The 520084-nt window shown below is 42.6% G+C and overlaps 3 protein-coding genes across 6 annotated transcripts; 2 read left to right on the top strand and 1 right to left on the bottom strand.

Annotated features, from left to right (window-relative positions):
* Positions 1 to 14374: 14374 nt before the first annotated feature.
* LOC115472184 lies at positions 14375 to 23978 on the top strand. Of its 2 annotated transcripts, none has more exons than XM_030206346.1 (5): positions 14375 to 14464; positions 14835 to 14930; positions 16400 to 16475; positions 19224 to 19403; positions 21956 to 23978. In XM_030206346.1, exons 2-5 carry the CDS (start codon positions 14841 to 14843, stop codon positions 23254 to 23256), a joined length of 1647 nt encoding a protein of 548 aa, XP_030062206.1. In that variant the 5' UTR covers positions 14375 to 14464; positions 14835 to 14840; the 3' UTR covers positions 23257 to 23978. The 2 variants fall into 2 exon arrangements, with proteins under 2 accessions (XP_030062206.1, XP_030062205.1); XM_030206345.1 differs by having other exon boundaries at positions 14381 to 14464; positions 15951 to 16475.
* Positions 23979 to 27545: 3567 nt separating this feature from the next.
* LOC115473015 lies at positions 27546 to 47020 on the top strand. 2 transcript variants are annotated; one of them, XM_030207606.1, is made up of 7 exons: positions 27546 to 27563; positions 28503 to 28634; positions 32140 to 32982; positions 33330 to 34100; positions 41160 to 41431; positions 41477 to 42050; positions 43845 to 47020. In XM_030207606.1, exons 1-7 carry the CDS (start codon positions 27557 to 27559, stop codon positions 45911 to 45913), a joined length of 4668 nt encoding a protein of 1555 aa, XP_030063466.1. In that variant the 5' UTR covers positions 27546 to 27556; the 3' UTR covers positions 45914 to 47020. The 2 variants fall into 2 exon arrangements, with proteins under 2 accessions (XP_030063466.1, XP_030063465.1); XM_030207605.1 differs by having other exon boundaries at positions 41160 to 42050.
* Positions 47021 to 64591: 17571 nt separating this feature from the next.
* On the bottom strand, positions 64592 to 483525 carry KCNT1 (potassium sodium-activated channel subfamily T member 1). 2 transcript variants are annotated; one of them, XM_030207586.1, is made up of 32 exons: positions 362521 to 362663; positions 328950 to 328991; positions 268105 to 268184; positions 249232 to 249331; positions 223081 to 223140; positions 217044 to 217092; positions 215172 to 215231; positions 204133 to 204207; positions 197094 to 197177; positions 194332 to 194426; positions 179046 to 179226; positions 168786 to 168950; positions 168112 to 168248; positions 161961 to 162024; positions 155888 to 155996; positions 148179 to 148287; positions 147366 to 147515; positions 140326 to 140564; positions 130117 to 130330; positions 122090 to 122195; positions 113432 to 113604; positions 111656 to 111727; positions 110394 to 110528; positions 109425 to 109536; positions 101628 to 101729; positions 99851 to 99934; positions 91753 to 91881; positions 90906 to 90926; positions 90121 to 90421; positions 84007 to 84069; positions 67455 to 67539; positions 64592 to 66299 (listed from the first exon to the last, which is right to left on the bottom strand). In XM_030207586.1, exons 1-32 carry the CDS (start codon positions 362661 to 362663, stop codon positions 66176 to 66178), a joined length of 3663 nt encoding a protein of 1220 aa, XP_030063446.1. In that variant the 3' UTR covers positions 64592 to 66175. The 2 variants fall into 2 exon arrangements, with proteins under 2 accessions (XP_030063446.1, XP_030063444.1); XM_030207584.1 differs by lacking the exons at positions 84007 to 84069; positions 90906 to 90926; positions 328950 to 328991; positions 362521 to 362663 and adding an exon at positions 483431 to 483525.
* Between the last annotated feature and the right edge of the window lie 36559 nt (positions 483526 to 520084).

Genomic DNA, 520084 nt, shown 5'->3' with positions numbered 1-520084 from the left:
GCTGGGCGTTAGACCACATTTGATTAATTTATAATAAAAAAAAACATGAATGGTGGTACTTAAGCCCAAGTAAGTGTAAAAGTATCAGAGACTATGGATTCCTTTTACTAAGGCCCACTAGAAAGTGACCAGCATTGCAATTAGTTTGTAGGTTTCCGCGTGCTCTGGCCACTAGCATGGCTGAAAAATGGCCATGGTTGGTTTTTTTTAATGGCCACACACTAATTTCCCCATTAGCACGTGGCCATTACGGCTGGGACCCCTTATCGCCACCTATTGCTATTCCTGCGCTAATTGGGTAGCACGCATTGATTTTCCCATGCTACCCGATTAGTGCAGGTCTACTCTCCACCCCCCTCCACACCACTTGCAGCAAAAAATAAAAAATATTTTTTTACCACGAAAATAGTGTGTATTTGCTGCCCAAACTACCGCAGGATGCCTCTATGTAAGAAGTTACAGTAGCAGTCATTAGGAAATGATAGACTGTGGGTTCCACTAAGTGAACTGTGGATCAGGGCTCTGGTGAAAAATATTGCTGAAATTAATAATAGAAGGTAAAATTGGTACAGGTGTAATGTATGAGGCAATATTTCTGTAAAAAATGAAAGGGTAGGAATCGGGAAAATAATAATAAAGGGAATCACATATTACATCACTAGAGAACTTTTATAGATCTGTCATGAATGTAGCAACCTCCCTGTGTTTTAGATCATAATGTGGTGATAGAATTGAACTTGCAGGGCCAACATGATGGCTCAGAGGCTAGTCTTAGGGCCTAGGCTTAGGAACAATGAGAGAGTGGGTCTATTAAAATGGGAGGGAAAAATCTCCAAGCACATGTGAATGACTGCTCATGACACCAGATCTCAGCCCCAGTTCCAATTGGGCTGGAAGAAAAGGGAGGGGGGAGAACTATTAGTAAAAAAAAAAAAACAGAGAGAGAAAGATAATATATGACTAAGTATAGAAATAGCAGAAGCAAGGGCACTCGAGCCAACTCTGTCTGGCAGGCTATACACAGGATATGAGGCTGGATGTTTGGGCCATGCTAATATGGCTGGCTATTTTGATACAAAGCTTTGTAGATAGATGTGGGAGAGGTGGATGCTGGAAGAACTAAGGGGCCATTTTTACTAGTTTAGAGTTCTAACAGACAACATGTACTAAATGCTATGCAGCCAATTTATACCTATGGGCCATTTGACACTTAGGTAATACTAATATCCATTAATGTGTGCTAAGCTTTAGTAAGAGGGCCCCTAAGGTGAAGTACAAAAAAAGAAAAATAATACAGCCTTATAAAAAGGGAGGTATACTACAGGTCATAACATCCCAATTGCCAGTCCTATCCTTAGCAGTGTGAAAAAAATTACTGAATAGAGTGAGTGAGCAGGTTGAGTTTTTTTTCTGCAGTCATCTATCTGTCAACAAAGTCTGCTATTGTGGACTGAACCAAGGGCAGGGAACATTCTCACAGAGGGAAAATTCCTATATGACAGGGGTTCTCAATCGAGTCCTTGGAACACCCCTAGCCAGTCTGGTTATGCAGATTTATCTCATGCATATTCATTGTGGGTATCCTGAAACCCCGACTGGCTAGGTATGTCCTGAGGACTGGGTTAAGAAACCCCCTGTAAGAGAAGTGCTAAATGGAAAGCATAAAGAATCTATACAGCTTGTTCACTGCTTTTTGCCTCTTTTCAAAACTTAGTGCCTGGAATTGTCCTCTTCACAGAAATGTTTTGGACAAATACTATGAGCTACTTTTATACCTTTTTGAAGAAATGTCTATGTACTAGCAGAACAAACCTGCCTTTTAGGAAAACTATTAGGATGTTTTTCCACAACAGGAAGCTCTGGCCTGTCTCAGACTTGTTCAACCAAGAAAAAAACAGGAGAACGAAAATTTTTCCAAAGTAAATGTAGACAGAACAAAGGAGTGGAAGATACCAATCACAATCTCCCAAGGTGATCAGTAAGAAACTTTTATTATCCAATATAATGGTGCTGACAGTCTGAACCCAACATGGGCCATGTTTCAGTACCCAAGCCTTTGTCAGGGGTTCTTAGCACACAGGCTGCAGTAGCAAAGAACCAAAGATTGCATCTCCAATGAGAATGGCAAACAATGTTCTTTGTTACTGCAGGCTGTGCCGCTAAGAACTCCTGTCGAATGCTTGGGTGACGAAATACGGCCCATATCAGGTTCATGCACTGTCTGCCAATGTAATGGTCTCCTTAATCCACCAAGATATGGTTGCCTTCGATGCCGCCTCTTCTTTATATTGGATAATATCCATTATATTGGATAATCAAAGAAACTGATCTCCTTGGAGATTGTGACTGGCATCTTCCACTCCTTTTGTTCTGTCAAACTTGTTCAACCAGGACAATAAGATACCTGTCTGGAATCTGAGTTAAGCTTCCCCCTTTATGGCAAAGTCTAACCTGGTTACCAAGTAAATTATCATTCTCTATATGGTGATTGAATGGAAGAGGTAAAAATGCTGTTTACAACTGTTGAATTGGGATTGTTGTATGCAGTTTATCTTGCAGGTAAGTAGTGCTTATACGTCTGTACCAATACTTTTTGTTTTCGCTGTATTTACAGTTCCAGAAATTTGAGGTAAGATCTTTAAAGTTGTGTGTGTGTGGGGGGGGGGGGGGGGGTATTCCAGGTTCCTGGGTGGGGGGGCTCTCTAAACCATGGACTGGGAAGTGGATACCAGGGACTTAGGGTTGGAGCAGTGTAAGAAGGATCTGGGTCAGATGGAGGAATTCTTGGAACAGTAGAACCTGGAGCTACAGGAAGTTCTTGAGCCAGAGAAATTAGGGCATAATCAGAAGACCTGGCTCCAGGAAATAAGACCCCTTGGTGATCCATATTTTCCTCAAGGAGGATCTTCAGGACCTTATTGGGCAGGTTACCTTAGTCCTCAATTTTTCAGAAGAGAACAAGGAGGGCAGTGCAAGAAAAAGTGAATCGACTCATACACTGTATGTGCAAACTTTCCAGGACTTTCCCTATGAATCGAGTAATCCAAGACATGATGGCAGCAGAATGGGATGTAAGCTTTAAGAGTAGTAGGGCCATGGCTTGATTATACACCATTCCAGCAGACAATAGAGACAGTCTGAGACCTCCCAAAGTAGATGCAGTGGTTTCGGCAATGACAAAGGTGATCAAGATTCTGGTGAAATGTGGAATGGTGATGAAGGATCCCCAGGATAGAAGACTTGAAACTTTTCTGAAGCAAGCGTTTGATGTTTCAGCCTTGGCATTGCAGGCAGCCATTTGTGGTGGCTGGGTGGCCAGGGTGTACTTCAGGTGGGCAAAGATGATACTGGATAGAGAAGTGAACTGTTCCATCCCGGAAGATCAGAAACTCTGGAAGATCAAGATGGGAGGTCTGCATTTCTGGTGGATGCTGTCTTTGGCTTGATTAGAGCTTCTTCCAAGACTTTAGCACTCCTCTTGATGGGTGGGAAGGCACTGTGATTGTGAGGTTGGTAGGTGAATTTGGTGTCAGGTGAAGTTATGCAGGCTTCCCTTTAGAGGGAAGATCTTATTTGGAAAAGAGTTGGATAAATTGGTAAAGAGCTTAGGGAAGACTAAGATCCCTCAGATGCCCAAGGACAGGAGGTAGCCAGGAGAGTTAGGTTTCGGGACATCAGGCATTACTGTCCAGGTACATAAGTACATAAGTAGTGCCATACTGGGAAAGACCAAAGGTCCATCTAGCCCAGCATCCTGTCATCGACAGTGGCCAATCCAGGTCAAGGGCACCTGGCACGCTCCCCAAACGTAAAAACATTCCAGACAAGTTATACCTAAAAATGCGGAATTTTTCCAAGGTAGGGTCAGTGGAGTAAATATTTTCCTAGAGGGCAACCCTTTCATGTGAGGAAGTCAAGACAAGCATATCAGGGACCCCTGTGTAGTGCAGGGGTTCACAATGAAGGTGTCCTTTGCGCAGATTACATCATACCAGTGGGTCCTAGAGATCATCCAAGAGGGATGCGCTCTGGAATTGGCATGGTCATTGCTGGACGTTTCTAGAGTCTCCTTGCTCCAGAGTAAAACTGATGTTAGAGACACTTTGCAGAGGTTTTACCAGCTTCAGGTGGTGGTATCTGTACACCTAGCAGAAAGCGGCATGGTCACATGCTCCATCTATTTCACAGTACCTAAGGAGAGTACTTTTTGGCCTATTTTGGATTTCAAGAGGGTCAACAGGTTCCTGCAGATCCCCAGATTTTGAGATCAGTTATTGGGCAGTCCAGAGAAGGGAATTTCTGACATCCTAGATTTGAGAGAGGCTTACCTTCACATTTCAATTCTCCAAGGACATTGAAAGTGCCTTTGTTTTGCTGTTTTAGGGCAGCACTTTCAGTTCTGTACCCTACTATTCAAGCTTGTGATAGCACCAAAGACATTTTCCAAGGTAGTAGTAGTGGCAGCAGTCTCCTTGCACAAGGAAAGTATTTTGGTACATCCTTATCTAGACAATTAGTTCATGCAAAATCCTTTCAGTGAAGAAAATTCATCACTGCATGAGTGGTGGACTTCGTGGAACATTTTGGACTGGGAAGTCAACCTGACTAAAAGCAAACTTTCTGCCTCTCAAGAGTTGGTGTACATGGTTCTATGATTCATCATGCACCGGGACATGTTTCTATTGTTAGGGTACAGAAACTTCAGATACAGGTTCAGTCTTCTTAGCAGCAGGGCACAGCAGGACTGTGACTACCTACAACTGTTAGGATCTACAGCAGCAACGCTCAAGGTGGGGCCCTGGGCCAGGGCCAACATGTGCCCATTTCAGGAAGCCTATCAGTCCTTTTGGTGGTGTCAGATGCGAGGCTTCAGGGTCCAGCAAGGGTTGATGGCTTCTGGTCCTCAACCTGGACCAAAGGATGAGTTTGTAGAGTAGACAATGGATGCCAGGGGAGCCCATTGACTAGGTCAAGTGACCAAGGGTTTCTGGTCACCAGAGAAGGCTCAATGGTCCATAAACAGATTTAAAATCAGTGCAGTACATTTGGAACTACAAGCCTTTCAGCCAATGGTCTGAGGCATGGTGGTGCAAGGTCTGTCAGACAATGCAATATTAGTGGCCTATGTCAATCAACAGGGAGGCATAAAGAGTTACTAGGTGTATTGTAAGTGACGGGTCTGGGTGGAGCAACACCTGACAGGTCTTTCTATGGTGCATGTAGCAAGAGTCAAGAATGTACAGGCGAACTTCCTAAACAGATATCTGCTGGACTCCAGAGAGAGTGTGAGCCGGGAAGCTTTTGAGTTGATAGTGCTGCACTGGGGGATGCCAATGATGAGTCTGTTGCCTTCCTCAAACAATGCTAAAGTGCCCAGGTTTTTGAATTGCAGGAGAGAACCGCAGTTGGAGGGATTAAATGCTCTAGTTCAACCATGGCCATTTCTTGGGCTTCTGCCTGCCTTTCTCCCATGGTCATTTTCAGGTTGAGTCATCCAGAGGACAGAGCATTATGTCAGTTTGGTGGATCTGGTGGCCCAAGATGGGCCTCAAAGACCCTCATACAGGGACCTAATCTGGTTGGTTGTGGAGGATCCAGTATATTTTCTGCTATCAGAGGGTCTACTGTGCAGGAGCTGGTCAAGATGCTTTTTATCTTACTGTATGGCTCTTGTGAGGGCATGGCTGTGGAAGAGGAGATATTCTGGTAAAGTGATCTAGGAAAAGATCTACCTCAGTGTATGTTGGAGTATGGAGCATTTTTCAAGTTCAGTGCAGTGAACATCTGGTCTTTTCCTTGAAATCCTCAGTGGCAGAGACATTAGAATTTTTGCAGAATGGCATGGAGAAGGGTTTAGGGTTGACTTCTCTAAAGATGCAGATAGCAGCCTTGGCCTGCTACCGAGACATAGTCAGGGGCAAGTCCTTGGCCTTTTACCCAGACATGGTCAGGTTCTAGAAAAGGATTAAATTTGATTCACCTTCCTCAGTACCATGCGGTGCCACAATGGGGCTTAAATCTGTGTTGGTAGCCATAGTTCAATCTCCGTTTGAGCCTTGGAGAATATACCAAAGGATGATGTGTTGGAGAGGAGAATGTGGAGTGCATTCAATTAAGAAGCAGTGCTCACCTTTTTGGGAAGGAGGGCTATTTCACTCTCCCCTTCCTCTAACAGGTATAAAATGTGCAAATCCTACAAGCAAAGTTTTTTGTGGGGTTTTTTTTTTTAAAGAATTTTTTAGATTAAAACCATGGTTGAAACAGGAGATGAATGAAGAATGTCGGTGTTCCTTTTAATGATTTGATAAATTTGTTGTGTTGGCTGATTGCTAACTACTGAGGAGGGACTGAGCTTACAGCAAGAATTTCTAACCAGAAGATTTACTTGAAACACTTTGTATGAAATGTGGAAAAATTTTACTTAGTTTCTTCCACTAAGCTGTTGATCTTGAAACACTAGTACGACTGAAATAAAAATGAACTTGCAGTCACACATACTTTGGGGAAAGAGCTATATTTGAGATTTTTTGATGGAGGTTGACAAAAAATATTCAAACGTAAAATGATGTCTTTACTGCCAATGTTAACTGTTGGGAATGGGGGAGGGGAAAAGCATTTATTGCTGCTCTGAGTAAAGGTTCACTTTTTGTTTACTTCCTGGTACTGAAAGAAATGTTACAAAATCTGACCTTGAATTGATGGGATGTGAAAAAAATGGAAGTTGAGGATTAAATCATGAAATTTTCTTGGTATAAAATCATGAAGGAGTACGTATGAAAACACACGATGGCACTGCTTTAGCTTGCTTCTCCAAAAAGTAAGGCAGACTAAACAAATTACGTCAGGCTCTTATCTGAATGTTTTAGGATAATGTTCTTGTATGACAGATTAGTTATGGCCAGGCAGGTTGAAGTAGTGGTAAAACACATCTACTGGGCATGGTATTTGCATACATACATATATTTAAAAAAATATACACATGGTGCACTTAAAGATCAAAGTCCATTCTAATGGATTTGTTATATCATGCAGTATAATCTTATGTTCTGGATTTGTATGTAATTTTATTCTGAATGAGCAGCTTGCTCCAAAAAGAAAATGCAAGTTCACAGATTTATTTTTTTTAATTTGTCAAGTATTTAATATATTCAGTCTTTTGGTTGTTTTGTTGCTTTATTAAAAACAAATGTTTTTAATCAGATTTCGCAGTTGTGTTTGTCAATGACTAAACATGTTAAGTTCTGAGCTCTTACCCATTTTCAGCAGATCTTGTTTCAATACTGGGCTTTATTTGGTGTTCCATTCTTATATGTAATGGCCTCTCTTGATGCCCATGTTGAATTTCACCATAATTGTATGTTTTAGGTTATTTTAGTAGGGTACAGTTTTGAGTTTGATACTACTGCTGAGTCAAGAATGTACAGGCGAACTTCCTGAACAGATATCTCCTGGACCCCGGAGAGAGTGTGAGCCGGGAAGCTTTTGAGTTGATAGTGAGAATACACCAAAGGATGATATGTTGGAGACAGTGTGGTAGTTGTTATGTCATCGAGCCAAATTTTGGAGCTGCAGGCTCTGTCCTGTATGGAGCCTTTCTTAGAGATGTCAGTGAGAAAGTAGTGCTGCATTCTGTATCCTCTTTCCTGCCAAACATTGTCTTCTCTTTTCATTTGAACTAGAGCATTTCTCTCCCAATATTGGGGGAAGCTTAAGAAGATGGAGACCAGAGAGAACTCCATTGTCTTGACAGGAGAACATAGAGTCAGTACATTATAAGAACAGAGACATTTTCATAGGGTGGACTATCTGTACTATTTGGAGGACAGAAGAAAGGAGAGGTGGCCTCAATGGCAACCATATCTCGGTGGATTAAGGAGGCCATTGCATTGGCTTATGTCTTCAAGGGATGTCCAGCTCTATCAGGACTGTCGGCACAGTCAATTAAAGGACAAGCAGCTTCATGGGCAGAAAACTACCTTATTCCCCCATAGAATATCTGCAGATCAGTGGTCTTGTCTTCATGACATTCTTTTGTGAAACATTACCAAGTGGATGTACAGGCGAAGCAGGAAGCAGCCTTTGGCATGAATTCTGACTTCGGTCTTACAAGGAATCCACCCCTAGATCACTGCTTTGGTATTTTCCAAAGATCTAAACCAATCTGGAAGGATGTTAAGGATACTAGTCCTTACCTGCTAATTTTCGTTCCTTTTGTCCTTCCATATTGGTCCAGAACCCTCCCCATAAGAATGTATTACTCACAATATTTTGCCTTTTGTCCCTTGTCGGTGGTCTGATCTGGGGATTAGAGATCAGAGCAGCAGAACTGTTGATTGTATGAAGGGATTAATCATTACTCTTGTACATAGAACTATCTTACAGGTTTGGTTTTCACTCCCAGGAAGGAGCAGTTCTGTTTGAATGATTGTTACTAGTATTTTTTGCTATTTCTTCCTTCATCTGCTTTAATACAAAAATTCTTACTGCCTGGGGACTGCACAGGATATTAATAAATTCACTGTGAAGTCAGTAGCTCTGTCTCCATCTGCTGGTAGGGGTGTATAACCCAAGCATCTGAACCAGTCTGGAAGGATTAAAGGAAAGAAAAGTAGCAGGTAAGACCTAATTTCTCTTTATTCTAGGGGATTTTAATATCCACATATCCAATATCCATCATTCTTTAGTGCGGGATTTTGTGTTTTTCTTTTTTAAGACTCTGCCTTAGACCAGATTTTGACAAATCCTGCTCATTCTGTAAAGCAGAACTTTGATCTACTTATATAATTCATGCTTTCATATCCTCAATAACTGATAGTCATATACTGCTCCTTGTCCCATGGTCAGATCATTACTTTATCCCCTTTGCTATAACTTATCGTATCACAGTTCTTAGTACTGTTGCTGCTATTCAAAGAACGTTTAAGCAGACAAAGCATATTTCATTTATGGGAACATTTGAGTAGAGTTCCCTCAAATTTTAGTTCTTTCTCTGTCAGCTCAGGCTACTTTGAGATGACACTCTGAAGGCTGTTTGAGGATGTTGCTCCACTTAAAACATATATGGCACTGAGGAAGAGAAAACAGTAGACTTTACATGGAGTTAGAAAAACAAGTGTCTGCTATGCTGCATACAACTTCTGTGGGTGTCATCTTTCCATGTGGAAAGAAAATATCACCTTCTATGATGTATGTCAGCCTTCAAATGTCAAGCACCTACATCTATCCTTTGATAGCTGTTGTGATTAAGATTTGTAAGAACTGTGCAGATTTTTCCCTTGTGATGAATAGCTAGTTTCTGCCTTAAACTGCCAAGAAGCAAAGCAACAATAGAGCAATAGTCTAGGCAGTTACCTACCTTATTGTCCCTTTACAAACACAGTAGGACATTTAAGTATAGAAGGTTACCAGAAGATAAGGAGCAATTGTGGTTTGATAAGATAATTAGGCTTAGGTGATCACGGGATAAAAGTAAATTAATTATGTTTATCTCTGTACTATATAAAAAAAAAGCTTGCAAGTCTAGAAGAAGAAGGCTATGTTATGTATTCTGAACATAGCCTGTGCTCATTTGTAGCTACATTCTATAATAAAACTGAGGTTTGCCTCTGGTGGGAGTTGTGTGAATTTGTGGTAAGAATTTCCATGGGTGTAAAAGAGATTTTTCCACAGTACATTCTAGGCACATTTTTCCATATACCAATGGTCTCCACCTTGTGTGAAGGCAGTTAACATCATCATAAACGGAGATGGCATTAACTAAAAATAACATCTAGTAGAGCATTGTATAAAGAAAAGTCTCATATTTATAGACGTTATTGTTACTGTGAAAAGCAAATATTTCTCGAGAATACTTGAGAGAGACTATTCATGCTGGGTTACTGTCCCGTTTCCCGGGCCTACCTGCGCTCCCGGGGTGGGGAGCGATGGTCGACGGGCCTCGCGGCGTCCAGGGCTGCGGGAACGGACCTCCGGGGAAGCCGGCGCTGCCGCGGGTCGGGCCGAGCCTGGCGACCCGCTGGAACAAACGCGGACCCCGGAGAGTGGAGCGTTGCGCTGGCCAAGATGGCGGCGTCGGCGCCGACGATTCCCTTGCCCTGGGCGGATCGGTGCGGAGGCTCCTCCCACGACACGCCGGATTGGCGCACCAGGACTCAGACTCTGCCTGGAGGGCGGACCGGCCAATCCGCAAGCCCCATCGTCTTCCGGGTCCGGGTTGGTTGGTTCTCCTCCCGACGAGGGGGCGGAACGGCGCAATATTTAAACCTAGGAGCTAGAAGACTCGGGGCTTCCGTTTCGTTTCTCAGAAGCCTGCACAGTGGGATTGTATGGAGTGCTAGCCACCTCCAGAGACTGTGTCCTCTTCAGCTAGCCGTCCTTGCTAGCCACCTCCAGAGACTGTGTCCTCTTCAGCTAGCCGCCCTTGCTAGCCACCTCCAGAGACTGTGTCCTCTTCAGCTAGCCGTCCTTGCTAGCCACCTCCAGAGACTGTGTCCTCTTCAGCTAGCCACCTCCAGAGACTGTGTCCTCTTCAGCTAGCCACCTCCAGAGACTGTGTCCTCTTCAGCTAGCCGTCCTTGCTAGCCACCTCCAGAGACTGTGTCCTCTTCAGCTAGCCGCCCTTGCTAGCCACCTTCAAAGGCTGTGTTCCTTTTCTGCGCTAGCCGTCCTTGCTAGCGGCCCTTTAGAGACCGAGTTGCTGACTACCAGCCAGGCCGACCGTCACCCCGCGGTTCCAGCAGTCCTGCTGGCCGCCTGCAGCTGGGGGCTCAACCCTCGGTGAACGGCGGTCGCTGCGGGTGAAGATTCGGGGTGCGCGGCGGTCCTCGGGGGTCTTACCGGGCCTCAGGGAACCTAAGGGCTCACCAATCATCGGAACAGGACAGTTACATAAACTAGTTAGTTGAATACCTTCTCTATTCAATCATCTACCTCTGCTTTGTCAGCAGACCAATATAGCACAGCCATTTATATGTAAAATACAGAATGTCTTCTACCTTTCCAGGTGTGTTTATTGCTTTCTTTAGTTCTACTGCTTGTGTCTTCTGTTTCAGAGGATGATTCTACTACTTTGAGAACTTCTCATTCTCACTTTGACATCCCTGTTGATTCAGTGCTTAATCAGACTAGTTTTCATAAGTTTTCTCTCCCAGGTATTTTGGAGATCTCCAGAGTAGCACTGTTATTGAAGTCTTCTTATCTTGACCCTATGCTTACCAAGTTGTTGAAATAATTTTTGAATCTTTCCTCAACTGCATTCCCTGGTCACTCTGTTTGTGTGGAGATGGGAATTTTTGAGTTCATTGGAGAAGAGTGGAATAGAAACATAATAAGAAACAAGTAAAAGCTGATGGACAAAACACTTAAATACATATTAAATATACATATGCATATCTGCTTTAATAGCTACTTTTCAACATTTGGATATCAGATATTCCCTTTGCTGGACTGCCAATAACATCTCAGAATCTGAGGATCTGCATTAACCTGTTAACCCTCTTGAGATCCAAAATAGGCCAAAATGTACCCTCCTTAGATGGAGCATGTGCCCATGTCACTTTCTGCTAGGTGTACAGATACCACCACCTGAAGCTGGTGTAACCTCTGCAAATTGTCCCTAACACCACTGTTATCTGGGAGCAACAGGGAGACTCTAGAAAAGTCCAGCAATGACCATGCCAATTCCAGAGCGCATCCCTCTTGGATGACCTCTAGGACCCACTGGGGCTGATGTATACTGGACACATCTCTGGTAAAACTGCTGTAAATGACACCTTCATTGTGAACCCCTGCACTGCCCAGGGATCCCTGATCCTGCATCCAGATCGCCAGGATCAAAGCCTGCTGCACTAATCATTGGGCTACTCTATCTTAATCTAATCAAGCTTTGATCCTGGCAACCTGGGTTCAATTTCCACAGCAGCTCCTTGTGACTTTGGGCTAGTCACCTAACCCTCCATTGCCTCAGGTACAAAAACCTAGATTGTGATCCCTCTAGGGTCAGAGAAAGTACTTGCATATAATGGGTACAGCACTGCGTACATCTAGTAGCACTATAGAAATGATTAGTAGTAGTACCTGAAGATTGGAGGGTGGCCAATGTAATGCCAATTTTTAAAAAGGGTACTAGTTGTGATCCAGGAAATTACAGACCAGTAAGCATGACTTCAGTGCCAGGGAAATAGTGGAAAATATAAAGAATAGAATTATGAACACAAGCATGTTTTTTTTTATTTTATTTTATTTTATTTATTTATTTAAACAAATTATACAAGAAACATCTTGTTTGGAAAGCGTCCATCAATTAGGAAATAACATATAATAGTTATAATAACAGAAGAAATTAAAAGAAATTTCACTAGGAAAAATGACACTCAAGTCCATAAATTGAGATCCAAGAGTTCGGAGCATGGGGAGAAAAAGAAAACAAGGCAAAATAAAAAGGATTTAGCATTCTCTGTTAAGTTGAGTTAACATCTTTTCATTTACGCTTTTCCAATTTCACTGAAGTTACAAGTGCTGAGACATGGGCAGGATCTGTAAACACATACTTTCCCCCCTCAAGCCTTATTATGCACTTACAGGGGTACCTTAAAAAAAGGTACCCCCCATGTGCAAAGCTTCAGGCTTAAGGAGCAAAAATTGCTTCCTCCGTCACCTAGTCTCCTTAGAGACATCAGGAAAAAGTAATATATTAAAACCTAAAAAAGGCTTTGCTTTATTTCGAAAAAACAGACGGAAGATCCAATCCTTGTCAGGCAATAATGCAACTGTCGCCACAAGAGGTGGCTGTTGCCAATTCAGTGTCGGAAGATTCAAGCAAAAGAGAAACATCTATAGGCTGATTAGTCAACGGATTCAGGTCCTTCCCTGGGAAATAATAAACCTGAGAAAATGGCGGTATATTCTGATCAGGTATATTCAAAACTTCATGGAAATAACGTTTTAACATCTCAAGAGGGACTACATTAGGTACTTTAGGAAAGTTAACAAATCTCAGATTATGATTTTTAGTATAATTATCAAACACTTCCATTCTTTGCCTGAGATTTGTCAAGTCTTTTGCCATCATTGGTTGTAATGTTTCCAACTTCACAATTCTTTGATCCATTTTATCAACTTTAACATCCAAAACTTTAACTTCTTCCTCTCTTTTTTGTAAGTCAACTTCCAGGGATTTTACTCTCGGTGCAATATCTTTGATTTGTATAATAAATGTTTGTCCCAGGGTGGACACTAAGTCCCACAACGTATCCAGTGTTACTTCCTTTGGTTTAACTACCAACTCTTTAGAAAGTTCATACCTTACAGATGACTGTCCAGATATCTCTCCCTGTCCCTCAGCTCCTCTCCTCTCAGTCCGTGGTGATTTCTCGGCCGAACTGCCCTCTGTTCCTTCCATTGTTGTAAACAGAGTCTCTAACCGGCGTTCTTCTGGGTCCTTGATTCCCTCTTGGGGGCGACCCTGTCGGTTCCTGCAGGAAGGAGCTAGCGCCAATCGGCTGAGGAGGTGGAGTCGCGCGGTGGGGCTCAGGGTGGTATCCAAACCGGGGGAAGCTGATATCTCCCAATCGCCAGCATTCCCTACCGGAGGCGTTCCGCCATCTTGTTCAACTCGCAGTGGTCGCACAAATTGATCTATTGGACCGGGTAATGAGGAAATTTGAGGAGAGGCTCTGGTCGCTGTCTTTCCTCGACGTTTAGGCATTGTCAGGAGGAGCGCGATTCACGGCGTCCTAACAGAGCACGGCCATCTTGGATCTCCACAAGCATGTTTTAATGGTACATCTATTAGCACTACAGAATTGATTAGTAGTAATATGCTACAGACTTTAAATTATCTTGGTTGGTTGATCTTCCACTCTTGAAGGATACTGATATCTGATGTGTTGGTGCAGGGGTGGGGGGATTTTTTTTTAAACAAATTGCAATTATCTTAAAGCAGAGGTTCTCATCCCAGGCCTTGGGACACAGTCTGGTTTGCAGGATACCCACAATGAATATGCATGACACAAATTTTCAAACAGCGGAGGCAGCCCATGCAAGTTTATCTCCTGCATATTCATTGTAGATATCCTGAAAACCTGACTGGCTAGATGTGTCCTGAAAGCTAGGTTGAGAACCCCTGCCTTAAAGAGAGGCAATAGCCACACCTTGTGTGGGAGACCCCATACCTGGTCAAGCCTGTGCATTAATATTCTGTTCTGGATAATTCATGAAATGCTGTTAATTATCAACCTGAAACGTGCTTTCAAGAGCTAAGCTGATACCCACTAGCAATCATGCATATGACTGCTTCAGCCCCCCCCCCCCCCCCCCCCCACAGGACACTATAAAGATTGAACTTTAAACCAACATGTCTTAACTTGCCTATAAACTGAAAGCCCCAACTTCCCCATCAAAAACTTTAGATATTTCAAAGAGAAGAAATCAGTTGATGCCCTTAAGGAAAGCACCAATATGATGTGTAAGTAATTAAACTTCCTTTTTATGTTTATAAGCCTTAAACCATAGACTTTATCTATACAAATGTATTTTAGCTACTCTAAATGTAATATCAACATATTCCTCTTTTCCCAGACTGGTGTTACCATGTATGCACTATTGTGAGGAATTCTAAGAGCTGTTTGTGCTTTAGGGACTTTTGAAATAAGTATATTGAGATCTGAGCATGAAAACAATACTGCTTTAACTATAAAGCACTGAAGGAGGGGTTAAAAAAGTTACAGGATACTTTGGCTTAGGGCGTTTAAGGTCTGCATTAAGATCACTGTCTAACTGCAAGGCTATTAAGAACATTGATTGTATGTTTTAACTTTTTAAATCGTACTTTTCAGTGGTACATGGCCTTGGTTTCTTCTTTGGATTGGTGGGGCTTTCAAGATCCCACTGTGTATTGGAAACAGAATATTTTTGTTCAGCCATTCCAAATGGTGAGTTAAATGTTATATTTGTTTCATGCTGAAACATCTGAGTTGCATTCTTAATTTGCAAGCAGAAGGTTGAATTTTGTTGTCAACAATTTATATCTCTATAGGGGCTCATTTTCAAAGCACTTAGACTTACAAAGCTCCATAGGTTACTATGGAACTTTGCAAGTCTAAGTGCTTTGAAAATATGCCTTACACGTAACTTTATAAGTCTAAGTGCTTTGAAAATATGCCTCCATGTATGCTACATGTGATATCTAAGGTTTTTCACAATCTTGAAATTGTACAAATGATTTGATTATTGATAGGAAGCAAGGAAAGTTATGAGGGAAAACGGTCTTTTGCACTCCAATTAAGTGTTCCTAAATTATTTTATAGCTTACAATATTCACTTCAAATAGAAATCTTTTAACATGGTAAGTAGCAGCAGATAAAGACCAAATTGACCCATCCAGTCTGTTCAACAGTGATGCATCTTTTTTTTTTTTTTTTTGGTAGAGTGCATATAAATTCCCACCTGGAACCTAACACTCACTCCCTTTCCCTCATGTATTTCAGCTAACCTTGCAGAGCACTAGCATTGCCTTGATAGGATTATAACTGCCAATGCTTTCTCCATGATCTAATTTAGGGCTCTAAAATGTTTGTTTGTAAGCTCTTACTACATATTTTTAGCTAAATAGAGTAATGTAATAAGAACCAACAAAGAAGGTCCTGTTGAAAGAGTTGAGGGTCTGGAATCTACCAGCATTTTGAAAGGATATACTCAGTCCTGGTAGTCCTTATTGATGTTATAGTTTTGCAACCTGAACTTTCAACGTGGCTATATTTTAGTTGAATATATCTTGTTTTGTTTTTAAACTAAGCAGAGATATGTCCAGAGACCATGAAGAATACTGAAAACATTGTTTAGGACTTTTTAAGACATATTAGGAAACGGCTCATTAGCAAAAACTAAAAAACCAACAACCCTGGAATATGGTAACTTGCTTGAGTAAGCCATATGTGTTATTTTCTATCTAGATTACCCTGAAAACCTGAAATCCATTCTCATTGTTCAGAAGGATGTTGAGGTAATCAATTCCACTATGTTCAGAAGTCCAAATTTGAAATCTGTGATCAGTCTATCTTTAGCTAACAGTGGTATTACAAGAATTGAACCTGGAGCTTTCTATGCCTTCCAAGGCCTCACAAAGCTTGCCATATATGACAACCAACTGACTTGGCTTTCACCTTCTTGGCTTTCAAACCCAGCTCTTTTAAGCAACCTCACAATGTCTGGAAATGACCTTCAGGAAATAAGACCCTCCATGCTGTCTGGTTTTACTAACCTCACAATACTTAACTTTGCAAGGAACAAAATCCATAGAATTACTAATGGGAGCTTCGGTGACTTACCTGTGGGAGTTTTCATTGATCTATCAGATAATAAAATATCTACTTTATCAGTTAACATATTTGGTTATCTTAAGTATCCTAAAATGAAATTGGGTGGAAATCCATGGAATTGTTCATGTGAGCTTCAGGAGTTTGGCATCTTTCTTCAAGGTAATTATGTACTTACAGTTCTTCATTAACATGTGGTTGATGGGTTATAGCCCAGGTGAATATATATATAGGTTATAAATCAGATTATAACCATTTCAGTAGAACCCCCATTTAAACTTGTCTGTCCTTATCATGTACTGGCTGTGAATAGGGTGCCACTAGATGCACTCATGGATTAATAGCTTCATCCTCTTAGGAAAGGGAACAAAACTTTTTTTTTTTTTAAATTTCAGCACTTAATATACCACAAGTGATCCTGAGGTGACTTTCAGGCTTATTTTCGAAAGAGAAGGGCGCCCATCTTTCGACACAAACCGGGAGATGGGCGTCCTTCTCTCAGGGTCACCCAAATCGGCATAATCGAAAGCTGATTTTGGGCGTCCCCAAATGCTTCCCGATACGGGGACGACCAAAGTTCCCGGGGGCGTGTCGGAGGTGTAGCGAAGGTGGGACTGGTGCTTGCCTAACAGATGGGTGTCCTTGAGCGATAATGGAAAAAAGAAGGGCATCCCTGACGAAAACTTGGCCAACTTTACTTGGTCCATTTTTTGTTACGACCAAGCCTCAAAAAAGTGCCCAGACTGACCAGATGACCACAAGATGGAATCGGGGATGACCTCCCCTGGCTCCCCCAGTGGTGACTAACCCCCTCCCACCCTGAAAAAAAAATAAAAACTTTTTTTGCCAGCCTCAAATATCATACTTATGTCCCTGGAGGGGGAGGGGTGTGTGTGTGTGTCAGTGGAGGCATAGCGAAGGCGTGGATGTCCTTCTTTCAAACATTTTGGATGTCCTGAACTGCCCCCCCCCCCCCCACACACACACACACAGGGACGGCCAAATTTCAAGGGAGTGGAGAAGTGGCCTAATGGTTAGAGCACTGGTCTTGCAATCCAGAGGTGGCCAGTTCAAAACCCACTGCTGCTACTTGTGATCCAAAATCCAAATAAATAAAGGGGGTGTCAGAGGCATAGCAAAGGCATGGAAGTCCTTTTCACAGACACATCCACATTTTGGACGTCTTCAACTGCCCGTCGCAGGGACGGAGGCATATTGGAGGCGCCTAACACTTGGACGTCCTTTACCCATGCAAAAAGGAAAAAAGACATCCCTGATGAGCACTTGGATGGCTATTATACACGCAGCTTGTCTGCGTGTATGAAGCCGTCTTTGGCATGCACAATGCAGCCACACAAAACGCTTGGCTGCTCTGCACTGGCTTCCCCTCCTTAGGAAGGAAATCGTGTGCAAATGAGCTAACAGCGAGCAGCTCATTTGCATGCGATTTCTTTCATGCATGCCCGTTCCTTTCCGTATCGCTAAGGGATCAGTAAGGGAAGGGCTTTTTCTGTTCAGTTAGTGCATCAGTTAGTCCACTGCAGTGCCCCCTAGGGTGCCCGGTTGGTGTCCTGGCATGTCAGGGGGACCAATGCACTATGAATGCTGGCTCCTCCCATGACCAAATGAGTTGGAATTGGTCGTTTTTGAGATGGGCGTCCTCGGTTTCCATTATCACCGGAAACCGGGGACGACTATCTCTAAAGTCGACCATCTCAACATTTATGTCGAATGTCTCTAAGGTCAACCTAAATGTTGAGATTTGGGCGTCCCCGGCCGTATTATCAAAATGAAAGATGGACGCCCATCTTGTCTCGATAATATGGGTTTCCCCGCCCCTTCACGGGGACATCCTGCATGGACGCCCTCAGGAAAACCTGGGCACCCCGTTCGATTATGCCCCTCCACATGATTTACAATTTCTATTACAGGTACTTTGATTCCATATAGAGAATGACACAGAGACGGGGACCCGCACTAACCGCAGGGATGGGGACAAAGCCCTCGGGGACGGGACAGAACTGATGAGGACAGAGCCCACGAGGATGGGGACAAACTTTGTCCCTGTGTCATTTTCTACTTTGAAGCCTGTTAATGAACTGGACTGTTATTTATGTTTGTGATGCAGACAACAATATTTTGATTTTTTGGAAAAACAAGCAAACATGCTGGCCACAACTAATAAAATTTGCATGGAGGGATCCTGTACATCCTGCTACCAGCACATCTTCTAAGAAGACATCTTCTATTGCAGGAAGGACTGTGGAAGTCAGGAGAGCTAGACTGAATACTGAGATTTTTGATTACTTCTTATTCAGCCACAGATAAAAAAAAAATCATAACAGTGCTTCATAGGGCATATTTCTACCCTCTAGGGCATACAGAACGGGTTGTATTTTGTACCCCTGGACATTTTAACAGGGTGGATTAGGATTCCTTCAGGTAGTAGAAATCAGTTGCTGTTGGGGTTGGAAGGGTGTTGGTGAGGAGGGTTATTGTAGCTACTCACTGTTGTTATTGCTTTCTATTTCTAATCTATACACAATAGTTGCAGAGCATATTGTTCCTTTTTATACTTTAGTAAAAAGATTTAAATATAAAATCATAGTTGTTTGAGGCTTCTGCAGATGAGGACAGAGCCCATGGGGATGGAGCGGGGACAGAGACAGGGCCTGCGGGATGGGGTGGGGATGGAGACAGAACCCACAGGGATGGGGACAAACTTTGTCCCCATGTCATTCTCTAATTCTATAAACTGTCAATCCTTCCAATAGAATGAGGGGTGGAATTTAGGGTCAGACCAGCTATATCATTGGCAGGGTGTTAATGCATGTTACAATGTTGATCGTAAAGCTACAATTAGTATTGTTCCTTTATATCTGTATATTTAACATTCTGCTCATGTTTCAGAGCTCCTGAATGTATCATTACTGGCAGATGCTAATCATGTTACATGTCATGATCCACCTGAGCTAAAGGGAATTCCTGTTTGGAATATCTCCTACTTTAATTGCTCTGCCTTCATCTTCTCATCCTCACTGGAAAATAAGTTTGGTAAAATCGGGCTACCAGCAGTAATTACTTGTCTAGGTATGTTATTGATTCAGTGTACTCATACTATCGAAAAATGGTTATAATTAGGTAATGCCTTTCAACTGATAAATCAGTGATGTAATAACAGACAAAAGTATTTTATGGTTTGTCTTTTCTCCCACAGCCTGTTCCCATCTCTCCCAGGGTATTGGTTTTATTTATACAAAAATAAAGGTTAACAAAAGAAATAAGTGAGAACTTTTTTTATTGGGCTAACTTAACACATTTCTTGGCTAGTTTTCAGGAGCTAAAACCCCTCTCCTCAGGTCAGGACAGAATGAGGAAAAGAGATCAAAATCAGCAAGTGAATCATAAGAATTCCAATGATAAGGGAAAGGGGCTGAGGTTGATGTTTTGGTTTGGGAAGCCTGGTCACTGTGAAGCAGCCTCATCTCTTCTCTGAATACACTACACTAAGGGCTATGTTTAAGAAATGATAGCGCACGTGTGAACTGATGCCACATCAATAGCAATAATATGGGTGCAGTTTGCAGTTAGCATGCACAAACATTTCACAAACCTGGCCGTAAATCACTAGAAAAACTATACAAATATATAGTTTATCAAAGCCTACTAATTAAAACATTGAGTTTGTATAATATTTTTACAGCTTAATAACATCAGAATCACCATACTTGGACAGACCAAAAGTCCATTAAGCCCAATGTCCTATTTCCAACAATGGCCAATCCAGGTCGCAGGATCCCAAAAAGCACTCTCAGGAGTAAGCTGTGGCTTTTCTCAGGTTGACCTTAAAACTATTGACTTTTTCTTCAGGGACTTGTCCAAAATTGTTTTTTTTTGAACCAGCTATGCTAATTGCTTGTATCATATCTTGCAGCAACAAGTTCTAAAACTTAATTGTGTTGAGTAGAAAAATATTTTCTCCTATTTGTTTTAAATGTCTACTTTGTAACTATTAAACCATGCCCATCTATATATTTAGCCTGGCACGGACATTCCTCACTGGACTATAGTTTGCTGAATCACCCCTGGAACCCAATTTAAAATTTGGTATTAAACTGTTGTCATCCCCCTCACCCCCCAGTTCTTTCAACTCTCTGGGGTGTGTAAGGTCATGGATTTGAGAGATTGAGTAGCCTAGTGGTTAGTGCAGCGGACTCTGATCTTGGGGAACTGGGTTCGATTCTTAATGCAGCTCCTTGTGACTCTGGGCAAGTCACTTAACCCTCTATTGTCCCAGGTACAAATAAGTACCTGTACATAATATGTAAACCGCTTTGAATGTAGTTGGGAAAAAACACAGAAAGGCGGTATATAACTCCCATTCCCTTTCCATTTCCCTTTAGTACAACCCAAACAGTTTATGTATTTTTTTTTTTAATTACATACAGGTACTTTCTCTGTCCATAGTAGGCTCACAATATTAAGTGTTTTTCTTTTTGTTTTGATTTTTTTGTTAATCTGGGTAATGGAAGTTTAAGTGACTTGCCCAGAGTCACAAGGAGCTGCAGTGGAAATTTAATTCAGTTTCCCAGGTTCTCAGCCCACTATTTTTTCAGCCTTCCATCAAGTCCAGACAATTTGCTGCTCCTCATTTTTTAAAATTTGACCCATTAAAGTTCACAGTTCAAATTTATTTAATATGCCACTAATAAACTAGTTATCTAAGCTGTGTACAAATCAAACATAATTGAGTTGAAAGGGAGGGGAAGGAAATAAAAGGATGCCTAGGTTGCAATGAGAATAATTATATCATAAAGGTAATTTACCTCCCTGTTTACTAAGCTGCATGCTCATGGGGCTTAGTAAATGGGGATCAGAGTACTACAGTTAACTCAATATATACTATACAAAAGGAGGAGAGGAGTAGTGAGATGGATTGACAGGCTAGTAGAGGGAATAATCTTGCTGCAATGGTACAACAAAGGAGGACAAGTCCGTCATCTGGGTTCAAGGAGGAATGCTTTCAATGAAAAAATAGTCTTTGAAAGTAGCCTTAAACAATTATATTAGTTTATTAGGTATATTGTATGCTACTTATTTTGTTTGCTTCAAGATCAACTTCAGGGACCTAGAACTAATCTATTCCAAAGGCTAATAACTGGCTGATAAAGATGCCTAATTAAGTCTTCATGTGAAATGCTTTTCTCCTATCCTCTTAAGTGGCTTAACAGCCTGTAAATCAAAGATTCAGCCTGGAGTGGTCAGAATCACACTAAGCAGAGAGGTTTTACTGCTAAGATATGCCTGAAGGGACTTTATTAAAAACAAAACAGAATTTATCAAATCCACCTTTTCCCCAGGTTTTAAGATAATTTCCCAGCAAGGTAATGCAAGTGTAGATTCCTTTCTAGTAGTAGCAAGTCCTGTCTCAGCATTGCAACAAGTACCAATAACTATTATTAAAGACAAAGCCCAGTAACATGAGTTTTGGGGGGAGGTCATAGGGAGAAGTGGAGTAAAAATAACCAGGAAGTCAGGGGCAAAGCTTCACGCTCCACTTAAACAATGTATAAAATTATAAAATTTGTGAATATTCCCAAAACCAGAATATAGTATATTTTTTAATTGTATTTATCTTTCAGCGTTGCTTTCATTTGTTGCCCTGTTTTTCCTGTTCCTGAAGAAAAAGCAGGAGAATAATCAAGTTCAACCAGATAAAGAACAGCCTGATCTCCTGGAAGTCAGTAAAAAAATAGAGGGTTCAACTGTTGTTCCAGTCAGCAAGACAGCGAGGACGAAGGAATGGATTGGCCATCGGGTACAGGCAAGGTTAGAGATGGAGACCAAGTCAGAAGCTAAAACTTCTAAAGGTCGTTCAAAGTCTGCCACAGCCATTTTGATAAAATCTGAGTTTGTACAAGTAGGCACAGGATGCCGCATGCCAAAAGCAGATGTACAGGAAGAGTCTCAAGGTAGTTGCCCTCTGAATGAGAAAAGACATCAAATTCAGGATTCAGATAATGCTACAGAGCTCCAGTACTTTGATAGTTTACAAGAAATTTATAAAAAAATTTTGAATAATAAAGCAGAACACTCAGCTTTGGTAAAGACAGGATGTTTGTCACAGGACCCAACAGCTCAGCTAAAGGAGCTAATACCACACTCTAATACACAAGGAACCTGTCTGTCTGGGCCTAAAGGCAGCTCAAACACAGAGGACTTTGAACCTTTGTTGTACTTAAGTGTTCTGACTGAAAGGGAAAATCTCCATGTGACTGAAGATGTACCAAAACTTTCTGTGCCTTGGGAAACAAACCTAAAAACACTTTCTTTTAGAAGGGTCATGACTTGGCCACCAGTGAAAGGGGCATGGGACCGGGACCAAGACCATAGCCCCATTTTGCCGTTTAAGGATTTTTTGAAGGCCCAGCTGCCTCTATCGGATGATCCATCTGTTTTGTTTCTAGTAAATAGAATTTCAAATTTGAACAATACCGAGACTTCTAACCTAGATCTCGGCACCTTAAAGAAATCTACACCAACTGAGTATGACAATATAGGGAAGACTGGTATAGAAGAAAGAGCACAAGGCAAGTCAATCCTGTTACCCCAAAAGAAAACTACCCTTGAAATGGGCATGAAAACTATCAGTTTATCTTCTGAGAAGAAAATATTGAAAAGCTCCAGAGGTTCCAAGAGCAGGCATAAGAGGCATCACACACCCAGAGAAGTAACTGAAGAGCATGAAATACAGGCAGAGACTTCAAGAGACAGAACTGCTCAGTCAGGCTCTCCAGCTGACGACAGATTACTAGAAAATAATGAATACAGCTTCATTGATCTGTTGCATGAGGTTGTGGAGAATCATGGTCGGTGGACACGAGAAAGATGGAAGCAGACCCATCAGCACCGGATTGTTAATCAGTTGTCTCTGAATGCATGAGCTTTTTTTTTTTTTTTTTAAATCCCATTCCATTATTTTAGACTTCAGAGCAATTTTTGATTTGCTTATAAGACTAAAAATGGCTTTTAATTTTTGTACCAATCTCGGAGCTTCTATTTTTTTTTCCATTGGAAGATTTTCTTAAGACTTTAATAGCATTTAGTTAAGACAATTGTTTGATTTGTTACTTTTCTTTCTACGGAATACAGTATATATTTTGTATAATGTCTATATTAAGGATAGAAACAACAGTAGAAATTGGTTAGGTAAGTTTCTGTCCACATATTTGAGCTGTTAATCTTAAATCCAAATCCATTAGTCTCCTATTAATAATGGATGAAGATACTTTGTGCATGCTTTAATTTAAATACTTCTAGTAAAAGGTTAATGCCACCTAGTAACTTGCATTGTAGTGGTCTTAACAATATCATTTTAAGCACACTCATTGCCATTGCATGTGTCTTTACAATAATGCAGATTGCATAGTGAATTTTAGTTTATATCATAGTGGTAGTTTTCCTTTCTTTGCAACTAAGGACATGGGTGCACTCTCTAGTTTGGTATTGTTGGGCTGTTCTATGGAATCCAGAATCACTATTTCACCTCCACATGTTTTCACCTCTTTCCTATTTAATTTTGTGCACTCTTTAAATTCATGCCTTAATGTCTTCAGTTTTGTGCTTTTGATATGCTTGTATGTTTGAAATGTTTGCTTTAATAAAAGGACCAAGAACAGAAGTTGTGTTGCAGATCTTCACAGTATGCAAATAGATTTGAAGTCAAATTTAAATCCAGTCCTGTTGTATCTACACAGGTTTGGGGCTGCTTGTGTGTTCTTATAGTACAGCACTGGGAAGAGATAAATGTTTATGAAAGTATGCTAGTGGCTGTCCGTGTGCTAGTGAATGGGCTGTGTCGGCACTAGCGCATGGACAGCCGCTAAACCAGAGCGCTAGAGTTTAATTCTCAAAAGGCCACCTAAACTGGTGTGCAGGAGTAGTCTAATGGTTAGTTGCAGTAGGCTGAGAACCTGGGGAACTGAGTTTGATTTCCACTGCAGCTCCTTGTGCCTCTGGGCAAGTCATCTAACCTTCTATTGACCCAGGTACAAAAATAAGTGCCTTTATATAATATGTAAACTACTTCGATAGTAACCACTGAAAGGCGGTATATCAAATTCCATCATCCTTTCCCTAAGGTTAGGTGCAGGAATGATGTACACCATAGGCGCCCCGTATAAGAGGCTTGGGGAGGCTAAGCCTCCCCAGCCCAACTGTGACCTTCTTCGCCTGCTGCCCCCACCCCGCGACAAGCTGCAGGCTTCCCCGCTCCCCAGGTCGTCCATCCCGTCTGCCCTCAGCTCCCCCCTAGCCCTCGTTTGCTTCCTGCCGTTGCCCTACCTTTAAATATTGCATTTTTCTTCCAGTCGCGGCGCCATTATTAAAAGCAGAAGCAGCAGGCTCGGCTCCAGCCTTCCCTCACATGGCTCCGCCTTTGCGCAAACAGGAAATACTTCAAAAGAGGGCGGAGCCATGAGAGGGAAGGCTGGAGCCGAGCCTGCTGCTTCTGCTTTTAATAATGGCGCCGCGACTGGAAGAAAAATGCAATATTTAAAGGTAAGGCAACGGCAGGAAGCAAACGAGGGCTAGGGGGGAGCTGAGGGCAGACGGGATGGACGAGCGGGGGATCGGGAATTGGGGGGGGGCTGGAAGTTAACATTGCTGGATGGAGGGGAGGGCAGGGGGAGAGGAGGGTTGCTGGACATGGGAGGATGGAGGGGAGGGCAGGGGAGAGAAGAGTTATTGGCTTGACATGGGTGGATGGAGGGAAGGGCAGGGGAGAGGAGAGTTGCTGGCTGGACAAGGGTGGATGGAGGGGAGGGGAGAGGAGGGTTGCTGGACATGGGTGGATGGAGGGGAAGGGAGAGGAAAGTTGCTGGACATAGGTGGATGGAGGGGAGGGAAGGGGGGAGAGGAGGGTTGCTGGACATGGGTGGATGGAGGGGAGGGCAGTGTTTGGAATATGTCCACTTTGAGAATTAGGTGCTCAACATTAAAAGTTTAAATTTATTTACTTATTTATGGCATTTTATCCCACATTAAACATGAATTAGGGTGTTTTGTGGCTCTACATGAGAATTGTGATATTATGATCCCTTGTTTCATATTGTTGACGGTCTGCATTTTCCGTGTGGGTGGTATATTGGTGTATTAGGTTCTGCCCAGTGTAATATTTATGGTACAGTAAGGTTCTGAGTGTGTTTTTGCACAAAGTTGTGCATAGTGTTTTGCAGTTGAGCGATTGTGGTTAGTATATGCTTTGAGCAACCACTTTATTCTTTGACATATGATACATATCTAATATCTAAATTTAATAAAAGGTATTGTGACTTTTATTTTTTTTTCTGTGTTATCAGACAATTATGGATTTAAGCCCCACCTCTAACCCCGCCCCCTTTATCCTCCCCAAACAGTTGGGCCACCGACCACCTATGATGTACACTAAGGGCTGGATTCTATATATGTTGCCTGAAATTTCTGCTTTGAAAATAAATATGCCTAGGCTTATTCTGTAAAGTATGCCTAAATTTTATAGAATACACGTAAAGTTCTGTGTGGTTTATAGAATATGCCGAGCACCCACCTGCACGACTAAAGTTAGTCGTAAGCAGTTACGCCAAGTAAAACTTGGTGTAAATGCTGATGCCTAAATTAGGCACAGATCAGGTGTATTTTATAACAATGCACGTAGATTTTAGAAACATCCATGACCCACCCATTCCACGCCCCCTTTTCAACTATGCGACTTAAAATTTATGCACATCATGTTACAGAGCATGCTTAGACAGTTGAGCATGTAAACTCTAATTAATGCCAATTAGTGTTAATTGCTTAATTGGCAATTATCAGCACTGATTGGCGTTAACTAAGTTCCATGCACAAATCTAGAATATAACTGGATTTGAGCACACAACTTAAGTCACGCGATACAGAATCTGGAGGTAAGTGTGAATTTTACACTGGCAATTAAACCCTGGAAAGGGGATTTTAGCAGTATATAAGCTCTAATTTGAATTGAATTATGCATATAAGTTCTTATGCTAGCTCAAAGGCTGGTGTAAATGCTCAGGTCTAATTGCTATTAGTTAGGCATGTAACTGATAGAATTCTATAACCTACATGTGTAAGTGCTAGGCACACCCCTGACCCAAATAAAGGCAGTTACACGTATAACTAATGTCAATTATAGCCAATAATTAGTAGTTAATGCCAATTAGCTAATTAAATTAGGTTACACGCATAACTATTCTTTATTTATTTATCACATTTGTACCCCACATTTTCCCACCTATTTGCAGGCTCAATGTGGCTTACATCAAACCGTAAAGGCAATCGCCAAGTCGGTAAATATACAAATACAATATAGTGTAGTGATCAAAGAGCATCAAAAGAACAGGGTATATAGGGAAAAAGGAGGGAAGGTTAAGAGCGTCCAAAATGGTCCATTAATTTGCTGTGTTGCAGGATGTAGGGACGTATGTTGAATCCTTGAGATAGGCCTTTCCGAATAAGCTGGTCTTGAGTGATTTCCTGAAATTAAGATGGTTGTGAATAGTTTTTACAGCTTTTGCTAGTGCATTCCATAGTTGAGTACTAATAAAGGAGAAAGTGGAAGCATACGTGGATTTATATTTGAGGCCGTTGCAGCTAGGGTAATGAAGGTTTAAGTATGAACGGGATGATCTGGATGCGTAACATTGTGAGCACATTTATAAAACTAGGGGCTAGTGTGGTAAAGAAATTGAAAGGGATGATTTTCGAGTATGTTTTTCACCTCTGTCCTTGCTTGTGCTTTTTCCACTTGGACAGCTTGACCGTAAAAAATTTTGGCATGAAAAGAAGAAACCCAGCAATATTACATGCACCACAAAAGTACTGAAAACCTATTTTATTTCCCCTGAAAAACTCCTAATAGATATGTAAATAAGCACCTAAGAGTAGAAACCTTGAGGTAGCTTAGAGGATTCAGATTTTTATTTCATACTTGTTTACGGCTTAATATTTCTTTAAATGTGGCCATGAGTCTTGAAAATGTCATCACAATGCTTTTTCCACATTTTATCAGTTACACTAGTTTGTCAGTGGCCTGTTTAAACTTGTTTTCTGCGTTAATACATTACGTATCATAAAACAGATGAGCAGTACAGTTGATGAACCATTTCTTCCTAATGCATAAATACTGTAAGAGGTGTCAACTTACTTCACTGAGGGCGAGTTGGGATGGTTCTGCATTTCTCAAAATGGCTGGTAAGTTGCATTTCACAGTTTTGTGCAGTTCCGTAATGCAAAACTGATTACATAAATATTAAAGACAGAGGTTTAGTCTTGTTGAAGAAAGCTGGATTCTTTGCAGGCTGTGATTGCTTTATATATATATATATTATATATATATATATATATATATATATATATATATATATGTAATTTTCAAAGATGGTAGTGTACAGGAATTTTACCAAAGCATAGAGTTGCCCTCTTATGTCATTCATCTCTTGGTCAAATCACCTTTGGATAATTGCCATATTGGACATTTTATAAGATATCACAACCTGCAAAATGTAGACTTATTGTTAAAAAGTTAATGTAAAAACCCCAGGACCATTATTTCATTATGTTAGTTCTGTCCACCTATAGAGTTAAAAAACGGTCAATAAACTTAATGTTTATTAAAGTGCATTTCACTTCTGTTCAGCACCATGATTGAGGGATGGTTGGTTTTTTTTTGTTGTTGTTTTTATTTTTTTGCTTTCAGTTTCCAAACAAGAATATAGCTAATAATGTAGATAACAGGCAATCCTAAGTTTAAACAATAGAATATATGGAACACTAATCTAATTAAGATAGATGTACTGTTTTAAAGATTATACAGATTATTGGGAAAGGCAGATCACACCGATCGTACTGATTTATTTGGATTTAGTTCATGTCTTTTCATTGGTAATGTCACCCAAGTTGCATTCAGGTATAGCAGGTATTTCCATTTCCCCAGAGGACTTTAAAAAGTTTTACTTTGTATCTGAAGTAATGGAGGATAAGAGACTTGCCCCAAATCACAAGGTGCAGCCATGGAATTTGAGCTCTGCCTTTCCTGGTTCTCAACCTGCTCCTTCACTGCTGATGACAATAAGAGTAGTTCTCGGAGTGGAATACTTTTCATACCTTTTTTTGTTGTTGTTTGTGTCATAGGCATATGGGTGTTCTGTGGATTCTTTTTAATAATCTCCCTAGAAGAAATAGCCTCACAGTCATGTCCTGGCAGTTGTAAATTCTGTACCATACAGCTCGCAGAATGTGAGCACATATCTTCTTTGAAGTCAGGTAAGCCCTTCTCTAGCCAAATCCCTCTTTCTGATGCCAATATCTAGAGCAGGGGTGTACACCTCTGTCCTCAGGGACTGCAACCTGGTTTTGTTTTCAGGATTCTTAAGGATTTCTTTAGTTTACCTTTTTTGTCATTTCTAGCTCACCTATTATTTAGGCAGGTTACAAAAAAACATTAAAAACAGCAATTAATACCACAAATAACATAATCTATCTTTTATCTATCTATGCATCATATCTGTACTTTGGATGTTCTAATGTGTGCTTATTAAGTGTTTCATTAGTATTATGCTGACATTATATAATATTTCTGTTATTTGAATCGTCGTGCTGTTAAATGTGTATATTTTTTATACTGTTTCATGGTAGTCCTATTAGGTTTCAATTTGCTTGTTAGCATTTTTAGCGCACGCTAATGATTAGCACTCACTAAACACTAAGTTGCCCATAGGAACATAAGGGTTACTGTAGTGTTTAGCGTGCACTAATTTTAGTGCAGCTTAGTAAACAGGGCCCTTATTGTATTTGTTTATATTTGGTCATTTTTACTATTGTTGTGCTGTTAACAAAATTGTTTTATGTTTAAACTCTACCTGCTTTACACTGCCTTGGGTGAATCGCTTCATAGAGGTGGTTAATAAATCCCAATAAATAATCTGCTCCATATTCTACTGCTTAACATATCTACATTCTACAGTAGAAATTCCTGAGAGAAATAATGTTTACAACTGCTTCTTAAATGTGGACAGCTCTATAATCATATCATAAAAGAGGACCTACAAAGGAAAAAGAAGCTTCTTTTGTGACTGTATAATGTATTTTAGGTAAACAGGCTAATGAAAGTGCTTTTGTTCAATCAGATCTCGATGCCTGCAGTGGGTAATACATTTCTAAAGCCTGTGTCATGTATAATGGCACTAATCCAGTTAAGGCTTTAAAAACAAGTCAATGATTTAAGTCAAATTCTATAATATACAGGAGCCAATGGTTGGTTTGATCATATCACTCATACCACACAACCTACTTTGCTGCTGCATTCTGTATAATCTGCAAGGATTTACACCAGGCTTGCAACAAACCAAGACATTACAACTCTGTATCACAATTTGAAAATCAACGAAAGAGCATAGGTTTCAATTCACTTAGTCCTCATTTTATCAGCTTTGGGTGCTGTATCACTCTAGATACCTGTGTGTGCATAGTTAATTTGGAATCCAACACAACCTTCAAACTCACTATTTGCATGCAATATATTTGCATGCACTGCCTACATCAAATGAAATAGATTTTGTGTGTATGCAAGATGGAAATCTTGAAAACAGGACTGGACTGTGAGGGTGTCTGATGGGCCTAGCAACTAGTCCAGTAACTGCTGTCTGATAAATAAGTGGCCTTTAAGAGCAATTGGGCTTGGTGGTCTGGTATGTATTTGAAATGCCCCTCTGGATGGTATATTAGACTACCTGTAAGATTTTTATTCCTCCCAAATGAAATATATGATCTGAACTCTGCAGGACAGAGTAAGTGAAGAAAGGCCATGGCTGTTGCAAAGCATTGTGCACTGACAGCTATTTTTGTCACACATCCCCCACTAGAATTTATTTTATTTTTGTTACATTTGTACCCTGCGCTTTCCCACTCATGGCAGGCTCAATGCGGCTTACATGGGGCAATGGAGGGTTAAGTGACTTTGCCCAGTCACAAGGAGCTGCCTGTGCCTGAAGTGGGAATCGAACTCAGTTCCTCAGTTCCCCAGGACCAAAGTCCACCACCCTAACCACTAGGCCACTCCTCCACTCAAGGATTCAAGCATGCCTATTCCATAGTGTGATCAGTTGGATAGGAGCTGGGAGCGGAAAGGAGAAGTGGGCATTTCATAAGGTTGCAGATGATGGGGGATAGAGAGGGGTGATGGAAAAATATAGTTTCTTTGAAGAGAGAGACATCATGTGACAGAGCAAAGGAGCTTATTTTGCTGATTTGACTGGTTGTGGGTTAATGCTGTAATAGTTAGACATGATAGGATGATTCGGGGTCTTGATATTGGGAACACACATTTGCATATAGATGAAGGTAGGAATTATATGATCTTTCTTATAACTTTTAAATCTTATGGTAGTATACTATCTATAGGTAGGAAAAGGAGAAGTTGAGAAAAGTCTTCTTACTGAACAACATGATATAGCTAGCTGACCACAAGGTCAGATTGTACAGCAAAAATAGATTAGCTATAGCTTGAATATGTGACACAAAAACTGCTGAAGAAACCTGGGGGGGGGGGGGGGGGGGTGCGGCAGCATAGAATTTAAAACAAAGGTATGGATGGGAGAGAAGTTTCTACTAGATGGGCGGGATAAATATGGTGGACAAATGATTGGTGACAACATATAGATGGGTTATCCTAAGATTTCCTGTTGTATGGCCCTGGTATGTTGGTGCTTGTTGCACTTCTGCTAGTCCAGTGATTTGTCTGAGATTCTTGCCTTGCTTCTTGCCTGTTTCTAGTTAGTCTGTGTTTGGTTCAGTTTAGGTTTTACTTGTTTTCCTAGCCTTGTTTCTTGTTTGTATCTCAGTGTTTAGTTTCTGTTTGTGTGCTGGCTTTGTGGCTGCTTGCAGCTTTTAGTTCTGTGTCTTGTTAGTCAGTGTTTTGTTCCCTGTTTCAGTGGCTGCTTGCAGCTTCCAGTTTCTGTCCCCTAGCTTGTCCTGTCTCTGCCTTGTGTTGTATTGTCTAGCCCAGTTTCCTGCCTTGCTGCCTATGTTCCTTCCTTTCCCCTCTGACACTCAGTCCCTGTGCTGCCTAGCGGTTATCCAGCTCCTGCCCTGTCCTGCAAAGTCCTGTCGGCTACCTGAAGCTGGGAGCTCAACTCCTGGTAGAAAGTGGCCAGGTACAGGTGAAGCCTAACTGTTGTCAGAGTTCTGCCTTGCCCCTGGTGTGGGGTGCTTTTGCCTGCCACTGCCGCACCTCGGCAGTGGCCCAAGGGCTCACAACCCAGTTCCAGCTTTGTAAACGTGACATCTCCTAGATCCAAAACCCAAGTCCCTTTAGTTTGCTATAATAGCCAGTTAACCTAAGGCTTCACTCAGGGATTACACCAACTAAGGAATTTCTATGGCACTTCTAGTTTCTCATCAACTTTGGATATTCTGTTTTAGTTCAAAAATATTGAGGTAATGTATACATTGCTATGTACTTAATTCTATTCTATAAGTGTTTAAATTGTAAGGTTTGTTATTAGTTTTCTCGCAATCCATCTTGTGCAGAACATAGATAAGGTAGAATAAATTATTGCATACTGTTCTTTTTGGCACGCAGAAATGGAGAGGAAAATTGTGTCCTGCTGTTCTAAAGTAAGGGTAAGAGGTAAGGGTAAATGCGTTACCGTCTTTCTGTGATACAACCAAAGTGTTTTACCTATTATATTTGAGTACATCATTCTGTTTTGGTTGGGTTCAGTGTATAATTCTCTTTTCATGGCAGCATATTTATTTTTATTCTCTTTAGTTTTATCCGGCTTGCCAATCTTAACAGAACAAATACTCCTGCGAAATGGGAATCTCAGCATCATACCTCCAGGTTCCTTTCAGAACTTCTCCCATCTTCAGTTGCTGTCTGTAACAGGTTTTATGATTTCTTCCCTTACAAACCAGACTTTTGTCACCAAGGATGGTGAGAGCACTCTGAAAGCCCTGGATCTCAGCAGGAACCACCTATTCAGCTGTGGAGTGGCTACATCTGCCTTCTCAGGCCTTGGAACGCTAAAGGAACTGATCCTTTCAGACAATGCTTTGGATTCTTTGAAAAGGTCTTGGTGGTCGGACATGAGTTTACTGCAGAAACTGGTCATATCTGCTAATAAGGTCACCAACCTTCCTCCCAGGGTGTTTGAAAACTTAACTCAATTGAATCAACTGACTATGCCTAGCAACCTTATACAATATCTTATTACAGACACATTTTACAACCTAGTTTCTTTGACAGAACTGGATTTATCAAAGAATGAAATCATCTTTATTAGTGAAGATGCTTTTCACCCTTTACAGGAATTAAAGCATCTTAAATTATTTGAAAACAGGCTTGTGACCCTCCCCAGCATAACGGATTCTGTGACCTCATTATTCCTTAATGGAAACCTGTGGAACTGCAGTTGCAAACTGGTGAGGATGCTGCGGTCCATGGAGAAGAAAGTTCAGAATCCCACAGACCTGCTCTGTGAAAGCCCAGAGAATGTGAAAAATCAGCAGCTGCTGAAGGCTGAGCCTGAAGTCTGTGTCTTTGCACCTCCAGAGGAGGAGGATCTCCCATCCCAAAGCACCTTCAACATGTACTCAGTTTATGGCTTCTTAGGTAAAGTGAATGTCACTGATGTTAAAACAAATGTGTTTTTTATTTTCTTTCTGACACAATATGAAAGCTGCCATTAGATGGATTGAACTTTGCCACAGTTTTAGTGCTATTTTACAACCTTATTCCCTGCCTATCCCATCACTTGAAGCACATATAGTAGCTCTTTATCTGGAAGGGACTTGTCAGTGTTATTTTTCAGTCAGATGAGGCGGTATACTTACCTGTATCCAATATCATTTGTTAAGACAATTGTGCAATTTTTTCAGCCTGTTTTAATGTAGTTGTCCATCCTGAAAGCCCAGGTGTATGCTGTTTTGACTGTGTGCACATGAATTCTTCTCTTGCAGGCGGACTTTTCTTCACTTTAATGATCTGGCTAGTTGTCTACTCCATCACAAGTTACTGGAGATCCAATAAGAGAACTACGAGCCCCACAGCACATGAAGACCTAAAATGCAATTTAAAGGCAGAAACCTCCATGGCGCAAAAATCTGCAAATGCTCTTTTGGCATTTCAGTGTCCCACTAAGTGTGAGTCTTGGAAAATGCAAACTGATTATTTTCAGACAGAACATGAAACAAATTCGTTGGAGAAACCACCCACTGAACCTTTTAGCCAGACATCAAAGGATATTGACGTTCATCCTTCAGCTGCCTTGTCAAGACAACCGTTTAATTCAGCAGTAGTCCCATGGGATCTTGTTGATAAAATGTCCAAAGTGCCAAAGCAAAGCAGACCATCTGATCAGTATGTGGGCACGTTTCAAAGTCTGGATGAAGAGGCAGAGAAGATGGAAGGAATTCCCAAATGTGCCAGTGCACCAGTCTTGCTTCCTACACTTGATGATCCTAAAATGTTATCTTCCTCACCCTTGTTCTCCATTGCTGAGGTGCCTAAGAATCTCTCCAGAAAAGACTGGCTTCCTATTATCGTAGAGCCTGAAATTTCACAAAAGGCAGACTTGTGCCCAGTCACTCAGGACCTGAGAGACTTCCCTGCATCTGACTTAAGAGCCAGGGCTGAGCAGATGTCTCCAAAAAGTGGTGTAGGTCTCCTTGTTACCCCTTTCAATGATGAAAAAGCAATGCACCTTATAAAAATGATGGATACCGAGTCTGGTAAGGAAAAAGAATGGCTGTTATTTCTTCTCTCCCACCTCTCAAAAGATTTTGGGCTAAGGGTTAATCTGTACCAAATTTTCTGTACCTGTCAGTACCTGAGGATCCTGAGAGAAGTTTTTTTTTTAATTCTACATGTAGAATGTACATACCTAGCCTAGAAAGCAAGCCCCAATAGTTCTACATGCAATTTTTTATTTGGCAGCAGTATTTATATTGAAAACAATTCAGTGTGTGCTGTACTTCATAACTTTTTTTTATTTTTTTTGCATTAAAGTACAGTACATAGTTTTTGATGATTTTTTTTAAGATTGTGTCTGTGCCAAAGGCTTTAACTGATTATTGCATATTTAATGATCTTGTCTGACTCACTTCTCTTACAACACAAGAGATGTCTAGGCTCACTGCTTACAACAAAGCAGAAAGAGAGAAGTTTTCTTCCCAAGAGAGTCGATTTGATAGGTCTCATACCTTGCACTCAAGCAGATCTGCTTACTCTGGCTTAGTAATAGCCACTAACAGTAGCTTGTTTTGAAATGACAGAATCCACACTTTTTCTTTTTTAAAATAAGCTTCTAATTCTGAGAGAGCAGAGGCCAGTGATAAACAGAAAAAATGAATTCTGTAGAATAGAAAGACATTAAATGTTTGTAAAACATTTGCGCTAGATAGATGCAGAAAGTCATGAAGACAGAACATCTATTATGAGAATGCCAGGGCATGAGGGATTTAAGACATCCATATCAGTTTAATAGAAAGGCCACAGGAATAAAGTAATCAGTAGTATCTTAATGTACCTCTGAGCTAAATATAGGTCATATATGTTGATATGTTTTCTTTTTTAAAGAAAGTCAGTTAACATATTCTGATTTCTGTAAACTTTGATTTTTCAATTCTGAAGAAGCTTTTAGCCTGTGCATCATAGTGACATAGTAAATACCAGCAGATAAAGACCTGCCCATCCCATCCCATCTGCCCACCAAGGCAGCCAGAGCTGCACCTGCCTCTCTGAGCAAGTTTATTTATTTATATCACAGTTTATATAGTGCTCTATCTCAGATTCTAGGCGGCTTACAAAATATCACATCCATAATTACTCCTTCATGATGGAAACACTGGTAACACAAAACAGGACAGTTGGCAATTTTTCACCATGCCAACCATGTTTAGGCAGTTGTATATTCAAATTCAAATAATAATAATAATAATATATGATGCTATCTTGGAACCCAATACCACAAAGCCATGCCAATATGGCTGCAGTATAGTCAGTCATTATCAAAGAAAACAATCCATCATTATTGCTGCTAATAATATTGTATTTGCTAAATTCAACTTTGATGTCTTCCCCTTCCCCATTGGAATACCACCCACACTCATAGCATATGATATGAATGTGGTATAAAATACACATGCTTGATTCTGACCCATTTTTACTATTTTTGGGACACAGACTGTAGAAGTTCTCCCGGCACTGGGTTTACTTTCCCACTGCTAGAGTTGCTGTCTAAGCACCACTTCTGCCCATCATACCACGATGGTCACTGACTTAGATGGTCAAAGGAGCAGCTAGCTCCAGGAATCCTGAACGGATCTGGCTGGAGACTAGCTCAATTTCACCGGGAAGTGGAGTGGGAGGCACTGCAGAACCAGACTAATTCTCAGACATCCAGTCCAGGCCGGGACATCGAAGAGAGCTGACCGTGGCTACCCCCTAACCAGTGTTATCCAGCCCTGGCCTCGGCACCTGTCCGCCTGCACCCACCGCTAGCATCGCCGGCCACCCGCCCGCCGGCACCACCTCCACCATCGCTGGCCATCTGCCCGTACCCACCTCCAATATCGCATCGCTGGCCAGGCAATCTCTGCTGTACACTGCAAGAAGTGCCGGCCGGCGGGGGAAGGGAGTGGAGTGCCACACACATGGAGTTGCGGAGACAGAGGAAGGCAGGCAAGAGGAGCAGCCATCAGAGGCAATCATCGAGGCACGACGTGAGGTCCGGAGCAGCTCGTGGTTGGTCGGCGCTGCCCCGCACCGCACACAATGACTGCCGGGTGAAAGCAGCCCACGTACCTAAGTGTATTGTTGAAGGAACTGGCCAAAAAAAGGAGACGATTCAGTGGAAGTTTAAACTAGTGATTGTTAGCATTACATGATGATCGCATACTAAAGAGCAACTGAGTCAAGCACCTTCCTATTGTGTCTCAAGCACCTTTCCCTGACCAAGAGCGAACCCACCCTCTAGGTCGACTTCCTATTATACAAAGACAGCCAGAGAATGTCAGAAGGAGAAACTGTTTCGCACTGACAAATCTGCGAATACTTTAACACTTTAAGCAAGCATAAGAAAGACTAAGAAGTAAACTAGCTTAAAGCGACAGTAACAGAACTGATCAAAAACTCTGAAGCAGAATAACAGAGGAAAAGAATTATCCCAACTTGAGTTCCTTATGTTGTATGTATGACACCTCCCTGGTAACTACCTTGAAGGTGTTCTGAAGCTCCCTCCCCTCCCTCCCTTCTCCCAGCCAAAATCAGACACAGAGCCCTGCAGACTCTCTGGGCAAGGAGGAAGGGAAGCAATTAGTCGCTAAGAAACCGACCAAACAACAAAGTCACATCACACATCCAATCACTGGAACACGCACTCATCAGTAGCCCAGACAACAGAAACCAAAATGTATACCTTCAAACTACTCTTAATAACCTACTCCTTAACACTGATTCACGTGACACTAACCACCCCTCTTGCAGACAGCAACACTATACCCATACTATACAATCATCAACGACTGATCAGATACACTACGCCTAAACAAAATGATGACAACTTAAATAAAGAAAGATCACCAACATGTGGACAACCACCACAGAATACAAAGAAGGGCCCAGACAAACTCACATCAACAAAGAAACGACAAATAATAAAAGTCCACACAACACTAAACGCAGGAGACCCATTCCAAACAATCCAAATAGGCTACATCAATGCAAGATCCACAGTAAACAAAACAGAAATACTAACTGACTGGATCATGGCAGAGGACCTTGACCTACTCTTCATCAATGAAACCTGGATCCATGACCAAAAGGACCCTATAATCCTAAACCTATGCCCTCCAGGATACAAAATCACACATTGGACTAGAAAGGAAAAGAGAGGCGGAGGCCAATCTCACTTTACCACCGAAACTACCGCTGAGTCCATGACACCTCAACTTGAAATGGCCTCAATCAGAATCCACAACAAAATCCTTCGCGAACACTTGTCCTGCGTCCTATTTTACAGACCTCCAGATAACTGGAAAGAAAGCCAGACCAACTTCATGGACTTCATCTCAAACACATGTGTAACCAACTCCAATGTACTAATAATAGGAGACATCAACCTTCACTTAGAAGCCCCAAACTCAACCAATGCACGAGAATGTATGGACTTCCTCCAACTATGGGATCTCAAAGGGCCACAAATCCAACCAACCCACACTAAAGGGCACACACTTGACCTCGTCTCACATAAACTTTCAACAGACCAGAACTTAATAATAACAGATATTAAATGAACAGAAACACCCTGGACTGATCACTACAAACTAATCTTATCTCTACACTGGCGGAAGAAGGGATTGCACCAAATACAAGAACACACAACTTACAAAACAAGAGGTCAAATTGACACGACTACATTCTGGCAACAGATATACAACAATGAATGGACAGCACAAACCAACTCCATATACTACCTCACAGAATGGGATAAAAGATGTGAATTCATACTAGATGAAATAGCACCTTTGAGAACAAGATCTTCACGTAAGCATAACTCAATGCCGTGGTTCAATGATGATCTAAAAAAGCTAAAAACACAATCCAGGAAACTCGAACAAGCATGGAAAAAAACAATAGATGAACCCACACTCAACACATGGAAACAATCACTAAGAAAGTACAAATACGCCATAAGACAGACCAAAAGATCATACTATAAAACTAAAATAGGGACAGACTACAAAGACACAAAGAAATTATATCAAATCATGAACAACTCCTAGACACCAACCTGGTCACCACTTCGAATACAAACATCCCATCTGCAGATAAACTTGCTAAGTACGTCAACGAAAAAATTGTAAACCTACGCAACACACTACCTCAGGACAACACAGACATCGAAAACTTCCTTAACGAATTGGACTCAACCACGGGAAAATACCCAGCTGACCGTACCTGGCTAAACTTTGCCCCCATCACTGTCGATGCAGTTGCACGGGCAATAGCAGGTTCTCCAACACTTACTGTAAACTTGATTCCTGCCCCAACTACTTAATGAAATCTGCCCCCAACCGCTTCATAGTAGACCTCACATCCCACCTAAATTACATGCTACAGCAAGGTCTCTTCCCTAAGGAAAATGGCAATATACTACTTACACTAATACCAAAAGACACCAAGAAAAAAACAAGTGAAATAGCAATAGGCAAAAACGTCCTCCTCCTCCTCCAATTCGACATGTCCAGCGCATTCGACATGGTAAACCACAATATATTAATAAGACTACTAGACAAGTTTGGAATTTCGGAATCACAGCACCGAAACTATACTAGTGTCTGCAATGAACTCATTCAAACAGGCAATTGCGACTGGTAACAACATCCTCCTCCTGCAATTCGACCTGTCCAGCTCCTTTGACATGGTTAACCATGATATACTAATACATATACTAGAATACTTCGGAGTAGGAGGCACAGTTCTCAAATGGTTCAAAGGATTCCTGACCACAAGATCATACCAAGTAATAATGAACGCGGACAGATCACCCCCATGGATACCTGAGTGTGGAGTCCCCCAGGGATCCCCTCTCTCACCAACACTATTCAACCTAATGATGATACCTCTAGCCAAACTACTAGCCAATCAAAACCTCAACCCCTACATTTATGCAGATGAAGTCACAATTTACATCCCATTCAAACATGATCTAAATGAAATCACCAACGAGATCAACCAAAGCCTCCAAATAATGCACACTTGGGCAGATGCATTCCAACTAAAACTTAACGCAGAAAAAACACAATGTCTTGTACTCACCTCACAACATAACACAAAAATCTTTACCACCATAATCACACCATACTGTTCCCTTCTGGTCTCACAAAACTTGAAAATTCTTGGAGTCACCATTGATCGAAACCTCACTCTTGATACCCACATGAAAAACACAATGAAAAAGATGTTCTACACCATGTGGAAACTTAAAAGAGTAAAACCAAGTAAAATCCAACTAAAAAATATCATCACCATGGAAAGCAAACTGCGGAGTATCACAAGGATTACCATTATCACCGATCCTCTTCAACCTAATGATGACTCCTCTAGCCAATTCATTATCAAACCAAGGCCTTAACCCCTACATCTACGCAGATGATGTCACAATATACATTCCCTACAAATCCAAACTGACAGAAATCACCAATGATATCACGACCAGCTTGAACATCATGTACTCCTGGGCAAATGCATTTCAACTGAAACTCAACAAAGAAAAAACACACTGTCTAATCCTCTCATCCTAACACAACGTGAACAACCCCACTACTATCAACACCCCAGAATACACCCTCCCTATATCAAACAGCCTGAAAATACTCGGCGTTACATTGGACCACAACCTAACACTAGAGAGTCAAGTGAAATCCACAACAAAAAGATGTTCCATTCAATGTGGAAACTCAAACGAGTGAAACCATTCTTACCGAGGGAAACATTCCGCAACCTGACACAATCAATGGTACTAAGCCACATAGACTACTGCAACGGAATCTATGCTGGATGCAAAGAACAAATGTTAAAGAAACTTCAGACCGCTCAAAACATGGCAGCTAGGCTCATCTTCGGAAAAACGTGATTTGAAAGCGCATAACCCTTACTCGAAAAACTACACTGGCTCCCAATCAAAGAACACATTGCTTTCAAAATCTGCACCCTGGTCCACAAAATTATCTATGGTGAAGCCCTGGGATACATGACAAACCTGATCGACCTCCCAACCAGAAATACTTCCGAATCTACACAATCGTATCTAAATCTACACTACCCAAGCTGCAAAGGACTTAAATACAAATCAACCTATGCTTCCAATTTCTCCTACATAAGCACACAATTGTGGAATGCATTACCAAAAGCCTTGAAAGCCACGCTCAACCACCTACACTTCTGGAAAAAATTAAAAACTAACCTGTTTGAGAAGGCATACTCAACCAATCTGTCATAAATGTCTGATCTCTGCAACACAACATACCTAATGTACGAAATGGACATAACACAACTCTTCCGTCGAACGATTACCTAATGTGGCTGTACCACATGAACTTTATCTTACCACAACATCACTTTGTATTTGTTTACACCGGAGTATGCAAACGCCTCTCTGGTACTATGTAAGCCACATTGAGCCTGCAAATAGGTGAGAAAATGTGGGATACAAATGTAACAAATAAATAAATAACACATCAACATCTATGAGGTCATCTAAGTTTTGTTTTGATTCCTTATCTCCTGTCTATTTAGGAATCCTCTGTGTTATATCCCATGCATTTTTGAATTTTGTCAGTTTTTGTCTCCACCACCTCCACTGGGAGGATATCCTAGGCATCTACCACCATCTCTGTCAAATAAGTATTTCCTGATGTTACTCCTATTATACTATCCTACAACCTCAAGTCATGTCCTCTAGTTCTACCACTTCCCCATATCTCGAAAAGGTTTGTTGTTTATTAATACCTTTCAAATATTTAAACATCTCTATCATATCTTCCCTGTTCCTCCGTTTCTTTAAGCAGATCTTCAAGTCTTTTCTTACATGTTTTTTGGACCAACTCCTCATACCACTTATGTCGCTTTCCTCGGAACCGCTTGTCCAAGTTCAAGAAATAGGGACAATCTAAGGGCTTCTTGGTAATTGCTGCTGGTTAAATGTCCTTCATGTTACCAATTGGTTATGGGGATAAGAAGAGTGTCAGTTATAGTAATGCTTTAATTTTATTTCCTCTATTTTCCAGGCCTGAAGTATTTTGAGACACAGCATGAGGAAAACGTTGTAACATGCTCTGATGTCCCTCCGCCTCCTACAGATGCTTTAGAAATTGCAACTTATCATCCAGAAAGCATGGTCCAAATGAAAGCAAACAGAGAACTGGGTCAGAGAAGCAAAACCTGGAGTACTTTCTATGGTATCTCCAGTGAGCCAATAGAGAAACAAGAAGATGGAAAGTATGATGGATATGAAGTTTGTTTAAAGAAATTGGAGGTCAGCCCTGTGTCTTCTACAAGAGAACAACCCTTCATTAAGAGTAAATATGAAGAAAATTTCCAAGGGGAACAGTCAATAAAGTTACCAAAGAATGACAAGTCAACAGATTTATCTGATGAGGAATCTATCTCGGAAAAGGATTTGGTAGAGTTCTTCTATTCTAAGGAACAATTCTCATCATACAGTAGTGAAAGTTGTGATGAACGAGATACAGAGGACCTAGAAGATGTGGATAGCAACTCAACTCCAGTGGCATCATTGCCGTCGACACCTACCAAGTTGCAGAAGCCAAGAGGAACTACAAAAGTGAGGACCCCAATTCACAAAGGTACTAAGATGTCCACATATGAAACAAATTTATCCAGCCCCTATTTGAGGCAAGAAAACACACAACAGAAGTCCATGGGCAAAGAGAGACTTCATAGAAAACACAGAAACAGGAAACGTAAACAAGGATTTTTATTACCTAGCGATAGACTAACAAAGGAGCGATTTTGGAAATACCACAAAAACTGTTGTGATGAGTACAAACCATGTGCAACTGCTAAGAAAGTGTTGAAATACATAAAGACTGCATCACCAGAGCAATTAGATAATGAATCTACCCAGAGACCTCCTTCTGATTTGGACCTTCTTGAAGGTAATGACAGGCTTACCGTTAATCTTTTAATCAGACTTTCTCAGCAAATGGAAAGAAAAAGAACCAAGTTGTCACCTTGGAAATAGTTCACGATTGATTTGATGTACTTTAAGTTTTGGATAATTATGTTATCTATTATACTATGAGCTACAGTAGTGTAATTGCCATATTTAGTCATCTTGGATACATAAAAATAAAGGTCAACAACAAAGATGTAAATAATAGTTATTCTATTGGTCCACCTTAATACATCTTTGACTACATTTGAGAGCTACACTCCATTCCTTGGGTCAGGAAAAAAATTGAATTCACTTGGCTCTGACCTGAGGAAGGGAGTGTAACTATTTAAAACTATCTAGCAATGAATTAAGTTAGAATCACCTAAATATTTGTTGTTAAGCTTCATTGAACTACGTTTTACCATTTTGTTTTGTGAACACATTGGGTGAAAGTTCTTTTACTCACCATATTTATCAAACTTTATATTATATTTTCATTAGATTGACTAACATAACCCCCACCCTCCCCACACACACACACCTTTTACAAAGCCATGCGGCTTTGTAAAAGGGGGGAGGGGTGGTAGTTTGTAGAATTTCTGCTCCATTTTGAAAAGGATAGCATGGAAATAGGGAGAAAGAAAATGGTGAAATAATTCTGTAGATTTTTTTCCCTTTGCAAAGAAATATATTTGTTGAATCAGTTTTCTTTTCCATTAGCGTTATAGTTCTTGGCATTGTTTTGTCCTGTGATTTGCCAAACGTCAAGATGAAATAGAAGGGAGAGTGCATTTGTTACTTCTCCTACACAATACAAAACTTCTAGTGGAAAAAAAAACAGACAAACTACGAAGCAAAAAAAATTTCTATGGCAGCCATAACATCAGCTCTTGCATCTCTGCTACTCACCACACAATCACAATATCAAAATTAACATCATAAATAATTTCCTGTGGCAAAATAACTGGGCCACAGCTTTATTGAACCATAACTTTCAAATATGTATTCATAAACACATATATCTTAAATATAACATAAGTAATCAATATCCCCAGTACAATAATGTCATTCGCCACTGAAAGTCGGTGCCGAATTTGCCTCATCGCTTATGATTACAATATAATCCTCAATCCCCACCCACTAGAGGTCCGCGGTGATGCAGGACTTCCAAATACTCTTGCTGGTGAGGCACACAAGCACAAATGTTATTTCCAACTTTTGCCCAATACCCCTGTTCCATTTCACTTCCCTTTAATGACCCCCAAAATTCCACCAACCAAGCTGCAACCAACCACCCAACATTCTAAAAGACCACAACATCAAAAACCAAACTACCCTTAGGGCGGGACAGGTGGGACAAAAATAAGCTCTCTACAGTCCTTCCTCCCCAACTACCACCCTTCACAAAAAATATCAATTGTCATTAACTCCCTTCTTCACCAATCCCAATAACCTAACTATCCTCCCTGTCTCCCCCATCCACCCAATCACAAACAGCCTCATAGGGCTGCACAACTCCATTCAGCTGACATTATCAGCCCGTAACTTAAGGTTATGGGCTCCCTAATGCTCAAAACATCTGTGCTAATTGTTTATACATAACAAACCCTATGTCATAGCAATTTAGATACAAGAATCTTTTTGAAGACTGCTTGGTTTGCTTTGATGCCTTACAAAGAGAATATTTTGCATTTTTTGGTTTTCAATTAAGAAAATTGTAAAGAAATATGTAAAATGTGCCTTTACAAAATTTACAGCCCTTTATCCTGTCTCATATTTATACAAAATCTTACAGACCAAAGTACTACTCTGCCTTTGCCATCCAAGTCCATAAATGGCAAGGAAGACAGTCTTAAACTTCAAAAGAAAACGTTAAAAAACAAGAACTGTATCAGCTTCCCCAGTTCAGCAATGCATTTAGCTCATGGAGAATTTTTCAACACTGGAAAGCAACCAAATGACAAGAGCATTTTGTGTGGCACACCACATTTCATAGAAGTTAAACCAGCTCCACAGGCTGGCTTGCCTGAAAATCAGCTTGGCTCTGTAGACCTCACAGTTCATGATCAATGTGGTTTACCTGAAGACTCAGTGGCAAAGCAAATGATAAATGTTTGTGATGTCATCAGTGAGCTTCCTTCCACTGCAGGAAATAAAAAACCAAGTCTTTGCATTACTTCAGAGTACAGACCTACAAAACCTAACTCAGATGTCCTCCTGACACCAAGTATCTGTGCCGGTGCAAACCCAGTTGACGGTGGAAAGAGAAGGACTAAGAAGATCCCGGATGTTTTTCACGCAGGTTCACCTGTAAAGGCCTGTCTACAACTTAGCAAAGTGGCATTTTCCAAAACTGCTGCAAGTGTGGATGAAATCTCTTTAGCTTGTGGCTCTGATGACAATATCCTTCTGAATGTCAGGGAAGTGCCAGAGTACTCAAAACGTATACATGAAGATGTATGCATAGACAAAACCAGATTACCATCTCAGCAACACTGGCTACATAATATGGATTATGACCATGAGGTTCCCAGTCTGCTAAGATATGGGAAGCATGGTAGCATATTGCATTATCACAGAGACAAGCTGTTGGCACAGAAAAAGAGGGAAAATCAGTTTCAAACCCAGAGGAATGCTGGAATAGTCCAGTTAAAAGAAAATGGGCAACATATTTCAGATATGCTGACAGCAAAGGAATCGAGGCTCAGAAAGCATAGTGGAGAAATGTCACATGGCAGTCTCATCCAAAATAATTCTGTTTTGAACTCCAGTAGCTGCTCTAATAAACTGTCTGTTACATATGTTTGTGATGCTACAGATAACCCTTGTAATATATATGATCTGTACAAAAACAGTCTTAACCAACAGGATGAGCTTGAAAATTCCATTTCACGGATAGAAACTGAAGCCTTTCCATATAAATTAGCTATGCTAAAACCACAAAATTTAAGGCATGTTACACAAAATGAGAATGGCCATGTTAATGATGGAAAGTGTTTTAATCCCAAACGTGGAGAGTGTCTTATTGACAGCAATGATCAATTATATGTGTCAGACAACAACGACGATAGTGGAAGAGACCTAGGGCATTTAGAGAAATTTGAAAACTTGGAGATGGATGAAAATTCTGAGCTGATTTTCACATTAGAGCAAAACTGTGAATTTCCCTTTCAAAAGGATAGCTCTATCAACTCACCCAAAGAAATAAAGCAAAGCTTGAATGATTGTCTTCCATCGAAACTCTCCAGGAGAACCTATCGTTCAGTTTTTAAGCTACCAGTTGGGGACACATCTTGGAATGAGTTTCACAAGAGTGAGCACTCCAACATTCTACCTCCTATTCCAGAGTCGGAAAGGTACATGAAAACATTCCCTTCTCCAGATGTATTGGAAATCAAGTCTACGGTGCTCTCAGGTTCCTTCTTTAAGTCTGAAGATCTTGCCATGGAATCGGTAGCTAAAATGGCCTACATAAGTTCACTTTATAAAGCAAAACCTTCAAGAAAATTTGTACATAACTTCTTTCAAAAATTGGATGACTCCGTACCAGAAATAAGCGAATTAAGTGTTCTTTCTAATCTCCATTTTTGTAAGATTGCTGAAGAAATGACTGTGAACATGAAAAATGAAGAGGGGGCTAAGCAGTTTCAAGACCATGAAGATGAGAGAGAACAGTTTCAAAAAGGTAAAGATAATGCTCCCTCTAAGCCTATCCTATCAAGCAACAGTGGCTGCTACAAATCTCCCACTAGACAAGAATTAAGTGCAGATAGTGAGCTGTCCCTCATGAACATACTGTGTAGCTTAAAGTCATCTTTCGAACATTCTGGGGTTCTGCTTAAATCAAGCAAACTGGATGAATGAAATACAAAGGTCAGTGTGTTGACTGAAAGGGTCTGTTCCTGTCGGAGGCAGAGATTCTAAAGGAACTGAGAGAAACAGTTGCTGCCTTCAAATGACTGTTTTGTCAGAGTCTACTGTGAACTCTGCTTATAGCCCACCAATCCTTCAACAGCAAAGTTATTCTATTACAAACCCGAGATTTAAACTCTGAAACCCTAACCCATCTCCATTACGACAAATGCAGCGGCCTATTTACTTAAGTGTGATGAGATTTTGCACCTTCTATGGGTTAATGTCCAAAATGAATGCATGATAATTGCAAGGCCTCTGTCGACTAATGAACGTTTAAAAAGTTCTTTACTGGGTATAAAGGCATAAGACATGATGCAGTTAGCTATACCTATTTGTCTTTGCCCATTCTCCACCCTTTTGATAGCTGTTAATGCGGAAATGACTAAGCATAAGACACCATGTTAACTGCTGGCTGTGAATGAAGATATTAAAATATAGAAACATAGCTTGGTAAATAGGCCCCATTTTATGTCTCTGCAAAATTACAGAAAGCGCCCACTGAATCAAAAAGCCAAACCAAGCATAAATATTGACTATGTTGCGAGTGCTTTAGTAATGTCCTTTTGATTTACAAACATTGTCCTAAGCGCTTCATCATTCAGTTTCAGTAGTTTGTTTACAGGATTGTTATATAATATAGTGCAATAAGCTTAGTTAAGCCATTTCCCCCTCTTTCAAAGCAAAAAAATACTATGCGTTAATTTTTAATTATCACAACTACTGGTAGCATATACATGAAATTTCACAGTGTTATGGCCATTATGAATGAAAAATAAAGAATATTGTATGATTTTTTTTAACAAGGAAAATTAAATGAGTGCTGTCATGTTTTGGAGGTATTTGGATAGAAATTATTATGCACATATTTTAACACAAAATTTTGTGCTAAGTTTCATAATGCAGCAAAAGTGAATTGCATTGATTTCATTTGGAGTACTGAATTAAAAGTAATTGTATCTGTTACTTTGCTTAGCAATGTTACTTTAATGTTTTAAATGGGTTCTTGTTAGATGGACTGTACATGGATATAAATGAGATAATTTAATAAAAATATGTTCTGACCATTTTTCTGTTATGCTTCCAATTTTGCTAGAAATTTTAAGTTATTACAATACATACAATCCAAGCTAGTAGATGGGGAAAGATTACATGCCTGTGGATTTGAGTCTGAATATTGGACTTGTTGAACATTTGAAAATGGTAATTTTTTTAAGGAAAGAAAATCCTCCAATATGATTTGAATGCAGAGTGGAGATAAGTTGAACATAACGTTTCTTTGTATAATTGAGATCAACATTGGCATGGTGTGAGTTGGACTCTGATTATTCTAAAATCTAGAGTTGCTCAGGTTTGTTTATTTGGATTTTGCTCACACCTTTTCCAGTAGTAGCTGAAGGTGAGTTATATTCAGGCACACTGGGTATTTCTCTGTCCCTGGAGAGCTCACAATCTAAGTTTGTACCTGAAGCAATGGAGGGTTAAGTGACTTGTCCAAGATCACAAGGAGCAGCAGTTGGATTTGAATCGGCCACTTCTGGATGTCAAGACTGGTGCTCTAACCACTAGGCTACTCTTTTTCTCTAGGTTCACGTAAACATTTGTAAATTCAAACCATGTGAAGACGGTGTTTACCAAATTCATATATGAATACTCAGAACAAGCTCCATATTGGAAATATGTGGCAATTTACACTGGACTGCCCTGTGTGTATCTTTATTATTATTATTTTACCAAAAAAAATGTTACATTGAGCATATGCAAGACTCCAATGTTTCCCTGAATAACTGAATTCTAACAAGCCCTTCAAGCTGGTTGGTTGTTTGGATCCAGAAGAACAGGACTAGAAAGCCCTAAGTGCTGTACCTTGCAATATGGTAAAATCTGTAGTCACTCCCCAATACAGCTACTTGATAAACAAAATGTAGACTTGGGAGTAACATCAGAAAATACTTAATCACAGAGAGGGTGGTGGATGGCTGGAATCAAAGCAAAACCTTTATGGCATTCACAATTTAAACAGGGCATAGAGGGGTGTAACCTTCACTGAGCAGAAACTCTGACCCCCTTGTTAGGCAGACTGGATGAACCATAAAGGTCGTCATATACTGTCATTTGCTATGTTTTGTCAATGTAATGCCACATAATCATGTAACCCACTCTCGGTTAATAGTTTTTAGCCTGTTGGCACTAAGGCATCTGTATTAATTGGTAGTGGCTCGTGTTTTACAGCAATTGCACCACCAAAATAAGAGAGCAGAGAGTCAAAAAATCTAACAGAGAAGCATGATGATAAAGGATGTGGAGGGTTCAGGGTGGGAAGAGGGGAAGGTAAAGAGGGGATGTACCAAGTGTGTGTGTGTTTGGGGGGGGGGACTAGGAAAGGGAGAGTGCAAGTGGAAGGTGGGGACAGTGACTTCATGCTCTTGGTAGCACCTACCTTTAGACACTTCAGCTATCACTGGATGCATGCATAGAGTTCTTTTGATGCCTTTTGGGATCGATTCAGAGACTGATTTCTTCCCACAGGGGTCCAAACTGTGGTGCTGGTGGGACTTGCCACTATTTTAATTTTTGATCCCAGCATTTGAGACCATATTAGTGTAACTAACTGAAGAGCAGTACTGCTGATGGTCCCCAAGCTATGACAGAAAATTATTCCTTAGTGCTTTGTATAGTCGGTGTGCTTTCCATACATATCGAAATTACACAAATATACAAATTAATTTTTCTTTTCCAGCTGCATGCAACTATTTTATTTAGTTATTTTACATATCACTGTGAAGCTGATTCACACTGAATAAGAAAACTGTACAAATCTCAATCTGATTTATGCTCAGTGCAATTCAGAACTGTACCTCATAAAAAAGGTTCCCGTACTTGGAAACATGACATGCGTGAAATGCACTGGGTCTGGATAGAATTTCTTGCAAAATGAAGAAGTATACTTTACTCTATTTCATGTTCTTTATATTTCAGTCACAAAAAGATCTCAAAGTTTCAAAGACAACATAGAAAATACATATTTGTATGGTGTAAACATTTTTTGCCTGTTCACATACCAATTTAAATTTAATTGTTTTATCTTTGAGACCACACCAGCCTCTAGATCAGGGGTTGGCAACCTCGTTCCTCGACGGTCACAACCCATTTGGGTTTTCAAGATTTCCTCAATGAATATGCATGTTTGAATACAATGGAGGCATTGCATGTAAATAGATCTCATGCATATTCACTGGTTAAATTCTGAAAATCCGATTGGATTGCAGCCCTCAAGGATATAGGTTTCCCACTCCTGCTCTAGACAACTATATTATGCAATGTAAGGTGCTATCTTACCAAGGACCAGAAAGTAATCTTTCACTGTGGGGATTTTCCTATGCAACTGGGAATCACCCCCTGGCTTACAATTCCCCATCCTCTTCCCAGGGCCTGAGTACTTTATCTGGCTGATCCCTGTGGATGAGGGGGAAGGGATCCAAACTCAGCACCACTAAGCTTCAACGCACAGGTGGGCCATAAAAGCATCTTATATTCTTTTCAAAGTACAAGTTCATGATTGACTTGCAGAAGGAAATACTATAGTTGTGTGGGATAACTTCATTCTCAGAAAAATATGTATTTTATAAAGACAACACAAAACACCTCTGGGTGTTTATAAAATAAGCACCAGCAAGGGCCCCTAGTAGTGTACAAATTCTCTCCCATAAAATTTTGCCTGTTCCAAAGTATGTGCATGTATGAGGCATGTATTATAAGATATGCTTGTATGTCGCAACTCTGTACCAGCTCTGCCAAAACTAGACTCCAAGAAAGGCATGTGCATATATTTAAGCGCATACACCCCCATGTAATAAGTGACTTTCCATGTGTAAAATATGGTCTAGGCATTGGAAAAGTTTTATAAAATTATCCCATGATGTATAATCACAGTGATAAACTTGTCAGAGGATTATATCCTACCCATATTTGATTTGACAGAGTATATGTAGCACACACAATGAGATTCAGGAAGAGTTTAAAAAAAGAGTGTCAAAAGATCATCCCGTTAGAGCAGGGGTTCTCAACCCAGTCTTCAGGATACAACCAGCCAGTCAGGTTTTCATGATACCCACAATGAGTTATGCAAGAGAGATTTGCTGTCTCCATTGTTTGCAGATAGCTCTTATTCATATTTATTGAGGGGCCCTTTTACTAAGCTGCGTAAGCATCTACGTGTGCCCAACACATGCCAAAATGGAGTTACCACCTGACTACCGCATGGCTAATGCTGTAATTTCATTTTTGGCGTGCGTCCAATACGCACATCTGAAAATTATTTTTTATTTTTGGGTGCACATAATGGACACATGCCAAGTGGCGTTTGGTACACGTAGGTCATTACTACCCAGTTACCATGTGAGTCTTTACCGCTAGGTCAATGGCTGGTGGTAAGGTCTCAGACCCAAAATGGACACGCGGCAATTTTCATTTTGCTACACGTCCATTTTTGGCAAAAATTTTTATGTTTCAATGATTTTTATTGACAGCATATCAAGTACAATAACAACTCTTTGGAAATTACATGGTAAGTCTGTGCTGTCTAACATTTTTATCTATGAACGTCCCCCCTTTCCCCCCCCTTTCCCCCCACCCAGCCTACCCCCCTCCCCCTTTCCCTTTAACTAAAATACAACAATGACATCATCAAGGAAGAGTATTGAGTTTGAGTTTAATTGGCAAGTAAGTTTCTCTTGGCTGACGGTTGCAGCGTATTCCAGAGTCTGCCCCATGTCTGTCGCAACCGCCTTCTGTCTTCTAGGTTCTGGGCGGAGACCGCGCATCTTTCCAGTTTAGATAAGTCAATCATCAATATTCTCCATTGGGTGATATTCGGTCCATTCCGGTCCATCCACCCATTTAAGATCACCTTTTTTCCAATCATAATCGCACGTTGCAGAAATCCACGGTATCCCGGCAACGCCGGCTTGGCATATTTGTATATTCCAAATAAGAGTAAGGGCTGTAGCTCTATCCTTCTGTGCCAGCATGTCCAGATTGCTTCAAGCACTTGTTTCCAGAAATGTTGCACTCTCTGACAGGCCCAAAACATATGTCCCAGAGTGGCCTTTGGCGCATCACACTTTAGGCAATTTCCAGTTGCTCCATACCCTGCTTTCTGGGCTCTGTGTGGTGAGATATGTAAACGGAGCACAAATTTGTATTGTAATTCCCAGTATCGCGTGAATGGCGATGTGTTGAGTATAGAAGTCAAATAATTTTGTATCATATTGTCTGTCACCTCCGCTGACAAATCTGCGGACCAGTCCTGTGCCCTCTTCTTGTAGTCTATGTCCTCTGTTGTGTCCAATAAATATCTGTGATGGTACCTTAGCGGTACTTCATTTTGAGATCCCAATGTTAAGGCTGTGCTCAATGTATCCTGAACATCTTCACACAAATTAATCCAGCCTACTGATGTAGCATAGTGTTTCACTTGAAGGTAGGCGAACACATCCGAGGCTGGCAATTTGTATTCTCTCTGCAAATCTGTGAAAGGACGCATTTGCCCTTCCACATTTATTAGTTGGTATAGGAATTGAATACCCTTTCCCCGCCAACGGGCAAACACTCCGGAAGTTGTTCCCGCCGGGAAGTCTGGGTTGTGGTATATTGGCAGAAACGGTGTAGAACTCGCTGAAAATCCATGCCGTCTGCATAGCCATCTCCACGTTGCTCTGGTTGATGTCAAAACAAGTTCTTAGATATTTTAATGTCTGGGTTTTGTTTGCCTGTATGCAACAACCAACCAGGGTGCAGCTCTGGGAAGGCCAATACCTCTATGTGAGTTGCTGTGAATTCTTGGCCTCCCACTAGCCAATCCCTTATATGCCTCATGGAGCACGCTATTGTGAGGTACCTTATACTTAATAGTCCCATTCCTCCATGCATCCTAGGTTTGTGTAAAACATCTATTGGGAGCCTCGGTCTCTGGCCTCGCCACAAAAAGGTCTGGATTACTCTAGACAGGACCCTCTCCTCTCTCTGTCTTAAATATAACGGGAGCATTTGAAAGGTGTATAGCCAGCGAGGGGCCACCATCATATTAAACAGGGCAATTCTAGCTGTAAGGGAAAGCGGAGCCCTCCCCCATCTTTGTAACGTACGTCTGGTTTCAGTGAGCAGTGGTATCACATTTTCATCGTAAAGCTGCAATGGGTCATTTGGTATCTCTACCCCCAGGTATTTCAACCGCTCGGTTCCCCATTTCAGAGGAAACTGCCCTTGCCATTCCGTTTGAACCTCTTCCCTCGTCGGCATGGCCAGAGATTTTGTGTAATTGAGTCTAAAGCCTGATACCTCCCCATAGTTCCCCACCTCTTGGAGCAGGGCTGCTAGTGATGTCTGAGGGTCATCTAGGAGAAGCATGAGATCATCGGCATACGCCAGTAATTTAGTCATGTGTCCAGGTAGTTGTGCTCCTTTGATTTCTTTTGTATTTCGTATTACAGATAGAAGTGGTTCTAGTGTAAGCACAAATAATAATGGGGAGAGCGGGCACCCCTGCCGCGTCCCCCGCTCAATCCTAAACTCCTTTGTCCTAATGCCATTGACCAAAATGGAAGCTGTTGGCGATGGCAAAAATTTTTAAAAAGGCCTTTTTTACAGGTGCGCAAAAAAAAAAAATGGATCGGTGCGTGCCCAAAACCCATGCCTACACTACCGCAAGCCATTTTCAGTACACCTTTGTAAAAGGACCCACCCCTGTGTGTCCTGAAAACCTGACTGGCAGGATATGTCCCAAGAAATGGGTTGAGTTACCCCTGTGCTAGAGCAATATTGATTGTGGAGCTAATGCAGGCTGAGTTCAGAGGATTTTGTGTGTGTTCCTTGGCTTCCACCAGAAATGCTTTTCTTGGTTTCTAGCAATTACCGATGAATTTTAATTTTCCCAGTTGACAGTTGCACAATAGGGAGATAATTTTAAACAAGGTGTCTTTTGGACTTTTCATATAGTAACCCATTTTAAGAATATAGATCAAATGATGGTTCATAGAACCAACATATTGCCTGAGTCACTAGTGCCCAGCAGGTCCCAAAAATTTATATCTCATTTTGGGGATAAGCAATGGCTTTTCCAAATCTACCTAATAGTTTTATGGGCTTTTTCAACAGGAAATGTGTCCAAACTTCTGAAACAATGGACACAAAAAATGAGGACGAGTTGAAAAGGAAATCTAAAAAACCTTTATTAATGATAAAATGATGACCCTACATAGCCGTGTTTGGGCATCAAAGCCTGCATCAGGGGTCAAACAAATCTTTTTAAGCTGTCATTGAATAAAAGACCAAGGGAAATATGGCTGTAGGACTTCCTTAAAACACAAGAATTAAGCAGTCGACGCGGCCATGTTTGGGCATCAAAGCCTGCATCAGGGGTCAAACAAATCTATGCAGAGATAAAATTAAAGTTAATATGTAAATGACAATTATAATTGAAATTAAAATAAATGACTGATTAAAAATAATCATAATAAAAAGTACATATAAAACATAGTGACATACAGAAAAATTCTTTATATTGTATGGATGATCATAAGAAATATATGTGTGAAAGAAAAACCAATATATATATATATATATATATATATATATGTGTGTATGCGTAATGAATAAATTAGAAAAGCAACTCTGTGTGGGATATATAGATTGCAAATCAAATTATACAAGAATTTTTTTTTGTTTTGTTGTAATCAGACCGTAAATGGTATCATATTGGAGTGGGTGGAAGAAATAAAAAATTAAAATAAAAAAAATGAAAAAAAAAATTTATCAAAAGTTTAAGACTATGTGGGATGTTGCTTTTAAATGAAAAACATAACATTTTTAGATGATAAATGTATACAAGCAAAATATACCTTTTTAAGTTGTCACTGAATTAAAGACCAAGGAAATATGGCTGTAGGACTTCTACAAAGGAAATTCAAAGTGCTGTTAAGAACAGAAAAAGATGATAAAAACAAAAAGTATGAGGACCTACAATAATGTGAAGAACTATGGTGTAAGTGGTTGTGCTAGAAATTTATCGAATTGGTAAATGAATACTTAAACGAATACAGAAAGTATATAATATAAAATAACACTTTGTGTTCAAACATATAGCAAGCTCTGTGTTTTGAAAAATATGCATTGAGAGTACTGTGAATACAACATTTACTGAGCTCAATGATATTTAGTGGAAGTACGTTGGGAGCAGTGAGTGTGGAAGAGTATATTGATGAGGGGAACGCTTACAATGCTAATCTTAAAAAGTGTACCATAGCGAGTAGAGAAGTGAAGAGTGTAATGCTGAAGAACCAGACTGGGTATAATTGATGCACAGCAATGTATCTGTTTTAATAAAACTAACAAACCTCATGTTTCGCGATAGCTTCCTCAAGGAGGTCCCCTATAAATGAAGGGCAAAAAACAGATTAAATGCTGCCCATCGAAGTATTTTAACATGCATATCAGTTAAGATAATTACCTAAAGATAATCTCCAAACAGCCTGCTGACATAATGCCCCACAGTCACGTTTATGTAGGACACAGTAACAGGTCCATTAAAATCTGTTTAAATGAACATAAATCTCGGGTCAACACTAGGACTGAGCATGCCCCCCCTGGTTCAGCATTGGATACAAAAGAATCATAACATCTGACTTATGACGGTGAGTGATCACATTGAGATGGGGTGGCAAGGGGGGAATCAGGAGTCATGGCTGAATTTTAAGGAACAAAAATGGATTTACACATTATGCACAGTGGCCCCTTGGGGACTGAAAGCAGAGATAGAGTGGATGACACACATTTGAGGGGGGCCTTTAAATTTGGCCGAATGAGGTCCCGTTCAGCATTCTGTGCATTGCAATTGGTGGAGCACCCTATGGGTATAACATATAAGTAAGTACATGTAAGACTCCGCCACCATCTTGACCGTGGGGCATTATGTCAGCAGGCTGTTTGGAGATTATCGTTAGGTAATTATCTTAACTGATATGCATGTTAAAATACTTAGATGGGCAGCATTTAATCTGTTCTTTGCCCTTCATTTATAGGGGATCGCCTTGAGGAAGCTATCGCGAAACACGTGCCGTGTCGGAGCACAGTACCCCTATGGCCGACACAAGATGAGTATTCATATATTAGAATTAAGAATCTTGCAAGCAATAACGAGTAACACAGGCAATGTATAAAAGATTAAATAATACAAGATTAGGGTGGAAGTGTATGTCCAATGACGACACAGATGCATTAGTCTCAGTGTTTGAGTTTAGTCGCTGAGCGGCATCACTGAGGCCATCACTCTCCACTTAGGTAATACATAGGAAGCTGGATGTATCGATATTCTGTACAGTGGGTGGATATCGTATTTTTAAATGAGATAAGTGAGCAGCATAGTCTGGACAGGGTACAAGAATATACTCCTGATGAAGCTTGAATGAGTGAAACAGGCAGCTCCATAGAGCCTTTGAAAAGATACGTCCCCTGTTTTGTTTCTGCTGACACATTTGCTTGAAGAATGTTTATGAAAGTGAAAGTTTAAGGTTTAAAAGAGCTTAAAAAGCTTATAAAATCCTTAAAACATTTTTGAAATAAATTGACTATAGGCATGGAGGAGGTTTTTTGGCTGGTGATTAGAATGATGCAAGGTGGGTTAAGCCACTGATTGTACAGTGCTTATACCATTACTGAGGTCTTTTTCCTCCATTACTAGTGGGACTTTGGGTGCATTTCTAAACACCAATATATTTCTAGTTGTTCCTCATTTTGAGATTGGGTTCTCCATCTTTTACCTTTTACCATTTATAAACTAGTCTCCTACGATGACCCGATCCCCCCACCAGTAGTGTACCAAAGACGTTTGAGTGCATGTGTGTGTTATAAAATGCATGCATACACAAAACTTTGGTATTTGTGGAGTGATACAGAGTACAGTTTTCAGCCTGTGTCAATTTTCTGGTTAATTTTTTTAATACTTGGTCATGGAAAGCCAACTCTTACTGAAAAACATTATTCAAATTCTTGCGCGTATTATAATCAGTTCATAGTTAATTTGGGAGAAAATGGAAATTAGTAGTTAAACTGTATCATTCACATAAGTGGAGCAGTTTAACAAGGAAAATATATATTTATACACCTATATGAGACAAAACTCAAGGACAGCTGTAAAATAACTGTTCTTTTATCTGTAAAGATTGCCATTTGACATTTAAACACTTATGTACTCAGGAAAGGCAACAGGGATGCTTGAGGGTCAATTAAATTCTCTATTTGCCTTTGAATGATCCCCAGTCTAGTGGGGCAGACTGGATGGACCATGTAGGTGTTTATCTGCTGTTATTTACTATGTTCCCTTAAAGATAAGTCTCTTAACAGAAACTTAGCTGTAGGTGTCCAGAAAAAGGATGAGCCCTAAGGGAGAGGTTTAAAATCCAGGCCCCGCTTGGGATGACTTGGAGGCATATTTTCAAAGCACTTAGCCTCCCAAAGTTCCATAGAAACCTATGGAACTTAGCCTCCCAAAGTGCTTTGAAAATATGCCTCAAAGCCTAATAAAACAGACTGTTGGTGTGTAATTTTGAACCTTTTGAAGCCTGGGAAAATAAGCTACGAGGCTCATTTTCAAAGCACATAGACTTAGAAAGATATGTTGAGGGGCATTTTCAATATGATGTCTAAGTCTGACTTTGGACATTTTGCTCAAAACGTCCAGAATTCGAATAGCAAACATAGCCATTTTTGAAAAGCAAAACATTTATCTTTTTTTTTTTTAAATACCATTTGTAACAAGGTTTTGTGCTGTATGCGTTTAACCTTTAGGTCATTTTTGGAAAAAAAATGCACAAGTGAAAATATAGAAAATCAAGCCATTGGGATGTAGGAGGGGCCAGCGTTTTAGTAGACTGGTACCCCAGACATCCCAGGAGCTCAATGGGCACCCTAGGAGACACTGCAGTGGACTTCTTATAAATGCTGCAAGGTACACATCTCACCATTGCTCCTTTATCTTGTCTGCGGAGCCCTCCAAACCCCACTGCCCCCCCCCCCCCCCACTGTGCACCACTACAACAGGCCTCATGGATGAAGGAGGCATCTATATGTGGGTACAGTACAGTATGGTTTTGATCAGTTTTGGAGGGCTCATGGTTTCCAACACAAGTGTAATAGGTAGGGGGAGGTATGGGCTGGGTCCACCTGTCTGCAGTGCACGGCACCAACCACTAGACTACTCCAGGGATCTGCAGGCTGCTCTAATAGACCTGGCTATAACATCTGAGGTTGTCATAGTGGCTGGTACGTAATATTTTTAATCACATTTTGGGGGGTGGAAGGGGGTCAGTGACCACTGGGGGGAGTAAGGGGAGGTCATCTCAGATTCCCTCCAGTGGTCATCTGGTCATTTAGGGCGCATTTTTGGACATTATTCATTCTGAATCCCACATGGAAAACTCAATGCTGATCCTTCTCACACTGCTAAAACGGTAAGACCACTAAATGATCCAAACCTCATCGGTTTGGCAAACATTAGTGTCTGCAATTTTATTACTCAAAATATTTTTCATACATTTTTTTTGTCCATTTATAAACTTTTTTTTTTCAAATGTTTTTCTCTTGTTGTAAATATTAAATATAATTGACAGTCTTATAACTTTAAATCTACTCTAAATGAATATCTTGGTTCAGTAGTTGCAGACAAGCAGCAGTTAATGTTCTTAGAGCACTCAAAAGAAAAGGGAATTATTGTACATTCTATTCTCCCCTCCTCTCCACACACACAATCAAATTGGCTTAAATTAATACTTTTTAGAAACCGTACCTTAGATCCCATGTTTTTATTTTTAGAAAAGTCATTAAGGCGACTCTATGGACACAATGGCTCTGGTCAGCTGAAACACCACAGTTAAACTGGATGAAGACCTGCTAACCACTGTTACAGCTGCACTTTTGGCAGTGTCCCCATTGCATTGCTTCCAGTGCATCTCTACCACTGAATTCAGCATCTGTCTTCTCCCTTGGGCTGGCATCTCCCCCCCCCCCATCCAATCTCTTTCCCTCTTCTCTGTCCCCCCTCACCATGGGTCAGGCACTGCTCCCTCTCCTCTCTCACTCCCCTGCAGTCCTGTAAAGTTTACTGCAGTTGCTGGCAGCATGACAGGCTGCCTTCAGGGTTTTTGTCTGCCCTGTCCCACCAACAGAAAATTTGCATCAGAGAAGGAAGAATGGGGGGAGGAGGAAGGAGGAATAAAGAAGGGGAGACATGGGGCTGGGGGGTTGAAGAAGAAAAGGTTAACATGTAGACTAGGTAATGTCAGAGGCTGGGTATTTTGATGCCCTTGATTGCCAGCTTCCTGGGCCAGAGCCTCACCTGGTCCAATGGTTAAGCCGGCCCTGGTTGCACTAAAGTGTACCAAAACAATCTCAAAAACTAATCTGAATGCTTGTTTTAATGCATGGTTCCAGGTTCTGTTCTATAAAAGTCAACTTTAAACCAGCTTTGATAATCAACTTGAGCATGTAGGGTAGTGTGCTAACCCTTAAGTGGATCCTTATAAAATTCCCTGGTGTTTGCAAGTGTTAAAGTAGGTGCTCAGAAAACATAGCACCTACTCATCTGTGGTAGATGGATAGCTGTTGAGTGGGGCGGTATTGGCACTTAAGCTACTATTTTATAAAATAGCACAGAGACACAGCAAATATGTGCACAAGCTTAAGTTTGTCTTGGAGTACAAGTACTTTTGGGGGTGGGAACCATTTTCTAAAGGCACATGGGCAACAAAATATGCTCCCAAATTACAAAGTATATACAATGCTTAAATCACAGGTAAATCACTTAAAAATGGTGCATAGGATTTTCAGAACAGAGGCTTCAAAATTCCAAAGGATATAATTTCTACTGAGGAACTGCCCTTTGCAGCAAGAATCATCACATCCCTTTACAAACTTAGGAGTCCTTTTACTAAGCTGTGGTAAGCACTAACGCAAGTTTGTTTATATATTTACTAGTAAAAAAGGCCTGTTTCTGACACAAATGAAACGGGCGCTAGAAAGGTTTTCCTCTGAGTTTGTATGTTTGAGAGAGTGTATGTGAGAGTGACTGTGTGTGAGAGAGAGAGTTAATGTGCGAGAGAGTGTATGTGAGAGTGACTGTGTGTGAGAGAGAGAGTTAATGTGCGAGTGTGTGTGTGTGTGAGAGAGAATGAGTCTGGGTGCGAGTGTGTCTGTGAGAGAGTGTGTGTGTGTGAGAATGAGAGTGTGTGCAAGTGCGTATGTGAGACACAGTGTGAGAGAGAGAGAGAGTGTGTTTCACACAGATACAGTGTGTGCGAGAGAGAGAGTGTGTGTGTGAGACACAGACTCTCTGTGAGACTGAGTGTATGAGACCAAGAGAGTGTGTGGGTTACTGTGTGATATAGAGAGTGAATGTGATAGTGTGTGAGAGACAGTGTGTGAGAGCGAGAGAGAGAGAAAGACATTGTGAGAGAGACAGTGTGTGAGAGAGAGAGTGTGTGTGTGTGACAGAGATACCTCCCCCCCCCTCTCTGGTGTCAGGCCCCCCCCCTCTCTCTCTGGTGTCTGAGCGTTACTGTGCAGGACGCTGAGCTCCGGCTGTGCTTCAAGGAACTGACCAATCCTATTTAATAGAATGCACCTCCAACATTCTGAAGCCGAGAAACCTCGTGTGGTTGGTCACTTCTGCTTGTGACGAACCCGGAAGTACGTTATGTCAATTCAGGAGATGGATAAAGAGAGCAGGAATGGCTCAGACATGCAGTCAGCTTCAGAATGTTGGAGGTGCATTTTATTATATAGGATTGGGATTTAATAACCACCTTCATGAAGAGATTCATCCAAGGTGGTGTACGGCAGATACAGTTTAACATAAAACTTACAATTTTATTAGCAGCACAACAAAAGTAAAATAACCAAGAATAAACATAAAATTCAATAAATGAGGTAAAGTTGGAAAAAGTAGATTGAAACCTAATAATAGAACTACCGTGAAAACGTATCAAAAATATACACATTTAATAGTATTGGAATTATGGCAGCAAAAAAGGGCTCAGGCATCCTGTGGTAATTTTTGCAATGTGCACACGCAACCCACACGCTTATAAATAAAATTTATTTTTTTAGTATTGGCGGCAGATCTGGGGGTGGAAAGTGGGCATGTTCTGTGTTAACTGGTTAGCACAGCTACAGTGGTGGAAATAAGTATTTGATCCCTTGCTGATTTTGTAAGTTTGCCCACTGACAAAGACATGAGCAGCCCATAATTGAAGGGTAGGTTATTGGTAACAGTGAGAGATAGCACATCACAAATTAAATCCGGAAAATCACATTGTGGAAAGTATATGAATTTATTTGCATTCTGCAGAGGGAAATAAGTATTTGATCCCCCACCAACCAGTAAGAGATCTGGCCCCTACAGACCAGGTAGATGCTCCAAATCAACTCGTTACCTGCATGACAGACAGCTGTCGGCAATGGTCACCTGTATGAAAGACACCTGTCCACAGACTCAGTGAATCAGTCAGACTCTAACCTCTACAAAATGGCCAAGAGCAAGGAGCTGTCTAAGGATGTCAGGGACAAGATCATACACCTGCACAAGGCTGGAATGGGCTACAAAACCATCAGTAAGACGCTGGGCGAGAAGGAGACAACTGTTGGTGCCATAGTAAGAAAATGGAAGAAATACAAAATGACTGTCAATCGACAAAGATCTGGGGCTCCACGCAAAATCTCACCTCGTGGGGTATCCTTGATCATGAGGAAGGTTAGAAATCAGCCTACAACTACAAGGGGGGAACTTGTCAATGATCTCAAGGCAGCTGGGACCACTGTCACCACGAAAACCATTGGTAACACATTACGACATAACGGATTGCAATCCTGCAGTGCCCGCAAGGTCCCCCTGCTCCGGAAGGCACATGTGACGGCCCGTCTGAAGTTTGCCAGTGAACACCTGGATGATGCCGAGAGTGATTGGGAGAAGGTGCTGTGGTCAGATGAGACAAAAATTGAGCTCTTTGGCATGAACTCAACTCGCCGTGTTTGGAGGAAGAGAAATGCTGCCTATGACCCAAAGAACACCGTCCCCACTGTCAAGCATGGAGGTGGAAATGTTATGTTTTGGGGGTGTTTCTCTGCTAAGGGCACAGGACTACTTCACCGCATCAATGGGAGAATGGATGGGGCCATGTACCGTACAATTCTGAGTGACAACCTCCTTCCCTCCGCCAGGGCCTTAAAAATGGGTCGTGGCTGGGTCTTCCAGCACGACAATGACCCAAAACATACAGCCAAGGCAACAAAGGAGTGGCTCAGGAAGAAGCACATTAGGGTCATGGAGTGGCCTAGCCAGTCACCAGACCTTAATCCCATTGAAAACTTATGGAGGGAGCTGAAGCTGCGAGTTGCCAAGCGACAGCCCAGAACTCTTAATGATTTAGAGATGATCTGCAAAGAGGAGTGGACCAAAATTCCTCCTGACATGTGTGCAAACCTCATCATCAACTACAGAAGACGTCTGACCGCTGTGCTTGCCAACAAGGGTTTTGCCACCAAGTATTAGGTCTTGTTTGCCAGAGGGATTAAATACTTATTTCCCTCTGCAGAATGCAAATAAATTCATATACTTTCCACAATGTGATTTTCCGGATTTAATTTGTGATGTGCTATCTCTCACTGTTACCAATATCCTACCCTTCAATTATGGGCTGCTCATGTCTTTGTCAGTGGGCAAACTTACAAAATCAGCAAGGGATCAAATACTTATTTCCACCACTGTATATTGCCATGCACTTATTGCCTACATAATGGGTGGCAGTAGAGGCTCACGTGCTAATGTGAAAATTAGCACATGGCCATTAATAAGAAAATAGAAAAATCAGCGATTTTAGCCTAGCGGTACATAAGTACATAAGTAATGCCTCACTGGGAAAAGACCAAGGGTCCATCGAGCCCAGCATCCTGTCCACGACAGCGGCCAATCCAGGCCAAAGGCACCTGGCAAGCTTCCCAAACGTACAAACATTCTATACATGTTATTCACGGAATTGTGGATTTGTCCTAAGTCCATTTAGTAGCGGCTTAAGGACTTGTCCTTTAGGAAACCGTCTAACCCCTTTTTAAACTCTGCCAAGCTAACCGCCTTCACCACGTTCTCCGGCAATGAATTCCAGAGTTTAATTACACGTTGGGTGAAGAAAAAGTTTCTCCGATTTATTTTAAATTTACTACACTGTAGTTTCATCGCATGCCCCCTAGTCCTAGTATTTTTGGAAAGCATGAACAGACGCTTCACATCCACCTGTTCCACTCCACTCATTATTTTATATACCTCTATCATGTCTCCCCTCAGCTGTCTCTTCTCCAAGCTGAAAAGCCCTAGCCTCCTTAGTCTTTCTTCGTAGGGAAGTCGTCCCCATCCCCGCTATCATTTTTGTCACCCTTTGCCTTAGTGCGTGGGAATTACCAACTTAAGGACATGCTAAAGCCACTTTTTACCATAGTTTGGTAAAAGGGCCCCTTAATGCCAAATGAATCAATTATATTTTAAATGTGTGTCCCTAAAGCAAAATAGCCCTTATCTTAAGAAAGCAAAGAAAGCTTTGGTGCTCTCTTTTGCTTTATGAATACACATTTAAAATAAAATTGAATCACTTAGGTATTATTAGGAAAGGAATGGAAAACAAAAATGAGGATGTTATAATGCCTTTGTATCGCTCCATGGTGCGACAGCACCTTGAATATTGTGTTCAATTCTGGTCGCCGCATCTCAAAAAAGATATAGTAGAATTAGAAAAGGTGCAGAGAAGGGTGACGAAAATGATAAAGGGGATGGGACGACTTCCCTATGAGGAAAGGCTAAAGCGGCTAGGGCTCTTCAGCTTTGAGAAAAGGCAGCTGAGGGGAGATATGATAGAGGTTTGTAAAATAATGAGTGGAGTTGAACAGGTAGATGTGAAGCGTCTGTTCATGCTTTCCAAAAATACTAGGACTAGGGGGCATGCGATGAAGCTACAATGTAGTAAATTTAAAACGAATCGGAGAAAATATTTCTTCACTGAACATGTAATTAAACTCTGCAATTCGTTGCCAGAGAATGTGGTAAAGGCGGTTAGCTTAGCGGAGTTTTAAAAAGATTTGGATGGCTTCCTAAAGGAAAAATCCATAGACCGTTATCAAATGGACGTGGGGAAAATCCACTATTTCTGGGATAAGTAGTATAAAATGTTTTGTACATTTTTGGGATCTTGCTGGGTATTTGTGACCTGGATTGGCCACTGTTGGAAGCAGGATGCTGGGCTCGATGGACCTTTGGTCTTTCCCAGTATGGCAATACTTATTTACTTATGTACACTTGGCACTAAGGGGTCCTTTTACTAAGCTGCGGGAAAAAGGGGTCTGCGGTAGTGGCGGAGGCCATTTTATACGACAGGGTGTAAAATGCCCCCAAAACAAAATGGCCATGTGGTAAGATAACTCGTACCACATGGCCATGCAGTGCAGAGCATTGGGTGGCGGTAAGGGCTCCTGCAATAACCCGTCAGGTTAGCGCCATGCTATAAAAATGTTTCTGGCGTGCCGGAAATGGCGTACACTAGAGCCAGAACTACTGCTGGCAGCCATGTTGGGCTGGTGGTAGTTCCAGGATAGCATCCACCAATTTGTAAAAGGGCCCCTAAGTTTGCAAATGGATGTGATGGTTTTTGCTGCAGATGGTGGTTCCTCGGTAGAAATTATATCCTTTGGAATTTGAAGGCTCTGTTCTGAAGATCCTATACATCATTTTAAAGTGATTTATCTGTGATTTAAGCATTGATCTGTTGTTGGCTGAAGTACAATGAAAACATTTGGACGTTTGTATTACCTGCTTTTAAAAGTAGACGCAACAGATATACCCAGAAATGCAATGTTCAGCCTATTAAATCACAACAGCATGGCTGCACTAAATAAAACAAATACTGTGAATGAGATTCAAGCTAATTGTAAACTGTTCAGCTGTAAGAAAGCTGAAATAGGCTCATCACTAGAGATCCCTGCAGAAGATAAAGACCCTGCCACCAAGTTGTACTCTGGTCTTCCTCTCTGAAGCTGCTATCCAGTTTCCAAAGAGAGCAGATGAAGTTAAAAACGAGTGATCATAGGTATCATACATATTTCTTGTAAAAGAAAATGGTTGAAAATATTATCCAAAATTCATACTCTCATATTGCTAATACAGTTATCGTATACAGATTACAGAGAGATCCAGCTTTGTGCTCCTTTTTAAAATAGAGCATGAAATCACTAGATGGAGATTTGCAGTATTTTTGGAACTGTGTGCAGGAATCTTCTGGGTGAATTTAAGAATGCTACCTTTGGGACTCCTGTAGTCAGGTCTGTGGTCACTTATGATTCAATGCAGTGGCACTGTGCTATAGTCTGCAAATATGGGGCTCAATTTCAAAGCACTTAGACTTAAAGTTCAATAGGTTAGTATGTAATTTTGTAAGTCTAAGTGCTTTGAAAATACATCTATGTGTGCAGATTATAAAGGGGCTGAGTTAAGTATGAAGTTATGAAGAGTTTGTGGAGATGTGCAGTCTAGAGAATGATTTGGCAATATCGAAGAATGGAGAGTGTTCATTTTTAATTTTCCATTCAAGTATTTACATGCATTTTAATTCTCCAAAATAAATAAGCTTGCAAAATGTCTAATACAAAAGTGGCACAGTACAAATTAGGAAATACTTCTTTGCCATTATTAAGGTGCTGCTTGCTGGAAGTGGACTGTAAACTTTCACAATGCATGGTCATAAATATTTGGTCTCATTCAGTTCAGGGACCCTAAAAAGATTGGTTCAACCACTTGTTAAACTTGAATGTTAGGAACTGGGGATAGTGGAAAGAATTAGAAATAGACATAGAAGATAGGGGAGCAATTTTCAAACAATGCTTCCTGCCTAAATCTTAGGCATCTAAATTTAGGAACCCAAGTGTTCACTGATAGTTCTCTTAACTTAGGATCTTAAATTTTAGTGCTTAGCCCTAATCAATTTATGATCATAAACTCTTTGAAAATTGACCCTGGTGTAGTTTAAAGTTGCTGGGCAGTGGAAATAGGAAACTTGAGCTAACAATGATTGAATGTGTGGCATGGGTCAATGTACATCTAGACTTGAGTTTGATGGGTCAAACAAGACTGAATGATGCGAACAGTGAGAGAATGAGAATTGACAACACCAGTGTTGATTTAAGGAAGCTGTTTTAAGACTGCGTTATAAGAGTAAACTGGACAGCTGAAAAGTAAAGACCTTTAGCCATGTAAAACTCGGAAAACAGGGATGAACATCTGCTTTCAAAATGCCGGACTATCTAGTTATTTAGAAACGTTGAAAGAGCCATAAGTGCAAACACTGATTGCTAAAGAAATACTTATTTTTTGAGTGTGAAAAGAGAGAATGAGTAGGATCAAAACATAGTAATCTGATAATATTACAGTGGCAGACACTTTGAGTAGTACTGCTATCAATCCTGTGGTATGGATTTTGCTGTTCCAATAGGCACACTCTTATTTTCAAAAGGAGTTTCCTTTTGAAAATGAAGAATACTAATAACTGTAGGTTGTGAAACTTGTGTCCTTGAGTTCATAATTCCCTCATTAGTCCTTCCACCAGAATATTATATTAGCTATACATCAGCATTCAAGGCATTTGAATTTGGTCACTGTGACTGCCCATTGGGTAGAACCACATGATAAAAAAAAAGAGAAAGCAAACCACAGAAAATATTCTGTACCATCTGTCATCTTTTCACTGATCAAGAGTCTAGCTTAAATATACAGCTGATGAAGTTAAAGTTAATCATCCTCGATAACAATTTTTATATTTAGTGCAGTTTCAGGTTCACTGGTTCTTCTAGTGAAGGTCTTTGTCCAATGATGATGATGATGGATTTGAAAACTGGAACTGCAAAATGTTTGCTAGGCGTTGCTTTTCAAATTGTTGAAGCAGCTCATTTTGCAAAGGGTGATTGTGTTTTTTTCAGTGCAACATTGAGTAAAAATAAATTTGTTTCTTCTCCTTCAGCCTTTTGAAGTTCAAGTTTCCTTCTTGCTTCCATGCTTGTCCTTGATAAATAATCTTTATGCTGAACACTGTTTTGGTGAGTTCCATGCATTAGTACTACGAGGCTCACTTTCCTTTATAACTGTGTCTCATCTCTAGTTTCAGGGTTGGCCACTATGTCTATCTTGCAGCTGGCGCTGCTTTTCCGACTGTGAGAACTGTTGGACACATGAGCTAAAGGGTCGGACCGTATTAAATACCTAGAAAGGAGAGAACAAGGTAATAATTAGACCACCTGGTTCCATCTGTCAGTAAAAGACTTTTTAATCCATATTCTTTAAATCCTTAAGGTTTTGAAGGGTTGCTTAGGGGAAATGTTCCTCCAATATTTCTTTGCCTGCATTGCACAAGCAGTACACAATTCGTTTTACAATTGTATGCTTAATTACATTTAAAAAGTCATTTTCTGAAGTCAACTGTTAACAGAATAGAGAAAAGATAAGGCTTAGGATGTGTTTTACAGGACCCACCAGCAGCAATGCAAATAAAGCTTAGGATGATATATAGTTTACAAGAATGATCTCAGACAACAGACTGGTCATTGCCTGTATCATTTCTGTAAATATTCCATTCCTACATGTTCAAAAGAGAAGATATACATTTCAGTCAATATTCTGAAGAAATAAGCAGGGAGGCTTCATTGAACTGTATGCAGTAAATCTGAAACTCTTAAGGGCAGAGTTAATTCAACGTAACTCAAATGTTTCATTTAGATGCCTTATTCCTTTTTCAGCCCATGTGTCCCCAAATTTTCTTGTTGAGAGCCACAACTGCTCTGGGTTTTAGGATTTGCATAGTGAACATTCAAGTGTTTGCGTGGTTACATATTAGAACAGTTTGTGGCCCTCCAACACATCCATTCCCAACCCAGTACTTGGGCACACCTAGTCCCATCGGGTTTTCAGGATATCCACAATAAATATGCATGAGAGATTTACATGCGCTGCCTCAATTGCATGCAAATCTAGCTCATGAATGTTCATTGTGGATATCCTGAAAACCTGATGGGACTAGGTGTGCTCTAACAGATCTAGAAATCCTGCTCTCTAACAGCTATAAGAAGGGAGGCGATTAATGACATAATGATTTGTCCCACTTTATATCTCACCTGTCTATTACGCTTAATAGCTATTTTAAATGAACAGTAAAAGTAGACTTGTAAATAGCTTGAGTTATTCTGCATACTCTACTGCCTGAGAGGAAATATGTAGAAGATAAGAATCTTAGGGTTCAATTTACTAGGCTTTTCTCCCATTCTGTGTTTTGGTGGTGGTGGGGAGACCTTGAAAATGTGGCCTTTAATTATATTACATTTCATTCTATGTTGTGACTTTTCTCCCCCTTTAAATACATACACAATATCATTGACTTCCAACCGTGTGTCTGGAGGTGGATTGATGAGGACATAGGACAATGTGTTCTGGTGATCATTCATTTCATCTGCAAGAAAGAAAAAATCAAATGTCTAGGGTATGCCAACTCTAAGGTCACATCATGCTGCTCTATTAGTTTCTCTCCCCATGAGATGGCATGCTCTACAATAGAAAAATGTCTTGCTGGTTGAGTAGAAACAGAAGACATTGCTTGCATAAGAAATAATGGAAGAAGTAATGCTCTTATGATCATAAGGAAACTTGCATTTTTATTGCAAAGAATTTTAACTTGCTCTAGGTGAACATGGTTGTGTCTTTGGATGTTAACACTCCCAAAGTCAAACTTGATTTCATATGCTTATGATGTGCATATGTAATGCCCATGTAGCAAGCAAATATCTGTGTCAGAAAGATGCAAGTCAGGTGAATGGAGTTAGTAGGTGTTACTACCAAAGTTTTATTTGGCACACTGCCAGTTCTTTCAAGAGTATTTTTTAAAGGTTTAATCATTAAATGATATTCTCATAGCCACATCAACTGTAGGTAGTGTGAGAAAGTAATCTTAAACTACTTTTCTGTTGTGTTGGTCATTGGTGCAATTGAAAGTCAGGAACAATGACTGATGTGACTAAATACAAAGATAAGAGTAGAAACAGAGGATGAGAGACAGACTACCTTCCTCAACTGGATTTTAGAGCACAATATCTACCCATCAAAAAAGAGCAGTAGTTGGTTGTTTATTTATATTTGATACAGTGTCTTTGTTGGTGTACAGATCAAAGCGTTTCACATATAAAATAAAAAAAAATGAACTATGAATGCAATAGGAAAGTAATTTCACCCATACTGAAAAAGAAATGCAGTAAGAGAAGAAAAGACGAGAGAGACAAGAAAAAGATAGATGAGTAATTTAGTAGTAGAAAGTATCAATATATTTTTATGTCTCTTTCCTCCCACTCTATTCTGGCTTTTAGCAAAATGACATCCTGATACTATAGAGAAAGGAGGTGTATTAAACTCTATGGATCTCCAACGATAGTGTGTGTTTGGGGGGGGGGGGGGGGCACATTTCTGACTGCTACAGGACAATTCATGAACACTTTTTATGCAGCAGCCAACACACCCCTTTGTCAAAAATAGTAACTTCATGATATCTATGGAGGATTTTGGCATATGTAAGCAGCTTCAAGTAGGCAATTAATTTGAAGAGAACCTAGTAGTTTGAGCTCAGTGCTCATTTAGGCAATTATTTCCTTGTGATGACCTAAAAGAAAGCAAGCCACCATCCATGAACACAAAGACAATTGTTCCACTGGGAAAAGATTCTGAAAATTGGAACTAATTTTTGGATTAGCATCTACTAAATACAATATGAATGCTGGTTATACCATTAGGCTATGGAAAAAAAATCCAAATTAATTTTCAAAATGCTGAGTCGGAACAGTGAAAGTTAGGCAATCAGAAGGTCAGATTCTGGTCCTTGGGTCATCTTTCAACGTAAACAGTCTAGGAGTATTGAAAGGGGTTTATAAACTGGCAGAAATACACAAAGTGGAAATATGCTTAGCCAAGCACATACTTTGTTGTCCAAAGGCTTTTCTGGTGGTACATGCTTGAAGGTTTGGACATTTTAATTTGCATTATTTGAACTATTTGGACAAAATTATGTTCCATAATAAAACAGATAATTACAATAGCTGCAGTCTTGCATACTGACTGATGATCCTCTTTACTATTTTTGAAAATATCCAACAGCCATTTTTATTATTATTTTTTAGTACATAGGCTTGTTGAGTTTGGGTTTTTTTTTTCCATTGGATACATAGTTGGCGGCAGCAATAGGTAAGACTCTTCAAATGCTTCATAAATCTGGACTTGGTGTTTAATAGTAAGAATTTCAGTTTGTGTGTTAACTATTTGTAAAAACTCCTCTTAGTTGCAGACAGCAGGGTGGAAGTTCACTGCTGAGGTGGGTAGGGGATATTAATTTTGTAGAATTTTACATAATTTTTATTAAAAAAATTGTGTTTACACATAATTCAAAATTTCAATCAAAGAACATACTTGAATAAGAACAGTGGAGTTCACATGCAAAGATTAATAAGTAAGGTAAAATAAAGACAAAATTCTAAATCCACTTTTGGGCTCATTTTCAACACACAAAAATGTCTAAAAAATGGCATAAAGCAGAATTTGGATGTTTTTCTCACAAAAACGTCCAAATCAGTATTTTCAAAACCTATTTCTAGACGTTTTTCCATGAAGTCCGTCAGAAGTGTGTCCAAATCTCAAAAGGGGGGGGGGGGGGTGTCAGGGGTATGTTCAGGCTGGGACTTGGGCGTCCCTAAGATTTAGATGTTTTTCAGCCATAATGGAACAAAACCAAACCTTCCAGGACTAAAACTAAGACGTTTTGAGCTAGACCTGTTTTTATAATGAATAATGCACAAAAAGGTGCTCTAAATAACTAGATGACCACTGGAGGGAATCAGGGATGACCTCCCCTTATTCCCCCAGTGATCACTAACCCCTCCCCCCCAAAATGTGATGAAAAACATTACTTGCCAGCCTTATGCCAGCTTCAGATGTTATACTCAAGTCCATTAGAACAGCATGCAGGTAGTCTAGTGTTGGATGCAGTGCACTGCAGACAGGTGGACCTATGCTCCTACCTTGCCCTACCTGTTACACTTGTGTAGGAAACTGTGAGCCCTCCAAAACTCACCAGAAACTCTCTGTGCCCCCTTCACCCGTAAGGGCTATGGTAGTGGTGTACAGTTGGGGGTAGTGGGTTTTGCGGGGGTGGAGGGGGGCTCAGCAGACAAGATAAGGAAACAATGGTGAGATGTGTACCCGGGAGCATTTTATGAAGGCCACTGCAGTGCCCCCTAGGGTGCCCTATTGCTGTCCTGGGATGTCAGGAGGACCAGTCAACTAAAAATGCTGGCTCCTCCTACATCCCAATGGCTTGATTTTGTGTGTTTTGCACTTTTTTTTTTTTTTTTGAAAATGGACCAAAAAACAAAACATCCAAATCACAAAACCTTGTTCAAAACAGTATTTTTGAAAACAAAAGATAGATGTTTTTCTTTTTTGAAAATGACCTTCTTTCCTGTTCAGATTTTGGAAGTTTTTTTGCAAAATGTCCAAAGTCGGACTTAGACATCATATCGAAAATGCCCCTCTTTATATAGTCCACATTAAGGCAGAGGGCAAGGAGAAATTCCAGAGGAAATAGGAAAAAAATAAAGAAAAAGGAAACAGCAATTAGCAAGCCAATTATATTCAAAAGTGACAGCATGGCACATTCTAAGGTGACAATGTTGGAGACCCTTTACCCGGAATAAAATGTTATAACTGAGACGTGAACAATTCTTACATATTTTATGATGCAAGTAAAGCATTTCCAAGGATTTTGAATTTGAAATTGAGCTTCCAGAGCAAGTAGTTGCTGACATAGAAAAAGAAATTTCTTCCTTCTAATCTGAGTCCATTTTGATACAACAGGAAAAACTGATATGTTTTTCCTCCCAAAAAACTTTACAATCCTTCATGTGAAAAAAACCCAAGATGTATTTATTATATTCCTACTGCTGCTCCTACAGAGGCATTTGCTCCTGGTGAAGCCTCTACTGTAGACATATAATCAAATCATTTGAATGTGACTGAAGGTACCCAGTCATAAGAGCCCTGACAAAAGAACCCCGAGAAAAAACCCCCCGACAAAACAGCCTTGTAACAAAATAACTCTTGACATTTCACACCCTAACAAAATAGTCCTTGACAAAAGGGCCCCTCCCACAAAACAACCCTTGACAAAATAGCCTCTACACAAAACAGCCCCCTAAGAAAAAAATAACACATCACAAAAAATATAATAAACTACAACTGAAATCTTCACTGATAAAGACTCCTACCAGCATTCAATTGCATAAAGCATATATAAATAAACAAAATTATATAGCTACAAACTGGTATTCATGATCTGTTCTGCTATTTAAAGAAACTATTCTTCCATCAACATGCTAATTAAAAAAAAAAAACAGAAAACAAAAAAAAAACCAATATTGTCATCATTTTCATAGTCTTACCAATCTTATCCTGATTGGCAAGGTAAGATTATTAGGAAAAAAAATGCAGTCCCGTATTCTGGGCAGTCTGATTGGGCCCTTTTGTCGGGGGGGCTAACGTCTCAAGGGTTATATTGTGGGCAGACCGTTTTGACACTGGCTGTTATGTCAGGGTCTATTATGTTTGGAGATTTTTTGTCAGGTTTATTTTGACCGGGTACCGTGACTGAAATACTAGAAAGAACAGTAGATGAAATAATAACCAGAACTGTTCTTTTAGTATCATTTATCACTGTTCAAGATAGAGCTGCTTTGTTACATTTGTTTCTTTGCATGATTTGTTTTTAATTTGTAGTGCTTTTATCCATATAGAGGGAGTCAAGTGTACAATACTGTCAGTGTATCTCCTCAACTCAGAGCAGGAACAGCAAGCCTTTATCGTGACTTATATGGCAATTGTCCTAGAGTTATGATGGGAATGATAGTCAAAAATGAAGTGATATAATCTGTGTTGAATTCTTTACTTACTACAGCTTTAAGAGGTATTATATAAGTAATAAACTGAGAGGAAGTTCAGAATATATATGTGAGTGAGTGAAATGTGTATTATAAATTTTCCTAAAGTACTGTATAATACAGCTAAACAGAGCCATGTGTATTGATAATTTTAAATTGTAAAAAATATGGCTGATAATGTTCTGAATGCTTTTGCAGGCCTGTTATGTAGCTATGACCCCATACTCTGGGTTCTTTTCACTCTATATTTCCTTTTCGCACGAGTGAAACTGCTGGATCTGAGAAGTGAGCTTAAGGACTGTCCCTCTTTGATCTTCGAGCTGAAACTGAGGACCTATGTGACAGTGCTTCTCAAACCCTCTCATAAAGACATATCTAGCCAAATATTCTCATATATGCAAATCTCTCTCATGCATATTCATTACATTAATCTTGAAAAGCTGACTAAATGTGCTCTGGGAGAGGTTTGAGAAGCACTGCATAGAGCACAGAGGGCTTTATTACCTTGCCACCCATTCTCAGTACAGATGTGATGATGTAATGATCATGATTAATAATTAATACAGGAGGATTAAAGCTCCTGCAAAAGAAAGTGAACCAATTAAAAACAACACCAGCTTTTGAAAGTCGAAGAGTATAACAGTATATACAATATTTATTTTGTAAGAGTTCATCCCGCATCCTAGCATATATTTTTAGTGTAGAAAGCATCCATAAAGCTACTTACAATTATAAACAGGTTTTCCTCAGAAACAATGATATTAAAAATGGGCAAAAATGGCTCGTGTATCATATCTGGGCCTCTGCTCAGAGCAAGAGATTGTTTCCATGTTATAACTGCAGATTTCATTTCCAGAGCTGTTTATTCTCTGCTGAATACACTGCTCTCACCCCCTTGATATATAGCATGTGTGAAATACAGCTAACCTTAGGGATGGCAGCCCTTTTCTTTATATCAAATGAAAAATAGTATGCTGGTTTAAAGTACTATTTGAGCAGCCTTAAGACCATTCTTCATACATTGCTTGATGGCAAGTATATATTATCTACTGAGATAGTACTCTGTAGCCCCGATAGGGGCGATGTTGAACATTTAAAGTTCATTCTTTGTCTCCTGGCCTAAGCATAATCCCAAATACAGTTCAGAATCTATTTTTGATCATTTTTGAGTCTCTTTCCTAGGGGAAACCTGTATTTTATATTATAGCAAGAAGATCTTTTGTCTGTTGTAACACTGAGGACAGTCTCCTTATGTTTACATATTTATTTTTGTGTTGCTGCATTTCACTTTACCTGATTCTTTTTTGTTTTTTTCTGTGCAATTGTTAGCCGTAATTAATGTTCAGATGACTTATTATAATGTATTTTCCCATGTTAGTGCTTGATCTTGTTTAACAAAGTTACTTAACTGTAGCTGGTGTTCTCCAAGGACAGCTGGGTCATGTCATCCAACGGAGCCTGGTGAAGATGCTGACTACTGAGATTATTAAAGAACTTTCTAGCAGCGTCCCACCGTGCATGTGCTGGTGCCTTCCCACCTGATATGTGAGCATGGTTCCCTCAGACATACAACACCAAGGGGAAGTGGGAGGGTATGTGAGAATACTTGACCTGCTTGTCCTCAGAGAACACTTTCTACAGGTGAGTAACTTTGCTTTCTCCGAGGACAAGCAAGCTAGTTGTATTTTCACAGCTGGGAATCCCTAGTTACCAGGCTCACCGAAAACAAGGTTAGGACAATAGAGACTCGAAACATTGAGGCCTGAAAGACAATGAACCTGAAACTATTTACATACTAGTTTTGAAAGTGCAGCCTGGAACTGAAGAAAACTGGGCCTAGGGGGAAGTGGGGATGGAGTTGGATTCTAGACACCGAACAAATTCCTCAGGACTAACTGCCCGAACTGGTTGTCACGTTGGGTATCCTGCTCAAGGCAATAATGAGAGGTGAATCTGTGGACAAATGACCACGTTGCAGCTTTGCAAAATCTCCTCTATGGAGGATAGGCCTCAAGTGGGTTACCGACATAGCCATGGCTCTGACAGTTTGGCTGGGAAACACCTCTATATTTTTAATACTGGCTTTTTAAAACGGGCATTTTTAAACAGCATTCTGCTTGTTTTTTCAGCCGGCACATTTTTATAATACACATAGAATGCATTTTGTAAGTGATACTTCAACAATATGGTTTTATACAGAGCAGTACATCAGTGGATTATAGTTCCTTTTTTAGGATTAGTGCATCTTGCAGAATCGCTTTTTACTGGTTTTAATTATCCGGTTTTTCTCATCTGTTTTTCCAGTTTTAGAAACCGGTTTTACAAACCGTTTTATATTGGTAATCTTGTTTATTAAGTTTCTTTATTACATCAGCAGTGTTTTATATAGCACACTACTATTTCAATAGTTCAGTGTTCTTTCTCATTTCATATTTATCCTTGTGTTAACAGTATTCAACACAATTTCTTTTAGGCACCATTGATTTCTAATTCATTCAGCAGCAGGTCAGTTGACTCATTCATTTCAACTGCTCTTCTTTAAGCACCATTTTCTTCTACGCCCTTCACACATGCATATTCCTGGCTACATTCATATGATGCCACTTTGCAGACAAATGTTTGATTTCATAATGCACGTTAATGCCTGTTTATCCATCTATAAGACACCCTTTGGTTTTTTATGTATATGAAGACAACTCTTAATCATTTATATTTTTGTGTATATTTTTATACTTATACAATGCTTCGTTTTAAATATGTTATTAAATTCAATCATGTTTATTGTATGTATATATACTTTTTCACAGATATTGTATTTTTGACCCCTGAGGCAGGCGGTTCTTACTGTCAAAACACGGCCCCATGTCGGGTCTTTAGTGCAATAAAGGAATTGTGACAGACACTCCCTGTATTGAAGCTTGTGTCACACTCTCTACTTCTTTTCTTTTCGTCTTTTCTCTTCTTCTTTGACAGTATGAGCCTTGACATGACCCTCTAGAGTCAGCCCAGCCTGGGCATAATGAAATCTGCTAGCCAATTAGAACGTGCGTGTTTGCCAATGGTTACCCCCATCCAGTTTGGGTTAAAAGAAACAAATAGCTGAATAGGCTATCTATGGGCTTTAGTCTGCACCAGATAGGAGTGAACTAAAGCCCATAGACAATCCACCCAGCTCCCTTGCTTGCAATCTGAAGTATTTGACCTGGAAATACTTTTTGGTGGTTCTTGCTTGCAATTTAAGGTATGCAGTACACTCTCGCCAGGATGGGCATGTGGTTTTTGGAAAATGTTGGCAGAACAATAGTCTGATTAAGATGGAACAAAGACACTATCTTAGGAAGGAACTTAGGGTGTGTGAGGAGAACTCCATTGTGGTAAAACCTAGTGTAAGGTGGATTAGCTACTAGGGCCTGGAGCTCTATGACCCTGTGATCTGAAGTGACCGCCACCAAAAATGCAACGTTCCAGATCAAATACTTCAGATGACAGGAATCAAGTGGCTTGAAATGAGCTTTCATCAGCTGGGTGAGAACAACGTTAAGATCCCATGATAGGGACCTTTGTCAATAGCAAACCTCTCATGAAGCGAACAACTAGAAGCTGTACAGACATGAGCTTACCCTCCCACACAGTGATGATAAGCACTAATTGTACTTAGATGAATTCTTACAGAGTTGTTTTTCAAACCAGACTCAGAGAGGTGCAGGAGGTATTCAGGCAGTTTTTGTGTAGGACAAGTGATAGGATCTCAGGTCTTGCCTTCATACCAGATGGCAAACCACCTCCACTTAAAAAGTAACACCTCCTAGTGGAGTGTTTCTTGGAAGCTAGCAAGATGTGAGTAACACCCTCTGGAAAATCTAAGGATTCAAATTCTATGCTCTCACCATCAAAGCTGTAAGGGCCTGGGATTGAAGGTTGGGAAGCAGAAGGGATCCCTCATTCTGTGTGATGAGGGTTGGAAAATACTCCAATCTCCACAGATCTTCATAGGACAACTCCAGAAGAAGAAACCAGATCTGCCTCAGCCACTAAGGGGCAATTAGGATCATAGTTCTTTGGTCTTGTTTGAGTTTCATCAAGGTCTCTATGAGAAGTATTGGAGGATAATGCATATAGAAGACCCTTTCCTCAATGTAGGTAAAAGGCATTTGACACTAGTCTACCATGTGATCTGAGCTTGAAACAGACCTGGGGGACTTTGAGATTAGTGGCAAAAAGATCCACCAAGGGGGTGCCCCACTCTTGGAAGATCTTGCAGGGTATGCCCATATTGAGAAACCACTCTTGGATTGCAAAACCCTGCTCAGTCTGTCTTCCAGGCAATTGTCCTTTCTTGGTAGGTATGTGGCTTGGAGGACCATAAGCCCACTGACACATCCCCACTGCTTCCTGACACAAAGGGTAGGATCCTGTACCCTCCTGCTTGTTTGCATAAGACATTGCAACCTGTTGTCTATCGGAATGAAAATAATTTGGTTGTGTAACCGATCTCTGAAAGCCTTTAGAGCGTTAAAATGGCCTTCAGCTCAAGGAAGTTGATAGGGAGATCTGTTTCCTGAGCAAATCAAGTTCCTTGGGTGTAAAGCCCATCTATGTGAGCTCCCCATCCCAGGTTGAATGCATCCATTGTTAGCACCTTCTAAGGAGGTGAAATTTGGAATGGTAGTCCCACAGTCAAATTTGTCCACCAGAGAAGGACATGAGTTGACTCTGGTGGAATATAGATTACATCCACTAGATTTCCAGCCACCTGGGTCCACTGGGCTGCTCTGAAATGGAGCTGTGCCACGGGTGTGACATGTACAATATGTGCCGAGCTATGACCTGCTTGCTGCTTTGGACCTGCAAGGCCATGCTGTTAAGGTCTCTGCTCTCATTTGTGGGAGAAAAGCCTGAGCCTGCAGTGTATCAAACAGGGCTCCTATGTACTCTAATTGCTTGACCGGGAGAAGGTGAGACTTTGGGTAGTTTATGATGAACCCTAATAACTCCAACATCTGAATAATTAGATGCATTGACTTTGTTGCTCCATGCTGCAATGTGCTCTTGACCAGCCAATTGTCCAGAGAGGGAAACACACACACTCCCGGTCTGCGCAAATATGCTGCAACTACTGCTAGACACTTGGTGAATACCCTGGAAGCTGATGTAAGGCCAAAAGGCAGAATGTGATACTGGTACTGTTGTTTCCTTATTCAGAATCTGAGATACTTCCTGAGACTGGGAAGTATCAAAATGTGGGTATAGGCATCCTTTTAAGTCCAGAGAGCATAGCAAATCTTTTTCCTGAATCATGGGAAAGAAAGTGCCCAGGGAAATCATTTTAGCTTTTCTTTGACAAGGAATTTGTTCAGGGCCCTTAGGTCTAGAATGGAGTGAAATCTCCTGTCTTTTGGGCACAAGAAATTACTTGCACTAGAATCCCTTCTCTTCTTCCCCTGATGGCACGGGTTCAACAACATTGGCCTGTAAAAGTGTGGAGATTTCCTCTACAAGTATCTGCTTGTGCCAAGACCTGATGAATAATGCTCTCAGTGGGCAATTTGGTGGTCTTCGATGCCAATGTAGGGCGCAACTGAGATGGACTATTTGAAGAACCCACCAGTTCCTCGGAGGTTATGAGGAACCAATGTAGTGGAAAATATTAGCTTCCCCCCTACTGGTAGGCCAAACAGGATGGTTACTTTGAGTCTGTATATGCTGTCCTGGAGCTAGTCAAAAGCTCGCCCTTTGCTTTGATTGGGGAGCCAACTGGGACTTCTGAGGTCGGGACTGGCAAAACTGAGAACACTGGGCCTGGGGGTTATGGGCAGAGTGAGAAGGCAGCAAAAACCTAGGCCTTTGAGAGTAGTACAGTCACCAACTAGGCCGACTCAAAAACCTCCGAGATGAAGAGGTTGCAGCTGGAGGGTGCCGAGATAGGGTTTGGATGGTATCAGTATGCTTCTTTATGAAGTCAGTGACATCCTCTACCTTATCACTAAAAAGATTGCTTCCTTGGCAAGGCATGTCCGCCAGCCTCTCCTTGACCACTGGTTCTAGATCGGAGACACACAGCCATGATAATCTGTGCATCCTCACACCCATGGCGGAGAGTCAAAAGAATCATAATGAGGGTAGTCTTCTGAATCCCATGAGTAGTCCCATTCAGACTCCTCACCTTACTCTGATTGGACCGAATGAGTCTGTGTCTGTCTTGACTGAGTGGAACTACATCCATGCCCTGATGAGCGCAGAGGTACAGCCCTACACTCAGACTCCAGTGAAGCTTCCTCCCCCAATGTCAAGAGTGGTATTGCACGTGCTGTTGATGACGTTGACACCCTTTGATGTACTCATGTCGATGATCTCTCCAAAGGCAAGGATGGAGCTTCAGGAAGAATCTGGGGCTGATCTTCAGTTGGTGCAAACACCCTCGATGCCTGAGCAAGTTGAAACTGCAGCATCTGCACCACACCCTCCCTGAGTATGGGATCAGAACTGCTCATTGAAGGTAGGAATTGACAAATGTGGGGGAGCTGGGACAGAGAAGGCGTCGCTGCCAAACTGGAAGCAGGGATCTGGCTGCCCAGAGACTTGTGCACTGGCATGTCTTCCAAAGAGGGGGAGCGCGCTTCCTTGTGCTGGTGCTTCTTGGGTGCTGGTGATGCCAATACCCTAGAGCTCTTGACACTGTACGTTGATGAGGACTGATGTGTATTGTTCTTGGGCTTCCCCTGCAGTCCTTCAGTTCCAACAAGGACAACATTAAACCCCACATGCACTCTCTGTATCGGCTCCAATGCTGACTGGTCCCTGGGCCTACTTTCAGCACCCGATGTTGAGAGGTGGGGAAACCACCTTGATGCACTCCCAGTGGTAGACAGTCTTAGCAGCCATCAAAATTGATGCTTCCAGTGCTGATGTCAATGTACCAGCCTTTGAAGAGCCAAGAAGTCTCTCCAGTTGAACCTGCCATGCCCTCTGTGTCCTCAACTGCATTTGCGAACAGAGAGAACAAGAGTTAGGCTCATGGTCCGGCCTAAGGCACCTGATGCAACTGTGCAGGTCCATCATGGAAATCACCAAATTACATTGGGCGCACCTTTTGAAGCCACGGGATCTTCTTAGACATCATGAAGAAAATCATGGCCAAATTAAATTCCTCAATTATGAACAGTAAAAAGGACAGCATTCAAATTTGAGGACGGTGCTCCAGCCTAAAAGAAACGAAACTTTAAAAGTTGAAAACACTACAAAAAAATAAAAAGGAAAAGAAAATTAGGGGTAAGGAAAAAAAATAACCAACAGAGAAAAATACCTGCATAGGAAGGCACTACAGATTAGAGAAAATCTTGCACTGAAAAAAGAACACAATGACATGTTCTTCCTGCTCCACAGAAAAACGAAGACCAAGGGACCCTCACTCCTGCATCAGGCAGGAAGGCACCAGCACATGCACAGTGGGACGCTACTAAAAAGTTCTATAATAATCTTGCTAGTCAGGATCTGCATCGGGCTCCATCGGATGACTATCACCCAGCTGTGAGAATACAACTGACCTGTTTGTCCTTGGAGAAATGTGTGTTTCGTCTTTTTTCATTAACATTTAAATGTGCAGCATTAACAAAGTTACAGCTGTTCCATCTCCAGGAGCTTCAGATTTGTACATATATATACATGTGGCTGATTCCTAGAACTGCTGAGCAGCCATTGGGTTAATATCTTTGGTTGGCCTTTAGGCAGTATTATGAGACAGATTGTCCTGGCAGCTAAGAACTGCAGTGCCCAGCAAGTCTGTTCAATTTCATTTCTATGTGCTGTACAAGATGGAAAATGGATGGAATACATGAAAATGGAAAAGGCAGATATGTGAATGCCATACCAACTGTTGCCTGTTTGCTGTAAGGCCTTCCTTGGCAACCATGGCTGCTTCCAAAAGAAACACAAATGCATTTCACTTAACAAACATGCTTGCCAGATTTTGTATCTTGTACAAGGCTTTCTAATAATACCACAGCACAAAAGTGATCATTAAATTTTGATTGCCAGATACTAGAGCTCGTTAAAAGCTAGACTGCATATTGTTTGCCAAATCCCATGCTCTTGTCCAGCCATCAGACAATGAGCTTTTTTTTTTTAAACTGAGATGAAGGAAGCTATTACAGCTAAAAGAAAATCCTTCAGAAAATGGACAAATGATCTGGCTGAAAATAATAAGAAACAGCATAAGGAATGGCAAGTGAAATGCAAAGCGCTGATAAGGAAGGCAAAAAGGGACTTTGAAAAAAAGATTGCGTTTGGAGGCAAAAACAGAAAGTAAAAATTTTTTAGGTATATTAAAAGCAAGAAGCCGGCAAAAGAATTGGTTGGACCGCTAGATGACCGAGGTGTAAAAGGGTCACTCAGGGAAGACAACCATAGTGGAGAGATTAAATGAATTCTTTGTTTCGGTCTTCACTGAAGAAGATTTGGGAGAGATACTGGTGCCAGAAAAGATATTCAATGCTGATGAGTCAGAGAAACTGAATGAAATCTCTACAAACCTGGAAGATGTATTGGCACAATTTGACAAATTGAAGAGTAGCAAATCTCCTGGACTGGATGGTATTCATCCCAGAGTACTGATAGAATTGAAAAATGAACTTGCAGAACTATTGTTAGTAATATGTAATTTATCTTTAAAATTAAGCATAGTACCAGAAGATTGAAGGGTGGCCAATGTAACGCCGATTTTTAAAAAAGGTTCCAGAGGTGATCCGAGAAATTATAGACTGGTGAGCCTGACGTCAGTGCAGGGCAAAATGGTAGAGACTATTATAAAGAACAAAATTACAGAGCATATTCAAAAGCATGGATTAATGAGACAAATCTAACATGGATTTAGTGAAGGGAAACACGATACTGGGCCTGATGGACCTTCGGTCTCTCCCAGTATGGCAATAATTCTGTACTTAAAAAAACAACAACAAGATTTACCTTAGGAACTGAAAGTAAAAATCCATTGAGAAGAGTGTCCACAGGTTTGCATGCTACTTGTTCTGTTTTCTTTGCCAAATTTAGAACCCTGTTTACAAAGGCGCCTTAGCGTTTTTAACATGCCTACAATTAGCGCATGCGCCTACCATGTAGGCGCCTATAGTGATATTGTAGGTGCCTACATGTTGAATGCACATACATGTTTAATGCACGTTAAAGATGCTAATGCGCCTATAACGCGGTTTAGTAAACAGGGCCCTTAAATTTTTTTTCTTAATTTTTTTTTTTCAACCACCTATCTTGAGAATGACTTAATCCTTCCCGGATGGGAAAGCGTATTGCAGTGGCCTGGGAAGTCGTACAGCCTAGTTTGGACAATACTATTGCACAGGGGAAGGTATACTGGACAGAGGGCAAATGTATTCATTTTTATGTAGCAATGCATCTTTCCTGACCAAGCTCATGTGCAACTAATATTCAGGAGGCAGAAGGATGTTCATATGTGAGAAACAGGCAGAAAGCAGCTACTTTTATGTTTTTGACTTAATTTCAGTAAAAGATTTTTTTTTAAACCTGTGTTGTTCCAGACAAATAGAACTTTGTCAAACTTCTAAATTGCTCCATCTTTACAAAGTCATGCTAGCAGCTACCAGTGGGCTATGTCTGCATTGCTGTGCGGCTTTGTAAACAGGGGGGTTAATTTGTAGCTTGCTGTGTGCGTTCTTGCATTATAAATGCCATTCCTGCTGTTCTAGACCATGTAGATTTAAGATACTTGCTGTTCGGTGCTAATGTGGAAAAATGATGATGGCTTGTTAAACAATCTGACTGCTTCCTGCAACCGGAATTGCTCTTATGGTAGAGATGCCCTGCATGATTCTTAGACCAAAATAGTGACAGTGTAGACTGTACAAGTTAAGTTTAAAGAGATGGCAGTGGGATGAATGTGGAATAAAACAGGGCAGTGTTTGCATTAAGATAGTAGGATATTTTTTTCCAGATGCCGTAAAACCATTTGTATTTTAACTCGGCTGACAGCAAATGGTGCCAGTGCAAAGAATGCAGCAATGGGAACATTGTCATGACAAACCTTTACATGGTTATGAGTGTGAATTTAAACAGGATGACTGTGGAATGGTCTAGGCAAGGCCTATACTTGTTGCAAGCATTCCTTCCAGTGATAGAAGCCTTTTGTCAGTTGATATCATGCACCAAATGAAAGCACTCATACCCACTCAATATATTGCCTTAGGTAATAGTTTTAAATGTCTTGGCCGAGAGTACACCCAATTGTTGAAGCTGGGCACCATAAATGTGTTAGGATGTCCACATTCATGGTCAATTATTAAATGCAAGTAGAATATTTAGATTTTTTTTTTTAGATATACCACATAACAATAGTAAGGTAAAACAAACTACTTTTATGAATCCAAGGAAATTGGATACATTTGAAAGTTGCATGACTCACCTATTTGAATGGTCAACAGCCAGATGCCCTAAAGGATTCTGTCCCATTTTGTGTCTATGGGGAAAATGTTTAGTACATCTGACCATATGTGAAATACATAAGGACAAACCAGTTGGCAATATACGATAGGGCTCTCTGTACTAAGAATTTTTCCCATAAACGCAAGATGGGAAAAATCCTTTAGTGCAACTGGCCCATGTGTCTGTGGGACTTCCATGAATCCATATTTCAAGGTCTGCCTTGACTAAAGAAGCACACAACCATACGAAAATGCCAACTTCTCACCTTCATTCTAGTCTGTCTAAGATCTTAAATTCAAATGTTTCAAATCTCTCATTTAATCTTTTCTTTCACCTTAAATGTTGCCTATTAAGGATCATAAGTTTATATGGATAAATAGTCTTTCAAAAATATCTGTCAAATTTAGATAAAAGTTTCCTTTTCCAAGCAGAAGCATATTGTTAATATGTAAAGAATCATTTGGGGATTTACTCGTGAAAGGGCAAGCTCTTAGAATTCTGTCTGAATATTACAGGGATTTGTACTAGCTGCAGGAACTTTCATGTTGTCATCTAATGCAAATGTCAGTTTATAATTTAAGCAGCAGGGCAGTAAAATCTGCCCTCCCCTTCCTTTTACAAATCATGCCAACTTGAAACAAAGATCCCAAGACTAAAAATGGCCCGGTCACAGTTTAACATTGAACATGTTTTAGTGTTCTGGCTCTTCCAGATTTGACTCCTATAGGCCAAAGGAAGCCTCAGAGTTATCTGGTGCCATTTTGGCTTTTGGTGCAGCAGGGCAAGAATATCTGGGTTATTTTCTGACCAACTATCCTATAGGGAAGGAGGAATGAGGGAGTGGGCATCAAGAGGTTCTTTCTCCAGCTCTGGGGGGGGGGGGGGGGGGGGGGGTGTAGGAGGGAGTGTCACGCATGGCTACTGCTAGAAACACATATTACTATGTACATTAACATGTATACTTTTTAAAGCTGTGGTAATGCATGTTCTGGTGCCATTGCAGGATTCAGTAAACTGTGCTAATAGGTTCCTAGGCTAAATTAAAAGAATCATAACAAAAAAGGATAATGGCTTAGGGCTGTGGATTACTTGGTGGTGGTGGTTGTGTGTGTGTGTGTGTGGTGGGGGAGAGGTCTCCTAAATTATCAGAATGTTTTGAGGGGAGGAGCAAAAAGAAAGGAAGGAGACCTTTTTGTAGACCATACAGGCATCTTAAAGTAGGACAACGTAGGTTGCTCTGATTCAGTACAGACTTTTTAACTAGAAACTGAAGCACTTGTTCTAATTAAATATTTTAGAAACCCTTCACTCTATCTGCTTTTGCCTTGTAAATATCCTGGGGTAGATTAGTTGAACTAAAATCTTTGTTTTCCTTCTTTAAAAAAAAGTCTTCAAAGTTTCAGAATAGTAGTGTACAAGGTGAGTTTGAGTCAACTGGCATGTTCTCGTAATGCTGTGTGCATCGAGTCCACGCTCCACTCCCAGGGAGAAGAATTTACCTTGCAAATATCCCAGGTTTACCCGATTCATCACATCACTGGCTGTTAAATTTGCTACATCCTCTATAGAACATACAGAAAAAGGGCACAGACAGAGAGAAAGAGGGAGAAAAAGAAAGAGAAATATCAGCAAGCAGTGATTTAAGCAATAAAGGAGACAGGCTGATAAGCTGCTGTGGTTGATGAGCCAAAAAAAAAAATGTATAAAAGAAAAGCAGGCTAATGTTCTATCAGTGATTTCATATGTAAGCATACACATTCTGGGTATGGCCATGACTAAGAATGGCAACGTGCGTTTTCAGCATGATGTGTAGGTTAATGAATACCTGTTTGCCTACCATGCAGCATGCATGCTCCATGTGCCCATGTTAATGGGGAAGTATCATTCAAAGTGATTTTAATTTGTTGAAGACTGGAATTCTTTTATCTTGTACATTAGCTATAGCAGATAAAAAAAAAATCCCTTTTTTAATTGATGTCACGAGGGTGGACTACATCAGTCAATAACCAGCACCTATGATGTGCGTTTTAGAGGCAGGAGTGAATCATTGGGTCATGCAGGTTTATGAGTTATTCTTGCACCAGCCAATTTTTTTTCCTTTAGCTCTCTTCTCCCAATCCGTTGTCCCCTTGCTCTTCATACATTCTGTTCCCTGCAGGTCTAGTCCTTTCCAGTTCTTCGATTTTCCACCAGCTTGTTCCTCTTCAGCCTAGCATCCTCACTATTAGTCTCAACGTTTCTTCCATCTTTGTCGGATCCTTCTCCAATTTATTTATACCACATTTTTTCCCATCTTTATTGTCTCGCAAATCCTCTTCAGGTTTAACTAACACTCTCTTTATGCCTACACCCACACACACTTTTATTACCAACTCCCCTGCACACTTTTCCTAGTGTACTTCTACAAGCCTAATACCCACACACAATCCATTCAAGAATCCCAGAGTAAATTCCTGCCCCATTTTCTTTCTACTACCGGTGTTGCATCAAATACGAAAAACATTGCATAAAACTGGGCCCAAACTCAAGTGTTCAGAAAAACTGACTCAAAACAGAAGCAGTCCAAATAACTTATCTGAAATAGTGTCCAAATAGCAGAGAACAATCCAAATATATTGCGGATACAAAGACCCAACGAGCTATTAAATGTCCCCAAAATGCCAAAGTTCCTTGTTTTTAACTCCCCTTTCTGTCCTATCAATTATTGTAGTTCTCCCCTTGCCCTAATAGTCATGTCTAAATTTCTTCTTTGTTTACTTTGTTTTTTTTCTACTTAAATTTTAGATTGTAAGCCACCCTGAAGGCATTCCAGAGGGCGGGGTAGTAAACTTACAATAAACTTGAAACTTTTGAAAGTTTGCTATTAATAGACTCCTGAAGAAGAAGCGAAACGAAGTTTGTTGGCTCCTTCTATCCGCAATATATTTAGATTGTTTCCTGCCATTTGGACACTATTTCAGGAAAGTTATTTGGACTATTTTTGTTTTGAGTCAGTTTTTCTGAACACTTGAGTTTGTGCACAGTTTTATACACTATTTTTTGTATTTGATGCAACACAGAATACGGTGTGGTGTTTGTTACAGTGGTACCCAGGGATGTTAGCTAATGATAGTTAGTATTTCACTGAGTGAGATCCCATATTGGATTCTGCACCAGTGAGTGCTGTGATTGTCTATATGAATACTGAGGGTCCACTTTTGCAGTACTAATATTAACATTTATATAACAGTTTTTGCTGTGCTGTACCGTCTCTGTGTTTGGCATCAAACTATTGGAAGAGTTATTCAGTTATTCATTCCATTTCTTTTTACAACATTTTGCTACCCATTTTTTAAAATGTTGACTCTATAGGTTGTACTGCATTCTCCTTGATTGATCTTAGCCCTCTTTTCCTCACCAATTTTTCATGTCTCCCTCCCCCCACCTGTCCTTACATACTCAGTGTTTCCCAAGTCGGTCCTGGAGTACCCCCTTGCAAGTCAAGTTTTCAGGATATCCACAATGAATATCCATGAGATTGATTTTCATACACTGCCTCCATTGTCTGAAAATCTTTCATGCATATTCTTTGTGGATATTCTGAAAACCTGACTGGCGAGGGGGTACTCCAGGACCGACTTGGGAAACACTGCATTAACTCACACACCTTCCTCTATTTGTAGGCCTCATGTGTCTAAATTGGAGAACCATCACCATGTATTCAGTAGAGGCTATATATAGATTACATGCAGAATGTATGTACCGCAAACTCCACATAAGGCATCACATAAGACAGACGCACACAGAATTTAAGTCATATACTTGATCTTGCTAGAGAGAGCTGCTAGGAGATCTCATGCAGCTGTGACTTGGATGTCATATCCTTTAATTTTCATATTCCTTCTACCCGTTCAACATTAGTTTGGAGATATTAGAATTCAGAAATCTTGCAGGAGTAAGACAAAGACCAGTAATCATTTTGTGGGGGTCCTACGGATAGGGTGGACTGATTTTCTAAAGCACAATAGAGAGGGATCTTCCTTTGAAGAGCCTATTAGGCACAGAAATTCATTGCTGCTATGCAGAAAATGTGCAATTTTAACACTACAACTATCACGGGGTCATTTTGACCCCTAACAAAATTAGATTATTTACTTTTAATTAATTTATGAGTCGATTACGTTGGCTTTTCTTGCTCATTGGTGTTTCGCATATGTAAGTTTCAAGAGGCTAGCTATTGTACTTTCCAAGATGTAAGTAGTCACACCTAGAAAAACTGAAGGCATCAAATTGACCCCTTTGACATTTCAGCCATCTTACTGGGGGCTTTTTTAGGGTGAAATGGGAGTCTGTGAGACTGATTTCTGTAATACTTCTCAATCTGTATTGTGTGATGTGGGAAAGTTGTTGATTTCTAATAAATTTAACACCTCCAGAGACAGTATGGAAAGTGCATTGTGGCTGTTTATCAATGAAACTATCCTCTGCCATATAAAAATGTGTACTGCAACTAAGGCAAGGAGACAGCTCCAAGATGACAACTGGATGCCTTCATTGTGATTTTATATGCCCCTGGTGCCTACAATCCAAATAGCTTTTCCATGAAAAGTATTTGGTCAACTCTATGAGGACCCAGATATTTCATTGAGACAATGCCACAAAATAGATTTCAGCAAATTTTATGATATGTAGGTCTTAAACCAAAAATTGACAAGATCAGTTCAACTTAAGACAGATAACTTTTCAGAAGTCTAGAACCATTTCATGGACAATTAAATTGCTTGCTACAAGCCAGGAGCAAATATGATGGTTGATAGTTGCTTTTTCCTATTAAAGTAAGGTGTCAATTTATTCAGTACAGAGTGAGCAAACCTGATAATTTTGGAATCAAATTCTGGCTTACAGCAAATACTGAAACCAAGTACCTTTGAATGGCTTCTCCTACTTAGGTAAAGATGATCACAAACCTGCTGACCAGCTTCTTGCAGGACATTTTGTCCCCAACCTTCTAGACCCTTTCTTGAACAAGGGAAGAAATGTTACTACTGATAATTTTTGATAACTTCAGTGAAACTAGATGAGAAGTTGACAACCAAGAATACAATCATTGAGGGGACTGCAAATCAGTGATGAAGAGAAGTTCCACTATTTGTGGAAAACTTTCAAGTGAATCTCTATGACACCTTGATAGTGATGAAGCATGGAGATTGCATTCTCACTGTTTATGAAAGAAAGGTATACAAAAATGTTTGACTACTGAACACACTCCATCCAGATGGCTTGAAAGTAATATATGAAACTGGGAAGTTGCATATGTCCATTCCAGATTTTCCACAATATCTTTGATTTGGCTACAATCAATGCAACAGTGTCGTACAATACTTTTTACCTGTAAGATATGTTAATGTGAGTTTGTCTTTCAGTTAGCTTTGAGTTTTGACTGCATCACATCTCCTTAAAAGTGTAGGCCGGGAGCACCTCTTGATCAAGAACAGCTTAGGGGGAAGCTGCAAATGTCAGATTATGAAGGGCAATAGAAACAAAACTGTGGAAGTTTGTGGAGCTGCCTGTCTGTGAAAAGTGCCGTGTCCATGTGGCATGCATTCCAAAGTAACTGATACTTATAGAATGATCCTTGATTTGGAATCATGCTTGATTTTTAGTTTAATTTGCTCATTTTTAAAAATGTTTTTTCTTCATTTTCCATAATTGTTTAAAACCTAGCATATTTACTTGTAATTTTGTGTCTCATAAGTATGACAAGGTGTCATATTCAATACAAAATATGGCCACCTGGGGGATTCGATTCAAGGTTGTGTATATAATTCTATGTTAGTTTGTGGTCACCTATTCTGTATTCTCTGAGGGTCTTTCTATGTTCTAAGTATGTGACTGAGACCAGGTATTCTGTTAGCATGGAGCTGCCATGTAGAGATCTTCAGTAATCCGGTGATTAGTTTTCCCAGTAGCAGTATTGATATTTATGGCGCTGCATTTTCTGGATTAGTTCCTTGTTGTGTGAATTTTGGAAATTGATGATATTATGGCATAGGAGATGTGCTCCATAGTTCCTGAGTGACTCTGTAGGATTTTCTGTTACTTCTCAGTATGCCTGGTACTATTAGAGGAATAATGCCAGAACAGTGTTCTATGAGAAATGTTCTGGTTCTGCTGTGCACTCGGTGGGGGAGGTTTCTGTGGACACAGATCATATGTTCCAAAAAGAAAAAGTGAGAACCATGAGCTAGTGTATAACACCAAAATAAAAGCTGTTATAATTTTATTTTGCTGTTATAAACTGTGCTGTGATTCTTGCCTTTTCTTTTTTGTTCCTTGATATGTGAGCACCTTGCATCATCTTTGTTTTTTTTGTAGATTATTTCACACCATTCTGGCTCAGAGAGTAGTGTAGAGAATGTTGTACGTCTATATAATTAAACTGCCGCCATTTTTGCTGCATATAAACAGCATTGTAGAGTCTTTTTTTTTTTTAACTGAGGTCAATATACATGTAAGTAGACATGTAGCTTAGCCATATTTTCAGTGGTGCTGCACCTGTATTTTGTGCCACTGAAAATACCCACCATGTAAGCTAAATATGTACTTATGTGCATACTTTGTACTGTACATGTAATACCTATATGCATAGCTTATGCATTTGGCCTGGATGCCCCAGATAACGTCCAGATAAGCTACATGTAGAGAGGCTCAATACTGAGGCCTACACCTGTAAAATATATATGTACCGAGGGCATGGAAGGGGCGTTCCAGGGCAACACTATTTCCTGATGTCTGAAATTATGTGTATATTTCCACCAAAAATGCTTACAAGAGGATACTTGCACATTTGGTGCTATGCTGAATGTCCAAGTGCCCTTTAAGAATTGACCCCTCCCCCCATATACCTTGCATATGTTGTATTCTCTGTTCTTGTGTTTTGACTGTGGGGTTTGGAGGTCCTCCTCTCAATTCTGGGTGCCTTGGTGTGTGTGTAGGGGGAACATGTCAGTTTATCCCTTGATCAGCAGATTGCTATGAGCTGCTACCGTCCTCATATCAAAGTGGTTCATACCACAAGATTTGGCCCCAAGATGTGGGCACCAAAGGAAAAATTGGCTGAAGGTGCAGAAACCCTTGTGCCAGCCTTGGATTTATTCACTGAGTGAGTATGCTAATTCCAGTGAATTTGTAGATAGTATAGTGCTGCACCTTTCATCTTATTTACTATCCCTCTGAAACTGAGTTTGAGCACTGTTCTATTAATAGATGAGTAACAGCCTTAGCTTAAAAATTCAAATGGCATGATGACAAATGAATGGACCTGAATGTTGCTGCACGCATGGGCTTCTAGCATACCTGCAGTGCTAGATTAAGCATGGAAGGTGAATTCTATGTCTGCTTTCAAATTTAGATCTATTGACTCATGGCTGGGGTTGATTTCCCACAGGAGGAGTAAATAGATCTAAGGGACTTTATTCACTTGGTGACATGCCAGTGTCAAAAGTCTATTGCATGAAGTTACTTCACATGCTTAAAGAAAATTGGATCAACTCGCAGCAAAAGTAAATTGTAAACTCGCATTTAAGTTAACCCGTATTTATCGACAACATAGATATAACTAAATGGCTCCTTACCATAGCCAGTAGTGGGTAAGCCCAGGTGTTTCATTCGATTTTTCACTAGCTCTGAAAGTTCTTGCCTTTCTGATCTCCTGTATAAGCTCAGCCGTTGCTGGCTGATCCATTCTGCTGTCTTGGGTGTGTGCTTGTTCCCTTTACGGCTCAGTCTGCGTGCCCACTGCATGCTTTTTCGCCGCAATAAGGGGTGTTCTGACTGGTCACTCGAGGTTGAGTTCCTGTGACTTGGTTTCACATTCCAGTGTTCCTTCACCTCTTTAGTATCTTCACATTCCTCAACATTGATTGAAACTTGAGACTGGAAGAATTGAAAGAATGCAAGGATCACACTACATTTACTGAAGATTCAAAATCTTCCAATTAAATGTTGAGTAGGCATGTAGTTGCTGAATTATTCCACTTGGCGATGTGGACAGGAATGGCCACAAGAATTACAAGTGACTGCTCTTCACTGGACCTACCTACTCATAGAAATGACCATTTTTGAAGAACCAGGTGCCCTGTATTAGGCTGGTAAGACACAGCACCAATTAAAGGTTAGTTACACACGTGACTAGCTTTCAAGGGTTCATTAGGTAAATCGAATACAAAGCTATCGCTTTACGTTGGCTGTTTATTTCTGATTTAATGCTGCAGTAGTTTTGGTGAGGTGATTGTCCACAATAAGAAAAGAATGCCATAGTTAGTTACCTCTGTCCACTCGCTAGCTTCTCTGCATTCAAATAGTACTGCCCATTTTGGGTCAATGAAATTTACAGTAACAGTCGTTAATAGGTACTCACCTGAGTTCTGATATCATGGGGCTGTGTAAGGTAAACAAGAAAGAGTATTAATTCTCTTTTGATAATTTTTGCTGCTAGAAAACTTTTTTGAATGAATCTGAAAACCTTTAAGAAGATATAACAGGTGCCCTGCTTTCTTGGTGAAATGAGGCGCATGTTAAAAAGGGTTGAAATGGACAGTTCTGTGAATCTGCTAAGTGTACGAGTGGTGCGAATGGACTTTGTGGAAGGTCTAAAACCAAACCTTTTGGAAAGAGAGCAGCATGACTGTCTGCATCCCTGAGGCCATGGTTCAAAGACAGAAAATACATACATACATACAATCTGCATCAGGCACAGCCCAGCGACACAGAAGGGAGATGTTAAAAATGGGTGCATGCTGAGTATAACTGCACCTAGCTGTGCTACACTTTTTGTACCCTCTCGTGCCAGGCTTTAATTTACCTCTTTATGTTGTTTTAATGTGGAATTGTGTATGTAATTTAAGATCTTTCGATCATGTCTGAAACCTACATCCTTTAAGGAGGCAAGTGAGGAAGAAGTGGGAAAAATTACAAGTCTCATTCTTAGGCACAAATAATCTACAGGAAACAAACATGTGTCCATGCAAAGACTGTTCTAGAACAAAGACTCCAGGTATGAGGCTGGAAGCTGGTAGACATGTTTAATGTAAGGAAATAATTCTTTACCAAAAGAGTATGGATGTACTGCACAGATTTGCAAAGGTGGTGGAAATGACAAAAACAGCACGAGAATTCAAGCAAGCTTGGGGTAAGTAAAGAGGATCAGTGGGACACACAGGCCATATAGTGGTTGACTGTCATCATCTATGTTTCTATAATCTTACATCAGATGTAGAGAACATATGTGACTGGGTTCTGTAGATCCCTATAGGTATTTCTGCACTGGAGGAACAGAGCTTCTGGAATAGTCTGCCATACGTTCTGATCCAGAGGTCATCTTCATTAATTTTCATCTGAAGGACAAGAACAACATCTTTTGAAAATAGGTACAATGTTCTGGAAGCTGAAATGTGAGGTCACCAGCTCTTTTCAATATAATTATGAGATCTGTGGGCAGAAAACTTATTCAGTTATAAAACGTATTAATATATATTGATGACATTACTGTATTAATTCCTATGCTACAATCTGTGGAGCAATCAGTACATGAAATAAATAATAGTTTCTATACATTAGCTCACTGGATTCAAGAGCACCTGTTCAAATGGAATAAATATAAAACCTGATTCCTTTTTATAGGTCAAACTGCTGATATTTGGAATGGCAACATATTTAGATTAGGAAACCTCAATTTTAAGTTTGAGTTGGCCTTAACAATTTTGGGGGTAATGTTAAATAATAATTTAACTCCTGAGTTGCAAATAAATGCACATATGATGTGTTGCATACAGTGATAGTTCTGGCACTATATGAAATTTAATGTTGTTGCATTTCCCAGATTCTAGGAGAATAAGGCTCTTTTAGAGCGTAATTTCAGGTTTCACTTATCCACAAGACTGACTTATAGTTGAGTATTTACGGTAATTGCAAAGGTAAGGTATTCCAAATAGTAGCTGCTTGGTAAGTCGAGAGCAGTTTTGAGACTAAAAATGACCAAAATTGATGTGACCCATGTATAAATCGAGTCCATAAACAAAGGAAAGAATCACAAACACATGCATACATCCTTCTCCATGCTTCACTCATACCCGGCTGCACAGATCCAGCATTCACTCTCTCTACTTCCCCCCCAAACACATGCACAGATTCACTCTCTCTACTGCCCCCCCCCTGGATGTACTGCAGCTGCATGCCTCAAACTCAAACACTTAACAGCATTGGGTGTCATGCTATCTTGTTAGGTACTCTCAATGTGCTCTGCCTCTTAGCAAATGACTTATGTGAGCTGTCTGCCACAGGACCCTTGGGAATAAAATGGACTGTATGGCGGATAGTTCACACTAACTGTTAGGAAAGATTGTAACACTGAAGGACAGCCCAAGGTGCTGTTGATCCAATTACAGAAGAATTCCTTTACATCGAAAACATGAGTGCAGCATTAATAGAGAACATGGATTCCGTTGACAAGCACAATGTCAACCAGAATATTAGATATACGTTTTTTCCTCCTCATAGTGCTTCAGAAATTAATGGATAACAAAAAAAGGAATGGTTGGAGCAAAAGGAGAAGGAATGCCATGAGCTATCTGAGAAAAGCAGCAACGGGGTCAAAGAGTAAAGTTGATATTTTAAGGACAAGTCTACATCTGCACTATAACAGGCCTGACTGCTGATATGCATTTTTTTCATTGGTCACGCCCCAAGTTTCCAAGTTTAATTCACATTTTTACCCCGCTCTACAGCATTGCCATCTAGGTGGTTTACATTCTAAAATAAATATAAAAGTAGAGAGAATGTGCCTGAAAAATAGAACACAGTGAGGAAAGAGGGACAGGACTACAATGTTCAATAGAAAAGCAAGGGGAGGGGTACACATAAGGGAACTCTTTCATAACTTTAAATCTTTCTTCCATACAACACCGATAGTGTACTGGTACAGCTAGGCATCCCGTGATCTGTTCCCACCAAATCTGACTCAACTTCCTGTTTCCATACAGGTAGGACAGGTCAGAGATAGCATTCCAGAGCAGATCGCAGGAGGCCTAGCTGTACCAGTAAACTGTCGTTGCTGTATCGAAGAGAAGTTTAAAGGCACACAGCGGGAAGGGGGGCAGGGGGAGTAATTGAGATGCCAAACTGTGCTGGTGGAGAGAGGGGAGCCAGAGATTCCTAGTCATGCCGTGGACAGGGGTGTGTGTGTATGTGGGGGGTGGGGGGGGGGGGTTAAATTTCTTAGCACTACGGGGTATTGCCCATAGATAAGAGGGCCTCATTTTTTTAGGCATTTTGAAGCCCAAATTTCTCAACTTATAATTGATTACACGTGGTAAGAAAGTTAACCAATTACTTAGTATTTTGTAAAGCTCAGAAAGCATTTTAAGAAATATTTATAGGTGAAATGAGATTAAACTGTTTATTATTATGATGTATCATCCCAGTGATTCTGGCTATCTTGTTATGGAATCTGCATTAAGCTCCTGTGGTAACTGTGGAATATACCATTCACACCTCATCGTAGAATCCTGCACTGACCTCTTCTCCCCATCACTTAAAATTGCTGCAGTAAACATTCATCATAGCTCACTCCGCAAACACCTGGTCTGTGTTTTATTCTACAGACCTCCAATTAATTGGCATAATAATCAAACAGATCTCCTGGACTTTCTCTCTACTATCTGCACTGCCAGCCCAAATATCATCATATTAGGAGACCTTAATCTACACCTTGATAATCTAAACTCCCCGGATACACTCCAATCTCTGGATTTCCTCCATCTCTGGGACCTAAAGTGTCCGGATGCTCGCCCCTCCCATTCAAAAAGGCCACTCCCTGGATCTCTTCACCTTTAAATTCATAGATGTTTCCAATTTCCTCCTAAATGACATCCGTTGGATGGAAGCGGCCTGGTCAGACCACTACAAGCTCCAATTTAACTTGAGCTGGTTAAGCTCGGGCCTGCACCATCACAGCCCAATACGCACTTACACCTCGAGAGGTGTAATTGACATGCCATTGTTCTGGAAATCAGTTTATAGCAATGATTGGGCAGAGCAAGACGATTCTGCACGCTATCTCAAAGCCTGGGACAACAAATGCAGGAGTGTTCTAGATTCTATAGCACCCACGCAATTCAAAACTTCCTATTTCCGTAGTTCAACGCCTTGGTTTTCTACTGAGCTAAAAACTTTGAAAACTGCAACACGAAGGCTTGAACGTGCATGGCGTAAAAAGAAGTCAGGTCAAGCGCTGGAAGCTTGGAAAGTCAGCCACCGCAAATATAAGTATGCCATCAAGAAAGCTAAATGCTCTTACTTTTCCATGAAATTAAAATCTGCAGGAAAAGTTTAAAAAGTTAAACCAGCTCTTGAACTCCTTTCTTGACATCAATAAGCTGGAGACCATTCAGCACTAAAGCACTCCTGAAGTTCTCCAATAAGTTTTGTGGCCTGGATGCTTGTCCTAGTCACCTTTTGAAAGTGGCCCCACAGCGCTTCATTGTAGACTTGACTTGCTATCTTAATCACATGTTGAACCATGGCATCTTCCCCCAGAGCATGGCAGAATTCTTCTCACACCCATTCCTAAGAATCCAAAGATCAAAGCCGACGCCATCTCTAACTATCGACCAGTGGCATCCATTCCACTGATTGTCAAAGTGATGGAAAGCTTGGTGAACACTCAGTTAAATGTATTCCTAGAGACCTTTGATATTCTGCACTACTCTCAGTCAGGTTTCCGCGCTCAGTTTAGTACTGAAACGGTTCTGGTTACGGCCCTGTCTGATTTTAAACGGGAAATTTCTACTGGAAAAAAAAGTATTACTGAAACAGTTCGATATGTCCAGTGCGTTTGACATGGTGGACCACAACATCTTACTACATCTACTGGACACCTTAGGCATCGGAGGGAACGTGTTGCATTGGTTTCAGGGCTTTCTGTTAACAAGAACATACCAGGTCAAAGGCACTCCAGATCATTCTGCACCCTGGAAAGCTACTTGTGGGGTCCCCCAAGGTTCGCCTCTTTCACCAACGATATTCAACATCATGCTGTTTCCCCTTGCAACACTAGCAGCACTAGCAAAACTAGGCTTGAATCCATTTATCTACGCAGATGATATAACCATCTCTATTCCCTTCCATTCCTCATTAGATGAAATCAAAGATCTGATTGAAGCGAGTTTTTCCATCATGGATCATTGGGCTGAGGTATTTCGGTTTAAGTTAAACAAAGCTAAAACTCAGTGTCTGGTGCTCTCGTCCATCCATACCAGATTTTCATCAAGCTTGCTTGTCATTAAAGACCAGACTCTCCCTATTTCAAGGAGCCTAAGACTTCTAGGTGTTGAGCTGGACCCTTACCTGCAACTGGATTTGCAAGTGTGAGCGGTCACCAAGTGGATGTTCTACGCAATGTGGAGACTGCGGCGCATTAGGTTTTGTCTCACCAGAGAGCTCTTCCGCACACTCGTTCACTGGTTAGTTCTATCTCACCTTGACTACTGCAGCGGGATTTACGCGGGCTGCCAGGAGCAACTACTGAGAAAGTTCCAGACTGCCCAGAACACTGCTGCAAGACTCATCCTGGGCAAATCGCGCATGGTTGCCGCGCAGCCTCTACGTCTCAATCTACACTGGCTCCCAGTAAGAGAGTGAATTGCTTTCAAGCTCTGCACCTTAATGCATAAAATAATTTACGGTCTAGCTCCGGAATACATGATTCCTTTAATAGACCTCCCACCTAGAAATGCCATCAACACAGCCCGCACCTATCTCCAACTTCATTATCCGTCTTGCCGGGGTGTCAAATACAAGCTTCTTTTTGCCTCTACTTTTCACTACTCCAGCCCAAAGGCTTGGAATGCTTTACCTCTGAACCTAAAATCTCAATCACCTGTTCGTGAAAAAAAAGGGTCCAAAAAAAGTGACCCAAAATTGCGGTAAAAACGCCTTTTTTTCGATTATCAGCTAAAGACGCCCATCTCTCCTCGGCCGAGAACTACGCCCAAGTTCTGCCTTCACCACGCCTCTGACACACCCCCGTCAACTTTACCCGTTTCCGTGACGGATTGCAGTTGGAAACACCCAAAATCGGCTTTCGATTATACCAATTTGGGCGCCCACGGGAGAAAGACGCCCATCTCTCGATTTGGGTCGCAATATAGGTGTTTTTCTCTTTCGATTATAAGCAGGATAGGTGCCTACGTGGCTTAGTAAAAGGGCCCCTCAATCATCATGTCCACTTGTATCGCACAAAAGAAGGAATGCCTGACCAAACCTTTTAGCATACTGTGTGGACACGTTGATTGAGTCTTTCCAGCTCATTTTCGAAAGTGATCGCCGGCCATCTTCCGACACAAATCGGGAGATGGCCGGTGATCTCCTGAACCCGGCCAAATCGGTATAATCGAAAGCCGATTTTGGCTGAGTTCAACTGCTTTCCGTCGGGGAGCCGGCAAAACATCAAGGGGGCGTGTCGGTAGGGTAGTGAAGGCGGGACGGGGGCGTACTCACGAGATGGCCGGCTTCACCCAATAATGAAAAAAAAAAGCCAGGCTTATAGAGCATTTCGCCCGCTGTACTTGGTCCCCTTTTTTCACGACCAAGCTTCAAAAAGGAGCCCCAACTCACCAAATGACCACCGGAGGGAATCGGGGATGACCTCCCCTTACTCCTCCCTCTCACCCCCCACCCCCAAAAATTAAAAAAACATTTTTGTGCCAGCCTCTATGCCAGCCTGAAATGTCATACCCAGCTCTATGACAGCAGTTTGCAGGTCCCTGAAGCAGTTTTTAGTGGGTGCAGTGCACTTACTACTACTACTTAGCATTTCTATAGCGCTGCCAGGGTTACGCAGCGCTGTACACTTCAGACAGGTGGACCCAGGCCCATCCCTCCCTACCTGTTACACTTGTGGTGGTAAATCGGAGCCCTCCAAAACCTACTACTATTTAGCATTTCTATAGCGCTACAAGGCATACGCAGTGCTGCACAAACATAGAAGAAAGACAGTCCCTGCTCAAAGAGCTTACAATCTAATAGACAAAAAATAAATAAAGTAAGCAAATCAAATCAATTAATGTGAACGGGAAGGAAGAGAGGAGGGTAGGTGGAGGCGAGTGGTTACAAGTGGTTACGAGTCAAAAGCAATGTTAAAGAGGTGGGCTTTCAGTCTAGATTTAAAGGTGGCCAAGGATGGGGCAAGACGTAGGGGCTCAGGAAGTTTATTCCAGGCGTAGGGTGCAGCGAGACAGAAGGCGCGAAGTCTGGAGTTGGCAGTAGTGGAGAAGGGAACAGATAAGAAGGATTTATCCATGGAGCGGAGTGCACGGGAAGGGGTGTAGGGAAGGACGAGTGTGGAGAGATACTGGGGAGCAGCAGAGTGAATACATTTATAGGTTAGTAGAAGAAGTTTGAACAGGATGCGAAAACGGATAGGGAGCCAGTGAAGGGTCTTGAGGAGAGGGGTAGTATGAGTAAAGTGACCCTGGCGGAAGATGAGACGGGCAGCAGAGTTTTGAACCGACTGGAGAGGGGAGAGGTGACTAAGTGGGAGGCCAGCAAGAAGCAGATTGCAGTAGTCTAAACGAGAGGTGACAAGGGTGTGGATGAGGGTTTTGGTAGAGTGCTCGGAAAGAAAGGGGCGGATTTTACGGATGTTGTAAAGAAAGAAACGACAGGTCTTGGCGGTCTGCTGGATATGAGCAGAGAAGGAGAGAGAAGAGTCAAAGATGACCCCAAGGTTTCGAGCTGAGGAGACAGGGAGAATGAGAGAGCCATCAACAGAAATAGAAAACGGGGGGAGCGGGGAGGTGGGTTTGGGGGGGAAAATGAGAAGCTCGGTTTTGGTCATATTTAATTTCAGGTGGCGTTGAGACATCCAGGCAGCAATGTCAGACAAGCACGCTGAAACTTTGGTTTGGATGCAATGTGAGATATCAGGGGTAGAAAGGTAGATTTGGGAGTCATCAGCATAGAGATGGTAGGAAAAGCCATGGGATGAGATTAATGAACCAAGGGAAGAAGTGTAGATAGAAAAGAGGAGGGGACCAAGAACAGAACCCTGAGGTACGCCGACAGGCAGAGGGATAGAAGTAGAAGAGGATCCACCAGAGTGAACACTAAAGGTGCGGAGGGAGAGGTAGGAAGAGAACCAGGAAAGGACAGAGCCCTGGAATCCCCAAAACCCACTGTACCCACATGTAGGTGCCCCCCCCTTTACCCATAAGGCCTATGGTAATGGGGGGGGGGGTGGGTTTTGGGGGGATTTGGGGGGCTCAGCACCCAAGGTAAGGGAGCTATGCACCTGGGAGCTATTTTTATTTTTTAATTTTTAGAAGTGCCCCCTAGGGTTCCCGGTTGGTGTCCTAGCATGTCAGGGGGGCCAGTGCACTACAAATGCTGGCTCCTCCCACGACCAAATGCCTTGGATTTGGCCGGGTTTGAGATTGCCGGCATTATTTTCCATTATGGCCGAAAACTGATGCCGGCCATCTCAAACCTGGCGAACTGTGACATTTGGCCGGGCCCAACCGTATTAGTGAAAAAAAAGATGGCCGGCCATCTTTTTCGAAATACGGTTGGTTCCGCCCACTTATGGCGCCGGCCCCGAAGATGGCCGGCCAGCTATTTGGCCGGCGCCGTTCGATTATGCCCTCTTTATTAACTAACCTTAGATTTGGTTTTGCTGCTTAGCTGTGTCCCTACAGAACCTTTTGGACATCTGCTGCTGATAAACAGTGCCAAAACTCAACCATGTCATATTTTGGATATTTTAATAAAGCTTACGCTGTTCTGGAACTTTAGTCTCATTTTCTCAATTGTCCCCACTTTTCTTCTATACTCATATAGGGGCCCTTTTACTAAGGTGCACTGAAAAATGGCCTGTGCTGGTGTAGGCGCATGTTTTGGACGCGTACAGGTCCATTTTTCAGTGCACCTTCAAAGGAGGCCTTTTTTTGTGGCTGAAAATGGACATGTGTCAAAACGAAAACTGGTGCACATCCAGTTTTGGCCTGAGACCTTACCGCCACCCATTGACTTAGCGGTAAAGTCTCATGCGTTAACCTGGCGGTAATCGTCAGCATGTGTACACTGCCAATTACTGTTGGGTAAGTGCCACACGGTAGAAAATTTCTACCATGTGTTTTGGACGTCCATTAAAAATGGAATTAGCGCTGGGGGCATGCGGTAGCTCCAATTTGATGCACGTTGGATGCCCATAGGCGCCTACGCACCTTAGTAAAAGGGTCCCATAATTTAACCGTCATATTTTTGGTCTTTATAGGGGGTTTGGGGTTAGCATACAGACATAGTACTTACAGCACAGAGGTAGCCGGAGCCTGGCGTGGTGTCAAGGCCCAGTAGCAGTCTGGTTATGGTGATCATGTAGTCTTTAACAAATGACTATAATAAATTAGAGAATTAGAGAGTGTAATAAGTGTCCAGTTCTATTCATTTTATAAATTTTTCAGAGATTAGCTAAATAGTCGTCCACTGGTCTGGAAAAATGGGATGACTGTGGATAAAGCTCATACTGTGAACTCATTTTATATAAACATTATGCTCCCTGCCTTGAGCTTTTGGAACATGCTATTGCTGAGGAGTTTAGAATCGAGGTGTAGAAATGTTGGAGATTTAATTGAAATATATGATACCATAGATTGCTAATCAGGTATATATATATATATATATATATATATATATATATATATCAGCAGAATTCCTCATCTCAGTCACATATACACATGACTTAAAACACCAATAGACACCAGAACTAAAATCACAAGAAGGGCCACTTGCTGTCATGAATGAATTAATGCTGGGCTATTCAGGGACAGGCTGAGCCAATCCTGGTTTTACTCTCATTGCATTCAGTGGGATAAAATCAGGACTGGCCCCATTCCAAGTTTAAATGAAGGATATTAGGCAGATGGATAAGGGAAGGCCCTCAGTTTTTTTCTTTTGTATCAGCCAGCTTCCTCTGGTTTTATTTCTCCTTTTTGGGATCCTTAATTGTGGACTTTTTGTCTAGTATTTGATTTAAATTTAGCTTTTCTAAAATATTTCTAAATATTGTTACTTATGTTTCCTCTTAATAGTTTAACATATTTCCATGAAAAGATTATTAATGAAAAATGATAAATATATATTTTAAAAAACAAGACTGGTTCAGATTGCCCCTGATGACCTGGAGCAGTCTGGTAACTCATAAGCTTTTCAGATTCAAACAGGAAAAGCTACAACTGAAAGCAAAGAAATTATTAAGGATAGCAGGATTGCCTAGTCCAGACCTGACTGATGGAGCTTTTCAGAGGCACAACATGCATTTATAGCCTATTAAAAAAAAAAGTGGTGTCCTCTTAAACATTCCCTATACCTTTTTAAAGAAGTGTAGTAATCATTGTGAACCAGAATAGCTATTCATGAAGGAAAAAAATATGCTGAGAGATCTTGAGTGAGATACTTATTTGGATGGGTCAGTCAGACATTTTTGAAGGCAGTAAAAAAAAAAAGTGCTATGGGCTGAAAAAAGCCCTGTCTATAACAAATCAGTTATTTCATTTTTTTAAATTTAACTCTGGCATATGCCCTGTGTTTCCTTTTCATTTCCAAAGTATCTCTCTCACATTAGAATTACTGATGTTCTTTCAGGCTCGGTACTCCTGCAGTGTGTGCTCTGATGGACTTCTTCCACTGACAACTTCAACTGGCGTTTGTGTGTTTGTTTTAAATATTTTTGTGTATTTTTACACTTAACAAATCTCTGTGAAACAGGGGAAAACATATGGAAAGCCCTGGGAATATTACTTATTTCTGTCTCTCCAGTATTTTCACAAACATGTTACTTTTTTTCAGTACGTTTTCAGATTTCATTTGTGAGAAGTCTCTCTTTCCAGTTTTTGAGTCAAGTCACAATCGTAAGATATTTTAAGGAAAAATAATTTTGAAAGTAAAATGGGATAATGAGCCATTTAAGACTACAATATTCTGCCCTCAAGACATAAATCCTATAATCATCCCCCTTCTCTTTCCAGCTGCAGTACTATAGTATTAGATTATACAGGATGAGAAAAATAATTGCTGTATTTATTCTTACCTGGTACAGCAACGTATCCAGCATACTGATACTAAACACCCTGCCAGCGGCAAAAGGGAGGCGAAACATGAAGGCCAAGTTGGACCCATTTTCCCGTTCTTTCTGGAAATAGAGGTGAAAACTGATTATGTCAGATGGTGCATTGTTTTCCCTGGAAGATGCTACAGCAAAGAGAGCCAAGGTCTGATTAAAAAATTACCCAGAACTCCAAGGCAAAGCTATTTAATCTCTTTTACTAAGCTGTATTAAACGCTAATTATTATTATTTATTTATTGCATTTGTACCCCACATTTTCCCACCTATTTGCAGGATCAATGTGGCTTATATTGTTCCGTCATAGATAGGGTGGTATTGTGTTAAAGTTCGTTCATGGTAGGGTAGAGTTTGGTAGTCAAGTATAGAGAGTTGGGTTTTATCTAGTTCTGGCTTGAGTTTCATTATCTGGTAGTTAGCTAATGCATGCTTAACGCAGGAAAAAGAGCATAAAGCAGAATGCTCTAAAGCATTCTACATTAGTTTTGTTATCTGTGGGGTCCTTTTACTAAGCCACAGTAAAACATGTCCTGCTGTAGTGTGGGCACATGTTTTTGGTGCGCATTGGGTCATTTCTTACAGCGGCTGGGAAAAAAAGGCTTTTTAAAAAAAAATAGGGCAGTAAATGGCCGTGCACTAGAATTAAAGGTACTGTGCAGCTATTTACTGCCTGAGCCTTTACCGCCACCCACTGACCTAGCGGTAAGGGCTCACTCAAGCAGCACATGCCAATGTGGGTGCACTGCTGATTACTGCCGGGAATGCCCCTGTGGTAGAAAATAGAAGATATTTTCTACTGTTGGAAACGCCGTGCGCAAACTTTCAAATTATTGCCAGTACTGTTGATTTGGCATACGATACACAAGCAGTAGCCTTACCGGCTCTTTGAAAAAGGGCCCCTGTGTATGCTAAGAGCATGGTATTTATTTATTTAGCAGCCCTTTTACTAAGGCACATAGGACCCTACACGCATCCAATGTGCGTCAGTTTGGAACTACCGCCTGGCTACCGCATGCCCCGGGTGGTAATTCCATTTTTTACGCCCGTCCGATACGTGCGGCAGAAAATATTTTCTACCGTGTGGCGCTAACTGGGCAGCAATTGGCAGTGTACTCTCGCTGACAAATACCGCCCAGTTAACGCGTGAGACCTTACTGCTAAATCAATGGGTGGCAGTAAGGTCTCAAGCCGAAAATGGACGTGCGTTGGTTTTCATTTTGCCGCACATCCGTTTTCAGCCACAAAAAAATGCCTTTTTTACAAGTGAGCTGGAAAATGGACCTGTGCATGTCCAAAACACGTGCCTACACCAGCGCAGGACAATTTTTTGGCACACCTTAATAAAAGGACCCCTTATTTATTGAAGGGGGCGTGGTGCACTGCCAGAAATTCAACAAATGGAATAATGCCTATTTTACAGGCCACATTACAAATGGGATTAGCACATGGGAACATCCCACGCTAGGATGCACTAAGCCCATTTACTAGCACAGCTTAGTAAAAGAGTCCCTAAGTGTGTGTGTGTATGTGCTAGGAAGAAGCAGAATTTTATCAGAAAAACACTGTATGCTCATAAATGCCAGTTCCATCTCGGCTTTGTCCACTCTCCACCTTTAGGCAATTTTTACATTTATGTTGCTTAAGCTGATGCTATTGTTATGTGCATATTCTCTCACAGAAATTTTATATAAAACTTTAGCATATAAAATGTTGTCATCGAAAGTCATGGCATTTATAAGGTTCAGACCTGATACTTTGGGTGATAATCAGGTCCCCAAGTGTTTATTGCAAAACTAGGGGTCCTTTCACTAAGCTGCGATAAAAGGGGGGCCTGCACTAGTGTCAGCACGTGTTTCTGATGCGCGTTGAGGTCCCCTTTTACTGTAGTGGGTAAAAGGCTGTCCATTTTTGCCAAAAAGAAATGGCCATGTGGTAAACGAACCACTTACTGCACAGCCATTTCGGTGGGGAGTCCTTACCGCCACCCATTGAAATGGCGGTAGGGGCTCCCACGCTAACCCAGTGGTAACCAGGCAGTGTGTGGCGCTGCCCGATTACTGCCAGATAAGTTACAACACTACAAAAAAAATTTTTTTAATTCCTGTAGCGCTGAAAATGGCATGCATGTGTTATCTACATTAATCAAATTTATGATATCAGTATAGTAGTGTTAGGCAAAACAATTTTACTGAGGGGCCCTTTTACAAAGGCGCGCCAAAAAAGTGGCCTGCGGTAGTATGGGTGCGTGTATTGGACGTGTGCTGGACCATTTCTCCACCACGTCTGGAAAAAGGGGGGAGGGCTGAGGCCGGGAAATGGACGAGCGGCAAAATGAAAACTGGTGTGTGTCTAAAAGTACATAAGTAATGCCATACTGGGAAAAGACCAAAGGCCCATCAAGCTCAGCATCCTGTCCCCGACAGTGGCCCATCCAGGTCAAGGGCACCTGGCAGCTTCCTAAACGTACAAACATTCTATACATGTTATTCCCCAAATTGTGGATTTTTCCCAAGTCCATTTAGTAGCGGTCTATGGACTTGTCCTTTAGGAAACCGTCCAAGCCTTTAATACCACCCATTGACTTAGTGGTAAGGGCTCACGCGTTACCCATGCGGTAACCGTCCAGCACGCGCCAACTGCCGATTACCGCAAGGAATGCCCCTGCAGTAGAAAATAGAAATGCATTTTCTACCTTGGATTTTTGCCGCGTGTAACTCAGAATTACCAACAAGCGCATGTGCTAGCTGGACGGTAATGCCAATTTGATGTACGCTGCATGCACGTAGGCTCTTATTCGCCTTTGTAAAAGGGACCCTGAGTTCATATATCTATATATGCCCAAGCTCTCATGGTTTCCAACGTCTAGAAACAACCTTTACCAAGCTGAGTTGTAAAGACAGTACATAGTAAAGTGTGCTATGTTATCAGGACATGGTACCAGTTCTGTTAACAGGTCCACTTTATTTTAGTTTATTTATTGGAATTGAACAACTGCCTTTATAAAGAGATTCACCCAAAGCTGTGTACAACTTGATGTACAAATTTTGTTAACAGCATAATTGTATTTACCCTTATATTTGGTCATTTTACTATCAATCTCTCTGAAATCCTACAACACTACCGAGCACAGTACTGTGACTGCTGTGCTTTTCATCATATGAAGGTGTTATAGTAAATTTACAGTAAACAAAAACTTACATTAAGTTTATTTCTTGCTCAGGTGTTATACTGATGAAGGCAAAGAACATACAACTAATAAAGTATCTCCTCAATGAACGCAAATATCATTGGCAGAAATGATCACTAAGACAACTGAACAAAAAGGAACCCCAAACAGACTGGCTTGCTAGTTACAGATGGTTTGAGGTAGTCCAGCAAAAAGGTATCACCTATCACTGATAGACTGGCCTTTTCTTGAAGAAAAAAATTCTAAAAGCTCCAGAAGTTGACTATGGCCCTCATTTTACAAGACCTCTTCACATTTGAGATGTGGATAAACTGGCACTTAGACACTTTCCCCTGGATTCTATATAGCGTGCCTAGAGTTCTGCGCTGAAATCCAAGCATATCCTATAACAATGCACATAACTTAATTGGCTTAACAAGCCAATCGGCATGGTTAACAGCACTTAACAAGCAATAATGAGCAGTAATTGGCAGTAATTAGAATTTATGCGCATAACTCTCTAAGGGGCTCTTTTACTAAGGCGTGCCAAAAAACGGCCTATGCTGATTTAGGCACATGTTTTGGACACACACTGGTCCATTTTTCAGTGTGCCTGTAAAAAAGGCCTTTTATTGTGGCCTAAAATGGACATGCGGCAAAATTAAAACGAGCACGCATCCATTTTCAGCCTGAGACCTTACCGCCACCATTAACTTGGTGGTAAGGTCTCACGTGCTAACTGTGCGGTAAGCATCAATGAGTGTACACTACCGATTACCGCCCAGTTAGTGCCACGTGGTAGAAAATAAAAAAATATTTTCTGCCATACGTATCGGACACGCATTTAAAAAATGGAATTACCGCCTGGGGCATGCAGTAGTTCCAAACGGATGCATGTAGGTGCCTACGCACCTTAGTAAAAGGGCCCTTAATGTACTGTAACACAGCCCCTAAATTTTAATGCATGCAGGGGAAAAGGGGCATGGGTTATGGGTGGAGAAATGGATGTTTCTGGGGCATTCCGAAATTTATATGCGTTGTTACAGAATATGGCCCTCTGCGCCTAAATCTACACGCCAAGCTTTCATTGATGTAAAAGGATGCGCGTAATTTTAGGTGCTAGGATATCGACTAAGCATATTTTATATACCGTGCCTAAATCTAGGCAGAAATGTTTTCTGCATGGATTTTTTTAAGCACCATATATAGAATCTGGCCCTTTGTGCAAGATAAATGTTTAAGCCTCCGTTTTACAAAGCCAGGATTATAGACATCTCAAACGCAAGTGCATGCAAATGGCAAGGAGGCATGGTTTGAGTAGAACAACGGTGTGGCACGTAAATACATATTTCCCCATTTCAGAGGGGGATTAAAAGTCAATCTTCTAAAAGGTCTATGGCGGGAATTATACCTACTGCCAAGCATTTTAAGATTTGATAAACAGCTGATATTGAGCAGCATACCATTGAAGGGATTCGAGGAAGCTGCCCCCCTTAATTCCCCTGTGGTTCCACCCCCCAAATGCCAAACTGGCAAGAGAAACCAGTCACTGTGACTGTGTCAGGATAATACACAATTATGTTTCTAAAATCGCACAGAACCTATTAATATTTTCTTGGTTTATTTTGCTAAAATGGATGTCTGCACCGTTCATTCTCCTATATTTTTAGAACAGGCTCTACCTCCACAGATTCTGTTCTAAAATACTCATGAAACTTGAGATGTACTGACCTGCACATCTCAATTCTCTATCTCTCATCCCTTACTATCCCGTTGTCCAGTCTGTTCCCTTCACTCGCATAGGGGCCCTTTTCCTAAGGCGCGTAGGCACCTATGCGTGTACAACATGTGTCAAATAAGAACTACCACCCTGCTACCACATGCCCCGGGCGGTAATTCTAATTTTTAATGCACGTCCAAACCGCGCGGCAGAAAATAGTTTCTATTTTCTACCACATGGCGCTAACCGGGTGGTAATCGGCAGTGTATGTGTGCTGACGATTACCAACTGGTTAATGTGTGAGACCTTACTGCTAAGTCAATGGGTGGTGGTAAGGTCTCAGGCCCAAAATGGACGTGCACCAATTTTTATTTGCCGCACATCCATTTTCAGCCAAAAAAGGCCTTTTTTGCAGGTGCGCTGAAAAATGGACCAGCGTGCATCCAATACACGTGACTACACCAGCACAGGCCATTTTTTGGCGTGTTTTAGTAAAAGGACCCCTTAACGATCATCACCTTGTTCTTCCCAAAATAAAGCAGACCATTTTAGAATCCACCAATACACTGAGCATTCTATTTTGCGGCACCAGCCCTCTGGCATTCTTTCCCCCTCACTATCTGAGCCAAAACGTCCCTAAAAAAATTCAAACCTCTGATTAAATTCTAGCTTTTTCAACAAGCTTTCCTCACAACTTAAACAGAGTGGTTTTGTTTGAATATCTCACTGTGTGTAATTCTTTTCTCTGAATGGTTTGATGTCTGTCCCCCTTTTCGAATGTATCTTCTTATCTTAAATTTTAGTTCCGCTTCTTTGTGTTATATGTTTTATTTTTAATTTTTGTATACCGCTTTGAACTATATGTTAGTAAAGGCGGTATAGCAAGTCTAAATAAATAAATTCTGACAATGCTGCCTGGATGTTTCACCGCCATCTGAAGCTAAACATGACCAAGACTGAGCTTTTTATCTTTCCATCTAAACCAACCTCTCCTCTCCCCCCTTTCTCTATTTCTGTGGATAATACGCTCATCCTTCCCGTCTCATCAGCACGTAACCTTGGGGTCATCTTTGACTCCTCCCTCTCCTTCGCTTCACATATTCAACAGACTGCTAAAACCTGTCGTTTCTTCCTCTATAACATCACCAAGGTTCGCCCTTTCCTTTCTGAGTATGCAACCAGAACCCTCATCTACACTCTTATCACCTCCCGCTTAGACTACTGCAACTTGCTTCTCGCAGGTCTCCCACTGAGCCATCTCTCTCCTCTTCAATCTGTTTAAAATTCTGCTGCACAACTAATATTCCACCAGTGTCGTTATGTTCATATTAGCCCTCTCCTCAAGTCACTTCACTGGCTTCCTATCCATTTCTGCATTCAGTTCAAACTCCTCTTACTGACTTACAAATGCATTCACTCTGCAGCTCCTCAGTACCTCTCCTCTCTCATCACTCCCTACACTCCTCCCAAGGAACTCCGCTCTCTGGGCAAGTCTCTCTTATCTGCACCCTTCTCCTCCACTGCTAACTCCAGACTCTGTTCCTTTTATCTTGCTGCACCGTATGCCTGGAATAAACTTCCTGAGCCGGTACGCCATGCCTCATCTCTGGCCATCTTCAAATCTAAGCTAAAAACCCACTTCTTCGATGCTGCTTTTAACTCCTAAACCTAACCCTTCAACTGTCCCCTATCCCTGATATGTCCTGTCTGTCCTAACCCTTATCCCTTACTTGTCCTGTCTGTCTGTCATAATTAGATTGTGTCATAATTAGATTGTAAGCTCTATCGAGCAGGGACTGTCTCTCCATGTTCAAGTGTGAAGCGCTGCGTACGTTCGGTAGCGCTATAGAAATGATAAGTAGTAGTAAATTCTGACTTCTACAACCTGTCTGAAATAGGGCTGCCCACGTATGAGACAGTGAACAAAAATCTGTATTATTACACCCGTGAATGTAATTTGCCTTATGCTAAATCCAAGTCTTCTCCCCCTATCTATTTACATAAACTTTTTATCTTTATATGTTATTATTATTATTACATTTGTACCCCGCACTTTCCCACAGAAGCAGGTACATTGGGGCTTACATAGTAAACAGAATTACAATTATTATATTCATTAAGAAGGATATTACGAGCTATAATGTAACATAATAATAGAATGATTTGAGTATGTGTGAATTAACAAGGGAAGGAGTAATGAAGATAGATAAGAAAATGGGGATGGGTATGATGAAGGAAGATGGGGAAGAGAAGACTAGGATAGTATGGAGTAGCTAGGGTGACATGTTAATATATAGACATCATCATAAAAAGAGAAATGTGTAGGGTTATGTCGGGTCGTTTGGGTAAGCTAGTTTAAAGAGATGGGTTTTCAACATTTTCCTAAAAGGTAAATGGTCATTAATTGCTCTGATGGATCTTGGTAATGTGTTCCAAAGCTGGCTGCCCAGAAAGGAAAAGCTGGATGCATTTATTGTTTTGTATTTGATTCCTTTGCAATTGGGAAGGTGTAAATTAAGGAAAGTACAATTAGCTTAATAAAAAATAGACAATTTGTTATAGCTAACACATTGTGGAGGCATTGTGCCCATTCAACTATCCTATTTTGGCTGGTACCATTTTCACCATAATATAAATTTATCTCTAGTGAAGTAAAAAGCGTTAAATTTTTCTTTTAAAAAAATTTAAATCGGAAAACTATAATAATTTGTGAAAAGTTATTTAAATTGTGATGCTATGTTTGTGAAGTTGTGATCTGGTTTAGAATTTACCCACCTGAAAATGGTAATATTTCCAAATTGACACATGCAGAGAGATACTGGTTGAATTTCCAAAATTCAAAAGAAAAAGTACTAAAAGCTCTTGAAGATGACTTACTTTTTCTAACTTAGAAAGTGCCAGCGAGTAACAGTCTTTAGCCCTGAATTGCATGAACCTCATGTTGGAGGGATGTGTCAGCTCCGTTGTTATGCTAAGACTTGGAAACAATCTATAAAGTAAAGCAGATGCTTAACTCCAGACATGTAAGAAGGTAGTTCATGACTTTTTCTAGAAAAGTTGAGCCCAAGATAAAATGTATATTGGGAACCTTGCATAACTTGGTCTTAATTTTTCAAACATTTAATTTTATGTGGAACTGGCCTCATATTTCGGCTCTGTCTAATTGTCTGCCAGTCTAATGGCCTAATTTAAAAAGACTTGGCTATAGAGAGTTGCATGGGGACAGAAATCTAACCCATCTCTACTGGAATTTAACCTATCCCCACCCGTCCCCGCAAGAATTTAATAGTACCTAAAAAAAATTCCAAGTGGCTCTCTGTCTCTCTCTGGGTTTGGGCCACAGCACTGCAGGCAAGGAAGGAATGGAAGTTGGAACACACTGGTGCATACATGTAAGACTCGTCTCTGATTCATGGGCATTGTGTGCTAAGAGGTCACCATATGCACACACCAGGAGGTCAGGTAACATCTGATGCTGAGGCCTGCACATCAGCCCAGGAGCAGAGAGGTTTAATGGAAGACTTTCTGCATCTGAGCTCTTAAAGAAAGGAGGAGGTGACACTTAAAGAACTTGGTGGGTGAGAGCCTGTGGAAGGTGCAGCTTACATTTCCACGGGAACCCCACAGGAACTGCTTCTGTCCCCATGGAAACCCTGCAGAACTACTACTGTCCCCATGGGAACCCTGCAGCCCTGGAGGGGATTTCCACAAACCTCGTTCCCATGCAGGTCTCTATTCGGCTATTAAGGGCCACATCACAATAAAGGTTTTATCACTCACATCCTGTGGATTTCTTAGTTACATGGAATGAACTCAGGCTGACTCCAAAAAGGAAAAGGTTCTTACCTGAACATTGTTTGAACATTGACTATGGTTTTTGCATCAGCCATGTAGTCCTCTTCGGCGCTCATTGTGCTTTCCTTATCCACCACCACTAGATTGTCGGCGTAAATGATTCCACACTGGAGCAGGTTATCTAAGCTGAAGGCAGAGACGGATAAAACAGAAAGGACTAAGGATTCTGAAAGTCTACCAAAAATAGGCAAGAAGAAAAGGAACCTATTTAATTATTAGGGTATGGGCTAGGAGAATCAATGCCTTTTTGATGTTTAGTAGAATTATCAAATAATAAAAGCATTTAGCATTGCTAAAGACTTACTTCTTTGTTAAAAAGTAGTCCCCTAGTTACTCTGCTGATTAATATACCCTTCATACTCCCCCACCTTGCTAAGTTCCCCATTGTTAGCTACTGCTTCCCTGGTCTTTCCTTTGTCAACGTTAACTATCTTTTCTTAATTTGTGATTTTCCTAATTTTCTGTAAGCCACATTGTGCCTGCATGTGTGGGAAAATGTGGGATACAAATGAACCATAAATAAATAAATAAATAAATAAATAAATAAATAAATAAATGTGAGGTTATAGAGTCAAAGATTTGACTGTCTGGTATCATCCAGCTCTTCCCAAATGGGTTCTGGACACCCCTGAGTCCGCCTTGTTTTCAGGATGTTGGCAATCAATATGGAAGAGGTAAATACATAAAAAAAAAAAGCAGCTGAGAGAATCTTGTAGAGTCTGGTTCTATAATCATGTAGCTGTGTACAGCCACTTGAAGGTTCCTAAGCATACTGAGAGCCAGTGTAGAACTTAAGAGACTAAGACATGGAAATGTATTGCCAGCCTGCACAAACAAGGTTGGAGCCTTCTCCTTGCAAATTACCTTTTGCAAGAAAACCTAGATGAGCTTCATACTGGCCAATAGGGGAGATCCTTGGAGTAGTCACTCCACAACTCTTGAACAGAAGCTGAAATGAAACCTCTGGAAACGACGGTCTAAACCAGCAGTAATCCCTAAATTACACAAACTCGTTGATAAAATATCATTTTAGTTCTAATTTTTACTTAGATTCAGAGGAGATACAATTATACATATTTCAAAGTCAAAATCTGAGATGAGTCCTTCACTACCGGCAAATTTTAGCTAGAGTGGAAATAAAATATGCCCATAGCTACACTGCTTCTTACTACTTCCTTCATACTTTATCTGAACCTTCTTTGGAAAGATGGTGTTAATACACAGCACCTTAAAAGTATAGAAAAGCAACTTACTTATCGATTGTGCCAACCATGAAGTACACCATTGGAAAACAACAGATGGCCTCCAAAAAGTGGTTATCAGGCCTACAGGAAACACAAAGAAACCACAGTTTTAGCCCTTTTTTCTCCTATTATTATGGACTTCCACATCATGTGGAACTGATTTCTGATCGGGGCTAGGAGCCACAAACTATCACCTACATGTACATTTTTTTCCCCAGACTTGTAACCACCTCCCATATCACCCTGCAGCTGTGAGCATAGATGATGGATTCCCTCTGGAATCTGGTATATGGGTGCTCTTAGCTAACCAATAGGCATCCAATAGTGGGTCTCAACTCAGACCTCAGAGAAACACCCAGCCAGTCAGGATTTCAGGATACCCACAATGAATATACATGAAATAAGATTTGAATACCAAAGGAAGTAGTGCATGCAAATGATCTCATGCATATCCATTGTGGGTACCTTGACTGACTGGGTTAAGAACGCTTGCTACTGAGTGATAGCTGGATCTCTCTCTCCCTCAGTCTGGAAATGCGGTCTCTGCAGTTACCCTAGCCTTGAGCATTAAAGGCCAGATTAATCATAACTAGAACTGCAAAGACAGAGGACTAGAAATACATAAAGGTCTTTTTCTCATGTCTGTCCAAAATCTGGTAAACGTGCTGCCTGTTCTCCAGTACCTCCAATGGCAGGCCATTTAAGGCCTGTCATCTTCACCTTTGATGCCTAGAACATTAGGTCCCCTTTACATTTATTACAATTTTTTTTACATAAATAAGAATAGTCTTAGAAAATCATTTTTGCATCTTTTGTTCTCTTAATTCTGGAATTCAAAATATCCTGCATAACTGATGACCTAGTCAGGGGTTCAGCTTCCTTTTCTTGTACTGGCTGCTTTTTCTTAGGGACCCTTTTACTAAGCCGCGTAGGCGCCTAAGTGCGCTGAATGCACAGCAAATTGGACTTACCGCCTGGTTACTACGTGGCCTTTGTGGTAATTTCAATTTTGGCACACATCTGAAAAATATTTTTTATTTTCTGACGCACGTAGGTCATTACCGCCCACATTCTTTACCGCTAGGTCAATGGCTGGCGGTAAGGTCTCAGACCCAAAATGGACATGCGGCAATTTTGATTTTGCCGCATGTCCATTTTTGGCAAAAAAAGAGGCCTTTTTTAACAGGCGCGCTAAAAAAATGGATCGGTGCATGCCCAAAACCCATACATACACTACCACAAGACATTTTTCAGCGAGCCTTTGTAAAAGGATCCCTTAATTCTGTATTTTATTTTTTTATCTCTGTATTTTTAAGACCACATTGTCCTTATTGGAATACTTAAAAGCAGATACTTAGGAGAAGTAATATTACAGCAGTGCATCTAGGTAGAGAAAGCACATACCTGCCAATACAGCTATGTGCCTTCATAGAACTGCCTCCCTGATTACTGCTGCACACGTTAGACCCACTCTGAAGCAAGTTTAAGAGTATGTGTGTGCATACACTGGTAGAAATCAGTGCATATGCATATATTTAAAAAGAAAAACATTTGCATAAGTGCCAGATCTGCCTCATTCCACTCATTTCCACCTCCACAAACATTGGGTACATTGCAGAAAACCAGCTGTGCATAATACTACCAGGCGATTTTATAGCACCTACCTGACTATATAAAATGCTGCTGTTCTTCATGCTCCTCATTTATTAAAATTACCTCCATTAAAAGTCAGAGCTGGGGTTCTTTAAAAAACACAAAACACAAAAAACACAACATAGAACTCACGGGTTATCAAGCAGCAGAACAATTGGGTTGAGCTCTTTCCTAGATCTGTAATATGCTCGGAGCGGAACAATGAAATTATACAGCCCATTGCCAGCAGTCTCTGCAGACACGATAATCAATTTGTTTTTGAAACCATAGGCCTTTGCATCTTCAAAACTGTTGTGCTGGCATCCCTGCAAAGAAACAGCCAAGGGGGTGGGGGGAAAGCGCTGTCACTACATGATCTATTTAGAGTTGCACAGCGGAAGAATGAGGTAAAGCTGCAAACAAGACGTCAGTGAATTCTCCTGGGGAGGAAATGGGATCTCCAGATGCATTGAATGAGCTACATAACTAGGATTATATATTCATGGGTTATGCATATAAATCTGAACCTGTGCATAAACTTAGCAGGGTTAGAGACAACATTTTAATTCAAGCTAAATGGATAAGCTTATAGGACAGATATGCCCTTCTTACATTGATTTATTATTTGTTGATTACAGAAGTCCATGTTGAAATTGCTTGTTCTTCTCTCAACAGGTGAGGTTTTCAGGACAGATTTGCATACAATGGAGACAACAGGCATATAAAGCTCTAGCATGGTTGTTCTTTAGGGATATCTCTGTAAATCTGACCCAATGGCAGCCTTCAAGGACTAGGCATGAAGAGTAAGGTAGTAGTTGCTTCAGTTGAGAATCATATAGTAACTAATAGCAGATTTCATTATATTTCTTATATACCTACCTCCCAGCAACAGAGGCTGCTCAGCGTAGTTCACAAAACAACTGAAAACACCTACAGAGTCTATTGGATGGGCTCTCAAGCCAGTCCTCATGACACACCTAGACCAGGGGCGTAGCCAGACCTCGGCGGGAGGGGGGGGGGGGGTCCAGAGCCCGAGGTGGGAGGCACTGTTTGGCTGCCTACCCCTGCCGCCGACCCCCCCCCCCCCGCCGCCACCTCTAGGTACCTTGTTTGCTGGCAGGGGGTCCCCATTTCCTGCCAGCCGAAGAGTCTTCTTCAGCGCCAGTTGACTCCGGCGCCTTCGCTGTGTGATGATGTTTTGAACTCCTGACGTCCAGAGCCCAGCTGGGGTCGGTGGCTGGGGGGGGGAGGGGGTCAAATGTAGATGGGGCCAGGACTTATTCTGTTGGGGCCCATGGCCCCACGTAGCTACGCCCCTGACCTAGACAGTCAGTATATCCACAATGAATACACATAAGATAAATTAGCATGCACTACCTCCCCTTGTATGTAAATTTATCTCATGCATATGCATTGTGGTTATCCCGAAAACCTGACTGGCTAGGTGTGCCCTAGTTGAGAACCACTGATGTATTCTGTCTGCCCAATTGATACACACTCTATTACTTCTTCCTCTGTCTCTGTTCATGTTGTCTTTTACCATAGCTCCCAACACTTTACCTACCACTGTCTTCCTCATCTGGCTCAAGCAAACTCAAAACCAATCACAAGTGCTGGCCTTCACCACCTCCCTGGCTGGTCATTTCTGACCTTTTATTCTTAAACCAACACCCATATCAAGCCGTCTAGTTCAGCTTTCTTTGAAGTTGGGCATTCTTGAATAAAAGTTTAGATTTTACAGTCAAATACTGCTCTTCATCCATCATACATCCCAATTGCTGTAGGGGGCTTTCATTCTATCTCACCTTTGCTGGTCTGAGGCATCGATAGGTCTGAACCATCTTTCTGAACCAATATGGATTCTGCAGCTTCTGAGGCCTGAATACAACATGAACCAGCTTTTCTGCAAAGAAAACTAGTTCTTGGCACAGCTGTGCTAGTGACTTCATTCAAGGGCATGATGTTTACTTGCACTAGCCTTCCAGTTTATCTCCTGGGAAGGTGCGGAGGAGCGAGCTTCACAGAGTCAGAATCTCTGGTAACATCTGTGAATCACAGACAGGAGTTTGGTACTGTGGGCCTACTACTGATAAGCTGTTCTTGATGGATGCCTACAAGGCCCCTCATTGTCATGACCGTATGTAATCTGGACAGATGGACAGACAGTTGGTGATTGGTCCAGGATTGTCACCTGTGTACCTGGAGGGCAGAGCCAATACAAGATATGAGAGAGAGAGAGAGAGAGAGAGAGAGAGAGAGAGAGAGAGAGAGAGAAGGTAGAACAGGGAGGAAGAGAAGAAGATCTGATGGTGTATGCATCTGTCTTGGAGGAAAGAGACCAATCTGCCCAAACACCTGTGAACTGTAATTCCTTGTGCTAAGTGCAGCCCAAGGCCAAGTTCTGAAGCAGCTCTGTGGCTTTCTATATACGGAGTAACCAACTGCACAGAACAGGGACCTTAGACTAAATTCTGATCAGAAGTGAGTCGCAGAGGAGAATTCTGCTAGAGCCTGAACTGGAGGGGTCGATTTATCATCCTATCTGGACTCCGAAGCTAAGGACTGCAAGGGTGAGAGAGAAGGATTTTCAGGGTTAGTTAGTTTGGTATTTGCCAGTGAAAGACAGGTTTTGCTCAGACATATGGTCTAGCCTAATTTATCTGCTAAGTGGTAATTTCTTCTCAGGTATACTATAGTTGTGTATTTACATATATTCACATATCTACTGGTATAATCATCAGTATTTTGTGCTAAGTATATTTTTGTATTGTGCTTTGCCATATTGCTATTTTTGTTACATATATAATAAAGATATATTTTCACTTTGGCATTATTCCTTTCATTGTAGACAGCCTAGCACGAACCCACAGGGCCACCTAGGTACTGGTCATATTATTAGCCAAACGAGACGGTTCTAATTTTGACCTCTGAAGCATGTGATAGCTTCCAGTTATCTAGGAATCTTCACAATATTGACCCTTCATCTCTATCCTCCCATGTTTCAAACCTCCTCTCTACTGTGGCACCATCCACGTCTGTCAACGAGGCTGTTTCTTCTTACAACAATACTCTATCCTCTGCCTTAGACACTCTTGCACCTTTGATGACCCGCCCTGTAAGGCGTACAAAACCCCAACCTTGGCTGACTTCTAATATCCGCTACCTACGTTCCTGTACCCGCTCCGCCGAACGCCTCTGGCGGAAATCTCGGGCCCTTGCTGATTTCTTACACTTTAAGTTCATGCTGACCTCCTTCCAATCTGCTCTTTTACGTGCCAAACAGGATTATTATATCCAACTGACCAACTCTCTTGGCTCTAATCCTCGACTTCTCTTCACCACATTGAACTCTCTCCTCAAGGTGCCCCCTCCCCCAACTCCCCCTTCATTATCTCCTCAGACCCTTGCTGAATTCTTTCACAACAAGGTTCAAAAGATAAACCTTGCTTTCTCTACCTCACCAGCTCTCCCTCCACTAGTCCGTTCCCCTCTCTCTCCTTCCCCTCATTCCCTTTCCTCCTTTCCTGAAGTTACTATTGAGGAAACTACACTTCTCCTTTCTTCCTCAAAATGTACCACCTGTTCCTCTGATCCCATTCCCACCCACCTTCTTAATGCCATCTCTCCTACTCTTATTCCTTTTATCTGTCACATTCTCAACCTCTCACTTTCCACTGCGACTGTCCCTGCTGCCTTTAAACATGCTGTGGTCACACCTCTCCTTAAGAAGCCTTCACTTGACCCTACTTGTCCCTCTAATTACCGACCCATCTCCCTCCTTCCTTTTCTCTCCAAATTACTTGAGCGTGCTGTTCACCGCCGCTGCCTTGATTTTCTCTCCTCACATGCTATTCTTGACCCATTACAATCTGGTATTCGCCCTCTCCACTCAACCGAAACTGCGCTTACTAAAGTCTCCAATGACCTATTACTGGCTAAATCCAGAGGTCAATATTCCATCCTCATTCTTCTTGATCTTTCCGCGGCTTTTGACACTGTTGATCACAGCATACTTCTCGATACCCTGTCCTCACTTGGATTCCAGGGCTCTGTCCTTTCCTGGTTCTCTTCCTACTTCTCCCTCCGCACCTTTAGTGTTCACTCTGGTGGATCCTCTTCTACTTCTATCCCTCTGCCTGTCGGCGTACCTCAGGGTTCTGTTCTTGGTCCCCTCCTCTTTTCTATCTACACTTCTTCCCTTGGTTCATTAATCTCATCCCATGGCTTTTCCTACCATCTCTATGCTGATGACTCCCAAATCTACCTTTCTATCCCTGATATCTCACCTTGCATCCAAACCAAAGTTTCAGCGTGCTTGTCTGACATTGCTGCCTGGATGTCTCAACGCCACCTGAAATTAAATATGACCAAAACCGAGCTTCTCATTTTCCCCCCCAAACCCACCTCCCCGCTCCCCCCGTTTTCTATTTCTGTTGATGGCTCTCTCATTCTCCCTGTCTCCTCAGCTCGAAACCTTGGGGTCATCTTTGACTCTTCTCTCTCCTTCTCTGCTCATATCCAGCAGACCGCCAAAACCTGTCGTTTTTTTCTTTACAACATCCGTAAAATCCGCCCCTTTCTTTCCGAGCACTCTACCAAAACCCTCATCCACACCCTTGTCACCTCTCGTTTAGACTACTGCAATCTGCTTCTTGCTGGCCTCCCACTTAGTCACCTCTCCCCTCTCCAGTCGGTTCAAAACTCTGCTGCCCGTCTCATCTTCCGCCAGGGTCGCTTTACTCATACTACCCCTCTCCTCAAGACCCTTCACTGGCTCCCTATCCGTTTTCGCATCCTGTTCAAACTTCTTCTACTAACCTATAAATGTATTCACTCTGCTGCTCCCCAGTATCTCTCCACACTCGTCCTTCCCTACACCCCTTCCCGTGCACTCCGCTCCATGGATAAATCCTTCTTATCTGTTCCCTTCTCCACTACTGCCAACTCCAGACTTCGCGCCTTCTGTCTCGCTGCACCCTACGCCTGGAATAAACTTCCTGAGCCCCTACGTCTTGCCCCTTCCTTGGCCACCTTTAAATCTAGACTGAAAGCCCACCTCTTTAACATTGCTTTTGACTCGTAACCACTCGCCTCCACCTACCCTCCTCTCTTCCTTCCCGTTCACATTAATTGATTTGATTTGCTTACTTTATTTATTTTTTGTCTATTAGATTGTAAGCTCATTGAGCAGGGACTGTCTTTCTTCTATGTTTGTGCAGCGCTGCGTATGCCTTGTAGCGCTATAGAAATGCTAAATAGTAGTAGTAGTAGTAGTAGTAGCAGTGAAGCACACAATAGCTGGAGGGGTCAGTAGGAATAGTTGTAAACTGGAAGGAACATAACTTAGTTTAAAGCAAAACTAGTAGCTAAGAAAAATACAAACTGGATTTACAGTGATGTGAAAAAGTATCTACCCTCCTCCTGATTTCCCCTCTTATTGCATATATGTCACACTGAATGGTTTCTGATCTTTAAATAAAATGTAATATTAGATAAATAGAATCTGAGCGTAAACTTATCCAACCCCCATAACACCCATGTAAAAAGGGAAAGGGACTTAATATACTGCCTTTCTGTGTTTTTTGCAACTACATTCAAAGTGGTTTACATAGTATATACAGGTATTTATTTGTGCCTGGGGCAAGGAAAGGGTTAAGTGACTTGCTCAGAGTCACAAGGAGCTGCAGTGGGAATTGACCCCAGATCCCCAGGATCAAAGTCCACTGCACTAATCACTAGGCTACTACATAGTTTTTAAATTGTTACTTCATTTATTTAAGGAACAAACTGCTCCCTAATCTTAATAACTGGTTACACCACCTTTAGCAGCAATAATTGCAATCAAACACTTCCTATAATTTGATATTAATATTTCACATCACTGTTAAAGAATTTTAGCCCACTCTTTGTTGCAGAACTGCTTTAATCAGACACATTCATAGATTTTTGTGCCCGAATTGCTCATTTCAGGTGCTGCCATAGCATCTCTATTAGGTTCAGGTCAGGAATTTGACTAGGCCAGTCCAAAACTAATTTTTTTTCTCTTCAGCCAATCAGATGCAGACTTGCTTTTGTGTTTTGGATCACTGTTTTGCTGCATAACCTAATTATGCTTCAGCTTATGATCACGGACAGAAGACCAAACATTCTCCTTAAGAATTTTCTGGTACATTGCACAATTCATGGTTGCTTCAATAGTAAATTTTCCAGGTCATGAGGCAGCAAAGCATCCCTATGCCATCACACTACCACTAGAGCCTGATCAAACCCAGGATCTTTGGTTTCTGTCAAAACTGAATCTGCAACCAAAATTGGCTGCTCGGTTTCAGCAGAAAACAAAACCATAAGTGAAACTGCCTCCCTCCATTCCCCCAACAATAAAAGCACCCCTTCTGGTAATGACCTTCCGCCCCTGCGATCACTCTCCTGTGCCCCTGTTCCCACTTGACTACCCATAGGCCCTCCTCAGTCCTACTTTAGTGAAGTGGGAAGAGAGGCACATGAGAGTGATCGCAGGGGCGGAAGGTCATTGCCAGAAGGGGTGATTTTATTGTGTAACCAGGCCACTAAACCACCAGAGCCACTTTGAGGGAGCAGCGACATGGGGCAGGAATGAGTGGGGTTCTTTCCTGCCCCCGAAGAGACCACTGGTGTCGCTGCTCCCTCAAAGTGGCTCTGGTGGTTTAGTGGCCTCTTCAGAGGCAGGAGCAGACCACATAGGAACAGCTCCATGCGTTGAACCAACCCAAATGGCTGCTGAGACTGCTGCAGGTTGTCCTGGCAGTCGTTTTGCAATTGGAACCAACATGAGCCACTTTGAAAGAGCAGCGACATGGGGCAGAAATGAATGGAGTAATTCCTGCACCCGAAAAGACCACTAGACCATCAGGGCTTCACTGAGGTAGGCTTGGGTATGGCCTAAGGGTGGCTGGGTGGGAAGACAATCAGCTTCAGCTGAAAATGTACAGGCATTTTGGTTCGGTTTCAGTGCTGAATCCAAAACTGAAACCAAAATTCAGTTGGCCTCTACCACCACTATGTTTGACTGTTGGTATGATCTTACTGTGGAATGTTGTATCTGCTTTACTCTAAACATAATGGGAGCTGTGTTATCCAAATGGTTCCACTTTTGACATGTCAGTTCATAGAACATGATCCCCAGAGACTATGGGGATCACCCAGGTGCATTTGGCAAGCTCTGATGTTACTCTTAGGTAGCAGCAGTTTCTGCTAATCTCCCATGAATCCCATTTTTGCCCAGTCTTTCTTATTGTAGAGTCATGAACACTGACCTTAGCTGAGGATAGAGAGGCCTGCAGTTCTTTGGATGTTCTTCTGGGATATTTTGTGACTTCTTACATGAGTTGTGTCTACGCCCTTGGAGTAATTTTGGCAGGTAGGCCATTCCTTAGAAGATTCACTACTCTTCCAAATCTTCTCCATTTGTGGATAATGTGGTTTGGTGGAGTCTCAAAGCTTTAGAAATGGCTTTGTAACTCTTTACAAACTGAAACATTTCAACATTTGTTCTCATCAATTCAAATGTCTTTTCATGGTGGCATAGCATTCTTGTCGAACGTTTGTGGTGACCACTTTACACTCATGGTAAGGCTCAATCTACTACTACTACTACTACTATTTAACATTTCTAAAGCACTACTAGGGTTACGCAGCGCTGTACAATTTCACATAGAAAGACAGTCCCTGCTCAAAGAGCTTACAATCTAAAGGACAATTGTACAGTCAGACAAGTAGTGGTCGTCAAACTGGGGCAGTCTAGATTTCCTGAAAGGTAAAAGGTTAGGTGCCGAAAGCAACATTGAAGAGGTGGGCTTTGAGTAAGGATTTGAAGATGGGTAGTGAGGGGGCTTGGCGTATGGGCTCAGGAAGTTTATTCCAAGCATAGGGTGAGGCGAGGCAGAATGGGCGGAGCCTGGAATTGGCAGTGGTGGAGAAGAGTACTGAGAGGAGGGATTTGTCCTATGAGCGGAAGTTTCAGGCGGGAACGTAAGGGGAGATGAGGGTAGTGAGGGGCTGCAGACTGAATGCATTTGTAGGTAAGAAGGAGAAGCTTGAACTGTATGCGGTATCTGATCGGAAGCCAGTGAAGTGACCTGAGGAGAGGGGTGATATGAGTATATCGGTTCAGGCGGAATATAAGACGTGGGGCTGCTTGTGTTCAATCAGTTGAATCTAATTATCAATTAAATTTGGTCAATTGGTTGTTTGATTAAGGGGGCTGTTACTTTTTCAAATGCATGATATGGGTGTTGGGCAACTTTTGCTCTTTAAATAAATGAATTAATTCAAAAACTGTGTATGTGTTTACTCAGGTTCCCTTCATTTAACATTACATTTTGTATAAAGAGATTCAGTATGACATATATGCAACAATAGGGGAAATCAGGAGGAGATAAACACTTTTTCACATCGCTGTATTTGATAAAATCAACACAGAGATACTGTATATTATTAAATATGAACTGTGTTCACCTTCCCTCTAGTTTAAATGATTTCATCCCTAGCAGTAAAATGTACCCCATAAAAATTTGCCACTGGGATGAAATAATAGGAAGCTGGAACAAGTGCTCTGAATCATCATATTCTACAGAGAATTGAGGCACAAAAGACCAGCATGGAACGTCCTTCCATTTTTGATGAGCTACTAGAGTTGCCATACAGAGGCCCTTCGCTTTCAGCTCAGGGGGCCATTCATCTCTTTGACAAAGGCACTGCAAGACGACTCCCACACAGCACAGGCTCAGCTCAATCTTTGGCTTAAGATATGAACAAAGCTGGCATATACTGTACCTTATCCAGCCTAAGGCAGCAGAAAGAGGCTTTCAGCGGCAACAGATGACAAAGCGTTGGGGAGCTTCCAATGTAAGGAGAGTTAGGAGGATAGCCCTTCACATACCTTAATAAAACAAAATTCAAGTCCCAGTTAAAGATATTCCTATTTTCTATTCAGTCACCTTCTGCATTTATTGTCACTGATTTTTGTTTCATTTTATTTTTGTTGACAGATTTGCTTTCCTTTTGAGAATGTATTAATTCGGGCATACCCCTGTGCATTATAGCAGGGGTGTGCAACCTCAGCACTTGCCAGGTCATGTTTTCAGGATGTCTGCAATGAATATGCATGAGCTCTATTTGCACTCAAAGGAGGCAGTGCATACAAATAAATCTTGTGCATATAAATGGGGGGAATCTTGAAAATCTGATTGGATTGTGGTCCTTGAGAACAGAGGTTGGACACCCCTGCTTTACAGTATAACAATTTTTTTAAGGTGGTTCTCAACCCAGTCCTCAGGCTATGCCAAGCCAGTCTGGTTTTCAAGATATCCACAATGGATATGCATTTGATAAATTTGCATGCATTTTCTCTATTGTATGCAAATCTATCTCATGCATATTCATATGGGTATCTTGAAAACCTGACTGGCTTAGCATATCCTGAGGAGTGGGATGAGAACCATTGCTCTAACTTGCTCAATTCTTCATCACTACAATGTTCAACTAGAGACTAAACTGTTAATTACCAGAAAAAGACCTTCTAATGCAATGCCTTTTTTTCTTGACCACATAGAGGGGCATAATCGAACGTGAACGCCCATGTGTAAAAACGTCCATCTCCGGAGACGGCTCCGTGAAGAGGCGGAGCGAACCGTAAAATCGAAACGAGATGGCTGTCCATCTTCGGTTTCGATTATACGGTTCGGCCCACTGAAATCCCATCATTTGTGTGGACTCTAGAGATAGACGACACAAATGGTGAGATCGCTGGACCTAGAGATGGCCGTCCGCGGTTTTCAGCGATAATCGAAACCGCTGCCGGCCATCTCAAAAACGGACCTAATCCAAGCCATTTGGTCGTGGGCGGGGCCAGCATTCGTAGTGCACTGGTCCCCCTGAGATGCCTCTATGCCAGCCTCAAATATCATACCTAGCTCCATGACAGCAGTATGCAGGTCCCCGGAGCAATTTTAGTTTAGTTGGTGCTGCGCGGGACCCATGCAGAGAGCAAAAATCGGAAGAAAAATAAACATGCAAGTGCAGTCAGGGACGTCCAAAAAAAAAAACATGCAAGTGCAGTCAAGGACGTCCAAATTAAAACAATAGTAATAGTGGGATTGGAACCAGCCACCTTCTGATTACAAGACCTGTGCTCTAACCACTGCACCACTTATTCAGCTGCCTAGACCTCCTTCCCTTTCCATTAAGTCCCTCCAAATTTCTGTCAGCCAATCATAGCTCGTTTAGCTGACACCGCTGTCAGGTAAATGAGCTGTGATTGGCTGACAGAAACTTGGAGGGACTTAATGGAAAGGGAAGGAATGTCTAAGCAACTGAATAAGTGGTGCAGTGGTTAGAGCACAAGTCTTGTAATCAGAAGGTGGCTGGTTCCAATCCCCCTATACTAGTGTTTTAATTTTAGGCTGGGAGGGGGTTAGTGACCACTGGGGGAGACAGGGGAGATCATCCCTGATTCCCTCCGGTGGTCATCTGGTCAGTTTGGGCACTTTTTGGAAGGTTGGTCGTGAAAAAAAACAGGACCAACTTTGTGTGGACTAAATGCTCGTCGGGGACGTCTTGCTTCTTTCCATTATCAGGCGCGGAGGTCCATCTGTTAACCACGCCCCGGAACGCCCCTGCCCCGCCTTCACTACCGTTCGGCCACGCCCCCGAGAATTTCGCCCGTCCCCGTGACGGAAAGCAGTTGGGGCTGTCCAAATTCAGCTTTCGATTATACCTGTTTTTGAGACGGCCGTCCATCTCCCGATGATCCATCTCCCGATGATTTGTGTCGGAAGATGGGTGTCCGTCTCTTTCGAAAATATGCTGGATAGTGACACTTTGCAAGCTTTACAATGGCTAAAGTCGGCAATGCAAGGAGAAGCAGAAAGTATCAATGATATTGGTTCTAATGATTTAATTATAGTATTGCATTGCCCTTCAGTAACACAATTTTAGGGTACAGCTTTCCTAGACGTGGAAGGACATGGCACTTGGTTGTCAATGTGGTTAAGTTGGTATAAATTTGAAACACAACTGTGTTGAGGATCCTAATATTCCCTTGGGCTCCCATGACCCAAGTGCAGTTTTAAAAACCATCCTACACAGTAGAGCTCAACTGAAATTCTTGATTTTCTGTGGTTCAGCAGAAAATGATCCCCAGGTTTAGCTGGTGACTGAATCTGGCACTCCAGCAGCCCCCCCCCCCCCCTGCATGCTCCTTCTCCTGCTTCTCACCCAGACCGATGCGTCTCTCTTAACAGGAAGTTCTGTGGCAGAGCTTCCTGTTACAGAGAGAGAGAGGTCTATCTCCCGCGTGTCTGTGGGACACTGAGGTGCGCACTCCCAGCACAAGGTGCAGTCGTTCAAGGCAGGAAACAAGTTTTTGCTTTCCACAGATGCTGCCTAGCTGCTGCAAGGTGGAAAAGAGACCCCCTCACGGGCTCTCTCACGGATGGCTTGGCCAGGTAAGGAGGCATCATCGGGAAGAACCACCCAGCATAGAAAGTTGAATCAAGGCATCCCCCCCCCCCCAAAAAAAAAAATCCCCCTCTCCCAGCACTTCCTACTGTTGGAGTTAGTCAGTTGGATGCCTTCCACAGAAAAATACTCTCTCTGAGACCTGAAGCCTCCCACCACTTACCCTCCCCCAGACCTTCCCGAACGATGCTCTGGTGGTCTAGGGTAGGTCTGCTCCATGGTTCTAAATGGAGGCTGTGACCTCTCATGGTAGTCTCACAATAGTTTGCGGCCACCATTTAGAACAGCAAAACTGGCATGGGAAGCAGTGACCATGGATCAAAGTGCCGCCCAACTTACTCCAGCAGGCACCACTCAAACATCACCAGAGTGAAGAAGGGAGCAGAGCAGCTTATCCCTTCTCTCCTCAGTCTGCCCTCCATGGAAATCCATGGAGAGAGAGGCAACCAGGACTGTGCTGGTCATGGTAGTCACCAGTAACAGCCAGTGATTGGGAGCCACTGTGCCACCAGAAACAGCACCATCAGAAAGTCTTTGAATACTAGTGAGAAGGAGGCTCAGACCCACCACTTCCTCATTTATGGAGGTAACAAAAAACTGAGCTATGGAGAGAACATGGGGGTAAGGCAGAGAATGCAGCAGCAAACCACCCCACTAAAAGCCTGCCAAGAAACAGTCACACAAGTGGTAGCCCACATAAGTCATTCACCATGGGGTGCCGCCTCTATCTAATAAGGAAAAGGCAGAAAGATTAGTTTACAATGGTTGTTCTTATTAGAGAAAACCATATTTTACACTGAGTGATAAATGTAATCATTAGAAATTAATCAAGCAATGAAAAAAAACAAGAAGATATGTCACACAAAAAGTGAGTGACATTTGTTTAAGGATCAGTACTCCCAGGTCCCAAACAAGCTTGCTTAGAATGTACACGTCATAGTGCATTTTTCTTTGCTGCACCCTCCCACAAGAATTCACTCCCCTTAAATATTCATGTTGAAACTTCTTTTGACAAATTTAAAGCCGCTGTAAAGACATGGTTGTTCAAGTCAGATTTTGATTGAGATTTTTGGTCTCTGGAGTACTGTGTTTTCCCTACCCTCCTGACTTTTATCCTATCTTTTCCCTTTTTTGCCCACCCTTTAGCCTACCTTCCCCCTCTTTCTGATTCTTGTTATTTAGCATGAAATGTGATTTGTTTGACTGGTCCCCTCTTTCCTATTTTTTTGAATTTGTAGTTCTTTTCTCTTTTCTTGACTTCTTGAATTGTGTTAACCACTGTGATCTGTTTAGTTTATACCTCCTTTTCGCTCTTTCTCGTTCCCTCGTTCCTTCTATTCCTCCTTTTTTCTCTCATTCCCTCGTTCCTTCTATTTCTCCTTTTTTCTCTCTCATTCCTTCTATACCTCCTTTTCGCTCTCTCATTCCCTCGTTCTTTCTGTTCCTACATTTTTCTCTCTCGTTCCTTCATTCTTTCTACTCTCCCTTTTTTCTCTTTCCCCTGTTCTTTCTATTCCTCCTTTTTCTCTTTCTCGTTCCCTCGTTCCTTCTATACCTCCTTCTCGCTCTCTCGTTCCCTTGTTCTTTCTAGTCCTTTTTTCTCTTTCTCGTTCCTTCTATACCTCATTTTTGCTCTTTCTCGTTCTATCTATTCCTCCTTTTCGAAGGAACGAGGAAGAGAAAAAAGGAGGAATAGAAAGAACGAAGGAATGAGAGAGCGAAAAGGAGGTATAGAAGAAACGAGGGCATGAGAAAGAGAGAAAAGGAGGTATAGAAGGAACGAGGGAACGCGAAAGAGAAAAAAGGAGGTATAGAAGGAACAAGGGAACAAGAAAGAGAAAAAAGGAGGAATAGAAAGAACGAGGGAACGAGAGAGTGAAAGAGTAAAAAGAAGAATAGAAAAAACCGAGAACGAGAAAAAAGCAGGTATAGAAGGAACAAGGGAACAAGGAGGTATAGAAGGAACAAGGGAACAAGAAAGAGAAAAAAGGAGGAATAGAAAGAACGAGGGAACGAGAAAGTGCGAAAAGGAGGAATAGAAAGAACGAGGGGACGAGAAAGAGAAAAAAGGAGGTATAGAAGGAATGAGGGAATGAGCATGAAAAAAAAGGAGGAATAGAAAGAACGAGGGAACGAGAAAGAGAGAAAAGGAGGTATAGAAGGAACAAGGGAACGAGAAAGAGAGAAAAGGAGGTATAGAAGGAACGAGGGAACGAGAAAGAAAAAAGGAGGAATAGAAAGAATGAGGGAACGAGAAAGAGAGAAAAGGAGGTATAGAAGGAACGAGGGAACAAAAAAGAGAAAAAGGAGGAAGAGATAGACCAATTTTCAGCAGTTTTATTAGGGGCCAGTGGCGTCTCTAGATATAAATATTTGGGGTTGCAACAGGGAGGCAAGTTTCAGAATCTCAATATAAACCTTGAAGCTCCAGTTCTGTATCACAAACTCATATTCCCAACAATGGAGCTACCCCCTTACAACTGGCCACACAAAAAATAGTCAAATTATGACAATCAACTCAGAAACAGCACACGCTCTTTCCACTGCCAAATAATTTGTTTAAGGTACATGGGTTTTTGTTTGTATGGTGACTCTACTGCAGTGCATCTCAACCCAGTCCTTGGGACACAACCAAAGCCAGTCAGGTTTTCGGGATATCTAGAATGAAGATGCATGAAATAAGTCTGTATACCAAGGAAGCATTGTACAAAAAATCTGTCTCATGCATATCCCTGGGTGGATGTGCCCAGCACTGCTCTACCAGAAGTAGAGACCCCACTAGTCCTGAGCATTTCTATTTTTTAAACTGGGTAGACACTAAACAATAACACGAAACCCTGCAAAAAGGCACTCAAAACCTATATAGAAAACTTACCAAATCATAATAGCCCTAACCCACTTATGAAGACAGACTCTAGAGCACCAAAATAATCTGCTAATGGGAAACTGGAACAAGAAGAACTGTTATATAATCCTACACAGACACCACATGCCAGCAGAATCCTTCACCTCAGTTGCAGATGCATGACTCTCACCTGCTACAAAATAGGGAATCAGAAAAAAAAACATGCAAACTGAAATGGAGACAAAAACTGAGAGCAGAGATAGCAGACTCTGCATGTCATGCAACACCAGAGAAATAGAAAGAAATGCATGTCTTCCTGTACAGTGCAAAATAGAGCTGACAACTATAAATTCTCAACACTGACATAATTCAATCTCTAAACTGAAAATAAAAATGGTTTGTCCTACCTTTGTTGTTTGGTGATTTTATTATTCTAATCATCTTGTTCTCAATCTCTGGTTCTGCTTTTCTCTGTCTGTGCTCTTAACTCTTGTTTCCAGGGTCTCCTTTTCACTTCATTTATTTCTATCTCACCTCCTTTCTTCTTCACTTCCTGCCTTATGTCTTATTGGCATTGATCTTTTACATTCAGCTTTCTTCAAATTTTCTACCACCTTCTCAAATCTAGCTAGCTTTCCCTCTTCCATTTTCTTCATATGTAGCCTGTCTCCCTTCTTCCCTTCCCTTCATGTGCAGCATGTCTCCCCTCTTCCCTTCATATGCAGCCTTTCATCCATGTGCATTTCCCCCTCTCTCCGTGCAACATTTCCTCCCTCTATTTTCCCTTCATATGCATTTCCCCCTCTCCCTTCCCTCCTATCCAAGTGCAGCATTTTCCCCTCTCCTTTCCCTCCCATCCTTGTGCATTTTCCCCTTCCCCCTTCCATTCCATTCATGTGCAGCCTTTCCCTCACCCTTCCCTTCCCTCATATCCATGTGCATTTCTACTACTACTACTAATTTATATAGTGCTACTAGACGTATGTAGCACTGTACACTGAACAGACAGTCCCTGCTTGACAGAACTTACAATCTAATTAAGACAGGCATTTATATGCAGCCTTTCCCCCTCTCCCTTCCATTCCATTCATATGCAGCCTTCTGCCCCTTCTTTCTCTTCCATTTCCTTTATTGCCCCATCATTCATATGTAGCCTTTCCCCCTCTCCCTTCTCTGCCCTCCTATCCAAGTGCAGCATTTCCCCCTCTCTCTTACATTCCATTCATGTGCATTTCCCCTCTCCCTTCCATTCATGTGTATTTCCCTCTCTTCCTTCCATTCAATTCATGTGCAGCCTCCCCTCCCTTCCATTCATGGGCACCCCCCCCCCACCTCTTTCTGCCTTCCTATCCAAGTGCAGTCTTTCCCCCTCTCTCCCATTCCATCCATGTATATTTTCCCCTTCCCTTCCATTCATATGCAGCCATTCCCACTTTCCTCTCCCTCATATCCATGTGCAGCCTTTTCCCTAGCAGTCTGGTGTTTCTGTTTCACTGTGATCTTTCCTTTTGCCCTTAGATTAGTGCTGTAGCCAAAAATTGCCTCAATATTTAAAAAATATGCCCCCCTTCCTCCGCACTTGTGCAAATCTCTTTAAAAACAAATCATCAGCTGATTCACTGGGGTTCTTCACTATACTGAAACCACTTACTCTTCAAAGTGGAGCTCCCCTCAAATTGTTGAGAAAACATGAATGCTTTGTTTCTGGTTGGGTAACACATTCCTGGTAAGGAGCACTTTTAGCACCTCCTCACATGAATAACAAAATCTCTTTCAGGCTGGCAAATTGACAAGAAATCCAAAGTGGATCTATGGAGATCCTGAATGGACATCTTTAAATCTATGAATTTACTTTGTATTTTCCCCTGGCCTGCTGCAAACTACAGTGGATTTACTTAGCAGATCTGGAGAAAATCGTCCTTTTCTGAGTTTACCTTTGAAACTGATCAGTCATCCTTATTTTTCTCCATCTTGCTGCATAAGGCTGTTGGACATCAGTGAAGAAAGTCATGGAGAAAAAGGTGTGCAAAAAAAGACAAGGGAAGAAGAAAGGGTGGTGGCGATGAGAGATGATGAAGCCAGAGAAGAGGGATGACTGAAGAAGGGAGGGATGGGGAAGACATGGTAATGGTTGTTTAACCTTTCAAGAGGACACTTCATGAAACTAATAAGCAGCAGATTGAAACAAATTGTAGAAAGAATTGTTTTCATACAGTGCACAATTAAGCTGTGTAATATTTTGCTGGTGGATGTGATCAAAATGACTAAAATGGGGTTCTAAAGAGGTTTGGACAGGTTCCTAGACTTGGAAAGCCATCACTTATCCCTGGAAATGAACTATAAGAAATAAAGCTCTTTTTTTGAGATCTGCCAGGTATTTGTGAACCAAATGGGCCACTGTTGAAGACAAAATGCTGGGATCAATAGCCTTGATCTCACTCAACACGACTTCTCATATGTTCTTATGTAATGAAGATCCAGTACATAGCACACTTACTCCTGAACAGGAAATGCTTCATCATCTGACTGAGTCATCTCATCTTCTGATTGGTCACTGAGCAAGTCACATGGCAGGACAGTAGAACTGTCTGCTATTTCCAAAACAGGTCCAATGCTGGGTCTTCTGCTTGAGCCATTTTCAGATGGCAGTGTTAATTTGCTGCTGCTAATGGGTCGACTCTCTGTGTTCTGTAGGTCCATTGCAACTGTACCTGAATAAACAAATTTAAAAAAGAGAGTGCATCAACAAAAGAACCATACAAAACAAAATATGTTTTTGTAATAATCAGAATCTATTTACAGTGGGGGAAATAAGTATTTGATCCCTTGCTGATTTTGTAAGTTTGCCCACTGACAAAGACATGAGCAGCCCATAATTGAAGGGTAGGTTATTGGTAACAGTGAGAGATAGCACATCACAAATTAAATCCGGAAAATCACATTGTGGAAAGTATATGAATTTATTTGCATTCTGCAGAGGGAAATAAGTATTTAATCCCTCTGGCAAACAAGACCTAATACTTGGTGGCAAAACCCTTGTTGGCAAGCACAGCGGTCAGACGTCTTCTGTAGTTGATGATGAGGTTTGCACACATGTCAGGAGGAATTTTGGTCCACTCCTCTTTGCAGATCATCTCTAAATCATTAAGAGTTCTGGGCTGTCGCTTGGCAACTCGCAGCTTCAGCTCCCTCCATAAGTTTTCAATGGGATTAAGGTCTGGTGACTGGCTAGGCCACTCCATGACCCTAATGTGCTTCTTCCTGAGCCACTCCTTTGTTGCCTTGGCTGTATGTTTTGGGTCATTGTCGTGCTGGAAGACCCAGCCACGACCCATTTTTAAGGCCCTGGCGGAGGGAAGGAGGTTGTCACTCAGAATTGTACGGTACATGGCCCCATCCATTCTCCCATTGATGCGGTGAAGTAGTCCTGTGCCCTTAGCAGAGAAACACCCCCAAAACATAACATTTCCACCTCCATGCTTGACAGTGGGGACGGTGTTCTTTGGGTCATAGGCAGCATTTCTCTTCCTCCAAACACGGCGAGTTGAGTTCATGCCAAAGAGCTCAATTTTTGTCTCATCTGACCACAGCACCTTCTCCCAATCACTCTCGGCATCATCCAGGTGTTCACTGGCAAACTTCAGACGGGCCGTCACGTGCCTTCCGGAGCAGGGGGACCTTGCGGGCACTGCAGGATTGCAATCCGTTATGTCGTAATGTGTTACCAATGGTTTTCGTGGTGACAGTGGTCCCAGCTGCCTTGAGATCATTGACAAGTTCCCCCCTTGCAGTTGTAGGCTGATTTCTAACCTTCCTCATGATCAAGGATACCCCACGAGGTGAGATTTTGCGTGGAGCCCCAGATCTTTGTCGATTGACAGTCATTTTGTACTTCTTCCATTTTCTTACTATGGCACCAACAGTTGTCTCCTTCTCGCCCAGTGTCTTACTGATGGTTTTGTAGCCCATTCCAGCCTTGTGCAGGTGTATGATCTTGTCCCTGACATCCTTAGACAGCTCCTTGCTCTTGGCCATTTTGTAGAGGTTAGAGTCTGACTGATTCACTGAGTCTGTGGACAGGTGTCTTTCATACAGGTGACCATTGCCGACAGCTGTCTGTCATGCAGGTAACGAGTTGATTTGGAGCATCTACCTGGTCTGTAGGGGCCAGATCTCTTACTGGTTGGTGGGGGATCAAATACTTATTTCCCTCTGCAGAATGCAAATAAATTCATATACTTTCCACAATGTGATTTTCCGGATTTAATTTGTGATGTGCTATCTCTCACTGTTACCAATAACCTACCCTTCAATTATGGGCTGCTCATGTCTTTGTCAGTGGGCAAACTTACAAAATCAGCAAGGGATCAAATACTTATTTCCCCCACTGTACATCTTTAACAGAGCTTAGAACTGGAAGGGATTGGGTTCAGCCATAATATACAGAAATGTTTCCTTATTGAATGGATAGAGGCAACAAAGCAAAAATGCTATTAAAGTTCAAGAGACAAAAGACAATTCTTATAAAAGAAAAGTGAGGTTCTAGTTTGGAGACCAAGTACAATCTGAGGTTATAATCCATTATAGAATACTAGCGTAAACTGGCAGTTATGCAACAACATTTAGGCATACCTACTTATGCAATGCCAATAGTAGGCATAAATGCGCATGCCTATGGCCCTTATTTTACAAGCTCTATTCATGTTTTGAATGTCTGAAAACTAGTGTCACGAAACAACTAGCCACTCACCTGGGGCTAACCCTGCGGCTACTTAGAGGGTCTATCCCCAGCACAGCTTAGGTCCACTAGCACCCTCCTCCCACCGACTGGGTCCCAACTGCCTCTGGTCGAGTCTACTGTTCTCAAGTTATCCCCGGTGATTTCTAGGATACTGGGGCCACACTCTCAGTGGTCACATAGTTCCTAGAAAGCACTCACAGACCCAACACACAAACCACCAGTATTCTTAGTCAGTCCAGACAAGCAGAGTCAATACACTAAAACATTTATTGTTATAAAAAATATTGAACTATAAAAACAGATGGAAAATAACAAGCAAATAACAGGTAACTGAATAAGGATCAATTATAAAACTATCTAAACATTTTGTTATTAACTGGATAGTACCTGGGAAGTACAGGAAATATAGCTGCTTACAGGTTACAGAATATAACTGCTCACAGGGTCTCAGTAAAAAGGTCTCTCTCTCTCTACTTCAAAGCTGAGACTGGAGAAAAATCCAGTATTTCCAGACTGAATTTGAGCTCCTGGGCCAATCAGAGCCCAGAACAACATTTTTAAAAAGTAGCTGGTCACATTACTGCAGGTTACTTCCTCTTTTTGTTAAACTAAAGAAGGAATAGTCATTTATTTGTAATAGCTTTAAACATAAAAGATGGACCATCTGCTGGCCAAACTAGAGAAATACACTTCAAGAACTAATACAGTTTGCAGGCTTACAAACCCACTGTTTTGTCACAACCGACATTTAGACATCCATATGGCATGGATGTCCAAATCCCAATTTTATAAAGCCAGGATATGGATGTTTAAAATTGCTGTGTGTCTATATGGCAAGGGGGCATAGTCTGGGTGTGTTCTGGGTGGAACTAGGGAGGGGCTGAAATATGGACATCCAATCAGGTTGCAGAAGAGGAAGGGGTGACATCTTCAAAGATGGACGTCCGTTTTGCTCTGATTAAGCAGTTCTCCACTGGATGGAGTAAGAGAAGTCACAGTAGGTATTTTTCTGTCCCTGGAGAGCTCAGAATTTTAGAAAAAAAGGAAAGATTACAAACTGCTGCAGCAGGATTCCAACTGGCAACCTCTGGGTCTCAGCATACTGCTCTAACCATTAGGCTATTCCTTCAGATTGATGTCCATGTGACCATTTATAATATGGACATTACTCTGCAGCCACACAGCTTTCCATGCCCCTCGTTTTGCCAATACATAGCTTGGATATTTCAGTTTGTAGAATGGATATTTATCTTGGACATAGTCAGCCTTTGGACAACCCTTTCTCATGTATTTTAGATACAGATACTGTTCTAAAATACAGCAAAAATGGATGTCCATGCATGATGGACAGTCTTGAACGTCCATATTCTGAGTTGGACATCATTTCTAAAAATCTGCTCCACATGTGGCATCCTGCATAAGTCACTCTCGGTATTCTATAAGCTGCACATGCCACTTTGTGATGTGCCCACGGCCCTCCCATGTGAATGTCTCTCTGGCAGTTACAGAATCGCACCTAAGCATACTAGCACATAACTTGGTGCCTAAGGGGTCCTTTCACCAAGCTACAGTAAAAAGGGCCCTACAGTAGTGGCAGGGGCCGTTTTTACCGCAGCAGGTAAAGAGTCCCTAAAAAAGACATGGCCATGCAGTAAGATTATTCTTACCATTTGACCATGCAGGAGGGAGCATTACCGCCATCCACTGAGGTGGTGGTAAGGGCTCCCGCGGTAACCGGGCATCAATTACTGCCAGGTTAGTGTCATGCTAGAAACTATAGAATTATTTTCCACACTGCTGGAAATGGCAGGCGCTGTAGGCGGAACTACCACTGGCAGCCGCGTTGGGCCGACAACAACCCTTTAGTAAAAGAGCGCCTAAGTGAATTTATAAACATACCTGCCATTTCACCGTTGTAGCATGGAAGTTGCATGTCAAATTTGAACCTAAATTTTGGGGCACTATATAGAAATGAGTGCTGTCCATTTCTAGTGTTTCTCTTTCTAAGAATACTTGGGATTCTACATTCAAAAGGTGCAGATGTTGCATGCTACATCAAAAATTAGAGATGTAAATAGTTGCAGGAGCTGGATGAGTTCATGTAATTGATGTCAACTAGAGGAGACCGCACTTCCTGCTGTCGTGCAGGCAGGACCTGGCACAGACTTTTAGAGACCTAAGCCCAAGCCTACACAGGGTATTAGTTTTCTCATTATTGCTGACATTGTCACATTGCAAATGGGAGCTGTGATAGGAATCACAAGCATTTGAGAAGGGGAAGAACAATTGTGGGGAGGGTGGCAAAAGGGAGAGCTGCTGAATGAGCATGGAGTGCAGTGAGGGGGATATACTGGACCATGTGGGGAGGGGTAGGAAAGATGATGGACTATATTTTTTTTGGGGGGGGGAATGAGATAGGGGAGATGTTGAGAACAGCAGGGAAATAGGAGATACTGGACTGGAAGGAGACAGACAAAATTGCTGATTGTCAGATGGTAGGATAGGAGAAGAGAGCTAGGGTCTAGTGCAGGAACTGGGGCTGGGAGTTGATGTGTGGAAGAAGGCTCACACTGACAGATGGAGGCTGGTGTTGGTGCTGGGGGCAAGTAGGAGAAGGGGGAGTGATTCTGGGATTGGAAAATGAGTTTCACTACTAACACAGGGCCAGGGGGTAGGAAAAAGGGTAAATGCTGCCAGATTTTTTTTTTTGGGGGGGGGGGGGGGGGAGAAGGGGCTTGAAAAGAAGCAGGGAGAAGGGGGATAGTGGCTGATGCAAAGGCTGGGGATGGAAGAAGGGGACTGATGCTGACGGACTGAGAAGCAAGAACACATTCATGGGAAGGTGAAAATGGAGGGACATGCTGGGGCTAAGGTGGAGGAAAAGCAAAGCAAATGGATATTTGAGAAGGAGGTTGGTAGGCAGATGCCGGGGGAGGGAAGAAGGATGGGAAAAGAGGCGGGGCACTAAATGCTGGGAGTGCAGGCGGCAGAGGTGCACATCTAGAACGCTATCTACCTTCATTCCAGCCCTTACTGCACATGCTGGGTTGAGATCTATAATCATTTCCTTGAAATAGAAAAAGGTATTTTTTACATGCCGAAATCAGTCAGACACTAAAGTCTTATTTTTGCTAAATGTGACCTAGAACACCGTGACCAAGTGCCCTGGAAGACGGTAATATACCAATGCAACAAAACCCATAAAATTCAAGGCTACTGCATTGGGCTGTTTCTGTGATAACTGCTATTACTGTGCTGCTGCCTTTGGATTTCTCTCTCTCTCTCTCTCTCTTGTTCTCTTTACTTTAGAGAGTAATTGAAAAGAGAACAAAAAAAAAATCAGAGGAATGTGACTTGCTTTATTTCCAGTTAAAGGGTAGATATTGTCCAAAAATGTCACCACAAGACTATAAATATATCAGAAAAGAGCTGTTATCAACAGAGAATTCATTTTAGGGCCCAGCAGCACCCCGAACATACAGTTTGTTCAAAACAGCAGAGAGACTGGTCGGTGCAGGGACTAATGCAGTATTATAAAGCATGCTAAATTCATGTGCTTGTCAAACCAATATCTTTTGCAGTTCATACAAACTACTACTCTAAGGTATATCAGGGAAAGAGAAGATGGACATTGATAAAATGAACAATGAACTGTGTTGATTTACATTTTCAGCAGTACAACCTCTGTTTAAATGTGTATGTTGGACGTTTAACGCTATAAAAAGCGATGACTTTGAAACCGATAGTTATAGTTTATTTCATTTGCTATACCGCTTAGCTTAAATTCATAAGATCACAATGGTTTACAATGAAAAAAAAAATTAAAAACAATCAAGAAAAGTAATCTATTTAAAAAAGGATAGAACCACACACACTTTAAAGAACATAAATCTAACAGCAATCAAGTTAACAAATAAACAAACAAAACTCTACCTGTTCACTCTCTAATCATCTGGAAGGATGGTATTAAATGCAGATGGAAAAAAATGTGCCTTCAATAGGCGCTTAAAACGTACCGAAGACTGACTTCCCCTCAAAGTCAAAGAAAGGGAATTCCATAACAAAGATGTTAAACATAAACAGGCTTTTCATCTCGTAGACACAAACAAGGCATCTTTCACTGCAGGAATGACCAACAAAAGAAATTCTGCCGAGCGCAAGATTCGTGATGCAAAGTATTTACACAACAAACCCGCTAGAGGTGACAATTCTAGCTCATTGTAAGCCCTATGAGTCAATACTAACAGTTTAAAATCAATACGGTAAAAATGCCAGTTTAAAGTTATGCATCCAAGTACTGATGGGTAAATAGCAGTTATAATTTATATATTTAGAAGTCATTGAATGTCTGTTTTTTGTGCCATCCTCACCCCACTGGAAACCATTCCTCTTTTCTGCATATATAACTGGTAGTTTTGCAGATAAAGCGGTCTAAGATATATGCAAAATTGCTGTGCAGTGAAAAATAAAATCTGTGTTGGCTGCCCATTAACGCTGTTGACTATCGCCCTCTATTCTATGTGGACATAACTGTTCTAGTCTAGATTCCACATGCACCATGTCTACATTTGGAAAATACACTGAGTGTAGACATCAGCTTGGTTCTATCCTTTCTTTTCTTACTTTTGCTGAGAAAGGAACTGACCTTAACACAAAGTGAAGTCAGACACACAAACAGCCAGCAGCCTGGCACTTGGCTGGGGAAAGGGCTTTGGAGCAACAGGGAGGGGGAAGAGGAGACAGGTAGGAAAGAAGGGACTGGGAGACTTGGAGGTGGATCTAAGCAGGTTAAAACAGGGATAAGAAAATGGGAGGTAGTAAAGAGGGGAGAGGTAGCTACAGTTAGGAAAGAGAAGTCTAAAAGACAGTGTTAAGGTGGGTAGAGATTAGGAGTGTCACGTTTTCAAATCTGGAACTGGGTTGTGAGCCCTTGGGCCACTGCCGAGGAGCAGCAGTGGCAGGCAAAACCACCCCACACCAGGGGCAAGGCAGAACACTGTCAACAGTTAGGCTTCACCTGTACCTGGCCACTTTCCACCAGGAGTTAAGCTCCCAGCTTCCGGTGGCTGACAGGACTTTGCAGGGCAGGGCAGGAGCTGGATAACAGCTAGGCAGCACAGGGACTGAGTGTAAGAGGGGAAAGGAAGGAACATGGGCAGCAAGGCAGGGAACTGGGCTAGACAATACAACACAAGGCAGGGACAGGACAAGCTAGGGGACAGAAACTGGAAGCTGCAAGCAGCCACTGAAACAGGGAACAAAACACTGACTAACAAGACACAGAACTAAAAGCTGCAGAGCAGCCAGCAGGATACAAACAGACAAGGACTAAACACAAAACTAAAGCCCAGAGACAAGACTAGCAAACTAACTACAACCTAATCTAACTACACACTGACTGGCAAGAACAGACAAGAATCAAGGCAAGGATTCAAAACTAGGCAGCAGAGCAACCAGCACTAACATACCAGGGCCTTAGACGCAATGCAAAGGCAAAGCCAGAGAGTTTCAAAATGGCTAATAGCCCAGACAGGAAAGACTCAGCTGCAGCAATCACCAGGAAGCTATGGTGGCTGTGCAGGCTCAATCCAAGCAAGCAAAACCTGGCAGCCTGGAAGATCCGGACCGGACTCAGCTAAAATCTGGAACGGGTGATGGTCCATAGCAGCCACCTGTACTGGCCACCAGAGGGCGAGGAGAGCACAGACGTAACAAGGAGCATCAAGAGGGGCATTCGCAAGGGTATAATCACCATTTTGCTTGCTGCTCCAACTGCTTACATTCACCAGGATGTTTTTTCTCTGCTCTAGATTTTTGCTCCTACCCCTCCCCCTTTTTCTTACCTGCCAAACAGGGATTTAATTTTGATTTGATTTATTAAGATAGCAAAGTGATGTACAAAACTAAAACAACGAGAGTAATAGGAAAGGAATGCTATAATTTAACAGAACAGAGAAAAGGATGCAGGATAGGGGAGAGGTAGAGAAAGGAAAGACCAGAGGGCAAGTGGATTCCGCGGGAGCCGTCTGGCCGAAGTGAATAGAAAAGGCCTTTTCAAAACAGGTGAGTCTTTAAGAGCAGCCTCCTCCATTGTGCTTCACTCCACATGCATTTTTTCAGGGTTCAGCATTCAGGAATTGCACTTTCTGGGGTTAGAGTGCATTTACAGGATCTTTGCAGTTGTAGGTTCAATAGAAAAGTCCTTCAAGGGTGCAAATCCTGGCTGATTAACAGGTATGCCTGAAGCATTTTGAATAAAGCAGTGTATGTATGGAGGGGAGGAGGGAGAAGAGAGCTTCCTTAGCAGGACTGGGCGCTCAGATGGGCCGATGATCAGAAGCAAACGCAGGTGCTAGAGGCTGTTAGCCATACTAGCACCTGCGTTTGCTACCCACCCCATGATCAGAGCCCCCGAGAGTGTGAAGCAACACACTCGCAGGCTCTGAATGCAACTAGCATGCAAATGCATGCAAACATGGCTCTTAGTGCAAGTAGCATGCAATGATCAGTGAGCCGCACGCCAATCATTGGCACGCAGTCCGCGGCAAACCCTACACCAGCTTGGAGCTGGCGTTAAGGCTTGCAGACCATTTGCATGCTAGCAGGCCCCCCATGCCCCCCAATGCAGCAGCCCCCCCCCAGGAGCAGGAACCCCGCCCCCCCCACCGACACATTGGCTAGAGGTCCAGTGGACCTCTACTCCCCTCGACCCAGGTTCAGGGGGGGCTGGAGATCCGGTGGGTCTCCAGCCCTCCTAACCCCCCTTAGCATCCACTCAAATGGAGCCCTGGTGATCAATCTCCCCTTCCGACCTGGTGGTCTAGCGGCCCTTCCCCACCCCTACTTTTATTAGAGGAGGGAGGTGGCCTCCCTCCTCTTCCATCGGTGCCACCTCAAAAATGGCAGCACTCAGCCCTGCTCAGTGCAACCTGGGATGCGCTGGGCAGGGCTTCACCCCATATATGGTATGAAGCCCCACCCAGCACATCCCAGGATACACTGGGCAGGACTGGGTGCCGCCATTTTTGAGGTGGCGCTGAAGGAAGAGGAGGGAGGCCACCTCCCTCCTCCAACGAAGGTAGGGGGCAAGGAAGGGCCGCTAAATCACAAGGTCAGGGGGATTAACCCGCGGCCCACTGGGCCACCAGGTCTCCATTTGAGGGGATGCTAGTGAGGGTTAGGGGGGCTGGAGACCCACCATATTTCCATCCCCCCCTGAACTTGTGTCGCTTGGTTCGGGTGGGGGCACTAGGGGTCTGGTGATCTCATGGACCTCCAGCCCCTGTATTTGACAGTTCTGTGCTTTTGACATCCCAGACCTGTCAAACAAGTGTGGGAGAATTGTGCCTGAGTGCATGCTCAGGTACAATCCTCAAGCACTTTACCCTATGATCAGAGATAATAGTGTGCTTAAATTTGCATTCTATTATCTCTGATAATAGCCCTGTGCTGTTCCAGTGCTATTTTTAGAATGCTGTTTGGAACAGCGCGTGGCTTTCGACCATCTTCCCACCAGTTTGTAACTCTGACAGTTTATTTTCACTAACAGGATGTGGTGCAAGCATCGGGTAAGCAGTGCAAGTCGGGAGGGGCGGTGGGGGATGAGAGCTTCCCCAGCAGGATTTGGTGCTTAGAATTTGAATTCTGAGAGGGTTTTTTTTCACTAGCATTTTCGTGGGGCATGGTGTACTATATAAAGGAGGTTACCTTTGAATGCGGCAAGGTGTGTTATTTAATGGAGGCTACCCTTGAGAGCAACATGGTATACTATTTAAAGGAGGCTACTCTTGAGTGCAGGTAATGGAGCTTATATTAAAAAATACATGCATTAAATTCCTTTACTTGCCTTAACACGTTAGTAAATCTAATCCTTAGATTGAAGCTCTCCAGGGCAGCTACCAACACTGTGGATGTGGAAAGCTATTTACATCTACAATCCAAATCTTTCATTCCTGTGGTACTCACCCATGCTGGCAATGATACTATGAACAGGCAGCCTGGAGGGCCCGTCGTACCATCCCCGCCCAGAAAACCCTTTCTTCTTCTGCTTTTCCTCCTGTTTGAATATAAAAGCTGAGTTTTCCTCCTTAGTGATGTTGATATAAAAGCAGGTGTCTGCTGCTGCCATGATGTGTCTGGGCCCTGGATTTAGCAGGATACTCTTATTATCTTCTCTTCTCACACCTATCAAGCACACGCCATACCTAGAGCAAAATCACATCAGACATCCAAAGTTACTGTTGCTCATTCTAAAGAAAATCCAAAAATCACTCTGACAGTCTCAGGGAGACTAAAACTCTAATCTCTAAGCTTACTGGTAGCAAGTATTAAGTTTTAAAAGCCTGATGCTGCTTCTTACAAAAAAAAAAATGAAATAACAGGTGGCAATGTTAGCATACTCTTGGGCTCATTTTCAAAAGAGAGAAACGTCCAAAAAGTGGCATAAATCTACATTTGGATGTTTTTCTCACAAAAACGTCCAAATTGGTATTTTTAAAACCAGTTTTTAGACTTTTTTCTATGAAGTCCGTCAGAAGTGTGCTCAAATCACAAGGGAGCATGTCAGGGGCGTATTAAGGGTAGGATCATAGGCGCCCGGTATAAGAGGCTTGGAGAGGCTAAGCCTCCCCCCTGCTGCAGCAGAATGGATCAGCTGTGGAGTCCAGCTGCTCTGAGGGGATTAAATTGTTGATTTACCTCCATCCTCACAGCAGGAGCTGCAGTGAAAGCCCTCTAGCAGTTGTAGAAATTGATTTATGGTTTGTTTACCTTACTGCTGGGAAAGCAGGGTGGGTTGGCTGGAGGTGTCCTGGGTTGCCAGGGAGATATTTAAGGAGGATGACTTCCTGACCTGCACTGAGGACATATAGCAGCAGAACAGATACTGGGCCAGCATGATGAGAAAAAGTCACCAGACAACAAAGGTAGAAAAGATCATTTTATTTTCATTATAGTGTTTGGAATATGTCCACTTTGAGAATCAGGTGCTCAACATTAAAAGTTTATATTTATTTACTTATTTATGGCATTTTATCCTACATTAAACATGAATTAGGGTGTTTTGTGGCTCTACATGAGAATTGTGATGATATGATCCCTTGTTTCATATTGTTGACGGTCTGCATTTTCCGTATGGGTGGTATATTGGTGTATTAGGTCTGCCCAGTGTAATATTTATGGTACAGTAAGGTTCTGAGTGTGTTTTTGGACAAATTTGTGCATAGTGTTTTGCAGTTGAGCGATTGTGGTTAGAATATGCTTTGATCAACCACTTTATTCTTAAACATATGATACATATCTTCTAATATCTAAATTTAATAAAAGGTATTAATTGTGACTTTTATTTATTTATTTTTTCTGCGTGTTATCAGACAATTATGGATTTAAGCTCCACCACTGGCCCTACCCCTAACCCCACCCCCTTTAGCCTCCCCAAACAGTTGGGCCACTGACCCCCATGATGGGTGGCTCAGTTCACGAGAAGGACGAAATTTGTACAAAGTGAGGAGAGCACACACATACACACACAAATAATTTATTCATGCACAGAAAGCGACCAGTTCAGTTTTCTTTCATGGGGGTTTGAGAGATGAAGGGACATTCATTTGATAACGGTGGAAAAAAGGATTGTTTCGTAGTTTGGTATCTACAGTTGGTTGGCAGAACTTGAAACAAACATTAGTTTTGTTGCACCTATTTTGTACAGTTAAATATTTCTGTATTACAAAATGTAAAAATTCATAATTGCCAAATGGAGGAGGGAAATCAATTTCTTGTGATTATAGAAATAATAGGACAGTTTGATATAAGTTTGATTTAAGAAAATGGACACCTGAGTTACCCCAGACCAAGAAAATGTAGCAGAAAGGTACAGACATTATTCTAAGGTGTATTAGGGTCTGCCCAGTGTAATATTTATGGTACAGTAAGGTTCTGAGTGTGTTTTTGGACAAAGTTGTGCATAGTGTTTTGCAGTTGAGAGATTGTGGTTAGTATATGCTTTGAGAAACCACTTTATTCTTTGCCATATGATACATATCTAATATCTAAATTTAATAAATGGTATTAATTGTGACTTTTATTTTTACTAATTTTTTTTCTGTGTTAGACAATTATGGATGTAAGCTCCACCCCTGGCCCCACCCCTAACCCCGCCCCCTTTAGCCTTCCCAAACAGTTGGGCCACCGACTGCCTATGGGTGGGATTTGGGCGTTCCTAACACTTAGACGTTTTTCATCCATAATGGAACAGAACAAAACTGTCCAAGACTAACACTAAGATGTTTTGAGCTAGACATGTTTTTTAGAATGAAAAAGGCACAAAAAGGTGCCCGAAATGACTAGATGACCACTGCAGGGAATCAGGGGTGACTTCCCCTTACTCCCCCAGTGGTCACTAACCCCCTTCCACCCCCCAAAAAATATGATTAAAAAAATTACTTGCCAACCTCTATGCAAACCTCTGATGTTATACTCAGGTCCATTAGAAGAGAATGCAGATCCCTGGAATAGTCTAGTGGTGAGTGCAGTGCACTGCCGGCAGGTGAACCCAGGCCCATACCTCTCCCTACCTGTTACACTTATGGAGGAAACTGCGAGCCCTCCAAAACTCACCAGAAACTCACTGTACCCACATATAGGTGCCCCCTTCACCCGTAAGGGCTATGGTAGTGGGTTTGGGGGGGGGGTTGGGGGGCTCAGCAGACAAGATAAGGGAGCAATGGTGAGATGTGTACCTGGGTGCATTTTATGAAGTCCACTGCAATGCCCCCTAGGGTGCCCTCTTGCTTTCCTGGGATGTCTGTGGAACCAGTCTACTAAAAATGCTGGCTCCTCCTACATCCCAATGGCTTGATTTTGTGTGTTTTGCACTTGGACATTTTTTGTTTGAAAATGGACCAAAAAACAAAATGTCCAGATCATAAAACCTTGTTCAAAACAGTATTTTTGAAAACAAAAGATAGACGTTTTTCTTTTGGAAAATGACCTTCTTTCCTATTCAGATTTTGGATGTTTTTTCCAAAATGTCCAAAGTCGGACTTAGACGTCATATCGAAAATGCTCCTCTCTGTGTCATACTTATTTATAAAAACTAACTTAACTGCCTTTTGTGAACCAGTATCCTATCAAAATGATGTACAATAGCAATTCATAAAAACAAAATCAAAGAAAGATTGAAAAGGGGTGCAATAATATATGATGATATGTAAAATACAGTCAAACATAAGAAATTACATTAGATAAGATATTACTAGGAAAGAGCCTATCAATACTGCCGTCTGATCCCTCCCAAAGCTGATGTCGGCAGAGCTGAAGTTAGGTATAATGTGATTAGGGCTGCCCCTTCTAAATATCTAAGCTAGATTCAGTAAATGGTGCTCAAAAATCAGGGCTCAATGCTATTGTACAATGGACACTCAAAAATGAGCACCCATTGAGGATCCACGATGGCCCACGCAAGCAGACGCTAGGCTGGCTGCTCCTGCGTTTTGCCGATTTTGTGGTTGCCTGATTTACTGTCATGCCGAAAAGGAGGGGCAAAGTGAGGCCTCCTTACCAATTAGGCTAATGGTTTATGTATTGTTTCTGATAAATATTTTAGCTCTCTGTAATTACTGTAGGATCCCGGTATTGGGGGCTAAGAGAGGATAATATGTTTTTTCTATTGTTGAATATTTTCCTTTATCACGGATTTTTGTATCCTATGTTGTGTAAGTAGTTATTTGCTTGAAATGATATCTCATAATTAAATGGAAAAAAAAAAAGAAGACAATGAGAGCACCCATTATAGAATAGCATTCAGTAACGATTTTGGTGCCCAGGACTTACACCTACCGAAACCAGATGTAATTACCAGCACCCAATTTGGGTGCACATCTCCGGTATTCTATAACAGTGCATTCAAATTTTAGGAATGCCCCACCCATGCACCTCCCTTGGTCAGCCCCCCTTTTGGGTTGCGCACTATGGGATTTGGGTGCAGATTGTTATAGAATAGTATGCAAATTCAGATTGGGGCCAATTTAGTTAGGGACACATCTTACATCAATGCCCAATTTTGGCCACCATATAGACAATCTGGGGGTTGGTTTAGGTCTGCTATTGAGATAATGGCTGAATATTGATGCCATTCAGATAATTTCACGGCACCACCCTCTCTTCATCCTCCCTCTGCCCCTCGACTATATGGATAGTCTTCAAAGTCTGAATATAACATTAGTTGCTGCTGTTATCCACGTAATTCTTTTCAAGGTCTTTAACTTTGCAACAGGGGTGGCTTGTGGGGGAGGGGAGGGGGCATGTGCAGAGACTCAATGTGGGGTCTCATTTGCATGTCAGTAGAGGCAGAAAAGTGGGGCCATCAGTTGGTCAGTGGTAGGGCCGTCCTTGTCAGACAATCCACACCAGTGACTGACGCTAAGGTATTGGATGCTTGACTTTGCCATTCTCCTGACTCTTCTGGGTTGTCTAATGCACAGTCCAACTGTAAAGCAAACATAAAAATAACAAATCCGCCCCCCTTAATTTCTTATAATCTCAACATCGAGCAGCAAGGAGAGCTTCACTAATTTGGGTAGCTGTGTAGAATCATTGGTATCGCACAGAAAGGAACGATGTGTGGTGGAGCATCTCAGGCTAGATCTCAATATTACTATGGGTGAAACAATGACCAAAAATTTTATAAAATTCCCCCCTGTGCACACGGGATCTGTATCAACAGAGTTTTATCTGCAATGACTAGAGGCATTCCTGGGAAAAGGTCTGGATCTACTACATACTTCAGCATTTTCAAAAATGTGTGTCATATTTTGCCCCAAGAAAACCACCTCTACAAAATCATAGATGTAAATGTGTATGGGTAATTTTCCTGGGGCAATTTCAATATAAAAATACTGTACACATATGCTTTATTTTAATTCATTAGTGTCAAGCCCATAGGAAAAGTTACCTATGATCTTTATACAGATGTGGGCTGATATTAAATTACCCCATCATGTCTGCCATCTCTCCTGCTCTTATTCCTTTTATCTGTCACATTCTCAACCTCTCACTTTCCACTGCGACTGTCCCTGCTGCCTTTAAACATGCTGTGGTCACACCTCTCCTTAAGAAGCCTTCACTCGACCCTACTTGTCCCTCTAATTACCGACCCATCTCCCTCCTTCCTTTTCTCTCCAAATTACTTGAGCGTGCTGTTCACCGCCGCTGCCTTGATTTTCTCTCCCCACATGCTATTCTTGACCCACTACAATCTGGTTTTCGCCCTCTCCACTCAACCGAAACTGCGCTTACTAAAGTCTCCAATGACCTATTACTGGCTAAATCCAGAGGTCAATATTCCATCCTCATTCTTCTTGATCTTTCCGCTGCTTTTGACACTGTCGATCACAGCATACTTCTCGATACCCTGTCCTCACTTGGATTCCAGGACTCTGTCCTTTCCTGGTTCTCTTCCTACCTCTCCCTCCGCACCTTTAGTGTTCACTCTGGTGGATCCTCTTCTACTTCTATCCCTCTGCATGTCGGCGTACCTCAGGGTTCTGTTCTTGGTCCCCTCCTCTTTTCTATCTACACTTCTTCCCTTGGTTCATTTATCTCATCCCATGGCTTTTCCTACCATCTCTATGCTGATGACTCCCAAATCTACCTTTCTACCCCTGATATCTCACCTTGCATCCAAACCAAAGTTTCAGCGTGCTTGTCTGACATTGCTGTCTGGATGTCTCAACGCCACCTGAAATTAAATATGACCAAAACCGAGCTTCTCATTTTCCCCCCAAAACCCACCTCCCTGCTCCCCCCGTTTTCTATTTCTGTTGATGGCTCTCTCATTCTCCCTGTCTCCTCAGCTCGAAACCTTGGGGTCATCTTTGACTCTTTTCTCTCCTTCTCTGCTCATATCCAGCAGATTGCCAAGACCTGTCGTTTCTTTCTTTACAACATCCGTAAAATCCGCCCCTTTCTTTCCGAGCACTCTACCAAAACCCTCATCCACACCCTTGTCACCTCTCGTTTAGACTACTGCAATCTGCTTCTTGCTGGCCTCCCACTTAGTCACCTCTCCCCTCTCCAGTCGGTTCAAAACTCTGCTGCCCGTCTCATCTTCCACCAGGGTCGCTTTACTCATACTACCCCTCTCCTCAAGACCCTTCACTGGCTCCCTATCCGTTTTCGCATCCTGTTCAAACTTCTTCTACTAACCTATAAATGTACTCACTCTGCTGCTCCCCAGTATCTCTCCACACTTGTCCTTCCCTACACCCCTTCCCGTGCACTCCGCTCCATGGATAAATCCTTCTTATCTGTTCCCTTCTCCACTACTGCCAACTCCAGACTTTGCGCCTTCTGTCTCGCTGCACCCTACGCCTGGAATAAACTTCCTGAGCCCCTACGTCTTGCCCCATCCTTGGCCACCTTTAAATCTAGACTGAAAGCCCACCTCTTTAACATTGCTTTTGACTCGTAACCACTTGTAACCACTCGCCTCCACCTACCCTCCTCTCTTCCTTCCCATTCACATTAATTGATTTGATTTGCTTACTTTGTTTATTTTTTGTCTATTAGATTGTAAGCTCTTTGAGCAGGGACTGTCTTTCTTCTATGTTTGTGCAGCGCTGCGTACGCCTTGTAGCGCTATAGAAATGCTAAATAGTAGTAGTAGTAATATAACAGAGTAGATGTTCAAAGATCTCCAGAGGTCTTGGTGCTAAAATATCTCCTCTTCCACCCCCCCCCCCCCCCACACCTCTCCACACACACATAAGCACATCTGATGTTAAACTGGGGAAAAGAAGGTAATTTTCTGCACATCTAAAGAACCCCATACTAGATAGACCACCCACTTACATGGCCATAAGTAAAATGGCTAGGACGCTTAAACAGATGACCAGAAGAGTTTGAAAATCTAACAGTTTCTAGCTAATGCAGATAGCCAAAGTACAAATGTTAGACATTCAAATTTTATGCAACTGTCTGAAAATATTAGCCCTAAAAAGTATTCTCACTTCTTGTGTGCATGGAAAGCCGCGTAGGTAAAGCTTTTGCCCTCGTGCTCCATGAAGAACTTGCTGTCTCCCATTCGGATGTGGTACACTTCATTTCCGGAGCAGCGACCGTACATCCTTTGCCACTGCTCTGGAGACTGCTGGCCTTCCCTGCAGCCACAAGAAACAGAAATCTATTGTACAAACCGCAACTGATTAACTTCACAGGAGTCTGACTGTTCTACGGGCACTTTCTGAAACAAATCACCCCGAGTTGTGTAGCTACTCTAACGATTCCTATCAGTAGAGCAGTTGAGAAATAGTTGACTCACTGGCGCCTTTACAAGGACAATTAATGACTTCTATCTACATCGCATTTGTCACCTAAAAAGGAATCATAAGCTGATTTATAATTTAAAAGAAGCATTTCAGAACCTATAGACAGCTACTTCTCAGGAGGGCAGCATAGTAGCAAATTTCTGACATCCATGCTCTGTAAAGGCCACCAAAGCAGATAGAAGAAAAGGAAGATGCAGCAAAGTGACTTGCTTAAGGTGAGAAAGGGAGAGTAGGTAGTGGAAGGGGGAAGGACTTAAACTGCATCCTAGGAGTCCTCCCAATTTATAAATATGTCAACTGGATTAAGACCAAAAATGCATTCAACCCTGCATTCTGACTCCAACCGTGGCTAATCCAGGTCACAAATACTCAGCAGGATCCTTACTGCGTAACTAGACCATACCTCCTTCCTCTACAATTTCATTACAATAAACACAGAACAATAAACTACTAGAATGTCAACCCAGCTGCTAGAATTCATAAAATCATACTTACTGTCCTCTGGATGTATGGACCAAAAGAGTGATAAGAGTTGAGGTGGCTGGGCAGACACAGTTCAAGGCTAACATGGCATATTTAAATTCCTCTTCACATACAACATGGTCTGTAGTCCAAAAATCAAAGTAGAAAATAGCAGTTTAGCAGAAAATATAGAAAGAACAATCCAAGTAAAGATCTTTTGCAATCAGAGGAGGTTAAAGTTCAAGATTATTAGATAATCTTGATATAGGAAATACTCCTGAATTTCTTTTCTTAAATGTTGTTTTTTTTTTTCCATTTTGCTCTTCTTCCCATTGATGTGGACTGGAAGTGTTTTTTTGTATTGTTCCACTGAAATATGTATGTGATAAAAGATTAAAGGGATCTTTTATAAAGGCATGTTAGTGTTTTTAGTGCGTGCCAATGATTAGCACACGCTAAACGTTTAGGACACGTTTATTTTTAGCATGCACTAAAAACTAGCACACCTTTATAAAAGGATCCCTAAAAAGAAAAATGGCCACATGTCCCAAATGTAACTATTTTTTACACAGCTGCACAAAAGGGTGGGTTAGTGATTAAAGTGACCTGTCTGATCGGTTCAGGTTGTTATGGGATTATGGTTAGTCGGAGAAGATTTGACAATTGTATATTTTAGAATTTTTAGATTGTAATTCAGCTTTGAACTTTCTAATAAAGCATTTCCTCTTCCTGTCACAATACTTGAGACTTTATTTGATCTCCAGCTTTATACCTGCTTTAGCTTTCTTCTTTTCAATTTGATATACTTTTATTTTGCCTCAAATTAGCTACCTCTTCCTAAAGATGTTCCACAGTTCAAGCTAACAGAAACACTGTAGTACATGGGAACAGGAAGGTTGATGAAATCAGCATGAATAGATCACCATAGTTCTTTTCCTGTTGATATTTTACTGTACAGGAGGCTCAAGCAATAAACTTGTATTTAGTATAACATAGTAACATAGTAAATGACGGCAGATAAAGACCTGTATGGTCCATCCAGTCTGCCCAACAAGATAAACTCATTTTACATGGTATGTGATACTTTATATGTATACCCGAGTTTAATTTGTCCTTGCTTTTCTCAGGGCACAGACCATAGAAGTCTGCCCTATACTTTAGTGTGTTTTGTGAAAAACATAACGCACACTAAAATACCACTTAAGAAGCAACGTAATAAATAGGTTAAGATGATGACTATGGGGCAAGATTCTGGGACCAGACTACCTACATCCAAATCATACCATTCTGTGTGCATTGTGCAATTACAGTATTACACACTCTAATAGTCTTCTGCCTTCTATTCTGTACAGTACTAACCACCTTCATCTTTCATGCATAATAATGTATGCTGGTTGTTCTAGAGGTTGAACAGGAAAAAGGCTACAGAGTAAAAGCAAGCTGTGCCCTGTGCAGATTAATAACACAGCTATGTCCACTATGTCCATCTGTGGTATCAGATGGACATAGTGGCGCAGAACAACTGTACAATACTCTGTAGTGAAATTTTTATTGTGGCCCCTGATGCAGGAGGCTATCTACCAAAACACAGACTGTGTTGGGTCTGACAATTGGTGCTTTGATTAAAGGACTTTTATCACAATCCTTTGGCTGGTTGTGGTTTGTGGCATCCTTTACTATTGTTTTTTTCATGTTGATTTCAGATAGAGGCATTACTACTACTACTACTTATCATTTCTAAAGCGCTACTAGACGTACGCAGCGCTGTACACTTGAACATGAAGAGACAGTCCCTGCTCAACAGAGCTTACAATCTAATTAGGACAGACAAACAGGACAAACAAGAGATAAGGGAATATTAAAGTGAGGATGATAAAATAAGGGTTCTGAACAAGTGAACAAGGGTTAGGAGTTAAAAGCAGCATCAAAAAGGTGGGCTTTTAGCTTAGATTTGAAGACGGCCAGAGATGAAGCTTGACGTACTGGCTCAGGGAGTCTATTCCAGGCATATGGTGCAGCAAGATAAAAGGAACGGAGTCTGGAGTTAGCAGACTCCATTTGTGTGTTTGTGGTTCAACAGCATACATGTTAAAAGGTTAATACAATGACTCTCACATTAAACATCTATGGAAGAAAACTCTGTATAAATTGAGACAATTGTGGTTAATTAGAGCTTTATTCAATCAAAATGCTTTTGCCCTATTGGTCTAAATGCTAATATTACCCCATTTGGACTATTGCGATGTCCTTTTTTTGGAAATTAGCTTCAAACATTCTAAAAAATTACAACTTATCCAAAAGACTGCAGCAAGCTTAATTTTCAAACTTAGTAAATATACTAGTGTTTCATCATGTTTAATAAAGTTACACTGGCTTCCTATTCAGGAAAGAATTAATTTTAAAGTGGCACATTTGCTTTATCAGATTATATATGGATTTATTTCTGAACTACTTGCCAAAACATTATCAATTTCTTTATTTGTTTTTTTCATCCTGATCATGAGATCAATTAACTCTACAACTGCCCTGTTTTAAAAACATTCGACTCCTAAGAATTGCTAATACAGTAAAACACCGATTATCCTAACGCCAATCATCCGAATGTCCAATTCTCTGGACCAGTATCATCCCCAAGTCTCCATTTCTCAAAGATAGTTGAAAAATTAAAATTGTTCACCAGAAGGATACGGAACCGTCCGGAGGTGGATAGAAAGAAGCCCCTGCGAAGCTTCACTGTATTGCGAGTGCCTGCGTGCCATGTGTGGTTATATATACGTTCATGTGCATTAATATGAGGCTTGTGCTACTCAGCGGAGCTTCACGGGGCCTTCTTTCTATCCAGCTATAGACAGTGCCACACCCTTCTGGTGAGCAATTTTAATATTCCAAAGTTTTTTTTCCAATTATCTGGATTTATGATTATCCGGACCACCCCCTGCATTTATGGCAGTTCAGCTCTGGAACTATTTTCCCAAATTTATTAAATTAGAGAGAAATTATTCACTCTTTAGAAAAAAGGTGAAAACATTACTGTTTCCTAAAGATGTCAGCACTTAGATTGATATGAATGATAACTTTTATTCAATTTTATACTGCTTTTGGCTTGATGTAGGTATTTTACTTTGATTTGAACAATTCTACACAGCATTGAACCCTGAACAGGGGAGATAAAGGGCTATAAGAATTATTTTGATTTGATTGATTTGAAAGAGTGAAAAACTGATTCACTTCTACTTGTTCTATACCACTTAGGATTTTGTAGACTTCAATCATATGCTAACTCAACCATCTCTTTTCCAAGCTGAAGAGCCCTAACCTCTTTAGCTTTTCCTCATATGGGAGGAGTTTCATCCCTTTATCATTTTGGTCGCTCTTCTTTGAACCTTTTCTAATTCTGCTATATCTTTTTACAGATACGGTGCCAAAATTGAATGCAGTACTCAAGATGAGGTTGCACCATGGCGCAATACAGAGACATAATATTCTTGGTCTAATTTTGCACCCCTTTCCTAATAATTCCTAGCATCCTGTTTGCTTTTATGGCCACCATTGCACTCTGGGCAGAAGATTTCAGCATATTGTCTACAATGACACCTAGATCTTTTTCTTGAGTGCAGACTCCTAAGGTGAACCCCAGCATCAGGTAACTATGATTCGGATTACTCTTCCCAATGTGCTCATATTGCCTTTGCCTAAATTCAGGCCTGGGTGAGGGGTAATTTTATAAAAGTGTGTCCCTGTCAACGTCTCCAACAGTAATCCCCAATAGCACCCAAATGCTGTTGCACAAATTTACACTTGCTCCAAAGAAGGTATAAATATATGCACATGACAATGCAACTTTTCCTCTGCTTACCCCAAAATATGCCCCTGGGAGCAAGTGCAGTGGCCTGAGAACCAGGGGAACTGGGTTCAATTCCCACTGCAGCTCATTGTGACTGGGCAAGTCACTCAACCCTCCATTGCACCAGGTAAAAAATAAATACCTGTATATAATATGTAAACCACTTTGATTGCAACTACAGAAAGGCAGTATATCAAATCCCTTTCCCTTATGTACAGCACAAGTATTACATCCCCACACGTGCAACCAAAATAAGGGCACGGTCATGGGCAGACTGTAGGCATGCCAAGCCTATCGATCACATCTACATGTGCTGTTACACAATTTTTACTAGCACATGTAGATGTAGGTGCCGCCATTTATACCAGCTTTTCACTGGCATACTGTAAATGGATGCACCCAGATTTAGGTGTATCTGCCCAGCCCAGGCGCATTCTATATATTGCATCTGAATTTAGGCACATCTAATAGATAATACCTAGGCATCTCTATCAGAAGCACCTAGATTCTAGGCAACATATATACAGAACCTAGCCCTATATGTATAGCAGCATTAGATGTGAAGCACTATACATATAGTGCTATTCCTACAGGCTCCGGCTGCAGAAGTAAATGTCTAGATACGTGCAACACACAGATGGCCCATGCCAGCAATGACCTGTGCAACCCATAAACCACCTCCCACAATCAGCTTCATTTTAGAAAGGGCATAGAAGTCAGAACTACTTTAATCACCAACTAAGAAGAAATAAACTGTTTTTGTGATGTTTGGAAAAATTAAATAAAAATAAAGATTAAAAAAATAATAAAAAGAAAGGATGTAGAAGTCAGAATTGAGATGCCCAGGTCAGGACAGCCTCTACATCAGCAGATTCAATAGTATTTTAGAACAGAATCTGCCAATGTAGAGACTGCTTTAAAAATACAGAGAAATGGACGTTTATATGCCAAGTGCAGGCAGAACACATCTATTTTAGAAAAATATAGGTATAGAATATCAACATTTTTCAAGCTGGAACATAATAATTTTGCAACCTTTGCAAACAACTGATTATTATCCCAACACTATCACAATGACCAGTTTTCCTATCTAGTTTGAATTGGAGGGGGGGGGGGGGGAATAAAAACTACTGGGGGATTAAGAGGACAACCTCCCCCAATCCTGCCAGTGGAGCACTGCTCATTAGCAGCTGTTTTCCACATTTTAAATGTGCTTAAACTCCCAACATTTATCTTTTCAGGACAGACATTTAGTCCCCTTCTGAAATGGGGAGTAAACATCTATGAACTTGTCACATCATTGTCCTGCTCCAAACACACCCTCTTTCCATTTGCACACATTTGGGTTTGATAAATGCATATCCTGGCTTTATAGAATGGAGACTTTAAGATGTTTATGTACGATAAACATTTAAGTGCTGGTATATGCACATCTCAAATGTGAATAGGGCTTGTAAAATAAGGGCCTTAATATCTAAGCTGAAAGATGAAACATCAGGCCTTCCAGGGTGCAATAAATTAATGCCAATGTCTGTTGACTAAGCAAGTCCGATTATGAGGGGGATTATAGAACACTGCCCCTCACCCTTAAGGATAGTCCCTCAGGAAGTCTGAGCCACCTTAAAACCACTATTCCTGCCCAGGGAGGAAGTGAGATGGGAGGGGGTGGAGCCAAAAGGACAGGAACCAGGAAGTAGGGCCAGAGTGGGGTTAAGGAGGCCCAGGGAAGGAAGAACTGAAGCACCAGCCTTTGTTCCTGGGCCTGTAAATTAACAGGCCTCAGACTGAAATTTAATTAAAGCACTTATTTTATGTTTACAACCTTGTCTCGCCCTGTTATTGTGAAGGCCCACCCTCAACCCTCGTTCACAGTTTCACACTGATTAAGACAAATGTGTCCCACAGCAACTTTTTCCTACAATTGCACCAAGTCACTACAGCAAGTCTTGAACTCATGTTTCAACACTTGTTCTGTATTATGGTGTAAGGATATTACCATTAACCACTGGACCACTTCCTCATAGTCTTGTTTTCCCAGTCCAGACTTGTACTATAAATAACCATCCATCACTTCCAATCCCTTCATTTGTGCTTTGATTGCTCTGCCTCAGTTCAGCAGGCAAAACAATATGAAACTATTCTTGTATCTGAGCAGGTGAGAAGGAGCTACAAGGTGATTAGAGACTGGATGGACCGTACAGGTCTTTATCTGCCGTCATTTACTATGTTACTATGTTAGAACAAGAATGAATTTGCCCTCTCCCCTCCTCCTCTTCTTCTAGCCTTCTACAGTAGAACATTAGTTAGCAGACTACACTTTGAATGCAAGACAAAACTTTTCTTTCCATTACAAATACAAAAACAAAAGCACTTTGTAAGCCCATCCGATTAGAGATTAATTGTCTAGAGGCATGTTAATGCAGCTTTCACTGCCAACTCAAGCAAGTACATATGGCATGTTGTATTACTAATATACATAAGCCCATTCAGAGGCATAAATGTGAAATAATTCACAAGCTGTTTCCCATTTGAATCGCCTGCTGAGCTAATGAAAAGAAGAGACTCAACTTCTCCATCAGACTGGTACTGCTGAACCTTTTATTTTTTTAAATTTTATTTATAAAATTTTGGAATCTAGAGTATAAAAAAACAGTAAAGAACAACAGAGATCATCAATCTTAGGCAAGAATGGTGAACAGCCAGCAATAGTTGAATGATTTAAACTGGATAAATGAGAATGTCAGAATACAATAAAAAATATCTGGAGAGACTTAAAATAAATGGCACCTGGTCTACTGACCACACTAGGAAGTATATAACTCTGAAACATGCCACATACATAGAATAACACGGCATGGCCTGGTGGTTTGCTCTTGCATTGTTAGGCTTCCAGCCAGTACTGGGACTACAGTGCCATCAGTCATCATATGGCAGTGGCCCAAGTTTAAAAAACAAAAAATCTTCTTCCATTACAGTGACATGATTTTGAAGGTAATGTCTACATACCAATGCAATAACTTAATTTAAAGCCATGGTATGTAGGGTATGATTTCAGTCTCTCTATTTTACTGATAATGCTCACCATAGTCCTTGGATCATCCATAGAGAGCTTCCTTCTGGAGGTCATAGGATGTATCCAGGTGTGCTTAGAGGTTGCTTTTGATTAGGCCTGAAAGGCACAGACTGTAGTCCTCCCAGAACCCATCACATGCTCTCTCTCTTAGTTAATATGTTACCCTTGAACAATGAAAGATTCTTTCCTCCACTCTCTTTCCCCTAATACCCCAGAAGCTGTGAATGCCAGCTTTGTAGAGTCTCCAGCCTGGGTAGCATAAAGAGCAGAATGTGGGCTCATGAAAAACCCTGGCTCATGAACAGTAGCACGCAACACTTTCACACAATCTTTTAACAGTTCCATCAACAACAGATCAAATACACTCGGCAGTCTTTTAGCCAATAACGCAAATGGCACTCTCTAAGGCCAACCAAAGCCCTGGAGATTTTTAAAATTTCCATATATTTAATGTTGTCTATTCTTTACAGTTTATATAATGTAATTCCAGGTGCTTTCATCATTTAGATATAGCTTCCAAATTCATATCATGCAGAGAATGCGCCATGATTGCACTTCCATAAGGGAAACCAACCTTCTCAGATGATTACCTAGCCTAAGGATTAAACTATAACAAGACCTCTGCCAAGGTTATGTAGCAGCATAGCATAATAAACCCGGTCTCTCTCTCCAGCTTGTGAATGTGCCACCATTTAGCATTTCCATTGACTGTCCTGCCAAAGATGTCTCTAGGGGTCTAATTCAGAGTAGAAAACCGATAATTCTAGCAAGGAACTGCCGAGAGCCAGCAAGTTGCTAATTAACGAACAATGACAAAGAACTCACCAGCAAATTTGACATGGAACTTATTTTCAGGCTTTAGAATTTGAACATAGAGGGGGCAGTTTGGAGCAAAATCCTTTACAGCCCAGGCTCTCAGTATTGTCTGATGGTCCTGGTGACAAAGAAGACATTTTATGTAAGGTCACGTACTAGCAGATTCTACTGACATAGGGCAGTGAGAATAGAAAGTACAATCAGCGATGTCTCACAAGTCACTCACATTTTCTCTAAAAATGATCTGTGGCAAATGTGAACCATGCAAGCTTTCTATGCTGTTCCTTCAAATTGCACACTCATTATTTCATTCCCAGCTCAAAGCTCATTATGATGGGCTGACACTTGTACAACCTTCTATGTGGCTAACTGTTTGACGCATAGTCATGACATCCAGTAACTAATCATTCACATGCACTCAATTTTTTTCAGTTTCATTTTCAAGGACTCATTTTTGATGATATTGCAACACTTGGAGGCGTATTTTCAAAGCACTTAGACTTACAAAGTTTCATAGAGGGGCATAATCGAACGGCGCTGGCCAAATAGCTGGCCGGTCATCTTCAGGGCCGGCGCCGTAAGTGGACAGAGCCAACCATATTTTCGAAAAAGATGGACGGCCATATTTTTTTTTGCTAATACGGTTGGACCCGGCCAAATGTCAGAGTTCGCCGGGTTTGAAATAGCCAGCATCGATTTTCAGCCATAATGGAAAATAACGCCGCTATCTCAAACCCGGCGAAATCCAAGGCATTTGGTCATGGGAGGAGGCAGCATTTGTACTGCACTGGCCCCCCTCACATGCCAGGACACCAACCGGGCACCCTAGGGGGCACTTCTAAAAATTAAAAAAATACAAATAGCTCCCAGCTGCATAACTCCCTTCCCTTGGGTGCTGAGCCCCCCAAATATCCCCCCAAACCCACTCCCCACAACTCTACACCATTATCATAGCCCTAAGGGGTGAAGGGGGGCACTTACATGTGGGTACAGTGGGTTTTGGGTGGGTTTTGGAGGGCTCCCATTTGCCACCACAAGTGTAACAGGTAGGGGGGATGGGCCTGGGTCCACCTGTCTGAAGTGCACTGCATCCACTAAAAACTGCTCCAGGGACTTGCATACTGCTATAGGGAGTTGGGTATGACATTTGAGGCTGGCATAGAGGCTGGCAAAAAAGGTTTTTTTGTTTTTTTTTTGGGTGGGAGGGGGTTGGTGACCACTGGGGGAGTAAGGGAAGGTGATCCCTGATTCCCTCCAGTGGTTGTGAAAAAAAAGGGACCAAGTACAGGCGGCGAAATACTCTATAAACCTGGCTTTTTTTTTTCATTATTGGGCGAAGCCAGCCATCTCGTGAGCAAGCCCCCGTCCCGCCCCCATCCTGCCTTCACTACTCTTCCAACACGCCCCCTTGATGTTTTGCCGGCTCCGTGACAGAAAGCAGTTGAACTCGGCCAAAATCAGCTTTCGATTATACTGATTTGGCCGGGTTCAGGAGATCGCCAGCCATCTCCCGATTTGTGTCGGAAGATGGCCTGCGATCACTTTTGAAAATGAGCTGGATAGTAACCTATGGAACTTTGTATGTCTAAGTGCTTTGAAAATGAGCCCCTATGCCTCTCAGGGTTTGTCTTATGAAATGTTATGGCCCTTTTGTGAAACTTAGTACATTTGATGGGTTACTCACTCAAAGCCCGGGGATTAAGCCTGTGATAACGTACTGCCTAGTCATAAAATTGATAGTTTAATTAATTATTCCATTTGGATAAAATGCACGCAGTACTGTCACTTATTACAAACAAGAACAGAAATATATAACCTTCTTTTAGATTGTTAGAACTTTTGTAATTTGCACAAGAGTAAAATGATTGTAGTAGCACCAAGTATGGAGCATGCCTACTGGGAATGGTACCACAGCTCCAGTTCTTGCTGTCTCTACCAGGTAGCTGGGCTTCCTCTTCTTTTATAGAGGTTCTACTCAAGATCATCGTTCTAACTTGTCTAACAACTGAATGATTCTTTTTTAAGCGACACATTGGGTTACTTTTCTTTGATAATCTTGTTAACATGTTGAATTACAGCATATAAATCCTAGCTTTCAGTCTGCAAACAGGTCTGGTTTATTGGCATGACCAAAGCAGGCAGATTATCCTGGCTCCTGGTCCAAGCAGGCTTGCCCATCAAAAAAATGCACCATAGACATCTTGAAACAAGCTTCTCGTGCCCCTTTAGGATCAGAGGTGAGAAGTACCATCCTAGATGTAGTGTAGAAGATATGTATGAAATGGTGTACAGAATGTTATGTAGGCATTCCTATGTGCTATCTGTCCATCTGACCTTTAGAATTTAAGCATGTCCTCCTGGGTAATCCCCGACAACCAAGGTATGTATCTGTATGGGGGGAGGGGGCAGACAGAGAGAAAATGTGTGGGTTATACCTATCCAGTGCACCCCCAGGCCCACCCAAAAGTTGAGGTCTGGCTACGCTACTGATCTGTGTAGCTTACAAAATAAAGGGAATAGTAAAGAGAAAGAAGTGCTGTGGTAACAGACTGTGAGGGAAATACAAAAAAGGGGGGGATTGTGAGATTCAGGATGCTGCCGCACTCACAGGGTGTTAACATGGGAAATCTAACTGTAAGCATCTATAAATAAAAATGTTTTTAAGTCAGTCTTGAATTTTTGCGAGGAGGATTGGCGCAGGTGTTACCGGTAGTTTGTTCCAGAACTCAGAGCCCTGAACCAAGAAGATAGATTGTTGCATAGTATTATATCTAATTTTATGAAAGGATGAACTACAAGCAGGTTCTGTTGGGAAGAACTGAGTTTGCAAGAAGGGCAGTAAGTAGTAAGAAGACAGGATAGGTAAGCTGATTTGCCCGAGTTGTGGATTTTATAGACGAGAAGCAATAATTTGTAGGTAACAAGATGGATCAGTGGGAGCCAGTGTGCTGCTTTTAACAGTGGAGTAACATGATTGAATTTATTACGGCCAGTGATTTAACTTCATAGCTGTATTTTGAACTAGCTGCAAGTATCGGAGATTCTTGACATGAAGTCCTTTGTACAGAGCATTGCAGTAATCGAGTTGACTGATTACTTGAGAATGGATGAGGATATTGATTGCCTGGGGATATAGTAGAGTTTTAATGGAGCAGATGACACAGAGTTTGAAGAATGAACACTTAAACATAACAGAGGTCTTTGGTATGAATGAGAGTGTTGAATCAAAAATAATCTCTAACATTTTGGCACTTTGGACCAGAAGAACTGAGATGGAACAAGTTGAATAGGTGCTGCTAATGTTGTCAGGTTGATCTGTGAAAAGAAGGATCTTTGATTTGTTGGGATTTAGTATGAGTCTATTGTCAGTAAGCCAGTCAGTTACTTTACAAACATATGCAACCCATCTATTTATCAGTTCAATTAATCAATAACAATGACTCAGAAAATATTTACTACCAACCATCTTACCCTTCATGCTCTTCCCCAACTTCTCCTTTATCGCTCCACCTCCTTACCTATCCCTATCCTTTCTCCCATACCTCTTCTATCCCATTTACTCCTTGTTCACATACATCCTTTGTTGATTCTGATACTACAGATTGTATTCTCTTGTTACTATGTAAGCCGCATTGAGACTGTGATGAGCGGGAAAGCGCGGGGTACAAATGTGATAAATAAATTGATGTGGTGTTGATGAGGTGTATGTGTGCAGGATTTGAAGGACTGAGTGTACAAAGTATTTGTATGTCGTTGGCATAAACATAAGAAGTGAAGTTTAGAGATTGTTAAGTGGTGCGACAGAGAAGTTGAAAAGAATGGGGGCTAAAACTAAGCCCTGTGGAACCCTGTACAGGAGCGAAAAAGAATTTGATACAGTGCTATTAGTTTGTGATGTGTAGCAGCAATCAGATAGACAGGAGGTGAACCACTGAAGAGCTGTATCCCTTAATCCTAACTGATAGACTGTGTTGCGGAGGATAATGTGGTCATTGACATCAAATACCACTGATAAATCAAGAGTTAGCAAAAGGACTGAAGCAGATTTATCTAGTTGATAGCGTATATATGTAGTGAGGCCAAGAAGAGAAGTTTCAGTGCTGTGGCGAGGGCAAATGCCTGTTTTGTTTGGGTGAAGAGCTAATGTTTTATCTAGGAAATCAACAAGTTGGGGATGAACAGTGGTTTCTGCAATTTTAGCTATAAAAGGAAAGTTGGCAATTGAATGGTAGTTACTACAATATGGAATTGGTTGAGATTGGTCCTTGAGCCTCAGTTGGATTATAGCTTGCTTCCAAGAGAGTGGAAAGTAGCCTTCATCGACACGTGCGGAAATCATGGATTGGATGTAAGGGCAGAGTGAATCAGAAATTTGTTTGATTAAAGATGAAAGAATAGAGTCAAGGGGGCAGTAGTTGGTTTCATACTTTTAATAGTAGATGAGATGGAGAGAGTAGAGGGATCGGTTTATCAAGCGAACTGCAAGGAAGTTGATGGGGAAGGAGGAGAGGGGACTGATTTAGCAGGAGACGCAACAATAGAGGTATGCAAGGAAACAATTTATTTTCAACGTAGCATGCTAAACTGAGATGTTGACATGACAGCTGTGGAAGGAGTTGAATTGGATGGGGTAGTCAGGGATTAGAGCACTTTGTATATGGTGCCAGTGTTAGGGGCTTTAGAGATTTAATTCATATACCGTTTGGCAGTTAGAATAGCTGTCTTATAGTTGGGGGCTGCTACCTTGAAAATGAAGAAGGTGTTCAGGGTACGCTGGCATCTCTACTGATGTCCAGTTTTCCATAGTTGGCATTTTTGTTGGTGTAACTCAGAAGTGTACCATTGGTGCCTGGTGCGATGACAAGGGGTGAGTACCTGTTCCAGCTTTCCGGAGAGAAGTGTCCCATTGCTCTATCTTGCTGTCTAATGGCAGTTAGGAAAAGGTGGAAAGATGTAGACCTGATTGTTGTAATAAGGACTGAGAAGTAAGCTTACTGAGATCCCTTTAAGTAAAGGTAATTTTTCAGAAGTGGAGAGTGGGCATTCCTGTGCTATCCAATTAGAGCATCTACATTACCACCACTAACCTGTTAATGCATGGTTAATGCGGGAGCCCTTACTGCCTCCTGAACAGGTGGCAATAAGTACTCGAGCAGCAATTCTTTTTAAATGGACGAATGCTAATGATACCATTAGCGCATGCCATAAATGAAATAGGAAATAAGTGCTTTTTACGGCCACAGTAAAAATGGCTTTAGTGCATGGGAAAGACCCATGTGAGGGCGCACTAAAGCTAATTCTTACCGCAGCTTTGTAAAAGGATCTCATAGTTTGTATTCTGGGAACAGGGAAATAAATAAATACCAGTTAGTCCACCCCATACCTGCTCCTAGTTCTACTCATTTCCCCCACAGAGGCTGGTTTTCAAATGTGACCCGTTCTGGAAACGGTGACTAAAGTAGCAGATCCAAACTGTTGAGAATGGGCCAATTTTTCATGTCATGGGTCCATAAGCAGTCTGAAAAAGTTACATGTTTGAACTTCTGTAACTTAATTTTTTTCACATAGAAGGATGGTGTTTGGACTGTTGTATTAACAATTGTTTGCTCTAACAGAATTTTTTAAAACCTCATTTTTTGTTTCTGTTGACTTTAGTCACCTTTTCCTAGAGATGATCACAAATCCTTTTAAAAATTACCCCTTATGCATATCAGAGCCATGCCTGTGTGGGGTTCTGATGAGGATCGGCCCAGTTGTGTCCTCAGTCTTCCTACAACTGTAATGTTGGAACTAGTGTGAAGTAGTTGTTCTTCTTCAAAATCCTATCCTCGGGAATTTTATTACAACAATTAGGTTTGTTTTTAAATGCCAAAATAATGATTTTGAAAGACATTCAGAATCATTGTTGCATTAAATGTGAGAAGTATTAGCACACTGGAGTTTAGCTGTTTTGCATTTTGCTCTCATCTCTTAAGGAGACTGCTTCATCTTGGCACTGTCTGTGGGCTTTCCATGACCCACCGTGGGTGCTGACCCAGAGGCGGGGGAGCCACCATCAGAAAGCACTATACTGAGGTCTTACTGCTGCCGTGCGGTCCACCTCGTTCCGGCTGCTGAGAATGAAACAGGCCTCTGCGTCGTCCATCCTGCAAAATGCAAGGGTTGTATATCAGACACAGCCATCACAGGGCAAGGGGCTACCAAGAATGGTTTGTCTCAGAATATGAGCAAAACAGAATCTGGAAAAAACAAGACATCTACTGAAAGATGCTCTAGACATTCCCATGCAATTACCACTGGAAAAACACCAGATACTCCAAAAGTAATGGTTTTGTAAAAGCTTAGGGCCTTATTTACTAAGCCGCACTAAAAATGCTAGCGCACCTTAGTAAACAGGACCCTTAGATTCGGAGTCCTCCAAGAACAGAAAAGTGCCTACTGTTCCTGAAAGTACACTGCTTCGATAGCTTTCAGGCTTGCAGGCCATATATACGAAATAATTATGCAGGAAACTGAATAAGTAGATAAAGACAGCATCCAGGAAATGGCATATACCAGAAGAAGCAAATTTTAGGTGGCTGAGATTTCTCCAACTGCTCTGAGTCCTGGGTTCTATGCAGGCTGGGATCTCACTTTGAATATGATGGAAGATTGGGATCATAAGGTCCATCCAGTCTTCCCAATTTCATTCCTGTTGCTGATTTTAGACTTTCCCCACACGTCATAACAACAAGGAATCCTCTGCCTATTCAAGACTTTCTGGAATTTGGTCACTGTTTTTTGGTCTACCACCTTTCCGGTGAGTCTATTCCATGCATCCACCACCCTTCTGGGAATGAGTATTTCCTGAATCAACACCTTGGAGCTCGATACTATGACCTCTATTTCCAGAGCATTCTTTCCTTTGTAAGACGTTTAATTCTTTTCTCTTTCAAGCATACAGATTTAAAGGGAAATTCTATATTCGCTCATGTAAGTGCTGAGATAATTGGCACTTATGCACTATTCTATAAAATAGTGCATAGATGCATTAGTGCACAGTCGCAAGGGGATGCACACGTGGGTGGAGCATGAGGGGGCATAGGAATGTCTCCAAGTTATGCGCGTAACTTTTAGAATACTATGGTGCTTATTTTAGAAGTTCTCGTCATCTCAAAACCGGCATTTAAACATCCATATTGCTTGGATGTCCAAATATAAATTTTATAAAGCTAGAATAAAATTGCAGTAAAGCCATATGGCAAGCGGGAGTGGTGTGGCTATGTTTTGGGCAGAACTGGGAGGGGCCAAAAGACGGACATCCAGCTCCAACTGCAGAAGAGGAAGGGATGTCCATGTTCAAAAAGAAGGACATCTTTATTTAGATCTGGTACTTGGGATGCCCAGGTTACAGAAAGGTGCTCTGATTGAGTAGTTCTCCACTGAATCATTTATCTGTCCTGCGCTGGTCTCACACTTGCTTCCTCTCCAGTTTCCAGTCGCGCCGTGCATGAAAATTGGAGAAGAAGCAAATGCGAGACCAGCGCGGGACAGATAAACGCTTCAGCTGGTGAGGGTTAGGGACCCCCACCAGCAAAGGTATCTTGCAGCGGCGGCGGCAGGGGACAGCCTAAAATGTGCCCCCCCCCCCCCACTTTGGGCTCTGGACTCCCTCCTGCCAAGGTCTAGCTACGTCTCTGGTGTAGGCGGAGTCTTGGGCTCCCGTTGGGGTGCTTGACAGAAACAGTTTTGGAGATTTGAGTCTGAAAGTAGTTTGTAAAAGCATTTCAAAATTATATGTTCAACGATTAGTACATAGAGAGGGGCATAATCGAACAGGGATGACCATCTCTAAGGACGTCCCTGCGGAGGGGCGGGGAAACCGCTATTATCGAAACAAGATGGGCGTTCATGTTTTGTTTTGATAATACGGTCGGGGACGCCCAAATCTCAACATTTAGGTCGACCTAAATGTTGAGATGGTCATCCCCGGTTTTTGGCCATAATGGAAACCGGGCCCGGCCATCTCAAACTCGGCAAAATGCAAGCCTTTTGGTAATGGGAGGAACCAGCATTTGTAGTGCACTGGTCCCCCTCACATGCCAGGACACCAACCAGGCACCCTAGGGCGCACTGCAGTGGACTTCACAAATTGCTCCCAGGTGCATAGCTCCCTTACCTTCGGTGCTGAGCCCCCCAACACCCCCCCCCCCACCACCAAACCCACTCCACACAACTGTACACCACTACCATAGCCCTAAGGGTACAGTGGGTTTTGAAGGGCTCACATTTAGCAGCACAAGTGTAACAGGTAGGGGAGGATGGGCCTGAAGTGCACTGCACCCACTAAAACTGCTCCAGGGACCTGCATACTGCTGTCATGGAGCTGGGTATGACATTTGAGGCTGGCATACAGGCTGGCAAAAAATTAAAAAAAATGTTTTAGGGTGGGAGGGGGTTGGTGACCACTGGGGGAGTAAGGGGAGGTCATCTGGTCAGTTTGGGCACCTTTTTGAGGCTTGGTCATGAAAAAAATGGATCAAGTAAAGTTGACCAAATGCTCATCAGGGATGCCCTTCTTTTTTCCATTATCGGCCGAAGACGCCCATCTCTTAAGCACGCCCCAGTCCCGCCTTCGCTACGCCTCCGACATGCCCCCGTGAAATTTGGTCATCCCCGCGATGGACTGCAGTTGAGGACGCCCAAAATCGGCTTTCGATTATGCCGATTTGGGCGACCCTGAGAGAAGGACGCCCATCTCCCGATTTGTGTCGGAAGATGGGCGCCCTTCTCTTTCGAAAATGCCCCTGAGAGTGTCATTTTATTTAGAGAAGTTTATATTTATGAACAGGTTCCCTCTTGAAAAAGCAACAGCGAAACTGGAGAAAAGGAATATTTGAAATTCCAGTGGAAGGCATTTCAAACTTGATTGAATTTGGCGCCCTTTAATGTTAAGTATTGGCTTTCACTTAGAAGTGAACTCTTCATGGGGGCTGTTCCCCAAGTCTGGAACTCCTTTCCTCAGGATATAAGGTTAGATGAAGATTCTTTTGATGTTTGAGAAAATTTGAAGACATGGCTATTTGGTTAGATAAATGGGATTATTTATACATATGTTTTACTGCTTTCTGCATCTTTTTATGTGCTTTTGTGATTTAGGGCCATGTTTACTAAGACGTGCTAGCATTTTTAGCGCACACTAAATGCTAGAGACACCCATATATTACTATGGGTGTCTCTAGTATTTAACACACAGTTAAAATGCTAGTGCATACTTAGCTCAGCTTAGTAAACAGGGCCCTTAATTTCTTGCTGTATAAGAACTGTATTGCTGTAATCTACCTTGTAATGGTTTACCGGTTAAAAAGAATGTAAGTGGCATATTATATTTAATTTAAATTAAATACAAACACATATGATTCCATCTTCCATGTGAACAGCAAGCCAATGTCATTATGCCACAGCATCTCTTAATTTTTAGCAAAAACACTGACCCCAATATTGCTTCCAGTAGGCCCCTTTATAACACATTTCACATCCACTCCAAAAGCACCAGCGACATTAGCTACACATGATTACTTGTGAAACAGCAGCACAGCAAACAGCAAGGTATTATGTTCTTTCTACATCCAAGCAGCAATCAAAAGGCTTTTATTTCTTGCACAGTAACTGTGATTTACAATATGTAATAAAAACCAGTATTTATCAGTGAACATTATTCCTCAGAGAATAGCAGTAATCACTTCTAATTAAGAGAATGAAACACAGGATGAATAATTGTTCATTTCTATAAAGACAAAGCTGTATAAATGAAATGTACCTCTGTGCATTGACTGCTAAGAGTTTCTCTGTAATCTGTTTTTAAATACTGAGGATAATAATTTGTATTCCTTTAAATTTTGGGCAGCTGGAACAGCCAGCAGCTTTTGTTATACATCTAATCTAATCTCAGCGTTTATAGGACTGCCTTGTCCCCACTGCTTAGGGTCAAAAGCAGTTTTCCATAGAAAAGTGAACAGACAAAAGAGCAATCACTTCAGCAATTATCAGAAAAAAAGGAAGAATGTTTGAAACACATACATTTTTAGATATTTCCAAAAAGTCATGTAAGGAGGAGACTGTTTAATCTGCGGTGGTATATTATTCCAAGCAACTGAGTTACAAGAAGGAAGATTCAGCAGCAAGCAACTTCTTGATCTAGATCAGTGCTTCTCAACCCAGTTCTTGAGGCATATCTAGTGCCATTGGGATAAGATAGATTTGCATGCTCTGCGTCCTTGGTATGTAAATCTATCTCATGAATCTGAATGGCGGACTGTAGCTCCTTTAGATTTAAATAAAGTGGATTGGGTGGGGCTGTAGGAATGACGTATTTCCACCAACGTTCAAAAAGAGTGGGGCGTGATCTGCGCATGTACGGTGTCTCTAAGAGTAGCAACACCATTACTCCTGTTTATCAGTTGGAATTTCACTTGGGTCTGGCAATCAAGTTACGAACACAGTTTTGTAAGGTATGAATAATTGGCGAAAGGTATAGACAATGGTGGAGAAGTTGATGTGTTATATTGGTATATCTGACAGCCTCACTGCTATTTTATAGTCAAAACCCCTGATGACGTGGACAGCGAAACACAAATTTGTGTAGGGTTTGACGGCGTTTTGAAGTAGCGGAAGATACTGTTGGCAGGGTTTGATGGTGTTTTGGAATAGTGGAAGATACTGCCTGGTGGCAAGCGAACATTGAGGAAAAGGAATTCATGATTTATTGAGGTAAGAACTTCTTCATTTGCTTATTCTATCCAAAATATTATACATGGAGATATATGGGGGACTGTATACTGCTGGAATTAGATACAGACATTAAACTGAGAAGGAACAAATATTCCAGAACAACATTTGATAGAGTCATCTACTGTTGAATTATGGACACTTTCTGAGTATTGATGTTTGATGTTTTTTGAAGGAAAATATCAGCATTTGTGTCTGATACATGTGATGGAATACCGGGAGTGAACCCATAAGTATAAGTTTCTATATTTGCACCACCATAGTAAACAGTTCCTCTAGGTTTGTGTGTGTGGGTATGTATGAGAGTGATGTCAGTGAGGATATATGCTGGATTATATATATAAAAAAATTTAGTATATTTTGATATTTTCTATAATAAAGAAAAATATTTACTTAAGCTACTACAGTAGTTACTCTGGCAGGGTAGATGCATATTCATTGGGGATATCTAGAAAACCTGATAGGACTAGGTGTGCCTCAAGGACTGGGTTGAGAAGCATTGATCTAGAACTATCTGTTACCAGGATAAAGAGAAACAAAGTTTTCAGGAACCATGTTGTTCATAATTTGAAAAATAAAACAGTTAAGTTTGAAAATGATTTGGGCTTTAATATGGAGCCAGTGAAGATTGACGTGGTCAAATATTTTCCTTTTAAAGATTAATCTGGCTGAGTAGTTTGCAGGAGTTGAACTTTTTTCTCAGTGTACTGGTTATTCCTGCATATATGGAGTTACAAAAGTCCAACTGGGACAAGATGATTGATTGTACCAGTATGCAAAATTGATGCTCATAAAAATAGGGATGAATAATCCTTAGGTGTTTCAATTTATAAAAGCACATTTTATATAAGTTATTAAGTTGGGGTTCAAGAGAAAGAGTTAAGCATAAACCCCAATACTTCACATGTGCTTTCAATGCATAATTGATCATTGTTATTAAGACGCTAGATGAAAGATTTTGGAATATATTAGGGCTACGTTATAAGTGGTGCACATTGTTTTCCTTAATAACAACCTAGCACAAAGCAATTCCAAACAGGTCTCTTCTGAGCTGCGATGTCCTTGAAAGTGGGGTTTTGTTCTTTGGAAATGATTTCCTTAATGAAATAGTGTGTTTTAAATGGACTAATGATTTTTAAAAGTTTGGAATGGGTTTGCATTAATGCCTCACAATTTTCACTACTTTCTGCAAGTTAGGTGAACTTGTGCCCAAAGAATTATACATAAAAGTATCCAAGAAAAAGCACAAAGAAATGAGTGCTGGCAACATTATTTTATGATACTAGAAATTTACCTTCTCAGTCAACCTGACATCACCAGATTTAGTTGTTCTTCATTCCCTCTCGTTTGGTGGTCATCACTATCTCACCCACTCTCCAAATACTAATCTCCTGCATTAGTGCATGATGAAAAAAACTTGTGCATCTATAGATTTCTAGGAATGTGAAAGAAAAACATGGACTCACTTTGCTCTCATGAGATCTTGATCTTTGAGTGCAGACCCTTGTAAGTAAATAACTCTCTGGGACCACAGAGGAATCTGAAGGACTCTTCGAACTTGAATGTCCATCTCTGTTGGGCACAGTATTACTACATAATAATCCTGAAAAAGAAAGCCACAAAGCCAAGTCATAATTTGGAGCCAATAGTGAGAATTTTATTAATAACTGAAATTCCTGGGACTATATCAAAGATATTTCTTTTATGGCCAAAGGACGCGTTTTCTAGTGTTGCAAAGTCTTTGTAAAATCTTGCTCACAGGACATCTGAATTTTGGTTCTGAATGATTACAAGGGCTAATTCCACTGAAATATAAGTGAAAGAGTGAGAACTGCTGTCTACTCTGGAATATTTGTTAAGAATCACAGTACTGAAGAAGTTTTCTGTGTTAACAAGGCACTTGATCTGTCACTCAGAATTTTCAAATGGCCCCCTATGAGTACATACAGAAAGGAAAGTTTTCCTTCTAGATCTTCACATCACTATCCATTTTTAGTAAGGTTATTGACAAAGAAAGTAAAGAATGCTAGTCTTCTGCTATTTTGCAGAATACTGGGAGGGGATGATTTGGAGCAGTGACCTGTTCCTAAGTTCTGGAAACCTCAATGTTTCCAGACAGAAAGAGCCTAAGTTTACTTACCTGGAGTCGGGGGTGTGCATAAAATTCGTTCAGAAAATCCATAAGGAGATCGATTTTGAGGGAGCTGACACAAAGGACAACATGCTTCTCTGTCTGGGCACGGTGGCGGCTGTAATTTCCCCCAGATTTCTGGCGCTCCATCCATAAATACACCAGCTCCTCAAACTGAAAGCAAACACTGTATAAGTAGGTAAGACACAGAAAAAGGCCAATATGGTAGCCACCAGAACAGAGAGCTTAAGGAGGGCAGTTGAAAAGGGGGCATGGAATGGCAGGGTCATGGGCGTATCTAAAATCTGTCATGTGACACCTATGGGGTTACTGATTGACTCCAGATTTTCAGGATAGGCTCATCCATTGTTTGTAGGGACTTCTAGCCTTTCCTTAGAAAAATCAATAAGGAAACAAGAACAAGCAGGCCTTGTAGGCAGAGTGGTAAAGTCAAAACTGGACTGAGTACTCTGAAAATCTCAAACCAGTTGGCAAGCCTAAGCATTTAGGAAGCAGTTCTATAATGTGTGCCAAAATGCAGCGCTAAGTGCAATATCTATAATGGAATCTGGGTGCCCAGATTCCATTATAGAATACTAGTGTTAACTTGACATTTATACGCTAACATTTAAGCACGCTCACTAACAACATATCGCTGTGAGGTGTAAATGTACATACCTAAATGTAGCACTTTACCCCTGGATTCCATATATGGCACCTAGATTTGCACGCCAAAATCTGGGAGCGCTCCTGAGATGTATGTGCAAACTAACAAGCCAATTAATGTCAATAATTGGATGCTAACAACCAATTATTGAAGCTAATTGACACTGATTGGCATTTACATGTGCATCTGGCTGCCCACTATTCTATAAGGCATGGTGCCTAATTCTACTAGAGCGTAACTCAAAATGGGGTGAGGCCATGGGCGAGTCAGGTGCATTCTGAAATATTGTTTGCTTAGTTATAGAATACTGTATCAGTGTTGGGCGCCTAAGCTGGGCGCCAGCATTTACACCAGGTTTCAGTAGGCATAAGTCTGATATGGGAATCAGCACGGCGCGCAATTCTATAAAGGGCATATACCCTTTGTAGAATCATGCTTATATTGCCGATTTTTTGCCATGCCAAATTTTGTGCATCATTTATAGAATTCCCCGCTTACCCCGGAATTCTATATATCATGCCAAGATTTCTGCACAGAAATCAAAGCATATTCCATAACAATGCGCATAAGCTAATTGGTTAACAAGCTAATTGGCCTGATAATTGGATGTTAACTAATTACCAACGCTAATTGGCATTCATTAGAATTTACATGCACTACTTGCTAAGTGTATTCTGTAACAGGGTGTGTGTAAATTCTAAGTCGCATAGTTGGCAAGGAGGCGTGGCATAAGCGAGTCATGGAAGTATCTAAAATCTATGTGCATTGTTATAGAATATATCTGCTCCATGTCTAATTTAGGCATTGAGATTTACACCAGGTTTTACTTGGCGTAATTGGCTGCAACTAAATTTAGTCACATTGACCGGCGCTCGGTGTATTCTCTAAACTGCACAGAATTTCATTAATTTCAGAACTGAATTTTTAGGTGTGATATAATCTAGTCCTTAGTGCATAAGTAGCTTTTCAATTTTAGTCATATTTAAAAACTAAAAATATTGCGATAAATTAAATGAAGGGAGGAAGCATTTTTTTTAGCCTGTGATGGATCAAAAACAGGTTAAGTGGCGTGTCAAGATGGCGGACTAGCAGGAGGACGCGCTGCAAGCTGCTGAACCTTTCCTCGGCGATAATTTTCATTACTTTTCTTCTTAATCATGCCGCATACTAAGAGGAAAGGAGCTGTTAAAAGTTTACCGGCGGCGAACTCTGAGGCAGCTCTGATTCAGTTAACGCTTGATAGATATGCCACCAGCACACCACATCGAACGGGCTCGAGTCAGGTTCTAGCCTTGGGAGACGTAGGTGGAATGCCTTCCCTATTTGGAACGGATACGACCTTATCCTCGCCCGAGCTTAATCCACCGCCCTGTCCAGCGGGTTACAGAAGTGGGTTGCTCCTAGAGACGTCCGAAGTGGACAAGATAGGAAGCTTTGCCGCCGGAACCCTAACTGAAGCTCGGGGAAAGGAAGACTTTGTTGAGCGGAAGGCTCCAGGTGCGGCAACTTTGGACACTATCTCGGAAGCGATTCAAGCATTAACTATGACGGTTGCATCTGTTGTGAGTAAACTAGACTCCTTAAACATAGCATTTGAGATGTTTAAGAAAGAATATGAAAGAGCAAATGAGGTGGTTCAGAACGATATCTCCAATTTAAAATTAAAAACAGATTTGCTTATTAAGGATAAAACTATGATACATCGAAAAATTGAACAGTTCGAAAACTACAACAGGCGTTTGAATTTACGTCTTTTGAATTTTCCTCGATCCTTAGAAATGACTCCAATGGCAATGTTCAAGAAATATTTAGTTGAAATACTTCAATACTCTCCAGATTTAATTCCTCCAGTGGCTAAGATTTATTATTTACCTGTTCCAAAAAATATGGAGAAGAAGAAAGACGTTAAAGACTTGCAAAATCTAACTGAATTTCTTGAAAAATCAGAGGTGGAAATTCTTGAACGAAAAACATTACTTGTCTCGATGGTTTTCGAGCAGGATTTAAAGTCAATACTAAAACTGTTCTTCAAAAACACTATGAAAATTTTTATGGGAGATAGAATTTGGATTTATCCTGACGTGGTGAAAACCACACAAGATAGACGAAAAGCTTTTCTAACATTTCGAGAAGAGACTCGCTCCTTAGGAGCTAGCTTTACTCTTTCCTATCCTTGTAAATGCTTAATTAAGTATTTAGATAAAAAATATATCTTTTTTGAACCTCAGCAACTGAAAGAATTTTTGGACATTAAGAAAGTTACCAGATAGTTTCTGAAAAGTAAGAAATCTGGGTTAAGATTTAATTAAGTGGATGTCAGTCCAGGCCATCTTTGTTTTCATTTTGTTTTTCTTTTCTTAAGATAAATACCACCATTTGTTTCTTAGCGCCCCCTGCCTCTTGATATTTAGGTGGTCTAAGAAAGAGTTAATTTTTTTCCTTTCTTTTAGTATGTTCTTAATATTAGGAACGTCTAAATATTTAGTTTTCATGAATGTTAATATGCTCTGATTTTCTGTAACAAGAGATAATGCTTGTAATAAATTTGAAACTTTAAATAAATAAATAAATAAAAAACAAAAACAGGTTAAAATAAACAAATAGGCAATCAATCTACAAGATCTAGGATGGAAAAAAGATGCAGTAGATTTCAAAAAAACTCCAAGATGTGCAAAATAGATGTACATAGATAATTAAAAGCCTGACACAGCCATGTTTCGCCCTCTCAAAGGGCTGCATCAGGGGCTTGAAACAGAACCTAGTCCTGTTGACAGAATGCTTCACCTACTGGTTTTTAAACTACTCTGTCCTCAGAAGCAGCTGCAGCAATGGTGGTGAATCTTTGAAGCAGCAGCAGGGATGGTGAGGGCAAAACATGGCCTTGTCAAGCTTTTAATTATCTATTTATTTTTTTAGTGGTGAATAAATTGAACATTTTGCACATCTTGGAGGATTTTTTTTTTAGATCTACTGCTTCAAAAACAGGTTTGACATATCTATACCTGTAGAAATCTGAAGCTTTTCCTTCCTATTGAATACGATATTTGAAAATTTGTGTTGAACCTTTGAACACAAGTGCAGTGAAGTGTTTTCAATTATACTATAGTTCTCTATAACCTACATGAGTAAAGTGGGACCTAACTATGCCCCACCCCAGCCCTGCCCAAATGCATGCCCCCTAGAATTTATACACTGTTCCCCAGATTATATATTTGGGCAAGAAAATTATGCATGGAAAAAAAGTATGCCTAGGCGTATTCTGTAAAGTACGCCTATATTTTGTAGAATAGGCTTAACTTCCATGCGGTATACAGAATAACGCTGAACGTCTAGAACAATGCACATAGATTTTTAGAAATGCCCATGCCCTACCGATGGCCACACCCCCTTTTTAACTATGCAACTTAGAATTTAGGTGCGCCATGTTACAGAATATGCTTAGCAAGTTGTGCGCATAAATCTTGATGCCAATTAGTGCTGATAAATGCTTGTTGACATCCACTTAACAGCACTGATTAGCTAATTATCTAATTAAGTTACGCGCATTGTTATAGAATATGCTTCGATTTCTGTGTGGAAATTAAGGTGCCATATATAGAATCCCGGGGATGGTACTCAAAACTGCACACGCAAATTTGGATGTGCACCCAATTTGCATTTGCAATTTAATTAGCGAGCTAATTAGTGCCAATAATTGGGCATTAAGAATCAATTATTGGTGTTAATTAGCAACAATCTGGATTTGTGTGTGCATCTTGCTAAGCGCTATTCTAAAAAGATACATGCACAAATTTTTAAGCATGCAACTGAAAAGGGGTGAGGCCATGGGAGGGGCATGGATGGATCAGGGGCTTTCACTAAAGATGCGCACATTATTGTAGAGTGTGCAGGATCAGCGCTTACTTTACACACAAGGTTTCATTTGGTATAAATCCTCATGTCCAAAGTTGGGTGCAGATTCTGGCGTTACATGCTATACTATAAATGGCGCCCAACTTGGAGCACTGTTTATAGACTAGCACTCAGAGTGTATTTTTTTCAGCGCCCAAATTGGGGTGCCATTTACTAAATCTAGTTCTATGTGGCTCACATTATAGAATAGCACTGACCACGTGCCTAGTAGAGATGGTCAACCTAAGTGTTGAGATAGTCGAACTTAGAGATGGTTGTCCCCGGTTTTCGGCCATAATGGAAACCGAGGACACCCATCTCAAACACAACCAAATCCAAGGCATTTGGTCATGGGAGGAGCCAGCATTCGTAGTGCACTGGTCCCCCTGACATGCCAGGACACCAACCGGGCACCCTAGGGGGCACTGCAGTGGACTTCACAAATTGCTCCCAAATTGCTCCTGTACCTTCGGTGCTGAGCCCCCCAAAACCCACTCCCCACATCTGTACACCACTACCATAGCCCTAAGGGGTGAAGGGAGGCATCTACTTGTGGGTACAGTGGGTTTCAGGTGGGTTTTGAAGGGCTCACATTTACCAGCACAAGTGTAACAGGTAGGGGGGGATGGGCCTGGGTCCACCTGCCTGAAATGCACTGCACCCACTAAAACTGCTCCAGGGACCTGCATACTGCTGTCAGGGAGCTGGGTATGACATTTGAGGCTGGCATAGAGGCTGGCAATAAATATTTTTAAAGTTTTTTTAGGGTGGGAGGGGGTTGGTGACCACTGGGGGAGGAAGGGGAGGTCATCCCCGATTCCCTCTGGTGGTCTGGGTCCGCCTGCCTGAATTGCACTACACCCACTAAAAACTGCTCCAGGGACCTGCATACTGCTGTCATGGAGCTGGGTATGACATTTGAGGCTGGCATAAAGGCTGGCAAAAAAATGTATTAAAAAAATTTTTTTGGGTGGGAGGGGGTTGGTGACCACTGGGGGACTAAGGGGAGGTGAGCCCCGATTCCCTCCGGTGGTCATCTGGTCAGTTCTGGCACATTTTCGAGGTTTGGTCGTGAACAATAAGGGACCAAGTAAAGTTGTCCAAATGCTCGTCAGGGCCGGCCTTCTTTTTTCCATTATCGGCCGAGGCCGGCCATCTCTTAACCACGCCTCTGTCCCGCCTTTGGTACACTGTCAACATGCCCCCTTGAACTTTGGCTGGCCCTGCGACGGAAAGCAGCTGAAGCTGGCCAAAATCGACTTTCGATTATACTGATTTGGCCGGCTTTAGGAGAAGGCTGGCCAACTCCCGATTTGTGTCAGAAGATGGCCGCCCTTCTCCTTTCAAGGGACACGTGATAGAATATTGAAGCTCAGGTTGAGCTAGGACACAAAAGGACGCGGTGGTACCACTTTCAGTTCCACCTGACCACGTATATAGTGGCATTATGTCATAATGATGTCATGATGCTCATTAGGGATGTGCATTCATTTAAAATGAATGAGTAAAGTGATGTGGTTGCCATGTTAGTACTAGGAATAAAACAAAATATAGAAAAGAAAATAAGATGATCCCTTTTTTATTGGACTAACTTAACATATTTTTTGATTACCTTTAAAGCTAACCTTTCTTCTTCAGATCAGAAATAAGCAAATGTTGGCAAATATCAGTATACTAGTAAAAGAGGCCCGTTTCCGAAAGAAATGAAACGGGCGCTAGCAAGGTTCCACGCCCCGTTCCCTACCTCCCTCCCTCCCTCTCTCTCCTCTGAGTTTCAGCCCCCTCCCCTCTGAGTTCCATGCCACCTACCTCCCTCCCTCCCCCCTCTCCTCCGAGTTCCAGCCCCCCTCCCCTCTGAGTTCCATGCCCCCCTACCTCCCTCCTTCTCCTCCGAGTTCCAGGCACCCCTCCCCTTCGAGTTCCAGGACCCCCTCCCTCCCCTCCCCTTCGAGTTCCAGGACCCCCTCCCTCCCCTCCCCTCCCTTCCCCTTCGAGTTCCAGGACCCCCTCCCTCCCCTTCGAATTTCAGGACGCCCCTCCCTCCCCTCCTCTCCACGCACCCCTGTCCTCCGAGTTCCAGACCCCCGCGTCTCCCTCCCTCTCTCTCTGTCCCCTCCAAGTGCAAGCACGACCTGTCCTCCGGCAGCCCCTCGCCTTCCTGTGTGCCGGCTGTAATTTAAAAATTCTTACCTCGGGGTCCGGTATCAGCAGTGAAGGCGAGTGGCGCGTCAGACTGCCTTCCCATGTGTCTCAGCTCTGCCTTTGGTCCCGCCCTTCCGGAAACAGGAAATGTGGGCTTAACCAAAGGCAGAGCTGAGACACATGGGAAGGCAGTCTGAAGCGCCACTCGCCTTCACTGCAGACGCCGGACCCCGAGGTAAGAATTTTTAAATTACAGCCGGCACGCAGGAAGGCAAGGGGCTGCCGGAGGACAGGTTGTGCTTGCACTCGGAGGGGAGAGAGAGGGAGGGAGGCGCGGGCTCCGAACTCGGAGGAGAGGAGGGGCGTGGAATTCGGAGGGGAGGAGAGAGGGATGTCCTGCAACTCAAAGGGGAGGGGTTCCTGCAACTCGGATTGAGGGAGGGATGTAGGGGGGCATGGAACTCAGAGGGGATGGGGTTGGAACTCGGAGGAGAGGGGGAGGAGGAGAGGGGGGGCCTGCAACTCGGAGGGAGGGGGGCGATTCTCTACTCACCTCCGCTGGCTGGTGCTGGGTTCCCTTCCCACTCACTGATCCGCCCTCTGACGTCATCGCCAGGGCGGAACAATGGGAAGTGTGTTACGAACCCAGGCATCCAGACGGAGGTGCAAATTATTATATAGGATATAAGTGAAACACAAAAGCATTTCACTAACAGTCTCAAAGGAAGAGGGTGGGATGGGGCTAAGTGAGAAATCAGGGGAGCTGGATGGATGACAGACAGAGAGAGATGGATGGTAGATAAGAGGGTGACAAAGCAATAGAATTTTATGGTTTATAATGGGATAGAAAACCCAAATCTTTGTCTGATGGGTATCAGAATATTTAATCATTTTGACTTCAAAAGCCTTATGTTCTTGGATTGTCTTAAAGTTTCCTTTTAGTATTCTCACCATAAAATCATTGCTGCAGTGTTCTGGTTTTGTAAAGTACTGTCCCACAGAGGTGCCATCCTGGTTGGCATTTGGCATTTTTCATCTGATGTATATGTAGATTAAATCTCATCTTTGACTTATTTCTCCAATATAGCACCCTTCTTCATACTTTTTACATTGAATGATATCGGGATGACAATGGAAATGCCAACATTATTTCCCAGATCCTTTCATGAAATTTTTAACTCAAAATAACAGGCAAACAGCTGTTTTCTGTGTCATCAATAATACTCACTATTGCATAATAATGCATACTACTTATCAACAGGCGCAGTATTGAAGAACAGAGCACACTATCAGGGGAATTTTTGAAAGAGAAGGGCGCCCATCTTCCGACACAAATCGGGAGATGGGAGTCTTTCTCTCAGGGTCGCCCAAATTGGCATAATCAAAAGCCGATTTTGGGCGCCCTCAACTGCTTTCCATCGTGGGGATGACCAAAGTTCACGGAGGCGTGTCGGCACTGTACCGAAGGCAGGACTGGGGCATGATTAAGAGATGGGCGTCCTCGGCCGATAATGGAAAAAAGAAGGTCGCCCTGATGAGCATTTGGCCGACTTTACTTGGTCCATTTTTTTCACGACCAAGCCTCGAAAAGGTGCCCGAACTGACCAGATGACCACCGGAGGAAATTGGCGATGACCTCCCCTTTCTCCCCTGGTCACCAACCCCCTCCCACCCTAAAAAAAATGTAAAAACATTTTTTGCCAGCCTCTATGCCAGCTTCAAATGTCATACCCAGCTCCATGACAGCAGTATGCCGGTCTCTGGAGCAGTTTTTAGTGGGTGCAGTGCACTTCAGGCAGGTGGACCCAGGCCCATCCCCCCCTACCTGTTAAACTTGTGGTGGTAAATGGGAGCCCTCCAAAACCCACCACAAACCCACTGTACCCACATCTAGGTGCCCCCCTTCATCCCTAACTGTGGTGTACAGTTGTGTGGAGTGGGTTTTGGGGGGGGGGGTTGGGGGGCTCAGCACCGAAGGTAAGGGACCTATGCACCTAGGAGCAATTTGTGAAGTCCACTGCAGTGCCCCCTAGGGTGCCCGGTTGGTGTCCTGGCATGTCAGGGGGACCAGTGCACTATGAATGCTGGCTCCTCCCATGACCAAATGCCTTGGATTTCGTCGTTTTTGAGATGGGTGTCCTCGGTTTCCATTATGGCCGAAAACCGGGGATGACCATCTCTAAGGTCGACCATCTCAACATTTAGGTCGACCATCTCTAAGGTCGACCTAAATGTTGAGATTTGGGCGTCCCTGACCGTATTATCGAAACGAAAGGTGGACACCCATCTTGTTTCGATAATACGAGTTTCCCCGCCCCTTCGCCGGGACATCCTTAGAGATGGGCGCCCTTAGAGATGGTCGTCCCCGTTTGAAAATGCCCCTCATTGTGAGCAACAGGGCTCACTTCTGACAACATTGTCCCTGAAATGAAAATAATATTATAAACAGAACAAAATGAAAAATCCTGAAATCAACATGGGAAACTAAAACAAAACAATATTTGTTCTGCACACCACTAATGTGCATGCACTGAGTTGTCATCATGAAGCTCATCAAGATGGTTTTTATTTCACTATACATATGTCGGACACACATGTCAGCAACAATGGCTCAAACTGCTAGGCACTGGGAGTCATACAGTTTGTGCTACTCATTTCAGGACCACAATGAAAAAATCCCAGAGAGGAAGATGTTTAACCAACAGGCTGTCAACCTACTGATCATGAAGAAAACCCCATTTAAATGTGCTGAGTCGCATCTTGTGGGTGAATGGTCTTTTGTTATTCAGCAGTAACCAACAACAAGTACTTCAAATTCCTTTCCATAATAGTATTAAAATTTGTTCATGCTATATCTGCTGAGTTGTCATCCAAGTTAATTGGAAATTACTTTGCACCGCTATGAGAAGTCCATGACCCCCCAACACATCCTAATTTTTTCAAATCTAATAGCCAAATTGCAATAAAGTAGACCTGGAATACGCTATCCCCCGGATTCTATATAATGTATCTTAAACGTTGGCGCACTAACACACGTAGTGCTATTCTATAAATCACTCATAGCACTATTATATAAATCATGTCTACAGTAAGACGCAGTTTATAGAATAGCGCATAGGCCAGGGGAACACACGTACAGTTAGGTGTGGCCATTTATGCTGCTGAAAACCTAGTGTAACTGCCCACACCTAAATATATGCGTGTAAATGTGACTGACATGCCTACACTCTTCCCATGGCCATGCCTCCTTTTCAGCTACGAAGGTTGGAATTTATACACGCCTCTTTTTAGAATACGCCTAACAAGAAGTGCAGGTAAATTCCAATTATTGCCAATTAGTGATGATAATTGGTTATCGGCCAATTATCATGACTAACTGGATCATTACTCAATTGAGTAGCCTGCATAAATTGGCCACGTGCACAATTTAATGCATGCTACTCACTGTGCCTTTTATAGAATCTAGCCCTTTATATATTAATAATAATTCTCCTCAAAATTACCTACAATGTTGGGCCAAATATTCAACAATGTAGCATTTCCATCTAACTGCAGTGCATCAGCCTTACCTGTAGAGGCAGCACCACAAGTGCAACACAAATCATAATAACCACCAGCAGTTGGGAAGGCCAAATCTTAGGAGTCACGTCTCCATAGCCCACAGTAGAGAAGGTAACAATGCAGAAATAGAAGGACTTGAAGAGAGAAAGGTTGTCGACTGCTCTTTCCAAGTGCTGAATACCACAAGTTCTGAAAAACAGAAGTGAGGTGTTTCTACAATCACATACTGTAACACATGGGCAAAGGCTGCAGAAGAAGACATATCAGGTACTTAAGAGTGCTAACTCTTTCGGAGTTTTATCAGGGCACCCTCTCTACTGAAACCAATCAAGAAGACCAGATGGCAGTTAGGTGTGTAGAAGAGCTTTGCCTGCCTCAACTCAAATTATGAAAAACATATCATTAAAAAATGATTTTCTCCTCTTACAAGTAAATACTGCTGGATTTCAATGCTATATACCAGCAGGCTAAAATACTGCTTTAACTAGTAAGCAAACCTCCACCCAACAGAAAATGGAATTCCTACTGCAGTCGTGGTAACCTTCTTAAATCGATAAGACCCACACACATGCAGAAAGAACAGCTTGCTATGGCATGTGCAACTCTTAAATTCTTAACTGTTTTTCAAAGTGCTTATTCTATATGGCTATCAGCTTTGTTTCTGACATCATAGCAATTACTGTCTCTGCAGGCTATAACATTTACAGAAAAGTACTATGCCTACTAGCTGTGATCTTTTCAAATATCAGTTTAAAATTCTTGTAACTGTATGATTAGTCATTGCAATTATTCTCCGGAAAAACATTACAGTGTGTTTCTACAAAGCTAAAAGCCACTTTATATACATGAGCTGCTTGGGGTTCTCCATCTGTCTCTTATTCATCTATACTGTTGGGTCTTAGGGTTGCCATTTCACCGAGTTCTCATGATGATGTACGCCAAGCAGCACCAAGACCTGATGGGTCAGTACAGGCACAGTGAAATGTTTCTGCCTTTACCCTCAAATTCTATTAGTGCGACTTGAGTTGCATGTGCAACTCAGTTGGTTAATGAGCCATTCAGCGCTGATAATTGGATGTTAACAATTATCGGCACAAATTGGCACTACTTGCTAAGTGTATTCTATACGTTAGTCCGCATAAATTCTACCATGTGGATCTCAAAGGGGTGTGGACATGGGAGGGTTATGGGCGGGTCAGGGGCATTCCTAGAATTTGCCTGCAGTGTTATAGAATATGTCCGTTCCATGTGTAATTTAGGCATCGGCACGTACACCAGGTTTTCACTGGTATAAATGACTGCACCTAAATATAGTCATAGAAAACGGGTGTTGGATGTATTCTATAAACTACGCCTAGATTTAGGCATATTCTATAGACCATGCCTAAATTTAGGCACGGTTTATATAATACGCCTAGATGTATTTTTTTCGGTACAGATTTTTTTAGGTGCAATATATAGAATCTAGCTCTAAACGTCTTGGTGATCACATCTTGGAGAAATGGGCACAATCCTGCTTACCATTTTAATTTTGCTTATGTATGATTTTATTTTTCCTGTGTTTTATTTTTTCTATTTATAATTACCCAGTTATTCAGTTCATTTCTAGGTTTCATTTTGGTTTGGTTTCTCTCTTAGTAAAAAGAAGAAACCATTCATTACATCTCTAAAATAGATCTGCTTTATTGAAAAACAATTAGAATTACATCTCCATATATGTAGTGGGGAAGAAAAAAAACCAGTATTAGATAAGCTGTTTTGGGTTGACCTGGATGAGATGGCAACCCTTAGTCTCAGTTCTCATTCAGTCACCATTAATGGGATGATGTTGCAATGAATAAGGTATTGCAAAATCAATTTTTAAACTTTCTACAGTGCTTCTAAATGGTCACAAAGCAGATTTTAAAAGGGACCCTCCTAGTCGAGTTTCTTTTTGAAAATCCAGGAATGGGCCAGTGTCATAGTGAGTCTTTACCTGGTATACTTTGCAAGTGCAAAACATGAGGGATAAAGCAGGTATGGGGATTTCAACATAAAAATCTTCCACAGGTCTTCCCTAACTTCCAACTTGGTGATGCCTCTTCCCTAAATACAAGGGAAGTGATTTCCAAAAGGTTTTTTTCCCTATGTGTAAACCAGTGCATTTTTTCTAGCGAAAAAGGTGCCGGTACTCAAATGCCAGGCCACCCTTCATGGGTGGGGTGATCACTGAGGGACCCACCCCACAATAGCCAGGCCCTCTACAACCAGTCATAGAACCTATGACAAAGGCAGAATTGGTGTGTAGAGCCTTTCATTAAAACTTGGGGACCATGGGTCATATTTAGCAGACAATAGAAAAGGTGCCAGTACTCAGTACCCCCTCAAAAAAAGCCCTGGTGTAAACACATATTTACCCAATAAATATTTTTGAAAATGGTCCCCATAACAATCTTTTTCAATCTAGTCTTGGGGTACTCCTCAATTTAGTCTTCAGGATATTTCATATGCATGAAATAGGGAACAGAAATCCAATACAACAGCTCAAATGTTAAACAGCTTCTATAGAAAGTGCTGCAGGGATAAGGGTTATTCAATGAGTACTCCTCAAGAAGGCTGCTTGAGGGTAATGTTTAGGAGGAGACAGGCACAAATATTCTACACATTAAAGCAAGGACAAAAATCACAGTGTTAGGAAGTGATACATGGGAACAAAGATAAGACAGCCCAGCTATGACTACCAACAATACAGTCACCCCTTCCCTGCTCAGGCCTTTGAGAAGCAATAATTAGGCCTGGTGTACTTCTAATGTGCACTACCTCAACAGAATGGAAGATGTAAGTGCAGGTTCCAGGACCTCAGAGGGCTATTTCTGCACAGATTTTGCTTCTGTTGTATCTGGGGCACCTCTTTCAATGAGGCCTGGTGCACAAAGATGGCAGATACTAAACTGAATCAATAGAATAGGCATAGAGGCCTTCATTCACAGTCCTTAAATACCGTAAACACTTTAGGGCTCAAAATAGTCACTTAAAAGAAAGAGACCTTTGGATGGAACCCTTTGGTTCCTTTCTTCAGAGACGCCATGTTTTCAATCCTCCAACTAAATGCAGAAATTAAACAACAGGAGACATTTGGGCTCATTTTCGAACGAGAAGGGCGGCCATCTTTCGACACAAATCGGGAGATGGGCGTCCTTCTCCCAGGGTCACCCAAATCGGCATAATCGAAAGCCGATTTTGGGCGCCCTCAACTGCTTTCCGTCATGGGGACGACCACAGTTCCCGGGGGCGTGTCGGAAGCATAGCGAAGGCAGGACTGGGACGTGCTTAACAAATAGTAACATAGAGGGGCTTAATCGAACAGGGGCACCCATCTATAAGGGCGGCCATCTCTAATGACGGCCCCGTTAAGCGGTGTACCCGACTGTATTATTGAAACAAGATGGCCGGCCATCTTTCATTTCGATAATACGGTCGGGGCCGGCCAAATCTCAACATTTGAGCCGCCCTTAGAGATCGCCGGCGTTAGAGATGGCCGCCATTGGTTTTCGCCGATAATGGAAACTAATGGTGGCCATCTCAAACCCGGCCAAATCCAAGCCATTTGGTTGTGGGAGGAGCCAGCATTTATAGTGCACTGGTCCCCCTCACATGCCAGGACACCAACCGGGCACCCTAGGTGGCACTGCAGTGGACTTCACAAATTGATCCCAGGTGCATAGCTCCCTTACCTTGGGTGCTGGCCCCCCCCCCCCCCAAACCCACTACCCACAACTGTACAACACTACCATAGCGCTTAAAGGGTAATGGGGGGCACCTAGATGTGGGTACAGTGGGTTTTAGGTGGGTTTTGGAGGGCTCCCATTTACCAGCACAAGTGTAACAGGTAGGGGAGGGATGGGCCTGGGTCCACCTGCCTGAAGTGCACTGCAGTACCCACTAAAAACTGCTCCAGGGACCTGCATAGTGCTGTGATGGAGTTGGGTATGACATTTGAGGTTGGCATAGAGGCTGGCAAAAAAATGTTTTTAATTTTTTTTATGGGTGGGAGGGGGTTGGTGACCACTGGGGGAGTAAGGGGAGGTGATCCCTGATTCCCTCCGGTGGTCACCTGGTCAGTTTGGGCACCTTTTCAAGGCTTGGTCGTGAACAAAAAAGGACCAAGTAAAGTCGGCTAAATGCTTGTCAGAGCCGGCCTTCTTTTTTCCATTATCAGCCAAGGCCGGCCATCTCTTAACCACGCCCCGTCCCGCCTTCGGCACACTGCCGACAGGCCCCCTTGAACTTTGGCCGGCTCTGCGACGGAAAGCAGTTGAAGCCGGCCAAAATCGGCTTTCGATTATACCGATTTGGCTGGCCTTCTCCTTCGAAAATAAGCAGGATAGTAACATAGTAGATGACGGCAGAGACAGACCTGCACAGTCCATCCAGTCTGCCCAAAAAGATAACTCATATGTGCTACTTTTTGTGTATACCTGACCTTGATATGTATCTGCCATTTTCAGGGCACAGACTGTAGAAGTCTGCCCAGCACTAGCCCCGCGTCCCAACCACTAGCCCCGCCTCCCATGACCGGCTCTGCCACCCAATCTCGACTAAGGGCGTCCTCGGCAGATAATTGAAAAAAGAAGGGCGTCCCTGACGAACACTTGGCCGACTTTACTTTGTCCTTTTTTTTTTACAACCAAGCCACAAAAATGTGTCCTAAATGACCAGATGACCACCGGAGGGAATCGGGGATGACCTCCCACTTACTCCCCCAGTGATCACTAACCCCTTCCCACCCTAAAAAAAAAAACTTTAAAAATATTTTTCCAGCCTCAAATATCATACTCAGCTCCATGACAGCAGTATGCAGGTCCCTGGAGCAGTTTTAGTGGGTGCAGTGCACTTCAGGCAGGTGGACCCAGGCCCCCCCCCCCCCCCACCTGTTAAACTTGTGGTGGTAAATGTAAGCCCTCCAAAACCCACCACAAACCCACTGTACCCACATCTAGGTGCCCCCCTTCATCCCTAAGGGCTATGGTAGTGGTGTACAGTTGTGGGGAGTGGGTTTTAGAGGGGGTTTGGGGGACTCAGCGCACAAGGTAAGGGAGCTGTGCACCTGGGAGCTTTTTCTGAAGTCCACTGTAGTGTCCCCTAGGGTGCCCGGTTGGTGTCCTGGCATGTCAGGGGGACCAGTGCACTACGAATTCTGGCTCCTCCCACGACCAAAGGGCTTGCATTTGGTCATTTCTGAAATGGGCGTCCTCGGTTTCCATTATCGCCGAAAATCGGGGATGACCATCTCTAGGAACGACCATCTCTAAGGTCGACCTAAATGTGGAGATTTGGGTGTCCCCGACCGTATTATCGAAACGAAAGATGGCCGCCCATCTTGTTTCGATAATACGGGTTTCCCCGCCCCTTCGCGGGGATGTCCTGCGAGGACGCCCTCAGGAAAACTTGGGCGCCCCATTCGATTATGCCCATCATTGTCTGTCATCAAGGAGGATACACAAAACACAGGAAGAAGCTGCTGGTTCAGGCCCTCTAGCATGGCTGGACGCAGCATAACCTTGTATGATTTCTTTACAGAAGAGAGGTGAGTGTCCCTTGCAAATAGAATGAGGCTGCACTGGAACAAAAGTGGAGAGAAAAGAACTTCCTGTAACACTTTTGTTTTGGAGTACAGCAGCTGCCTGTTCCACTGCTGAGAAAACCACATCAGTAGCACACTGGTTCCCCAAACTGGGGCTAGGGCAATGGTGCGACAGTAGAAGGAAGACTTGAGTCTTAACTAGTGAAGGTCTGTGAGGCAAATAAAACGGAAGCTTACACAGAGTCTCATTCTTGCCCATCTCTGAGGCCACGAGGACAGTTTTGGAAAAGAGATTTTTATGAAGATTTCTAAAGCTATTTACCCAGGTAAAACAGCTTAGCTTTAAAATGCCTTCCTCTGCTCTGCTGGAGGACTTTACTGGCTTTCACAGCCATTTCCGGAAGCAAGTTTAGAGGATGCAAGTACACAGACTTTTTTTTTTTAATTTCATTTTTTATTTTGCTTGTCATTTTATTAGGTTCGTTTATTTAAAATAAAATGAGAAACAAAGTAAAAAAAATTCTAAAAATTCTCAGCTTCCAGAGCAAAAGAAGCAAAATAAATAAATAAATAACAATAAAATAAAAACCTATTCATGGTCTCTCTTCCCAATTCCTCTCTCCCTCACCCATAGGGCCAGTAAGTTCTTCATGGGGCAGTAATCCTTGGTCACTCCTGTCCAAATGATGAGCTAATACCAATGACTCCAAAAAGAAAGAGAAAAACTAGGGATTATCCTGATGCTGTCCCAGTAATCAGTTTCCCTTGCCAGTTTGGCATTTCGAGGGGGACAAAAACCATTGGGGGATTAAGGGGGCAACCTCCCTAATCCCTCCAGTGGGGTGCTGTTTAATAGCAGCTGTTTACTAATCATAGAAGTGGTTGGTAGCAGGTGTAACTCCTGATGACGATCTTTTAGGACATAAAAATTTAGTCCCTTCTGAAATGGGGAATAAACTTCTATGAACTTGCCACACTCTTGTCCTGATCAGATCTATTTGCATGCTCTTTGGTTTAAAACCAAAGTGCATATAGGATCACACAGTCCTAAGTATGCCTATGCTGACACTGAATATCAGTTGGCACCCGCATAACTTCTGGGTACCAATCTGAAGTATTCTGATCCCTCTTACTCCTTCCCACTCATCTGAAACATCAACAAAACCCCCCTTCCGATCCTCTCCTTCCTTCCACTCCCTGGAACTTCAACAGAGGTTTCGGAGAGGGTTTGAGAGGGTTTAGACCAGGTTGGGGGGGGGGGGGGGAGAGAGCACAAATAATAGTAACAAATGTACTTGACATTTTCATAAGTATGGTTGCTAGATTATCCTCCTTGGCTATCCACACAAAATAGTAAGGGCCCAGTAGGTGGAGGTACTTCTGTAGATGCTAACCGGGACCTACGTGCATTGTTTCCCTGTGAAAACGGACTGCAATGTATATGTTACAAGTTCCCATTTTTGAATAGTCCCAGCATGGACTATTCAAAAATGTCCTCCTATTTTTAAAACGTTATCATTTCCGGACACCTGTCATTGCCCCCACTCCACTTTGTGCAAACTCTCCCCTAACAGTATGCTTGGAGGATTCAAGTACCCTTGCTGGCCAGTAGGACTGATGTCATATTACAGAATGTCATCTCCTTTTCCCCTTTCTCCCCGGGGTCAGGCATCACTCCATCGGACAGGAGACCAGGGGCGTATCTGCGTGGGGCCACAGGGGCCTGGGCCCCCGCAGATTTCGCCCTGGCTCCCCTCCCCGCCGTCAACCCTCCCCCGCTGCTTACTTTTGCTGGCGCCGAGGTCCGACCCGCAATCTCCGTTTTTCGTCTTCCTCCGTGGCCATGCTTCCAGGAAGTAACGCTGCAGTGCTGATTCGTTGAATCCAGTTCGACGTCTGACGTCAGACGTCGAACTGGATTCAACGAATCAGCACTGCAGCGTTACTTCCTGGAAGCATGGCCACGGAGGAAGACGAAAAACGGAGATTGCGGGTCGGACCTCGGCGCCAGCAAAAGTAAGCAGCGGGGGAGGGTTGACGGCGGGGAGGGGGTGGAGAGAGGCGGCGGCGGCGGCGGCGGGGGGGGGGGAGGCAAAAATGTGCCCCCCCTCTCTGGCTGTGGCCCCCCCTACCGCCGGATTCCAGATACGCCCCTGCAGGAGACTGAAAGTGTGGGATCTTAAATCATGATCTTCCTACTGCTATATATGTTCGAGAAGGTTATACTAAGTGGAAGGGATTTTGGATTTAACTCACACCTTTTTTTTTTTAGTTGCAGCTTAGGATCAGTGATCCAATTTGATGCCAATTTATTTATTTATATACCATACAAAGCCCAAAGACATCAAGGTGATTCCTATTAATACATGAAACAAATAAAAACAAGTAGTATGTAAACAAAATAAAATTAAGAAACAAATAATGATAAAAGAGAGGATTAATTACTTATAATTTGGAATTCCTTTTCTCACTTCTTCACATTAATAACTCTTATTTGTAAACCGCTTTGATTTTACAAAAGGTGGTATATTAAATTTCAAAAAACTAAACTAACGTAATATAGCACAATAGGATAAAGGTACAGAGCCCCTAAACTACGCCCATCAGAACTCCAGTCCCTCCAGAATCCAATGGCCACAATTACAAATCTGATCTTCATTTTTTTTTTAATTCTTTAAGGATGATTCCTTTCTGATGGCCCCAGTTTAATAAAATTCCATAGTCTTGGCGCCATATAAGCAAAGGCAGATTGTCCTCACATTCAAGCCTTATAGATAATGAAGGAATTTCTCTGTGAACATTGCAGTGCTCTCATTAATATATAGGGAATCATATGGAAAGATAAATGCAGAGGTTTCCATTTATAAAAAAACCTAAAATGCCAGAACTATAGGCATTAAGAGAACTTGGTCCTATTCTATGAAATCCTTGGACAAATTTTATACTCTAATTGGTTTGTCTGTCGGTTTAGTACAATAATATTTCCAAAGATGGATGAATAACATAACATCGTTAAAAAGTGTGAAACCTGACAAATTTGAATTAGAATTTATCTTCCTGGTGCCAGAAATCAGACTAAATAAAAACAGCATCTGCTGTGTACTAACATGTAGAGCGTTCTCAACATGTCTAACCCTCTATTTCATCATAGTTTTCCAAGTGACTCTAAAATTCACACTGATGGAAAAAGCAGCCTTGCCCTTCTGTGGCCAAATGGCAACACACGATGTGATGCTCGGGTGCTACAAAGTGCCAAACATTGTCAACAAGAACTACCAGGTTGGTGGTAGCCACCATCAATGGGAGCGTGTTTGTTTTTAGTGTTTTTTATGCTTGAAAGCTAGCCAAGAACACTAGTCTTGGCTGCTCTGCAGATATAGTCAAAATACATCAAGAAGGACACACCACCTTCCAGTCTGTCACAGTATTTGATATATGCCAAAAAGATGGGAACAGAATATCCATAGCAGATGGTGTCCATCAGGAATGCACAATACACTCAAGAAAGCTCAGTTGTCTTACCCCGTACTGGTTTTCTTTTTTCATTATTTTTTTTCCAAAATGCATCATTAAGAACTGGATTCTGTAAATGACGGCCAAATTTGGATGCTGAAAAAAATGAGTGCTAAACACTATTCTATGAACTGGGCACCATGTGTAGAACAGCACTTAGTGCCAGGATCCACACCCAATTTTGGCCTTGAGGATTTATACCAACTGAAACCTAGTGCAGAACTTTCATATTCTACATCAGTGTTTCCCAAGTCCAGTCCTGGAGTACCACTTGCCAGTCAGGTTTTCAGGACATCCTGTCAGGTTCTCAGGTTCAGAGCCCGCGGGGCCGGGCTCTGAAGCAAACTTGAGCCCTTGGGCTGCTGACGAGGAGCGACAGCAGCAGGCAAAACCCACCAACCAATGCTGGGCAAGCACACCGACACCGGCAGGGACTGCAGGCACCGCCCAGCGAGCCGGAACACACGGACTGGAACACTGCACTGGAATTCCCCGGACTGGAGGACACAGGACTGGAACCCCGGACCGGAACACTGGACTGGAATCCCCCAAACTGGAATACTGGACTGGAATCCCCTGGACTGGAGGATACAGGACTGGAACACTGGACTGGAGCACACCGGACTGGTCCACACAGCTTCACCTGCACTTAGCTACTAAGCCCCCCAGGAGTTGAGCTCCTGGGTTCGAGTAGCCGGCAGGACTTACTGGACGACACAGGGACCAGGACTAGAACAAGCTGTAACTGAAGTGCACCGAACTCCTAAAGTGACCAAAAGTGTTCCTAAGCCCAGCACCAACAGAAAAGCTCCTAAGCCCTCCACTAACAGCAGTGCTCCTAACAGAAACTAACAGGGGTGCCCCTACGCCCTACACTAACAGAAGTGCAGGGAAGCCACAAGGGAAAAGGAAGGGAAGACAAATGCCAGACCTAACACTGGTGCTTCCTAAGCACCAAGCTGCAGCAGCTAAACATGGGTTCTCACCCCGGTGCTTCCTAAGCACCCAGCTACAGCAGCTAAACACAGGTCACAAGGAAAAGAGGGGAAAGCACAAGGAAACAAGCAGGAAAGCCAAATACCCAAACAACAAAAGGTGCTTCCTAAACACTTACTAACAAGGGTGCTCCCAGCACCAAACTCCAGCACTGCACTAACAGCAGTGCTACACACCGTAGCAAAAGGGAAAGCAGAGGAGCCAAAGGGAAAAACAGGGAAGACAAACACACAAGTCACAAGTGCACACTGACTGCACTAAACTAACCTGGACCTAAAGCAAGTAGCCAGAAGCAAACTCCACTGTTGCAAAGGCTCTGAAGGAAACAACATCACTTCCTTATCAAGGCCCTCCCTGATGATGTCACATTCCCTAGCCCCAGGCAACAGCACACTGACCCAGAGAGGCCCAACCCACACCAATGTAAAACCGTGAAGCACTTGAAGCCAGTACACCCAAAGAGAGGTAGAGCTAACTCAGTCCACCCACACAGCTGTAGTAAAGTAAAACAATTAACCCCATGCTGCTGGAAGCTGCCAGCACAGAGAGACAGAGCCAGCTCAGAAAGGACAGACAAAAGAAACAGAAGCCAGCTAAGAAGCTGACCCCCAGGAAAGAGGTAAGTTTGAGAGGGGTTCTGACCCAAATGCCTTGGATTTATTGTTTTTGAGATGGGCGCCATCGGTTTCCATTATGGGGGAAAACCGAGGGCGCTCATCTCTAAATCTGGCGATCGAGATTTGGGCACCCCCAACCATATTATCGTAACGAAAGATGGACGCCCATCTCGTTTCGAAAATACGGTTGGCCCTGCCCCTTTGCGGCGCCGTCCTCGAAGAAGGGCACCCTTAGAGATGGGCGTCCCCGATCGAAAATGCCCCTCCAAGTATCAAAAGTATGTTGTAGAGGATCTTCAGACCTAATGCATCTCAGCTACTAGATCATGTGATTTTTATGTAGTTAGATGCAAATCCTCATTAATCCTCTTGATGTTCTTTTATCACTTAAATATTTTTCAATTTTTTTTACTTATTTTAATCCTCTATTTTTTGAGGTTCTTTATGGGGGAACTTCACGTTCTATGACCAGCTGCAAGTTAAGAAACAAAGGAGACATGTTGGAAGTTGTGATAAACAAATACAAGATATAATGAAGAGGAAAGTATTTGAGTCATTTGAAAAAATGGAGGATTAAAATAAGTAAAAAAATTGAAAAATATTTCAGTGATAAAAGATCATCAAGAGGATTAATGAGGATTTGCATCTAACTACATAAAAATCACATGATCTAGTAGCTGAGATGCATTGGGTCTGAAGATCCTCTACAACATACTTTTGATACATAAAGTTTCAGATCAATAAATTGTAGGAGTGCTTGGGAATGGTTGAAAAATTAGATATACATTGATCCCTGCACCACGTTAATTATTGTGCACGTCAAGGTGATTTATCAAAATAATTGATTGTTAGCACCCAATTATTGCCAATTAACTGCTTGTTTGTCAATCAGGAGGCACACGCAATTTTGGAATATGCCTGATGCGCGCCAAATTTCAGTGTACAATTTTGGGCACCATTTGCGACCGCACCTTGAGTATTGTGTTCAATTCTGGTCGCCGCATCTCAAGAAAGATGTGGAGGGGCATAATCGAATGCGAACGCCTATCTCCATGGGCGTCTATGTCCGAAAACGGGTACGTGAAGAGGTGGGACAGACCGTATTTTCAAAAAAATGTACGTTTTTCAGCTGGGCGTTTGCTTTTTTTAGCGATAATGGAAACTAAAAACGCCCAGCTCAAAAACGTCCTAATCTGAGCCATTTGGTCATGGGAGGGGCCACGATTCGTAGTACACTCGCACCTCTGACATGCCAGGACACCAACTGGGCACCCTAGAGGTCAGTGTGGTGGACTTCAGACAACGCTCCCACATGCATAGCTCCCTTACCACGGGTGCTGAGCCCCCAACCCCCCTCCCCCAAAACCCACTACCCACAAATGTACAACACTACCATAGCTCTTAGGGGTGAAGGGGGCACCTACATGTGGGTTTTGCAGGCCTCCCATTTACCAGCACAAGTGTTACAGGTAGGGGGGGGATGGGCCTGGGTCCGCCTGGCTGAAGTGCACTGCGGTACCCACTAAAAGTGCTCCAGGGACCTGCATACACGCAGGCCTCTAGGACTGGTTGCTGCTATATAATATTGGCACAGCAGTTGACACCTGAAGACTAATCTCTCCGAAAACGTCCTTTATTGGAATAAGCATGCTTACTCACAGTTAACTGCAGATCAGATGAGCAGTAGGTCAGAGCTGGCAGAATACTGTACAATGCCCTCTTTCAGCCACATTCAAGGTAAGAACTAAGTTCTGTAACGTGGCTAACACGTGAAAGGGATCTAAAACTGGCTTACAAAAATGGCCACTACTTCATGGACTACCGGAAACAAAACAGGGCACACTCTGACCCAGTAAGCAGGGGGAAAAGCAATATGGGAGTAGAGCCAACCAACTACCAACATCGTGAGCATTTGCCACAAGCTACTGGAATCACGGAGCCCAATACCCTACACACACCACAATGCATTGCTGATGTGACTCTGCAGTGCGCATAACAGAAAAGGTGTCACACTCACGTGAGAGCCACATCAGAACCAGGGAAAGGCTGTCACAGGATAGAACACATTCTGCTGTCATAGAGATGGGTACGGCATTTGAGGCTGGCATAGAGGCTGGAAAAAATGTTTGTAAAGTGGGTTTTTTTGGTGGGAGGGGGTTAGTGACCACTGGGGGAGTCCGGGGAGGTCATCCCCGATTCCCTCCGGTGGTCATCTGGTCAGTTGGGGCACTTTTTTGGGACCTGTTCGTGAAAAAAAGGGTCCAAAAAAGTGACCCAAAATCGCCTTTTTTTTCCTGATTATCAGCTAAAGACGCCCATCTCTCCTCGGCCGATAACCACACCCCAGTTACGCCTTCACCACGCCTCCAACATGCCCCCATCAACTTTCTGCGACGGATTGCAGTTGGAAATGCCCAAAATCGGCTTTTGATTATACCGATTTGGGCGCCCACGGGAGAAAGACGCCCATCTCCTGATTTGGGTCACAATATAGGCGTTTTTCTCTTTCGATTATAAGCTGGATAGTGGAATTGGAAAAGGTGCAGCGAAGGGCGACTAAAATGATAGCGGGGATGGGACGACTTCCCTATGAAGAAAGACTAAGGAGGCTAGGGCTTTTCAGCTTGGAGAAGAGACGGCTGAGGGGAGACATGATAGAGGTATATAAAATAATGAGTGGAGTGGAACAGGTGGATGTGAAGCGTCTGTTCACGCTTTCCAAAAATACTAGGACTTTGGGGCATGCGATGAAACTACAGTGTAGTAAATTTAAAACAAATCGGAGAAAATGTTTCTTCACCCAACGCGTAATTAAACTCTGGAATTCGTTACCGGAGAATGTGGTGAAGGCGGTTAGCTTGGCAGAGTTTAAAAAGGGGTTAGACGGTTTCCTAAAGAACAAGTCCATAAACCACTACTAAATGGACTTGGGAAAAATCCACAATTCCAGGAATAACATGTATAGAATGTTTGTACGTTTGGGAAGCTGGCCAGGTGCCCTTGGCTTGGATTGGCCGCTGTCATGGACAGGATGCTGGGCTCGATGGACCCTTGGTCTTTTCCCAGTGTGGCATTACTTATGTACTTATGTATAGACTCTGGGAGTCAGAGCAGATGTGTTTTACAATTTTTGTGCCGTATTGAAATCAAAATAAGTAACTACTATTAATGAACAAACATTCACAAAGAGTGGCTGCTATAAGCATTCATGCACAGAATTCAGAGAGTAAAAAGAATACTGTTCAATAAGCCTTTAACAGTAGCACCAGTTTAGTTTTCTATGATGCAAATCATAACAATACTCACCATATTTCCCTGGTGTATACCACGTTAATTTAAACGATAATTCAACTACAATGTTCTCTTTGATTATAAGGCAAACATTGGGCACTCAGATTACATAAAACTGTAAAGCAGTCAAAGAGATCAAGTATCCTAATTATTATAAAGTACATTAAAAACTCTCCATATTACTTACAACGGTTTCAGATGCAGACCTTGAGGAAGGTTCTAGTTTGTTGTAAAAGATTAAGGGGTCCTTTAATGCGGGTACTTTCTGACCCTAGTAGAAAGTGGTCTTAGCACATCTGTATGCAGGTTTTTCCCATACGCTAAGGCTATCCAGCTTATTTTCGAAAGAGTAAGACGCCCATATTTCGACCCAAATCGGGAGATGGGCATCTTTCTCCTGTGGGCGTCCAAATCGGTATAATCGAAAGCCGATTTTGGGCGTCTTCAACTGCAATCTGTCGCGGAAAAGCCGTTGACGGGGCGTGTCGGAGGCGTGGTGAAGGCGGGACTGGGGCGTGTTTATCGGCCGAGGAGAGATAGGCATCCTCGGCCAATAATCGAAAAAAGAAAGCCATTTTTAGCGCGAATTTGGGTCACTTTTTTTGGACCCTTTTTTTTCACAAACAAATCCCAAAAAAGTGCCTTAAATGGCCAGATGACCACTGGAGGGAATCGGGGATGACCACCCCTGACTCCCCCAGTGGTCACTCAATATCTGGCGATAATTAACCTCTTAGCAGTGGTACTTCATTTCCCCCCTCCCTAATGTTCTGTTCTCCAGTTCTTATTCTTAAACTTTGCAGTTCTCTTCCCTATGTTCCTGTGTCTTATTTCATTGCATTTATTAAAATTTATATTCCACCCTTATCCAGGGCAGATTAAACATACAAAATCATAAAACATAATAAAACTCAATTAACATAACAATGCAATCAACAATAATAGTCAACCAGACCATCAATAAGCTCACTCCAATTCAATCATCATTCATGCAATCCATCACCACAGAGAGCGGTCAGTCACTGTTCCCAGACGCACTAGGCTGCAAACTAACAAATGCTGTTTCAACAATTTTTTAAAAACCAGAAAGTTCATTTGTTTCTTAAGATCCACGCAACAGGACCTGCTACTGAGAAAATCCTCTTCCTTGGTTTTATTTTTTTTACTAATGTTTACTAGCATTGTACGCTGCTATGATGTTTGGTTTCTAATAGCAATGCATCACATACAAAATAAATAAATAAATAAATATTGTGAGAGATTACCCTGCATAAAATTAAACCTGTAGTGAGATAAGAAGGTGTCTTAGCTTACCCAGTAAACACGAGACACAGGAGGGTACAAATGAGAATCAGAACCTGGTTAAACATGGCCGACTGCGTCCTCTGGATAGCTCGATGCAGATCATTCTGGAAAGGAGAAATAAACTGGAGCCAGTCCTGACTAAAATTAAAGATAGCATTATGTACCATTTAATCTATGAGGGTATCAACCATGCTCCAACATGCACAGCCAGAGGCTTTTATGCTTGGTTCATTTGAGTCACCCTGGGCCCAGCGCACTGCCAAGCTATAACTGCTGGAAAATATAAAGGTGCAATGGGTAGGGGTGTGGTAGGGGTGTGGTACCCACATGTACCAAGACAGCTGACTCCTCCCCAGCACTATCTACAATCCTATCTAGATGACGCGTGAGGTCTGCCACCTTCGCACCAGGCAGGCAAGTCACCAGGCGATCCTCACGTCCACCAGCCACCCAGCCATCACAGGCGATCCTCACGTCCACCAGCCACCCAGCCATCTATATGCCTAATGATCAAATCACCAACTACAACTGCTGTCCTAACCCTTCCCTCATGGGCAGCACTTGGAGACATATCCTCATTGCGAAAGGATAGCACATCCGCTGGTGGGCAGGTCCTGGCTACAGGAGTATTCCTACTTCACCAGGGTGATGCTCACCTTTTGGCTGACCTCCCTCCTCCAAGGTAGCACAGGGGCTACCAGACTGGAGGTCAGCGCTCATTAACTTGTTAAGCTTGTTAAATTGCGCACATTGTTATAGAATCCGTTCCGATTTCGGAGTGGGACTTTAGGTGCGCTATGTATAATCCGGGGGTTACTGCTTATTTTTTTCAGCTCCCATTTTTGAGCACTATTTATAGAATTCCCACAAGTATGCATAATATAAGTACATAAGTATTGCCATACTGGGAAAGACCAAAGGTCCATTGAGCCCAGCATCCTGTTTCCAACAGTGGCCAGTCCAGGTCACAAATACCTATACTGAGTCTCCAGTCTATTCAGAATCATCTCTTGCATTCCCAGTGTGAGGTGGCGGCCAAAAAACCAAACAAGATGCTAGGAATTATTAGAAAAGGGATGCAAAATAAGACCAAGAATATTATAATGCCTCTGTATTGCTCTATGGTGTGACCTCACCTTGAGTACTGCACTCAGTATGGGTCGCAATAGCTCAAAAAAGATATAGCGGAATTAGAAAAGGTTCAAAGAAGAGCAACCAAAATGATAAAGAGGATGGAAATTTTCTTGTATGAGGAAATGCTAAAGAGGTTAGGCTCTTCAGCTTGGAAAAGAGATGGCTGAGGGGGGATATGATTGAGGTCTATAAAATCCTGAGTGGTATAGAACTGAACTGAATCAGTAGAAGTGAACTGATTTTTCACTCTTTCAAGAAGTACAAAGACCAGGAGATACTCAATGAAATTACACATAAAATACATTTAATGCAAATAGGGGGAATATTTTTTCACTCAAAGAATAGTTAAGCTCTAAAACTCTTTGCCAGAGGATATAGTAACAGCGGTTAGCATATCTGGGTTTAAAAAAGGTTTGAACAAGTTCCTGGAGGAAAAGTCCATAGTCTGTTATTGAGATGGACATGGTGGGAGAAGCCACTGCTTGCCCTGGGATTGGTAGCATGGAATGTTGTTACTAATTAGGTTTCTCCAAGGTACTTGTGACCTGGATTGGCCGCTGTTGGAAGCAGGATACTGAGCTAGATGGACCATTGGTGTGACCCAGTATGGCTATTCTTATGTTCTTGGATCCTGTAACCCTGACTGGCTATGGTGGCTCCTGGGACAGGTTTGAGACATGAGAAACTAATTTTTCATTGAAAAGCTGTTTTCTTTTCTTGAGTTTGACTGCTTGAGTGGACGGGTGTTCAACATTCTTCCAGGAGGAATGTGGAGTCTTTACAGATTATGATACCTTATATTAAATGAAAGGAAAGATTATCATATGATTTACTAGGTCCTATGGTGGAGTGTGAGCTGATCCCATACTGACTGAATTGACAGCATGCCCATAGGATAGAACACATTATATATTTTTAAATCTGAGAGGAGATGTTTGGAGTTGGGATGGCACAACAACATCAGCAAGAGAATTGTCAGATATGTTGGAGAGGCAGGGTGGTGCTCTTTGCATAGCTATTAATGAGCTGGTTGGGGGGGGAAAGACCACAGATGAGTCCAAAAGACTGAGGGTTTCACTAGGCTGCAATAGCTAAACTTGCTTTGAGAGAAATGTCGCTGTTTGCAGTTTAGTTGGCTGTCCTTATGTACACTGCTCAGCTGCCAAATAACTTCCTTGGGATATAAATGAGATTTATCCACAGGAGATCTGTTTAGCTGAACTCTGTATTGTGTTAGAGAAGTTCCTACAGGTGGCTCCAAGTGGAGCCAGGATTTGAGTTTTGCACTTTTATGTTCTTTTATGGGTTATTGGCCTCTGAGTAAGATTAGAGGAAATTTAGAGATTTTAGCAAATAAATGAAATAAAACTTTGTTAAATGTGCCAGACGCCTAACTGTGCACTGTTCCTTGATCACCTCAAGTGCCTCTAGCTATCAGACAAAGCAGAATGAACTTTGTTGCTGTCTGATCTTCAGATATGTGGACTCAAAACAGGTAAAGAGTTGAAGATACGACTCTCAAGGCAAGAAGACAGTGCAAAAGGAATCTTTCCAGGTATTTAAGGAGGAGACAACCCCATAACGTAGAAAGAAATATTCAAAATACAAAATAAGTGCTCTGTTTCTTGGCTACTTACAATCATGTTTTCCAGGGCACATTTAGCCAGCCAGCAGTTCAAGAATACTGGAATGAAGAGATTCCGCAGCGGAGGCCAGAATATCTGATAGAGAAGAAACACAAGCAAATGCCGCAATTTAATCACTGAATGCATCACACAGAGTTGCAGCATATCATCTCTTCTCCATCTGCAGGCATCCACTTAATTGTCATTAGTTTTCATTAGCCTCTGTGGTCTATCTCTTATCACCTCTCGCTTAGACTATTGCAACTTGCTTCTCACAGGTCTCCCACTTAGCCATCTCTCTCCTCTTCAATCTGTTCAAAATTCTGCTGCATGACTAATATTCCGCCAGGGTCATTATGCTCATATTAGTCCTCTCCTCAAGTCACTTCACTGGCTTCCTATCTGTTTTCGCATACAGTTCAAACCCCTCTTATTGACCTATAAGTGCATTCACTCTGCAGCTCCTCAGTACTTCTCCTCTCTCATCTCTCCCTACATTCCTCCCCGGCATAGGCGCCTGGTATAAGAGGCTTGGGGAGGCTAAGCCTCCCCAGCCGCAGCAGGATGGATCAGCTGTTTCTCCTGGGAGTCCCGCTGCTCTGGGGGGTTTAAATTGTTGATTTACCTCCATCGTTGCAGCAGCAGCTGCAGTGAAAGCCCGTCTCTAGCCTTGTGTAACCAGTTGTAGAAATTGGTTTAATTTGTTTACTACTACTACTACTACTATTTAGCATTTCTATAGCGCTACAAGGCATACGCAGCGCTGCTGGGAGAGCAGGGGGGTTGGCTGGAGGTGTCCTGGGTTGCCAGGGAGATATTTAATGAGGATGACTTCCTGCACATGAGCAGTTCATACCAAAGAGACTTGCACTGACCCCTGAAATTTTAAAAGTGCTAAAAATAAGTTTTAAAAGTATTTGTATTAAATCTAATTGCAGAATTTAGGTGCTAGGAAGTGGGATTGGTATGCTATGTACTCAAATTTGCTCAAGCCAATAGGGAGATAATATAAAAAACCAGTTTATTCAGAATATTCATATCAATATCAAGGACCCGACACGGTCCATGTTTCGGCGCAAAAGTGCCTGCCTCAGGGGGTCACAATCAACTTTCTCTGAGAAGAAGCTGATAGGCTTGAATAATTCCTTTATGCTGATCGTTTGGCTGTTCTTTTGTTCTCTCTGTGGATTAACTTGCATACATAAAGGAATTATTCAAGCCTATCAGCTTCTTTTCAGAGAAAGTTGATTGTGACCCCTGAGGCAGGCACTTTTGCGCTGAAACACGGACCGTGTCAGGTCCTTGATATTGATATGAATATTCTGAATAAACTGGTTTTTGATATTATCACCCTATTGGTTTGCGCATTTGTCAGCCTCTACTTTTGCTGTTTTGCTTTGACTTTCCGTGGAGGCTCCTCCTGTCTTCTTGGATTTGCTCAAATTTGCTCAAGCCATATGCAAATCAGACCGTTTTTGGGAGGTTCTCATTTGCATATTTATGGGTAAAATTGTTGGAAATGTTTACAGCCTTAATGTTAGGGCATGGCTCTGATAAAAAATGTGAAGTTTGATCCAAAAACGAAGGGTTTATCTAGTGTTTTTGACTAAAAATTCCCATTAGAGTGTCTGTATGTTAATCTGCATTCAAATAGAGCTCTCTGATTGGATGATCAGCTCCTGTTAGAAATCTGCCCGGGAACACAGAGAAGAGAGCAACTGACGATTTGGCCAAGACAGACATGGAGCGTTGAGCTCCGTGTTTAAGAATTGAAAGAAAGAATTGTTGTTTGATCTAAGTTGACTGAAATTATAAAAGAGTGCCTGATTATGTGGTAAATGAGAAAATATGAGTGAAAAGAGATTGGTGGAAATTGGTTTGAGGTTTCTCTATTGAGAAAAGGATCTGAATATTTCACTTGTAAGCCTTCCCTTCGTTCCCGTCAGTGTCCCGCCTTCTTCTGACGTCATTTCCTCTTTCCGCGATGGCGGGACACTGACGGAAATGAAGGGAAGGCTTACAAGGCTAGAGACGGGCTTTCACTGCGGCTGCTGCGACGGAGGCAGGGGAGTGAGGAGAATTGTTGAAGGTGGGTATGGATGGCTGGAGGGGGGCAGGGGAGCGAAGAGAATCGCTGGGTGGGTGTGGATGGCTGGAGGGGGGGCAGGAGAGAGGAGAGAATTGCTGGGTGGGTGTGGATGGCTGGAGGGGGGCAGGGGAGAGGAGAGAATCACTGGGTGGGTATGGATGGCTGGAGGGGTGCAGGGGAGAGGAGTTGCTGGACATGGATGGAGGAGAGGAAGGGAGAGAAAAGAAATGCTGGACATGGATGGAGGGCAGGGAAGAGTGAGGAAAGAGATGAGATGAGGGAAAAGGAAGAGAGAAAAACTGCACATGGATGAAGAAAATAGGCAGAAGCTGGATCCACTGGACAGTCAAGTCTGCGGAGGACCCAGCTATTATTCACGGATGTAGGACAAGAAATGAAGAAGAAAGGCGGAAAGTAAAGAAATAAATGGAAATGAAGCCCTGGAAACGGAGTTAAGAGGACAGATAGCAGCAGAATTGGATACTGGGCCAGCATGATCAGAAAAACAGTCACCAGACAACAAAGGTAGAAAAGATCATTTTATTTTCATTATAGTGTTTGGAATATGTCCACTTTGAGAATCAGGTGCTCAACATTAAAAGTTTATATTTATTTACTTATTTATGGCATTTTATCCCACATTAAATATGAATTAGGGTGTTTTGTGGTGCTACATGAGAATTGTGATGATATGATCCCTTGTTTCATATTGTTGACGGTCTGCATTTTCCGTATGGGTGTATTAGGTTCTGCCCAGTGTAATATTTATGGTACAGTAAGGTTCTGAGTGTGTTTTTGCACAAAGTTATGCATAGTGTTTTGCAGTTGAGCGATTGTGGTTAGTATATGCTTTGAGCAACCACTTTATTCTTTGACATATGATACATATCTAATATCTAAATTTAATAAAAGGTATTGTGACTTTTATTTTTATTTATTTTTTCTGTGTGTTATCAGACAATTATGGATTTAAGCTCCACCCCTGGTCCCACCCCTAACCCCACCCCCTTTAGCCTCCCCAAACAGTTGGGCCACCGACCACCTATGCTCCCTGGGAACTCCGTTTACTGGGTGAATCTCTCTTATCTGCACCCTTCTCCTCCACCGCTAACTCCAGACTCCGTTCCTTTTATCTTGTTGCACCATATGCCTGGAATAGACTTCCTGAGCCGGTACGTCAAGCTCCATCTCTGGCCGTCTTCAAATCTAAGCTAAAAGCCCACCTTTTTGATGCTGCTTTTAACTCCTAACCCTTATTCACTTGTTCAGAACCCTTATTTTATCATCCTCATCTTAATATTCCCTTATCTCTTGTTTGTCCTGTTTGTCTGTCCTAATTAGATTGTAAGCTCTGTCGAGCAGGGATTGTCTCTTCATGTTCAAGTGTACAGCGCTGCGTACGTCTAGTAGCGCTATAGAAATGATAAGTAGTAGTAGTAGTAGTAATCTCCTGCTGCAGTGGGTTCACCTGGGTGTAGAGAAGTCCTGGGATGCTATGTGTTGCTACCAGAAGGCTACGTACCACCACTATCACCATCATCCGACCTAGGGTTTAAGCTAGGTGGGCACCATTTTATTCTGGGTGATGTGCAGCTTGATTAAAAGAATTTCCAAGCACATCTTGCTCTTATATATTATATTATACCATGGCAAGGATAAATCAACCTTGCCTGAGAATGGCAAGGACAAATCAAACTCGGGTATACATATAAAGTATCACATACCATGTGAAATGAGTTTATCTTGTTGGGCAAACTGGATAGACCGACCGTTCAGGTCTTTATTTGCCATAATTTACTATGTTACTATCATATGAACTGCACTAGGTGGCTCTCTTTAGCACCACACAAGCACTGAGATGAGCACTAGAAGTATGGAGATAATTTTGGAAGGGTTGGTGATGTTTACAGGTGTAAATGGGAATGCACACTTAAGTGGTAATCATAGAAAAGCCTCTATTAACACGTGGTGATTTCAAGGGGCTGTGGTGTGAAAGTGGTATGGGCATTTTAGAAGGGGGATACATGTGTATTTAAAGGTGCAGGGGCTCACAACTTGTCACCATTTGGGACACTGGCATCTAGATTTGCAGCTTGAATCCCTTAGGCCCATATTACAAAGGATCCTGTTTCCAGCACATGCCAAAGACAGATTAGATATATCTACCACAGTCCCTCAATCACAGTAAAATAACCCCAGCTTTTACTATGCCAGGAGTGTTGGGCCTTATAGCAACAACACAATGTTTGTGGGTTTGATCTTAAAGGGGCCACAGGGCTACTGTTAATCCGCTACATCACATCCTCCACCCCCTCAATCCAAGCCCTCCTTAAGCTCCCCTCCCGACCACCCAAGGTCTCTTCAGTGAGGGCCTCAGGGCCTTTACCTGGTGGTCTAATGGGTGACTTGCAATCCCCTTTCAATCCTGCCTGGCAGTGCCACCTCCAAAATGGCACCCCTAGTGATATTCTCATGCTACTACAGCTAGGGGTCATTTTCCATATATGGAATATGATCTGTAGTGGTAGTAGTGTGAGACTACTGCTAGGGATGCCATTTTGGAGGTGGCACTGACCAGGAAGGAGTGAAGGGAGGTTATTCCTGCCTGTTACCCACTGGACCACCAGGTAAGGGCTCTTGCAGGGTTGGGGGGCTTAGATGTTTGGATTGGGGGAACTTCGGGAAGAGCTTTGTGGGCTTGGATTAGGGAGGAGTCTTTAACAGCAGCATTATTCTTTTACCACATGATTCAACAACCTACAATACTGAGACACTGCAGGTTGCTGAATCATGTGATAAATCAAGGTACAGTAAACGTTTGCCTTTTACTGCACCTTGATAACTTCCCCCTTAAATTCTGGCCCACTTAATTGGTCTGCAGACTGTAGAGGAATGAGCCATTTTAAAACCAATGCTTTGTCCCAATAACTTTCATAGTTAACTTAAACATTTTCTGAATAAGATCCCTTAACGTCTAAAAGAAGCATCATGTGTACAGTAGTCTGCAAACATTTGCTTACTAATGCTTTTCTCCTGTTCTGTTTATACATGTTAAGGCCTGGAATTTACAAAAATGGACATGATGCAAATCTGTGCAGCTAATGGACTGCTACAAGCCACTAATTATAGAAACAAACCCAGGGCCTTTTTTCAAAAAGGACTTTACCCCATTCTGGGCTTACAGAAAAAAAAAAGACATCTTTACTGATGCTGAGCTGTCTTAATAAGACCTCCAAGGCATTGATCTTGGCACACAGTACTCTCCTTCTGACCCATCTGTGGCCATTCTGACTTTCCAATTTTCCCTCACAAAAACCCCATTTCACTTATGATTGCAAATCCCTGAGGTTAGCTAGAAGGCTTTTAAACTTCACTGTGAGTAAATCTTGCAGCACGTTTTTACAATTTCTTCCTAGCATCAGTGTAATAAACATCAGGTCAGGACGCCGTAATTTTCTTTTCTATTTGTGCTTCTGCTGTAACAGCAGGTCTTTAGGTTCTTTTGTTTTGCCAAATTCCGATGTGTGCAAAACATTATGTAAAAGCACAAAATCTCAGTGAAACAGAACTGAATAACTTCCAGTGGGCTGAGTTTACTTTTAGAGTGAAAATTATTTTGCAGGCTAAATCACTCCCAGACCTTTCAGTTGTTTACACAGCAAAGAAAGCAATGTTCCTCTTCCGTAGGTTTGCAAATCAGATTGAAGTCTCATAGGTACAATATGTGGAAAAACACAGCGGATTGCTTAAAATTAGAAAACCCAGCTGATATTAAATCTGAACCATGGGGATTTGAATAAGCAGGGCCCCACTGGGACAGCTGAACAATCTAGCACTCCCTCAAATTCAATTGTTAGTGTGAAAATGAATAGCATGCTAAGTACTCTTCTGTGAAAGATAGTCACTAAGTTAACCTGTATATCCATAAACCAACTCTTCCTTAAAATGAGATATCTTACATTTTACTATTTACTCCTCACTCGCTCGTGACCTTGGCAAGTCATTGGGTGAGGACTGGAGCGGAGGGAAACCTCCTCCCACATGGTACCCCTTAGCACTGCCATTATCCCAGCAGAGATCTCTGCATCAGAGGCATCATCTCCACCTGCACTTCAGGCAGCCCTGACAGACAGGAGGCTTCAACTGGTTATGAGACTTCTCTACTCTGTTCCATGATTGTTGCTTTAAAACTCAGTGAATGCATCTATCACACTTCAAATAACAAAACAATTTACATTCACATGTAGTAGCTTTATTTCACACAATTAACTTCGAAGCACACCAAAAGCAGGCAATGCATGATGGAGGTCAAAGTACTGACATAGCATGGCAATGAATAATATTTGTATGGTAAAGCACACCAAGCCCCCCCCAAATGCTTTTAATTAGTAACAAGTCAGACACTAGGTAGTTTTCACTGGTGTGGGCTTGTTCCACATCTTCTCTATAAGCTACCACAGCTCCTGTCTTCTGCAGTCATTATGGGCTGTCTTTCAGCCTTATTCAACAGCTTTCCCTTTCATGGAGAGCTGTAATAAGCATCTCAGGACTTCAAAACAGACAGTTGTTTAAAGAAATCTCTCTTCTGCAGCTTCCCAAGGGAGATGGTAAAGACAGAAAAGAAATAACAGCTTTCAAGACTGCTTCAGAAAAACCCACAGGACTCACATTTTCAAGAAAAAAAAAACATAAAGGCAAACCAAAAATCAATCAACAGACCCAATGCAAAAAATAAAAATAACAAAAAAAAATCAAACAAAAACAATAACGACAGGCTAAGCTAACTAGGCCTCATGTTTGCTCACCATCATTATCCCTTTACATTTCCATGTGTCCTGGCTCATGGAAGAACATGAAGCCTAGGTCGGAAACATCAAAAATGGAACAGAAAATATCCAGGATGAACACTGTTTACTTTCCTAAACAAGGAATAGCAAAGTCAAACAAAACCAAGCTCCTTACTGTTATAATAAACGGCACTGTGTTGATCATCTCAAGGATAAATGAGATTCGAAAAATCTGTTCCCAAACATTTCCCTGTAAAACAAGAAACAGGTAAAAAAAAATTTTAATCAGGCTGTTTAAGAAAATTTCTGAAAAGCTCTGATAAATCCTCCAAAACAATTAAAATAAATATAACTCAGTTATATGGGGGTCTGACTTCAGCATTCCTCCTAACTCTGCATTTGTTCAATAGCTATTGGTTATTACAAAGAATTGTAATGGGTTTCTCTTACTGCATTACAGGGAAACACCCCAACAAGCTCTATATTCTCCATATGCCTGGATCACCCACTGAGCTTTTAAAAAATAGCATTATAGAAATACTGAACTCCTCATTCACTGGTGCCTCTCCACTGTTTAAAAAAATTGTCATTGTGTATATAAGAAACTAATCTGTATGCTTGCATTCAAAGTGTACTAAAGTCTGCAAGAAGTACTATGGGAATACATTCAATTGCCTTATTACAGCAAGGAAATATTAAAGTTTCTAATGTGCAAGGATAGAAACCAAAGCACCCCTAGAGAAATCAGTCAGAAAACACCATCCAGGTTCTAGTTATTTCTAATTGTAGCCTTGTTCCTTTATCCTTCCCACACAAAATGACTTTTCATTCAAGATAAGTCTAAAATTATACCCTAGTGCCATGGGTTACACGCTAGGCAAAAGGCAGGCTCAGCAGAAGGCTGAGGCAATGACGTTTCCTTCCCAGGAGACTATAGAGAAATAGAAAGGAACATTCTCTAGGACTCAAGCATTCAAATAAAAGGTGAGGGAGAACAACCAGGAAGAGAAAGTTACCACCTACATATTTTATTTATGTAACCTCCTCTAGGGCTTCCTGCATCTGTACGCATGACCCCACAGCCAGTCAAGCTTTCAGTATATCCAGATAGAATATGCATGAGAGAAAATTTGTATATATTAGAGTTCCTATATGCAAATCTATCTCATGCATATTCATTATTAAAACCTAGCTGGCACTGGGGTCAACAAGCAGGTTTGGGAAGCCCTGATCTAATTCTACTAATCATTTGTATTCTAGCTGGGCCTCTCTTCTTATTCCTGGCTAGTATGGTCTGGGCTGCCTTGCTTTAACCATTCACTTTTCACTGTCATGTCATATATTCTGATGTATGTCGTCCATCCCAGACATATAAAATCTTCTAGATAATTTTTTCATTTTATAATTTCAATCTACTATTTGTTAAATGTAGTGGTGCTCATTAAAAAAAATATATGCCATACAATTCCTGAAGGCTTAATCATAGTAAGGGGTTATAGTCATCACTGCACCTTCCAACGTTTGACAAATTGCAGCTTACATAATAATAACATTAAGACTATAATGAAGTTCTTATCTTTTCATTTTTAACATAACTTATGTAGAGCGGTGCTTCCCAAGTTTAGCCCTGGAGAACCCTTTGCCAGTCAGGTTTTCAGGATATCCACAATAAATAAGTGTGCACTTAATTTGCATACACTGCCTGCAAATAGGTGGGAAAATGTGAGATACAAATGTAACAAATAAATACATTATATGCCAATCTCTTTCATGCATATTCATTGTGGATATCTTGAAAACCTGACTGACAAGGGTTACTCCAGGACTGGACCTGGGAAATACTGATGTAGAGGGTTTCTAACACCAGTGTGCATTTTCAAACACTAGTGCACTCCCAGTACAATGATGAATGTAGCCCTTTATTGCAATTAAGCCTTTGGGAATTGTATGTGGTATGTTTTATAAGGGCTATTTTAAATGAGCACCTCTAAATTTAATGGATAATAGACTGAAATTAAAATTTTTCTTCACCTAACGCATAATTAAACTCTGGAATTTGTTGCCGGAGAACGTGGTGAAGGCGGTTAGCTTGGCAGAGTTTAAAAAGAGGTTAGACGGTTTCCTAAAGGACAAGTCCATAAACCACTACTAAATGGACTTGGGAAAAATCCACAATTCCAGGAATAACATGTATAGAATGTTTGTACGTTTGGAAAGCTTGCCAGATGCCCTTGGCCTGGATTGGCCGCTGTCATGGACAGGATGCTGGGCTCGATGGACCCTTGGTCTTTTCCCAGTGTGGCATTACTTATGTACTTCTTTGTCTGTGATGGATTTCACATTAATCAATATTAGTTACACAGATTGGTTCTTCTGATGGTTGAAGTTTTCACTTATTTTATGGCCATATTCTGATGCTCCATCTTATTTATGGGACCCTTTTACTAAGATGCAGGAAAAGGGGCCCCTGTGCTAATGGTGGCAGTGGCCATTTTTGCCATGCGCCAGGGCTCCTTTTACCGCAGTGGGTGAAATTAAACAAAAATGAAATGACTGTGTGGTAAGTTCACACTTGCCACATGGCCATTTCAGGAGGGAGCACTTACTGCCACCCAGTAAGGGCTCCCGTGCTAACCCGGCAGTAACTGGCCAGTGATTACCACAGGGTAACCCCCTGCGGAAATACGTTTTCAATATTTCTGCTATTATTATTATTTATTAGAATTTATTTACTGCCTTTTTGAAGGAATTCACTCAAGGCAGTGTACAATAAGAATAAATCAAACACGAGCAATAGACAATTACAGCAGTTAAAACATTCAAATAACAATACAAAGTATGACCTAGTATACTACTTACAATGTCAACACAATAGTAATATAACATTTTAATTGAGATTGTAGGTTATAAGCAAAGATGGAACATATAGGGGCCCTTTTACTAAGCTGCGTAAGCATCTACACACACCCAATGTGTGCAAAAATGGAGTTACCACATGGCTACCATGTGGCTCTTGCAGTAATTTCATTTTTGGCGTGTTTCCAATACGCGTGGCTGAAAAATAATTTTTTTTCTGCTGCGCTTATCAGAAGCACGCCAAGTGACATTTGGTGCGTGTAGGTCATTACCGCTCGGTTACCATGTAAGACTTTATCGCTAGTTCAATGGCTGGCGATATAAGGTCTCAGACCCCAAATGGACGCGTAGCAATTTTGATTTTGCTGCACGTCCATTTTCGGCAAAAATTTTAAAAAGCCCTTTTATACAGATGCGCTGAAAAATTATTCTGTACGTGCCCAAAACACGCATCTACACTACAGCAGGCCATTTTTCAGTGCGCCTTTGTAAAAGGGCCTTGATAGGTAAGAGACTAAGAGAAGTTAGAAAGTAAGGTGACTAATTTAAAGAAAGTTGCACATGAGGTCTGAGAGACGGTTAACATATAGATAGGTAAGAGAGTAAGAGGAGTTAGAAAATAAGGTGACTAATTTAAAGAAATGTTAGCACTGGAAATGGTGCATGCTGGGGGTGGAACTACCATCAGCACCCACGTTGGGCTGCCAGTAGTTCCAGGATGCACTGCGGCAACCCTTTAGTTAAAGGTCCCCTTAGACTCCACTTGTAAAAGTGCCTTTCTTTGTACCACACCTGCTCTTTATTGCACAGAGTTTTGTAGGCACCATATATAGAATCTGGCCCAATATGACAACCTTCATCTTCAGAACTGTCCTATAAAAGCAAATGTTCTGTAGAAAACACAAAGATGGAAATATAAATATTCAGTGCATTTGTTCTAGCAAAAAAGGTGCAGGTACTCAAATGCCTGGCCACCCTTCAGGGATGGGGAGATCACTGAGGAACCCACCCCACAATAGCCAGGCTCCCTTCAACCAGTCACGAAATGTATGACAAGGTAGAATTGGTGTGTAGACCCTGAGCTCTTTCATTAAAATTTGGGGACCATGGGGTCAACTTTAGCAGACAATAGAAAAGGTGCCGGTACTCAGTACCCCCAAGTACCCCCTCAAAAAAAGCCCTGTAAATATTACTAAAGGTCCAAGCCATTTTGTTAAACGATTCTGATGTGCCAAGTGATTTCCTAGAAGCGGTGATTGAACATCAGTGCTTCCTAACTCTTTCTTAGATATGCACCATGAATATGCATGAAGCAAATGCGCACAGATTTGCATACAATAGGTCTCCAATATATCTCATGCATATTCATTGTGGTAATCCTAAAAACCTGATTGGCGAAATGTGTGTGCATTCAGGAGAGAGTTGAGAAATACTGCTGTAGATACATTGGTTCTGGTCCTCATGTATCCCCAAGCCAGCATGGTTTTCAGCATATCCACACTTAATTTGTGTGAGGTTGATTTACATACCATGGAAGCAAAGCAAATGTCTCTCAAGCATATTCACTGTGAATATTCTAAAACCCAAACTAGTGAGGAGGGAAGTGCATTAGTATAGGTTAGCATGAGAAGAGGATCAGGTTGAGGATTACCACAAAAGTTGCCAAGAAGGGATTATCCCTTCTGTTTCATGAAGATTATGTAATCATTCCATCACAAAGGTTCACTGCAAACATTTAACAACTTATTGATTACATTTAAAAAAAAATCATAAACCCCAACTTATTCATTATAGTCACTGTCAGCCTAGATGTAAGTGGATGCACAAGTGATCAGATTGCCGAAACATTGTGAAAATGAACGAATTAAGGGAAAGCCATTACTTGAGAATGAGAAAACTGTATGTGTCTCGCTTGACAAAAGGAATGTTAATAGCTTTTTAGGAGAATCTGTGGGCTGGAAGCAAGGCAGATATTTTCAGTTCACTTTATCCTTATCTCTGGTTATCAATAGAAATCAAACAATCTCTGTAAAGCAGTAATAACTTCCAGCAGAAAACACAAGTTTCAGGAAATTGTCAAAGGTGCACTAAACCTCCTCAAGGCTTAGAGGCCCAACCATGGAGTTAGGCATCTTGATCCCAGAGTCAGAAATCTGTCCGGGCACAGGGGGGGATACATATAGCCACATTTACCTGTGCAAAATAATCAGGATCAGGGAATGGAAAATCGACATTTCAACATTTCCAGGACTAACTCCAACTAGATGATTTCATCCTGGTTTGCAATTGGCTGATTATTTTGTGGCCAGGAGAAGAATTTCCACAGGTTTTTCCCAACAAATTTGTTGGCTTTTCACCAGAAGATTTAGGGAAATGTAGGGGCCCTTTTACTAAGCCGCTTAGGCGCCTATGCGCACCCAACGTGCATCAATTTTGAGTTAACACTCAGCTACCGCATGGCCCTTGCGGTAATTTCATTTTTGACAAGTGTCTGCTACATGTGTCGGATAATAATTTTTATTTTCTGGCACGCGGCAAAAACCAGGTGGTAATCGTCATTCTATGAGCATAGATGATTACTGCATGGTTACTGCGTGCGACCTTACCACTAAGTCAATGACTGGTGGTAAGGTCTCAGACTCAAAATGGACACGTGCCAATTGTTATTTTGCCGCGCACATCCATTTTTGGCAAAGGCCTTATTTACAGGTGCACTGAAAAATGGATCACCGCACGCTCAAAAGACAAGCCTAGACTAGTGCAACCCACTTTTCAGCGCACCTTAGTAAAAGGACCCCTTAGCAAGAAATTAGAAAACTGTACTTTGACTTTTCAAGCTAAGCAAAAATTTATCTACCAGTACAACAAAATGTAACTTGTTTTTTTTTTTCCAAAAAAGGTTTGGTCAACCCAATCTGACTAACCTTTGGAATATTTACAAGATTGTTAAATTGATTGATTTTTTAAATTTATATTTATTAGACCCTTTGTATTGATATTAAGTGTTGCACTTCAGCACATAAGTATACCCACAACCTTGAACATTCAGGGCCTTGGGGCAGTGCAGACCAGAGGAAGTTACAGGGCCACGGGATCAGAGGACCCAGTGGGAGAAAGTGTCAAGTAGGAAGGAAAAGAGGGGCGGCTACTTGAGTCGGATTGGGCTGAGAGAGGAACAATAAGAGTACCAGGAGTGATGTGAATACCTGGGAATTTTCTTCTGGGGTCTGGTTTGAAACAGAGGACCAATGGAATCTCGAGGGAACTTTCATGAGTTTTAATCAAATCAGATAAGCTGAAAGGAATGTTACCCCACAAATGGAAGAGGAATAGGTGGACAGGCTATTTTCAGTATGAGTCATCAAATAAAAAAAATCTCTAGATCAGTAATACAGAAACAAAGAACTTGATTACAATTCCATAAACAGAGTTAAATAATAGACAATGAGCAATGTGAGATCAGACAGGCAAAAATAATTACAACGTTTTTCATATTCAAATCAACTACTTGCTTTTATGCAGTATCTCATGACAGAGGCAATTTTAAATTCTCTGAGGTTGAATATAAATTCAATATCTTACAAAAAATGGTCCTGAAAAATCTCCTTGTTTGCATATTTAAATGCTAATTTGACTTTCCGCCAGAGGCCATTTGGTAGAGAAATCCAGGCAGAGAAATGCAGCAGCTTTACAACATTTGCATAAAGCAGGCTCCATAAGTCACTGACTAAGAACCACTTCTAGATGTCTCAAATGAGGCCGAAGGCAGCATGTCTGAATCGCTCCCGTGCTGGAAACCCTCTAAAATAGACCAGGAAGGGGAGGGAGACCCTGGACAGGGGTGGAGAGAAAGGGAAGACATGCCAGCCCACGGAAGCCACCTGGAGTTGTGGGACCCTGGGCAGCTGCCTTGTTTGCCCCCCCTCCCCCATCGCCGGCCATGACAGGGATCTACGTGAAATTTCCAAAATAGGGTCTGTTTCCTAAAGCCAACATAGGTGTCAGTTGCCTTTACAAAATATAGTAGGCTGCCAGGATTAATCCCACTAGCACATAAATTCTCTTGCACAAATGCACACTTGCTCTGAAGGTGGTTCAACTACTCTATGTAAGTACACATGTATTTTAAAAAGTATCCATGCACACTGCAACTCTGCCCTCATCCCACCAAACTATGCTCTTATAAGCCTGAATACCTGTATATTATACATATGTACAGGCATTCAATTTTAAACGAGCCATTTTCTGCTTGTACTACCAAAAAGGCATCCACATTAAATAAAAGCAAATAGGCACCCACTTGTCTTTATACAAATAGGCACCTAAAAACAGGTTTATACTAGGCACCACCTTATAAAAGTACTCTATATACATAGATCTTATACGTTTGGCCTGGATGCCCTAGTTATATCTGGTTTTTCCACACCCAAGCCAAACCTATGGTATCTATACATATAGGCTATGGGCCTTATTCTATAAAGGATATGCTCCTAAATTTACACTCCTAAATTACACGCCTAATCTATCCTCCAAAATAGATTATGCTCGTAATTTAGGAGCATACATTTTAGGAGTGTAAATTTGGAAGCATACCTTTATAGAATCTATATATTTGTGGCCCTGGCCTTGGAATGTCCTAACCTGACTTTTCTGCTTTACATATAGCACTGTACATGTAGCAAAATATATATACCTAGTTCTATATGCATAATGCTTCTGTATTAAAAAAAAACACCAAGATGCTCGGCAAGGTGCAATTCTATAACTGAGCACATGTAGTTACAAGCATCTTGTGCATAAGTGCACAAAAAAGCAGCAATTATGCACATAGCTACATTACATGCTATTCTATAATTGGGCATGTAAGAACTATGGTGTGTAACTGAATAAGGGGTATACACATGGATGGAGCAAGGGAGGGGCATGGGCATGTCTCAATTTTTGCATGCAACTTATAGAATGCTAAGTTATGCATGTTGCATGGTGCACTTAGGTGTGAAAGAAAAGAAGAACCAACTTTCAGAGCTCTCAAATCTAAACAGCAAAAAAGAAAAAAAAACAGCAGAGGTGACACAAACCACAATACATACACTGAAAGTGCCATGCCACAATTTTCTTTATTGTTGATGTAAAAACACTTGACATGGGCTGTGTTTCAGCCCATCAGCCTGCTTCAGGAGTTTGGAACATGCCACAATGAGGGGCATAATCAAACGGGGATGCCCATATCTAAGGGCGCCCATCTCTAAGGACGTCCTGGCGAAGGGGCGGGGTAACTCGTATTATCGAAACAAGATGGGAATCCATCTTTCGTTTCGATAATACGGTCGGGGACACTCAAATCTCAACATTTAGGCCAACTTTATAGATGGTCGACCTAAATGTCGAATTGGGCAAACTTAGAGATGGTCGTCCCCGGTTTTCACCCATAATGGAAACCGAGGACGCCCATCTCAAAAACGACCAAATCCAAGTCATTTGGTCGTGGGAGGAGCCAGCATTTATAGTGCACTGGTCCCCCTCACATGCCAGGACACCAACTGGGCACCCTAGGGGGCACTGCAGTGGACTTCACAAATTGCTCCCAAGTGCATAGCTCCCTTACCTTGGGTGCTGAGCCCCCCAAACCCACTCTCCACAACTGTACACCACTACCATAGCCCTTAAGGGGTGAAGGGGGGCACCTAGATGTGGGTACAGTGGGTTTCGGGTGGGTTTTGGAGGGCTCAACATTTACCACCACAAGTGTAACAGGTAGGGGAGGATGGGCCTGGGTCTGCCTGCCTGAGGTGCACTGCACCCACTAAAACTGCTCCAGGGACCTGCATACTGCTGCGATGGACCTGAGTATGACATTTGAGGCTGGCAAAAAAGTTTTAAAAGTTGTTTTTTTTCAGGGTGGCAGGGGGTTAATGACACTGGGGGAGTCAGGGGAGGTGATCCTCGATTCCCTCCGGTGGTCATCTGGTCAGTTCAGGCACTTTTTTGAGACTTGGTCATGAAAAAAAAATGGACCAAGTAAAGTTGCCCAAGTGCTCATCAGGGACGCCCTTCTTTTTTCCATTATCGGCCGAGGACGCCCATCTCTTAATCACGCCCAAGTCCCGCCTTCGCTACAGTGCCGACACGCCCCTGTGAACTTTGGTCGTCCCCGTGACGGAAAGCAGTTGGGGTTGCCCAAAATCGGCTTTCGATTATGCCGATTTGGGCGACCCTGAGAGAAGGACACCCATCTCCCGATTTGTGTCGATAGATGGGCGCCCTTCTCTTTCGAAAATTCCCCTGAAAGTCACCTATAGGTTTGATGGCTTCTCAACCATATTTACTGGGATAGACTACAAAAAACTCCAACAATGTTAAATTAATTGCGTGATTGCAAAACTGCGCGGTCATCTGTGTGCTGAACGGCACTTCATTAGGCTGCCAAAATGCTAATCTACTGATCACTTAGATGTGCCCATTTATGCATGCCTTTGACCAGACATAAATGTTTATGCCTAAAATTAGCCTTATCAATGTAGGTTTATGGTAGTTGTCTATAACGGAATTTGAGCAGCCAGATGCCATTAGAGAATAGGTGCTCCACATGCATTATTGAGGTGCCTGTTATAGATTTAACCTATTATTATTAAGGGGTCCTGTTACTAAGCTGGGGTATGCACTATCGCATGCTTACCGCAGCTTAAAAGGCCTTACAGCAGATTGTGCTCAGCTGTCCCAATATACGTTCCAAATGTACGCGTGCTAAAACATAAATGTTATTTTTTTGGCCAACATGATGTGTTAGGGGGTTGGAGAGTGGGCACTTCTGTGCTAATCAGGTCATATATATTGCCGCATGCTACCTGATTAACTCAAGATTACCACTCGAGCCCTTACCACCCACAAAATAGGTGGTGATTAGGGCTCACATGCCAATTTTTAATAATGGCTGTGTACTAATTTTATTTATTTATTGGAATTTATTAACTGCCTTTACGAAAAGATTCACCCTAGGTAGTGTACAGTAGGTACAGTTTAACATAAAACTTATATTTTTGTTAATAGTATAACAATAGTAAAATAACCAAGAATAATCATAAATACAATAAATGAAGTAAACTTGAAAACAGTAAATTGAAACCTAATAATAGCACACGGATATTAAGTAGAAAAATAGAATGCGGTATAAATGACTTTAGTTGCATGGGAAAAACCCACATAAGGGCACACTAAGCCTACTTTCTACCGCAGCTTTGTAAAAGGTTCTCTAAGGGGTATGTTTACTAAGATGTGTTAGCGTTTTTAATGCGCCTGTAAATTTAAGGCATGTTCAATGCTAACGTGCGTATACATTTCTATGGGTGCGTTAGCATTTAACGTGCATACACCATTTACGCACATTAAAAACACTAACACGCCCATAGCTCCACTTAGTAAACATAGGCATAAATGTTTTAAAATAGTGACCTGAGATATATATATAACATGGCTACTAGGTTTCATTTTTTTTATGCTATTGGGTTTATTTTGTTTATCTTAATAAACAGTTTTGGCTGTTGTTTTTATGAGGTTATCTTTATAGGGAATGGGGCACCACCTTTCTGTGTTTTTTTTTGTAACTATATTCAAAGTGGTTTGCATGGTATATACAGGTACTTATTTGTACCTGGGGCAATGGAGGGTTAAGTGACTTGCCCAGAATCACAAGGAGCTGCAGTGGGAATTGAACCCAGTTCCCCAGGATCAGAGTCTGCTGCACTAACCACTAGGCTACTCCTCCACTCCACTAGTTATTGATTGATGTATATACTTATTTTTAGGTAGAATACAACAGAGGAAAGGTGGTCTGCAGACAGCATACAGTGAGCAAAATGGAGCAGAACACACATCAAGATGGAGTCAAGTGTTTATTTAACACAAAAGATCTCAAACAGTAGAAATGTCCGACATAGACCATGTTTCACTCCAGCAAACGGCTGCATCAGGGGCAATCACAAAAGTTCCCTCAGTCACATAATAAACTTCAGGGAAATGTAAAAAGCCAGCAATACTTCAGAGCAACATGCAGGTGGCAGCATCCACCTCCTGGGGTGAAATGTGGTCCACATCGGGCATTTCTACTGTATGAGATTTTTTTGTACTGAATAAACACCTGACTTCATCTTGACATGTGATGAGCTCCTTTTTGCTCACTGTGTATTTACATTTATACAACTTTCTAGTGTTGCCCACATACAATATTTTCATCCTCCAGAGACAAGTAGTCCAGACAAACTGTAAAATGGACAGCACCTAAGTTTGAATATGATCTGTTCAAATTCAACACCATTAAAACTTAAGCAATGAAAGAGATTTCTAGGAGGAACAAGCTCTTACCTTATAACTGAGATAGATGAGAAGCATTGTCTCAAGAAAACTGATTAAGGCCACTGTAACCTGTACACAAAATTTAAGATGGCATTATATATATTTAAATTAATGCACATGAAACTGCTATTGAATGAAAAATTGCAGACACAATAGACCACGAAGAAACACAGGACAAGTGCAGTGGTCTCAAATACCAAAGAGGGTAAACCACTGTCAATTATTTTGTGAACACTTTATTAAAATTGAAGAGAATAAAATTCCCAAAATGGCCATGTTTCACAGGCAACATGGCTGTATCATGGTCAACATAAATTAAGGTCAATAAAGCATAAAATACAATTATAAATACATAAATGAATGGATAAATAAAAAAACATATGCACAATATAATAACTACAACTATATAGACCCATGAGCAAATAAAAACAGAAAAAACATTTGAACATAAATACAAATTTTCTATATATAAATGAAACCATTCCTTAATAGAACAATTTTGTTTTGAAAAATAAGTATTGAACAGGTCAGTCTTGTGAGTGAGACATTGCCAGGTTGGGTGCTTAATTTTCTTGCGGGCCCTTTTATGAAAGGGTTGCCGTACAGCAACCTGGAACTGCCACTGGCCCAATGCAGCTGCTGGCGATAGTTCCGCCTCGACCTTGTGCCATTTCTGGCACCCTGTAAAATAATTTTTATTTTTACCATGGTGCTAACCTAGCGGCAATGCTGCTCGATCAACACCAAGGGGAGGTCTTTTACGTAGGCGCACTGGTGTTTTTAGTACGCTAAACGCTAAAGATGTCAATCTATTTCTATGGGCATCTTTAGCATTTAGCTTGCATCTATTTTTACCGCATGCTAAAAACGCCAGCGCGCTAACGTAAAAGACCCAAGTTACCATGGATAGTGGTAAATGCTCCCTGCTGCATGCCCATGCGGTAAGAGTAATCTTATGGCGTGGCCATTTTATTTTTTGGAGCTTTTTACCCGTTGCAGTAAAAAGGGCCCTCGCCACACCACAGGGCCCTTTTTACTGCAGCTTGGTAAAAGGACACCTTGAATTATAATAAAATGTTCACAAAATAACTGACAGTGGTTTTATCTTTTTCTTTTGCGACCACTCCACTTGTCTTCAACAAAATGCTATGACATCTCTATCAGGATCTGCCCTTTGGTGTTTAAGCTTGCACCACCTTAGGTTCCACAGAGCTTTTTCTCCTATAGACTTCTGCTGGCAGTAAAAGGTCAGGGAAGGCAAACCCCCTTGAAGGATGCTTCTCTTCCAGCCTTCATTCTGAACCATCTAGTTTATTAGTTCAGGTGAAGTCACAGGGAAAGGAAGAGTTGGAAGCAAAATGTAAGAGTTCCCACTCAAGCCTGAAAGGAGGTCTACCTTCTTATACTTTCTGAGAAAACAGGAACAATGGATAAGTTAACTGCTTTACTCCATCAAGTCAGCAGCATCAAACCTGAGGCAACTATTCATTTCATTCTTTATCCCATCCTCCAATAACACTCTGGGCAGTTAGATTCAGGTACACAAGGTATTCTCCGCTACCAGAAAGCTCATGGAGGATTTACTTGAGGAAATGGAAGGTGACATGATTTAACCAAGGTCGCAAAAAGTATTAGTGGGAGAAGTAGTATTTGAAACCCAACATCCCTACATTTCACCTGCCTACTCTATCAGCTGGGTCCTCAAATCCAGTCCTCGAGATCCACAACACAGCCTGCTTTTCAGGATCTCCACAATAAATATATATGAGAAGTCCCTAAACTTGGTCCTTGAAGGCCACAACAGTTAGATTTTCAGGATTTCCACAATGAATATGCATGAGATCTATTTGCATGGACATGTAAATTGGTTAAGTGACTCACCTGTATTGCCCATAGTGGCATTTTTCGATCTACCCATATAATGGGAGCCCTGAAACAGAGAACAGAGCCTAAAATGGAATATAATTGTTTTTATTGTCTGTTCACCTTTTGTGTGTTTTGTTTGCTAAAGAATGCAAATTATAAAACGCCATGACGTTAATTGTGTGAGCCATACACAATCTACTGTCTTGCTTAAATTCAATGGGGCTGATATTGAAAATGATTTCACAAAGCAGGGGAGGCTCTTGCCTGGTTATACGATGATGGCCAGTTAGTGCCAGAGAGGTCCAGGGGTAAAGTTGGGGTGGACTTGGAAGTTTCTGGGCATTGGATTTATTCAGTGCCAGTGCCTAGATAGATAATTGGGCATGTTGGACCACACAAAAGGCAGTCCTAACTATGCCCACCCAGTTAGCTACCTGGGTATGGTGCTGAATGTTGACCATACGCGATTAATTTCCAGGTCCTACCAAATACTCAGAGATTCAGTGCCTGTGCCCAATAGGGGCTGACACTGAATATTCAACTATAATTTAACCAACAGTGACCAGCGTTTAAAGAAACACTAACCATACCAGCCGAATATCGGGTCCATTGTAGATAAAGAATCACTAGAAAATGATTGGTGAGCTATGTTCAGTTATAAAATGGATTCTAGAATATGGTATCAGAGCTTCCTGATTGGTTAAGGCTGGCCATGTGTACCCATTCTCATTGTTATTATGATATTTTATCAGCCTCTACAGTTATTATACTTCTCCAGTAAAATAAATTTATATATCCAGTGAAATAAATTTATTTCTTAAATAAATCAATAAATATTCTATCAGCCTCTACAGTTCTTATACTTCTCCAGTGAAATAAATCACAAGGCCATGATCTTACCAGAGGAAGTAAAAATTTCCACAAAATGCACAGGCCTCCGGTGTTCTGTTGTTTCCTTAGTAACTACAGCACATTTGCTATAAAAGAGTACCAGATTTAGCTCACTCTTTCTTTCTTTCTGCATTTATATCCCACATTATCCCAATGAGTCTTGAGTTCGATGTGGCTCACAGTAATCAATCAATAAACTATTAGAAGGTAATAACAAGAAGTATAAGAAAAAATATTGACTGTAAAGTACATTATAACAGTAAGGTAAGATAATAACAATATGTTATATAATTATTATCCTAAGTTGCACAGAGTCTGCGTTGCTGTGCAGGGCGACTCCCTAGTTTGCCTAATGGTTTTCAATGATAACTCAAGTTGAGTTACTTTCAGGCACAGTAGTTATTTTAATATCCCCAGAGGGTTCAGAAACTAAGTTTTGTACCTTAGGAAAAGGAAAGTTAAGTGACTTTTCCAAAGGTCACAAGAGGCATTGGTGAGATCTAAACTTGGGCTTCCCGGACTCTCAGGCTGCTGCTCTAACCAGTAGGCTATGCCTCCATTCTTCCATCAGAGCATCTTAGGAGGTTAAGTTTAGGCAAACATTTTAGGCAAACTGCATAATAACACGGCTACCTGGAAAGCAGAAACTTAATTCTAGAAAGTTGTACAAATTTGCTCACACAAATTAAGGAATAAGGTCAGTTGCATGTGAAACAAATTAATGATGAGCTGATAATTGGTGTTAAGCAATAAGAGGCTATAATTGACCTTAATTGGTGATAATTGGCACCAATTAGTAATTTTATGCATAACTGGCTTTAGTTGCTATTCTATAAGTTGTGTGCTCAAATTCAAGAACATGCAAATTCAAGGGGGGCATGGACATAGGAGGGTATGAGCAGGTAAGGAGGGGTGTCATGGAGATATGCATACGGGTTATGAAATAATAGCATTTAAGCACCTAACTATGCCTAACATTAGGTACATAAATGCTGACTTGCTGTAGTATTCTATAATGGCAGCTGCGTATACAACCTGCTGTTTAGAAAAGGTCTCAAAACTTACTGTTTTCAAGGTGAAGGCAGAATGTAACTGTATGTTTTAGTTTGTTAGATAGTAATTGTATTAGATAGCTCCTACTGTCTTGATTTGCAAATCCTTGCTTATGAGAAGCTCTTATTGATTGTAATCCGCCTTGAAGGTGTTAAAGAGCGGATTATAAATCTGTTAACACAATTCAATATGATAAAATTCATGCTTGCCCCTGGATTCTATATAAGGTGCTGTGAGTAACGTGATAAATTGAGTATGTGGCCAATTTACGTGCATTACTTAATTAACGAGCCAATCATTGATGATAATTGGCCGATAACCAATTATCATCACAAATTGGCAATAACTGGAATTTATGCGCGCTTATTTTTAGACTTATTCTAGAAAGAGGTGTGTATACATTTTAATGAGCGTAGCTGAAAAGGGGACACATCCATGGGAGGAGTGTGGGCATGGGCATTACTCAAATTTACTTGCATTGTTATAGAATTTTGGGGGAACGTGCCAACATTTAGGTGCAGGTATTTAGACCAGGTTTTCAGTGGTGGAAATGGCCACACCTAAATATAGGCATGTTCCCCAGTCTTATGCATTATTCTATATATCACCCCTTAGTTAGGCAAGTTATAATAGAACTGGACGCGTCTAGATTTTAGATGCCATTTACAGAATCTGGCCCTTAGCGCATATCATCCCGACACCTAACATGATTCTCTTCAAACTGTAATAAATCTTGTGTTTGTGCACATTTCAACTTTTTTTTTTTTAATGAAGGTTTAATCCTGCTGGGTGGCAGGATGACAAACCCTCCTCTCTGGCTCTCTACCCTCCCATATTGCACAGGTAATCTCAGCCAAAAGGGACCCATTTCTAGCTCACAGCACAGACCCTGCCCTTGAGTCTTAGACAACACAGGCTGAGAAGCTGGCACACTAGTATTTCATGAATTACTGCCATAGATGTGCCAGCTAGGGAAGGGCTGGAATTAAGAGTAGACTTGGGACTGTGGAATGGCAAGTGAAGGAATTTAAGAAAGTTGCGGTAGAACTAACAAAAAATAAAACTATGGTCTATTGGCAATTGGAACAGATATAGAATAATAGGTCTCAACCTACAATTTTTAAACTTTCCCAAGGTTTGTGGTCAGTCATTGAGGGAACCTTTTAATAAATATCTAAGGTGTTTCAGCTCCTTAAAATTTACTATCTGCCTGGCAGAAGTGGGTGGAGCTGCAGAAGCTCATGGTGCTGGGTTACCTCATCACCAGACAGTTTAGATGTTATTATCCTACTGAAACAATCTGTTAGAAAGAGAGTGAATAGGATGACCCTCTTAGTGATGCTGTTTTTTCCCCCCAAGTCATGAAATTGTATTTTCATCCATCTCAAACTTTATTTCTGGGTCAGAGAATTTGGGTGTTTCCTGAGATTACTAAGGGGGAGTCTTTTATTGGCTCAAGTTATCTGCAGCAGGACCCATAGGAATAAAAGCTTTAGCAAAAGACCCCCTAAGCAAATCCAACAGTGGAGAAAATTATTTCTTTCCTCATTCACTCAGTGCATCATTTGTCTTGTGTTTTCTCTGCAAATGTGTAATTAAGTATGCTAATACCCAGTATGTTTTCTTTGAACCAGAACAGCTGAAAGCTTTTTCTAGAGAGTAAAAAAAAGATGTCTAGTGCAGTAGTTTGTAGGGAGTGACAGAATGAACTTGGAACATGAAGGATTGTAGGTTGTGAGCATGTTAACGCCTCACGGTTTCTTTTTCTTATTGCATCAATCTCTCCAAATTGTGATCTTAATCTTCTAATTTTTGTCTCCCTTTAATTTGTGGACCAAAATGGCTTAGATGCTCTAATTTGTTTCCTTTTCTATGTATATTGTTGTTTTCCTTAACATGTGATGATGGAATATCTGTGCTTTGCTTTCTTATATAAGGATTTATCGTTATTTGATTGTATTTGAAATTGCACACTGGACGCTCCAGCAGATCGGTTACAGGAAAACTTTACCTTGCCCCAACCTGATAAAGTGAGCTTGCTATTATAGAAGTTCTCTTAGTCACATTTGAATTAGACCCTTGCCCTACCTATTTGTTCAAAGATGTCTCACCAGCCTTTTTGATTTGGATCCTTACTTGGCAAGAAAATCTGTTTACAATGGGACGCTCTTGGTGCCATTATATTGAATCCTATTCTAAAGCATCCATCTTAAATATTGTAAAAGTGTTGCTTGATGCTCCTTAACTAATAGCAACCTTATTTCCAAAATTAAAGTTCCCATCAAGGTTTCAGTACTAAATCCTTTATTGATTTTTGCAAAGATTATGGAAAACATACTGTAGTAGCCAAACAACTATCTGACTAGTTAGATACACATGATATTCTCCATCCTTCTCCATCAGAATTCCATGAAGGATTTAGTACTGAAACCTTGATGAGAACTTTCATTTCAGAAATAAGGTTACTATTAGTTAGGGGGCACCAAGCAACACTTTTACAATTCAATCTATCCTCGGCATTTGATGTTGTAAACCATGACGTTCTATTGCAGTTATTGAATGAAACAGATATCGGCAGAATGTGTAATTGGTTCACCAGATTCCTAACAGAATATAGGGTCAAAATGTCTGACTTAATTTCAGATTTCCGGCAGGCAAATTTTGAAGTTCTACAGGGCTCTTCTCTGTTCCCTGATCTTTTCACTATACTAATAAGTGCCTTAGGGAGAAAACTGATACAGTTAGGATTTTCATCTATGCTGATGATATTGCTGTACTCATCCCAGTGGTCACAAAGAAGGACAATTCTATCTCAGTCATTCAAGAGCATCTTACTGAGGCAGATCAATGAGCCACGTCTCACTTTCTGAAGTAAAACAAAGATAAAACAAAGTTCCTGAGTCTGTTCTTCCACTCAGCTGATGAACAACTACTAATTAATGCTAAAAATTATTCATTAGAACCATTTTGAAAATGGTTAACTACAACTTTTGATCCCATTTTAACCCTGGAAATACAATTAATTTATTAATATGCAAAGTCTTTTATAAATGTAGACAAATGCCCCAGATCCAAAATTATCTACCAGTAGAACACATTAACATGATCATTCACGCTTATATAATGACTCAGCTGGACTACTGTTATGTCTTATAAATAAGCTGCTCACATAGATTGAAAAAGCACCTACAAACTCTTCAAAATACAGTGGCCTGACTCCTTTGTAATGCAAAGAAATTTGATTGAGCTACCCCTCTCTTGGTTAAATTACATTTTCTCCCAATACAAGCTTGTATAATGTTCAAGTTATGCACAATAGTCTTTAGAATTATACATAGCCTGTCCCCAGCTTGTGTGAGTCATCTTCTGGCCTTTCCTCCTTCAACAGGAGCTCAAATCTTCATGAGCATCTGATCTTGTAATTTCCCTCAGTAAAAGGACTGCACCCGAAAAGAATATTTTCCCAGACTTCCAAGCCCGTAACATTGGAAACTGACTGCCTGATATTTAAGGGGAAATGACCACCGATATGGCACCTAACCGGCTATCTGGCGATATTGAGCGCTGGATAGCCAGCTATCCAGTGCAGAATATTGCCAGTTAGCTGCTTAAAGATAGCCAGTTATATTACACCAGTTATAATGTCGTGGAGCCAGCTAAATTTGGCACCCATATTTGGCCACCACAATAGCTGGAATAACTTTGGCTGGCTCCAACTTAACTGGCCAGTGCTGAAAATTGGCTTGGCCAGTTAAGGTGAAACTGGCCAAAATTAAACTGGAAATTCAATGCCAGTCACCAGAAACAGCCCGGCGTTGAATATCCAGGTTCAGTGCGGACCGCGGGAGACAGCCTGGCTATCTCTCACAGTCTGAATATCGAGGCTGATTAAGCTTTCAGAAATTTCTAATAGGCTAGACCAGTTTATAATTTAAATTGTAAATTCTTAGGAATGTTCTAGTTTCTTGCTGTTGCAATCCATATAGAACCACTCAGTTTGGGTAATAACAGAATATAAGCACTGTATTGTATAAAATTAAAATAAAACATGGGCAGGAATACCAGGCAATTGCAAAGCTTTAATGGAATTACTCTCTCAGCCACTTACCAATTGATTTCCTCCGAATTCTTATCAAATTTTGTGTAATTCTGCTTTGGACATTCCCAGCTGAAAGATAAGGCATATGAAACAAAAAAGTTATCAGCTTCTAGCCAACTTCCAAATCTCTGCTTTGTCTACCCAAGACACTGACAAGGTGAGTTACAGTCTTTGGTTAAAATCAACAAGAGTTGCTAAGAAAAAAAGGAAAAGGATTGCTCGTAAATGTCTGCTCTCCAAAGGGGCAACTTTATAGAGCTTTTGAAGTGGAAAGCCAGTTTTATATGAGGAAAACAGCTTTTTCAAATCATTTGTGCACTGCGGCTGTCGAGATGATCTGTATTTTTATACTTGCACGATACATAAACTTTCCCAGGGGCAGAGCGTGGGTAACACTGAGATGCATCTGCTTATTTAAAGAAGAAAATCTGGTGATATTTGTACACACACACTTACACCTGCTGGTGGATAAATGACTAAGGGGCCCTTTTACCAAACAATGCTAAAAGGTGGCCTTAGTGCATCATTCCCACACTCTAAGGCCATTTTTACCACTGGCATAAAATGGCTGAGTTTCCTATTTTTTGTTTTAATGGCCATCCGTTAATGTTACCATTAGTGCATGAGCTCTTACTGTGCCTCATTATGTAGGCAGTAAGGGCTCATCCGCTAAGTATGTGCTAATAACTTAGCATGCGTCAATGTAGCTGCACTAATTGATTAGCGCAGAACATGCCCGCTCTCTGCCCTAGACCCATGGCTAGCGCACCTACATTCAAAAATGACCATGGAATGCCTCAGTTCACCCCGTGTAAGCCATTGTTTGCTGCAGTAAACATGCACTAGTGCTTACCACAGCTTTGTAAAAGGGTCCCTAAAGATTGTTAAAAATAAGCACATATAGAAAAATTGGGACTTTTGATTGAAACAAGATTAAAGCAGTAAGGGGTCCTTTTACCAAAATGTGGTAAAAAGGGCACTGCGGTAGCAGCGGGGACCATGTTTCCCATGCACCAGAGCCCTTTTTACCACAATGGGTTAAAAGTCCCTAGAAAATTGCCATGCAATAAGATTACTCTTACCACATGGCCATACAGCAGGGAGCCATTACCACCACCCATTGAGGCGGCGGTAATAGCTCCCGTAGTAACCCAGTGGTAACCGGATTACCACCAGATTAGAACCTCGGTAAAAATTACAAAATTATTTTTCATTGCACTGGAAATGGTGCACGCTTGAGGAAGAATTATCGCCGGAGGCCATGTTGAGCTGGCAGCAGTTCTGGGTTGCCGCACTGTGTTCAGCTCAAGTGAAATTGTTGCATTTATTGGGCATGAACTAGGGACCCTTTTACTAAGCTGCGTAAGCGCCTACGCATGCCCAACGTGTGCCAATTCAGAACTACCACCCAGCTACCACATGGCCCGAGTGATAATTTCATTTTTAACTCACGCTGGAAAATATATTTTATTTTCTGGCGCACGGCACCAACCGAGCAGTAATTGGCATTGTTTGCACGCTGATGGTTACCGCCCAGTTAATGCATGAGATCTTACTGCTAAGTGAATGGATGGTGGTAAGGTCTCAGGACCAAAATGGACGCGTGCGAATTTTCATTTTGCCACACATCCATTGTTGGCCAAAAAAAAAGCCTTTTTTACAGGTGCGCTGAAAATGGACCTGCGCATGCCCAATACACGTGTCTACACCAGTACAGACCACTTTTTGGTGCACCTTAGTAAAGGGATCCCTTATTACCCTTTATATTGATGGTCTCACCAAACTTGAAAAAAAAAAGATAATATATCCATATGAATTGTTATTAAGAGTCAATTTCGAATAACATAAATTTTTTTAGCTCAGCGTTTTACAAGTTTTTGTATTTATAAAATAGGCACTTTTATGGACCATCCAGAGAAACAGGAGGTGGAGTGGATAGCACTGTAAGTCAGACCATATTATAGTAACATAGTAGATGACGGCAGAAAAAGACCTGCACGGTCCATCCAGTCTGCCCAAGAAGATAAATTCATATGTGCTACTTTTTTTATTTGTACTGTCCTCTTCAGTGCACAGACTGTATAAGTCTGGCCAGCCCTATCCCCGCCTCCCAACCACCAGCTAGATGCTATTACTTTACACAGAAAGAAAAGGAAGGACCAAAAATGTTTTTCAGCAGACACTTGCATTATAAATGACTGCTCAGTATCGCTCAAAGAGAAAGATGCAGAGATGTACTTCAAGCCCATATCTCCAGCTTTCACATCCTTCTGGAGTCATTACTCAGTTTTACTGCTTACCCAGAAAAGAGAATTTCCCAATGTGCCATGTAACCAACATCTATTCATGTGCATGCATAAAGGAATCCTGTGCAGAAGGAATGGATCCACAGAAGCTTAGCTGAAATTGGGTGGCGGGGGGAAGAGGGGTTGGTGGTTGAGAGGCTAGGATGGGGGAGGGCAGACTTATACGGGGTCTGTGCCGGAGCCGGTGATGGGAGGCGGGACTGGTGGTTGGGAGGCGGGAAATACTGCTGCACAGACTTATACGGTCTATGCCCTGAAAAAGACAGGTACAAATCAAGGTAAGGTATACACATATGAGTTTATCGTGGGCAGACTAGATGGACCGTGCAGGTCTTTTTCTGCCATCATCTACTATGTTACTATTACTTGGAATGCCATGTGCCAGCCTTAACAGGTGAGTGACAAAGTTACTATTAGTACTACTGCCTGAAATTTCTATTGCACCAGCAGGTGAACAAATGCTGAATGAAGATGGTAAATCAGATTCTTTTATGGGAAATCCAGACTGCTCCTGAAAATTAGGAAGCATTGACAGATGTGTGGCAGAAAAGCTCATGAGAAGAAAATGAATTTACAGACTGGAGCCTGTGCACTTCAATAATAATAATAAATAATAATAATAATAAAGCTACTGTGAGTGCGGTGGGTTTTTAAGTATTTATATTGCTTGGGAGCCCTTGGCTGGAGCAGCAATAAGCTAAGCTAAGTAGCTGTGGTGTTTAATGTTTACTAAATATGTTTGTGAAATTCAGCATTAATAAATATTAAAAGCGCACTAACGAACATTGAGGGAGGATGCCCTCCCGCGGGAGGTGGTGGAAATGAAAACGGTAACAGAATTCAAACATGCGTGGGATAAACATAAAGGAATCCTGTTCAGAAGGAATGGATCCTAAGGAGCTTAGCCGAGATTGGGTGGCAGAGCCGGTGGCGGGAGGCGGGGATAGTGCTGGGCAGACTTATACGGTCTGTGCCCTGAAAAGGACAGGTACAAATCAAGGTAAGGTATACAAAAAAAGTAGCACATATGAGTTTATCTTGTTGGGCAGACTGGATGGACCATGCAGGTCTTTTTTTGCCGTCATTTACTATGTTACTATGTATGAGGTTGGTAGAGGACCAGTGATTATATGTTTGTGACCACACGAATATAATCTTAATTGATTAAAAAAGTGTCACTGGTCTGAGGTCCTCTCCCCCTCTGTTATTTATTCACAATCGACATGAAAAACCCGCTGTTTTTTGGTTGCTATTGCTTGTGAGGGAAATTTTATAGTATGTGAATTCGGTGTCAAAACACATAGATATATGTTGCACCTGTTTTATGAAGGAGCTTTTGTGCCTCTGTGCTTTCATAAAGATGCCACACAAAGTTACACCTGCTGGTATGACTCAACAGCCATCGGGTAAGCAGTTGCATGGATCCAAGATGATCATTTTCTTGATTATGGCTATGAGTATTTCTGTGCTGTATCTGGGTGGAATATGTGTAGAGGCATTTTTGAAAATATGTCCAAGTCAGAATTGGGATGTTTGGCTTATTACATCCAAAAAACCACCCATCTTAGAACCATTTTCAAACAGGGAAAAACATCTAAATTTTCCTTTTGAAAATAGTTCAAAGATGGACGCTTTTGCATAGAAGACATTTAAAAAAAAAAGAGTTATTTTCCAAACTGGCACATCCAACTCATAAACGCCAAACAAACGGGCACAAGAACATCTGTCCAGCACCATTTTGAAAGAAATGGCCACACCGACATCCCTGAGGATCAGAGGGGCAGCCTAGTGGTCAGTGCAGTGGACTTTAAACAATGGCACCCAAGTACAATTTCTGGGGACACCCCTGTCCCGCTCCTCCAATAACCACACCCCCCTTTGGAGCTGCACATTATGAAAAGTAGGCGCGCATGTTATAGAATAGGATGTAGGGCAGATCCGCATGTAACTCCTAATTCCTGCCAATTAAGTACTTGTTAATACCAATAATTGATTGGTATGGCCTAATTAGTTTGCACACAGATCTGTGATCCACTTTGGGTGACCTATACAGAATCTGGGGAACGAAGGGTAATATTCTACAGGAAAAGTTCATAAAGGCGCCTATTCTACGCCTATTTGATAACTACAACCTAGGCACCTTTATGTCTTTATAAAATAGACTTGCACAATGAACCCCCCCCCCTCCCCGAAACACATAAATGCTCTTGCACAAAATTACTACTGCTCCAAAGCGGATGTCTATATATGCAGGTACTTTGTGCATGTATTTGCATGTTTTATAAAATATGCATATGCACATACATCCCAACTCCAACCTTTTTCCATCCACATTATGCTCCTGGGAACATCTACATTCAACATGTGTGCAAGAATGTAGCATCTGTTCAAATGTATCTACACATGCAAATTCAGCCATGCAAGACCCTTCCTCCATGTAAAGCATGCTTTGAATGCAAAATAAGAAAACTGTTTTATATAATTACCCCTAGATTCAGAAAATAAGCTTTAATAACTAAGTGGCCATCACTACAGTGGCCCCAGAAGGACAGGCAGTCAATTTAGTGGTATTTAGGTACTCAGTATTATTACCTTACTCAGAGGCTGCAGAACACCATTTTGGCTGGAGGGGCCAAACAAAGCAATTACTGGCTCCCCCCCCCCCCCCCCCCCACCCAAGTTGTCTATGTACTGATGCTGGGTTAAGCAAAATATTGATTGGGCCATGTCCCCAATGGCCCAGTTGATTCTGCTGCCTATGCTTTTCCTAACGTAACAGAACTGTTGCTTTCTGCTGGAAGCATAATTTGAACGGGTTTAGTGGATAGCAAAACTTTGGTTTCATTTCTGATGCATCTGACCCAGCAGAATTCTCTTTAGGTAATTTTATTTCACTGTTTGGGAGTAAATGCTGAGATATTTTGAATTAATTCCCTTGCCAGAGAAGAGTGATGAACCGAAGTTGGAAGATGTAATTTATGTGATTTCAATTACTGCTGCATTCATAGAGAAAGACATGTTATCCAAGTTAGTAAACTGAAGAGTTTAAAAGAAATTATATTAAGGTGAGAAAACATTTGGCCATCCTTAAACTCCACTTGACATTTCCTGAAACATTCTAGACCTTTTTTCTGTTTTTTTGCTTGTTTGTTTTTTTTACAAGATTTTGATTTTAACCAGGCTAGGTCAGTGCTTTTGTTTTCAAAGGTCCAACGCTTATGTTTATAACTTCCCTAGAAACAGGAGCAGTTTATGAGGAATTTTGCTGTGTGAATGCTTCCAGATCCTACGCATAATGCACTGGGTTCTGTCCGATCAATAAAAGCTTAGGGTGATGGAGAAGGAATGGGAACAATGTAATTGGTTACATCACCAGCTGTTACAGAAATAATGCACAAAAAAATGAACATGACAGAGGATAAACACACGCAATATTTCAAGGGAGACAGCACAACACAGACATTTCTCAAATACTCGGTAGAAATGTTCCCCAGAGTCGCAAACAGTTTAGCCATCCACCAATCACAATCCTGGTAGCTAGATGTTGGACGCAGATCCAAGATACATGTGCATCTTAATTAGCCATGAGCCATTAATTAGCAATTAATTGACGGTAACAATCAATTATTGCAGTTAATTGGTAATAATCAGAATGTGCGTATGCATCTGCCTGCAATCTACACTATAACCCCACGTGTCTATTACCATAGTGCACAACTCACAACCGGGGGGGGGGGGGGGGGTTGGCCAGGGGATGCACAGGAGCAATCAAAAAAAGTTGCACACAGGGTTACAGAATAGCCCCATTTCTGTGCGCAAATGCTAGGAGTTGAGTACTGGCATTTACACCAAGTTTCAGCTGGCATAAATATCAGCAGAAGCGTAGCCAGGTGGAGGGCATGGGGGAGCAGACAGCGGACTGCTGACGGCACCGGTGTGCATTTTAAAAGTGACAGATCATGTCAAAAATAGGTGCCAGCGCCATCAGAAGTCCATTTGGGGGAGCGGCCACTCCCCTGGCAACCCACCTAGCTATGCCTCTCAATACCAGCACTCAACTTTGGGTGTGGGAATTGGCTCTAAGCGCAATTCTATAAATAGCCCTCAACCGAGAGCGCTGTTTAGTGCTCCACGTCAATGTTTTCTGGTGTGGATTTTTCTGCACCATTTATAGAATTCCCCCCCCCCCCCCCCGATACAATATGTGAAGGTTATCCATGCCTGTTTGATGACCTCACAGCCAGATATCCACAATGAATATGCATTAGATCAATTTGCATGTACTAGATCTCCATCTATATTAATTGATTTCGTAGTGAATATCCTGAAAGCTTGACTATCCGTGTTTCACCAGGACAGATCTGAGAAGCCTTGGACTATGGTAATCAGACATTCCAGGTCACCTGGGATAGGCTGAGTCAGTCATGGTTTCACTGCAGTTATACCTAAGGAACTGTGGCAGTCTTTTACAAAGCAGCAGTAAGCCCAATGCAGGCTTACAGCACGCTAAAATGGAGCTACCGCCAACCCAACACGGCCGCCATCGGCAGTTCTGGCTGGAAAGCGTGTCAGTTCCGGCACTCCAGGAATTTTTTTCCCTAGCATGGCGCTAACTCTGTGGAAATCGGGCATCAGTATGTGCTGCCTTGTTACCGCCGGATTACTGCTGAAGCCCTTACCGCCACCTCAAAGGGTTGCAGTAAGTGCTCCCCACCACATTTGTTTGGTGTGGGGGGGGGGGGGGGGCATTTTACTGGTTGCAATAGAAAAAGTGCCCTGGCGCAAAGGAAAAATGGCCCCGTCACTACCACAGGGCCCTTTTTTCCTGCAGCTTAGTAAAAGGACCCCCGTATTTCCAGCATCTTGGGAAAAGTAGAACTGCACATCCATAAAGGCAGTGGAGTAAAACCTGAACTGGCTCAGCCTTTTCCTTATGGCATGGAGCTAGTTGATACTTTCAAGACAGAAAGTCTATCAGATGGATCCAGGTCATGAAAAACAGGCTGAATATGGTGCAAACTAGCAATTATAATCATTCCCAGCCCGGAAATAGCTGTGAACAGTACTATGCTTACTTAATCATTTCTACTCTCCATATTTATCTGCCAGCCTGACAGCAAGAGAAGGATTTCCATGGGGCTGGCCATGTGAGCTCATTGAATTCAGCCCCAGTGCTAATATAAATGCCTTCCTGAAAACACAAAGGGCAGGACCTTATCACTGGAAAAAAAATTACAGCTCATTTTATGTTGTGGCTGGTAAACATATTATTGAGCAACTTTTCTCCAAGCTTATAATTTACAGCCTAGAAGTGAAAATAGATAATGCATGCTCTCTAGATGAGAACTCCACTGATTCAAACCCATTATTCTGTGCTTTTGCAGCCCGGGAACTCAGGCAAGGGCACAAAAGCTGTTAAGCAAGGTGCACACCCCGGCAAGTTAATTTACCAGAAAGGCACAGTCATGTGCTGGCAAATTTATACTATCTCAAGGGACTGGTGCTAGCTTTGCTTCACTTATTGAGACATTCTTTGTTGTGATAGAAATTTAACAAGACCTTACAGAATGCCTCCTCTCTCCCCGGGCACCGCCATCATGTCACTTTATATGTGAAACTCCCTCTACTGAATCTGTAACTGCTAGACAGCTCCGCCAGGCAGCAGAGCAAACTACAACACTGACACAGAGCTGTCTACAGTCAAATGGCATCAGCATCCCTAGAGGGCGACTAGCACTGTGACAAACTTGTCAGTTCCACAGGGGGTAAGTGTGACAGTGCTCCAAACACTGCTGTCACTCCCAAGAATTTGGGGACATGGCAGGCAGCATTTTTTTTTTAATTAGTAGATTAGTGCTGCTAGTTTTCTTGTGTGTAAGGGGGGGGGGGGTGAGGAAGAAGTGATATTAATACTGATGCAAGCATAGTAACAAATTATACCATTGGTTCCCAAACCGGGTCCTGGAGGCACCCCAACCAAACAGGTTTTCAGGATATCCGCAATGAATATTCATTCAGCGAAGGGCGACTAAAATGATAGCGGGGATGGGACGGCTTCCCTATGAAGAAAGACTAAGGAGGCTAGGGCTTTTCAGCTTGGAGAAGAGACGGCTGAGGGGAGACATGATAGAGGTATATAAAATAATGAGTGGAGTGGAACAGGTGGATGTGAAGCGTCTGTTCACGCTATCCAAAAATACTAGGACTAGGAGGCATGCGATGAAACTACAGTGTAGTACATTTAAAACAAATCGGAGAAAATGTTTCTTCACCCAACGCGTAATTAAACTCTGGAATTCGTTGCCGGAGAACGTGGTGAAGGCGGTTAGCTTGGCAGAGTTTTAAAAAGGGGTTAGACGGTTTCCTAAAGGACAAATCCATAAACCGCTACTAAATGGACTTGGGAAAAATCTACAATTCTAGGAATAACATATAAAGAATGTTTGTACATTTGGGAAGCTTGTCAGGTGCCCTTGGCCTGGATTGGCCGCTGTTGTGGACAGGATGCTGGGCTCGATGGACCCTTGGTCTTTTCCCAGTGTGGCATTACTTATGTACTTATGAGAGAGAGATGTGCATGAGGTGGTGGCAGTGCATGCAAATCTCGCTCATGAATATTCATTGTTTATATCCTGAAAACCTGACTGGCTGGGGTGCCTCCAGGACCGGGTTTAGGAACCACTGTAGTATACGATGACAGAAGAAGTCTAACTGGTACATCCATTCTACCTTTTTTTATTCCCATCCACACTGTTAAGGATCAGTCTCAGCTGCCAGTCAAACAGCAAGACCACCCGTAGGGGAGTAAGGGGGCTCAGTTATGTACTCTGTTTTTAGGAGGGGGGGAGTTATTTTATTAAATTTTTGTGTTTATTTTATATTCATGTTTGGTTCTATTGTAGATCGTTTTAATGCTAGCACAAGGTGGTAAAAAATGAATAAATTCCATGAGTTCCCATTACACAGTTCCTTATCCAGAACACACATAAAAAGAAACTGTTTTTAACATTACAGAGTTTTCAGTCTCATAGAACATTGACAACCAAAGTGCATTAAATGCTTACCACAAGACTCATTCAACTGTTTTTCAGTAGGTAACTGTTTATTTATTTAGATTTTGCTCACACCTTTTTCAGTAGTAGCTCAAGGTGAGTTACATTCAGGTAGTCTGGATATTTCTCTGTCCCAGGAGGGCTCCCAATCTAAGTTTGTACCTGAGGCAATGGAGGAGTAGGTGACTTGCCCTGCAGCAGTGGGATTTGAACCAGCCACCTCTGGATTGCAAGACCAGTGCTCTAACCACTAAGCCACTCCTAAGTGCATGCTATTTATTATTTTACTGAGGGTGTGGCATGGGCAGGGAAGTGTAAAACAGTCTGTATCCACATTAGTGGGTGCTGATTACCACATTTGCCTTTAGCACCTCCAAGTGCTCCCTCTGTAATTTTTCTGGAAATAAAATATCATGGAAAATGCCCTATATCCAGGGCACACTAGAAATAGTTTCTAGTATAGTTTATAATTTATTGAATTTAATATTCTGCTTTTCCTCACTGGATAGCAAAGTGGATTACAAAATGAATAAAAGCAGTTAAAAAGTCTTTGAGCAGGGACTGTCTTTCTTCTATGTTTGTACAGCGCTGCGTATGCCTTGTAGCGCTATAGAAATGCTAAATAGTAGTAGTAGTAGTAGTAGAAAAGAACTCTACCATAGAAACAATCAAGAAGGCAGAAGTAAAAACAACAGATGCACACACATATTGCAAATAGACGGGGGCTTCCCATGTGGAAAAGCCCTGCATTAGCACACACTAAGCTCATTTCCTAGCGCACTTTATTGAACATATCCCTAAATTTCTTCTTGCAAAAGTACTAACGTCTGAAACGTGAATGGGATAAGTGCTAAAATGTTCAAACATGGGCCAGCCTGGTACATATGCTTCCTGATCTGATTCACAAGTGGGATCATCTGCACCCCTAGCCAGCTGGGCTGGAGATACTGCAGAGGCAGTGTTTATAGCCCCTAGGGGTGGGAAGAGTTACATCTAATGGCCAGATTTAGAGTCCATGATACAGGGGAATCAGGGGAAGCGCTGGTGCATGGTGCACGGCTCACAGCTGCAATAAGCAGACAAGGAACAGTGAGAGGAAAGTTCTCAGGTAGTTGTCAATAGAAATCAAACAAAATAAAACATGGAAAAGAAAATAAGATGATATCTTTTTTATTGGACATAACTTAATACATTTCTTGATTAGCTTTATGATTGGTTTATGTCCAATAAAAAAGGTATCATCTTATTTTCTTTTCCATGTTTTATTTTGTTTGATTTCTATTGATAACCTTAAGAGTGGACTAAGAGGCAGATGCAGCAACCAAACGTAAAAAAATCTAAATCGTTAAAGTCCCTAACGATTTTAAAATAACAAAAAATGCACCAAAAAAAAAAGTCACACATGCTGAGATCGGTAGTGAAACGTACAATGTATCAAAGAATCACAATACACATCGTTAATCGGCCCCCAAATCATGCGCAGAGCAGCCAAGCGTTATGTTAGCTGCTCTGCGCATGCCACAAACAGTCAAAACACAGTCAAATCGCAAGCACATGGCTCCCAAATAAAAACAAAAATAAAAAAAAAGCGTCGGGAGGGGGCAAGGGCGCTCATCAGGAGCGTCCTGTACAGACGGCCTTGCCCCCCCCCCCGCTGCTCCCCACTTTCCGCTGCTCCCCCCACCCCGAAAAAGCAAAATTCTAGCAGCCCCTGCCCCCTCCCCACTTTCCGCCGCTCCCCCCACCCCGAAAAAGCAAACTTCTAGAAGACCCTGCCCCCTCCCTTCCTCAGTCACCTGTGCTCCGCCTCCCGACATCCTCCGTCCGTGCCCCGCCCCCTTTTGGGGTCGTCGCCGCCATTCCCCTCCTCCATCGGGCCCCCCTTCCTCTTACCGGGCCCGTGCAGCGCCTCTCTCCTCTGTCCGAAGGCGCTGCACGGACAAGAAGAACGCTGAATCAGCTGATGCCTGCCTTCGCGATGGCGCGTCTTTCTCCTCCTGGGCCCGCCCCTGTCTGACGTCAGTAACCTACGTAGGTTACTGACGTCAGACAGGGGCGGGCCCAGGAGGAGAAAGACGCTCTATCGAAGCTAGGCGAAGGCAGGCATCAGCTGATTCAGCGTTCTTCTTGCCCATGCAGCGCCTTCGGACAGAGGAGAGAGGCGCTGCACGGGCCCGGTAAGAGGAAGGGGGGCCCGATGGAGGAGGGGAATGGCGGCGACGACCCCAAAAGGGGGCGGGGCGCGGACGGAGGATGTCGGGAGGCGGAGCACAGGTGACAGAGAGTACTGAGGAAGGGAGGGGGGCAGGGGCTTCTAGAAGTTTGCTTTTTCGGGGTGGGGGGAGCGGCGGAAAGTGGGGAGCAGCGGGGGGGGGGGGGCAAGGCCGTCCGTACAGGACGCTCCTGATGAGCGCCCTTGCCCCCTCCCGATCCTTTTTTTATTTTTATTTTTTTATGTGTTTTCTGAGGTCCTTTGGACCAATCACAGCGCTTTTAGCTCTGCTAATGCGCTGGGATTGGCTCAAAGTTTGTTTATTTTTTCAATTAACACTTTTTCCTGGCACAGAGCTGTCCTAACGAGAGGTCCAGACCTCTCGTTAGTTTTCCTGCCTTTTTCCTGCGTAAAGGCAATCGGAAAAGGTTAGTGCATGTCGTTTCAATGGGGTTTTCACACTAATTGCTCATCTCCATTCCGTTTTCGTTAGCTGCTACTGTCGTCGGAAAATAGGCTTAAGTGCATGGAAAGGATAGGAAATTCTTCCCTGAGGGCTCATTTAACGATGAAAAACGTTTAGTGCATCTGCCTCTAACACGGCTACCACACTCCTCTATTCAGGTAGTTGTGAATGAGAGCTCATGCTGCCAGAATCCTAGTGCTGGTTCTGACTGGGCTGAAGGAATAAGAGTTAGGAGGAGCTTCCAAGCCCCAAAATATGCTTAAACCAGAGCTGGTGTTAAATCTGCTGGCAACCCAAATCCCACTGGCAGGTTGTATCTCCTTCAGCTATGAGCAGGCTTGGGGATCCCTGTAACATGGGGCCTGTTGGCACCCTCTAACACCAGCCCTCTTTAAACTCCTGAAGTTGTGCAAGAACAGTGTGCATTTATATTTGAGAATGTCATGGTGCTGCCTGACAGCACAGAGCTCTAAAACACGGTGTTGACACCAAATCAGGTAAATTGAATCTAGAAGAATGTTTCAAAAGGCACACATCACAACAGGGTCCATCATTAAAGATTCAATGTTCAACCATTCTTGGCGTCCCTTGGTGCTTTTTTTTTTTTGTTTGTTTGTATTCTTGTGCTGTGGATGCCCTCTGTTTTTGGTTTTCTGTAATGCTTTAGCTAACATATGTTAGGGCTTTATGTCATACAAAGAGTGAAAAATGGCAATGTCCTATGCCATGCAGGAGGAGAACAACATTTCCTGATCTTTGTGCTGCTGCTTTGCTGTTCTTTATTTTCAAACTTCCAGGAGGAGGAAAGGGGAGGGGGGGTGAGATGCTGAGCCTTGGAAATCTAATGTTAGCAAGTCTGCAATAAAGGCCAAGGCAGAGAAGCTCACATCCTGGAGATGAATAAGTGGCTGTGAAGATGATGTAGTCGAGAGCATTTTGGCTTCCTGGGCCATGGGATGCTTTCCCAATGGCCGCTGAGCAGAGATGGTGTCCATTTATCAAATAAGGAAAGAAGTGTTTTCAGCAGCAGACTGGCTAACCTACTGGAGAGGGCTTTAAACTAGAATTGTTGGGGCAGGGTGATCAAACCTCTCAGGTAAGTAAAAGCCCTCAGGTAAGAGAAGCATTAAATGGTATCACATAAATGGGAAAAGGGGGGCAACATCTGGAAAGCAGTATATACTAATGCCCAAAGTATAGGAAATAAGGTTTTAGATTTTGAGGCTGTGATGGAAGAGGCTGATTTGGATTTAGTGGCGATCACAGAGAACCATGACTGGGATATAGTTATACCTGGCCATAATCTGTTCAGGAAAGACAGGGTAGGAAAAAAGTGAGGGGGAGTGGCATTTTATGTTAAAGATAATATTAAAGCCACACAATTGCAGGGCCTACAGAGTAAGGAAGAGCCTCTGTGGGTCAATCTGGAAAGAGGGAATGACCTCCTTTACAGACACAAGAAAAAGGACAGAGATTTAATTGCAGGCATTCAAAATATAGCTATAAAAGGGGAAGAACTACTAATAGGTGATTTTAATATGCCAGACGTTGATCGGCTAACCCTATTGTGAGGTCTTTTAGAAGCAGAGAGATCCTGGATTCTGTGCAGGGGGAACTATTCCAGCAGTTGATAATGGAACCTAAGTGGAATGGGGCCATATTGGACTTCGTGCTTACTAATGGGGAGAATATTTCTGATGTTATAGTAGGTGATTATCTGGCATCCAGTGATCACCAGATGGTGTGGTTTAATATTAAGATAGGTGTGGAGAGGGTTCATTCAAAAGTGAAGGTTCTAGACTTTAAAAAAAACCTAACTTTATTCAGATGGGAGATTACCTCAAGGATTTGCTGTCTGGGTGGGATCATCTGGAATAAATTGGAAAGCAGTGGGCAAAACTGAAAGTGCACATGGATTAGTCGACTTGTGAATGATTCTACTGTCTCCCAGCAGCAAGCAAAATGATCATTTATTGTTGTAGAAAAGATTCAGCAGCTTTCTGATGGGTTGTAATAGCAGTGGGCTATGAAAATGAAGCACCTTTCTTTGTGGGTGAGGAAGGAGAATACAAGCTGGTAGAAAATGAAAAAGTAATTGTAAGAGATTTTTATTTGGTACTGCGAAATAGGGAGTGTGTGGGAGAGGGGGGGAATTAGTTGGAAAACCAGTAAGAAAGCTTTGGTTTTTCATACAGGAAAATTGTGACACAAATATTCTACTTCTGGTCCAGAGAAGTGGGTGGCTTACTGACATTTGGTGTCCTGAATTTTCTTGTGATGTCCCAGCTCACCATTTCAAAGATAATTTTGTATCCTAATGAGAAACCCAATGAGAGATGTTAAAATCTAGCTCAACAAATTCTACAGCTGTAATTTTAGAGTGACTAGGCTTGGGTCTAAAAATATCTCAGCATGTCAAATATGGAATCTCCTCTTTCCAAACATAAGCCTTTGCAGTGTGATAAACTACCTCCATTTTGGTCAGATTTGAATGAGCCGTTTCATGATATCCTATGCCCTCTGCCTTTCTCACCTCTGTTTTTCCAAGATCTGGACAGAATTCACTTTTTAGAACAAATTTCTCAGCCTTCACTTTGCATAACCTTTATTACAGGATTTAAATACTTATTAAAGCATAAAAGATTAGGGGAGAGTGATCTATGGCTATACTACAGACAGAACAGAGAGAAACAGACTAAAATAAAGGAATGGCAGCCGTAGACCTAACACTGTTCCCTCTAAGCTGAATGGGATTCCTCCACCTACAGTGCTGCCAGTGGGGGGGTGCTGTTTTATTATCACATTTTCAAATAGTGAGCTAAGGCAAGTTCTGCAGAACTCCAGGGAACCTGTCTGTCCCTAGCAATTGAAAACCCAATGTTGAAGCACTACCCCCGCCCCCCTCGCCCCCCCCCCCCCCACTGGCAGCAATGCAGTTGGAGGAGTCCCGTTCAACTTAGAGAGGAAACAGTGAGACCTAAGCAAGGCTGACCAGAAATTAATTCTAAATGGAAATATTTCAGATGAAAGAAATATATATCAAAAAGCTTTTCCTATGGGAGTTATGAACATATTTATAAACGATCTAGAGATGGGAGCAACTAGTGAGATAATTAAATTTGCTGACAACACGTTATTCAAAGTTGTTAAATCGAAAGAGGATTGTGAAAAATTACAAGAGGAACTTACTAAATGGCAGATGACGTTTAATGTGAGCAAGTGCAAAGTGATGAATGTGGAAAAGAGGAACCTGAATTATAGCTATGTAATGCAAGATTCCACATTAGGAGTCACTGACCAGGAAAGGGATCTACGTGTCATTGTTGATGATATGTTGAAATCCTCTGCTCAGTATTTTTTTTTTGTACCCCACACTTTCCCACTCATGGCAGGCTCAATGTGGCTTAGGTACTTATTTGTACCTGGGGCAATGGAGGGTTAAGTGACTTGCCCAGAGTCACAAAGAGCTGCCTGTGCCTGCAGTGGGAATTGAACCCAGTTCCCTGGGACCAAGGTCCACCACTCTAACCACTAGGCCACCCCTATGCGGCAGCGGCTAAGAAAGCAAATATAATATTACATATTATTAGGACGTTATAATGCCTTTGTATTTCTCCATGGTGCAGCTGCACCTCAAATATTGTGTTCAATTCTGGTCGCCGCATCTCAAAAAAGATATAGTGGAATTAGAAAAGGTACAGAGAAGGGTGACAAAAATGATAAAGGGGATGGGACAACTTTCCTATGAGGAAATGCTAAAGCGCTAGGGCTTTTCAGCTTGGAGAAAAAAATGGATGAGGGGAGGTATAATAGAGATCTATAAAAAAATGAGTGGAGTGGAATGAGTAGACGCGAATCTCTTGTTTACTCATCCAAAAATACTAGGACTAAGGGGCATGCAATGAAGCTACAAAGTAGTAAATTTAAAACGAATTGGAGAAAATATTTCTTCACTCAACGTGTAATTAAACTCTGGAATTCATTGCCAGAGAATATGGTAAAGGCGGTTAGCTTAGCGGAGTTTAAAAAAGGTTTGGACGGCTTTCTAAAGAAAAAGTCCATAGACCATTATTAAATGGACTTGGGGAAAATCCACTGCTTATTTCTAGGATAAACAGCATAAAATTTATTGTTCACTTTTGGGATCTTGCCAGGTACTTGTGACCTGGATTGACCACTGTTGGAAACTACTACTACTACTACTATTTAGCATTTCTATAGCGCTACAAGGCGTACGCAGCGCTGCACAAACATAGAAGAAAGACAGTCCCTGCTCAAAGAGCTTACAATCTAATAGACAAAAAATAAAGTAAGCAAATCAAATCAATTAATGTGTACAGGAAGGAGGAGAGGAGGGTAGGTGGAGGCGAGTGGTTACAAGTGTTTACGAGTCAAAAGCAATGTTAAAGAGGTGGGCTTTCAGTCTAGATTTAAAGGTGGCCAAGGATGGGGCAAGATGTAAGGGCTCAGGAAGTTTATTCCAGGCGTAGGGTGCAGCGAGACCGAAGGCGCGAAGTCTGGAGTTGGCAGTAGTGGAGAAGGGAACAGATAAGAAGGATTTATCCATGGAGCGGAGTGCACGGGAAGGGGTGTAGGGAAGGACGAGCGTGGAGAGATACTGAGGAGCAGCAGAGTGAGTACATTTATAGGTTAATAGAAACAGGATGTTGGGCTTGATAGACCTTTGGTCTGTGCCAGTATGGTAATACTTATGTACTTTACAAAGGAGATGTATTTTAAGGAATAAGGAGGTGGGTTTTCATTCAGAAGGAAGCACTTGCGGGCCTGAGGGTACATTGCCAGTGAATTTTGCCAGAAAACACTGCCTGATTGTCTGGCTCCTACTGGAGTTTTCCTTTGAAAAACCCACAGTCTGTAGCAGTACTGTCATTTTTTTTACTCTGCATATTCAGAAGGAACAAAGGGGTCCTTTTACAAAGGTGCATTAGTATGTGCAAATGGTAGAGACACCCAGCAGCGCGAGGTAAAACCGCTAGTGCTCCTTTGTAAAAGACCCCCAAAATTTGCAGGTTAAATCCTTGACAAGCATATTGCTCCTCCTCAGGGCCTGGTGCCATTTTGAAAAGAGGTTTTCACATGGCTAAGCAGGTGTGAACCAGCAGAAAACTCCCTTTCAAAAACTGCCCCTTTAGTGACACAGCCACAAAGGTAACAAGTGTATTCTTTAGAGGACTGTTGAGATGAATTTTCATACACCTCGCTGAGGGCTTTCTCACACTTCAGACACAGGGAGAGTCATTTTCAAAAGCATTTCTGCAGGCAATGCAGTATCACATATGCAAAAACATGTTTTATAGAATGGCCCACCAGATGGGTGATTAAAATGTATATGCATAAATTTATCAGGACTGAGTGGAGGCTTTTCCAGGGCAGGGATGGGGAAGGGTTAATGTTTACAAAGTACCTTTTGAAAATACACTTTAATTAACTTGGAACATTTGTGTGCAATAATGAGCAGTTGTTAATGTAAGCACATATACTCTGGAGTAAATTTCAAAGCAGAAGGGTGCACATAACCTCATTTTGAAAATTCACTGTTATCCACACAGGAAATATGTGCAAAATATTCACATGTGTGCTTGGTTATAAAACTGCTGTTCTCAACTGGTGTGTGCAAGCACCCTGGAGGTGTGTTCCACGACCGGCACACAGAGCAGGAGGGGTTTTTGTTTTATTTTTGTAAAAGTTATAGCATGGTCACTTTCTTCCCTTCCCTCCGTGGGTCTGGCACCTGTCCCTCACCCTCCCCCAGTTCCCACCCCAGTTTGTCAAACCTTGTCTGTGCCATAATACGCTGCCTGGGTTGACCTGAAGTCTTTCCTCTGTAGCGGCCCGCACATCTGATTCAACTTCCTGTTTATGCAAGGTTGGGCTGCAGCAGAGGAAAGGCTTTGGGTCAGCCCAGGCAGCATTTTATGGCTGCTGCTGCCAGGACAGATAAGGTTTGATGGATTGGGGGGGGGGGGGAGGATCAGGGACAGGTGCCAGACCCATGGGAAGGGGCTGAAGAAGAGGGAGAAGTTCTGGACTCAGGAGTGGGAGGCTGAGGGTACAAGAGTTGAGGGGACTGAGGGAAGATGCTGGACTCACGGGGGGAGGGTCTGAGGGAGGAAGAAGGAGAGGTGCTGGACTTCCTAAGGGTGTCTGAAGGAGGAAGAAGTACTGCCCTGTGGAGGGGGGGAGGGGAGGGAGAGGTGCTGGACCTGCAGGGATGAGGGGGACAGGAGAGATGCTGACCTGTGGATGGAGGGAGACCAGAGAGAGGGGGGGATATGCCAGACTTTGGAGGGAGGGAGAGAGATCCTGGACTATGGAGAGAGATGCTAGACTCACAGGAGATGTAGTTACACAAATCCCGATGCCATGCTTCTTCTTAGGTTGTGTAGGCGGTAAACCACACTTACCAGGCTTTCAGTTTGCTGTTTACACAATCCAGGAAGGAGCACAGCAACAGAATTTGTGAAGCTGTGTTTCCTGTGGCTACTTTCTCCTCTGAGATGCTGCCCTGCTGAACATTGAAGCGGTACTTTTTGGTGAGGAGGAGGGGAGAAAGAAGGGACAGGGATTTGCTGGACTATAAAGGAGAAGGAAGAGGGGACAAGGGGTTCCTGGACCACAGGTATGGAGGGAAAGAGTGAGAGGAGAAGGGTGTTGCTGATCCTTAGGTGTGGAGAGGAAGGGTAAGGAGACAAAGAGTTGCTGGAGGGAACAGGGGAGAAGACAGGGAATTTCTGGACCACAGGAGTAGAGGAGAAAGAGATGACAAGGAGATGATGGATCATAGATGCAGAACAATACTAGACAGCATCGCCCCAATTCAAACTAGAACTTCACACAGAAAGAATTCAATTCCGTGGTTCAATGAAGAACTGAAAAAACTCAAAATACAAGTTAGGAAACTAGAACGTGCATGGGAAAAAAAAAGACGATCTCACACTTAATGAATGGAAACAGCTCCGAAGGAAATATAAATACACCATAAGACAAACCAAAAGACTATACTACAAAACTGAAATTGGACCAAATTACAAGGACACACACACACTTTTCCAACTCGTCAATAAACTACTAGACACTACATCAGTCACAAATAACAGCAAAGATACACCAGGAGCCGAAAGCCTCACGAAATACTTCAAAGAGAAAATAGTACAACTGCGACTCAAAATACCTACCAGCCCCATCGAATACGCTGTACTCCTAGACTGTCTAGATCCAAACCCAGGAGTATACCCAGCAGATAGGATTTGGAATAAATTTGAGATACTATCAGAAGATCTCATCTCCCAAACGCTTAAAAGATTCGCCAAATCTCATTGCAAACTAGATATATGCCCTAATAACCTTATGAAATCGGCCCCCCAACACTTCATAACAGATCTAATGAAACACGTGAATTTTATGCTACAAAAAGGACTCTTCCCAAAGGAGAGAGGAAACATTCTACTCACCCCCATACCCAAGTGAATTAACCAACTACAGACCAGTAGCATCCATTCCATTAATAACCAAAATAACAGAAGGATTGGTAACCAAACAACTCACAGACTATCTAAGCAAATTCTCAATACTACACGACTCCCAGTCAGGATTTCGTTCTAATCACAGCACTGAAACAGTACTAGTTACACTCATGAATAAATTCAAACAAACGATTGCAACCGGAAAGAACATACTACTTCTACAATTCGACATGTCAAGCGCCTTTGACATAATTGATCATGGAATCCTACTACACATCTTTGAATACTTCGGCATCGCAGGCAATGTTCTTAACTGGTTTAAAGGATTCCTAACCACACGCTCATATCAAGTGACATCAAATTCGGTTACATCAACCGCATGGACACCTGAATGCAGAGTTCCACAGGGATCCCCCCTTTCACCGACTATATTCAACCTAATGATGACACCCCTGGCCAAATTACTATCTAACCAAAACCTCAACCCATACATTTACGCCAATGATGTAACGATCTACATCCCATTCAATCAAGATTTAAAAGAAATTTCGAATGAGATCAACCAAAGTCTACATATCATGCAGTCCTGGGCAGATGCCTTTCAGTTAAAACTCAATGCAGAAAAAACCCAATGCCTAGTACTTACCTCTCAACATAACACGAACAAATTCACCACCATCAACACACCAAAATTAAACCTACCAATTTCGGATACCTTGAAAATCCTTGGAGTTACCATTGACTGGCACCTAACACTTGAGAATCACGCGAAAAACACAACCAAAAAGATGTTCCAATCAATGTGGAAACTAAAAAGAGTAAGATCATTCTTCCCGAGGACTGTCTTCCGCAATCTAGTACAATCATTAGTACTTAGTCATTTAGATTACTGCAACTCACTCTACGCAGGCTGCAAAGAGCAAATTCTCAAAAACCTTCAAACAGCCCAGAACACGGCAGCCAGACTCATATTTGGGAAATCAAAATACGAGAGTGCAAAACCCCTACGAGAGAAGCTACACTGGCTCCCACTCAAAGAACGCATCATGTTCAAAATATGTACCCTAGTACATAAAATCATCCATGGTGAAGCCCCAGCCTATATGTCAGACCTGATAGACCTACCATCCAGGAATGCTAAAAAATCTTCTTGCACATTCCTTAATCTTCATTTCCCCAACTGTAAAGGTCTAAAGTACAAATTAATGCACGCATCAACCTTTTCTTATATGAGCACGCAGTTCTGGAACGCACTACAACGTAACCTGAAAGTGACCTATGAACTGACCAACTTCCGTAAAGTACTAAAGACCTATCTCTTTGACAAGATATACCATAAAGACTAAAGTATGTGACATTCTCACACATATCCAGAAATGTAATGCCTTCTGTTTTATTAAAAATCCTTCTATAATACCAAATGTCTACTCTTTTCTAAATTCCACTATCCATGATGTATTGTAAGCCACATTGAGCCTGCAAAGAGATGGGATAATGTGGGGTACAAATGCAATAAATAAATAAATAAATAGAGGTGGATGATCAAGAGAGACAGGGAGTTACTGAACTACAAGGGTGTGGGAAGGGGAGGGGAGATGTTTGGCATGGTGGAACCATGTAGGATATACTATGAGGGCTCTCAAGGAGGTGAGTGAAAGAAAGATGGTGACTACAGAGGGTAGAAAAAGTAGTAATGAGCAGTGTGTGAAAGAGAAGGGAATAGGAGGCCAGGGATGGAGTGAGACAGGAGAGTTAGGGGGATGAAAGGAGGAGATAGAAAGTTGATAAGTAAGTGAACTATAGGAGGGGGAGGACTGAAGAAAGAAAGAGGGTGAAATTTGAGTGGGCAGACAGAAGAGAGATAGAGGAAATATATCAGAGGCGGATAAAGGAGAAAGGGAAAAGTGCAGAAAGAACATATGGACAGCAACAACTAGAAAGAGAGCAGAAGACAGGAAAGCAGAAAAGAGAAACTGGGACCAACATACTTGGAAAAATAAAATGCCCAGACAACAAAGGTAGAAACAAAAAGTGTTATTTTGAATTTATTAGATGGAATATATTAGTTTTGGGAAATGTGCAATGCATTTCTGTTTATATTTCTCCTATGTTGTCACACATGTCCAGTTTGATTTTTATCTTCATATTTCTATTATTAATTTGTGATCCCTTGTTATGTATTTGGTGAGAGTCTGTCTCTGGTTTTGCTTGCGACCGAGGTGTGGTATTCTGTTTGCATATAGTTTCTATGTAGAATACTGTGGTAGTCCCATTTGTTCTGGGTTACTAGTAGAAGGTGTATTGCTGTTCTATGGCTTCATGTAATATTTGTAGGGCTGCCTGTTCTTAGGTAGGATTCATGTTTGAATCATAGGAATTAGTGTTACTGTTCTATGATACATTTGCTACATGTATTTTAAGTTAGGATTTTTCAGGTTTTGTATTTCACAATGAGGGGCATAATCGAACGGGGCGCCCAAGTTTTCCTGAGTAAGTCCTCGCAGGACGTCCCCACAAAGGGGCGGGGAAACTCGTATTATCGAAACAAGATGGGCAGCTATCTTTTAATTTCGATAATACGGTCAGGGACGCCCAAATCTCAACATTTAGGTCGACCTTAGAGATGGTCATCCCTAGAGATGGTTGTCCCCAATTTTCGGCAATAATGGAAACCAAGGATGCCCATCTCAGAAACGACCAAATCCAAGCCATTTGGTCATGGGAGGAGCCAGCATTTGTAGTGCACTGGTCCCCCTCACATGCCAGGACACCAACCAGGCACCCTAGGGAGCTCTGCAGTGGACTTCAGAAAAAGCTCCCAGGTGCATAGCTCCCTTACCTTGTGTGCTGAGCCCCCCAACCCCCCCCAAACCCACTCCCCACAACTGTACAACACTACCATAGCCCTTAGGGATGAAGGGGGCATCTAGATGTGGGTACAGTGGGTTTGTGGTGGGTTTTGGAGGGCTCGCTGTTTCCTCCGCAAACGTAACAGGTAGGGGAGGATGGGGCTGGGTCCGCCTGCCTGAAGTGCACTACAGTACCCACTAAAACTGCTCCAGGGACCTGCATACTGCTGTCATGGAGCTGGGTATGATATTTGAGGCTGGCATAAAAGCTGGAAAAAATATGGGGGTTAGTGACCACTGGGGGAGGAAGGGGAGGTCATCCCCGATTTCCTCCGGTGATCATCTGGTCATTTAGGGCACATTTTTGTGGCTTGGTCGTAAAAAAAAAAAAGGACCAAGTAAAGTCAGCCAAGTGTTCGTCAGGGACGCCCTTCTTTTTTCCATTATCGACTGAGGACACCCATGTGTTAAGCAAGCCCCAGTCCCGCCTTCGCTATGCTTCCGACACGCCCCCGTGAACTTTGGTCATTCCCGCGATGGAAAGCAGATGAGGACTCCCAAAATCGGCTTTCGATTATGCCGATTTGGGCGACCCTGGGATAAGGACGCCCATTTCCCGATTTGTGTCGAAAGATGGGCGCCCTTCTCTTTCGAAAATAAGCCTGAAAGTGTGGTAGTGGAGAGGTTTATGTTGCTATTATTCAGATAATATGAGATTCAAAAGAAAAGATTTTTTTTTTTGTACGGTAGCTTCCATAGAGAAAATGTGCTAGGTATGATCTGCACCTGCTGCTGGGGGAAGGTAGGATTTTGTGGATGCAGAGCATGTTTACACTTAATTCACTAGAACTGCCACGCTGCATTAGACCACAGGTCCACGGAAGTCATGTTTGCAGTGTGTCACATATGCGAGCAATGTTTGTTAGGAGTGTCCTGACTGAAAAAAAGCTTGAGGACAACTGTTATAAAATGACTCCCGTGGTGTCAAATATAGAGGCTCTTTTACTGAGCTGTGATAGGCGTTGACACATATTATGGGGCACACTCAGGAATCCTGGAGTAAGTGCAAAATGTGCGCGCACTAACTGTGTGATAAAAAAAAATATTTTTAATCTAAGGAGGCATGTCTGGGGACAGAGAGTAACCGTCCTGAGCTAATCAGTAAGTGCAGCTATATTACCACATGCTGATTAGCTCAGGAATAGCATGTGGCCCTTTACCACCTGCAAAATGAGAGGCGATAAGTGCACACATGGTAATTTTTGTAATGGTTGTGCACTAATGACAAAATTAGCACATGGCCATCAATAAAAGAAATAGAAAATGGCCATGTCTATAGGTGTGGTAAAAATGGCCTTAGCACGCAGGAAAAAAACCCACATAAGAGCGTGCTAAGGCCAATTTTTACCACAACTTAGTAAAGGAACCCCATAGAGTTTTATCAGCTATTCATCTTCTTCTGTACCTATAATTTATTTTTTTTTTCTCCCTTTATATTTATGGAATTTGCAAACTATATCACAAGCAATCCACTTGCTATGGAAATATAGGCCAACAGTGAAATTTAAATTATAGCATATACAATCTCAAAAAGGAAAGTAGGTCACATTAGACCAAATTATGGGGGGAGGGGGGAGTACCAGAAATCAGGAAGGAAGAGAGGAAAGAAAAAAACATTAAAAAAAGCAAAAAGGCCACAATCATAAACATAGCAGACTCCCAACATATGCAACCAAACAATGGACCATTCTCATTAGTCACTGGACGTGAAGCAGACATAGCCAGATTTCTTGTTTGTTTTACATTTTAATAAGACCACAGTTGTTCAGAGACAAAGCAGATATAGTTCACACCCATATATTTCACCAGACATTTATGGGGATATTTTAGGGGAAAACTGCCAAATCACAAACCTCTTAGAGCGTAGCAAGAAAAAGTGCACCTGTGGTTCAAGGCTACAGATTTCCAAAACAGATACTGGAATTATTAGTGGCACTGCTCGTTATCAGTTGGGGTCTTCCCATCACAAGGGTAGTGGGTAAATTCCTAAGAACCTATCAAAAAGTTGTTTAAATAAAAACCAATGCAAGGAGCAAAGAACACACCACAGTTGGCAATCTGATAGAATCTTTGGGGCCCTTTCACTAAATCTTAGCTGGCCCTAAATACTACATGTCCTATTTTATACCTATAGGCCACGTGGCACTTAGCTCATGCTAACGTCTGTTAGTGCACATTAAGCTTTAATAAAAGGGCCCCTTTACTTGGGGGCCCTTTTACTAAGCCACGTAGATGCCCAACGTGCGCCAATTTGGAACTATCACCCGGCTACCACATGGCCTAGGTGGTAATTTCATTTTTTTTATGTGTATATTCCAAAAAGATATAACTGCATAGAGCAATTCCAATCAGAAACTAAACCATATATTTGCTCTAATTGTTAAATCTTAGTTCTGCATTTAAAACAATTAATGTTATTTAGTTTTTAACAAATAGCCTCATAAGCCCAGGGTACCATTTAGATATATGACACCAACTGTGTGACTATCATCATTGGCTCCACCCCCAGCCAAAAAAAAACTACAGAGAAAAACTCTCAGGCTGAACACTCTAACTGAGAGAAAAGTCTGTAGTCAAAAAAGGCATATAGGGTGTATTTTACAATTAATTTTGAATCAAATACTAGAGCTACATCTAACTACCACCGCTGAAACTCTAAAGCTAGTTAAAAGATAAGAGGTGAAAAAGGTACCAAATACAAATATAAAAAAAAAATGGAATTGAAAAAATACTTAGCTCCTCATGTGGTCTCACACCATGTCTCTATAGTCTTTATTTTCAATACATCCGTTAATTCCAATGGTGTAGTGTATTCGGTCGGGATCAATTTTCACTCCGACTCAAAAAAATTCCACACCATAATCCTCCATTTCTCATTTTTGTATGTGTGCCAGAAAATATGCTTTATTTTCTGGCACGCAGTGCTAACCAGGCAGTAATTGGCACTGTACGTGTGCTGATGATTACTGCCCGGTTAACGTGTGAGACCTTACCACTAAGTGAATGGGTGGCAGTAAGGTCTCAGGCTCAAAATGGATGTGCAGCAATTTTCATTTTGCCGCACATCCATTTTAGGCCAAAAAAAAAAAAAAAAGAAAGATCTTTTTGCAAGTGCAAAATGGACCTGTGTGTGCCCGATACACATGGCTACACCAGCACAGGCCACTTTTTGGTGCACCTTAGTAAAAGGACCCCTTGGTACCAAATGAATATCATTCTTTGGCATTGTTCTATGATTGCAGCCACCACTGTAACTTGAGAAGAAATACTGTTAGGGGCCCTTTTAGTAAGCCATGTAGGCACGTATGCGCATCCTACATGCATCAATTTTGAACTACCGCCTAGCTACCACGAGGCCCAGGCAGTAATTTAATCTTTTACGCATATCTGCTACGCACGTCGGAAAATTTTCCAGTTCACGGTGCTAACCGGGTGGTAATTGGCATTGTACGCGCTCTGACAATTACCACCTGGTTAATGCGTGAGACTTTACCACTAAGTCAATGGGTAGCAGCAAGGTCTCAGGCTCAAAATGGACGTGTGCCAATTTTCATTTTGCCACATGTCTGTTTTTGGCCATAAAAAAGGCCTTTTTTGCAGGTGTGCTGAAAAATGGCCTGTGCTGGTATAGATGTGTGTATTGGACGTGCATAGGTCCATTTTTCAGCTCACCTTAGTAAAAGGACCCCTTAGAATTTGTTGCAAACTAAAGAACATGTCTGCAGACTCACCATCCTATTCCCTCGTTTGGGTCATCCAGCAAGACTCGTACCATGTACAAAAGACAAGACAGCACCTTTAGAGAAAAGTTGAACAACCGTATTCGTAGACCTGCAATAAACGCAAAACCTAATTATTTGTGTACACAAAGATACTCTTCCATTTTCAAGCCTCCAACAACATTTCTGAGGAACAATAAATCTTCACAAAGTGTAAGGAAGAACAGTGCTAGGATGCTGAACCTTAGCTACATTTGTTTCTAGATATTGCAAAGCATTTGATAGTCTGTACCTGTCAGAGGTAGCCCATTAGCCCGACTTCTGGATGGGTAAAAATTGGTCATTCGTGTGAGGTAGAATGAGCAAAACAAAAGACAGACACTGTTTATAGGCCTTACACAATCTAACTTGGACTGACAGGTCTACAAAATGCTGAGTGGAGTAGAACGGGTGAATGTAATAAATTATTTCTCTTTCAAAAAAATACAAAGACCAGGGGACAGTTCATAAAGTCAAACGGTGATACATTTAAAATGAATAGGAGAAAATATGTTTTTCACTTAACAATGCCAGAGGACACAGCAACAGCAGTTAGCATATCTGGGTTTATAAAAAGGTTTGGACAAGTTCCTGGAGGAAAAGTCCATAATCTGCTATTAAGATAGAAATGGGGGAAGCCACTACTTATCCCTGGGATTGCTAGCATGGAAGCTTGCTACTCTTTGTGATTCTGTCCTGGATTGGCCACTGTTTGAAGCAGGATATTGAGCTAGAAAGAACCATCGGTCTGACCCAGTAGGGCTATGCTTATGTTCTTATGAGAATGTAGAAATGAAGGCACACCTTTCCTTTTCTTAATCTACCTCCCTTTGCAACCATGTCACCAAGGGAATGATGGCAAACACATGGCCAGAAGAAGAAAAATATTGTGTTCTTCTAATGAAAAATTATTACAGCTGAGCTGTTCAAGATGAAACATCAAATATTCAAAAGGTAGCTTGTTTTCATAATTAGGAAATCAAGGGATCCTTTTACAAAGGCACACTAACTTTTCAGCGAGCGCTACAAATAAGCTTGTACTAAACGCTAGAGATGGCCATACATTCCTATGGGCCTCTACAGTTTAGCACATGCTAATCATTAGCGTGAGCTAAAAATGCTTCCACGCCAGTGTGAAAGACCCCCAAAATGCAGTAAAGTTGTGGCATAAAACATGGGTTCTGTGGTGGCTGCATTGAAAATATTCTTGGAAATGTCATCTCACCAGCCTTATCCAGTAGGAATGGACAACCAGAAAATGTTAATTTCGTGTCATTTCTGGAAATGTTCTTTTACGGTGGCATGCGCTCTTGAAAACAGTGTACCTTTTAGCCAAATACGGTGAACTATTTTGAAAGAGTGCGCACTATTATTGGCAAATGAAAAATAAGAAATTTGTGGGGGAGTTTCTGCTCATTTTCAGGTTTTACCAGCAGTGTACCGAGGGCGGGGCAGTGGGGGCGGTTCGCCCCGGGTGCAAGCTACAGGAGGGGTGCAGGAGCAGCCGCTTAGCTGTAGGCTCCACTGGTTCCCTGCTCCCTCTGTTTCTTCCTGTTCCGGGGCAGAGGGAGAAGGAAACTGGCAGAGCTGACAGCCTCACAGCTGCTCCCAACACCCCAGGAGGTAAGAGCAATGCACTCGGGGGGGGGGGGGGGGGGGGGGGGGGGGGGTGCACTGGGGAGGGGGATGACGCTGCACCCGTGGGGTGTCGATGCTGCACCAGAGCGAGGCACAGCAGTGATCCTCCCCAGGTAGCAGCCGACCAAGGAACACCACTGGGTTATAGACACCTTTTTACTAAAGCTTAGCACATGCTAATGGTATTAACATGCACTAAGAGGTCCTTTTACTATGCAGTGGTAAAAGGGGGCCTGTGCTAGTGCCAGTATGTGTTTTTGATGAGCACTGAGGCCCCCTTTTACCGCAATGGGTAAAAAGCTGTCTCTCTATTTATTTTTTAAGGAAATGGCTGTGCGGTAAGTGAATCCACTAAACGTTCAAAAAGGGTTGGGAGTGATAAATCGCTTGACTATTGTGATAAACACAGTGTCTGCCCTTACTTGAGGAGGCCGCCAGAGGGCGCTCTCCCACTGAAAACCGGGAAAATGCCCATTCTGGTCACTAGAGGGAGCTCCAGGGATCTAGCTGAGTATTGACTTGCATGGGCCAGTAGAGGGAGCTCCAGGGAGATAGCTGGGGGAGTGAGAAGAGAGTTTTGCCCGAAGGAGAGGAGATGGGAACCTGGAGACCTGAAGCCTGGACTATGTGTCCTCAGGACGTACAGGAACTGTGTATTCAAAGGACTGTGTGTCCCAAGTACGGGCAAGGTAAAGCAGGCTGCAAAGCCTGGGGTTAGAAGTCCCCAAAATATTGAGGTTGGAACCAGGGGCGTATCTGCGTGGGGCCTCAGGGGCCTGGGCCCCCGCAGATTTCGCCCTGGACCCCCCTACCGCTGCCAACCCTCCCCCTCCGTTGCTCGCCTACCTTCGCTGGCGGGGGACCCCAACCCCCGCCAGCCGAGGTCCGCGTCCTCCTGCCGCTGCCGGCTGCCTTTGGTCCTTTAATTCTTCCATTGAAGCTGGCGCCGACGAAAGTTTCTTTTGAGTCTGACGTCGCTGCACGTTGTACGTGCAGGACGTCAGACTCAGAAATTGTTTCTGAGTCTGACGTCCTGCACGTACAACGTGCAACGTGCAGCGACGTCAGATTCAAAAGAAACTTTTTCGTCGGCGCCAGCTTCAATGGAAGAATGAAAGGACCAAAGGCAGCCGGCAGCGGCAGGAGAACGCGGACCTCGGCTGGCGGGGGTTGGGGTCCCCCGCCAGCGAAGGTAGGCGAGCAACGGAGGGGGAGGGTTAGCAATGGCAGCGGCTGGGGGGAGGGGGATCGGCAATGGCGGCGGCGGCGGCGGCGGCGGCGGCGGCGGGGGGGGGGGGGCTATAATGTGCCCCCCCTCTCTGGCCCTGGCCCCCCCTACCGCCGCAGTTCAGATACGCCCCTGGTTGGAACTGTGAAGTGGTTAAAGTGAACAAACAGCCGTGGGGTGGAGGACTGAGGAGGGTGGATTGTGTCTTCCACCCCACGGCTGTTTGTTCACTTTAACCACTTCACAGTTCCAACCTCAATATTTTGGGGACTTCTAACCCCAGGCTTTGCAGCCTGCTTTACCTTGCCCGTACTTGGGACATACAGTCCTTTGAATACACAGTTCCTGTACGTCCTGAGGACACACAGTCCAGGCTTCAGGTCTCCAGGTTCCCATCTCCTCTCCTTCGGGCAAAACTCCTTCCTCTACTGAGAGGAAGCTATTTATGAGGTGTCCAATACCTCCCCACCTCTTGAGACCTCGCCTCTCTGGTTCCAGAAAGATCTGGGTCTAGAAGTCTCTTCTCACTCCCCCAGCTATCTCCCTGGAGCTCCCTCTACTGGCCCATGCAAGTCAATACTCAGCTAGATCCCTGGAGCTCCCTCTAGTGACCAGAATGGGCATTTTCCCGGTTTTCAGTGGGAGAGCGCCCTCTGGCGGCCTCCTCAAGTAAGGGCAGACACTGTGTTTATCACACTATAAATCAAAACAAAATCCCATATATTTGGAATATCATAGACTCTAGCTTGGAGTCCGTGTGGGATCTCTCTGACCCTATAGGTCTCCTTACTTGGAAGGAAAAAGGCCTCAAAGAGCTGTGGGACACACTGTATCTGCAGAGCTTAAATGGATCAATTCGACCCTCTCTTCATCACTGGCCAAAAAAAACCTTCCAGTACTAGGTAACATCAAGCACCTTCAATTGTATTCTTTATACTATATGTTCTGTTATTACATTAAATTCTTGTCTATTAACTTGTCTTAAAGAGTTTAGATAAACTGTAGTCCTGCATGGTACATTTACTCTCTTATTTCAATATTTCCAGGCTTGTCTATCAAATGGTGAGCTTTAATGGAGAAAAGGACACATCTTTTCTTGTGCCTGTTCTTAATTGTCGGCATTAAACTCTTCTGCTGCTATCTTTATCTCATCAACACCTTGAAACTCTTGTGTTGTAACTTGCTGTCTTCATCACCCCTCTGTCCCAAGCTGACAATGGCCAGCGTTTCGCGCTGCTGTTTCAGGGTCTTGGCGGCAGGGTTACTACTGAAAGCGAGAAAGAAAAAGTCGTTCTGTCTGCTCCTATTGTACTGTTTTATTGCTCACTGAAGTCAACAATTGCCACTACATTACTCAGGGCAGCCACAGGTACACCGCGAGTACTTGTGGCTGCCCTGAGTAATGCAGTGCCAATTGTTGACTTCAGTGAGCAATAAAATAGTACAATAGGAGCAGACAGTAAGAATGACTTTTTCTTTCTCGCTTGCAGTAGTAACCCTGCCGCCAAGACCCTGAAGCAGCAGTGCATTGAGCCTATAAATAGGTGGGAAAATGTGGGATACAAATGTAACAAATAAATAAATAAAATACTACTATTCTTCAAGGCCATTTTAATTTGAATATTGATCAAAGTGATACTAATGCCATTGTCAGTGATTTTTGGGATACCTTAGCCTTACTAGGTTGGTCACAGGTAGAAAGTATTTTTACATATGTCTTTGGATCACTGCTCAAGTGGCTGATCGGTAAGTCCTGCAAAAGCAAAACATATAGTGAAAAACCATTGAATATCCCACATATCCTACAACGCTGCAGGATATGTGGGATAGTCAATGGTTTTTCACTATGTGTTTTGTTTTTGCAGGACTTACCGATCAGCCACTTGAGCAATGATCCTCAGCTGGGCGTCCTTTCCCCTGAAGAAGCCCTCCAGCAAAACAGGTCCGTTGGGTGGGGAGGCCCATACATGATGCTGGCGTTCAGCTAAGTGGGTTTTTTGCACTTTATGTCCTTAAATTTTGTTATACACAGTGGATTTAGCATATTTTCTAAACATTTTTAAAAAATATATTTTTCCATACCAAGGGAGGAGGGTGAAGATCAATGATTAAAGAAAAAACGGTGACTCTCTCTGAGTAATTTCAGCAATCTTGCTGTTTGTCACCTGTCTGAGGTCTCTTCCCCCCTTCTGCCGATTTTTTGAGATCCTACATTCTGCAAGAGTAGATTCGCTTGTATATTATTGTTGTATTACACAAATTGAAGCGGATTTCCCCCCTTTTGTGCTTGTTACACATGTCTTTGGTCATAAAATCATATTCAATTTTTGTACACACACCTTTTGTTACTTCTGGAAAGATTGCTGTGAATAGTGAAATTGCAAATGTCAAATTGTTGTTGCAAGAGAAAAAAGGTTGTTCCCCCTGGAATTCAGAAAATATGGGACTCATAAAACAAATGATTTGAGGTATTTGTGGCTACCAAAATGTACTTGATGTTAAAAAATGTACCGTTATTAAAGTAGACATTTTATGGAATTCATCATTGTTTGCCTCACTGGAACAGATTGCTCATTCTAAAGAGTTATAATTAGATGCAAGAATACAGTTCCTTGGTTTACATTACAATTAAAAGAGCAGAAATGTTGATTACATAGGATTGAGCATGCTTGGCATAAGAATCCAGGATCTAATGAAAACCAATAATATTTAACAGAAAGAGTTCTTTGATAAGAAAATTCAATCACTGCTGACCGGTTCAAAAGAATTGTTTGCTATTGTGGAGAAAATATCTCTACAGGCCCTCAGCCTATGTCTTTAATGTTACCAGCTTGTCAATAATTGGCAAATCATTTTCAAAAGACACTAGGAGGGGCATTTTGATATGATGTCTACATCTGATTTTGAACATTTTGCGAAAACTCGCAAAAATCCAGTAATGAACACGGAATTTTCAAACCAGAAAAAGTTTTCCAATTTTTTGTTTCAAAACTTGTCATTTGCAAGACGTTTTTGTGCTCAGTGCATCTATCTTTTAGGACCATTTTCGGAAAAAAAAAAAAATCGACCCAAGGAAAAACGCACAAAAACAAGCCATTGGGATGTATAGGGGGCCAGCATTCTTAGTAGACTGGCCACACAGACATCCCAGCAGAGCACTGGGACACCCTAGGGGGTGCTGAAGTGGACTTCAAATAAAAGGTCCAAGGTACACATCCCATCATTACCCCCTTATATTGTATAGTGTGCCCTCCAAAACCAAGTGTATCCAACTGTACACCACTACAACAGACCTTATGCCTGCAGGTGTCACCTATATGTAGGTTCAGTAGGTGTTTTGTGGTTTTGGAGGGCTCACATGCTCCACCACAAGTGTACCACTTAGAGTGGGATATGGGCCTGGGTCAGGGGTGTGCTGGTAAAATTTTAACAATGGGCTCTCTCTCCGGGCATAACCGGCCCTGAAATTTGGGGGGGGGGGAATACATGCCTCTCTCTCCCCTCCCTTGTGCAGGCACGCTAGGCATACCTTTGCCGAGCCCCACCAGCCAATAAATGGACTGCCACCATTCTCTGCTGCTTGTTTCTGGCTCTGAGCAGCATGATGGAACCTTCTTGCGCTTGCATGAAAAGTCCCAGCCAGATGCTTAGAGTCAGAAACAAGGAGCAGGGAGCAGCAGCAGTCCATTTACTTGGCTGGTGGGGCCAACATCACTGCCAGCAAAGTAAAAGAGAATTCAGGAGGGGGCCTAAGCCCACATTTTGGGAGTCAGTTGTTAAAGTAGCCATGGGGAGGCCTACTTTAACAACCGGCTCCCAAAATTCTCAAAAACTTAACAAACGGCTCTCGCGAGCCCGTGAGAGCCCGCTCCAGCACACCACTGGCCTGGGTCCTCTTCTCTATAGTCAACTAGGCTCCTCCACGGATCTGCTTGCTGCTGTAATAGAACTGGCCATAACATCTGAAGCTGTCACAGAGACTGGTATATACTGTTTCTTTCACATCTTTGGGGGGGGGGGGGTTGAAGGGAGTCAATTATCACTGGGGGAGTAAGGGGAGTCATATGCCTTAATCCCTCAAGAGGTCATCTGATCATTTAGGGCACCTTGTGACTTAGTCGTAATTGAAACAGTTCTAGACCAAAATTTCTAACTTTTAGCCCTGGACATCCTACCCCCAACATGTCCCCTTGTGATTTGGATGTACTACAGATAAAAACGTCTCAACTCCGAGTTTTGAAAATTGCAATTTGGATGTTTTTTGGAGAAAAAAGTCTAAGTGTCACTTTATGCTACTTTAAGACATATTTCTCTTTTGAAAATGAGCCCCTAGATATTGTTGCACATCTAGAACCCATTTGGGTACTGAAAGTTGAAACACATTTAGCTGGCTCTGTAAAATGGGAACAATTTATGAAGGTTTCCGGGAGTCAAGTCATTAAATAATTTAACAAAGGGCCCCTATTACTATACTGCAGAAAAAGAGGGCCTGCGATGGCATTGGCGTGTGTTTTTGACACGCGCTGCAGTCCCCTTTTGCTGGTAAAAGGAAAGTCTTTTTTTCAGGAAATGGCCATTTTGGGGTGGGAAGCCCTTACTACCACCCATTGAGGTAGTGGTAAGGGCTCCTGCGCTAACCCAGCGGTAACTGGGCAGCGCACAGCACTGCCCGATTACTGCTCTGTACACACCGGCACTATAAAAATATATTTATTTTTGTAGCACCAGTGTGTGGCAAGTTATGACGGCACACTGGGGTTGGGAACTACTGCTGGGCTGCTGCAGTAGCTTGGCGGTACTTCCTTTTTAGCGAGCAGTAAGCCTGCGTTGGGCTTTCTGCCGCTTTGTAAAAGGGGCCCTTAAATGTTTGTTTGACTTCAGTAATGAAAGCTATTTGTGAAAATATTGCACCTTCTATTTCAATCATTGTGAACAAAGTTTGTTGTGCGAAGATTGTTCGTGCTTGTTAAAAAGAGCACTAGATGGATCATCATTAAAGGGTCCAAATTTGGATTTGACAAATGTGGATAATTTCAGACTGATTTACTCTATTATTTTTGGCAAAAGTGATACAGAGACTTGTTTGGAACAATTTCAGAAATGTATTGAGGCTCAGGGATTTCTTGATCAATTTCAATTTGGCTTTAGACATAAACATATCACTGAAATTTTGTTACTTTCAAGAACAGAGACTATCCGCTGTGGTTTTGATAGGGGAACTAAATTTTTGATGATCACTCTATATATTTCAGCTGCATTTGATACAATTGATCATCAGCTACTGCTTCTATGTTTGCAGGCACTGGAAATTTCTGGTCAGGTGCTGGAATGGAAGTCTTTTTTTGAGTGAACAATAATTTCAGGTTAAAATAGGTACAGACACTTCAACTTGGACATAAATTTGATCTGGAGTTCTACATGGTTCATCTGTTTCAGCATTATCCCCCAGATTCTATATAATGCGCCTAGAGATCCGCACCAAAATCCAGGCGTATTCTATAAAAACACACGTAACTTAATTGGCTTAACAAGCTAATCAGCGCTGATAACAGTACTTAACAAGCAATAAGCACTAATTGGTAATAATTAGAATTTACATGCATAACTTGCTAAATGTATTTTGTAATAAACTGCACCTAAATTCTAATGTGTGCAGTTCAAAGGGGGCACTGCTATGGGCAGAGAAATGGGCATTTCGTGGGCATTCCAAAATCTATGGGCATAGTTACAGAATATGGCCCAGTGTGCGTAAATCTACATGCTGGGATTTATGCCACAGTTTCACTGGTATAAATGGAGGCATGTAGTTTTAGGCGCTGGGATATCAACTAAGCATATTCTATATACTGCACCTAAATCAAGGTACTGCTTATAGAATATGCTTAGGAGGAAATTTATTCCACGTGGATTTTTCAGGCACCATAAATAGAATCTAGCCCTATCGTTTAACATCTATATGGCCCCATTATATAAGATACTTAGATGTTTAGATGTTCGATATCAATTATGTGCAGATGACATTCAATTTTACTTTACAATTAGAGAAAAAGTTTCTGATACTTTTCCCTTTATGAACTTTTGTTTGAACACAGTGAAAGCCTGGCTGTCTGCAACAAATTCTTTTTTAAAAAAAATCAGGTTTTGAGATTACCAGTTTTCCTTATTTATTTTCATTTGGTGATATTGATATTCCTGTTGTAAGAAAAATGAAATAACTTTGTGTTATTTTAGATTCTTCTGTGTCCATGAAGGATCATTACAGAGAAGTTGTACAGCATGTATGTTTAAAGGTAAAATTACTGCAAAATTTGTGAGATTTGTTTGAGTGCTTGTAACTGTGGTTAAGGCCTGCATTTTCTCTTTGTTTGATTATTGCAGTATTTTATTTTGGGGCTTCCAATGTGGTCATTCGGGGTCTTTTTACTAAGCTGTATTAAAAGGTTCCTTGCGCTAGTGTCAGTGCATGTTTTTGACATGCACTGTGGCCCTGTTTTACTACAGAGGGTAAAAGGCTGTCTTTTTCTCAAAAAGAAACGGCCATTTTTTGTGGGGGGGGGGGGGGGGGGGGGATGGGGACCGGCACTACAAAAATAGAAAATATTTTTGTAGTGCCAGAAATGGCACGTGCTGGGGGTGGGAACTACTTCCGGGCTCCTGTGGTAGCCTCGGAGTAGTTCCAGGTTGGTGAGTGGCAAGCTAGGTGGGGCCACGGGGGCATGAGCCCCCACAGATTTAGCCCTGTCCCCCTCTACTTTCAACCCCTCCTCCTGCTGTTGCCGATGACAACCCTCCCCCGCCGCCACCAGGTACCTTTACTGGCAGGGTCCCCAACCCCCGCCAGCCTTAGTCTTCTTCAGCGTTGGAGGCAAAAACACATAGAGGGGCATAATCGAACGGCGCCAGCCATCTATTTGGTTGGCGCCGCAAAGAGCAGTCCCGAACCGTATTATTGAAAAAGATGGCTGGCCATCTTTCATTTCCATAATACGGTTGGAGCCGACCAAATTTCAGAGATGGCCAGCATCGGTTTTCGCCGATAATGGAAACCGAGGCCGGCGAACTCAAACCCGGCCAAATCCAAGGCATTTGGTCGTGGGAGGGGCCAGCATTTGTAGTGCATTGGTCCCCCTCACATGCCAGGACACCAACCGGGCACCCTAGGGGGCATTGCAGTGGACTTCAAAAATTGCTCCCAGATGCATACCTACCTTATCTTTTTTTTTTTTTTGTTACATTTGTACTCTGCACTTTCCCACTCATGGCAGGCTCAATGCGGCTTACATGGGGCAATGGAGGGTTAAGTGGCTTGCCCAGAGTCACAAGGAGCTGCCTGTGCCTGAAGTGGGAATTGAACTCAGTTCCTCAGTTCCCCAGGATCAAAGTCCACCAACCTAACCACTAGGCCATCTTGCGTGCTGAGCTCCCCAAATCCCCCCCCCCAAAACCCACTCCCCACAATTGTACACCATTATCATAGGCCTTAGGGGTGAAGGGGGGCACCTACATGTGGGTACAGTGGGTTTTGGGGGGTTTTGGAGGGCTTAACATTTACCACCACAAGTGTATTAAAAAACAATTTTTTGGGGATAGGAGGGGGTTGGTGACCACTGGGGGAGTAAGGGGAGGTCATCGCCGATTCCCTCTGGTGGTCATTTGGTCAGTTGGGGCACCTTTTTGAAGCTTGGTCCTGAAAAAAAAAGGGACCAAGTGAAGCCGGCGAAATGCTCGTCAAGGCCGGCTTTCTTTTTTCCATTATCAGGCGAAGCCGGCCAACTCAAATCACGCCCCTGTCCCGCCTTCGCTACCCTACCAAAACGCCCCCTTGAAGTTTGGCCGGCTCCGCGACGGAAAGCAGTTGGCGACGGCCAAAATCGGCTTTCGATTATACCGATTTGGCCGGCTTTAGGAGATCGCCGGCCATCTCTCAATTTGTGTCAGAAGATGGCCGGCGATCTCCTTCGAAAATAAGTTGGATAGTAATGTAAGGTTCCACGTTAGGAGTAACTGACCAGGAAAGGGATCTAGGTGTCATCGTTGATGATATGTTGAAATCCACTACTCAGTGTGTAGAGACGGCTAAGAAAGCAAATAGAATGTTAGGTATTATTAGGAAAGGAATGGAAAACAAAAATGAGGATGATATAATGCCTTTGTATTGGTCCATGGTGCGACCGCACCCGAATATTTTGTTCAATTTTGGTCGCCGCATCTCAAAAAATATATAGTGGAATTAGAAAAGGTACAGAGAAGGGTGACGAAAATGATAAAGTGGTTGGGATGACTTCCCTATGTGGAAAGGCTGAAGCAGCTAGGGTTCTTCAGCTTGGAGAAAAGACAGCTGGGGAGAGATGATAGAGGTCTATAAAATAATGAGTGGAGTGGAACGGGTAGACGTGAATTGTTTGTTTACGCTTTCCAAAAATACTAGGACTAGAGGGCATGCGATGAAGCTACAAAGTAGTAAATTTAAAATAAATTGGAGAAAATCTTTCTTCATTCAACATGTAATTAAACTCTGGAATTCGTTGCCAGAGAATGTGGTAAAGGCGGTTAGCTTAGCGGGATTTAAAATGGGTTTGGACGGCTTCCTAAAGGAAAAGTCCATAGACCATTATTAAAATGACTTGGCGAAAATCTACTGCTTATTCAATGTATTGAACTTTTTTGGGATCTTGCCAGGTATTTGTGACCTGGACTGGCCACTGTTGGAAACAGTATGATGGGCTTGATGGACATTTGGTCTGTCCCAGTGTGGCAATGCTTACGTACTTATGTACATGCTCCAGCACTGAATATCTGGGGTTAGCACAGCCCATGGCTGGAAGCAGTTTATAAGCTGCTTACCATCTGGGCTGAATATTACCCTGTTTGGTTTTCGTGTGTATAAGAAAGAAAGAAAGAAAGAAAGAAAGAAAGAAACTTCAAACTAAAATGTAAAGTTTACAATCTAGATTTTCAGGATGTGCTAAGGAGAAAGACAAAAATTTTAAACTAAAGGGTTTTCCCCCAATATTGCATCTGTGGGGATACAGTTTAGGGCCCCTTTTACCAAACCTAATTAGGTGACGGTAAGGGTTCTTTTCTTGCAGTAACCTGGAGGTTAGCCTGATTACCGCCAGGTAAGCCCTGACACTAAAAAAAATACAAAATATCTTTGTAGCTTCAGAAATGGTGCATGCTGGGGGTAGGAACTACCACCAGGCTCCTGCGGTAGCCCAGTGGCAGTTCCAGATTGGCGCACGGCAAGCCTATTGTTGCTCGCCAACCCTTCAGTAAAAGGACCCTCAGGGCATCTTTTACTAAGCCGCATAGGCGCCTATGCGTGCCCAACACGCACCAAAATGGAGTTACCACCTGACTACCACGTGGCTTTTGTGGTAATTTAATTTTTGGCGCACGTCCGATACGCGCATCTGAAAAATATTTTTTTATTTTCTGGCATGCATAGCGGACACATGCCAAATGGCATCTGATACACGTAGGTCATTACCGCCCAAATTCTTTACTGCTAGGTCCATGGCTGATGGTAAGGTCTCAGACCCAAAATGGACATACCACAATTTTGATTTTGCTGCATGTCCATTTTCGGGGGAAATAAAAAAGGGCTTTTTTACAGGTGTGCTGAAAAAATGATTCTGCGCACGCCCAAACCCCGAGCCTACACTACTACAAGTCATTTTTCAGCACGCCTTTGTAAAAGGACCCCTAAGTGCCTTCAAATTTAATACATATTCAATCAAAAAAATGCAGTAGGCATTCAGGAAAGAACCATAAATGTCAGATGAGGCTATAGACCAATAGGTGGCACTACGTTTCCATTTCCAAAGCACTATGTTTTGAAATATTAGCTACAGACTAAAGTATTTTTAAAAGTAGGCTTTTAATAAATTAAGGGCCTGTTTTACAAAGCTGTGCTAGAGATTCCTGTGCGGCAAATGAGAGGAAGCCCATTCGATTCCTACGGGCTTCCTCTTAATTGCCGCGCAGGAATTGCTAGCTCGGCTTTGTAAAAGAAGCCCTAAATGTTTGACTTATAAGTTATTTGTTTTGATTATAACTAGGTTGAAATATAGCAATATACAGTAAATTTTTAGAGTACTGTGTATCCAGAACAGTAGAAAATAAGGCCAAAGCTGGTAATGGATATAGTTCAGATAATGGGTCAGGTGTATATGTATGATCCATTATTAGAAAGAATTCCTATTATTTGAAATCCTGTTATTAAAAATGCCCATTTTCTGGAAATATATATATAGTAGAAACAGAATCCTCTTTCATAGCGAGACCGGGAAAGGGTTGGAAGGTAAAGCCTGTATGTTTGCAAATGATATGAACATTTGCAGTAGAATAATCATGCTAGAGGAGGTAAATAAGATAAAAGATGATTTTAAAAAATTGAGGAAATGGCCATAAATGCAATAGCTTGCACTTGGGATGCAGAAATCCAAGGGCTAAATACCTTTCTGGATGTGAAGAGACAGGAACCACCAAAAAGAAGGGAGAACCTCTGTCAATCTGAAAGCACCAGTGTGACAAAGCAGTGGAAAAGCTAATGGTGAATATGTGTATATAAAGAGATTGATACCATCGGCAAAAACCCTTTCATCTGCTTCCATCCATTACTATACTTTGTTTAACCCAACAAATATTTTATGTTTTTTTTGTTCTTTTATATATACCAATAAAACTTCATAAAACTTGCAGCACACTTATCTGTACCCAATGGGGCCCTTTTCATCTACTGGCTGCATCAGGGATATAGTGCTTTAACTGTTTGCTGCCATTATTCTTCAGGCTAGAAGCAGGTGAAAGGGTTTTTCAGATGATAGAGAGGTTCAGTATGAGCAGCCCAGAGTAAGCTTTATACAAAGAGCGTTCCATGGACTGGTCCGATAGGGTGTTGTATTTACCACAGACCTCTGAGGCTTTTCCCTTTCTTTCCCTCCTACACATGTAAGATACAAAGACTCAGTCTGACATCAATTTTTTCCACTTAAATTTAACAATTTTGTACGTGGTGTGGATTGAGGGTTAATTTGGTTGAAATGTGTATAAAGAGAGGCAATCATGAGTAGAAGGAGAGATGTAACACTATATTAGCACTTTACAGGTCTCTGGTGAGACCCAGAGATCATATCTACAAATGGACACTGAAGGTAGAGGCAATTCACAGGAGGGATATCAGAAAGGTGCATGGACCGTACAGAGGATTGAGGATGCCAAAGATGTATTCTCTAGAACAAAATATGGAAATGGGAGATATGTTATAAAAACATTCAACTATCAGGCAGGCTTCAATAAGGTATTCAAAAAGGGGATTTTCCATGGAATACAACTCTGAGGGGTCCTTTTACAAAAGCTGTAATAAAATGTGGCGTGTCTTTTAGGTGCAGGCTGGGCCACTTTTTTTTTTTACTGCAGCTGAGAAAAAAGACAAATTTTTAATGGGCCGGGAAATGGTCCTGCGCTAATATTAAAACTAGCGCATGCCTATTTGCGGCCTGAACCCTTATCGCCAGCAATTGACCTAGCAGTAAGGGCTCAGGCGGTAACCATGCAGCATGTGCCAACATGGGTGAGCTGCCGGTTACTGCCGAGAATGCCCCAAGTGGTAGAAAATAGAAATACAGAAACATAACGGCGGATAAAGGCCAAATGGCCCATCCAGTCTGCCCATCCTCAGTAACCCCTAACTCTTCCTCTTCCTAAGCAATCCTACGAGCTTATCCCATGCCTTTTTAAAGATTATTTTAAAAATTATTTTCTACTATCGGATTCGGCACACGCCAAAATTAGAATTACCACTGGGTGCACAAGCTACCCTGGTGATAGATAGTGCCAATTGGGCACATGCTATCCACACATAAGCCCTCCTGCACCTTTGTAAAAGGGCCCCTTAATGACAAGCTGAACAGCGGAAATCTGAAACAGAACATGAGGAAATCTTTTTTCATTGACAGGCTGCTGGACCCTGGAAGAGATTTCCAGTGAAGGGTATTTTAGCTGTAGCAGTGGTGGAATTCAATCACGCATGTGATAGTCACAATAGGGCATTACATTAGATTCATGAGCACTTTTGGACTGAACGTGGATGCATTCATTCAATGCTAAATAAACATGACCTCTGAAATGTGTTAATACCAAGCACTGTATGTGCTCAACACAATCCATTTCGGTGTGTCAAATAATTAACAGCAGGTGAAAACATAAAAAACTAAACAAGCATTCTAATTAAAAAAACAAAACTGACAGAATAGAACTTCATCAAGCAATCTATAGGACCATACCATTAGACTAATGATCAGATTTTAACTTGTTACACATAAACCCCTAGATTCTATATATGGCATGCTGAGTGACACGCGTAAACTTGTGCGTGCGGCCAATTTACATGCGCTACTAAAGTAACAAGCCAGTTAGACTTGATAATTGGTCAATGATGACCAATTATCAACACTAATTGGGCATATCAGGAGTTTACACGCACTTCTTTTTAGGCATTTTCTAAAAGGAGGCATGCGTCAATTCCCATGCACGCAGCCAAAAAGGGGGACATGGTCATGGGAGGAGTGTGGGTATGTGAAAACCATTAATCACATCTACATGCAAGGTTATAAAATTTGGGGAAGCCCATGTTTCTGCAAATGCCTGTGTCAGGGGTCTGCTTACATTTAAAAAATACGCAATCCCCTGGATTCTATATATGACGACTAGAATGACATATGCAAATTGGCACACATAGCTTAATTTGTACACAGAACTTAATTGGGTTACAAGTGAATTGGTGCCAATAATTGGATGCTAACAAGCAATTATCGGTACTAATTAGCATTAATTAAAATTTTTGCGCATAGCTTGCTAAGCATGTTCTATAAAGAAATGCACATAAATTGGACTGTGTGGATCTCAAAAGAGGGCATAGCCATGGGATGGGCGGGTCATGGGCATTCCTACAAGTTACGTGCAGTGTTACAGAATATGCCCGATCTGTGCTTAAATTAGTCCTGTGCTTTCACACCAGGTTTTAGTTGGCGTAAATGGCCGCAACTAAATATAGTTGCAGGAATAGGCATTATCCTCCAAATTCTATATATCATGCCTTAATTTCTGTGTGGAAATTGAAGAGTATTCTACAACAATGCGCGTAACTTAATTGGTTAACTAGCTAATCAGCGCTGTTAATTGGATGCTAACAAGCAATTATTTGCACTAATTTGCATTAATTCAGATTTACGCGCACAACTTGCTAAGCGTATTCTGTAATGTGGTAAAGGGAATATGGTTATGAGCATGGAATGGATGGGTCGTGGGCGTTTCTAAAATCTATGTGCACTATAGGTGGGAAAATGTGGGATTCAAATGCTACAAATAAATACATAAATAAATAAATACACCTGCTCTGCACCTAAATTAGACGTCGGGATTTATACTGAGTAAAACATGGCCTAAATGGATGTGACCAAATTTGGTCGTGTGAAGAGGTGCTCGGCATATTCTATATACTGCATGGAAATTTAAGCCTAGTCTATGAAATTTAGGCGTGCTGTAGAGCATACGCCTAGGCATATTTTTTACCACACAGATTTTTCAGACACCATACACAGAATCTAGCCCTATGCGTATTCTATAAACTATGCCTAACTTTAGGCGAGGTTTATAAAATAGCACTAAATAAAGTTTTTATTGGCACCAATGTTTTAGGCGCCATATGTAGAATCTAGTCCAATATGCCTAAATGTAGATGCCGGCCAATAGAATTGTCTTTCTTGTTTTAGACGCATTTCATGTGATTGCAAACAGGTGTACATGACATTTTCAGATAGCCATGATTTATACGTGGAGATCCACACCATACAGAGATTTCATGGGGGGTTGTGGAGCATATGTATTCCCCATTTTACACACAGAATACATGTGTATTTGACAAAAAAATTCCCCATTGGGGTTTTGCACAGCTCGGAAGCATGCATAGATGTTTAAAAAGTGCTCGTTTTGGCCTGGAATTTTACACGAGGGATTAAGAGAGTTGTTCTCCTTAGTCACCCACTGTTTATTTCCACCTCCAAAATTCTAATTGTGGCCTCACTACTGAATCATTGTGAAATGAGGTAGCTACATGTAAAAGTGGCATCACTTCCACTAGGAAACTGCTGGGCTCATGCTGCTCATTTTAACCCACTACATGTGTCAGCAAATACATGTCCACCCCAGAGGTATTTTTCAAAAGGCTCTTTTGTCAGCATCGCCTTTCCTACAATACTGTTGGAATTCAGTATGTCCCACCCAGTGGCTGCCCTACCATTAGGCCAACTGAGGTGGGGGCCTCAGGAAGCACTGATTATGGAGCGTCATCTTTCCCCCTTCCTTCCTCAACTTCCTTCCATAGCCAATCTTCTTTTTTTGTTTTTCAAAAGTTGGCAGTGGCAGTGATCCCTATACGCTGCCCTGCCACCAGCACCGCCATCTCCCCTCTGATATAACTTCCCCTTTCCTTGGAGTTGGACTGCAGTACAGAGGAGATGTCGGTACCGGCGGCAGGGCAGCGTATGGGGATTGTTGCTGCCTCCGACTTTTGAAAACAGCAACAAAAGAAGGTAGGCTCGGGGAGGGGGGGGGGGGGGAGAGATGCTAGACCGCAACTGGGGTGGGTGGGAAGGAGTTGGCAGAGAGTGTGGAAACATGTTAGACTGGGGGAGGGGGTGTGATTCTAGGGGGCCAGGTGGCCATTTCATCCCTGCCTCAGGCAGCAGGTTGCCTTGGGCCACCCCTGTTCCCACCTGAACATCTCCATGTTCATGGGTTCACAATATATCATCAAAACACTTTCTCACTTCCAAATGCATAGGACAGCAAAAGAGTGACAAAAGAGATTGAAAGAACACATTAAATAATTTAGTTATCAAGTTGCAGCCTGCGGTAATGCAAATTTTCACACATTATACATGAATAAGAAATAATGGAACCTGTGTTAACATGCACTGCACAGAAAATCTTTGCATTCTGCATGACCCTGAGAAAGTTAACTTGAGGTATAGTGAACTGTGTCAGAACACAGCAGAATGCAAATATTCTTCAGGCACTGAGCTAGTCCTTGGTATGAAAATGAACTGCTCTGCAACAGTAGCATTTCTCATTACAGCAATGGCAAGGGAAGAGCTGAGTGGAAATTATTCCTGTCCAGTGACGTAGGCACAGGTGGGCCTGGGTGGGCCAGGGCCCATCCACTTAGGGTTCAGGCCCACCCAACAGTAACATACATTTAACAGTAGCTGGTGGGGATCCCAAGTTCTGTCAGCTGAAGTCTTCCCCCTGATGGTAATGAAAACGCTACTCTCCATGATACCGACACCTGCGAATGTTTAGTTTTCAGTGCATGCCTGCTGGAGACTGCCAAGGTAAAAAGAAGCGTTTTCCCACCAGCTGAGATATTTTTTGAGTGGTTGTTGGGAGGGGGGGGGGGGGGGGGGGGAGAACACTTGGTGCCCACCCACTTTTTGCCTAGGTCCACCTAAAATCTGTTGTCTGGCTACACCCCTGTCCCTGTCTTTTCATCGCCATGGCTTCTGGGGTACTCTGAGTAGGTCAGAGTAGGGAGGTGTTTGGAGACTGGGGGTGAAGCTTAATAGAGGACACTTTTTTTTTTAATATTTAGGTGCTAGACAAGGGGAAATAGCCTGGTGACATTTGCTTTATACGTGACACTTTGCTAAATACTTGTGTTCCCCAGGTTAGCAAATCTCACAGAATTGTTAAAAACAACTTTAAAATGACACTTTCAGCACCATTTTACTGAAGCTTAGCAAAGAGGCCTCTGAGTTAGCCAGCCATCCTCCATGGAGTCATGCACTAACCTACAGACATCAGACTGAAGCATGCAAAATAAATGGCTCAGGTTCCTCTTGTTACAAAGGTGAAAACACAAGAACTTTCAATCACACAGAATGCGTGACTGCAAGCAGCACCTGAGCTTCAATACTTACTTGATCTTTGGTTTTTGATGAAAAAAAGCTTGAGTCGTTCTTTAAAGGTGTTCTCGTTTACATAGAATTCTACTTGTACCCTAGAAAAGCAAAAAATATATAAGCTTAAGATGGTTTACTCTTCATAAATCACTATAAAGAACACAGTGGATGTTTATTTTCTTAGTTTTCAAACTGTACATCACTGTTCCCCAGCTCATTTCCTACAAAATTTCTCCATACCAGTTGGCAGAAGACAGAGAACACATTTTGCTCCATCTCAACAAGTGTCAACAAGACCATGTGCCTTTCTGGATAAGGGAGGCCCCAGTGACACGCAAAATTAAATGCATTCATTTGCATCTATCAAGAAGGTATGTGTGTATGTTCTCCATGCAGAGAATTAGGTAGACATCTATATTCAAAGATTTGTGAACACCTCATATGTAGGCACTGAGGCTAAGTGCTTATTTTTAGTCAATTTTAGGAAGTTTTGGGCCGAAATAGGCACTGAACTCTAGGATCTTAAAACTGAGGCTTCTATGTTCAGGCCAGTTATTAATTCTCCTAAATTAGGTACCCAGAGCTGGACATAAGTGCTGAGCCCCTGTCCCTGGCTGCCATCCCTGTCTATTTTTGTAGACAACTAAATCCAAACACCCAAGCAGATGCTCTGTTGGTGAGGAGGAGGAGGAGAAGATCATTTGGGCAGATCCAAATATTTACGCCCTAATTCTGTAATCTAGTGCACCCAATTTTACTCATACCCCCGAATTCTATAAAAGTCGCTACAAGTTGCACACGCAAATGTAGGCATGTGCCCAATCTGCAAGTGCAATTTAATTGAGCAAGCTAATTAGTGCCAATTGGCTTGTTAACAAGCAATTATTGGCACTAATTAGATCTAATTGGAATATACGTGTGTAAACTTAGGCGCGGGGGTCTGTGCTTAATTTTTATGTGCAGGTTTAAAAAGGGGGCGTGGAAATGGGAGGGTCATAGGTGGAACGGAAGCATTCCTAAAATTAACATGTATAGTTATAGAATAAGGGAGAATGGTGCCTAATTTAGGCATGAAGATTTGCATGTTTCAATGGCCACGCCTAAAGTTAGATGCGATTCCTGTGCGTAAACGCTATTCTATAAACAGCACCTAACTTTAAGTGTGGCTTATAGAATAGTGCCTTTTTTGGTACCATATATGGAATTCACCCCTTAGCGTGCAAAATTGCATGCACAAGTTATCCCCCGGATTCTATATAGTGCACCTAGAGATCCGTGCTAAAATCCAAGCGAATTCTGTAACAACGCGCCTAACTTAAATTGGCTTAACAAGCTAATCAGTGCTGATAACAGCACTCACAAGCAATAATTTATTCTTCCAAATTCTTACTCAGGAACTTTCATGTATTACCATAATTTATTCTTCCTTAACATATATATGCACATGATATATATCTATACCATGATCTGTTCACGTATGTTATGTTACATGTATGTTACCATGTATGTATGCAACTTAACACATTACCATTTGTAATTCTGTTACCCGGAAATGGCAACCGCCATTACGGCAAATGTAAGCCACATTGAGCCTGCAAATTGTTGGGAAAATGAGGGATACAAATGCTACAAATAAATAAATAACGAGCACTAATTGGCAATAATTAGAATTTGCATACACAACTCGCTAAGAGTATTCTGTAATGCAGTGCGCCTAACTTCTAATGTGTACAGCCAAAAGGTGGCATGGTTATGGGTGGGGAAATGGGCATTTCATGGCCATTCCAAAATGTACGCACATAGTTATAGAATATGGCTCAGTGCGCCTACATCTATGAGCCGGGATTTAAACATGTTTTCATTAGTGTAAATGGACGTGCATAGTTTTAGGGACTCGGATATCAACTTTATGTATTCTATATACCGCACCTAAATCTAGGCACCATTTATAGAATATGCTTAGGCAAAAATGTTTTCTATGTGGATTTTTTAGGTGCCATATATAGAATCCCCCCATCCCCTGGATTCTATATAGTGCACCTAGAGATCTGCACCAAATTCCAAGCAGATTCTATAACAGCGCATGTAACTTAATTGGCTTAACAAGCTAATTAGTGTTGATAACATCACATAACAAGTAATGAGCGCTAATTGGCAATTAGAATTTATCTGCACAACTCGCTAAGCGTATTCTGTAACGAACTGCACCTAACTTCTAATGAGTGCAGACAAAAATGGGTGTGGTCATGGGTGTTTTGAAATGTATGCGTGTAGTTATAGATTATGACCATCTGTGCTGGGATTTATACCATGTTTTCATTGGAAAGGGGAAAGGGAATGGGACTTAATATACTGCCTGTCTGTGGTTTTTGCAACTATATTCAATGTGGTTTGCATAGTATATACAGGTACTTATTTTAACTAGGGTAATGGAGGGTTAAGTGACTGGTCCAGAGTCACAAGGAGCTGCAGTGGGAATTAAACCCAGTTCCCAGGATCAAAGTCCGCTGCACTAACCACTAGACAACTCCTTCACTCCATTGGTGTAAATGGAAGTGTGTAGATTTAGGCGCTATGATTGCCACCTAAGCATATTCTATATACCCCGCCTAAATCCAAGCGTGGTTTATAGAATACACTTGGGTGGAAATTTTTCTGCATGGATTTTTAGGCGCCATATATAGAATCTTCCCATATGTGTAACTTAATTGTTAAATTAGGTGCTCATTGGCATTAGCAATCAATAAATGGCTATAATTGAAGTTAATTGGGACTATTTTGCACTTACACATGTAACTGCCCTTAGTTGATATTCTGTAACCTTACTGCATAATCCTTTAGTAAACAACAGCTAGGGGTGTGGCCATTGGCATATGCAGGGAAAGGGCGTGCCCAGCACTTACATGCACAGATTACAGAATACTATCAATTGCACTCTTAACTTTCAACAGTTAGGTGCGAGCATTTACACCAACCATTGTGCTAGCATAAATGTCCACGCCTAAAGTTAGGCCCATAACTGCGCCTAACCTTAGGTGACCTTTTCAGAATTACCTCCTTAACTTTAAAGTTAGGTGTCTAGATCTTTTGAATATCACCCCCCAGTCTACCCAGTTATTCCCATCCACAAATCTAAGGACATGCAGCAAGACATGTTTATCCACTCCTACCCTGGCTGAGATAATATTTAACCATCTCTCTGACCTCATGTGCGACTTCCTACTTTCTTACCTATCTATATTTCCATCTTTGCTTATATACTTTACTATCAATTATAATGTTCTATTACGTATTGTGTTGACATTGTAAGTAGTATACTATTTTAATTCTTATTGTATTTACCATGTGGTCTTGTATTTACATGGTAAATACAAAAAGAATTAAAATAAGAAACCAGTGGCCCTTAATTTAAACACATACTTTGGTTAAGTAGTATACTATGCCATACTTTGTATTGTTATTTGAATATTTTTACTGCTGTAATTGCCTATTGCTCATGTTTGAGCTAGTCTTACTGTACACCGCCTTGAGTGAATTCCTTCAAAAAGGCAGTAAATAAATCCTAATAATAAATAAATAAATAAATATCATAGTTGCCAACTGCAGATTTTATTAAATACTGTAAAACTGGTGGCCTCAGTTCACTTTTCAGCACCCTATTAAGAACCCTGGACATAAATCATGCTCCACTGCATAAAAAAGGGGATTTCTCACCTGTCCCTAAGGAGGGCAACACATAGCAGGGTGACAGGAAACTCAAAGCAGCTGCACTAGCAGAAAGCCTCATAACATCAAAATGCTTATTGCATTCATGCTTCACTCCAATAATTTGGTCTGAATCATACATTTGGCAAAGGAGGGTTCCATTGCCAACTCACATTTTTATCATTTGGCCTTTAGTTTCAATCTCGACACCTCCTAATTTTTAGCTCCTTTCCCTGCATCCGTGGTCTCAGGTTCTTCAATGCCCGCTCCCCACTGGTGTGTATACCTCCTGTCCTTGATGACGTTTCATTCTAATAATTTTTTAATTTATATTTTACTTTGCACCGCTATGACCAATTCTGTTGCAACTGCGGTATATCAAATGATAAATAAACTATAAAGTCTCTTTTGATTTTTGAATCACCTATATGATTTCTTACATTTGTGTACAATTCTGGAATAAGATATTTTCCGAAGGATGGCCCTGCTTTTAAAAATCACCTTTGCCAAGCCCTCTCTTCAATTAAAGTAATCCTTCAGTAGGTTCAGTAAATCAGGTTGAAAAGGTGGATGTCAGTAGGTATAAGAAGTCATCACAATGTTGAACTTTGATACTTCCTCCAGAATTAAACCTATACAGTTTTTTTTTATTTTTTTATAATTTTTACATTATTCATCAAGCTTTACATCTTGAACAGAAAAGGTACTTCATCAAAGAAACAGAGAAGAAAAAAACAAATACATCCTTAATTCACAATTAAGAGTTAACAGATAAGTACACTCGAGTCCTCAGTTTTGTGATCCAAGAATTACACATGTGGAAAATAAAGAAGAATATAATATTGAGAATTATTAAACCTGACTAAACAAAGAGTTCCTATTTCAATCATAGCTCTATATTCCCTAAAGATCTCAAACTCTTCTGGTAACGAGAAATTCTGTAAATTGTGAGGATTCATAGAAAACATACTTCACTGACTGGTAACAAACTACGCACTTACAAGGGTAACGTAGGTAAAAGGTAGCTCCCAACTGAAGGACACCTGGTTTTAAGAGCAAAAATTGTCTACGTCTTCTTTGTGTTTCCTTAGAAACATCAGGAAATATACGTATTTTTAAACCCATAAATTCTTTATCTTTATTTTTGAAGAATTGTCTCATAATCCACGCTTTATCTGGAGGAAAGGCAACTGTTACCAATAATGTTGCTGGAGACACTAATTCAACAGTTGGAGCCTCTAATGCAGCGGAAACATCTAATGGTTGATCTGAAGTATTTCCAGGCATTTTAGTTGGTAAATAATATGCTTAAATTAAAGGAGGAAGAGAGTCCTCCGGCATCCCCAAAGAGTCTTTGAAATATTTTTTCAACAGTTCTCTAGGCGCAGTCATAATTGCCATAGGGAAATTTAAAAATCTCAAATTATTAGCCCTTTGGGAATTCTCCAGAGACTCAATCTTCTGTCTCATATTAATACAGTCTTTAATTAAAGTTGTTTGTGTCTCTTGTATTTTTTTCTGTAAGTTCTAGTTGATTTTTTTCCTTCTTTAATATATCCTTCCTTTCTGTTTCCGCGGCAACAACTGTTTCTTCTAATTTCTTTACTCGAGATTCTAATACTTGAACTTGAGGACATATAACTTTTCCTAGATTAACTATCAGAAGCCATAGACTGTCCAGGGTCACTTCTGGTGGTTTAACTTCTAAAAACGCTAAAGTGCTTAAAGTCTGCTGCCCTTCAGCTGAAGTACTTACAGGTTGCATTCCCGTTAATCTCAGAGGGGATCCCGCAGACAAAGATATAGATTCCTGGGCTAAAGAGGGGATAGAGTTCCCTTCCACACTCGTATCCTCCAGCAAGAATATTGTGTTCTCCCGTTGCTCCGCTGCTAAAACACATCCGGCTTGCAGAGGAGACGCCGCCGCCGCCGGGGGAGAGACGCCCAGGGGTTGCGGGGGGCGAGCACGCTGGTCGGGACTAAGAGAGATGTCATGCACTAGCGGCGTCTCGGAACTTCCACCTATTCCAGGCGTCACAAGTGTGCCATTCTCCGACCGCTGTTGAACTCCAGATCTCCGTAAAAAGGTATCTAAAGTACCCGAAACCTGAGTAGTAGATCGGCTTGGGGGAACAGCGGCAGCCGATTTCCCTCTGCGGTTCGGCATAACGAAGAAAGAGAGCAAGAATTCTCAAAGCTTGTCGAGGAGCGCGGAGATCAGCGTCAGGTTCATTCCGCCATCTTGGATCCTAAACCTATACAGTTTTAACTGTATTCTAACTTATCTAGATAAAATAACTTGTTAGCGTGGTTGCTTTATCAGCTCAGTGGGGGAAAACTTTATTGGGCTGGTGTTGTGGGTAAACAGAGGTCAGCACTATTTTAGGACTCATAGAGGGGCATAATCGAAAGGGACGCCTAAGTGAAGGGGCGTGGAAACCCGTATTATTGAAACAAGATGGACGTCCATCTTTTGTTTCGATAATACGGTCGGCGATGCCCAAATCTGGAAATTCAGGTCGACCTTAGTGATGGTCGTCCTTAGACTTGGTTGTTTCTGATTTTCGGCGATAATGGAAACCGAGGACACCCATCTCAGAAACGACCAAATCCAAGTCCTTTGGTCGTGGGAGGAGCCAGCATTCATAGTGCATTGCCCCCCCTGACATACCAGGACACCAACCGGGCACCCTAGGGGGCTCTGCAGTGGACTTCACAAATTGCTCCCAGGTGCATAGCTCCCTTACCGTGTGTGCTGAGCCCCCCCAAACCCACTACCCACAACTGTACACCACTACCATAACCCTTATGGGTGAAGGGGCACCTAGATGTGGGTACAGTGGGTTTCTGGTGGGTTTTGGAGGGCTCACATTTACCATCACAAGTGTAACAAGTGGGGGGGGGGGGGATGGGCCTGGGTCCACCTGTCTGAAGTGCACTGCACCCATTAAAACTGCTCCAGGGACCTGCATACTGCTGCAATGGACCTGAATGTGACATTTGAGGCTGGCAAAAAATATTTTTAAATAATTTTTTTTGAAGGTGGGAGGGGGTTAGTGACCAGAATAGACTTCCTGAGCCCCTACGTCTTGCCCCATCCTTGACCATCTTTAAATGTAGCTTGAAAACCCACCTCTTTAACATTGCTTTTGACTTGTAACCACATGTAACCACTCGCCTCCACCTACCCTCCTCTCCTCTTTCCTCTACACATTAATTGATTTGCTTGCTTTATTTTTGTCTATTAGATTGTAAGCTCTATGAGCAAGGACTGTCTTTCTTCTATGTTTGTGCAGCGCTGCGTACGCTTTGTAGCACTATAAAAATGCTAAATAGTAGTAGTAGTAGGTAATCCCCGATTCCCTCTGGTGGTCATCTGGTCATTCGGGCACCTTTTCATGGCTTGGTTGTAACAAAAAAAAGGACCAAGTAAAGTCGTCCAAGTGCTTGTCAGGGATGCCCTTCTTTTATCGATTATGGGTCGTGGATGCCCATGTGTTAGGCACGTCCAATTCCCGCCTTCACTGTGCCTCTGACACGTCCCCATTGGGGACGCCCAAAATTGGTTTTCGATTATGCCGATTTGGACGACCCTGGGAGAAGGACGCCCATCTTCCGATTTGTGTCAAAAGATGGCCGCCCTTCTCTTTCGAAAATAAGCCTGATAACCTGTCAACTCTCAGTAGCAGTAAATTCATACACATACAGAGAGAGAAAAACACAACGAAAAACAAAAGACTAGAACCTAAAAGCAAATCCAGCAAAGTAAGAGCATTTCTAACAGCCGCATTTGGTGCTATTGTCTTATTGTGACATGCAGTCATGTTCTCTCTTTCACTGTTACTGTGTAACCAAGGGGTCCTTTTACAAAGCGGTGGTAAGCCCAGTGCGGGCTTATCGCACGCTAATCTGGAGCTACTTCTGGCCCAACACGGGTGCCGGCGGTAGTTCCAGCTCAACTTGGGCCATTTCCCATGCTAGGAAAAATCAGCCTGTGTTTTTTTTAAATGGCGGTATCAGGCAGTGCTGCTCACTACCACTGGGTTAACATGGGAGCCCTTACCACCACCTCAATGGGTGGTGGTAAAGGCTCCTCCCTCACAACCTCGTGGTAAGAGCAATCTTACCACATGGCCGTGGCTATTTTCAGCTTTTTTTTTTGACCCGCTGTGGTAAAAAGGGCCACAGTGTGTAGCAAAAATGCCCCCTGCCACTACCGCAGGGACCTTTTTACTGTAGCTTTGTAAAAGGACTCCCCCCCCCCCCAAGTCATTTAATGCTGCATCTGGCTTCTGTGTTCTTACACTGCATACTGTCATCAGGGGTTTAATGAATTTAGAGTTATTGAGGTAATTTGGGAGCTATTAACTAATAACATACTGGAATGAAACAGTATCTTACTCCCGGCACTTGAGGAAGTGTAATCCATTCCTACAACAGCTGCTATGCATAATGTAAGATAGGCCCATAGGTTATGCTTTATCTCAAAGATGTTTTGACACAAGCCTCTTTCCCATGCTCAAGCTTGCAAAATCTATGCACATTCTCAGCACAAACTCCTGAGGACAGTAGGAGTTATAAACTAATGGGAAAATTTGGACTATCTGTCCCAAACTAAAAACTGGTTCCCATGAAGAAGATTTCTTGGCAAAAGATTTCATTTCATCAACCATAGCTTGACTATTTTCAGGTCCAGAAACAATTTTGCAATCCTTAAAGCTGATCTTTAGAGTACAAGGTCAACATTTTCCCCTAAATGGCGCCTAGATGCGTGTGCAAATGAATTGTCTAGCCTAGTGGTTAGTGCAGCGGACTTTGATCCTGGGGAATTGGGTTCGATTCCCACTGCAGCTCCTTGTGACTGTGGGCAAGTCACTTAACCCTCCATTGCCCCAGGTACAAAAAAATAAGTACCTGTATATATGTAAACCGCTTTGAATGTAGTTGCAAAATACCACAGAAAGGCGGTATATCAAGTCCCATTTCCCTTTCCCTTAACTATCAACAATTGGCTGCTAGCAACCAATTATTGAAGTTAATTTGCACTCATTAAAATTTGCACATGCATCAGGCTGTATGCTATTCTATAAGGCATAGTGCCTAACTATACTAGCGCATAAATTAAAAGGATGTGTGGCCATGGGTGTGACAGGGATGTTCTGAAAGGCTGTGTGCGTAGTTATAGAATAAGGCCTCAGCGTGTCTATCTTGGCCACCACCATTTACACCAGGTTTCAGTAGGCGTAAGTCTGGTGCCTAAACTAGGCGTGGGAATTGGCGTTAAGTACACTTCTATAAAGGGAAATGGGACTTGATATACCACCTTTCTGAGATTTTTGCAACTACAAGGTATTTGTGGCAGCAGTGCTTCAGCTGATGGGGGTCAGGGATCCTCGCCAGCCAAGATGTACAGCAGCGGCAGTGGGTGGGTGGGGAGCATAGGCGCCGACTCCGTGGGTGCTGTGGGTGCTCAAGCACCCCCAATATTTTTAAACCTGCCCTCCTTGCTTTCCTGCCGCTCAGCCAGCGCTTAAAACTAATTTTAGGTGACTGAACGGCAGTGAAAGAAGCAGAGTACATGCTCCGTCTTCACCTTTCTTCTTCCCTCTCAGCTGTGCTCCTGCCCTTGTGTAAACAGGAAATGAGGGCGTGACCACAGCTGAGAGGGAAGAAGAAAGGTGAAGACGGAGCCGGCTGTACTTTGCTTCTTTCGTTCAGTCAGGTAAAATTAGTTTTAAGAGGTAGGGCAGGGAAGAAATCGCTGAACATTGATGCTGGGCAGGGGGCAGGGGACAGGGGAGAGAGAAGAGTTGCTGAACATGGATACAGGGGAGGGCAGGGGACAGGGGAGGGAGGAGAGTTGCTGAACATGACTACAGGGGAGGGCAGGGGGCAGGGGAGAGAGGAGAGTTGCTGAACATGGATACAGGGGAGGACAGGGGAGAGTGGAGAGTTGCTGAACATGGATACAGGGGAGGGCAGGGGGCAGGGGAGAGAGAAAAGTTGCTGAACATGGATACGGGGGGGGGGGCAGGGGAGAGAGGAGAGTTGCTGAACATGGATACAGGGGAGGGCAGGGGACAGGGGAGGGAGGAGAGTTGCTGAACATGGGTGCAGGGGAGAGAGGAGAGTTGCTGAACATGGATACAGGGGAGGGCAGGGGACAGAGGAGAGTTGCTGAACATGGATACAGGGGAGGGCAGGGGAGAGAGGAGAGTTGCTGAACATGGATGCAGGGGAGGGCAGGGGAGAGAGGAGACTTGCTGAACATGGATACAGGGGAGGGCATGGGGCAGGGGAGAGAAGAGAGTTGCTGAACATGGATATAGGGGAGGGCAGGGGAGAGAGGAGACTTGCTGAACATGGATACAGGGGAGGGCATGGGGCAGGGGAGAGAGGAGACTTGCTGAACATGGATACAGGGGAGGGCAGGGGGCAGGGGAGAGAGGAGACTTGCTGAACATGGATACAGGGGAGGGCATGGGGCAGGGGAGAGAAGAGAGTTGCTGAACATGGATACAGGGGAGGGCAGGGGAGAGAGGAGACTTGCTGAACATGGATACAGGGGAGGGCATGGGGCAGGGGAGAGAGGAGACTTGCTGAACATGGATACAGGGGAGGGCATGGGGCAGGGGAGAGAGGAGACTTGCTGAACATGGATACAGGGGAGGGCATGGGGCAGGGGAGAGAGGAGACTTGCTGAACATGGATACAGGGGAGGGCAGGGGGCAGGGGAGAGAGGAGATTTGCTGAACATGGATACAGGGGAGGGCAGGGGAGTTGCTGGACATAGATGCAGGAGAGGGCAGGGGAGAGAGGAGAGTTGCTGGAAATGGATACAGGGGAGGGCAGGGGAGAGAGGAGAGTCGCTGAACATGGATGGATGGGAGGGCAGGGGAGAGATGAAAGTTGCTGTACATGGATGCAGGGGAGGGCAGGAGAAATGATGGACATGAATGGAGGGGAGGGAAGACAGGAGGAGATGCACATGGATGGAGGGGAGAGAGGGAAAATGCTGGACATGGATGGCGGGGAGGGAAGAGAGGAAGTGAGATGAACATGGATGGAGGGGCGGAGAGAAAAAAAATGGTGGACATGGATGGAGGAGAGGGAAGAGAGAGGAAGGAGTTGCATATGGATGGAGGGGCGTGAAGAAAGAGGAAGGAGAGGCATACTGACAGAGATGAGGGAAAGGGAAAAGAGGAGAAAAACTACACATGAATGGAGAAAATAGACGCCGGATGGAAAGAGGGAAGAGAGGGGGCAGATGAAGGATGGAAAGGAGAGAGAGAGGGGGCAGATACTGGATGGAAAGGGGGAAGAGAGGGGGCAGATGCTGGAAGGAAAAGGGGGAGAGAGGGGGTAGACGATGGATGGAAAGGGGGGAAAGTTAAAGATTGAGGAAAGAAGAAACAAGAGACTGGGACCAACACAATTAGAAACAGTAAACGGCCAGACCACAAAGGTAGGAAAAAATGAATTTTATTTTTAGTTTAGGATAAAGTAGTGTGGTAGCTGTGTTAATAAATACAGAAAATGGAAGTAATGTTTACTGGACTAATTTTAATACATTTTTGACTAATGTTTGGAGACCAAACCCTCCTTTCTTGTGTCAGTACAGAATACCATAACAGCAGTATACTGTCCTGTCCTGAGGAAAGAGGTTTTGGCCTTTGAAAGCTAATTGAAAAATGTATTTAGTCCACTAAATGATATTATCATATTTTACATTTTTTGTTTTATTTGTATTTGTTAACCTATAGTATAGTGATTGAAATATGTCAGTTTTTGAAATTTGCATCTCTTTATATTTGCACAGTACAGGGGGATTGAGGGGTGGGACTGTTCAGGGAAGACGTCCTGGTGTAGGTTGCAGGCAGCCTATGAGTGGCGCTGCCACTGCCCAGGTGAAGACTGCAGTAGATATAATTTTAAGGTATGGGGGGGGGGGGGGGGGGGGGGGGACGACACTGCCTGTAAAAAAAAAAAATTTCAGCACCCCCAATCATTTTGAAAAGTTGGCTCCTATGGTGGGGAGCAGCAGGGCAGCGAGGCGGCGGAGCGGGGTGCAGCTGGGTGGTGGACCAAAATGTGTCCCCCCATCTTGGACTCTGGCCCCCTCCCACTTCAAGTTCCTTTTCTAAAACATTTGAAACTTAAACACATATCTGCCGTTATAAAATTATCCCCTGCAAAGTATGCACAGACATTTACACCTGCTCTGAAGCTCACACAAATGTGCCAAATATTTTTACATGTACCTGCAAGTGTTTTATTCCATAATGCATGTAAATCCAAATGCCGCTCATTACAGCAAAAAGTATGCACAAAGGGCTAGATTCTATATATGGCGGCTGAAAAATCTATGCAGTAAAAAATATGCCTAGGCATATTCTCTAAAGTACGCCTAAATTTTATAGAATCGGCTTAAATTTTTACATGGTATATAGAATATGCCGAGTCACTCTCCATGTGACCAAATTTGGTTGCGTTCATTTGGGCCATGTTTTACTTGGCCTAAATCCAAACACCTAAATTGGGCACAAAGCAGGTGTATTCTATAATAATGAGCATAGATTTCTGAAACGCCCATGACCCACCCATTCCCCACCCATAACCATGCCCCCTTTTCAACTATACAACTTGGAATTTACGCACATCACATTACAGAATACACTTACTCCACTGTTTTCTAAGCCGTGCTAGCGGGAGCCACACGGCAATGCCATTACAGCCCATTCAATGGGCTGTGTCGGCATTAGCGCACGGCAGTCGTTAGTGCAGCATAGAAAATAGGAGGTTTAGCAAGTTGTGTGCTTAAATGTTATTTAGTGCCAATTAGTGCTGATAATTGCTGGTTTAACATCCAATTAACAGCACTTATTAGCTCATTAACCAATTAAGTTGTATGCATTGTTGTAGAATATGTTTCAATTTCCGCATGTAAATTAAGGCACAATATATAGAATTTGGAGAAAAGGGGATAATTTCATAACAGGGCTTCTAGCCAACATAGGTACCTCTATGCTGTTTTAAAAAATAGACTTCAAAAAACTATTACCAAGTGCGCACAAAGGGCAATACAAATTTATACCTGTTCCGGGGCATGTACACATACGCATTGTCACCGATATGCAGATCACAAACAACTAGTCAGTATCTTGGTGTGTCTACAAGAACCCCTTAATTCTATAAAAGTCACCAAACATTGCATGCGTCAAATTTAGTCACATAATATAATTGAATAGTGAGCTAATTAGCGACACTAACTGGCTTTTAACATTTGCACCTAAAATTTAAGCATGATCTAAAAAATAGGGTGAGAAATGGGAGGACCATGGGTGTAAAGGGATCATTCCTAAAATTAACGTGCGCTGTTATAGAACAACAGGGATATGCCTACATTTGCACCACATTTCAGTTGGTGCAAATGACCACACCCAAAGTTAGGCACAATTCCTAGGCATAAGCCTATTCTATAAACTGCACCTAATTTTAAGCAAGGCTTATAGAATACTGCTTTTTTTGGCATTGAGTTTTTGGGTGGAATATATAGACCAAAATGTGTTTTACATGCAGAAAATCTACCACCCCGAGTCTGTTAGCACAAACGTTTACCCACCTGCAACCTGAGCAATTTCATAAGCACTGTTTAACCCACAATCTGCCGGATTCTAAATATATATCCCTTAATTTCTGTGTGGAAATTCTATAGCAACGTGTGTAACTGAATTGGTTAACTAGCTAATCAGTGCCGTCCATTGGATGATAACAAGCAATTATCAGCACTAACTGACAATAAGATTTATGTGCACAACTCGCTAAGCGTATTCTCTAACGTGGTGCACGCAAGTTCTAAGTCGCATAGTTGAAAAGGGGGAGTGACCATGGGCAAGACATGGGCGTTTTGAAAATCTATGCGAGCTGTTATAGAATGCACCTGCTCTGCATCTAATTGAGGCATTGGGATTTACGCCAAAGTAAAATGTAGCATAAACGGCCACAACTAAATTTGGTCACGTGCATTAGCGCTCAGTGTATTCTATATAATGTGAGGAAATTGAAGCCTATTCTATAAAATTTAGGTGTACTTTACAGAATACACCTAAAAATCACTATGGTTCACTTATTCAGTCCTTCTTTCTGGGATTGTCCAGGTCAGCGACAATGAAACATAAAACACCCCAACATATAATAAAGACACAATCTACCGGATTCTGTATAGGTTGCCCATAAATTCGGTGTGCAAATTTGGGTGCAGATTGCAAATCCATGTGCAAACTAATTAGCTTATTAGGCTCTAACAATCAATAACTGCTGTAAACAAGCACTTTGTAGTAATTAGGAGTTATGCATAGATCAGGCCTACACCCTATTCTATAACATGCATGCCTACATTTCATAGCATGCAGCTCCATAGGGGTTGTAGGCATGGGCTGATCAGGGGCATCCCCAGAAATAAGGTGTGATGTTATAGAATACCTGTATTTGCACACCTTATTGCCATCAGTTTGGCACAGGCGTAAATCCTCGCACACAAAATTAAGAGTGAAATGCACATTAACGGGAATTTTTGAAAGAAAAGGGCGCTCAAATTGGCATAATCGAAAGCCGATTTTGGGCATCCACAACTGCTTTCCATCGCGGGGACGACCAAAGTTCATGGGGGCATGTCGGCACAGTACCGAAGACGGGACTGGGGCGTGATTAAGAGATGGGCGTCCTCGGCCAATAATGGAAAAAAGAAGGGCATCCCTGATGAGCATTTGGCAGACTTTACTTGGTCCGTTTGTTTCATGACCAAGGCTCGAACAGGTGCCCGAACTGACCAGATGACCACCGGAGGGAATTGGGGATGACCTCCCCTGACTCCCCCAGTGGTCACTAACCCCCTACCACCCTCAAAAAAACAACTTTAAAAACTTTTTTTGCCAGCCTGAAATGTCATATTCAGGTCCATCGCAGCAGTATGCAGGTCCCTGATAAGGGAGGTATGTGTGTGTCAGCGGAGGCATAGCGAAGGCGTGGATGTCCTTCTTTCAAACATTTTGGACGTCCTGAATTCCCCCCCCCCCCCACACACACACACAAACAGCCATATTTCAAGGGAGTGGAGTGGAGGAGTGGCCCAGTGGTTAGAGTACTGGTCTTGCAATCCAGAGGTAGCCAGTTCAAATCCCACTGCTGCTACTTGTGATCCAAAATCCAAATAAATAAAAGGGGTGTCAGAGGCATAGCAGGCATGGATGTCCTTCTTACAGAAACATCCACATTTTGGACGTCCTCAACTGCCATCACAGAGACGGAGGCATAGCAAAGGACGTCCTCAACTGCCGTTACAGGGACGGAGGCATAGCGAAGGACGTCCTTCACCCATACTCTAAAAAAAAAAAAAAAGACGTCCCTGACGAGCTCTTGGACGTTTTCACTTGGACTTGTATTTTTCTAAGGTTGTAGATGGCTATTATACACGCAGCTTGTCTGCATGTATGAAGCCTTCTTTGGTATGTGCAGAGCAGCCACGCATAATGCTTGGCTGCTCTGCACTGGCTTCTCCTCCTTAGGAAGGAAATCATGTGCAAATGAGCAGCTCATTTGCATGCGATTTCCTTCATGCATGCCCGTTCCTTTCCGAATCGCTAAGGGATCGGTAATAGAAGGGCTTTTTCCGTTCAGTTAGTGCATCAGTTAGTCCACTGCAGTGCCCCCTAGGGTGCCCGGTTGGTGTCTTGGCATGTCAGGGGGACCAGTGCATTACGAATGCTGGCTCCTCCCATGACCAAATGGCTTGGATTTGGTTCTTTTTGAGATGGGCGTCCTCGGTTTCCATTATGGCCGAAAACCGGAGACGACCATCTCTAAGGTCGACCATCTCTAAAGTCGACCTAAATGTTGAAATTTGGGCATCCCCGACCGTATTATCGAAACGAAAGATGGACGCCCATCTTGTTTCGATAATACGGGTTTCCCCGCCCCTTCGCCGGGACGTCCTTAGAGATGGGCGTCCTTAGAGATGGTTGTCCCCGTTGGATTATGCCTCTCCAAGTGCCCCTTTTACAAAGCCGCACTAGCGAATCCCGGCCAGCAAGTGATAGGAAGCCCGTAGGAACTGAATGGGCTTCCTCTCATTTGCTGCGCAAAAAGTTGCTAGCATGGCTTTGTAAAGAAAAAAAAAAGCCCTTAGCTAGTATTCTGTAAAGATCATTTTATGCAGAGCACCCTTTACAGAATACTAGCTTAGTGCTCATCATTTCAGCACCTATCTTTGGGTGTCATTTACAGAATCTAGCTCAGTATACACAAGCCATAGAATGAGATAATTAAAATACCAGACAGTAACACAATGCAGCCATTTAACAAGTTAGCAACAGAAAAAACAGCAAGAACATAAGTGAGTTCTACTTTCAACTAAACAGTAGAACCATTTGATAGGGAAGCAACTGAAATCTAGATGCTGTAAATCTGCTAATAGGAATACTATGCTACTAATTTGCTATTAAGGAGCTCTCTTCAGCCCTGTTCCAGTTGGTGAGACATTCTTTGATATCATAAAATAATTTAGCAAAAACCTCCCCGATGCCCCTTCCAGCACATCGCTAATATTTTCTGTATTCTTCAAGGCAGTGGCACAAAATTACAGTACAACTATTTTTAATAGTGGTTACAAGTGTCACTACAGTATCTTGGTCTGCAGAAAGCTGAGGTGCTGGAAAGAATATTGCAGTTCTTGATTTTAATTCATTGTAACACCACATAAACCCATCTAAAGTTAATGAGACAGATGAAATGAACATAAGCTCATATTCACATCTGTAAGTAAATTAGACAAACTGCAAAGGTTGACCTTTTCGAATCTGTGCATGTCTGGTCTCTGCACAGCTGCCAGGAAAGGAAGCTATACAATCATTTGAAGCATAAAGGACTAGATTCTATATAGCAGTGTTTCTCAAGTCCAGTCCTGGAGTACCCCTTGCCAGTCAGGTTTTCAGGATATCCACAATGAACTTGATTTGTATATACTGTCTCCATTATATGCAAATCTCTTTCATGCATATTCATTGTGGATATCCTGAAAACCTGACTGGCAAGGGGTACTCCAGGACTGGACTTGAGAAACACTGCTATATATCATGCCTAAAAATTTGGGGCCAAAATGAAATTCGCCTAAGCACATTCTACTTTACTTTAGGCGTACTTTATAGAATAAGCCTAAATTTCCATGCGGTATATAGAATAAGCCAAGCGGCCATAATAATGCCTAACTCCATGTGTGGCCATTTACACCAAGTAAAACTTGGTGTAAATACTGGCGCCTAAGTTAGGCGCAGAGCAGGTGTATTCTATAACCCTGAGCGTAGTTTTCCAGAAGGCCCACGACCCACCCATTTCACACCTATAGCCATGCCCCCTTTTCAACAGCACACATTAGAATTTACACACAACACTTTGCATAATACACTTAGTCGGTAGTGTGCGTAAATTCTAATTAATACCAATTAGTGCTGATAATTGCTTGTTACCATCCAATCATCAGTGCTAATTAGCTTGTTAACCAATTGAGTTATGCACATTGTTATGGAATACTAGTGGAACCATGTCCGTTTCCTCAACAATGAAACGGGCCCTAAGAAGGCTATTATGTAAGCTTTTTTTTCTCTCTCCCCTGCCCTCCACTCCATGTCCAGCAATTCTTCCCTCCCCGCCCCTCCATGTCCAGTGATTCTCCTCTTCCCTGACCTCCCCTCAGTGTCCCGCGATTCTCTCCTCTACTGTCCTCCCATCCCATCCATGTCCATCAATTCTCCTCTGCTCTGCCCTCCCCTTCCCTTCCTCCCTCTCTCCCCTCGATGTCCCGCGATTCTCTCCTCCCCTCAATTTGTACCTGAATATACTCTGGCTGGCTGCCTGGCGCTGGCTTCCGTTCTGTTCGTAACATCCCTCCTGACATCAGCTCGCCTCCAGCGTTCCCTTTCCTCTCACTGTTCTGCCCTCTGACGTCATTATGTCTTGACGTGAGGGCGGGACAGTGAGGGGGAATGGAACGCTGGAGGCTGGCTGATGTCAGGAGATATTACGAACCCAGGCAGCCAGACATGGGTTGGTAATGTTGGAGGTGCAAATTATTATATAGGATGCTTCAATTTCCACACAGAAATCCCGGCGCAATGTATAGAATCCGAGGGAAAATAATTATTTGTATATTAGTTGGGGCTTTTTTCCCCCAAAACATACATGACCCAGTAGTGAAGAAATGCCTCTGACTGCACGTCTACAATATTCCAAGCTTAAAATGGTCTGTGCGCATTCAAAGCTCATTTATACAAGCCAGGAATCATTGCAACTAAACGGGTTAAGATAAGTATCGTAAGCCACTACTCTGGGTACTTCAGTTCAGTCTATAGGCATGGATCTACAGTCTTGATTTCCTTAAGAAGTACCACTCTGCATCTGTCATGAGATAAACCCAACACACTCCGCCTGTCCCCCTAGGCAAGAAGCTCTATGGTCACCTTAGTCTTAGTGACTCATTCATTATGGGGCCCACACTGCTATCAGTGGAACTATTAGATTGTAAGCTCTTTGAGCAGGGACTGTCTTTCTTCTATGTTTGTGCAGCGCTGCGTATGCCTTGTAGCGCTATAGAAATGCTAAATAGTAGTAGTAGTAGTAGTAGTAGTAACTCCTGGTGACGTGCACCTTTTCTTTCAGTGGACAGCAAGCAAACTTCCAAGTGGCTCACGTCAGCTACCATGTTACACATTCAGGATTTTTAAATCTGTGATCCTGCAAAGCGTTCATAAGCAACTCATAAACCAAAATTCAGACGCCAGAATCCTAAAGGCCTTATTTAATAAAGATTTTTTTTCATAGGTACAGAATTAATGAAGTGCTTTTTTTATTTTTTTTTAATTGGGTCTGAATCATTTTTTTATGTGTTTTGATGCAGTAGAATCAATGCCTTGTTTGCAGTACATATATTTTGAGAGCCATCTAAAGCTGTTTATCCTTGACATCATAAATCACACTGCTGCTCCCCCCTGCTGCTTGCAAACTCTACTGCTTTGTCTTTATTAGTCTATGACTGCTCAGTAGAGCTGGAAGAACCCAGAATGATCTCCGTATTATACCTATCTACCTACTCCACTCCCTGAAACGTACTGCATCTCATACAGCTGTAAAGCTTTGCTGGCCTATAGCCATTGTAATGAAATGTCCACCAATGCTTTCTAGTTCATTTAAAAGCTGAAGAACTGGTAATGCACTGGCTGATATTCAGCCCACAGTGGTCAGCGTTTTTTTAAACACTGACTGTCATGGGCAGAATTCGTCCCAGATATTCAATGCCAGGCCACGTCTGTGTACCAACATTGAATATCTGGGTCTAATTGTTTAAGTGCTTTCCACTGGGTCATGCAGGTCCTGACCAATATTCAGCCTGGACCCACTTATGATTATCTGCACATGTGCCAAACTCTCCCTACCCCCCAGAGCAGCATACGCCCTTAAAATCTCCCTCCCACTCCCCAGATCTTCATTACCTACCCTCCCCCCTTGAAGAAAATACCAGGAGGCCTGAGCTTTGCCATCCCTATAGGCTCCCCTACCCTCCCCAGACCTACCTTTGCTGGTCCTGCTGGTCTGAGGGAAACTGGCAGAAGCGATGCCTACTTGCTCCTGCCACTTGAAGTACTGCGAGGCTGCCACTAGAGGCTGCAGCAACCCTTTTCAAGAGGAGGCAGTATTGAGCAGGAACGAGTGGGCTTTGCTCCTGCTGGTTTTCCCCTAGACCACCAGAAGCCAGCAAAGGTAGGTCTGGTGAGGGGGGGGGGGGGGGTCACATGGATGGCAGAGCTCAGGCCTCCTGATATTTTCTTCTAGGGAAGAGGAAGAATTAGAAAAGGGGGGGGGGGCGCAGAAACATATGTGCCACAAACTGACCGATATTCAGACTGGTGCCCAGTTAACCTCATCACATAAGGGTTAAGACAGCCTTTTTTCTGTCCAACTTTATTCAGTTGCCTAGAGTGGACTGAATATCGTCGCTAACCGGCTAGGTCACTGCTCCGCTCTGACTCTGCCTCCAGCCCGTCCCCTAACCTCACTGGTTAAGGAAAGGTCATTTAGAGGGGATATTCAGCAGCACTTTCTGATTAAGTACTGCTGAATAGTCCCAGATAGCCCAAGACAAGCGATTTAAACAGCCAGGTGCTTCTCCTGTCTATTCAAATTGCTTTAAACATCCCACTCACAGAATCTGGATTCTTAATAGGGTATCGTGCTTTTATGGGATCAAAAAGAATATCACAGTCAATATCTTTAATAGGGGGCCTATGTGACCTCATTAGTTCACAAGTAATATGTCTGCAACATCTTAGGTTGAGCCAAGAAAGCCATCCCAGTCTGTAATAAATCCAGTTTTCCCATTTCATTGCAACTCCTGGAGCTCTGTACTACAAACAGAGAAACCCATGAAGATGCTTTGAAAATTGTTCAGATAAATGGAAAACATGTGGAAAAAAAAGAAGCCAACAGGATTCTGCTATGAACTCTCAACTCCTTGCACTCATGCACTATAGAAAAGAAGTTGAAATAAAGAAAAGATGTTAGTCATCCCCTGAACAGGCATTCATAATAGATCTATTTTGGATGAATTAATTCGGCTACAGTTGACAATCACCTGTCTGAAGCCCTAAATCCATAGATTCATAATCCTAAAATGGCTGAATCAACGATCATCTTTTCAAGGTACCACACAGTGAGTGCCAGTTATTCATTGACTTGGAGATCTCAGAGTATAAATTCTTACGTAAATAATACGAATGTAATATAACCAATGCGGCTCATTTTAACACTTAATGAAACCGGTCTTAACCCAAGTAAAGAGAAATAGTGCTCTTGAAGGAAAACATTTATACTGTCCATATCATAAAGTTTTACAGCTATATACTCTGTAAAACACAAAAGCTTAGTGATTCCAACAGCGCTTTGACATCTGTCAAAGATTTCCAATTATAACTACTATTGTTCTGAAAGACAATTGTATTAGAAAGAAGCAAAGTTTACTTCTGAAGAGCACTGATTGCTGAGAAATGCTCTTTCTACAAAGAACGGCTTTGTTTAATTTCAAACAGGAACAAATGAGAAAGACTAGAGAACTATTCCAAAATTATTAATAAAAGCAAAACAAGTGAGCTTTCAAAGGAAACACAAAACAGAGAATGAAAATCAAAATGTCAAATGGGGAAGGGAATGGATATGGTTTGAGGGAGGCTGGTAAGAGCAGGGGTGGACTGACCACTGGAACAATAGGGCAGTACCCAAGGGCCCACAACACTAGGGGGCCCACTGTGCCCTTACTTATATATAATTTAATCACTTTTGAAAAACGATTGGGGGCCCATGACCCTTGTTGCCCGAGGGCCCAGATCACTGACAGTCTACCCCTAGTTAAAAGAGAGAGAGAGAGGTGGGGGGGGGGGGGGGGGGGCGGAAAGGAAGCTCTCAAGAAAAGGAAATGGGAGGGCCCAATAGGCAGTTCAATTGGAGAAAGAGTTGAGGAATCATACATAAAAAGCCTACATTCCAAACTTCAATAACTTTATTGAGTATACAACATTCTAAACAAATACCCTAGAATTCACTGGGACTCTTTTGAAGCACACACTATAGTACTGCAAGTAACTCAGTGCCAACAGGTTACAGAAATGAAAAGAGATTGGGTGTCTCCTGGGTCCAGAAGCTTCATTCTAGGGAAGGAGGCAGGAGTTACTACATGGATTAAAAGATAATAAATAGAAATAAAATAGAACAAACAAAAAGAAAATAAGATGATACCTTTGTTACTGGACTAACTTAGGGGCCCTTTTACTAAGCGGCATAAGCATCTATGTGCGCCCAACTAATGCCAAAATGGAGTTACCGTATGGCTACCACATGGCTCTTGCGGTAATTTCATTTTTGACGTGTGTATCGGACACGCGCCAAGTGGCATTTGGCACACGTAGGTCATTACTGCCTGGCTACCGTGTGATACTTTACTGCTAGGTCAATGGCTGGCGGTAAGGTCTCGAACCCAAAATGGACGTGCAACAATTTTCATTTTGCCACACGTCCATTTTTGGCAAAAATTTAGAAAAGGCCTTTATTATAGGTGCGCTGAAAAATGATTCTGCGTGCTCCCAAAACCTGCGCCTACACTACCGCAGGCCATTTTTCAGCGCACCTCAGTAAAAGGGCCCCTTAATTTTAAAAAAATGTATTAGCTTTCAAAGGCAATATCTTCTTCAGATCAGAAATACGTAAAACATGACAAATATCAGAATATATAAGTGAAACATAAAAGCATTTCAATGACAATCATAGGGAAAGGTAGGGGGATGGGGAGAAACGGGGGAGATAGATTAGTGATGCACAGATTAAGAATGGAGTCACTTGTCTGTCACAGTCCCAGTCAGAAGAACAGTGATTCTTTACAACTTATTTATTTATTTATTGGGATTAATTAACCACCTTCATTTAGAGACTCACCCAAGGCAGTGTACAGGAGGTACAGCTTGACATAAAACTTATAATGTCCAAATATAAGCATAAATACAATCAATGAGTTAAACTTGGAAATGGCAAACTGAATCCTAACAATAGCTAAATTTTCTAGATGCAATAAATGACTGCTTCTTGGAGCAATTGGTTCAGGAACCAACAAGAGGGGGAGCATTTTTGGATCTAATCTTTAGTGGAATGTTGGGCACAGTACAAGAGGTAACGGTGTTGGATCTGCTGTGGAAACAGTGATCATAATATGATCGAATTTGAGCCGATATCTGGAGGGAAGTCACTAAGGGGCCCTTGCACCAAGCTGTGGGAAAAAGGGCCCTGCGGTGGCAGTTGAGGGCTGTTTTTCCGGTGCATGGCCCTTTTTACCGCAGCAGGTAAAAAGACCCCAGGCACAGGCTGGCACTTGCAGAGCGATCCAAGATGGCGCTGTGAAAGGAGGACATGCAGTCAGCGCTCTTGCTCTTCCTTTTTTTTTTTTTATTTTTTTATTTATTACCATTTAAATTTTTACAAGCGATAAAACAACTTGCCGGAAATACAGAGAAAGTAATATATAGGAATTATTTCAGTCAGGTAATTCTATTCTCTTCCTTAGACCACTAAATAGGGAGAGTGAAAAAAGACAAGGAGATCAATTAAACAGTAAACAGAAAACAAAACGTGGTATTAACCTGATTATCCCCAGATATTAGTCGTCTAATTCATTATTCCACATTGATCATCTGGTTGGCTTCTTCAAGGCCAATACGGTGTATAGTCAAGTCATTTCATTGAAAACATAGTTAATTGTCCAATATTAGTTAGAAATAATACATCTGATTACATTCTCTCTCTTTTAAAAACCAGAAGTTATTTAACAATACATATACTTAAGTCTCTAATTCAAATCCCACTGATTAAAGTAATCCCAGTTTTCACAGGCTTCACTCCTTTTAAAGTAATAATTGAGGAAATATTTCTGAGGAAAACTTGCTCTTGCTCTTCCAATTGAATCTGCCACTGTTGTTTGGGTCTGCTCTGGACTGGTAATGGGGAAAAGGAGAGCTAAGACCAGAGGGCTTCCCCAGCCTCCTCGTCGACCTCTGTGACACAACAGATGACTTTGGATCACTTTCGGGCGTTTTCGACCCCGATGACCTCTCTCTCTTCACCTGCGCTTGCTGCAGTTGGGCGGCAGTTCTTCCGGAGCATCACTGTGCCCTGTTGAGTGCACGGCTCCCCTTCAACCTGGGAGTGGCTCTCCAGCGATGTAGTACACTTTGGAGGTGGCACAGCTGAAGAAGGCAGCCCTCAGAATGCAAGGGAGCTCATCAGCTGGAGATGCGGCACTGTCCCTTGAAGAAAATCATCAGTTCCAGGCTGCTGTCAGAATCCTAGGGTAAGTAATTTGAGTAAAAGTAGGGCCAGAAGCCAGGCTGCTCGCAAACTGAAGCTTCAGGGGTCGGGTAGACCAGTCGTGGTTATGTTGGAGTCTCTATGAGATGCTATCGCAAACATACACTCATCTTTGGCGTCTTATCATGGGACAGCATTCTAGAGATATTGCTACAATTTCTCAAGCAGTCTTGATTCAAGTGCAAGCCATGGGCCAACAGTTCTCAGAATTGGAATTATTGAAATCTAAAGTTCAGACTTTAGAAAATTTTGGAGGTAGTCTCTATTAAAGATAGGAATTTCACACATAGACGTCTGGAGTACCTGGAAAAATCAGTCCAGGAGACATAATTTGAGATTTCTCAACTTTCAAGGCTCCTCTTCTGTTCTTTCGCCAGTGGAAATGTTCAAGAGATATATGGTGGATGTTCTAAAGCTGTCTTCAGAACCATTGGGCCTGATCACCAGGTCCCAATATATAACGGGATTCAGGAGTTTGAAGGCTCCAGGTGCTATGAATTTAACAACTTTTTTTGGAGTCATCTTTAGATGTTATTACCCAGAGAACTACTTTGGTAGTGACTTTCACTTTGGAATTGGACTGAAATAATATATTGAGACTTTCCTTTAGATACCTTGAAACATTGCTTATGGGATCAAAAATCAGAGTTTGTCCTGATTTAGCTAGTGAGACGCAGATGAGGCGTAAGGCTTTCTTGACTTTTCAGCCCAGAGTTCAAGCCTTAGGGGCTGATTTTGTATTAAAAAATGTCCTTGTTTATGTTTTGTAGTATTTGAGGCCAAGCAATTTCAATTTTTTGAACCCAAGCAATTGAAAGAATTTTTGATAGCCAAAGAAGAAATGAAAATTGTGATGTGAATCCATATAGAGGGGACTTAGATAGTGTTCTCCTTAATGTAATTTTCTTTTTCGTGATGAATATTCTTTTTTTTTTCCTTTTTATTTTGGATCCACTTTTCTTCACTTGTGGATGAAATTAGTATTATTATTTCTTTTTGGATATTTAATTTCCTTTGTTCTTAGTTTCTAAATTCTATTGTATCCTTTGTTGGATGTTACTTCTGTTATAATGTAAAATGATAAATAAATAAAAATAAATTTCAAAAAGACCCCAGGCACACATGGCTATGCGGTAAGAGAACTCTTACCACATGGCCATGTGACAGGAAGCCCTTATCGCGATAAGGGCTCCTGCGCTAACCTGGCAGTAACCAGGCAGCACGCAGCATTGCCCGATTACTGCTGGGTTATTGCCATGCAAGCCATTTCCAGGGATTTTCTTTTTCCTCCAGAAATAGCGCATGCTCGGGGCAGGACTACTGCCACCGGCCATGTTGGGCCGGCAGTAGCCCTGAAAGAGCGAGCTGAAAGTCGATGTTGGGTTTATTGCTGCTCTGTAAAAGGGTCCCTAATCAAATCTCCTGTAGCAGCTTTTAATTTTCAAAAGGGCAACTATGACAAAATGAGGAAAATGATTAAAAAGAAGCAGAAAGGGTCGGCCGCAAAGAATAGTAGTTCTGGAACTCGTTGCCGGAGGATGTGGTAACGGCAGTTAATGTATCTGGGTTTAAAAAAAAAAGTTTTGGACAGGTTCCTGGAAGAAAAGTCCATAGCATGCTACTGAGATGGACATGGGGGAAGCCACTGCTTGCCCTGGGATTGGTAGCATGGAACGTTGCTATTAATTATGTTTCTGCTAGGTACTTGTGACCTGGAAACAGGATACTGGGCTGGATGGACCATTGGTCTAACCCAGTATGGCTGTTCTTATGTAGGACTAACATGATTCAGTATCAGAAACATACACAATAAAACAGTACAGTAGACCAATCCTATAAAATAAAACTCACCCTCAACGTTCTGAAGACACTGACGTCAGTGTCACTTCCTTCGGGTTCGAAGGGTTCGTGGTGGTGAAGCCACTGAAATCACTGTCTCTGGGCCCCGCCCTCGTGTCAAACGTGATGATGTCGAGGGCGGAACAATGGCGTCACAGATCGAGGGCGGAGCAATGGCGTCAGTGGCTTCACAACGAACAGGGACTCAGGAGATGAAGGTGGCGTGTGTTGACGAGGTGCGGAGCAATGGCGTCAGTGGCTTCACAATGACGAAGGGGTGGGTAGGGAGGGGGGGTTCGGGAGGAAAACCTTGCTAGTGCCCGTTTCATTTGCTCCAGAAATGGGCCTTTTTTACTAGTCATATAATAACAGGGTACAAATGATACATCATAATAGACAGCATGGAGGAACATTCATATAACACAGATGTAATGCTTGGGCACCCACAAGTGAAATCCAGCTCTGTTTTCATCTACTCCCCAAATCCCAAGTTACCTATGCCAAGAGGGATTTTTTTTGGCCAACCTCATCCTGGTGCATTATGGGACCTGCAGCACTGATTTCTATGGATAGAACCATGGACTACAAATACTACACTGCTTTGATATGCAAGTTTTAACCATGACCAGCCAAAAAGTCTCCCTCCTGGAATGAATATTTTGCATTTGTATCCCACATTTTCCCACCTTTTCCCCTCTCTGCTTTGTCCACTGTTTGGGGTTTATCAGCTAAAGGTCTGCCTGGTTAATAAGGGAATCCCATCTGCTTTCACTCTCTGACCCAAATATGACTTGTGTAGTGCCAATCAAGAATATTTTTTATAGGATCAGAAATGCAAACTGCATATAGGGGTGAATTCTATATTTAGCATTTTCAAGATGGCAGTCTTAGAAGCAGGAGCAAGTGGGCATCACTCCTGCTTCCAAATTTGAAGGTGCAGGGTATGGGGTATGTGGTTAGCCACTAGACCACCAGGCAACCTTAAGTTAGGGAGCTGTGCAGAAAAGGTGGTTTATCAAAAAGTTTTAATAAACTATATACCTAATGAAGGCAGTACACCTAGCTCGTTACAAATGAAAGTAGCCTAATACAATGGCCTCACATGCAAATAGATTTTCTTTTTCATTTGAACCAAATCACATGACACAACAGGTCTACAAAATCATTTATTTGACACTAGTTATCCTATTGCTCACATTAAGCTATGTATCTGATATCCAGTGCCAGTGGTATTTCAGGTAGAGCTGCCACCACAGTCCAGGTCTACTGAATAGGAGTGGCCTAGTGGTTAGGGTGGTGGACTTCGGTCCTGGGGAACTGAGTTTGATTCCCACTTCAGGCAAAGGCAGCTCCTTGTGACTCTGGGCAAGTCACTTAACTGTCCATTGCCCAATGTAAGCCGCATTGAGCCTGCCATGAGTGAGAAAGCATGGGGTACAAATATATCAAAATAAAAAATAGGCTGATCCAGTCCTGGTTTTGTGATTCTGATTTTTCCCACAGATTTCCCCTCACCAAAATCAGAACTGCTAATGTCAAAACCAGGAATATAGCAACCCCCCCCCCCCCCCCCCCCCACTCTCAGTTGACCTGGAGTGCATATGTGCTTCAAAGTTAGGATTTAAATTGGAAATGGAGGAGTGGCCAAATGGTTAGTGCAGTGGGTTGTGGGACCTGGTGTCATGATTGTGGTCAGAGCCCCTCTCAAACTTACCTTATTTCTGGTGGTCAGCTTCTTAGCTGGCTTCTGTCTATCCTTTCTGAGCTAGCTCTGTCTCTCTGTGCTGGCTGCTTCCAGCAGCATGACTCTAATTGCTTTACTATACTGCAGCTGTATGTGTTACCTGAGCTAGCTGCCTATGTGTGCTGGTTGCTTCCAGCGTGGCTCTAATTGCTCTGCTATGCTGCAGCTGTGGGGGTTAAGCCCGAGTTAGCTCTAGCTCTGTTTCAGTATGCTGCCTGCCTGTGTCTGGTAGTGGTGACATCATCAGGCAGGGCCTTGATAAGGAAGTGGTGTTCTTCCCTTCAGGGCCTTTGCAACGTTTGCATTTGCGCTTGCTATAGGGCCAGGTCAGTGTTAGTGCAGTGTGCACTTGTGACTTGTGTGTTTAGCTTTCCTGCTTTTCCCTTGTAGCTCCCCTGCTTCCCCTTTTGGTGCTTTAGAAGCACTGCTGTGTTTGGGGCTTTGGAAGCTCTTCTGTATTTGGTGCTTTAGAAGCACTTATGGGTTTGGTGCTTCTGTGTTTGGTGCTTTAGAAGCACTTCTGTGTTTGGGGCTTTGGAAGCTCTTCTGTGTTTGGTGCTTTAGAAGCACTTCTGACTTCTGTGTTTAGCTTCCCTGTTTTTTCCCTTGTGGCTCCATTGTCTTCCCTTTTAGTGCTAGGAGCTCTGCTGGTAGTTTGGTGCTTAGGAGCACCGTAGTTAGTTTAGGGTTGTAGAGCTGTTGTGCTTACGAGCACCTGTGCTAGTTTTATGTGTTTAGGTTCCCTGCGCTTTCCCTGTGGCTCCCCTGCATTTCCTAGTGGTGCTATTGGTAGCACTTCTGTTAGTATAGGGCTTAGGAAGTCCTTTTGTTGGTTTATTGTTAGGAACATTTTTGTTGGTTTCTGTTTGGAGTTCTTCTGTTGGTTAGGGCTTGGGAGCACTTATGTCAGTTTAGGATTTAGGAGTACTGCTGTTTCCAGCTTGTTCTAGTCCTGGTTCCTGTGTCATCCAGTAAGTCCTGCCGGCCACTCGAACCCAGGGGCTCAACCCTTGGGGGCAGTGGCTAAGTGCAGGTCAAGCTGTACAGACCAGTCCAGGATGCTCCAGTCCAGTGTGTTCCAGTCCTGTGTTCCAGTCCTGTGTCCTCCAGTCCGTGTGTTCCGGCTCGCTGGGCGGTGCCTGCAGTCCCTGCCGGTGCCGGTGTGCTTGCCCAGCGTTGGTTGGTGGGTTTTGCCTGCTGCTGTCACTCCTAGTCAGCAGCCCAAGGGCTCACGTTTGCTCCAGAGCCCGGCCCCGCGGGCTCTGAACCTGAAAATCTGACACCTGGGGAACCAGGTTCAATCCCCACTGCTGCCTAACACTCAGTAGTGGGTTGAGATCCTGCTCAATTCCCTTTGCAGCTCCATGTGACCCTGGGCAAGTTACTTAGGGGGTCTTTTACTAAGCTACAGTAGCGTTTTTAGCTTGCAGTAGAATCAGCTGGCGGTAAATGCCGAGACACCCATTATATTCCTATAGGCGTCCCGGCATTTACCGCCAGCTGATTACTACTGTGAGATAAAAACGCTACCGCAGCTTTGTAAAAGACCCCCTTAGATCTCGATTGTCCCAAGTACAATATACTACTTAGATTATGAGCCCATTTAGGACAGTGCCAATACCTGTAAAGAAATTGTAAATCACTTAGGTCTAGGCGGTATATAAATAAATCTACCCCTATCCGATGCCTCGCCCCTTCCCAGTCTGTGTACAGCTAATGCTTCCTATGCATGCCAGATTTTTATTGACAACTTAGGACTCTTTAGATACACATTATCCATCGCCATCTTGTGCATAGCTGGACATACACTGCCAGGATTTACCCCTTTATGCATCAGGAATAGATACGATTACTGCAGCCACAAAGAGCCCACAGCACCAGAGACATTGTGATGTCTTACTGATGGACATTATGTTTTACAGACTGTCGGTGTATTAACTTGCAACTGGCAGCCTTGCCACTCTGTCCCCTTACAGCCCACACAGAACAGAATTCCTTCATGTATGGATATTCTAATGTATACTGGGGATGCCTTTCCTCTATCAGGTTTAGATAAATCTTAACAAAGCCTCCATTTCACATACTTTTTAGATTGTAAATAGCCAATCATCACAGGCAGGTAAAAGAGTAATGAGCCCTGGTTAGCAAAGGCCTTCTATCATTCTGGGAGACAACGTCTGAATCCTGAAGAACTTCACTAAATCTGTTATTTCCAATTTATGGTGACATGTTTAAAAACAAAAACCAAAAAACCTATGAATTGTCTTTCATATGCCATACAATTAAATGCATTTTCTTCTTTCTAGAAATGAAATCCTTTATCAGTCACATACGGACTTCAAATCAGTCTTCCAGCTACCACACTAATTGCGCTTACTTCAAGATACCTAAGTAATTCCACTTTTCAAATCATTTGTCTTCAATTAGCCTAGGATACGACTCAAAAAAATCCCCAAATTGATGTTCTTAATAGTAAAAGAGACAGTTGCAGGTGCAAAACCCAAGAGAGATCATATAACAGAACATAAGGAAAAGTACAATTAATTAGAGAAATCACTCACAGCCTAGTAGATCTCAGTTCTTCACAGAATGCCTAGCTACCACAGGCAGTCTAGAGTAATCTGTAGCAGAACTGGGGTATTTTTTGTGGGGGAATTATCAACAAATCCAGCCATCTCAAGGGTTTCTGCAAAGCCTAGAAATTGACGCTCCTACCATCATAAATGCTAATGATGGACTGCAGAAATACAGCTAGGCGACAGAAAGTGAAAGACAAGAGAAGCTTCTGAAATGGACAGTTGCAACACTTACATGATTCCAAAATGAACACGGGATAAGCCAAAGAATAAGGAAACGTTGGAGCACCAGGCTCTGGATTCAGACACTAGGTTTTGCAGATCCTTCTAGTTAAGAAAGCAACCTGAGGTTTCACAAGTTTACAAAGCTCCAAAAACTACCAGTGGTAAAAATAAATAGAATAAGCTAGCTATGCTGGAAGGAGCCATTTCTCCTTAGTGGTCATCCTAATGCTGCACAAAGCAAAGACAGAGAGATTGCTTCTCATGGGCTCCCCTTAAGTGCAGGCTTAAATTGTTTTAACTGCTTCTGTGCAAACCACTCAAGTTTGCATTGATCAATGATAGCTCTCAGCCTGCCAGAGCTAAGCAGGGAGTGCATTTATTTATTTTAACACATTTATAACCTGCCCATCCAAATATCTGAGCAGGGTACAAAAAACACTCATAAAAAAACTTAACACAAAAAACATACAACACTCCTTGCACAAAAGAATCAAAAACCCTCTCCCATTAATCAAAAGCTTACAAAACAGCAGAGTCTTCAACTGTTTCTTAAACTGAGAGATAGAAGAGATGCGACGCATTGCGAGAGGAAGGGAATTCTACAAGCAGGGACCCACAACGGCAAAATGCATGATGGTAGAAGAGAAGTTCTCAACCCAGTCCTCGGGACACACCTAGCCACTCAGGTTTTCAGTTTACCCACAATGGATATGCATAAGCTAGATTTGCAGAGAATGGAAGTAGTGCATGTAAAGTTAATCTCATGCATATTCATTGTGGGTATCCTGAAAACCACTGTGATCTAAAGATCCATTATCGGTCATTCAACCAAAAAGGGGAACAGATGCAAGACATGAAAAGGGAGTCATTTTTCTTCTCTTTGGCTAAGCAGTTTCTTCCTGATACATTGGGCTTCTTTCAGTTGGAGCTGGTTGCTACTAAACCTTGAGTACAATGAGGACTGGGGCTGCCACATTCAGTAGTGCTCCATGAAGACGAGGCTGGTCCTCCTCCAGTTGAGACAGCTCCTTCTAATGATGGTGGTCTTAATTCCAGGGGGGGGAGAGGTGGGCACCTCCAATGTGCCAGGCTAGCTGGTTTCTCTCCGATGACACAGCTGCACATGAGTGGTTCAATAGGAGTTTACCACCACCACTTTACGGCATGCTGTGGAAACACCCCCACCCCCCAACCAGGTGGGTACCTATATTGCCAATCCTTTACAATAGCCCGGGCTATGAGCCTTCATGAGCAGGTAGCAGAGAGGATACTTTAACTTCAATTTTGTAACCATCTTCTCTGTGGCCCTCTCACCAATGTGATAGCCTTCTGGTTGACAGCCATGAAATGTAGTTCCCTGGACAAGTGGGCAGTTGGTGTCACTGTTGCACAATGACTGGGGCATCCTCTCCACCACAGGCTGAAAACAGTGCCTCCATGGCAATTTCACCACTGGCTACTTTGAGAACCAGAAAGCAGTCTTTGCCACTCGACGAGCAATACAGAAGGAACCATGACCTTCATACCATGTTATGCTCACTATAACCTTCAAATGTACACATTAGTCTCATTTGACCATGTATTTAGATATTCTCTGCTGCAGAAGAGCCTCAGTGGTCACTCCAAAAAGTGACGCATGGTTCTTGATGAATGGATCCAGTATCCTTGATTTAGCTTTCAAATAGTATTAGGGGGAGCAGAAAGAATACTGCATGAAACCTTAATTTACAGTAAATTTAAAACAAAATTTTAAAAGTCTTTAGGCCCAATATTCAAAAGGGTTTAATTGGGCAGAAGAGGTTCCTGCCCAGTTAAATCAAGCTGAGTGGTCTGGGAGGAGATATTTAACTGCAGAGTTTTAATGACAACTGCCTTGTATTTTAATGATAAAAGCCTCACTTTTTAAACATTTTCTTGTCTATAATCTTGTCTATAATAGAGAATGAGATTGACAGAGACTTTCCTGTAATGTGATTTTTGTTTGTTTGTTTGTTTTATTCATTTGCATTCCCATGTGATTATCTTGGTATCTCTTATTCTAAACTGTTTTGAACCTACCACTACTACTACTTAGCATTTCTATAGCGCTACTAGATGTACGCAGCATTGTACACTTAAACATGAAGAGACAGTCCGTGCTCGACAGAGCTTACAATCTAATTAGGCCAGACAAACAGGACAAATAAGAGATAAGGGAATTACTAAGGTGGGGATGATAAAATAAGGGTACTGAACAAGTAAGTAAGGGTTTGGAGTTAAAAGCAGCATCAAAAAGGTGGGGTTTTAGCCTAGATTTGAAGACGGCCAGATATGGAGCTTGACGTACCGGCTCAGGAAGTCTATTCCAGGCATATGGTGCAGCAAGATAAAAGGAACAGAGTCTAGAGTTTGCGGTGGAGGAGAAGGGTGCAGATAAGAGAGATTTATCCAGTGAACGCAGTTCACGGGGTAAATGGTATGAGCGGTATACGAGTACAAATAAAGGTAAATGCAGTGGTTCCCAAACCTGGTCTTGGAGGCACCCCAACCAGTCAGGTTTTTGGGATATCTACATTGAATATTCATAAGAGATATTTGCATGTACTGCCTCCACTGCAGTATATTCATTGTGGATATCCCGAAAACCTGGCTGGCTGGAGTGCCTCCAGGATCAGGTTTGGGAACCACTGGATAAATGTAAATATCTCCTCTGACCACTGTGACACTATAGGGGCAGTACCAGGGTGGTGCAGGGGGGAGTCAGGGCAGTCCCAGAAGACGTACAAGTACCAGTGGTATTTCAGCGCTGGTGCCCACATAGCTAACCAGGAAAAGAGGACTACTTAAACAGCAGTCCTAACTTTGCCCGGTTTAGCTCACGGGTACAGCACTGGCCAGACCCACATAAGTTCCACATATCATCACTGACAGGATGTTCATGCTGATGCCCAAACAGCAACACGGAGAGGGTCAAAGTACAAACACACAAACAAAAACCAGCACTAAGAGCCTTCAAAATAGGGACAAATCTTTAATCCGTGGGCCTGACACAGACCGTGTTACAGCACCTGCGTCATTCAATGAAAAGTCTTGATCATAACAAACCTGCCATTTCTACACATAATACCAACCCGGAATGCTCTAAGGCCCAATATTTTTGTGTGGTATACGAGCTACAACCCTCGAGGCTAGGTTTGTTATGATCGAGATTTTTCATTGAATGGCCCCTGATGGAGGCGCTGTGTGCTGAAACACGGCCCATGTTGGGTCCATAAATTAAAGATTTGTCCCTATTTTGAAGGCTCTTGGTACTGTTTTTTGTTCAATTCTTTTGCCCGGACATGCCCCAGCATTGAATAACTGGGTCTAATTTAGCAAGCAGTAGTGGCTGAATATTGACCAGTTTATTTATTTCAATAGTTTTACACTCTGCTAATCCAAAAACATACTTATCCAAAGCAGATTATAATCAAAAATTGAATGACACACACTAAACGAAGCATTTAAATGCAGATTAAATCAGCAGAAAACCTAAATTGAAAATGCTAGATTAAAGACACAAGCTTTTATTTTATTTTTTTATAAACCTCTACAAAGTCCTGTTCTAGCTGGAATTTGTTGCTAGACAATGTGGTAAAGGGACTAGGTACAGCTGGGTTTCAAAAAGGCGGTGGCGTGGGAGGGGGGGGGGGGCGGTGGGGCGGTCCGCCCTGGGTGCACGCCGCTGGGGGGTGTCGGCGCCTCGCTGGTTCCTTGCTCTCTCTGCCCCGGAACAGGTTACTTCCTGTTCCGGGGCAGAGAGAGCAGGGAACCAGCGAGGCGCCGACACCCCCCCAGCGGCGTGCACTCGGCGGATTGGCTCTCCCGCCCGCCCCTCACCACCTTCCAGCTATGTTCTCGGGGGGGGGGGGGGTTGCGCTCCAGAGGGGGGTGGGTGCGCCGCGCTGCACCCGGGGGGGGGGGGGTGCGCAGCGGCAAACCACCCCGGGTGTCAGCTGCCCTCGCGATGCCACTGCAAAAAGGCTTGAAGAAGTTTCTGGAAAACTTCAATAGCTGTTATTAATTTATTGCTGGATGAAAATATCAACCAGTGCTAAATTAATCATGTTCAGAGATACTGGAGTGCTGTTGAACCACAAGCTCAGAGCACCACAGCTACTGATGCATCAGAGTGTTTTAGTGCAGGCATCAATTGCTTTTTTTTTCTGTAGGATTTAAAATGCAATAATTTTTGAAAATCCAAATTATTTCTTTAAACCTATGAGGCCCTTTTACTAAGCAGTGGTAAGCACTAATGTATACTTAGGACATGCTCAGGCATCCTGTGGTAGTTTTGGCATCTTCACATGCTTTCTTGTTCTCTCTAACAGCCAAAGTCAATGAATACCACAGTCTGGGAGCATTACCTTGATCCAATACCTGTAGGGTAAATTTCCATAGGGTCAGTGTTGAAAAGAACTAGAAAACCCTGCTGGAGGCATGCTTGGGGCTGAATACTATGTGTGCCCAGTGCTACCAAGCTGCGGCAAAAGGGGGCCTGCGCTGGCATCAGTGCATGTTTTTGAAGTGCGCCAAGGCCCCCTTTTTACCGCAGTGGGCAAAAGGTAGGCCTTTCTTTTTTTAAAGAAATGGCCGTGCAACAAGTGAAGCACTTGCCATGTAGCCATTTCGGGAGGAGCCCTTACTAGCCACCCATTGAGGTAGCGGTAAGGGCTCCCGCATTAACTCAGCAGTAACCGGGCAGCACTGCCCGATTACTGCTGGGTACACAATGGCGCTACTGAAAAATAAATATGTTTTTGTAGCACTGGACAAGATGGCATGCTGGGGATGGGAACTGCCACTGAGCTGTTGTGGTAGCCTGGCAGTAGTTCCTTTTTAGGGCCACTTTGTAAAATTAATTCTAGGCAGGTGCTTAGAATATAAGAACATAAGTGTTGCCATACTAGGACAGACCGAAGATCCATCAAGCCCAGTATCCTGTTTCTAACAGTGGCCAATCTAGGTCACAAGTACCTGGCAAGATCCCAGAACAGTAAAACAGATTTTATGCTCTTATGCTAGACATAAGCAGTGGATTTTCCCAAGTCCAACTTAATAATGGCTTATGGATTTTTCTTTTAGGAAATTATCCAAATCTTTTTTAAGCCCTGCTAAGCTAACTGTTTTTATCACGTTCTCTAGCAACAAATTCCAAAGTTCAATTACGTGTTGAGTGAAGAAATATTTTCTCCAGTTTGTTTTACATTTACTACTTAGTAGCTTCAATGTGTTCCCCTTAGTCCTAGTATTTTGGAAAGAGTAAAATGACAACATTAGCACACAACCTGCATTAAAATATTTTTTTAAAAATCCCCGTGCCACTTTAAATCTGAGCTTTGTATGCGGGAAAATCCCACATTAAAATGCACATCAAAGGTCTATCAAGCCCAGCATCCTTTCCCTGACTAGACTAATCTAGGACACAAGACAACAGAGTCCACTCTGTCTGTATTGTATTTGTGCTTAACATAGATCAGTGTGAAGTTCAGACACAGCTCTGAAAAAGATCTCCCTTTCAGCTGTCTGTGCTGTAGCACTCTTCACATGTATCAGTATGACAGCTGAATAAGATCTTAAAGGGGGTTAACTGCTCAACACTTGCTGGGCACAGCTGGGAAGCTGCAACTATGAAAAACTTCAGACTACTACAGTACCTCAAGAGGAAGAGGTGGATTCATGAATATTTTGTTTTTCAATCACCACACTGTCTTTTTAAAAAAATGTTTTTTTTTAACTCTTATGTTGCTTCTAGGTGAAAAGTAGTTGGTGCTGAAAACTCTACTGAGCTGTGTTTGCAGGACTGCTCAAGTTCACCATAGGAATAACAGTCCATGTTGCACCTTATCTGAAAGAGTGACCTAGGACCAGGGACGTAGCCAGACCTCGCCGGGAGGGGGGTCCAGAGCCCGAGGTGGGGGGCACTGTTTAGCCACCCCCCCCCAAGCCGCTGCCACCGCCGCCACATTGGATCCCCCTGCTGGCCTGCCGACGATCCCCTTGAAAATCCCTCCCGCCACCAACCCTCCCCTGACGTCGCCTCCCGCCGCCGCATCAGATACCTTGTTTGCTAGCGGGGGTCCCCGAACCCCGCCAGCCAAAGAGAGTCTTCTTCATCGCCGGAGTAGCGCCTTTGTTCAACTAAGTTCCTGGTGTGATCAGCTGTTTCTGATGCCTTACGTCCTGCACCGTGCATGCAGCCCCGTGCAGGACGTAAGGTGTCAGAAACAGCTGATCGCACCAGGAACTTAGATGAACGAAGACGCTACTCCGGCGCTGAAGACTCTCTTCGGTTGGCGGGGTTCGGGGACCCCTGCCAGCAAACAAGGTATCTGATGCGGTGGCAGGGCAGGCGGCGACGGCGGGGGAGGGTTGGTGGCGGGAGGGGGGTTCAAGGGGATCGTCGGCAGGGGGCCAGGGCCTAATCTACGGGGGCCCAGGCCCCACTTAGCTACGCCACTGCCTAGGACTCATACAGCAGTTTACACCATCCACAAACTGAGCCTCTCGTGGTTGATTTGTATCTAGGGCACACACATACAATACAGGGGCGTAGCTAGGTGGAGCCATGGGGGCATGGGCCCCCACAGATTTAGCAGGACATCAGTCAGGACTCACCGCACAGATCAGAGAATGTGCCGGAGACCGGCGCTGAAGAAGACTAAGGCTGGCGGGGGTTGGGGACCCCCGCCAGCAAAGGTACCTGGTGACGGCGGTGGCGGAGGAGGGGCGGAGGCGGGGGTTCCAAAAGTGGCGGGGGAGGGGCGGCGGCGGTGGGGGGGTCAACGGCTGGGGAGGCAGGTTAAAATGTTCCCCCCCCCCCACCTTGGGCTCTGGACCCCACTCCTGCCGAGGTCTGGCTATGCCCCTGATACAATGAATGCTGTATCGTCAGGGCTTTTTTTTGAGGGGGTACTTGGGGATACTGAGTACTGGCACCTTTTCTATTGCGTGCTAAAATTGACCGATGGTCCCCAAGTTTTAATGAAAGAGGTCAGGCTCTAGACACAAATTCTGCCTTGTCATGGACTCTGTAAATATTTGCAGAGGGCCTGGCTATTGTGGGGTGGGTCCCTCATTGATCACCCCACCCCTGAAGGGTGGCCTGCCATTTGAGTACCGGCACCTTTTTCGCTAGAAAAAATGCACTGTGTATCGTAAATGCTATGGGGCTCTTTTACTAAGAAGTGTAGGCACCTACGCGTGTACAACATGTGTCAAATTAGAACTACCATCTGGCTGCCGCGAGCCCTGAGCAGTAATCCTAATTTTTACGTGCATCCAAAATACACGGCGAGAAAATAATTTCTATTTTCTACCACATGATGCTAACCAGGTGGTAATCGGCAGTGTATGCGTGCTGACGATTACCACCCGGTTAACGCGCGAGACCTTACCGCTAAGTCAATGGGTGGCGGTAAGACTCTCAGGCCCAAAATGGACACGCACCAATTTTTATTTTGCCGCACGTCCATTTTCAGCCAAAAAAGGCCTTTTTTGCAGGCTCACTGAAAAATGGACCTGCACACGTCCAATACATGTGCCTACATCAGCGCAGGCCATTTTTCAGCACGACTTAGTAAAAGGGCCCCTATCCAGCTTATTTTCAAAGGAGATCGCCGTCCATCTTCTGACACAAATCGGGAGATGGCCGGCAATCTCCTGAAGCTGGCCAAATCGGTATAATCGAAAGCCGATTTTGCCCGGCTTCAACTGCGTTCCGTCATGGGGCCAGCGAAACTTCAGGGGGGTGTGTCAGCACGGTAGCGAAGGCAAGACGGGGGCGGGACTTGGGCGTGCGTTGAGATGGCCGACTTCGCCCGATAAAGGAAAAAAAGAAAGTCGGCCTTGACCAGCATTTCGCCGGCTTCACTTGGTCCCTTTTTTTTCAGGTCCAAGTCCTGAACTGACCAGATGACCACCGGAGGGAATTGGGGATCACCTCCCCTGACTCCCCCAGTGGTCACCAACCCCCTCCCACCCTCAAAAAAACAACTTTAAAAACTTTTTTTGCCAGCTTCAAATGTCATACTCAGGTCCATCGCAGCAGTATACAGGTCCATGGAGCAGTTTTAGTGGGTGCAGTGCACTTCAGGCAGGCGGACCCAGGCCCATCCCCCCCTACCTGTTCCACTTGTGGTGGAAAATGGGAGCACTTCAAAACCCACCCGAAACCCACTGTACCCACATGTAGGTGCCCCCCTTCACCCCTTAGGGCTATGGTAGTGGTGTATAGTTGTGGGGAGTGGGGTTTGGAGGGGGCTCAGCACCCAAGGTAAGGGAGCTATGCACCTGGGAGCTATTTTTATTTATTTTTTACTTTTTAGAATTGCCCCATAGGGTGCCCAGTTGGTGTCCTGGCATGTGAGAGGGACCAGTGCACTACGAATCCTGGCCCCTCCCATGACCAAATGCCTTGGATTTGGCTGGGTTTGAGATGGATGGCTTCGGTTTCCATTATGGGCAAAAACCGAGGCTGGCCATCTCAAACCTGGCCATCTCTGAAATTTGGGCGGCCCCAACTGTATTATCGAAAAGAAAGATGGCCGGCCATCTTTTTTGAAAATACGGTTGGCTCCGCCCACTTGCGGAGCCGGCCCCGGAGATGGCCGGCGCCGTTCGAAAATGCCTCTCCACGTTACACAAGCTGCTATAAGGGGTCTTTTACTAAGCCACTGTGGCATTTTTAGCTCACGGTAGAAATCAGCAGGCAGTAAATGCCAAGATGTCCAAGGAATATAATGGGTGTCTCGGCATTTACCGCAAGCTGATTTCTACTGCAAGCTAAAAATGCTACCACGGCTTAGTAAAAGACTCCCTTAGTTATCTACCATTAATCATTTCTATAGTGAAATTTAATTGACTTGTTTTAATGTTTTTTCGCTATTCTTGTCAATATAAAATATATCATAATACACACTAACATCAGGTCCATAAAACATAGAAACAGCTACTCAAAAATACTGCTACCATACACAATATTACTCTTCAGCTAAGAAAATATTACTAGATATTTCAGCTCCCTAACATTCAGCATCTAACATTAAAATCTATCATTAGAATCATTTTGGGAGAAATAAGGTAAAGTGAAAATTGAATAAGATTTTTAAAAAAAAGTGAAATTGATTGAAATAAAGATGACCCGAGAGGGAATTTCCTCACTAGTATTCCTACTGTTTAGTAAGACATTGTTCGTTAGTTTGGAAACGTGCCAAATTTGTTTTGTGTTGTATGATTGTAGATCTCAAAAAATATATATAAAAACATATATATAAAATTTTATTTTTTTTGTCATATCAATACGCCTTCTAAATTGTAGAATCTCATCAGGTTGGTTCTAGTGTCACTATGAGACACTTTCTCCTTTTGTCTCCTTCCTGTATGGGGATCCATACCAGATGGATTACCAATAATTTGTCATGAAAATGGGGTTCTAAAAAAACTAATTTCCCTCCCTTCTAATTTCCTAATTTTAAACCAGGACTGAAAACATTATAGCAGTGATTCAATCTATCCATTTTGCCCATCAATCTGGGGACACAATAACATCTGTATAAGGGATCAAGAACTGATTATGGAAGGGGAGAGGAGGAAGGAGGAGGAGCATAATCCTGGCACCTATCCCACTGAAACGTATTTTAAAAAACTTATTTTCCACTTACTACTACTACTACTTATCATTTCTAAAGTGCTACTAGATGTACGCAGCGCTGTACACTTGAACATGAAGAGACAGTCCCTGCTTGACAGACTTAGCTAATAAAACACCATTTTATAAGGATTACAATATAAACTACTTTACAGTTACATAAAGAAGACAACAAATGCAACACAAACATTAAATCAGTTAAAAAAAAATCAACTTCTTTCTCTCTAACAGCCACAGGCAATGAATACCACAGTCTGGGAACATTTCTTTGATCCAATACTGGTAGGGTAAATTTCCATAGGGTCAATGTTGAAAAGAAATAGAAAACACTGCATAAGCACAGTTTTCAACTCCCTTGTAAATTGCAGAAGATGCCTGGAAGCACTCATGCAAGCAGGAATTATCGCTGAGTCCCACAGCTTTTATGCTTCTCCCATTGTAGTTGTGAGGAAAAACCCTTTCTTTTAGGGGTGGTTCATAAAGAAAATGGCACTCAATATTAAAAAGGGCAAGTTCAATAGCGGTGGATATAGTGGGGCCTCTAGCTGTCCCTAGCCATACTGGGAAAAGATATATATTGACAGTGGTGGACTTTGCTACCAGATATCCTGATGTGGTAGCCTTATCCTCGATAGAAGCAGAGAAAATTGCCACTGTCCTGCTAGAAATATTTTCCTGGGTAGGATATCCACAAGAAATACTCTCAGACCAAGGGACACTGTTTAAGTCTGAGCTGATCCAAAATCTGTGGACACATTGTGGAGTGCAATCTGTACATACCACCCCATATCACCCTGAAACTAATGGGTTGGTGGAGAGATTTAATGGGACATTAAAGCATATGTTAAAGTCTTTCGTGGAGACAGGAGACCAAGACTAGGAGAAGTATTTCTCCTATCTACTGTTTGCATACAGGGTAGTACCCCAGGATTCTAAAAGGTTCTTCCTATTTGAGCTGCTTTATAGCCAGAGTGTGAGAGGGCCCCTTGGCCTAATAAGAGAACATTGGGAGGGGAAAGTTGACACCTCTGACACCCCTGTAGTTGAATATGTAGTTAATATGCGGCATAGATTAGAAGTCCTTGTGAGCTTTGTCAGAGATAACTTACAGGCAGCCCAAACTAAGCATAGGACCTGGTATGATTGTAAGGCCCAAAATAAAGAGTTTTATGAAGGCCAGCAGGTAACATAATGGCTCATTTTCAAAGCACTTAGCCTCCCAAAGTTCCTTAGAAACCTATGGAACTTAGCCTCCCAAAGTGCTTTGAAAATATGCCTCATGGTAACATAGTAGATGACGGCAGAAAAAGACCTGCACGGTCCATCCAGTCTGCCCAACAAGATAAACTCATATGTGCTACTTTTTGTGTATACCTTACCTTGATTTGTATCTGCCATTTTCAGGGCACAGACCGTAGAAGTCTGCCCAGCACTAGCCCCGCCTCCCAACCACCAGCCCCACCTCCGACCACCGGCTCCGCCACCCAATCTCGGCTAAGCTTCTGAGGGTACTTGTTTTAGTCCCAGTTCATCAGAATAAACTTCAGGCTAACTGTGCCGGACTTGGCACCTGAATGATGCAAACTATGTGGACTTTCATGACAGAAAGCAGCGTACCTTTCATGTAAATATGTTAAAGGGCTATGCAAATCACACAGCCATGGTACTAGCTGTGTGTAGCACACCAGAAAAGTGTCAGGATAGTGAACCCATACCTGACCTCCTAGCAGAGACATTACCAGAGGGATCTGACATTGAAGAGAGACCATCTAAATGTACAGACTATGGAAAACCCTTCAGTCAAAAGGGAGAACTACAAGGACAACAGGAAACATATAAAAGAGACACATTTTACATGCTCTTAGTATGAAGAAACAGCTACTGCAGCACCTGAAAAATAATAAAGAAACTGGAATACGTACAAGTATAGAATACAGGAAAAGCTGTATCAATAAAGCAAACACTACAGAATATCAGAAAAACACTAATGAGAGAATATTTTCATGTCCTGGTTATGACAGTAGCTTCAACCAGGAAGAAATCTCCACAAGAAATACAAAATTTCACCCAGGAAAGAAACCAGTTTCAAGTATGGAGTGCAACAAAAGTTTCAGTTGCCGGAAATTATTCTAAACGCAGTATAGAATCCCTTCAGGAATGAAACCGTTTACATGCACTGAATGTAGAAAAAGCTTTATTTATAAATCACAGCTAACAAAGCACGTGTGCTGAGTGTTGCAAAAGCTTCTGTCAGAAGATATTCCTTAATATTCACAAAATGAAGCATATGGGATTCAAACCATTAGCATGTACTGAGTGTGGTAAAAGCTTCTGTTATAAGCACCAGGCAGGCAATGAACATGGCAATGCTGATGGACTCTCCAGAAAGGAAGAGCCAGAACCGCCCCGACACTGGACTATCGAGACTCAACCAGCAGTCTGTAGAGGTCACAGTCCAGGGTCTCTCTCTTAAGGAGGGAGGTGTGGGACTTAAGCCTGCAAACTGTATTGATTATTTCTTGAAGTGTATTTCTCTAGTTTGGTCAGCAGGTGGTGCTTGTTTATTACCGAGAAATGACTGTTCCCTCTTTAGTTAACACAGATAAGAGGTAACCTACAGTGATGTGGCCAGCTATTTTTAAAGCTTGTTGTTCTGGGCTCTGATTGGCCAGGAGCTCAAACTCATCTAGGAAATATTGGATTTTTCTCCAGTCTCAGTTTTGGAGAAGAGAGAGAGAGAAAGATCTCTTTGCTGAGGCCCAGTGAACAGTTATATTTAGAAACATAGAATCATGACAGTAGATACGGGCCAAATGGCCTATCCAGTCTGCCCTTCCTCAGTAACTACTAGCTCTGCCTTTTCCTAAGGGATCCCACGTGCCTGTACCACATTTTCTTAAATTCCGACATGCATCCACCACACTTTCCATGAAATAATATTTTCTTAGATTCTTCCTAAGCCTATTTCCTCTTAACTTCATCCTATGCCCTCTCATTCAGTGTTTTCCTTCATTTGGAAAAGGCTCACGTCCTGTGCATTAACGCTACGGTAAAATTATGTATCATACCTGATAATTTTCTTTCCATTAATCATAGCTGATCAATCCATAGACTGGTGGGTTGTGTCCATCTACCAGCAGTTGGAGATAGAGAGCAATCCTTTTGCCTCCCTATATGTGGTCATGTGCTGCCGGAAACTCCTCAGTATGTCGATATCAAAGCTCTATCCGCAGGACTCAGCACTTAGAGAATTACACCCACAAAGGGACACTCTGCCCAGCTCACCACCGCCGAAACGGGGGAGGGGAATTAACCCAGCTCATCCCCACACAAGTGGGGGAGGGGAATCCGTCCAGCTCATCCCCACGGAGCGGGGGAGGGACACCACCCTGCCGATGCGGGGGGATCTGGCTTATCCTGCAACCGCAACCGCGGGAGGAGCTGACTGACCCTAACACCGCCAAAGCGGGAGGGGTACAAAGCTGCCCTACAGCCGCACGAAGTGGGAGGGAGCGCCGGCAGAATTTAGGTCTCAATCCAGCCCCGTAAAACGGAGGGGAGAGGAATGCAGCAGCTCACTGTAACACAAAATTGTCTCAACTCCTGAAGAATCCAATTGAAAAAACTTGAACATGAAGTCCTCCTGAACAGGAACTGAAGACTAAACTTGAACCTGAAATGCAACCAGAATAAAAACAGTACAGATATCTGGGAGGGGCTATGGATTGATCAGCTATGATTAATGGAAAGAAAATTATCAGGTATGATACATAATTTTACCTTCCATATCATCATGCTGATCAATCCATAGACTGGTGGGATGTACCGAAGCAGTATTCACCCAGGGCGGGACATAGAAATCCCTGACCACAACACTGAAGCTCCAAACCGGGCCTCCGCCCGAGCAGCCACAGTCAAGCGGTAATGTCTGGAGAAGGTATGAGCCGATGCCCAAGTCCCTTACAAATCTCTTCCAAGGAGACGGACCCGGCCTCTGCCATCAAGGCCACCTGAGCTCTAGTGGAGTGAGCCTTCAGCCGGATAGGCAGCAGCTTCCCCGCGGCCACATAAGTTGTTGCAATGGCTTCCTTGACCCATCTTGCCACTGTAGGCTTAGCAGCCTGCAGACCCTTATGAGGACCTGCAAACAGGACAAACAGATGATCCGACTTCCGGAAATCATTGGTCACTTCCAATGTGTGACTCGTCTCACATCTAGATATTTGAGAGCAGAGTACTCCTCTGGGTAGTCCTCCCTACGAAAGGATGGGAGACAGAGCTGCTGATTCACATGGAAGCGAGAAACAATCTTGGGCAGGAAGGAAGGCACTGTGCGAATAGACACTCCTGCCTCAGTGAACTGCAGAAAGGGCTCTCGACATGATAGCGCCTGGAGCTCGGAAACTCTTCTGGCTGAAGTGATAGCCACCAAAAAGTCTGCTTTCAACGTCAGGTCTTTCAGAGATGCCCTCGGCAAGGGTTCAAAAGGCGGCTTCTGCAAGGCTCTTAGCACCAGATTGAGATTCCACGCAGGTACCACTGAGTGCAGAGGAGGGTGCAGGTGATTAACTCCCTTGAGAAAGCGCACCACATCTGGCTGCGAAGCCAGGGAAGCACCCTTCAGGCGGCCCCTGAAGCAGGCCAGAGCCGCTACCTGGACTTTAAGGGAACTGAGTGACAGGCCTTTCTCCAGACCTTCTTGCAGGAACGCCAACACTGAAGAAATTGGAGCAGTGAAGGGAGAAAGACAGCCTGCCTCACACCACGATGCAAAGGTACGCCAAACCCTGGCGTAAGCAGTAGAAGTAGAGCGCTTCCTCGTTCTCAGCATAGTGGCGATGACCTTGTCTGAGAAGCCCTTCTTCCTCAGACGCTGCCGCTAAATAGCCAGGCTGTAAGACCAAAGGGGGAGGGATCCTTCATCACCACGGGACCCTGATGCAACAGGCCCTGCTCCGCTGGCAGCCACAGAGGGCCGTCCACTGAGAGCCTGATCAAGTCCGCATACCAGGGACGTCTGAGCCAGTCTGAACCCACCAGGATTACCCAGCCCGGATACTTTGCCACCCGGTCTAGCACCCTGCCCAACATGGGCCAGGGCGGGATCACATAGAGAAGCTCCTGAGTCGGCCAATGTTGGAGAAGAGCATCTACTCCCTGAGATCGAGGGTCCCGTCCTCTGCTGAAAAAGTGCGGCACTTGGCAATTGGCCGATGACGCCATCAGATCTAGGCTCGGCTGGCCCCAGCGCTTCGTGATGTCCAGGAACGCCTGAGCCGATAGCTGCCACTCTCCTGGATCCAAGGTATGGTGACTGAGAAAGTCCGCCTTGACATTCATGACTCCGGCAATGTGGGCCGCCGACAGCTGCTCCAGGTTCGCTTCCGCCCACTGGCATAGATTCATGGCCTCCTTGGCTAGAGGGGCGCTCTTGGTACCTCCCTGGCGATTGACATAGGCCACAGCCGTGGCATTGTCTGACAGGACCCGTACTGGCTTCAACGCCAGTACCGGGAGAAACTCCACAAGCGCCAACCGAATGGCTCTGAGTTCCAGGAGGTTGATAGACCACTTTGCCTCTGCAGGAGACCAGAGCCCCTGCGCTGTCCTTCCCAAGCAGTGGGCTCCCCAGCCTGTCAAAGAGGCGTCCGTCGTGACGACAACCCACTCGGGGGTCAAAAGAGGCATCCCTGCGGACAACTTGTCTGTCCTCAGCCACCAGCTCAGCGCCTTGCGCACCGCTAGGTCCAAGGGAAGGCGCACAGCATAATCCTCTGACACTGGAGTCCAGCGCTGCAGCAGAGCGAGTTGTAGTGGTCTCATATGAGCCCTGGCCCAGGGCACTACTTCCATTGTGGCCGTCATAGAGCCCAACAGCTGCACATAGTCCCAAGCCCGAAGAGGAGAGGCTACTAGGAACTGGTCCACCTGAGCCTGAAGCTTGACAATTCGATTGTCCGGCAGGAACACTCTGCCCACTTGGGTGTCGAAACGAACTCCCAGATATTCCAGGGACTGAGCCGGGCGCAGCTGGCTTTTCTCCCAGTTGATGATCCACCCCAGGGAGCTCAAAAGAGCAATCATCCGGTCCACAGCTCTGCCGCACTCTGCATAAGAGGGGGCTCGGATCAACCAGTCGTCCAGATAAGGATGGACTTGTACTCCTTCCTTTCGTAGGAAGGCCGCGATGACCACCATTACTTTGGAGAAGGTCCGCGGAGCAGTAGCCAACCTGAACGGGAGGGCTCTGAACTGGAAATGTCGGCCCAGGACTGCAAAACGCAGAAAGCGTCGATGAGGCCAGATGGAAATACGCAGGTAAGCTTCCTTGATGTCCAAGGATGCCAGGAACTCCCCTGCTTTCACTGCCGCTATAACAGAGCGGAGAGTCTCCATTCGGAAGTGCCGAACTTTCAAGGCCCGATTGACCCCTTTGAGGTCGAGGTTAGGCCGTACAGAACCTCCTTTCTTTGGTACCACAAAGTAAATGGAGTAACGTCCCTTGCCAAGCTGATCTTCTGGTACCGGAACGACCACACCCAGGTGGATCAGATTGTCCAAAGTCTGCTGCACTGCCACAGCTTTGACCGGAGACTTGCAGGGAGAGTGCACAAACCCGTCTCTTAAGGGTCGGCAGAACTCTAGCTTGTAGTCGTCTATGATGACTTCCAGCACCCAAGTGTCTGAAGTTACCCTGGTCCACTCGCCCAGAAACGAGGACAGGCGTCCTCCAATCTGCACTGGGCCATGGACCAGGGCCCCGTCATTGGGTACGAGACCCTGGGGGAGGACCGGAGGACGCACCTCCGGGACGGCGGTCTCTGCAAAAGGAATGCTGCTTGGGGGAGAAGTTCTCTTGAAGGAAGAGGGGGCAGAGGAGCCCGACTTGCCCAGGCGATACCGACGGGCTTCCTGAAACCGTCCTTTGGAGGAACCGGGGCGAGTACCATTGGCCCGAGCCCTGACCTCTGGTAACCTCTTGCCCTTAGACGTGCCGAGATCGGTCACAATTTTGTCCAGCTCGATCCCAAAAAGCAGCTTGCCTTTAAAAGGCAACTTAGCCAGGCGAGACTTAGAGGCGTGGTCAGCAGACCAATGCTTCAGCCAAAGCCACCGCCGCGCAGAGACTGTCTGAGCCATACCTTTAGCTGAGGCTCTCAAGACATCATACTGCAAGTCTGCCAAATAAGCCAAGCCTGATTCCAGGGCCGGCCAATCAGCCCTCAAGGAAGGATCCGTGGGGGAAGCCCGCTGCACAATCGTCAGGCATGCCCTGGCCACATAGGAGCCGCAAACTGAGGCCTGCAAACGTAAAGCAGCCGCCTCGAAGGACGACCTTAAGGCTGCCTCCAATCTTCTGTCTTGGGCGTCCTTTAGGGCCGTGCCACCTTCCACCGGCAACGCCGTTTTCTTAGTCACCGCAGTGATTAAAGAATCCACGGTAGGCCAAAGAAAGGCCTCCCGTTCACTTTCAGGCAGAGGATAGAGGCAGGACACAGCCCTAGCCACTTTGAGGCTCGCTTCTGGGACATCCCATTGAGCCGAAATCAAGGTGCACATGGCCTCATGCACGTGGAAGGTTCTAGGTGGGCGCTTCATCCCCAGCAGAGCCAACAGAGGCTGAGGGAGAGACGTCCTCCGGAGAGGAAATCTTCAAAATGCTCATGGCCTGCACTAACAGGTTGGGCAAATCCTCTGAGCGAAAGATCCGCGCTGCAGAGGGGTCATCCGCTCCATCCGAGCAGGAATCCGTCTCCTCCAAGGAATCCCCAAAGGACCGTTGGGAGAACTCAGATACGCTGCCCTCATCTACATCAGAGGAGACAGAGTCCTCTAGGGCCTGGAAATCCACCCGAGGGCGTTTGCTTCCGGAGGCCTCAACCCCTTTATCAGACAGGGGGGCAGGGGCAGCGTTTTGCATAAGAAAAGCCTGATGCAGCAGCAAAATGAACTCAGGGGAGAATCCCCCCGAACTGTGCACTTCTGCAGCTTGGGCCACGGCCCTAGCCGCACCCTCAGCCGGCGCTCGCAAGAGCGGGGGAGAAACGTGCTGCGCATCCAAAATGGTGTCCGGCGCGAAACTCCGTGAAGGAGCCGCGCGGGAAGAACGGCGCTTAACTTTGGCCGCTTTCTTACTGTCGCCCGAATCAAGGGCGACCATAGTATTAACGTCTCCCAGCTCGAGGGCAGCCCAACAAGAAGCCGTCCGAGCAGAGTGGCCGGCCAACACGGAGTGGGCGAGCAGCAGGGGATGGGCGCTTATGGCGGGAAAAACCGCCGCACCGGAGGAAGAACCGGGACACTGACCGGACTCCATACTGATGCTCAACAAAGGCAATTCAGGCTTTGAAACCCCCGCATCCCCGCTAGACGCACACATGCGGTCCGGGGAGCAAATCTTCGCGCCCTCGCCCTCCGATGCCATAAGCCAGGTGGAGATCGAACGGGGAACCCCCTGCCCGCTATAAAAAGGTAAAATTACCTGCTTCTCACTCCGAGCTGTAACAAACTGGTGTCCCAGTGAGCAGCTGCAATAAACGTTGAAATAAACGCCCTTAAAGGACGTCCAAATTTTTTTTTTTTTTTTTTTTTTTTTTTTTTAAACGGAGCCAGCGGGAGGGGGGAGAAAAGGAGGGACCTGGCACCACCAGGTTTGCACTTGCTCAAGAAGAGCCCTCAACCCCAGGTACTCAACAAAACCTAAAAATCAGGCTTGGAGACCTAGCCAGAGCTGCTGCTGTGTGTGACCACCACCTGCTGAGATAGAGAACATACTGAGGAGTTTCCGGCAGCACATGACCACATATAGGGAGGCAAAAGGATTGCTCTCTATCTCCACCTGCTGGTAGATGGACACAACCCACCAGTCTATGGATTGATCAGCATGATGATATGGAAAGAGGTATTTAAACGTCTCTATCATATCCCCTCTCTCCCACCTCTCGTCCAGCGCATACATGTTGAGGTCCATGAGCCTGTCCCCATATGTTTTATGACAGAGAGCATTTACTAATTTGGTAGACTCCCTCTGGACTGACTCCATCCTGTTTATATCCTTCCGTAGGTGCGGTCTCCAGAATTGCACACAGTACTCCAAATGGGGCCTCACCAGAGACTTATACAGGGGCACTATCACCTCTTTTTTCCTGCTGGTCTTCCCTCTCCTTATGCACCCAAGCATCCTTCTGGCTTTGAGCATTGCCTTTTCTACCTGCTTGACCACCTTAAGATCTTCAGACACAATCACCCCCAAGTCACGCTCTTCTTCCATACACAGAAGCACTTCACCTCCTATACTGTACCGTTCCTTTGGATTATTGTAACCCAAGTGCATAACCCTACATTAAAGTGCATTAAATCTTTGTTGCCAATTTTCAGACCAGTCTTCAAGCTTCACTAGATTCTTCCTCATGCCATCCACACCCTCTGGGGTGTCCACCCTATTACAGAGTTTGGTATCATCCGCAAAGAAATAAAACTTACTAGACAGCCCTTCCGCAATATCACTCACAAAGATGTTAAAAAAGGGCCAGCCTGAGGACCGATCCCTGTGGCAAACCACCGATAACAACCCTTTCCTCAAAGCAAGTTCCATTTACCACTACTCTCTGTCTCCTCCCATTTAACCAGTTTTTAACCCAGTCAATCACTTTAGGTCCCATACCAAGGGCACTGAGTTTATTTATCAGTTGCCTATGCAGAACCCTGTCAAATGCTTTGCTAAATCCAAGTACACCACATCTAGCATCCCTCCCACGTCTAACTCTGGTCACCCAGTCAAAGAAATCAGTCAACCTGACACGACCTCAGCTGTGCTGGGGATAGACCCTCTAAGTGGTTGCAGGGGTAGCCCCAGGCAGGTGGCTAGGCGTTTCGTGACACCATTGAATTACATATCTGAGATGGCCCATCCTAAAACATTTAGGCCCTAGGCACTTGCCTAGTTTGCCTGTGCCTTAATCCTGCCCTGGCTGCAAGCATGGAAAAAGAACTCTGTGTTAATTTCATGCAAATTCTCTGCTGCACCAATCAATATTTGTTTTCTCATAGTCATATTTTACATAGTTTGAATTTCATGAAGTGTGGAAGAACTCATTTATTACTGTGATGACATATTGGCATCTGTATTAGCTGCAGTTTCAGAACAAAATTTCCTCATGTGCAAGCTGCCCTGTGTGTAAGCGTGCATGCACCGTCTACAAACTATCTTAGAAGAATGAAACTGGAAAGGCATAACTGTGGGTGCCATACATCTTCCTTTGTAACCTGGACCCTAGCTTTCTCTAGGTGTGCGCATGAGTCAGCCTTTCCATATCTATGATCCCTTTGTACAGTGGGATAAACAGAAGTTCCTTTAATGACAAGAGGATGCAAACCAAACACTGAAGGTTCCAGCTTAGAACAGAATTTCTCCTTTAAATGGGTAACTGCCCCTTCCCAATGTAACCCAGGTTGCACCGAGTGGGGTCAGGGGCTGCCATTTTGAAGATGATGGCACCAGAGGCAGGAATGAGTGAGCATTGCTATTGCCTTTAAGTCTGGGAGATGGGGGTCTGGGGGAGCTTGAAAAAAGGGAACAGGGCTAAGGGGTGCTGCAAGACACCAGGGAAGTTTCTTTTACAGTCGGAGGCAGGTGGGTAGGGATGGGGGAAGGGAAAGGGCCCATTAGATCACCTGGGATTTTTGTGTGTTGATGTTGGGGTGGGGCGGGGAGGGGAAGAGAAGGGGCACTAGACCATCAGGTATTTTTATTCTTTATTGTTGGGGGATGGGGGTTTAGGGTTGGGTTGGGTACAGGAAGGCTGGTAGACTACCAGGGATAGGGGCTGTGCAGAAAGCTGGATTGGGGCACTGGCAAGTTTTTTTTTTTTTGTTTTTTTTTTTTTTACTCAGTGTTACCTTTCCTGTCAGTGCCTGAGCCAATCACTGCTCAGGCACTGACAAGAAAAGTGGCATTTAGTAATGAGCTCTGAATTACTGCTATGATTTTAACATGATGTTAATTTGCATGCTCATTAATTAGAGCATGCTGCAGTTATTTTGCAGTGGAGTGCAGGCTTTACCGTGAGGCTTTCTGCATGTGCCCCTTAGTATGGTAGCCTGTAAATCCCTGTGTACACCTGACAGCACTATGAAAATAACAATAAAGGGACATCTCTCTGCTAGGCTGGGTGTGGGCAGAGTGTTTTACCTGGTTGCTGAGTTAGATTCCAATGTATTCTTAATCATCACAAAATCCCATTAGGTAAGAAACTTTTTAATAGCTTCAGGGATATGGCAGGGGTTCTCAACCCAGTCCTTGGATCACATCAGGCTACTCTGGTTTTCAGGATATCCACAATCAATATGCATGAGATAGATTTGCATGCATTACTTCATTTTGTGTAGTTCTTTCTTACACATATTCATTGTGGATATCCTGAAAACCTGACTGGCTGAGCACATCCCCAAGACCAGTTTAAGAGCCACTGGTCTAGGGAGATTTTCCAGACTTCCTTTCACAGGTGAGAGGGAAGGGGCTGATCTGAACTAAATCAATCTCAGCAGTTCTGTAAGGCAGTGCTTCTCAACCCAGTCCTTGAGGCACACCTAGTCCTATCAAGTTTTCAGGATATCCACAATGAATATGCATGAGATAGATTTGCCTCCTTGGTATGTAAATCTCTCTCATGCATATTCATTGTAGATATCCTGAAAACCTGATGGGACTAGGTGTGCCTCAAAAACTGGGTTGAGAAGCACTGCTGTAAGGTTACATAACCAAGAAGGAGGGTTGAGGCTCCTTTGGCATCCTACAAGGCAATGTCTAGGACTGATCCTTGAACTCCTCAGCATACATTTGAGGTGCATCAGAGCAGGAAGATTTAATGTTCAGAAAACAAAGCAAAAACCCCACCTTCCACCAGCAAAACTTTCTAGTGATTATCCAATGCAGAACTTGTTTAAAAAAATTATACATACATATATTTATCTATCTACATAGTAACATAGTAGATAACGGCAGATAAAGACCTGTGAGGTCTATCTAGTCTGCCCAACAAGATAAACTCATAGCATAAGGTATGATGTGAGACTGCATATGTATATTTGATCTTGATTTGTCTTTGCCATTTTCAGGGCACAGACCGTAGAAGTCTGCCCAGCCATGGCCTTGTTCTTCAACTTCTGAAGACGATGTCGAAACCCCACTCCAGCTCATACAATCTGTCCAAGTGTTATATATTGTCTCCCATAAGACAGCTATAAGGGGTTGAGCTGTCTAACTTCTCCCTCTAGCAGTCTTTTATATAGCATTCAGGGACCACAAATCACTTAATAAAACTCAGAAAGTCTTTATTTACCATTATTGCAGGAACAAAATAAAAAAATAAGGTAGTTTTGGGCACCTCTTTTCCATTTAGCATGTATTTTCCCATATGTACAACCACTTTACGTGTAACTCAGGCAGGCTTTCCACTCTCAGTACATAATTAGAGCTACCCAGCTTTCCATATCCTTTAGGCAGGCAGGACTTCTACTCAGGTTAGGTTTACAGGTTCACAACCAAACATGTTAATTGAACAGGCAGATATTTATGAAACTAGGGTGCTTGAAATCCCCCCTTCCTCATAAAGTTACCTTCCTTTCCCTTACCTGAGCTATAAGCAGGACACTCTACCTTCCCGTTTTCACAGCTGCTGAATTCTAATTAAGGTCAAAGCTCCATGTGCTGCTTTTCTCTCACACTGAAGCCAACAACTCACCTATGCCCAGATGCTCAAATGTTCTGCACTATTCTTCTATGGTATATGTCCTTTATATGGTAGTTAGGCCCTGCCCGATGCATCCCAGTATGCACAGGGCAGGGCTCCGCCATTTTGAGATGTGCCCATTGGGAGCAAGACACTGGGACTGCATCCCTCTTCTCTTTCAGGTACAAGGGTGTCGCTGCTAGGCCATTGGGAATGTCTTGGGGGGGGGGGGGGCAGGCCTTAACAGGGGTCCCATTGGACCACCAGTTTCTCTAACATTTTGGGGGTGGAGATCCTGGGGTCCACGTCCACCAGAGGATTACCTGTTGGGGGTAGGGAGTCCTGGGGTCCAATGGGGCCTTACTTGTTGGGAGGGGAGGGCCTGTGGTCCACTAGACCACCAGGGCTATTCAGTCTCCCCATTCCTCCCATGCTCAGCAGAACCCTAATGCCAGTTCCAAGCTGGTGTAAGGATTTGCCACAGGAGGAGCACCTTGTTTGGCATACTGCCCGCTGAGCATTGGGGAGGAATCTGGAAGGCCCTCATTAGCATGCATTTGCATGCTCATTGTGCTCAGAGCCAGCGAGCTTGTTATTTCACTTGCTCGCTGGCTCTGAGCATTCCACGGGAGCTAGTTCAGCACTAATGGCCTCTAGCGCCCACGTTTGCTTCTGAGCATTGAGCTATCAATGTCTCTGGCAAACAATAAACATTTCTTCCTAAGTCAAACAATAACAGAGCTACATATTTACTCCTTTTAGCCTTTCCTACCTGCCACACATCTAAAGGGGGAAGGGAGTCCCTTGTATCTTTGACTGCAGCGCTCTGTGTAAGGCTGCCAACTGGATCCAGATTCGCAGGACAGGATTGATCCTGTCCTGTGTTTTCCCTGCTACATGCAGGGACTTGTAGTTCTAATTTCCCCATTGTATTCCCCTAAGAAAAGCAAGACTACAAGTCCCAGCATGCACTGGAGTAAACACAGGACTAGATCAACCCTGCCCTGTGAATATGAATACAGATAGTAGCCTTAGCTCTGTGGCTCCTTCCCAGGGAAATTATCTTCCTTCCTGTCTCAGGGAAGCCTGCCTAATGCATTACAGGCCCTTTTCTCCTTCAGGGAGACATGCCCGAAGCATTCCAGGATGTCTCCTTCTCTCTTGCATCAGAGAAAGCATGCCCTAATTCTTTCTAGGTCTTCACTTCCAGGGGTGTAGCCACACACCCAATTTTGGGTGGGCCTGGGCCCAAGACAGGTGGGCAGAAGAACCCCACCCCATCCCATAGGTCAGAGGGAAGGCTGTGGGCCGGTGTAAACAGTATGTATCAGTCGCTGCTTCCTGCAGGCGAAGATCTGCTATTTATAAGGTATGCAGGAGGGACAGTTGTTGGGAGTTTTCAGCTTGGGAATCTCTGCTGGCCACATCATAGGTGTGCTGTTACTGGTGGGCCTGAGCTCAAAGTGGGTGGGCCTGGGCCCACCCAAGCCCACCCTTAGGTACGCCACTGTTCACTTCCTGGGAGCCTGCCTTTGGTGAATGTCTTCTGTCTGCTGAGCTGTAGCATTTATTGGTATGTGATCTTCAAACTAGGGCCTGCCCCAGTTGCTAAAGAACTGAGGGATCTCCGGGATTCCCTAATTGGAGAGACAGCCTTCAGACCTCCCCTCCCCCATGAGTACAATATCTGCCTTTCTTCCTACCATTTCTGAAGGTAAGGTGAGTATTGTGGAGTTTTCCAGTTTTGCCATATTTAAAAGCCCTACCCCCCCTGTTTACTAAGCTGCACGGCAATGCCAACATAGCCCACTCAAAGTGAATGGACTGTGTCTGCATTAGCGCATGGCAACCGCTAGCATGGCTTAGTAAACCAGAGGGGGGGGGGGGGGGGGGGGGGGGGGGCTAGTGTTTGCCTGTTGTTTTTTTTTTAAGTCAGTTGGGGGAATTTTTCCTTCCAGGCTTGTCTTACTTACTTGCTCACTTTTTTTTTTAAAGGGTCTGACTTCCCAAAAGGGTTTCTTGGCTCTTTGCTTCTGTCCTGGAAAGATGACCAGTTCTGCCTGTCACACTAATTATACACAAACACACACCTATTTATCTACTCATTATTTCTTTTATTCTTAAATATCAGATAACACAATTAAAATTGGAGATCCAAACAAGAGAGCTTTCTAAGCTCCACGTGCTGAAAATATTTTAGGCAGAAGCAGGGTAATTTCATAAAATTGACACTTTTACATGCTGGTTACAATCGTAAATGTTTAGAATACTTGCACTATTTCTGGCTGTTGGAGTGTTTGGATACTGTTGTTTGCTTTTTTGTATTTTCTTGTTTATTAATGATCGTACTGTGTCTGGATTCTCAATAAATCACTTTTATAAATTTTTTAACAAGTGCGCCTAAAAGCCTTGCTGTAATGACATGCATATCTTCAACAACAGGGACTGTCTTCACGTTCAACTGTGAAGCGCTGCGTACGACTGGTAGCGCTATAGAAATCATTTGTAGTAGTAACAACACACAGGTTGAAGGTGGGTATAGTCATGGGTGGCTTCTGGGTAAAGCATAGGCTAGGAACACATTTATATACACAGGACCAGATTCAATAAATGTGATCAAAAATGAGTGCGGGGAAAAATAGGCAAAAAGCACTATTCTATCTATCAAAAGCGTGCTGATTTAAGCGCCTAACTTTAGGCACCAGCCTTACACCTGCTGAAAAAGTTAGGCACACTGAGGCAGTATTCTATAACTACGTGGACTGTGTCGGCATTAGCGTATGGCAGACGCTAGCGCAGCTTAGTAACAGGGGGGGGGGGGGGGCTAGTGCTTGTCCAACATGCCCATGGCCACGCCTCCTCTTCAGCTACATGCTATTAGAGTTAGACACCATGCCTTATAGAATAGCGCACAGCCAGATATGCGCGCAAATTTTAATGAGTGCCAATGAACATCAATACTTGGTTGTTGGCACTCAATTATTGATGGTTAAGAGCTCATTAACCAATTAATTCACATGCATATCTTGGTAGCACACCCAAATCTGGGTGCCATATATAGAATCCGGGGGTAATTTATAGAATATTATAACTTATGCACCTGTCTCTGAAACTATGCATGAGCATTTATATCATCTCTATGGCTGGAGCAAGTGCTCCTGTAAAAGCACATACTTCTGAATTACTAGGGGCTCTTTTCTAACGAGAGTAGGCGCCTACATGCATCAGAGTGTCAATTTGGAACTACTGCCCGGCTACTGCGTGCCCTGGGTGGTAATTTCATTTTTTACACATGTTCGATACATGTGGCAGAAAATATTTTTATTTTCTACCCCATGGCGGTAATCAGCAGTGTACGCATGCTGACAATTACTGCCCAGTTAACACATGAGACCTTACCGCTAAGGTAAGGTCTCAGGCCCAAAATGGATGCGCTAATTTTTATTTTCCTGCATGTCCATTTTTGGCAAAAAAAAGGCCTTTTTTGCAGACGTACTGAAAAATGCACCTGCACACGTCCAATACACGTGCCTACAACAGCGCAGGCCATTTTTCGGCGCACCTTAGTAAAAGGAACCCCTAGTATTCTATAAAGGAAAGTAGACACTTACTCTCCTTCATAGGGTCTCTGGCACCCCCCTGCAAACTATCAGTAAATTCCCCCCCCCCTGCAAACTATCAGTCAGCGCCTGCCCATCCACTCGCCGTGCCCCCCCCCCAGCGTCTCTTTCACTGCTGCCGCTCTGCCTCTAGTCAAACAGGACTGGCATGCCGGCAACGCATGCTCCTCCGAGCCAAAGATTACTTCTGGTTTCACAAAACTGGAAGTAGTTAATTTGTGACTCAGAGGAGTACACAGTGCTGGCACAACAGACCCGTTTGACTAGAGGCAGAGCAGTGGCAGTGAAAAAGATGCTTCCATTGCTCTGCTAAGTATTTCAAAGAGCAGGGCAGCTGGGGAGGGCTAAAGCCAGTGGAGTGTCATGGTCCAGGGTCATGCAACGGGTAAGCATTGACAGTTTCTGGCGCCCACGAATGTCGGTGCCCCCCCTGCCGTGCTTACCCCACTTACCGTATTTGTGCCAGCCCTGTACATGCATGTGCCAATCACATGCCCTCTGGGCATATATAGATATATAGATAAATATATGTGTATATATAGATATATATATACAGATACCCTGTATATATACAGTGGGGGAAATAAGTATTTGATCCCTTGCTGATTTTGTAAGTTTGCCCACTGACAAAGACATGAGCAGCCCATAATTGAAGGGTAGGTTATTGGTAACAGTGAGAGATAGCACATCACAAATTAAATCCGGAAAATCACATTGTGGAAAGTATATGAATTTATTTGCATTCTGCAGAGGGAAATAAGTATTTGATCCCCCACCAACCAGTAAGAGATCTGGCCCCTACAGACCAGGTAGATGCTCCAAATCAACTCGTTACCTGCATGACAGACAGCTGTCGGCAATGGTCACCTGTATGAAAGACACCTGTCCACAGACTCAGTGAATCAGTCAGACTCTAACCTCTACAAAATGGCCAAGAGCAAGGAGCTGTCTAAGGATGTCAGGGACAAGATCATACACCTGCACAAGGCTGGAATGGGCTACAAAACCATCAGTAAGACGCTGGGCGAGAAGGAGACAACTGTTGGTGCCATAGTAAGAAAATGGAAGAAGTACAAAATGACTGTCAATCGACAAAGATCTGGGGCTCCACGCAAAATCTCACCTCGTGGGGTATCCTTGATCATGAGGAAGGTTAGAAATCAGCCTACAACTACAAGGGGGGAACTTGTCAATGATCTCAAGGCAGCTGGGACCACTGTCACCACGAAAACCATTGGTAACACATTACGACATAACGGATTGCAATCCTGCAGTGCCCGCAAGGTCCCCCTGCTCCGGAAGGCACATGTGACGGCCCGTCTGAAGTTTGCCAGTGAACACCTGGATGATGCCGAGAGTGATTGGGAGAAGGTGCTGTGGTCAGATCATAGGCGTAGACTGGGGGGGGGGGGGCGAGGGGGGGCAATGCCCCCCCAAATGACGCGAGGCGCCGCCGCGCCATTAGTTAAAAAAACAAAACAAAAAAACACATGCAAGCACGCGCTCCTCTCCGTCCGCTTGGCTTCCCTGCCCTCTCTATCTGCGTCCCGCCTTCCTCTGACGTCATTTCCTTTCGGGCGGGACGCAGACAGAGAGGGCAGGGAAGCCAAGCGGACGGAGAGGAGCGTGTACGTCTACCCCTCTCCATAGGCGCCCGGTATAAGAGGCTTGGGGAGGCTAAGCCTCCCCAGCCAGAAGTGCAGCAAGGGCAGGGCAGACTGGACCGGACTGGACCACCCCGGGTGCAGCTCCCGCTGCCTTGAACATCTCCCTCCCTCCCTCCCTCCCGTGGACCGCGCGATCATTACCGCCACCCCCCCCCCCCGACTACTGCAGTATCGCTTTCCCCCTCTGCACCTGTCCTGTCACGTCGTCTTTGAATGTCAAGGATTCCTTCCGGTAGCAGCAGAATTGGCAATGATGTAAGCGCTGCTTTCAGCCTGCCCCGGAAGCACTCTCTGTACAGTTTCCCGCGTAGGAGGGACGCTGTCCAGAGAAGGCTTCTGGGGCAGGCTGAAAGCAGCGCTTACATCATTGCCGATTCTGCTGCTACCGGAAGGAATCCTCGACGTTCAAAGACATGACAGGAGCGGAGGGGGAAAGCGATACCGAACTAGTCCGGGGGGGGGGGGGGGGAGAGCGATGCATCATGCCAGCCAGCTGCTAGACCAAAGGGAAAGGGGGTGGAGAGAGGAGGATGTGAGGTGCCACATCTAAGGGGAAGAGGGAGGAAGGAAAGCAATGGCAGGGAATAGGAAAAGGGGGGTGGAGAAAGGAGTGAGAGTGATGGGAGCAAGAAGGGGAGGAAGAGAAAGGTGGGATGCATGAGGACGCTGGAGGAGAGAGAGAGAAAGTGGAAAAGTGCAGGGGAGAGCCAGGGACATGCAAAAGAGCAGGAGAGAGATGGGGAGAGAAAGAGGGGACATGGAAGAGAGCATGGGAGAGCCAGAGAGAGATGGGGAGCGAAAGAGGGGACATGGAAGAGAGCAGGGGACAGCCAGAGAGAGATGGGGCGCGAAAGAGGGGACATGGAAGAGAGCAGGGGAGAGCCAGAGAGAGATGGGGAGCGAAAGAGGGGACATGGAAGAGAGCATGGGAGAGCCAGAGAGAAGATGCTGGATGGAAGAGGAGAGAGAGAGAGATTAGTGGAAAGATGGGGAGAGAGAGAGAGAGAAGCTGGGGCAGACCCTAGCTGTCAGACGGAGAAATGCTGAATGAAAGGAGGGAGAAAGAGGGAAAATGCTGGAAGGAGGGGGCAGAAAGAGGGAAGACACTGGACGTAAGGGTAGGGAGGGAAAGAGGAAAGACACTGGAAGGATGGGGATAGAGAGGACATGCTGAATGGAAAAGGGTCAAGAGAGAGAACTGTTTAGAAGGAAGGAGATATAGAGGGAGACAATGGATGGAAGGAGAAGGAGACAATAGATGGAAGGATTGGGAGAGGGTAATGGGTAGAAGGATGGAGAGAGAAAGAGGGATGACACTGGATGGAAGGGTAGAAGAGAAAGACATGGATGGATGGAGGGGAGGGAAGAAGGAGATGCACACGGATGGAGTGGAAGGGAGAGAGGAGAAATGCCGGACATGGATGGAGGGGAGGAAAGACAGAGGAAGTTCATGCACATGGATGGAGGGGAGACATGCTGGATTTGGATGGAGGGGAAATTGCTGAATTTAAGGGCTGGATTGGAACACTTTGAGGGCAGATGCTGAAACTGGAGAAAGGATAAGGACAGGGCTACAGATGGTAGACAGGACGCATAAGGACACAGGAGGATGGTGGACATGTTGAGAGAAAAAATATCAAATGGAAAGAAGACACTGGGACCAAAGAATAGAAAACTAAATGATCAGACAACAAAGGTAAATAAAAGTATTTTATTCATAATTTATTAATTGAAATGTGTCAGCTTTTTGAAATGTGCATCTGTGATATTTTGCCTGTAAATTTCATTTCCTTCCTCCATATTAGCATATTCATTTGCATATGTATACATGCAAATGATATGCTAATATGCTCCGCCCATTCTTTGCCCCCCCAAATGAAACAGTCAAACTACGCCTATGGGTCAGATGAGACAAAAATTGAGCTCTTTGGCATGAACTCAACTCGCCGTGTTTGGAGGAAGAGAAATGCTGCCTATGACCCAAAGAACACCGTCCCCACTGTCAAGCATGGAGGTGGAAATGTTATGTTTTGGGGGTGTTTCTCTGCTAAGGGCACAGGACTACTTCACCGCATCAATGGGAGAATGGATGGGGCCATGTACCGTACAATTCTGAGTGACAACCTCCTTCCCTCCGCCAGGGCCTTAAAAATGGGTCGTGGCTGGGTCTTCCAGCACGACAATGACCCAAAACATACAGCCAAGGCAACAAAGGAGTGGCTCAGGAAGAAGCACATTAGGGTCATGGAGTGGCCTAGCCAGTCACCAGACCTTAATCCCATTGAAAACTTATGGAGGGAGCTGAAGCTGCGAGTTGCCAAGCGACAGCCCAGAACTCTTAATGATTTAGAGATGATCTGCAAAGAGGAGTGGACCAAAATTCCTCCTGACATGTGTGCAAACCTCATCATCAACTACAGAAGACGTCTGACCGCTGTGCTTGCCAACAAGGGTTTTGCCACCAAGTATTAGGTCTTGTTTGCCAGAGGGATTAAATACTTATTTCCCTCTGCAGAATGCAAATAAATTCATATACTTTCCACAATGTGATTTTCCGGATTTAATTTGTGATGTGCTATCTCTCACTGTTACCAATAACCTACCCTTCAATTATGGGCTGCTCATGTCTTTGTCAGTGGGCAAACTTACAAAATCAGCAAGGGATCAAATACTTATTTCCCCCACTGTATCTATCTATCTATCTATCTATCTATCTATATATATATATATATATATATATATATACACACACACTAGCACGGTCATAGAATTACCCCCAAGGTGCATACTCAAGCCCCTTCCATGCAAAATCCCATTGAAATTCAGGGTTTGCGGCCTCCCTTAGTCTGACTATGTGGATTTAAAGTTCAAAGATTGACCTTTTTTTAATGGATTGATTGAAATATGTATGCAACTGTGCTGTACATTATCACTTGAAGATTTGCTAGTGGAATGTGGGACTTGGTTGCTGCCTTTGGTTCGGGCGGCTCTGTCTGTGGAGAACTTTGGGCAGCCTTGGCAGCAAGAGCTGCCTCTCATGCCAACTCTTAAAGTTGTGTAGTCAAGCAAAGGATTACCCTTGCGTTTCTGACTCCAGGAGAAAGCTTGAAGCACATACGTTCATGGAGGACTAACTTACTGTGTATAGGAGGAATCCAAACTGAAATCTTCTGCAAACAGCCTATGGACAAAGAGGGAGGGGGACAAAACAAAACAGCAATAATCACACATTGAGGAGGAAAGACACCAATGATGGAAAAGTGCAGAAGGAAACAAACAAAAAAAATTTTTTTGAGGATCAAGCAAAATTAAGGGTCAAAGTTACTGCAAAAATCAGTTTGCTGGCTCAGGATAGAAATTTAGGGCCCAATATTCAGCCGTCTGTGTCTACAGTTAAGTGGTAGCATCAGCTCCATTTTATTCCTGTATTTGGTGGCGCTATCCGTTTACCAACATCACTGCATATACATCTAACTTGCAATCATGCAGATGCTTAAGCATTTATCTGGATAATGCGAGAGGAGCACAGTTCCCTCAAAGCTGAGTGGTAGTCTTCTTCCTACTGCATTTCTGCCAGTGGGGAGTGGTGCTTCAGTATTGTGTTTTCAATCGCTAGGGACACGCAGGTTCCCTGGAGTTCTGCAGAGCTTGCCTGTCCCTCACTATTGAAAATATAACAGTGAAACAGCTCCCCCCACTGGCAAAACTGAAGGTGGAGGACTCCTGCTCAGCTCAGAGGGAACACTGCAGGGCAGTCTGAGGGTGGAGTTGGGACAGAGACCAAAGTTATCCGGCTAGTGTCGATTTTCAGTGCTATACCCAGATAACTATCCGGATAACTTAGGGCTGCAAATTGTCCTAAGTGTGTTCAGATAAGTAATCCGGAGAGCAGCTATAAGTAACCCAGATAGGGCCAGGCACTCACCACAGTATCCAGATATTCAGCAGCAGCCACTATCCACGTACTACCTCTGAATATCCACATTTTTTTATCCTTGGTGGCTGTCATTAAAAAAAAAGCCATCTACCATAGACTATCAGGGAGGGGGGTGATTTATCCACTTCGGGGTAAATTCTATAAGTGGTATCTACAAATCAATGCCAAAAATTTTAAGTACTGAGCGCTATTCTATAAAGGGTACACATCCTTTATAGAATGGTGCTTAGGGCATAAACCACGCCTAACTTTAGGTGCTGACAATTATGACTGCTAAAAGCTGGTGTAAATGCCGGCACCTAAATTAGGCATGGTTCGGCTGAATTCTACATTTACGCATATAAAATTTTGGAATGCTCCTGAAAGATCCCCAAAATTTACAAGCGTTAGGATTTACATGTGGATCATTATAAAATACGATCTATTCGTCAATCCTAATTAAGGCCAATTAATACCAATAATTGGTTCTTAGCAGCCAATTATCGGTGCTGATTGGCTTGTTAAGCAATTAAGGTGTGCAGACAAATTGGCTATGAGTGCTGATTTGCACATGCAACTTTAGTCACCATTTATAGAATATGGGGGCTAGTGGCTTAAGATATAGTGGAATTAGAAGGGCGACAAAAATGATATAGGGGATAGGACGTCTTCCCTATGAGGAAAGGCTAAAGCGGCTAGGGCTCTTCATCTTGGAGAAAAGACAGCTGAGGGGAGATATGATAGAGGTCTATAAAATAATGAGTGGAGTGGAAAGGGTAAACGTGAAGCATCTGTTTACTCTTTCCAAAAATACTAAGACTAGGGGCATTCAATGAAGCTACAAAGTAGTAAATTTAAAATGAATCGAAGAAAATATTTCTTCACTCAACGTGTAATTAAACTCTGGAATTCGTTGCCAAAGAATGTGATAAAGGCGGTTAGCTTAGAGGGGTTTAAAAAAGGTTTGGACGGCTTCCTAAAGGAAAAGTCCATAGGCCATTATTAAAATGAACTTGGAGAAAATCCACTGCTTATTTCTGGGATAAACAGCATAAAGTGTTTTGGGATCTTGCCAGATATTTGTGACCTGGATTGGCCACTGTTAGAAACAGGATGCTGGGCTTGATGAACCTTTGGTCTGTCCCAGTATGGCAATACTTATGTAAGATCACCACTCAATGATCAAGGGGTCCTTTTATTAAGCTGGTGTAAAAAATGGCCTTAGCACATTCTTCCATGGGTCTTTCCTGCATGCTAAGGCCATTGTTACCACAGCCTTAAAATGCCTTTTTGCTATTTTTTTGCATTACTGTCCATGCACTCATATTGCCATAAATGCACGACCAGTTTTTAAAATTACCGTATGAGCACTTTTGGATGTGGTAAGGGCTCCTGTGTTATCTATGTGTTAACCAGTTAGTATGAGGTAATGTAAATGCGCTAACTGGTAAGCGCAGGAATGCCCACTCTCTGACCATGACACACAGACTTCACATTTACCTCAGGATGCCTGAGTGTGTCTGACAATACTCCATTTTTTTCTGCATTAGGTGTATGTTAGAGTCCAACACAGCTTAATAAAAGGGTAACTAAGTCCTGGCTCCATGTTTCCCCACCCCAATTCTGGTTCATTTTTTATATGGATACATTTTTGCCATTTATCCACTTAAGGAGCTTGATTTTATTCACAGAGGCGCTGAAAATTGAGACATCAGCGAGTTAAGCAATACACTACCTGCCAGCAAACATATAACTCGCTTTCAATTTCAGGCCCACAGAGTTTCTGGAAGGAAAATAAATTGCACAAAAAAAAATCATGCTTGCAAAAAATCAACAATTCATGGCATCATATAAGAAGTGATTTATGGACTCTGAAACAATCCCAAGATGATTTGCTACTGGTTCATTACATTCTAATAAAGTAGGTCAGTAGCAAGATTATTTCTCTAAAGTGGACAATAGCTGACTACAATATTAGGAAGATGATGATCAATAGAAATCAGTTCATCCTTTCGCACTGAACTGGTGACTGTAGGGTAAACAGCTGAATGTGACCTGAAGGAAGGATATTATCCAAAACAGGGGGAATGTTATGATTCTGTTTAACTCTGCTAGTCAGACAGGGGAATGTCTGGAACCGTTCCTGATTGGCCCATCTGGGCTGAGCTGACGTCAGTCTGATCTACTTAAGCTTATCCTTCCCTACAACCCTTGCTTTGGCGTTGCCCTTTGTTTTTTGCTGAAGCCTTACCTTGCGCTGTTTGAGGTTTTGCTCTGTGTGTTGTGGAGTTTGCTTTCTCCTTCCTTGCTGTAGCCCTCAATTGCTCTGTCTTTGCTGCTTCCAGTGTGTTTGATTACCCGTCTTCCCTCACCTGTGATTTCCTCTGTTTGACTGTGGTGCTTTGTGGTAAGCTTGTTTATCATTCTGTTCTAGGTTGTTTATTTTGTTTCCCTTGGAGTTACCCTTTGTGCTGAGTTTGTAATTTGTCATGCTTCTTTTGTGGCAGACTCGGGACCTTTGTTTCTTTCTGTGGTGGTTGTTTGTTTGTTTTTCCCTGTGTTTACATTAACCCTTGTCTGCAGTGTTCCTGCCTCTGGCAGCTGTGTGTTCAAAGCCTGGTTAACCCTTTGACTGCAGTATTTTGCCTGCCTCTGGCAGCTGAGTGTTTGGAGCAGTCTTTCCCTTGTGACTGTTTTAATTCTTTTTTGCTGGCACTACCCTCGCTATTACTGTGTACTGCTCTTTCTGAGCGGGGTGTGTCTAAGGCCCGACTCTCTATTTTTTGCTGGCTTTTCCCTCTCCTGTCTGATGGGGGTCTCTGCTCTCTGTATCCATATTTCTCAGTCCCTCATTTCCTTTGTGTGCTGTGGCGTACAGCCTGACGTGTTTCCTATAGTTACCTCTCTTAGTTCATTTTTCCCTTGTGTTCTTAGCGAGCACTTAGTGTGTTGGTGCTCTAGTCCCCGTGGGGACCCCTCATTTTTTTCTTTCTCCCTTCCCTGTGTTTGAGTTGGTTCCGGTTAGGCCGTGAGGCCCGTATGACTGCATTATGAGCAAGTGGGTTCCCGATAGGCTGTGAGGCCCACCTGAATGCCCTATCTTCCCCTTTCTGGTAGTGCAAGTTGGTCGTGTGTGTGTGTGTGTACAGGGCTTGATAGCTGGGGTGGCGTATAGTACCTGTTCGGTCCATCCTAGGCCTTGGCCTAAAAGCTATACTAGACCTCAGCCTAGGCTCAAGGGCTCACGACCAGCCTGACAGGGAATAGCCATAATAAATGGAACAGTGGCCTTTTACCAAACAAATAGGAAATGTTAAAAAAAAAAAAAAAAGAAACGCTAGGTACAATAGTGCAGAGTCCAATGCTTTTTTTTTTTTTTAATGATTTTCAAGGTGTGATTAATATTCACAGAAAATTTGTAATCCACCAGCACGAGAAGATACAGTATATCCTGTACACTTTTTAAAAATACTGCAGTAGGATACAGAGCTAAAGGACAATGGAGTGACACAGACTTAGGAAATTCAGATGTACATTTTCAGATTTTTCCTACTTTGTTTCTATGGGGAAAGCAATATTCAATGAGCTCACAGGAGAAACTGTCCTTACTTGATCTGCTTCATAACCAAGATGTTCTCTTGTAGTACCTGGATATGTGTAGAAGAGATGGTTGGGGGGGGGGGGGGGGGAGTCCTCAAATGATTTGGTAACCAGAGAGGTAACTCTAAACAGACACGGCAGACCTGCCCGATCTCCCTTCTCTATGCATTCGCAGACTTCCGTTTATCATATTTCTTGATTCTAAAGTTCAGCAGAGGAGATCTGAAGGACTAGGCTGGCAGTGAATGTCATCTGTGACCTTGAATATTTCTGAGAGCTCTTCAGCAGACCAGAGGTTGGAGCTGGCCCTGCCTTCTATGTACAGTCATCAGACTTTTGCACTCGTGGGCAATTAATACCATCCAGGGCAGGATTAACTCTTTGGTGGGCCCTAGCCAATCAAGGGCTTTGAGGCTCCCATTGCAATATTAATTTTACAACTCTCACAAACGGAGCCCTAAGTGGTTCTGTCTGCAGAGGAAACCTGTGAGAGGAGTTAAAAAAGGCAAGAAGTGGCACTTGCCTACTTCTCCTGCTGCGTGGACAACATTGCTTCAAAGGTGGCAAGAATAGGCTGCTCTCCTTCCTCTTTCCCTCCCCAGTTTTCTTCTGCTAGCAGCTAACTTAACGGGGCAACAATTGGCTTTGGGAGCCATGAATTAGGGACATCTGAGAGGGCCTCTCTCTCCTAAACATTTGCACCCTCCAACATTAGAGGCCGAGTTAGCATCAGACCTCACACAGGTGCTTAAGTGGGAGCAATCCACCATAGATTTCTGATCACAATATGAAATCTGTGAAAGCCAATGGGGAAGAGCTAAATGTTGTATGGTGATCACCTCCTTTATCTATCCTACAAGGCAAAGTTCTATAGAAGCAAGACAAGGCATGCATGTGTTCCATGAAGTCTGTTTGAAAAGGCCTTCGACAGTGATGACGTTCTGGGTGCTGGGGTAATGGCTGGTTGCAAAGACATCTCTCATTATATTGTTTCTCTTTCATGATAGTTATCTTTTTATTTTTATAACTATAGATTTTCTTAACTGAAAAGGTGAATAAACTAAAGCGAACTTCCCATTAGGTGATACCATAAACCCTTATCATCTTTGTGACAAAGGTTTCAATCCACAACAGGGGTTTGATTTTTTTTCACCCATTTATGTCTCTCAAAAATGGAAGCTTTACCTCAAAGGTGTCAATTGTTGTAAAGCGTAGGCCAGGACCAATCAGACAGTAAGAGGGCTTGCTGACCTCTGGTTCTCAGATTTCAAGCAAAGTGTGGATACACTAATGGTTATATTTTTTTTTTTAAAAAGAAAAAGAGATGCAGAAAGGCAAATCAAGAAATGCATGTGTATAAAAGAGAAGAATTGATATTATATATCTCAGGAAAATAATTTGCTTGAACTACCTGCACAATAGGAAAACAAAATAAAGAAATCCTGAAAGGTTTTTAATGAGTGGCCTGAGCAATGTACCTGGAGAAAAATGAATCATTAATTGCGAAAAAAAGACTCTGCAGGGTCTATAAACTCTACAGTTGTCCATTATGTTGATACTACCGATTTTTCTTCACGTAAAAATTGAGGGGAAAGAACAGGAACCATTTCCGTTGATTCTTTATCAGTCCTCAACCATTATTATAATGGAGTCTCAACAGCACAACGGGAGTTGGTGTGGGAGTTGCTCAGTCACCATTACCTACAGACTAAAATTCATGTAACAAGCTTACACCTTTCAGATATAATAGAGAACACTTATTGCTACTGTGTGAAATGGAATCTGACTGCAACCCTAGTGGTAAGCACTGAAAACTAGTCATATAGTACCAAAAATAGCACCAGGTATTCTGAAAACGTTTCAGCTTACTGTGAACAAACTTGGTTGAAAAGAAAGCCAATGATGAAGTCTATTTACTGAACAGTATGAAGACCCATTAAATACCTGTGTGAGTCTTAAGTGTACAACGCCAAAAAATATCTCACTAGCCGCTAAAGTGGGGCTGAAAATCGGCAGATAGCCAGTTATGTCGGCCGATATAACTGGCTATCTGCTAGCCACTAACTGGTGATATTCAGTGGGAGATCGCTGGCTATCCCCCGTTGAATATCGCCGGATAGCTGGTTATCAGCATTTGCCTGGCCAGGTGCCGATCCTGGCCAGTTAAATGCTTTGAGGGGGGGGGGGGAGAAGGAAGGAATCCTGTAGGGAAAGAGAATGGAACCAAACAAACTTAGGGGTCCTTTTACTGAGCTGTGCTGAAAAGTGGCCTGCGGTATCAGTAGAGTGGTGCTTTTCCACGAGCTAAGGCCACTTTTAGTGTGGCCGTAAAATGGCCACATTTCCCATTTTCTGTATTAATGGCCACACGCAAATTTTCCCATTTGCACGTGAGCCCTTACCGCCACCTATTTACTAGATGGTAAAGGCTCTTGCACTAACCACACCCTAATCAGTTAATGCAGCACGATGCGGCTGCACTAACTAATTAGCCCTGGGCATGCCTACTCTCTGCCCCCAAACATGCTCCAGTGCCAAAAAATATTTTCTATTTTTTAGTGCATGGGTAGCGCACATCAAACACAAAACTACCGTGGTGTCAGGCTTCCTGTGAAACCACTGGGTTAGTGAGCCCTTGGACCCCTGCCGAGGAGTGGCAGCGGCAGGAGAATCACCCAAAACATAAGACAAGGCAGACCTCTGACAGAAAACCACTGGACTTCACCTGCACTTGACCGCCCTTCCCCAGGAGTTGAGCCCCTGGGTGCAGGCGGCCGGCAGGACTTACCAGACAGGGCAGGAACAGGATACCAACAAGGAGACAAGCCAGGTCCTGGGCAGGCAACCGACAGTAGCATAAACCAAGAGATAAGCCGGGTCTTGGGCAGGCAGCAGACAGTAGAATTAACCAGGAGATAAGCCGGGTCTTGGGCAGGCAGCAGACAGTAGAGTAAACCAGGAGATAAGCAGGGCCAAAGCTGAAACCGGAAAATAGCACAGACGCACTGCAATAACTCTCGCCGAGGGAAACTCCTCTGAGGACCTCTGTTGCAAGGCAAACTAGAAAGCATCCAGGTGGTTAATGAAGGCAAAGTACAAGGGAGGTCACCAGGTACGGGTACTGCTTAGTTCCAAAAACTCCCAAGACAGTCCGGAGGGCTGGAAGATCCGGACCGGACCGGAGTACCTTCTGGAACATGGGAAACAGCCAGCAGTCAATCCATAGCAGCCACCAGGTGGCGAGATGAATGAGAGCATGAAACATGGGCCAAATCGTAACATGTGGGATGCTTGAGTGTACCCTGTGGTAGTGGATTTTAATCTTTATAAAGCACACACAGCTTAGTAAAAGGGCCCCTTACTGTTGCTTAGATGGCAACTCCAGTAATTGGGAAACAAAGCCAGTGCTAGGTAGACTTCTACAGTTTGTGCCCTGATCATGGCTGGACAGATCGGGATGGGCTGGAGTGGGGCTTTGATGATACCGTCAGTTGTTGGGGAAGAAGGCCAGTGCCAGGAAGACTTCTACAGTCTATGCCCTGAAAATGGCAAGGACAAATCAAGATCAAATGTATGTATGTAGTATCACATCATACCTTATGTTACGAGTTATTTTGTTGAGCAGACTGGATGGACCGTAGAGGTCTTTATCTGCTGTTATCTACTATGTTGCTATGATGGTCCAATTCATATACGAATATTTACGGGGAAAATATCTGGTTGAATTATTTACAATTTAACGTGTTCCCATTAAAAGACACTAGATAACACATTGATTGTGAGTATAAATTTATAAGATTTGTATGAATCCAAGGATCTTTCCTCATAGCACATGTTAAATATTCAACCTCTGCATAAGAATACACAAACATGCCTAACAGTCACTGTCCATCTTTATAATATGATTGTGATGCTGAAGCGACTCTCTGTTTTCCAAATGCTACCTTTGCTACTGACTACCAAGGAGGAAAAGAATCTTTAATAGAATAAAAACTTAAAAACCCAAGCACAAAACTTAAATTAAAACTAAGATATAAATGTCATATATATATACACCCATAATGCATAGGAACCGCAGAAGCCTTTTCTCCATACAGATTAAAAACCAACAGTCAGGTGACAAATTAAAAGCCAGTTAAAAAAAACTTTATCAAAAATTTAAATTTAAATAACCAGTGGTCAAAGTTAATTTTCTGAACATGGAATTCCAGAGAAGAGAAGTAACACAAAGAAGGGCCCATACATACATGCGAGTGGCAAACACAGAAATGATGGCTGAGAAGATCTGAACAATCAAGCTAGATGTAAGTGGCTCTCAAACTTTTTTTATTGATGCTGTGGCATACCCTGTACTGGGTTCACCCCATCATTCCCCTCCACTTTACCCCTAGCATAATCATCTTCCCTAGCATTAGCACTTTCCCTTTCCTCTGAACCCCTCCACACTACCCCAATCACCTCTGGCATCAGCACTTTCCCTCTCTCCCAACACCAACCTCACCCTACCCTGCCCCACCCCATCTCACCTCTCTGGTATCAAAACCTATCCCTCTCTCAGGCATCAACAGAATCTTTTCCCTGGAAACCTTCTTCCCCATTCAGCAGCTTCCCTTCTTTTCCTTCCCCCAACCCCAGAAGCACCATTAGCTTCTCTTCTCTCCCAGCCCCCTGCAGGAGCAGCTTCCTTCAAGTTCTCTGGTAACAGGAATTAGACCAGTGGTGTTTGAAGGTTGGCTCAACTATTAAGCATGACTAGGCAGTGCCTATGGCATCTGCTTCTCGGGGGGGGGGGGGGGGAACGACGACAGCAAAGAACAGCTGTAGTCAAAGAAAAACAACAGATCCTGTCAGCCACACAAACCCAAACAATCATCAATGTATATTTCTACCTGCAGGAAGAGTGGGCAATTTTTAAATAGTCCACTTATTTTTTTTAGTGTGGAATATTTTATTTATTTACTAGCCGTTAAGCCCGTTAAAACGGGCGAGATTTGTAATTCTCACCTCCATGTCCAGCAAACCTCCTCTCTCCCCTGCCCTCCCCTCCCCTGATCCATGTCCAGCAACCCTGCTGTCTCCCCTGCCCTCCCCCAATGTCCAGCAACCCTCCTCTCTCCCCTGCCCTCTCCTCCATCGATCCATGTCCAGCAACCCTGCTCTCTCCCCTGCCCTCCCCCCATGTCCAGCAGCCCTCCTGTCTCCCCTGGCCTCACCCCGTCCACCGACCCTCCTCTCTCCCCTGCCCTCCCCCATGTCCAGCAACCCTCCTCTCTCCCCCCTGCCCTCCTCCCCAAGTCCAGCTACCCTCCTTGCCGCCGCTTCCTCCCCCCTCTGTGCCGGGCCCCCTGCACTGACATGAAAGCGCCTCTCACCTCCGCGTGAAAGCGCTGCAGGCAGCAGCAGATCGCTCTGCTGCTGCCTGCAGCGCTTCCACACGGAGGTGAGAGGCGCTGTCATGTCAGTGCATGGGGCCCGATACGGAGGGGGGCGGGAGCGGTGGCGACGACGTCGGGGATGGGGGGGTGGAGATTGGTGTGCCGGCGATGTTCCTTCATCTCCAGGCTCCAACGGCAATGGCAGCATCCGTTTCCCTCTCTGTTCCGCCCTCTGACATCATCACGTTTTGACACGAGGGCGGGACAGAAAGGGAAGTCTCTACTGCGCATTTGCGGGTGAGTCGGTCACTTGTCAGTTATATGTTTGATTAGGATTTATTTACTGCGTTTTTTAAGGAATTCACTAAGGGGCCCTTTTACTAAGCAGCAGTAGGGCTAACACATAGGTAGCGGGCACCAAATTGGCACTACCGCCAGGGTAGCGCAAGCGCCTGGCAGTAATTCCAAATTTGGCACGTGCTGTTTCCTGCAGTAGAAAATAATTTTCTATTTTCTACCGTGGAGAGTGTTCCCAGTGGTAATTGGCAGCATTGCCGCACACTGCCTCATTACCGCGTGAGTAGAGCTTGCGCCCTTACCGCCAAGTAAATAGGTGGCGGTAAGGGCTCAGGCAGTAAACAGCCATGCACTACTTTCCCTGCAGGTGGGAGAATGTAAGGCAGAAGACGCAAGTGGCATCCTAGGAAAGCCTCCACAGCCTGATTTTCCCTGTACAGGTGGTTTGACATTTTCTTGGCACACTGATTGACAACTTCATAGTTATGATGACGCTTCAAGCACTGAGGTCCTTAAATTATTCAACATTTTTTAAAGATTAAAATGACAGTCTCAAGCTATTGGGCACAGAAACAAAGATATTTGAGACAGACAGTACAGGTGTCCATTAAGCTGTCAAATCTATGTTCAAGTCTCTTACATACCAAAAAGTGTCTGCCTGAGGTATGTTGTTTCCTCACTGCACTCACTCTCTGACACAGGAAATAATTCATTATATTCTTAAACTTGTTTGCTGAAACATAAATAATGAATGCATTTCCAGGTTCCTTCCCTTTGCCCCCTCAGCTGTTCCACAGAGACCCATGCAGAAAGCAATGTTGACCTTCAGACTTTGACCTCTTGCTAAATCTCGCACTCTTTTGAGAGCACCTAGCTGTTGGGTTACCAGCAAGTTCTTCATTTATTCACTGTCTCATACAATAGGCAGGCGCCTGGCTGCTAACACTGTAAAATTAGGGTCATAGATGAAGGTCTCTTTCTCAGAATAAATTGGTTGTTGTCCCTTTAAAACAAGGGGAAAATCTATTATGAGAACTAGGGCTTTTTCATTTTACGGCCCAGTGCCATCCCTACCTATCTAAGGCCAGAGAAGCATATATTCAGTTTTTGAAGATTATTGAAGGCATCATTTTTTGATAAGCTACAAAATGGAAGATTAAACTTTTGAACCGTTTGGATATTTTGTTTTGCTGATAAGTTTTGTGATTGAGTTTGATTTCATGTATGCTGTTTTGTAAACAATGTAGGTAGTTTATAGTTTATTTAAAACTTAATATACAGCCCTTCCTGTGAGCATTACAGGGTGGGTTTACAGATTAGTAAAAATAACAAACATTAAATGTGTGTTTGTAGGGTGTGCAGCATATAAATAAAAATATGATGATGGTGGTGTCATAATACTTGTATAACGAAGAAAAGCACCAGTTTCAAAAATATCAAAAACAAACAAAAAAACCCATTAATGTAACAAACTTAACCAGAAAGTCTAAATCCACTGAATTATATTGAGAGGCTTGAATTCCACTTAGGGAGACACAAATAAGGAAATAAAAGCTCAAAAAAGGATGAATTCTATCAAGCCTGAAGGCTCAAGATTACTGCACTTAACAGATCACTAAACAAAGGAATCCTCTGCTGGAGCAGCTAAGTGGCAGCAGACAATCACAGCTAAGAAGGTTGAAAGATTATTATTATGGTTTTGGAAAGTGAGGGTTTGTGGCTCCTTTGTGCAGCTCTCCTACTGCTTAGTCTTGGGGAGTGATGCCGCACTCTGCAAGTTCTGAATCCAGCAGTTTGAACAAGCCAAACTGCTGCTACAGCTGCTACTATTAACTGGCACAGAAGCTATCAACATCCTCTTAAAAGGACCGGGGGGGGGGGGGGGGGGGATGGAGTCAAGATGGCAGTGCTTATCTGAGTATGGCATTGTCAGCAGGCTGTTTTCTTCTTTCTACAACGTCGCCAAAAAGAAGGGGTAAAGCTCCCTGCGGTTTCTTCTATTCTACCAGCTACACAGCCCCGGATTGACACTTTTGCTCAAAAGCTTCCTTTGATGGACACGGGTTTATCTTTGCTGACGCCAATGAGAATGGAGACTTGGGGCGTCTTAGGAGTGAGGATTTCCTTGGCCCATGTGGTCTCGCCCGCCAGGATGGGCAGGTTCCCTTAAGTAGTAGCCTGAAGTCGGCCGTGCTTGCGGTGTTGACTGTGGATGGTTCTGCTCTGGGTCCGAGCGACCCTCCCAAATAATCCCTGGTGTAAATCATTGTTCCTAAATTACGTGCAGATCTATAACAGCATGAATAAATTACAGGAATGCCGCCATTCAGTCCATAACCCTCCAATGGCCACACCCCCTTTTTGGAGCTGGGCGTAAAGTTTATGCATGGATTCGGCTGTGTAAATATACACACATATATTTTTAAGTGATGCAAATTAGCACTGTTAATTGACAGAGCCCAATTATCGACATTAATTGGTTTGTTAATCAATTCGATTGGGCTTACAATGGGTGCATGCCGAAATTTGTGCATGCAATTTTTAGTACCATTTATAGAATTTGGAGAAATATGAAAAACCACTTTCATTGTAACCACAGAAAGGTGACCTTTATAGAATATGATTTCAGTTTGGATCTTTCCGGTGCCTACCTTTCGGTACCATTAACTGATTCCGGCCCTTGGTGCAAATGTTTCAGAACACATATGGGCAAAAAATGGGTGGACAGCTGCACAGGGCATCTGCTTCTTGATCATCAGACTGTCCCAGACAAGCTGCAGGTTGACATATGGGGTATCATTTTATAATAGCTCGCTTAGGTTGAGGGTGAAAAGGTGCCTTTCTTTAGCCTGTTTTATAAAGGCAAAAAAAATTCTGCTCCTTGTTCCTGCTGCTGAAACGAGCAGGAGCTGGGGATGCTATAGTATGTATTGTTCTAAGATCTTAATGTGGTACGGGGATAAAAGTTTTATAAAGTTGGGTATAAATTGCAACTCTGCCCATGTTTCTCCCAAATTTTGCCCCAGAAGATGCCTACAAACGTATCACATAAAACTACAGGTTGTTTTGACTAAATGCAAAAACTCCTGCATCCCTGGGGTAATTTATAAAAGCCCTTTTTATGCACACAAAATAGGGGTTTACATGCAAATATATTCATAAAATTACCATGGTGGGCTTGGAAGATCTTCTAGATAGAAATCAACATACAGAAGTGTAAATATTCCCAAACAGATGAGGAAACATGAGATCTAAGGGATACCCATGACTCAGATCCTTCTAGTGTGATAGATGTGTGTGTTTGTTTGCTTTTTATTTTTCATTCCTGCTCTCTATTTCAGCTTTGTCACATGTCAGGTCTGCAGCTTTTTGGCACTTTCTGGCCTCATTACAAAGAGAACAAAACTTTCTTTGTGCTTCATCCTCTTGAAGATTCTCTGAAGACACTCAAGGCCTGAAGGGGTTAAAGAGTCAGCCTATGTTCAGCATGGTACTCTCTGATTGGCCAGATGAGAAAGCGGGCTGAGGGAAAGAGACGCAAGTCAATTCAAGTTGGGGTGGTGGTATTTAGAATTCAGTCCTCCAACTTGTTACAAGTAATTAGTCAAGAGTAAAGCCTCGGTACTGTGACTGGAAAAAGTAAAAGAGCCAGAAGAAGCTTTCTAAGCTCACTTAACGTTGCTATTCTACTTTGACCTGCCATATTTTGTGGGATTTCATTCCCTGTTGGACACACTTGGAGCTTTTAGCTGTGATAGGCCTAATAGATTTTTCTGTTGTCTTGCTTTGAGCAAATGTAATGTAATTACTGTAAAAGGGATTTTTTTCAGCTACTACTCAGCTGAGATAATAACTTTAATGTGGACCAGTTCTACTTCTAAATCACTGACAGAGAAAAGATTAATTTGTTAATGCTTTAAAACGTAGACTGCATTCAGTAGAAAACAATTGGATGAAGGGTCAGTAGAGTACATGAAGAACGACTAGGTACTAATAAGAATATGTAAATCATAAATTTAATTGTGCCATGCATAGTTATGGTAGATACACCCTTACAATACCCACACAGAGGTTCTCTATAGTTGTCCATAAAAATAGATCACCTAAGAAACAAACACAACATAGGCGCAATTAAGCTAGCACATCAAATTTAATATATTGTCCAAAGAGACTTTCTGTCATGAAGAATGAACATGAGATACATTATAATTGGCCAATTCTGTAAGATGTACTATTGAATTACTGCGTACCAACATACATTATGTATCACAGGCCCCATTGCATAAAAAACATAGTATACATCAATACATCGGGCCATATACCTGGTATACACAGAGCTGCCAATGAGGCCAACCTCCTATGTGGGAGATTTAGGGCCACCCTGGCCTGGTCCGCCCACAACTCTGGCCAACCCACAGCGGCACCAGCGGTAGCCTCTTCTACCAGCAGCAGCAGGCCTTGCTAACATGTCTTTCCTGCTACTGCGGGACCATGCGACAGCAGAAAATGACATTTTAGGAAGGCCTCTCCTGCTGCCGCTGGAAAGGGAGGCCACTCGTCAGAAGTGCAGGAGATGACCCACAAAAGCAGGAGACTTGGCAAGTCTGTATATAATTCCATTCCCCTTTTCCCCTAATGCATGAGTGTTTACTTTCCCATCCAAATTTACTGGGGTTTTTTCCTTGTTCTTTCATTTAGTAATCTGTTTAACCGCTCAGTTCTGCTGGTCAGTTGTAGCGGTACATCAAATATCAATAAACAACAATTAACAAGAACACTAGTAAAAAAAAAAGGCCCGTTTCTGACACAAATGAAACAGGCGCTAGCAAGGTTTTCCTCGGAGTGTGTATGTTTGAGAGAGTGTATGTGAGAGTGACTGTGTGTGAGAGAGAGAGTGAATGTGCGAGTGTGTGTGTGTGTGTGTGTGTGTGTGAGAGAGAGTGAGAGTGAGTCTGGGTGCGAGTGTGTCTGTGAGAGAGAGAGTGCGTGTGTGAGAATGAGAGTGTGTGCAAGTGCGTATGTGAGACACAGTGTGAGAGAGAGTGTGTTTTACACAGATACAGTGTGTGCGAGAGAGAGAGTGTGTGTGAGACACAGACTCTGTGAGACTGAGTGTATGAGACCAAGAGAGTGTGTGAGTGACTGTGTGACACATAGAGAGTGAATGTGATAGTGTGAGAGACAGTGTGTGAGAGTGAGAGAGAGAAAGACATTGACTGTGAGAGAGAGAGTGTGCGTGTGACAGAGATACCTCCCCCCCCTCTCTGGTGTCAGGCCTCCCTCCCCCCCCCCCCCCCCCCTCTCTCTCTCTGGTGTCTGAGCGTTACTGTGCAGGACGCTGAGCTCTGGCTGTGCTTCAAGGAACTGACCAATCCTATTTAACAGAATGCACCTCCAACATTCTGAAGCAGAGAAACCTAATGTGGTTGGTCACTTCTGCTTGTGATGAACCCGGAAGTACGTGATGTCAATTCAGGAGATGGATACAGAGAGCAGGAATGCCTCAGCCGTGCAGTCAGCTTCAGAATGTTTGAGATGCGTTTTATTATATAGGATAAGAATAGCTATACTGGGTGAGACCAATGGTCCATCTAGCCCAGTATCCTGCTTCCAATAGTGGCCAATCCAGGTCACAAGTACCTGGCAGAAACCCAAATAATAGCAACATTCCATGCTACTAATCCTAGGGACAAGCAGTGGCTTCCCCATGTCTGTCTCAATAGCAGACTATGGACTTTTTCTCCAGGAATTTGTCCAAACCTTTGTTATACCCAGATACGCTAACTGATGCTACCATATCCTCCAGCAACGAGTTCCAGAGCTTAACTATTCATTGAGTGAAAAAAATATTTCCTCCTATTTGTTTTAAAAGTATTTCCATGTAACTTCATTGAGTGTACCCTAGTCTTTGTACTTTTTGAAAGAGTAAAAAATCCATTCCCTTCTACCCGTTCTACACCATTCAAAAATTTGTAGAACTCAATCATATCCCCCCTCAGCCATCTCTTTCCAAACTGAAGAGCCCTAACCTCTTTAGCCTTTCCTCATATGAGAGTTCTGTCCCCTTTATCATTTTTGGTCGCTCTTCTTTGAACCTTTTCTAATTTTGCTCCATCTTTTTTGAGATACGATGACCAGAACTGAACACAATACTCAAGGTGAGATCGCACCACGGAGCGATACAGAGGCATTATAATATTCTTGGTCTTATTTACCATCCTTTTCCTAATAATTCCCACTATCCTGTTTGCTTTTTTGGCTGCCGCCGCACACTGAGCAGGAGATTTCAGCATATTGTCTACAACAACACCTAGATCTTTTCTTGGGTGCTGACTCCCAAGATGGACCCCAACATAACTATTATTTGAATTATTCTTCCCAATGTGCATGACTTTGCATTTGTCTCTTCTTGCTACTTATTATATGAGCACTTTGGGGTCTATTTACTAACGTGTGGTATGTGATAACATGTTTTAAAATAAAGCTTCTATTACTACTAACAAGGTATATATACTAATAATGCATGATAATCCATGCTACCCCATGCATTGGGCCAATTCTGTCTTGGAAAAATACATACTGTTGGGATGATGTATGCCATAGGCTTCAAACTCTGGTGATGCCCACTGAGAAAACAACATCCATGCAACAAGCAGGATTAGAGTAAACTCTGAATCTTCATGTTTATGAAAGACCATCACTGTGGAAAGTAACTTTTAGTAAACACTTGGCATCTCGCCTTCTATCTCGCTGCACCCTACGCCTGGAATAAACTTCCTGAGCCCCTACGTCTTGCCCCATCCTTGGCCACCTTTAAATCTAGACTGAAAACCCACCTCTTTAACATTGCTTTTGACTCGTAACCACTTGTAACCACTCGCCTCCACCTACCCTCCTCTCTTCCTTCCCGTTCACATTAATTGATTTGATTTGCTTACTTTATTTATTTTTTGTCTATTAGATTGTAAGCTCTTTGAGCAGGGACTGTCTTTCTTCTATGTTTGTACAGCGCTGCGTATGCCTTGTAGCGCTATAGAAATGCTAAATAGTAGTAGTAGTAGTAGTATTAAGGCATTTTAGCTAGAAGCACATAAAAGTAGAGATCTGCTAGCAAATTAGGACCCTTGAGGATTTGAAAGATCTTTCCCATAACTGGAGATTGAATCAATTTTACTTTGTAAAGCTCGGCGTTGTTCAGCTATACAAACGCTTTCTGTTAGCATCATATGGGCCAATATTCAACAAAAGCTGAGCACCTGACTTAAGCACCTACAAAAATTAAGAGAATTTTCAGCTAAAAATAAATGCTGACGTTTTTGGCTGAAATTTCACTTTAGGCACCTTATGCCTGCTGAAACCTGGTGTATATCCTAGCGAACACGTTGGGAGTGAAGCCACAGTATTCTATAATACTGCACCTAAAGTTTTGAATTGCCCCGACCTGCCCATGCCCCTCCCATGGTCATGCACCATTTTGAGTTGTGCATGAGGCAATTTATGCACGCATTGTTATAGAACTGCGTCCTAGCAGATCCATGTGCAAATCCTAATCAGTGGCAATTAACGTCAATAATTGATTGTTAATGTTTCATTAACTAATTAGTTTGCACTAAAAGTAGAGACCATAACTTTTAGCAAACTTTATAGATTCCAGAGGACTGTGTTCCTTGTTCACATCTCAGCTGTAGGGGAAAAAAAAAACATCTTTGACAAAAGGAAAGTCAATGGAGAGTATTGTGATTGTCTATCTCATTACCAGAGTTTACTATTACTGCCAGGAAAGCATATTGTGATAATGAGATTCAGATGGCCATTAAATATCCTAAAGCACTGTATTTATTTGACAGTAGAAAAGCTGATAAATTATGATTATTCTCTAGATTCTCATGTGCCACTTAATAGTCAGGATTTTGCTGACATTTTTCATATTAAGATTGTGGCGCTCTGTTTTTCAAAGCACTTGGCCTTCTCAAAATGGCCCCCCTACCCCCCCCCCCCCCCCAAAAAAAAAAAGAAGCCCATCTACCAAAAATGTTCATATTGCAATTTTGGAAGAGCAGAACATCATACACTGCAGTTCATCCAAATAGCAAAGGGGAGTGTTGTGGGTGTCTTTTGGGCAGGACTAGGGAGGGCCCAAAATTAGATAGTCCAGCAGCTATAATCAAACAGGAAGAAACATCCAAGTTTAAAAAGAAGGATGTTTTTATTTAGACCTGTTTCAGTCATGTCCAAGGTACAAAAAGGTGATCTGATTGAGCATCTGTCCACAGGAGGGATTAAGCCATGAGCCCTCATGGTGCCCTTTTACCAAGCCGCGGTAAAAAGGGCCCTGAGGTAGCGATGGCGGCCATTTTTACCACATGCCAGGGCCCATTTCACCGCAGCGGGTAAAAAGAAAAAACACATGGCAATGTGGTACGCTTGCACTTATCGCGTGGCCAAGCTGGAGGGGGGGGGAGACACTTACCGCCATCAATTGAGGTGGTGGTTTGGGCTCCCGCACTACCCTAGCGGTAACCCCCTGCAGTGTTTTTTTTTTAATCCAGCAGCACCTAAAATGGCGCGCACTGGGGGCAAAACTACCACTGTGGCCATGCTGGGCCAACGGTAGTTCCGGGTTGCCATGCTGCAACCCTTTAGTAAAACGGCCCCTATGTGCATTCTGAACAAAGCAGGTTTGAGGAGCAGCCCAGTGATCAGTGCAGTGGACTGCAAACCAGGGGACCCAAGTTCAAAGATCACTTCAGCTTTTTTTTTTTTCTTTAAATTGTGAGTCCTCCAAAAACAGACATATCTACTGTACCTAAATATTTATGACATCTGCAAGCCTGAAGTCTATTGAGGTAGTGTAAAGTCTGGTACAGTAGGTAATTCCCTGTTCCTGAAGGACTCAGCATTTAAAATAAAAGAGTTGTAGGGAGATAGAAACCTGGTTTACAGTCCACTGCACGGACCATTAGGTTGCCCCTCTGTTCTGCAAGGATGTCTGTGTGGTCATTTCTGTAAAAATGCTGCCAGACATCCTTGTCCATGGATTTTTGGCATTCATAATTTGGATATTTCAGTTTGTAAAATGGCTGTTCATTTTGGACATTCTCATGTATTTTCGAATAGAAAACCCCAACGCATTTCCTGTTTGAAAATGGCTGTGAAATGGAAGGTTGGACTTTATGAGCAGGACATCCTAATTCTTATGGACGTCTTTTTGAAAATACCTCTCAATGGTGTCTTGACTCTTCTTTTTTGGGGGTGGGAGGTGGGGGGGGGAAAAGATCACTACATCTTCTGTGTCATAAGATGTTACCTAGAAAAGTTTTCAAGAAGTTACTCCAACACAAATGCAGGAAGTATTAGGAATGGTACAGAAAATAAGATAAAAAAATATTACAATGCCTCTGTAACATGCCATGGTGTGATCTCATCATGAGTAGTTTGTGCAATACTGGTTGCTGTATCTCAAAAAAGATATAGCGAAATTAGAAAAGGTTGAAAGAAGGGTGACCAAAGTGATTAAGGGGGTATAACTCCTCTCATATGAAGAAAGGCTTAAGAAGTTAGGGCTCTTCACCTTGGAAAATAAGCAGCTGAGAGGGGTTAAATTAGATGTCCACACAATCCCGAGTGGACTAGAATGGGTAAATGTGAATCAGTTATTTACTCTTTCAAAAAGTACAAAGACTAGGGGGACACTCAGGGGCCCTTTTACTAAAGGGTTGTCGTGCGGAAACCCAGAACTACCGCCAGCCCAACATGGCTACCGGCAGTAGTTCCACCTCAAGCACATGCCATTTTCAGCGCTACAGAAATTTTTTCTGGAATTAGTAGTGTGGCACTAACCTGGTAGTAAATTGGCAGCACCAGGCTACCACGGGAGCCCTTACCACCACCTGAATGGGTGGTGGTAAGTGCTCCCCCCCCCCCCACATGGCCATCCGATAAATGCAATTTTACCATATGGCTATGTCGATTTTTGGCCTTTTTCACCCACTGTGGTAAAAAGGCCCTACGGTTGCAGCCATAGCTGTTTTTGCCGTGTGTCAGGGCCCTTTTTACCGCAGCTTGGTAAAAGGGCCCCTCAATGAAGTTACATGGTAATACTTTTAAAAAAAAAATAAGAAAAAATATTTTTTCAATCAACGAACATGTAAGCTGTGGAACGCGTTGCCAGAGGATGTGCTAACAGCAGTTAGCATATCATGGTTTAAAAAAAGTTTAGACATGTTCCTAGAGAAAAAGTCCATAATCTGCTATAAAGATAGACATGGAGAAACCATTACTTATCCCTTGGTTCGATAGAATGGGATCTTGCTACTCGTTTGGATTCTGCCAGGTACTTGTGACCTGGTTTGGCCACTGAAGAATACTGGGATAGATGGACCATTGATTTGACCCAGTATGGCTATCCTTACGTTTTTGATTAATTCCTTTGATGTGTAATACATCAGGTCCACTGGATATTTGTTCTGTGTCTATGACTAAATCCTTATATTTGAATTTGAGTGAATATAGTGTCATTAAGTCCTTTGCCAAAGGTTGCCTCTCAGCTCATCTGAACTGAGCAAGTATCCACCCTCTTATTAAGAATTGTAATCCTAGGCAAGCATCCACCCTCTTATTAAGAATTCTAATCCTCTCAATTATGAAAAGGCAGTGCAATATTCTTCATCCTTTCCAGTTGACACTGAAACCCTGCTGATAAGTTGCAAGACTTTGAACTTGGGACATCTTATGTAATAGTTCTATTGAGCATCTCAGTAGCATTTGATACAATTAATTTTAAAATCATGACTCAGTGTTTATTACAGATTGGTATTTCTGGATTTGTTTCGTATTAATTTAAATCCTTTTTTTCAGATTGCACCCAATAAGTGGAGATTGATGAGAAATGCTCTTCTTTGTCCCCCTTCTCTACAGGAGTTTCTCAGGATTCTGCCTTGTCAGCATTTTTTTAAACATATACATGTCTCCCATTTGCAAGCCATTTTCAGGTCTAGGGGTTTATTACTGGGTTTATGCCAATGATTTTACAATTTTTTTGTTCCAATTAAACATATGATTAATGACCTTTTTACTTTTATTATTCTTTGTATTAAAACTCTTAACATAAGTGTTGCCACACTGCGACAGACAGAAGGTCCATCAAACCCAGTATCCTGTTTCCATTAGCTGTCAATCCAGGTCACAAGTACCTGGCAAAATCCCAGAACAGTAAAACAGATTTTATGGTGCTTATCCTAGGAATCCAAGCCATCCTAATAATGGCTTATGGACTTTTCTTTTAGGAAATTATCCAAACCTTTTTAAAACCCTGCTAAGCTAACTGTTTTTACCACATTCTCCAGCAATGAATTCCAGAGTTTAATTACTCATTGAGTGAAGCCATATTTTCTCCGATTTGTTTTAAATTTACTACTTATTAGCTTGATTGTGTGCCCCTTAGTCCTAGTATTATTGGAAAGAGTAAACAAGTGACTCACATCTACCCGTTCCACTCCACACAGTATTTTATAGACCTCTATCATATCTCCTCTCAGCCGTCTCTTCTCCAAGCTGAAGAGCCCTAGCTGCTTTAGCCATCTCCTTTATCATTTTCGTCATCCTTCTCTGTACTTTTTTTTAATTCCATCATATCTTTTTTAAGATGCGGAGATCAGCATAAAACATAAAATGCTCCCTTTGAATTTTACAGGTTGCCATGGCTGCTCTGTACTTGTTACATGGTATTCGAGGTGCAGTCGCACCATGGAGCAACACAAAGGCATTATAACATTCTCATTTTTGTTTTCCATTCTTTTCCTAATAATTCCTAACATTCTATTTGCTTTCTTAGCTGCCGCTGCACACTAAGCAGAGGTTTTCAACATATCATCAACAATGACACCTAGATCCTTTTCCTGAGCAGTGATTCCTAATGTGAAACTTTGCATTACATAGCTATGGTTCGGGTTCCGCTTTCCCAAATGCACCAATTTGCACTTGCTCATAATAAACATCATCTGCCATTCGGATACCCAGTCTCCAAGTCTCATAAGATCCTCTTACAATTATTCACTATCCTCTTGCAATTTCACAATAACTGTATCATCAGCACTCACTAGTTATTCCCATTTCTAGATGATTTATAAATATGTTAAAAAGCAGTGAGTCCAGCCCAGACCCCTGGGAAACCCCAGTCTCTACCCTTCTCCATTGAGGATACTGACCATTTAACCCTACTCTCTGTTTTCTGTCTTTTAACCAGTTTTAATCCACAATAGGACATTACATCCTATCCCATGACTTTCTAATTTACACAGGAGTCTTTCCTGAGGTGCTTTGTCAAATGCCTTTTGAAAATCCAGATACACAATATCGACCAGCTCACTTTTATCCAAATGTCTATTCACCCCTTCAAAGAAATGTAGTAGATTGATGAGACAAGATTTCCCTTGACTAAATCCATGATGGCTTTCTTTCATTAATCCATGCTTATGCATATACTCTGTAATTTTGTTCTTTATAATAGTCTCTACCATTTTGCCAGCACCATCAGGCTCACCGGTTTATTATTTCCCGGATCACCTCCGGAACCCTTTTTAAAAATTGGCATTACATTGGCCACCTCCCAATCTTCTGGTACCATGCTTGATTTTAAAGATAAATTACATATTACTAACAACAGCTCTGTAAATTCATTGTTCAATTCTATCAGTACTCAGGGATGTATACCATCCAGTCTAGGTGATTTGCTATTCTTCAGTTTGTCAAACTGCCCCATCTTCCAAATTGAGGTAATGGTATTGGGTACATCGGTGTCGCAAAGTCTACCTGCATTCTTTATCACAGGTAAAAAACCTAGATGTTTTGATTGATCTGAAATTGAATATGGGATCACAGATCAGTGCTATGGTAAAAGCTTTTTTTTTTTAAAAGCTGTAGTTAGTACAACGATTCAGAAGTCTTTTATCCATTAATGCCATGGTTTGTGTGTGGGTCCTCCTGCTTGCTTTTCACAAGCACTTCAGCTAGTACAAAAAACAGCTGCTCACATGTGAACTCTCATTGTACAGATCATATTATACCAGTACTTTTTTGTCTTCACTGGCTCCCAGTAAGGTGGCAAATTCAGTTTAAGATCTTGGTTCTTGTTTTTAAGGCCTTAGGCAAAGCAAATCTTCATCCAGTATTTATGTAGCACTTGCAATCATCAGTCCCTTGTTTTTGTCTGTTATATTTTGAATAAAAATAAGTTTAAAAAATGTACTAGATGTTTCATCTTTTCATCTTATCTGTGTGAGTTCCATGTGCAGATTTTTGCAGTAGCCAGTCCTATGTTATGAATTCTTTGCCAGTGTTGCTAAGATCTGTTACTCAACTGGCAGCATCTAGGAAGCAGTTAAAAGCATATTTTTTTCAGTATGCATTTACTGGATATCAAAGAAGAGGCTAGGCTGGTAGCAGAAGTTTAGTTTTTCCTGTATTTTAGGTTTTATGTGTTTTAGAGAGTGTGTGTTAATTTTATGATGCAATGTATATTTATGTCTTGTATGATTTTAGGTGATTGTATATCATTTTGTTTAGCTTGTTTTTTTAAAATTATGTATGTAATTTTGTACTCTGTCTAGAATTGAAGATAGAGTGGGATTATATTTTTAAAATACATACTTTTGTGCTGTAATGGTGTCGAGAACCAAGTGAGGGCATACCATCGGTGAAATTCATGGCGCTTCATGCTTTATATCAGATAAAGATGCATTGACTGTGTAGCATAGGCAATGACAGGTTTATTTCAGTGATCCTTAATTGGGTTACTAAATCAGGAGATGGGTCATATGAGACATTCCTTTGGACATGCAACCTGTAGCAGCAGTCAGCATGGAGCTATGAGCCCATGCACACTGAAGGTCCTGACCCTGTTGCTGCAGAGGGCTGTGAGGAGATAGCATGCTCATGCTCACAGACTCTGTACTGCCTACTGCTGCTGGTGTTACAGTTCCTGGATCCCCACTTTGGGTGAGTACCAGGCATAAGGGAAGAGAGTGGTAATCAGATCATCATCTGGGAGGTCATGTGATTTTTCAACTGTCATACTGGATAAAGAAGGAAAAGTGCTGTGCTAGTGTAACTGCAATGCACAAAAAAAGCTTCTTACTTAACAGAATCACCTCAAACAACTAGTTCCAGTCTCCCTGCCACTATCTGAGAAATGATCTCAACCCAAATGGCTGGTGCAGAATAGGCAGGTTTCGGGTTTATTAAAGATTTGCTATCCCATACATCATAAAAATATATCTATATGGCTTACAAAATTAAAAATAACAAAAAGATAAACGCAGAAAGAGATATGAAAAGGGGAAGAATAGCATGTGTGTGTGGGGGGGGGGGGGGGGTGGAATTGAACTCTATTGTTGAATAGAAAGAAGGGAATTAGCAGGTTATAGAGAAAGGGAATGGTAGGTAAGTCTATACTGACCAGCAGGCCCTGACTCAAGACAGTCCTAGGGATTCATTTTAGAAAGAGAACAACATTTAAAAGTGGCTCAAAGCAACATTTGGAGGTTTTTCTGTCAAAAACATCTAAATCGGTATTTTCAAAACCTCTTTTTTTTTAGAAGTTTTTCTATGCTGTTCATCTGCAATGCATCGAAAACTCAAGAGGGTACGTTAAGGGCAGGATTTGGGTATTCCTAAGACTTGGACATTTTTCAGCCATAATGGAACAAAACAAAACCGTTCAGGACTAAAACTAAGATGTTTTGAGCTAGACCTGTTTTATTAATGAATAAGGCAAAAAAAAAAAGGTGCTCTAATTAACCAGATGACCACTAAAAAGAATCAGAGAAGACCTCCCCTTACTCCCTCAGTGGTCACTGACCCCCTCCCACCCTCAAAAAATATGATTAAAAACATTACTTATCAGTCTCTATGCCAGCCTCATATGTTATACACAGATCCATTAGAGCAGCATGCAGGTCCCTGGAGTAGTCTAGTGTTGGGTGCAGTGCACTGTAGACAGGTGGGTCCAGGCGCATATCTATCCATACCAGGTACACTTGTGGTGGAAACTGTGAGCCCTCCAAAACTCACCAGAAACCCACTATACCCATATATAGGTGCTCCCTTCACCCATAAGGGCTACTGTAGTGGTGTACAGTTGGGGGTACTGGGTTTTGGGGGGCTCAGGAGACAAAATAAGGGTGCAACAATGTGTACCTTGGAGCATTTATCTGAATTCCACTGCAGTACCCCCTAGGGTGCCCCACTGCTCTCCTGGGATGTCTGGGGAACCAGTCTACTAAAAATGCTGGCCCCATGGCTTGATTTTATACATTTTTCACTTGGACTTGCAAATGGTCAAAAAAAATACAAAGCACAAAATCTTGTTTGAAATGGCATTAAAAAAAAACAGATTTCCTTTTTTTTGAAAATGACCTTTTTTCCTATTTGGATTTTGGTCGTTTTGGGCAAAACATCCAAAGTCAGACTTGGACATCATATTGAAAATGCCCCTCTTTGTGTGTTAGAAAGGCATCCTTGAAAAGGAGTGTTTTGAGCTCTGTTTTAAACTTAGTCAAGGAGATCTGTGGTCTGAGATAGAGGGGCAGGGCATTGCAAAGAGTGGGGCCCACAACTGAGAATATGGAATCGCATGTAGTGTTGCACTTGATATGCCGGAAAGAGGATACAAGACAATGTCAGCCCAAAAACTTAGAATCAAAAAATTCTTCAGTGGTAATAGAGTCCTGCAGGTGCTCTCTGTAAGAGCTATTCAGACAAAAATGTATAATATTAGTGGGTGTTTGTAAAGGGAGGACAAGAAAGTAACAAGTACAGAGCAGCCATGGCAACCTGAGAAATTCAAAGGAAGCATTTTATGTTTAAATCATTTTTATTAAAGAAAAGATAACCAGGCAAAGAACAGATATAGCAGATTACAATTTAGCAATCCTAGACACCCCACTCTCCATACCCTAAACCCCTTCTCCCTCTCCCCCCCCCCCCCCCCCCCACCAGATTCACCGCACTCTTAAATATTCAACAAACGGCTATGAGCAACTGGAGAAAGTGTGTTCCAAAATTTGCTCCAAACAGATTGAAACATAACACCATGACAGGATGCAACATCAAACTGCTAGGCACTCCACCTTTAATAAAGCAATCATATGAGAACGCCAGTGCTGTACTGAGGGGGCTTGCGGAGAAAGCCAGCAAGTCAATATAGTTTTGTTTTGGGGGGGTTTTGCCATTAGAACTGCTCAATATAAAAAGCCTTTCATCTTCCATGATACAGGCGTCAGAGAATAGCAATCAAACAAAAGCGAAAGATCCACTGAACTCCACAAGTCCAGAACAATGATATGCCTGTTAACACCAAAAATGAAATACTACTGGACATAGCTAGAACATGTGGCCTCTGCGGACTGACACTTCGGGCATATATAAAAGCACAAAACAAATTTATAGAGCTGTTCCCAGTTGTGGACGTTCCTATGAGACCTCTAGTGTGCAGCATGTAAGTTTGATGAAAATGTTAGAGAAATATTTCCACTCCATATCGAGAAGAGTCTGGCATAATCTAGGTATAGGCTGAGGCTAGTTCTTCCAGCACGTCTTCACTTAGATCCTCCTAAGGCAGACTCATTACATAGTGACAGAGTTGTATGCATGCAAAAATAGCAATGGCAAGAAGAGAAAACTCTTGCTGTAGATCCTCTAGGGGCTTCAATTCACCCTCAAATGTCACTACATGAAGTAAATATTTAACGCCTTTACTGTCCTATTGCAAAAACATTTTACAATGTTGCCCAAGCAGAAAAGAAGGATTCTGACAAATCATTATATAAGGAGACACTTTTGCAGAAAAGTGATAATGTCTACAAATCCACCTCCACATGGCCTTGTTGGTTGGCAACAAGTGGGACTTTTTTTAAATAATGGAGGCATTCTCCCCCCATAAGTGTGCAACAAACAGCTGAAGTGTACTCCATTAGTTAGTGTGGTCTCAAGAGATGTAAATGAGAAGACTTGTGTACCATGGTACCAATCATTAATTTGGCACATACCACAAGCCATAGTAAGATGTCTCAAATTGAACAGACCCAACCCCCTAGTCACCATAGGTGTCTGTATGATGGAGATGGACAATCGTGCTTGCTTCCTTTGCCATAAATGTGATTGTAATGCACTGTTCAAAAGCTTCTCATCATGTGTTTTCAAAAACAAAGCCAATATTTGAAACACATATAACCAGCATGGTATTGACAACATACTGAACATGTGAATCTTCCCCATCAGTGAAAGGGGATACGCCCACCAAGTATTCAACCTGGTGCAAGTATCCTTCAACATATATACATTAACATCATATAATTGAGAAAGCTTGACTGACATATAAATTCCCAAATATTTGAGGTTGCTTTCAATCCAAGTCAATGGAAAATCTCCTTCCATTGAGTGTGCATCTCAGGAAGTAGGAGAAGGGCCCATGATTTATGGAAATTGAGAGTAAAGCCTTACAAGAGGCCAAATTTGCTAATCAGTGATAACAGTTTAAACACAGACTCTTGTGGGTTTGTCAAAACCACCAGCGGATCATCTGCAAATGCCAGTAACTTAATCTGATAATCCAAAATTGTGACTCCTGGAACCTCCACAGATTCCTTCAGGACACGCAGCAGGAGCTCCAAAGACAACAAAAATAACAATGGAGACAAAGGATATCCCTGCTGCATGTCCCTAGAAATGGTAAATGTGGCAATGCGAACCCCATTTACAAGCAAATAAGTTTGTGAATTAGTACAAATGACACATACAACCTACAAAAACCAACCTTCAAAACCCATATAAGTGAGGACCGAAAATAAATGCCTTCTCTGTATCAAGGCTTATGACCATAGATGGCACTTTAGTCTGCTGGCAGTATGCCTTTGCTATGATGCGCTATAATTTGCGGATGATGTGCACCGATGGTCTGAGTTTGACAAACCCCTCCTCATCTTCTCCCACAACCCAAGGAAGCACATCAGCCAATCTATCAGCCAGCACCCTAGATAATATCTCGATGTCCATATTGATTAGGAAAATGGATTGATAAGAGTCACCAACTCCTTGGGATGGGAAGGCTTAGGCATTAGCATTATGAGTGCTGCACTTTCGTGTAAAGGAAAGGACCCCCACATCACCACTTCTAAGTAATAAGTAAGTAAAGGTCCAATATTGTGTTTGAAGAAGCTTAAAAAATACTTCAGAAAATCCATCAGGCCCAGGGGCAGAACATAGTTTCAGTGATTTAATGGTCCACTGCAATTCTTTAGCAGAGAAAGACTTGTTTAATATGGTTGAAACCTCTGCAGGAAGCCTGGGCAATCCCAATCAAACCAAGTAATCTCCAAGTTCAGGTTCTCCCAGAGTGGTCCCCCACCTAGTATAGATGTTGAAAATAATCAATGAAGATCTGCGCTATGTCTTCACTTTGATTAGTTACCACTCCATGAGAGTCCTGAAGGGACAAGACCGCCTGGGATCCTCCCCAATTCTTTATTAGTTGTGCCAACATTTTCCCCGGTTTATTGTCAAACCGATGAAAACAAAATTTCTGAAACAAAAATACTCTAGAAGTACGTTCGTGTATCAGTGAGTTTAATGCCATTTGAGTAGCTTGTCGCATGTCTTCATTACCATGAGAAGGTGCCCAAAGATAGGCCTGCTTAGCTTTCTTGAGTTGGGATTCCAAATGTTAGATTCTTGCTGCTATACACTTATTTCGCATGCTTGTGAATGCTATTATATCACCCCATATTACTGCTTTCGCCATGGACCAAAATAAAGAAAGCTGGTTGATATGCTAGCCATTGTGCTGAACACAGGACTCCCATTTTTCATATAAATGTTTGTGAAATTCCTGATTATGATACAAATAGGTGGGAAAATGCCAGCCCATTGAGGAGCAGTAAAAGGTGGGCACCTCCAAATCGATCCATACCATAGTATTATCAGACACCTCTGTAGGCTCAAATATATACCATGAGTCCAGGAAAGGTGTGTGTATTCCCTTTCACCGGGATGGAGCGAGCACCAAGCATCTACCAGATCTAATGCAGTCACAAACTCAGCCAAATCCCCAGTTCCCAAACCCCCCCCCCCCCTTTGGGATGATGAGAAGAGTGATCTGGTTCTATGTCCATCACTAAATTCATATTCCCTACTACTATTAGACTTTGTGTATCATATGGAAGGCATAAACTCGGCAAGTGTCTATACAACCACCAACAGAACCAATGCTCTGCCTTGCAGCCAGAGCTTTATCATGACATAATGCCCCTCTGTGTCTTTGGCAAGTAATGCAGGGGCCTTCTAATTAAAATGGCTACTCCACCCCACCTGCCCCCAGACAAGGAGTAAAATACATCATCAACCCAACACCACTTCAGTTTCTGATATAGAAACTGGGCAGCGTATGGCGATGCCCGACTACCACCGGGTTACTACCATGCAAGCTATTTCTGGGGGTTTTCTTTTTCCCTTGGAAATGGTGCACGCTCGGGGTAGGACTATCACCGGCAGACATGTTGGGCTGACGGTAGTCACAGAAGAGCAAGCAGTAAAAGGGCTCCTGTGTCTTACAAAGTTACCAATGTACTGGTCACTTTTTATCGCAGTTTGATTTCTTTCTGTTTTTTGCAGGTCGTATGTAAAAGTTTAGGAGGCACCAAGGGGTCCTTTTACTATGCCATGTTAAAAATTGGGTGATGCTGCTATCAGTGTGTGGGTTTCCTACGTGCTGCAGCCCCTTTTAGAACAGAAGTAAAATGGCTGCTTTTGAGGGGGGGGGTGTAATGGCCACATACTAATTTCTCCTCCAGACATACCTCCCACCCTGGACAAGAAAAAATATTTTCAAGCGTGGAATTAGTGCGCGCTAAGCAGGACACTACCGCGGGATGCCTCAGTGCCTACCCGCACCTTAGTAAAAGGGCCCCTCACATTAAGTCTACATTAAGTACTTAGTGCATGCGCTAATCATAACATGCTAGCTGGTTAATGGAAACACACCCACTCTTCAAACATGCCACTCCCCCTCCTAAAATATTTCTTAAAAATTTTTACTGTGTAGTTTAGCATGTGCAAACAGGCAAAAAACACTGCAAAACACTATTCTGGGCCACTTTATTTGTTAATTCTATAGCTTGTTTTTCCAATAGACTTGCTCAAAGTAGGGAACAGAGATGCCCAATGGAAGCAACAATATGAAAATGTTTAAAAACGTGAAAAACAGAAAGATGTATTAGCAAACTGTGAAACTTTTAAATTATTAGGGCATTTAATACTCAACTTTTACAAGTCATACCAGTTCAAACCAGATTACTTCAGGTGACAGTGAAAATACAAGCATAAGTACAAAATCCAGTGCAAAGAACAATAAAAACACCACAGCAATATCCAATGACAGCAATTTCCTTTCAACTGCCTCATACCACACTGAAGAGAAATTGCCACCCATAAAGCTCCACCATAACTACCAATCTTGGACATAGAAGATCTCAACTTCCCAAAACAGACTGCCCACACAGACCCCCTCCTAGCTCAAAATCTCCCAACAAGTTAGTTTCCAAGAGGTCTTTAAACTAAATTGGTCACTATAAAGCCCAGGTCTGACCTGTCTCCATCGTAATCTAAACCAGATCTAGACCACTGTTGCTCACAAGAAGGGACCCCCCTCCTAATTTAGACTCCCCACATCAAGCACAAAGCTGATAATAAAAAAAAAACAGGTCTAGAGCTTTGTTTGGAGGCTGTCATCATTGAGTTCCATCCTAAGTCTACTTGCATACAAGTCCAGAGCTAGGATGTTAAGTGCTCCCACTTAAATGTTATATACAGTGAAAAAACAGAAAAGAGACTCAGAATACAGTTTTAAAAATTTGTACACAATAAAAATCTACAATCATTTATCTATCTATCCATCCATCCATCCATCCATCCATCTATCTCTCTCTCTCTCCTTTTTACATACACATACACCCCCCACCACCACCTACATATATAACCTCCCCCCCCCACCCATATTTTCAGTGGCACATGAATCTGTAAAGAAGAGAAAACTAGGTGGTAAGCAGAAAATAAAGTTTTCTTTCTAATAGAGGCCAATCTCATTTCCTTCAAGCAGAGGACACCTAATAGGCAGCCTGGCTTGAATGATATGCAGGACATACTAGGCTAATTTATCCTTTAGAGACCCTGGACACAAATCCTTGATCACTTTGATGCACAGTGACTTTCAGCCATTTAGCTTGACTACTGGTTAAAATATTTGAATTTGGATCTATTCCTTCCCTTAAGAGCAATCTACTGCACACACATACATCATGCATAAATGATGCTAAAGATTTATAGAAGCCTTGAATCAAATTAACAGTGCTCCCACTTAGAGGTTGTATACAGTGAGAATACAGAGAAGAGACTCAGAATGCATATTTAACAATTAGTACATAGTCAAAATCTAGAGTCATTTATCCATCCATTTCTCTCTCTCTCTCTCTCTCTCTTTTACATACACATGCACACACCCCCACCTACATATATAACCCCCCCCCCAAAAAAAAAAAAATTTTCAATGGCACAAGAATCTGTAAGAACAGAAAACTAAGTAGTAAATAGAAAATAAATGATTAAATAAATCAATAAGCGCATGCATAGATTAGCTGTGTGCACCCTAAGCATTATGGGTATTTGCATCCAGGATTACTTTTGTATTTTTACCCTATGGAACCTCCACTGCTCTAGGTCTTGTTTTTCTAACAGAGCACTTGTCTGAAGCATCAAAAAGGCAATTATTTTATGCCTATTTTATAAATGGAAAAAGTAACATCTCCTGTTTCATCACATGAAGCTAACTGTTGTGTTTTCACTTGATAGCCACATTTGACACTAAACTAATTATTCCAAAAATGTTCTTTCAAAAACTTGTTTGATATTTGGCCCTAGCCACTTGATACTTAATATTGACCTATGATTACACTGTATGGATCCTCTTTAGAATATTTCTGGAGGATATGAGATAAAGCGGTCCACATTTGTTTTGTATGTTGGGCCTCTCCATCATTTGCCTTTACCAACTCTTGTAACAATTAAAGTATTAGGCTCAGGTGCTGCCCTTAGGTCTCTTCTGTTTCACTGCTAGGTCAAGGTTTGCAGCAGAACATTAACAATAAGGAATAAGACGCCTAAAACGTTGCATGTGATGGAAATCATTTCACAAAGTTAAACAACAAGCATGTCACAGATTCCACACAGGAAGGAAGTTATAAAAGTAACCATCCAGTGCAAAAAATATATATAATTGAACAACATTGAGAGATTGATAGACTAACATCTAACTCTAAGTTTTCTAGATAGAGTGATGAGATGGGGAGGGGGAGGTGGGGGGCATAAAATCTATTCAGAATCCTGCAGAGTAACATAGTAGATGACGGCAGAAAAAGACCTGCACGGTCGAAGTTCTAACATAAATCTATTACACTTCATTTCAAATTGTGTAACCATACACTCACGCTTTACAGATTTCAGCTGGAAAGGAAAATGTTCCAGCAAAGGCATCAATATGTTTGGCCTTTCCGTATTATTTTGTTGAGATGAGCAAGTATCACGCATCTTTGTGTTGGCTCCTCACAGCTATAACATGCAGTATGTATGCAAATCTAATCTCTGCCCGGCCGAATTTGCATCTTTAACTCAGCACCAAAGCAGAGTTGCACATCAGCCCTGCACCTATTAAAAGCCTGGCAGCAGCAAACACCTGGAATCCTTCTAATCTAAGGGACGAACCAGAAAGCCAAAAACGAGAGAAAAAAAAGGAAATAGAAAACCCACAAGCGAAGATTAAGGCAAAAAAGAAAATATCCCCTGCACCTCTGTTGCCTCGTGATGGGAGTATTGGGGGAAAAAATGACATAACCTTATCAAAAATATTGGTCCTTTTCCACAGCACGACTGCAATCCATTCTACCATTCGAGGTTTTCATGCTGCCTTGCAAATCACAGCAGGTGTTTTGCTGATCGAGCATAACCCTGAAATTCAGTAACTGGAGACGTAGTGCATTTCATCTAAATGATAGATCTGGAACACCTGCACAGCAGAATTGTGGTTGCCTCAGTGTACATTGCTAACTGGGCTAATAATATACCCTGCATGGAAGCCTACACGGCAATGGATGGTGCCAGCTATGGGCATCGCAAAGTGAGTGGGCAATCTGCAGCTCCTGCCTCGGAATTCATGCGGTAAATGTCTGCCTGTGCCTAGAGATCAGTGCCAGCTGTTCACCCTCGTCACTCCATTGCCTACGCTCTGTAACCCCAAATTGGCAGTTTTCATCTTTCATGCCTGTGTCTGGAGACAGCTAGCCACCACCAAACCGCCCCTCTGGCCTTGGGTTGAGCCTGCAGTGCGAGGAGTTGTCTGCGGGTCCCGCAGTGGTTTCTCCTTCACCAAATGCACCTACCCCCTGCCCTCCGCCCCATGCAACACTGCAGTCCTTCAGTACCTTTGTCCGACATCACTCCCCAGGGACCCCATCATCCGAGCTGGAAACAAAGGACTCTTGGTATCATCTCTCGTTACTGGTGGGACAGTTTTTGCATTGGGACAGATTTCTGCTGGGGAATTCTTCAGCTTAGCTCTCGCCATCCTATGAGCTTTGATCTCTCTCTTTCTCTCTGCCACTTCCTTCTCTTCACTGCTGAACTCTTGTTTCTAGGACTCATTGTACTGCAGAACAGTTCAGTGCTGAAGGCATGTACCACCTTATGTCTATTACTTATCCCCACTCCCTCTTTGGAAATGGACTGATCCTGCACGGTAGGTTTATTTTTGTAGTGAAGCCAATTGAACAGACTGGGGGGGGGGGGGGGGGGGGGGGTATCCATTACTGTGTCGCTATTGCAGGCATAATGCTTGGAAAAGTTGAGGAAGCAATTGTGATAAACGTATTAACCCTCCCCTCCCCCACCCCCACACAAAGTCAATACAGATTCATAGTAACAGCTAAATGGATTTTCCCCAGCACCTTAGCCAGATCCTTGCTTATAGCTTGAGAAGTGCCAGACCGAAGACATTTCTTTATCGTTTTCACCTCTGAAAACCTTCCCTTTCCTGAAAAGAGACCCTCTGTTGTTCTTTACATTACAGCACCAGTCTTGCAATCCAGAGGTGGCCGTTCAAATCCCACTGCTGCTCCTTGTGATCTTGGGGCAAGTCAATTAACCCTCCATTGCCTCAGGTATAAACTTAGATTGTGAGCCCTCCTGGGACAGAGAAATATCCAGTGTACCTGAATGTAACTCACCTTGAGCTACTACTGAAAAAGGTGTGAGCAAAATATAAATAAATTGGGGTTGTGCACCCCAATACCTCTCCACTCTTGTCTCTCCCTACGCCCCCTCTCGGGTACTCCGTTCTGTAGATAAATCTCTCTTATCTGTCCCCTTCTTCTCTACTGCTAATTCCAGACTCTGTTCCTTTTATCTTGCTGCACCTCACGCCTGGAATAGACTACCCCTGTACGTCTAGCCCCGTCTTTGGCCGTTTTCAAGTTCAAACTTAAAGCGCACCTCTTTACCACTGCTTTTGACTCCTAACCACTACTCACTTGCCCTGTCCTTTTATCTTCACCTCTCTATTCCCTTACCCTTATTGTTCTGTCTGTTTGCCTGTCTTACCTAGATTGTAAGCTCTTTGAGCAGGGACTGTCTTTTTTGTGTATGGTGCACAGCGCTGCGTATGCCTTGTAGCGCTATAGAAATGATAAGTAGTAGTAGTAGTAGGAGGAGGAGGAGTTACACCAGGTTTCAGCAGGCATAAGTCCTTGTGCCCACAGCTGGGCACGGGAATCCGCACAAAGTGCTATTCTATAAAAAGTGCTTAGGGGTCCGTTTACTAAGCAGCGGTAAAAAGTGGCCTGTGGTAGTTTGGGCACGTGTTTTTGGCTAGTGCTGGGCCATTTTTTTACCATGACTGGGAAAAGAAGGTATTTTTCAATGGGGCAGTAAATGGCCATGAGCTAAAATTAAAAGTAGTGTGCGACTATTTACTGCCTGAGCCCTTATTGCCACCCATTGGCCTAGTGGTAAGGGCTCATGCGCTACTCATGCAGTCATCAAGCAGCGTGCACCAATGTGGCTGTGCTGCCGATTACCACCGGGAACGCCCCAGTGGGTATTGCAGGTGCCAACTTCGAAACTATAGGGCACCTGCAATACCCTTGTGGTAGTGCTGATTTGGTGCATGCTACCCACACGTTAGCCCTACCGCTGCTAGTAAAAGGACACCTTAGTGCAGATTTTTCTAGGCACCTAATTTTGAGCATCATTTACTGAATCTGGCCCAGAAGAGAGTAATTCCATAGGGGATTTTCGTGCACATATATATACCAGGTATAGAATTACACCATGTACAAGTATGCTTTATAACTAGGCGTAGCTGTAGGCAAGTTTAGGTAGACTCATGAAAAACATGCCTACATGCATATTTCAGCCGCAAGCATTTACACCTGCTCCTGAGCTGGTACAAATTTCCACAGCTTCATTTTAGCTGTAATTTCTTCAGCTTTTCAGAGGGTATTTTAGAAAACACACGTGCTTATGGGGGTCCTTTTATCAAGCTGCGGTAATACTAATGTGTGCTTACCGCAGCAAAAAAATGCCTTACCGTGGGACACACTCAGGTGTCCTGTAGTAATTTATGTATGTGTGTGCACTACCCACGAGCTAAAAAGTAAAATTTATTTTTTAGCACTGGGGGTGGGTCTGGGGGTGTAGAGTGGGTGTGTTCTGTGTTAATCGGTTAGCGTAGCTACATTGCTGCATGCTAACCGATTAGTGTGTGCTTAGAGCGTGAGCCCTTACCACCTACATAATAAATATAGAGAATTGCAGTAATCTACTTGAGGGACAATCAAGGCTTGTACAAGAAGCGCAAACTGTTCTTCATAACAGCATAACATAATGCCTGGACTTACGAAAGACTTTCGTTTCACTGGAGATTTCACCTGAAGATCCGTGGAAAGGGAGGAATGCAAATTAACCCCAGTACTTAAAAAGATCATTTATCGTTTATTAGGTTTGATATACCTCATTGGAACAAATCGAAACAGTTTACAAATAAGTATAACATTTGAATATGGGAAAAGAACGCCACAATAAAATAGGAAAGCAATCATTCACTCAGAACTACAGGCGATAATCAAACATCCAAGACAATCAGTCCAAAGAGTATAAGAAAAAGACAACACTCCAAAATATACACAGCTTTAAATCAGTAGTTCCTCAAACTCATTAATTTAAAACTTATTATCCCAACCATCAATGTTCAAGAGCTAATTTTAAAAAGTAAGTTTTTAGAGACACACGAAAGGCGGGATAAGAGCTTTCAAGACATTACTGCTTTGGGAGCGAGTTTCTATGCTAAGGTATAACTCAAGGGAAAGTGGGACTGATAGTAAGTGATGGCAGATAAAGACCTGAGTGGCTCATCTAGTCTGCCCAACAGTCACATTCATTATCAATTCAAGATTTAAATCAACAATGAACATGATATTATTTATTGATCATGGTCTTTCTTTGGTATTTTCGGGACATAGACCATAGAAGTCCACCCAGCTCTGTCCTTATGTTCCAACTACTGGAGGTGCCGTCGAAGCCCACTCCAGCCTATTGAAATCCGTCTTGTCATTTGCGGGATAAAGACAGTAAAAGTCTGCCCAGCACTGTCCTCACATTCCAAACCTCTGGAGTTTCCATCAAAGCTCTCTCCAGGCCACCTTAAACCGGATCGCCATATGTGGGACTCAGACCGTACAAGTCAGTCCAGCACCGGCCTTAGCTGACGCAGCCAGAGTCGCCATCTAAGCACCATTTGACTTGCAAACACATATGCAGCCCTTTAAGTTATTATTATTATTATTTATTGTATTTGTACCCCACATTTTCCCACATTTTTGCAGGCTCAATGTGGCTTACAGAGTATAGATATGATAACGTCGTTAGGTTAGGAAGGTGTTAGGTAAGGTCGTGTGAGAGGTGTTTTTGGTGTACTTGGGTGGTTTAAGGAATGATTTGTTTCATTGAGGGCAGTGGCGTTCCTAGGGGGGCTGACACCCGGGGCGGATCGCCGATGCGCCCCACCCCCCGGGTGCAGCGCCCCCCCCCCCCCCCCGGATCAGCGCGATGCCCCCCACAGGCGAAAGAACCCCCGCCGATCCTCCGGCAAAAGAACCCCCCCGGGTGCACGCCGCTGGGAGGGGGTGCCGTGCGCCTGCCGGCTCTTCGTTTTCATGCTCCCTCTGCCCCAGAACAGGAAGTAACCTGTTCCGGGGCAAAGGGAGCATGAAAACAAAGAGCCGACCGGCGCGCGGCACCCCCCCAGCGGCGTGCACCCGGGGCGGACTGCCCCCACCACCCCCCCCTTGGTACGCCACTGATTGAGGGTGACTTTTGTAGGCTTTGTTGAAGAGATGTGTTTTCAAAGCTTTGCGAAAGCTGGTTAGATTTTTTTTTAAATTTGTTTTTTAAATCATTTATTTTCTAATTACAGATCATCTGTGTTCATCCTATGCCTTTTTGAATTCCACCACATTTTTTTCCACCACCTCCCTCAGGAAGTCATTCCAGGCATCCACCACCCTCTCCGTGAAAAAGAATTTTCTGACATTACTCCTAAGTCTACCACCCCACAACCTCAATTCATGTCCTCTAGTTTTTCCACTCTCCCTTCTCTGGAAAATATTTGTTTCAAGTATTTAAACATTTGCATCGTATCTCCCCTGTTCCTCCTCTCCTCTATGGTATACATATTCAGGTCTTCAAGTCTCTTCTCATATATCTTTTGGTGCAAGCCCCATAGGAGGATCATCATTCAAACTGCTTAGCCATAGTACCTTAGTATTAGGCCTATTCAGTTTTTTAAAATGTGTTGAGTTCTGATGTCCCACAAAGTCAATATATTCTTTAATTCTATAAAAAAAAGCAGAGAGAGATTTATAAGAAGCGGAACCGGCAGTAGAATATGATAATTAATTCCCATCTGCTTCAGAGCTGTACTAAGCAAGCGTCACATAGATATTAAAGAGCACAGGTTACAGTGTGGACCCCTGTGGAACACCACAGCTAGAAAAGGAGGAGAATCTTCAAAGAGATTTGCCTATTTTTAGCAGCATTGAGAGGAATTGTTCCCAGGTGTGTGTTTAGGTTGGGTGAAGAAAGTTACATGTATTGGTTGCATTTTCAAAATTTCACACATATATTTCATAGCAAAATACTACCCAGAGAAAAAAAAACTATGCAAATGGCCACACACACACGTGGTACTAGCAATAATTTATTTATTTATTTGTTACATTTGTATCCCACATTTTCCCACCTATTTGCAGGCTCAATGTGGCTTACATAGTACCGGAAAGGCATTTGTCGTTTCCGGTGTGAACAAATAAAATGTGGTGTTGTGATAAGATGTAATTTAAATGGTAAAGTCACAGTAATAGTTGTAAGGTGGGAGAGTAGCGTTGTGTTCATACATGCTTTGGTTTTCTTGTGTAGCCAAGGTCAGTCCTTTAGGTTGAATCGGGAGGGTATGCTTTTTGAACAGGGTGGTTTTTACTATTTTCCGGAAGTTTAGATGGTCGTAGGTCGCTTTTAAGGTTTTTGGTAGTGCGTTCCACAATTGTGTGCTTATGTAGGAGAAGCTGGATGCAGAGGTAGATTTCTATTTAAGACCTTTACTGCTTGGGTAATGTAGGTTTAGATATGATTGTGTTGAATTGGAGGCGTTTCTGGTTGGTAGGTCAATTAAGTCTGTCATGTACCCGGGCGCTTCACCATAGAGAATTTTGTGGACCATGGTGCAGATTTTAAAGGCAATGTGTTCTTTGATTGGGAGCCAGTGTAGTTTTTCACGGAGGGGTTTTGCGCTTTCAAATCTCGTTTTTCCAAATATGAGTCTGGCTGCCGTGTTTTGAGCAGTCTGCAGTTTCTTTAAGGTTTGTTCTTTGCATCCTGCATAAATTCCATTGCAGTAGTCTAGGTGGCTTATTACCATTGATTGTATCAAGTTGTGAAAGGTATCCCTCGGGAAGTATTGTTTCATGCGTTTGAGCTTCCACATCGAGTGGAACATTTTCTTTGTGGTGGATTTTACTTGGCCCTCCAGTGTAAGGTTGCAGTCTATTAAGACGCCAAGGATTTTCAGGCTGTCTGACATAAGGAGGGTGTGACCTGGGGTGTCGATGCTTGTGGGGTTGTCCGTGTTGTGTTGGGATGAGAGGACAAGACAATGTGTTTTTTTCATTATTGAGTTTTAGTTGAAATGCATATTGGCCCATGAGTCCATGGTGTTCAAACTTAGCTCGATTTCATTGGTGATTTCTGTCAGTTTGGTTTTGTAAGGAATGTAGATTATGACATTGTCTGCGTAAATGAAAGGGTTGAGGCCATGATTGGATAGGGACTTGGCTAGTGGGATCATCATTAAGTTGAAGAGGGTCGGTGATAACGGTGATCCTTGTGGTACTCTGCAGTCTGCTTTCCACGGTGATGATATGTTTGAGTTTGACTTTACTTGATATGTCCTTGTGGTTAGGAAGCCCTTGATCCAGCTGAGTATGTTTCCACTAATCCCGAACTTGTCTAGTAGCCTTATTAGTATATTGTGGTTTACCATGTCGAACACAATCGACATGTCGAATTGGAGGAGGAGGATGCTTTTGCCTACTGCTATTTCTTGTTTGAATTTGTCCAGAAGAGTGAGTAATACTGTTTCGGTGCTATGGAGGGGGCGAAATCCTGACTGTGATTCGTGTAGTATGGAGAATTTGGTTACATAGTCTGTAAGTTGTTTGGTTACCATACTTTCCATCAGTTTGGCTGCCAGCGGGATGGACACTACTGGTTGGTAGTTGGTGATATCATCTGTTTTTTTCTTGGTGTCTTTTGGTATTGGGGTGAGTAGAATGTTGCCATTTTCTTTGGGGAAGTGACCTTGTTGTAGCATGTAGTTCAGGTGAGATGTGAGGTCTGCAATGAAGCATTCTAGGGGGGATTTCAGTAGGTAGCTGGGACAGGTATCAAGTTTACAGTGAGAGTTGGAGAACTTCTTGATCGTTTGGGTAACTGTTTCGGCGGTCAGGGGGGTAAAGTTTGACCAGGTTTGGTCAGCCGGGTATTCACCAGGGGTTGGGTCAGCTCGTTGAGGAAGTTTTCAATGTCAGTATTGACTTGAGGTAGCGTGTGTTGTGTAGGTTTATGATTTTTTCATTAAAATATTGGCGAGTTTCTCTGCAGGTGGGATGTCTGTGGTCATTGTAGTGACCATGTTGGTGTCTAGGAGTTTGTTTACGAGTTGGTATAGTTTTTTCGTATCTTTGTAATCTGTCCCTATTTTGGTTTTATAGTATAACCTTTCGGTCCATCTTGTTGCATATTTGTATTGTCTTTGTGTTTGTTTCCAAGTGTTGTATATAGTATCATTTTTTGTTTTATTCCATGCTCGCTCATGTTTCCTGTATTGTGTTTTAAGTTTTTCAGTTCTTCATTGAACCATGGTATCACGTTGTGTTTGTGCGCGGTTCTTGTTTGTATGGGTGCTATTTCATCTAATATTATTTTGCACCTTTTGTCCCACTCTGTGAGGTAGTGTATGGAGCCCGTTTGTGTTGTCCATTCATTGTTGTACGTCATTTGCCAAAATGTTTTCGTGTCTATTTGACCTCTTGTGTATTGTGTTCAATTCTGGTCGCCGCATCTCAAGAAAGATATAGTAGAATTGGAAAAGGTGCAGCGAAGGGCGACTAAAATGATAGCGGGGATGGGACGACTTCCCTATGAAGAAAGACTAAGGAGGCTAGGGCTATACAGCTTAGAGAAGAGACGGCTGAGGGGAGACATGATAGAGGTATATAAAATAATGAGTGGAGTGGAACAGGTGGATGTGAAGCGTCTGTTCACGCTTTCCAAAAATACTAGGACTAGGGGGCATGCGATGAAACTACAGTGTAGTAAATTTAAAACAAATCGGAGAAAATTTTTCTTCACCCAACGTGTAATTAAACTCTGGAATTCGTTGCCGGAGAAAGTGGTGAAGGCGGTTAGCTTAGCAGAGTTTAAAAACGGGTTGGACGGTTTCCTAAAGGACAAGTCCATAAACCGCTACTAAACGGACTTGGAAAAATCCAAAATTCCAGGATAACATGTATAGAATGTTTGTACGTTTGGGAAGCTTGCCAGGTGCCCTTGGCCTGGATTGGCCGCTGTCGTGGACAGGATGCTGGGCTCGATGGACCCTTGGTCTTTTCCCAGTATGGCATTACTTATGTACTTATGTACTTATGTGCTGTAGGATGTGTGTTCTTGTGCTTGTTGTAGTCCTATCTTCCGCCAGTGTATGGACAAGTTTAATTTGTAGTGGTCGGTCCAGGGTGTTTATGTCCACTTAATGTCTGTTATTGTTAGGTTCAGGTCTGTTGAAAATTTGTGTGAGATGAGATCGAGTGTGTGCCCTTTGATGTGGGTCGCTTGCAATTGTGGGCAGGTGAAATCCCATAAGTGGAGGAATTCCTTACATTCTCGTGCGTTAGTAGAGTTTGTGTCTTCTAGGTGCAGGTTGATATCTCCTAATAATAGTATATTGGAGTTAGTTACACATGTGTTTGAGATGAAGTCCATGAGGTTTGTCTGGCTTTCGTTCCAATTGCATGGGGGTCTGTAGAACAAGATACAGTTCAAATGATCAGGTAGGGTTTTGTTTTGGATTCTAATTGAGACAATTTCAAGTTGAGGCAACATTCTATCATTTTGAAAACTGGTGCTAAGCCTGTAGGTCAGGGGATCTCATCCCAGTCATCAGAACACACCAAGCAAGTCCGGTTTTCAAGATACCCACAATGAATATGCATGAGATAAATTTGCATGCACTTCTTCATTGTATGCAAAACTATCTCATATTCATTGTGGGTATCCTGAAAACCTGACTGGTTGGGTGTGCCCCAAAGACTGGGTTGAGTACCACTGCTGGAAATAAACAGTATTTGCGGTCTTTGTTCCCTTAGTACAAGAGAAATAAATATTCAGGACATACCTCTCATACTGTGATGAATTTATAGGAAGGATATGCAATGTGCCTTCAGTTTACAGTTATGGTTTTGACAAACTGGAGCCACATAACAGATGAGGGTAAAGGAAAATAAAATGTATTATAAGTATCAAGTAGGGGTCCTGTTCGAATCACAGGTGGGGAGAGAAAATAGACACAAGGGGCCCAATATTCAGCGCTATTTAGCCAGCTAGGAATGGTTCCTGGCTGGTTAAATAGTGCTTAGCTGGCTAACCACTAATATTCAGCGTGAGATAGCCGGTTATCTCCACTGAATATTAGCGCTTAGTGGCTAGCCACTTGACTTAGCTGGTTAAGTGTGAATATTCAGTGCTAACTGGCTAAGTTTAGCAGTTAAGAGAGGCCACATAAATAGCAGACCTATCTTTAATTGCTAGGCATTTAACCAGTTAGCATTGAATGTTGGCTTAACTAGTTAAGTTGCCAGTGATTGGATATGGCCCAGCATTGAATATCCAGGGTCAGCACTGACAGAGGCAGCTAACTGCCAGCTGAATATTTGGGGGGGGGGGGGGGGGGGGGGGGGAGGGAATGTTCCTTAGAGCAGTTGCAGTTCACACATGGGTGGTGGAAGCAAATACAGTTGGGTGTTGCTGCTTTCCTTTGAGCCTCCTTAACCTAGCTGTGCCTCAAACTTTTAAACTTCCTGGCTCAAGGAGGTTAGATTGAGAACAGGAGAGAGCATGAGCCTATCTAGCCCATTATATAGGCTGAAACCAGTAGGTGGAGCTTGCTGGCAATAGGCGGAGATTAGCACCATTTTCGCTCATCCAAAACAATAGCAAACGCTATTGAAAACAATTACAAAGGATTATTAGAAATAATGGACTGCCTATGCATGGTCCATTTGTAAAAAGTCAAAAGCTGTTCCAGTTGGATAGGCAGTGCCTTAAAAGTTGGACAAAAGATTTTTTTTAACTTATTTGACAGCTTTTTAATTTTTATGAAAGCTTCCCATATGTAGATATCAATATCATGAAATAAAAAGTGAATATCACTAAATCAGTTTAAAAAATATTGTAGCTGGTAGAAACAGCAGTTATAAACTCTTTATTTTGTGCTCATTTTTCTGTACTGTTCTATACTATACAGATGGACTGGTGTTATAAAGATGGAATATACTGAGATTAAATGGAAGTAAAATTAAACTCTCCTTTCATTGGGGCACATGGAATCACAACTTCACTTCATCTCTTTTGTAGAAATTTACCTTTTAGATACACAAATCAATTATTCTGTTTTGAGCATGTTTCAGGGACAAGTGGTTTTATAAGTCATAATAAAAATAAATATTTTGTTTCATGCAGATTTCTTTTGTTTAAACATAACTAAATGGGTTATAAGCCTCTAATGCAGTCCATTGGTTTTCTTATATTTTGTCCTTGTGATGACTTATACTATGTCAAAACGGAAAACTCTTCTCTTCTATCTGATAGATAATAAAAGGAGGTCATTGTGAACACTATCCACCCTAAAAGGTTGTTTTGTGGCTGTATGTGAGGAATTGTGATATTGAATAAACAAGTATATGTTTTTGTTCCTAATCCAAAGGTTATATACTCCTTTTAAGAAAGCAGTTAATTGTTTAACTTATTAGTGGAATACAGCCACAGAGGCATAGTATGGTCGCATTTTCAATACAGTAATACTAGAGCCCAGCTAAGGAACTGGTTATTTTGAGTTGGTCTTCACTGGACCAAACTTGCTTTCCTTGTGCCATCACCATCCAGCTATATATAGGCAGTGTCTTAAAAGGTGGAGGATAAAGGAATTTTTTTTTTTACATTTATATCTCACATTATCCTAAGCAAACTTGGGTTCAATGATGCTTACATTTGAAAATACAGTGAGACAGAATAATAGAATTCAGTTATATCATGGGAGCAAGTAGATGGATATGTCTGAAACATTTAACAAAGTTGAGATTAGCATATATACCCAACTGGGTATTTAAAAGTCTGTGCTTTAATGATGCTGCATGATCAGAAATCATAGCCATAGTATAGAGAGTTATTCAAATATTATATTCATATTATATTTATATTTTATTGCATTTGTATCCCACATTCCTCCACCTATTTGCAGGCTCAATGTGGCTTACATAGCTTTGTTAACATTGTCATATCAGGATATCAGGTACAGTTAGTGATGTGTAGCGATCAAGGAAGGGAATAGGGAAGAAGGAAGATAGTGATTAGGGTAGTTGAGGATGGTAGGCTTTCATAATTGAGTGAGTTAGTGAGGTGAAGTTCTCATTGTAGGCCTTGTTGAAGAAGAATGTTTTCAGAGATTTTCGAAAGATAGTCGTTTCGTTGATTGCTTTCAAGTCTGTGGGTAGTGCATTCCATAAATGCGTGCTCATGTATGAGAAGGTAGTGGCATGCATCTGTTTGTACTTCAGTCCTTTGCAGCTTGGGTAGTGCAAGTCGAGAACTTTGCGGGATGATCTTGTGGTGTTTCTGGGAGGTAGGTCCACGAGGTTTTGCATGTAAGTTGGGGCGTCTGCATGAATGATTTTGTGTACAATCGTGCAGATCTTGAACGCGATGCGTTCCTTAAGTGGGAGCCAGTGAAGTTTCTCTCTTAGTGGTTTTGCACTTTCATATTATCACATGCACACAACAGAACAGGCATCCATACACACATTGCAAAAGTAAACAATGACTTCTACAGAGTGCATCCAAAACGTAATTTTTATTTTCTCATTTCCATCTTCCAAAATTCTAGACAGCAGATGTAGAGATCAGAAGGACCCAAAGCAAGTAAAGTCAGAAACAACACAGTTTATACCTAATTGTTCAATCACACTTAGGATTCGCCTTTGGGTTTAAAAAGCAAAATCATGTGCATATAAGGACTGGATAAACAAATTAAAACAAAGTTTAAAACAAATGCCCTTAATATGTAATACTTGGTAGCAATAATGAAACAGTGATGGAATATTCATATAGCAAGCAGACTGAGCCAACAGATTTATTTTCCATTGAACATAATTAACTTTGTATGAACTTGGCGGCTAACAGTGTGCTGAACTGGTCAATGTTGCCACATTTAGACTGATTCTGGACAGAACTTCTGCATAAAGGAAGTCCTTCCCTCATTATTCAATACCTCTCTGTGAAATAGTAGTAATAAAAAAAGGCAAGTGCATTTTCATAATATACCACTGCATGCCACAAAACAAAAGGAGCAAGTTCCCACATGTCATCTTTTACTTTTGATGTAGGCACAGGAAAAAAAAAGATGTTAAATGCTCCCAGGTTTAAACCTAATTAATGGTTTGTTTTTTTTTAAATTGTACTTATACATAGTAAGTGTGATTGTTAAGCACCTAATTCTCATAACATGATGTCTGTTTTGGTGGCCCTTTACTAAGTGAAAACATCTCTACACGAATACAGGGAGTCCCTAAAACCAACCCCTTCAAATGACAAATGATTTACAATTTAGAACTAACAAATGAAACCAATACATCCTCTGTGTACCTCCATATGCTGTACATGCTGGCATGCTTGAAAATATGTGAGATCAAATAAAAATGCTACCAACAATAAAGAAAGACAACATGGATAGAACAGCTCATAGGTTTGCTTGCTTTGTTTTAGGTGAACAGGGATGACGGCTGCGCAGAGACGGAAAGGGAGAGTAACTTAATTGGCTTCAGCTTTTTGACATCATGCCATCTCATATTCTCAATCTAACCTCCTTGTCCTGGCTTCACCCCTCCTGTGTCATTTCCCCCTTGGGCAGAAGTATGGGTTTTAAGGTGGCTCTGACACTGTGAGGAAGTATCATTAAGAGAAAGTGGCAGCATCCTATAGACTCCCTCACAAGTCCCTTAGTAGTTTAAAAGGTATGCTTATGAATTTAGGCCTGCAATTCACATGTCTAGATTTATGAACCTAGTGCTGAAAATCTGTGCTAAGCTTTACTGGTGATAATAGCTAATGAGGTAATTTGTATCTAATCATCTCATGATAAAATTTAGCTAGTTAGGTGAGTTCCATAAAAATTCCTCAGTGTAGATTGAAGAATGTGTTAAATGCCCACATACTTTTGATAAATAGACCATTAAATTAGTCTCGCCTCCGTCTTTTTTATAGACATTCTTTTCTCCCACATTGAATGTACGAGCCTTGGTAATCACATGCGTTATTCAATTTCCATCACTGTGACAGTGACAGCGTTATCACATAAACCTGCTGCTAAACTGCTCGGTCTAGCACTGTTCAGAGACATCCTGATCAGAACTATGAAATCTCAGTGCTATCCAATGTGTGCGGCACAGTTTCATTTTCTAAAACATGATTTGGCAGTAGCTGCCGACTGCTTCTTAGTTATCACCCTAAATCGAGGTTTTCAATTCAGTCCATCAAGTATTATATTTCTTTAATAGACAACTGGGCATTGAGCCACTGTCTTAAATTGAAGACAAAGATTTTATGGTTTGAAGATATAGCAAAACTGTAAAAGTTTGAGGTTATTTTACCCTCAAGGGAGATATTGAAGATTGAGGAACACTCAGGGTTTTGGGTGTTATCCTAGATGCAACTTTGTCTTCAAAGAAGCAGATTGGTGCTTTGAGTAAAATATTTTTCTTTAGGCTTTGACAGCTACGCTCAATAAGATCTACACTAATGGAAGACGATTTTAGATCTGTGGCTCAGGCCATCTTGTTGCCCCAATTGGATTACTGCAATTTCTTATATTCCTGCATTTCAGCAAAACAGTTGAGATGGTTACAGCTAATGCAAAATATGGCTATTAGGCTGATATGTGGGACGGGGCAGTAGGGTAAGGTTTCTCATATATATAAAGAATTTCATTGGTTAACTATGAACAACCGTGTACATTTTAAAATTCTTTGTTTTTTAAGTCAATTTTTGGCCTAAACTCTGAGAGCCTCACAAAGATGTTGGTTTTTCCTTCAGTGGGCAGAACCTTAGGCTTTATAAAAAACATTGAAGTTAAGTTTTTCCTCTTTGCAAACAGTTTGGTTTAAATCTCTTTTAGAAGCTTGTTTTCCCTTTGTTGGAGCAAGACTATGGAACAAGCTTCCTTTAAATGTAAAAGTAGCACAATCTTATCTTTATTTTAGGAAAATATTAAAAACACATTTGTTTGAACAATAGATTTTATTATTTTTAAATTTTCTGTTTTAATGGAACTTGTTTTTTATTTCTTCCCGCTTTGAATTCAGTTGGATAATAGCAGTATAGAAGACCTCAATAGTATAGTATAGTATAGTATAGTATAGTATAGTATAGTATATACTTAGCCAGTCAGGTTTTCAGGATATCCATAATGAATATGCATGAGATAAATTTGCAAACATTACCTCCATTGTATGCAAATCTATCTCACGCATATTCATTGTGGGTATCCTGAAAACATGACTGACTAGGTGTGTCCTTAGAACTGGGTTGAGAACCACTGCCCTAAATTCATAATATTTGTTTCACATTTTCTTTCTTTTTATTGGCCCAGATATTTCCACTTGATCCTTTGAACTTCCAGCTTAGCTGGAACGCAGGCTTGATTCTGGCACTGTACCCTTTTATTTACAACTACCTAAGGATTGCTCTCCTATTTTGTATCCCCTCCCAACTTTAATCTAGTTATTACTGCAGCAGTCTATGGTCCAGGGCCATGCACTGGGGTTCTTTCTAAAAATCTAGGGGTGCAACCAGAGCAGGGGCGTAGCTAGACTTCGGCGGGAGGGGGGTCCAGAGCCAGAGGTGAGGGGGCACATTTTAGCCCCCCCCGGCACCGCTGACCCCCCCTCGCCATTGCCAACACCCTCCGCTGCCGCCAGCACCACCAACAACTTTGACCCCCCCCCCTGCCGATGACCCTCTCGACCCCCCCTGCCCGCCATTGCCATCGCCTACCTTTGCTGGCGGGGGACCCCAACCCCCGCCAGCCGAGGTCCTCTTCTTCCTTCATTCTATTTCTGAGTCTGACGTCCTGCACGTACAACGTGCAGGACATCACACTCACAGAAACAGAACGAAGCCTTGCGATCTGCAGGGCTTCGTTTATGTTTCTGTGAGTGTGACGTCCTGCACATTGTACATGCAGGACGTCAGACTCAGAAACAAAATGAAGGAAGAAGACTTCGGCTGGCGGGGGTTGGGATCCCCCGCCAGTAAAGGTAGCAGACGGCGACGGCGGGTTGATGGCGGGTTGGCGGTGGGAGGGGGGGTTGAGAGGGTTGTCAGCAGGGGGATCCAGGGCCAAATCCACGGGGGCCCAGGCCCCCATGGCCCCATAGTAGCTACACCCCTGATCCAGAGTAATTGCCCTGGACCACAATGCCACAGGGGGGCTCCAAGCTTGCCTAAAGATGGAGACACAACCTGTGCAAGGTTTGGAGCCTCCTCCTACATCTTTTTAATTTCCATTTTGTTCACACCTTTTTCAGTAGTAGCTCAAGGTCAGTTACATTCAAGTACACTGGATATTTTCATTTTGCTCACACCTTTTTCAGTAGTAGCTCAAGGTCAATTACATTCAAATACACTGGATATTTCTCTGTCCCAGGAGGGCTCACAATCTAAGTTTGTACCTGAAGCAATGGAGGGTTAAGTGACTTGCCCAAGATCACATGTCTGGCCATAGAGCCAAATGTTAGAACAATGTCCCTTCCTAAATCCAAATACTAGATTTCTCTATTGTGCAATGACTGAGAATCCTTCACCCAAGGCCTGCAAGAACTGCTTCAGCAGCATCCCCAGCTGACCCAAGAAACAGAAGACCAGAGCTTGGAACTGAACCCAGGTCTATTTAAACAGCCATAGGATCCCACACTAGCCCTCTGATATTCATACCCCATACCAGCCAGCTATTCAAAATGAATAGGGGTGCAAAACTCAACATAAATCAATCCTTTCTGCACACGTTTAAGAAGTGTGCTCAATATTGAGAGCTGACATCAGTTTCCAAAAATAAAAAGCTTCATAAAATGATTTGGCTTCAGACCTATAGAAAGTTAACTGCAGGGATGTTAAATATGATATTCTATGAACCTAATCAATGCAAAGAAATGACCTAGACAGGCTTCACTAAATTGTTATTTTAATATTTTTCAAAGCAAATTCTCCACAGGGCTGGGAAAGCTGCGAAGCTCTTACTTTTTAGTATTCCTGAGCATTCCGAATCTGGGCAGAACTTACAATAACAGACCTCTGGCAAAGCCATCAGAAGAAGCTCCTCAGCATTTTAAGTCAATGGTAATGTACAAAGTGAGGAATCACTACAGGCTTAATTTGAAAAAAAGCAGATACAATATCTTCCATGTTGATATTGCCACCATAGGAAAAAGAAAACTGAAAAAATATATTTTAAAGCAACGAAAACAGAGCCTAAAACTTGATATTATGTTAGTTTTGTGTCAAAATCTCTCCTTATAGATAGCTAAACAATTACAACTACATATTTGTGCTCTTTAGCTGGGAAGTTGTCCAGTTTTGACCACAGGACAATTAACACACCTCCAGTTCTGTGATCTTTTATTAAAACCAGATCTCAACGTGATTCAGCGCTTGTCAATAGATGAAAGAATGGCTCCCGCCTCCCGATTTTATTCTCCTTTCTAAATCTTTTGTGCTTTTCTTTTCTTCAAAACAAAGAACTTGAGTAATCCTCTTCACCACATCAGTGTGTAGACAGCTGCTAGAGTCTAGCTGTTCAAGGTGTGTTGAGTAGACTACTCAGTCTCCACCCCCCCCCCCCCCCCCAAACTGTCCAAAATATTCAGCATGGATCTGCTTTTCCAATACCAACAACAAAGATTAAGGTCCTTGTTTACTAAGCTGCACTAGCATTTTTCTGGTGTGCTAAAATTAGTGTCCACTAAATGCTAGAGACACCATTATACTCCTATTGGTGTCTCTAGCGTTAGTGTGAGCTAACTTTTAGCGTACGCTAAAAACGCTGGTGTGCCTATAGCACAGCTTAGTAAACAGGACCCTGAGGTTTTATTTTTTTCTGGGAAAAAGGCAGAAGAAGAAGCAGAATGAATTCTATTGGGTTATTCATGTCTGCACACAATGGGGTAAATTTAATAAATGGTGCCAAAATTTAGATACTGGGATGATGCCCACTGAGCACAAATTCTATATCGACAGTTCTGCATAGAACAGCCATTATAGAATACTTGTGTAAATTTGCAATTTTGTGCCTAATGTAAAGCACAAGCCCTTACTCCATGTCAAAGGCTGGTGTAAATGCTCACGCCTAACTGTTAGGCGCATTGGGACGGATTCTAGAAAAGGCGTCTTAAATGTAGGCACGTCAGAATAATGCGCATAATGCTATTCTATAAACCACAAGATGTGGTTTCTAGAATAATGCGTAGGCTGGGGGGAATGTGTGTACACGTAGGCACAGCCATTTACACACTGAAAACCTGGTGTAAATGCCCATGCTTAAATGTATGCGCATTCCCCCAAATTCTATAGCAAGGGTGTAAATGTGATTGACACCCCTGACACAACTACACTCCTCCAAAGGACATTCCCTTTTTTTCAGCTACATGTGTTGGAATTTACGTGCACCTCTTTTTAGAATATGCCTAAAAAGAAGCGCAGATAAATACCAATTATTGCCAATTAGTAATAATTAGTTGTTATCAGTCAATTATCATGACTAATTGGCTCGCTACTCAATTGAGTAGCATGTAGAAATTAGTCATGTGCACAATTTAACACGCACACTACTCGCAGCGTCTTATATAGAATCCGGGGGATAACACCTAGTTTTCTATAATCTGTTTGCCTAACTCCTAGGCACACCCTTGACCCATCCATGCCCCTCCTGTGGCCATGCCCCCTAGAAGTTGCATGCAACATAAATAGGGTATGCAGCTTCTAGAAAAGTGACTAAGTTCAGTTGCAGTGCAACTGCTAATTGGTGCCAATTAACTGCCAATTATTAAATTAAGTTGTGCAAGCAACTGACCTTATTCTATCAATTGGGGTGCCCAACTTTGCATGCTAACCCCCCGATTCCATTTATGGCACCCAGATTTACGCACCCAAATTTGTGCACAGGCACAAAATGCTTCTGCAAATTAATTGAGTAACAAGCCCTTACCTATCAATAATTGGGTGCTAACAACCAATTAACTTAATTGGCACTCATTAAAATTTGTGCACACATCTGGTTGCACTATTCTATAAGACACTAACTCTACTATTGTATAACTGAAAAGGGGGTGTCGATATGGGTGTGTCAGCGGCATTCCAAAAAGTTGCATACATAGTTATAGAATATTACCTCAGCTCACTTAACTTAGGGTCCCTTTTACTAAGGGGTTGGTGCACTGCAACAGGTTTATAGCCAGGCTACTGCAGAAGCCCAGTGGTAGTTCACACCCCAGTGCGCCAATAATTTTTTATATTTTTGTAGTGCCAGAACTTAATCAGTGGTAATTGCTGCCCGGTTACCGTCAGATTAGTGTGGGAGCCCTTACCATCATTTCCATGAGTGGTGGTAAATGCTTCCCACTGAAATGGCCAGTTTTTTTTTTTTGTTCAATCATTTTTATTAATTTTGAAAAAAAAAACAATAAGAGAGAACATTAAGTACCAGTGACTTAATAACAAATTAACAGGTTAGATTATGTACACTGACATTACAGGTAATGTATATCTATATGAATAAACATGCTTATCAAATGTTAGAGGTAAAGAAGAAGAAAATATATGTGTGTAATTAGTACCCATTTATAGTTGCAAGGATCTCAATAATTAATATTAACTGGATGAGTAATTGAGTATAGGGGACCAGGTTTTATTGAATGCTATAAGGGAGCCATATTTTTCTGCTGCAACTTTTTCATATTTGGCGAACAGACATACTGTATTCCACCACATATCATAAGATAATTTCGTGAAGTCTTCCCAGTTTTGACAAATCAATTTTAAAGCGACTTGAATCAATATACGTAATAATTTGGCTATGTGTAGTTGTATTACTGTGTCAATACCAAATTCTCCCATAATTATGATTTTGTAAGATAGAGAGAACTTAAAATCCAGAATATGGGTAATAGTTTCCTCTATACAAGACCAATACTCATCCAGTAATGGACAATGGTAGATTAAATGGTCTAAAGTTGCTATATGGTTATTACAAGACCAGCATGTATTAGAGGCTTCTTTAGATACGGTGTCCACATAGCTCTATGCATGATGTAGAATGATGATCGGGTAAGAGCAGATGATTTTGAGGATTTGTATAGTAATGTCTAAATTTTTTCCCATTGATCTTCAGTTAATTGAGAATTAAGTTCTTTATTGCAAATGTTTTGTAAGGCTGAAGGAGAGTGTGAGGGGTGTTCTTGGAGGATTTTGTACCATATAGATGCCAGCTTTTTATCCACTGTGGTAAAAGGGAGCCTCAGCACACATCAGAAACATGTGCTGATGTTAGTGCAGGTCCCCTTTTTACAACAGCTTAGTAAAAGGACCCCTTGGGCACCAACATTTACATCAAGTTTCAGCACGCGTAAATGTGGCACCTAAAGTTAGGCATGGAATCAGTGCTTAGCACTGATTTTTCAGACACCAAATTTTGAGCACCATTTATAGAATTCCCCCTAAACTGTAAAGTTGGGTACCCAATTTTAGAGAATTAGGGAGAATGTACAAGCAAATATATAAGGTTTATTAATTTAAATAGTTTATTTCTTTGGCAAAATGTTGTATTTTACAAGAACGATCAGCTGAAAAGATTCCCTTTGTCTCAGAACTCTTAAGGTAAGGCTTTAAAATATTAATCAATGTATTGCAACTTGCTACAACATTTATAGGGTCTGTACTCATTGAACATTTCCCCCTCATACAGAGGACATGTGAATCAGTGGAGATGAAGAGGAATGCCAGCCAGGGCCGGTCTTAGCAAGTGCGGGGCCCTATGCAGACCAATTTGATGGGGCCCCACCCTAGCCCCGCCCCACCCTAACTCCACCCCACCCTAGCTCCACCCCCACCCTAGCTTCAGAGCCGGCGACCCCTCCCTCCGAGCTCCAAGGCCCCCAGCTCCAGGGCTTGTCGATCCTACACAGTCAATGCCAACTGAAAACCATATCTTTTTCACAAACACAGATACACCCTAATCCACTATAGAATTAAGTAGTAATATTTAAACTTTCTATTTAGACAAAAATTAAACTGAACCCCCAAGATGCCAGACTCTGCATAAAATACAACACCACAGAAACAGAAAATGTCCCCTAGTACTGTGCAAAATATAAAGACAACAGATGTAAATTTGAAAAAAAACTAACAAATACCAATCACCACTTTACAAATTAACAAATAGAAATAAAACAAATATAGAAAATAAAATAATACCATTTTATTGGACTAATACATTTAGCTTACAGAGGCCAAAACCTCCGTCCTCAGGTCAATACAGTATAGAGCTGTTACAGTATCCTATCCTGACCTGAGGAAGGGGGCTTTGTTCTCCGAAAGTTTGTGAAAATGTATTAAAATTAGTCCAATAAAAGATTACCTTATTTACATGTTCTATTATAAACATTTATTAACACAGCTACAAAACTATATCCTAAAGCAAAAAAATAAAATATATATTTTATTTACAGTTTGTCGTCTCTGGTTTCTGCTTTCCTCATCTTCTTTTCACTGTCTTCCTTCCATCCAGCATCTGTCTTCGCTCTCTCTCTACCATCCAGTGTCTGCCCTCTCTGCTGTCCCCTCCATCCAATGTCTGCCCTCTCTCCCTGCCCCTTTCGTGCACATCTGCCCTCTTTCTCTGCCCCTTCCATTCACTGTCTGCCCTTTCTATCCCTTCCATCCACTGTCTGCCCTTTCTCTCTGCCCCTTCAATCCACCATTTGCCCCCCCCCTCCCATCCATCCGGTCTGCCCTCCCTCTCGCTCCCCCTTCCATCCAGGATCTGCCCCTCTCTCTGCCCCTTTTTTTCAGCCCCCAGTTCCAGCCCCACTATCCCACCAGTCCCCCGTTTCAGCCCCAGCCCTTTTCTCCCACCAGTCCCGAGCTTCAGCCCCCAGCCACTCCTCCCTGTCCCCTTTTCAGCCCCCAGTTTCAACCCCAGTCCCCAGCCCTTTTCTCTCACCAGCCCCAAGCTTCAGCCCCAGCCACTTCTATCTCCTTTTCCGCCCCCAGTACCCAGTTTCAGCCCCTGCCCCTTTTCAGCCTCCAGTCCCAGTACTAGCCCCCTTATCCCACCTACCCTCCTTTTCAGCCCCCAGTTCCAGCCCCCTTCACCCACATGCCTTGTATAGAGCCCCCTTTTCAGCCCCAGAACCATTCTCTCACCTGACCCACGCATGCCCTATTTTCCCACCAGCCCCATGCATGGCCCCCTTTTCCCATATGGCCCCTTCTCAAACCCCAGTTCCAGCCCCCTTCTCCCATCTGAGAACCCCCATCCCACACCCTTCTCCCATCTGAGTCCCCCTTACCCCCTCCCCCATCTGAGAACCCCCACCCTGCAACCTTCTCCCATCTGAGTCCCCCTTACCCCCTTCCCCCAACTGAGAACCCCCATCCCACACCCTTCTCCCATCTGAGTCCCCCTTACCCCCCCCCAAACTGAGAACCCCCATCCCACACCCTTCTCCCATCTGAGTCCCCCTTACCCCTCCCCCCAACTGAGAACCCCCATCCCACACCCTTCTCCCATCTGAGACCCCCCCCCCGACCCACCTACCAACTTCTGTTGCACCCACTAACTTTAAAAAAAAATTTGAGAATCGCTGAGTAGCAGGCAGCACCTCGCGTCTGCCCTGCTAGTAAAAATCTCCTGCACGTCGTCGGGCCGGCCTTCCCGCATTAAGTCCCGCCCTCCTCTGAGGTAATAGGCTCTTCCCGCATTAAGTCCCACCCTCCTCTGAGGTAATAGCCTATTACCTCAGAGGAGGGCGGGACTTAATGCGGGAAGAGCCTATTACCTCAGAGGAGGGCGGGACTTAATGCGGGAAGGCCGGCCCAACGATGTGCAGGAGATTTTTACTAGCAAGGCAGACGCGAGGCGCTGCCTGCTACTCGGCGCTTCTCAAATTTTTTTCAGAACAGCGATCGATCGTCGGGGGGGGGGAGCGGCGGGCAGGGCGACCCCAGGCGCGCCGCGCGGGGCCCCCTTGAGCGCGGGGCCCTATGCGGCCGCCTCGGTCGCCTCGCCCTAAGACCGGCCCTGATGCCAGCATTTCTCACCCTCACAACCCTCATCTTGCTTTTCCCTAGACTGGATTGGAAATGCTGAGAAGCTTCTCAGGCTGTGTGCCTAATGATACAGTACTTGACACATCTGTGCACAGGTCTTTGTGTATGTCTGAAGCAGACAGGAGTTTACAGTTTAAACCACATTCAATGAACTAGAAGCCCCTCTGGAGCTGAATTATGCACCATATGCCTGGAATAGACTTCCTGAGCCAGTACGTCAAGCTCCATCTCTGGCCGTCTTCAATTCTAAGCTAAACGCCTACTTTTTTATGCTGCTTTTAACTCCTAACCCTTATTCACTTGTTCAGAACCCTTATTTTATCATCCTCACTTTAATATTCCCTTATCTCTTATTTGTCCTGTTTGTCTGTCCTAATTAGATTGTAAGCTCTGTCGAGCAGGGACTGTCTCTTCATGTTCAAGTGTACAGCGCTGCGTACGTCTAGTAGCGCTTTAGAAATTATAAGTAGTAGTAGTAGTGATGTTAGGATGTCTCTTTCTGTTTTTAGAGGCCGGTCACCCTGCTATCTGTGTTTGCAGAGCTGTCCCAAGGGCTGTGGGGTGGTGTAGCTGCACAAAGTCTCAGGGAAGTAGCAAACGAGAGGGTACAAAAGTACACAAAACAAGACAGCAAAGAAAGCACAAAAGAACCCTCAAGACTGGAACAACGTAGAAATTTTTAATGCAATGCCCGACACGGGCCATGTTTCGACGCAAATGGGCACCTGCCTCAGGGGCCCAGATAGTATACTCTTTGATAAAAAGTGAACTCAAGTCCATCCCAAAAAAAACACTGTGAATGAAGACTTATGGTGCCAGATTCCAGCCTTGGTTTTGACTGAACTGGTAACCAAAAGTTAAAAGAGGAAACTGCTGATTGTAGCAGCTACAGTCCCATGTAGGTGGTAGAAGCAAATGCAGTTGGGTGTTGTTGCCAGAGGGAAGCAGTGACGCCCAACTGCAACTGCTACAGTCAGCAGTTTCCTCTTTCAACTTTTTCATAGGTACTGTTCTGGTTTATGGTTTCTTCTGTGCTTGCAGACTTGCAAGATAATCTTCAAAGGGACACTCCTCACAGAATTTCTGATTCAAAATATAACAGGCAATAATGCACGCAGAGATTGCACATGCTGTTTGTTTAGGGTGTGTCCACAGGGAAGAGTAGATGCAAGAATTTGAAAATGAAATCCTCACATGCACGTTCAGTCCTCTGGCTTCCCCATAGCCCTTCGAACTCCCTTTATTCCTTTGGTGAAAACTGAGTCTGCACACATGCTGTTACCCACATTAAGGCTAAGCAATTTTCAAAATGTTTTTATCAACATAAAATGGGCTTTGGAAAATTGCTTGTTAATTATAACAATTTAAAGGACATTGCCTACTCATATTGTTTATGTTTTAGTACACCACAATAACTATGTTACATAGCAGGCAAACTGTTATGTGCACAGAGGCTTGGCAATATTCAAAAAGATGGTTTACATGCATAAATATGTTTTTGAGGAAAATGTCAGGAAGTATTTTTTCCACAGAGAGAGTGGTGGATACTTGGAATGCCCTCCTGCGGGAGGTGGTGGAGATGAAAACGGTAACTGAATTCAAAAATGCGTGGGATAAACATAAAGGAATCCTGTTCAGAAGGAATGGATCCTCAGAAGCTTAGCGGAGATTGGGTGGCAGAGCGGGTGGTGGGAGGCGGGGCTAGTGATTGGGAGGCGGGGCTAATGCTGGGCAGACTTCTACGGTCTGTGCCCTGAAAATGGCAGATGCAAATCAAGGTCAGGTATACACAAAAAGTAGCACATATGAGTTTATCTTGTTGGGCAGACTGGATGGACCATGCAGGTCTTTCTCTGCTGTCATCTACTATGTTACTATGAGGCTTATTTTCGAAAGTGATCGCCGGCCATTTTCCGACATAAATCGGGAGATGGCCGGCGATCTCTCAAAAGCGGTGAAATCAGTATAATCGAAAGCGACTTTTTTGACACCATCGCCGCTTTCCTTTTGCCACGCCGGCGAAAGTTCAAGGGGGCGTGTTGGTGGCATAACGAAGGCGGGACATGGGCGGGCATGGGTGTGGCTACCAGATGGCCGGCTTTTGTGGATAATGGAAAAAAAAAGCAGCGTTAAGCAGTATTTCACCAGGTTTACTTGGTCCTTTTATTTTCACGATGTAGTTTTCTAGCAGCCATGTTGGTCCTGGTACAAAAAAAACTGGATTCTTTGAAGGCAGTAATATCTTATCTAAACAACATCATAATTATCTATATAAGATTGAGAGCACATGGGTCCCTTCTTGCTATGTGAAAAAACAGGACGTCCCCACCCCATAGTGTAACAGGTGTGGGGGGGGGGGATGGGCCTGGGTCCACCTGTCTGAAGTGCACTGCACCCACTAAAACTGCTCCAGGGACCTGCATAATGCTGCGATGGACCTGAGTATGACATTTGAGGCTGGCAAAAAATATTTTTAAAGAATTTTTTTGAGGGTGGGAGGGGGTGTAGTGACCACTGGGGGAGTAAGGGTGAGGTGATCCCCGATTCCCTTCGGTGGTCATCTGTTCAGTTCGGGCACCTTTTCGTGGCTTGGTCGTAACAAAAAAAGGACCAAGTAAAGTTGTCTAAGTGCTCATCAGGGACACCCTTCTTTTTTCGATTATGGGTCGAGGACGCCCATGTGTCAGGCACGCCCACGTCCCGCTTCCGACACGCCCCTGAGAACTTCGGTTGTCCCCACGATGGAAAGCAGTCGGGGATGCCCAAAATCGGCTTTCGATTATGCCGATTTGGGCGACCCTGGGAGAAGGATGCCCATCTTCCGATTTGTGTGAAAGATGGGTGTCCTTCTCTTTCGAAAATAAGCCTGATGGCCTTTCTGTGGTTTTTGCAACGACATTCAAAGTGGTTTACGTGGAGGAGCATTTTTGAAAGAAACATCCAAGTTATGATTTGGATATCTTTGCAAAACGTCGAAATCCAGGGGCAGGGAAAACCGCATTTTCGAAAAAAGATGGACGTCCATCTTTCATTTCGAAAATACCGTCAGAGACGTCCAAATCCTTAAATTTGGACATCCCTAGATTTGGGTGTCGTTGAATTTGGACATTTCTGACTTGCGGCGATTTTCGAAACCAAAGACGTCCATGTCAAAAATGTCCACATGCAAGCCATTTGGACATGGGAAGAACCAGCATTTGTAGCGCTATAGAAATGCTAAATTGTAGTAGTAGTAGTGTACTGGTCCCCCCTGACATGCCAGGACACCAACCGGGCATCCTAGGAAGCACTGCAGTGGACTTTATAAAATGCTCCCAGGAACACAGTTCCCTTACCTTGTGTGCTGAACCCCCCAAACCCCACTACCCACAACTGTACACCACTACCATAGCCCTTACGGATGAAGGGGGCACCTATATATAGGTACAATGGGTTTGTGGTGCGTTTTGGAGATCTCGCTGTTTCCTCCACAAATGTAACAGTGTTGGCTAAGTGTGTATTCCAAATGTCAACCTGTTTTGACACTGTAGTTGTCTTTTCATCCACATGCGGATAGTCCAAGGTCTGTAGGAAATTCTCAACAGTCAGCTTTTTTTTTTGTCTCTGATCTCCTTCCAAACTCTGGGAGGTGCCATTTGTTTCAGGTGGTTACTTTGTGAAAATTTAATTAGAAAATGGTCTGACCATGATAGGGGTGTTATTTCAATACTGTTATCCCAGAATTCTGGAATGTCAACCCCTTTGTAGAATACCATAGTGTGTGACCCTTTTGTGGGTTTGAGAATTGATCACCTGTGTGAATCCTAGTGCTCTCATCGTGTCCAGAAAGACAGCAGTGGTGGTATCTGGGGTTTTGATGTGTAGATTGAAATCTCCGATGATCACCAGCCTAGGGTAATTCAGGGTTACTTGAGTAATGAGGTCTAGAAAAAATGTTTTAAGAGTGTCTTCTGAACCACATTGGAGCTGTATAAATCATCAGCCCTGAGAGCAATGTTAGAATTGTTGCCACAGTGATCTACACTAGAATGCTGTGTCACTGCTATCCTTTGGTTAATTTATTACTTGCCTTAACCCTGCGGTTTGAGTCTAAAGCTCTGTTTCTCAGGCTTTATTTGTTATGTGCTGGGACCTGTTTAGATTGAGTGGTTTCAGTTATTGTGGGTTTTTTTTTGTTGGTTTGTTTGCTAGAGCTAAACAGGTGTTTAATAATTTTAACACTATTTTAAAGGGATTTTATCTGATATTTCAACTCTTAAGTGACAATTATTGAACATATTAGTAGGAAAAAATGTTTGAGTGTCTTCTGAACCACATTAGAGCTCTATAACTCAGCAGCCCTGAGGACAGTGTTAGGATTGATGTCAGAGTGAATTGTGCTGGAACACTATGCTGCTGCTTTCCCTTGAGAGAATTGGGTAGATCCTTTTGGTTAATTAGTTAATTGCCTGTACTGTGTGGTTTGAGTTAGAGCTCTGTTTTTTGAGGCTTTAACTGTTTTGTGCTGTGATCTGTTTAGATTTACTGGTCTAAGTTATTGTTGTTGCTTTTTAGCTAGAGCTAAGCAGGTGTTTAATACTTTTACACCACTTTTAAAGTGATTTTAGTGGAGTCACGTGACGCGATGCACGCGAGTGGTCGCTAGAAGATTAGCTCCGTGCTCCCTCTCACATTCCAAGCTATAAACCCTCGAAGCAAAAAGGAAAAAAGGCTAGAACTGGTAGCAACATAACCGCAAGACTAGCCTGATCGCTAACCAACGCAGATCGGGTGTCCGAGGTAGCAATGGCCGCGAAATCCCTTCGCAAAGATAAGGACAAAGGAAAAGCGGGAGAAGACAAGATGGCGGCGCCGGCGAGCCCATCGAATTTGTCAGTTAGCTCTGCATGGACCGCCGAAATAGTGGGAGAGGTTACAGCAGCCCTGGAAGTTATTCTCGACAAGAAATTGCAGGGACTGGACTCCAAACTAGCAGGCTTGCAGAGCAACATGACGTAGCTTACCCAGGATATGGCAGGCTTTCAGCAACGAACGGGGGCCCTAGAAGACCAAGTTACAGCCATGGAACAGAGGTATGGTAAACTGCTGAAAACGGTAGAAACACAAGCCGAGAAGATAGAAGACCTGGAGAACAGGTCTAGACGCAATAATTTGCGTTTTGTCGGGCTGCCTGAGGAACTAGGGGAAAGGGAGCTTCGCCCTTTCCTGGAGAAGTGGCTAGTGAAAGAACTAAAGCTGCAATCAGGAATGGGGCCCCTAATTATTGAAAGAGCCCACCGAGTAGGCCCCATGTGACAAAGTGCGGGTAGGCCCAGAATAGTGATATGCTGGGTACTTAACTTTGCCCATAAAACTGCAATTATGCAAGCTATACGCGGTGGAGTGGCGCTGACTTACAACAATCAAAAAATCCTCTGTTTCCAGGACTACTCAATTGCAGTTGCCGCACAGAGGAAGGCTTTTTCACCGACCTGCTCACAACTAGTGCAGCATAAGATCAAATTTGCGCTGTTGTATCCAGCAAAGTTAAAGATCTTTTACCAATCCTCTGTTAAAATCTGTGAAACGGTTCCTGAGGCTCAACAATATGTAAGACAAATACTGAGTGCAGGAGACGAATGACTAACACTTGGTGCGGTGACTGGGAAGGTCATGGAGCATATACAGTTGAATGCGTTGGATTTAAATTACTGACAATGTTAAACTATTTGAGTTAAGGAAGTTGAAAACCTTTGGATAAAATGACCTCAATGGTACATTTCGACACCCTGAGTCTGGCTTGATTAAGGCTGTTTGGGAAAGTTGGAAACCCCAGTAGCCAGATTCTGGGGACATAGCAAACATTGGAACCGAATGAATATCTGACCAGTTTTAGATCTCGATGGAGGCTCAGGGACGCATGTCAACGGACATTCATGAAAGAGACTAAGATTCTTTCATTTTTATTATTTTTTTATTTTTTCTCTTCTTTTCTTTTTCCTTTTGGTACAATTTGTGAATCAGTCCCAGAGGCCCAACAATAAGTACGAGACAAACTAAAAACAGGAGATGAATGACTCAAAGTGATCGCATAAGCCGGATCCGTTGAATAATGCAGGCAACTGGAGTGTATTGGATTACAAAATTGAAAATTAAGTGACAGGCGAAATGCGAGTTGAAACTTTCAGGAAGCTGACTGCTGGAGCCAAGCGCCCTTGAAGACATGAATCGGGGTAGATCATGAAAGGCTGGAATTCAGCAAAGTACCCATGACCAAGGCTTTGACAACAACTATGCACTGCAGAAGAAGCTTATCGGACTATAATAAGAATAGCAGGATGATGAGACATCTCGATCAGAGGCTTCCATGACTTTGGATTACAATTGCTGATTGGATAGGACGGGAGCCAAAGCAGGCACTTACAGACAATATCACTAACCAACCAGAGCGGAGCTTTGGATATCTCATAGAGTTCGCATTGGAGGAGTTACTGCTGGACTACCTGACAAGCTGGAATTGAACGCTTATGAGGACAACGCTTAGCAGATACAGGACCTTATTCCTCTTCTATGACAGAGAGGAGGGAAGAGTTGGTAATGATATATATACAGGTCATGGAAAAGACATTAGACTAACTAATATATAAGGCTCCCATTTATAGGAGATGGCACTGCCCCATTGTAGAGAACACTGTTATACTGAGTAAAGTTATTCAGAAATGTTAGACCAAATGACTAAGAGAAGAGGTACACTTGAATATGAGGAGAGAGAGGATGGAGAGGAGAATTAAATATAAGGGCTCACCTAAATAAGAAGGAAGCAAACTTTGTTATATTTACTCAATTATATGGAATGTAGAGAGGGGCGTAAACGTGACTAGTCCCATAAATAGGGACGAAGCACAGAGGGATAACTGAGGGAATTGGAGGAGGGGCAGTAGAAGGGAGGGATGGGAGGATAAGGGGGGGACGAGTTGGGAGGGATAGGGTTCATGGAGAAGCAAATAGACTCAAGCAAGACAAAGAATAAGGAAGAGAAAAATGGTACTATGGAGCATAGGAGAATATGTGGGGACTACATGATAAGAGGGGGGAACCATAGGCTGGGGTGGTTACTCCCGGAGGATAAAGAACTTTCATGGGTGATCAGATGCCAACACAACCCATGAAAGATGGTTAAAATAGTGACCTGGAATGTGGGAGGCATCGGATCACCAGTGAAGCGCTCTAAGATACTAAAATATCTACAGAGAATCAGAGCGGATGTTGCTCTATTGCAAGAGACGCATCTGAATGAGACAGAACAAGATAAGCTCAAAAAATGGTGGGTAGGAGAATGCATTGGTTCACCAGCAAGAGGGAGAAAAGGCGGAGTGGTCATCTTAATAAGGAAGGGGGTGGTGGACAAAATTTGTAATGTAATTAAAGATCCAGAGGGAAGATACATTTTTTGCAAGGTACTATTGGCAAGGAGACAGATACTATTGGGTAGCATTTATGCACCAAATCAAATGGATACCAAATTCTATCAAAAGCTAATAGGGCATTTAATAACAGAGGACTCTTCCCAATTAATTTTGGGAGGAGACTTTAATACTGTATGGGACCCGCAGATAGACAAATCGAATGCTACACATACACCAAATCACTGGATGTCAAAGGGGCTACTGAACTTATGTTCCCTTCTGGACCTATTGGACATCTGGAGAGTTCTACATCCACAAGATAGAGATTACACACATATGTCCAGAGCACATAACACACAATCAAGGATAGATTATCTGCTGATGTCTCGCACATTAATGGGAGAAGTACAGGAGACCCAAATAGGACCATATGCAATATCGGATCATGCGGAAGTTTGGGCGATTTGGAACCCTGGGGAAGCGGGAGGTAAATTTAAGCAATGGACATTCCCAAGCTATTTGATCCATAATGCGGGATTTCGGGAACATTTGTTGAATAGTTGGAGGGAATATAAACGTTTTAACGAGAACACAGCCTCCGACTCAATAGTATTCTGGGAGGCGGCAAAAGCGGTACTGAGAGGAGAGATCATTAGCTATGTAAGCCAATTTAAAAAAGCAAGAGATAGAGAGATACTGAGACTAGAGAAAGAAATTGTGACATTGCGGAAGAAATATGACAGGTCTTCCAGTGCTCAAATGAGGAAAGAACTTGTGTCAGCTCAAGTGGCTTTAAATACCCTTATCCATGAGAGAGAGATGAAGTCACAAGCTTATTATAAATTCCAATTATATAAGCATAGTAGTAAGGGCAATAAGTTGTTGGGTAGACTAATTGCTCGTAAACATATATCGAGAAAGGTTATAACTTTAAAGGATGGGACGGGCAAAATGTGTTATACAGATTTGGAAATCCAAAATATTTTTAAAACTTTCTATCAGAACTTATATACAGAAGAAAATGAATCAGGTCTTCAGAGCAAACTATACTTAGAGGGGGTAGCCCATCTGGTCCTCTCGGAAAGGGATCAAAAAGCTTTAAACGAACCAATTAGTATTGAAGAAGTACACTGGGCAATAGCTAATAGCACACCAGGGAAAGCGCCGGGACCGGATGGTCTAAGAGTAGAATTTTACCAACTATTAGGGGAAGACATACAACCTGCTTTGGTAGAGGTTTTTAATGGTTGGGTAGAAAGAGGATTTCTTCCCAGACAACTGAACATGGCCCAAATTATTTTGATACCCAAACCCAAGAGAGATCTTACTTTGCCGGAGTCGTATCGACCCATTTCCCTGCTGAACTGTGAAATGAAGATATTTGCTAAGATATTGGCAGGGCGTATGAGTTGTGTATTACCAAAATTAGTGCAGGAGGGACAGGTGGGATTTGTTAAGGGAAGATCAGTTGCTAAAAATTTAAGGAGAATCATCACAGCGCTGGAACACGTAAAGAGGGAATCAAAGCCAACAATGATGATCAGCTTTGATGCCGAGAAGGCATTTGATCGAGTTGACTGGAGTTACATGTTTGCCACGCTAAATGAATATGGATTTGCAGGGTGGTTCATCAAAGCAATTAGAACACTATCAGGCTCATTTTCAAAGCACTTAGCCTCCCAAAGTTCCATAGAAACCTATGGAACTTAGCCTCCCAAAGTGCTTTGAAAATATGCCTCATATATACATCGCCTCAAGCTAGAATAATGGTTAATGATAATTGTTCGGAGGACTTTGAAATAAAAAGAGGAACTAGGCAGGGGTGTCCCCTGTCGCCACTTCTTTTTGCATTATATTTAGACCCATTTGTTAGAGATATTATCGAGATGCCAGCCATAAGAGGAGTGGCGATTGGGAAACAAGAATTCAATTTAGCTGCCTTCGCAGATGATTTGTTAGTTATGCTCACAAATCCAGTGGAGTCATTGCAAGCACTACTGGAGGTGTTTAAAGAGTTTGGAAGCTATTCTGGGTTTAAACTAAATTTGGAGAAATCAGAAGCATTGGTTAGTAATATACAGTTTGCAGCGTCCTGGCCGGGAACGTTCCCATTGAGAACAGCAACCAATTTGTTTCGATATTTGGGTATAGAGCTGATGCCAGAAGTGGTAGAACTATATTCACTTAACAGTAAGATGCTGTTGACTCAGACTCGACAACAATTGGAGAGTTGGAGACAGCTGCAACTGCCGCTGATGGGTAGAATATGCCTAATTCGTATGGTGATCCTACCTAGGTGGTTGTATGTCATGCAGACCATACCTATATGTATATTGGGAAAAGACCTGAAAATATTCACTAAGCTGGTAATGAAATTTTGCTGGGCCAATAAGAAAGCTAAGATGAAACAACAGTTCATGATGGGCAATTGGCAGCAGGGAGGGCTAGGATTACCAGACTTGAAGTTATACAATATGGCCTGCTTAATGCGGCATGTGAAGGATTGGATATTTGGAACAATGTATTACACACCATTAGAACTAGAACAGGAATATTTTGAACTGCTGCGACTGAAATCCCTAATACAATTAGAAATGACGCAGGTTCCCGAGATACACAGGGACAATTTACTGTTAAAACCGCTGAGGAGAGCGTGGCAATTCTTAGGAAGCAGACTGAAGATGGGGAGAGGGGTAACAGAACTACTAACAATCAGAGGGAACCCAACCTTTAAAGCAGGTATAGAAAACCTAGTCTTTCAGCGATGGGAAGAAAGAGGTTTGGAATGTCTGGAAGATGTAATGGGCGATAACGGAAAGATTAAACCTTTAGATCAGCTGTTGGATACAGATAAAATTCAATGGTGTGATACATTTGCACACTGTCAGCTAAAACATTTTATTCAGTCAATAGAACAAGGCCGATTGGAACAGAAACAGGGTTTGAAACTAAAAAATTTCTTCATAGAGATTTCTGAAGAAGTGCCATCAATTTCAGGGATACATAAAGCGCTGTGGTCATATGAGAAACCTAAAAACTTTAAAAAGCTGAAAGAGCGCTGGGAGAAGGACTTAGGAGTCAAGTTATTGTTATGGGATGTTGAGAGGCAGCTGAAGGGGATACCAAAATTGGTCAGTGGAGCTCAATATAGGGAATGTGCATTCCGTTTTATACATAGAGCATACATGGCACCGGCACAATTAGCAAAATTCGGGGGATTGCAGACGCCCTTGTGTGCGAGATGTGGGAGGGCAGATAACACATTTTATCATAGTTTTTGGAGTTGTTGGAAGATTAGAAGGTTTTGGGGGAAAATAACTCACTATCTATCACAACTATTAGGTCGAAAGGTAGCAGGTACACCAGTGCAGATGCTGTTAAATCTACCAGGATCATTTAAAGGTCAAATACAAGAGCACAATTTATTTTTCCGCAAACTTGCCTTGTTGGCAAAGAAATGTATCTTGCAAAACTGGACAAATGATATAGGGCCAGATTATTGGCATTGGCGGAATCTTGTCCACCAGTTAATGACGTGGGAAGCCAAAGAAGCTAAAAGTTCACTAAAAAGAAAGAAAACATTTATGAAAATTTGGGGTGCTTATGTAGATTCTTTGTCTCATAGGGGAAGAAGTTTGGTCCTCAACACATTCAGATAATAATAATGCATAAGTATCAACAAAAATGGAGGGAGGGGTAGGACTGGGGAGGTGGGGTGGGAGGGGAAATAACAGGATTAGAGGGAGGGGGGAAAAGAAAAACTCTTGGAGACAGTAATAACAGATTGTTGTATAGTTTTTGCTTGGTTGATGTGCTATCAATGATTGTAAGAATGTTCATGTTATGTCTTCAATAAAAATGTTGAAACATAAAGTGATTTTAGTTGTTAACTCTTGAGTGGAAATGATCTGTATGATCCCCCTTAATGTGTATTAGAAATAAGAGTGAGCTTTGAACCCTATTGGAGCTGTATAAATCAGCAGCCCTGAAAGCAGTTATAGAATTGCTGCTAGAACCAGGGGCGTAGCCAGACCTTGGCGGGAGGGGGGGCCAGAGCCCGAGGTGGGGGGGCACTGTTTAGCCGCCTCCCCTCACTGCTGCAACCGCAACCCCCCCCCGCCACCAACGCCACCACCGCCACCACCGCCACTGCAAAAACCCTCCCCCGTCGCTGCCAGGTACCTTGTTTGCTTGCGGGACTCCCCAACCCCCGCCAGCCGAAGAGTCTTCTTCAGTGCCGGTCGACTCTGGCGCCTTCGCTGTGTGATGATCTGTTTTGAACTACTGATGTCCTGCACCGTGCATGTCCTGTATGTATCCCCTTGCAGGACGTAAGGCGTCAGAAACAGATTATCACACAACGAAGGCGCCGGAGTCGACCGGTGCTGAAGAAGACTCTTCGGCTGGTGGGGATTGGGGACCCCCACCAGCAAACAAGGTACCTGATTCGACGGTGGGGTGGGGGGCGGGCGGTGGTGGCGGCGGTGGGGGGGGTCAGCGGCTGGGGGGGTCAAATGTAGAGGGGGCCGGGGCTTAATCTGTGGGGGCCCATGCCCCCATGGCCCCACGTAGCTATGCTCCTGGCTAGAACAATCCATGCTAGAAGGATGTGCTGCTGCTTTACTTGAAAGAACTGGTAAGATAGATTTGGTCTAGTTGTTATTTACCTGCACTCTGTGGTTTGAGCTAAAGCTCTGTTTGGGGTCCTTTTACAAAGACATGGCAAGCCCACCACAGGCTTGCTGTGTGCCAATTCGGCAGTACAGCCAGGCTACCACAGGAGCCCGGCGGTAGTGCCTGCCCCCACTGCGCACCATTTCTGGGGCTGAAAAATGTGTTCTGCCTGGTTATTGCCGTGTTAGTGCAGGAGCCCTTACTGCCTCCTAAACAGGTGGCAATAACAACTCCCCCAGGAAATGGCCGCATGGCAAGTGGTTCACTTACCACATGATCATTTCCTTTTCTTTTTTTAAACAGAAAGCCTTTTACCCGCTGTAGTAAAAAGGGGCCTTAGCGCACGGCAAATCCACGTGCTGACGCTACCGCAGGGCCACTCTTACCGCAGCTTGGCAAAAGGGGCCCTTAGTGAGGCTTTATTTGTTATGTGTTGTTGAGACCTGTTTCCTAGCTACAGCCATACTGGTGGGTTTTTTTAAATTTTTTATTTATAACCAATTAAATTTTTACAAGCGATAAAACAACTTGCTGGAAATACAGAGAAAGTAATATGTAGGAATTATTTCAGTCAGGTAATTCTATTCTCTTCCTTAGACCACTAAATAGGGAGAGTGAAACAAGATAAGGAGATCAATTAAACAGAAAACAGAAAAAAAAACTGTGGTATTAACCTGATTATCCCCAGATATTATTCGTCTAATTCATTATTCCACATTGATCATCTGGTTGACTTCTTCAAGGCCAATACGGTGTATAGTCAAATCATTTCATTGAAAACATACTTATTGTCCAATATTAGTTAGAAATAATACATCTGATTACATTCTTTCTATTTTAAAAACCAGAAGTTATTTAACAATACATATACTTAAATCTCTAATTCAAATCCCACTGATTAAAGTAATCCCAGTTTTCACAGGCTTCACTCCTTTTAAAGTAATAATTTGAGGAAATAGCCATACTGGTGTTTAACCATTTTTTTTTTTAAAGTAATTTTAGCTGGTATTTTAACTCTTGAATGGGAATTATTTTTAGGATCCCCCTTAATATATTTTACCTTATAAATTAGCAGCCCTGAAAGCAGTGTTAGAATTGCTGCCAGAGTCATCTGTGCTAGAATGCTGTGCTGCTGCCATTCTTTGGAGAGAACTGGTAAACTAGCTTTGGTTAATTTGTTACCTGTCTGAATCCTGTGGTTTGAGTTAAAGCTCTGTTTTTTAGGTTTTATTCACTATGCAACATTGGGTGGGAAAGACCCCTCCAGTATTTAAATATTGGCAATCGCTTATGCTAAAAATATCTCACTGGGAACAGACCATATTGCACCACAAAAGGCGGGAAACAAGTAAGGCCTATTGTCATCTCTGACAGAGATATAGACCTGTATTCTCCAGGGCACCTAGTGACATGATGAGGAATGGCAGAGGATGAGAGGGAGGGGGAGTAAATATTGAAAAAGAATAAGACATTTCCTTAGTTTATTTTGATTAGTATTATGTGCCCTATTTTATCTCTTTCTCTCTTTTGCTGTACTATATTTTCTGTAGGGGGCCTGTTAAAAGTGGTTAACCTTGTTAGTTGTTTCTTCTTCTTGTCTCTGTAAGGTACTGGCCACAGTTTTCTCCTTATTGAAGGCCTGTTTTATTAAGACAATGTTTTGGCGATTTGTAAACATTGTGATGTTATACACGTACTGTTCACTAATAAAGAGAATTAAAAAAAAAACAAAGGAAGGAGGTAATATGCAGATCTCAAGTCAACTGTACCTAGTCTGGCCTTTAAAAGATCTTTCTCTGTATATATTAAGCTAAAAATTGTTACTCAGGCAGTAATATCCCAACTGAATTAGTTTTGTGCATGCAAGAACAATAATGAACTTAAGCCAGGGTATGTGGCGTATGATCTCAGTCTCTCAGATTTACTGCTAAGGCTCACCATACAGAGCTACGTAGCTTCTGCTTGTATAGGCAGCTAATCCAGGTGTGCTCAAAATTCCTTTCATAAGTACATAAGTATTGCCATACTGGGAAAGACCAAAGATCCATCAAGCCCAGGATCCTGTTTCCAACAGTGTCCAATCCAGGTCACAAATACCTGGCAAGATCCCAAAAAAGTACAAAACATCCACTATAACCACCCCTAACCTCTCCCTTCCCTCCTCTAACACTCTGAAAATAATCGGAGTTACCATTGATCGAAATCTCACACTTGAAAACCACATGAAGAACACAACCAAGAAAATGTTCCATTCCATGTGGAAACTCAAAAGAGTAAAACCATTCTTCCCAAGGGCCATTTTTCGAAACCTGGTACAGTCATTGGTACTAAGTCACCTGGACTACTGCAATGCACTTTACGCTGGCTGTAAAGAACAGATTATCAAAAAACTTCAAACCGCCCAAAATACCGCAGCCAGACTTATATTTGGAAGGACAAAATATGAAAGCGCAAAACTCCTGAGAGAGAAACTACACTGGCTCCCGCTTAAAGAACGGATCACGTTCAAAATCTGCACGATTGTCCATAAAATCATTCACGGAGATGCCCCATCTTACATGCTTGACCTCGTGGACCTCCCACCCAGAAATGCCAAAAGATCTGCCCGCACGTTCCTCAATCTACACTTCCCCAGCTGCAAAGGATTAAAATACAAATTAATACATGCATCCAACTTTTCCTACACGAGCACACAGATGAGGAATGCTCTTCCAAACCACCTGAAAACAATTAATGAAATAACAAACTTCCACAAATCGTTGAAAACTTATCTCTTCACCAAAGCCTACCACGAGAATCCATAACTAACTACAACACATCACCACTCCTCCCTTACTATGATCATCTCTTTCTGTAATTACTTGACCAGATCGACTGTTAGCCTCGTTATCATTGTGATCCCTGTAACACCAACTGTATCTTTGTAACCTGAAATGGTGATGCCAAGACAGGTTTTTGTACCCTGAAATGGTGATGCCATGACAGGTTTTTGTAAGCCACATTGAGCCTGCAAACAGGTGGGAAAATGTGGGATATAAGTGCAATAAATAAATAAATAAATAAATAAAAACTGCATATCCCAGAAACAGTGGATTTTCCCCTAGTCCATTTAATAATGGTCTATGGACTTTTTCTTTAGGAAGCCGTCCAAACCTTTTTTTTAAACTCCGCTAAGCTAACCGCCTTAACCACATACTCTGGCAACGAATTCCAGAGTTTAATTACATGTTGAGTGAAGAAAAATTCTCTGATTTGTTTTAAATTTACTACATTGCAGCTTCATCGCATGCCCCCTAGTCCTAGTATTTTTGGAAAGCGTAAACAGACGCTTCACATCTACCCGTTCAACTCCACTCATTATTTTATAGACCTCTATCATATCTCCCCTCAGCTGCCTTTTCTCAAAGCTGAAGAGCCCTAGCCGCTTAAGCCTTTCCTCATAGGGAAGTCGTCCCATCCCCTTTATCATTTTCGTCACCCTTCTCTGCACCTTTTCTAATTCCACTATTAGGCTCATTTTCAAAGCACTTAGCCTCCCAAAGTTCCATAGAAACCTATGGCACTTAGCCTCCCAAAGTGCTTTGAAAATATGCCTCTATATCTTTTTTGAGATGCGGCAACCAGAATTGAATACAATATTCGAGGTGCGGTCGCACCATGGAGCAATACAAAGGCATTATAAGATCCTCATTTTTGTTTTCCATTCCTTTCCTAATAATACCTAACATTCTATATGCTTTCTTAGCCGCAGCAGCACACTGAGCAGAAGGGTTCAACTTATCATCAACGACGACACCTAGATCCCTTTCTTGGTCTGTGACTCCTAACATGGAACCTTGCATGACTTAGCTATAATTCGGGTTCCACTTTCCCACATGCATCACTTTGCACTTGCTCACATTAAAAATCATCTGCCATTTAGACGCCCAGTCTCCCAGTCTCAGAAGGTCCTCTTGTAATTTTTTTACAATCCTCCCGCGATTTAACGACTTTGAACAACTTGGTGCCATCAGCTAATTTAATTACCTCACTAGTTACTCCCATCTGTAGGTCATTTATAAATATGTTAAAAAGCAGTGGTCCCAGCACAGACCCCTGGGGAACCCCACTAACTACCCTTCTCCATTGAGAATACTGACCATTTAACCCTACTCTCTATTTTCTATCTTTTAACCAGTTTTTAATCCACATTAGAACACTACCTCCTATCCCATGGCTCTCCAATTTCCTCTGGAGTCTTTCATGAGGTACTTTGTCAAACGCCTTCTGAAAATACAGATACACAATATCAACTGGCTCACCTTTATGCACATGTTTGTTCACCCCTTCAAAGAAATGTAGTAGATTGGTGAGGCAAGATTTCCCTTCACTAAATTCATGTTGACTTTGTCTCATTAATCCATGCTTTTGAATATGCTCTGTAATTTTGTTCTTAATAACAGTCTCTACCATTTTGCCCGACACCAACGTCAGACTCACCGGTCTATAATTTCCCGGATCTCCTCTGGAACCTTTTTTAAAAATCCGCATTACATTGGCCACCCTCCAATCTTCCGGTACCACGCTCGATTTTAAGGATAAATTATATATTACTAACCATAGCTCCACAAGCTCATTTTTCAGTTCTATCACTACTCTGGGATGAATACCATCCGGTCCAGGAGTTTTGCTAGTCTTCAGTTTGTAGAACTGCACCATTACATCCTCCAGGTTTACAGAGAATTCATTACGTTTCTCCGACTCGTCAACTTCGAATACCAATTCCGGCACAGGTATCCCACCCAAATCTTCCTCGGTGAAGAATTTATTTAATCTCTCCACTATGGCTTTGTCTTCCCTGATCGCCCCTTTTACTCCTCGCTCATATAATGGTCCAACCGATTCTTTTGCCGGCTTCCTGTTTTTAATATACCTAAAAAAAATTTTACTATGTGTTTTTGCCTCGAACGCAATCTTTTTTTCGAAGTCCCTCTTAGCCTTCCTTATCAGCGCTTTGCATTTGACTTGACATTCCTTATGCTGTTTCTTATTATTTTCAGTCGGTTCCTTCTTCCATTTTCTGAAGGATTTTCTTTTAGCTCTAATAGCTTCCTTCACCTCACTTTTTAACCACGCCAGCTGTTGTTTGGTCTTCTGTCCTCCTTTTTTAATACACGGAATATATTTGGCCTGGGCTTCCAGGATGGTGTTTTTGAACAGCATCCACACCTGATGTAAAGTTTTGACCCTTGCAGCCGCTCATCTAAGTTTGTTTTTCACCGTTTTTATCATTTTATCACGGTCTCCTTTTTTAAAGTTAAACGCTAATATATTTGATTTCCTATGTATACTTACTTCAAAGCTAATATCAAATCCGATCATATTATGATCACTGTTATCAAGTGGCCCCAGCACCATTACCTCCCGTACCAGATCATGCGCTCCACTAAGGACTAGGTCTAGAATTTTTCCTTCTCTCGTCGGCTCTTGTACCAGCTGCTCCATAAAGCAGTCCTTGATTTCATCAAGGAATTTTACCTCCCTAGCGTGCCCCGATGTTACATTTAAACAGTCAATATCAGGGTAATTGAAATCACCCATTATTATTGTGTTGCCCAGTTTGTTTGCGTCCCTAATTTCCTTTAACATTTCTGCATCCATCTGTTTCAATCAGGACTGCAGCACCCAATGCAATAAGAAATATTTATGTATCTTTTTGCCACATTTTCTTGGTCTCTGACTGCATTTCTTGGTACTTGAGATTCTTCTCTCTTTCGCCACACAATTCACAGAATCAGTGGCATAGCCACGGGTGGGTCTGGCCCACTCACACTGAGCTCAGGCCTACCTAGCAGTGGCATAAAAACCGAGCACGTGCCAGATGCTAGCATCAGGGACAACTCACTAAAGCTGCCATGGACTGAGATGCACTGGAGGGAGTACAGGATGTCTTCACAGACACCTTCAGCTGGCAGGGCTTGGGGATCCCTGCCAGTTCAGGTATTTAGGATGTGTTTTACTATGGTATACTCATGTTTTTAGCGCATGCTAAAATTGTGGGCACGCTAAACATTAGAGACACCCATAGGAATGCATTGGCGTCTCTAATGTTTAGCGCGCCCACATTTTTAGCACACACTAAAAACATGAGCTTGCCTTAGTAAAAGATGCCCTTAATATTTGAGTTGTGTGAGGGCACAGATAGGAAGCCAGCTCATCCAGTATTTGGGGTCTAGCTACACCATTAAACAAAATAATCACTTGGAACTATACCATTCTGGTGTTTTTTTTCCTTTTACCACTATGTACTACTACTACTTGACATTTCTAAAGCGCTACTAGGGTTACGCAGCGCTGTACAATTTAACAGAAGGACAGTCCCTGCTCAAAGGAGCTTACAATCTAAAGGACAAATGTACAGTCAGTCAAATAAGGGCAGTCTAGATTTCCTGAAAGGTATAAAGGTTAGGTGCCGAAAGCAACATTGAAGAGGTGGGCTTTGAGCAAGGATTTGAAGATGGGTAGGGAGGGGGCTTGGCGTAAGGGCTCAGGAAATTTATTCCAAGCATAGGGTGAGGCGAGGCAGAATGAGCGGAGCCTGGAGTTGGCGGTAGTGAAGAAGGGTGGTGGAGAAGGGTGGAGAAGGGTCTGTCTTCCTTGCATCCAGCTTTTTATCAGTTGGGAATGCAGATGTCCCACGTGATCATAACCCCTTCGTTCTCCACAATTCTCTTAGGGGCCCTTCTACTAAGACGCGTAAGCATCTACTTGCGCCCAACGTGCCTCTCCTGCTGATGGTTGGCGGGAGGCTCTGCTCCACTGGCCCCTGCCGAACATTTTTACCCCCCCCCCCTATGTTTTCTCTGTCTATTCTGTCATCTTATGTTTTATCTTTCTTATTGTATTATTTCATGCACTATTGTAAGCCACATTGTGCCTGCGCTTGTGGAAAAATGTGGGATATAAATGCGCTAAAATAAATAAATAAAATGGAGTTACCGCCCAACTACCGTGTGACTGTTACGGTAATTTCATTTTTGGCACACGTCCGATACGTGCATCTGAAAAGTATTTTTTATTTTTGGCTGCACGCAATGGACACGCACAGGTCATTACCGCCCGCATTCTTCACCGCTAGGTCAATGGCTGGCGGTAAGGTCTCAGACACAAAATGGGCGCGCAGCAATTTTTATTTTGCTGCACGTCCATTTTTGGCAAAAAAGGCCTTTTTTTACAGGTACATTAAAGAATGGATTGGCACGTGCCTAAAACCTGCACCTACACTACTGCAGGCCATTTTTCAGCGCGCCTTTGTAAAAGGACCCCTACTGGCCAAATCCAAAGGTCTCTATTCTATCCTCATCCTTCTCGATCTATCTGCCGCTTTTGACACTGTTGATCACAGCTTACTCCTTGATACGTTGTCTTCACTTGGATTCCAGGGCTCTGTTCTTTCCTGGTTCTCCTCCTACCTCTCGCTTCGCACCTTTAGTATACACTCTGGTGGATCCTCTTCCACTTCTATCCCTTTATCAATCGGTGTACCTCAGGGTTCTGTTCTCGGTCCTCTCCTGTTCTACATCTACACTTCTTCCCTTGGCTCTCTGATATCATCCCATGGCTTTCAATACAATCTCTACGCTGACGACTCCCAGATCTACCTCTCTACCCCCAAAATCTCAACCAGCATCCAGACCATTGTATCAGCCTGCCTATCTGATATTGCTGCCTGGATGTCTCAATGTCATCTGAAACTTAACATGGCCAAAACCGAGCTTCTCATCTTTCCCCCTAAACCCACCTCTCCTCTCCCCCCTTTTCTATTTCTGTGGATGGCACTCTCATTCTCCCTGTCTCATCAGCTCGTAACCTTGGGGTCATCTTCGACTCCTCTCTCTCCTTCTCTGCTCACAGTCAGCAGATTGCCAAAACCTGTCATTTCTTTCTCTATAATATCAGCAAAATCCTCTCTAAGTACTCTACCAGAACCCTTATCCACACTCTTATCACCTCTCGCCTAGATTATTGCAACCTGCTTCTCACCAGCCTCCCACTTAGCCATCTCTCTCCTCTTCAATCAGTCCAAAACTCTGCTGTGCGACTCATTTTCCACCAGAGTCGCTATGCTCACATTAGCCCTCTCCTCAAGTCACTTCACTGGCTCCCTATCCGTTTCCACATTCAATTCAAACTTCTCTTACTGACCTATAAGTGCATTCACTCTACCGCTCCCCAGTACCTCTCCACTCTTGTCTCTCCCTACGCCCCCCACGGGTACTCCGTTCTGTGGATAAATCTCTCTTGTCTGTCCCCTTCTCCTCTACTGCTAATTCTAGACTTTGTTCCTTTTATCTCGCTGCACCTCACGCCTGGAATAGACTTCCCGAGCCTGTATGTCTAGCCCCGTCTTTGGCCGTTTTCAAATCAAGGCTAAAAGCCCACCTCTTTAACGCTGCTTTTGACTCCTAACCACTACTCACTTGCCCTGTACCCTTTTATCCCCACCTCTTTTCCTTACCTCTTAGTTGTTCTGTCTGTTTGCCTGTCCTATTTAGATTGTGAGCTCTTTGAGCAGGGACTGTCTTTTTCATGTATGGTGTACCGCGCTGCGTATGCCTTGTAGCGCAATAGAAGTGATAAGTAGTAGTAGTAGACTCATGATCCCAATGCTTTTCCAGCACAGTGATGTTGTAGCATGAGTACTGTATGAGGACAGACTTGAATCAAAGACCTAGACAGGCTTGAAAGCTCATGTTTTAAATTGTGTTTGGCTCAATTGAAAGCTATCAACGATCTACAAAGAATTGGGATTTCTCTTGGGACTAATTAGCTAATAGAACTCTACTCAATTTTCCCAACAGGGCAATAGTTGGATGCCAAGTACAGACTCTAGAGCTACAAACATCTGCTCACAGATAAATTTCTTCTTAGGAAATAGGGTAGATCTGTAGCAGAGTATTACAGCTAAGATTTTTCAGTTTCCTTCCGATAAAAGGACCATGAAGGCATCCTAAAGAAGAGCATACAATGGCATTATTTGCAGTTTGAAAGCTAAGAGGCAGTTCATTTCTTATTCATTTTTACAACAATAGCTGATGTAAATGCATTAAGAGTGTATCTCTAGCTTCTTCAGAACTCAAGATAATGGTCCTAAACTGAAGAGTCAGTAAATGAGTCATTCAGGTTCTTATTCTAACTCCAACCTCAAAATCAACTCCAAAAGTGTAAATATTTACAAGGAACAATTTTCAAACAGCTAATTTTGCTGTAACACGTTTTACAAAATTTCAATGAGAACGCATGCATGCACCTTCCCTTTCAAATTTGCCATGGACATCAGGTACCCATGGGCTCTTTCACTCACTTTTTATGTGGGTAGAATTTGCAAGAAAAATAAAATGTGTAAACTTGAAAATACCATCTCTCACATATTATTTTGTGTTTCTGCCCAAAAACTGTCTCCGAAAATGTTTCTTCTTGATGTATTTTTTGGTCAGTTTTCCTTATTAATTTAACTCAAGTTGAAAGAAAAACAGTAATTCAATCAAAGTTCACTATTAAAAGTTTTTTTGTTTTTAAAGACCCTTTGTGCTGTTTTTTTGCTGTGACACGTGGAGGAGCATAATCGAAAGGGATGGCCTCGTTTCGATTTGGATGTCCTCACAAAACGTCCCCATCCAGGGACGGGGAAACCCGTATTTTCAAAACAAGATGGACGTCCATATTTTGTTTTCGATAATACGGTCAGGGACATCCAAATCCTTAAATTTGGTCATCCCTAGACTTAGTCATTTCTGATTTTCAGCGATAATGGAAACCAAGGACGTCCATGTCAGAAACGACCAAATGCAAGCCATTTGGTCATGGGAGGAGCCAGCATTCGTAGTGCACCTGTCCCCCTGACATGCCAGGACACCAACCGGACACCCTAGGGGGCACAGCAGTGGACTTCATAAATTGCTCCCAGGTACATAGCTTCCTTACCTTGTGTGCTGAGCCCCCCAAAACCCACTACCCACAACTGTACACCACTACCATAGCCCTTAAGGGTACAGTGGGTTTGTAGTGGGTTTTGGAGGGCTCGCTGTTTCCTCCACAAACTTAACAGGTAGGGGGGGATGGGGCTGGGTCCGCCTGCCTGAAGTGCACTGCACCCACTAAAACTGCTCCAGGGACCTGCATACTGCTGTGATGGAGCTGAGTATGACATCTGAGGCTGGCACAAAATATTTTTTAAGATGTTTTTTGAGGGTGGGGGGGTTAGTGACCACTGGGGGAGTAAGGGGAGGTCATCCCCGATTCCCTCCGGTGGTCATCTGGTCAGTTCGGTCTCCTTTTTGTGGCTTAGTCGTAAGAAAAACACGACCAGGTAAATTTGTCCAAGTGTTCGTCAGGGACGTTCTTGTTTTTTCCATTATGGGTCAAGGACGTTTTAGGAACGCCCAAGTCCCGCCTTCGCTACACCTCCAACACACCCCTGTGAACTATGGCCGTCCCTGCGACGGAAAGCAGTTGGGGACATCCAAAATCGGCTTTCGATTATACCGATTTGGACGACCCTGTGAGAAGGATGTTCATCTTCCAATTTGTGTCAAAAGATGGTCGTCCTTCTCTTTCGAAAATGAGCCCAATAGGCATGTTACTGAGTACTGAGTTCATCTGTTTACCAACTTGTTCTATGTTGGTTCACTGTTTAATTATTCATTGTAAAGATGGTATACCAAACCTATAACTAAACGAAACATAGCAGTAAATAGAGCTCCCTTACTGAGGGGCCCTTTTACTAAGCTGCGTAGGCGCCTACGGACGCCCAACATGCGCCAATTCAGAACTACTGCCCGGCTACCGCGTGGCCCGGGTAGTAATTTCATTTTGTACGTGCACAGGAAATTTTCCTGCGCACTGCACTAACCAGGTGCTAATCGGCATTGTACATGCACTGATGATTACTGCCCAGTTAACAGATGAGACCTTACCATTAAGTGAATGGGTGGCGGTAAGGTCTCTGGCCCAAAATGGGTGCACGCCAATATTCATTTTGCCACACATCCATTTTCGGCCAAACATAAAGGCCTTTTTTGCAGGTGTGCTGAAAAATGGGCCTGCACACGTCTAATACACGCGTCTACACCAGCGCAGGCCACTTTTCAGCGTACCTTAGTAAAAGGATCCCTGAGTGGAATGGCACATATTCACCACCACCACCACTGCTAACAACTAACCTCTATATTTTGGTTTCAGTGGTCTCCAAGGCTGCCAACACACTTCAAAATCATTTTGTATTTAATTTTTCAAATAGCAATTACATCCTTGCAGCAGATATCTCCCTGGTTCATAAACGTTACAAGCATTAAGGACTTTGGCACTGAATTGAGCCTTTCAACCTTCTCACCAGTTATTTACCGTTACTTGCAATAAATATGTTTTATTAATGAAGCATTATGAGAAAAACTCAGAACGCACTCAGATTTCTGCAGTTAGTTTGCCCAGGATTACCATAGCTTTTCCTAGCATACGTGTATTATTTCTAGAGCAGACTGACAGTGATCTGGGCCCCCAGGCAATATGTCTCTACTTAACCACCCATCCAACATATATTACTGACTATTACTGGTTATGGGAAAGTGGAACCCTACTGCTCTGGGCCCTCAGGCACTGTCCTATTGACAGAATGGTCAGTCCATCCCTGCTAGAACATACTGCCAAGTGCATATCAATCAAGAAGCCCCACTTCACCTTCAACATTTATGCCCTGAAAATTTGCCAAGCTTTGTTTAAATGAGGAAATGTGTGCAAAAGACCTGTCTAATATGGATTAGTTACCTCTTCTTGGTGTCTAGGTTCCTATGTGCACCCCAACCCTTTTCAAATGAACAATCAGAGAGCCAAAATGGCCGAATCTCTACTTCTTAGTAGACTAAATTTTAATTACAAAGGTACGGTGAAAAGAACTATAAGAGAGATCATTTTAGCTGCTTTAAGAGACGTTCCATAAAGCCAATCACCATATTTCCCATTGTATTGGGAGTCATAGGCTTAAAAAGAGTTTTCAAGCACAGCTGGATAAGATATAACATATATTTTCATCAAACTATGAATGCCAGTAGAAAGCTTTGGAACAATGCACATACTAGGGCAAGTGTTAGCAGTGAATCTGGCTTAGGAGTCAGGTTCATTAATGTCATGGTATTTGCAAAACTAACCTATTTAGAGAGATTCCCTTGGATTCTATATGTGGCATAGATCGAAGATGCAAGTCAATTCTTTGACAATCCATTAATTAGCAATTAATTCATGTTAACAGTCAATTATTGTAGTTAATTGGCAATAATTGGGATTTGCGCAAACTGCCTCCGCACTATTCTATAAGGCTGAGCACCTAAATCCTCTAGCATGCAACTCAAAAGGGAGCATAATCAGGGGAGGGACAAGGGTGTTCTGAAAAGCTATGCGTGGTTTTACAGAATAATGCCATTTCCACGCCCAAATTCTATGAGCAGGGCCACCAAAAGACAAAGTCAGGCCCAGGGCAAACAATATGCCCCCCCACCTGATCACTGCCACTGCCAACACTGCACCGCCCCCTCACCCAGTACAATAGCTCTCTTGTCTTTCTTCTCCCCTCAGCAGTGTTCTAGCTGGCTGCCGGCAGAAGCCGCTTAACTCTGGCTGGCCTCCGAAGTCTCTGCTGTGTGTCCTGCCTATGCGTACACAGGAAGTTGTGTCAGAGGAGGCAGGACAAATCAGAGAGAACACATCCAAAGCCAACGGAAGGGTAGCCTGCAGGAACACTTGCAAAGGGAGGATGGAAAGGCGAGAGAGATACTGAATCAGAGCGCCCTTCATAGCTTAATGCCATTGATTGGTGCCATTTTTTTTAGTACCATTTATAGAATTTTCCCCATTGCCCCCAGTAGACACCACTACCATTATTAGTTCCCTGGTTTATCTCTTTCATAATGGTTTTCTCTTTCTTGGCTGTAATACAGTTGAACAAAAAAGTTTTTCAAATTTTGTTCACTGTATTAGATTTTGATGATAAGTTTTGGGAAGATTGAGATACAGGAGCACTTTAATCTATTTTTCTGCTGAGTTTTTCTGAGGCTTTTTCCTTCCCTTTATATTAATTTGTTTAGTTTGGCTTAATGTGTGATATGCAGTCCTTACAAGACCTTCTGGGCTAGTAGTATTGTTGTTGGTTTATACGTAGCCCTTCTCCTTTTTGTGTGATTATCAACACAAAAAATGGCATAACAAGAGTTTTAGACTTTTCCATACCTCGTAGGCATCTTCTTGATATCTGAAGAAGAGGCCTACAAGGACACTGATAATCTCCTATTGCAACTTTTTGTTGTTGATCCTTCCAAAAGTGTCACAATCTACAGAAGTCATCCAGGGACATTTTTCTTTGGGCTCTGTGTAGTTCTCAAAATATAGACATCATCACAAAGCACCTACTATATAGAAACTGCCAAGGAAGGGAAAAGCCTCAAAGAGCTTCTAGGGATCTTCTCCCTTTAAAAGATAGTATGCCATATATTGGCTCAATCATTCATCATTGTTAAAAAAATAAAAACCTTCCACTGGCGGTTAACTTGCCGTCAAAATAGCAGCCACTAATAAAAAATATTTTACTTAGCTTTTAAGTTGCTTTCGACTGCTATATTTCACTGCCCATTTGAGGTGTAAATATGTGAGCTGTCTTCCATCACCAGAAACCAACACTGGCCACTGTTTCATCCAACTGCATCAGGGTTAATGGTGAAATTATTTTCCAAATGTTCATTCGATCTCTGTACAACTCATGAATAGGCATGAGACAGATTTGTATACACAGACTCCACTGCATGCAAATCTAGCTCATGTACAGTGGGGGAAATAAGTATTTGATCCCTTGCTGATTTTGTAAGTTTGCCCACTGACAAAGACATGAGCAGCCCATAATTGAAGGGTAGGTTATTGGTAACAGTGAGAGATAGCACATCACAAATTAAATCCGGAAAATCACATTGTGGAAAGTATATGAATTTATTTGCATTCTGCAGAGGGAAATAAGTATTTGATCCCCCACCAACCAGTAAGAGATCTGGCCCCTACAGACCAGGTAGATGCTCCAAATCAACTCGTTACCTGCATGACAGATAGCTGTCGGCAATGGTCACCTGTATGAAAGACACCTGTCCACAGACTCAGTGAATCAGTCAGACTCTAACCTCTACAAAATGGCCAAGAGCAAGGAGCTGTCTAAGGATGTCAGGGACAAGATCATACACCTGCACAAGGCTGGAATGGGCTACAAAACCATCAGTAAGACGCTGGGCGAGAAGGAGACAACTGTTGGTGCCATAGTAAGAAAATGGAAGAAGTACAAAATGACTGTCAATCGACAAAGATCTGGGGCTCCACGCAAAATCTCACCTCGTGGGGTATCCTTGATCATGAGGAAGGTTAGAAATCAGCCTACAACTACAAGGGGGGAACTTGTCAATGATCTCAAGGCAGCTGGGACCACTGTCACCACGAAAACCATTGGTAACACATTACGACATAACGGATTGCAATCCTGCAGTGCCCGCAAGGTCCCCCTGCTCCGGAAGGCACATGTGACGGCCCGTCTGAAGTTTGCCAGTGAACACCTGGATGATGCCGAGAGTGATTGGGAGAAGGTGCTGTGGTCAGATGAGACAAAAATTGAGCTCTTTGGCATGAACTCAACTCGCCGTGTTTGGAGGAAGAGAAATGCTGCCTATGACCCAAAGAACACCGTCCCCACTGTCAAGCATGGAGGTGGAAATGTTATGTTTTGGGGGTGTTTCTCTGCTAAGGGCACAGGACTACTTCACCGCATCAATGGGAGAATGGATGGGGCCATGTACCGTACAATTCTGAGTGACAACCTCCTTCCCTCCGCCAGGGCCTTAAAAATGGGTCGTGGCTGGGTCTTCCAGCACGACAATGACCCAAAACATACAGCCAAGGCAACAAAGGAGTGGCTCAGGAAGAAGCACATTAGGGTCATGGAGTGGCCTAGCCAGTCACCAGACCTTAATCCCATTGAAAACTTATGGAGGGAGCTGAAGCTGCGAGTTGCCAAGCGACAGCCCAGAACTCTTAATGATTTAGAGATGATCTGCAAAGAGGAGTGGACCAAAATTCCTCCTGACATGTGTGCAAACCTCATCATCAACTACAGAAGACGTCTGACCGCTGTGCTTGCCAAAAAGGGTTTTGCCACCAAGTATTAGGTCTTGTTTGCCAGAGGGATTAAATACTTATTTCCTTCTGCAGAATGCAAATAAATTCATATACTTTCCACAATGTGATTTTCCGGATTTAATTTGTGATGTGCTATCTCTCACTGTTACCAATAACCTACCCTTCAATTATGGGCTGCTCATGTCTTTGTCAGTGGGCAAACTTACAAAATCAGCAAGGGATCAAATACTTATTTCCCCCACTGTATATTCAATGTGGATATCCTGAAGTCTAGACTGGCTAGGGCTTACTCCAGGACCGGCATAAGAAACACTGTCTTAGAAGGTTAGTACAGTTATAGTAACAATATGGCAAGTATTTTCCAATAGTTATTGTTCTATAAGAGATCGTTGAGGTGCTTATATGGCCACTTATTCATATACATAACTAGAAGACCACCATTTACATGCCTTTCTGCTGCCTAAAACTAGTTGATCCCTTACAGAATTACCCACATAGTGCCAGATTCTATATATGGGGCCATAAAAATGCGCTTAGCGCTATTCTATAAACCTCACCTAAAGTTTGGTGTGGTTTATAGAATACATGTAGCACCTGTCCCATGACTAAACGTTTGGTACGACCTTTTATGCCAACTAAAGCCTGGTGTAAATGCCCACGCCTATCTTTGGCGCGGATCTTGCCTATTCTATAACAGAGCGTGTAATTTTTAGAAATGCCCATGATCCGCCCATGCCCCTCCCATGACCACGCCTCCTTTTGTGATCCATGCATGCAAATTTACGTGCACAACTTTACAGAATAAGCTTAGAAAGTTGTGTGCGTAAATTCTAATTAGTGCTGATAATTGCTTGTTATTGGCCAATTATAGGCACCGATTGGCTTGCTAATCAATTATGTTGCACATGCAATTTGGCCGCACTACCAAATCAGCATGCACAACTTTCGTCACCAAATGTAGAATCTGGGCCATAATGGGGAAATGAAGATTAACAAAAGAAAAATATATAATATGAACTTGCTACTTTTTTATTGCACTAACAACTCATTTTTACCTTGTTTTTGGCAGCTAAAATTCCTTCCTCTGAGGCCCAAAGAGACTAATTCACAAAAGAATGATAACTGGAACTATTATAGGGTCACACTTTATAGTTGAATCAGCCTCACTGAAAATAACAGGGAAAGTGGCAATTAGCTTGCATGCTAACACACATTAATGGCAACACCAATTACTGCACTTCAGTGAAGGGGTAAAGGGATTTGTATTGAGCTCTGACCTTTCCATTAGTAGTTCCATGCAAGTTACATTCAGGTACAACAGAGAGTTTCCTGTCCCTGGAGGGCTTACAATCTAAGGTTGTATCTGAGGCAGTAGAGGGTTCAGTCAATGACTTGCCCAAGATCACAAAGAGTACAGTGGGATTTGTGTCCTGGTTTCCCTGGTTCTCAGCCCACTGCTCTCACCTTTAGGCTACTCCTTCTGAATTAGCCTCAACATAAGCAGGTCAGATCCTAGAAAGCTCATATGCTGTGTGACATGCAGAAACACAAGTGAATCATAGAGCACAGTACAATGGTAGTGTGAAGGGGAAAGGATGTTATAGTGTTATAGTGATGAGAATGTGACAGAACACCAGTAGAAAAACAAAAACTAGGGATTGTTGATTCGCTACTAGAAATAATTCTGCCTCCCTGTCACATTCTCACTACTATACCCCCCCCCCCCCCCCACACACACACACACACTCACCCAGTGTTGTTTCAAAGTACTAGGTCAAAGCATTTCAATAAAAGTACAAATAAATGTATATTTTAATGCTTAAGTAAAAGTACAGTGAAGAACGCGTTAAAAAATTTACTTAAGTGAAAGTAAAAAAAGTTATTGTCTAATACTTTTTGAGTAAAAAATAAAACTACCACAACTACAATGAATGCAACTATTGTTAATGTTTTTATCCCAAGAACTTTATTGCTCTAAATTTCAATCTAATTTGCTTTTAGTAAAACTAAATTTTTGAACATGACTGTCACTCATGTGAGTGCACTTGTGAGTCATTAATCTAGCACAATCTGTTCAACAACTGCACTGGCAGGAAGTGGAATATTCAGTCTGATAAAAAGTTCTTTCAAATAAGGCCAGGTTGCAATATTACTGATGTGTCTGCAGGTTTTGATCAGGGAAATACTTGACTTCCGTATAGCAAAGAATACTTTATCACCATTTGAAGTAGTGCTGTTTAATTCATCACCTACATCTTCATCTTTATGTTCATTATCATTGTCATGCTGTCCAATTAAAAAGAAGTCTTTCACAAAATTGGAATCATAGGGGCCTGTTACTAAGCCACGTAGGTGCCTACGTGCATCCTATGTGCATTAATTTTGAACTACCACCCAGCTACCTTGTGGCCCAGGTGGTAATTTCATTTTTTACGTGCTTCCACTAAGCTCACCGGAAAGTTTCCAGTGCGCAGCACGCTAACCCGGCGGTAATCAGCATTGTATGTACGTAGACCATTACTGCCCAGTTAACGTGAGACCTTATCACTAGGCCAATGGGTGGCGGTAAGGTCTCAGGCCCAAAATGGACACGCACCAATTTTTATTTTGCCCCCCCCCCCCAAAAAAAAGCCTTTTTTGCAGGTGTGCTGAAAAATGAACCTGCGCATGTCCAATACACATGTCTACACCAGTGCAGTCCATTTTTCGGCACACCTTAGTAAAAGGACCCCATAGTTTGTGGTTGTTTTAACAATTTTTCGTCTTATGGCAAATTCTGTTTGAATATCTTCAAGAATTGACGCAAGAACGTCATATGTGTGAGAACCATTTCCATCAAGCAGGGTCATCTTGGTGTGTCCAGTTGATGTACCTCTCTTCCAGCCAGAAGAGGTTCAGCCTACTCCTCAGATTCAACTTATAACCTGCAGCTCTTCCTACCAGCATATCTACGGACCATTTTAGACTCATTTACCCTTTCCCTGTTATCTACTTTACCTGTTTCCTCTATTCTATCTAATTTGATTGTAACCATCTCATCTCTGATCTGGCAATAGCCATTCAGTGCATTGTAAGCCACTTTGAGCCAGCAAAACTGTGGGAAAAACATGGGGTATAAATGTGCAAAATAAATAAATAAACCCTTCAGTCTTACGCCCAGACAAGCAGACTTACTCTCTAAAGACTCATCAATCCAGTGGACAGTCACCCCAATGTAAACTTTTACATGGGATGGCCAGCAGTCTGTGACAGAGACATAGGTCTGTTCACCAAGAATTGCTACCAGTGTCAGCTTCATCTCCGCTTAAAACGCATCACTGTTCTGTTTGGCTAGAGACCAGAACCAGTTCAACAAACACAGGCAAAACTGTTCTCATAGATTTTATTCACTGAAAGCAAAATTTAAGATGGGATGATCCACTGTTTGCATGATGAGGTTTGTAATAGCAAAATCCTGTCCTCAGTTTTGTTGTTTCATTTGGTTTATTGAGGAATTTCTTATTTATATCTCACTTCCGCATTCACTTATAACTGTAAGCATCAGATGTAACTGAGTGAAAGCAGTAAAAATTGGCAAATTATTATTTAAGTAAAAGTAACAAATGTTATCCTGCACTTCATTACAAGTAAAAATGACAAAGCTTTTACTTAAGCACAGTAACTAGTTACATTTACTTAGGGGTCCTTTTACGAAGGGGCACTGAAAAATGGCTTGCGGTAGCGTAGGCGTGGGTTTTGGGTGCACCCCTCTTTTTTTGCCAAAAATGGACGTGCGGCAAAATCAAAATTGCCACGCGTCCATTTTGGGTCTGAAGCCTTACCGCCAGCCATAGACCTACCGGTAAAGAATCTGGGTGGTAATGACCTATGTCTGTCAATTGCCACTTGGCGCGTATCTGTTATGCGCACCAGAAAATAAAAAATATTTTTCAGACGCGCGTAGCGGACATGCGCCAAAATTGAAATTACCGCAAGGGCCACGTGGTAACCGGGCGGTAACTCCAATTTGGCACACTTGGAGGGGCATAATCGAACGAAAACGTCTATCTCCATGGGCGTTTATCTCCAAGAACGGGTCCGTGAAGGGGCGGACCGAACCGTATTTTGGGAAAAAATAGACGTCCATGTTTTATTCGACAATTTGTGAGCTGGGCGTTTTTGTTTTTCAGCGATAATGGAAAATGAAAGCGCCCAGCTCAAAAACGAATAAATCCAAGGCATTTGTTCGTGGGAGGGGCCAGGAGTCGTAGTGCACTGGTCCCCCTCACATGCCAGGACACCAACCGGGCACCCTAGGGGGCACTGTTACAAAAATAAAAAAAGGTAAAAGAGCTCCCAGGTACATAGCACCCTTCCCTTGTGTGTTGAGCCCCCCAAATCCCCCTCAAAACCCACCACCCACAAGTCTACACCATTACTATAGCCCTAAGGGGTGAAGGGGGGCACCTACATGTGGGTACAGTGGGTTTGGGGGGCGGTGTGGAGGGCTCCCATTTACCAGCACAAGTGTAACAGGTGGGGGGGATGGGCCTAGGTCTACCTGCCTGACGTCCACTGCACCCCCTAATAACTGCTCCAGTGACCTGCATACTGCTGCCAGGGAGGTGGGTATGACATTTGAGGGTGAACATATAAAGTTGTGAAACGGCATATTTTTGTGGTGGGAGGGGGTTTGTGACCACTGGGGGAGTCAGGGGAGGTCATCCCCGACTCCCTCCAGTGGTCATCTGGTCGTTTAGGGCACTTTTTGGGGCCCTATTTGTGGAAAAACAGGGTCCAGGAAAAGTGCCCTAAATTCTCGCTAAAAACGCATATTTTTTTTCCATTATCGGCGAAAGGCGCCTATCTCTGATCGGCCGATAACCACGCCCCAGTTCCGCCTTCACCACGCCTTTGACACGCCCCCATCAACTTTGGCCGCATCCGCGACGGAGTGCAGTTGAAAACGTCCAAATTCGGCTTTCGATTATACTGCTTTATTCGTTTTTGTGAGATAAACGTCTATCTCCCGATTTGGGTCGCAATATAGGCGTTTTTCTTTTTCAATTATAAGCTGGATAGGTGCCTAAGCAGCTTAGTAAAAGGGGTCCTCAGTTACTATACTACACTGCTTTTACTTTCATCACACCATTGTAATGTACTCTATAATTCACTTGCATTTTCTGGCCATGTAATCCTTCCTCTGACCCACTCATCCTGTTCTGGACAGGGGCATATCTGACCTTCAGCGGTAGGGGGGGGCCAGAGCCGAGGTGTAGGTGCAGGACGTCAGACTCAGAAACCTGAAAGGAAGAAGACTTCGGCTGGCGGGGGATGGGGTCCCCGCCAGCCCAGGTAGGCGACGGCGAGCAGGCAGGCGAGCGGACGGGGGGGGGGGGGGTCGACGGTAGGGGGGGTCCAGGGCCAAATCTACAGGGGCCCTGGCCCCTGTAGCCCCATAGCAGCGACACCCCTGGTTCTGGACCTCTGGAAGAAGTGTTAAGTGCTCAAAGCTAATCAAGAAATGTATTGGTCCAATAAAGAAGGGCATTTCCTTATATTATAATTAGTTTTTGTTTAACATTTATTTCCTTACAGTCAAGTGAGCTATGGTGACAGATACATTGCTTTATTAGGAAAGAAAAGCTTTGAGTTGGGTCCCCTCTACTGGCTGGAAGCATGAATAGGACATTAATAGACTACCATTCTGCTGATGTACAATTCTCCTTTACTTTGTGCCCAAACTATTGCATTGGAAACAAGGACCCTGAGTAAGTTATAAGTTATCTGTTACTGTTACCAATTAATTTCCAATCAGAACTGATGCACTTTTCTTTGCTGTTCCTCCAGTTCCTGAAAGCATTAGAAGAATGTGTGATGATGTATATATGTTGCTGTGATTGCATAATTGTATTTAGGCACCCCTTACCTCAAGCTCCCCTAGCTATAAGAAACAGCCTGCCAGCGGCAATGTTTTTTTTTTTTTTTTACTCTATTTATAGCAGCCAGGAAAAATGATACGTTTCATCAAATAAGAACATAGATATTCAGGTGAATGTATTCATATTCAGAACAATGGAAAATAGAAAAAAAAATAATATTTAAAAAGTGCAGAAACTGCAAGTGGATCAGTGGTATTACCTCAGCACATCCTTGTAATGGAAGTGAATTTTAAACATTGTTTTTCATTTCTGTCTTGATTGACCAGTGCACTCGGGGTCTGTATTGTTGATTAGAAGTAATTCTGTTTAAGAATGATTAAGTGTTATCTTAAAGGATTGCTTTTCAACCCTGCCTTTGTCCGATAATACACTCTGAAATCTTGTCTTTGACCGAAAGTAACTTTTCTTGTAAATACAAAAATAAGTTGGAATGCAGAAGATAAGACACAGCTCTAACTACTTTGGTATGCAAAGGGGAGGATGGCACTTATTTCCCTGGCCCAGCTTGGCCACCTGGACTTGGGAAAGCATGTGACCACGTTCCTACAGACCTAAGCTTAGAAGCAGTCTGTAACTTTCCTTAGCTCTGGACATGAGCTAAGAGCCTAATAAAAAGGGAGGGCTTGTCACAGCAGAGTCGGGGTTCATCTGTGGGCAGACGTGTTGTGCAGAGGGTTTGTTTCTGGTCATAAGGAGACCCTTTTTATCTGTTTTATAGCTTTCTTTTAGTTAGATGGTTTAATTAGTGTGCATATCTCCTAATTTTGACTCTGTCAGCGTGTATATTTCTTAATCATTGTATAGACTGAAGCAATAATGATTTATACACTGTAGTATTTTATTCTGTGAACAGTCTGTGGTGATCAAGTGAGCAGGCTGCAATACCAAAGCAATACAATCCTATGCTCAGGTCATGAAGGTGCCTCACAACATCATCAACCCTATGCCCGGGTTTTCTGCTAGAGCCTAATCCCAGCCATGGAACTCTAGGCAGCCATGAATCCAGGCACAGCATTAGGAGGGAAGAAAACAACATGAAGGTGACAGATGGCGTTTGGCTCGATGGCTGACTCACTCTGTGTTGAGTAGCTTATTTCATATATTTTGTCAATCACATTGTTCTACAGTATTTGTCTGGGCTAGACTGGAGGATGTCCCAAGCTCCCTCTTTGATAAGATTTAGTATCACTTCATACATGTGGCTTTCTATTAAGAAGAACAAGTCATTTATTCTGCATTTTTTATTACACATTCCATTTCGTAGATTCTTCCATCTATACCCAAGTTTAGGGTTTATTTTTCTTAATATACCACCTTTTCTGCAAGCATAGCAAGGCAGTTTACATCAAAAAGTACAATAACAAAAAAAAATAGAGAAAATGAAATAGAATGCCATTTTAAAAATAGGGAAGTAAGCTAGTCATACCACACAGTCTAATTCAAAAAGTTTCTGCATCTTAGAATTATAATCACATAGTGTAGACAAACAGGGCTCCTTTTACTAGGCGGTGGTAAGCCCAATGCGGGCTTACCGCTTGTTATTTAGGAAGTAACACAGCAGCCCGGTGGTACTTCCCACACCTACCACACCATCATTTCCGGCGCAAATTTGTAATGCCGGACACTACCTGGCAGTAGGCACTGCCCGGTTACTGTCGGGTTAGTGCAGGATCCCTTACCGCCACCTCAATGGGTGGCGGTAAGGGCTCCCCCTAGAAATGGCCGCACAACAAGTACTTTACTTGCCGCCTGGCCATTTCCTGAAGGAAAGCAAGACCGGCCTTTTTACCAGCTGTGGTAAAAGGGGGCCTTGGCGCACCAATGCAGGCCCCCTTTTGCCACAGCTTGGTAAAAGAGGGCCACAGTTTTTACATAACTCCTTTCATCGAGCTAGACAAGACTTCCAAATGATGACAGTAGCAAGATTAAGTTCTCTGTTGAAGACACATACGTAGATACCATTATAAATTACACTTAAACTGCCTTCTCTCACTGAGACAAGAAAAATAATACAGTGTAAACCTGAAGATTCTGTTTTACTTTTCCAGAACTTGTGTCTATCAATCACTTGGTGCAACTAGTATTATTAATGTTATAAGTATGAGATCATTTAGTGTACCGAGGGTTTATTAATGTGTAGATACATTACTGAATCCTACTGAACAGTCAACCGCTTGATTTTTTTTTTGGCATAACAAGATGTGGCAGTATTGTATAAGCAATTGACTTTGTTGGAGAAAATGTCTAGAATTCTATACTGGAAAAATGACAAAGCAGATCGATATAAGACAAACAATAGTTTATTACTGTAAATCTAATGTACAGATGTAATGGGCTGATCTGTACATTAGATTTACAATAATAAACTATTGTTTGTCTTATATCGATCTGCTTTGTCATTTTTCCACCTTGGAGTTTGCAGATCGTCTGCCCTTTTGTTTTCTTAGAATTCTATACTTTCATAGCTGTATATTTAGAGCATTATTCTTCATTTTGATTGGAAAGAAAGTTGTCAATATAAGAAATCCATATTCCCCCAGATTCTATATATTGTGCCCAACTTTTCATGCCCAACTTTGGGGTTCCTTTACAAAGCTGCAGCAAAAGGGGGCCTGTGCTGGCATCAGCGTGTGTTTTTGCTGCACCCCGAGGCACCCTTTTACCGCAGCGGGTAAAAGGAAGATCTTTCTTTTTTAAAGAAATGGCCATGCGGCAAGTGAAGCACTTGCCACGTGGCCATTTTGGGGGGAGCAGTTACCGCCACCCATTGAGGTGGCGGAAGGACTCCCACGCTAACCCAACGGTAACCAGGCAGCATGAGGCACTGCCAGATTACTGCTGGGTACACGCTGGTGCTACAAAAAGAAATATTTCGACAGCACCAGAAATGGTGCGTGTTGGGGAGGGAAATACCGCCAGGCTGCTGTGGTAGCCCAGCAGTACTTCCCTTTTAGCAAGTGGTAAGCCACGTCATAAAAGGACCCCTTTGTGCGCACATCACAGATGCATGTGCAAATAAATGAATGAACTCAGAAACATTAATAATTGGGTGGTAACACCAATTATTGATGTTAATTGGCAGTCTTAAACATTTATATGCACATCTTGCTGCATGTTATTCTGTAAACATGAGGCCCAGGGGCGTAGCTGCTATGGGGCCATGGGGGCCTGGGCCCCCCCTGCCAACGCCCCTCTCAACCCCCCCCCCCCCCACAAACCCGCCGTCGCCGTCTGTACCTTTTCTGGCTAAAATGTGCCCCCTCACCTCGGCTCTGGCCCCCCCCTACCGCTGAAGTCCAGATACGCCCCTGATTGGGGCCTAACTTCAACTGCATGTTAGGGGCGTGATCTAAGTACAGGAGACACCTGCAGGGTGGAAGGGGATTGTAATGCTGTAAGTAGGTTTCATTCTATGCCTGGAGGGTTCACAATACAAAATAAAGAAGCTATGTTGGGAACTGTACCTGGGTACCACTGTTTAAAGTTCACTGCACTGACCACTAAGCTGCCTCTCAGATCTGCAGAGATGTCTGTGTGGCCATTTCTCTTGAAATGATGCCAGACAGATATTCTAGTGCTTGGGGGGGGGGGGGGGGTTGGCATTTATAAGTTGGACATATCACTTTGGAAAAACGACTCTTCTTTGTAGATGTTTTCTGTGCAAAAATGTCTACCTTTGAGCCATTTTTGAAAAGGAAACCCAGATATTTTTCCTGTTTGAAAATGGCTCTAAGATGGACAGGTTTTTTTGGATGTAATGAGCAAAATGTCCCAATTCTGACTTTGAAAATGCCTTTCTATAGGGTTACTATTCAGCACCATTTAACCTAGCAGGAGATGATCAAGGGCTGATATTCTGTGGCATGTAACCAGAGAAGTGCTATTGACTTTTGTTTATTTGAAAATTTTCTACCATGCTTGATATTAAGCAGTTTACAAATAGCACATTCATTAAAAAATACAACAAAAACAAATCAACAAACACACTACAGTATAAAACAAGCAAAACTGCTATTCACCCTCTTGAATATTATCTCTGAGCTCCTCAGTACTATCTGGTTAGTACATGGGTAGAGTCAGGACAGACCTGTGAGTCATCCAAGTACCACTGATAGTGCCAGGGCCTGGATGACTAACCAGGCAATTAGTACCATAGAAAGAGAGGTCCTAATTATATCCGGTCAGTTATCTGGGTACCAGTACTGCGTATCAGGCTGGACCTGGATAATTTCTAATAGCCGTAAAAGTCCCAGATATTCAATGCCAAATGAAGCCCAGCATTAAATATCAGGTCTAATTAATCCTGCAGTGGTCAGCATTAAAAATAAAACCCCTGACCACTGCGGGCTGAATATTGATCCCATATTGGCGACTTAACATTCTTATTTCTGTATAATCAAGGCAAGTAGTAACAACCATCCTGTAAACCTAAAACAGCATCTTAAAAAAAGCAGAGGTGTTTTGCCACTGCTTTTGCTAACACAGACCCATCGTGGTCTACTTATACACTACTTAACCAGGACTGTTCCATATCTGCACCCAGTGCCGTAGCGAGGGTGCCTGATACCCGGGGCGGGTCGGCGTCGCGCACCCCCCCCCCCCCCGGGTGCAAGGCACGGCGACCCCCCTCCGGAGTGCTCCCCCCCCGAAACGCACCCTACCTTTCAACGGGGGGCAGGCGGGAGGGCCGATCCGCCCCCAGTGCACGTCACTGGGAGCTGCGTCGGCTCTGCTGCTTCCCTGCTTTCTCTGCCCCGGAACAGGAAGTAACCTGTTCCGGGGCAGAAAGAGCAGGGAACCAGCGAGCCAACACCCCCCCCCCCCAGTGCGTGCATGCACCCGGGGCGGACCGCCCCACCGCCCCCCTTCCTACGCCACTGTCTGCACCACCTCATTATTCCACCAATCAGTGTACCCTTTGACCCCAGAGGCAGGCAGTGTTGTGCCACTGAAACATGGCCCCATGTAGGGTCTCTGTTGGTGCAAATAAAAGTGTTTTCCTGGATAATTATCTGTGTTGGATTATTTGTAGAATACTCCTGGTGCTGCTGTTCGTGTTGCATTCTCTACTCTTCCCATTTTCTTTCAACTCCCATAGAGGTGTTTTCCTCTTTGCTGCTTGGCCCAATGATTTGCAGTTACCATGTTTTAGTTGCAAAAATTAATGTGTAGCAAGTGCAAAATCTGTGCAGTAAGTGGGGCATGACCATTATGCTCCCATATGGTTAATGCAGAGGAAAAACATTTAGCATGCATTAACTGCACTTAACCCCATCTACTGAGGTGCCATTAGAGTGATCTGCGTTGTCTGTTGTGGTAACAGTTAACACAAAGAAAGTTACTATGTATTAATTGCCAGGCACAGTCCATGCTTGTTCCTCTCCCCATTCCATGGCATGCATTAACTGCACTTAACCCCATCTACTGAGGTGCCATTAGAGTGATCTGCGTTGTCTGTTGTGGTAACAGTTAACACACAGAAAGTTACTATGTATTAACTGCCAGGCACAGTCCATGTTTGTTCCTCTCCCCATTCCATGGCATGCATTCCACAAAGGGTGCCTAGATTTCACCTATGTTCCTTCATAGGAGCGTAATAGTTAAAATGTGCATGTATAACTTAGGGGTCCTTTTACTAAGAGCTCTGGTAAGGCCCCCTTTTACTGCAGTGGGTAAAAGGCTCTTTTTTCATTTTTTTCAAAAAGAAATGGCCGTGCGATAAGTGAACCACTTGCCATGCGGCCATTTTTTTTGGGGGGGGAGCAGTTACCGCCATCCACGGAGGTGGCGGTAAAGGCTGCTGCGCTAACCCGGAAATGGCATGCACTGGGGGTGGGAACTACCACCGAGCTCCTGCAGTAGTTCCGGACTGGCGGCAAGCCTGTTGTCACATGCCAACCCTTTAGTAAAAAGGCCCCTTAAGGAAAAGCAGCCCAAAAATGTTCATTTTGTTTCGTTTTCTTGTGTCATTTGTAGCATTGTTCATTTTAGTCTTTCTCTTTGTTTCAGGAGCAATACTGTTATAAGGGTGCATTCTTCCTGAAAGAGTGCGCCTTCTTCGTAAATAGCACACACTGTTATTGGCAAATGAAAACAAAATGAGTTCTTTTGATCGTTTCTGTTAACGTGGGCAATAGCATGGGGTAAGTCGTTGACATTTCCCATGCCGTTGCAAGCGACATGGGAAATATAACCTAGTAGGGCCAGTTAAACCAGGCCATAGAACTGGTGTAAATGCTCTCGCCTAGACTGATGCATATAAGCCATAGTTTGCAACTGTGTGTCCCACCCACTCTCTGTCCACAGGTACGCCAACTTTCAAACTACACACCAATACATTTAGACAACATTTTATAGAATAGCACATAGCCAGAAAATTAACATTCACACATATATGCCTATATTCTGGTCATTTACATGAGTTCTCGGCACCTAAATGTTGGCATCTTCTTTACATAGGAGTCCTTTTACTAAGGTGCACTGAAAAATGGCCTGCGGTACTGTAGGCGCATGTTTTGGCCACGTGCAGAATTATTTTTCAGCGCACCTGTAAAAAAAATGCCTTTTTTGTGGGGGGGGGGGGGGGGGGGGGGAGCCGAAAATGGATGTGCGGCAAAATGAAAATTAGCGTGCATCCATTTTGGGTCTGAGACCTTACCGTCAGCCATTGACTTAGCGGTAAAGTCTATTGCGTTAACCGGGTGGTAATGGTCAACATGCGTTCAAATGCCGATTACCGCCCATGCGCCAGAAAATAAAAATATTTTCCACTGCACGTAGTGGATGCACGTAAAAAAAATGAAATTACCACCCAGGCCGCGCAGTAGCCAGGCGGTAACTTAGAATTGATGCACATTGGGCATGCATAGGTGCTTACGCGGCTTAGTAAAAGGGCCCCTCAATTACCCTCTTAGGACTAGATTTTTTATATGACGCCAAAAACAAATAGGCACAGAAAAAAACATTTATTTATTACAAAAACTTATGTTCCACTTAATCCATAGTTCTTAGCAGATCACAAAGTCACATTCATAATATAAACAGAACAGACACACGCAGAGCATAACACCATTACAAATAAAATCAGTCTGGCATTGAACCAACAGGGACCAGATCCTTCCTCATTCCCCCAGCTCTAAGCTTGCATAAACAGCAATGTTTTGAGTTCCTTATTAAATTCTTTAAAATCTGTGATGTTTCCAAGTCTTAAAGCAATGTAAAAAAAATCCTATGTCTGTATCCATCAGATCGAATAACATGATGGAATGGAATATCTAGTATATTTTTGGTTTCTGATCTCAATGATCAATTTGGCTGATAAATGTGCAACCCAGCTACCAATATCTCTGAGACTTGCTGGTTTAAAACCTTAAATACCAGGCAAAGAATTTTAAATTGGACCTTTTCCACTCTCAGCAGCCAGTGCAAACTCTTTAAAACAGGGGTAATATGTTCTAACCGACTGGTCCCTGTCAGTACTCCAGTTAATGAATTCTGTGCAATTTGTAATGCTTTTATCTGAGTTCTCTGAAGTCCTAATAACAATGCATTAGCATAATCAAAACATGGAGTAATTAAACTCTGTATAACAGTTCTAAAATTATATGGTTTCAATAGATGCTTCAACCTCCTCACTAACCGCAATAAGTAAATACCTTTAACAATTTTACTTACATGAACTTTCATTCTTAAGCCTTCATCAAGCAACACACCCAAATTCCTCAGATTTCACACAATAGGTATTAAATCATTCTCAAATTGAAGCTTATTCAGAATGTCACCTGAATCATAAGCAGCTAACAGCAAAATCTGAGTCTTATTGATATTCAATCCAGCAATTAATAGAGCATAATACTATGTTGACATTGTAATGTAGCATACTATGCTATACTTTGTATTGTTGTTTGAATATTTTTACTGCTGATATTGTCTATTGCTTATGTTTGAATTATTCTTGCTGCACACCTTCTAAAAGATGGTAAGTAAATCCAAATAAATAAATAAATAAATAAATAAAATAGCAATAATTTCAATCTGTTACATGTAGTGTAGCCAACACAACTCTTCCAAAAGAACAAGGAGATGATCTCAAGGGAAGAGGTCTTTATTAATCAACGACTCGACACGGCACCGTGCTTTGGTTGTGTGCCTGCCTCAGAAGTCTTTAGAGATGGTATCAGAATGAATTTTGTCTACTTATAAATGCATACCAGTTTAAGCCTGTACCTGACTTTGTTTTACAAGTTTAAACCTTCTAAAATTGCCTCCTTTGTCTACTATCCATGATTGGATGATCAAACTCATAGTCCAGGGTCAGCAGGTTACATGAAAGAACATCATTTATATACAGAGATATGTAAGTCAGTCCCTGCTCCTTACAGCTTACAGTCTAACCAGGAAACATAGTCAAGACACATAGAAAAAAAAACAAATAACAGGCTTTAAGTATGCACAGTGAGGCCATGATTAGAAGAACTAAACCAGGTGGATTGTAAATGGGGTTTGCTAAAGAAAGAGAAGTACTAAATAGCACATTCTATACAGGTCACCCAAAGTTAGGCGTGGAAATTTTAGCGCAGATCACAAATCCGCATGTAAACTGAGTAGCAAATTAGGCATTAACAATCAATAACTGGCACTTAATTGGCAATAATTAGTAGTTACAAGCAGATCTACTCCATGCCTAAATTTTATGGTATGCAAATAGAAAGTGGGCATGGCCATGGAGGGGCATGAGTGGGTCGGGGTTAAAGGGGGATGGACCCTTCCATGCCCCCTGGAGATATAAAAAAATTACAGGTATTTTTTTCATTTACCCCACATAAAACATCTCTCCCCTCTCTCCTCCGCAGCGTCCTGGCTTCTGCCCTCCTGTCGCTGAATCTTGTCCTTCCCCAGTGTACTTTACAGGTGCCTGCAGTGATTCATTTTTGCTGCTTGTGCTAGCCCTGCAGGCTTCCATTTGCCACATCCCGCCAAACAGGAAACAGGAAATGATGTCTGCAAGGGAGGTACATGGCAAATGGAAGCAAAGGATGCCTGGGGAGGGACCGGGTTCAGCAACAGGAGGGCATATGCCAGGATGCCGCAGAGATGAGAGGGAAGGCAGTGTAGTGTTGCCGCTAGGTGGGTCTGAGCCATCAATGGGTGGGCCTGTACCCACCCAGGCCCAACCATAGCTACGCCACTGTATTCCAGGATTTAGGTGAGATGTTTAAACTCCCATGTTTAAACATCTCTGCAGCTGGTGTCTTGATAATGTTATGAACAGGAGGCCATCTTAACCCTAGTCTCTGAAGAAAGAATACTGAAACCCGCGGTGTCGGGCGTGTTCAGGGGAAGGCGAATAATTAGAAATTTATTTTTGGACACAATGAGATCATGGACACAGCATAAAAGTAACGCGGATACAGCACAACTCAGATAAGTGTTCATTAAACATTTTAACATTAATTACTTTTACATATCACTGATTTTGTTGAACATTGGGGTAGGTTATATTTTTTGTACTGCACATAAGGTTGGCAGGAATTGTTATTATACTAATTGATGAATTATACCAGCCTGCTAGCACTTATTCGGTGATTCACAAAAGAAGAATAAAATGAGTAACCCGATGAAAGAAGTGCTACACCACTAAGCATCAAAAATTTGTTGTGCTTCTTATAGTGGGAATATCTGAGGGTGCTCTTAAAAAATTTAAAAAATTATTGTTGAAATTATTAGGTTTATCATATCCTGGTTATAGTATTTTGTCATCATTAGTTTGGAATCAGCATTTACACTAGGTTTTGGCAGGCGTAAGTGCCATGTCCCAAGTTAGGCACGAGACCCATGTTAAACTTGTACAGCGCTGCGTAACCCTGGCAGCGCTATAGAAATGCTAAGTAGTAGTAGTAGTAGTAGTAAGCTAGTATTCTGTATAGGTTGCTCTGGGAAGAGCGCCCTTTGCAGAATATTAACTTAACATGGATCTTCCCGGCACCTAACTTTGGGCACCATTTACTACCTAACTGTGCAATGCAGCAGAGAATGGAGTTTTGTCAGAAAAGCCAATGATGGCGATAGGTTTCCATACTTCTTCACTGATACAATCCAACTTAACTCCTAACTTGAGACCGTTCCCAGTTAAAGGAACCACACAGGATTCTGCTTCTTATATTCTGGTCCCTCTGCTATGGAAATTTATCAAAACATGACTAGGTTAAAGACAGGCCTCAGGCCTTCTCTTTCCAGTGGACTGATGGGCCTGGGCAAGTTTATTTATTTATTTCCACATATACCATTTCCTGATCAAAATAGATCACTCAACAGTCTGAAACAAAAAAGATAAAAGTTACAAAAGAAATAGCAAAAAACAAAATGGGTGTTCAGCTTCTTCTCTTTCTCACTTATTGATTTTCCCTGGTTTTGTGATTGTATATGTAAGCCACTCTGATGTTCTGTGAATTGCAGTATATTAATATCATTAATAACCATAACACAGGCTGACAAGAGAGCTGTGCAGGGAGTCACAGCCTGGTGGATTTGAAAAGAATTTGAAAGCATTTTTGTTTACATTGTTTGTTGCTGATTAGGTTTAAAATGTGTAATTTGTTTAACTTTAAATGTTTTTATTTCTTAGCATATACAGCCAACACATTTTCAAACAATGAATATAAACAACATCACCTCTCGCTCATATCAGCCCACGCAGGGGCCTTCATCTGCCCTTCCCTCCTAACCCCTACCCCCTTCCCCCGCCCCTCCCGCAACAAAACTGCTAGCCTTATTACATCTTACACAGATTTTTAAATAGTCTGGACCCGAACCTGTAAAGAATCCCACCCCCCCATACCTCCTTTAACCTCTTTAATGCATAATTTTATTGGATTTTGCTCACACCTTTCTCAAGCAGTAGCTTAACGCAAGTTACACTCAACAGCACTAGGTATTTCCCCAGAGAACTTACAATCTAAGGTGGCAAGTTCTGTAAAATGGTGGCAAACATACCTGCTTATAATGGAAAGAGAAAAACGCCTATAATTTGCGACCCCAAATCGGGAGATGGGCGTCTTTCTCCCGTGGGCGCCCAAATCGGTATAATCGAAAGCCGATTTTGGGCGTTTCCAACTGCAAATCCGTCGTGGAAACGGGTAAAGGTGACAGGGGCGTGTCGGAGGCGTGGTGAGAGGAGGAACTGGGGCGTGGTTATCGGCCGAGGAGAGATGGGCGTTCTTTAGCTGATAATCGAAAAAAAGGTGTTTTACCGTGATTTGGGTCACTTTTTTGGACCCTTTTTTTTTACGAACAGTCCCAAAAAAGTGCCCCAACCTGCCCAGATGACCACCGGAGGGAATCGGGGATGACCTCTCCGGACTCCCCCAGTGGTCACTAGCCCCCTCCCACCAAAAAAACCCACTTTAATAACTTTTTTTTTACAGCCTGTATGCCAGCCTCAAATGCCGTACCCATCTCTATGACAGCAGAATGTGTTCTATCCTGTGACAGGCCTTTCCCTGGTTCTGATGTGGCTCTCGGGTGAGTGTGACAACTTTCTGTTATGCGCACTGCAGAGACACAATCAGCAATACATTCTGGTGGGTGTAGGGTATTGGGCTCCATGATTCCAGTAGCTTGTGGCAAATGCTCACGATGTTGGTAGTTGGTAGGCTCTACTCCCATGGTGCTTTTCCCCTGCTTACTGGTCAGAGTGTGCCCTGTTTGTTTCCGGTAGTCCATGAGGTAGTGGCCATTTTGTAAGCCAGTTTCCCGTGTTAGCCACGTTACAGAACTTAGTTCTTACCTTGAATGTGCGAAAGAGGGCATTGTACACCATTCTGCCAGCTCTGACCTACTGCTAATCTCAGTACCAGGGAGACTTGTTGCCAGTGGGGCACAACCTCTGATCTGCAGTTAACTGTGAGTAAGCGTGCTTATTCCAATAAAGGACGTTTTCGGAGAGATTAGTCTTCAGGTGTCAACTGGTGTGCCAATGTTATATAGCAGCAACCAGTCCTAGAGGCCTGCGTGTATGCAGGTCCCTGGAGCACTTTTAGTGGGTACCGCAGTGCCTTCAGCCAGGTGGACCCAGGCCCATCCCCCCCTACCTGTAACACTTGTGCTGGTAAATGGGAGGTCTCCAAAACCCACTGTACCCACATGTAGGTGCCACCTTCACCCCTAAGAGCTATGGTAGTGTTGTACATTTGTGGGTAGTGGGGTTTGGGGGAGGGGGGTTGGGTGCGCAGCACCCGTGGGTAAGGGAGCTATGCAATGTGGTAGCGTTGTCTGAAGTCCACCACACTGACTCTAAGGTGCCCAGTTGGTGTCCTGGCATGTCAGGGGGGGGCGAGTGTACTACGAATCTTGGCCCCTACCATGACCAAATGGCTCAGATTAGGATGTTTTTGAGCTGGGCGTTTTTAGTTTCCATTATCACTAAAAAAAACAAACGCCCAGCTGAAAAACGTCCATTTTTTCGAAAATACAGTCTGCCCGCCTCTTCACATACCCGTTTTCGGACATAGACGCCCATGGAGATAGGCGTTCGCGTTCGATTATGCCCCTCATAAGGTGCCACATAGGAATGACCTTAGTGCCAATTCTATAACAATTTCAGGGCACACGCAAGCCATTACACAATAGAAGCATAAATCTACTTTGGCACATCTAATGGTAGGCTCAAGCAGTGGTGTGCTGGAGCAGGCTCTCACAGGCTCGCAAGAGCCGGTTGTTAAGTTTTTAAGAATTTTGGGAGCCGGTTGTTAAAGTAGGGCCCTCCATGGCTACTTTAACAACTGGCTGCCAAAATGTGGGCTTGGGCCCCCTGCTGAATTCTCTTTTACTTTGCTGGTGGGGATGCTGAGCCCTGCCAGCCAAGTAAATAGACTGCTGCTGCTCCCCGTTCCTTGTTTCCAGCTGAGCAGCAGGCTGGGACTTCTCCAGCATGTGTGAGAAGTTTTTTGTTTGTTTGTTACATTTGTACCCGCGCTTTTCCACTCATGGCAGGCTCAATGCCTGCCAGAGCAAGACATTGGAGTGGTGGCAGTCCATTTATTGGCTGCCAGCAAGGTATGCCTAGCGCGCCCGCATGAAGGGAGGGAGGAGAGAGAGGCAAGTGTTGCTCCCCCCCAACCCTGGCCACCCCTAGCCCTTCCAACTGCAGAGCTGGCTACGTCCGGAGAAAGAGCCTGTTGTTAAAAATTTACCAGCACACTCCTGGGCACAAGGGTTCATTTCCAAAACATTTAGACTAAAATTCCATAGGTTACTATGGGGCCCTTTTACTAAAGGGTTACCATGTGGCAACTCGGAACTACCACCTGCGGTAATTCTGACTTGAGCGCATGCCATTTACCATGCTACGGAAAATAATTCTGTAATTTCTAGTGTGGTGCTAACCCGGTGGTAATCGCTGCCTGGTTACTGCAGGGTTACCACGGGAGTCCTTACCACCACCTCAAAGGGTGGCAGTACGTGCTCCCCTCCACATGGCCCCATGGTAAGAATAATCTTACCACATAGCTATGTCTTTTTTAGGGACTTTTTACCTGCCGCTACTGCAGGGCCCTTTTTACTGCAACTTGGTAAAAGGACCCCTGCGTAACTTTGTAAGTCTAAGTGCTTTGAAAATACACCTCAGTCACTTACACCGTGTCAATGGCAAGCATCAGTGGGCATACCTAAGTGTGCCTTGTAATGTGCACAACTGATAGTATTTTATAAGTTGTGTGCATCACTAGGTGACATGCCCATGACACGCCCATGCTCCTCCCACATTAACTTCCCCTTCCAGTTGTGAACTGTGATATAGGTGTACTGTTTATAGAATAACGTCATCTTTGCACATTAATGTCAATAAGTAACATTCACACACATTCTATATTCTATAAATCTGTGCATGTAGAAATTCCCTTTAAGTTTATAACTGAGGCCATGGAGGGTTGAACTGGACTTCCCTCAAAAAGTCAAAAATTAGAGGTTTACAGCTCAGACCCTTAATTAGCAGTTATGATACATGTGATTTTTACAAAATCTGGCACTTACACGTGTGAATTACAAAACTGACATGCATGCAAGAGCTGCAGCTTAGGTATGTTTCATGCTGAATTCCCGTACTTTCCTCCCCCCCAGATTCTGTATATGGTGGTGAGATTATATATAATATTATTATTATTATTTTATTTTTTACAAAGGCTCTATGCTCAGTGAGCCATAAAATACCCCAGAAATTTTGAATATCCCAATTTGGGCATCTCTTTTACTATCTAAGTGTCCTTTGTAAAATGTGGCTTTAAGGCAATAAAAATTGATGCAAAGAGTGTTAAAGTGATGGCCAGTTCAATACTCAAAACGACTTGTGTGGCCAGCATCTAATTTTGTTCGGCACAGACAATGCAGAACGTTTTGCTTTATGAGTCACTATACTGTCCAAAATTCAGTGTTTATACTGGAGTGGGACGGTGCAGAGACAGGGCCTAAGATTATACAGAATGGCAATATTCAATCACTCTCCAGATAAATTATCCATTTAAGTGTGAATACAGAAAGAGCAGGGCTGACATTATCCCCATTTATGTACCAAGGGGTCCTTTTACTAAGCCGCGATAAAAGGGGGCCTGCGCTAGCATCAGCATGTGTTTTTGACGCACGCCAAGGCCCCCTTTTACCACAGCTGGTAAAAGGCTGCCTCTTTGTTTTTAAAGGGCTGTACAGTAAGTGAACCACTTGCCACGTGATCATTTCAGGGGGGAGCACTTACCCTCACCCATTGAGGTGGTGGTAAGGGCTCCTGCGCTAACCCAGTGGTAACCGGCACTTCCCAATTACCGCCAGGTAAGTACCGGCGCTACAAAAATAGAAATATTTTTGTAGCACCAGAAATGGCACACGCTGGAGGTGGGTACTACTGCCAGGCTCCTGTGGTAGCCCAGCAGTAGTTCTGGATTGGTGGGCGGTGAACCTGTTGCCATGCTCCAACTCTTTAGTAAAAGGGTCCTTATGATTATATTATACTAGTACTTAGGCCTGTGAATGTAACATTCACACGTGTAATTGCTAGGCACGAGCACAGTGGTACTCTATAACGGGAGCATACACTCAAATTCTATAAACAGTGTCCTAAGTTAGGTGCGCAGTCACCAGCACAATGTAATTAACTAATTGGCATATACAAATAATTGCTAACAAGCACACATAATAGACTTGTGCCCCTATTCTATAAACAGCGCCTAACATCTCTCACGTGCAAATGCAAAGCGGGTGTTAACATGGAAGGGGCATGGGTGTGTCATGGCATTCCAACTAGCCTTGCGTGTACTTTATAAAACAATTATATTTATGCACCCAACTGCTGCAATGAGGTGCCACCATTTATTGATAACCACAACAGATATCCAAGTGAATACTGATGTTGAATCTTTCATTATCTGAGGTGGAAAAGCCTCAAATGCAAAGGGGATACTCCATTGTTGAATTATCTTTACAACCTTAGGGAGACCCCTTAAATCATCATGGGCACAAAAACCTCCTTGACCTTAATCTTAAATATAACACATTCAGAACCAATCTTATGTTCTTAAAGGTTCACTTATCTCTCCAGTCTTGTAATAGCTTTACACCATCCACGGCCCGACTCTGCCCGAGTTTCAGTATCCGCCTCAGGGTCCGTGGTGTCCGCGAAATAGCGGCAGTGGCAATCATAATTGTTGTAAGACACCACGGACCCTGAGGCAGATACCGAAACTCGGGCCAGAGTCGGGCCGTGGATGGTGTAAAGCTATTACAAGACTGGAGAGATAAGTGAACCTTTAAGAACATAAGATTGGTTCTGAATGTGTTATATTTAAGATTAAGGTCAAGGAGGTTTTTGTGCCCATGATGATTTAAGGGGTCTCCCTAAGGTTGTAAAGATAATTCAAAAACGGAGTATCCCCTTTGCATTTGAGGCTTTTCCTCCTCAGATAACAAAAGATTCAACATCAGTATTCACTTGGATATCTGTTGTGGTTATCAGAGAGTGATAGTTTCTGATATCCCAAGAGCTCTGTTTTGATATTTAGTGCCACCATTTATGCCAGCCATAGATATGGCGTAAGTGGTCAAGCCTAAAGTCTGGCACATAACCGCAGACTTTATCTAATATTCTATAACAGATTTGGCACACAGCTCTGCAACTATAGGAGACTAGCTTAGCAGTCAGTTTTTTTGGTGCTTAACTTTTAGTGACTTATATTGAATTTACTCCATAGGGAGTAATTCTGTATAGTGCGCCTAAAGTTAGGTGCCTCCATAATTCTATGTACGTCACCAAAAATTGGGCGCACAGATTTGGGCATGTGCCCAATTTCTGCATGCGATTTAAAAGAACAAGCTAATTAGTGGATATAATTGGCTTTTTAACAAGCAATTATTGACACTAATTAGATTGAATTGGAACTTACATGCCTAAATTTTACGTGCAAGTAAAAAAAAAAGGGCACAGAAATTGAAGGGTCATGGGAAGAAGGGGGTGCACTGGGCAGGGCAGAGCACTGATATTTTGGAGGTGGCACTGGAAGGAGGAGGGTTATTCCCTCTGCCATTTAAGGTACAGGGGGCAGTCAGGCGCCAGTAGACCACTAGGAGGGGTGGGGGGGTGGGGTCGGGTTGGCCACTGAACCACCAGGGATGTTTTTGTTGTCTGAGGGGTTAGGGGGCCTGGAGGAACACTGGACCTCCAGCCCCCCTTGCCCTCGCATCGGGGGGGGGGGGGTGTGTGGAGGCTTCAGGGGGCACTAGGCCACCAAGGCCTTGCTTTTGGGGGGGGGGGGGGGTTGAGGGAATCCCACAGACCTCTGGCTCCTCTGTTTGACAGGTCAGGGCTTTTGACAGCCTGGAAGGGTGGGAGGATTGTGCCTGGACATGTGCTCAGGTACAATCCTCCTGCACTTTCCCCCGACAATCAACAGTAATAGTACGCCTAAACTTCCATGTTATTAGCGTTGATCATTGGGGAGTTAATTCCCTATGCTGTTCCGGTGCTATTTTTAGGGCCCTGTTTTGGAACAGCGTGGGGAATTGACCATCAGGACATAACTGACCTTATTCTATAAATTGCATGAACAAATTTACACACTAGTCAGAAATTTGGGTGCAGAACTTTCTAGAATTAGGGGAATAGCACGTAAATAGAAGGGGGAATGGACAAGTGTAAAACACTCATGTAGATTATATAAAAGTACTATGTTAAGGCATATGCATTTATGCCAACTATTGACAAGGCATAAATGGGCACACCTAAATTTTAGTACATAAATGCTGACTTACACGAGTGTTCTATAATGGGAATCTGGGCACCCAGTTGCCGTTATTCAGCGTACTGAATTTTGGCTCCTAAGTTTTGGCACACATTATAGAATTGACTCCTATCTGTATAAGTTATCTGACATCCCCAGCAGTCAGCTTCAGCTTGACTCAAAATATATGAACAAGTAATGTGTTTACTGGAGGCTGCCTAGGGGCTGGAGACGTGTGGGAACAGGATTTTGAAGCTTGTATGGAATTCACACAATGCAATGTTTTGGAGCAATCATTGCAGGTTTCAGTGTCCACATTCCGCACTCAGAAGTTTGTATTTTGGTGCTCATATCAAAGTCTGGATGCTGTAAAATGCCTCCAAACTCAAGGCTCAGGAAGGTAATAAACATTAAGGTTTGCGAAACAAAGATAGGGACATTTTCTCCAGTGCCGTAGCGAGGTCGGCTGACACCCGGGGCGGGTCGCCGCTGCGCACCCCCCCCCCGGGTGCAGCACGGTGCCCCCCCTCAGCGCGCACCCCCCTCCGGCGTGCACCCTCCCCCGAGGGGCGGGAGGGCCGATCTGCCCCCGAGTCCACGTCGCTGGGAGCTGCATCAACTCCATTGGTTCCTTGCACTCTCTGCCCCGGAACAGGAAGTAACCTGTTCCGGGGCAGAGGGAGCAAGGAACCAACGGAGACGACACCCCCCAGCGGCGTGCACCCGGGGCGGACCGCCCCACCCCCCTTCCTACGCCACTGATTTTCTCATATGTTGTATTTCAGTAATACAAGAAATGTTTATACATGTGTACTTGGAATGATTAGGGACAGATTGACTATAGAATGCAATGAAATTATCATCTGAAAATCAGTTTAAACTATGGAAGATATTTTACTCTATAACTGATGGATATTTTACAGTCCTAAACCTTAAAAATCATTCTTAACCAATGGAAGAATCTTTCTTTCGTAGAGATAGAACATAGTGGAATACCAAAAATGCAGCACATTCAGCTGTTGCAATTCAGACAAGAAAACTGACATTAAAAGCTCATGGAAATCTGCAGTTCATTCTGAATTCCTTGTATCATTAAAAAAAACTATGTTGTTCAATACGACAGTAATAATCCCTTCAGACAAGATGATGTTAGGTTTAATAAGTGAAAACTGCACATAAAAATGCAGAATTCAATAAAAATGTATGAACACACATAAAAAAAGAAAGAAAGCATGAATTTGAAAAAACAAACAAACGGATGTCTACAATAATTGTGGAGTGAAAAAGTAACCTAGTGGTTAAAACAGTGGACTAAGGTACCAGAGAAGCCAGGGTTAAAATCCCACTAGTGCTTCTCGTGACTGTGGACAAGTCATTTCATCCCCCTCCCCACTGTCTTGGGAACAAACTTAGAGGGTCTTTTACTAAGCTGTGGTAGCATTTTTTGCTCGTGGTAAAAATCAGCTGGTGGTACCACGCTTCGTAAAAGACCCCTTTACAGCTTTATTTACTAACCTATGTTAATGTTCATTAACGCGGTCCCATTATTTTCAATGAAGTCTATCACGTGAATATTATTATTATTTATTACATTTGTACCCCGCGCTTTCCTACACATGGCAGGCTCAATGCGGCTTACATAGTAACAATATAAAGAATTACAAAGTCATAAGAAGAATAAACAGTTTGTAGTAAACGCAAAATTAATGGGGTTAACGGATAAGTGAATTGAACATAACAACACGTGTTAATTTTAGGAACATCCCTGTTCCACCCATAACCCCCCCCCCCCCCCCCCCATTGCTGCACCTCCTTTTTCAAACCGTGTGTAAATTTTAGGCATGACTCCCATGCCTAAATTTATACAGGTAAAGTTCAATTAACTTTAATGAATGGCAATGATTGCTTGTTAAAAAGCCAATTGGTGGCACTATTTAGCTTGTTATTCAATTAACTTGTATGCGCAAATTGGGCGCATGCCCAAATTTGCGTGTGCAATTTTTGGCAACGTACAGAATTAGGGGGTTTGCACATACCATGACAGTAATGAGCTTCACTCCTAAGTCAGGACATGCAAAGTATGACCTTAGTCTAAAATTTTCTGCTAACATTATTTATTTATTCATTCATTCATTACATTTGTACCCTGCGCTTTCCCGCTCATCGCAGGCTCAATGCGGCTTACATAGTAACAAGAGAATACAATCTGAAGTATCAGAATCAACATAGAAGGTATGTGATAGGACAAATGAACAAGGAGTAAATGGGATAGAAGAGGTGTGAGAGAAAGGACAAGGATAGGTAAGGAGGTGGGGCGATAAAGGAGGAGTTGGGACGAGCATGGAGGGTAAGAAGGTTGGTAGGAGATACTTTCTCCTACCATTCACTGTCGTGCTTGCCATCACGTCAAAGAGAATATGTGTTAAAACGTTAATACATGTTAATAAATTAGGGCCTTATACTGTAAGCCTTCTGGAACAGAAAACTACATACATTATCTGAATGTTACTCAACAAAAAAGCATGACCTAAATCTACAGTAAATAAAATTGAAAAGGTTTTTAGTGAACAGCACTGGAGTATTCAAGAAAGATGAAATCCATAAATATCAGGCCCAGAAAGCCACTTTTGTATTCTCTTCCCCAAAGACATTGTTATTACTGTACTCTGTAACAGGAACAATGACCTTGGGAGGCGTCTCATGTTTCCATGACACTGACTGTTTCCTTTGCTACAAAGGGCTGAACTGTGAATCACATTGTGAAATATGCTAAACCCTGTATCACTCGATGCAACCCTGCCATTGTGATCAACAATCAGCTGCTAGACGGAACGTTTTGTTTCTGACTGTCCTTGATGAAACCTTTTAAACAAAAGTTCATATCAGTTACAACATTAAAATTTAGGATAATCAGTACAGGGCCCAGGTCAAAACATACCATAATGGCGCTATGACTGTAACTCTTGGAGGCCTCATACCCAAGAGCTGACCAAAGTTATCTTTATTTGATATACCACAATATCATATAAATATCAAAACAGTTTACAATTAGAAATATAATAGAAATGAAATAAGAGGGGAGGGTATAAATAATATTTCTAAATAGGAAAGGGGTAGAAGTACACATAAACATTCAACACAAAACACTGGTAGACATGGGCAGGGGCGTAGCTGTTATGGGGCCACGGGGGCCTGGGCCCCCGTAGATTTGGGCCAGGACCTCCTGCCAGCGACCCTCTCAACCCCCCCCCCTCCCGCCGCCTGCTACCTTTGCTGGTGGGGGACCCCAACCACTGCCAGCCGAAGTCTTCTTCCTTCGTTTGGTTTCTTCTGACTGAAGTTTGTGTGCATCATTTTTTGATCATGCTCATACTAATCCAAACAAGGCTTCATAACCCGCAAGGAATCCAGTTTTGTCCAGAAGCCATGCGGTTACTGGAACTCAATTCCACTAACAAGACTGACTTTTCTCAGACTGTTTGTCAGGCCTGGCCTGGGAAGCGTAGAACTAACAGACATCCAGGTGGCCAACTGTATAAGTCCAACCATCATCAGCACACCCTTATGATGAAGTGAGCCTGGCTTAAACTTGGGCAAGATAATTTTCAAAGCATTTTGCATGCATTAGTTGTCTGAAAAGTGTCCTCATAAGTACATAAGTATTACCATACTGGGACAGACCAAAGGTCCATCAAGCCCAGCATCCTGTTTCCAACAGTGGCCAATCCAGGTCACAAATACCTGGCAAGATCCCAAAAAAGTACAAAACATTTTATGCTGCTTATCCCAAAAATAAGCAGTGGATTTTCCCCAAGTCCATTTTAATAATGATCTATGGACTTTTCCTTTAGGAAGCCGTCTAAACCTTTTTAAAACCCCGCTAAGCTAACTGCCTTTATCACATTCTCATACCTCCTTCCAGCAGCTAAAACTTAGCACTTTATTCTATAATACACTTGTTTAGCTCCATTGAAAGAAGATGCTCCTGGGTCCGCTTTCCTGTAGCGAATGCATATTTCAGTCTCATCTCATATGGCTTTTGGTGTAGACCCTGTATTATTTTGGTAACTTCTCTCTGAACCACCTCCAGCCTATCTATATCCTTTCAGAAGTTGCTTTTGATTTTTCCCCATTAAGAAATACAGAAAACAAGTATCAGAGTTCAACATGCACAGAGGAAGAAGCGTTTCCCTCTGTTCTTTTAGCATTTACATACAAATACTCTACTAGCAATAATCCTGTTTCTAAACATTTATGCAGTGCAGTGACTCATCTACTCAAAGGTCAGGTATAATTTTTTATGATTATCATGTGCATAGCAGTTCCGAGGAGCATCAATTAGAGTATTATGGCAGCTGTTTCATCAGAATGTGACTTCTACAGAATCAATGTTAGGTACAGACTGTTCTCGGGTAATATGTGAACAGGACATGGGGAAAGAGCGGGAGTGTGAAATGAAAATCAACTGCTGCACTCTTCTGTTTTGCTCTGTTCTACCAAGTGCATGCATTTTCTTGCCCAGTCCTTACATAAGGAATGTCAAACTGGGTTTAGGAGAGTTCAGTTGATTTGCCCCAACTGACCGCTTTTTGCTTGGGACATGAAAGCAGTTTACAAATACAAAATATATCAGTACATGGTTAATGAATGATCTATCGAGCCCAGCATCTTGTCTCTGTGTCCAATCTAGGTCACTTGGAAGGACCCATCAGATTCCAAATAGGGAAGTCCCTTCTGTGCTGTTCACTCCCAGAAGAGGAGACACCTAAGGAGATCTGGCTAAAACCATTCTTAATGATCTTGCCCTCTAGAAACATCACCATACTTTTTATAAGCTCAGTTATATTACGAGCCTTGAGCAAATTCTCTTGGTTTTGGTTTCTGTTTATCTTATTCCTCAAAACGGAGGACTGTGTTCCACTATCTAGCTTATTTTCGAAAGGGAAGGACGCCCATCTTCCGACACAAATCGGGAGATGAGCATCCTTCTCCCGAGGTCACCCAAATCGGCATAATCGAAAGCCAGTTTTTTGCGTTCTCAACTGCTTTCCGTTGCAGGGATGACCAAAGTTCACAGGGGCGTGTTGGCAGTGTACCGAAGGCGGGACGGGGCGTGGTTAAGAGATGGGCGTCCTTGGCCGATAATGGAAAAAAGAAGGCCGTCCCTCACGAGCATTTGGTCGACTTTACTTGGTCCTTTTTTTTCACGACCAAGCCTTGAAAAGGTGCCCAAACTGACCAGATGACCACCGTAGGGAATCAGGGGATGATCTCCCCTGACTCCCCCAGTGGTCACCAACCCCCTCCCACCCCCCAAAAAATATTAAAAACATTTTTGCCAGCCTCTATGCCAGCCTCAAATATCATACCCAGTACCATCACAGCAGTATGTAGGTCCCTGGAGCAGGTTTTAGTGGTTACTGCAGTGCACTTCAGACAGGTGGACCCAGGCCCATCCCCCCCGCCACACCTGTTACACTTGTGGTGGTAAATGTGAGCCCTCCAAAACCCACCCAAAACCCACTGTACCCAAATGTAGGTGCCCCCCTTCATCCATAAGGGCTATGGTAGTGGTGTACAGTTGTGTGGAGTGGGTTTTGGGGGGGGGAGGTTGGGGTCTCAGCACCCAAGGTAAGGGAGCTATGCACATGGGAGCAATTTGTGAAGTCCACTACAGTGCCCCCTAGGGTGCCCGGTTGGTGTCCTGGCATGTGAGGATGAGCAGTGCACTACGAATGCTGGCTCCTCCCATGATCAAATGGCTTGGATTTGGTCGTTTCTGAGATGGGTGTCCTCAGTTTCCATTATCGCTGAAAACCAGGGACGAACATCTCTAAGGACGACCATCTCTAAGGTCGATCTAAATGTTGAGATTTGGGTGTCGCCGACCGTATTATCGAAATGAAAGATGGACGTCCATCTTGTTTCGATAATACGGGTTTCCCCACTCCTTCGCCGGCTTGTCCTTAGAGATTGTCGGCCCCATTCAATTATGCCCCTCCACGTCAACAAATACCAGTGAAAGGAGTAGTGTGATGTAGGCTTTACCCCGAAACACAGTACCGTGTCGAGTCCTGAAGAATAAAGGTTTTATTTACTACATGCCTCATCCTGCTGTTTTTTCATGGGACAGCCCTGCTGGTCGTCACACTACTCCTTTCGCTGGTATCTTATTTCTCTGTCATGATTAAAGGCACTACACAGAAAAACCAAGAAGGTGCCAAAAAAACAAAACAAAACACCCAATAGTTCAGGGGGAGGTATTCTCAATGTGGAATCATTTAACTCTTACTCTTGCATAAGGATTTCATTCCTGTAACTTCAGCAAAGGGAAAAAAAATCTACTAAAAAAAAAAAAAACCCAAACTTTTCTGTCAGCAAAAAGTGATGTTAAAGTACTGTGAGATGTTTGCTGCACCTGAACAGAATCTGAACCAAGACCATAGCAGAAAAGGGCTTTACACCCAGCACTGTTTCTCCCCACAAAAGTCATTCAGTTCTGAGATATATTTATTAGGATTTTTTTACTGCTTTTCTGAAGAAATTCACCCAGGGCAGTGTACAGCAAGAATAAGCTGGACATAGACAAAAGACATTTACAGCAGTAAAACATATTCAATAATAGCACACATTCCTTGAGCACCTATATTTCCCAATTTCCTGTGCAAATTTAGGTGCACAAGTTCTAACATTAATGCCACTTGTGCTCCTAAATTTGTTTGATGAGAAGATAGCTTCAGAAAGTAGTAGTTCTTCAAGGAAGAATTGGTCAGCTGAACACTGGTGCAGTATAAGTTTTTCCTACTTGGGATTTATATTTTTCAGATGGAGTATGAGCACATTCTGATCATCTGAAGGAGCCTTGTGTGAAACGTTGGGATTTTGAAAGAAAGATTATTCCACTTTAAAATATATATAAACATTGAAAAATTAAAATATTCAAAAATGAAGATTTTGGACATTAGTAAGTAAAGTTTCATTATTTTTTCGAGGTGACCGCTGATTAGTCTGTTATCTGTGAGGTACTGTGCTTGCAAGGAACTTTTCAGTACCACAGGCTGATGAGATTTTTTTCTTCCTTATTTTTTTGTGTATTTCTAGCATTGAATGGTTTGTGTTTCACAATTCCAGTATATTGGTTTGACTAATAAGTACAATCACCATTTTTCCTGCCACTTCAACTCATCTCCCACCCCATCCGCCCCAGTTTAGGGGAAGTAGGGATCACCTCACAGCATTCAGCGGCAGGTCCGTAGCCTGACACAGCACATAGCAGTATGTTTAGACCAAATCAAGCTTTATTAGTGGTCAAATGTGAAGTTGTTTTTGTCACATGCTAACAGTGACATGGATGATGCCAAAGACCCGGGGCAGTCCATCTCTTCTACAGGAGCGGGCCAGTGCCAGAGAAACAGAAGGATGGCGATGCCTACCTCAGACTTTGCTGGAATAGGGGAGGCTGAAGACATCAAGAAAAGGAGTCAATGGTTAAGGAGGGGAATGTGATTTTATGGCAACTCCTGATGAGGGAAGTGATGGTAGTGCTTTGGGACTTCTACGGTCTATGCCGACAGGGCAGAAATGTGCTTCGGCTGGTGAAAAAGGTGGAAATAGTTGGAGCTGTGTGACTCGAAAAGCTAGACACTCAGCCCTGAAATGATCTAGATAGAATATGTATGTAATTGCAAGATAATGCAAACAGTATTTAACGTATGTAAGTAAAACAATGCTGTGGCTAATAAATCCACTCCTCTTCTTAAATGATTTGTCATGTGTTGATACTTTGGAGTGTGATGTGTGGGATGAAAGAAGAGTGCCAAAATGCCACCTGCCCAGTTTGAATTATAACATCTAACTTTTTAATATATACAAATTGGAAGTTAATGTTTGTTAAATTGATTTAGAGGTGTAGTTGTCAACATGGGCTATCATTAAGAACCTGTTATTTAACACTAATTTGTACTATTTCTATACAAGTCCCATTTTAAGCAATGAGCCCTAGTTATTAATAACTGGGGTTAACAACAAAATAACAACACATCTTAAGGGTAGACCACATTGGTATGCTCCCCCCCCACCCCTTATTTAAGGAAAAAGAAATAGCTGTAGAAATCAAAATTACTGCTATATATAGTAACAATGAGCCAAGTATAAGACAATCAAGCCATTGTGACATCACTGATGAGGTTGGCTCTTAGGCATTGTAGAATGAGGCATTATGACATCACAATATCAGCTCTGGTTACCAGAGACTGAAACTCTTCGCACTAAGTGGGGGGAGGGAGGAGTTATCAATGTGGCCTACCATTAAGACCAAAGAGGTTTAATAAACAGGAGTGGAAGTGAACCTATCTAGTCCACTTTAAGCAAGGAAGCCAATTAGGACAATCTAAATTTCCCCTTCCCAGCGCAGCTGCCATCCCCATTCATTCAAAACAAAGCAAGCAAACCTATGAGCAGCTGCATCCACATTGTCGTTTTTTTATTGTTGGTCCATCTGTAACAAGTCTAAAGCTTTTTCAATTGGATAGGCAGTGCCTTAAAAAGTGAAGGACGACAGTTTTTTGTTGTTATTTTTTACTTATTGGACAGCTTTTTAATTAATTTGAAAGCTTCCCATATGTAGATATAAATATCATGAAATAACAATTAAAACAGCTTAAAATTATTATAACTGGTAGAAACAGCAATTTAAACTCTGTATTTTGTGCTCATTTTTCTACAATAAACTAAATAAATACACTGTATAGAATATAGATGGCCAAATTTCACTGAAAATATCCTGTTTCCTGATGGGTTCATCTTAAATGTTGTTGTAATCTGCCTTGGGAAGCCTGGTGTTATAAAGATGATGGAATATATTGAAATTAAATGGAAGTAGAATTAAACTCTCCTTTCATTGGGGCACATGGAATCACATCTTCATCTGTTTTGTAGAACTTTACCTTTTAGATACACAAATGGATTATTCTGTTGTTTGAGCATGTTTCAAGGACAAATGGCTTATAAGTCAAAATAATAAAAATATTTTCTATCAAACAGATCTCTCATTTGTTGAAACATTACTAAATGGGTTATAAGCCCCTAATCCAGTCCATTGGTTTTCTTATATTTTGTTCTTGTGATGGCTTATACTGTGCAAAAACTAGAAATACTGTGAGACAGAATAATAGAATTCAGTAACATCCAAAACTTATTTTTAATGCTTTAATCATCTTTATTAAAAGCAAAACATGTTGGTTGATAAGCTTCATACAGAACATGAAAAAAACAGTAAACCATCCAACATGGCACAATAAGCCCTCCCTATAAGCCCACCTGACTGTTTCCACCTACCAAAATAACACAACAGATGTACAGATCAGTAGGACTCAAAGCATTTCATAACAAGCACTGCCTCCACTGTATGCACATCTCTCTCATGAATATTCATGGTCAATATCCTGACAAACCTGACTGCCTTGGGTAACTCCAGGACCAGGTTATCCTAACTACCATAAGAGGCAGACACAGTTGTATAATTAACATTATAATTTTATTTGTATTTGGGTAATAACTGAGAAAATGCTATTAAAATTATATTACAAAACATGAAGTTGACTTAGTTAACGTCTGCTATATATCAACCAGTCGTAAATAATAGTAATAAACAATATTAAGTGCATTTTTATAATATACCACTGCATTCTATCCCAGCTACCTAATAAAATCCGCCCCTGACCGCTTCATAGCAGACCTCACATCCCACCTAAACTACATGCTTCAGCAAGGCCTCTTCCCTAAGGAAAATGGCAACATCCTACTCACCCCAATACCAAAAGATACCAAGAAAAAAACAAACGAAATCACTAACTACCGCCCAGTACCATCTATCCCACTGGTAGTCAAACTGATGGAAAGTATGGTAACCAAACAACTTACTGATTATATAAACAAATTCTCAATATTACATGAATCACAATCAGGATTTCGCCCCTGCCACAGCGCTGAAGCAGTACTCTCCTAGCAAAATTCAAACAGAAAATAGCAACAGGTAAAAGCATACTTCTCCTCCAATTCGATATGTCCAGTGCATTCAACATGGTAAACCATAATATATTACTAAGACTACTAGATTACTTCAGGATTGGTGGAAATATACTTAGTTGGATCAAGGGTTTCCTAACCACTAGAACATATCAAGTGAAATCAAATTCAAACATATCATCACCGTGGAAAGCAGACTGTGAAGTACCTCAAGGATCACTACTATCACCGATCCTCTTCAACCTTACCAGACTGGGAGACTGGGCGTCTAAATGGCAGATGACGTTTAATGTGAGCAAGTGCAAAGTGATGCATGTGGGAAAGAGGAACTCAAATTATAGCTACGTCATGCAAGGTTCCACATTAGGAGTCACGGACCAAGAAAGTGATCTAGGTGTCGTCGTTGATGATACGTTGAAACCTTCTGCTCAGTGTGCTGCTGTGGCTAAGAAAGCAAATAGAATGTTAGGTATTATTAGGAAAGGAATGGAAAACAAAAATGAGGATGTTATAATCCTTTGTATCGCTCCATGGTGCCAACTGAAGACTAATCTCTCTGAAAACGTCCTTTATTGGAATAAGCACGCTTACTCACAGTTAACTGCAGGTCAGAGGTTGTGCCCCACTGGCAACGAGTCTCCCTGTTACTGAGATGAGCAGTAGGTCAGAGCTGGCAGAATGGTGTACAATGCCCTCTTTCAGCCACATTCAAGGTAAGAACTAAGTTCTGTAACGTGGCTAACACATGAAGGGATCTAAAACTGGCTTACAAAAATGGCCACTATCTCATGGACTACCGGAAACAAAACAGGGCACACTCTGACCCAGTAAGCAGGGGGAAAAGCACCATGGGAGTAGAGCCTACCAACTACCAACATCGTGAGCATTTGCCACAAGCTACTGGTATCACGGAGCCCAATACCCTACACCCACCACAGCGCATTGCTGATGTAACTCTGCAGTGCGCATAACAGAAAAGTTGTCACACTCACCCGAGAGCCACATCAGAACCAGGGAAAGGCTGTCACAGGATAGAACACATTCTGCTGTCATGGAGGTGAGTACGGCATTTGAGGCTGGCATACAGGCTGGAAAAAAAGTTTGTAAAGTGGGGTTTTTTGGTGGGAGGGGGTTAGTGATCACTGGGGGAGTCTGGGGAGGTCATCCCCGATTCCCTCCAGTGGTCATCTGGTCAGTTGGGGCACTTTTTTGGGACCTGTTCGTGAAAAAAAGTGTCAAAAAAAAAAAAAGTGACCCAAAATCACAGTAAAAACGCCTTTTTTTTTCGATTATCAGCTAAAGATGCCCATCTCTCCTCGGCCGATAACTACGCCCCAGTTCCACCTTCACCACGCCTCCAACACGCCCCCATCAACTTTACCCGTTTCCGCGATGGATTGCAGTTGGAAACGCCCAAAATCGGCTTTCAATTATACCGATTTGGGCGCCCACGGGACAAAGACGCCCATCTCCCGATTTGGGTCGCAATATAGGCGTTTTTCTCTTTTGATTATAAGCTGGATAGTGGAATTAGAGAAGGTGCAGAGAAGGGTGACGAAAATGATAAAGGGGATGGGACGACTTCCCTATGAGGAAAGGCTAAAGCGGCTAGGGCTCTTCAGCTTGGAGAAAAGGCGGCTGAGGGGAGATATGATAGAGGTCTATAAAATAATGAGTGGAGTTGAACGGGTAGATGTGAAGCGTCTGTTCATGCTTTCCAAAAATACTAGGACTAGGGGGCATGCAATGAAGCTACAATGTAGTAAATTTAAAACGAATCAGAGAAACTTTTTCTTCAGTCAACGTGTAATTAAACTCTGGAATTCGTTGCCAGAGAATGTGGTAAAGGCAGTTAGCTTAGCGGAGTTTTAAAAAAGGTTTGGACAGCTTCCTAAAGGAAAAGTCCATAGACCATTATTAGATGGACTTGGGGAAAATCCACTATTTCTGGAATAAGCAGTATAAAATGTTTTGTACATTTTTGGGATCTTGCCAGGTATTTGTGACCTGGATTGGCCACTGTTGGAAACAGGATGCTGGGCACGATGGACCTTTGGTCTTTCCCAGTATGGCAATACTTATGTACTTATGAACCTAATGATGACCCCACTAGCCTAGTCCTTATCCGACCAAGGTTTTAACCCTTTCATCTATGCAGACAATATCACAATATACATTCCTTACAAACATGAACTGACAGAAATCACCGACGAAATCAAGCTCAGCTTGAACATCATGGACTCATGGGCAAATGCATTTCAGCTAAAACTCAATACAGAGAAAACACACTGTCTCATCCTCTCATCCCAATACAGTGTGGACAACCCCACAAGTATAAACACCCCAGATTACACCCTCCCTATCTCAGACAGCCTGAAAATCCTCGGCGTTACAATGGACCGTCACACTAGAGAGCCAAGTGAAATCCACAAAAAAGAAAATGTTCCACTCAGTGTGGAAACTCAAACGCTTGAAACCGTTCTTCCCAAGGGAAACATTTTGCAACTTGATACAATCAATGGTACTAAGCCACGTAGACTACTGCAATGGAATTTATGCGGGATGCAAAGAACAAACCTTAAAGAAACTTCAGACCGCTCAAAACACGGCAGCCAGGCTTATATTTGGAAAAATGCGATTTGAAAGCGCAAAACCCCTCCGCGAAAAACTACACTGGCTCCCAATTAAAGAATGTATTGCTTTCAAAATCTGCAACCTGGTTCATAAAATTATCTTCGGCGAAGCCCCGGGATACATGACAAACCTCATAGACCTACCAACCAGAAAGACATCCAGATCAACACGAACATATCTAAATCTCCACTACCCGAGCTGCAAAGAACTTAAATATAAATCAACATATGCATCCAGTTTTTCCTACATAAGCACACAACTGTGAAATGCACTACCAAAAGCCATGAAAACAACATATGACCACCTAAACTTCCGGAAATCTCTAAAAACTAACCTGTTTAAAAAGGCATACACAACCGATCCAACTTAAATGTCTGAATTCTGCAACACAACGAAACCAAAGCATGTAATGGAAATAACATAACTCTTCCGCTCTATGATTCCCCAATGTGTCAGTTCCACATGAACCTTATTTTACCACAACATCACTTTGTATTTGTTCATACTGGAGTCGGCGAACGCCTCTCCGGTACTATGAAAGCCACATTGAGCCTGCAAATAGGTGGGAAAATGTGGGATACAAATGTAACAAATAAATAAATAAATTCTTCAAAACAGAAGGCGCAAGTTCCCAAAAACCATCTTTCTCTTTTGATCTAGGCACAGGAAAAAAAAAAGCTTTCAAATGCTCCCTGGTTTCAACCTAATACATGTTAAATGTGGGATATGAATGTCATAAATAAATAAATTGATAGAAACGCTGAATGTTGAGCACCTGATTCTCATAACATGATGTCTGTTTTATTGGCCCATCACCAGAAGAAAAAAATCTCTGCACGAATATGACACACGCTAGGGTGTCCCTGTAACCAGACCCTCCAACTGACCACTGATTAAGATTTATAACAAATTACTACTCTACCTATGAAAAGTTATTCCGTTATTATACTTCCTCTGTGTACATCTGTATGGTGCACAAGCTGGCACGTTTGAAAATATAAGTGAGATTAAATAAAAATGCTACCAATAATAAAGAACGACAAGGTGGAGGCAGCTGCTCATAGGTTTGTTTGCTTTGTTTTGAGTGACTGGGGATGGCGGCTGCGCTGGGAAGGAGAAACTTAAATTGACCTATTTGGTTTCAGCGTTCTGACGTCACTTCATCTCCTGTCTATTAAACCTCCTTGGTTAAGACATTTTATTACTAACTCGTGCTATTTTAGCACAGGTCCCATTTTAGGCAATGAGACCTAGTTACTAATAACCTGGGATACTGTAAAATAATATCTCTTAACAGTAGCTCATGTTGATAACTTCCTCCCTTAATGTGCGCTAACAAATCAAATGCACATCCCCTACTGAAAAGTGAAGCTGAGAGGATCTTGCTGCCCATATGCATGGCATTGCTTTCTTATGCATCTGAAGGGCAATTCGGGTGCCCGCATTTACATGCCTCTTCCAGGTACAGATTTAGGGGTTCTTTTACTATGTCATGGTAAAAAGTGGCCTGCAGTAGTGTGGGCGTTTGTTTTTGCCACGCACTGGGCCATTTTTTACCACAGCTGGGAAAAAGACTTTTTTCAATGGGGGCAGTAAATGGTTATGCACTAGAATTAAAGGTAGCATGCGGCTATTTACTGCCTGAGCCCTTACCGGCACCCATTGACCTAGCGGTAAGGGCTTACGCGCTACATGCGCAGTACTCATGCAGCATGCGCCAATGTGACTGTCCGGGTGATTACCGCCGGGAACAACCCCCCCCCCCCCCCCGCAGTAGAAAATAGAAAAATATTTTCTACAGTGGGAAACAGCACACGCCAACTTCGACATTACTGCCTGGGTTAGCATGCTAGCCTGGCGGTAGTGTCAATTTGGCACATGACACATATGTGGTAGCCCTACTGCCACTTTGTAAAAGGTCCCCTTACAGAATACAGTAATACCTCGGTTTTCTTTGACTTTGGTTATCGTCGGTTTCAGTTTTCGTCGATTTTTTTCGCGAAACATTTGTCTCGGATTTCGTCAGTGTGTCCACATGGCCTCTCTGCTAATTTTGCAAAAACGCGTTCTCCTGCTCAGTGTGGCGTTGTTTCTCATTTTATGAGCATCACCCCACGTGTCTAGCCAAACAAGTCCATTGCTTTCCAGTGTTTTTATTCATATGGAAATAATTGCCGCGGTTTTCATCGGTTTCGGATTTCGCCGATTGTTTTCGGATGGATTATCGACGAAAACCGAGGTATCACTGTATTAGACCTTTCACGGGTAAGTGTACACTTGTGCATGTAAGTGGTAGCAGGACGCCTAAGTGCTATTCAGTAAGGGTGTACCTAAATGGCATAGCACATGAATGCTAGGCTGGCATACACATGGGTGGAGCATGGGAAGGGCATGATCAATGCTGCCTCTTATGTACAGTTCACAGAATACTGTAATTTGCACGTGCTCTTGCCACATTTACTTGACTATGGTTGTGACATGTCTATGACTAGTATAACTGTGGGTGCAAAAATGTAAGGTGAATTAATACTGCGTTAAACTAGCATTCTATAATGGAACCTGTGTGTCCACATTCTGTAATAAAATAGACACTCGCCAAGGGGTGAATTCTATATATAGTCCTGAAACAATTGGCACCAAAAAAAGCGCTATTCTATAAGCCATACTTACAGTTAGGCGCAGTTTATAGAATAGCACTTACACCCAGGGTTCGTGCATAACTTTAGGCATAGACATTTGTACCACCTGAAACGTGGTGCAAATGTATGCGCTTAAATTGGGCACGTCATCCAAGGATCAAAGAAGAGAGACCAAAATGATAAAGACAATGGAACTCCTCCCATATCAGGAAATGCTAAAGAGGTTAGGGATCTTCAGCTTGGAAAAGAGAAGGCTGAGGGGGAATATGACTGAGGTCTATAAAATCCTGAGTGGTGTGGAACGAGGAGAAATGAATCAATTTTTCACTCTTTCAAAAAGTACAAAGACCAAGGGACACTCAATTGAATTCCATGGAAATACTTTTAAAACAAGTAGGAGAAAATATTTTTTTCACTCAAAGAATAGCTAAGCTCTGGAACTCGTTGCCGGAGGATGTGGAAACAGCAGTTAGCATATCTGGGTTTTAAAAAGGTTTGGACAAGTTCCCAGAGAAAAAGTCCATAGTCTGCTATTGAGTCAGACATGGGAGGTCACTGCTTCCCCCGAGATTGGTAGCATGGAATCTTGCTACTAATTTGGTTTCTTCCAGGTACCTGTGGCCTAGATTGGCCACTGTTGGAAGCAGGATACTGGGCTAGATGGACCACTGGTCTGACCCAGTATGGCTATTCTTATGTTCTTATTCTATAACAACATGCATAAATGCTAGGAACGTCCCCGTTCCACCTATGACCCTCCCATTTCTGCACCCCTTTTTTTTTTACTCACACATAAATTGCAATTAAATCTAATTAGTACCAATAGTTGCTTGTTAAAAAGCCAATTATTGGTGCTAATTAGCTAATTATTCAATTAAATTGCTTGCCCAATTGAGCACACACCCAAATTTGTGCACGCAATTCTTAGCAACTTTTATAGAACTAGGGGCCAAGCGACCTCAGAGTGCCTAAACAGAGGTGCCCCATTATAAAATTATCCTCTATGAGCTGCCTCTTACAGCGCCCTACTAACATGAAGCAAAAGAAATTGGGAGACATCATTAGACAATGAAAATTAGAGAGGAGAACAAGAGTAAGACCAAGGAAGAATACAGCTATCTCCTACCCCCACCTCATAAATGTGTCCCTTTGAGTAATATATGCAATGCTCCTTCTTCCCATGAATTTGAATGGGTTGGATGATGTACAAGAATTTTAAAAGGGAGTGGTCCTGACAATTGCAGGAATGTACCACCCAGCCAGTGGCACTGCTGTTTCATAAAGGAGATCAAAGGAACAGGCTGCTGGCTGGAAAATCTGGAACTGCTGTGTGAGCATTGGGCACAAGCTCAGCTGCACCCCATGACCCACTCGGACCCAAAGCATCCACACACACCCTACAACCAGATGGTGCATAAATTGCTATCTCCTGGATAGGAAGGAGTGGCTCTTTCATCTTTCTGAATTTGCCTAGGGAGGGTTGTTTACCTTTTTACAAAAGGGGTGGGGTTCATCAATCAAAAACATAGGAAATGAACTCTGCTGTGAAAAATACTACTCAACATCCCAGAATAGTACAGCAAGAGTCCAAGATGTTTTTCTTGCAAATTGATTCCCATTACATTAGCTGCAGGTCCTTTGAAGGGATGAATTTGGCATGACTGAATATAAATAGGAATATTTCCTTAAGATTGGGGTTCTTAACCCACTCCTCAGGACACACCTAGCCAGTCAGGTTTTCAGGATATCCATGAGATAAATTTGCCTGCACTGTCTCCATTGTATTCAGATCTGTCTCAGGCATATTCATTGACAGTATCCTGAAAACCTGACTGGCTGGGTGCATTCCAAGGACTTGGTTGACAACCCCTGTTTAAAGACAGAGTTGCCATCTCACCCCTAGACAACCAACAGGTTAGTCCAGTCCTGATTTTGTTCCACAGCCTGAAGGAATGTATAGTTCTGGTTCTCTTAGGGACATCAGTGGGATAATCAGAGCTACAACTCCAACTATGCAATAGAGACAAACCAGGATTACACCAGCCTGTTTGACTGATTTAGGGTGAGGTAGCAACCCTTCATTTAGCTAAAGAAACTATATGCAAGGAAAACATTTAGAACTTCCACAGCTTGCAGGAAGTCTCCTGAGTAACAGCAGAAAATCTGAAGAAATACAGGCCCAACTTAGCAGTAAGCATAGATGACAGAAAGCAGATTGCAACTTTCTTAGAGCTACTTTCCATGCTGCTTTCTGTCTGACCACTAGGTGCCACTGTTACTACTTTAGATGAAATTAGCTAGTGTTCCACTGTTGATACAGAGTGCCTTATCTAAAATTGTTTTCTTGGTATGTATCCCACATCTGTGGAGAGAGATGTAGACTGTAAATAAAAAAAATAAAACATTTCAGAAAAGCTAACTACTTATTGCTCCTCTCCCTCCACCCATTTACAGGTAACAAAAAGGATCTGCCAATTTATTTTTCAGGTTTTGCCCACCGCCTGTTTTAATATGCAGTTCCAATGTTCCTACAAAGCAGAATTTTAAGCTTTTAAGCTACAGGCGGCTATGATGGTTAAGGCCACCTTTCTAAAGTTGCATTTGGTATCCAGGCTTAAGAATTTTTTCTCTGCGGAGAATTTTCATACTGTGCTGTAGAGTTATGTGCTGCCCCATTTTGATTATTGTAATGTCCTTCTGCGCACCTTCTGCGTTCAACGTTGAGGGCTTTACAGGTGGCACAGAACTCTGCGGCACGGCTTCTTACTGGGATTGGCAGGGGAGAGCATATTACATCTCAGCTGATGATACTGCATTGGTTGCTGATTGTGTGGCATATTGAGTTCAAGCTTTTGTTGGTGGTGTTCAGGGCACTGCATGATGATGCTCTGTTGGCCTTGATTCAAGGCCTGTGGGCATATTAATCCAAGAGAGTATTGAGGTCTCAGGATCAGGATTTGTTGGTTGTTCTTTCATTCTATCAAGTTCGTTTGAAAGAATTTCGGGCTTCTATTTTTTTTTTTTTTTGTGGTTGGCCCTCACTTGTGGAATGCTCTCCCTTCAGCGATGTGTCATATTTCTCCTTTAGCTTTATTTAAGAAGCAATTGAAAACTTTGTTGTTTACTAAAACTTGAAGTGAAAGGGGAGTCATTTGCTGTATTAGGTGGGGGATGAGACATTTGTTTTGTTAAATGTGTTGTTGCTTTTATGAGTGTTTTATTGTAATCCGCTCACATGGCTGGATAGGCAGGCTTTAAATGTGTTAAATAAATTAAATGAATAAATAAACTGAACTGCTTAAAATGGGATAAAACCAGGACTAAATCGTCCTGCCCTGGAAAAAAAATCCCTAAAGTTCCCCAATAACTCCATTTATTTATTTAATTTGTTTTGCAACAAGAAGTTTTATTCTCTTGCTTTAACAATGGCCCTAATGTAACTGTGGCTCCGATGCCTGGCAATTAACTTCAAAGCCAGTGCAAGGATGTTGGGTGTGCTAGGTGAACTTTTAGCCTTACACCCTCCCCCCTCAATTAATTTTCAAATCCCTAGTCTGCAGCCCCCACACCAAGATTTTGATAATTAAATTCAGCATGCAAGATCATCACACAAGCATCCTATAAAAATGCAGCTTAAAATATGTGCTGATGATTCTTTGATTTTGTCCGTCAGTCAGAATCTATTGTTTTGCTTTGACCTCAGCTGCTCTTTTCTGCCACCCTAGGTGACCACCTAGTTTTGCTTAATGATTGGGTTGGCCTTGATTAACTTTAACCATCCTTCCAGTACTGCACAGAATCTCAATCTCAGGACCAGATGCACTAAACTTAACGAGCTATTAACCAGCAAGTAGTAAACCCTGGCATGCACTGAAGGCTTCTCCGAGCCATTTTCCGATCAGGGTAGCAGCTAACGAAAACGGAATGCAGATGATCCAAAGGCTATTGCAAGGCTATCATAATGAGATGCACTACGGTTTTCTGATCCCCTTACCGTGAAAAACCTAACGGGAGGTCTACACCTCTCGGGGCAAATCGGAAGAAAAAAATGTCGTCAGGGACGTCCTTTTTGGACGTCCTTCACCTGAAAAAAAAAAACCCCACTCCAAAGATGTTCTTTTTGGACGTCCTTCACTTAATAAAAACCTGTGCAGCCCAAAAGGAAGACAGTACAACTTGGAAGTCTCTGAGCCAATCACAGCACGTTTAGCTCAGCTAAACGCGTTGTGATTGGCTCAGAGACTTCAAGGTCTCTCAGCTGAGTGAAGGACGTCCAAAAAGGCCATTTTTATTATTGCAGGGTGGGGGAGGACGTCAAAAATGACGTCTTTTTGGATGGACGTCCTCAACAGCACTGTCCTGTTATGATCAAGCCGCATCGGAGCCTTCCTGCAGCAGGCCGTGGAGGGGTGAGCGGCGCGGCGTCTTCCTTTCAAGCAGCACAGAGGTGTATTTGGCATGCGCAGAGCAGTCAGCATAACACTTGGCTGCTCTGCACATGCTCGACCGGCTGACTGGCTGACTGTTTACCGATGGAATAGAGAATGCGAGTGAGCTACAACGAGCAGCTCATTTGCATTCCTTTTCCTTGATGCATGCCCATTCCTTACCGATTCGCTAAGGGAATCGGTAAGGGAAGGGCTTTAACGAGTCTTTAGTGCATCTTCCCCTCAGGCTTTAGAGACTGTCCCCAGTTTGTGACTCAGGTCTTACATCCGATGTTTGCTAAAAAGAAGCCGTGAAGTGATTTGGCTGCTTCATTGGCAGTCTGATTTTGGAGAAGAATACAAGTGATATGAAGGAGATGGTTTGCCCAGAAGCAGGTTCCGAAACATAGCTGTGTCGGCTATAGGTTCTCAATATCGCTCCAGATAAGTTTACATCTTTAACTTTTCTAAAGAAACTTTCAATAAATGTGTAAGAATTTGCTAAATGTTTTAATGGACGGTTGATGTAGCTTTAATGGCATGGTTTCCAGAAGTCGGAGGAAACCTGGAATATGCCGAATCTGACTGATCCAAGAAGAATATCTTTGAGTGTATCTTTAAGGTAATTGATAGAGTAGGCATATTCTGGACATTGATATTTACTCCCTCCACATTTGAGTTGCTTTGACGTTATAAGTAGTATTATATAATACTAGCATAAGTCCACGGTTGCACGCCGAACGTAAGGACGAGCACTTACGCTAGCTCAATGGCAGGTGTAAATGCTCATATCGAACTGTAACTGACAGTATTCTAGAACCTGCTTGCTTTTAAGTGCCCTCTCCCCTTTGCAGTTCTGCTATATAGATTTTACATGCTCAATTTGTTTAATACCAATTAAGGCAGGGGCGGGCAGTCATGGTCCTCGAGGGCCGCAACCCAGTCAGGTTTCCATAATTTCCATAATGAATACACATGAGATCTATTTGTGTGCAAATCAATCTCATGCACAGTCGAATTTGTTGGTGCAAGACAGTATTCTTCTCTGCATTTTGAGAGATCAATTTATATGCTCCACTGCCAGTCAGTATACAACTGTGCACTCACTGATCGACCCCTGATGAAGGCTTTTTTAAAAGCCGAAACACGGACCTTGTAGGGTCCAAATAAAATTGTTCATTGGAGCATCTTACCCTGGATTTGGACTGATCTCTTGAAGTTGGTTTCCTTTCCACTTTCTTTTGTGCTATAAAATGAACCCTTACATGTCTACCATGGAAAAGCAGTGACCGCATATTGGTCCATTATACAGAGTACAGCAGTCCCTCAGAATACAGATACATATGAAAATGAAGCAGTGAGGTGGTATTTCTCATGGTCACCACCCATGGTACCAGACAGGTAGCATTACCTTGTTCACCCAACACAAGGTCAACCAGGAAACCACAGCTCATAAAAGCAGAATTAAAGAAGCAGACTTCACTGCTGATCTCCTGCAGTATCCTCACCCACTAAAATCAAGCAAAGCAGAAAGTAAGAGACATTTCAATCATAATGTTGAAATTGAAAAGTTGCCAATTCTGTAACCCAGGTCAACATGACCTCTTTGAACAATCCAGACAAGAAAAACTCATTCTCTGAATTTGTTTAAAAAAGTAACTTAGATCTAACAAGAAAAAATGTTTGTGTTCAGGGCTGAAAGCACATTTTCAGTGACATAAAAGCATCCCAGAGCATCTACACTGCACTTCCACAGCAGGGGATAATTGGAACATAATATGCACAAATGATTCTGGAAGTTTTATGCAGATACCGGAAATAATCACTGGTAGCGTGCATCCCTAGATACCACTGCCAGCCAGTGCTCCAGAAACACTCTAATTATTACAGAGTGTAGAGAGAAAGTACAGAGCTCAAAAGACTCAGACTTGTATGCACTTCATGTTATAGATATGAAACTCATCTTGACCTCAGATTTCGAAAAAGGCGATAAACTATATACCTGATTTTCAAACAGTAGTTCAAAGTCTATGACAATCAAGGCTAGATTACTGTAACTCTCTGTACTTGGGTTTGCCTTCCTCCCACTTCCAGGCATTACAGGTGATTCAAAAAACAGTGGCGAGGTTAATTGTTAGTATGCCAAAGTCAGCACATATAACTCCAATATTAAAAGCATATGTGCAATTCTGGTCACCGCATCTCCAAAAAGATATAGTGGAATTAGAAAAGGTACAGAGAAGGGTAACAAAAACAATAAATGGGATGGGATGACTTCCCTATGAGGAAAAGCTAAAGTGGCTAGGGCACTTCAGCTTTGAGGAAAAAATGGCTGAGGGGAGATATAAACTAATGAGTGGAGTGGAACAGGTAGACGTGAATCGCTTGTTTACTCTTTCCAAAAATACTAGGACTAGGGGACATGCAATGAAGCTACAAAGTTCCTGGAGAAAAAACCCATGGTCTGTTATTGAGATGGGCATGGGGGGAGCCATTGCTTGCCCCGAGATTGGTAGCATGGAATTTTGCTACTAATTGGGTTTTAGCCAGTTACTTGTGACCTGGATTGGCCACTGCTGGTAGAAGGATACTGGGCTAGATGAACCATTGGTCTGACCCAGTATGGATATTCTTATGTTCTTATATGGGGCTGATGTTGAAAAGGATTCACATTGTTTAGTGGCAGTGCCAACTGCACAAGTGCCTTTTTAAAAAGAAAAATAGAAAAAATCTTAGATATTCCAAAGACATTGAAATGGCTAAACACTTCTGTCCCTGCTGGCTCATTAATTTCATTTACTTATGGAGTCATTTTGAATTCTATCTGCAAGGCAAGGCCATGTTAAAGAGAACCATTAACCTCTGATGGGAAAATATTTGCTTTTTGCCTGTAGTGGATGTGAACCAAGTATCTTGGCTAAACCACTATTCAGTTCCATGTCTACAGCTGTTTAAACATATGCCCTTATAGTTTTTTATGGGGGTAATTTCTCCAAATGGGTTATTTTTGTGCATACCATGATAGTAATGATCTTCACTCTTAAACCAGGGCATGTGGAGCATGACTTCAGTCTCGCAAAATTACTAAACACTCACCATTGTGCCAAAGAGAGCTTTATTCTGGAGTTCATAAGATGTAACATAGTTTAATAGTTTACAAGATTTGATATACCACCTTTCTCTTATAATCAAAGTGGTTTACAATAACAATTTAAAATAGAAAGGAAAAGAACGCCATAAATTAATAGGAAAGTTCATACATCATAAGACCAATCATTCACCCATTCATTCTCTAAAAAAGAGGTCTAGCAGATAGGGCTGGATTCTATACATGGCGCCTGAAAATTTCGCATGGAAAAAAAATACACCTAGGCGTATTCTCTAAAGTACGCCTACATTTTTTAGAATAGGCTTAAATTTCCAAGCGGTATATAGAATATACTGAGTGCCTCTCCACATAACCAAATTTAGTCGCAGTCATTTATGCCATGTTTTACTTGGCGCAATTCCTGATACCTAAATTAGGTGCAGAGGAGGAGATTCTATACATGGCACCTAAAAAACTTGGTGCTGAAATCAGTGCCAACTAAGCGTATTCTATAATCGGTGCCTAGATTTAGGCGCCGATTATAGAATGCGTTTAGTTCATATTTCAGCGCCTAAATCTACACGCATCCATTTATACCAATGAAAACTTGGTATAAATCCCTGCATGTAGATTTAGGCACACTTAGCCATATTCTATAATTAGGCGCATAAATTTTCGAATGCCCATGAAATGTCCATTTCCCCACCCATAATGTCCCTTTGCCTGTGCACATTAGAAGTTTGGTGCACTTCATTACTGAATATGCTTAGTGAGTTGTCTGCCTAAACTCTAATCAGTGCCAATTAGTGCTCATTATTACTTGTTAAGTTTTGTTATCAATGCTCATTAGCTTGTTAAATTAAGCACATTGTTATAGAATCCGCACCGATTTTGGCACCAAACTTTAAGTACACTACATAGAATCCAGTGGGTGTATTCTATAACAACATGCATAGATTTAAAAAATGCACACACCCCGCCCATGGCCACGCCCTCTTTTCAACTATGCGACTTAGAATTTGCACGCACCACGTTACAGAATACACTTAGTGAGTTGTGCATTTAAATCTTAACTAATGCCAAGTAGTGATGATAATTGCTTGTTAACATCCAATTGACAGCGCTGATTAGCTAGTTAACCAATTAAGTTATGTGCATTGTTATAGAATACACTTCGATTTCTGCACGGATATTAAAGCACAATATATAGAATCCAGCAGATAATGTCTAAACTACAGAACATCCAGGATAAGTTGTATAGGCAACTTATCCAGGTGCACTTGGAAGTTCTTTTTGATCAAGCCTGTGGCACCCAAAATGATGAAAAATATTTCTGTATTGTTCTGCCATATTTTCTTGGTCTCGGACTGCATTTCTTGGTACTTGAGGGTCTTCTCTCTTTCCACACTATTCACCGAGTAATTGCTTAGAGCCAGCACTTCTATAATCAATGCCATTCTGGTGTTTTTAACTACAGTGCAATCCGCTTAAGTGCAAGGGTCTGGGACCAAAGACATGCATGCAGTTAACAGGAGCGTGCACTTAACCATTGTGACCCAAAGAAGCTTGACATCTGATAAACATATGTACAGTACTATACAGTCTCCATTAACTGACGTTAGGCTTACTTGAAGTAATCAGTTATAGTCCTCTGTACACTATTGGGTCTGTGAGTTCCATAGACTACGTCTGCCAGACGGTAAAAACTGTCATAGCACTGACATCCAGTGGCCTCCAGATAGGCCCGCATGGTGTTGAGACTCTCCAGCGTTCTTGCAAAAGTGACAGGAGGAGGTTGTTGAATTTTGTCAGCATGTGCCTCGCTGCTCATTTCATCATCTGTTTCATCATCAGCCGTTGTTGCCTGCATGTAGGTGCATATCAGTGCTGTCGTCAGCTGTTTGTACATCGTAATCAATAGCTACATAGCGATGAAACTCCTCTTAAGTAACACCAGCTGGGATGTCAATAACCTGTTCATCTGACATGTTTGCAACAGCTGCATCTGTTTCGTCCCTCTCCACATTTTATTTTTATTACATTTGTACCCCGCACTTTCCCACTCATGGCAGGCTCAATGCGGCAGGCAATGGAGGGTTAAGTGACTTGCCCAGAGTCACAAGGAGCTACCTGTGCCGGGAATCGAACTCAGTTCCTCAGTTCCCCAGGACCAAAGTCCACCACCCTAACCACTAGGCCACTCCTCCATATCCTTAACAAAGCTTGCCCGCTTGTAGCAGTTCACAATGGTTGCCTGTGTAACATGATTCCAGGCTTCTTTCTGCATATGTAGGGAATCCAACAGTGAGAAATTACGAGCCAGTTCAACAGCACGTTTATCCTTGCCAGTCTGGTCATCCATAACGCTCATCAGAAGACGTAGCACAAGAGCCCTGATCCATAGGTTGGATTAGAGAGGTAGTGTTTGGTGGCAGGAAGACCACCTTGATGTTAGACAGCCTGACATCATCCCTGTGTGCAGCACAATTAACACAAAGCAACAAAATCTGACACTTTTGTGACCGCATTTTAGTGTCTAACTTCTTTAGCCACTGCTGCCAAATTCTCCCAATCATCCATGAATTGGTGTTAGCCTCGAATGACACAGGAAGTCGCTTAACTTTCTTGAAGCAACGGGGCTGTTTGCTCTTTCCAATGACAAGGGGTTCCAACTTCTCACTCCCATCCATATTGCACCAAAGGAGGATCGTCAGTCAGTCCTTCGACGTTTTACCTCCAGTAGTTTTGGCATGTTTGAATGCAAGTGTTCCATCAGGAATCGCTCGCAGGTAGAGACCGTTTTCGTCAGCATTGAAAATTCAAAGCCACTGTTGGATGGTTGGAAAGATGGAAGGAGAGGAACAACATAAAATTCAAGAAACAGCATGGTGAGAAACAAGACACTGATGACTTTGGTGCTGAAAATTGGGTTGTTTCAGTTCTTCCTACCATCTTGAATGAGTTTGCACCTCGTGACGACAGTGGCTTTGAATTCAGTTAGTCCAAGACTTTCAGCTAGCTGGTTAGCTTTCTCCATAAGCACTGGACCACTAACAGGAAACTGTCTGCTTCTCACTCGAGGAAAGCACCGAAGAAGAGCATCTTCTACCTCCTCAGCTTTTCCCGCCTGTTTTCGTTTCCGTTGTGGATTTGTATTGCTTTGCCAGTCTTCCAGAAGCTGGTCTTTCTGCTTCAAGACACGTGAAATTTGACTGGGATTGACACCATATTCTTTAGCAATAGATGCTTGACTTTGTTTGTTTTCTAATTTTTTAAGAACTTCTATTCGTTTAGCCAGTGTTAAAGTCTTACAGTTCCGCCGCGATGACGATGATGACCCCAGTGTACACTCTAACAACATTCTTTCGCTTATTCTGCCTGTGGCAGTTAAAGGGGTGGTAAATTTGAAATCTCATTGGTTGTCACGCGCCAATCGGCTTCTATATTCTGTGCGCGCGTTTATGCGGAGTCTTTCTTGCAGAGGAGCAGTCTTAAACCATGCATATAAGCGAATCTTGCACTTATCAGTGGTGCGCTAAACCGGTTTGTCCCCATAGAAATTGATGGCGCCAAAAATGGGACCGAAGTACGGCATGCAGTTAAACAGAGCATGCGCTTATCCAACGTGCACTTAAATGGAGTGCACTGTATAGGGTTCTACTTGTGTGCTGGCCTCAACACCACCCCAGTACAAATTTGGTTTGTTTTTGGCTTGTTTTTAAAGACACATATATTGCTCTGCATTAAAAAATAATAATAATGAAATGGTGCTAATGACAGCATTGATCAGAAAGGAAAACTAAAAAGGGGAGAGACAGCGCCATTGCCAAGAAAGGATATTGAACTGCTTGTTGGAGGATTACTTGTTGATCCATTGATCCCTGAGGCAGGCCTACGTGCCAAAACATGACCGTGTCAGGTCATTTTATATGACTTTTACAATAAAATTCCATTGTTTTGGAATCCTCCTTGTATTTGCCTCACTTCTTTTTGGTTGTTCAGCACTGTTCAGAAACCCACGGCCAACAATTCCAGCACACAGATTTTGAACAACTGAGTGTTGAAACTCAATAAATTAATGTTATAAGTAGATAAATGCATATAATCAGCCAATAACAGAATATATTTCTATCATCAAAGTTAGCCGTCATCTTCCCAATGATCAATTTCTCTTTATCAAGTAATCTTGTTGTACTTTCTCTTCAGCAGCTCCATTTGGACTTGACTAGGACTGGTGCTTTTTCTACTGCTGGCCCTGTAAAATGGAACAAGCTGCCATTGCGGTTGAAGAGAGAATCTCAGCGGCCTATGTTTAAAAAACATCTGAAAGAGCATTTGCTATGTTTGGCATATTGGGCTAGATTCTATATATGGTGCCTGAAAAATACACGAGGAAAAAGAATTACACCTAGGCATATTCTCTAAAGTATGCCTAAATTTTATGGAATAGACAAAGTTCCACACGGTACATAGAATATGCTGAGCAGCTTGCCACGTGACCAAAGTTGGTGACATCCATTTAGGACACGCTTTACATGGTGTAAATCCCAACGCAGTGGGTGTATTCTATAATAATGAGCAACTTAGAATTTAGGCACACCATGTTATAGAATACACTTAACAAGTTGTGTGCGTAAATCTCAATTAATGCCAATTAGTGTTGATAATTGCTTGTTAACATCCAATTAACATCACTGATTAGCTAGTTAACCAATTAAGTTATGCTCATGGTTACAGAACATGCTTCAGATTCCACACAGAATTTCAGGCACCATATATAGAATCTGGGGGATGATGTGCCTATCTGAACACCACTACCCTATTTGGACCAAGTGGAGTTTCCCTGAGTTAAACTCTATAGATTTGCGCTGCCATAATTCTTATAGTCTGAGAGTGTTCTTTATTTGTGATTTTACCTCATGCATGTTATGTATTCTGCCTTGGATAAAAGTGGTTTAGAAATAATAAATAAATATAGGTAATTAGAAAATACCTTGATTTGTGGGGACATTGTAAATACATGTACGATAGTCCTGCACAGGCGGCCTTTCATACACTGGAAAGTGAACTTTGAGAAGCAGTGTAGGTACTAGTCATCCTTTCAAAGAGTTTTATAATTACAGGAGGCACTTAGCAGGCAACAGTAATGGATAAATAACAATACACAGGAGAAGGCCTATTAACAATGCGGAACTATCATCAGAAGGCCCACAGCACCTACAGACAATTAACCTGTCAAACCTTGAGATTTCAGATTAACAGTTACGTAGCAATGCTAAAGTGATGGTGGTAATTTCCAATGAAAAGTAGAGATTACAACCCCCTCGGTTTTCCAGAACCTTGTTTTGTTACTTCTGCATGACTTCAGTTTAGGGAAGAAATATCTTTGCCTCCCTGCCCCCCTCCCCCAAATAGCAAGTTAGTGAAAGAAAAATAAAAAGGTAATTAACATTTTTAAAATAGAAAGATCTCTCTCACCTATAGTAGACTTGCCAACGGGATAGTCATATCATGTCTCCTTCCTAACACATATGCATACATGCTTGTACATTCTCACAGTAAGCCCATGCCATGCCCCCTCCAAAAAATACTTAGATAATGCATTGGTTAGTGCACACAAACAGGCAAAATACCGCAAAACGCTTTAATGCCATCTGCAGTAGCCTATTCTTGAATGCTTAACGCCCCTAAAATTGTAAAAAACATAGGGGTCCTCTTACCAAGCTGTGGTAAAAAGTGCCCTGCGCTAGCGGCAGGGGCCATTTTTGCGAAGCGCTGTGGCCCTTTTTACCGCAGTGAGCAAAAAGGCCAAAAATGGCATGGCCATGTGGTAAGATTTCACCATTGAGGTGGTGTTAAGTGCTCCCATGCTAACCTGGCAGTAACCTCCAACTACATAGGTGTCAGTAAAGTCTCACACACTAATTGGGAAATTAGCGTGTGGCCATTAATTGAGGAAATGAAAACTCAGCCATTTTACAACTGCACTAAAGGTGGCCTCAGTGCGCCGGGAAACCCACATGTTACGAATAGCGCAGGCTACCTTTTAGCACAGCTTAGTAAAAGGGTTCCTTAAGGAAGAATTCTATAAATGGCACCCAAAGTTAGTCGCCAGGAAGATCCACATTACACCGGTATTCTGCAAAGGGCACTCTGCACACAGCATCCTTTACAGAATACTAGTTTAGTGTGGATCTTGTACCTAACTTTGAGCGCGCACATTTATGCTTGTTAAAACCTGGTGTGAATGCTGATGCACAACTAATCTCCAAGCTCCAATAATTTGCATAAACCAAAGTGATAATTCATAAACCATGAAATGAGGCGTGGCCTAGTGGTTAGAGCACCGGTCTTGCAATCCAGAGGTGGCCAGTTCAAATCCCACTGCTACTCCTGGTAATCTTGGGCAAGTCACTTAACCCTCCATTGCCTCAGGTACAAACTTAGATTGTGAGCTCTCCTGGGACAGAGAAATATCCAGAGTACCTGAATGTAACTCACCGTGAGCTACTACTGAAAACGGTGTGAGCAAAATGTAAAAAATAAATCTGCAGCTTACCTTTTTGGTTTAGAAGACCTCTAATGGCAGCTGGATGCATAAATGACCCTATTCTATAACATCACACCTAATTTTTAGGTGCCCCTGACCTGCCCCTTCCTCTTTCATTGCCACACCCCCTTTTGAGTTGTGCATTCTATAGAATAGGCCTTAGGGCAGATCCACTCATAAACCCAAATAAGTGCCAATTAACACCAATTTTTGATTGTTAACAACTCATTAATTAATCAGTTTGTGCATGGATCTGAGAACTCCACCCAAATTTGGGTGATCAGTTTTGACGACCTATATAGAATCTGGGGGTTAGACCATAAGCCCTCCAGCAACAGAGAAATAGCTGAATGTAACTCGACTTGAGCTACCAGTAGACAAGCAAAAGTTAAAGAAATAAATAAAAATGCAGTTAATTTTTAAACCACTGTGTAAGACTAAAAGCTTTCAAGCACCCTAAGCAAATGGAAACGTTTAGCTGTCCACTCGTAAAACCAGCTTCTTCTGCCCAGTACTGAATTTTATAGATGTAATCAGAGAGATGGATATCATTAAATGTCTCATACAGTAGGGCTAATACAATTCAGTAAAGCAAAAGTAAAGGTCATTTATCTGCTATTCATGTATTGACACAAAGAGGTCCGTGATACTAGAGAAAACTCCTACTTTTATGCAATATGGGAATCAGTCATTTTCATGTGTTTGTGACAATATGTGCACAGAAAGTGGTTCTTATAAAACAACAACAGTCATTAGCCATTTTACAAAGGCACGTTGGCGCCTATGCGCATCCAAAGCACGTCAAATTGGCACTACCGCCCGGCTACCACGTGCCCTGGGCGATAATTCCATTTTTGGCATGTGCTCAAAACACGTGATAGAAAATATTTTCTGTTTTCTACCGTGGAGCACTTACCCAGCAGTAATTGGCAGTTGGCGTGTGCTGCATGCTTACCACCTGGTTAGCGCGTGAGATCTTACCATTAAGTCAATGGTTGGCGTTAAGGTCTCAGGCCAAAAATCCTGTTTTTCATTTTGCCGCACATCCATTTTCCAGAACATTAAAAAAATCCCCTTTTTTTCTAGGTGCGCTCAGGAAATGGACCAGGCACGTTCAAAACACGCGCCTAAACCAGCGCAGGCCACTTTTGGGCACGCTTTAGTAAAAGGGCCCCTAAAAAAATAAACAAGCTTTTCCCAACACTCAAGTTTGAGTATGAAAGTTTACTAGCTTGACTTTTTTTGGTAATCTGCTGTGTATAATGTTTTGTTATTTTGTGTTTTTATATATGTTTGACTATCCAGCTCATTTTCGAAGGAGAAGGGCACCCATCTTTCGACATAAATCGGGAGATGGGCGCCCTTCTCGCAAGGCTACCCAAATCGGCATAATCAAAAGCCGATTTCTTTACACCCTCGATGGCTTTCCGTCGCAGGGACGACCAAAGTTCACGGGGGGCGTGTCTGCAAGGTAGTGAAGACGGGACTGGGGCGGGATTAGGAGATGGGTGTCCTTGGCCGATAATGGAAAAAAGAAGGGCGGCCCTGACGAGCACTTGGCCAACTTTACTTGGTCCATTGTTTTTCACGACCAAGCCATGAAAAGATGCCCTAAATGACCAGATGACCACCGGAGGGAATCGGGAATGACCTCCCCTTACTCCCCCAGTGGTCACTAACCCCCTCCCACCATAAAAAACAGGTTAAAAATACTTTTTTGACAGCCTCTATGCCAGCCTCAAATGCCATACTCAGGTCCATTGCAGCAGTATACAGGTCCCTGGAGCAGTTGTAGTGGGTGCAGTGTACTTCAGGCAGGCAGAACTGGGGGGGGGGGGGGGTTGGGGGGCTCAGCACCCAAGGTAAGGGAGCTATGCACCTGGGAGCAATTTGTGAAGTTCACTGCAGTGCCCCCTAGGGTGCCCAGTTGGTGTCCTGCATGTGAGGGGGACCAGTGCACTACAAATGCTGGCTCCTCCAATGACCAAATGGCTTGGATTTGGCCATTTTTGAGATGGACGTCCTTAGTTTCCATTATCGGCGAAAACCAATGTCAGCCATCTCTAAGGGCGGCCATCTCTAATGTCGACCCAAATGTTGAGATTTGGGCATCCCCAACCGTATTATCGAAACGAAAGATGGCCGCCCATCTTGTTTCGATAATACGGTCTGGGACGCTCCTTTATGGGGCCGTCCTCCCATTCGAATATTCCTCTCCACGTAAACCGCCTAGTGATAGGCAGGGTATACATTTTTTAAACAAAATACACACTGCAGCAGGAACAGATACACTTTTACAGTAGGTGTTGCCAGGGGCATGGTCTGGGGAGAGCACAGGTAGAGTTTGCAAATATGCATGTTGATTATAAAATACGTGAATCTATGCACGTGCTTGTGAACATTTACACAGGAACATTTACATCTGCTCTCAAGCAGGTATAAACATCTGCTCTTGCACTCAAGGTGCAGTTTCGGCCATTTCTGCTAATGTTTTCTAAAGACACGTGGAGGATCATATTTAAAGCATATAGACTTACAAAGTTACATATTACCGAGCTGGAAATACTGAACGATTCACAAAGCAAATCGCATTCCAATGAGCTGCTCACAAAAAAAGCAAGTAGCTTGGTAGGGTGCAAGGCTGCCGATAAGCTGCGCGTGCACAGCCAATCCGTAAGCGTGGCTGCTCTGCGCATGTGCTACCCGCTGCTTTTTCTTTTTTTTTTTTTTTGTTGCTCCCCTAAATGATACCCACAACTGCGAGGGGGAGAGACAAAGTGGTCACACAGAAAGCAAAAGGAGTCCACATTGCAAAAGTGGAGAGAATTGCGAAATACAACTTGTGTTCACAATGGAGTTGATGCCAAAAGCAGCACTGCCGAGGATCCAGTTTTCACGTCCTGTGCATGTATGAAAGCCATGTGTAGTTTCCAAACATGGCTTAAATACATGCATGAAGCTGCCTTCCCCCCCCCCCCCCAACCTACGGGAGGAGATGGAACCGCGATGGAGGGAGAAGGGTGAACGGAGCAGCTGGAGAGGACACTAGTCGATTTGGCAAGCTGGAGTACCTGTGGCAGCAGCAGCAAGAGCTGCCCATGAAGGTGCAGTTCCAGAGATGGATTGTGATGCTACGACTGCCCTAGACCTCCTGTAAAATTACTCATGCTAAAGGCAGGTGGACCTTTCTGTGCATTCCTCAGAAACTGCTGTGCATCCCTCAGAATGCACATTTGAATACTGAACAGCTCATTAAAATACATTTGCTTACAATTGCCAGTGTCTGCTGAGGAGAACAGTAAGAAGCCCGAAGCCCCTTTGTGCATTCATCGCTGGATTCCCTGCTCACCAAACCAGCTTGAACCAGTCAAAAACTCACATTGCTGGCCCAGTAAGTTTTATGCATCTATTCCTTATATTTATAAAGTTACATAGGGTTCCTTTTACAAAGGTGCACTAGTGGTTGTAGGGTGTGCTAAATGCTAGTGACACCCATAGAAATATATAGGTGACTCTAACGTTTAGTGTGTGCTTATTTTTAGCACGTGCTAAAAACGCTAGCAAGCCTTTGTGAAAGGACCCCAAGGCTCACTAGTGTTTTTGGGGGCCCTTTTACAAAGACGCACCAAAAACTGTTTTTTATTGGATGCGCGCTGGACCATTTCTCCACCACATCTGGAAAAAAGGGGGGTTTGGGGCCAGCAAATGGACGTGCGGCAAAATTAAAACCAGCATGCGTCTATTTATGGCCTCAGCCCTTAATGCCACCTATTGACTTAGCAGTTAGCGCTCACGCGTTACGCATGCGGTAACTGTCCAGCGCGTGCTAACTGCTGATTACCGCCAGGAACACCCCTGCGATAGAAAATAGAAAATTATTTTCTACCACGTGTTGTCGGTGCGCACCAAATTTGGAATTACCACTCGGGAAGGTAGCTGGGCGGTAATGCTACTTTGGTGTGCACTGGACATGCAATGGGCTTTATGTGCCTTTGTAAAAGGGCCCCTTAGCGCACTAAAAATAAGCACATGAGTGTGCTAATCATTAGTGTGCCCTAAAAATACTAGCACGCCTTTGTAAAGCTACATGGGACCATGGGGGCAGGGGCCCCCACAGATTAAGTCCTGGCCCCCTCCACTTTCAACCCCCCCGCACCGCCACCGCAAGGTACCCCAACCCCTGCCAGCCTTAGTCTTCTTCAGCGCCGGTCTCTGGTGCGTTTGCTGATCTGTGCTGTGAGTCCTGATGTCCAGCAGGTCCTGCATGTTCCTTGCAGTTTCACTTAAAGGAACGTGCAGGACGTGCTGGACGTCAGGACTCACAGTACAGATCAGCGAACGCGCCGGAGACCGGCGCTGAAGAACACTAAGGCTGGCGGGAGTTGGGGACCCCCGCCAGCAAACTTACTTTGCAGCGGCGGCAGGGGGGGGTCAAAAGTGGCGAGGGGTCATCGACGGGGAGAGGCGGGCTAAAACGTGCCCCCCACCTTGGGCTCTGGACCTCCCTCCCGCCGAGGTCTGGCTACACCCCTGCCCCTAAGTGCTTTGAAAATGAGTTCCCTAGGCACCTACTTGGCCTCTTACCCTCAGCCTCCTGCTATAAAATGACCCTCCACATCCATAGACATTTCTGGGGATAGAGAATGGGTGAAGCATGATTGGGATCAGCAGACACATGCACAAAATTTACACTTACTTCCCAGGAGGTGTAACGTTGTGTAGGCACCTTTCAGGAGGTAATTTATGAGGCACATAGGTGTATATTCAGTATTAATATCCTGAGAGAAATATATTCTGGCCATATGTGGGAAAACTCCAGTATGTGTCAGTATCATCAAAATCACAAATTACTGATTTTATGTAAAAAATTATTGAAAAATCTGAAAATATTTTCAGCTGTATAATTCCATGTTCAGCCTTGTCCAGTGCACTATAGTTAAATGGACTATCGCTTCTTTCCATTTCTCTACCCTAGAGTTTGTGCTTTCAGACATTCTTTTTAATTATCTGTAGTTGTACTCAACACTTCAAGAAAGCAGGAAACCATGGTTGAGCAGCTCCGGGAAATTGCTGCATATGTACACAGAGACTATGAGTGACTGCAGAATTTATAATACAATATATGCACCTATGTTCCTTTCCTAAATGACTTGCTTTAAAATTACCCTCTATGAGATGATATTATTTTTTTATAGAAATCAATATATCTTTCTAGCAAGATAAGCAGAATAATATTCTGTGCAAGACACTGAAGAATGCATGGCACATTTCATGAAACTTGAAGGATAATTGCCCAATATGAGTAATTAGATTTGCAGAAGACTCTCAGGCTCATTTTCGAAAGAGAAGGACGCCCATCTTTTGACACAAATCTGAAGATGGGTGTCCTTCTCACAGGGTCGTCCAAATCAGTATAATCGAAAGCCGATTTTGGACATCCCCAACAGTTCAAGGGGGGCATATCGGAGGCTTAGCAAAGGCGGGACTTGGGCGTGCCTAACACATGGATGTCCTCAACCATAATGGGAAAAAAGGGTGTCCCTGACAAGCACTTGGACGACTTTACCTGGTCCTGTTTTTCTTACGACCAAGGCACAAAAAGGTACCCGAAATGACCAGATGACCACCGGAGAGAATCGGGGATAACCTCCCCTTACTCCCCCAGTGGTCACTAACCTCCTCCCACCCTCAAAAACATCTTTCAAAATATTGATTGCCAGCCTCAGATGTCATACTCAGGTCCATCACAGCAGTATGCAGGTACCTGGAGCAGTTTTAGTGGGTGCAGTGCACTTCAGGCAGGCGGACCCAGGCCCACCCCCCACCCCCACCTGTTACGTTTGTGGAGGAAACAGTGAGCCCTCCAAAACCCACCACAAACCCACTGTACCCACATCTAGGTGCCCCCCTTCACCCGTAAGGGCTATGGTAGTGGTGTACAGTTGTGGGTAGTGGGTTTTGGGGGGTGTTGGGGGGCTCAGCACACACAGAAAGGGAGATATGCATCTGGGAGCAATTTATGAAGCCCACTGCAGTGCCCCCTAGGGTGCCCGGTTGGTGTCCTGGCATGTCAGGGGGACCAGTGCACTACAAATGCTGGCTCCTCCCACAACCAAAGGGCTTGCATTTGGTCGTTTCTGAGATGGCCATCCTTGGTTTCCATTATCGCTGAAAATCAGAAACGACCAAGTCTAGGGACGACCATCTCTAAGGACGACCTACATTTCAAGATTTGGACGTCCCTGACTGTATTATCGAAACAAAAGATGGACGTCCATCTTGTTTCGATAATACGGGTTTCCCCGCCCCTCCATCGGGACGTTTTGCGAGGACGTCCTCAACAAAACTCAGGCGTCCCTCTCGATGATGCCCCTCCACGGCTCACATGCTAGTGGCTTTCTCCCTTATTGACTTGCATGGTGAAACATTAATACAATCACCATAAAAACAACTTGTTCCAAGGTAGCAAAATCCTAGTGGAGCTAAATCCAAATATTCCAAGTAGCAAGGGGGAAATGCACTAATAATGAAACAAATCCAGTTGTGTACAAGTCTAATCAGAATATTTATTAAAATGTAAACAATGTTTTCATATCATTGCTTAGCATGGGAAGCCCATCAGGAGTGAAAAACAAACATACAACCAATTTCCATTGAGACAGTTTCTAAAAGTTTATTGCTAAGATACAGCTTAATTGCAAACACTTAATAATGTGCACTTTCCAAGCCAAGAAAACTTCTGGATATTATTTTCAAAAGTACATGTGTTGAGTGCAGAGATCCGAATTATGCCAGATAATGTAATTGGGTCTAGAAAATTCCATCACACTTGGCACTGTCACAATAGACTTTAGCAACCATAATTATTGCTAATGCATAGGAATTGTTTCATCTAATAATGCCAGATGATCTTACAGGGTAGATTCGCTTTAACACTGGGAGGGTTCTGAGAACTCATGGTTTCTGTGTTCATTTGCAGCAACTTCCTGGAGCAGCTCAATGGTGGCTTCCTACTTTCTTGAAGTCTTGAGTATAACTACAGATAATTATAAAGAATGGCTGAAATCACAAACTGCAGGGTAAAGAAATGAAAAAGAGCAATAGTGCACTGGACCATGCTGAACACCGCTGAATAAAATCTTGAATGTTTCAGGAATTTTTATACAAAATTAGGAATTTGTGATTATGATGATATCGACACATACTAGAATTATCCACAGATGACCAAAATATATTTCTCCGGGAATAATAATAGCGATTCCCCTTTATAATAATGGAGGGAAGACATCAACAACTTCTGTGGTAAATGGAACCCTTTAAATAAAGTCAATAAAAATAAATGTATGAACACAGTTACACTCATACATGTAACTCATATATTTATTTATTTATTTATTACATTTGTATCCCGCGCTTTCCCGCTCATCGCAGGCTCAATGCGGCTTACATAGTAACAAGAGAATACAATCTGTAGTATCTGAATCAACAAAGGAGGTATGTGGTAGGACAAATGAACAAGGGTAAATGGGATAAAAGAGGTATGAGAGAAAGGATAGGGATAGGTAAGGAAGTGGAGCGATGAAGAAGAGGTAGGGGAAGAGCATGGAGGGTAAGAAGATTGGTAGGAGGTATTTTCTGAGCCATTGTTGTTAATGATTAGATGAACCGGTAAATGGATGGGTTGCTTATGTTTGCTTATAGAAGGTTAAGTCATTTGGGTAAATCTGTTTGAATAGATGGGTTTTCAATAGTTTCCTAAAGGGAAGGTATTCACTAGTTGATCGAATGTATCTGGGTAGAGCATTCCAGAGTTGGGATCCCAGGTAGGGGAAGTTAGATGCATGATATGTTTTATACTTTAGTCCTTTGCAATTGGGAAGGTGCAGGTTAAGGTATGTCCGTGAAGATGCTGACCTGTTTCTGGATGGAAGATCTAATAGATTGACCATGTAACTTGATGATACTCCATATATGAATAAAAACAACCTCAAATACCTGAACGCTTACTTATTCTTTCAGTTTCTTTCACTGGGATGACAGATTTTATCACTAGTCAAAAACCTCACATAGTTTCAATTTTTATTTCTTTTTCTTGTCCTTTATTTAATCAATACACAAAATCTCTGGTGTCTGATATTTCAAAATTATTCAAATACTGCAGTTTTCTCATAAGATTTTTTATCTATTTTTAACTGCTCATACAACAATTCTCACACGCTTAGGGGCCCCTTTATATAGCAAAGGTAAACCCAACGCAGGTTTACTGCACGCTAACCCAGACCCAGAACCACTACCGGCCCAACATGGCTGCCGGTGGTAGTTCTGCCATGAGTGTGCGCCATTTCCTGCACACCGTAAAAAATGGTATTTCATAGAGTGGTGGTAACCCAGCAGTATTTACTGTAACCTGACACGGTTACTGTCGGGTTACTGTGGGAGCCCTTACTACCACCTCAGTAAGTGGTAGTAAGTGCACTCCTCGCATGGCCACATGGTAAGAGTAATCTTACCGCATGACCATTTTTTTTACCTGCTGCAGTAAAAAGGGCCCTTGCATATGGGAAAAAAGGCCCCTGCTGCTACTGCAGGGCCCTTTGTCCCGCAGCTTAGTAAAAGGACCCCTTCAAATCCGGGCTAAAGGCCTACCTGTTTGATGCTGCTTTTAATTCCTGTCACCTGCTCGTAACCTTTATCTTGTCTTCCTCTCTTCATTAGTCCCTTTCCCCATATGTCCTATCTGTCTGTCCTACCCTTATCCCTTATTTGCCCTGTCTGTCTGTCCTGATTTAGATTGTAAGCGCTGCGTACGACTGGTAACGCTATAGAAATGATTTATAGTAGTAGTAGTAGTAATATTTTTGCAACTGCTTCAAAAGAATTTTTGAGCACTTATCTTATTCCTGATGCAGTGGTGTAGCCAGACAGCCAGTTTTAGGTGGGCCTGAGCCCAAAGTGGGTGGGCACAAAATTTTCTCTGCTCCGCCCTACCTCCACCTCAAAATATAAATACTTTAGCTAATGAGGATCCTCAAAAGCTCAGTCAGCTGAAGACTTTCTCTGAAGGTGGCCAGAACTCTCTTTTACCAAGCTTGGCAGGCAGCAGCAATGACCCTAAGCCACTGATGGCAGCACCCCACACATGCTTAGCTGTCGATGGCTCATGGATGCTGTTGCCAGAGCTTGGTAGAAGGGAGTTCTGGCCGCCTTTGGAGGAGGTCCTTAGCTGGGGATGCCTGGGAATCCTCACCAGCTAAACAGCAAGGGTTAGGACTGGTGTTAGACCTGCTTGGGCCCAGGTCAGAAAATAAAGGAGGACTCCCCTCCCCGATTCCCTCTCCTCTTTGCCTCCCCTCCAATTTCCCACCTGCCATTACTATCACACCGACAGACCCTCACCAAATACAGAACAAGGGATCACAAATTAGAAATAAAAATATTTAGACAAAAATTGAAAGGGAATCCCAAGAAGTTAAACATAGCATTACTACAACACTGGAGACATAAAACAGAGATGCATTTTCTTTTCTACAGGACACAATACAAAGACATTTGCTATGCACATTTCCAAAAGCTAACATATTCCATTTAAAACATTCAAAATAAAATGCTTTGTTTCTACCTTTGTTGTCTGGACATTTTATTTGAACTGGCCACCTCTGGATTGCAAAACCAGTGTTCTAACCACTAGGCCACTCCTCCACAGTAATCAGCTAGCACTCACCAATATGGTCTCACTACCGATTACCGATCAAGAGCAAATGTAAATGCCCAAGCACATGCCTAAATTTGCATATTCTATAATCTGCATGTGTTTTGTGACCTCTGTCCCTGAACATGCCTACTGGCAGACCACGCAACACCATGTCAAATTCTTTTATGATTCAATAATTTCTATTCATAACAAAGCATAATAACCATAGCCAACATAGAAGCTGAACAATGAACAAAATGTGCAAAGTTACATAAGAAAACAAGAACAAACTTTGCCATCATCCAATAATTTTATATGCAATTTATTATTTTAGCATAGAAAAACTCTAACAACTACAGGAGAATACAAACTCTATAGAAAATATTCCAACCTGGTAAAAGGAGTTTGATTTATATATATAAAGTTAGTTTGGAGGTGTCCCTTTAAACTGATGGAAAAAAAATTTCCAACCCATATAAAGAATATATATCTCACAAATGGATCCTCAAACCTTCTAACAAGGAACAATACTGAAGTATTCACAATGCCTTGTATAAACAGGAGTAGGTTAATATCATGGGTTCCTATTAAGAAGGAAAAAGAGAAAAAAAAACCCAGACGCAAAAACTCATGCTACATGAGAAAAACGAATGGGATGAAAAACTCTCTTTCCCTCTTATCAATAAAAATTAAACGGACACCAAAAACCAAACTACCCAAAACTAACCCCAGCCCAAAAGAAGACTACCTTAAAGGAGCCCCCCGGGAGGAAAAAGAACCCTGAAATTTAATAAAGTTTAACACAGAGCCTGAAATAGCCAAGGCAAACACTTATATACCCACTCTTACCTAATAAAGCATACAACAAGCATGCCAAATACAATAGCTAAAGAGATACTTAGCTTAATTCAAGCGGGCCAGCTTCAGGACAGTTTCAATCAAAAATTCCCCCCCAAGGACTCCGGAGCCTTACAAAAATTCTGCAACCGACAAAAAAACGCCGACCCTCCAACAAGAGCGCCTTGTTTCGCCAACCTCGTGGCTGCTTCAGGAAGGGCGCTTCAAATTCATCTGGTAATGTAAAGCCAAAACGACACTGGAAACTAAAACTCAATCGTATGGATACCAAAGATGGTGCAGGAGCAGGAACTCCGGATCAGATTGAGTTTTTTTTTATATTGTAGTGACGTCATGACATCATAGCGTCATTGCATATCCATTCATAATGTCCAATAAGCGAAGGAAACCACACCTCCCAAACTACACCTCATTAATAGTAAGCATTCCACTCAATATTTCTGTTCAATCCTTGGGGTGCAACTGTTTTAAGTAAGTAAATCCAATGTTGTTGCTTACGCCATAAAATTGTTTTAAAATCCCCCCCTCTTGGGTCCAAGATGGCGCTGTGAATAGACGCACCTGTGTTTGCTCCTGGAGGCTGCTGTGTTTGTGAGTTTCTCTCGGTGCCTCTGTAGCCTCGTTAACCATGGGGAAGCGGAGGGGGAAGGTAAAGGAATTTCCCTCGGTTCCTGTGACCTCCTCGACGATGAAACAAACAACCCTGCAATTTCCCAGGCAGCAACCAGGTCCTCAGGGAACTTCGACCCCCACTGCAGCTCTCAGCCCTTTGGAGTTGATTGAGAGTGGAAACGGGGCTTCCTTGAGCCCTGTGGAGCGAATTGCACCTCCCCAGCCTGGAAGAGAGTTGCTGGCTGTTCAGAGACAGACGCCGAAGTGGCTCAGCTGGTCCTGTCTGAGGGTGTGACTGCAGCAACGGAGAAAGATTCTCAACTTCGGGAAACATTACTACAACAGGCTTCAAAGGTATTGCCTCAAGCTATTGTTTCCAAGTTAGCTCGGGCTGATAGTCTACCTCAATCTCCTCCTGTTGCTAGTGGAGTGATTAGACCAGCAATTGTGACGCTGGAGTCACTATGGGATATGGTTTACAATATCCAAACCTCTATGCAAACTACTTTAAAGCAGAATTCTTCTGATATTGAAGTTCTTTCTGAGGCTGCCCTGCTTCAAGCACAAGTGACTGCACAGCAAACCCAGAAATTGGAACGTGTGGATATCAAAATTCAAGAAATGGGATCTATAGAAACAGCTTTGGTTAAAGACAATAATTTCCTACATAAACGACTTGAATACCTTGAAAATCAGACTAAAAGGCTTAACCTTAGGTTTCTTAATTTTCCCAAATCGCCATTAATTTCTCCTTTGGAGATGGTTACAAAATATTTGGTGGACATCCTGGGAATGGACAAGGACTCACTCCCTCCCATTACACGGGCTTATTACATCGGGAGTACTGGAGTGGTGGTGGGAAACCCCCCCGTAATAGGGGAGGGAATGAATCTTACCGCATTCCTAGAAAGCTCATTAGAAATAGTTACTCAGAGGTTAACTCTGCTTGCCACTTTCGCGTTGGAGCCTGATAGGAATGCCGTACTACGGCTTTCGTTGAGACACTTAGAAAATCTGTTTTTGTGCTCAAAGGTCCGTATCTTTCCAGATCTCTCACGGCCTACACAGATGAGACGAAGGGCCTTTTTGGAACTTCGCCCCAGGGTGGTGGCATTGGGAGCAAATATTGTTTAGCGATTTCCTTGTTTTTGTAATGTGATGCTTGAGGGTAAACATTTTCAGTTTGTAGATCCAAAACAGTTGAAAGAGTTTATTGATGCAAGAGTTGATGTGAATATAGTAAACCTTCCCAAATTTAGCAGGCTGGGGTCTGAACCAGAGGAAGCATCTATTGATTATTAATTTTTGTATTTTTTTCTTTTTTAATTTCCTTAATCTTGGAATCAAATTTCTTTAACTTGTGGACAAATGGGCTGTAAAGATATATATTATCATTTTTGTTTCCTAATGTTAAATAATGCCGATTGCATATTCACTTTATGTGGTGATATATTGGAAAATTTAAATAAATATAAAAATAAAAAAAATAAAATCCCCCCCTCTCTTACCCATAAATACTTGATCAATGATCATGCATTGCAACTGATTAAACTGATGTTGAGCCTGTTTTTTAGCTATTGTATTTGGCATGCTTGTTGTATGCTTTATTAGGTAAGAGTGGGTATATAAGTGTTTGCCTTGGCTATTTCAGGCTCTGTGTTAAACTTTATTAAATTTCAGGGTTCTTTTTCCTCCCGGGGGGGGGGGGCTCCTTTAAGGTAGTCTTCTTTTGGGCTGGGGTTAGTTTTGGGTAGTTTGGTTTTTGGTGTCCGTTTAATTTTTATTGATAAGAGAGAAAGAGAGAAAGAGAGTTTTTTCGTCCCATTCGTTTTTCTCATGTAGCATGAGTTTTTGCGTCTGGGTTTTTTTTCTCTTTTTCCTTCTTAATAGGAACCCATGATATTAACCTACTCCTGATTATACAAGGCATTGTGAATACTTCAGTATTGTTCCTTGTTAGGAGGTTTGAGGTTCCATTTGTGAGATATATATTCTTTATATGGGTTGGAAAAATTTTTTCCATCAGTTTAAAGGGACACCTCCAAACTAACTTTATATATATAAATCAAACTTATTTTAGCATAGGCCATTTACATGTGTGGCAATATATGCATGAAAATGACTTTATAAAATTACCCCCAATGTGAACTCTAATTTTTGCATTAACTCCAAGAATCTATATGTGGTGCACAGATAAGTGTGCACTTCCGAGATGCACATGCAAATTAAGGGGTCCTTTTACAGAGCGGCGGGAAGCCCAACGCGAGCTTACAGCTCACTCTTCTGGGACTACTGTCGGCCCAACGTGGCTACCGGCGGTAGTCCCGCCCCAAGCGTGTGCCATTTCCGGGGGAGGGAAAAGAAAACCCCTCAAAATGGCTTATGCAGCGATAACCCAGCAGTAATCAGGCATCGTTGTGTGCTGCCCGGTTACCGCCGAGGTAGCGTGGGAGCCCTTATCACCTCCTCAATGGGTGGTGGTAAGAGCTTCCTGCCGCACAGCTATACAGTAAGAGTTCGCTTACCGTACGGCAATGTGTGCTGGGCCCTTTTTCCCACAGCTTGATAAAAGGACTCCTAATTGCCTAACAAGCTGTTAACCATCAATAATAGGATGCTAACAACCAATTACTGACATTAATGGGCATCAATTGGGATTTACATGTGCTTCAGGCTGCACGCTATTCTTTAATGCTGGGCATCTAAATCCCATAGCACACAACCCAAAAGGGGGCATGGCCATGGGAGAGACATAGGCAGGTCAGGGGTACTGCAAAACGTTGTAAGCACTGTTATAAATTAGTAGGTCTCTGCACCCAACTTGGGCGCTGGGATTTACATAAGTCTCGCACTCAGAGTTGGGCATAGGAATAGCTCTTAGCAACAATCTTTTCCAGTGCCCATTTTTGAGCAGCATTTGCAGAATTCCTCCCCCTAAGCTGATAAAGTGGTGGAGAATGCTGTGACTAACTGGAGCAGATAATGCAGCTCACTTAATGCCACCTCAGCAGGTAGTGTCACATACATCTGTGTTGCCATGCAATTAGAGGGTCATTTTATAAGTGGGCACCTAGTTTAAGTATATTGTCAGGCAAGTAGGCATCTACTTGTTGCTATAAAGTATTAGCGTAAGTGGCAACATGGACCAAATTCTACAAATGGTGCTGAAAAATCGGCACCAAAAATATGCACTAAGCGCTATTCCACAAACGGCACTCAAAGTTAGGCACTCTTTATAGAATAGCACTTAGCACCATGACCATGCCTAAATTAGACATGGATTCCCCTTATTCTATAACAGCACACTTAAATTGCAGGCACACTCCTGATCCATCCCTGACCCTCCCATGGCCATGCTCTCTTTTTGAAGCAGTGTATACAATTTACACAGGGATCCTGGCGTGTAAACATGCACACGTAAAATTAATCCCAATTAGCACTAATAATTGATTATTAGGGCCCAATTATTCATGCTAATTATTTCATTAGTCAATTAAATGGTGCACGCCAATTGTGCATGCACCCAAATTTATGCACACAATCCTGAGTGCCATATAGAGAATTCAGGGAATAGTGCCTCCATTGCAGGCATGGACATTTACACCTGCCCTGGAGGTGTCCTGGAGAAAATATAAATGCCATGTGTAATTTTTAAGTATGATGTATTTTATCATCTACATGCATACAAGCATCCTCCACTTAAATTCTGCCCAAATACATGCCTTCCAGCACAGTAAATACCATCACAAGAAAGCACACGTTCTGTTTTGCCAGTCAGTATTTAGAAGAGGCCATTTCGGTATATATATAGCCACATATGTGCAAAAAGGACTTTAGGTAATTATCCCTTTAGGGCTAAATTCCATATATGGCACCTGAAAATTCTGCTTGGAAAAAAAATACACCTATGCGTATTCTTTAAATTATACCTAAATTTTATTGAATAGACTTAAATTTCCATGTGGTATATAGAATATGCCGAGTGCATCTCCACACAACCTTTTTTGCAGGTGCGCTGAAAAATTAACCTGCGCATGTCCAAAACATGTGTCTACACCAGCACAGGCAACTTTTCGGCACACCTTAGTAAAAGGACTAAGAATTCACTTTCCACATAGCTCCTATAATAGAAACACAGAAACATAGAAACATGACGGCAGATAAAGGTCATATGACCCATCCAGTCTGCCCATCCTCTGTAACCCCTAATTCTTCCTGTTCCTAAGCGATCCCACATGCTTATCCCATGCCTTTTTAAATTCTGGAACAGTCATCGACTCCACCACCTCCACCGGGAGGCCATTCCACGCCTCCACCACCCTTTCTGTGAAATAATACTTCCTTAGGTTACTCCTAAGCCTATTCCCTCTTAACTTTGTCATATGCCCCCTCATTCCAGAGCTCTCCTTCATTTGAAAAAGGCTCTCTTCCTGTACATAAATGCCCTTGAGATATTTAAACGTTTCTATCATGTCTCCTCTCTCCCTCCTCTCTTCCAGCGTATACATGTTGAGGTTCTTAAGCTTGTCCCTATAATTTTTGCATTCAACACCGCTTACTAATTTCGTAGCCGCCCTCTGGACCGACTCTATCCTGTTTATATCTTTCCGTGGGTGCGGTCTCCAGAACTGTACGCAGTACTCCAAATGAGGCCTCCCCAGAGACTTATACAACGGCACTATCACCTCCTTTTTCCTGCTGGTCATGCCTCTCTTTATGCACCCAAGCATCCTTCTGGCTGCTTGGGTGCATAATGTGGAAGAGATACAGTAAATGTTTGCAAGCCTTACATTGCTACAATTCCCAAGGAACAGATAAGGACAATAATACAAGCTATATCTATGGTGAAGGATAGTGAGCCAAATGCATAACTATTTGAGAACTACTTAATATTCACTACATCGCCTCTATTAAGATCAGATTATTACTTAAAGCAGACAGTAATTGAGCAGTAAAAATATACGAACCAAAGTCATGAATGGAAGAGTTATATCTAACCTCAGCCTCAAGAACCATGTATAAATCTTCGTTGACCTTGCTCTAACTTGTTCATAACACAAAGTATTTTTTTAAAAACTGAGAAGCAAATGAAACTAGAATATATAATTTAGCATTTACAAGATGATACCATTGGGATGTTGTTATTCAGGCTTGTCATGTTGCTGAAGTGATTCACTGAATGTCATAGGCTGAGTGTCACTAAGGGGCTCTTTGACTAAAGTGCTGTCATGCAGCAACCCGAAACTAACACCGTACCCCCAGCGTGTGCCATTTCTGGCGCTAGCAGAAATATTGAAAAACAATTTCCACAGTGGGTTACCCGGCAGTAATCAGGCAGCATTGTGTGCTGTTCAGTTACCCCCCCCCCCTCAATGGGTAGAAGTAACTGCTCCCCCTGAAATGGCCGCAAGGGAAGTGTGAACTTACCACATGGCCATTTCATTTTTGGCTACTTTCACCCACTGTGGTAAAAAGGGCCCTGGTGCACAGCAAAAACGGCTGCCGCTGCTAACGCAAGGCCCCCCTTCTACCACAGCTTAGTAAGAGGGCCCCTAAATTAGATCTTATATTTGTTGCCTCCAGATAGAGAATGACATGGGGATGGGGAACAGCAGTAACCATGGGGATGGGGACAGACCTCCGGGGTGGGCACTGGGACAGATCCAATGGGGATGGGGTGCGGACGGGGACAGATCCCACGGGGATGGGGCGGGGATGGGGACAGAGCCCTCAGGGACGGGGACAAACTTTGTCCCCATGTCATTTTCTAGTTGGAAGGGTAGAGGATGGTGGTGGTGGGAAGGAGGGTTATTATAGCTGTTCGTTGTTATTATTGTTTTCTATTTGTAATTTATACACAACAGTTGCACAGCACATTGTTCCGTTTTATACTTTAATAAAAAGATTTAAATATAACATCGTAAGTGTTCAAGGCTTCTGTAGATGAGGACAGAGCCCATGGGGACAGAACCTGTGGGGATGGGGCGGGGATGGAGACAGGGCCTGCGGGGATGGGGCAGGGATGGAGACAGAACCCACGGGGATGAGGCGGGGACGGGGACAAACTTTGTCCCCGTGTCATTCTCTACCTCCAGACAAGTAAACGATGTTATAATGTTATATCAGTCATGCACAAAATGAGAGCAAAAACAGTATTTCACTCCAAATTCACTGGACTTTTCTCCAGAGCCAATACCTCTACTAGGCCTCTCCACACAAATATTACTCCAAAAACAATTTGAATTAATTCCATTGCATTATTTCAGAATTCAGGTTCCTTTACAGGATCTAAGATAAATGTGATTAATGTTTTAAATGGCTTTCAGATTCTTTTTTTTTAAGCTATTTATTATATAATTTCATTATATTCATTAAGTGCACTGTACAAATTAAGCATTGATCATGTCAAAGCATGCACCATCACTGAGGCATGAAAATTCTTTTTTTTAATTATGTTTTTAAATTGAAAAAGAGCTATTTATTTTGATGCAGATCTCTAGCCATTTGTCATCTGTCTACTTTTCTTGCTGGGACTTAAGGTGAGGGCTTTCTGAATAAGTTGTTTGGTAGTCATGGCCTTCAAAACGCAGGACTGGCCAACTTTGGTAGCTATCCCCCCCCCCCCCCTCCAAACACCACCACCACTCACCTAACTTGATTCTACTGTGTTTCAGGGTCAAAAAGAACAACTCATTTTAATGTGGCAGCTGTCTATTTGTCTGGCCATCTCCAAAATACAAAAGATTAATACCTGTGGATGTCACAATAGACCGATAAACAGGCTTATTGATATTATTTACACAATCCTGTAAAATGTCTATCTCTTTAGTGTGGGGGGGTGGGGGGGGAGAGTCTCCATTTCAAACAGCTTTTTAAAATCCTATTCTCCTAATCAAACCCAGTCATGTTTTTTTTTGCCAGGCCACCAACCTGAAACCTTTTTGAATCTGCCTCTTTTCACTATTATATTGGAAGAGGAACCTAGCACTGACCTGATGTGGTATCTTTTAAAAAAAATTACTACTGATCAGAAAATCAGAACAAAAATAATGTCTCTCTCTAGACATGGTAACATCATGATCCTGAATGGCCTTGGGCACTCTTCCCTTCACTTCAGAAGTAGACTACATGTACTGCCATCCTAACAACAGTGATTTCAAAGGGCTATACCAACACACATGCAAACTTACAAAATACTATGCAGCAGTGTTTTGACATGTTGTGTTGAACTTGGCAATACTTAGTCATAAGTGAACTGCCTTAATTCATACTTTAAAGTTTAAAGTTGCTAACTGCATCTTAAGTTCAGAGCCTGCTAAGCAATCCAATAATGTAAGAAGGGAGGGTTGAGACCTTTACAGAAATTCAATTAATAAACACCAGTGATATAAACAGTAAAAGAACGAAAATACTGTACTTTCGTAATGTTTACTTTCAAGAAGGACTCATCAGTAAACCATTTCTTCACAGGCAATAGTGTGCACAGAGCGTCTGTTAGGTAAAAATCTTATAACATTTTTCAATATTGGTATTTACAGGCTTCAAAATTTTGAATACAGAATATAGTTAAGCCCCACAAAAGTTTACCGTTGTACAAGACAAAACTGTTCCATAACAACATTTTGCCAGCATAGCCTCTAAAAATAAACTTAGAAAGGTAAATACACGAAGATGTTTTGTATTTTAAGAACTTTGCACGTAAACCTTTGAGATTCAAATACAGTTTTAAAGACACAGCTGTCGTGGCTAACCTTTCCCCACCAAATTCTGCGCATCAGCTCATTTCGGAACCTGATCTTTGCAAGATACCAGTCGTAACCATCCCAGCAGTCTGAGCATATGCTCCCACTAACTTCCAGTACCAAGAATGGAAACCAGCTAAAAAAAAAAATGAATCTATCTGTACAGCAGAAAGAAAAGGAAGGTACTCTACCACTACCCCCACCCCCCCACCCCACCCCACCCCACCCCACACTTCTCTCTTTGCAAGCTCCAATTTAAAAACCTTGAAATCCTAAAACGTGAAAAAGTAGGAAAGGGGCAGCGTGAACCAGGGGCTGTATGTGCAAGCGTGCATCGACTCCACTTTTTCAGCACCCTGGCCAGCGCTCCCCGCTTACCTGTCATCGTTGGGCAGAGGCTGGTCCCCCAGCAGCAGATCCCGGAACCGGTAGCGGGGAGGCAGAGGCGGCACCTCCGTGTCCAGCTCGGCCATCTTCAGTGAGGAGATGTCCAGGATGACCCCGCTCCTGGCGCCCGCGTCCGAGGAGAGCCTGCGGGAGAAAGAGGCAGAGAGAGAATGTCGGCTAAGGTGGAGGTGGATGTGGTGGATAAAGAGGCACGTGCGCGCGCTCCCAATGCTCGCACACCTCCTCTTCCCCACCCCAAGGGCTTTCTCCAGCACGATCAGTCCCTAACCACCCTCCTCCTCCCGCCCGAATTGCAATCTATTTTCTGCAAGGAAGATCAGTGCCACGGCTTCACTATTTATGATTTATTTTAATAAGCTTCCTACACATTTTGGCTAGTCATGAAAGGAGTTCTCATCTCCCTTGCGTGAGGCTGGCCTCCTTGTCACGTACAAAGTGAGATCCCGGGGCCAAAGTATCCCTTTTCACCCGTTTTCGGCTTTTGGGGGGAAGAAATGTTAGCACCCAAATCCACATACTCCCACATTATAGGGCTGTCAGCTCTGAAGAAGCAGTGGCTCCTGAGCACTTCCAATATCGTGCAAACTACTTCAAGTTTATCACCCTCGATTGTTTGGAAAAGTGTTTGCAATCAAGAGAAGACGATGAGGGTATAAGGGAAAGGACCTGTGACATTTTATACTCAGGTGAGAGGTTTTGTATGGGTATGCTTTATCCAGGACTGCTTCCTGGTCTGTTTCTCACCCTTGACTTCTGAGCAAGAACATTTGTTAGGGAACATCTTTAAAAAAGGAAAATCCTAAATCATGAGCTCTCTAGGCCTCCCACATCTCTATCTGCACATACACATGGCACTCTCCCACTGCACATACACATTCCTTCTTTAAAAAAAAAAAACGTATGTAGGTGAAGAGATTTTTAAAAAGCCAAAATTTCTGATGCTCAGTTTTCCTTCAACAGCTTGTGGCTAAAATATTACAACATCCTGTCTCTCTTTTATTTTAAAAGGTTAGAAAACTAGAGTCATGGAAGATACTGGCAGGGAACGACCATTAGTTCCACCCAGTGTGCATATATTTACCTACTGTATTTGTACAAGTCTTACTCCGTTCGTAATAGTCTCCCTCTCTCCACTGCTGAGGTCCCTTTGTCTCTTTCCCAGCATACTTGAATTGTGCCATTCTATTGTACCTTTACCTCTGCCAGAAATCTATTCCAAGTACCCATCATCCTCTCAACGGGAAATTATTTTTTCACATTCCTTTTGAGCTTCCCTCCCTTCCGCTTCATATAAAAATCGTATGTCCTTGAAATGTATTAAAATTTCTAAAACATTGACCTCAATCCTACAAAATTCCTGAGAAACAAAAGTAGCCAAAAAATCATGATCTACTGGGCATATTATATTTCTCTTGCTGCAATAGGTAGATACGCCAGTTCAACAATGAGAATCCACAAAGCAAACGGTTGGTTATAAGCTGTGTATGTCAGAGGAAGGGAGTTATCAACATGGGCAACCGTTAAGGCGGGTTATTTTTCCACGTCGTGCTATTTTAGCACAAGGTCTCATTGCATAACGAGGGACGCTGTGCTAAAATAGCACAATTTGTGAAAAAATGAGCTTAATGGTAGCTCAAGTTGATAACTCCCTCCCCCTCCTATATTAATTAAGAAAAAAGCGCTATATTAAGTAGTTAGGCTAAACTTCCAATTAACTGTGAGGAAAAAAAAATTAAGTTTGCTCATACACCTGAGATGAAAACAGCACCAGAGGTGTCCAGTATCGGATCTCATTAATTTTTAATCATTGTACAAATCTTTTTTTTTTTAATTAATGTCCAAGGTAAAAAGTTCTAAAGCACACCATGGAGAGGACCTGGGATTACAGTTTTATCTTCTCCACTTAAATTTGTGCCAGCAAGTGTTTGGAACAAGTATCAAATACCAAAGTTAAGCACAGGGGATATATATGTGTTTTTGATTCACATATTTTTGAAAGATAAACTCTGTGATCGCTTTTGTGAAATAGTTGGTGCACTATATAGACATTCTTAAAAAAAAAAATCTGCCTTATCTCTGGGGCACCTCAGAACTGAAACCTGAAATGCATTGACTAGGTTACCATTTATTCTTGATTGTGTTACTTAGCATGGTTTGAAAGGTTGTAAAACAAAACTGAATAGTGACTCTAATAGGTTAGAAATTATATTTACTGCACTCTTTATTGTCTTTATTGTCTAGTTTCCAACATTAAATGGAAGCTCAGAGTTAGGCAGAGAGCATGTCTCCAGTATTTATGAAGGTTGTCACTGGCTGTCATAAAAGGAAATTAGACTAGATGAGAAGCACTGCTTAAAGCTCAGGACCTGATTTACTATCAAGATCTCCCTCCCCTGCCACTCTTCCTCCCTGCTTTTATCTGAAAGCATGACCTACAAGGGTGGAAGATGAAAGATGAAGCGTGACCCAAGCTGTGTAGCATTGAAGTCATTTCTGCTTCAGCCAGGAGTGTTCTGCATACCATCAACAACAGAAAATGAGTTTACAACAAACATCAAAATCTTTAAGTAATAAGCAGCTAGTTGCAGTGCAAGATACCTGATTTACCAAAGGTTATTGCTAGGTGCACAAAGGGAGAAAATATTTATGGGCAATTTTGAAACCCTGCAGAGCGTTCACAGCCCTGCAGCTAGATTAGTACATAAGTACAGCACCGCCATACTGGGAAAAGACTAAGGGCCCATCAAGCCCAGCATCCTGTCTCCGACAGCAGCCAATCCAGGCTTCAAGAACCCGGCACCCCCCCCCCCCCAAAAAAAAAAAAAAAAATTAATAATGTTCGATGGACTTTTCCCTCAGCAGGTCATGAACATTTTCAAAGGGTAACCCAAGGCTGGATTTCCCTCTGAAATAAAGGGGTTGGCTGTACAGTAATACCCACAGAATCAGCACTTGCCTTTCACTAAGAACAAACATCACAGCTGAAACTACATGCAGGGATTTCAAAATGTGGTTACTCAGCCCTGCCTTCCCTTTTCCCCCAGACTCACCTCTTTTCACTACAGGTAAGAGTAGCCCTATTCTCCAAAAGTGCGGGTACATTTACCCAGACAGGGAGGAAAGCTTTCGGTTTCTCTTTTTCCTACAGGAAAAACAGAGGTCTACCCTTAAAAACAAACCTCTGAAAACTGCCTATTTAAATATGAATTCTAAGTGCAGTTCAGATGCACTATGCAGTTTTAGAATTTATTCATACTCTTCCCCCCCCCCCCCAAAAAAGTTACCAATTTATAATATAGTTAGTACAGCACTTATCATAGGTAGCTTAAGATCAAGATCCAGATGTGCCAGAGTTGACTCCTGGTGGCCAAACAATGAGGGACTCGTCCCCCTCTCCAGTAATTTTCTTGGCAAGATACAGGAGTGGGTTTGCCATTGCTTTCTCCCAAGGCACAGTGGATTCAGACCGCCTTTTACTAAGGAAAGCTCATTTTTTTTTTGCGCGCACTAAAATTGTGTGTATCCTAAAAGTTAGGACGCACATAATTTTAGTGCACGCTAAAAACATGAGCCAATGCATTCATTCCTATGGGCGTCTCTAACATTTAGTGTACTAACAACGTGAGTGTGCCTTAGTAAAAGACCCCCTCAGTGACTTGTGCAAGGTTACAAAGAGCTACAGTGGGATTTGAACCAGGGTTTTCCAGTTCCCAGCCTGCTACTCTAACCATAGCCTAGTGATTAGTGCAATGGACTTTGATCCTGGGAACTAAAGGCCAGATGCACTAAACTTAACGAGCCATTAACGAGCAAGAAGTAAACCCTGGCATGCACTAAAGGCCATTTTCTTATCATAGTAGCAGCTAACGAAAACAGAATGCAAATGATCCAAAAGAGCTGCACTACAGTTGCAAGGCTACTATAATGAGATGCACTAACGTTTACCAATTCCCCTTACTGTCGAAAACCTAACGTGAGTTCTGCACCTCTCGTTAGGCTGGGGCTGCTGTGGGACCAGTGGGAAAGCGCCAAACACCCATCTAAAAAAAAAAAAAAACAAGCTACGTGTCCCAAGTGCTCGTCAGGGACATCCTTCTAAAGTGCCTAACATGGGCGTCCTTCAAGGACGTCCCTGACGTGCACTTGGCTTTTTTTTCCTCCCCCTTCCTATGGACGTCCTTTATGGATGACCTTCATTATATATATTAAAAAAAAGCTGTGCCTATGGATGTCCTTCCCCCTCCCCCCGAGGTCGCCGCCGCTCCCCCTTACCCCCTGCATTGCAATGACAGCTTCCCGCAACCCCGGCCTCCCCGCCATCCTCCACACCCCCGTGGCCCCGGCCCCACCACAACACCTGAGGTCATTGCCACCGCTCCCCCCCTCCACTCGCTCCCCTCCGTCTGCCACCGGGCCAGGCCCTCACAGCACCTCTCACCTCCGTGTGAAGGTGCTATAGCAAGTAACAACTGATCGCTTCCCTTCGGATTTCCCTCCTTTCCTCTCTGGCCCACCCTCGACAGACGGAGGGGGGAGTGGCGGTGGCAACAACTTCAGGGGGGTGGCGGGGGCGGGACAATGGGGGTGCAGAGGATGGCGGGGAAGCCGGGGCTGCGGGAAGCCGTCATTTTCAGGGGGGAGGGGGAGCGGCAGCAGCGACCTGGGGGGGCAGCTCGTCTATTCCATCGGTAAACAGTCAACTGGCCAACTGTTTACAGATGGAATAGAGAATGCAAGTGAGCTACAACAAGAAGCTCATTTGCATTCCCTTTCCTTATTGCATGCCCGTTCCTTACCGATTCGCTAAGGGAATCGGTAAGGGAAGGGCTTTAACGATTGTTTAGTGCATCTTGGTTTGATTCCCATTGCAGCTCCTTGTGACTCTGGGCAAGTCACTTAACCCTCCATTGCCCTTGGTACAAAATAAGTACCTAAATATATGTAAACCACTTTGAATGTAGTTGCAAAAACCTCAGAAAAGCAGAATATCAAGTCTCATTTCCCTTTCCCTCCTCTGCTCCAGGTGGCTTAAACCAGAGATTAATTTCTGGGGTAATGACCTGAAGGCCAATTCTCAGAACTCCCCCGGTAAAACCAACAGCGCAGATCCTATACCGCCAGAACAGCACAGAAAATAGATCTCCAACGCTCAAAGAAAAAGATATTCAAACTATATGCACACTGTAAAAGCAGAGGGACATGCTTGGCACAAGCGCAGAAGAATGTTGCGGTAAGTGCAGCTCTTGTGCGCATGTGTCAGGCAAACCTGGCAGTGGAGCACACATTGGTGCTGCTCTTCTGCACCTTTAAATATAAGTGTTTCAATTTTTTTAACTTAGAAGGCTTATATTTAAGCACAGAAAACAGGCACCACTTTCGGATTTGCCTGGACTCACAAACACATTTCTTTCTCAGTACTGGCACAGCTTTCTTCCACTTCCAAAAGGAATCAAAACCAACAGATTTTAAACTGGAAATCAAAAGAAATCCTCACTTCAAACCTTCCACCGCCACCTCTGAGCTGGCATTATTTTTCCAGTGGTAACAGCAGGGTTTGTTTGTGTGCTGTTCTCTGAGCATTGGGAAGGCATTAACATAAGTTTGGCTACATTTAAATACAATTTGCAGCCATCTCTGCTGCACAAATTCCTGTGCTAAAGCCCTCTGAGTATTCCATGCAGATTTATGTGCATGCTATTCCCGTGCTAATTGGCTTTAGAGGCAGACTAGGGCAGTGGTGTTCCTAGATCAGCTGCAACCCAGGATGGATCGTCATTGCGCCCTCCCCCAGTGCACCCCCGGCACATCAACCCCGGTGCATCACCCCTCCCCCCTAGCGAATCACTCCCTACCCGTGAATCACAACACCCCCCTGGCACATCACCTCCAGCCCCCTAAGCACATTGCTCATACCTCCTGGGGGTGCAGGGATGAGTTGTACAGCTGTTGGCTCCACCCCGGAACAGGAAGTAACAGAGGGAGCAGGGAACCGGTGGAGCCAACAGCTACGCGGCTGCTCCCTGCACTCCCTTGCAGCATGCACCCAGGGTGGACCACCAACACCCTTGTTACACCACTGCAATAGGGATGTTCTGCCCCAGCTGATCCTTTCCAGAAACCTGCAAGGAAGAGGAGCCAAGGAAGTGAGCCTGGAGCAGAGTAGAGATAGTCATTGCACCCTAATCCAGCCCTTTTGCTCTTGCCCCTGGCCTTCCCACTCCGCAGCACCACATTTCCATGTCCTTTGTGTCCACAGATTTAGCCCTGGCTTAAACTGTACAATAGAAAGCTCTCAGAGATCAATATTCCTTCCCTTCCCCCTCCTTTTCTATTAATATTGTAGTTCTACCCAATTTCCTTTTGTGTCATATAAGTTGTGTATGTCTTCTGTATATTATGGGTACTACTATTACTACTACTTATCATTTTTATAGTGCTAGTTATGAACTATGAAATATGAACCATGGTTAAGACCTGTGAAAGCAGGCCTTGAGTGTCTCTTTTAGTTGACCTCTTCACTGTATCAGGGCTCATGGTTTGCTAGCATCTAAGTAAACACCATGAAACTTAGTTGTGCACTCTATAGCAGAGTCAAAAAGGGCAAAGGCTATAAATCGTGAGGGCCAGGGACTTATGATCTAATAAGGCATTCCTATGCCTGAGAATGGTGCAGTTATAGATGGACAGAAGAATGTGAGACGTGGGGGTAGATGGTGAGAACAGAAAACGGAATGTTTCTCTAGAAGATAAGTGCTAAGGCCTTGCTTGACACAAAGGGTATAAAAACAGCTGTATCAGAGCATTACCTTGGGGAGAGAAGCAGAGTTAGACCACATGTTTGGGTCCCCTGCACCCCCCCCCCCCCTAATGAGAAACTAGCATTTGTAATTGTAAATTACTCTTGGTAAAAAAGAATAAAGAATTGCCTTTCTCGTTATCTTGTAGTTTTGGTTTCTTTTACTCCTTCCAGCAGAGAATGGCTGGTTTATACTAATTTGGAAGGAGATACAAGCAGCCTAAAAACACTTCATCTCTTTTTAGCCTGTATGCCGCCTAGAAGGAATGCTCTGTTAGACAGGATAGAAAGTTCTAAATAAGGCATGCCAACCAGTGTGACTTCCTTCAATTGGGGAAAGGCAGCAAGATGGACCATAATAAAAATCCAAGCTATCTGGTAGAAACCTCATTCCCTTTACCTGGAATGAGTCCAATCCCAGTTTCAAACCAGTGTCAAGTATATTCCCTGCTAGCTGAAGACATCATGCTTTACACCATTTAAAAGTGATTTGAAATTACATTCCAAACTCATTGCTTCAGCAAACACAGTCCCAGGCGTTCTTGCTAGTTGCAATACCTTGTAAACATGTTCATGCTTATTCAGTTTGATTGTGTTTCAATAAAAACAAAGTGGTTAATAGCAAAACACTAACATCCCCCCCCCCCCCCCCCCCCCAATATTCAAAAGCATTTAACTCGCCAGGATCAGCACCTGGCTGGTTAAATGCCCCATAACCGGCTATCACCCACTCGGCTGGCCATGACCCACTGAAAATTTGCAGTTACTAGCAAGCAGATAGCCAGTTATATTGCATGATATAACAAGCTATCCGCCGATTTTCAGCGCACGTTTGGTGGCCATATTTGGCCACGTGAATACCGGCTTATCTTTGGCCAGTTCAAACTTAACCAGCCAGCACTGGCTTGGCCGGTTAAGACTGAACCAGCCAAAAATATACAGGATGTTCAAGGCCAGTCACCGGAAACAGCCCGGCATTGAGTATTCAGGCTCAGCACCAACCACAGGGTTAGCCAAGCTAACTCCCATGGTCTGAACATCAGACCCTGCTGGCCTGTAAAGAAGGTTGCAAGGTGATGGCCAGATGTACCAAGCATTCTTCAACAGAGATAGGGAGAGGGTGTTTTTGTCACTGCATACCTTCCCTCACTCAGGCCCTGATGCTGAAAACTCCGGCGTAAAAGCGAACAGCGCAAAAGGTAGCTTCCCAATGCTCACAGTTAATGACTTGCAAATCATATGCATGCTGTGAAATCGAAAGTACAAGAGTTTTACTGTAAAGGCAGCTCTTGTGCACACACCCAGGCAAACCCAGAAGTGAGACACACATTGGCACCGTTCTTCTGTGCTTTTAAATATAAGCTTTTCAATTTTTTTCCACTTGAAAGGCTTATATTTAAGTGCAGAAAACAGATGCCAATGTATGCTTTCACTTTCAGGTTTGCTCGGACTCACGCACATTTGTTTCTCAGTACCAGCTCTTCGAGGCTTGCATGGGCTTCCTTCTGCTTCTGAAACATATCAAAACTGGCACATTTTAAACAAAAAATCTATGACATTATCTCTTCAAACCATCCCCCCCAAATGCCAGCTCTGAGCTGGGGGTAGGTTTCCAGAGTTTAGAGCAGGGTTTGTTTTGTGCGCTGTTCTCTGAGCATTGCGAGGGAATAGGAAATGATCTCATTAACATCCATTTGATGACATTTAAATACAAGTTACGGCCATCTTTGGCATGTACCTTGTTTCCTGCTCTAAAGCCCTCTGAGCATTCTGCACAGATTAACGCTGGCGCCAGTCCCCATCGGTTCTAACGCTGGTGTTAGGTTCTGAGCATCAGGGCCTCAGTATGCCAAGCCTATAATCTGCTTCATACCTGAGCTGGCAAAATAAAGAAACATTAATGAATTCTCCAGCCAGCCAAGGTACTGGTGCTATCTGATCATTTAACACTGATTCACACTGCTTACCCCACTAAAAACATATTTTCAGGACCTACGTATTACTTATGTATGGTGATAGGTATGACCAGGTTTCTAGAGGTCATCATTCATTTTATTTTATTAGGAAGTTCAGTCCTCCTGCTTTAGCCATGGTTCTGACAATCATCGTGTCCAGAAAAGGTTGCAGTAGTAGGGCATTACCAAGCCCATGTTGTATAGATTCTCTCCAGTCTCAGCTGGCAGCTCATACCCAGCCCTTGGATTTTAGCCAAAGATTCAGGTGGCATGATTTTTTTTTATTTTTCTCCGTTACTCCTGTAAGAAGCACCATAATGAAATGTACGAAAGCTTTCTTCTGCTCAGAGTCATGTGGAGACTGAGTTTTACTGCCGTCAATAGTAATGTCTGAGTAAGAAAACAATGTACTTAGCTAAATTAATGTTTTAGCCTTTGTTCGTAGGAAATCTCACCCTGCAGAAAATAGGAATCAAATGACTGCCTCAGGTCCTACCTTCTATCTACACCAGGGTTGTCCAACCTCGGTCCTTGAGGACCACAATCCAGTCGGGTTTTCAGGATTTCCCCAATGAATATGCATGCGATCTATTTGCATGCACTGCCTCCATTGAATGCAAATAGATCTCATGCATATTCATTACCTACTCAAATGAGATTCCAAATTTTCACTCTAGTTGCTATACCTAAAATCTGTTTTATCAAAGTAACTACAATATAGAATATAAATTCTTCTTTATTAGTATCTAAATAATTTTTAAACCATTAATTTTTAAAACTTTTTTGCAATTATGCTACAAAGACTAAGGAGGCTAGGGCTTTTCAGCTTGGAGAAGAGACGGCTGAGGGGAGACATGATAGAGGTATATAAAATACTGAGTGGAGTGGAACAGGTGGATGTGAAGCGTCTGTTCACGCTTTCCAAAAATACTAGGACTAGGGAGCATGCGATGAAACTACAATGTAGTAAATTTAAAACAATTCGTTGCCGGAGAACGTGGTGAAGGCGGTTAGCTTAGCAGAGTTTAAAAAGGGGTTAGATGGTTTCCTAAAGGACAAGTCCATAAACCACTACTAAATGGACTTGGGAAAAATCCACAATTCCAGGAATAACATGTATAGAATGTTTGTACGTTTGGGAAGCTTGCCAGGTGCCCTTGGCCTGGATTGGCCGCTGTCGTGGACAGGATGCTGGGCTCGATGGACCTTTGGTCTTTTCCCAGAGTGGCATTACTTATGTACTTATGTAATGCATTTTACCCGGTTCTCCTACTTACCCTTTCATATCCACGCTTCTAACATTCTTCCACATTCATTCCATTCACTTTAGTTCCCATACACTATCTGAAGATATACAGAGATATCCTATACACATAATATTGCTGATAATACCACAATACAGTTCTTAAATGATTTTGTTGTTTACTGTTCTTCCCTTTATGGATCCTTGCTGTTATACATAAACAGTCTTCAGTTCAAAGTGCTCACTATAAAAATAACCGCATATTGGAGTTTAATATATCTCCTGTTGAAATCCAGTATGCTTGCCCCAACAAGCTAAATGTTAGTTTTAGAGTCACTTTTCTTCTAATATCACTGTAGTATGGAGGATATATGCTTTTCCGTTGCCGTTCCCTCTTTTCTGCTACTCTCTCTGCTCTTCAATAGTGTTTTAACACACGTTTGATTCCTTTTTCAAATCCGTGGTTATTTTCTTCCTCTCCACTGCTTGTGAACATTCTGTTGTGCTCCCTTAATTTAAACAAGTCAAACCCAATGCATATTCATTGGGGAAATCCTAAAAACCCGACCTGCTGAGGGCTGAGGTTGGACACCCCTGATCTACAGAATTCATAACAGGAAGACAAAAAGATAAGAAACAGATCTCAGCCAGGCCCTATGGCACTGTATTATTCTGCATGAGTACTCGTAATATGCTTACTTACAATCTGGTTTTCAGAACAGCCAGAATAGGCAGATTTGCCTGACTCTTGCACTAAGTGCATGCAAATATGTTTCACGAGTATTTATTGGGGGAAAACAGCATGATGACAGACAATAGCCATAGGGCCTATGCAGTCTGCCCAAGCCCATCTGTGGTGTAGGCCCAGAGGTCTGCAGATGAGAGCTCTACTCTATACCAAGACATTAGTGGTCTGCTTAGTTCCCCTTCCTTGTTGATGATTGAGTTTGATTCTCAACAATATTAATAAAAGGCAAGCCTATATGTAATTGGTAAATACAAATAATTTTTTTAAAATCACAATATTAGGCTTTTAATCCAAAAATGGCATTAATCTATACAATAAGAGTGACATGTTGAGAACCATGCTTGCAGAATTCTCCTCAGGAGTGGGGCCCTGGTGGCAAGCTTCTTGTCTTAGGCAGTTTCTCCCAACAAAATGCCAGTGATGTACTGGGTATGCCTGTGTGGACCTGTGTGAGTGAAGTACGCGCCACGTTGCCAGGACAGCTATGAGATGCTAACAGAAGATGTGTTAGCATCAGCCATGCAGGCTGGGTGCCTTTGCAGCCCAAAGTAATCCATCTGTCTCTGGCAAGACTAACAAGGCTCCTTCCAAGGGCAGAAGTTCAAATTAAAGGCTGTCCAAGAAAAATATACAGGCGTGAATAAGTGGGTCCCCCTCCAACTCTGGACTATCCTCCCCAACACCTACCTCTACAGTACAGTAGAGGCATAGCTAGGTGGGTTGCCAGGGGATCAGCTGACCCCCTACACAGATGTCCGACAGTGCCAGCGCCTATTTTTGATGCGATCTGTCACATTTAAATTAAGTGCCGGCGCCGGAAGCAATCTGCTCATGCTCCTCCCGCACCCTCAACCTGGCTACATTTCTGCAATACAGGGGCTGCTTGGGTGGAAGTTACACCACTGGTTCCTTCAACCCAGTCCACCGGACACACCAAGCCAATTTGGTTTACAAGATATCCACAGCGAATATGCAGGAGATAAATTTCCATTCACTGCCTCCACTGTATGATAATCTATTTCATGCATATTCATATATGGGTGAATATAGAGACGGAGAAAAGTGAAAATAAAACATGAAAAAAATTATTAGTGCCATACACATTAGAGATGGAAAGCATGACAAGAGGAGAAAGAATGATATGGCAAACCTAGAAAATAACAGGAGAAGACTGAAACATGGAAAGTGGAAAACAGACTGGGCCCAACCCAATTAGAAAAATAAACTCCCCAATTCTATAAAGTTGCACAGCCAAATTTATGCTGGGCACACAAGTTTTAGAATAAGGTCAGATGCATGCATTAATTAATTTAACAATGAGGAGCTAATTGGTGTTAATCAGCAACTGCCTTCGTTGGTATTCTAGAAGTTACGCATGTGGACATGGGAGAGGCCTGGGTAGATAAAGGGTATGCCCAGAATCCTTTTTAAGGACTGGGATGTGTCCACTTTGGGAAATGTACATTTTTTTCTCTTTTTGTATTTTGCAGAGCACAGAAGAAGAAAATGCATTTTTGTTTCACCAGTATTGCACTGCTTATAGAGTCTGGCTTTCTTATGAAGGGGGTGGGGGTGGGAGTCTCCATTTCAGTTTTTGTCTGCATGCTTTTTGTGGTCCCCTGTTTTGTATCAGGTGAGGGTCTGTGCATGTTCGGTAGGTGTGACTCGGGATTATTTTATTATTGTTTCACTGTTAACATAATGGTAAATCTCTTGTTTGTTTGTTACATTTGTACCCCGTGCTTTCCCACTCATGGCAGGCTCAATGTGGCTTACATGGGGCAATGGAGGGTTAAGTGACTTGCCCAGAGTCACAAGGAGCTGCCTGTGCCTGAAGTGGGAATTGAACTCACTTCCTCAGTTCCCCAGGACCAGAGTCCACCACCCTAACCACTAGGCCACTCCTTCAGGAAGATGGTTAATAAATCCCAATGTATAAATTATTACCAGCTGGATCCTGCGTTAATCTGCAACATGATAATATAAACCTAAAACTTAGGGGGTCTTTTATTAAGGCATGCTAGCGTTTTAGTGCTAAATAGATGCGTGCTAAATGCTAGAGACACCAATGTATTCCTATGTGCATCTCTAGTGTTTAGCGTGTGCCTATTTTTAATGCGAACTAAAAAATGCTAGCACGCCTTAGTAAAAGACCCCCCTAGTATCAGTGTAACAAAAAAAATTAAACACTAAATGTACGCACCTATTCAGTACACACATTTTTGTAAGTCCATGCTCTATTCTAGAAGAATACACTCAGTAGAGGAGTGGCCTAGTGGTTAGAGCTCCAGCCTTGCAATCCAAAGGTGGCCAGTTCAAATCCTGCTACTGCTCCGTGTGATCTTGGGCAAGTCACTTAACCCTCCATTGCCTCAGGTACAAACTTAGATTGTGAGCCCTCCTAGGACAGAGAAATATCCAGTGTACTTGAATGTAACTCACCTTGAGCTACTACTGAAAAAGGTATGAGCAAAATCTAAATAAACAAACCTGAGCAACTCTAGATTTTAGAATAATCAGAGTCCAACTCACACCACACCAATGTTGATCCCAATTATACAAAGAAACGTTATGTTCAACTTATCTCCACTCTGCATTCAAATCATATTAGAGGATTTTCTTTCCTTAAAAAAATTACCATTTTCAAATGTTCAACAAGTCCAATATTCAGACTCAAATCCATAGGCATATAATCTTTCCCCATCTAAATAAATAAATAGCAGAGGTAAGGAACCATCTAATTCCAGACAGGCAAGGCCTTTACCAAGACGTGCCAAACTGTTTCCCTACTGATTTTATTTATTTATTTATTTATTTATTTATTTATTTATTGTATTTGTACCCCCACATTTTCTCACCTTTTTGCAGGCTCAATGTGGCTTACAGAATATAGATATGATAACATCGTTACATGATTTAAAAACAGTTGATCATAAGCAGAGGTGAAAGAGGATTTAGATGGAAGGTGTTAGGTAAGGTCATGTGAGAGGTGTTTTTTGGTGTACTTGGGTGGTTTAAGGAATGATTTGTTTCATTGAGGGTGACTTTTGTAGGCTTTGTTGAAGAGATGTAATCATGATTGTAATGATTGTAATCATAGGTCACATTCCCCCTGATTCTATACAGGTGGCCATAAATTGTGTGCACAAATTTAAGTGCAGTCCCATTTCTGCACACAATTTAATAGACTAACAAGCCAATTAGTGCCAATAATTGGCTTTTTAACAAGCAACTATTGGTACTAATGAGACTTAATTGGGGGTTCCGTGCCTAAAATGTATGTATGGCCTGAAAAAAAGGGGCACAGAAATTGAAGGGTGTTTCGGGGTGTGATTTTGAGTCACATGTCCAATTATAGAATAACGATGCTTGGTGTGTAAATTTAGGCGCATGCATTTGCACCACATTTTCATTGGTGCAAATGGTAGAGAAACCTGTCTGCTTAAGCGTTTATTCTATAAACCATCAAACTTTAGGTGTAGCTTAAGCAGCTTTTTTCGGTGCCAATTGTTTAGGCACCATATATAGAATCTAGCCCCTTTATGTTTATTTTTAAATTTACTATATAACCAAATTTGTGGTATGGATATATAACAATATTCAAGAACAAACCTTTTTTAAACCCCGCTAAGCTAACCACCTTTACCACATTCCCTAGAAACGAATTCCAGAGTTTAATTACAAACTGAGTGAAGAAAGTTTTTCTCTGGTTCATTTTAAATTTACTACTTTGTAGCTTCATCGCATGCCTTCACATTTACCCATTTCACTCCACTCATTATTTTATAGACCTCTATCATATTTCCCCTCAGCCGTCTTTTCTCCAAGCTGAAGAGCCCTAGCCGCTTCAGCCTTTCCTCATAGGGAAGTCATCATATTTGAAACAAAAAACACCTAATCCAACACTGTCTATGATACCAATGTCATCTATGTCAGGAGTGTCAATTTTCTTGATAATTAGTCTACAAATGAAGTATAATGGAAGACAAATGCTGTGAAAGTAGTTAAAATGTTGTGCTTAATAAAATAACTTAACAATAGTTCTTAAACCAAATCATTCTTTTGAACAAATGAATGAAGTTTTCTCATTAAGGCTCAGTTCCCTTCTACACAAAGAAAACACATTGGCTTTTTCCCTTCATTTGTTCATTTGCAAACTTGTGCTGTTTTAGACAATTTGAAAATGCATTAGATATAATGGACATCTTGCCATAGAAAGCTGTAAGCATGTTTAAAGCTTTTCAGCAGTGTATTAATTACTGCAATGTTTGAATTATTTAATCATCATGACTAAATGGGAGAAATCACACCCAACACTCACTATGCAATGAGTGATTTTATTAGAGCATTTGAAGAAGGGGGGGGATGTAGCCTAGTAGCTAGAGCAGTAGACTGAGACCAGGAAAGCTAGGGCTCAAATCCTACCCCCTCCCATCAATGCCTCACCCTTCTGCATGACCAAAGGCAAGCCATCCCACACTCCACTGTCTCATGCACAAAGTCATTATAAGCCATTTTGGGCCAGGAACTATCTGTTGTACCTGAAATATAAATAAAACTCATTTATGATAAAAAAAATTCTGTAAGAAGAGTGATGAAATCACATCAGTGTTCTGTAGTATTTCAGCAGGAAGGGAAACTAGACAGGCCTTCCAGTTTATCTGCCAACATATTCTGTTCCTAGGCTAACAGATGCCTAAAGCTGCAAGCCTTCAGATTTTCCTCCAATTAAATCCACTGATTACAATCAAAATAAGTTCATTATTCATTCATCTGTACCCACAATATTAGAACACATCTAAAACATAAAATAGCAAAGGTGAGGTTGCATGATATACCTCACACCCTGCTTCTTATTTAATCTCCTAAAGCATTAGTTGGATCCTGGAGAAACTCCAAAATGACCAAGCCAGGTTAGCCGAGGGAAGATCACACTGCATCAGAATGAATCTCCTTCAGGCATTTATAATTGTCAGAATCCAGAGGAAGTTAAAAATCTCTTGGGACTTCTGCTGGCTGTTTGATACGCAAAAATGTTGTCCCCTGATCCCTGGGTCAAAAAACATAGCAACTACTGTAGAATCTTGATCCATACCAATGCCAAGCGACACCATTAACCTCCAGGCACTCATGCAAAATACATTACGGAGGCATCTAAAATCAGTAACAGTTTTACAGAATGACCCCAGCAGCATGTGGTGTGGTTTTCTTGTAAACAGAAGCAGTAAGTGTGCCTACTATTAAGCAGTTTACTGAACACTAATTCTGACATTTTTATGATGTGTGACATACTTCCTAAGGCAGGCAAAACCATAAGATCGATGGGACATACAACATTCTACTCAAAGTAGAGGAGTGTGGTAGCCATGTTAGTCCACTCTTAAGGTTATCAATAGAAATCAAATAAAATAAAACATGGAAAAGAAAATAAGCAAATGTGCTAGCTGACAGTGTATATAAGTGAAAACATTCAAGCATTACTATGACAGTCTGACAGGGTGGGAGGATGGGGGTGGGTAGGAGGTATGCATGGGGACATCAAAGCATATCATTGATATTCTAACAGGATGGGTGTGGATAGGTTGATCACCCCACCCCTCACCTATCCACACCTATCCTGTTAGAATATCAATGATATGCTTTGATGTCCCCATGCATACCTCCTACCCACCCCCATCCTCCCACCCTGTCAGACTGTCATAGTAATGCTTGAATGTTTTCACTTATATACACTGTCAGCTAGCACATTTGCTTATTTCCGATCTGAGGAAGAAGGGCGACCTTCGAAAGCTAATCAAGAAATGTATTAAGTTATGTCCAATAAAAAAGGTATCATCTTATTTTCTTTTCCATGTTTTATTTTGTTTGATTTCTATTGATAACATTCTACTCAGTAATTCAGTATGATAAATGAACATCCGTTCAGAAGACTTAGATCACTTAAAAAACTTTGCCTGAGAAACTTTAGTAGTGTGAAAAGAATTATGCCCAGACTTGTCAACCCTGTGCTGCAAACCCCTGGCGCTCTCACTCCACCTGCTGTACCATGGCCAAGAAGAGGAGACAATGGGTCAGAAGCAATTTTGGCACCCCGCTTTCCTTGCACCCTGTGTGGCCACACAACAGTACAGCTCTACTGTCAGTCTTACATGTTTATTAAAATGTTTATGTTTATTAAAATACTTGATATACTGCAATTTCTGACTAGCGGATTACAAAACAACATATAGCCGAGATTGGGTGGCAGAGCTGGTGGTGGGAGGCGGGGCTGGTGGTTGGGAGGCCGGGATAGCGCTGGGCAGACTTATACGGTCTGTGCCAGAGCCGGTGGTGGGAGGCAGGGATAGTGCTGGGCAGACTTATACGGTCTGTGCCCTGAAGAGGACAGGTACAAATCAAGGTTTACACAAAAAGTAGCACATATGAGTTTATCTTGTTGGGCAGACTGGATGGACCGTGCAGGTCTTTTTCTGCCGTCATCTACTATGTTACTATGTTACTATAGTAAATAGAAAGGAACGCCAATTGTAGAAAGGAAAAAGTAGAACACAAATACATAGGACATAGTGTGACAATCCAACGCACAACAGTTGTCAATCCAACCTACTGCCAACACATCTCTGATAATGATGCATCAAACAACAGGGTGAAAAAGATTTTCAACAGGGTTTTATACTTAGTGAAGAAAAACTCAGAACAAATCTCAACAGGTGGTCTCATAATGAGCACGTTTGGGAGGGGGCAAGACCAAATTTGAATCCAAGAGCTTGGGCAGGAGTGTAGAGAATGATCACTGTGGAGCTCCCAGTGTAAAGCTTGGCGTGCCAGGTACAGAATCTTAAAAAAAAAAACAACCTCACTCCATGGCATAAGAAAGAAGCTGTTACCCTACTACACTCATGGACTTGCAGTTCTAATGGTCCTATTAAAAAATAAACCTACAACCATTGATGCAGTACAGTAAAATCAGAACTAGATTAATTTATTCCTTATGGCATGGGGACAGGTGTAGAATCTACTTATCCGCCCTGCCAAGTTATCCATGACCAGGTGAAAGATCTTACACCAGCTCCAGATTTCTGACAACCCTGTCTTGATGCATTACGGGACCTGACCTGTACTGCTGATTTGGATGGGTAGAATCTGGGATTGAAAATACCACTTTACTTTGGAATAAAAATTAAAAATCGGTGTTGGTCAAAATGTCTCTCTCCAGGAACTGGATAACTTGTCACCTAGGTGGGTTATTAAAAATAACTTCTAAAGAATTCATTTCTGCTATCTGTTTGGTGAGTTATTCTTTAGCTGGCCTTATGAACGTATTAAGCGATGGAGCATACTGAGAAGAATTTATAGCTGTATTAGAGAATACAGTTTATGAGCTATTGCATCACAACAGGGATATAGGTGAGAGCACTGCTAGAAACCAAGATAAGGATGTGAGCCCCCTGCCTTGGATACAGCATGTTTACGGAATGCAACAAGTTGGGCTTTTATTAAGGCTGCCAACTGGATCCAGATTGGCAGGACAGATTTGATCCAGTCCTAGGTTTAGCCCATTGCATTCTCTAAGAAAAGCAAGACTAGTTATATATTGGTTCTGGGAATTCACTGTTGTTAGAATGGTGGGGGTTTTTTATGGTTTTTATATTGCAGCATTTTTAAAGACTCTCTGCATTCTACATGAAGTGGTACATTTTAGAAGGTAAATATATATTCACCAATGTCTTGTTTCTGTTTATTCATAATTTGATTTAGTGGTTGATTTTTTTGTTTTGTTTTTATTCGTAGGTGGATACACTATAGCAATAAACCTGACTATCTATCATCATTTATCATCCCTTACACACCACTTTGGACCCTTCCTTCTCTTACAGATTACAGACTTGTTCTGCCTCATCCATTTAAAGCAAAATGAGAGTCTACCAGATCTATTGCTTTTTACTTCATGGCTCCTGCATTATGGAATTCTCTGTCATGTGATAGGTTACAAAAATCTTACATTTCTTTATGGGCAACTCTGAAAACACACTTATTTCATATAGCATTTGATAACAGATAAACAACTGGACCCTGCAAAGCGGGATTCACTGGTTTGGGGAGTAGTTGGTGGCAGTTTATGTGTGATTTGTTTTTAGTTACTCTGAATGTTGGTTCTACTCTATCAACTTATGGTGTTCCATTTTGGTTTTGTTTTTATTTATTTGTATTAGTTTTAAGTTTGCTGATGAGTAAACTGCCTTGATTTGTGTACGAAAGAAGCAGTATATCAAATCGACAAAATGCTAAATACCAGACTCATAATCTGATTGTTTGATTTTGCCCCTGACACAGGCACAGTAGCACCAAAACATGCTGAGCCATTTTATTAAAACTTGATTTTGAAATCTGGGTTTTTCCATCTGAGACTGCTCCTGTGTGCATTTTAATAAAACTGATTTTGAGCCTTTAGACACCTTGCTAATATTTTCTTCTTTTATTAAGGCTGCCAGCTAGATCCAGATTTGCATGACAGGGTTGATCCAGTCTTAGGTTTACCCCGTTGCATGCAGGGACTTGTACTTCTGATTTTCCACATTGCATTCCCTAAGAAAAGCAAGACTACAAGTCCCAGCATGCACTGAAGTAAACCCAGGACGGGATCAAACCTGCTCTGCCAATCTGGATCCAGTTGGCAGCCTTAATTTAAGACAAAGCCTGGAGGATTGTTGAGTTGCTAGTCTCAGCTGCAAAACTGATTTTGCCATTTTGATTATCTTGCTGCTCAATGTTGTTGGCAGCAAATCTGCAAAGTTGTACTCCTGTTAAATTTAGAGTTGGGAGTGTCTAAATTAAGTGGCTGATGTTTCACCTGTTCTCTCAACCCAAAGAACTTTCATTTGTTTTTTAATCTATAGCCCGCAGAGAGTAAAAATGAAGACTGTGTCAAATCGCCTTCTTCTCAAGCATGAAAACTAATCTGTAACTCTAATTAAGCAGTAGGCTGGAAGACACTGGGAATGGATCTTTGCCTTAGTGTATATACTCTGTAGTTGCCCAGGATGGTAAATAGATCAGTATTTCAATTATAAGTTAGCTCAGATGTAATTTGGAGACAATGCCAAGATGTCTGGGGTAGAACTAATGCTTAGGAAAAAGAAAATAAAATTAAAGATTGCATAAACTAAGGATTTTGTTGTTCTCGTTAATGAAAGGCAGCCAAGAATAATGTCTTTCTAAAGGGGAGCTTAAAATATATGGTTACCCCGATTCAGGAGGAAGATTTGGACCAAGTCTGGATGTCTAACATCCTTATGCTGATGCATTATGGGATATGCAGTGTTGCTTTCACAAGATACAATCAGGGACTACAAATACTACACTGCTTTTAGGATGTAGATTCAAAGCCAGGACTGACCAAAAAGTCTCATTCCTGGAGCTGGGTATTTTGGCTGCTCTGTTACACAGACCATAATTAGAGAGCAGCACATTTTCTCCCGTGATATGAATCAAAAGCTTTGAATTTTTAGCCTGTTGAAGTGAGATACAAAAACACATTACCTTCAGCCATTTCTCAAATCTTGTAAAATTTAATCCAGATAGCATTGGTTTTGCGTGGAGTGTTTACTCTTCCTACTTTGGTAATAATCAATATTATCCTGATCCCACGACCTATATTATACTACTTCTCAATCTCAATCAAAGGATCAAGAAGAGACCCTCCTCAGCTCAGAGTTCACAGCTATTTGGGCAACTTCAGAGCTGCCAAGTAACCCAGTACCAGGAAAGGGACTTTATGCCAGTGCTGATTTGGCACCTGACTCCCAAAGCATTGCGGAATCTGCAGTCCCAGATTCTACCTACTGAAATCAGTATTGCAGGTTCCACAATGCATCGGCACAGCTTGTCAGAAATCCAGGACTGGCGTAAAAATCTCCCTCCTGAAACTAGATAACCAGCCAGGTCTGCAACTCCAGATAATTTGCTGCAGGTGTCTGAATCTTATTTATTTATTTTATTGCACTTGTATCCCACATTTTCCCACCTATTTGCAGGCTCAATGTGGCTTACAAATACCTGTAATGGCAACCCCATTTCAGGGTATAGAAATACAATTGGTATTATAAAGATGACAAGAATAGTAAGCTTAACATATCGATCTAGTCAAACAGTTGTAGAAAAAAGACATTCGTAATCAGGGAAGCATGGTGGTGTGTTGTAGTTAGTTATGGATTTTCATGATAAGCATTGGTGAAGAGATAGGTTTTCAACGATTTGCGAAAGTTAGTTATTTCGTTACTTGTTTTTAGGTGTTTTGGAAGTGCATTCCACAACTGCGTGCTCATGTAAGAAAAGCTGCACGCGTGTGTCAGTTTGTATTTTAATCCTTTGCAACTGGGGAAGTGCAGATGAAGAAAAGTACAGGCAGATCTTTTGGCATTTCTGGGTGGGAGGTCCACTAGGTGAAGCATGTATGACGGGGCGTCTCCGTAAATGATTTTATGGATTATCATGCAGATTTTGAACGTGATACGTTCTTTAAGAGGGAGCCAGTGTAATTTCTCTCTTAGGGATTTTGCACTTTCATATTTTGTTTTCCCAAATATAAATCTGGCTGCGGTGTTTTGGGCAGTTTGAAGCTTCTTGATAATCTGTTCTTTACATCCAACGTAAAGTGCATTGCAGTAGTCCAAGTGACTTAGTACCATCGATTGTACCAGGTTTTGAAAAATGGCTCTTGGGAAGAAAGGTTTTACTCTTTTGAGTTTCCACATGGTCAGCAACATGGTAGGTAAATTATGACGACAGCTCCTATCAATTTGGCATATCCTGGTATCTAGGTCAGTGCTTTTTAACCCAGTCCTCGGGGGCCCATCCACCCAGTCAGGTTTTCAGGATATCCACAATGAATGTGCATAAGATAGATTTGTGTACCAAGGAGGCAGCACATGCAAACCTATTTTTTATATGTATTTATTGTGGATATCCTGAAAACCCAACTGGCTCGGTGTGCCCCAAGAACTGGATTGAGAATTACTGATTTAGGTTAACAAGACTATAGAGCCTTGGCATTCACTCCCAGTCCTTTAGGGCAGCCAACAAGTCAGGTTTTCAGGATACTTCTAATGAATATGCACATGAAAGATTTACATACAATGGAGGTAGTAGACATGCAAGTCTCTCATTAGAGATATCCTGAAACCCTGATCCTTGAGGTCAGATAATGAAGACCAAGGCTAGACAGTCTCAGAGGGCTTTGGAGACCAAATACCAGGGTTCATCACACAGTCACCACAAAAAAAGAGAAGCATACTGTAAAAATACCTGAAGGCTATTCTCTGCCCATAGACTTATCTGTAGTGCTTTGTGTTCAATCATTTTCTAATTCAGTGTTTCCCAAATCTATCCTGGGGGGAAACCCAGCTAATCAGGTTTTCAGGATATCCACAATGAATATTCATGAGATCAATTTTCATAGACTGCCTCCTTGGTATGCAAAGCTATCACATGCATATTCATTGTGGGTATCCTGAAAACCTGACTGGCTGTGCATATTCACTGTGGATATCCTTTAAACCTGACTGGCTGGGGTTTCCAGAACAGGTCTGGGAATCCCCGCTCTAATTAGAAAGACCAGAATACTACACTGCAGTGCTTCTCAACCCAATCCTTGGAGGCTCACCCAGCCAGTCAAGCTTTCAGAATATCTACAATGAATATGCATGATATGCATTAACTGCCCTCTTGGTATCTACATCTCTTTAATGTGTATTCATTATGGATATCCTGAAAACCCAACTGGCTGGGCGTGCCCCAAGGACTGGGTTCAGAAGCAGTGTCATAAATGTATGGGGACCTATGCAGATGGAAATAGTTGTAGGAAGGAGGGAAGAAAATCCAAAAGAATAAAATATCCCTTTGTACCCGTTTGGAGAGCTTGTCTATCCAAAATGAGTCAACTTGACAAAATACTCAATTTCACAACTTCTGAGGTTGTCACTGAATGTCTGTTAAATGTGTCACCTCAGGAACCTTTCGTGGAAATGATGCACATAACACATAAAAGAGAGCACAAGCTATACAGCACTCGAAATATAGGGTGCATCACTGCGAGTCATCTGAGAACTGCTAAATGCCAGGGGAAAGTTATGTTTTACAGCAACCATAATAAAAAAAAGTGGTAATTAACTCCAGTAAACACCTTACAAAGAAACAAAACATTCAGAAGCAACTGGGTGTGTCTCAATGAAGAAGACTCTATTTGGCACTCTCTTAAATTATTTGTGCTTTTCCCATCTGAGACTTCTCCCCAAGGCACTCAATCAGAAAAAAATACTGTTTGTAAATGGGTCACAAAGGAAGTATGAACGTCTTCTGAAACTTTCTGCACATAGATTCAAATGCAAATGAGACAGTTGTAAAGGATAAGTCAAATCATTAAAAGGAAACAATAGTGTGAGGTATATGCAGAGAAGAAAAGAGATACAGCTTCTAATGGTGAATGATTAGACACCTGCAACTAAGTTTTCCTATGAAAGAAATTAATTGTACAAAGATTTAATATGAAAAGAGGAAATGAATACATAGATACATAGATAGATAGATAAAGATAAAACAATGCCATAATCTGTACTAAGGGATACTTTCCTCACCCAGAACAACTAAATGATTCAGTCGTGGTTTTCTCTCATTGCATGCCAGGAAATTTAGTTCTAGTTTTCTAAGGAAACCAGAATGACATCTCCATGTATATAATGCAGCAAAATCAGGCCTGGATCAATCTCTCCTAACTGACTGGACTGAGATAGCAACGCTGTTCCCCTAAAAAAGCAATTCCCTAATTTAGTCCTCAAGCACCCTACAACAAAGCCTGGTTTTTGGAATAGCCGCAATAGGCTACTTAGTCTGCCTCTTTGACCAAATACATGCAAAACAAGCTCATGAACATTCAGTATGAATATCCTGAAATCCAGATTTAAAAGGGGTTTAGGAGAAACAGATTTTGGCCATTAGAATGTTTCTGTATAACAATCTTTTGACAAGCACATGCAAACGTATGCCAGCTCATAGCGAAACCACAAACCGACCTTCATTACAATGTTTCTACTTGCTAAATAAAATAACCCCCACTGTACTGGATAAGGAAGTTGATTGTATTAATTTGATTTTAGGTCTAAAAGGAGTTTCATTGGACTCAGATATCCAGGTTGGGAAAATCCCTCTTGACTTAGAACCACTAAACAGTTGAACCCATCATTTTCCAAACCCAAACTCCAGTTAGGGTTAGAAAAAAAAAATTTGACACAAAGAACGAGGTTTAGGACCTCTCAGCTTCCCTCTTCATAGGACACGTCCTATCCCCCCCCCCCCCCCCCACAACACACACACACACACACTCACTCATCACTTACCTTAACTTTGTAGGTAATCCACAATTCTTCTTTCCAATAGCAACAGCCTTCACATTCTTCTGGAATCTCATACCGTTCTCTTATATAGCCAGTAAAAAAATGAAACGGAACACTCAGAAGATGGCCCACTGCCAAGACACACAATTGTGGTTACAACATGCCCTCCTCTGCTTTGTCAGTTCTTGAAAGGTGAAGAAGGCTTTACAGATGCGAATTCTGCTGTTTTCTGAGAAATTGTTTGTGATGTATCCTTCAGTCCCAAAAGGCTTGCAGAATGAGATTGTGGTTCAGTAACACAGACGGAGGAAGATGTGACAGCAGATGGATGCAAATCGAGGTCCTTCCTTTTACAAATCTTCTGTAATGTTCACTGGTCTCCAATCCCTTGGCAAAGAAGTATTTTAAACCCAACATGATAAAACACCATGTCTTTCTTTCAGTGTATCAGAAGTTCTCATAAGAAAGAAAAAAAGTTTACAAAAACTGAAGTGTTTATATATCTAAATGGAAAATCTTAGGATTTGCCAAGTATGTCATCAGGGTTTGCTTGCTTCCCCAGAGTCTCTTAACTCATGTGTCCTTGCTAAGTCCATTTTTACCTTCTGGGTTGGTAGATTTCACATGACACTTTGCAGCAGTTCTGGGATTTCATCTAGTGAAAGCAAACTGGAAACACACTGAGAGCCCTGTTTATTAAGGCATGCTAGCGTTTTTAGTGGGTGCTAAAATTTAGCACGCTCTAATGCTAAGAGATATCCATATATTCCTATGGGTGTCTCTAGCATTAGCGTGTGCTAATTTTTAGAACGTGCTAAAAATGCTAGCATGCCTCCCAGTGGCGATCCTAGGTCGGCTGCCACCCAGGGCAGATCACCGCTGCGCACCCCCCCCCCCCCCCGGGTGCAGCGGCATCCGTTCGCCCAGGGTGCAACACGACCCCCCCCCCCCGGCGCAATGACACCACCCTCCTCGGTGCATCAAGCCCCCCCCCCCCGGCACAATGACACCCCCTCACTGGCCCATCAAGCCCCCCCCCCCCGGGCGCATTGACACCCGCCTCCCAAGTGCATCAAGCCCCCCCCCCGGGTGCATTCTTGGCTGCTGGAGGGTGCAGAGAGCAGCCGCGCGCCTGTCGGCTCCACTGGCTCCCTGCTCCCTCTGCCCCGGAAGAAGAAGTAACCTGTTCCGGGGCAGAGGGAGCAGGGAACCAGCAGAGCCAACAGGCACACGGCTGCTCTCTGCACCCTCCAGCAGCCTGCACCCGGGGCAGACCGCCCCCACCGCTCCGCTCTTCCTATGCCACTGGTGCCTCCAGTGCAGCTTAGTAAACAGGGACCTGAGTCTTAAAAAATACTACTCTAAGTCACTCTCCGTACTCCACAAACCAGTCATGTTCACAGTCTTCAGCAAACCTGTTCATTTTTTATTTATTTAAAAATTATTGCTAGCCCTCTAATCCGAATGTCTTGTTCTCAGTGGATTTCAACAGCATAAACCATGAAAACGTAATAACACAGGCACTGACACACTGATCATAAAAGTCTTTCCAACAACAGTAGGAAAACACCTTATTACATGGCAGTGGCATAGCTACGTGGGGCCACGGGGGCCTGGGCCTCCCCAAATTTCCTCCAGGCCAGCTGAAAAGCCGTATCCAGTGCCGGTTTCCGATACTGCCGAGTTGCCTGCCCTGCTCTCGCTTCCCCCTCATGTCCTGCACACTCCTTTTAGTGAAATTGAGCATGCAGGACGTGAAATTAGACTAGAAGCCACCCAAAGCACTATGACCAACTCTCTGGAATATGAGGCGTATTTTCAAAGCACTTAGGCTTACAAAGTTACATATGGGTTCATTTTCAAAAGAGAAAAATGTCCAAAAAGTGGCATAAGTCTGCAGTTGGACGTTTTTGTGAGAAAAATCAGCATTTTTGAAGCCTATTTTTAGACGTTTTTCCTCTGAAGTCCACCAGAAGTGCGTCCAAATCTCAAGGGGGAGTGCCAGGGGCGTGTTCAGGGCAGAACTTGGGCATTCCTTTTTCAGCCATAATGGAACAAAACAAAACCGCCCAGGACTAAAACGTAGACATTTTGAGCTAGACCTGTTTTCATAACAAATAAGGCACAAAAAGGTACCCTAAATAACCAGATGACCACTGGAGGAAATCAGGAATGACCTCCCCTTATTCCCCCAGTGGGCACCCTCCCACCCCCCAAAAATGTGAGGAAAAACATTACTTGCCAGCCTCTGTGCCACCCTCAAATGTTATACTCAGGTCCATCAGAATAGCATGCAGGTCCCTGGAGTAGTCTAATGGTGGGTGCAGTGCACTGCAGACAGGTGAACCCAGGCTCCTACCTCCCCCTACCTGTTACACTTGTGGAGGAAACTGTGAACCATCCAAAACTCACCAGAAACCCACTGTACCCACATATCGGTGCCCCCTTCACCCGTAAGGACTATGGTAGTGGTGTACAGTTGGGGGTAGTGAGTTTTGGGTGGGTTTTGGGGGGCTTAGCAGACAAGGTAAGGGAGCAATGATGAGATGTGTACCTGGGAGTATATTACGAAGTCCACTGCAGTTCCTGCTAGGGTGCTCTATTGCTTTCCTGGGATGTCACTTTTCCATTATTCTACCTGATGCCAAGCTTTCTATTTTTTATAACATCTGAGCCTTGTGTCTATTGTTTATCAGTAGATTTGGGCTTTTAATTCAGATCTTTAGATAAAAAGGAGGTCTCATTACCTATATCTAAATACCAGAGTGCTATTTTTCCATACTTCATAGCAAGAGTGTATATTCCCTAATTACCTATCCCAATGCAACTGAAGCTTTTATCTCCTCAGTGCTTGTAAATGGTTTCATCCCTGTGTGGATTCTCTGATGCCATGTGAGGTTTTCTTTCCAACCAAAGCTTTTACCACACTCAGAACATGTCTATGGTTTCACTCCATTGTGGATTTTCTTGTGTATTGTGAGGTCTGCCTTCTGCCTAAAGCCTTTATCACACTCAGGGCATGTATATTGTTTCACTGCAGCATGGATTCTCTGATGGACTGGTCTAGCAATGAACCACAGAATCCATTGAGAAGTTAAAACAGTTGCATATAGAAAGTGTGGTAAAAGCGTTGTTGAGGACAGCCTCACACTCAACTATTCAGTCCAGGAACCACACTGTACTCCAGAAGGCTTAATAACAAACTTAATTTTTATTGCAACCTCTGCAACAGGCAAACTTTTAATTTTAACCTTCTTCACAGGCACTTAGTAAACTGCAGCCCAACTCAGTACCAGACTTCTGTTATTCCCAGAGGGAAAGTGCCTCAGGTATATTTACAGAAGCACTTTCAGGGGCTATATACATATTCACAAGGTTCCTGTCCAAAGAGAATATTATCCCAAAGGCTGTGCTCCTCACTTTTACAGGTTCAGACCCTCCTGGCCTGATCTCCCTCATGGGTTCGCCCTGGGCCTTACAGCAGCCACATACAAACCTCCTCACAGCTTTTCTATCAGCTGTGGTCACTTCTAATTTGGCTCCCCCAAAGGGCATGCCATCTTGCCATTCAACCCACACACTCTTCCTCTGCCTTCTGTAAACGTGAAGATGACATCATGCCCTGACTGTCCAGAGTTTCTGCTCTCAGAGTCTCTGCTACATGCTATCTCGGAAGCACGCCATTCTCCTCCTCCCTAGTAGACACAGGAACCACTGCCATGATGACTCTGCAAGCTCCTCCCGCCCTTTCCCCAGATACTCACAGTTTTGGCGTACTTCACTATGTCTGTTAGTATGGGCTTTCTCTTGGTGGGAGAATTTAAATTTTCACCAGGTCTGCTCTCTAGTTTGTTCCCGGTATCAGTGAAAAATTTGTAATCCGAGGGCCTAAGTGACCGGCTCTTTATTTGTAATCCACAAGCGAAATTAGTCAGTCTGTTCTCCACAGTCAAATTAATGTTGTAATCCATTATGAAACTCGCTGCTCCTCTTCAGTCTCCCAAATGCCCCACATTGGATGTCATTTTGTGTAACCCAGGTCTCACCCGTGCACTAGCTCCGGCCCCAAATCCAGGGACCTCCCAGTCACTCCCTCCCCCCCCCCCCCCCCCCGTGACTCTCTACAGGGACTTACTCTTTTAGTAATCCCAAACTAACAGGGGATACACATTCATATAGGACTGGATTGATTGATTGATTGGGATTTATTAACTGCCTTTATGAAGAGATTCACCAAAGGAAGAATACAGCAGGTACATAAAACTTACAATTTTGTTAACAGCATAACAATAGTAACATGATCAAATATAAACAAAAATACCACAAATGAGGTAAACTTCAAAAAACAACAAATTGAAATATACACCTTTAACAGCACTGAAATTCAAATGACAGAGATATAATACAATGTCAGCATGATACTAATGAAACACACCAAAAAATAGGCACCAGGAAAAATCAGCTTACAGTGCTGTTCCATAAAGAGCGCTCTGGGATGACCACCCTTTATAGAATAGTGCCTAGTGAGGACTTATACCAACTGAAACCTGGTGTAAATCCTGGCATGCAAGTTGGGTGCAGATCACTGGAATTATGCGTGTATTTTTGAGAATGCCCCTCACCTGCCCATGCCCTTCCCATAACCGTGTCCCCTTTTGGATTGCATGCGAGAAGATTTGGGCACGGATCCTTAGTTTATTAAAAGTTGCTATACCGCCCTTCTCTGAACAAACAGGTCAGGTGGTTTAAAAAAAAAAAGGTAAAAATACCACCAAGACAAGAATTCCATTATGACAGGAAAGACAATAAACAAACCAAGAGCACTCAGTACTTAAAATTAAATTACAACAGTTGAACCCTAGTCAAGAGAAAATCACTGCTGAGATGTTCCAAAAGCAACAGAAAAATAATAGGATTTCAGTAGAGATTTAAATTTCTTGAATGACGATTCAGAGCGGATAGAAAGGGGTAGGTCATTCCAGAGCTTTGGGCCAAGAAAATAAATAGCAGTATACCACGTAGATTCAAGATGGGCCAATTTGGGAGCAGGAAGAACTAAATGGTGAGAATCAAGGGAACGTAAACATCTAGAGGGAACATAAGGAATAATCAAAGAAGAAAGAAAAGAAGGAAGACCACTGTGATAAGTTTTGTGAACCGAGCAAAGAATCTTGAAAAAAAAAAGACCTATAAGGAAAAGGCACCCGGTGAAGACGAAAGAACAAAGGAGTGACATGATCAAAACACTTAGCTTTACAGAGAAAACGGGCAGCAGAATTATGAAGTGTCTTAAGTCTTTTTAATTGAGAATTAGGAAGACCTGCAAATATAGAATTACAATAATCTAGTTTAGAAATAATAAAAGCATGCACCAGAATGTGTAAAGAAGCAAAATCAAAATAAGAGCGAATAGAACAAAGCTTGCGAAGGAAACAAAAACCCCACTTAAGAACACAAGAAATATGTTGAGCAAAGGAAAATTCTGAATCCAAAATGATGCTCAAATATCGAAAGGATTGAACAGGTTGCAAAACTTGGTTAAACCAAGAGAAAAACAGAAATTGTAGGAGTCGAAAGAGAGACAGTAGCCCAACAAGCAATAGTCTTTTCAGGATTTAAAATGAGTCTATGAGCAGTAAGCCAAGAATGATTTGAGCAAAAGGCAGGATTGAACGTGAGTAAGATCAATTTGATACAGACAAAAAGGGAAAAACCAAAAGGATGTCATCTGCATAAATATAAAAATAACCTTAAGGTCTCGAAGAAGAAAAGAATCACATGCAGCCAGATCCACAAGCAAACCCAATTAAGTGCCAATTAACATCTGTAATTGCTTAACAGCTAATTATTGATTGTTAATGGCTTATTATCTAATTTATTTGCATGCAGATCTTAGGATCATGCACAAAATATAGCGCCATTTATAGAATCCAGGGAATAATATGCCTTCAGTTGAGCCACCCATTTATCCCAATGACTTTGTACTACCCATCTTGTCCTTACCCAACTGAACTTACCCCTTCAGCTGCCTACTGGGATGCTTTATTGTATTGTATGAACAGCGTGAATATCATATCTATGTTATTTGACTGTTCTAATGTATGCCTATTGAGATGTTTCATTTGTATTTTGCTGACTCTTGTGTATCATAATATCTGTTATGTATATGAATGTTCTTCATATACTGCCTATTAGGCTGCCTATTATGGTATCATGTATATTCTGCTGATATTTGTCATATTTCTTTTTATGATTGTTTTACAGTGCTGTTAAATATGTATATTTCTGATACTGTATCATGTTAGTCCTAATATGAGGACTATATTTGGTCATTTTACTATTGTTATGCTGTTATCAAAATTGTATGTTTTATGTCATGCTGTACCCGCTATACACTGCCTCAGGTGAATGTCATCATGAGGGTGTTTAATAAATTTAAATATAAAGAAAGAAAGCTGGAGGGAGATGTAGACATATATATTAAGAATGTGGGAATTCTCATGTTTTGCAAGTGATTCTTCACGTTTCTTGTCAGTTCCAATGGTGGTTAAAAAGTGTCTTACAAGAAAGAGCCCGAAATCTTCATCACCTGCCTGTTCCTGCTTTTTGTAGCTTTATTTTCCTTCATGCTGAAAAATCACAGAGGCACTTTCCGCTTACTCACCTGCCCAAATCTCTGACCAAAGACCTGGACTTCATGCAGCCTGGAGGCACTGATGTCACAGCTTACACATCCTGTCTTGAGCACTGGTCTCTATAAAACACCCATGTCTGCCAATCTGAGAGCTTTGCACCTGCTCCTGCCCAACCCCACAATGTTCCCTTGTATTATTTCTACAGAAGAACAGAACAGTGATAGCCTGATTTAACCAGGATTTACATCTCATAGGCCTCTTTTGAAATGCTGTTTCTTCACTTGTGAGAAACAGGAGAAGAACAAAAACGTTCCACAGAGAACAGAAACGGCAAAAAGTGGAGACAGCCAAGAGCTGTCACTACAGCCACACTCAGGTTAATAATTTATTGATGATGACCTAGCACAACTGTGTTTCAGTAAGTGCCTGCATCGGGGTCCTAGCATTAAAATAACATACATTAGATCAGTACATATACATAAATGATTATAAAGAATTTTAAAACATATCTGTATATTTACGTGTAAAAACAGGTACATATAAAACCATAAACATCACAAATCAGACATGAAATCATTCTCCCTTTGGCCATGTCCACTTTGCTATTTCTTCACTTGTGAGCAGGGCCTGAGTCACATCCCCCTCTCCCCAGGCAAACTATCTTCCTGCCTGCCCCTGCACCCTGGAGGGAGGGGGAAGGGCTGATATTCCTGGATTTCTATTTAATAAAATGAGGTCTCTACTTAGTTATAACCCACAGAAGCCTGTGCAACACAGGCACACCTAGGAATGTGCCTATGGGGCCTGGCAGGAAATCCAACCCTGTTTGTGACCGTCTGTACAATGCCTTCACTAAAATGTTTCGTATAAATAACTGCTATTTGTAATACACTGTAGATTTAAAACATCCCAATATATCTGGCCTGGATGCAGATCATACAGTGATTTCACTGAAGCTACGAACCCTTGGCACTTCAGGCTCTGTTCTGAAAAAAAATGTATTTCATAGAAACACAGAATAGAAGAAAATGTGATCACTTCATGGACCACACCAATGAGCTTCCTGCTGACTTTAATACCTTAGTACAAATGCAGTGATGAGAGAGCCAGCCCTTGCACAACCTCCAGTTTGGGCTAAGTCATTCAGAAAATGTGCTGAGAGAGCCCAAATCCTTCAGTGCTCTAGCTCCAGTGTATGTCATGTGAAGTCAAATTCAGTCACAGTGGGAGACGACACCCCCTCCTCCTGACTATTGTCATCTTTCCTGCCCCCCCCCCCCCCCGAGCTAGACATAAGTCCTAGAGAAAAGTATATGCACCAGAGCTTATTCAAAGCATTCTAAAATCATCCAATACCACCACCAGATGGAGAATCTGATGCATGCCCTGGCTGATCGGTGAAATAATTTAAGATTTCTGTGGCTGGTCAAAAGGGTTAAAAAGAATTTTGAATCAAGCTGGTGCAGCCTAGTTTCAATATATAATGGAACTACATAGCTAATGCCAGGATGGGGATGTGGCATGGAATGCTATACTTAGAAAAATGAGTACCAAAAGCTGTAACTAAGCATTTCAGAACTCAGGACAAGCAAACAGCATTGTACCAAGGGCTGTGTGAGCAGCGTAGCCACTCAGAGTGCAAATATAGAGGAATACAATAATTGTTCCCAGCCCATGGTGGCAAATCGGGTGGGCAAATTCTACAGAACACAACTAAACCTCAGTACAGTCATGCAAGCAAGTATATTTCCATCGTACTAACATACTCCTCCCTTCCTGCCTCTCCTGTGCTCTGATCTTCTGTCCTCTCTATCTTTTAACCTGGATAACAGGTCAGATTTTAAATTCACATGGATATCACATCACAGGTCACAAAGCAAACCAAGGTGACACCCCTGGGGGTGGGGAGGAGCACTTTCTGAAACCAAAGCACTGAATCGATGACCTTATAAATGGCCTAATAAAACTTAAGGCTTTTGAAGTTAAAATGATCAAATACTTTGAACCTAACAAGAAATGACTTTTCTAACATATATAAATTCCACTGCCTATCATCTACTGATCACCTGTCCATCCCTCTCTACCTCCCTGCCTTATAAGACTATAAGAGTTGCCCTACAGGGTCAGACAAAGGGTCCATCTAACCAAGTAACTTGTTTCCAACAGTGGCCAATCCAGGTCACAGGTATCTTACAGAGTCCCAAAAAAGTGGCAAGATTCCATGCAACTTAGTCCCAAAGATAAGCAGTGGCTTCCTCCCCTCCCCTCCCCCCAGGTCTAAGTAGCATGAAATCCTGCGAGGTACTTGTGACCTGCATTGGTCACTGTTGCCTCTTCCTCTTCAAAGTGTCACTGGAATATGATTCATTTACATATTCTTGTATTGTCTTCTTTTCCTCATACTGTCCTGACTTGAGAAAAGGGGTTTAAGCTCCTGAAAGCTTGTCAAAACTATATTGTTAGTCCAAATAAAAGGCATCACTGATATTCTTCTGACCTGGATGACAAGAGGAGAAGGGTGCTCTTCCTGGCTTTTCATTAACTGCCAGTCCATGCTTGAATTTCAGTCATTTTCCAAAGAGGGTCCTCTCACCAGCTCCTAGTTATAACCGTGGGCTGACTCAGTCAGCCAACTGAATCTCTACTTGTAGCCCTCTGGAACTTTCTATATAAAAGCAAAACACTTGAATTAGGCACTTTTCTATGCTTGGCTCCAGTTTAAGCACGTTCCGTTATTTCGAAATTTAGCATTCCTTTTCAGACAAATTCAGCTTTTAGTTTTCCCTCAAAACTGAAACAGAGCACAGAAAATGCTAAGTTCAGCCTAGCAGTGTGTAAGTAGCTGGAACCTACTCTGGTTGGGGCCAGCTCATGTTGTTTATATGGAAACGTAACTCTATTAAGAGCTTCTGTACAGGGCATGGGCTAAAAAAAAAACCACAGAGAATGCCAACAAATATGAACTAATTTTCTCAAGTTTTTCACTCAGAAGTAAAAATGTAGTTGGTTGATCTCATGGTACTTGTGACTCGAACCGGCCACTGGATACTGGGCTTCACAGACTTTGGCATGACTCAGCACAACTTTTCTTATGTTCTTATGATCAGAATAGAACATTGATATTTCAGATGTATACTACCAGATGGTATAACAAACTAAAAACATCAACAGTACAAACTGACAAATATCAACCATAACCGCACTTAGAATGGGTCAAAAGCACAACCTAATGTCATGGCATAAGCATGACAGAAGAGAGGGGGGAGGAAGCTCCATCCTGACTTGTATACGATTACAATTATAATTGTCCTCACCAGAGGCTACATCTCTTCTGAAGGATAGTATAATATAGCCAAACAAATCAAATCCCTTCTAGCACTAGGATCCAATATACTCCAACTCAGGGCTTAATTTGTAGACAAAAAGGAAGTGGAACTGTGGAGTCAGGGGAGGGGGTGGCCAGGCCAGGGCCACAAGCAAGCAACATGAGAAGAAGGACTTTTTTAGGGAGCAGGGCAACTGCTCCTTGTTCTGCTCCAGGTTCACCCCTTCCCTTCCCTCCTCTTCCCTGCAGGATATCTGAAGGGAGAGGCTGGACCTGAACACCCCTGTTGTGTAAAAAGAAGTGATGGAACTGTGTTCTAGGCTGTTCCCCAGAAATTAAGCCCTACTCCAACTATGAAATCCTTATCACAGCCAGCAAGCAAAGCTAGCCAGTGGCAAAGTTTGTGGAAGGGCCCAAGGTAACAGAGTGGGTGGTCAGCAGTGCAGATGTTAACATCACCTCTCTCCTTTCATTGGTCTGTGCCAGTGCTGCTCACTGAGTGCAAAGAGGAAGGGCCACAGCCCAAGCAGACCCACCTGTAACTATGCCCTTGCTGTTCTTATTGAGATTCTACTACATGGGCGGTCAGATGCACAAACGGGCGGCAGCCCGTCACAGCCAAGGGATGAGGTCCTGGTAGGGAAGGGTGGGGGGTTAGGGAAGGGATTGTGGGCAGATGGAAGCAGGTTAGATTAGGCATAGGAAGAAGGGGGTAGTAAGGTGAAGGGGGGGCTGGGGTAGAGTCAGGTAACATGAGGGGAAGTCCTGGAGGTGGGGAAAAGGGGAGGGCCACTGGAGGCAACAGGAGCGGCATTGTGCAATTGCCATTTTTGCCTGTTGCTCCAGTGGCTCACCCACCCCACGTCAGGGAGGATAGGGTCTCGTTGCAGCATTCGGCAGGCAGTGCGTCCTAGCCTGATAGACTGCACAGCAGTATGTCTTAGACCAAATTAAGGTCAAATGTGAAGTGGTTTTGTCACATGCTAGAAGTGGTGGCATGGATGATGTCTTAGATCAGGAGCAGTCCCCCCCCCCCTGCCAGAATAACAGATGATCAGCAGTGCCTACCTCAGATTTTGATGGAATGGGGAGGATGAAGGTTTCAAGAAAGGGAATCAATGGTTGGGAAGAGGACGGTGCTTTTTACAGCATTCCCCCAACCAAAGCTGTGATGTTAGCACCTAGGCAAATCTACGATATATGCCCCAGGTGGAGCAGAGAATCTACTTACTACTAATCATTTCTATAGCGCTACTTGATGTACACAGCACTGTGGTTATATGCAGGTACTTTCTCTGTCTCTAGGGGGCTCACAATCTATGTTTTTGTACCTGGGGCAATGGAGGTTTAAGTGACTTGCCCAAGGTCACACAGAGCTGCAGTGGGAATCAAACCCAGGTCGCTAGGCTCAAAGCCCGCAGCATTAACCATTAGGCTACATGTCCACTTCATGTGTAAGGTGGAAGTAGAGGGAGCTGCGTGACTCAAAAGGCTAGACCCCTGCCAAAAATGCTCTAGATAGATCGAGTCAGGTATTTAATTGCTTATTATTGTAAACTGCATCCATCTATGTAATTGATCGCTATTGTGAATGTCTTTGCATATGTAAGTTGTAGAATGCTGGGGCCATAATAAATTCCATTCTTCTCCTCGGACAGCTTATCAAGTGTGGGTATATGTTGTGTGTGTTTGGAATGAAAGGAGAGTGCCAAGGTGCCGCTTGCCCAGTTTGAGTGCATACGCTAAACGCCTTGCACATAGTTTGCATCTGTTGTTATGTGCGGAAGGCCGAGAGGGGAAAATCAGCTTGGGGTAGATTCAAGAAACCGTGCCAAAAGTTAGGCGCCGGGATGATGCACACTTGGTGCAAATTCTATGATGGCAGTTTTGTGTGGAATTGGCGTTATAGAATACTAGCGTAAGTCTGCAGTTTTGCGCCTAAATTTAGATGCAAGCACTTACATCATGTCAAAGGCTGATGTAAGTCTTGCATCTAACTGTTGGCAGTTAAGCGCGTACTGCCAGATTCTATATAGTGCACTTAGAGATCTGCGCCAAAATCCAGGCGTATTCTATAACCACATGCGTAGCTTAATTGGCTTAACAAGCTAATCAACGTTGATAACAACACTTTACAAGCAATAATGAACACTAATTAGCAATAATTAGAATTTATGCACACAACTCGCTAAGCGTATTCTGTAATGAATTGTGCCTAAATTCTGATGTGGGATGCGGCTATGGGCAGAGAAATGGGTGTTTCTTGGGCGTTCCAAAATTTATGCGCACAGTTATAAAATATGGCCCAGTGCGCATAAATCTATGTGTATTGGTGTAAATAGAAACGTGCAGTTTTAGACGCTGGAATATCAACTAAGTGTATTCTATATACTGCGCCTAAATCTGGGCACTACTTACAGAATATGCTTAGGCGGAAATGTTTACTGCATAGATTTTTTAAGTGCCTTATATAGAATCTGGCCCATAACTCCTAGTATTTTATAACCTGTGTGCCAAAATCCTTACCCGCCCAT

The sequence above is a fragment of the Microcaecilia unicolor genome, chromosome 6 (assembly GCF_901765095.1).
Source record: "Microcaecilia unicolor chromosome 6, aMicUni1.1, whole genome shotgun sequence".
Lineage (NCBI taxonomy): Eukaryota > Metazoa > Chordata > Amphibia > Gymnophiona > Siphonopidae > Microcaecilia > Microcaecilia unicolor.
This window is presented reverse-complemented; position numbering and strand designations above follow the sequence as displayed.

Coding starts and splice junctions, on each gene's coding strand:
- LOC115472184 (XM_030206345.1), top strand. Junction 14,931..15,950: donor TTGTTCAGCCATTCCAAATG/GTGAGTTAAATG, acceptor TTTTCTATCTAG/ATTACCCTGAAAACCTGAAA. Junction 19,404..21,955: donor AGCAGTAATTACTTGTCTAG/GTATGTTATTGA, acceptor TTTATCTTTCAG/CGTTGCTTTCATTTGTTGCC.
- LOC115473015 (XM_030207605.1), top strand. Junction 28,635..32,139: donor CATATCTTCTTTGAAGTCAG/GTAAGCCCTTCT, acceptor TATTCTCTTTAG/TTTTATCCGGCTTGCCAATC. Junction 34,101..41,159: donor AATGATGGATACCGAGTCTG/GTAAGGAAAAAG, acceptor TCTATTTTCCAG/GCCTGAAGTATTTTGAGACA.
- KCNT1 (XM_030207586.1), bottom strand. CDS start 362,663: ATGGCGAGAGCTAAGCTGAAGAATTCCCCAGCAGAAATCTGTCCCAAT. Junction 84,070..90,120: donor CTTACCCACTACTGGCTATG/GTAAGGAGCCAT, acceptor TATGTTCTATAG/AGGATGTAGCAAATTTAACA. Junction 66,300..67,454: donor TTGGAAGTCAATGATATTGT/GTATGTATTTAA, acceptor TCTCCTTTCTAG/GTATTTAATACGGTCCGACC.